Source organism: Nyctereutes procyonoides, unplaced genomic scaffold (assembly GCF_905146905.1).
Source record: "Nyctereutes procyonoides isolate TBG_1078 unplaced genomic scaffold, NYPRO_anot_genome, whole genome shotgun sequence".
Classification (NCBI taxonomy): domain Eukaryota; kingdom Metazoa; phylum Chordata; class Mammalia; order Carnivora; family Canidae; genus Nyctereutes; species Nyctereutes procyonoides.
Window position 1 is genome coordinate 49,439,616 of NW_026575121.1, and position 545,475 is coordinate 49,985,090.

A 545,475-nucleotide genomic window follows, 5' to 3' on the forward strand; every position below is an offset into this window, starting at 1 on the left:
TTTCAAATCACAAAATGTGCCCAAAGCCACGTCCACCTAGCTCTCCCCCACTCCCACGTGCTCCTGAGGAACTAAGGTGCTCTCCTGACGCTGCACAACCTCGGGATGGGGTCGCTGCAACTTTCCAAGAGCGCTGGTGGGGGCGGAGCCGTCTCTCCCTCCCCGAGGTAAACGGCATTAAGGACAGGTCCCCTTTGCGAAGGTGGCCGGGTGGAACCCAAGCAGCAGACTGGATTCAATGCCTTTGGGATCTTTAAACAGAGGCTGTGGGTTCCCGTGGGCCTGGCCCCTGGAGCCCTGGTCTGCATTTAGCCCTTGGGTTAAGTGCGCAGCGGGCAGGTCATCCCTCCCTAGGCCGGGCTGTAGAGGGGAGGAGGGATCAGGAGGCGGCGGGGAGCACCCAGGATGGGGGCCCCTGTGCTGGTGGGGAAGGGGGCCCAGCTCCTTGCTCCTGGTCCCCAGGCCCCTTTGGAGTTGTGCTGTGTCCCCAGGGGGGGAAGCACCCAGCAGCCTGGTTGGCTGACTTTTCTGTCTTAGGTTTATTCATGGGGGACCGTGGTCGGTTTTGCTCTTTTGTTGTCTCAACAGCTGGTTGCACAGAGATTTCATTGTAAGAGCACGTAATGACGTCCGCCAGGAGCGCCGCGTCGTGTGGACGGCCGGCCGGCCTCGAACGATCTGTGCAGATCTTGCAAAGCCCTGTGTGTATCCTGAACTAACCTCATCTTTCATATGCATGAAGCCGCGAGGGTCACAGAGGTCCTTCCAGAATAGGCCAAGTTTTTGCACGCCAATGGGTATGGTGGCTGAAGTGTTGCCCCCTCAGCAGGTGGGGGGCCGTGTGGTGTTTAAATCTTCACAAATCGGGCTCCTGGGTGGCTCTGTCAGTTGAAGTCTCTGCCTTCGGCTCAGATCATGATGATCTCAGGGTCCTGGGATCGAGCCCCATGTCGGGCTCCCTGCTCAGCCAGAAGCCCGCTGCTCCCTCCCCCCCTGCTCATGCTCTCTCTCTCTCAAATAAATAAAAATCTTTAAAAAAAATACATCTGCACAAAGATGGATGTGATGTCAGCGTCTGCTGCCACCTTACGGGCCTGTTCAAAGGGCGGAATGAACTTATTTTGCTTAAACACAAAAGCCAAGCGAACAATCAGAACAGCCAGCCGCCTGAGCAGAGTGGGCGCGGGAGGCCAGCCCTTGTTCTGCCTGGGAGGAGACAGCCCGAATGAGGACGGAGCATCAGATAAAGCCAAATACCCGCTCCCAGCCTCAAATAAAGACACATTTGAGGATGCAATTGTTCTGAGGCTGAGGAAGGAAGTAGAGAGGGCACGGGGCCTACGGAGAGGCTGTTTTACTGTTGTTTCTAATCTTACATAGATTCTGTATGTGCGCCTTTGTGTTATGAAATAGTCAATAAAAAGCTGAAAGCCTCCAAAGAAATCTTGCATCCCTCTTACGGGCTTGCAGACTTCTTCAGGGTTCAGCCTGGGCGGCTTCGCACCCCCACACACACGTCGGGAGCCCCCCAGAGCCCCACCACTGGAATGTGACTGCAGCCTACAGGGCACTAGAACCCAGGAGGACTTCTCATACCCCACCTCGTTCCAGTTTCTGGCCCAGCTGGGGCTGGGGGGCAGAACGCAGCATTTGCTCAGGACTCACCATGGATTCTGGCGCTTTCCAGGAGATTCCTGCATGGTCTCAAACCTGAGTCTTCCTGTCCAAAGCAAGTAGATGTCCTCAAAGAGCACCGGACCCAGGCCACCCCTGGACTGTGGCGTCTGGCCTGGGCTTGTGCTTTAGGTGGAAATTAATCTACCTCAGTCCTTGCATATGCCCCCAGCCTAGCCACGTGGGCTCTAGAACCATTCACCTCAGGGCAGTGCAGGGTACAGATCCACGGGAACCAAAAGAGGGGCTGGTTCCTGGGGCCTGGCACCTGGGGCGGGGAACCCGTAACCAGGAACGGGAAGCAGCATTTCCCACAGGCCCAGCCCTCTAGGTCATGCTCTGGTGCACCTGACTGCTAACCAGCAATTCTCCTGAGCCAGGGATCCTCTGCTGGGTGCCTCCTGGCACTGAGGGCTGAAATTACCATAATAAGCCCCCTGTGGGCAAGGGCTGTGCTATCAGCTCCACCCCAACTTCCTCCACATGCCCCAGGCATCCAATGAGTGAGTGAGTGAGTGAGTGAGTGAGTGAGTGAGTGAGAGTGAGGACACAATATTAAAATACAATCTCTAGAGATGCCCAGCTGGCTCAGTTGGAAGAGCAGGAGGCTCTTGATGGGGGGGATTGTTAAGTTTGAGCCCCACGCTGGATATAGAGATTACTAAAAAGTAAAATCGTTTTTTTTTTTTTTAAAGAATGCATTGTTTACACACATAAATAAAATAAAATAAAATAAAATAAAATAAAATAAAATTTCTGCCCTCTAAGAGAATGGCCACTATTTTTAGTACAGATGGCCCAGAAGCTGTCCCGTCCAAGCGGGGCACTGAGAGTTATTTGGTGAACACTGGAAAGAGACATCAACGGCAGAACCTATATATGAGTATATATGTGTATGTCTGTAGAACCCATATTTTACATATTTTAATTAATGCATGTCAATGTAATTCACCAATCTTCTGGTGTTGATGTAGCTAAGCCCGTTTTTTGTTGTTTTTTTTTTAAAGATTTTATTTATTTATTCATGAGAGACATAGAGAGAGAGGCAGAGACACAGGCAGAGGGAGAAGCAGGCTCCCTGCAGGGAGCCCAATGGGGACTCGATCCCAGGACTCCAGGATCACAACCTGAGCTGAAGGTAGAAGCTCAATCACTGAGCCACCCAAGTGCCCCCCCTTTTTAAAAAATTATAGTTGTACTGGTTAGAAACTTGTGTCTTTCATAATCCACATTCATATGGCATGGTTTGTGAGTGCCACTTTGGATCTCTGTCCCAGCTCGCACGAGAGCTCAGTGAAGCAATGAGAGTGCATCATCCCGGATTTTTTACCTTTATCTAACGTCTTAGAATTGTCACGCTCACACCCATTTGGACAGTAGGCTTGGTTTTGTTAGCACCTTACCTCCATCAAATGTTCTAAAGCATTCCCCGCCACTCTAATAAAAACAGCTCCTTTTCTCCTATGTACTTTATAAGTTTACACGATAATTAGATTCTTTGATTTTAGTAACAATTCACATGAGAAGCTTTGGGAACACAAGCAGCTGTTTCTCGGTGAGCACAGCACACCCCTTGTGGGGACGGAAGACCATGGACTGGAGCAAGGCCACCAGGCCGCGTCCCCTGCCTGTCTGCCCCCGAGATAGTTCAGTGGGATCTGCTGAGAGAATTTCCATCGTTGGCTACAATTGTGGAGAATAGTGCAGAGAGTCATTCACCTTGGGAGAATCCCCAAAAGGGGTCCCCCCAAAGGGTAGCGTTAAGGACATTGAGGGACCTCTGCCCCTGAATTCTTATTCTACTCACAGAGTTTGGTCACCCATCTCTGGGGGGCCGCACAGTAGCCCCTTGGTGGCCCGCAAGCCCCTGTCCCCATCTGGCTCTCCCCTCCTCTGTCCCTCTCTCCTGGGGTTTCTGTCCCCAGCATCGTGGCAGCCAGGCTCCACACCGGGCCCTGTTCTCCCAGACTAAAGAGTGGCCACCAGCCAGAGGCGACACTGGCTGTGGAAGTCAAGCCACCCACAAAGGACACATAGGCCGGGAGAAGCTGCTGAAGATGCACCAAGGCAGATGCCGGCAAAGCCCGTGTGCTCATGGACCCAGAGCCAGGCTTACCGGTCTGAAGGGCTCACCCACAGGCGTCACCCGGATCTCAGGGCGGGAAGGACGTCAGCGATCGTCTTGACTGATGTCCTCTGCTGCCACGGGAAGCCAAGTTCCAGAACTGCCCACACGTCACTGCAGGACACTGGCCCCCGCATTCTGTGAGGTCCCCGCCCAAAGGGGACGGGACAGTGGGGGGCGAGCCTCGGAAGGGCAGGAGGCACCAGGCAGGGCTCTCCACGGCGCTTCCCCGGCAAGGTGCCTCTGGGCCCGGACCTGTCGCCCCCCGCAGTGACCGGGTGGGCTGCGCTGCCCGGCCAGGGGACATCAGAGGCTGCATGCGAGGACTTTACTACTGCTCCCCTCTCAGTCACATCCCCACATGCACACCAGAACCTTCTGTGACTCTGAGAGATGAGCACTTGGATAAAAACAACAGATAAGATTAACGAATTCTGCAGAAAGTTTGACAGAGCAGGGCAGGTGAGCGAGCTGGAAAAACCATCTTTAGGCCGCAGGACGAGCGTGGGGGCCCCACATGAAAGTTCCTCCATAAATGTGGGTCACCAGCTTGGCCTGGGGATGATAAAGCATCTGGGAACCTCGTGGCGTGTGGGGCCGTGAGCCGGGGTGCCGGGGCGCACCCGCCCTGCCCACGTCTCCGCCGCTGGCATCGCCCCCGCGTGTCACCTGCCCTAGAAGGCACAGCCGCCGGGTCCTCTCCAGCACAAATGCCGCGCTCGAGTGAGGCGGGACACCTCTAGCTCCGGGGTCAGGGGACCTGGAAAAATAAGGGGGAATAATAACATCTGCTGGATTTTGGCTTCTCTCGTTCTTTCAACACGTAGTAGGAGGTGTGAAGTCTGAAGAAGAGAGCAGAAGCCGTTTACTTTGCTGAACTGCGGTGGAAAGATGGGGAGCACCGGGTGGGTTTGCCGGGGCTGCCGTAGCTAAGGACCCCACACGGGGACCCAACAGCCGACGTGTATTTCCGCGGAGATGGAGGCTGCGCGGCTGAGACCGGGAGGTGGGCAAGGGTGCGTCCTTCCCAGGCCTCCCTCCTGGGCTTGCGGCACCGGCCGCCTTGTGTCTTCGCGGGGTCCTGCTTCTTGTGCCTTCCTGCGTCCCAGTGTCTCCTTAGGACAGCCATCCATCGGATTAGGGCTCACACTAAGCGCTCCACTGCAGACTGTCCCCAAGGGCAGTCCCATTGGCAGGTACGGGGGTTAGGACTTCGACATGAATTTTGGCGGGATGCAAAGCATCCTGTAACGAATCCCTTGAGGACAGAATGAAGGACACTCCTGCTGGGGACTGACCCTGGGCGCCCCACTCTGCAGCGGTGATGATGCTGACAGCGGCAGGGGCAGGAAGGAGGCAGGTAACTGGGGAGGCCATCACCTCCCAGCCCAGTGGCAACCAGGCCAGCGAATAGGCTGGGGAGGCAGCAGGCATGTGGGGAACACGGGCTCGACAGGCGCCACCCCGCAGGCCTCCCTGCCGCATCGCCCGCCTGCAGCGCCGGGGCCGCGGGGGCCTGCTTCCTACACCTACACCGGTAAAAGGCGGATTACGGCAACATTCTTCATGCATTTTGATACTACTAATAGGCTATCCTGATTTTAAAAATGAATACTAAGTGGGGGGGGTGAGGGGTGGGGCTGCCTGGGTGGCTCAGTCGGTTAAACATCTGCCTTCGGCTCAGGTTCTGATCTTAGAGTCCTGGGATTGAGCCCCACATCAGGCCCCCTGCTCAGCAGGGAGTCTGCTTCTCCCTCTGCCCCTCCCCACTTGTGTGCATGCTCTGTCTCTCTGTCTCAAATAAAAATATAATATTTTTATTAAAAATTTTTTAATAGCTTATTTATTTATTCATGAGAGACACGCAGAGAGAGAGAGGCAGAGACACAGGCAGAGGGAGAAGCAGGCTCCATGCAGGGAGCCCAGCATGGGACTCGATCCTGGGTCTCTAGGATCACGCCCTGGGCTGAAAACGGGGCTAAACTGCTGAGCCACCCGGACTGCCCTAAAATCTTTTTTAAAAAAGAAAATGAATACCAAAGATTCTGACATATTTAATGTCATGCAGTTGCCCTGGCTAACCTTGGTCAAGAAATATTCCCACGAACCTAGACACCTGTCCATTTATGCATGTACCTCTGCATCCCCTGGTCCTCCTTCTCTCCTCTTAAAAAAAAAAAAAAAGGTTTTAAAATGGTGAACTTCCAGGCACCTGGGTGGCTCAGTCAGTTAGGTATCTGACTCTTAATTTTTTTTTAAGATTTTTATTTATTTATTTATTCATGAGACACACAGAGAGAGAGGTAGAGATATAGGCAGAGGGAGGAGCAAGCTCCCTGTGGGGAGCCCAATGGGGGACTCGATCCCAGGACCCCAGGGTCATGCCCTGAGCTAAAGACAGATGCTCAACCACTGAGCCACCCAGGTGCCCCTGACTTTTGATTTTGACTTAGGTCTTTATCTCAGAGTCGTGTGTTCAAACCCCACACTCACAGTGGAGCCTACTAAAAAAAATTAAAATTAAATAAATAAAATAAAATGATGTGTTTCACCAGAGACTCTTCTCCATTGTCTCCTTCTGTCTTGTGTATCTTCACCATCAGCCTCTTCTCTGATTCTTTCCCTGCTAGACTGAAACCATAACAATTTCTATCTGGTTAAAAAAAAAAAAATCCCATCCCTGATTCTTGAAGACCAGTCTCTTGAGATGTGCTTGGACACCTGCTGACCCTGAGGTCTCCTCAGCCTGCTGCCATCTGGCTTCGGTCCCCCCGGCCAGGTTTTTGCCAAATGCAAGATCACTCCTCAGGCTGCTAGTCATTTCCTCCTCGTTCCCTCACCTCTCTTGGATTTTGTAACATCGTCCTCTCAGTTTTCCTGCCACTTTCTTCCCCGTGTCTCCTGTAGGTTTCTCAGGTGCTTCCCTCCCTTAGCATGAATGTTCCTCTTGGTGCTTTGCTAGGGGCTCTGTATTTATCATGCCTTTTTATATTCTGTATTCTGCTGCACTGGCTTCCAGGCCCTTGCTGGAGGACCTGGAGGGAGGGACTGCCCGCCCCTCCGAGGGTTAGCCAATTCCTGGGGATAATAAATGAGTGCACTTTTCAAATGCAAACCAACCGGTCCAGAGCCCTCCTTTGTCAGGCTGGTACACCTCACCTGCCCTAATCACCCAGGACCTGGGGAACCTGCTCCCGTGCCCCATACCCCGTACCCCGGAGCCCAGGGAGGATTCAAGCTCACCTGGCCTGAGTTGGTCTGCTCTGTGGCTCCTGCCACGTTTCTCCTCACTCCCCCTGAGCCCTGACTCCTAACCCACCCTAGAGGTCCTTTGTATGGCCCTGCAGGGTGTGGTGTGCCCCTCCTCTTGGGAACCTTAAGTAACTTTTTTTTTAAATTTTTAATTTAAATTCAATTTGCCAACACATAGTATAACGCCCAGTGCTCATCCCATCAAGTGCCCTCCTCAGTTGTCCTTCACCCAGTTACCCCAACCCCCGCCCACCTCCCCTTCCACAACCCTTTGTTCCCCAGAGTTAGGAGTCTCTCATGGTTTGTCTCCCTCTCTAATTTTCCCCCACTTAGTTTCCCTCCTTTTCCCTTAAAATCCTTTTCACTATTTCTTACATAGTAACTAACTTTTCAATGATAAGTGGCTCCTTATCTGTTAGCCCCACCATGCGGAATAATGTCATAGAGCCTACACCACACAATGAGCTCCCTCCATTCTCTCTGGGAGTATCATCTACCTCATATCTCCCAAATCTGTACCCTCACCCTAAATCTCTCTTCTTGTCCTGCATTTTACTGGACACCTCCATGCCTTCCCACCTTCTCCCACCCCCAAACTAGATCTTATCCTGTATTCCCTATCGGGAATGATGCTGCCATCAAGCCAGCCTTCCAGCCCCAAACCTGGGAGCCCTTGCAAACAGCCTTCCCAGGCTCTTCTTCCAGCACTTGACCCATTACATGCAACCTACTGAAGGGAGTAACATCAGGCAAACACAGAGAGGGCTCCTCGCTCCCCGAGGACAGACCACCTCCCACTGCCTGTCCCATTGCAGGGCATCTAAGGCAACAGACTGCACGTCGGTGTTTCTTGGAATCAAAGAATGTGAGCACAAGAAGGTTGGTGTAGACCTTTGGCATTAGAAAACAAGACTTTCAAGATTGTTTTTAAAGGATTTATTTATTCAATCATTTATTCATTCATTCATTCGAGAGAGAGGGTGTGTGCAAGGTACGGGAGGGGCAGAGGGAGAGGAAGGATAGAGACAATCCCTGAGATCATGACCTGAGCCGAAATCAAGAATCAGAAGCTTACCCGACTGAGCCACCCAGACACCCTAAATCTTTCCAGATTTCAACAATTATAGAGGAAGAAGGACTTCCATGGCCTGACATGTGATCTGACCCGTGCAGCACAGGGTTGGGGCCTCTGAGGGTGATGCGGCCTGGCCTTGAGCCTGGTTGCTGCAGCCCTCACATGCCAGAGGAACTTCACACTCCCTGTGCCTGTTGCTACGCAGTTGCTTGGTGAAGTGAGAAAGAAAGCTGTAGTGAAAGCTGGACAGTGGTTGACTTGTGGTGTGCAACAATGCCAGGGAAATGTGATTCTTAGTGAAAATGTGCTCTCTGGAGAAAGCCAAGAGCCTGTAGGAGCATTTGGGTATCTACGAACTTGATTGATGAAACTCTCTGCTATTCCCACTTAAAATGCCAAGGGATCGAGATTCTTAGAAGTTGACATGAAACCCTTACCCCAATGGTAGACTCCCCTGCACAGCTCTGCTGGTTGGGCACCCTTTATACACCCCCAGGGAGTGAGACTTGGGGACCTTATCACAGAGCCCTGACATACATAGTTGCCCGGGGCTTCATAGTGTTCTCTGGACCCATCTCCCATGAGAAGGGTGAAGAGACCTTTCGAGGGGGTCACTCCAAGGCTTCCATTTTGACATGGGTTATTTTGATAGGGCCTAGAAAATAAACCATGACAGTTAAACTTTTTTTAAAACCAACTCTGGTTTAAACTAGACTGACCCATCTTACCCCTTCTTCCAAGCCTCACCCTCACAGTGGGGCTCTGAGGCAGTGTGGGGGTTTAAAGCTGGGGAGAGTTGAGGGATGGGATGGGACTCAGAAGAGTCTGGAAACAGGGTGTCCAGAAATGGGTGGGTGTTATGGGTTGAATTTTGTCCCCCCATAAGATAGGATGAAGTCCCAAATCCCAGCACCTGTGAACATGACCATAATTGGAAGCAGGTTCTTTGCAGGTGTAATTAAATTAAAACGAGGTTATTAGGGTGGGCCAAATCCAAGATGGCTGGTGTCCTTATGAAAAGAAGATGCCACGTGAAGGCAGAGACACACCAGGAATGCCATGTGAACATGGAGGCACAGATCAGGGATGCTTTACAAGCCAAGGAACACCAGAGATCACCAGCAAACCCCCAGAAGCTGAGGAGAGGCTGGAACTGAGTCTCCCTCACAGCCTCAGAAGCAACCAGCCACATCAAACCTTGATTTTGGAGTTCTAGCCTCTAGAATGCAAGAAGAAGGTTCTGTTTTAATGGAACCAACTGACAGTATTTTGTAACCGTAGCTTTGGCAAACTGGCACGGTGGGTAAGAGAGCTGCTGCCCACAGTCTCCTGGGGGGGACATGGTCCTCACACTTGAGCGAGCAACAGGATTGCCCAGAGGGCTTGTTCGAACAGAGTGCTGGGCCCCTGCCTCAGAGGGGCTGGTTCGGCAGGTCTGGGGTGGGGCCCGAGAATCTTTCTCCTTCCTCTCCTCCCTCTCCTCTCCTCCCTCCCTCTCCTCTCCTCTCCTCTCCTCTCCTCCCCTCTCCTCTCCTCTCCTCTCCTCTCCTCTCCTCTCCTCCCCTCCCTCCCTCCTCTCCTCTCCCTCCCTCCCCTCCTCCTCCCTCCCCTCCCTCCCCTCCTCTCCTCTCCTCTCCTCCTCTCCTCCTCTCCTCCTCTCCTCCTCTCCTCCCTTCCTCCCTCCTCCCTTCCTCCTTTCCTTCCTTCCTTCCTTTGAGAGAGACAGAGTGTGAGCTTGCTGGTGGGGCGGAGGGCGGGGTGGGGGGGCAGAGGGAGAGGAAAAAAAGACTCCCCACTGAGTCCTGAGCCTGACTCAGGGCTAGATTTCATGAGATCATGACCTGAGCCGAATCGGACAGTAAACCCAGGCGCCCCGAGAACATACATTTCTAAGCTAGGTGCTGCTGGTCTGGAGACCACAATTGGGGAACCACTGCCCTAGTGGCTAGGACATGACCTGGGTGTTGGAACCTTCTAGTTCCAGTAATAATGAGATATATATATCCCCACTGATATGAGTTGCGCTAGCCCACTTAGAAAACTTCAGTGACCACAATCCATTTTCATTTTAGATAATATCTTTAGTTTTAAATGACTTATACATGTGGTTTCATGGCTGTCTCCCCCACCCCAGCAGTCACCCCATGTGATAGGTATTACAGTCCCAGTGGTTACAGACTGGAAAATGAAGCTCAGGTGTGGGTGGGAGTCCTCAGCAGGACACTCCCCTCCTGGCTCCCTGAGCTCAGGATTCCACATTCAGAGCCTAGCCCTGGAGCATCCCTGGCGAGCTGAGCCCTCAGAACTCAGATGTCCCTCTTTGTAAATCACGTCTGAGAAGCAAGCCATCCCTGTCCACCTGTGGCTGGTATCCATTGTTGTCACTTCCCCCAGATCTCACAACCCTGCTCCTCTTTCCTGATCCTGTTTTATTCCCAAATGCCCTCTGGATGTGACTTCTTCCTGCTTGCACGGGCTCTAACAGAACAACCGAGAAGCTTTAGAGCTGAGAAGCTGGGCATGCAGGATGGACAGGTTGTGAGAAATGCTTAAGGGAATGGCAAGAAGGATTCGTAATGTCCGGAGTCAGGTCTGGGCAGTCCTACTTGCCCGGCCCTTCTCCAAAGAGTCGGCCATCTGGTTACAAGGTTGCTCTGGGGCACCTCACCACACAGCTGGTGGGCCAGGCCCCTCTAGCCACCTCCGTGCCCTTTGATAAGTGCTGGGTTAGTGCAAAGAGAGTGGGAATGTGAGCTGTGCACGCCAGCCGCCAGGTATGGACATAAACCGTGGGCCCCTGGGATTTATTCAGCGTGGTTGATGCAGGATGCGGAAAAGGACCATATCTTGAAGGCATCCTGGAGCAGAGTTCCAAATGCTTTGAGCCTTTGGTTCCGCCTCCAACCCCTGCCTCAGCAGGCCAGAAGCGCTCCACTGAGCACTCAGCCGTCACGTCCCTAGAGTGACATCAAGGCTGGGACCTGTCTGGCCACAGGGGCCCACAGCCACGGAGAGTAATTCAAAAGCTGAGTGTCCTCCCTGCTCAGAGTCCAGTGGAGCTAGACACTGGGACAGATGGAGGGAGCACGCCCAGAACTTTGACATGAGTCCCTGGGGGCTTTTCATGGACTGCAGTGTATCCGGCTTCAAGAAACCAATACTCCTCATGGGCTAAACCAGTGAGAATGGACTGAGCACCACCTCTCATTACAGGCTGAACCCGTGCTGCCCTGGGGTAGGGGACAGGGACAAGGGGGCTTAGCCACAGACACTCAGGAGCTCCCAGCCCAGGGGCCACAGGGCACCCCCAGAAGACAACAGAGCCTGAAGCTTCAGACGGAAGAGTCAGGTGCCCAAAATGTCAGAAATTGCAAGGTGCATGAAACAGCTCATCAGGGTCACTGGGGGCTAGGGCTGGGGGGACCATGGAGGACCCCTTCTGCAGCTTGGGGCCAGGACCCAGGGAAGCGCGGGGCGGGTGGCTGAGCAGGGAAGTGCCAATGAGCAGGGAAGCACAGGTTGTGTTTCACGAAACTGAAACTGCAAAATCTAAGTGCTCCATAGGTTGCTTTTAAACTCTGGAGGTGCGATGAAAGGTTTGTCTTCATGGAATATAAACAATGCTTGCTTGTGTGGATGCACGCTTTCTGAAAGGCACTAAACAAACGAGGGACATATGCCTGCTTTTCTGACTTTCTTCCCTTACCCTGCCACTGTCCCCACTGGGGGCACAGGTGACAGGGTGCTTTCCCCTTGCAGGAGGTGGGCTCTGCAGAAGTGAGCCCGAGCCCACCCCACCCCCCACTCCTCCCACTCTCCTCCTACCTCCAGATCTGGAACCAGGGTGCCTCCCCGGTGTTTTCTGACATTTCCAGGAAAACCTTGGCATTTTTGTAGATGTTAACTTTAAGATTTTACAAACTTTGTCTCGGAGGGAGGGGTGCTATTGCGCTTTACAACATTTTGCCTCCCCAAACTTGAAGCCTTCTTGTTTTGGTCTTCTCTGCATTTACTCTGCAAATTCTCTTTTCCAGAAAGAAACATCACAAACCCCTTCAGAGGCCCGGGAGCTCCCTTATTGTTTATTGCAATACATTAAAGGTGCTTCATCATGAAGCTAGCAAGTTCAAGCTTTGGGGTCCCTCATCATCCAAGACTCTGTACCTAATTTTGTATTTATTCTCTCATTTTTTTTCTTAACAAACCCACCCCTCAGATCGTCTATGCTTCAGGTCTGCCTAGATATAATCTTAAAGCCAGTGACTCATTAGACTTTATTCTCTCTTTTTATTTTTAAAGATTTTATTTATTCATGCGAGATAGAGACAGGCAGAGAGACACAGGCAGAGGGAGAAGCAGGGTCCATGCAGGGAGCCCAACGCGGGACTCGATCCCGGGTCTCTAGGATCACACCCTGGGCCAAAGGCGGCACTAAACCGCTGAGCCACCCGGGCTTCCCCTCTCTCACTTTTTTAAAAAAGATTTTCTTTATTTATTTGAGAGTGAGAGAGAACACAAGCAAGGAGAGAGGCAGAGGGAGAGAGAGAAACAGACTCCTGGCTGACCAGGGAGCCTGACGCGGGACTCAATCCTAGGACCCTGAGATCATGCAGACGCTTCACCAACTGAGCCACCCAGGTGACCCTAGACCTTATTTGCCTGGAAGGAAGAGGAGGAGGATGCTAACACTCTGAGTTTTCAAATGCTGAGGAGCCATCTCCTGTAATGTGTAGATGCAAATAAGTCACTGATGGAGTCAATGCCGCAGTTCACTGAGCAGCGTGGTGAACTAGAGGGACAGTCCAAAAGACTTGTGCTCCGGGCACCCCCCGAGGGCAGAGCACCCCCGTCGCCATGAACTGGATGATGTTGAGGTAGCAGGGGCCAGAGCACACAAGCACAGCCACCTGCACCAGCAGGGTGAGCAGGTCGGCCTGCCCATGGCGTCCCTTCTTGCCCACCAGAGGGTTTTCCCGGGGCCGCCCTGCACACCTGCCAGGTAATCTTCATGGAACAAGATAGTATGATCCCCACTGGCCCAGAGAGGCTTATGGCAAGGCCACTGGGACCATGAGGGGCAGCCTGAGGATTCCCTCGACACTGTCATGCTCCATGGAGGCCAGCTGGAGTCCCGCACGTATAGGTGACCCTTCCAGCAGGGCGAGTGTGAACAGGAGGTCAGGGGCCGCCAGCTGGGCCAGGTACACACCTGCTGTGTTGATCTTCTTGCTCTTTTGACAGGCGAAGTAGCAGGTGAGGATGTTTCCAGGGCACTGGAGACCAACAGGGCTGTACAGAACACGGCCTGAGAGTCAGGCAGACTGCCGGGTTGGGCAGTGAGGAAGCAGGAGATGGCAGGCATCATACAAGAGGCTGCTCAGGTTGCCGGGCTGGAGGCCACGTCATTGAGGTCCCGAGGAGACCAAAAAAAGAAAAAAAATGTAATATTGCCTCTGCACTAATAATCTGCTGAAGGAACACACATGAGAGAAACCTAGCTCTTTGGAAGTAAACTTTCTGTTGAAGTGCAACATGTCCTTCCAGTTACTATTGCTGCATAACAAATTATCCCCCAAAATGTAGCAGCTTAGAACACACTTTATTGTGTTCATAGTCTTTGAACAGGACACAGGAAGAATGGCTTTTCTCTGCTGCTTGGTTGGGGAGTCTCAGCTGGGAAGGGTCGGCAGCTGGGGGTTACTTGATGGCAGAGGCCAGGACCATCTGGGGGTGGCTTCACTCAGATGAGGGGCAGTTGGTGCTGGCTTTTGGCTGGGACCTCAGGGGTGTCAACTACAGCACCCACACATGGGCTCCTTGTGAGACTTACTCACAGCCTAGCAGCCTGAAGGTCACTTGGATTCTTACCCAGCAGCTCCAGGCTTGAAAGGAAACTGTCCCAGAAACCAGACAGCAGCTCCGTGATTTTCTGTATTCCAGTGCTTTCACATCTAGAGCCTTGTCTGACCCCACGGGGATTGCCTCTTCCTGGGTCAGTGGATTCCTGGAATGCGTTTTTTCAAATGCAAAACAACCAATCCAGGGCCACTCCCAACCACCTCCTTTATGGGGCTCCCATGCTCTGGGCCACTATGCACCTGCCCAGCTGTCCCAGTCACCTGTGGGATCAGATGCCAGACAAACAGGGGCAGCCCCTGTGTCCCAGAGCCCCCTGAAATGATCCAAACCAGCCAGTCCTAAGTCTGCCTTCCTGTCTCACGTGTTTTATTCCTGCAGAAACCACAATAACAGTTCTTGCCCACCTTTCTGCCTCTCTCCATCTCCCGAGTAACCCTGGTACTTACGGCCCCCCCTAGCATGGCTCCCGGTAATGTGGTCTGCTCTGGATCTATGAGTAACAAGCTATGTTTATCAATAGCAATGTCTCCTGATCTGTCAGCCTCACTGCACCTCAGCTTTTCTATCAATACACTGTACTTCAAAACATCTTTTCTGACCTGGCCTCAGAGGTATTACATCATCCCTCCCACCACCTCTCATAAGTTACAAGCAAGTAACAAGCCCAACCAGAATCAAGAGAAGGGAACATACCTCTCACCTCTCCATAGGAGGACTGTCAAAGAATTTGCACCATTTAAAAATCCTGTCGCATACATGCCAAAGTGTGCTCAAATCAGAAAAGTACAGCTTGACGATTTTCACAAAGTGAACACATCCATGGAATCAGCAACCAGACTGGAAAACACAGCTCACCAGCCTCCAACCCCCCTTTGCCCCCAGACCAAAAGCTCAGCTTAGGGCCCTCCTACCTGTACCTCCACCCCAGGACAACCATTGTCCTAACTTCTAAAATCACAACCTCACAACCTGCTTCTGAACTTTAATCTAATGAAATTATACTATGTGTTTTCTTACATGTACAGCCTTTGGGGATCAAAGTTTATGGGGTTCGCCCATATTTTGGGGCATGGCTGCCACTTGTTCTCGTTGCTGTAAGATATTCCCTTGTATGAATGCACCACCATCTGTTTATACAACCATTGTTGTCAGTTTGGGGACATCATATGGAATTCCTCTTCTGCTCTTTCATGTGTCTTTGGTGAAACACATACATACATTTTGCTGAGTATATAGTCAGGAGTATATAGCTGGTGAGCCACAGGTTCTATGCAGGTTTGATTTTAGCAGGGTCTGGGAAATAGTTTGTAAAAATAGCTGCTCTTCATACTCTCAGAAGTGTATGGGAGTTCTTGGGGCCTCTCCTCCTCACCAACATTTGACATTGACAGTCTTATCAGGTGAACCAGTTTTGCTGGGTATGCAGGGATATCTTCTCGCGGTTTTAATTGTACGTCCCTAATCACTATTGACATTGAACACCTTCTCAATTGTTTACCAGCCATGTTTCTATCTTCTTTATGAGGTGTCTGTATGAATATTTTCTCCCCTTTTCTATTGGATTGTCTGTCAAAAGTATTAATGATTTTCTATTTCCAATTCATTTTCCCCAATCTGTTAACTGGTCTTGCCTTTGCTGTGGACACATCCATTTCCTTTTTTTTTTTTTTTTTTTAAAGATTTTATTTCCTCATGAGAGACCCGGAGAGAGAGAAAGAGGCAGAGACACAGGCAGAGGGAGAAGCCGGCTCCATGCAGGGAGCTGATGCGGGACTCGATCCCAGGACTCCAGGATCACTGCCCCCAACTGAAGGCAGGCGCTAACCCACTGAGCCACCCAGGCGTCCCAACACACATCCATTTATATCTGCATTCTGATCATCCTTTAATTTTTAATTTCCACACTGTAACTGTAAGAAGAGCTGGGTCAGGTCTACCCAAAGCTCTCTATACAGCAGATGGTGCCTGAGGGATTGTGGCCACAGTGTACATGTAAGCACGAAGCTTGCAGACGGCATGTAGTTTGCCCAAGGATCATAGTAGCTCGTGAACCCTGGGGCAGAGACCCAGGTGGAGAATGCTAAGCATCTGCAGTCAGATGTGGACTTGCAGAGCACCAGGTCCATGAGCCCCCAAATTTCACTGGAGTTAGGACACAGCTGTCCCCTCCTTTATGAATTTGGGGCTGGCTGGCAGGGAGCCTGCTATAGATTGTGCCTCATTTTAACCTAGGCATAGAAAGCTCTGTCTTGTCCCTGGAGATGGAGAAGGGCCCTCCATTCAAATGGAAATAAGAGAAATCTGGCTGAAAGTAGAGAGGAGCACTGAGAAGTCCTCTGAACCTTGGAAGGCTGGTTGGCTGGATCGTAAGATGATAGATGATCAGCTATATAGAGAGATGGATGATCTGGAATCCCTGAAAATGAATTAAAATAGGGGCACCTTGGTGGCTCAGTGGTTGAGCATCTGCCTTTGGCTCAGGTCGTGATCCCAGGGTCCTGGTATAGAGTCCCATATCCGGCTCCCCACAGGGAGCCTGCTTCTCCCCCTGCCTATGTCTCTGCCTCTCTCTCTGTGTCTCTAATGAATAAATAAATTTTTTTAAATGAATTAAAACATGTATCATTTTATCAAGAAATTCCCAAGGGCTATGCCAGCTACTGGTTATGTTCAGAAGATGCAAAAGAATCAAGTTTTTACTACTTGAACATTATATTCTGATTGAAAAGATAAGGTATGCAGGTGAAAACCTGTTGAAAAAGGAGGAGAAGAGGAAGAAGAAGAGGAAGAAGCAACAGCAGAAGCAGCAGCTGCCGCTGCCATCACTAGCATTCTTTAGACTTTTCTATTGTTTGACTGGATAAATCAGGGGTACAATCATAAATGTCAAAACCCACGCAATCCTCCTTCTGCTACTTGGTTTTGTGTCATTCTTTCTTTTTACAAATTGGACTCATGGAAGAGAGCTGTTTTCCAGCACCCCAAGCCTTACATGCACAAAAAGAGGTGTGCTTCTTGGATCACGCAGAAGAAGCGCCTTTGCCAGGATTTGGGTTTGAGGACAGAGCCTCGCCTGTTCACACCTCCAGTCCCTGAGCTGCTTCCAGGGAAGACAGGGGAACATGCAGGGACAACAAAGATGAGGAACAGGCAGGAAGGGTCTCTGCAGCACGGGGCCCAGCTCAGGAGTTAAGGGTGGACTCTGCTGAGAAGGGCAGCTCCTTTCATGCCTCCTGCTCCTCCTGGGGCTCTGACCACAGTCCATCTGAAGCCCTCGAGGTGCATTCTTGGCCCAGAGACGTTGGAGGAACAGCCCAGGATGGCCTCCTGCCTGCCCTGCTGAAGGCGGCCTGCACTGCGCCCGCACCTGCACCCGCACCTGCGCCCGCACCTGCGCCACCCCGAGCCCGTCTGCGCCTGCGCCTGCACCGAAGCCCTGCGGGGAGGCGGGAGGATGCTCTTCCTCTCCTGCTGCGCCGTGGCCGCGCGTTCTTTCTCTCTGGCTCTTACCTTCGCGCGCGCCCACACACAGTCACTCTGACACACGCACACGTGTTCACCCATGCACTTACGTCACCCGCTCCCACTCGTGTTCATGCACGCACGCACACCAGGCGGCGTATGACCCGGGCCCCCAGGAGCCGTGGGCCCGCGCCGTGGCCGCAGGAATTGGCGCCCTTGGCAGGCAGCCGCTCCAAGGAGGAACCGGAACACAACTCTCCCCAGGAGCCTTGCCCGCAGCACCCAGCAGGGCGGGCTCTTCCTTTCTTCCTTGAGTCCTTCCCGAACCAGTCAGTGGTCAGGCCAGCTGAGCGAGCGAGCGGGGCTCTGGGCGGGGGCCCGGTGCGCAGGGCAGGTGGCAGAGTCTGAGCAGGCCAAGGGAGCCACCGCGAGGGGCCAGGTTAGCTCCGGAGGGTGCCGGCCGCAGGTCGACTCCCTGTAAGGAGCACCCTTTCTAGCACCGAGCTGCTATTTGATGCATTTGGAACATGCATGACCCTTTCCTGGTTTGTTTAGGACTTGCGGGGTACAGGGAAGGGCCTGGCTGCTGCAGTCCCCCTCCCATGTCAGCTGTCCTGCTTCCTGATACGCCTGCTTCTTCCGCAGGGCACATTAGCACAGGCCGGGGGGCTCACCTGCCCCTGCTTGCCCCCTCAGCGGAGGGTACACATTCCCCTCCCCTTGGAGGCCCCGTAAGTGTCACCTCCTCCAGGAAACCTGCCAGCCTCACAGAATTCATATGCCGCTCCTCCCCGGGCGCTTCCATGGCATTCGATGGCAACTCTCCGGCATGCTTCCCTCAGCGAAGGACACTCCTCAGTTAAATCTCTGCAGCTCCAGTAGCTGCAGCCCCTGCGGGCCTCTGCTAGTCTTCTTATTTTGGTAGGTGGCACAAAACAAGTGCTCTGGACACTGGGTGCTGCTGGAAGCCCTGTGGTCTCCCTTTCCAGGGACGCCCACAGAGAAGTCACAGCCATGCCCCCAAGGCAGGGAGGGCGGGTGCTGTCACTGCTGTGAATCTAGGGCGATCAGAACCAAAATAGGAGCCATGGAAAGAGGGGCACACTGTCAGGCCCTAACTCCCCGGACCTGCCCGCCTGCCCTCCTTGCTGGTTGGTCCTGTCCCCTTGCTTACTGATTTTGGTGCAAACTTCAGTACAAACTCCTCCGCTCCACAAGTGCACGCTAATCGACCATTGTCAGACTGGTGCAGACTTTGTGCTCCATGGACCCTGGTCCGTACCTGCCCATAGGAGCACCCCTTGGCCCCTCTGTGTGTGCATCGTCCCCACTCTCGGGTCCTCCCCCACAGGCACAAAGCGCCCCAATCCCCTCACCCCACCCCATCCACTCTTAGGAAATGACCTAATACTGGTCATTTGTACCTTAATATGAAGTTACTAATGCATTTCCCTCTCACAAGTGTATTTGCCTTTTGAGACTCCCCGAGCAGTGATTGTAAAGTGCAAGGTGTGCCCTGTTCAGTGATTATCAGCGCAACCCTGTAAAGAAGAGTTATCCAAAGGGCTTCCGGAGGGTTACTCAGGGTCTGACCCAGTGGAGGCAGCTCAGTCCTGTCAGCAGGTGTTACTCAGTGACTTGAAGGTGACACTGGCCTTCGTTCCTTCTGGCCTGAGCTGTCCATCTGTTCACACAAGAAATGGCAGAGGTCCCGCTGGTAAGCTGGGGTCACTGGGGATGCTGTATCCATTGACCACAGAGCAAGAAGACATGGTGAGGAAGTAGCTACAATCTGAGATTTTCTCTCATGCCCTGGGAAGACTCACCTCTGATCTACTTACCTTGCTCACCAGGAGCAATGCACAGGGAGCCCAGCAGAGCCTTATCCAGGGGCCAGCTGCCTTCCCAAGCAGCCCGGAGTGCCCTCTCCGCGCTGCAGAATTGAATCAGATCACCACACTAGACTCCATACTCTACCTCCCGTCACCCACCTCTGCTGAAACAGAAGAAAGGAACAAAAGAAGCCCCAAGGGTATCAGCCAAGATGATCTCCCTACACAGGACATGCGTGCTCAGCCACAAGGCTCCCTGCTGGGCCTGCCCCCCAACCCCACCCTGCCACCCCCACCACAGCTACTGAGAAGGAGGGCGGGGAGAAGAGTCACTCTGGGAAGCCAGTTTCCATTCTGTTCCATTTCTGTGCCCCCCACAGGCTGGGATTTAAGCCCTATATATGACTCTCAAGCCACCAGAGTCAGGAAATTCGAAAGCAGTCACCATTCTCCCTCCTGACTGGGAGCAATGAGCTGGGGAAAGCACCAAGTGCCATCTGGGGCGGAGTGGTAGCCTTGTCAGGATTTCCTGGGTCTCATGATCCCAGCAAGATGCCTTAATGGAGCCTCAAAGCTGACCTTGCAGCCCTCAGAGGCAGTGTTCCTAAGGGTGGCAGCTAGCAGGGCAGGACCGGCAGGATCCCAGATTCAGCCGGATGTTCTCCAGCTGGGCAAGGCCAGACACCCCCCTCTTCTCTTCCTCCCATTTCCAGAGACTGGTTTTCCTCACCCTACAGCTGCCTAATAAACGAGGCATCAAACCTATCATGTGATTACAACCATGCCTCCCTCCTAAGGTGTCTCCATAGGGGTGTCAGTGTGTACATTGCACTGAGGCCTTCCCTGAGCACCCTGTGGAGCCCGCCTCCATCCGCAGCTCGCTCTCCAGCCCAGACCCCTGTGTGTATGTCATGGTATCCCACGTGCCTCAGTTTCCCCCAGTAAAAAATGTGGGTCAGCATACTCCCTGACCTGACCTCCCACTGACAAAGGCCATGAGACCCATTTTTTCCCATATGTAGATTGGGCCCCAAAACATGTCCCAGATCGCCTGATCTCAATGACAGCTTACGTAAAGGAGCCCTGTCTTACCAGAAACTTTTACCAGAAACCTCCTCCCACCGCCCCCAGAAGGAAGAGCTAATGCAGTTTCCTGAGTGCCTGACTTGTACACAGATCACCAACCCTAGGAGAATATTCCTCTGTATCCCCAAGACATTTAGGATTCTATTAAAAGGACCTAGAATGCCTAAGAAGGGCCAGACAGCAGAGAATACCCACCATACGGTGCTCATTCAGGATTAGGTTAATGAGGGTAAGGCACAGGGTGCTGAGCACCCATAAGAGCCAGGAGGGAAAAGCACATCCACCACCCTCTCGGGCTTGGCGGCTGGGCCTGCCCATGAGACTGACAAGACAGGCTGCCAGAAAAGGCTCCACGTTTTATTTGACGTTAATAACTGTGTGTGGCATGGCATGCTTCACTGAAAAGCAGCAAGAACCCAAAGGGACCTAAGAGTTTACAGCATGTTTTCACAAAAAGCAACAAACTGTACAGAGTGTCAAGACAGAGGACAAAGAGGTGGCAGGGCCGTGCCTGGGTGGGGGGTGCCTGGGTGGCTCGGTGGTTGAGTGTCTTCTGCCTTTGGCTCAGGACATGATCCCGAGATCCCGGTATCCAGTCCTGCATTGTGCCCCTTGCAGGGAGGCTGCTTCAGTCTCTGCCTATCTCTCTCTCTCTCTCTCTCTCTCTCTCTCTCTCTCTCTCTCTGTCTCTCATGAATAAATAAGAGACACAGAGAGAGAGAAAGAGGCAGAGACAGAAGGAGGCTCCATGCAGGGAGCCTGACGCGGGACTCGATCCCAGGCCTCAAAGATCACACCCTGGGCTGAAGGCAGGTGCTGAAGGCAGGCGCTAAACCGCTGAGCCACCCAGGCTGCCCTAAATAAAATCTTTTAAAAAGGAAGGAAGGAAGGGAGAGAGGAAGGAAGGGAGGAAGGGAGGAAAGAAAAAGAAAGAACGAAAGAAAGAAAGAAAGAAAGAAAGAAGAAAGAAAGAAAGAAAGAAAGAAAGAAAGAAAGAAAGAAAGAAGAGAAAGAAAGAAAGAAGAGAAAGAAAGAAAGAAAGAAAGAAAGAAAGAAAGAAAGAAAGAAGAAAGAAAGAAGAAAGAAGAAAGAAGAAAAGGTAAGAGCAGGGTGTAAATGTGTGGAGAAGCAATGGAAAAGATAAGGCGTGTTGGGTGAGTCCCGTCAGACAGAGCCCCTGTCTGTGGCTCCGGGGAGGAGCAGCTCCCTCCCTCGTTTGCAGAGAGAAAGCCCTTTATAAATGGACACTTATGTCCTGCTTTCAGGCAGACAGAGGGAGGGCAGAGAGCTTGTTTCTTCTATTTCTTTTTTTTTTTTCTTCTATTTCTTTATCGCCTTTAGCTCCAAGTAATCCTTCTGCCACAGTGGCATGTCTGGGTGGCACGTTCTGGTCCCCTCCGAGGGCGCAGGAAACAGGAAGGTGGGTGGTGGGCCTGCTGAGGTGCCTTCAAGTCACTCTGCTCGCCCCTGGCCCGGAATCTGGCTGATCCCTGACAGACGCACCAATCTCTCCTGCTTGTCTACGGGGGAGCCATGAGCAGCAGCCCCCACGGCCCTGATTTCACCTTGTCTCTGGGCTGCTCTCCAGTCGTCTCTCGTGATGGGTGTTGCAGGTTGGCCAGAGCCTCAGAGGCAGGGCCTGTGTGGGCCCGTTCATCCCAACAGGCTGCTAGAGTGGAAGGTTCCAGAGACATGATCCAGTCCATGGGGGCCAGAACTCAGGGGTCTGTGAACCTGGATGGAAAAACAGAGACAGCTCTATTTTCACCAGGTTCTTTTCTTTTCTTTTTTTTTTTTAATATAAGATTTTATTTATCTATTCATGAGAGACACAGAGAGAGAGAGGCAGAGACACAGGCAGAGGGAGAAGCAGGCTCCCTGTGGGGGAGCCCGATGCGGGACTCAATCCCAGGACTCAGGGATCACACCCTGGGCCAAAGGCAGCCGCTCAACCCCTGAGCCACCCAGGCGCCCCTATTTTCACCAGGTTTTAACTGCAAAGTGGCACCGTGACCATATACATGAGCAGCCTGCCATATGGTGTGAAGCATACCCACGACTGTGTCACTGATCGAAATCATGGATCTTCCCACAGCCCATTACCGACGATTTGGGTATCTCAAAATATGATGTATGCTCATCACTACTTCAAAATTATAGTCAATATTAGTTAATAAAAAATTCTATATGAGGTGCCTGGCCAGCTCAGTAGAGCGTGTGACACTTGATCTCGGGGTGGTTGAGTTCAAGCCCCATGTTGGGTGTAGAGATCACTTTTTTAAAAATCTTTTTAAAACAAAGGGAATCATATGTAACATTTTGTCCAAAAATCTATTCTTTTTGGACTTTGTTAACTGTATTCTAATATGAGTTGTTTTTTGTAATCTTATATATGTTCCTATATGCATTTAAAATGGTTACTCTGGGGGCAGCCCAGGTGGCTCAGCAGTTTAGTGCCACCTTCAGCCAAGGGCCTGATCCTGGAGACGCGGGATCAAGTGATGGAGTCCCACGTCGGGCTCCCTGCATGGAGCCTGATCCTCCCTCCACCTCTCTTTCTCTCTCTCTCTCTCTCTCTCTCTCTGTCTCTGTCTCTTATGAGTAAATAAAATCTTTAAAAATAAATATAAACAAATAAATAAAGATAGATAGATAGATAGATAGATAATAAAATAGTTACTCTGGGGGGCATCTGTGGGGCTCAGTTGGCTAAGCATCTGCTTGTGGCTCAGGTCATGATCCTGAGGTCCTGGGATTCATTCCTATGTCGGGCTCCCTGCTCAGCAGGGAGTCTCCTTCTCCCTTTCCCTCTGCTGCTTTCCCTGCTGTGCTTGCTCTCTCTTTGTCAAATAAATAAATAAAATCTTAAAAAAAAAATCCATTACTCAGAAAAAGGTCTTTAGGCTTCACCTGAGGGGTCCGTAGCCCAGGGAGAGGTAGAGAACCCTCAATCTAGTGTAATGTTTTTGTCTTCTGAATGGGGAAACTGACCAAATTTCCCCCCCAAAGCTTACGCATGGAGACAGGACCTGAACCCTTGGCTCCTGGTTCCTCTTTGGGTCTCCCCCTACAACACAGAGCCCTTTCTTCTCTACACCCTACTTCCTCCCAGCACCAAACACAGCATGACTCAGGAACGATTATTCCCCAAAGGCTGGCATTTGGACCTAAGGTGAGACTCTCTGGCCCCTGACCCCTGACTATTCTGATTCCTCTTCCTCGTGGCTTGTTGAGCCTCTTTCCTCAGAATCCATTTGTCATGACCCACCTAGCCCTGAATAGAGCACAAGATCTTCTCTGCTCACTCAGGCCCAGGAAACCCATAGCAATAACAGTTAACAATAATGGCATCCTACCAGTGAGCGACCAGCTCTTAATGCAAGCCCACCTCTGGCCCAGGAAGGAAGAAACTTCTGAATAGCTTCTGGACTGGAGTGAATTAGCTCAAGTAAAAATTTCTAGAATCTTTTCTGTGTTCACTGTACATAGTAAATGATCAGTAAAGACCTTGTAGTGTTCTGATCCGAAGGGGCACCTGTATCCCAATGTTCATAGCAGTAATGTGCATAATAGCCAAACTGTGAAAAGAAAAAGAAATAGCCAAACTGTGGAAGGAGCCAAGATGTCTAACGACAGATTAATGAATAAAGAAGGTATATATATATATATCACAAATATATATATATATACACACACACATATATATATACACAATGAGATATTACTCAGCCATCAGAAAGATGAATACTTACCATTTACATTGACATGAATAGAACTGGATGATATTATGCTGAGTGAAAAAAGTCAATCAGAGAAAGACAATTATCATATGGTTTCACTCATATGGGGAATATAAGAAACAGAGAAGAGGGTCATAGGGGAAGGGAGGGAAAACTGAATGGGAAGTATCAGAGAGAGAGACAAATCATGAAAGACTTAACTCTGGGAAACAAACAGGGTTTCTGGAGGGGATGTGGAGGGGGATGGGGTAACTGGGTGACAGTGAGGAGGGCATGTGATGGGATGAGCACTGGGTGTTATACACAACTGATGAATTATTGAACACTACATCTGAAACTAATAATGTACTAGGTGTTGGCTAATTGAATTTAAATTTAAAAAAAAGAAGATGTTAGTTGAAAAAAAGAAAAAACAATAATGGCATCCTAAACTGAAGGCCTGCTCTCTGTTAGCCACTCTTAGCCATCTATAATGCCTCACTTCGTTCACAAAGAAGCATTATTATCTCCATTTTATAGGTGAGGAAAAGGAGATTCAGAGAAATTAAGTGATTTATCCAAGGCCACACAGCCAATTGCATCAAAGAGTCAGGTGCTTCTGACCGTCCCAATTACAAGGAGGTTGCAGCTGGAGCTGGAGGTAGGGAGGTAGCCAACAGATAGTGTCACCCAGATCTGAAGAATGCAAAGAGTTGATGTCACTATTCCTGGGGCTGGTGGAGCCGCAGCAGCCTTGACTGGTGATGTCTGAACTTGGTGACCATCCTGGGTGTGTTTACCCTCAGAGCACTGATTTCTGACACGATCTGTGCCTGCCCAGGGAAAGCAGAGATGGTACCCCTATCTCATCTCTGTGGTTTGCACATCTGTGTTCTGTGAGCGTCTTCAGCCCCAGGCATAAGCAGAGAGGCACAGTGTGGGTTAGTTCCGGGCACAGCGGCCGTGGGAGGGGAGCGGTTGAGCTGCTGCCCCGAGTGGGGTGGGGGTGGGGGGGCATTGTCTGTAAAGCCTTTTTTTCCTTTTCTTTTTAAATGGTGAGGAGAAAAAGGTTAGTACAGATGTATTTGTTTCCTCTTCTTTTTAGCCACTTAATTAACGATCTCACTTCTAGATACTTAAATAACATTCACTTATAGGGGTTCAGGACAGGCCATCTCACCCGCCCCCCAAATGTGCCACTTTGGTATATAGATTATTTAGAGCTGAAGGCACTTGAGATCCTGCTGGCCCAAGAGAAACTTTTGTCCTACCTTAACTATGTGAAAGAATCTAAATTGGGGGGGTCTTTCCCAGAATAAGGCTTATTAACAGAGATAAATTTTATCTGAGTGACCCATCGGTATGGCAGGACAAACATCTAATCACCAAACATCTGCTCTTCTTTTCGCTCTGTAGATGCATACCTTTCCTCTGAAATCCCAGACCCCTACCCTGCTCTCCTTAGCTGAGAATGACATAGAGACCTCATCTTGCCTGATTGTCTTTGGAATTTCCATGTCTGTGTGGATTCCTCATACATACACATGTTAAATTTGATTTGCTCCTGTTAATCTGTCTCATGTCCATTTGTTTCTTAGTCTGGCTAGAAGGACCTTTGAGGGATAGGAATTCTTGCTCTCTCACAACTCATCCACAGTGAATGTCTAAGTTATGCCGTGTGCTGGGGAGAAACACCAGGAAACCAAAGACGACCACACCACTAACTGTGTCCATCTCTCCAGCCAGGACTCATGTGTCCAGCTGTCTCCTGGCCACTTCCTGGGTACATTGGGATCAGACCACTGTGTTGAACCTCTCAGATCCACTGCCCCTCCTGGATTGGCCCATCTCCACGAGCCACACCCCCAAGGCCATCCTGCAAACCTCCTTCTTGCTCCCTCCACGTGACATCCACCTCAAGTCTCCCCCAGGACAGGCTCAAGGTAGTCTCTGTAGCCCAGGCCTTGCCACGCCTCTCTAGGAAGGCAGCCACAGCTTCTTGTTTCCCAGTGTTGGCTTTCAATCCTGACACTCAATCTACTCTACAGTCTTCATCCCACTGTCAGGCTGATTTGGCTAAAATGCACAGTCGCCCTACTTTTCTTATTTATTTGTTTGTTTTTTAAAGGATTTATTTATTTATTTATTTATTTATTTATTTATTTAGATTGATATTCAGAGAGAGAGAGAGAGAGAGAAAGTAAGGGAAAGGGCAGAGGGATAGGAAGGGGGAGAAGCAGACTCCCTGCTGAACAGGGAGCCTGACTCAGAGCTCCATCCCAGGACCCTGAGATCATGACCTGCGCCAAAGGCAGACACTTAACCAACTGAGCAACCCAAGTACCCCTGTATGTTTGTTTTAAATAAACTCTATGTCCAACATGGGGCTTGAACTCATGACCCTGAGATTGGGAGTCTCATGCTCTACTAACTGAGCCAGCCAGGCGCTCCTGCTCTACTTTTCTATAGGTCACAATCCTAATTCCATGACCTGGCATTTGAGACTCTCTCTGCTGGAATGCATTTTCCTCTCCCACACGTCCTGGTAACTCTGCTTAACTCCTGGTTCAGGACAGTTTTAGCACCATCTCCTGCAGGCCATCTACTGTGACTGCCCTCACCCCCTCCCCCACCTAACATAGATACCCCTCTTGTCATGCCTCATGGCACTCCACATGTCCCTATGTTAGTGTAACGGTAAATGACTGCCATCTGTCAGAGTGCGAGCCATTGAGGCAAGTGATGAGCTCTCATGCATCTTGGCCCTTCTAGGGTCTGACACAGGGCCAGGTATGGAAGAGTCGCTTCGTAGGTGATTACTGCACACTGGAGCAGTGGTGAGGCACTGCTATTCCAAATCCATCTGCCATAGCTCCTACTGGCTTGTCTTCCCACCTCATCCAAAACCTCCCTCCTATAAGATTCCATTTACTTTGTACCCTGAGCCAGCCACAAGGGTGGGGATGCAACACAGTCCAATACACATTCACACGCCAGAGATCCTTTTAGTTTCAGTGGAAGGTGGAGTTACTAGCAGGTCATTGACAGCCTTGCAGTACTGGACAAGAGGATGACAGCCTGGGATGGGGAGCCACCTCTTCTGTTTTCCTTTGCCTCACAGAGTCACCAGACAGAGGGACTTCACAGAGACTCCTATCCAATCATCCCACATTCCAGCTGTGGAAGAGAGACCCAGAGAGGTGGAGTGGATTATCTGCAGTCATATAGGGAGTTACTAGGGATGCTGAAACCTAAGCCCAAATAAATGCTCCTTAAGAAAAAGAAAGTATGGGACACTTGGGTGGCTCAGCAGTTGAGCATCTGCCTTCAGCTCAGGTCATGATCCTGGAGTCCTGGGATCAAGTCCCACATCAGGCTCCCTGCACGGAGCCTGCTTCTCCCTCAGCCTGTGTCTCTGCCTCTCTCTCTATGTCTCTCATGAATGAATAAATAAAATCTTAAAAAAAAAAAAAGAAAGTATGGGCACCTCCCACTCCCCACAACACACACCAAGAATGCAAGCAAACCTTCAGTTCATGAGAACCAACCATATTTTCTCCTCTCTGTACTCTTTCTTCAAGAGGTCACAATTGAATTGCATTATCTTTTTTTTCTCTCTCTCTTTCAGCCAGTGATTGTTCTTTAAGCACCTTTCAAGCTCAAGGCGTGCTGGGCACAGTTGAAGATTCAAGAGAAAACCCCACTCTTGCTTTTCAAGCTGCAGGGTTAAGGCACATGTGCCTGCACGGTAACCAAGAATGCAAGGGAAATGCCAAATGGGTGGTTCAGGCAAGGAAGACCGTTTGCAAAAACTTCACAGGAAAATGCCCCAACGAGAAATTTAGTCAGAAAAGCAACTCCGGGGAGATCCCTGGGCTCCACTCAATTCCCAACCATGATCCACCCCCTGCTAGTGGCCATGCTGTGCCATCTGACTTCACTGGCGAGCCTGTTAGCTGAAAAAGCATAGAAACAACTCAGTGAGATTAAAAACTGGAATTGCTTGTTAGAATTTCTCCTAGACCCATGCTCTTCCAGGAGGATGGGATGCTGATCTTCCCTGGGGCCTGTGAGGCGCCCACGCCTGTCACCAACAATCCCCGCGTGGACAGGATGAACGCATGCATTCTCCTCACTACTTTCATATTGCAGAGCTTGAATCTAAAAGGAGAATCTCCCAAACTGTTCGTTGTTCTTTTACTAAGGTTTTCTTTTTTAAAAAACGAAGATTTTATGTATTTATTTGAGAGAAAGGGAGAGCATGAGAGAGATCACAAGCAGGAGGGAGGGGCAGAGGGAGAAGCAGATGCCCCGCTGAGCAGGGAGCCCACTGTGATAGGGGCTCAGGTGGGCTCGATCAGGCGGGGCTTGGTCAGGTGGGGCTCCATCCCAGGACCCCGGGATCGCCACCTGAGCTGAAGCCAGACGCTTAACTCGCTGAGCCACCCTTCACTAAGCTTTTGTATTGAAATATAACATACTTACAGAAAAGGGCACAAGTCATAAACTGAATGAATTTTCCATACAGCAAACACACCCATGTATACAAGCACCTAGATAAAACACCTGAACATTCAATGTGCCCCAGAAGCTCCTTCTGGTCACTACTACCCAAGGTTAGCACTGTGTCCTAGATTAGTTTGCCTGCTTTTGAGCTTTATATAAATAGAATCACATGGTATCTCTCAACTCGTTTTTTTTTTTAAGATTTTATTTATTTATTCATGAGAGACAGAGAGAGACACACACACAGAGAGGCAGAGACTCAGGGAGAGAGAGAGACAGAGACACAGGCAGAGAGAGAAGCAGGCTCCATGCAGGGAGCCCGATGTGGGACTCGATCCTGGGATACTAGGAACACACCCCCCGCCAAAGACAGGCACTAAACCGCTGAGCCACCTGGGCTGCCCCCCTCAACTCGTTTTGATCAAAAGTATTTCGGTGTGCTTCCTCCATATTGCTAATACTTGTAGCTCATTCACGCTTCTGCTGCAGACATTCCTTGGTTTGGATGTATCAGGTGCTTATTTATTCATTTTCCTATTGATGAACGTCCGAGCTGGATCTGGATCCAGGCTGAGCCTACTACAAAGAGAGGCGCTAGGAACATTCTTGGGCACATCTTTTGGTGAACATACACACTAATTTCCAGCCATATATGCCCACAGCAGGATTGCTGGGCCACGGGGTTTGTGTGTGTTTAGCTTTAGTTTATGCCACCCCCCTTTTTTTTTTAAGATTTTTATTTATTTTTTCATGAGACACACAGAGAGAGACAGACACAGACAAAGGGAGAAGCAGGCTCCCGGTGGGGAGCCCGATGAGGGACTTGATCCCAGGACCCCAGGATCATGCCCTGAGCAAAAGGCAGGTGCTCAACCACTGAGCCACCGAGGTGCCCTTATGCCACCCTTTTTTGATATTAGAAGAGAAAAAGAGATAGAGCAAGGGAGACAAAAGTTTTAATTATCTGAACAAAGTTCAAACTTAACACTTTATCAAATGGAAACTTTTATATCTGTGATTACACAATTAGATTTTTAAAATAGTATTTGAAGAAGTTAGATACTATATAGTGCAGTATTTTTCTACCATTTAGTTGACATCTACAAGGGGTTTTAAAATTTTTTTTAATTGTGATGAAACACATCACACATTCACCATTTTAACTATTTATAGTGAGTTTTGAAGTCATTTTAGTGGTTCATGATCAGAATTGTTAAAAAACCAAACCACATAGACAAGAAAATGCATCCTGGTAAGTGTAAATAATAGTTTGTGGAGCTTTTGTTATAACTGTGTGGGTTCTGGGTCAAACTGTAAACCACGGTCTTCACTTAATTCTTAATTTAGAGTGGAAAAATCAGAGGCAGAGGCGATGTTTCTAAACAGCTTGAACTAGGACCATGGAATCTTGGCTTCCAATTCCATGTATTTTCCAGCTCTCATCTTATCTCCTGGGATCATTGTTGCTGATCTTGGCAAACAGTCTGCAAGTGCCTGGTCTTCACAGCCTCCTATTTTGCTGGTGAGAAAGGACCTTCTATTCCCTGCTTCCCGAAGTGGCTCCCTAGAAAGTTGCAGATGAAGCCCAGACCCACCACCAGCACCTCCTAACCTATTCAGACCCAGGGCACCCATTTGACCCTGTCTGCTATAGGGTCAACCAGAAACAGTACAAACCTAGAAACTTAAAAGAAGATGGGGGAAAGGACCTGTGGTTTGACATTTTTCAGAATTTTTTTTCTTGTGTGTTTGTGTTAAGGGCACTTTTCAAGTGAGGAGCCCTGGAGAGGAAGCGCTATAAATAGAAGGGGCGGCAGGGGGAGGAGGAGGGGGAGGAGGAAGTATGCTTAGAACACCTGCTTGTCTCCCCATTCAGGCCCCTGGTGGGGCTTTTTGGGGGGCCCTTCCCCACACCCCACCCCTGCCTCCTCTTCAGCCCATCAAAACCAGAGCTGGCATCAAAGTGCTCTGGCCTGGTCTCCACGGCCCGGTCCCACCAGTCCCCACTCCAAGTTTACCCAAGATGTCCCCTAGGAGGAAGAGGACCATCCCACCATGACCCTGAGTTCCCTTGGGTCATTCGGCTCCAAAGGCCTCCCATGGCATTAGCTCCTCACCAGCCAGCCATGTCATAACAACAATTAGGTTGTGTCTCACCCTAGCAAAAACTCAGCAACACCTTCCCAATATCTTAGAATAAAACCCTGCCTGCTGCCCCTTGGCAGCAGATTGGTCCCTTTTGAGCAGGTGGGCATAGCAGGATGGAAGGGAGTGGAAGCAGCATTTGGGGGATAGTTTTGCAAAGCCCCCATTTCTATAAGTTCCCTTCCTTGGGGGCTGGCTTCATGGGAGGAGGTGAAAAGGCCAAGGACATTGTTGGGGGGGGCCACCCCCACCCCACCCCACCCTCTACCCCCATCCCTGCCATTCACTGACCACCATCTGGTTTTCCTGGGTATAAGACTACCACTTGGGCTTTCCCCCATCCCCCCTACTGCCCCTTCACCCAAGCAGTGGTCAATTGGCACCTAACATCCTCAAAGAATATGCACTTGAAAGAGGGCTTAATCCTAGTGTGCCCGGTGCTCTTCATGGAGATATGATTACATACCATATGAATCATACTTTTTAACTGGGATTCCATGATTTTTAGTAAATTTAGAGTTTTGCAGCCACCACTCAGTCTATTCTAGAATATCCCCATCACCCTAAAAAGACCCCTTGTGTCCATTTGAGGTTACTCCTCATGCCACCCACACCCAGTCAACCTCTAATCTTCTCTCTCTAGAAGTAGATGTGCCTTTTCTGGATGTTTCTTATAGATAGACTCATACGGTGTGTGGCCTTTGGCATCTGGCTTTCTTTCATTGAGCATAACGTGTTTGAAGTTCACAACATAGCATACATGTATTAGTGGTTTGTTTCTTTTTATTGCTGAATAGTATTCCTGGGTCTCAGCTTCTTACCAACAAAAGGGAAAGATATTTTCAGTACTGCAGAAACTATTCCTTCCTTTGAGAAGCCAACTCCAGAGAGACTGGCCAGGGCAAGGCTTTGGTGCCTGAGAGAGAGAACATCCTGTCATGACCATGGAGCATACACTAGATGGAAAAGATGCAAAAAGATCTCAAAGGGAGAGAGTGAGAAGCAGAAACCAGTTATGACAAATGCCAAAAAAAAAAACAAAAAAATACCCTCTTCAAATACCAAGTGCTTAAGTGCCAGAGTGCACTTAGGGGGGCTCTAGTGGGAGAACAGAAGAGCCCTGAATTCAGAGAGATGGTCTCAGGGCTAATATCAGTACAGCCCAATGCCAGGGTCATCCCTGGACCAAATAAATGAGAATCCCCTAGCACAGATTAGGCATCAGGAGCTGTGTGATTCGAATGCACAGCCAAGGTCAAAGTCAAGGGCAATTGCACTAAAGGATTAGTGGGCACCCAAAATAATTGACCCGACCATACAAGGAGGTAAGGTCCTGTGTTCTTCTTTCCAGGTGGTGGAATCTTGGTCCTTCCCCAACAACCCCACACAGACCTCCTCTTCTGGGAGGAGGGAGCCTCACCTGCTGACCAGTGCCCTAATGCTGTCCTCACAGAGAGGGCTGCGGCAAGCATCACCAGAGTCCTGAGCCACCACCCACACCTCCCCTGGTGGATACAGACAAGGCCAGCTTGTCACAGGACTGAGAAGGCCAATTCCTCCTGTTTTATTAAAGAAAAAAAATTGCACAAGTACAACATGAATACTTTCTCATAGAAAATTCATAAAGGAAATGCCCCCCCAGAACCAATCACAACCACAGTTTGAGATGTATACTTCGAAACATTTTTTTAAATTTATTTATGATAGGCACACAGTGAGAGAGAGAGAGAGAGAGAGAGAGAGAGAGAGAGAGAGAGAGGCAGAGACACAGGCAGAGGGAGAAGCAGGCTCCATGCACCGGGAGCCCGACGTGGGATTCGATCCCGGGTCTCCAGGATCGCGCCCTGGGCCAAAGGCAGGCACCAAACCGCTGCGCCACCCAGGGATCCCCTCGAAACATTTTTTAACACATTTACCTCCTCAAGTAAAAAAAACCAATCTATAGTTTTTATTTAATTCATAAACAAATGAGATTACACCCAATGCTTGAGGAATTATGTGAAAAACCCACTTCTCAACAGATCACCAAGATGATTTCATGTCAGAACTCACATCTGTGCTTCGTTTTTTTAAGATTTTATTTATTTATTCATGAGAGACACACAGAGAGGGGCAGAGACATAGGCAGAGGGAGAAGCAGGCTCCTTGCAGGGAGCCCAATGTGGGACTCCATCCCAGGACCCTGGTATCTGAGCCAAAGGCAAACACTCAACAGCTGAGCCACCCAGGTGCCCCTCCTGATATGATTATTCACCCATGCTCCTTTTATTTATTTTACACGTTAAGTCTTATTTATAGTTATAATTTGTTTTAGTATAAAAGGTGGGCTCCACCTTTTAAAAACTATAACACTATTGTCGTTTTCGTTCTTGGTTACATTATGGATTCTGTTGCTCTCCTGAGTAGACCCCATTCCCCCTGACATTTTCTAATTGGTTATAGTTAGTGATTAAGAAAAACAGTGATTTTTATTTTATGATAATATACACACAAAACTTACCGTTTTAACCATTTTTATGTGGATAGTTCTGTGGCATTAAGTACATTCCCACAAATAGCTGTTGTGCAACCATCACCACCATCCATCTCCAGAACTTTTTCATCTTCCCAAATAGACTCTGTACCCACTAAACAATAACTCCCCATTCCGCCCTACCTCCAACCCTTGGCAACCACCATTCTACTTTTATCTTTATGAGTTTGCCCACTCTAGGAATCCCATAGAATATTTGCCCTTTTGTGACTGGCTTCTTTCATTCAGTATGATGTCTACAAGGTTCATCCATGTGGCAGCATAGATCAGTACTTCATTTCTTTATGTCATCCAACGTTCCATTGTACAGATATCACATTTTGTTCATGCATTTGTCTGTCAGTGACACTTGGGTTGCTTTAACTTTCTGGCTATTGTGAGCAGTGCTGCTGGGAACATGATGAATACGCAGTGTATGGATTTCTGTTCAAGTCCCTGCTTTCACTTCTTGGGATATACATCCAGAAGTGGAATTGCTGAACCATACAATAATTCTGTTTTATTTTTTGAGGACTTGCCATACTATTTTCCACAGTGGCTGCACCATTTTGCATTCCCACCAGCAATGCACCAGAGTTCCAATTTCTCCACATCCTCATCAACACTTTTTTTTCCTTAATAGCCATCCTAACGAATGTGAAAGCCACCCATATGTATATGCTGATCTTGTATTCACCACCTTATCCCATTCCATTAGTTTTTCATTTGCTGTCTTGAATTCTCTACATAGTTCATCACATCACCTATTTTAAACTCAGGTCCCATTTTCTTATTTTATTGTCAAGGACCCACATGACAAGGTTGAACAGAAGCAGTTATCCTTTCTTTCTAGTGTCGAACTATTATATGTCATGATTTGTGCAAGTTTCTGGTGGATACCCTGGTTAGGGTTAGGAATGTGGCCTTCCATGCTTGCATCTCTAAGAGTTTTATGGACAATATTCAATCTTGTTAAGTGCTTTTTTGGGGAGTCTATTGAGATAACTGTATGGCTCAATGCAGTGAACTACCCTGATAGATACTCTAATGAAAACCCATTCTTGCATTTTTCAGATAAATCATTAAGTATCTGTGTTTAATATAGAATCCCTGAACTACATTAGATTATGAACCCAAATGAACAAGTGGCCAATGGTTAAGGAAAGAGAAGTGGTAGTGATGGATACGGATCATGTCCTTGCCACAAGGATGGCACATCAGTGGAGGGAAATCCCCAAGAGGCAAGGTTTTTTCATTCTTTATTTTTTTCGTAGGCTTCATACTCCCAGCATGGAGCCCACTGTGGGGCTTGAACTCATGACCTTAAGATTATGACCTAAGCTGAGATCAAGAGTCAGATACTCAACCAACTGAGCCACCCAGGTGCCCCAAAGGAGCAAGGTTTTTTCAAAGACCGGGCCTGTTGTAACAAGATGAAGAACACTTTATTCATCAAAGTTAATCTTAAGGAGAGTTCTGGACATATTTGGAAGATCCAGTTGGGTAAATAGCTTGCAACTGTTGACCTGTCTGCTCAAGGAGATGGGCGGGACAGCGGCAGGGCTGGGTTCTCTAGGAGGTGAAGTCAAGGAAGAAGGCAGAAGCCAGTGAAATCCGGCAGTGCTTGGGAAAGAGGAGAAAAAGAAAAGAAGCCAACCCTGGCATTGGGCAGCCAAGGAGGGCCAATGGGGAGAAGGGAAAGGCTACTGGGCACAGGGGCTATTTGCTGAAATTCCCAGCTGCTGATGCTACTGACACACTGGGAGTGGGCCAGGAGACTGTATGCAGAGAGGGTAGGAACTGAATGCACCTGACTTCAGACCATGTCAAGGTTTAAGATGTGGTGGAGACTTGCACTTGAGCTTGAGCTGACTGTGAGCTGCTCGGCACCAGAGCTCAGTCTAACTTGGGAAAATAATGGTTTAGTCTGGAGGCTCTCAATCAGGCACAGATGGATCCTTCGAGAGATTTGTGAATAGAGCTTAAAGGGTCCACAAATTTATTTTTTCTAGAGATTTTTTTTTTATTTTTTAAGTAATCTCTACACCCAATGTGGGACTTGAACTCACAAGCCCAAGATCAAGAGTCACATGCTCTGTCGACAGGTCCATGCACCCCTGGTCCATGAACTTCAGTAGGAAAAAGTGACCTCTCTATGTTTACTAGTCTCTAACTGAAAGGGAACATTTCCTTCTTCTATTATGAACATAGGCAACAGCCACTTCATTTTAGCCTCACCCAGAAAAATAATAGAGATTTTCATACCACACTTCAGATGTTACTGATGACAAAATAGCGTTTCTATTTGTTGCCACTTGAAATCAGGTGGTCATAGACCCCATGGGCATCAGAGTGTGGTAGCGCTGGACCCCAAGGACTGGACCAAAGGCAGGGGGAGCTGTTCCAGCTGCACCTTCGGGTTTTTCTTTCCCCGCAGCACATTCTCTAGGCTGGACCCTGGTGGCCCGGGACAGGTACAGGACAACAAGGGGGAGACCCTGCCTGCAGGAATCAGGGGCTGGGGGAGGCCGAGCCAGACAAACAGTGGCAATGCAGCGGGAAGTGATTCATGCTTTGAGAGCTCACAAGAGGGCTGGCGGACGGGGGTGGGGGTGGTCAGACAAGGTTTCCCACGGGAAGTGACATTTAAACTGGCTTTTTCAGGATATATTAAGATGTCCGCACAGGGACATAGGATTTTCCTTTAACCAGAAAAATCCCTTGTCAAGCGTGTGCGAATCTCAGCTTATAGTTCAGAGGAGTGAAAAGCAGAAATTTCCCCTGGCTGTGGGGCTGAAACAGGAAACCACCCAGAAACCCTCAGCAGGAGGAGGACGGGAATTCCCAGTTCCCCAGGACCCAGCGGACATTTTCACAGGAAGCACCTTTGGGTGAGGCTGCATCTGTCCCCTCGTCCTCGTTGGAATGGAAGCTCTGTGAGCTCGAGACCCCTTGCCTGTTTTGTTTGCTAACGAATCCCAAGCACCCGTGCCTGGTCCAGATCTGGCCTCTGCAAATATTTGTTGAATGGGTGAACAAATAAGGCCTTCCACGGTTGACGGGGGGGGGGGGGGGGTGCAGGGCAGGCCATGACTCTGCCTACTGTCTGACATTTGTGTCTCCAAATCACCACGTTTCCCTGACCTCTGGGTGACTGAGGAAGATTGCCCACCGAGACTCCTGTGGTGCAGAAGTGCTTCGTGGCTTTGAGGAGGTGGAGCTCCCAACACCTGGGTTCCTCAGGTGCCAGTCATCTCTGCCCTCTTCTGGGACTGCAAGGTGTTGTCACGGGGATCCTTTCCCTCAGAATGTGGACCACAATGGAAGGATGAGGTCCCAGGTTAGTGGGGGCAGGGGGCTGGGAGCATCCCCACCCGAGCCTTCGTCCTTGAGTTCACAGTGGGTGAGGAAGGTCACCTCCCCCCAGGGCCTGACTTAGGCTGGTCCCTGATCCATGAAGGATAAAGCAGAGCATTTCTGCCCCATCTCTGCTCCCCCTAGTGATGTTATGGGCTGACTTTCATCTGTTGAAGCTCTAGCCCTCAACACCTAAGAATATGACTGTATTTGGAGATAGGGTCTTTAAAGAGATAATTAAGTTAAAATGAGATATTTAGGGTGGCCCTAATCCAATAGGACTTGTGTCCTTTTAAGAAGAGGAGGTCAGGGGGTACCTGGGTGGCTCAGTGGTTGAGTGTCTGCCTTTGGCTCAGGTCATGATCCTGGGGTCCTGGGGTCGAGTCCCGTATTGGGCTCCTTGTGAGGAGCCTGCTTCTCCCTCTGCCTATGTCTCTGCCTCTCTGTGTGTGTGTGTCTCTCATGAATAAATAAAATCTTTAAAAAAAATAAAATAAAGAGGAGGTCAGGATACACACACACACACACACACACACACACACACACACACACAAGGCCATGTGAAGTCATAGAGAGAAGATCTATTTACGAGCCCAGGAGTGAGACCTAAGGAAACCAGTCCTCCCTACTCTCTGATCTCGGACCTCCAAACTCCAGAACTACAAGGAAATACCTTTCTATCCCTTCAGAACCCCAAACTGTGGTACTTTGTTGTCTCAACCCTAGCAAACAAATACAAATAATTTCACTGCATGAATTTTTTTAATGGGCTCTCCGAGGTCACACCCACACTTTCTGTTACCACAAAGGAGAAATAAACAGCAATACCCTTCCCTAGACTCATAGGTCAGAAAGACCTCTTGACTCAAGGAATGGTTGTTTGGTTATTTGGTGACCTTAAGGCTTACTCAGTAAGAAAAACAGGGTTTCAGAGCTCAAATTTCCCAGAAGCATGAGCTGCTCCTTCCTGATGTCAGAGACCCACGCATGAGAGACACTCACGTCAATTTTACACATGGAGAAGGATAACCACAGGCCCTGAGTCAGGTGAAATGGTTCATGTTTGTAGGAAGGTTAGTGGCTTTTGATGTTAAAAAAAAAAATCTCATGATAGGTTTATTAGAAATGTACCTGACTTTACAGGACAAATGATAAAAATGGGTCCAAATTTGAAGTTTTGTAAGGGTACTTGGAAGCCCATCTTTAATTTTTTTAAAAAAGATTTTATTTATTTATTCATGAGAGACACACAGAGAGAGGCAGAGACACAGGCAGAGGGAGAAGCAGGCTCCATGCAGGGAGCCCGACGCGGGACTTGATCCCGGGACTCCAGGATCACGTCCTGAGCTGAAGGCAGGCCCTAACCACTAAGCCACCCAAGGATCCCCCAGTCTTTAATTTTTCATGCATTTCACTGATTACTGAGAAAGGCCTCAGAAGATTCTGGAAATGCAGCCCATCTCTCACTTTCCCAGGCACAAATTGCCCCGCAAATAAGAGCTGCTAGCTGGGCTCCAGTTTAATAAGACCAACTCCTCTGGCTCCCGAGAGAAGAGAGCTGGGGTGAGTGTGCCAGTTTCCAAACTACGATGCCTAAACTCCTGAGTGAAACCCTTGCTGGGCAGTGCCCACCCAACCAACGTCACCGAATTCCTCCAGGGCCCTGGGCAACCTGGCCCAGCTGCTCTACCTTCTGGGCTTCGATTTGCTCCTTGTAAAGTGAGAACCCTAAAAATAGCCCCTCAGGGGCCTCAAAGAACTAAGGGAGAGACATCTGTAGGGACCTGTCTGGGATCCAGCAAGCCCGAGTGTCTGTTCTCTTCCTTCCTGTCCCTCCTGGAGGGACAGCAGGACTGTGGCTTCTCCTCGGCCTCCCCCACGTCCTGAGGCACAACACCGCACACTCCTGGAGATCAGAATAAAGAGCGTTAGTGAGCTGATTTCCTCGTCTCATTCACAGTCCACGTGTTTCTCACCTGTATCAGTTCCGCTAGGACCACCTTAAAAGACTGTGAGCTTCAGGGATGCCTGGGTGGGTGGCTCAGGTCATAATCCCGGGGTCCTGGGATGGAGCTTCATGTGGGGCTCCCTGCTCCATGGGGAGTCGGCCTCTCCCTCCTCCCCCTGCTCACGTTCTCTCTTTCATTCTCTCTCTCAAATAAAATCTTAAAAAAAAAGGAATGTGAACTTTAAAACTATTTTTCTGAAAAAAGTAATTCACGCTCCTTGGATTCAGTTTGGACTGTGTTTTCAAGAATAAAAAAGAAAATAAATATCATAGCCAACTTCAACCCCCAGAGGTCACGGTTGGTTAAAAGGCTACTACAATATTTCTTTCTGGCCTAGAGCCTTCCAGTGTTTTTGCCCCAGGGTTCTTAGAATCAATACTGCCCAGTTTCTAAGCCTCAAAGAAAAGACCTCGGGATCCCTGGGTGGCGCAGCGGTTTAGCGCCTGCCTTTGGCCCAGGGCGCGATCCTGGAGACCCGGGATCGAGTCCCACGTCGGGCTCCTGGTGCATGGAGCCTGCTTCTCCCTCTGCCTGTGTCTCTGCCTCTCTCTCTCTCTCTCTCTCTCTCTCTCTCTCTCTCTCTGTGATGACTATCATAAATAAATAAAAATAAAAAAAAATAAAAAAAGAAACGAAAAGACCTCACTGACAGTGCTAAATTTGATAGCATATTCTCTCTCAATATTCGAGGTAGCTCTGCAAACCTGTTTCACGTTTCCGCCTTGTGAAGGGTAAAATCTGCTCCCCTATAAAAAAAACTTGGAGAAAGCTGCTGGGGTGCCTCCAGGCTGTCAGCTTGTAATGAGTCCCTGTTTAAGGGAGGCAAATAATTGAGAGGAAAGGATTTCTCTGGGTTGCCTGACATCTTGTCCTGTGCTCTGTTAGTTAGGTGAAGAAGTCGTCTTGGTATTATTTTGGTTGAAAAGGACCTGGCAGCCAGTCCCCCAAGCCAGATCCTTTCCCCAGATCAAAGGTCCACAGATGCAGTCTGAGGGCGGGCACCCCTGTGCCTCTCAACTAATAGCCACGACTTCCTTGCTTTGCCAAAGTCACCCTGGGCACTCCGCCAGGAGGTCAACTGGATTTGCAAGTCTGGGCAACTTGATCTGATCCAAAGTATTTTTAGGAAATAATAATGCAGAGCTTCTTTGGCTCAGGTATAAGATTTGTAGAGTCCAGCGAGGCTGTCATACGCCTCTTGTGATTTGGGGCAGCATCCACAATTTTGTATCAGAAGTGAAGGCGGAGCCATCGCTGTGGTGGGTGGCTCACATACCCAGTCATCATGGCTTGGCTTCCCAAAGTGGGAGCCTTCCAAGCCCAACTACACTTCAGATATATAAGGGAGGTGTGTAAGTGCATGTTTGTACATGGGTGTAACGTGTGTGTGTGCATAAACGGCAGAAAGAAGACAATGCTGCAAGTTCAGCCTTGCACAATTTCATCTTGGTTAGGGGTAACTTTGTAAAATATTTGGATTGAGAATATCTGCTTCTACAAGTTTTCTTCACAATATTTAAACTCAGCCCTTCACGCTGACTTATACTAGATTCCTAGAATATATTTAAATGTGTGTGTGCATCTATGTATACACACTCATACACACACATTTTCACTTGGTGTCCTGCAGATACGCAAGAAGGGACAGCTATGATTATCCTTGTTACTTTGGACGGGAGTCTGGCCTTTCGAATTAGGAGTACAAGAAAACGGAGGCCCTGGGAGTTCAGACCTGAGACACCCCCCACCTCACCCCCGCCCCCTAGGGCCGCGGAATCATCTTGGTTGCAAACCGAGCGGCTCCCTGAGGGGGAGAGGAGCGGTGAACTCGTAAAATAGTTGGAGCTTATGCCACCTTGTGGTGGAAAGGGAGCAAGACGGGGGCCTGGTCTGCGGCTCTGAAGATGTTCCCTTTGTGTGAATGTCAGTGATCCCTGTTTTATCACTATTATTTGGTCGCTGTGGTTATTAGCTCTATACCTCCTTCGGCCTGACGATTACTATTCATGAGGACACGATTTGCCCTATGTTCTGGCAAGGGCAAGGCATGTTCTGCTAAGTCAGCACTTCGCACACTGTATTTGGTGAAAGTTTTATAAGAATTTTTTGGTGTAACTACTGTTACACTGCCGTTTATAGAGCAGGAGGCTTCAGCTCAGAGAGGTTGAGTAAATTCTCCAGTGCCACACAGCTCTTAGGAAATGGGCCTTAACCCCAGGCCCCCAACCACTTACCCAGGGCACCAAGTCTCACCACACACCACAGCTAGTTGCAGCAGTGCTTCTCCCATGTGAGTTACATTCAGATTCCTTTAAAAGAAAATATTTTCTTATGAACCAAAGAAGATTGAGACTCTTGGGAAACTTCATTGAAAGCAGAACCCTGTATGGGTGCCTGAGTATCTCAGTCTGTTAAGCATCTGCCTTCAGCTCAGGTCATGATCTCTGGGTCCCAGAATGGAGTCCCACCTCAGTATCCTGCTCCACGGGGAGCCTGCTTCTCCCTCTCCCTCTGTCTCTCCCCTTGCTCATGTGCTCTCTCTCTTTCTATAAATAAATAAATAAATAAATAAATAAATAAATAAATAAATAAATAAAATCTTAAAAAAAAAGTCAAACCCTGTAACCACAGGTGATCCCCAGGTAGCATCACAGCCACTGGTATGGCACAAAGGCCCATCTGCAAGGGGCTTCCCTGGCAGATATCACCTGCTTGGTCCAGAATAAACCTATCTATTTTTCTAGATTATCACTGAAATGAACATAGCTAAAGTTAATTCTCAAGGGGCAGATGGGCAAGGCACTGCCTTCCTCCCTCCACTCTGCCAACCATTAAGAGACCTCAGTCTGGGAAATACTGGTTGAGAGTATGAGTAAGGAAAAAAGCAGTTGGTGCCACAGGGCCCCTTTAACAGTTCCTGAGTAAGGGCGCATGGGCAGCACAGTCAGTTAAGTGTCCAACTCCTGGTTCTGGTTCAGGTCATGATCTTGGAGTCATGAGTTCAAGCCCCGTGTAGGCTCAGCAGGGAGCCTGTTTAAGATTGTCCCGCTCTGCAACGTGGGACTCGATCTCAGGCCCCTGGGATCACGACCTGAGTGTAAGGCAGACGCCTAACCACCAGGCACCCCCAATAAATAAAATCTTAAAAGAAATTTTTTAAAGTTCCTTTAACTGTTATATTTTTTTAAATTCTGTAGGTCTTTCTTGGATTTCATTTGAATCTGTCTTGAAGGTACAGACCTGCCTTGGGCAGAGCCCCCTTGAGGCAGAGCTCAGACAAAGCCTGGTTGACTGGGAAGTGACCCCAGGAGGCAGGAGCGAAGGGCTGGGAAGGGAGACAAGGAAGGAGAGCCATACAAGCCGCGCTGCCAGATTGCCCACCAGAACCCGATGCAGAGTGTGGGGACCGATCTCAGGTTGTCCTCCTGCCCAAGGGAGCTGTGGGAAAGCTGTCCTCCTTTGCCTGGCACATTATCCTGCTCGCACTGGTGGAACGGGGCAGTAAGCCTAGCCCTGATGTGCTGCGTGCTGAGATGCCAAAATAAATTAGCAGACTGCGCACTTTATTTTTTTTTAAGATTTTATTTATTCATGAGAGACAGAGAGAGAGAGAGGCAGAGACACAGGCAAAGGGAGAAGCAGGCTCCCTGTGGGGAGCCCGATGTGGGACTCGATCCCAGGACCCTGGATCACGACCTGAGCCAAAGGCAGACGCTTAACCACTGAGCCACCCAGGTGCCCCGAGACTGGGCACTTTAAAACAGCAGATGTTAATTCTCTCACACTTCTGGAGACCAGAAGTTCAGTATCAGCTTCACTGGGCCAAAATCAAAGTGTCTTACTCCTTCCGGAGGCTCTAGGGGAGAATCCACTCCCTGCCCCCTCCGACTCCTGGGCTCAGAGCCACATCACCCCAACCTCTGCCTCCTTCATGTTGCCTTCCCCTCGCTGTGTGTCAAATCTCCCTCTGCCTCTTTCTTATAAGGACAATTGTGATGTCATTTAGGGCCCACCTGGGTAATCCAGGATGATCCTCTGAGCTCAAGATCCTTAATCACATCTGCAAGAATTCTTTTCCCAAATAGGATGACATTTACAGGTTCCAGGGATCATGATGTGCATTTATCTTTGAGGGGGAGGTGCGTTTTTCAGCTATCCCCAGATCAAAGCAGGAGATAAGCCTCGCTTGCTGCAGGTGATCCCATCAGTGCAGAGCAGGTGAAGGCTTGTTGGAGCTGTTGGCCTCCCCGTGGCTGGGCACGTGGGAGAGAACACAGCGGACGGTGCCACCTGCCTGGGCTGCCAGAACAAGCCTGCTGGGACGATGGCACAGGCAAGTCTCTGCCGTCCTTACAAATCCCAAAGTTATATTTCAGCTCGGGCGAACATCTCCCAGGTACTGTGGCCCCTTCAGGCAAGAGGCAGCTACCACATGTCACTTCTGTCCAGGGATATGTAATTAAGGAAATCTGGGAGAATGCCTGGGGCATCTTTCTCTACCCATGTTTGCTTTCCGCTCACCTGGAACATTACTGGCATAATTGCAGGAGGTACCTACCTAGTCCCCCTGCTTTCTCCTTCTCCACCCTAGAGGGTCTTATCTCCCAAAAGCAAACCAGTCCATACCCCAGCATGTCACCCCTTCAGCAGCCTCCAGGGCCCAAAGTCCTTAATATGGTGCTGTGGGATGGCTCTAGGAGGGCACTGTGCAGTGCCACCCCTGCATTTCCTAGTCTCCTGCTTCTGGGTGTGTGGGGGAGAGACAGATTGACAGAGACAGTGACACACAGAGGAGACTGCTAGCATCGTAGCTCATGAACAGTTGTACTGTTGAGAGCTGGCCAGTATGAGTCAGAGGAGGACTTACTAGTGGGACATTCTCCACTCTGAGATGTGGGATGCTGTGAAGACCTATGGGTGGAAGCAGCTTTGCCAGGACAGCACTGGACCTTGCCATTATGCTTCTGTGCCTGCCACATAACTACTGGCTGGATGTGTACATGTATCAAAGTAAGTTAATATCAATGCTCATAATTTGAAAATATTACCAAATTGGTCTGTTTATTGTGTAGGCTATGCACCTATGGATGCATACCTCCCCACACGGGTTGCTGTAGAGGCAACTAGTGCTATCTGTATGGTACATATCCTTGAAGGATATTTTATGCATATATGAGTAAAAATGTGTGTGCATAACTGCTTTTTTACATTTCACAATATATTGGAAATCATTCCATAGAAATTTTTAAGGAATGAAGTACCACAAACTAAATGGTCAAACAGCAGAAACTTATTGTCTCACAATTCTGGAGGCTAGAAGTCCAAGATCAAGATGTTAGCAGAACTGTGTTCCCTCTGAAGTGGCTCCTTCCTTCCTCTCCCTTCCAACCTGTGATAGCCCCGAGTCTTTTCTCGGGTGGCAGCAGCATCTCTTCAACATCTGCCTTGCAGATCTGGAAATTACTTCTCTGAAAGGTAATTGGCTACTCCACATTTGAAAAAAATTGAACAGAATGGCAATGTCCATTAATACACCAGATTGGGGGCACCTGGGTGGCTTTGTTGGTTAAGCATCTGAACTTTGATCTCAGATCAGGTCTTTTTTTTTTTCCTTAAGATTTTATTCATTTATTCATGAAAGACACACAGAGAGTGGCAGAGACATAGGCAGAGGGAGAAGCAAGCTCCATGTAGGGAGCCTGATGTGGAACTCGATCCGGGGTCCCCAGGATCACACCCTGGACTGAAGGTGGTCCTAATCCGCTGAGCTACCCGGGCTGCCCCTCAGATCAGGTCTTGATCTCAGGGTTGTGAGTTCAAGCCTCGTGTTGGGTTCCATGCCCAGCTCCACTAAAAAAAAAAAATAGATCAAGTTAAATAACCTATGGTACATCTATATGATGAGACACTCTGCAATTGCAAAAGAAAGAAGGATGATGACAGAGTTCCCAGGAAACTAATACACACGCTATCTTAAATTTCATTACCAAGAGATCACATAAAAGCATCACAAATATTTTTATACAATATTATCACTGTCACAAAATCTCAAAATGTTGTTTAAGCGTATCACTACTTTGAAATTACAATAATTAGACCCAAAGCTACATCTTTATATTTAATAAGGTAATAAATAAACTTTAAATTTGTTTTAAGAAAAAAAATTTGTTTTAAGATATTTTGATATTCCTGTAACTGTATTTAAGTGTAATTATTTTCTTTATTATTCTCTTCATTCTATTTTATGCATTTAAAACCATTATTCGGAGAAGGCTTCACCAGAATGCCAAAGGCTCCATGGCCCCTGTGGGTCGGGGGAGCCGCAGTACTCAAACATTTCCAGCAGAGGGCACTAGAGCACCTATGCAAAGAACCATATACATTCATGCTGCCTTGTTTTACTGTTTTCCTCCATAGCAGAAACCAAAATCTCCTTTAAATTCATATTATTTTTAGACTATTAATAATGTATGCACTGTGATCAGAATGTGGAAATATCTGCAGGCTTACTATCCTATGTATTTGTTGATTCTTTAAATTTTCATACTATTTTTAAAATACTTAAATGAACAGTTGGTACTGAAGTTATTTTTAAACTGTAACTTATAGCTGCAACTACTTTATGATTTCTATGTCCTCTGTGAAAGTACACAATGAACATAAAATGGAAATTAATATAAAGAATAGCCTGGGGCGCTGAGGTGGCTCAGTCAGTTAAGCATCCAACTCTTGATTTCTGCTCAGGTCATAGGTCATGATTTCAGGGTCATGAGATCGGTCCCCATTTCAGGCTCTGCATTCATCGGCAGGGTTGGCTTGTCCCTCTCCCTCTGCTCTTCCCCCTGTTTGTGTACCCGCTCTCTCTCTCTCAAATAAATAAGTAAAATCTTAAAAAAAAAAAAAAGATTCTCTCTCTCTTCCTCTTCCTCTGCCTCTCCCCACGCGCACCCCCACACACAAAAAATAAAAAATAATAAATAATAAAAAAGAGAGAGAATAGCCTGACTGCCCTTCTGGCTGGCTCATTCAGTACAGCATGCAACTCTTGATCTCAGGGTCATGAATTCAAGCCCCATGTTGGGTGTAGAGCCTACATAAAAAAAGAAAGAAAGAAAAAAATAAAGAATAGCCTGGCCACATTACATATATACACAGGACACCTAATAATGTGATCCACAGTGATAACGGTTTGAAAGGGCCTTCTAACTCTTTGCCCAACCCGACTAGCATGTTATCTAAAGGCTTCCTAGTGTGTACATAACATAGTCCTTTTTCTCTTAGTGAAAGAAACATTTTCAGAATGCTTTTTCTCAAAGGGTCTGGTCACTTTGATATTTGTTAAATTATCTGAATGAACTGGGTGCTGGGCTATTCGGTTGCTTATTTTATACAAGAGTTTTAACTGGGAGACCAGTGGGAAGGCAGGACATTTTTGTCCTCTTGCTCCCATGTTCAACCCCCAACTCATTGCTCTTCATGACAGCAAATTTCACAGACAGCTTTCTGCCTGGTTTTTCTGATGGAACAGGACCAGAGACGGAGGGAAATGCATAGCAATTAAGCCACCACCTAGTTCTTCCTTTGCCATTGGTAAGCCCAGTGATTAACTTAACAACGGTCTCCTAAGCATTCCTGGAGGATATTCTGTGTACCTCTGTGGCCCAGGGAGAAATACTCCCCAACTTAAGAACTCTACACAGGGCAGGGCTACCTCCTGACATCATAGGGCAACAGTATCCCATAATTTTGGGCTTAGACAAATATGACTTCAAATCCTAACTGCACATAGTAAGTGATGTTGGTCAAATGACTTACCTTTGAACATTAGCTCTGAATAATGAATAGTTATATCTGAATACTCTGAATACTTATCTCCATTAATATTTATCACTGGACAATTCTCATCTCTGAAATTATCTCTAAATGTGAGTTATCTCCTCCATAAAATGGAATAGCAATTGCTGTTTCATGGGATTGTTGTGCAAATTGGGTTCAGTTTTGTTTGTAAAGTAGCAGGGTACCTGTTCCATCAGTGTGAACCTCATCCCCTCCTGCTCCTCCAAAACACATGCTTCCTTCTCCTTAGAAAAGCTATACAGACCAAGTTTGCACATTACTTCATGATCCTAAGAGACTTAGAAAGAGGCAAGGTGGAGGCTGTAAAAAGATAAATTTCAGGAAAAGATGAAATTATGACTCTCATTCAAATATAAGAATGGACACATGTTGGACAGCCCAGGTGGCTCAGCGGTTTAGCACTGCCCTCAGCCCAGGGTGTGATCCTAGAGACCTGGGAGCAAGTCCCACGTCAGGCTTCCTGCATGGGGCCTGCTTCTCCCTCTGCCTGTGTCTCTGCCTCTCTCTCTCTCTCTCTCTCTCTCTCTCTCTCTCTCTCCCTGTGTCTCTCATAAATAAAAAATAAAATCTTTAAAAAACAAAAAGAATGGACACATGTTAAAGGTTTTATTTTAGCATCTTGATTTAATTCAAGAATCAGATTTTGTAACACTAGTTCAATAAAGAAGTCAAGAAGCAAAAATTTGGTTCAGTCAATTAAGCATCTGCCTTCAGCTCAGGTCATGAGACCAGGATCCAGGGATCAAGCCCCACATCTGCCTTCCTGCTCAGCAGGAAGTCTGCTTCTCCCTCTGCCTCTGCCCCTTTCCCTGCTTGTGCTCTCTCTCTCTCTCAATAAATAAATAAATAAATACATAAATACATAAAATCTTTTTTTAAAAGAGCAAAAATTTATATGGAGCAAAAGAAATGTTGAAATGAATTGAAAGAGGAAAACTGGTTTTTTCCATAAGTTGAGAGGAGAGTTAGCTAAAATTCTCCTAGAAAGAACTCGCATAGATACCAGTTATCTATAGCTCACAGTGTTTTAAATAGCTCAGAATCAGAAGGGGGAAATAAATCAGAATCTGATAAGGCAGAAAAGTGTGCGTAGTTCTCCATTGGGAAATACTTTTCTTTTTCTACCACAGCAGGTATGTGTGGCAATAATGGGCTCCTTTGTTATTTCCTACTTCCTAGAGTTAGATCATACAAAGAGCTAAGAGCATGTAGCTTTTTTCTAGGATCCAGGTCCTTGATTTTTAGTGATTTCACGACAGATTTGGGCCAAAGCAGGATGGTATTTGTGAAGGTGCCCCGAGGGAGACTGATGAGCTTAGTGGTCTCCTACTCAATTCCACATTTGCTGTCCAGCAGAGCACCACCACTAGCTCCCATTTTCAAGCCCTGGTGGTCTGCTGAACTAATACAAAACAAATTCTTTCCCTCACACCTTCTCCAATTGTTGAGACTCCCCAGATGGCCATGCACCCCAATTTGAAACCCTCCCAACTCCCCTCCTGAGCTCAGGAGAATGTTAGTCCTAATGTGATTCCCTCACATTGCCAGTGGGTGCGCACTTGGTCTACACCTGTAATTGGTAGCCTATGTATTGCTTATCACAGGGTTAGTAATTAACTGCACAAGGGAAGTGACCTGGAATCATGTTTTCTAATGATTGAACTACCTGGCTTCTATGTTGAACAGCAAGTGGATTAGCAAGTGGGTTCAACTCCATTCAGCCTTTCTCTGCTCCAAATAGGCCCTCCCCGCCTGGACTTCCTACTTACCAGGGCTGGGACTAGGGTGAGGCAAGTGAGGCATTTACTCATTTACTGCAAAATTTAAGGAGCAGAGAATTGTGCCAGAGAAAATCCAGTATTAATACTTTAATATAACACATTTTAAAAAATCAAAATCAATGCAAAAATCCTTGATAAACAAAATGTAAAAATTGTAAATGAAAAGAGGATCTAACCTTACACATGCAGGATAAGTCTTGGCCCTGCAACCTAGCCCAGGCAAAGGCAAATCAGGCCCCACTGTGTTTATGAATCTAGGCTCTTGCAGATTTATGCGTGTTTTCATAATAGCAAATGTACATTTAAGATTTGCATTTCATAAAAAAAAAGATTTGCATTTCATTAAAAGTAAGTTTTACACTAAAGGAAAAAAAACTGGATCCCTGGGTGGCGCAGCGGTTTAACGCCTGCCTTTGGCCCAGGGCGCGATCCTAGAGACCCAGGATCAAATCGCATGTCGGGCTCCCGGTGCATGGAGCCTGCTTCTCCCTCTGCCTATGTCTCTGCCTCTCTCTCTCTCTCACTGTGTGTCTATCATAAATAAATAAAATAAAATAAAAATAAAAATAAAGGAAAAAAAACTAAGCAGACATTGAGTTCTGATTAATTAAATATTTAAAGGTAGGAGCGCCTGGGTGGCTCAGTGGTTGAGTATCTACCTTCAACTCAGGTCATGATCCCTGGGTCCTGGGATGGAGTCCTGCATCAGGCTCCCTGCGGGAGCCTGCTTCTCCTTCTGTCTATGTCTCTGCCTCTCATGAATAAATAAACAAAATCTTTTAAATAAATAAATAAATAAATAAATAAATAAATAAATAAATAAATAAATAAATATTTAAGGGTAGATGTACTGATGTTTGCAATTTCCTTTATAAAAAAAATTGGATGGGTGATAGGTTAGTAGAGAGGATAGAGGGATAGATGTTGATAAAGTATAGTAAAATGTTTATTGTGGAATCTAGGGGGTAAGTATACAAGTGTTCACTATAAAATTCTTTCAACTTTGCTGTATGTGTGAAAATGTTCAAAATAGCCTTAGAAATTTTTTATTTTTATTTTTTTAAGATTTTATTTATTTATTCATGACACACACACACACACACACACACACACAGAGGCAGAGACACAGGCAGAGGGAGAAGCAGGCTCCATGCAGGGAGCCCGATGTGGGACTCGATCCCAGGACTCCAGGACCATGCCCTGGGCTGAAGGAGGGTGCTAAACCACTGAGCCACCCAGGGATCCCCAGAAATTTTTTTAATTAGGGGGAAAAATAATTCAGTCTGCTACAATAAATGTAGGATCACTAGCTCTCAAGTTAGAGATGTTGGATTTGTCACTTTCTCTCTCCTTTAATGAGTGGGAAATATTAAGGTTTTAACTCTAAGTGAACCAAATTTACTGTCCTCAGTGATATGTGTTAGATCACACCCAGTGCTCTCTGGTGGAAGTCTCCAATGTCTTTAAGAACATCTAAGAATTTTTATTTTTTCTGAAGCCCCAATATCACCTAATGTGTGATAATTCAACAAAAAGTGAGTTTCTGCTTTCAAGTCCATTTACTGTAGGTCATACCCTCACCACTGCACAGCAATTTGCCAACATTTAATAATGACTGTTGGCTATTGAAGAGTGCCAGAACATGCCACCCCAAATATGCACTTTGACATAAGGATTATTTTGAGCTAAGGGCAACAGGGAAGAAACAGATACTAAAATATCTCTCTGCGTTTCCTTATTTGCCTACTAGCAGGACATAAACTTATAAAGGTGTCACTCCTCTTTTCTTACCAGGAAGAACAAAGGTTAGTATCTGAGACAATTTTAAACTCTTATCAATGGAGAAGGTACCAACCAAAATCTATATAAAAACTTTATTCATGTTTACTGTGCTTTTCTGGGGCACCTGCCCATTACTGGTCTTCCTACACCTTATTTTCTTTTGTCTTTAGGGGAAGATAGTATTTAAGCCTGAGTTCTAAGCCACTCTGAGAGTTACTCATTTTTCCCTGCATCTCTTTCACATATACATGAGGTTTACAGGTTAGTAAACTTCTGTCTGTTTTTCTCTTGCATATATTTGCCACCTATATGTCTTAAAGTTTGAGATTTGAGGCCAGAAATTTGAAAGCCAAGATACAATAGCATATTTGTGAATAGAAGCACAGGATGGCCTGGACAATTTTCTAGATAGCCACACTATTTAGCAGCTGTTTTGTTTTCCTAGTAGAAGTATGATTGAGATATAACTCACATACTATAAGATTTGTCTGTTTAAAATATACAATTTAATGTAAATTTAGTGTATTCATATAACTGTGCAATCATCACCACATCAATTTTAGAACATTTTCATCATCCCACAAAGAAACACCATAGCCTATAGCCAGCACCTCCCAAAGCCTGTATCTACACTCCCTCAACTGAGGTAACCATTCATTTACTTCTTATTTATTTATTTATTTATTTTTCATTTACTCTTTATCTCTAGATTTGCCTGTTCTGAACATTTCATATAAATGGAAGTATACCATATGTGCCTTTTGTGACTGGCTTCTTTCACTTGACATGGTTTTCAGGGTTTAGACATATTGTAGCATGTGTCAGTACTTCATTCCTTTTCGCAGAAGAATAATATTCCATTATGTAATATAATACATTTCATTTATCCATTTCACAGCTGATAGATATTTGGACTTTTTCCACCTTTTGACTATTATGTATATACTGCTGTGAACATGCATTTAGAAATTTTTATGTGGATATGTGTTTTCATTCCTCTTGGGTATATATCTAGGATTGGAATCATTGGGTCAAATATCAGTTCTATGTTGAATCTTTTCAGGCACCGCCAGACCATTTACCATAGTAGAATTTTACATTCCCACCGAGGTATGGGGATTCCAGTTTCTCCACATCCTTGCCACTACTTGTTATTACTTGTTTTTTTTTCTTTTTATGATAACCATCCTTTAGCAGCCAAACATGCCAAGTTAAGAAGGTCAAGAGTGGAATGGACATTGATATTAGGCTCATTGTGTACTGAGTCCATGGTAGAGAGTGAATTTGCATTTCCTCAGAATTAGACATTGAGACAAGGATTCCAGGGCAAGTAGATTATTTTGGAGGAAAATAAAACAGTGTAAGGGGAGTAGGGAAGTGAGACCAGAAGGCAAGGCAACTAGTGTGCTGTCAGCAATCAAGCCAGATACTACCATGGACAAGGAGAGCTTGGTCCCCCCAGGGAAACTCTGAGTCAATACTTTTCAGGCCTTCTAAGAGATCAGAGAGCTAGGGTATTTATACCTCTTCTCTCTTTAGCCATTGGTTGAGGCTGCTCTTGGGGGACCTGAATTCCCTGCCCCTGCCATAAAGAGAACAAGAGACAGCCCACCTCTAAAACAGAAAAATGGAAGTTCTGGCAGTTTGAAGTTGAACTTGAACAAGGAGATATAGGAAGGTCACTGAACAAGTACCCTACAGAGGGTGTGAAATTGTGACTTAAGTCTCATCAAGGCAAGATGGGAACACGTGGCAGAAATAGAGGGCAAACAGTGAAATACACTACTATGTCAAATGACTATCTGAACTCATGATCAGAAAGACAAAAACAGTGCAGAGAGATGGCCACATATCAAATAAATCCATTTACAGGAGATGCCCCCAAAAGGCAAATCTCTAGAAAGTAAAGGCAGATTTGTGGTCCTGGGGCTAGAGGGTGGAACAGGGAGAGAGAGCAAATGGGTTCCATGGTTCTCTTGCAGTGATAAAAATGTTCTCAAATTGGATTTTGGTGATGTCTGCACAGCTTTGTAAATGTAGTAAAAATCAATGAATCATACACTCAAAACAAATGAACTTTATGGCATGTAAATTATACCTTAATAAAGTCGTTTTTAAAAAATGCCACAAGAGACTTGTCTGCAGGCACAGGGATTTGGGGCCTGTCTTCATCCTTTGTCTAGCTGCATACCAGGCCCCTTGCTGCTCCTGAATCATAATCCAAGTGGCACTGGACAAAACAACTTTGCTGTTGGAAATCCATCAGATATTGATGGTTGTAAGCTGGACAAGTCACCTGATCTCCCCAGGATGCACTGTCCTCATGTGGGCAGTGTTGGGTGTTTTTTAAAGATCACAAGAGTACCTAATGCCTCAAAATCTAATACTATTATATTTGTTACATAGTGCCATTAGGGGTGATTTCTTGGCACTATGATACATAAATACAGTAATGAGATAGTCATGGAAACAAAAGTGGATTGAAAAAGAATCCTAGCCCAGGACACTGTATAAAATGAATGGGACTTTTAGAATGAATAATGTAACAGTGCTAATAAAGAAGAGTACAGCATAGGGCACAAGAAAAAGTGCAATGGGGAAGAAAATGGCAGTGCGTGGCTTTCTGGGTAAAGGCTTTTAATGATTTATATGGTTGGTAGAAAATCTGGCTTTAGGAAATCTCTAACTCAGTTTGATGAAGAATGAAAGGAATTTTCATTAGTTACTTCAGTTCTTATTCAGTCCTTCTGATGACAAAAGAAAATTGAAACCACTGAAGCATGTCTTATATACGCAAGAATTGATTTGATTTGAGCAGGTAATAAACTTGGTGGCAGTACCACATGGGATTAGTTGAATTAGGCCACAGTCATGGGACTTAGTCAAACTCTTTTTTAAGCACCAATCCAGAAACTTCTCTTGCATTAGACACCTTTTAGTAGCTTAAGATCTGTCACGATTTCCCCCCAATCCTTTTGCAATCAGTTGTGGTTTTTCTGAGTATTTTGACGTTGAACTTTACTAGCTGCAAACAAAATCAAGTCAACTGCTTAAAGTGATTTGGAAGCTGGTTTCACAAAATGTTATGAGTGCATATTTTCAGAATATTTATCAAAACAAGAGAATCCTGTGTATGACCAATCTTTCAAATGATTTTGCTCCTAGAAAGTAATGACTCTCCTGGTGAGCTTTATTATCTTTTCAGAAGTATTTTTTTCTGAATTTTACAAATATTCTAAAGCAAATTGGCATTGTTTTACTTTAATCGTAGGAATTTTAACTTAATTATGCCAAATAATATGTGAATAGATTCTGCTCATAAAATATTCAAATAACCCACAAGTATCTGGAGTAAAAAGTGAAGTCCTTGCTGTCACCACCAACTCCAATTGTCTTTTTGTTACAGCTTTAACAACTATGACAGTTTAAAATGTGCCCTGCTAGTAATTTATTTATACCCATATGTTGTTTTCATTATATTATATGTTTTGGTTCTATTATATGTTGTGACTTGCCTTTTGTGCTTGTAAAAGTTTGGATGTTCTTTAAATTTATTTATTTATCTATCTGCACACCAAGCATCATACTGGCTTCTCCTTTGACTCTGTGAGCTATGCCATGTACTTTGAATAAATCCATTTTTATTTTAGTTAACCAAAGTCGGATGGCTTATATTCAGAGAAATCTGAACAAATACCTCCTAGTGGGATAAGCAAGGGACAAACTCCACCATGTAGAAGGGACAGAGTTAAGATAAGGCAAGAGAAGCTCCCATTCTTCACCAGAAAGCTAGAGATTCCTACAAAGTGGTTAGAAATTCCCTGACTATGCAGATGCCACTGTGTCCTAGAATTCTGGCCATGTATCTTCTGTGGCTAGAGCTTTAGGGGACTTGAGGAGGATGCCATGTCTTGGGTACTTCTTGAGGCTATGAGTAGAATTTTGCCAAAAAGAAGCAAGCTTTGAAATAAAATAGAGCCCTAGAGGACAGGGAGAAGTGGGCATCTGTGCCTGTTTCTCAAAGACCAAATCCACCCGTTCTAATGTCAGGATTTCGGGACCATCCTATGACTAGAGAACTTAAGGAACGGAGCAAGGATTGTTAGAATGTGGGGTCCTCAGGACAGGGACTTTGTATTTTTCATTGTTATATTGTCAACCCTAGAACGGTGGCAGGCACCTGGTAAGCACTTAGTGTTTATTGAATGAATGACTCATTATTTCTAGTCCAAGCATTTGATGAAATGCAAACTGGATGAGAGGACACCATGGGTTTACCAGTATTATATCGCCAGAGAAACCAAGGGCCTTACAAATGATGGAGTTTGGGTGGGCTTGGCCCCTTGACATTCACCCTCATCCTCAGTCCCAGTGGTAGACACAGAACCCAGGGACAGCCCAGGCACTGAGCAATCGGTAGAGATAGAAACATGACGCATGCCAAGTCAGTTTGTGTTTTCCGAACTAGGCTGAGCTGTGCTGTGGATCAGTTACAGTGCCAGAGTACTCGGGAAATTGGTTTGAGAAATGAACTGTCAAGCTGCTCATGCAACTAGGGAGCAGACTGTTTCCATGACACTGCAGGATCCTGCTCTTGTGAGCACTAGTTTTTTTCTTTGCCTTTTCCTGCTGGAGAATTCCCCAAGGTTCTACCCTTGACCTTCAACTCATGCTTTTAACTCTCTCTCTCTCTCTCCCTCTCATCCATTGTCACCTCTCCATCTTTACCTTCCTTTGGATAACATTCAAATTCATGTGTCCCTAAATTCTCTTTTCTCCAAAGAAAGATGTATGCAAAGCACAGAGGCCATTCCCAGGATGAGAGTATTAATCACTAAGATCAGGGAGGTTTCCACAGAGGTGGTCACTTGGCTTTAAAGATTAGCAGGAATCAGTTTAGGAAGAAAGGATAGAATAGAAGACGCCATGCAAACACGTTCCAGACAGAAGTAGCAACATATGTATGGGATGTAGGGAGAAATAGGTCTGTGGAAATAAAGTTGTAATAGTAAAGCTTAATCCTTCATTTTCTTTGAAGTTTTATTTATTTAACTAATCTCTATATCCAATGTGGGGCTTGAACTTATGACCCCAAGATCAGAACCACATACTCCTCTGACTGAACCAGCCAGGCACCTCTAATCCTTCATTTTTAATGTGCAACAGATCAAGTAGAAATAAAATCACTGAAGAAACAAAGGTCTGGAAAAAAAAAAAAAGAAAGAAACAAAGGTCTGAACAATGTAGTTAACAAGATAAATTCATCAATCATACAGGAACTGTATGCCACAAGGAGCTATAGCATTTCCTTCCCCAGAATTGTATTCAGAAAGCTTTGAGCTTGGAGGGAAGTAAGAGAAGCAGTCCCTCTCCACTGGGATCTCCCGGCCAGTGCCAGGGAGCATACAGAGTCAGAGCACAGGTGTGGCTAAATACGGTGCTGCTTTTGGGGAGGGTGGGTATCAATTTTCTTTGGGGATTCTCAAAGGAGTGAAACATTGTTACTATAATCAAATCACCTTGAATATTTCTGAAGCAGAATGCAAACTTCTTATTATTTTTTAAGGTGACACCCAAACCTTTACAGATGATTCTCATAACCTTAGGGTATATCTTTGTAGCCTCTGATCAACTGTGTTAATGGTATTACTCCCAGTTATTCACTCCCCTTACCAGCAATAGCCCCTTATTTGTTGCTTTGTGACTTGTAGTGACCTCCCTGTGGGAGGGATATGATTTAGTTGCCTCGCTGATAGCCAGCGTGGCCATATGGCTTGCCTTGGCAAATAGATTTGAGCAGAAGTGACAAACAACCACATCCAAATAGAAGCTCTCAGAGACACTGCAAGGCTCAGCCACTTGCGCTTTCCTTCTGCCACAGGAAAATGGCATGTTCCCAGTAGGGGCTGCTCTTTCAGACCAGATTCTGGAATGAAGAAGACATATGGAAGAGAGCTGTTAGCAATATACAGCTGAGGTGTGACATGATTGAGAAATAAATCTTTGTTCCCATAAGCTACTCAGATTTGGGGGTGTGAGAATGGACTCCAAAGCCTAGAGTTGGTATAATTATTATAAGAAGCTAACAAGATTATTATAAGGTTGGTATAAGAAGCTAACTAGGGATCCCTGGGTGGCGCAGCGGTTTGGCGCCTGCCTTTGGCCCAGGGCGCGATCCTGGAGACCCGGGATCGAATCCCACATTGGGCTCCCGGTGCATGGAGCCTGCTTCTCCATCTGCCTATGTCTCTGCCTCTCTCTCCTCTCTCTGTGACTGTCATAAATAAATTAAAAAAAAAAAAAAAAGAAGAAGCTAACTAAAAGTGGCAACTTCTGGGAAATGGGGCTGCCACAAACTCCCCTTTCAGGCAGATCTCTTCCAGGAAGGGAGAACAGAAATAAAACTTATCCCAAAGCCCTTTTCCAGGGGAGATCTGTGGCTCCAAAGGAAACAGACGACTCATACCTCTGTGGATAAACAGCATCACAGATTTTCTTATCTCCTCTTTGTTCTCCTGAAAACCCACTTACCTTCCCCAAAAGTCATTTGTTTTTCTCTAAGTACATTTCTCTTCCTCTCTTCCACCTATTAAGATGGTATATAAACCCTTAATTCTGACCATCCCTTTGTGTTACTCATCACCGTGTACTCACAACGTCTATGTGTGTTACACATGTAAATAAACTGGGTTTTTCCCCTATTAACCTGGTTTTCATCAGTCTAATTCACAGGCTTTTGGTACGGAACATAGAGGAAAAGTTTTTCTTCCTTAAAGGAGTCATTTTTTACTGCAGCAAAGCTGAGTAATACATAGACAGAGGCAGGCCTTAGTTTCTTTTTTTTTTTTTAAGATTTTATTTATTTATGCATGAGAGACACGGAGAGAGAGAGGCAGAGACACAGGCAGAGGGAGAAGCAGACTCCATGCAGGGAGCCCGACGTGGGACTCGATCCTGGGTTTCCAGGATCACACCCCGGGCTGAAGGCGGCGCTAAACCACTGAGCCACCCGGGCTGCCCCAGGCCTTAGTTTCTGATTGTGTCTATGCCATTTGCTTGCTGGATGGAGCTTATGTTCTGGAAGACACGTGGTCAAATGCTCCTTTGTAGGTTTTTGAGTTTGGTTTTTGTTTTTGTTTTGTTTTTTTAGATTTTTTATTTATTTGAGACAGAAAGAGCATGGGGAGAGACAGAGGGAGGAAGAGAAGCGGACTCTCCACTGAGCAGGGAGCCCAATGTGGGGCCTGATCTTAGGATACTAAGATCATGACCTGAGCCGAAGGCAAATGTTTAATTGACTGAGCCACTCAGGTGCTCCTCTCCTTTGCAGTCTTATAAACTGAATATAGTTAATGATTTTGTCTTTCTTGTAAAAAATAGGATGAATAAATTGTGACAATTGTATAGTGGTATTAAGTCACAGTTACACATCTTTTTCAGAAGATAAATTATACATATTGCAATAAGAAAAGAGATTGGATAATATTTGCTAAATTCCTGTGAGAAACCTCTCTGTCTAAAAATTATTCTTCCTTTACTGTTTTAATGATCCTATTAAAGAATAAAGAAGGAAGTGTCCATTAAATGTGCTTGAAATCCCCATTTAGAATTATGGCTGGATGTCACATGATCCACCCTTAGTGCCCTAGGAGAGGTCGTCAAAGGGAGCTGAGGTCCTCACCTTCCTGAAACTGGCATTTTGCCCTCCCCAGAGCTCAGCTGTGGGTCACAAATAGCACTTCTGTATCCATGCCTAAGATAAAAAGGGGCTGGAGAATCATGTAGATATTCCTAGATTTTGTTAAGCAAATTGTTTCAGAGAGAAAATAAGAGACATAATGTACTCTTTATTTGGGTGGTTACTACTTTATGAAACAAGAGATACCACCACTTGGTGAAGTGATGTAGCTAGGTGATGGGTACATGGAAAGTTCTTGTACTTTGTCCCAACCTATGTGTAATTTGAGGTTTTTTGTAAATAAAAGGTTTAGAGATCACAATAGGCTTATTCCAGAGAAGGATGTCAACTGAGCAAACTAACTTTTTAAGCCTTAGTTTCGTTATGTGTGAAATGGGATTAATAATACCTCTGTTGGGCAGCTCAGTGCTTTAGCGCCGCCTTCAGCCTAGGGCGTTATCCTGGAGACCTGGGATTGAGTCCCATGTCGGGCTCCCTGCATGGAGCCTGCTTCTCCCTCTGCCTGTGTCTCTCCCTCTCTCTCTCTCTCTCTCTCTGTCTCTCTGTCTCTCATGAATAAATAAATAAAATCTTAAAAAAAATAATACCTCTGTTGTAGAATAGTGTCTTAATAAGGGTTTCCAAGGATAGCACCCTTATGCCCACAAAACAGATACCTGTTTGTAATGAGATGCTTTTCCTCTGGTTACTAAAGTATCCACAAAATATTTGAAGTTTCTAGGTAGGAAGTTTGCTGCTACAACTTGATTATAACAAAGCTTTTAGATTTGGCAGAAATACTTTTTAAAATATAAATATGTGATTAGCTTTTAGCTAAATATTTTAAAGGGCTGGGTGGATATTTTTTCCTGGGTAGTCTCTAATTGCCTGTTTATTCTCTATGGATTCATAATGCCAGGCAGACTGCCTCGTGGACCACTCCTTAGAAGACCCAGGGCTCCTCCCAGCTGACCCTGAAGAGGGAAGACCCAAATTCCATCTCAGCAGGACAACTGTGTTGTTACTTGAACCCCACTGAAGATCACTTTTGAGTGCAACATTCCTCCACTAACCAGAGAAAGACAGAGGGAGATCTCCTGAGGATAGTTCCTTCTCTCTCCATCATCAGCATGCACTTATGGTTAGACGTTGTAACCTTTATTGCCTTCTTTGGCTCAAGATGAATGTACTCCCTCTATTCTATTGAGTCTTAGAAGGATGAAAGGTACTTTGGAGGAAAAAGAACCTGATTCTATTTCACTTTGAAACTATAAATGTATTTCTTAATTCAGATTAAGGCAGATAAATTGGTAGAGAGTTTGATGCCATTTTCAACCCATAGGAGTTTCTCCCTGAGTTCCCATAGATCTTGTTTAGCATTTAGAATGTTCTGTTGTAGTATTTAAAATATATAGTATATAATTTTTTCCCTAATAAACAGTGAGTTCTTCTGAGATATGATAGATGATCAGCAAATGTTTATTGAATAGATAGATGTATGCATGGGTGGAGGAAGGATGGGCAGGTGTGTAAATAAATGACTGTATGGGTCAACGGATGGATGGTTAGAGTGCATTTATTTTTTTTTAAGATTTATTTATTTATTCATGGGAGACACACACACACACACACAGAGAGAGAGAGAGAGAGAGAGAGAGTCAGAGACATAAGCAGAGGGAGAAGTAGGCTCCATGCAGGGAGCCTGATGCAGGACTTGATCCCAGATCCCAGGATCATGCCCTGAGCCGAAGGCAGACACTCAACCGCTGAGCCACCCAAGGCATCCCAGAGTGCACTTTAATCTATGTAACTATCTCTCTAAGATTTCTGCATAGATCTGTATTACAGGCTGAATGTTTGTGTATCTCAAAATTCATATGTTGAAGCCCTAACCTCCAATGTGATGTGTTTGGAGGTGGCACCTTTGAGAGGTAATTCGGTTAGATTAATTTAGGAAGGCAGGATCCTCACAATGGAATTATTACCCTCATAAGAAGAGGAAGAGAAACTGGAGCTTTCTCTCTCTTTCCATATGCATGTGTGTTTTGCTTATTAATAAGAATAAGAGTGTAAGCATGGATCTACATGATTACAACAGCCAACATTTATGGAGTATGTTCCATGTGCTAGGCATTATGATAAAAGCCTTTACAAACATTATCTCATTTCTTCTCTTCAGGATAGTTCTTTTTTAAAAGATTTTATTTATTTGAGAGAGAAAGAGAGTGAGTAAGTGCACTAGTGGGGAAGGGCAGAGGGAGAAAGAATCTGAAGCAGACTCCACATTGAGCAGAGAGCCCAATGCAGGACTCAATCTCAGGAATGCGAGATCATGACCTGAGCCAAAACCAAGAGTCTGACGCTTAACCAGCTGAGCCACCCTAGCACCCCTCTTTCAGGATAGCTCTTAATCAGGACTCTTGCTTGTCAGCTCATGGGCACTGTCACAGCTGCCCCACTTGTTAAAACATGGAAATATTACAGTACTGGTTGGTAACTAGGTGATGCTCAAGCACCAAGTGCCTCCAGCCATCTACCTCTCTGGCCCCAGGAAAGGCATCAGGAGGGGCTGCCTTGGCAACTACCACCAGCGTCCTGCTGGAATAGCAACAGCTCCCACTCCATTTGTAGCCGCCAGATCCATGGGAAAATGATCATTGCCAACCTGGCTTTGCAAGGCTGTGTTTACCTGCCGCCATCTGGCATCCTCCATAATTATGGCAGCTGCTTGGTGCAACGGTCTCCATGGCATATAATACAAGATATTTGATATTTTGAATGTCACTCCTGCCTTTATTTTTCTTTTTCATTTTACACCAATCACAGCAAGCTTAAAGCAAATCCACATAAAAGATTTGTTTAAATCTCCCTAGAGATCAGATGTTTTTCATTCTTACCTGGAGACTCTTCTATTCTGGAACCTTGTTTGAATATACTCACAATTATTACATAGTTGTAATCAGAGCAAAGTTCATCTTTGTTTCTTGCTTCTTTTGAGTAACATTATGTCATAAGCATTTTCTCAAATTATTACATTGGTCTTCAAAATTCCTAGTTTAATGATTAATTAGATCCTACTTTGATTTAAGCCAGATATCTGTCCATAAAAATTAAGTGTGGTAGGTGGTATGTGGAGAAGAGAGAGAGAAAAGAAAGACAATACAATGTCCTATCTCCCCATTTACTGGGACCTTCCACAGCCTGCAGATTTCCACAAGAGGTGTCAGATAGCTAGACAAGGTATATTATTCACATTTCTCCTACTGGGCTCAATTTATAGCCCTGGAGGAGAAATTCCTATAGAACTTCACAAACAGCTGTAATTACAACTTCACCAAGATATCTGGTTCTTTTGTTCTGCATTACTTGTTTTATGGCTCTTTACTTGGGGAGCTCAATCCCCATGATACCCCCAAAGCTTTTTGTAAAGGTACTAACACTACTATTAAAGGAGGGCAACTAGAACAAATGGTTAGTTTTGAAAACACAGCCTGTCCATTAAGTTCTAGAAAAAGATCACTAATTTCTCAGATACTTCCCTTGATCTCAGAGTGATTGTATACTTATGAGAACACTTTTTAAAAATTGGGCTCTTTTTCATGCCCTAAATCAATGGTCTCTGTACTTCCCCACATCTTTCTACAAGCTGGCAAAGCAATAAAGAAAAATAAGAGAGGACTTGATAACACTAGGTATTCAAAAACACTTTCTTGTTGCTAAGGCTTTAAAATTCCTTCTTCGTGGAACACAATATCATCCTGTGCTTAGCTTGCTATAGGTAATTTAGTAACAGGATTTACTTAACAGAGCAGTTTTTACTTGATCTAATTTTAGATAATTACCTTTCTTTTCCAAGCTTGTTTCCCTAGTACTTTTGCTAGTCCTGGTTTGTCACACACACGTTTACTCTAGGAACTCCTGCTTATAAGGCACTAGATAGAACAGCTCAAGTTCCTTCATCAAATTTCAAGCATGAACTCTAAGTAAATGTGTAAAATACGGAATTCCACACCAGTCATAAAAACCTACCCACAAACAGGTGGAGAATGGAAAAAATAAATAAATAAAAACAAAAACAAACAAAACCTGAACCAGAATCCCTAAGTCAATAAAAGATTTCATGAATCCAAGCAAATACTTAACATTACTGACAGCTGGATACCGAATCTGAGTCACTACCCAAATAGGGCACCCTACTTAATGTTCACCAAATACTGGTGATTTTTATTCCAAGGCTGTTTTCCTGGGACTGGGTTTGCTAATGCCTTAATAAAGCTAGACCCTGGAAATAGGGAAGGAAGTCAGCTATCTCCTCAGCAACTACTCTCAGTTTTTGGGAAAACGTGCTTATTTTCTTATAGAATCTTTCATCTTTTTGTTTGAGCACATTTGAAAATGCTTTACCTCAAATAGACATCCATTTCCTAATATTAATGACAGAGAACGGAGGAAAAATATCTACTCTTCAGAGCCTCCTCTATGCCAGGTGTTGAGTAGGTGCTTTTTGGGTGTTTCTCACGGAAACTCAGCCAAACCACATACTGAAAACTGTTCTCAGAACTGTCCCCAGAGGCTCCATAGCATTGACTCTCTGAGCAGGCACTGTAATAGCTTCCCTGCTTTTATCACAAAGTTTTTGTGAGGACCAAATTAATGGGGATCGTTGGGTTTGGGTGAGGGTGAAGTGGGGGGAGGTTCAAACTCCAAAGAGTGGTTATCTATGTGGGGTAGGAAGCTATCTTCTACTTTATTTTTTTTTAAGATTTTATTTATTTATTCATGAGACACAGAGAGAGACAGAGACAGAGACAGAGATACAGGCGAGGGAGAAGCAGGCTCCATGCAGGGAGCCTGACATGGGACTTGATCCTGAGTCTCTAGGATCACGCCCTGGGCTGAAGGCAGCGCTAAAACACTGAGCTACCCGGACTGCCCTACTTTATTAATTTTTTTTAAGATTTATTTATTTATTTATTTACTTACTTACTTACTTACTTACTTACTTACTTACTTATTTGAGAGAGAGAGAGAGAGAGAGAGAGAGAGAGAGAGAGAGAGAATGGTAGGGAGAGGCAGAGGAAGAGGGAGAGAGAAACCCAAGCAGACTCCCTTCTAAGCATAGAGCCACTTCCAGTGGCTCCATCGAGGACCCAGAGATCAGACCCCAGCGGAAACCAAGAGTCTATGCTTAACCCACTGTGCTACCAAGTCACCTGGCTACCTTCTGCTTTAGACATTTTTAACGTTATGCATTGCATTTGAAGCAATCCACTTTTCAATAATAACTTTTCCTTTACAGATAGTGTGCTGAAGTATCTTTGAGTCTGTAATGTAGTGTGTTAAGTAGAACAGTAGTATTCACATTTAATGATTCATCTCCAACATAAGGATAAATGACAAATACCATTTGAAAAATCTCTTTTTTAATACATAGATTGATTTTTAGAGCAGTTTTAGGTTTATAGAAAAAAATAGCAGAAAGTACCCAGGGTTCTCATATATCCCCCTCTTCCCCATACATCCTTTCCCTATTGTTAACATCCTGCATCAGTGTGGTATATTTCTTAGCATTGATGAGCCAGTGTTGAGATAATATTATTAACTGAAATCTGTAGTTTACATTGGTTCTACTCTTTGATATTATACATCCTGTGTATCTTAACAGATATATAATAGGAACATGCCATGATAGTATCATAAAGAATATTTCACTGCCCTAAAAGTCCCCCACAGTCCACCTATTGATCTCTCTCTCCCTCCCCACCAAACAAAGCCATGGTAACCACTGACAATAATTCTGTCTAAACCCTAACTAGGAAAAAAAAACGAAACAAAACCCTACCAAGGCTCCTCTGAGCTCTTTTTTTTTTTAAGATTTTATTTATTTATTCATGAAAGTCACAGAGAGAGAGGCAAAGACATAGGCAGATGGAGAAGCAGGGTCCCTTTGGGGAGCCTGATGTGGGACTCATTCCCAGGACCCTGGGATCATGACCTGAGCCAAAGGAAGACGCCCAACCACTGAGCCATCCTGGCATCCCCTCTGAGCTCTTTCTAGACTAGGTTTCAACTTTGGCCTAAGAAGACAGGAACAAACACTAAAATAGTTGCTAGCAGCTCATGGCAACATCCCACGGATGACTCTCACCCTCTCAAAGTAGCTGCCTGAGAAAATTCAAGGTTCCCCCAAAGAATTGACTGTTCCAGGATCCCTGGGTGGCGCAGCGGTTTGGCGCCTGCCTTTGGCCCAGGGCGCGATCCTGGAGACCTGGGATCGAATCCCGCGTCGGGCTCCCGGTGCATGGAGCCTGCTTCTCCCTTTGCCTGTGTCTCTGCCTCTCTCTCTTTCTGTGCGTGACTATCATAAAAAAAAAAAAAAAAAAAGAATTGACTGTTCCAGCTGACACCCAAAGTCAGGGCCCCGACTCGTGGCTTCTGTGGGAGGGTACGAGCCTAACTTCCACAAACTCCAGTCAGCAAACCCATATGGGTTTTATATGGACTAACCTTCCATCCTTGTTTTTTGTAAGTTTTCGCTTCTCTGACTCTTCCTTCCCTCCCGTTCCCTCCTTAAAATATAGCTACCTCCTACAGAGCAAGGTGGAGTTCAGTTCACTCTGGATTCGTTTCCCTATTGCAATTGTTCAAAATCTGTCCTCGCCACTTTAGCATCCAGCTTTGTTTATCTTTGATATGGATGATCTTTTTTTTTAATATCTTTTTTTAAAGATTTATTTATTTATTATTTATTTATTTATTTATTTATTTATTTATTTATGATAGAGAGAGAGAGAGAGGCAGAGACACAGGAGGAGGGAGAAGCAGGCTCCATGCTGGGAGCCCGATGTGGGACCCCATCCCGGGTCTCCAGGATCACGCCCCTGGCCAAAGGCAGGCACTAAACCGCTGAGCCACCCAGGGATCCCCTGGATGATCTTTTTACTGTCTCAATAGTTTTACTTTTTCCAGAATGTCATATAATTTGAAACATACAGTATGGAGACTTTTTAGATTGGCTTCTTTCAATTAACAATATTTGAGGTTCCTTCATGTCTTTTCATAGCTTGATGGCTCATTTCTTTTTATCACTGAATACTCCATCATCTGGATGCATGACAGTTTATTTATGTGTTCACTTGCTGGAGGACATCTTGGCTCTTTCCATTGTAGCAGCTCTGAGTAAAGTTGCTAATAACATTTGCATGCAGGCTTTTGTGTGGACATAAGTTTTCTGGAAATGTAGTGTTTGGTTTGCTTTTCTAACCATCATATGGTCTTAAGTGATCTGCACACTTCTAAAATAAGTGACCTTAATGAACTGGAGAATTTAGCATGTACAATGCTCAATTAACCAGGATATTCTCCTTTGCATTTGACCTTAAAAAGAGAGAACAAATATATAAGGAAACAAGCTATTAGAAACTTGTTTTAGGGATCCCTGGGTGGCTCAGCGGTTTAGCGCCTGCCTTTGGCCCAGGGCGCGATCCTGGAGTCCCGGGATTGAGTCCCATGTCGGGCTCCTGGCATGGAGCCTGCTTCTCTCTCCTCCTGTGTCTCTGCCTCTCTCTCTATGTCTATCATAAATAAATAAATCTTTTAAAAAAAAGAGAGAGAGAAAAGAAACTTATTTTATAAAATCCCACAGCTTATATGTTATCCTGGGATTGTTGCAGTTTATATTTGCAATTATATCTGTTTCTATGTCTACATCTATATAATGGGCCTTCTAAATACATTGTCCAGTTTTGAGAAAATCTTTAATGCTTGCCTTGGCCACAGAGCTCTGCTAAAGCATTCTTTACATACATTATGCCATGCTTGGCACCACACAGTTTCACAACACACTGTGACCCTGGCCACACTGATTAGACCATTATTAGGAGCCTAGTCCAATAGCAGGAGGTAGCTTTGGAAGGGGCTTTACCCAGCAGGGACAAGGTAATAGGTATTTTTAGGTTGGCCCACCAAGAAAATTACTCTCTTCTAAAAAAACATTCCTTCAGACCATGTGGCACATATGCAGAAAGAATTGTGACCACAGCAATTAGTCTAAGGGTGGGTTCTAAAGCCCAGTTGGATCAATCACAACCTTTATCCCAAAATATTTTGATTTGGAACCAGCAAGTCTAAGATTCACCTCCTCTCTGATGATGGAAACGTAGATCTCTGGAGCCACCAGTCATCATGTTCCCTGTCCCATGCAAGTAAACTGTGTGAAAGAGAAGTGAAGCTGTGAAATAGTTGTAGAGGCCAGAGTCTAGATGATTTTCCAGGCGCTGCTGCCCACTGTTCCTGAGACCCCTGTCCTTCCTACAGATGTGAAATAAGTAATATCCCCTTATAAGACTTGTGTTCTTATAAAACAGTCCTTATAAAAATTCAGTCTGTGACTACATTTATAGAGAGAACACCATGTGAACATGAAGACAGTCAACTATAAGCCAAGGAGAAAGGCCTGGAACTGATCCTTCCCTGGCATCCCTCAGAAGGAAACAACCCTATCAACATCTTGATTGAAGACTTATAGACTCCAGAACTTTGAAATAATAAGTTTCTGTTATTTAAGCAACCTGGTTTGTAGTACTTTGTTATGGTAGCCCTAGAAAATTAATAGAATTTATTACATGCAACCAAGAATTCTGACTACCATAACTACCCTCTCATGGATAGTGAGGGACAAATCAATTCAGTCTTCTCTTGTGGATGATGGCAGGAACACTAGATGTGGAGACACTGATAATTATCCACAGGGACAGGGCCCTAATTCAGGGAACAATAATAGACTCTCAACTTTTATGTCTTCCAGAGCTGCTATCAGATGATTTGAGTACTGTTTTGGTTTCCTTTGAAGACAGCTATCTTTGATATTGAAACATTTTCCTTCTCTCTAATTGCATTCCCTATTACCTGAGATACTTTGAATGTGCCCTTGGTACTTGCAATCTGAAAGATCCTGAATCTGCAAAAAAACAATAATACATTTTTAATTGAAATTTTTATTAAGATAGTGATAGACTCACATGTAAGAAATAACAGAATACACACTTAACCTGCTTCAGCGGGATAATGTTGCAAAACTAATCACCACCAGTATTTGACATAGGTACAATCCACCCATCTTATTCAATTTTGTTTTACTTATGCTCCTGTGAGTGTTTAGTTCTACACAATTTTATCACCTGCGTGTGTCTGTGTATCCAACCACAGTCAAAATATTGAACAGCAGCAGACACTTTTGGCAAAGTTTTCCATCAGTAAGAATAGATACAAAGACAGCTTTTTGGCAAAGCCCAATTAACATAAAACCCAATAAAATAGATCAGCTGTACCCCAACTGGCCCATTTGCTTCCTGTACTTCTCTTATAACACTATTATACTTTCTTATAGTTGCTCATTCAATTATGTGTAATTCCTTCTGACTTCCATTCTCCACAAGAGCAAGAGCATTGTCTGGCTTGGTTACCATTATATTCCAAATTCCGCAGCTGCTTTCAATGTTCCTAATTATTTTACCTGAGATTTATACCCAAATTTCTAAACAGTGTGCTTATTATAAATTAATTCTTTTTTCTAGTGAGATGATATAATTGGCCCCTACTATAGTCAATCAGTATTATTTTTTCTTTTTATATATATAAAGATTTTATTTATTTATTTTTGTGCATGCACACTCTAGAGAAAGAGAGAAAGAGGAAGAATGAGCATGAGCTGCAAGAAGGGGCAGAAGGAGAAGGAGATTCCCCACTGAGCAGGGAGTCTGATGTGGGACCCTGGGATCGTGACATGAGCTGAAGGCAGACACTAAATGGATTGAGCCACCCAGGTGGCCAGTATTATTCTTTCTTATATTATACACGTCACAATCCTCCCAGAATAATGTTTGACATTGCTTAAATTAATATATGCACTTTACATTAGGACAATATAAGTATTTATTCCTGTTGAACCACATGGAGCACTGTAATGAATTCTTTTACTACATAACTATTTGTTCTTAAATTAACAACTAAATTATATTTCCATCTGCTAGTTTTCTATGTACCTTTATTAAGTTTTCTTCCAGACTTTATTAATCATACACACAGAAATCAATGGGGTTTCTTCTTCTCTTTTTTCCCCAAATTTTTATTTAAATTCTAGTTAGTTAACATATAGTGTAATATTGGTTTTAGTAGAATTCAGTGATTCATCACTTATATCTAATACCCAGTGCTCAGTACTAACAAGTGCCCTCCTTAATGCCCATCATGCCCATCCCCCACCTAGGTTTTTTCTTCTTTTAAAATCCATTTGTCCTCTTGCTCCAGTCTGGACTGACAGAAAGTTCTCTGTGCTTACTGCACAGTGCTTCTCATTTTGATTGTTCTGAGGAGTCTTTTCCCCTTTTTTCTGTATCACATGTCCTATTTTCATATCTTTTTCTTTCCTGGCTTACTCCCTCATTTTAGTAAAGGATGTGTTCCAGTAGCTTCTTAAGAAAAGGTGCACAAGTAGTAAAAATTTTGAGGCCTGTCTTTATTTTCATACTTGAGAGTTTAGCTGGGAATGGAATTCTAAAGGTATACATGCCACTTCTGCTTCCTCATCCTCCTTTCATTTCTGGCCAACAATCAAGTACCAAATTAATTTTTCCAAGGGGTATATATCATTCAAACCACTATCTGTTCCTGGGTTTTGTTCCTCTCAAACTCTTGAGATTCTCACTTCCCCTGGCTTCTATAACCTTGTCGCCTCCTGGTTTGCTATTGCTCTAGCTATTCCTGTTCTCCCTCACTTTTTATTCACATACCTTCCTCACAATTTTAGCCTTCCTCACAATCATGGGCTTCTTTATAATTATACTAGGCTCCAGAGAGAAGTAAGCCATTAGTAACAAAGGCTGGAAATAGGAAATAAGACAGGTTTCAAAACATAGAGGTCTCTTATGAATGAAATCCAATGGGAGCGGGTCCAGCGCCAATATGGCCACTCCAAAAGTCAGCAAGGAGCTTTCTGCTCTGTAATCACTGACCTGCTGCTAGTTTTCTAGGCATCATGTCTGCTTCTCAGGAAGAAGATAAGAGGACTCAGGGGAGGAAAAAAGGTACCTGCCAAATGTCTGCCCACTTTTTAAAGGAGGTTTAGTTGAGTTCCCACCCAACTTTGGAACTCAGGGCAAATTTAGTCACATGGCCACCCCTAGCTATAAAGAAGTTTAGGAAATAAATCCTTCTAGCTAGGTATAGTGTCACTTGCATACAATGAGTGTCTTTTTACTAAAGAAGAGAAATATATTGGTCATTTGCTAGATAAGTAGCAGTCTCTGCCATTCTAGTATAACTCACACCCTTGGTTTTAACTGTCTGTACCCCTTCTTTTGGTGAGAGCATCTGTTTTCCCTCCCCCATTGCCTGAAGTCTTGGCAAGACTCACAGTCAGGATGCTTCTATGTTCTCTTGACCAAAGAGTAAATACCTGACCTAAGATAGGACAATCACATCCTTTCTATATATAATTTGACTTTTGAGTAGAGTATCAAAAAGACTGGAAATGATGGAAAGTGAATCAAGCAATGTCTTGAAAATATTCTCCATTAGTTCCATTAAGTAGTTCTGATTCCTATAAGTATTTTCTTTCAATTCTTTGAGCTGCCTCCATTCTTCTGAGAAATTCACTTTTCCTCCTTAAGTTAGTTTCTGCTGCTTGCAATCAAAGCATCCCACTGCTACCATTCTGCCTCTCCCATCTCCACTCTCAAAGCTTATGCACTGCACATCTTCAGAAGACACCATTCATATTGCATTCTGTTGAGCTGTGAATGGTGCCCTTGACATGGTGCAATAAATGACCCTATAATGCCAATTTGTTCTCTATGCCACTGCTGGAGTTAGCTTTCTGAGGAACATGTATCAACATTCTGCTTCATTCCTTGAAAACCTTCAATGGCTCTCCAATAGAACAAATCATAAAAGTCAAACTGACTTCAACACACTTCATAATCTGGCTCCTGTCAGTTTTCTTAGCACTACTATCCACTACATGTTCCTCCCTTTCACAACATCTTGCACCCAAGGCTGGGCATACTGGACAAGCCATATTTCAATACATCCTGTGTTCTTCAGCCCTGGTGCCTGGTCCAGTGTGGGAATCTATTTCCTTTTTCCCCCAGTACCTCAGCAATCAAAGTCAGCCCTGCTGACTTTCTACTGTCTTTGACTTCTTAGGTCTTCTAGTTAAAAGGTATCACCTCATCTTCGTTGGCTATTATACTTTGTGTCTCTGATGACTGTATTTCCCACGTCTTGTCTGTAATTGTAGTCTTTTTTGAGAGAAGAGAGAGTGAGTGCATGTGTGAGCAGTGGGGAGAGGCAGTGGAAAAAAGAGAATCTCAAGCAGGCTCTATACTCAGCACTGAGCCCTATGCATGGCTTGATATCATGACCTGAGCCAAAATCAAAAGTCAGATGCTTAACCGACTGAGCCACCAAGGTGCCCTTGTAATTATAGTCTTAATCAGATGTCGCTCTCTTCCATTTTATCATTAGCCCCTAGAAGACAATAACTACCCTATCTGCTTGGTGTACCCCATAGCTTCCCAGCTGAGCTCTTCACTCGATTCAAGTTTTCCATTCAATGGAATGGAAACTTTTAAAATTGGACAGAAAGTAGTTCAGGGAGCTGAAGAGAGTCACTCTGGGGAATCACAGGGAAGTTATTTTTCTGAGCTGGCTTTGTCCTCTTCTGTTGCCCACTATCCGAGTCTCTCTCTTAAAGCTGTGCCCATAGCTCCACCAGAGTCTCTTAGTCCCTAGTCAGCTTTATTATGCCAAAACAACTAACAAGAAAATCATCTTCATGTAAATTTCCTTTGTTTTATTACTAAAGAGCACCATGAAAAGAACCTGAAAGAATGAATGAATTAAATGAATAAATGCATTAAGGAAGAGATACCTGAGTGGCTCAGTCAGTTAAGCATCCGCCTTTGGCTCAGGTCATGGTCCCAAGGTCCTGGAATTGAGCCCCACATCAGACTCCCTCTCCCTCTGCTGCTCCCCCTGCTTGTGCTCTCTCTCTTTCAAATAAATAAATCTTTTTAAGTCTTTAAAAAATTTGGGACACCTGGGTGGCTCAGTGGTTGAGCATCTGCCTTTGGCTCAGGGCATGATCCCGGAATCCCAAGATGGAGTTCTGCATCGGGCTCCCTGCATGGAGCCTGCTTCTCCCTCTGCCTGTGTCTCTGCCTCTCTCTCTCTGTATCTCTCGTGCATAAATAAAGAAAATCTTTCAAAATAAATAAATAAATCTTTAAAAAAATTAATAAATGCATTAGGGAAGAAGATTTTCTCTAAAAACAGATGTCTTTCTTCAAATACTAAATGACCTATCACCATCTTATTTTCTGAGAGACACTGAGTATACATGTGATTTTAATATATCTTGGACAATAATATCTTAGGTTTTAATAAAAGGAAAAATACAATTATGTATACATAAAAGAGAGTCTCATAATTATTTTATTACTTATTTTCTTCTTAAAACATGTCAGATTATACCCAGAATAAAATGATAATATAATTTAAGGGCAATCATCAAGGAATCTGACTTTTTTATTAGAAATTCTGAATACTAAAAAGTGGGATATATTTAATAACTATGGTATTTTGTACTTGTATTTTAGTTACTTGTTCCCTCCCTGATAGAACATTTATCCCTGTAACTTCTGTGAACTTCTATTGCTTTTAACCTAACATGGTGACTCGTTTTCCTGTACTGAATCACATACTGTAATTTCCTAATAAAAGGTCATTATATTATCTGTTATGGCCCCTTTGAAACATTCTTATTCTTGATTCTCCTGAAGCAGAATTCCTTAATGATGGTAGGAAAGAAGAAGGAAGAGAAAGGAGGAAGGAAAAAAAGAAGTCTTCTGCTGCCTTTCTGCTGTTACTGATCACTGAAACAGACTCAGAATTGAGCTTCCAAAAAAAAAAAAAAAACAAAAAACAAAAAACGAAACAGTGACTCCACTTTTCAGCTTTTTTTTTTCTTTTTCTTTTCTTTTTTAAAATACTTCTGCAGATCTCTTTAATATCCGATTTCACGGAAAATTCAATTCTCTGCTTCTCCATTCAATCTGTTGAAGTATCTGGGTTTTTGAAATTATGATTGAGGAAGAATTGACACACAATGTTACATTAATTTCAGTTGTACAACATAGCAACTCAACAACTCTATGGGTTGTCACACCACAAGCTCATTGCAAATGTAGCTGCCATCTGTCACCACACAACACTATTGCAACACCATAGACTATATTCCCTGTGCTGGGCCCTTTTCAGCTTTTTCTTAAGATTGACTCTAATTCAGTCTTCTCCTTTCTGTGAGAGTTATTAATATCATATACAACACTTCTTGTTCCTCTAAGATGTTGCTCTAGGCAGACCCTGGGCTGTGCTCTGCCCCCATATCTAAATTTCTGGTCCCAGTGGTTCTCCTCCTCCTCAGGCTGTGTCCTCACCCTGCTGGTCCCGCCCCATTACCAAGTCCTCTAAAAACCTTCCCCAGCTACTTGTGTCACAACCTCCTCTCAGATCCCCAGTAGTGAGTGATTTGTCACACTGAATTATCACCATTCTTTTGTCTGGCTTCCTCACAGGACAGGAAGCTCCTCAGGAACAGGAACCTGTGAAATCCCACCTCCCTCAGTGGGGAGTCAGGTGAAAGCCCACCTTTCTTTTCACTTTCTGCCCAGGAGAATGTTGCCAACTTCCTCTGGAGCTGACACACAGATTCAGTGAGGCTCTTTCTCAAAAGGCCTCACCTGACCTCTCACAGCCCATGACATGAATTCTAGACACTCATATGGTTGTGGATGATTCTGAACTTATTCCTCCTAACCTCATCCCCAGTTTGCTCACCTGTGTCCATAAGCTGTCTACCATATGTTCCCCTCCAGATCTCCATCTCTTTTCTTCTGGCATGTGGTCACTTTGTTTCTGAGTATTCTTTTTTTTTTCTTAAGATTTTATTTATTTGAGAGGGAGAGTAAGAGAGATCAAGAGTGGGGATGGGGAGAGGGGCAGAGGGAGAAACAGACTCTCAGCTGAGCAGGGACCCACCATGGGGCTTGATCCCAGGATACTGAGATCATGACCCGAGCTGAAGGCAGATGCTTAACCAACTGACCCATGCAGGTGCCCTTGTTTCTGGGTATTCTAACACTTCACATTCATTCACCAGTAAAAACAGAAATAATCCAGTCTGAGAACTTTTTGAGTATTACTAGACCATCAAATCCTATTGAATAATTTCTCTAAGCTTCTTTTCACTACTATGAAACCACCTTCCCTGTTCAGTGCTATGCAAATCCTAATTCCTTCCTTTGGTGTTGCGTATACTCCTCTGGACTTCCATAGTTAACGAAAGAATGGAAGACCCTCATTCCTCTCAAATTCATCTGTCCTAAACTCCTTCCAAACATCCACTCTTATAAAAATGACAGAATAGAGCACCTGGGAAGCTCAGTGGTTGAGTGTCTGCCTTTGACTCAGGTTGTGATCCCGGGGTCTGGGATCGAGTTCCTCATCAGGCTCCCCACAGGGAGCCTACTTCTCCCTCTGCCTATGTCTCTGCCTTTCTCTGTGTCTCTCATGAATAAATAAATAACATTTTTAAATAAATTAATTAAATGACAGAATAGTGAATTTATCCATCTTTCTTCCTCCCAAAAAAAGATCCTAAGATTTGATTTTAAAGTATAAGATAATATAATATGTAAAAACTTCAATAGTTCCAGACCAATTTAAAGTACCCCATTTCCAATCTTTAATACTGTCACTGGTCTGGTATGAAGCCTTCCAGACATATCCTATGCATGTACATATATATGTTTGGGTAGCTGTAGAAATAGATAACATTTTTGGTTTTGTTTGAGTTGCAGAACTATTCATGGGAGTCAAGGCCAAACCCCTAAGAAATTACAACATGTCTGCTCTAGTCTTTTGTAATATCCTTGCTCTGTGTGGTATAGTTCTCAAGGCAGCCAATTGCTCACTGTCAAACTGCCAAGCTAAAGCATAATGCCTGATAATAACTGTGGATTTTTGAGAAACAAGTTGGCCTGGAGGATGCCTGTAGCCTCCCTTCCTGCTGGTAGCCGTGGCAGGCAGAGATGAAGGAGGCTGGGATACCCCAGGGAGTGATTGGAAGTGTTAGCTGCCAGGGTTCTAGTAGGGGTCTGCTCTCAGGGCCAGTTCTCATACCACAATCTCAGGCTTCCGTCATAAAGGTGGCAAATAATGAGTAAGTAGGCCAAATGCCTACCTGAAACTTGGTTTAAGTTTTTCTCTGTAGATTTTTTGATAAAACCACTGAAAAATTTTACCTAGCATAACTTTGGCTAGTGTCATAAATCAAAATTATATAAGTCAGATGCTATTGGAACTCCTGGTTTCCTAATGCTTAATACTTGATGAAACTTCTGATCTGTTTATAAGACAAACTGAGTTGATGAGAAAGGGAAGCAAATACTCGATCTATGGTATTGCATCATTACCCTTACATTTTCCATTTCACAAGGAATTCTGTCTACATACCATAAAGTGGAATCTGTTGGTTAATGGATGCTAATGGGAGACCTAATGGTACAGCAGAAGGCCATGGCACTTTTTGCTGTGGTCCATGGCAAAGCACAAGATTTATGGAGAAAAGACAGCACTACCAGTTCTTTCATAAGTAAAAGAAACATCTTATCCAAAAGATATTTTTTCCAATAACTCAGTAAAGCTTCTTTGCCCCCCAAAGCCTGAACCAATATGAGATAATGGCAGGCATGACTCAAGTTTTCCTATAACAAGATTTATTTACACATATATTACCTATCTAAAGAAAATCTCTTCATAAATGAGACATCTGTTCAGTATTTTTAAAACTGGAAATACTCCATGATCAAGATCAAGAAAGCACTTGTATTTGCCTGCATGGAAATAACTCCTCGCAAAAACTGTACGTGTATCTTTTCTTTTTTTCTATGTTTATATATTTTTTTCCATTTTTAAACACTCCTTTCTAAGTTTTAACACATGTATAGATTTATGCTACACCCTCCAAAATCAGGATACACAACAATTCTATCACTCCCAAAATTCCTCTTGTTATCCTCTGTGGCATATCTTCCTTTACCCCTAATCCCTGGCACTGGCAAATACTTCTCTGTCACCATTGATTTGGGGTTTTGAAATTTCATATAGGGACGCCTGTGTGGCTCAGTGGTTGAGCATCTGCCTTTGGCTCAGGGCATGATCCTGTGGTCCTGGGATCCAGCTCTGCATCGGGCTCTGCACAGGGAGCCTGCTTCTCCCTCTGTGTATGTCTTTGCCTCTCTCTGTGTGTCTCTCATGAATAAATAAATAAAATATTTTTTAAAATTTCATATAAATGGAATCAGAGTGTGTAATATGTTGAGATTGGCTTTTTTCCATCAGTGTGTATGGGATTCATCCAAGGTGCTGTGTGTATCAATAGTACATTACTTTTTATTGTGAGTATTCCACTGTATGCCTCTATCATGGTTTGTTTATATATTTACAGGTCGAAAGACATTTGGACTATCTCCAATTCTTGTAATTGTGAGTGGAGCTGCTATAAATATTTGTGTACAAATGTTTATGTGAACCTAAGTTTTCCTTTTTTCTAGAGTTTGAATACCTACTAGTGAAATTGCTGGGTTATATTATAAGTGTATGTTTACTTGGTAAGAAATTACCACACTGGGCAGCCCGGGTGGCTCAGCGGTTTAGTGCTGCCTTCAGCCCAGGGCCTGATCCTGGAGACCCGGGATCGAGTTCCACATCGGGTTTCCTGCATGGAGCCTGCTTCTCCCTCTGCCTGTGTCTCTGTCTCTCTGTCTCTCTGTCTCTCTGTCTCTCTCTCTCTCTCTCTGTCTCTCATGAATAAATAAATAAAATCTTAAAAAAAAAAAAGAAAAGAAAGAAACTACCACACTGTTTTCCAGAGTGTGTTACATGTTACCTTGTTACATTCTTAGTGGCAATGTGTGATCCTTCTGTGCCCTACATCCTTGCCAGCACTTGTTATTGTTGCTGCATTATTCTTAGTCACCCCACTGGTACCTAGCGGTATCTCAGCATGGTTTCGGTTTGCATGGTCCCATTGACTGATGTTAAACATACATACTTTATTTGGTGTCCACATAGCCTCTTAGATAAAGTGTCTGTTCAAGTCATTCACTATTTTTAAATTGGAGTTTTTTCTTACTGTTGAGTTTTGGGAGTTCTTTATACATTGAAATCAAGTCCTTTGTGGGCTAGATAATTTACAAATACTTTCTTCCGGTCTGTAGTTTATTTTTGTATTATTATAACAATGGGTATTCATGTTTTAATAACAAAACTGAAATCAGAATGAACATGCTATTTTATAGCATATCTCTTTCATTTAGCAATGTATCTTAGACATCTTTCCATGTCATTAGTTCTTAGCATAATTCCAAAGGCTGCCGAGTAGTCCATTGTGCAGATGTAGAATCATAATTTATTTAACAAACTCATCTGTTGAACACTGAGGTTGTTTTTTATTTTTTACTGTTAAAAAACATTACACTGGGGAATATCCTTAGAGCTATATCTTTTCACACATTCTAAAATTTCCCTAGGACAGATCCTGAGAAGCAGAATCATTCTTTCAGATTATACACATTATCAAGGCTTTTAAAAAAATACATAATGCCCAATTGTCCTCCAGAAAGTCTATTGAACTCAAATTGTCAGGGTATGAAATAACACAGTACTACTGTTGCTTTTTAACTTTGCTTTCTTGATAGCTTAACAGAAGTATCTCACTGATTTTTAAAAATGTAGCATTCTTGGGGCACTCCAGTGATGCAGTCAGTTCAGTGTCCAACTTTTGGTTTCAGCTTGGGTCCTGATCTTGGGGTTATAAGATCAAGCTCCATGGTGGGCTCCATACTCAGTGCAGGGTCTGCTTGAGATACTTTCTCCTCTCCCTCTACCTTTCCCTGCTCCTGCTCCTGCTCTCTCTCTCTAAAAATAAATAAATGAATCTTTTTTTAAAATAAGCCATTTGGGTAGCCCAGGTGGCTCAGCGGTTTAGCGCCGCCTTCAGCCCAGGGCGTGATCCTGGAAACCAGGGATCGAGTCCCACATCAGGCTCCCTGCATGGAGCCTGCTTCTCCCTCTGCCTGTGTCTGTTCCTCTCTCTCTCTCTCTCTCTCTCTCTCTCTCTCTCTCTCTGTCTCTCATGAATAAATAAATAAAATCTTTTAAAAAAAATAAAATATGCCATTCTTGGGACGCCTGGGTGGCTCAGCAGTTGAGTGCCTGCCTTCTGCACAGGGCATGATCCTGGAGTCCCGGGACTGAGTCCCGCATCGGGCTCCCTGCATAGAGCCTGCTTCTCTCTCTCTCTGCCTATGTCTCTGCCTCTCTCTCTCTCTCTCTCTGTCTCTCATGAATAAATAAATAAAATCTTTAAAAAAATATATGCCATTCTTTCATCATAAGTAAGGCTGAATATTTAAGTGCTTTTTGCTGTTTGTATATTTGTGTGTGTGTGTGTGTGAATTATCTCTTCGTGTCCTTTGTGCATTTTTGAGCACCTTCTTTGTTTTCGTTTTAAAGATTTTTGTGCATTTTTATATAGGGGAGTTTCCTCTTTTTCTTATTATTCAATAATAACCCTTTCATTGCAAATGTTTTCTCCCAGCTTTTCATTTCAATGTTCCTTAATTGTGTCATCCCCTTTTGAAGCCTCAAAGAGAAAGATCCATCAGTGTGAGGGTGGCCAGATTTAGTAAATAAAAATAAACAACAAATAGGGCCACTAGGGTGGCTCAGTTAGTTAGGCATCTGATGCTTGATCTCAGGGTTTTGAGTTCAAGCCTCAAGTTGGGCTCTATGCTGGGTGTGGAACCTACTTAATAAACAAACAACAGATAATTTTTTTAACAACAGATAATTTTTAATAATTATGCCCGAAAAATATTTGTTTATCTGAAATGTAAACATAACATAACATAACCTGTATCTTATCTGGGAACCCAGCCAGGAGTCACAATTGCGGTGAAGTATGGCTGAACTGGGTGCTCAGTTCTAAACTCAATACATTTGGTGAAAATTGTGTAAGACCAAAAGTGCCTTTAAAAGTCCTTTAGAGGGGTGCCTGGGTGGCTCAGTCAATTAAGCATCTGCCTTCAGCTCAGGTGATGATCCCAGGGTCCTGAGATGGAGCCCCGAGTCACGCATCCTACTCAGCAGAGGAGCCTGCTTCTCCCATTCCTTCTGTCCCTCTGCCTGCTTGAGCTTATCTCTGTCAAATAAATAAATAAATAAAATCTTTAAAAATAATAAAATAAGTAAAAGTTATTTAAGAAGCTTTTTAAAAAAATTTTTTTAAATTATTTATTCATGAGAGACAGAGAGAGAGAGAGAGAAAGGCAGAGACACAGGCAGAGGGAGAAGCTGGCTCCATGCATGAAGCCCGATGTGGGACTCCATCCCAGGACTCTAGGATCATGCCCTGGGTCGAAGGCAGGTGTTCAACCACTGAGCCACCCAGGTGTCCTCCTTTAAGAAGCTTTTGAAGATCAGTATATATGAAGTTCTTTCTTCTACCTTATAGAGTAATTCATTCATTCATTCAGAATGTGAGTGGGGGGAGGGTAGAGGGAGGAGAGAGAATCTTAGTGCTGCACTCAGAAGCACATCACTGGGCTGCATCTCACGACACTAAAATCATGACCTGAGCGAAACCAAGAGTCAGACTTAACCATATAAGCCACCCAGGCAACCCCCCATGTATGGTAATTCTTATGCTCAATGAAGTTGAGATCCTCTCAGAACAGAAGGAAAGTCCCTGGGCAGATACCTGGTTGTTCAGACCATTTCACTCCATGAAAATAGTATGGGCAGAAAAGGGTGAGGAAGTTAAAGTGTTTCTGTTTGCCTACAAGCTTTTTCTGGTTTATATCAGTTTCTGAAATGTTTAAACAAGTATTTACTGTTAGTTTGTAATTCAGATATAGTAGTGAAGTTCATCTCACATGGGCATGATGTTCTAAAGTTAGCTCTCAAGGAAAACATGACCAGGCTGTGACTCCACCGGATTATTTTTATACAGTTACTCTTCAGTTCATGCTTCCCAACTCCCTCAGTCCAAATTTTCAATAAACATTCTGACCCCAAATTACTCAAATATTTTTCTTCTGGGAGAACATGTATATTTTGGCCCATTCAGTAGCTACTTAAGGGTAATCATGGTGATGGGCTTACAATGCTTGTTATGCAATCGTGTGCTCTTTCAGGCAACCTCTGTCTTTATTTCTTTTTATGGAAGTTTTTCTAAAAACTTTGCCCAACATTTTATTTTACTGAAATATACATACTGATACTCAGAAGTTTCAAACCAATCATTAGCCCAGAGTCCAAAGCAAAATGTATTCATTTTTTTCAAACAATTCATGAATGACATTCAAATCTCATGTATTTCAACCACATTTTTTTAAAGATATTTTATTTAATTATTACTCATGAGAGAGAGAGAGAGGCAGAGACACAGACAGAGGGAGAAGCAGGCTCCATGCAAGGAGCCTGATGTGGGATTCGATCCAGAGACTCCAGGATCATGCCCCAGGCCAAAGGCAGGTACTAAACCTCTGAGCCACCCAGGGATCCCTTCAACAACATTTGAAACATTCCCATGAAATAAAAAATGTATAATCCTAGTCTAAGTTCATTTTTAATAGGATTTGCCCTGTCATAATAGGTTCTGTCATATTGTCTGCCTTCTCTTCCATGTATTTGTATCTATTTCTATAATATACATATAATACATATTCAATATATTTCTATGAATATATATGTATATGGATTTTCATTCAGATTGTTATTTTACATATTAGGTACATTGGTTTTGTTGGCTAATACCATATAAGCACATAAACATTCTCCTTATATGCTAATTTCCAATCTAACATATTATAAAGGAATCCCAGGGCTCTATTCATGTTGCTGTGATCTCTGGGAAATCATGTTCACTTTTGAATAGACTGGCCAGTCCAAGTGCAACTCAAACATTTATGAATAAATATACATACAAAAATACACATACATAAGTATATATGTACACATATACATATATGTACATGCAAACATATGTGTTTATATATATTTAAACTTTTTATTGTGGTAACTCCCAAATGCATAAAGGTGGAGAAAATGGTATAACCAACCTCCTGTACCCAATACCCAACTTCAATGATCACTAACTTTTTCACAATAATAATATATATTTTATTATTTAAAAAATATTTTTATTCATGAGAGACACAGAGAGACAGAGACATAGGCAGCAGGAGAAGCAGGTTCCCTGCAGGAAGCCCGATGCAGGACTTGATCCAGGACCCTGGGATCATGCCCTGAGCTGAAGGGAGACACTCAACCACTGAGCTACCCAGGTGCCTCAATGACATATATTTTAATAAGCTTTTTTTTAGAAGTACAACATATGTACAAAAAAAGTACACAGATCATAGGTATCCAGCTCCAAGAATTATTACAAAGTCCCTGCATCCAGGTAACTATCACCGGAACAGAAGGAAAGATTAAGATACAGATTAAGATACAGAACAATACCACCACTGCAGCAGCCCCCACCACATGTCCTCCCAATCACTACTTCTTTATAGCTTTTAAGAGGTATCCACTAACCTGACCTCTAACATCATAGGTTACTTTTGCCTATTTTTGAGGCAAAAACTTCATATAAATGGAATCCTGCAAGTGCTCTCATTCTCTGTTTTACTTAATATGTTTGTGACATTAATACATGTTGTTGTTTTTAACAGTGATTTGTTTTCATCGCTGTTGTAGTACTCTATAGTAGAACTATATTATATTTATCCACACTACTGTAGAAAAACATTAGAGCTCTCTTTTGGTGAACATATCTTTTGGTGAATGGAAGTAGGTAGTTAGGTCTAGAAGTGAAATTTCTAGGCTATAGAATATGTGTGTGAAACAATTTCCCATCAATTTATACTCCCACTGGCAGTGTATGTACCTTCCAGTTGTTCTACATCCTTGTCAATGCTTAATGTTGTCAGTCTTTTAAATTTTAGTTCTTCTGCGGTATAGCTCTATTTCACTGAAGTTTTAATTTACAATTTCCTCATAAGTAATAAGGTTGAAGATGTTTTCATTTTTCTGGACCACTATCTCCTCTTGTGATATTCTATCTTTTGCCCATTTTTCTACTTACTTGTCTTAAAAAATGATTTATAACAATTCTTATATCGTGGATAGGAACCTTTTGTCAGTTATATGTACAGCAAATATTTCTAAACTCCATTTAAAAGATTCAGGGTGCTGAAAGAAAGCAAATAAATAAAGAGTACTAATATTGTTGTTCACTGCTTCACTTATAAAATAAAGGGTGAACCATTTTAAAATCCATAGAAATGATCACAATCTGAGTTTGAGGATTGAAGGTTACCCAGTGTCTAGTATTTTTGCAGAAATTTCAAGAAAAAGGTAAGTATATCTAGTAATACTGAGGAGTGAATAGCTGGATAATTACCCAGACAAGTGGATGACATTATTTTGGTGAGGAGAACAGACCCTGACATGAGGATCTGGCATGGTACTTTAAAGGTAAGCCTCATTCATTGCGTACAAATAATTTCACAGAACATGAACATCAGACAAGGCCATTCTGACCATGATCAAGACAAAACACAACCCCTCTGTAATTATGTCTTAAGAAGGGACAAAATCTGAACATTGGCCAAACCAGAAAATCACCAAATATTTCCCCTACTCTAAGAATAGTGACTGCTGTTTCTTTACCAAATACAGCTTTAGCCAACAGTCTAGCCTGTTGGCTAGATAATTCTAGATAAGGTTCATTAAGATATCCAGTCTTAAGAATTACCCCTGCTTCTTGGCAACATCCTATCCAGAGCAAAGCTCCTCTTCTTTAATTACTCCCCTAAAACATCCAACAAGCTCCAAACCATAATGAGTCCCTCCTAATACTCTTACTGAGATGTCCCATAGTTCACCACGATGTGCATCCTCCCTCCCTGTATTGAATAATAAATCTGACTAGTAATGAACCCAACCACTAGTGTGGTCCTAAAGGCCTTTGCATGGAGGGCATTGACATTGTGGAATCCAGGACAGCCTAGCAGCCTGACACAGGTAACTTGTCAGGACACTGAAAATATACCTATCCATGGGTTGAATTTACATTAGCTACAGACACAGAAATGAATAGATAAAAACAATTATTAATTTGTCGTTTTAAAAACCCAAAGGAGACAGAAAAGACACATTGTAGAGACAGTAGATTTGTGGTTGCCTAGAGCTGAGTGTAGAAAGAGGGATTAAACATTAAAGGTCATCTCATTGGGGTGATGATGACATGACTCAGTAAATTTACTAAAAATCATTGAATTGTAGACTTAAACTGAGTGATGCATGGTATGTAAATTATACCTCAATAGAGTTGTTAAAAGTAATTCCACAGAACAGATACTTGAATCCAGCAAACATTCGCTCTCTGTAAACAAGCTACATGGCAAGCTACATTATAAGCTCATAAGCTTGTGGGCAGCCTGGGTGGCTCAGCGGGTTAGCGCCGCCTTCAGCCCAGGGCGTGACCGAGGTCACACATCGGGCTCCCTGCATGGAGCCTGCTTCTCCCTCTGCCTGTGTCTCTGCCTCTCTCTCTCTCTGTGTCTCTCATGAATAAATAGTAAAATCTTTTTTAAAAACAGAAAGCTTGTAAGCTTGTAAATTGGTTGCTGGGCATAAATTTAAAGTAGCACTAGCTACATGATTAGAATATGTCATTCCGTATTGACAGAGACACACTACCACCCATGTTGCAGGCGCCGAGGCTTTGAGCCAGGCCATTATTGTCTTCTCGGAGTTCTCCCTTGGTGGTGATTGCCTCTGCGGATTTCATTCTCCTAGGTTCTGCTGGCTAAATAATCCTTCCGGTTGCGACTCCTATTTTAGCTAATAAATCCCAATGTCCTGGGAACCATTCTTTCACCTTAAAACTTAACATTTCTTATACGTTGGCTCTGAACTTGTCTTTATAGCCTATTGTTCAGGGACAGTTATGGTTTCCTACTTGCAGTATTTAGACTGGGGTAAGGGGACCATGGATTACTCACTTTTTGTCTCTTGGACTATCATATTTTCATATCAGAAGTTAAAGGACAATGAGGTGATTTTTATCTTCTAGAAATTCCTGAAAGCCCATTAATTGCCAAGCATACAGCTAGCGGACTACAGCGGCCCTTCCCGCAACTTGACATGGACATCGGGTTGCCAGGTAAGATGCATGCATGACCCAGGGAATATCTGGGATGCACATGCACTAAAAATATTGTTTATTATTAATCTGGTTAAAATTTAACTAAGCATCCTGTACTTTCATTTGCGAGGAAACACATAGAAGCCGTGGGAAACGCAGAAAAACAGCTGTCTAAATTACTTTGGCAAAGAGGAGTGGAAAAACTGAATGCCAGATTATTAAGAGACTAAAACAGGAGTCATCAAACGCTATCTGCCTCGGAGGAAAGGACAAAATCATATCCCTCAACTTTCACAGCCGGGTCTGAGCTGGTCCTTGGAGAAAAGGAGCGTCACAAAGGGAGGATGTAAGGAAAACTTCGTATCTTCCTAGTTTGGAATTGGAATCCCCACCAGGGTTTCTGCATGACAGAGCCCAAAGGAAAGACCCCCTCCAACCAGAGACTCCATTTTGTGGCCCGGACGAGGAGGTGGGGCGATCTCCCCGAGCCACGCCCCGGGCACCGCAGCACGGTAACCAAGGGAACCCCGGGGACGGCGTTTCCGGGAGAGGCCGGATCCGGAAGTAAGCGCTCCGCTCCTCCCTGCGGCCCAGCCCCGCCCCCTGTCCTACCACCCGGCCCGGCAGCGAGGGGTGACGTGTCTGATCTGTGGAGGCGGAAGCCGGGAGGAGGTCGCAGGGGTAGGAGTTGGGGAGGAGCCGCCTGTGGGCCCTGCGCATGCGCCGTCCGCACTCTGGTCAGACAGGTTTGGGACTGGAGTCCGGAGACCATTTATGGAGCAAGACTCCACTTCTCCGGGTTTTTGGTGATGCTGAGTTTCGGGGGCTCGAGAGGCGGCGGGGTTTGGAGGAAAGGAACCCGGGACTTCCTTGAACCCCCAGATCTCTGAGGTCTCAGCCTCAGTAAGTAGCTGATTGGCTGCGGGCAGTCACGCCCCTTCATTGTTCTATAAAAGGTTAAATGCATCTGGAAAACCTGAGGTTTATTTCAGCACTTGAAGCCTCCGATTCTAAATTCAGATTTGGAATTTCTGTGGTCCGGCCAGTACTGGTCTTGTAGTGCTTTCCAGTTACTGACTCCACTTTGTTCTACACGCTGCTCCAGGCTCTGGGGATGTAGAGATGTAGGATGTAGAAACAGAGTCCTTATCTCAGAGTTTATATATAAAAGGGAAGTGAGCTGGTAAGCATAACCACGTTAATTCCAGATAGTGGAAGCATGGGGTGCCGGAGTTAAGCAGATGAATGGTTTTGAGGGATTTAAAGACTATAAGATCGCTGTTGGCAGGAGTGGAAGCTGAAAGGCTATTGCAGTGAGGGTGAAGTTCAGGGGGATCTAAGATTTTGGCTTGGACGAGGGTGTGGCCGCAGACATGGAAAGGATTTAGTCTTGTTCAGCGCCCAGCAAGCAGACTATATGTTAGGAGTGAGGAAACGAGACACTTGGGTTATCTCTCAGGTTTGTTTTTTGTTTTTTTTTTTTTTTTTAATTTATTTATTCATGAGATAGAGAGAGAGAGGCAGAGACATAGGCAGAAGGAGAAGCAGGTTCTCTGCAGGAGCCTGATATGGGACCCTATCCCAGACCCTGGGATCAGCCCTGAGTCAAAGGCAGACGCTCAACCACTGAACCACCCAGGCATCCCCAGGTTTGGATTCTTTTTTTTTTTTTTTTTTTTTTTTTCAGGTTTGGATTCTTGAGCAAGGGGCAGCAGTGTCATTTCCTGAGATGGGGAAAACTGAGCGAAGAAAGGTTGGGGATGATGGGGCCAGTGAGGTAGTGAAGGTCAAGGAAAAATAAAAGATAATTGAACAGAAATGCTACTTTTCCTTCCCTCTCCTTGACCGTCTGCTTCCTCTTATGTTGGAAATCTCCATCAGAATGTTATAAATCCTTTTCCCTAGCTCAAACTGGATGCTCACAGATATGTTTAATTGATTTGCCGGAAGAATGGCCACTGCTCAGGCCCCCAGTACCTTGGCTTTTGTTATAAAAATGATTGCCATTTCTCTGTGCCAAGCAGTGTGTTCAGCACTTAACATATTTTTTTTCATTTAATCTTCACAACAACCTTAAGATGAGCATTCTCTTCTCTCTGCTTTCCAGTTCTACTACCCTGGATTTGATTAATTAACTTGCTCAGGGTCACATTAACTAGATAGTAGTGTTCTCACTGGAGTTTATGCGATTTGGCTTTGCATGAAAGAATTTTATCTTTCATTGTTCTGGTTACTCCACAGTACCGAACAGTGAGTGGTTTTCAACCTTTTTTTGTAGAGTCATAGATCCCTTTGAAAATTTAATGAACACTGTAAACTGTCCAGGGGAGGAAATACCCACAAGAATTTAGATAAAATTGCATGAGGCTGCACACTTTCCTGAGTTACTGATTTAACAAATTTGCCCATTCTTGAGTTGGAGGTACTCCCAGGTTTTCATTCCTTGATATATAGTCTAAGAGAATCCATCCTTACAAAGTCTTTCAAAGCTCAACTGAATTGACATTATGTTACCAAAAGCAAGTTGCTCCTTGAAAAGTACTCAAGAAAATTCACACACACACACAAATACATAAATACACAGATGGTCTTCGCATCACTTCAATCAGGAAAGTGACAGAAACTTGCTCAAAGGTGATTGTAACCAATGGCAGAACAGAGGACTAGCTGAGGACAAAGCACAAACCTGGGGCAGCACATTGACAAGTCCTTGAAGGCAAAGGGACATTCCTCTACAGACTCAACTGCCTCCATGTTAATACTTTGCTAAGGGCAAAAGGCAGTCTTAGCCCAACCCTCAGGATCCTGTAAGTGTATTTTAACATATAAAAATTCCTTTAAGGCAGCCTGGGTGGCTCAACGGTTTAGGGCCACCTTCAGTCCTGGGCCTGATCCTGGAGACCTGGGATCAAGTTCCACATCCGTCTCCCGGCATGGAGCCTGCTTCTCCCTCCGCCTGTGTCTCTGCCTCTGTGTGTGTGTGTGTGTGTGACTATCAAAATAAATAAATAAATAAATAAATGAATAAATAAATAAATAAATAAATAAATAAAATCTTAAAAAAAAAGAAAAAATTCCTTTAGAAATGTCTTTAATCTCTCCCCACCAAAGATACGTGTTGGCAATCAATCATCCCCCAAGCACATCTGAAGGGTCTCATGACTCAGGTTTTATTAGACGGTAGTAAATGAGCTTTTCCCAACAACAGCTAGCCCCCTCAAGGTCCTGGAAATCTTGCTCCCAAAATCCCTTAGAGAATACAGTATCCTCAAACCCCTCACAACTTTCAGGTATATAATCAGCCACCCCTCATAGGCCCCGGGGCAGCAGCTTTTCCTGCCCATGGGTCCTGTCTCCGTGCTTTAATAAAACCACGATTTTGCACCAAAGGCGTCTCAAGAATTCTTTCTTGGTCGTCAGCTCCGGACCTCACCTATAATTCCAAAACTTCATCAATACCAGATTGCTATTTCACTAGAACGACTATCCTCACTTAACTCTTGCCCATCTTCTTTTGCAAAGAAACATCAACACTACCTTCTGTTTGCCTACTCCTGATTTTTTCCCCCACCTCATTTCCACTCATCTTTAAAGAGATCTTGTTTATTCTGCACAATTACTGTCCCAGGCAAAAATGGCTCACGGCATCCAACGCTTGGAACCTGTCCGTGCAAACACGGACACTCAAAACCATATGAGACTTTTTGGCTAGTTTTTCCCTTTTATTTCCTTATCCTGCTCCCAAACAGGTGTTTCCCGAACTTCTTCCCGCCGCCAAGGCCGCCTCCATCAGCAAGCATTTTCTGGAGCACCAACTCTATGACAAGGGTTGACGTGCCAGGAGAGGTGTGGCGAGGAAACCTCGTAATTGCTATGGGAAACTGAACCAAAGCAGCGAGCCGGGGACGCCAGCGCGACCGGGGGTGCCCTCCTGGACGCCGCCAGGCAGCTCCACATCTGAATTTGGAAGGCGAGCCGCGAACGCGGAAGCCAGCAGCCCCCTCGTCAGCCTGCTGAAAACCTGGAAAGTGGATTTCCTCCAGGCTCCGTCCCGGAAACTCCTCCCGGCGCTTGCGGCCCCTCTCACTGAGCATGTGCAGGCGGCGTTGCGCATGCTCCGTCGAGCTCCGGTTCGGTTTCTGTTGCGGGACCCGCGGCGTCTCCTAGCGCAACCGGAACTGTCCGTGGCGGGGCGGTCCCCCTTCAGCTCCCGCGATCTTGTAGTCGTCCCCGAGGCTCCCCGTCCCTCCTTCCCTCTTCACCCCCTCGGCTCGGCTGCCCTTTTCCGGAAACAGCCGTCATGAGCGCGAGGCTGCCGGTGTTGTCTCCGCCTCGGTGGCCGGGGCTGGTGCTGCTGTTGCTGCTCCTGAGGGCGGCCCCAGGCCCACGTCCGGGCGCCGCCTTCTACCTGCCCGGCCTGGCGCCAGTCAACTTCTGCGAAGAAGACAAAAAGAGTGACGAGTGTAAGGTGAGTGAGGCCTGGCGGACCCTGAGTGCTCTGACCGAAGGGCAACCTCCCCTTAGCCGGAGAGCTGCGGTCCGAGGGGAAGGGGGCGTAGCTGGGATGGGTCCGGTGTCCGCCCGGCGGCAGGTCGGAGGTTCTGGAATGGCCTTTTAGGGGTAGATTCTGCGGGGCTCAGTGGGCCTCAGGCTCGCCTCGGGTCTAAAGGTCCAGGTAGCACGAGCAGCTCTGGTCCGTTTGCCTGCAAACGGGCTGTGTGTATGCATGGCCCTCCGTTGGAGTTGGGTGCATGCGGGCCCGCACGCAGTCCACGGGGGAGTGTTGGCTCACCGCCCTGGGTCACGCACTCCAAGAAAGTGGACGACTGGGTCTTGCAGTTACTTTTTTAAGAATTTCATTGCTTCCCGAGTTTTTTTTTTTTTTTTCCTACTTTCTTGGAACTCCTGGTTGGTTCTGAGAGCTTGTTTTCTTTCTAGGACTTCGGTGTTTTAACTTCACACTTAGCAGTGTGTTCCTTTTTTTGTGAACTCTTAACACCCAGAACCGCGTAAACTGCATCAATAAAAAGTTGCTCTAATAGTGGAGACTGTTCATTTCTAACTCTTAAACTTAAAATATTTTTTAGCCTGCAGAAATTGTAGAAGATCCCAGCACTTCGTTTCTCTGACATTGTTTTAAACACTGAAAAGCAGGTAGCAGGAGAAACGCGTATTATTCCTAGGACAGATCCTGAAAACTTTGATCTCTTACGACCTTTACACTCAAGGTTTTCAGCTTAACTGCTAGTGAAGAGGCATATTAGTAACTTGATTTTACGTTATTTGCTATAGAGCATGACGGTAGACATAATAGTTTTAAGTTGCTAACACCGTTGGGGCATGAGGATCTCTTTGAAGCCAGTAATAATTTTAACAATTCAAATAATCGTTCAGCAAACTTTTACAGTCTGTAAATAGGTTTATTTATTAAGTTTGATTTTATTTTTAAAGACGTGTTTATTTTATTACTGCTAGCTTTACCGTAGCTATGAATTTTAAGCTTCTTTTAGGGCATTAAATAAGCTATTAAATTCTTCATAGCATTTTACAGTTTGCTTTAAAATCTTCAGTCTCGGGCACCTGTGTGGCTCAGTGGTTGAGCGTCTGCCTTTGGCCTAGGGCGCGATCCCAGGGTCTTGGGAGTTGATCCCCTCAGGGAGCCTGCTTCTTCTACCTGTGTCTCTGCCTCTGTCCCTCTCATGAATAAATAAAATCTTTAAAAAAATAAAAAAAAATCTTGGATCTCTAAAAATGTCTAAGGATCTTTAAGTTTTACTCATGTTGACAGTTACCACTCTCAAACTGTTAACTTTCATACCCTGCAGCAAGAAGCTTTCACTCTTTGAGAGTTCTGACTGAAAGAATATAGTGCTTGCAAATAGAAAAGAGAGTTAGTCTTGAAAGCACACTGCTTTTTCCGTTAAATATTTTAGTAACCAGCCTTTAAAAACTAGTGTTTGGTCTTTAAATTTAAATCTAACAGCAATCCTGTATTGTATTCTGAGTGCCTTAGAGACAAAAAAAAAAAAAAAAAAAAAAAAAAATTCATCCCTGTCTTCTGGGGACCTCAGAGTAAAGGACATAAGTTTATAACAGATCATTGAAATCTGATATGTTATAAAAGATGTATGTCCAAAGTGCCTTAAAACACAAATGAGGAAACATCTGTGCATTGGAGTCTTAGGGGAAAGCTGCAGAGAGGAAGTGACATTTGAGATGGACTTCGGAAAATCAGTCTGAGTGAAATTTACAGGTGGTCTGCCTCTTAGATGATTTTTGGTTTCTCAACAGTCCTTCTTTAAGTAGCTGCTTTTTTTTTTAAGGTTGATTGATTGATTTATGATAGACACATACAGAGAGAGAGAGAAAGGCAGAGACACAGGAGGAGGGAGAAGCAGGCTCCATGGACGTGGACCCCGATCCCTGGACTCCAGGATTGCGCCCTGGGCCAAAGGCAGGCACTAAACCGCGGAGCCACCCACGGATCCCCTAAGGGATCCCCTAAGTAGCTACTTTTAAGTTAACTTTTGGATAATTTGGGGGAGCCCTTTGGGATTTTTAATTTTCAAAACTATAGGGATAAAACAGGCAAGGCAAAATGTTTTTTTCTGAAATATTTGGGTTTCATCTTTGTTGCCAACTGCTCTCACATCTTAGTCAATGGAAACAACTCTTAGAAGAATAGAAAGATATACCAGTAACCCTTTTTTCCTGCAATTTGACTGTGATAGAGAATTTGAAGTAGATTTTAATATATCTTCTTGGGATGCCTGGCTGGCTCAGTGATTGAGCATCTGCCTTTGGCTCAGGGCATGATCCTGGAGTTCCGGGATCGAGTTCTGAATCAGGCTCCCTGCACGGAGCCTGCTTCTTTCTCTGCCTGTGTCTCTGCCTCTCTCTGTGTCTCTCATGAATAAATAGATAAAAATCTTAAAATATATGTATATATCATATATATGATATATGATATATAATATGTGTATATGATATATATATGTATCCTTGTTGCCTCTCAGAGGAGAAAAACAGTAAATAGTTCAAATGTTTATTACTTCAGTCAGTGTATTAACAATTTTTTCTCATATATTTCATATTTAAGAAGGACAGTCATGTATATACTGTTCAGAAAAGTTAAGGAAATTATTTTTAAAATAATGAAAAAAAATAATGAAAAGTAAAATGTGAATGGGAAAAATTCTTTCCAAAAGATGCTGTTAAGGATAGGAAATCAAGAGTTGGATGAATTGTGTAGGACACTGATACTGTTTCCATCAGTTTTTCCATCTGTAGAATAGGGATGATCATATTTGCTTACTATCTGTTCCCTTTGAAAAGTGATTTGCATTATTTAGAGAAAAAGCACAATATTTATTGGTTGTGATATTATAAAACGTTTTCAAGTATAAAGATGAAACAGGTATATCTTCAGCATTTGTAATTTTTGTAGTGTAGTCATTACTTGTACACTGTCCCATGTTTAGTACATTATGTATATATTGTTGAGAGACAGTCAAAAGAATCTTGAGGGTTTGGTCATTTTCTCCTCTCAAAATTATTTTATGTTCATTTTATGTTTATGGCAGAGAAATAGTCCAGTGAACATAAAATTCTACTTATATTGCTCTAACTTCTGATGTATGATCTTTATGAGCCTTCATAAATACTATGACTATGTTCTGTGGGTTCCCTTTATTTTTTTTTTAGACTTACTACGTGTATATACATTTGAATATCAACATAGTGCACATTCTTACTGGTTTTTATTGGCCATATAGTATTTTATTCTATTACTGTACTGTGGTTTGCTTAACCATTTCTTGCCTATAGGGCACTGAGATTGGTTCCAGTTTCTTTTTTTTATTTATTTATTTATTTATTTATGATAGAGAGAGAGAGAGAGAGAGAGAGAGAGAGGCAGAGACACAGGCAGAGGGAGAAGCAGGCTCCATGCATCGGGAGCCCGACGTGGGATTCGATCCCGGGTCTCCAGGATCACGCCCTGGGCCAAAGGCAGGCGCTAAACCGCTGCACCGCCCAGGGATCCCTGGTTCCAGTTTCTTCTGTTATAAATAATGTTGCTAGAATATATTCAGTAGAAATTACTTACATATTTACAAATAAAAAATTACTAGGTCAAAGGCAAGAAGCAATTTTATAGCTCTATTTGATATTGCCAGGTTTCTTTCAAAAAATGTAGATTTGAAAAAAAAATAGGTTTGCTTTATAATGCCTTTAGCTAAATGATTTGCTGTGTCTCCAGAATATTTTATAATTCTTATTTATTTTAATAGCTATGTGACAATATGGAAAACATTAACGTTGTATTACTTTCATTGCTGTTAAGGTTTCTCATTTAATTTTTTTCTTTTGTTTTGTGTTGTTAGTTTTTGAAACCATAGTAATAAAAGAATTGAACTATGGTATTTTTTCCCTCTAGAATTCATTTTACTTTCTTAAAATTAAGGGACAATGTATTGACTGTAATAAATAGAATAAAGCCCTGATCAGAAGTTAATAGATCTTTACAGAGTAAAATGTGCAGTCTAATCTACTTCATAAAAGTTTCGATCATTTCAGTTAGCTGCTGCGTGTTGTTTTACTTTAGATTGGTCCTCAGTGTGCTGAGTAGCAATCTGATGGCTAATAGCTGATTAGTGAGCAGTTCACTGTTGCTGCATTTAACTTTCAGTTAATTGTCAGCTTGTCAACATGAATTCATACCTAACAACTAAACTCCCCAAAACATCTGCCACTTCTTTACTGTTTGATATATAGATTGTGTTCTTAGATGAAAGATTTTCTTTCCTGTCCAGTAAGGAAAAATAACTGAATATACCCCCTTGTGTTAAAAAAAAAAAAAAGAATGTTTAAATGAATTAATTTACAGTTTTTTGATAAAAGGAAATTTAGAATCATACTTTTTCTTTAAATTGTAGTTGACACACAATGTTACATTAGTTTTAAGTATGCAACTAGTATTGGACACCCTAAACTGTCATACAACTCTATTATAATACCATTGACTATATTCCTTATGCTGTACTTCTCATCCCTGTGATTTTTTCATTCCATAACTGGAAGCCTGTTCCTTCCACTGTCCTTCATCCATTTTGCCCAACATCACATCCTCTTCCCCTCTGGCAACCACCAGTTTGTTCTTTGTATTATGGATCTGTTTTCTGCTTTTTTTGTTGTTGTTTTGCTTTTTAGATTACACATGTGAATGAATGAAATACAATATTTGTCTTTCTCTGTCCAAGTTATTTTACTTAGCATAATACCCTCAGGGTTTGTCCATGTTGTTGCAAATGGCAAGATCTTATTCTATTTTTTATGGCTGAGTAATATTTTTGTGTGCGTCTATCACACTTTCCTTATCCTTCTATCAGTGGACACTTAGGTTGTTCCCATATGTGGGCTATTGTAAATAATGCTATAGTAAACAAACATAGGGTGCATATATATGTTCAAATTAGCATTTTTGTTTTCTTTGGATAAATGCGCAGCAGTGAAATTACTGGGTTGTATGGTATTTCTATTTTTAATTTTTTCAAGAACCTCTATCCTGTTTTCCACAGTGGCTGCACCAGTTTATAATCCCACCAACAGTGCACAAGGATTCCATTTTCTCCACATCCTTGCCAACACATGCTGTTTCTTGTCTTTTTCATTTTAGCCATTCTGACAGGTGTGAGGTGATATCTCATTGCGGTTTTGATTTCATTTCCCTGCTGATGAGTGATGTTGGGTATCTTTTCATGTGTCTGTTGGCCATCTAGATGTCTTTGGAAAAATGTCTGTTCAGGTCCTTTGCCCATTTTTAATTTTAATTTTGTTTTTTAATGTTACATTGTACGAGTTCTTTGTATACTTTGGATATTAACCCTTTATCATATATATCTTCTCCCATTCAGTAGGTTTTCTTTTCATTTTGTTGATGGTTTCCTTTGCTGTGCAAAAGCTTGTAGTTTGGTGTAGTCCCAATAGTTTATTGTTGCTTTTGTTGCCCTTGCCTGAGGAAGACTATCCATAACTATGTTGCTGAGGCTGATGTCAAAGAGATTATTGGCTATGTTTTCTTATAGGAGTTTTGTGGTTTCAGTTCTCACATTTAGATCTTTAATCTGTTTCGAGTTTCTTTTTGTGTAGGGTGTAAAAAAGTGATCCAGTCTTCCAAGCACCATTTTTTGAAGAGGCTGTCTTTTCCCCATTGTAAATTCATGCCTCCTTTGCCGTAGATTCATTGACCATATAATGAATGGTGTGGGTTTATTTCTGGGGTCTCTGTCCTATTGCATTGATCTGTGTGTCTGTTTTTTTTGTGCCAGGGTCATACTGTTTTGATTACTATGGCTTTGTAGTATATCTTGAAATCTGGGATTGTTGAATCCTCTAGTTTTGTTTTGGCTTTTCAGAGTCTTTTCTGGTTCCATAGAATTTTAGGTCTATTTGTTTTAGTTCTGTGAAAAATACTATTAGTATTTTGATAAGGATTGCATTGAATCAGTAGATTGCTTTGGATAGTGTGGACATTTTAACGATATTCTTTCAATCATGAGCATGATATATCTTTCCATTTGTGTCATCTTCAGTTTCTTTCATCAGTGCTCTATAGTTTTCAGAGTACAGGTCTTTCACCTCCTTGGTTAAGGTTACCTCTAGGTATTTTATTCTTTTGGGTGTAATTGTAAATGGCATTATTTTTTTAGTTTCTCTTTGTTGCTACTTCATTTTAGTGAACAGAAGCATAACAGATTTTTGTATCTTGCATCCTATTACTTTAGTGAATTCAGTTATTCTAATAGTTTTTTGGTGAGTCCTTAAGGTTTTAAGTATAGTATCATGTCATCTGTTATAGGGACAGTTTTACCAGAATCATACTTTTTTTTTTTAAGATTTTAATTCATTTATTCATGAGAGACAGAGAGAGCAGAGAAGAGACCTAGGCAGAGGGAGAAGCAGGCTCCTCCCAGGGAGCCCAATCGGAACTTGATCCCAGAATCGGGATCACGCCCTGAGCCGAAGGCAAGATGCTCAACACTTGAGCCACCCAGGCGTCCCCAGAATCATACTTTTACATATTTTTTCTAGGTAGTTATGTTTAGAAATGTTTAATAAATTGTGTGTCTGTTACTTTGGGAGCAGTTGCCTATAAATATGGAATATAAATAAAATATAAGAAAACAATTCTAAATTTTGCTTTGTGCAGATGTATATTTTACTTGTTTTAATTTAACCATAGATAGAGTTTGAAGATCTTGAAATATCTAAAAAACATAATTACATATGAACTTTTTGATATAATTGATATATGTTTATTGGTATTTAGGTCACATTATCAGAATTCCTCTGGAATAAGAGATTGATTCTTAGCTTCTGGAAACTAATCAGTGTATGTGGGTTACTGATAATGTTTCAAATAGGAAATTTGGCGTTGGAATGACTTTGACTATGATAAATTCACATTCCAACAATTGTTTTTCTTTTCTGTGGGAAAAGTACATGGAGCTTAGAAAGTTTGCTTTCAGAAATTAAATTTTTTGAATAAAACTATTTTAAAGCTGTGATTGTTCAATAATACTGGATCTGAGAGCTAGGGTTGGGAAAGCAAGCAAGGTCAATATGGATAAAAAAACTCCTGCTGCCATTGGCTCTTCACAAAGGGAAGCCCTTCCAAAGGTATATTTTTGAACATCTGAAACAAAGCCACAGACATGTACTTTATATCCCACATCCTTGACACACTCATAGAAACACACACAAATTCTAGAGACAGGTCTGTGCTCTGTGGGCCTAGAGCCTAGTTCTTGATGCTCTTACTTCCTATTCTTCCTTGCACTTTTTAAAATCAGTGTCCTTTTAGTAAGTATAGTAGTTAATAATCGCTACTTTAAATGTGCTCTAAAAGGTTACAAAGTCTTTCTCTTTTGCCATTAAAAATAACTAACTATTCATGAAAGGCTTTGGAGGAAACTTTTTTTTAAAGATTTTATTTATTTATTAATGAGAGACACATAAAGAGAGGCAGAGACATAGGCAGAGGGAGAAGCAGGTTCCCTGCAGGGAGCTTGATATGGGACTCGATCTCAGGACCCCGGGATCACACCCTGAACCCAAGGCGGATGCTCAACCACTGAGCCACCCAGGTGCCCCTGGAAGAAACTTTTGAAATATATTTTCTTTGCTCTTATTCTCAACTTTCAAACCTATTTATTGTCTATGCTAATAATAACAATAAAGAATACAATTTGTGTACTTTGTGGGTGCCTTAATTAATCTTCAGAACAGTCCTGTGATTTATAAATGGAGAAAATGAAGCTGAATAAAATGAAGTAACCTTCTCAAGTGTATGTACCTAGTAAGTGGTGAAGCAAAGATTCAGCTCCTAGAGTGTCCGATTCTAAAGGCTGGGCTCTTCACCATGTTGGAGTACTGCTGTATATTCCATGCTGAGTACTCTCCACCACTTCTGCCTCACCTTGGAGATCCCTGGCTGCTAATTATTGACTTCTACAATTGATGCAGTTTTAACCTGTAGAGCCAATTTTTAAGTAGTCATATTTTGTATTTATTCCTTTCTTTGATACAACCTAAAATTGAAATTTTAGTTTTCAGTGAAGTGGGGATAGAAGGAAGAACCTTAGTATATAGGAGATCAACTTCTGGGCTTTGCTGGTCAGATAACTCAAAGTTCATGAGCATCCATTTATGAGTTCCAGCATTTCTGTTGTGATTGTTTTATTATGACTGAGTTAAGATTCTCCTTTTTTTTTTTTTTTTTGAATTTATTTATTCCTGAGAGACAGAGAAAGAGAGAGGCAGAGACACAGGCAGAGGGAGAAGCAGGCTCCATACAGGGAGACCAATGTAGGACTTGATCCCGGGACTCCAGTCTCACGCCCTGAGCCAAAGGCAGCCGCCAAACTGCTGAGCCACCCAGGGATCCCCAGATTCTCCTTTTTCAGAATTTTTCCCACTCTGGACTTCTCCAATATTGAGCAGTTGAAATGTCCACAGTTTTCCTTTTCTGTGGCTGTGCCTTCGTATTTTAGAGCCTTTTGTGACTAGCCACTTGCTTTGGTTCTTGTTCAGACTCACATTTCTTCTCTGAATACTACTTGAAAATCAGTTGTAGATGTGGGTTGGGACAAATGTGATGGCAGGTAAAGTGGAATAAAAGGACCTGAGCAGTCTGGCATTATGCTGCCTCCAGACTGAAGTTGTGTTCCCTATGTTTTTAGGTAGTTTGAAATTATTTACAAATGTTAAATCATTTCATCCTCATACTTCTCTCTCTCTCCCTCTTTTCTTTCTCAAATAACTAATAAATAAATAAATCTTGAAAACAGCAAAAGAGAGAGGCTCCTGAGTGGCGTATTTGGTTAAGCTTGCAACTCTTGGTTTCAGCTCAGGTAACGATCTCATGGGTTGTGGGATTGAGCCCTGCATGGGGCTCTGCACTCAACAGGAAGTCTACTTGAAGATTCTCCCCCTCTGCCCCTCCCCCATAAATGAATATATAAATCTTTTAAAAAATATTGGAGAAATTTGAAACTATGAAAACATTTTGTTGTAATTTAACTGCATATAAGTCCACTCAGTGAATAGATTTACAGAGAAATGTTTATCATAAAATTTTACATTTCAAACATGTCAAATTAGTTTTTGGTTCTAAGCATGACTTAAGTTTTGATCTCCATTTGTTTATATTCTAATTCTTTGTTTCTTCATTTTCAGGCTGAAATAGAACTATTTGTGAACAGGCTTGATTCAGTGGAATCTGTTCTTCCTTATGAATATACGGCGTAAGTTTTTCAGTTTGGTTTTTATATAAAATTGTAAGTGACTCATCAGAATCTTGTACTTTTAGAAATTTATTTTCTCCACAGTTATGGGTAAATTCATATGTATTTTAAAAATGTACAGGGCCTGAAAACATTTCTTAAGGGGTATTCTTAATGTTTAAGGTATGGTTAAAATGTGAAACATGATCTTTTTCAATATAGTAGAAGCACCAACCAAAACAATGGATTTCCTTTTTTATCTGAGTGGACAAAAAGCCATTGTGTTTTCTTTTAATTTTTTAATTATAAAAAACTCCACACAGTTTTAAACAAAATCCTCATGTCCCACATAATCCCCAGAAACAGTTGCTTTGTTTTCTATTCTTCCACATTTTTCTCTGCATATTCTCATATACCTAACCACATCTATGCATTTTTGTTTTAAACAAAAGTAGTTTTGCACCTTCTTTTTCTTACTGAATCTGTTGTGTGCATCTTTCCATGTTAATACACAGCTACCATTACCTCAGTCTTTTTCATAGCTGTTTTTTCTTTCTTTCTTCTCTCCTTTTTTTTTTTTAAGATTTATCTATTTGAGAGAGAGAGTAAAAGAATGAGTTGGGGGGCAGAGGGAGTGGGAGCGGGAAAGGGAGAAAGAATTCCAAGCAGACTTTGCTAAGCACAGAGCTTTGGGACTTGATCCCACAATTCTGAGACTATGACCTGAACTGAATTCAAGTCGGATGCTTAATAGACTGCACCACCCAGGTGCGCCCTCTTTTTTTTTTTTTTTTTTTTTTTAAAGTAAGCTCTCACCCAGTATGGGGCTTGAACTCATGACTCTGAGATTAAGAGTTGCATGTTCTACCAACTGAGCCACCCAGGCACCCCTGTTTATTATTTTTTTGTAGAGATTGTATAGAGTCATGTATGATTTATTTCACTAATTCTCTATGAACATCTGATTATTTTCATTTTTTGATATTATAAAAAATGGTACAAAAATAGACTTTATTCTTTTGACCACTATATGCCATATTGAGTATTAAGCATAGTTGCTAAATTTTGGTTAGTTTCTAAATTTTTGTGATATCTCAGAGTTTTAAAAGAAAATGTGTTTATTGTAGAGAAAAGCATTATACTTAAGACTATCCTATAAGAATCCATATGCCTAAATATGGAGAATATAAGAGAGTATGGCATTCATGAATGGATGGACCATCATTTGTGTAGCTATTAGAGATCTCAGTGCTCTAGTTTTTGTTTCTTTTATTTTGTTAAATAAATGTATCTCCTTAAATCTTTGTGGATTTTCCTGGGAATAACAGTGATCTCTTACATCCAATACATAGAAAACCTTCATTTGAGGACTTTCACAGCCCCAGTTTTTATTACCCGAGATTCGTCTTTCTCTTAGGAATCTAATCTGTAGCAATCAGTGCGTCAAGTACTCCCGTATCATTCCAGAATGAACACAGAACTACCCTTTAATTTTCTATAGCAAAACTGAAGTTTGACTGTAATGTTTAAAGAAAACTTTATTAAAATCTGGTTGATAATACAAGGAAATTACAGAGAAGCTTACAGCTGAGTGATTACGGCTTTTCCACAATTTCCTGTTTTCTAGGATCTGTCTCACACATGCTACTTCCCATTTTGGGATGTGTTGGCCAGTGTACTGAGATGAGACAGAAACCCAGGGAACTTTGACACATCTACCTGAGATGTCATTATTAAGTAAAGCTTTGAATTAGAAGTTATAACAAAACGAGATAAGTTAGCAAAATTCACTTGAAGAATAAGGATGTAAATAATTTTATCATTGGAATGAATGAAAATAAAATGTGTCAATTTTTTAAATTCTGTAATTTACATCTTCAAAAAGATAGTAAGACATCAAAGTATTCTGTAGTTTTCTGATGTTTGGTTTTTTGTTTTGGGGAAATAATACGTGGGACTTGGAATGTGACTATATTTCTTACTCATCTTCTAGAGCTACTGGAATGGTCTATACTTAATCTACCCTCTGCATTGGCTAGGAGTTTGATATTTCATTGTTTCCTTTCATATGTGAAAGCTTAAATACTCTTTCCCCCTTAGGTTTGATTTTTGCCAAGCATCAGAAGGAAAACGCCCATCTGAAAATCTTGGTCAGGTATTATTCGGGGAAAGAATTGAACCTTCACCATATAAGGTTTGTATTCAGTGTTTTGTTTTGTTTGTTTTTTTTAAGATTTTATTTATTTATTCATGAGAGACATACAGAGAGAGAGGCAGAGACACAGGCAGAGGGAGAAGCAGGCTCCATGCAGGGAGCCTGACATGGGACTCGATCCCAGTACTCTAGGATCAGGCCCTGGGCTGAAGGCAGCGCTAAACCGCTGAGCCACCCAGGCTGCCCTGTGTTCAGTGTTATATAGAAGTTACCTAGTTGCTTTTCACTCTTTCATTCCTCTTTTTCTTTCTTTTCTTTTTCTTTTTCTTTTCCTTTTTCTTACAGAAAAGCCTGAGATAACTCTCATAGCTAAGGAGGATTTCATTTATTTTTTATCTCTGGAAATAATTTTTAAACTCAGAGCTTGGAAGGATCCCTCTCTTCACAATATGTCATGAATAAGTTTGTCTTAATGCACATTCAGATACCAATATTATAAATGATAAGGTGGTGGCCTAAAAGATAGTAGTCCGACCCCCAGCCTTACCTTACAGAAGGACCAAAAAGCCTAGCCTTCAGTCATGAAAAGTGGCCTTAAGGCTCCCCATATTAGACATATTGTCTCTTAGCAAGTACAGTACTACTTAGGCTCCCCCATTGGGTTTAAGGAAGCTAACCTTTCTCTTTTGACCATTGAAAGTATGTTTGGAATGTTCTTGGTACATTTTTAGGACATCAGTTAAACCAAACTAAGCACAATATAAGATATTCTCTTCAATATATATACTTCATCATCACCTGGAATTGTTCTGCCTTTTAAATCTGTTAACACTTAAGCCTGTTTTCCTTCCACATTGATCAGTCCCCTGTTCATTTTATATCTGCTCTCCTGCTACACAAAGAATAATGCTCACTCTCTTTTAGAAAAATTAGTTTATAATAACAATGTATTCCCATTTAAAAGCCTAAATGGTACAGAATAATATAAAGTGAAAAGACTATCTTCCCCCTAGATTCACATTACCCTTTTTCTTAATCCTTCCTAAAATTTTCCATGCACTTATAAGCATATATAAATAAAATTTGTTTTACTTATTTATGGGGACACGTGGGTGGCTCAGTAGTTGAGCATCGGCCTTGGGTTCAGGGCGTGATCCCAGGGTCCTGGGATCGAGTACTACATCAGGCTCCCTGCTGGGAGCCTGCTTCTCCCTCTGCCTCTCTGCATGTCTCTCATGAATAAATAAATAAAATCTTAAAAAAAAAAGATTTACTTATTTATGTTTTAACATATTATTCTGCACTGTGCCTTTTTCCTTTACCTTGCTACTGTGGGCATCTGTCTGCATGAACACATTTATTTTAATCGCTGTAACTTGACTTCCAAGGTTTATTCAAACCCAGCCTGATCCCTCTCTTAGAGTCTCATCCTTATCTTCTGTGACTTAGACTCCATGGTTAGCTGCCTTCTCTGCTTTCTCACTAAACAGTGCCATCTATTTGCCTTGGCCCTTTCATTGGGTTGAACATCTGTCCAGCAGATCCGTACACCTAGAGTAGTCCCACCACCTATTTTACTCCCTCTAGCACTGTGCTCTTTTGTGAAGCGCTGGGAAAAAGACACAGAGCTGTGCAAGTTTAATCCACATAATTTTACAAGTTTACAGTTTTCAACCATGAGTACTCTTAAGTACTGCAGTTTTAAATTTTCTACCCTAAAGATGCCAGTAATTTAAAATTTTTTCAAAGCCAGATTTGAAGGCATATGGGATGAAGTTACTGGGGGAAAAAGAAACTCAAAGTGTATGGACATGGGTATTACTGAGCAGGGCAAACATATTAATTATCTATCATCTTAATTGTTTATCACTCCCTAGTGTGATAGTTTGAAAGAATACTATGGAAGTTATTGCATTGCTTTCATAGCAGAGGGTGATTTTCAGGCAAATTTATTAAATTATATAATCAACTGTAGATATTCCTATGGTATCTCAGCTCCATTGTTTGTTTAGTGATACCTTTGCCTTGAGAAATGATGGAAGAGAAGAGCATCAGTAACATCTTCCGTGAACTTGAGGGACAGCAGGAATTTCTTGCAGTAAACAGCCTGTATCAGATTGCAGATAAACAGGGAAGGCCAGCAAAATATTCAAACCCCTGGAGAAGATTGTCCCTTTGGGGTAGAATTTAAAGGCAAATTACTTCCATAATAGGCTTCCATCCAGGGTATATTTATTTACAGGGAAAGACAGCTATGTTTCTTTTTAGGCCTCGTGACTTGCAGATTTAAATTTGAACCAGAAGTTGAGGTAATATAGGAGAACAGGAGTACTTCAAAATGGAGAAAGATGTGCGTACATCTCACATTTTCTGTGAATTTCCTAGAAATTTTTAGGATCAAGATTTGTGCTAAAACAAAATCTTTAAGTCCCAAGCTTAAAGAGACAGAGCAGGCATTTCTTAAGACCAGAGCATGGGTAAACAGAAATATGGGAGATTAGATTTTTGTCCAAGCCAACCATAAATGTATTGACCCATATTTTTCAATATGATCAGTATTCTTTGTCCTTTATTTTGACAGAATTTGGCCTTATTTTAGATCTGCAGTAAAAACAATATTAACAACCAGAAACAAAACCAAACCTCAAATCTACTTTGCTGTCTTTTATTTAGAACTTCTATTGAGGTCAGGAAAACAACAGTTCAAGATTATGTGTGTGATGTGAAGCTGGAGCCACATTTCTCAGGGTTATAGAATCTCATCCCAAATATAACCAGTCATACTCATTCATTTACTCAGTTAACATGTTTGTGCCAGGCATTGTGGTAGGTGTGGCATGCAGCAGTGACCAGAGACAGAGACAAAGATCTTTACCCTCATGAATCTTATATTTTGATGAGGAGAAGGAAACAAAATGAATTACTAAAATATATAGTATGCCAGTTGCTGATAGAAAAACTATCAAAAATAAATCAGGGAAGGTGAATGGAGAACTGGTACTTTTAAATGGGCCAGCAAAAGTCTTGCTATGACATTTGAGCAAAAGACCTGAAGCAAGTAAAAGAATGAGCCATGTGAATATCTGGGAGAATGTTCTCTGTGAAGAAAGCAAATGCAACGGTCCTAAGATGTCAGCTTGTCTGGGTGTGCTCAAGGTACAGAAAAATGTTGGCGTGACTTGAGCAAGTGAGCAAGATAGAGAATAGCAGGAAATGGGGGCAAAGAAGCGATGGGATCACATAGTGACTCATAGGCCACTGTAAGGACTTTGGTCTGTATATCTGAACAAGATGATTAGCACAGAAGGATTTTGAGTAGGCTTAGATTTTAATACGATCACTAACTAGGGCTGCTGTGTTGAGGATGGACCATGGAATGGAAGAGCAAGGAGAGAAGACTGGCAACCAGTTAGGCACTCAAAATCACTGGGATATGTATGAGATAATAGTAGTTCAGACCATGGGGTAGATGGGTAGGTTTTGTGAAGTGGTCAGAATCACAGAACTGGTTATATTTTGAAGATGGGGCCAGCACAACAGAATTTGTGAATTTGCTGAGGGATGGGATGTAGAGTGTGGACTTTCTGTTTTCTAGAATGGGACAGTCTCTGGGAAGGTCATGTTTGAGAGGAATGGGAAATTAGGTGTCTAAGAGATGTGGAATAACACTTGAATATATCTGTCTGGAATTTGGATTAGAGGTTTAGCCTGCACATACACATTTGAGAATCATCATCAGTTAATAAATGGTATTTAAAGCCAGGAATTGTTGAGCTCCCCAGGGGAGAGTTAGATATAGATAATGAAGAGAAGGATTCTAAGGATTGAGCCTTGAGGCATCAGTGTTACTAGGTTAGGAAGATGAGGATTCAGCAAAGGAGACTACCTTTGCTGGAGATTACATGAGTTAATAAATGTTTATTATGATTAAATACCTTCTCTAGTTTTACTACTTTCACAGTTGAACACACAGCTGACTTGCCTAAACCCAGTATGCATTGGATTGATTTGCCAGTTTTGGTATAACTAGTAATGTCTATCTCTGCTCAATTTAAATTTGAGACCTATCCCTCTGATTCCTTACTATCTATACTTTTTTTTTCATTAAGGTTAAGAATGTTAAATAATTGTACAAACATTGCTACATTTACAGAAGTAGCAATGAGGGCAAAACTAAACTCTTGGCTGACAGGTGGCAGCAGTGGGCCACACCTGAAGCATTCATTTGTCAGCTAATGCACAGAAGCTGGTTTAAGTGTTTTAATAATATACAAAACAATGGACTACTTAAAAGTGAAACATAGGCAAAATTTTTTTAATCATGTGTAATGAAGTTTGAATGTATTGAATGGCATATAATTATGAGCGATATAGAGTGATTTTAGTAAATTATAGTCTTAAACTAGGAAATATATTTTTTAAATGAAGCCATAAATGGATCCTAATAAAGTAAACTTACATGTTACGAATATCATTATTTTCACACATATGAAATAAGTCCTAGACTCTGAAATTGGAGGAATCCTTAGTTTTTTAACATTTAAATTATAAATTTTTGTTTAAGCCTTATTTTTTGTTTCAATTTTATTATTAAATAAGATCCTGAAAATTGATAATCTTTTCAAAGGTGAGTAAAAAAAATTATGTTTACCCTGATTTTTAGACATCCAAATCTGACTTCTTGTATCATCACAGTCTGTTACTCACTGCTGCATCTCTCTTACCTGACACATAGGAGGCACCTGTGCACTGAAAACTTGTCTGCTTATTACTAGAAAGCCTTCTACTCCACAATTTCTAAAACATCAGAGGACATTACTATAGAAAGACTAATGTTTCATTTTGTTCTACATGTAGTCTTTTTCCCCTTCTAGGATTCAGTTACATATAAAAGGTGGGTAGATTGAAATTATAAAAAATAAATATAAAAATAAAAACTATTACTTAACAAAAGGAAAATTGATTTAAATTTTTAGAGAAACAGTAAGATTAAAATTTAAATGTCATTGCGCAATGAGAAATTTAAAAATATATATTATCATTAATGCACTAACATAATTTAGAGACTAGTATTTTTCCTCATGGGATAGGTGTGAAGGACCTAGATAATTTTTAATTTGCTTTTCATTTTATTTTAATACAGTTTACATTTAATAAGGAGGAAACCTGCAAGCTTGTCTGTACAAAAACATATCATACAGAGAAAGCTGAAGACAAACAGAAGTTAGAATTCTTGAAAAAAAGCATGTTACTGAATTATCAACATCACTGGTAAGACATGGAGATTTTGGACTTTTGGTATTTTCCTTTTCTAGATGACACCTCTGTTTCATGAATATATAAGTTACTTCATTAACTCTATAAAATATAGCAAATCAATTGATTTCCTTTTTTTGTTAGTAATAGCATGAAGTATGACTTTACTTGCCAAGGATTACTAAAGTTGATGACTTACAGTATCATCTTTTAACTGCATAGATTACTGTAATATCTGGTACTTCTTTTGTTGCACAGACTAAAAGTTCTCTTTTTCATACGTGGTTGACAAGAACATATTTATACTTTGGGAAAAGGACCTACATCAATCATCTAGAAAAATACTGTTATTTTATATGTGGAGGCCATGAAAAAGATGGTGGGAAAACAAACTTAAACTTTGTCTAATGTTTAATAAATAGCATCTACTTCAAATGCAACACTTGTATTTTGAGTAATCTGTTTTTTATTTTATACATGTGGTGTTACATTAACTAGATCCTTACCAGTTTGTGTTGTAAATCAGAAAGCATTTAAACCTATTTTATTTTTGCTTCTAAAGTAGTATTGACATAAAAAAAATAAAAGTAGTATTGATTCACTATATAGAATTCGAATGTTGAATATTTAAAAAGGGGTCTAAAGAGCCAGCTTTTCAAGTATAATTATTGTTATTCTTCCAGGTAATTTTGCTGACAAATGCCTCTATTCTATGTGGGGTCTTAATTTACATGTTTTGCCTCTTGTGAAAAGTGAAGATAACTGAACAGAAAGACTGTCTTCATGTACTTCTCTTGAATGTTTATCAGTATCTCAAACTGACTCATTGCCCAAACCACAGGAGGTTAGGAACCATTGATTTCAGTTTGACATGCCCAGATCCTGTGATTGGAGCCTGTCATTCTGTCGCTCCTCCCTTCCATATACATGGAACAAAAAAGTCCTCGGAAGGGGCAGCCTTGGGTCATTTACCCATCCATGAACTAGTCTGTAACTGGGGAGATTAATTCTGATTGGCCAGATGAGTAGAATCTGGTTCAGTCTCCTAAAGGTTTAGGAATAAGTTTCAGAGGTGTTCATAGCAGAACACCCCTAGAATGAGGAGGAAACTTGCCCATTACATATTTGTGTCATCTTCCTCCTCTTGTGGCCTTCAGTGCAAACAAGAACTTGAAATTTCCTCATTTCTTTGTTTCTAGTAAGCCAAGAGCTTTTTTCTTCTAAGCTACTGTGAGAAGATTAGCTAATTGCTAAATCAGTATAACTTGAGTACGTTTGCTTATTCATAAATAATTGAAATTTCCCTTGGTACTTTCTCTTTGCTTCAAATTGTTCTTTAACAGCCTTCAAAATAATATCTGAGGCTCAGTTCTTACAGTTTTATATTAGCCTCATCCACCCCTATTTACTCTAATAGTTACTCGTTTGTTGACAGAATGAAAGAATGGCTCTTCAAGTCTATAGGTGATTTTTTTAGCTGTTTCTTCTACTCTCTGTTCTTAGAATGCTACTGCTTAGAGGCTTGCTCCTAAAGGTAATAGAAGCACCTCTTCTTCAGTAGCCTCCTCAGAGTAAAGTACTTAGAAATATTTTTAACTAATTTATGACACAATTAATATGGGTACTACTTTGATGCCCAAATGTATATAATAACAAGAATAAATAATTTAAAATAGTTTGTAAAGTTAGAAAGCATTTGGTAGTGAAATTGATTCAATAATTTGTGATGGATATGTCAGTTGTAAACTTAAACTATAGTCTGTCTAAAAAACTTGAAGATTGCTGGTTATTCAGTCTTTATCTGTTTGAGTCCTTTTTCACTGTATCAGAATGAAAATAAAATTTTAAGTATTTTTGGTGTTATAAATTCAAATAGCTACTACTCCCTCCCTAACTTATTAGCAAGGCAGTAATTGAAAATTATATTCTTTAAATTTTCTTACATTTATTTCCAGGTATTTGGTTTTTTTTTAATGCTATTACCAGAAAAGGTTATAGTGTCAAGACATTATATAAATGATAAGCTTAAGATGCTTGCTTTTAAAAAGCCTAAATTGCTCCTTAATTTTTCAATTTGTAACTAGCACTATAATTTTTATGTAGTATTTTTTCGGATATGATAGCATAAAGATGTTATAATCAATATATTGCCAGTGTATATTCATTGAATGGACTTAATTCTCTACCTAAAAATTAAAGCAATTAACTGATTGTTTAAGCCTCCAAAATACCTGAATTATTTATTTTATATAGCATTGCTTTTATGCTTCTAATATTTTATAAGCCTTTTTCATGAAAACTACTAGCCTGCTGATTATAATAATGAACTTAATAGTGTCGGTGATTCTAAAATTTGGTATATTGGGTACTATTAAATAGCATTTAAATGTGACAAGACATGTTTTATTAGGTCATTAATGTACACCTTGGATACATACAGAATCATAATTTTGCTTCCTAAGGCATACATTAATTAACAAATAAAACATGCACTGGAGTGTCGTCTTATGACTGTAATATAGCTAGTATATTTTTAGTAATTTTTTTAGATTTGTATCCTGCAGTGTGCTCTTGGCATAGGGGATCACATGCTCAGACTTTAATGTAGTTAGTGCTACAGAACCTTATTCTTTACTATTTTTATCCCCCTTTTAAATTTATTTATTTATTTATTTATTTATTTATTTATTTATTTATTTATTTAAAAGTGTATTTTTTTAAAGATTTTATTTATTCATGAGAGACAGAGAGAGAGAGAGAGAGAGAGAGAGAGAGAGAGAGAGAGGCAGAGACACAGGCAGAGGGAGAAGCAGGCTGCATGCAGGGAGCCCGATGTGGGACTCGATCCTGGGTCTCCCGGATCACGCCCTGAGCCGAAGGGTGACACTCAGCCGCTGAGCCACCCAGACATCCCTATCCCCCTTTTTTAAAGCTTTTTTTCCACTATAGAACTTTTAAACTTTGTTTCTCTAGTTTTATAGCAGCATTTCTTTTAGACACAAGTTGGATTTACGTGGCTTTAATAGATAATACTATAATTTTCACTTTTTCACCTGGCCCTTAAGTTGACTATTTTCCCATTTTGCAGTTATGTTCTTCTTCTTTACATTGAATTACTTAGTTATAAAGGACATTTGCTTCTATACTGTTCCATTAAATTGTTCTCAAGGAACTAGATACATTGCTTTGCACCTAATTTAGAGCTTTGAGTATTCTGCTAAAGGTAAACTATACTTATTTATCTAGATAATGATATTATTAAATTAGCAAGTCGGTAAATTAATTTATAAAACTCTCTTTCCTGTATACACTTATAGTTTCAAAGAAGCTGTAAAGTTTTTTTCTTCACTGTAGTGTATCCAATATTGGCATAGTGCTATTTCTGATACATACATCTTAATAAAATTCTTTTATTATAGTTTTGACATCTTAAGGCATTTATAGACATTTAAATTTTGTAAAGTTGTAACACAGCTTTGGGCAGTATTTCTTAATCATGTTTGATGATTTCTAACTTGACTTTTATTTCTGTGCATAGGATTGTTGATAATATGCCTGTAACATGGTGTTATGACGTTGAAGATGGTCAGAGGTTCTGTAATCCTGGATTTCCTATTGGCTGTTACATTACAGATAAAGGCCATGCGAAAGATGCCTGTGTTATTAATGTAAGTTCATGAAAAACTCTATGCTACTTTTTTTAAATGTTTTTTGGTATAGAAGGATTCTGTCTTTACCTGGACAGAATTTGTTATATTCATTGAATGAGTACAATTCAAATGTTCTAAAATACAACTGCTTAGATCTTAAACTTAAACCAGATTAACAATGTATAAATTTAATTTTAGAACTAAAATAATTTAGATTTAGTTCTATATTCACTGAGAGTGTCTGTTATATGGTAGGCACTGTGCTAAGGGCTGGGACTTTGTATGTTCTGACTCTTTTAAAAGTTAGACTCATAAATGTATATATTTTTTAAAAAGCAGATTAGTGGAGTGCCAGGAATACCTCAATATAAGTCCATGAAATTTCTATCACAAATTTAAGTCCATAAAATATTATATTGCACAAGTTTGATATTATACCTGTTTTAAAAACTAAATGCCTTTATTGCCATTCTTTTATATTTAAAAAGGATAGTAAAGTGAAGACGTTAACATATAAAGTATTAAAATTATTGGGGATATATATTAAATTTTATGTAATCAGGTCAATCTGATTTAATCTCTTAATTAATATTACCTGGTAGTAGAAGTTAGCATGAGCTTGATCATGAAACTGGTTACATTAGCTAATGCTTTTGGGATAGTTGACCAGAAACACTTGCATAATTTAAGTTTTTGGTTTAGTCTGAAGTTATAAAACTCCTAAGGAGGAAAAGTGTTGAAATGTGTAAGATTTAGCATGTTCATAACATGTAACATTTTAAAATTTATTGTTAGTTTTATCATAAGTGGAAAGATAGAAAATATTAGATGTATTCTTTTTTAATAAGTACCTACTTTCATGTAAGAATTAAAACATTAAAGAAGCATAATATGTACTCTGCCCGTTAGTTTTGGCTGATAGAGAGTTAAGCTTAAAACTGAAACATTTTTATGGGAAGGATTAAAGCTCTGTCTAAGCTCAAATATTCCTACTTGTGCCTCATTTTAAAGTTTTGTTTTGACTCTTGTATAGCCAGTTTTCTACCTTTAAGTTCTGTTCCACAGTCAGAATTCCATGAAAGAGATACATTTTACATCTTTAACCATGTTGACATCAAAATATACTATCATGTTGTTGAAACTGGGTCCATGGGAGCAAGATTAGTGGCTGCCAAACTTGAACCAAAAAGGTAACTATACAAACAGGTAAAAAGTAAACAAATGTGGGGGTGCTTGGCTGGTTCAGTCAGAAGATCATGTGGCTCTTGAGCTCAAGGTTGGGAGTTTGAACCTCACATTAGGTGTAGAGGTTACTTAAAATAAAATAAAGGGGGGCACATGGCTGACTCAGTCAGTGGAACATGTAACTCTTGATCTCAGGCTCATGAGTTCAAGCCCCATTTTGGGCATACAGCTTACTTAAAAAAATAAAATGAAAAGAAATAGAAAAGTAAGTAAATGGAAGTGAAGTTATTCCCAAAGAATAAATATTTAGGGCCCAGTTAATCAATATTCTAATATATAATCTGGCATTTCAGGATTGATTTTACTAAAACTCCCTTTAGGAGCACCTGGGTGGCCCAGTCTGCCATTGCTCAGGTCATCATCTCAGGGGTCCTGGGATCAAGCCCTGCATTGGGTTCCCTGCTGGATGGGCAGCCTGCTTCTCCCTCTCCAATGCTTGTGCTCTTCTGCTTCCCCACCCCCTTTCAAGTACAGAAATAAAATCTTTAAAGAAATAAAAAAATAAAACTCCCAAAAAAATAAAAAATAAAAAAAAAAATAAAACTCCCTTTAGTGTGATTTGCTATTGAATTATAGGTTTTGCAGATTTATTTTTCTTGTTATGGTAAGTAGTCAAGCCAAAGTGCGTTTTTGTTTTGTTTTTTAATCAAGAAGTTTTGCCAGTTTTACTGTATCAGCTTGAAGTGAAGAACGTGACTGATTGGGAGGGTGTTTCTTCTTATAGTGGAAAAGCATTGCCTCTAATATTTGCAACTTGACTTCTCATCAGAGTCCCAAATGAGCTGATTTTTAAGATTTTATTTTTTAAGTGATCCCTATACCCAACATGAGGCTCAAATTTACAATCCTGAGATCAAGAGTTGCACGCTCTTCTGACTGAGCCAGCCAGGTACTCCCTCATATGAACTGAGTGCTATCATTTCTAAAATCTCCATGCAGTGTTAGATGCCATTGCCTGACAGGTCATTCAAAGGGCATCTCTTCAAGTTGTCAGTATTTTTAGTATGAAAGTACCTGTCAGTTATTCATGAGATCCTATTTTGATTATTCCTTTTTGTTTGTTTGTTTTTTCATGACTTCCCCTCACCCCTCATTTAATTAGCCTTTGCCCCCATGCCACTGGTGGTAAAGAAATGCTTGCTGGGGTGCCTGGGTGGTTCAGTTGGTTGAGCCTGGGACTCTTGATTTAGGCTCAAGTTGTGATCTCAGGGTCGTGGGATCCAGTTTTGTGGGAGGCTCAGTGCTCAGCACCAAGTCTGCTAGAGATGCTCTGTCTCCCTTTTTCCCTCATCCCACTTGTGCACACACTATCTCTCAAAATAAGATAAATAAAATCTTGGGATGCCTGGGTGGCTCAGTTGGTTGAGCATCTGCCTTTGGCTCAGGTCATTATCCCAGGGTCCTGGGATCGAGCCCCATGTCAGGCTCCCCCACTCAGCAGGGAATCTGCTTCTCTCTCTCTTGTCTCTCTCTCTCTCTCTCTCTCTCTCTCTCTCTCTCTCTCTCATTCAGCCCCTCCCCTACTTGTGCTCTCTCCCTCTAAATAAATAAATAGCTTTATTATTATTATTATTTAAAGATTTATTTATTTATTCGTGAGAGAGGCAGAGACACTGGCAGAGGGAGTAGGCTCCCTGCAGGGAGCTGGATGAGAACTCGATTCCAGGACTCTAGGATTACGCCCTGAGCCAAAGGCAAATGCTTAACCACTGAGCCACCCAGGCGTCCCATAAATAAAGTCTTCAAAATAAAATAAATAAAATTTTAAAGAAAAGATTCCCTCTCTCTCTCTGCCTCTCTCCCCCGTCTCACCTGTGCTCTCTTTAAAAAATGCATACCATTATAAGATGGCAGTTACTTTAAACTCCCTTAGTGTTTGTTTTTATTTCTTAAGGTATTTATTTATTTTTGAAGATTTATTTATTTTAGAGAGCACCAGTGTGTGCAAGATGGAGAAGGGGCAGAGGGAGAAGAAGGAAAGTGGAATCCCATTGAGCAGGGAGCCAGATGTGGGGCTTGATCCCAAGACCATGACATCATGACTTGAGCCAAAATCAAGAGTTGGACGCTTTATTGACCTAGTTGCCCATTTTTTTAGAGATAGTTAAATGCTTTTCAAGTATAGTGCTTTTAAAAGTTTGTCTCTAATTTTGAGTAATAATTTCTTACACATATTTATAACTAAGCACATTATTTATATGAAGTAAATATTTGTAATATTAAATGTGGCATGAATAATTTGCCTTTGACTGTGGTAGCACTGTAAAATATGTACAGAACCTCTAGTCTTTACCGCATTTTTTAAAGCTGTACTTTATCAGCATCTTGCCAAAATGTTTCTTCCCACAGCTTCAAACATACCCATATAGATAAACCGGACTGCTCTGGACCCCCCATGGATATAAGTAACAAGGCTTCTGGGGAGATCAAAATTGCCTATACTTATTCTGTTAGCTTCCAGGTGAGTTTGTTTTTATCTCTGGAATAACTCAGAAATTGATTTTAAATTCATACTACTTAAACTAATTAAAAATATTAATGATTAACCTTGTCACATAGATAAGCTTTTAATGAGCTGATATGGAATAGTTTGTCAGTGCACTAGGCAACATAATCACATTCAAAACTTAAGTCTCCATTTAAATGAGAAATATAGTAAATTGGAGAATTAAACCTGATTAAATGTTAGGTCATAAGAGATACATAGAAGACAAAAGGTAAAGAGGCATAGAGAATAGTCTGAAAATGTCAAAAGATTTAGGTAACAAGCATTTGGGAAAACGAAACTATTTTGAAGTCTGGATTAGTATAAATTTTCATGGAGAGTTGATAGTAGATGATTTATATAGATTTTTGGGGAATTCAAGGGAGTGTTTTCATTTATGGATAAGTTTCTTAGAAGGAAAGTAAAAGTTCACTTTATGAGAATCTTAGGCAATATTCTACTTCTATTTTTTTTAAGATTATTTATTTGAGAGAAACCACGTGTGCCTGTAGGAGTAGGGCAGGTAGAGGGAGAGAGAGCCTTAAGCAGACTCCACATTGAGTGTGGAGCCCAACACATGGCTCAGTCTCACCACCCTGAGATCATAACCTGAGCCCAAACCAAGAATCAGATGCTTAACAGACTGTGCCACTTAGGCACCCTCCACTTCTATTTTTAATTAACTTGGCAATCAAGTATAGTTACAATGTTTATTCTCCTCATGTAGTGTGTAATTTTGCAAGCCTAGTGCTATAAACACTATATATTTCTTTCTAGGTATTAAGAGCTTATTCTGGGTGACACCTGCCAGATGCTCAGTTATGACTCTATTGTTTCATAAGCATAGGTGGCATCAAAAAGAATAAAAATTAAGTACAGCTCTAAATTTTGATATCTAAAATAAACTTTTGCTAGTTAAAATTTATTATTATTTATTTATTATTTATTTATTATTGCTAGTTAAAATTTAAAGCAAGACTTCAAAAAAATACAGGTAAATAGGTACTTATAGGAACTCTTATTATTTTTTATTTGCTACCGAATCTCATTTTGATTTTCCTAAGACTTGAGTTAGAGCTAAAGTCTGAAACTCATGACTAATCCAAGCTGTGATAATGAGAAATAACATTTGTTAACTGAATGGAAGGTCTGTGAGTGGAAAGGTTTAAATTCTTAATATACTTTGTCAGCAAATGCTTATTTGAAGAGTTATGTTTTCTTTTATCTTTGTAGGAAGATAAAAACATCAGATGGGCATCTAGATGGGACTATATTCTGGAATCTATGCCTCATACCCACATTCAGTGGTTTAGGTAAGAGTACAGAGTTAATCCACTTTATGGTCTGTGCTTATGTCTTGTCCCTTTGAATATCTTCTTTATTCTTTAATCCTCTCTAGTTCTCCAGAAGTCTGGGCTTTTGAGTTGGATAGATATATGTGCTCAATCCTGGCTTTAAGTCACTGTTTGTGAGTCAGGCCAGGTCACCGAGTTATTCAGAGTCTGTTTCTTTATCTAGAAATACCTGCCTCACAAGTCTGTCCCTGAGGATTAGAGGAGAATGAATGAAACAGAACATTTGACCACTTTACTTGAAATGGAAGAAGCCACTGCTCATGTTAGGACTATTTATTATTATTCTCTCTTCAAAGCATGACTCAAAATTTTTATCTGGATAGTTTTTTATAGTGCCATCACTCTCCTTTTCCTACTTTGTTGACTGCCTTTTGACATTCATTAACTTACTGAGTAAATTTGTCATAAATTTCTTGAGGACACAAATCTTTGTTGATCCTGGCAGCTTGTATTGCATTTATTTGGGCATAGTACTTTTTAATAATGTTGACCACAGACAAAAAAATTCTAGTTCTCAAAGGATTATAAGATTGTTATGATAAGTATATAAAGTTATGTATCCACTAGAAGGACACAGTTCTTTGAATCTGTTGGATTTCAGGTCAAATTTTGATTTTGATCAGTACTGTTTTAATGTTACTGGATAAATATTTTAAAAAGAAAATTAAGCTACAGATTAATCCTGACATGCTTATTTCTACAGCATCATGAATTCCCTGGTCATTGTCCTCTTCTTGTCTGGAATGGTGGCTATGATTATGCTACGGACACTGCATAAAGATATTGCCAGATATAATCAGATGGATTCCACGGTGAGGGAAACATTTGAACTGTTCTTTGGTCTGTTAAGGATAGTCTTTATTTTATTCTTTGGAAAAAGTTGAAAAAATGGCTTTAGACAGAAACTTTCTTCTCAAAAGTTATCCTGAATTCACCTTTTCAAGTAAGAAATGATCCTTAAGAATTGGTATTCTCTAGAAACTTAAGACAATCCGGTATTCAGAGCTGCACTCTTCACAGCCCCATCTGTGTTAGTGGATTGTGTGGGGTGGGTGTAGGTGCACAGCTCCAGGTCTGGCCCCTGTTTTCAGCTCTCAGATTGGCCATTCCCAGCATGCACCCAGCTTGTGAAACAGCAGGGCTGAGTGGAATTAACTCCCAAGCAGGTTTTATTTGTGTGTTTAATTTTTTAAAATTAATTTTAACTGAAGTTTATCATTTCAGCATTTTGGTATGTTCAAAGTTATTTAATGTCCCAACTTCATTTATTCTCAAAACACCTTAAGTTGCATATTTTACTTCCTATACTTTTTCATTGTATATCTATCATTATTTCCACAAAAATCATAGTGACTTGTAATGAATACAAAAAACCCAGATTTTATTGCTTTCTTTTCCCTGACTTCTTAGCCTTTTCCCCATAACTTTTCTGTCCTAATTAGAAAAAGAACATATTAATGTTACTAAGATTTTTAGCATTTCTATGCTACAGTTTCTTTTCTATTACTTTTATTGATTATTTAATTAAAATAATTTCAAGGGGGATGCCTGGGTGGCTCAGTGATGGAGCGTCTGCCTTCTGCTCAGGGCATGATCCTGGAGTCCTGGGATCAAGTCCCACATCGGGCTCCCTGCATGGAGCTTGCTTCTCTCTCTGCATTCTCACGAATAAATAAATAAAATCTTTAAAAAATAGTAATAATAATAATTTCAAAGGCAGCTCCGGTGGCCCAGCAGTTTGGCGCCACCTTCGGCCTGGGGTGTGATCCTGGAGACCCAGAATTGAGTCCCACGTCAGGCTCCCTGCATGGCCTGCTTATCTCCCTCTCCCTCTGCCTGTGTCTCTGCCTCTGTCTCTCTCTATGTCTCTCATGAATAAATAAAATCTTTAAAAATAATAATAATTTCAAAATATTCTTCACAGTTGGCAATTTCAAATGATTGCTGAGCTAATATTTTTTGTTTTGTTTAATTTGTGCAGAGGTGCCATGGGATACAGTGCATGGCAACCCTGCTTCCATTCTTGGTCCCATTCCCTTTTCCTCCCTTACTGTAGTGGTCAGAGTCTGTTGCAACATAATTCAGATCATTTTATTCCTGATCACAGCCCTCCTCCAGTGGCTTCTCATTTTACTCACATTGGAGGTATAGAAACCATCCAAAGGTAGTTATGGAACTCCCAGAGATAGAATGGTGGTAGGGAAGAAAAAAGGAGGTAGACACAGATAAACACAGGGTGTTTAGGAGGTGGGACAGAATATTGGTTGACTGGTTGACTATGGAGAAGGTACAAGAGGGAGAGAAAATAAAGGACCCTGCTGGTTGTCGTATTGAGAAATAACTGAATAGAAGCAAGGGCAGGAAAACAGAGGTCAATGTAGTATATGTTGGAATAGCCAGGTGAGAGGTGATGACTTGAACCTGGAGATAGTATTAAATTCTACTGAAATATTTTGGAGGTATTGCTGAAGATTTGTTAAAGGACTGTGGTCAAGATACGAAAAAAGGGAAGGAATCAAGGAGGATTCCAAGGTTTTGGGAACTGAACAGCTGGCAAGATGGAGCTTTTACTACTGGGTGACCAGGGATGGGGCCAGGGGCGGGGACGGTTCCTGCAGAAAGAGTAAGTTGAGGAGAGAGAATCCATTCAGGTGTGGATAATTCTCTTCAGGATGCCTATTAAACAACCAAGTGGAGCTGCTTATGTATTTGTGTCAGGGGAACAGTTAGGCCTGGTGGCAATCTTATTCATATGCTCGTAGCTAACTCTACCATACCCAGCAGAGTGGCTGTGAAACCTAATACCATTTGCTCATTTTGGAGATTAGTAAATGTAGATTGAAAAGGATAGAGTGTGGGCAGCCTGGGTGGCTCAGCAGTTTAGCGCCGCCTTCAGTCCAGGACGTGATCCTGGAGACCTGGGATCGAGTCCCATGTCAGGCTCCTTGCATGGAGCCTGCTCCTCCCCCTGCCTGTGTCTCTGCCTCTGTGTGTGTGTGTGTGTGTGTGTGTGTGTGTGTGTCTCATGAATAAATAAATTTTTAAAAAATCTTAAAAAAAAACAAGAAAAAGAAAAGTATAGAGTGTGAGTAAAAATTAAGTCATTAATTTGGATCATAAAACTTGACTAGAACTGGTAAGTATCATATTGTAGTTGTCTATGTTTTTAAAATTTCTTAGCAACTTTTAAATTAGTTTAAATTATTAACTTTATTTAAAAATCAATTCAAGAAAACTATGTAAAACCAAAACTTCATAAAACTTCAGAATTGAAATAAATACTAACATTTGTAAGTTTAAAAAATTTTTCTGTATCAACATATTCACCAGTGAACAAACTGTCTAGCTGTCCTGTGATACATGTCAGTTAAGCAACTTAATTCCCATTTTAGGAGGATGCCCAGGAAGAATTTGGCTGGAAGCTGGTTCATGGTGATATATTCCGTCCTCCAAGAAAAGGGATGCTGCTGTCAGTCTTTCTAGGATCGGGGACACAGATCTTGATTATGACTTTTGTGACTCTGTGTAAGTATTAAGTGAAAATTAAAAAGTAAATACTTTTTCTAAGTAATTTTTTTTTTAAGTAATTATTTGAAAACCAGTCTTCCAGGGCACCTGGGCAACTCAGTTGGTTAAGCATCCAACTCTTGATTTCAGCTCATGATCACGTGATCACGATCTTGATTTCAGTTCGTGATCTTCAGATCACGGGATCCAGCTCCAGGCTCAGCATGAAGTCTGCTTGAGATTTTCTCTCTCCCTCTGTCTCTCTCTGCTCGCATGCTCACGTGTTCTCTCTCTAAAATAAAGAGATAAAGTCTTTAAAAACAAAACAAAACAATGAAACCAATGTTCCTAAGTGAAGTAGGTAGGCTATTTGATGAATATGTGTGCTTTGGCTATACATCACTTGGGGGCAAGGTTAGCTGTGCCAGAAAACTGACTTCATATCTCCCTTAAAACTGCATAGAGACCAAGCCTTTGTCATGGGCTGGGACTGGAGGTGATTAGATACCTGAAGACCATCTGGGTCTGAGTCTGGGTGACGTGAAACCAGGGTCATACGGGTTGACTGTGCCACCCTACCAGGAGCAGTATGATTAGGATTCTAAGATGTTTTTGGCCTCCACTGAGAAAAACAAAAAGGAAAAGAGGAAATAGGGTAGGAAGCTTTTTGTAGACCTTCCTCATCTTGGAAGGATATAGGAAGCAAGACTTTTTTTCCTCTAGCAGGGTTCAGGAGAGACTTTCCTACACAACAAATACCTCTCCTTTGTGCCACCTGAAAATCTTCAGAAATGTTATTACTTACATTTTTTTGTCAATTAGGACAACCTTTTTTTTTTTCCCCAGATAGCTCCTTCTCCCCCCTTAGAGTTATTGATCAGCCACAGGGATGGTTCTAAGGCTGCTCTACGGGAATACAGTATTTCTGCAATTTTCCTAATTGTAAGAAAAAAAAAAGGTTTATGAATAGAGTTCTCTAAATTTTGCTATTACTTTCCTTATGTTTCCTTTATTGGTGCCTTCTGATGAATAATAACAAATGAATTATTACTGGAAGAATTCAAAAACCACTGACCTTTTAATAATTTTAATGAACGTTTGTTCTCATATTTGATTGCATATTAAATATGTAATACCAAAGTCATTTTATGTTAGTAAAATTACTCCAGACTTTTATGATGAAACTATATAAAATGCTTTACAAAGAAGATTCTCACTTCCAGGTGTCTGGCACCTGAATAAGGTTGAGAACCACTGATTTGCACCTTTAGGCTTACTTTGAAGACTAACTTGAAGATTAATTAGAACATGTATCTTTATCTACTTAGGTAAGGAGATGCAGCTGTGATGGGTAGACCTAGAATTCTTAAATATATTATACTGAAGAGGGTAGGTTGGGAGAAGTCATCATGGCAGAGATTTAGACACAGCCAGAGGATAGCATGAAGGCATTAGATCCCCAGAGAGCCAGGAGCTGGAGCAGAATGGATGCTTTAGGATAAAATCCTGCCTAAAAATTGTATTGGGAGTTGTCTTCTGTCATTATCTGGTTCTTGTTGGGGTCTGCTAGAAAGTGAACTCATGAGGAAGGAAAGATTCAGAGAACCTAGGGATTATTTTCCTTAAATGCTCAAATATGAACTTTCTCCTTCAGAACAGTCCATTTCTCTGTTCTGGGGAGAATGAGGGTGTGCATTTTGGTTGAAATTTGGATAGGTCTTCTAAAGTTCCTCTGGTTGGTTTCCTATTTATGAGTTTCTCCTTTTGCCCCTTGGTGCTGAACAGAAGGTGTGGGTGGACATGTGCTTGATGTACACCTCAGGGAAACACTGGGAACTTTCTTGCTACTGGAATTAGAAAGCCACTTGGATTTCTTTCTGAGCAAAGCCATAACTTCTAAATCCCAGCTTAAATCCAGGAATCTCTATAAATATAAGATAGCATGTTTATTCTTATTAGTCAGGTACATTATTATAAGGAAGAACAAATAAAACCAACCAACTAAGTAAAGGTAGAAGCCAGAATTTCCCTGAGTCAGTGACCAAGTCCTTCAGTAATTTCCGAAAGCCAATGTGTACTATGAAATCTTTTTTCTCTTGTTTTACTCATTGATTAGATTTTGTCTTGTCTTTGAATGTTATAAGGTAATTTTCACCCAGAGGACCTGGTATTATTTTTTTAAAGGAACAAAAGTGGGACTATTTCATGGTGAGAATATCTTTATTCATATTAATTTTTAAAAAGCTGTACTTGATGGGGGCACCTGTGTGATCAGTCAGTTAAGTGTCCAACTCTTGCTTTTGAATCAGGTCATGATCTCAGGGTCATGGAATCGAGCCCCGCATCGACTCTGAGCTGGACATGGAGTCTGCTTGAGATTCTCTCTCTTTCCCTTTGCCCCTCCCCCAACTCATGCTCACACTCGCTCTCTCTAAAAAAAAAAATAATTAAATGTTAAAAAAAAAAAAAAAAGAACTCTGCTTGAATCTCAGAGAAGAGCTGAAAGTACTTGTGAATACCCAGTCAGCCTTCCCTGATGATAGGAAAGGTGGAGCCTGTTGACATAGTACCTTAAAATATTGCTAAGATTTAGTGTGGACCCTATGGTAAGACAGTGTATTCATGAATTTATTTAATTGTATTTAGTTTCTTGTTTAAAAAATGAGGTCGTCTTCTATCATTTCACAAAGGAAATAGTAACCAAATTTATAACTTAAAATTACTTATTTTTTTAGTTTTTGCTTGCCTGGGATTTTTGTCACCTGCCAACAGAGGAGCATTGATGACTTGTGCTGTGGTCCTATGGGTGCTTCTGGGCACTCCTGCAGGCTATGTTGCTGCCAGATTTTATAAGTGTAAGTAAAAGCCACCCTGAATGAGTGTCAGATCAGAAATCTAATCATTGCACATGAGCCTTTGTGGCCAGCAGGTGATTTTCTTGAAACAGTATGTATTATAGGTATATATCTTTATTTCAAAGAAGCTTGTGATGTGGATGACCATCCCTATATTTACTTATTAAAAAGTATTTATACAGTGAGGTAAGCAAATTTAGATGCTGCTTATCCACCATCCCCTCTGTTCTTTTACTTTTAAGTTTTGGCATAAGAGGTTTGACTGAACAACTTAGATTTGCTACATTCATAGAAACATATATAGACTAATAAAGGAAGTAAGTATATTTATATCACTGATTTATTAACTAAAATAAATAATATATATAGTCATACCTTCTCTTGAATAAGAGGTCATGCATGCTAAAGAGCCCTGAAGTAATTTAATTTGCTTTTATAATATAATGAGCTGTAATCTTGTATTCTTGCTTTTCTAAAAGTAAAATAAAGTTCAGTGAAAAAAAAACATCAAGGCCACAGGGTAAGGCTGGGATATGACTAGATGACTTAGCACATTTGCCAGGATCAGTGAATGCCAGTGTTTGCCAGGGAATCCTGAAGTCTTCTTGAGATGATCTCATAGGTAACCTATAATTTAAAATGACAGGGAGGAGGTAAAAAAAAAAAAAAAAACCTATGCTCTGAAAACTATAAGATATTAATGAAAGGAATTGAAGGCACAAATGGGAAGAGATACCTTGCTCGTGGATTAGAAGAATTAATATCATTGAAATGTCCATACTACTCAAAGCAGTCTACTGATTCAGTGTGATCTTTACCAAAACACTATAGTATATTTCATAGAACTAGAACAAATAAACCCAAAGTTTGTATGGAATCCCAAAAGACCCTGAATAAGCCAAAGCGGTCTGAAGAAAAAACAAAACTGTGGAGGTATCACAATCCAAGTTTTCAAGATCCACTACAAAACTGTAGTAATTAAAACAGTGTGGTACTGGCACAAAAATAGACACATATCAATGGAACAGCATAGAAAGCCTAGAAATAAACTCATATGGTCAATTAACCCACGACAAAGGGGGCAAGAGTATACAATGGGGAAAAGAGAGCGTCTTTAAAAAATGGTGCTGGGAAAATCAGACCACTTTCTTAAACCATATACAAATATAAATTCAAAATGGATTAAAGACCTAAATGTGAGACCTGAAACCATTTGACCCCTAGAAGAGAGAAAACGGAAAGTAACCTTTTACATCAGCCTTAGTGGCATATTTATGGATATGTTTCCTCAGGCATGGGAAACAAAAGCAAAAATAAACTTGGAATTACATCAAAATAAATATCATTGTCCTTTTGCACAGTAAAAGACAAATATTTTATGTGATTTCATTATATGTGGAATCTAAAAATCTAAAAAAAACAGAACAAATGTGATTTGCTAGAGAGGAGGTGGATGAAAGATGGGTGAAATAGATGAAGGGGATTAAAATGTATAGATTTTCAGTTATAAAATAAGTCATGGAAGTGAAAAGTACAGCATAGGAAATGTAGCGTGTTGTATGGTAACAGATGGTGACTGTATAATGGTAAACAATGAGAAATATATAGAATTATGGAATCAATATGTTGTACACCTGAAACTAATACAACACTGTGTTAGTTACACTACAGTAATAAGTTAAGAGGGAAAAGTGCCCACCAAAAAAAAAAAAAAAAGGAGAAGATGAGACAGAGCTAATGTTGATGTTAATAAGGTTTGAAGTCAGACATGGTTGGGTTACGTACGCATCCTTAAAGTGAGGTTGGCTAGACTCAACCCCAAGTAGAAGTATAAGTTAGACTTTGCCAGATACAGTGCTCTTCTGAAAAGGTGAAGTCCTATATGTATGTGTGTCTGTGTTTTACTCTTTGTGGATTTTGTCAGTTTTTTTTTTCTTTCTTTTCATCCTTTAGTAAAGGACAGGGAATTGAGGGTGTCATGTGTGTTTTAATGATATGATCAGACCCCTGCCTCCCTTTTAATGATATGATCAGACCCCTGCCTCCCATGCATCACACTCCGTTTCTCAACTATGCTGGCTTTCTTTCAGTTCCTCTGTCAGGCTGTGTACCTTCACACCTGCCTGAGGACCTTACCCCATGCTATTCACTGTGCTGGAAGTACCAGCTCATTCTCCCTCCCATCCCAGGCAGAGCCTTCTTTATTTCCTCTCCATCCTCAGTTCTCCCAGCTGCACATTAATCAGGTGGAACATTCAGAGACATGCTGTCGTGTGGCCCCAGTCACAAAATACTTCATTTTACAGAATATTTCTAATGTTTCAATAAGTATATTTGAATTTTGTTTGGAATTGCATTAAACCCAGAATTAACCATTTCACAATAGTCTCTTTATCAATAATGCTGTGAATTCAAATCATATACATATCATTTGTCATTTCATTGTAGGACAAATGGTACTTAAACTTGCTTATAAACTATTACAACTTTTTTTAAAAAAAATCAAAGATGTTCTCACATCTCTGCCAGTTTCATCTCCAACTTTTAAACCGGAAGAGGAGTGCTTTCATTTTTTTACTCTATATATATTTAAAAAAAAAAAAGTTTTTAAGTGGGGAAAAGAAATTAGAGAGGAGCAAAGGAGTTTGAAAAGTTGATAAGCAAATTTATTCTGTGAAGTGGCCAAAACCCTTCCACTCTTCTTTGTCACCTGATCTGACACACTGATCTCCCCACCCCCACCCATACCTTGGACCAGAAACTGTGATGCCAGGGGAATCCTAAAGATTTAGGCCTACTGTGGAAATTTAAATGTGTTGTACTTAGGTTTGAGGGTTCCTAGTTTTATAACCAATTCTGAAACTGGCTGCAAGATAAAGGAGAATCCCCCATATGCCCTTCCTCTCCCCAGTCCCATGGATTGAAACTGGCCCAGAACTTAAGGGTTTGTTTTATTTTGAAGTAAAAAAAGATTAGAAAATCAGTGGTTTTGATGACCTGCCTTTGACGGTAGATTTATTATGCTGAAACAAACATCTTGAGAGCCGGGCTTATTCAGGGAAGTCCTATGATGTGCATCTCTGATCTGGATCACTTGTGTAGGGACTGTCATATCATTTACTGGTGTGATTCTCTAGGAATGGGCCTCTAGTGCTGTCTGAAAATTTGTTTAATGTAGACATATATGGTCATTTGGTTTGCTTTGAAGAAAAGTCTGTGTGTTATCCCACTTTTGTTTTCTTCTACAGCCTTTGGAGGTGAGAAGTGGAAAACAAATGTTTTATTGACATCATTTCTTTGTCCTGGGTAAGTGAACATTTCAATAGTAACTTTCTTACATTATCATATTTTAGTTCCCAAATTTTTAATCTCTTAAGTCTTGAATCTTCTGTCTCTAAACCATGTACCATAGAATATTAATTTAATTTTTTAAAAAGAGATAAAAACTGAATATTTAATAAACATTTGTGGAGTGATTACCACATGCCATACCTGGAAAAAGTATCTTTGGACATGAGAAATTGTTACATTCCGTTTCTTAAAAGTCTGTTTCTTAGACTATGTAAGTTGGTCTGGCATGTTGTTGTGTAAGCCTGCATTGAAAGCTTTTGAAGCAATTTTCACCTGAACATGGTTCAGGCAAGCAAATGTTTGATAGAAAATTTTGAGGGCAGCCCAGGTGGCTCAGCGGTTTAGCGCCGCTTTCAGCCCAGGGCTGGATCCTGGAGACCCAGGATCGAGTCCCACATCAGGCTCCCTGCATGGAGCCTGCTTCTCCCTCTGCCTTTGTCTCTGCCTCTCTCTCTCCCTCATGAATAAATTAAAAAAAAAAAAATTTTTGATAGAAATCAAAAGTATTGCAGCTTTTAAGCCACCTAAGTATCCATTGATAGATAAGTGGGGTAGAGAAGATGTGTGTATATGAATATATATACACACATACATACACAATGGAATATTACTCAGCTATAAAAAAAAAAAAAGAATGAGCTCTTGCCATTTGTGCCAACATGGATGGACCTAGAGAATATTACACAAAGTGGTATAAGAGAAAGACAAATACCATATGATTTCACATATAGGAAATCTAAAAGCAAATGAAAAAAAACAGAAATAAACTCATAAATAACAGAACAAATTGGTGGTTGCCAGAGGGGAGGGGTGGGGAAGCGGATGGGCAAAAGAAGTCAAGAGGATTAAGAGGTACAAACTTCCAGTTGTAAAATAAATAAGTGACAGAGGTGAAAAGTACAGCATGGGGAACATCCTAAGCCAGTTCTTTTATATCTCTATCAACCCTTTGATTTATCTTTTTCATTCCACCCTTTAAAGTAGGTGTTCACCAGAAGGATAGTGAAGTAACGAGAGAAGGAGAAGGAGGGAAGGAGGGAGAGGAAAAGCACACAAGAATGCACCGAGAACCCAAGGGCGCAGAGAGAATTGGTATTCATCTAGGAAAAGAAGTACCATTTAATGACATGAAATTCATGTAATTTTATGGAAATCAACACCTACATATAGTTATTACAGTAGACACAACCAAATGGCATTTGATAATAGTAAACATTGTTTCCACATTTTAAAAGAATTTAATGGGGGGATCCCTGGGTGGCGCAGCGGTTTAGCGCCTGCCTTTGGCCCAGGGCACCATCCTGGAGACCCGGGATCGAATCCCACGTTGGGCTCCCAGTGCATGGAGCCTGCTTCTCCCTCTGCCTATGTCTCTGCCTCTCTCTCTCTCTGTGTGACTATCATAAATAAAAAATTAAAAAAAAAAAAAGAATTTAATGGAGAGAGATGCTTCCTTATATTAATAAAAATCTCAATTTAGTTGTGGTATAATTTGCATACAGAGAACATCAATAAATTTCAGCTATAAAACATGAAGAACTAATACAAGTTTGGCAGTATGTCTAGGAATCAGCTAATATTCCAAGATTATGAATGCTACCAATAGCAAATTCAATGTTTTTGTGGTAGTTGTAGTTGTTTGGGAAGAGGACTCTATTCACAGGAGTACTCGCCACAGGAAACCTTTACCATACCTGAAATAACTTGTCAAAACATGCGCCATTCATGTGACAAGTTTACAAAGTTAGTATGAGATACAAATTCACCATGTTACTTGATGAGAGTACCAAATGTATGAGGGGTTTGGCAGTGTATTGTGGCTACTAGCACAGAAAACATAGAAATAGACCAGATATTCATAGAAGCATGCTAGGTGTGACATCACAAACCAGAGGAAGTGTTAGAGGATGCTGGTAAATTGTCTATATGAAAGGAGAAACTCTCTTCTTACCAGTCACACACAAATCAGTTCCAGGTGCAATCTAAATATAATGGGCATAACAAGAAATTATAGAAGAGTATCATCATGATCCCAGGTTAGGAAAGACTTTTTTTTTTTTTTTTTTTTTTTTTAGATTTTATTTACTTATTCGTGAGAGAGACAGAGGAGGGGCAAAGACCTAGGCAGAGAGAGAAGCAGACTGTATTGCAGGGAGCACGATGTGGGACTCAAACACCAGACTGGGATCACGCCCTGAGCCAAAGGCAGATGCTCAACCGCTGAGCCACCCAGGTGTCCCTAGGAAAGACTTTGTCTTAAATTACACAAAGAGTAAAGGGAAAAATTGATGACTGATCGTATTAAAAACTGTGTGTGAGGAATGTAGAAACAATTTTAGTATGATTACAGCCATGTTTTTAAAAAGGTACTCATAGGGCAGCCCCGGTGGCTCAGCAGTTTAGCGCCACTTTCAGCCCAGGGTGTGATCCTGGAGACCCAGGATCGAGTCCCACATCAGGCTCCCTGCATGGAGCCTGCTTCTCCCTCTGCCTGTGTCTGTTCCTCTCTCTCTCTCTCTCTCTCTGGTGTCTCTCATGAAAAATAAATAAAATCTTTAAAAAAAATAATAAAATATAAAATAAAAAAGTACTCCTAGAAGAAAGACTAAAGGGAAATTTAGTACACACATTCACTTGTTTGGGTTCATAAATAGCCATAAACTGGGAGAACAAAATATTTAACAAGGAATTATTAAATAACTAGAATATATAAATAACTCACATCTATAACTTTGGGAAAGTTGTACAACCCAAATGAAAAATGAGCAATAGATGTAACCAGAAAGTCACAGAAATAATACCTATAAAGCTAACAAGCACAAGATGTTCAGCAGTAGTCATCAACAGGAAATGCAAATTAAAACAACAGACTTGACAATCCAAAGCATGAAGAAATTTGTAAAGAGGGAACTTTCAGGGACGCCTGGGTGGTTCAGTGGTTGAGCGGCTGCCTTTGGCTTAAGGCATGATCCTGGGGTCCAGGATCGGGTCCCATATCAGGCTCCCTGCATGGAGCCTGCTTCTCTCTCTGCCTTGTCTCTGCCTCTCTGTCTCTCTCATGAATAAATAAATAAAATATTTTTTTAAAAAGTTAAAAGGAAAAGAGGTAATTTTCATAAATTGCTGGTGGGAGTTTAAGTCAGGCAGAACCAATCTGAAAAGTAATTTGGCAGTTTTAAATTCGTACACTTCGTAACTCAGCAGTTTTGTTTTCTTTGTATATAACACAGAAATTATGGTATTAATTACATATGATTGATACTATATCATTTGCTTCTGACTCAAGTTTTACCCAAAAGCCTATTGTATTTTTCAGGATTGTATTTGCTGACTTCTTTATAATGAATCTGATTCTCTGGGGAGAAGGATCTTCAGCAGCAATTCCTTTTGGAACACTGGTTGCCATATTGGCTCTTTGGTTCTGCATATCTGTGCCTTTAACATTTATTGGTGCATACTTCGGTTTTAAGAAGAATGTAAGTTTATAGGTGTAAATTTCAAATAAATTTCAGCTATGGAAGTTAGCATATGCCACCTTAAAAGATAGAAAAGTATCTTTTAAAAATAGATGTCTAAAAGATATATACTTACCTGTGTGGTCTGGATTACACAGAAAATGGATGATCTCTTAGTTTGACTGGAGTCATTCTTAAAATAGCATTTTTGGGGTATGGTAGAAAAAAAGTCACAGATGTAAATTTAGATTTTAAAGTTTTGTAAGTAAAATAGGAAATGAAATGCTAATTTAAACTAATGAAAACTGTGACTTTTTAACATTAAAAATAATTGTGTTACTTTTTTTTCGAACTTAAAAAGTATGGCATTTTTTCCTTAGCATTAAGTATTTGGTTTGGGAGGGTTTTTTTAGGTTTTTAAAAATTTTTACTTAAGTTTAGTTCGCCAACATCTAGTATAACACCCATCATCTCATCATGTGCCCTTCTTAATGCCTGTCACCCAATTACCCTATGCCCCCCTCCCAAATTAAGTATTTCTCCATTACTTAACAAAGTAAACTAAGAGTATGGGTTAGGAAGAAAGCTGTTGGAAAAGGGACTATAACGTGACAGCCATTTTTTTTAACGTGTAGCTTTGTAATAAATTTTATATGGTTTTCCTGCTAATACTTGATTTTAAGGAAGATTCTCAGCAAAGCTCAGTCCTTCCCTCCCCCAAGTCTTTCTCCACCTCTGCTGCCCTTTTCTGCCCTCAGGATAAGAGGAAAATGAGAATTTATTCTTCACTGTCCTTCCCACTTCACTATCCTTGCTCTTCCTGAAAACATCCGGTCCACAAGGTTAAAAGAAATATAATGTATTACTGTCATACACTTTGGAAAGGGGACCTAGAATGTCCTGGCAGAGACTGTCAGCGCTTCGCTGTCTCCACTACACCTACCATGCCAGCCTATTCCTAAGATTTTTCAGTTCTTTGGCATTTTGTTTAATTTATTATTTTAAATCTATGTACTATAAATAGTAACCTGACAAGATTTAAAACTTTTTGAATACATAGATAAATAAGTATTTGAAACTCTAAAAATATGCCTGTTAAAAATACAAATACTGAAGAACAACATGACAGTTCTCTACCTTTACGCATGCATATCTACATGTAAAGTAATTAGTCCATGGAAGTAAAATCTCAATGAGAATACCAGGTTTTAAGTTTTTGACATATCATCACAAAAACTATGGAAGTATGCTTTTGAAAGAAAGTGAATTTCTACATATGTACCTGTTTTACCCCTCAGCTATGTTTTAAGTACTTTAAGTTTCACTTATTTTTACTCTACCAGGTCATGTATTGTGAAAGGGAGAATGTTATCAATACCTTATGGTCATAAAACTTCAGATAGCCATTCATTGTTGCCTTTGTGTTCTTAAGTCTTAGTAGAATTGAGATTTTTTTTAATAAAGATGGCATTGCGCATCTCCAAATAAAAATCTATTACAATTTCAGAACCAGCTGATTTCTTACAAGTATTAATTAAAAGGTAAAACCTAACTCTATTTTTGTCTTAACTATTATTTTTAAGTACTGTATTATCTCCTGTGTATTTCTTTATCTAAAGCCATTAGTGGATAACTGCTGGGAATAGTTGTGGCTTGCTCCAACAGACAGACTGAATATTGTACTGATAGAGTCTGGGTCATTCCTTCTAAATTCACATTTCAGCTTGATGACTGAAGTAGACTTGTATTGCCAATAGTGTCAGCATGAAAGCTGAGAAAAAGACAAATAGTCTAATATAGAGAAGAATTTTTAAAATAGATTAATTATGAATCCATTCTTTTTTTTATTAAAGGCCATTGAACACCCTGTTCGAACCAATCAGATTCCACGTCAGATTCCCGAGCAGTCCTTCTACACAAAGCCATTGCCTGGTATTATCATGGGAGGGATTTTACCCTTTGGCTGCATCTTTATACAGCTTTTCTTCATTTTGAATAGTATCTGGTAAGCTAAAGGTGAAATCCTCTTATTCTCATTACCATTATATTATATTACCATTATATGTAGTAGCAGCTTGCTTTCTTTGTTTCTCTGGATGACTATCTTATAAACTGTTATCCAATAATCAAAAATATTAAGAGCCAAAAGGTAATTTTATCTTTTACATGTGTGAAAAAGAATAGTGATAACATTAGCTGTTATTAATTGAGTACTTATTAATTCTCTTAATTCTCAGACCTCTGTGAGGTGGGTATTATCCCCATTTTAGAGAGACAGAGGTGAAGCATTGGATGTTAAGTAATTTATTTGTGTCACACAGTTACCATGTAACAGAAATTAACCTATCTCTCCAAACCTGTGTTATTAAATAAGTAATCTATACTGCTTCAGAGAAAAGATACTCTGAGCTTGTGATAAAAGGGATTCGAACTAGCATTGGGAGAAGCATGGAGATAGATGACCTTCAGAGTTATTACTAATCCCAGGATTCCTTCATTCTCTTGATTTCTTATTTGCACGGAGAAACTTACAGTGCTAATTTTGAGCCAGTTTATTAGGGTATATATACACTGCAGTATGTCATTATTAGTTGATCACATTGGTATGTTACAATAAGTACCAAGGTTTGGAATAGCTTAAAGTCAGAACTGAATCTGAGCTTTTTAGCGATTAGAACATATCTTTCCTTCCTGATTTTTGTAGCATTTTCACAACTCACTGTTTCTTTCACACATGATAGAAACTATGTACGACATGGAACCCTTTTTTAGTTTGGCTCTGCCTGTCCATTAATTTTTTATTGAAATTATTTGCCTCGCTGGTAGACAATTAGACTAAGCATATATGAATAAGAGTTTCAGGTTCTATGTGAGTGAAAAGTCAAAATCCAATGACATTGCCATATCCTTTCCTCTCCCTGCCCCACCCGTACTCCATCACTGTCTGCACCTATGAGAATTTGTTGTCTTTGATTAGTTGGGGCAAAAAGCAAACATTTCCCAGTTCAGGGAACATGAAAGGATTGTGTCAGTTACTGTGTCAAAGAGAAAATGTTTATAGTTTAATCTTGATGTGTTCATTATAGGTCACACCAGATGTATTACATGTTTGGCTTCCTATTTCTGGTATTTATCATTTTGGTTATTACATGTTCAGAAGCAACTATACTTCTTTGCTATTTCCACCTATGTGCAGAGGTATGTATTAGCAGTGCTCATTTATATTAATTTGTAGACAGTGTTTATAATTTTGGCATAAGGCAACTTTGAATAATATTAATTGAACTAATTTCTATAAATATGTGTTTGTTAAGATAGAAATTGACCTGTATTCCTAAATCAAATGTAGCTCTCATTAGGAATAGATTAAGATAGTATCTTCAGTATATTTATTTAGAGCTTAAATTTAAAATGTTAATTTCCTGAGAATAGCACATTATGCTGAGTTTTCCTTTTTGAGTTTTTAAATGTCTAAATTAAAAATTAGTGTTCTTCATGAAATATAGTTATTTCTAGGCTGGAAATTTAGTAAACATTTTTAAGTGAGAAAATTCATTAAAACATTTCAGTGAGGGATCCCTGGGTGGCGCAGCGGTTTGGCGCCTGCCTTTGGCCCAGGGCGCGATCCTGGAGACCCGGGATCGAATCCCACATCGGGCTCCCGGTGCATGGAGCCTGCTTCTCCATCTGCCTATGTCTCTGCCTCTCTCTCTTTCTCTCTCTGTGACTATCATAAATAAATAAAAATTTTAAAAAATTAAAAAAAAAACATTTCAGTGATTACATTATAATGAGTTATATTCATGGCAAACTGATGGCATTCTTTTTTTTTTAACTGATGGCATTCTTATGTAGAATTAACTTTTAAAGGTCTAGATTGTATTAAATCATTTATTTTATAGTTATTTTCTATACAGGAGATTGAATCTGTTCAACTTGAGATGCTTTTTTTTTTCCAAAATTAAGGTTAAATTCACATAACTTAAAATTTAACCATTTTAAAGTGAGCAATTAGGAGACTTATTACTACATTCATTTACAGTGTGGTACAACTACCACCCTTTCTAATTCCAGAATATTTTCATCACCCTTAAATAAAACCTCATACCCATTAAGTAGTTACTACTTCCCCTTTCCCCTCTCCCTCCCAAGACCCTGGCAATCATCAGTCTGCTTTCTGTCTACATATTTACCTATTCTGAACATTTCATATAAATGGAATCCTATAACATATGGCCTTTGTGTCTGGCTTCTTTGACTTAGAATGTTTTCAAGATTCGGTACTTTGTTCCTTTTTGTAGCTGAATAATATTCCATTGTATAGATATACCCAATTTGTTTATCCATTCACCTGTTGATGGAAATTAGGCTTGTTTCCATCTTTTGGCTATTGTGAATAGTGCTGCTATGAACATTCAGGTACAAATACTTGTTTTGAGTACCAGTTTATCTTTCTTTTGGGTATATACAAAGGAGTAGAATCGCTGAGTCATGTGGTAATTCTTTAACTTTTTGCAGAACCACCAAACTTTTTCACAATGACTGTACTATTTGCATTCCTGCCAACAATGTACAAGAGTTCTTCTAATTTTTCTACATCCATGCCTACACTTGCTGTTTTCCTTATTTATTTATTTTTCATGTCAAACTGCTTTATTACATCTTAAATAACAGTAGTTTAATATAGTATCTATCTTGCATCCAGCCTCCTTGCCATACATTGACTTTAAAATTAAATACAAACAGTGAAGGGCACAGGGTGCAGAGAGCTCTACAGAGGTGTCAATGGAAAGGAAGGAGGGCTCGTGTTTATTTTCTCTGCCAGATCCAGACGTACTGCATGTCACAGGACAGTTCTGTCCAGCATGCTGCAGAAACAGAACAGAGAGAAGCCAGCACTGCTGCTGTGGAGTGGGATTGGGTACAGGGAGGTGGCCCATGGCACTATCATCCAAACACTGCTCCCTCCAGTGGGTCCAGGGAGGTCTGTGTGTTAGAGAATGATCTGCCTCAGATGCAAAAGGCTGGCAGAGACAGGCCATGATGAATTTATAGAGGAAGGCCAGGGTCTCCATCCCCTGCCCCCACCCCCACCCATGAATCCAACAATTTTCATTTGGAGCTGGACTCTTTTTTTTTTTTTTTTAAAGAAAGAAACAGTGACTAATCCCGCTGCCCAAGCGTGTAGCGCTTCTGGCTGCACTGCTTCCCAACACTTGTGCACAGAATAGCAGCGGTGAGTGGACAGAGCCGCAGTGGTTACAACTATAAAGAGGTTATTTCTTAAAAAGAACATCTAAGGATCGAGTCCTATATGCGCTTTTGAGTATTTCTACAACATGCGATTCTAAGAGTAAACCCACCCAATATGGCAAACGATGAAATTTTTTTAAATTTAACTTAGAAAGTTTGAGGTCATTATTTTCAAAACATTGATTTGTACATGGTTTCATACACAAATAGTTGACTGACTATCCAAGCACAGGATGGGCGCCTCTCTGGAAAACAGGTTCCTGAAGGGGGGGGGTGGGCAGGGCGCAGGATAGTGTTAGGCTATTATTATGAACTTCCCTCTGACTTCACAAGGAAACCCAAGGCAAGATTAAGAACTGAACCGAGAAGGCAGGGAGGACAGGTCAGGGAGCAGACGGTGCCTAATCTGAGTTTACTATTCATCATGCATTCAAGGCCAGCCATAGCATGTGCTTGGTTCCTTTCCTTATTAGCATCTTCCTTTCTATGCCATGTTTATGCCTAACAATTATGTGACACGAGACAAAAAAAAAAAAGAGGGACTCAATTTACATCATTAACAATTTCAGAGAGGCTGTATCAGACCCTCTTCCTCTGTGTAACTACTGAATGACAGGAATAGATTTTAAAAAGGAAATATGGGGCAGCCCAGGTGGCTCAGCAGTTTAGCGCCGCCTTCAGCCCAAGGCCTGATCCTGGAGACCTGGGATCAAGTCCCACATCGGGCTCCCTGCATGGGACCTGCTTCTCCCTGTGCCTATGTCTCTGCCTCTCTCTATCTATCTATCTATCTATCTATCTATCTATCTATCTATCTCTCATGAATAAATAAATAAAATCTTAAAAAAATAATAATAAAAAGGAAATATGGGATCCCTGGGTGGCTCAGTGGTTTGGCACTTGCCTTTGGCCCAGGGTGTGTTCCTGGAGTCCCAGGATTGAGCAAAATCCTGTTACAGACACAACCTGAAATTTAGAACCTATTACGAGATAAAATCCTCAACTTGTTTTGCATGAACAGCACAAAATAGGGTCACTGACCTAAAATTCAAATGAACTAGTAAAAAAAAAGTGTGTGTCTGCCTCACAATTACACTCAAGTTTACCTGCTGGTTAGCACATTTATTACAGTATTTCCTTTTAAATTCATCCAAGACAAAAAAAAAAAAAAACACAAAGACAATGGTCCCAGGAGGAATGGACAATTTGAGTTTACAGCACAGAGGTTCTTCCCTTCTTGGGAATTGTGCTCTTGATTTCAGCAATAAGTGAAGGAAAAGGTCTTGCCCTTTTAAAGTTCTGAGGGGGTGCAGGGCATCCATGTTAGTAGGGGTGGATTGGAAATGCTGTCACTGTAACGATTCAAGGTTGGAATGATCTTCCAGTCGCCACAGCGTCTACCTGCTGTCAGTGTTAGTTCCAGATCTTGAGGAAGCTATCCCAGGACCGCATCACCGCAGCCATCCCATCGTCAGTCACCCCCAGGCACCTGACACGGTTGTCATTCCCAGCCAAGACACCTACTCTGTCGGCCTTGAGTGCGTCCCACACGTTGCAGTTGAAGTCATCGTACCCTGTGAGGAGGAGGCACCCGCTCTTGGAGAAAGACACTGAGGTGATCCCACAGATGATGATGTTGTCATGGGAGTAAGTCATGACCTCCTGCTGTGCACGAAGGTCGAACAGCCTACAGGTGGCATCATCCAAGCCAGTGCAAATGCACTGCCATTTGGAAAGAAACAGATGGCATTGATGTCGGACTCGTGGCCAGTGAAAGTTTGCCGGCACATCCCTTCTTGCACATCCCAGAGTTTGGCTGATGCATCACAAGCACCAGAGACAAACAGTCTGGTGTTAGGAGCGAGAGAAGGGCTCATAACATCCCCAGCGTGTCCAGTGAATGTGGTTGTCTGCTGGCTGGTCTCAATGTCCCACAGAGCACAAGTGGTGTCCCCAGAGATAGTGATGATCTGATTGTCATCCAGGAAGCGGCAGCAGGACAGATAACCTGTATGTCTGCCAGTTCACGGCTCACACGTACATTCCCTTCACGAGTTTTCAGATTGTAAATGGAGCAAATGTTATCCAGGCCACCACAGGCCACATAGTTCCCAGAAGGGGCATATGCACTGGTCATGACCCATGAGGAACGCAGAGGGATGGCATGGACCTAGTTTGTCTAGCTATCCCAGATGATCAGTTTGTTATCCTGTGAGGCACTGACCAGAAGCCTGGAATCTGTGCCCCAATGCATGGCATAAGTTTTGGCCAAATGCCCTCAGCGTTCTCCGGGTGTGCATCTGGATTCTTCCTACTGGGTCGATGTTGTTTGTGATCTGAGAGAGAATTACATCTGCACGTGCCTTTCTGACATCCCTAATTTGGTTTTTAAGCTGCTCGGCCTCCTGCCATAACTAGTCAAGTTCACTCATCTTCAGGTCCTAGTGCTCTTCAATGCCAACTCAAGGAATCTGAGATCTTAATTCAGAAGTGCTTCTGGTCTGGTCTCTAGTGCATGAAAAATTGTCATCCCAACTCAGAAACTTCCATAGAGGAATTGAGCAGATACAGCTGATACCACTTCCGTGCGCTGTATAATTTAAAGGACTTGAGACATGTCTCAAACACCTCAAAGAAGCATATGGGGAGAGGGTGTTCCCCAAGTCCAAGCGCGGCCACCACCCAGGCAGAAGGGTCAGCCTGTTTTCCTTTTTTTTTTTTTTTAATTTTTATTTATTTATGATAGTCACAGAGAGAGAGAGAGAGAGAGAGGCAGAGACACAGGCAGAGAGAGAAGCAGGCTCCATGCACCGGGAGCCCGACATGGGATTCGATCCCGGGTCTCCAAGATCGTGCCCTGGGCCAAAGGCAGGCGCCAAACCGCTGCACCACCCAGGGATCCCGTTTTCCTTTTTATTTTTTTATTTTTTAATTTAAAAAAAATTTTTTTTAAATATATGATAGTCACACACACAGAGAGAGAGAGAGGCAGAGACATAGGCAGAGGGAGAAGCAGGCTCCATGCACCGGGAGCCCAACATGGGATTCGATTCCGGGTCTCCAGGATCCGTGCCCTGGTCCAAAGGCAGGCGCTAAACCGCTGCACCACCCAGCCTGTTTTCCTTTTTAAAACAAAACTATAGCAATCTCCTAGTAGGTGTGAGGTGGTATCTCACTGTAGTTTTGATTTTCATTTCCCAGTGACTAATGATGGTGAGCGTCTTTTCTTGTGCTGTTGACCATCTGTGTATCTTGTTTGGAGAAATGTCTATTCAAATCTTTTGCCCATTTATGAACTGGGTGGTTTATCTTTTTTTTTTTTTTTTTTTTTTGAGCTGTAAGAGTTCTATATATATTCCGAATACTAAATACTAGATCCTTATCAAATAAATGAGAGAAGACATTTGCAGATATTTTCTCTCATTCTTTAGTTGTCTTTTTACTTAATAATGGCCTTTATGCAAAAGTTTTTGATTTTGATAAAGTCTGACTTCTCTATTTTTTCTTTTGTTGCTATATCTAAGAATTCATTGCCAAATCTAAGGTAATGAAATTTTACCTCTATGTTTTTTTTTTCTGAGTATATAGTTTTAGCTTATATATTTGAGTCATTGATCCATTTGAGTTAATTTTTGGTTGTGATAATTAGGAATCTACCTTCATTCCTTTTCATGTGGATACCCAGTTTTTCCAGTACCATTTGTAAAAGAGACTGTTAGTCTTTTTCCATTGGGTAGTTTTGTAACCATGTGGAAAATCCATTGGCCATAGATGTATGAATTTATATCTGGATTCTTTTTTTTTTTTTAAAAGATTTTATTTATTTATGAGAGAGAGGGAGGTGGTGGGGAAGAGATGCAGAGGGAGAAGCAGGCTCCATGCAGGAAGCCCGTTGTGGGACTCAATCCTGGGACTTAATCCCGGGACTCCAGGATCGCTCCCTGAGCTGAAGGCAGGCACTTAACCGCTAAGCCACCCAGGCATCCCTATATCTGGATTCTTAATCAATTCTATTCTGGTGGTGTATATGCTATCCTTATGCCAGTACCACACTGTTTTGATTACCATAGCTTTTTTTTTTTTTAAGATTTATTTATTTATTCATGATAGAGAGGCAGAGACACAGGAGGAGGGAGAAGCAGGCTCCATGCTGGGAGTCTGACGTGGGACTCGATCCCGGAACTCCAGGATCGCGCCCTGGGCCAAAGGCAGGCGCTAAACCGCTGAGCCACCCAGGGATCCCCTGATTACCATAGCTTTGTAGTAAATTCTGGAATTGGGGAGGGTAAGCCCTCCAACTTTGTTGTCCTTTTATGAAGATTATTTTGGCTATTCAGGACCCTTTAAAATTTCATGTGAATTTGGGATCAGCTTTTCCTTTTTTTGCAAAAAAATTGGAAATTTGATAGGAATGACATTGAATTTTAGGAGTGTATTGCCATCTTAATAGTATTAAGTCTTCCAACCATGACATGGGTGTCTTTCCATATGTTTCAGTTGTCTTTAAAAAAAAAAAACAAACAAAAAACAATGTTTTGTAGTTTTCTCTATGTAAATCTTTCACGTCCTTGGTTGAATTTGTTCCTAGGTATTTGATTTTTTGAGATGCTGTTGTAAATGGAATTTTTTTTAAGATTTTTATTTATTTATTCATGACAGATAGAGGCAGAGACATAGGGAGAGGGAGAAGCAGGCTCCTTGCAGGGAGCCCAATGCGGGACTTGATCTTGTATCCCAGGATCACACCTTGAGCTGAAGGCAGGTGCTCAACCGCTGAGCCACCCAGGCGTCCCTAAATGAAATTCTTTTTTAAATTTTCTTTTCAGATTGTTCATTGGTAGTATATAACAACACAGCTGATTTTCATTCCAATCATGTATCCTGCAACTTTGCTGAATTTATTTGCTATAGTAGTTTCTATGTGTGGATTCCTTAAGATTTTCTCATTTATGCTGGTATGCTTTGTAAACATATTTGTTTTTCTCACATATTCTAAGGGGTAGAAAAGAGTGAAGTATTTTTTTTTTTAAGATCTCCTGTTAATCTATAAGCTACTTTATATAAAAGTAAAAACTGTTTTAAAAATCAACCTTGTTTAAATTTTGTTAGTAGTAACTGAAAAGAGATCTCATCAGGCCTTGATAGGATAATCTTTTTAACATAAACTTGACCAGACTATATGATAAGTAATATTCATTTTAAACTACATAAGTAAGCTCTTATGCATTGCTTTTCTTTGGGCAGAGTACATTTTATTATTTTTTTTAATATTTTAGTTTTTTATTTGTTCATGAGAGACAGAGAGAGGTAGAGGCAGAGACATAGGCACAGGGAGCAGTGAGCTCCCCGTAAGGAAGTATCCCGGGAAGAGTACAATCTTAAAGTACAATCTAGGGGCACCTGATGGCTCAGAGGTTGAGTGTCTGCTTTGAGCTCATGGCAAGATCCTAGGGTCCTGGGATTGAGTCCCACATTGGGCTCCCCACAGGGAGCCTGCTTCTCCCTCTGCCTGTGTCTCTGCCATTCTCTCTGTGTCTGTCATGATTCAATGAATAAAATCTTAAAAAAAAAAATACAGTCTAATTCTTCATTATTTGTAAACCATTTAAGATTTTGCCACAGGTTTTTAGCCAGTCTTTAAGTAGCTCCCCTAAAAGTAGAGGATAGTTCTTAGCATCTTTAGTGAGGAGGGAAATGGGCAAGGTTCAGAGGGGAAAGAGATTGGAAATGATAGTAAAAATTAGAGTTGGAGGCTATTATACGTTATCTATTAATTGAAAAGTAATTCTTATTCCTTTTTTCTTTTTAATCTAGGATTATCATTGGCAGTGGCGTTCATTCCTTACCAGTGGCTTTACTGCAGTTTATTTCTTAATATATGCAATACACTACTTCTTTTCAAAACTGCAAATCACAGGAACAGCAAGTACAATTCTGTACTTTGGCTATACCATGATAATGGTTTTGATCTTCTTTCTTTTTACAGGTAAGAATTAAAATGATTGGTTTTAGTTAATAAGTTTGTTGGCAAATTATTTATAAATGTTTTCCTTTTATAAAATCCATGGTGGTTTCTACTACTACGCACTGCTGTATTTAGTCCTCAGTGCAGCTAAGCATTGTTTGATCTGCCCTGCTGTGAGGTGGATGTCAGTAAACCAAAAGTGAGGGAACCAAACCTAATGGAAGAAATCTAGACAGACACCATCATTGTCCTACCATCCCAGGGGTACCTGGACCCACACCTGCCCAAAGTTTTCCCCTGTAACCTCTTAATTGTATATAGTCTTTTGCAAGCTCATTTCCGAAGTAGGGTAAAAAGTTTAAATATGAGTAGAAGTTGAGGGGGTGAAGTCAAGATGAGCTTGAGAAAATGTCATCAAGAAAACACATCAGACACTCCATTCAGAAGTAAACTATAAGTTTATATCTCCACTTGAAAATCCAAGTACCTAAATGGGAAGTATTGGTACTTAGGTTATTTATGTGTGTCTTACCTGTTCACTAGATAAAAGTTTTCTGCATCTTAGAGCCCTTAGAGTAATTACTTGGTAAACATTTATGGAATAATCAAACTCAAAAAAAGAAAATTGTAGGACCTTTCTTTTTCACAAAAAAAATGTGCATCTAAAATTTGTATTTAAATAGTGTTGCATGTTCTGTGAGGAAGTATAGAATCTGAAAAGGAAAAGGGAGTTTAAAAAAAATTAGAACTATTCTATTTTTTAGTCATTTGTTAATATTTGAGAGAAATCGGTAGAGTTTAAAGTTTCCTTACAGGAAACTTTATCAGCATAGAATGAGCTTTAGGCTCTTCTGTTGATTCTGTATTTCCAGGTCATTGGTCAGACAGTGGGGTAGGTGTATGTGTGGGAGGTGTTTATCTTGATGCCATGTGATCAATAAGATAGGTCCGCAGCTATAAATCTTAATAAATAGTCTGTAAAACAGAGGTAGCCTATGAGACAATGAATTACTGCTTTTATGCATCTGTATCTGTGTGTTCCTAAGGGCATATATAGAATAATTTATTCCTGTTTACACACAAAAAAGTAGTGATCTTAGTGAATGTCTCTTGTTTCTCCAGGCATGTGATATAATAAGAGTTTAACCGTCACCTAAATCTTTATTGTTCTGGTTTTTAGTGTCACATTTTATTTATTCAGAGTAAACCTTTGTAATCTAAATTTGGGAGCCACCTCAAATTGAATCATCCAGTTTAACCAATAGCTTTTGGTATATGTCACTTTATGGGAAAGATTCTCTAAAAGGGAGTGGTGAGCCCATTCAGTGTCTTACATGTTTCCAAAGTGGGATACATCTGTATTTTACTTCAGTGCTCCTAACTAACACCATGTCATTGAAGTCAGTGTTTTACAAAACAAAACAATTATTCTGTCACATGAGAAAAGATGCCACTATCCGTGTGTATGTTATATTTATCCCATATTAAGAACAAAGTGAAATAGTAAGAGTATTTTGTTAAGAATAAAACCTTAGGGTTACCAAATACAGTGATAAATGTATTTTCTCATCTTAAAATATTACCTTGAAGTTCTTGCTAAGCATAAGGTTGTTTAAATACATTTATGTTTTCACCATTACTTTTCTAAAATTAGCCCCAGCCTCTACACAGACCTTAATAATGATCTTTTGAATATCCAAAAGGTGTATTTTTATTTCCCTTAAAACACACAATGACTGACAAATTGCAGGGACTCATACGATGTATGAATGAGTACAGTAATATTTATAACATCCCCTAATAATTTCCCACATATAGTCTCTTGACTTAGAAAATCGACTTAGAAAATCTCCTTTAATACTTTTTCTTTGTATTACATTTAAGACAATGATGAAAACTTTGGAACTTTTTTTTTTATTTAAATTCAGTTAAGTAACATATAATGTATTACTGGTTTCAGAAATAGAGTTCAGCGATTCATCAGTCTTGTATGACACCCAGTGCTCATTACATACATTACATGCCTCCTTAGGGCCCATCACCCAGTTACCCTATCCCCATATCCTCTCTTCCCTCCAGAGACCCTCAGTTTGTTTCCCGTAGTTATAAGTCTCCTATGGCTTGTCTCCCTCTCTGGTTTCATCTTGTTTTATTTTTTTATTATTTTTTTAAGATTTTATTTATTCATGAGAGACAGAGAGAGAGAGGCAGAGACACAGGCAGAGGGAGAAGCAGCCTTCATGCAGGAAACCCGATGTGGGACTCAATCCCAGGACTCCGGGATCATGCCCTGAGCCAAAGGCAGATGCTCAACTGCTGAGCCACCCAGGCGTCCCTGATCCTCTGTTTTGTTTCTTAAATCCCACATTATGAGTGAAATCGTATGATAATTGTCCTTCTGTGATTACTTCACTTTAGCATAATACCCTCTACTTCTATCCATGTCATTGCAAATGACAAGATATCCCTTTTTGACAGCTTAGTAATATTCCATTGTGCATATATGCCACTTCTTTATCCATTCATCTGTTGATGGATATAAAGCTTACACAAAGATATGTACATCCCCTCTGTGTTCATCAGCACTTACATTTATTTTCTCGGGGTAATTCTGGAAATTTTTCAGTTTTTAAAAATATATTAGGCAGTTAACAATTTAGTAAATAATCTTTTGCAAAACAATGTCTCTGAATTTGTTTAGTAAATCTAAGCATGGTAAGGTTTAAAAGAGCACCATACTTGAAGTCAGAAAAAGTGAATTTGCATTCTAATCCAGCTATGTGGCCATTAGACAGTTTCTTAACTGAGTCTCATATTTGTCACCTGTCTAGCATTCAAATTTTCTGGAACCTAGACTGATGAAGGAGATACTTGAAAACCAAAGCATTTATTTTTCATGAATTATCTCATTTACTTTACATAGGACAGATAAAATTATCTCTGTTTTAATAAGAAATGGGTTTGGAGATTTCATTTTACTAGTCTGAAGAATAATTCAGTCATGACAGAGCTGCTCTGTCCTCCATCACCACACCACCTCTCATATTCAGTGGGGATGCACTTTGTTGTGATCCTAATTAGATCATTTTTAACACTATAAAAACTTTGAGTTTAGTTTTATTGTATTTCTTTAGAAATTGATAATTCCCAATAACTATACTTAGGAAATAGCCCCCATTTAAGTCTATGAATCTGATACTCTGTTTAAGCTATTTATTATCATACCTTGAATTAATTTTAATAGCAGTTTTCCATTTTGTGATAAAATATTATTAAATAGGAAAAGAAAATTGATACCCTATTCAACTTTTCATTTTAGTTTTTTTTGCAAGTAATAAGGAAAAGAATATACTTAGGTAATCTTAGAGTATAAAAAGTTCTATCAATTTCTGTAAAAAATTTGATTTAAGGTAGTTGTGTAATTTTCAAAAAACTTATAGATCTATGGTATATTCCTGGTAAGTAATAGTTTATAGTTTTGTGGCTATTACTAAAGGAACCAATCATTTTAAATCTGTGTTTTTGTGTAAATTATGAAATTTCCTTTGGAAAAGTATTTATTTATTTTTTTTATTTTTTTATAGGAACAATTGGCTTCTTTGCATGCTTTTGGTTTGTTACCAAAATATACAGTGTGGTGAAGGTTGACTGAAGGAGCCAGTGTGTCCAGTTAAAACAGAAATAAATTAAATTCTTCATCAACAAAGAGCTGTTTTTGTGACTACCTTGAGTTTTATCAGACTTATTGGCCTAAGTAATCCTTGAGAAGCAACATAATTCTAAATACACCTCTTCCCATACACCTGTCTCCACAAAATGTGTTTTCAACACTAAAACATTTGTATCGTGATTTGATTAAGTATATATTCAGTTCTCGTTGAAGAGCAAATTTAAATATTATGTGCATTTGTAAATACAATAGCTATAAAAGTTTCAATACTGCTAATGGCAGAATAGAGGAGGCCATATAAAACAGTGCTGATGAAATGCAGGACAGTTCATTGTAAATAGGATTTTCTAGGCTCGGTAGGTGGAAAGAATTATTTTTCTTTGAAGGAAATAACTTTTTATCATGGTAATTTTGAAGGATGATTCATATGATGTGTTTATTGGGGGGCTGTGGCTTTTAAGAAAATCTTGTATTGGTTGTAACTGTTCATATCTTCTTCTCTGTGTTGACTTCATTATTCCCATGGTACTGGCCTTTTAAACTATGTGCCTCTGAGTCTTTCAATTTATAAATTTGTTATCTTAATAAATATTGTAAAAACGTCTTCATTGCATCATTACCTAATGTATATTCAAGGAAAATCTATAAAAGAAATCTATGTACCAATGGTATTTTAAAATGGTTTATACTGTTTTATGAGATTTTACTGAGTTTTGTTAATGTAACACTTTCTTGGTTATCTAAATGAAATTCCAGTCTCTTGGGCTTTGTGACAAATCTGAGAGATTTTCACTATTAGTAGTAATTATAGTCATGCACATCTAGCCAGATAAATAATGTATGTCTGGTAGTTAATATGGGCCTCACTACATTGTCATTAAGGATTTTATATTTTTGACCTGTTTTTCAAAATACAGTATTTAAATTTTTTTTTTAATAAAAGTCCCAATCATTTTATTTTTTTACTATTTTTGGTTTTAGAGCATGAGCTGGGGTGGGGGAGGGGCAGAAGGAGAGGGAGAGAGAGAGAATCTTAAGCAGGCTTCAGGCCCAATGCAGAGCCTGCAGGCTTAGTCTCATGACTCTGAGATCATGATATAGGCTGAAATCAAGATTTGGATGCCCAACTGACAGAGTCATCCAGGCGCCCCATTTTTTTTTTTTAAGTCAGTATTTGTTTATATACTAGCAATGACTAGCAGATCTAGTCTTTATATTGTCTTCATCTGGAGTTCAGTTTTATTTCTTAAGAGTTAGGAAATAATTGTTTCTAGGGTGCCTAGATTGCTGAGTTAAGCATCTACCTTCAGCTCAGATCATGGTCCCAGAGTCCTGGGATCAAGCCCCACGTTGGGCTCCCTGCTCAGCAGGGAGTCTGCTTCTCCCTCCTTCCCACTCATGCTCGCTCTCTCAAATAAAATCTTTAAAGGAAAAAGAACTATTTCACATTCATCTGACTAATTGAAATCCATTTATGTGGAACTAGAAATTTGAGATGATTTCAGAAACATTAGTTTGCTTATATCTATAAGGATATTCATCTTGTATTTTAGGGGCTCGGTGCTTGCTGCTTATGAGAGAACAAATCAGATAGTAACATTGCTGGGCTCTTAGTTTTATGTTGATACTCTTTTTTAAAAAAAAAGATTTATTTATTTATGATAGACATAGAGAGAGAGAGAGAGAGAGAGAGAGAGAGAGAGAGGCAGAGACACAGGAGGAGGGAGAAGCAGGCTCCATGCCAGGAGCCCGACGCGGGACCCGATTCCGGGACTGCAGGATCACGCCCTGAGCCAAAGGCAGGCGCTAAACCGCTCTAAGCCACCCAGGGATCCCGATACTCTTTTTTAAAAAAATGAACCTGTTGGTTTTGAAGGAGCTCTAGTTATTTTTAACTTCTCACATAGAGATTTTAGAGAAGTTCCTTTTAAATTTATTTTCTGCATCTCTTAAAGCGTAGTTTTTATGTATAATACTTTAAAGTACGGTTGAGATAAGCTAGTTGACTAAACAAAAGATTTTATTTAAAAAAAAAAAAAACTAGGGATCCCTGGGTGGCGCAGCGGTTTGGCGCCTGCCTTTGGCCCAGGGCGCGATCCTGGAGACCTGGGATCAAATCCCATATCGGGCTCCCGGTGCATGGAGCCTGCTTCTCCCTCTATGCCTATGCTCTCTGCCTCTCTCTCTCTCTCTCTCTCTCTCTCTCTCTCTCTCTCTGTGACTATCATAAATAAATAAATTAAAAAAAAAAACTGGATTCAGAACGAGGCTAGTTTTGCTGATCAAAGTTAAGCTTAAATTTTATTGTTCCTTCCATGAACAATTAGCTTAGTGACTCAGTCAACTTACTGTTTTGATATAATTTTTTAATATAAAACTTTAATTTTTCTCTATACTTCACAGTAAGCACATTTTACACAAATAATGGTGAGGCAATTGGAAAAATAAAATATCAAAGGAAAAGACTTAGTACGGAGGAGAGATGAGAGATGAGGAAGGAGACAGCAAAGAGGAAAGCAAGCAAGACAAGTGGTGAGGAGGGCCTTGGAGAACACACCTCTTCTCTGTGGCTTTGACGTCAGCTCCCATGGTTCTAGCTCACTTGCCTCAGTTGCCACAGACACAGGGCAGTCACATGATTGAAGTCAGTTTGCTTTTTCTCCTCCCTTCAGAATTTACCTTTATGTGTTTTTCTCAATACCCCAACTCTTGGCTAATTTGATAATCTGAAGCAATGACAGTACTTAAAGTAGTCTTAGTAACGCTATTTAACATTTGAAGTTTGTGTTTTATGGCGTACAAACAGTGCTTCAAGTGAGAGGAGTGCTTCTAAAGGGTGCCTTGTTTAGGTCATGGAGCACTTAAGGGAAGTGGCTGAGGGTAGACCTTTCTGCATTCATCATACCATACAAGGTACAAAGCTGGTGCATTGTGCAGCCTTGGAAGTTGCTGTATTGTCAGATGGGCATCTGGTGCCTTTGTCCTATGTGATGGGTGACTTGAAAATTAACCAGTACTTAAATCAATGCTATCAGGCCCTCATACTTTTACATATACCAGCTAAGATTAATGCCACGAGTCACAAAAGACTTTTATTTTTTTTATTTTTTTAAAGATTTGATTTATTTATTCATAGAGACACAGAGAGAGAGAGGCAGAGACACAGGCAGAGGGAGAAGCAGGCTCCAAGCAGAGAGCCCAACGTGGGACTCGATCCAGGGTCTCCAGGATCACACCCTGGGCTGCAGGCGGCACTAAACCGCTAAACCGCTGCGCCACCAGGGCTGCCACAAAAGACTTTAAAATTTAAAGTATTACAGGTCCTAAAGATTTTTTTAAATGATTGACTATAGAAGGCTTTATAAAGGCCTGCTTTGAGTTTTTAATGAACAGGATAATGACCTCTTAACAGAATGCATTCCTTACCTTCTGCCTATGGATAGAAGGACATTTGAGTGTTTCATTAATATGTAAATTTGTCATTAAAATTAAAATATTTTTTTTAATTTTTATTTATTTATGATAGTCACACAGAGAGAGAGAGAGAGAGGCAGAGACACAGGCAGAGGGAGAAGCAGGCTCCATGCACCGGGACCCCGACGTGGGATTCGATCCCAGGTCCCCAGGATCGCGCCCTGAGTCAAAGGCAGGCGCCAAACCACTGCGCCACCCAGGGATCCCTAAAATTAAAATATTTTAACATTTTTGTATTTTTCTCCTGTAGCCTGGACAGTGGCCATAACATCTCTGCCTGCAATGAAATCTATATGTAGAACATTTTTTTTTTGCTTTCTCAGAAATTTTTACTTTGTCAAACTTGTTTCCTTCTACTAATTTGTTCTCTCCTTAACTGAAATTTGAAGTCTAAACACTAAAAATCATTGTTACTGCACATTTCTCTAGGTTTTGAAATATGTTGTATTTTTTTGGCCTGCCCATTTAAACTTTCTATCTTCGTTCTCATATTTGATTATCTTCTGTTCTCTTTCATTCTTTGGCCCACTGATATAGTTGATAGTTTCATCAGTAATGAATTATTTTATAAAGAAGAAAACATTGGCTTCTAAAAGTCCTATTTATTATTTCCTTTGGATAATTTTAGCAAAAAGCAGTCTAGGCCACATGAATGGTCTTGACTTTGATATATAAATAGTACTATAATAGGCCATAGGTCATTAATTTCTCTGAAAAGAATTAAAAATATAACATTTAACTCAAAAATGATTGAAGGATTAGTGTTTACTTTTAAAGGCTGGTTTTCACTGATACTTTATAATCAAGGAATGTATATATAGAATTCAAATCTGATTTTCTTCCTCAATATAAGCCAAATGTTTTTATTAACATTATTATCAAAGAAAATAATAGGCCAGTGAGTCGAAGTGAATCAGGCTCTCTTCTCTGGCTAATGCTACAGCTAGACAAGTTGCGTTGCAGCCTGCTGACTGGCACTGTTTCAGGTACAGGAGCAAACTAAGGTGGTAGGGCTAGGGTTGACCACAGGAGAGTTGCTGCCTGCAACTCTCAGTTGTGTCCTGCTTTGGCAGTGCTAGGATGGAAGGAGCTGTGGACTCGAATAACCCATCCTGTGAGATGCTGCTGAACCACGGCCCTACCACAGAGTATCCTCAGTGGCCACCATCACCAGGAGTCAAAGACACCTTACATATTCTTACTCCTCTGCTCTGGATTATTTGACCTTGAAGAACTTTGCCAACCCCTTGAGGAAAAGGGGTCATGATAAGAAACCTCTAAAGCTGCAGAACTGAGGTAGGACTCCTTTAGGACCTTCCTTTTAGGACATCAGGAAACCAGATGGTAATGGGAGCACCGGAGTGCGGTGGCATTTGCTTTTCATGCAGGGAAATTGTGAACCAGTCATTACTGGAATTGCACAAACCAGCTGACATCAAAAACAACCCCTTTCCCTACCCACATTCATATGATTTCCTTGAGACCCATTGCATGACTAATCAGCAAATTGGGCAATCAACCTGTGCAGGATGGGGGCCCAGGAATCTGGTATCTGACAAACACACCCGGGGAGGCAGTGAGGACTAGGACCAAGATTCAGGCTGGCTTCCCTAAAGCCACCAGGGTGCTTTGGACCTTCACCAACACAGTGATGCATCTTTGGGTTACCTTTAACCATTCTGGAGGCTGTACACCCACCTTTGTAAACCTGCCATGTATGTATGCGTTAGCTGTGTGTGAGAGAGAGACGGAGAGGGAGAGGGAGAGAGAGATTTGAGTGGAAGTGATCTAAAGAGCCCCAGGCTTTATATTTTTTTAAAGATTTATTTATTATTTATTTATGATACACAGAGAAAGAGAGAGAGAGAGGCAGAAACACAGGAGGAGGGAGAAGCAGGCTCTATGCCGGGAGCCCGACGTGGGACTCGATCCCGGGACTCCAGGATTGCACCCTGGGCCAAAGGCAGGTGCCAAACCGCTGGGCCACCCAGGGATCCCCCTTTTTTTTTTAAGATTTATTTATTTATGATAGACACAGAGAGAAAGAGAGAGAAGCCCCAGGCTTTAGAATCCTGCTCTACCACTACTGATCAGACCCCACCCAGTATAAAGGTTTTGACCTAAGTAATTCTTCCCATCCTCTGAACTCCTAATAATTTGTTACATGGTGATGTTTGACCGCTCTCTTATTCTTGTCTTAAATATTACTTAGATTATTGTTTAACTTTGCAGGCTTATCCTCCCAGATAGAACACAGACTTCTTTCTGAAGGGCAGGAACCACCGCTTACATCATCTTTGGTTCATGCCCAGGGCATAACAGTCCTTGGCACATAGTAGGTGTGTGTTTATTGAGTGAAACTAAGAATTTAGGTTAAGCGATACAGATTTTGAATATTTAAATCATTTGATATGATGTAAAGACACATTTCAGTATTTTGTTTAGCTCTCAGGTTCTAGAATGTGCTGTTTTGATTCCATAAAATTATGCATTTTAATGTGTATCCCGCAACATTGCCTTGTACACTTGTCCCATGATCACTGACAGTTGTTAAAACAAATCAGCACTGGCAGAACTTGGCCAGCTCCTCTCTACACTTAGTTTGAACTGTTACCCATGGAACTAGCTCACACATAAAGCTACAAAGAGGCTAATTGAAATCAGAATGCTGGGTCATTTCTCATTCAAACAAAACAGATGGCCCTCCTAGCCACACTTCTGTCAAACTTTGAGGGGGGAATGATTAAATGCATTTTTAACATCCACACATGCTTACTAGCTCCTTAAAGGAATTACACACAGCTATTGAGATGCAGGGGGCAAAGGAGAGAGGGCTTTTTTTTTTTTTTTTTTTAATAGCAGAGCTTGTTTCCCTTTACCTTGAAGGTTTAGGAAAAAAGCACTGTAACGGGATATATAGTTGTTCAGTTTCAGCTTAGATTCTGAACATTTATTATAATTTTCACTATTTTAATTCAATTTTTCCTTGGGGATGGGTAATCCATGTGCATGGTACACAATTCAAACCATAGTAAAGAATGTGGAGAAAATCTGCCTTTGTCCTAAATGTCACTGAGTTCTCCACCCAGGAGACCATCACTGTAAACACTCCTTCCTGAGCACCATATCTTTCCAGAAACCAAAACTTCATTTTAATTTACCTACTTGAAGCCTCCTATTTGGATCCTTATTTAGATGACAATATTAATAGCATTTGGTTTCAAAATTGGCATGAGGATTTTGCGAAAGCAGCTGTGGAGATTGTTTTACTGTGCAGACTGTATTCAGCATGTAGTACAAAGCATCGCTGTTATTAAATGACACCTCAGGAATATCTAATAAATATGTAAAGTGATATATGCTACCTCTTAGGAACTGTTTGGTGAAACAGATTTGAAGAAAAACTTCTACTGCTTCCTAACTCAACTACCCACCATCATTATGTGATGACAAAAACTAACGAAAGCATCACTAGATCCCAACTAATGGATGCATCGTTTAATTCCGTGCATTGCTATACAGAAATGCGGCCCCTTACTACGGACCTTTGAAAACAACCTGATACCAGCACTTGACTGTCAGTCTTGATGTTTGCTCTTGTTTGCCTCAGAAGCCCAGTACCCTGACATTGCTCCACTGAGGTGGCTGCTTCCTTGGCTCACCCATGCTTCGTGCTGTGGCTGTGGCTAACTTCCGGTCTCTTCCCTTCAAACCCGAAGGGCTGGTTTGAATAGAACGCCCCCTTTCCTCTCCCTCACCTGATCTGGGGGCTTTGGCTGGAAGCCCAGGTATGTGAGTGCCTCAGAGCATGCTCCCAACTGGGGTTCCAGGTTCCAGCAATTCCCCAACATCCTACTACACCCTGGCTACCCAGAATAGTCCCAACAGAGTGGACCACTCCCCACCAAACTAACCCTAAGGTGGTTGGTGAAAGCCTCCCCAAGTACCTATGAATTGCTCTTTTCCACTGGAAGATGAGGCCTATTTTCAAAGCTGTGAAAAATCTGTAATATCTACTTTTATCCTTTCTGACTTACATTTACATTTAAATATTGAGTTTCTAGATTACTGTAGTTATGTATGGGTAACTATATGTGAAATTCTGTCAGCAAGTGGGCAAAAAGCTAAAAAGGCGATAGGTCATTTTATATTAAGTGACAATTACCTCTGATTCTCCCAATGTCTTGTCACATAAGCAATGGTTTGGCATTTGGAATATTTATCCTAATTTTGCCAAATTCTCTATAATATGTAAGTATTCTGTACACACACACCTGAAAAACTAACATATTACTTTCTTTTTAAAAAAAATGAGTTTTTTAAAAAAGATTTATTTGTTCATGAGAGACACGCAGAGAGAGAGGCAGAGACATAGGCAGAGGGAGAAGCAGGCCCCCTGCAGGGAGCCCAATGTAGGACTGGATCCTGGATCCCAGGATCACACCCTGAGCCAAAAGCAGATTCTCAACCACTGAGCTACCCAGGCGTCCCAAAATTTTTAAGTTTTAATTCTAGTGTAGTTAACATGCCATTAGTTTCCGGTGTATAATATAGTGAGTCAGCAATTCCAAACATTACTTGGTGCTCATCAGAAGTGTACTTTTAGTCCCCTTCACCTGTTTCACCCATCCCTTACCCATCTCTCCTCTGGTAACCACCAGTTTGTCCTTCATAGTCAAAAGTCTGGTTTTTGGTGGCACCTGGCTGGCTTAGTTGGAAGAGCATGTGACTCCTGATCTTAGGGTTGTGAGTTTGAGCCCCACGTTGGGTGTAGAGATTACTTAAAATCTTTTAAAAAGAGTCTGTTTTTTGGTTTATCTTTTTTCTTGGTTCATTTGTTTTGTTTCTTAAATTCCACATCTGATTGGGATCATGTATTGTCTTTGACTTATTTCTCTTAGCATTATACCCTCTAGATCCATCCATGTTGTTGCAAATGGCAAAATTTCATTCTTGTTTATGTCTGAGTAACACTCCATTGTTTATATATCACATCTTGTTTATTCATCAATTGATGGACACATGGGTTGCTTCCATTTTTGGCTATTGTAAATAATGCTGCAATAGGCCTAGGGGTGAATATATCATTTTGAATTAGTGTTTTCGTATCCCTTGAGTAAATATCCAATAGTGGAATTACTGGATTATATGTCTATTTTTAATTTTTTGAGGAATCTCCATATTGTTTTTCACAGTGGCTGTACCAGTTTGCATTCCCACCAATGGTGAACAAGTCTTCCTTTTTGTCTGTACACCCACCAACACTTGTTGTTTCTTGCGTTTTTGATTTTTGCCATTCTGATAGGTGTGAAGTGATATCTCATTTTGGTTTTTATTTGCCTTTCCTTTATGATGAGTGATGTTGAGCATCTTTTCATGTGTCTGTTGGCCATCTGTATGTCTTCTTTGGAGAAATATCTGTTCAGGTCTTCTGCCCATTTTAAATTAGATTATTTGTGGGGTTTTGATGTTAAGTTACCTAAGTTCTTTATATATTTTGGATACTAACCCCTTATCAAGTATTGTCATTTGTAAATATCTTCTTCCATTCGGGAGGTTGTGTTGATTGTTTCCTTTGCTGTGCAGAGGCTTTTCATTTTGATGTAGTCCCAATGGTTTATTTTTGCTTTTATTTTCCTTGCCTTAGGTTACATATCTGGAAAAACATTGCTATTGCTGATGTCAGAGAAATTACTGCCTGTGCTCTTTTCTAGGATTTTTATGGTTTCAGGTATCACATTTAGGTCTTTAAAGCATTTTGAATTTATATTTGGGTATGGTGTAAAAAAGTGATCCAGTTTCATTCTTTAGCATGTAGCTGTCCAGTTTTCCCAGCACCATTTTTTAAAGAGACTGTCTTTACTTCATTGGATAGTCTTTCCTCCTTTGTTGTAGATTAACTGACCATATAAGTATGAATTTATTTCTGGGCTCTCTATTCTGTTCCAGTGATCTATATGTCTGTTTTTGTGACAGTACCATAACATTTTGATTACTACAGCTTTGTAGTATATCTTAAAATCTGGAATTGTGATACCTCCAATTTTGTTTTTCTTTTTCAAGATTGCTTTGGTTACTTGGGTTTTTTGTGGTTCTGTACAAATTTTAGAATTATTTATTCTAGTTTGTTCTTTATATTCTTAAAATCATAACATGGCCTCTATGGAAAAGAGAGAAATTGTTAGAGGATAGCATAAAGGAACTAATGTGGTTCATTTTGAGTGTTAGAGTCATTGCTTGGGTTGTAGGAGGTAAGCCCAGGTCCCCACCAGTCAAGACAAGGGACTGTAGTAAAAACTAGTTGGAGGTTGACCAAGCAATGTCCATTGACTGGGACCTGCTAGTTAAAGAGCCCATATTTACTGGTCTTCTGGTGAGCAGAAAACACGAATCAAATATAGCAGTTGGATGGTAACTGGCATTGAGATAGAATGTGGAGAGTTTAAGGGAGAACAATGACCCTGAGTCCCGTGGTACCATGCCAATTATTCCCTAAATAAAGCAAGTGGCCTCTTGACTGAATTGAAGTTCAAGATGTTGCCTTTGGTTTGTGATTTTGTTCCCATGTCTGCACTGGGCAGGGCCAGAGCCAAAGCTGCAGTAACCTGTGAACACCCCATAAGCACTAAAGGAACAAGATCCAATGGGTGGGATGCCAAGAGATGTCATGGAGGAAAGTTCCAGAACTCTCAGTCTGTAGGCAAACAGCAGTCCTCAAGAAGATGAACTGTTGCATGAACTCCCTCCTGCTTTCAAATGGAACTTGATGAGTTCCTCAGTCAAAGGGAAGTTTTAGAAGTTGCTCAGGGTCTCGGTACAAGGAAGGCCTGAGCCTGACCAAGCCACCTGGTGGAGTGTAGCTGAAACAACACCCCAAATAGACTTCCCCCACGTGTGGAAGCCACAAGATATGGTGCTGACAAGTGGTTTGCCACTGGGAGATAGGGAATCTATCCTGTAATTTCTTATGTTTTCTGCCAGGCTCTGCAGGATGTGCTGGCTGGGCTTTGGTGACCAGTTACTTTCCTGAGGAAGAATAGTCTAAGTGACTGTGTCTAATGTGCACAGAAATATAGGGCTTCTAGGGAATAATTAAAACTTCCTCCCTTTCTTCCTTCCCTGTCCTCCCTTCCCACACCACACCCAGCAGAAGTACCCAGAATTCCTCAACTGTTAAAGAATCAAAGCACATTTTCTCTATTGGGAACCAAGACACAGCTGCTGCTTGCCTTCTTCTTCCTCCTCTTCTTCTCCTCCACCCCCTTCTCCTCCTCCTCCTCTTCTTTTTCTTCTTCTTCTTCATACTTCTTATTTTTCAAGAAGAATCATAATCTGAAAAGTAAAACTCATGACTCTTCTATAAACATATGCTTACATGTGAAAGATTTTATTTAACTCATTAATTAAGTTAATTAAGATGTTAAAACCAGATCAAATAAGATGTAGACTTATAGAGAAGACGTAGACTTATAGAGATGTATATTCTCTACGGGACAAGTTAATTTTGCACCACTATGACAAGTGGTCATCACTAGATGATGGCCACAAGACTCTGGCATCACTAGAGACGGGAAACATTTGCATAGCTGTCAGTTTTCTACAAGTTTACTAACACCTCTACAGAGTTGTAAACTAGTCCAATCAAAGACAATCAAAGGTGCACACACACTTATAGTATCCAGTACTCCTGGCCAGTCTGGGGGACAACACCCCAGCATTTCCCTGAAAGAATACTAAAAGTCTTTTTTGCCCATTTCCAAATCTTTGACAGTTTTTCTGGTATACATATTTTGCAGTATATAAGTGTGTTCATGGGGCTCTCCTGAGTTCTCATCCAACTTTGTGTGGGTCAGGCATGAGTAAGAAGGAATCTGTCACTAAATCTCTGACAGTACCTGAACTGAACCCTCTGTGGGTTTGCTCCAACTTGTCCTTCCTGAGCTGAGCTGAAATCGCCCTATTAGCTGACTCTGTGCAAGGCCACTTGAGTTCTACTGCATCCATATCTACATCCCCAGGGTTCATTATTATTTGATGTCCAAGGGAAACACAGACTCTGCCAACAATCCAGCATTTTCTGCCTCAGCATTTGCAATTTTGTCTTATTTAAACTACCTGTGGCCAAACCCTGAACATGATTCCAGCTTGATCACCCTTAAACTGTGTATCCATTTCTTTGGTGCCAAGATGTGAAAACCAGTATCAGCTCCTGTAGTATAACCTTCTTTACTCACTCTATGGTACAGGCAGGTAACAGCTCACAATGGAGAAGAAAAGGAATTTAGCAAAATTAATATTTTTGCTAGTATTCAAAATATTTATTAAGCTGAGTGCTTATTATATGTTAGGCTTTATGGTAAGAGATAAGATATTCAGAGGCATTAAGCATCTGCCTTTGGCTCAGGTCATGATCCCAGGGTCCTGGGATCAAACCCCATGTTGGGGGGGGGGTCCCTGCTCATTGGGGAATCTGCTTCTGCTCACTCTCACTCTCTCAAATAAATAAATAAAATCTTTAAAAAAATTATAAATAAATAAATAGCCAACCTTCTCAATTTAATGGGGTAACAGAAAAGCACATAATTAGCCATGACTATGCATGGTATTCTAATGTTCCAATGTTTTATAAGCTTGTTGCTTTGCCCCGATTCCCCATTGCTATAAGCTCTATCCGAGCATATTTATGCGTTACCCCAAGCATATCTTGTTGTACACAGGGAATGGCTTGTTGGGACAAGCCATGCCATCTAGGCTAGGTCTTCCCAGTCTCAACTTAGTATTTTTACTCATACATATGTCAGCTAATGTGTTTTTGGGAAAATCTGAGTTTGATTAGGAAGAAGAAAAGAGTAGAGGGAACTGGGTGGATGTTATGGGTTAATTGCATCTTCTCCAAAAAAAAATAAATAAATAAGTCAAAGCCCTAACCCCCAATACCTCAGAATGTGACTTTATTTGGAATACGGTTGTTGCAGATAATTAGTTAAGTTGAAGTCATACTGGAGCAGGGCGGGTCCTGATTCAATACGACTAGTGTCCTCCTCAGAAGAGAAGAGAGAGACACACAAGGGGGAAGCTGTGTGACGAGGAGCAGAGGCTGGAGTGATGTGGCTGCAAGTCAAGGAGCACCGTGGATGGCCAGGAAGCCGTGAGAAGCAGGGAAAGAAGGAAGGGTCCTCCCCTACAGGTCTCAAAGGGATGGGGGTTGAGGGTGGGGGCCTGGCCCTGCTCACACCTCCCTCTCCGATTTTAGCCTCCAGAACTGCAAGAGAACAAATTTCTGCTGTTTTATGCCACCTGGTTTGTGGGATTTTTTTTCTGGTGGCCCTAGGAAACTCATACAGTAGACAATCAGTAATGTCCCATATTCAGTACGGAAATGTGCTCTAAAGTGTGGACAGAATTGAAATGAAAATATCCCTCTGAGGGAGCTCTGGAGCCATCACTTCCTCAGGCCTAATTTGACTTTAACCTAGATTATGGACACATAATAGCTGTTTTCAGGAGGTGACTCTCTTAACCACCCTTGAAAGTGATTCTGATTATTTTGAGTTTCTGTTCTATTGAAATGTGGATTCAGACCACAAATGCCTTTATCTCACCGAATGCCTTTGACCTGAGGGCTTTGGCTGAAAGTGTGGGATTCCAAGGGAGATAGATGCCAACTAACCCATTAACCTGCTCTGACTGCTCAGACTGTCCCAGTCAGGGCTGGGTGCTGGGGCAGTGTGATGACAGCTTTATGACTTTTTTTTTAAGGTTTTATTTATTTATTTATTCATGAGAGGCGGAGAGAGAGAGTGGCAGAGACTCAGGCTGAGGGAGAAGCAGACTCCATGCAGGGAGCCCGATGTGGGACTCGATCCCGGGACTCCAGGATCACACCCTGGGCGGAAGGCAGGCGCTAAACCGCTGAGCCACCCAGGGATCCCCGTGATGACAGCTTTAATGAAGAAGACTCATCCATGCCACCCACTCCAGGGGACAGGAATAGGTTTTGCTTTTTTTTTTTTTTTTAGGCATTTTTTTCACAAGACAGGAAGCAGCAAAATCTGCTATTCTCTGGAAATTGCTCTCTGGATGGACAACATAGAAATTTTTTTCAATCTGTCCATTACTTCATGTCAAGCCTTTGAGGTTTGATTGTCTTAGCCACTCATTCCCTGAAACTCGGCTCTCAGTGTGGTTCCCAGACCAGCAACATCAGCCTCACCTGAGAACTTGTTAGAAATGCAGATTCTTAAGGCCCCAGTCTATTTTTTTTTTAAGATTTTATTTATTCATGAGAGAGAGAGAGAGACTGGCAGAGACACAGGCAGAGGGAGAAGCAGGCTCCATGCAGGGAGCCCGACGTGGGACTTGATCCGGGGGTTTCCAGGATCAGGCCCTGGGCTGAAGGCAGTGCTAAACCACTGAGCCACCCAAGCTGCCCAAGGCCCCAGTCTATTGAGGTGATTCTGATGCCCACTAATGTTTGAAAACCAAAACCTGAATCTGTTGCCATCTGTGGCAATGCATTGTCTTAAGGCACTGGCTAGCCTTCTCAGATGCTTCTTTATCATGTCCTATCCTGGCTCATTCCTCCTTTATTCCCCTGCTTGTATCTGAGCATGTATGTACACATGCATACACACATGCATTCATGCAGCTGACAGCAGACATCCAAGAAAGAGTATGCTATCCAAGAAAGGGCAGTTTGGTAGGTGGATCTACATGAGTCTGAAGGTTTGATGGGATGTTAGTTAAACTCCTTGAGGTTATAGGGAGCAAAGATCCTTTTGGACTTTTTCAGGTGGCAGCATTTATTGTAAAGAAACAAAGAGAATGAGCATCTCTTACTACAACAATCAGGAAAAAGCCATATAGGGGTGCCTAGGGGACTAAGTTGGTTAAGTGTCTGCCTTGGGCTCAGGTCATGACCTCTGGGTCCTGAGATGGAATCTGACACTGGGCTCTCTGCTCTGTGGGGAGTCTGCTTCTCCCTCTCACTCTGCCTCTTTGTTCTCCCTCTCTCTCTCAAATAAATCTCTTATTTTATTTTATGTATTTGGGAGAGAGAGAGAGAAAGCATGCAAGCACAAGTCGGGAAGAGGAACAGAGGAAGAGGAAGAGAGAGAAGCAGGCTCCCCACTGAAAAAGGAGCCCAACTTGGGCTCGATCCTGGGACCCTGGGATCATGACCAGAGCCAAGGGCAGACACTTAGCAACTGAGCCACCCAGGTGCCCCAAATAAAATCTATTTTTAAAAATGGAATAAATCGTATAAAGGTATTTCTGAGAGAGAGGGAGGGAGAGAAGCGAAAAGAAGTAAGACAGAGGGCAGCCCTGGTGACTCGGCAGCCCTGGTGGCTCAGCATGTTTAGCGCTGCCTCCAGCCCGGGGCATGATCCCAGAGACCCGGGATCAAGTCCCACATCAGGCTCCCTGCATGGAGCCTGCTTCTCCCTCTGCCTGTGTCTCTGCCACTCTCTCTCTCTCTCTCTCTCTCTGTCTCTATGAATAAATAAATAAAATGTTTTAAAAAAAAGTAAGACAGGAAATCATCTCAATGTCTAGGCTCCGTAGAATCTTGGAATGCTCTTCATGACAAGTAGTGACTCCCAGTCACTCCAGCAGTCCAACATCGAGTGTCCTTTGCTACTGGCTCTAGGAACTCCACTCGCGTATGATAGAGCTTCCTACATCTCTGTCTCTTCTGTGACTATTTCTGCTTCTCCTTGATGCCACTGCCTACCCTTAGGTGTGATTGCCGTGAGAGATCTGCATATTGGCTTTTTTGTTGCTTTCTTTCAGTCTGGCTGTCAATGTGAAGCTCCTCTGTCTCACATTCCCAGAGCCCACAAAGACATCTGATTGGGTCTCCAGTGTCACTGTGTCAGCATAGAGCTTTCCCATTTAGGTGGAGAATTGCTATGGCCAGTCTAGAGGTGGCAGCTCTTGCTTGAGCACCAGTCCCTGATCAGTCAGTTTGGGCCAGGACATGTGGAGGTACAGGTGAGAAACTGCGTAATGTTGTGGGGTACCCAGGGGTATTCTGGGTGTGATAGGCACTCAGGCAACATCAGATCCTTCTCTGGGTTAGAAGAGAGGTCTAGGAAGAGAATATAATGACTCTATAAGTAGGTGGTAGTTGGGATGCCTGGGTGGCTCAGTGGTTGAGCATCTGCCTTTGGCTCAGGTCATGATCCCGGAGCCCCGGGTTTGAGTCCAGCATCAGGCTCCCTGCAGGGAGCCTGCTTCTCCCTCTGCCTGTGTCTCTGCCTCTCTCTGTGTGTCTCTCGTGAACAAATAAATACAATCTTAAAAGAAAATAGTAAGTGGTAGTTAAAGCCTCATGTGTGGTAACATTGCCCAAGAACAATGCTAAAAAGAAAGAGAAACAGAAATCCAGGATGACCCACAGCTACTAAGGGGTAGTTGGAAGGCCATTAGAATATAGGAGCTAGCATTTATTGAGAATCTACTGTTTACCAGGCTCTAGGTTTGGATATTTTACATAAATTATCTTATTTTTAAAACTCTTGCAAACTAGTTATTTTCATTACTGTCCCCAATTTACAGATGAGAAGGTTGATTGAGGCTCACAAAGATCAGGATCAAGTGACTTATTAATGACAGAGCTGAGATTTCAATGTAGTTTTGTCCAATTCCAAGATTCTTACTCTTGCAAGAATATGAACTATATTGGCTTCAAAGAAATGGTTTGAAATGTAGTGATATCAGGAAGAAGAATGTTTTCTGGAAGAAGTGATTAAGAGAGAAAACCTCTAAAAGGTGCCTCTTTGGGCAATTAGGAATTTCTATTTCATTTGCGAGAGTTCAACTGTGATGAATTAAGACAGGAAAAGGAGACCGTGAGGGTCAGCTGTGAAGAGTAAGAAGTGGGGAAAGCCTTGTGTTGTGTTGTTGTCTGCTATTTTATGGTGAAGATGATCCAGTCAGGAGACAGAATCCATGCTAGTAATTTGAACAGAGAAACTTTAGCACAGAGAATTATTAAATTGGTAAAAGAGTTAACCACGAAGAGTAAAGAGAACTCAAAAGACACTCGCTGAGACTGAGATAAAGGACGCATTGGGAGGGTGTGACTGTGGCCACTGGACAGGATGCCAGTTTGCTGGGGTGTTGCAGGCCATGGTTAGCAACCAGAAAATCACCTGCTGGAACGCAAGTAAAACATCCTGGGAAGCAGCCAGCTGGGGAGCGGCAGCAAAACTTCCTCAGGGAGTGTGTGCCATGGATCTCCCGCTGGCACCGCTGGTTTCTGTGCTATAGGAACAAGGTCAAAGACATTGGAAGCAGGGCAAAAAACCCTTTTCACCTGCAGTGTCTTCCCATACTTCCCCCACCCACCCACCCTGAGTGCCTGCTGCAGATAATATTTACCTTTTGTGACAAGTGGTAGGACAAATGTTTACAGGGTCCAGCCCCAGCATCACATAGCAGGGCAAAGAAGGATGGATTTGGAGCTCCAAGGAAATAAATTGATTACTGGTACAAATGGTATATACTACAATGGAAGAGCCAATAGAGGTAAATATTTTTACCTGTGAAGGTTCATTCATGTTAGAACTCCAGTGATGACACTTTCTGTAGAATTCTCAAGCCATCGTTTGTCCTATCTACTCACCCAATCTGACTCCAGTCTTGTAGCTAGCCACTTTCTCTGATGAGCTGTGAATGCACACGTTTGTAATTCAGATACACAGAATTTAGCTAATTCCATTATTGTCATCTGTATGTGTAAGGCCCCTCTCTCCTTTTATTTTTCTCTTGATTTCCAAACCTTATTTCTCTGCCCACTCTACCCCAGCCCCTATAATATTTGGTGTGTGTCCTGGGATATGTACATATGCACGTAATCATCAAAAAACACATAGAGTTCTTTGTATATGTATTATATATATATATATATATACACACACACACACATCTATATATATACACACACATATGTACATATGTAGTATTGATCTATGGGTCTCATTCCGTTCTGTTTTTCTCTCCTCCACAGAATGATCTATCCATGCAACTCTACAAATCTCTAGTTCACTATTGGCTAATGCATAGGCCCCTCCCTGTAGGCTGTACCCAGGACACCTGATTGCCCCTTCCTTTGAATATTACCAGACAGATTCCAACAGCCCACTCCCACAAACTGCCGAGATGGACGTCCTTGTGCACATTCTCCTACAGACCAGAGTGAGGTTTCTCAAAGTTGCACCCAGGAGTGGGATTGCCGGATATTTCACACATGGGCATTTCACTAAGTCTGGCTACTCTGCAGAACACTGCACATTCTTTTTTTTTTTTTTAGAATATATATATATATTATTTATTTATTTATGATAGTCACACACACAGAGAGAGAGAGAGAGAGAGAGAGAGAGAGAGAGGCAGAGACACAGGCAGAGGGAGAAGCAGGCTCCATGCACCGGGAGTCCGACGTGGGACTTGATCCCGGGTCTCCAGGATTGCGCCCTGGGCCAAAGGCAGGCGCCAAACTGCTGCGCCACCCAGGGATCCCGAACACTGCACATTCTACAGTCCAATCTGCACAGCACAATAATTTCCATTTCCATACATCTTTGTCAACTATTGTTATTTTCTAATTTTTCTATGCTGACTTTCTAATTTTTTCTATGCTGTGAGTATAAAGTGGAATCTCATAATTTGCATCTCTTTGACTAACAGTGAAGTCGAGCGTTTCGTCATATTTTCCCTTTTATATCCTTGGCCCATTCTTCTACTGGTTTCCTGACACTTTTTGTTAACTTCCTTGTATATTCTAGGTAAGATGTCAATAAATTTTACTATAAAGGGCCCAGATAGTAAGCATTTTAGGATCTGCAGGCCATATGTTCTCTGCTGCACCAGCTCGACTCTGCTGTTGAAGCATGCAGCAGTCATGACAATGTGTAGGTGAACAAGGAGGGCGATGTTCCAGTAAAACTTACACAAAAATGTGGCAGGGCCAGATATGGCCTGTAAGCCGTGGTTTGCCAACCTCTGTTCTAGATATTACTTCCTTGTTGGATTTTGACTTTACAGTTATTATCTCCTCCCTTCTCTGTTGATCAGAACCATTTCATTTTGATGGGTTCCCATCCACCCATTTTTTCCCCTTACAGCTTGTGCTCTTAGAATTTTTTTTTGATTTTTATTTATTTATGATAGTCACACAGAGAGAGAGAGAGGCAGAGACACAGGCAGAGGGAGAAGCAGGCTCCATGCACCGGGAGCCCGACGTGGGATTTGATCCCGGGTCTCCAGGATCGCGCCCTGGGCCAAAGGCAGGTGCCAAACCGCTGCGCCACCCAGGGATCCCGTGCTCTTAGAATTTAAGAAGTTCTTCCCAACCTCAAGATGATAAATTTATCTGATATTTATTGCTATTGGTTTTATAATTTTTCTTTTCACATTTAGATTTTGGATTATCCAGGATTGATCTTTGTATATAGTATTATTTTCCTATTGATATTTGTATATAGTAAGCCATTTCCCCCCAACACCAGCTGATAATCTATCCTTTCCCCACAGGTTTGTGATACCAACTATCCTATATCCATTTCCAAGTGTAAATGGATCTGTTTTTGAGCACTTTATCCTGCCCCCACTCCCTTATTTATCTGTTCCTCTGCCAACACCGCATTGTTTTTATTACTATGACTTTGTAGTGTGTCTTCATATCTCATAGTGTGACTCTTTTCATGTTTCCTTTCAAAGGCCCATGAATCAAAAAAAAAAAAAGGCCCATGAATCCACATCTATTTCAATGACTTCTTCATACCTTTGCTGCTGCCGTTTGGCTTCAAACCATTTACAGGGCAACGCACAGAATGTGAAGTTAGGCAAAGTCTAAGTGGTAATTCTCTATTGAACTGTTGTTTAGCTACTATTTCTTCTTCTTCTTAAAGATTTTATTTTTAAGTAATCTCTACATCAAAGTGGGGCTCAAACTCACGACCTCGAGATCAAGAGTCATGTGCTCCTCTGACTGAGCCAGCCAGTCTCCCCATTACCTGCTATTTCTTGAATACTTGCTGAATTAAGACTCTTGGTTTCAAGAGCCAAAAACTCACTCAAGCAACATTAATTTAGAAAATATATACATATAGCTGGAAGGTCTAATGAGTAACTCAATTAGATCTAAGGGTTCAAATAATATTGTTAGGGCTTTCTCTCTCTCCATCTTTCTGAATTTCTCATCTCTTCCCTTCTCTGTTACATGTATTCTCAAGGAATCTCTCTTCCCAAAGTAGCCTAGATGGTGATACTATCAGGCTTACAGTGTCCTTACTATACCTGATATCAGAAGAGGAGATCCCTTACTTACTAAACATTCATTTCCATCCCCCAAAATGGATTCTGATGGATCACATGCCCTCATCTGGATCAATCATGGTGGCAGAGAATATGGTCATGTGAAGACAACCCTACCAACTAGTAGAGGTGTGTTTCCAAAAGGAAAGACACTGGGCAGACTGAATACCCACAGATATCCACCTCACCTCTGTAAGAAGCCAAGCCAGGATTAGCCAGCAGCTCTATGGATGTCAAAGCTGGCTCTCTTTCCACTATGCCACACTGCCACTCGATTATACCACTCTTGCTTCAAACCTACCATGGTACAGAGTGAGCTCATCATTTTTCCTAAAGTCATGTTCAAAGATCAGAGTCTCCAAAAATTACTGCCAAGACCCAGGGGTCTTCTAGGTGCAAAAATGTGCCTCTGTTCCCACTGATTCAACCTTTTCTTTCACCCTTTGTGAATCCTCTCAGTCTTCCTGTTCCTCTTGTATCCACTGCCTGCACACCGTTCATGGGCTAATCATCCAGCATCTGAACCACTGTACTATCTTTTCCTCACCTCAGTCCAGCCTAAAGCACAGTAAAGGTTGAATTTTTTAAAAAGATTTATTTATTTATTTATTTTAAAGAGAATGTGGGTGTGTGTGTGTGCAGTGTGAGGGGCAGAGGAAGAGGGAGAGAATCCCAAGCAGGTTCCCCACCCAGTGTGGAACCCAACTCAGGCCCCATCCCACAACCCTGACGTAATGACCTGAGCTGAAATCAAGAATTGGATGCTTAACCACTGAGCCACCCAGGCGTCCCATAAATGTGGTAATTTTAAAGAAAAATTATTTATTATTCTTTTTTGCTTAGAGTGTGTTTTAATTTGTATCACCACAATAATGCAACATAGCACGGCACACTCTAAACTCAGAGGCTTAATATAACAAACAGGTATTTAGGATTGGTCTGTTGAGGTTCAGCCCATCTGGGCTGGGGCAGCTTCGTTTCTCACTGCAGGTGGCAGCTTGGCTCCACTGGGCTCTCTTCCACACTATGATGTGCTCTGTCAGGGTCTGTTCTTCTTACAGTGATGGCAACAGTGCAAAGGGAAACCAGAAACATGTGGGGCCTCTTAAGGCCTAGAGCTTCAGTGTGCACATGTAGTCAAACTCAAAGTCAAGTGGTAAAGGATATATACTCTATGCACACTGAGCCAATGGAAGGGTGTGGAAGCAGAGAGTGTGGAAGAATTGGAATCTCCAACTCTGTCTACCATTATGAGGGTGAAATCTAAACTCCTCTACCTAGATTTCAAAGCCTCCTATTGTCTGGTCTCACTCCATTCATCCAACCCAACCCCTCACTTTGGGCTACTCATCTAGGACACAGTTCATGGACCTTGGGAATCTTCAAGAAACTGGACAAGACAGCAAAACGTATTCCAACTATAGGCCAAACTTAGCTTGCTGCTGCTTTCCCACCACACATAACAGAGGGGGGAGTTTTATGGGTCAGCTTGTTATTGGTAGTGTTTATAAAACAAACAAATGCTAAAAAATTTTTCCTCTAAGTAATAAACCAAGCCAGAGATCTTCTTTATGATCTTTTATTTTCATTATTTGGGGGAAAAAATCTCCAGGAATTATTTTCTCAATAAACAATGGCAACAGTTTATTTTTGTGGGATTGACTTGAATCCTCCCCCACTTTCTTTTTTTGGATTAAGAGGTTGACTACAGAAATGAGAAAGAGATAGTTTTTTATTCTTTTTTTGTATGTGGTTTCTCTGGCTGGAAAATAAAAGCTCTGCATTCTTTCTGTATTCAGTGCACTTCAAAGTTATAAAAATTTAGATAAAGTACATCAGGGTTATGGTTGTTCTAGATTTCAGTCTATTTATAACTTTCTCATATTTCACATTAGTTTGACCTCAGGTTAAAGGAATGCTTTTGAAAAGTATAATGATTTGATCCTAGCAACGGATATGGCAAAAATACTGGGGTCAATAAGTTAAATTAAAAGGTTTGAAATAAAAAAAATAAAAAAATAAAAGAAGGAAAAGAAGAAGAAAAAACTAGATCTGACAAACTTAAAGTTTAGGACTGCATGACAATAGGAGAAATTTCCTAGCCGTGTTCTCATAAAAGAATAATGGTGTGAAAAATATTTTTCAAAGCTTGCCAGAGTAAAAAAGTTTGAACTAAAAGAAACTAATTTCCTAAATTCTGACTCATTTTCACAGCTTACATATGTATGTGAATATGTATTTGATTTAAAAAATGTACAAATATGTATTTGATTTAAATATATATATATATATGAGTATGTGTATCTATATCTGTCAGTTTAGAGTGAAAAAGAGATACACATACACACATTACGCAGAAAAATGTGTAACAAAATGTCTATAAGGAAGATACCAGAATATTAACAATTACCTTTGTGTGTTAACTTTCCATGCCCCTATTTTCATGTTTAAATTTGTTTATAGCGAACATATATTATTATTACCTATATAATACCAAATGGGATTTTTTAAAAAAAGATTTTATTTATTTATTCATGGGAGACACACAGAGAGAGAGAGAGAGAGAGAGAGAGAGAGAGAGGCAGAGACACAGGCCGAGGGAGAAGCAGGCTCCCCACAAGGAGCCCAATGAGGGACTGGATCCTAGGGTCACGCCCTGAGCTGGAGGCAGACGCTCACCAGCTGAGCCACCCAGGCGTCCTGGGATTTTTTAAAATAAGAGAATAAATATTTAACAATTCAACTTTTCACCTGAGGAATTCTGAAAGAACTTTCTAACTTTAAGGAAACTGATGAGAAAACCTTCCATAGGGTGCTTGTTGGAATGCTGGAAATCCTGTAGGTAGCTTTATTGTTTCACTAGGCAGAAAATCAGAGTGGGACGGAATGAGTTGGGATCTCACCAGTTGCCTTCCTCACCAGGCTTGTCCTAATATGCCCCTAGAGAAGCATGCCCTGTGCAGGAGCCATACACCCGGAGTTACCTCTGAGTCTGGGCCGGTGTATAATCACCATTTCACCGCTTTGCATGCAGCGTGGGGAAGTGGTTGCTAGACCAAGGGTCAGGCAGGTCTTGCTAACTGAGATATTAATTTATGCTTAGAAATTTTTCTTCTACAGCTATACTTTAAAAAATAATCACATTCATTGTGATATTATGGATAAGATTAAATACTAACCATATGCACAGGTTTAGAACCTGGCAGATGGCATTTTACTTCTTATAAATCAAAAGGAATTATAGATGTGACTTAATCTCTCTTTGTGTTTCCAAATGTAGTCTGTTAAAATTTAGATATCTGAGGAGTGAAATTATGTTAGTTTATGAACAAGGCAATCCCACAACTGGTTTTAAGAACCTGCTGAGTGTTAGCTACTGGAGCTACAAGCTAGGAATGAAGAAACAGACTTCGCAACATTCAGGGATTTGTGCTTATCATAGCAACAAGTTCAAGATTTGCTTTGTCCTTTTGTTTTAAATCTTAGAACAACAAATAAAAACAAGAGGGACTAGGGAATCTCAGCTATATGAACAATTATAAATAAATAGTCCAATTTATTAGATGGACCGTTTTGCCATCCTGGATCAAGGCCAGTTATGCCATTATGGGCAGAGGTGCAAAGGTTTAGCAAATGGGGATTAAGGAACAGCTCAAAGCAGTTAGATCATATAAAGTCCCAAATGCCTAGTTTACCGGGATGAATCCAAGTTTGGCTCCTATTGCTAAAAGAAAAAATAAAAAGCAATGCACATGTTACTTACAAGCAAACCTGAGGGCATGCCATCTATTATCAGCAATAAACAGATTTGATTCTTTCGTAAACGAGATTGTCAGGGCCCAGGGGATTTGTGAGCACCCAGATAATCCTTCAAATCATCTGCCTGGCCTACCATGGTAATAGGAAATTGTCAGTAATAAGGCTGGTTAACAATCTTCTTGTCTGGTGCATTAAAGATTATTCCACAAAACCCAGAGGGTCTTAGCCAACCAGCCTTCATTATATGGTTCAGCATTACAAGTCCACAGAGCCTGCAAAGACTGTCACCTGTGCAAGTTGCTAGGCCCTCAAATTTGCGCAGCAGCTGGGACTTGGGGAGTTTCTGATGTAATATGGGATATGAAATAGAGAATTTGGTGGCACGGGAATTTGGTGGCCACGGGCATGCCACAGTGTATGCAATAATATCTGACTCTCCACATACCAAGATAGTGCAGGAAGCCAGGCCCAATTAGGGATCCACAGCTTCACGAAGGTCAGACTGTGGTTTCTTTCTTTCCTTCCTTCCTTCCTTCCTTCCTTCCTTCCTTCCTTCCTTCCTTCCTTCCTTCTTTCTTCTGTCTTTCTTTCCTTTCTTTTTTTAGATTTACTTATTTATTTTTTTTAATTTTTATTTATTTATGATAGTCACAGAGAGAGAAAAGAGAGAGAGGCAGAGACATAGGCAGAGGGAGAAGCAGGCTCCATGCACCGGGAGCCCGATGTGGGATTCGATCCCAGGTCTCCAGGATGGCGCCCTGGGCCAAAGGCAGGCGCCAAACCACTGCGCCACCCAGGGATCCCTAGATTTACTTATTTATATGAGAGGAGGGTATGGCACAGAGGGAGAGGAGAGTCCTAACCAGCTCTGAGTTCAGCAGAGCTTGATCTCATGACCTGAGATAATGACCTGAGCTGAAACCAAGAGTCTGAGGCCCAAGGGACTATGCCACCCATGGCGACCGCCAGACTGTGGTTTCTTGTTTCTTCTTTTCACTTTATTGTTCATATGATTCAAATATAGTGGTTTGAATAAGTGATACATACACATGATTTATAAAAAAATTTTAACCTTTTTTTTTTAAGAAAGCTCTATGCCTGTTAGGGTTGCCTGGGTGGTACAGTCAGTTAAGCATGAGACTCTTGGTTTCAGCTCAGGTCATGCTCTCAGGGTCATGGGATTGAGCCCCATGTTAGGCTCAGTCCACACTCAGCAGGGAGTCTGCCTCAGATTATCTCTCCCCCTCTCTGCACTCACATACTCTGTCACACATAAATAAAATCTATTAGAAAGAAAGAAAGAAAGAAAGAAGAAAGAAAGAGAAAGAAAGAAGAAAGAAAGAAAAGAAAGAAAGAAAGAAAGAAAGAAAGAAAGAAAGAAAGAAAGAAAGAAAGAAAGAAAGGGGGCAGCCTGGGTGGCTCAGTGGTTTGGCACTGCTTTCAGTCCAGGGTGTGATCCTGGAGGCCCGGGATCGAGTCCCACATCAGGCTTCCTGCATGGAGCCTGCTTCTCTCTCTCTCTCCTCTCTCTCTCTTTCTGTGTATGTATGTTCTCATGAGTAAATAAATAAAATCTAAAAAAATAATAATAAAAATTAAAAAAGAAGAAAGAAAGAAAGAAAGAAAGAAAGAAAGAAAGCTTGCTCTACAACCCATATGGGGCTTAACATCAGGACCTGAGATCAGGAATCACATGCTCTACCAACTGAACCAGCCAGGTGCCCCTCAAAAATTTTTTCTTAAAGATTTTATTTATTTATTTATTTATTTATTTATTTATTTATTTATTTATTTATTCATTTATTTATTTATTTAATTTGAGAAAGAGAGTGAGAGAAAGAAAGAGAGTGGGGAGAGGGACAGAGGGAGAGAGATGAACCTCAAGCAGACCCCACAAATATTTATTCAACATCTACTGTGTGTTAGGTATCATTTTAGGCATTGAAAATATAGTAGCAGACAAGGTAAACTCAGTTCCCACCCTCATGGGGTTTCCATCCTAACAGTAACATACTGTAAACAAAATGACAGTAACAGCAGGCAATAAGCAAATAAATGTATACTATAATTTGAAATAGTGATAAGTGCTCTGTGTCTGTATTTAATGGGTTCAGGGGTGAAGAGTCTCTCTTTAAAAAAAAAGATTTTATTTATTTATTCATGAGAGACACACAGAGAGGCAGAGGGAGAAGCAGGCTCCTCAAGGGGAGCCTGACATGGGACTCGACCCCGAAACTCCAGGACCACGCCCTCCCCACAGGGAGCCTGCTTCTCCCTCTGCCTGTATCTCTGCCTCTCTCTCTGCGTCTCTCATGAATAAATAAATAAAATCTTAAAAAAAAAAAGATTCAACACTTTGAGTTTAGCAAACGAGATTTAAACATCTGGTGTGTGCCAGGATACACCAGTGAACAAAACAGGAAAAAATCCCTGCCCTTACGGGGCTTACATTCAGCAAGGACATCACGTATCAGGTCATCAGGTGGTAACTTAGAAACGGGGACGTGCTGCGGAGGCAAGAAGAGAGGATCGGGAAGGGCAGAGGAAGGCCGCCGCGGCGCGGGGACCCTCGGCCTGCGGACACTAGAGGGAGCTGCAGCACACTCCTGGCGCCTGCATGGTACAGGATCTCGTTATATAATCCGTGTTTGGGAGCCAGAAGGAATTTTAGAGGTCAGCTGGTTTAACTTCCTCAGTACATAAAGAGAAAGTTACGGCTCAGAAGGTCCACAATGTGGTCGTTAGTTATTCTGCATCTGGCCTAAATTTGAGAGTCTCCTCCTCTCTCTCCAAGAAAGCCAGACATAGTCACCACACTATCAAAGGCAGTGCCTGCCAGGAGGTGAGGCTGGGAGGGTTTTGTATCAGAGCAGCAGGAGGGATGGATGATCTCAGAGTGTAGTTCTATCTATGCCACTGTTGAAAAATCATTCCACAGAGCTTCTAATATGTCTTTCTAAGTGCAGCATTCTGAAGTCTTAAATCAGTGACATTGCCCTTCAGCCTTTGAGACTCAACATTGGTGAAAATAACCTATGTCGGCCAGACACCAAAGGAAACGAAAAATGGATTATGATGAAGAGCCTTTGGTGTTTATAACAAAAGAATAATGTAGCTTCATTTTCCTAATCATTACTGCCTTGCTTGGCTATTTAAGCTTTAAACGGTTGCAGTAAATCATCAGCTGATTAGCTATTTTCATCCAGTATCTCCTGGGGTGTGACGATTTGCCAAAGGTGTAGTTGAGCTGATACAAAAGCTCAATATTTCTAAGATTAATAAGGAGAGTTATTTGAGTTTCATGACAATAACAAAACCAAGCGGTAACAATGTAATGCACTTCTATTCAGGAGACCTGTATTCTTTAGGGCAACATTGGTTGAGACTCAAGCATTCCCCAGGCTTACAGTCTGACCCCAGGCAGTACCTTCCCCCAACGCTTTTAGATCCACTAGCCAGTCCCAGCTGGCTGTCCCATTCTCTGCAAAGTCCCAGGGTTGTCCTCTCAAGCAAAGGGAATTCCAGGATTCTTTCTGCTTCTGTATTCCTTTCCCTGTTATCACCTGCAGACTCAGGACCCACCTATTTTTCCCATTTACCTGTCTGCCTCTTTCACTATACTGAATAGCTTTCTTTTTAAAATCTTTTTTTCTTGAGGTGCCTGGGTGACTAAGTTGGTTACGCGGCTGACTCTTGATTTCAGCTCAGGTCATGATCTCAGGGTCAGGAGGTTGAGCCCAGGGTCCAGCCCTGCACTGGGTGTGGAACCTGCTTAAGATTCTCTCTGCCCCTCCCCTCCTTGCACTCTATCCCTCCACCCCCACCCCCGAAACACATGTGAGCTCCCTCTGTCTAGAGAAAATAAAATTTTTTTTCTTATTGTGGTAAAATATACAAAACATAAAATTTATCATTTTTAACCATTTTAAGTGTACAGTTCAGTAGTGGTTAATATATTCACATTATTATGCAACAATCACCACTATCCATCTCCAGACCTTTTTTCATCTAGTAGAACTGAAATTCTATACCCATTAAGCAGTAATTCCCCACTTCCTCTCAGCCCCTGGCAACCTTCATTCTCTGACTCTATGAATTTGATTACTCTGGAAAACTCCTAGAAGTGGAATTATACTGTGTGTGTGTGTGTGTGTGTCTGGCTTATTTCACTGAGCATGAGGTATTTCATTGAGCATGATGTCCTCAAAGTTCATCCATATTGTAGCATGTTTCTGAATTCAGATAGCTTCTTGAGGTTAGCAATCATTCAATGTTTAAATTTGTTTGAGTTGGGGTACCTGGGTGGCTCAGTGGTTGAGCGTCTGCCTTTGTCTTAGGTCATGATTCTGGAGTCCTGGGATTGAGTCCCACATCAGGCTCCTTGCAGGGAGCCTTCTTTTCCCTCTGCCTATGTCTCTGCCTCTCTCTGTGTGTCTGTCTCTCATGAATAAACAAAATCTTTTAAAATTTTTGAGTTGAAAAAACTAGGTGGATACAAATGTAAAGTAATGAGATCTGTAAATAATCTCCAAAGGAAGGAAGTTAACATTGATAGCCCCATATCAACAGAACACACAGATCGACAGGCATGCATATATGGCCACAGTGTCTGGTACCCCATGCTGACCTGCTGCTTCACTTCCACCTTCTAGATCTCATACAAATATCTCTTCTGAACAATCTCAACGTGGAACTACATAGTCAAGGAAATTCTGGGAGAAGTGGTGCCAGCTGAGCTGATCAACAGTGTGAAAGCCACTACAATGCCATTAGAGTATATTCCAGACAGGAGAGTTTCCACATTGACCCGATACAGATAAGAACGAAACATTCTCTTTGCAATTTTACAAATGCGGTCCACAGATGGTCTCTGGCTTCATATATTTTAAACTTTCTCTTCTATGACCCACATATTTCTGGGCCACGTGCCTTAGAAACATATTCTTATTGAAACATGACCTCTGGCCTTGCATGTCTACACAGGTGAGGCAGCACACTGGGCAGTAGTATTCCTAGAAAGCAATCCTAAACCTGGACAGATAATAATAACTAAACAGGGAAGTGCTTGCAAATCACATAAATACAGGGGTGCCTGGCTGGCTCAGTCAGTAGAGCAGGCAACTTTTGATCTCAGGATTGTAAGTTCAAGCCCCATGTTGGGTGTAGAGATTACTTAAAAATAAAATCTTTTCAAAAATCACATAGGGGTGCCTGGGTGGCTCAGTCGATTAAGCTGCTGACTCTTGATTTTGGCTTAGGTCATGATCTCAGGGTCCTAGGATGGAGCCCTGAATTGGGCTCCATGCTCAGCGGGGAGTCTGCCTCTCTCTCCTTCCCCCTGCCCCTCCCCATCTCTCTGTCTCTCTAATAAACAAATTTTAAAAATGCATTTAAAAAATCACATAAACACATTCTACTAGATCTAAGCCAAATATAGCTCAGCTCAACTTCTGCTTAACCGGACCCTCAAACTGCTGCAGCCACAGGGGTATCTGGCTGGCTCAGTTAGTAGACTATGTGACTCTTGATCTCAGCTCAAGAGTTCAAGCCCCATGTTGGGTGCAGAGATTACTTAAATAATTACATAACATTTTTAAAAAATGCCACTCCAACACCACCCAACACAAAAGAAGCTTGAGAGAAAGTAAGTTGCAGTATACAGAGAAAGCACCCTGACTAATGGTAGTTAAAATATCTTACTTTTACAAAGACAAATGACCTGTGAACACACAGTAGGAGGGACTTGTAAGGGGCCTATTCAAGTCAGGGGCCCTGAGGCTTAACCTTCAATGGTTTTGGGTAAAATTGCCTTTGGCTCTTTCTATGCTAAGTATTAATTGAACTGATTTTTGTTTTAATTTTTTTGTTAAGAATATTTTTCAACATATACAAAGGTGAGGAACATATAATCAACCCCACTCCCACCCTATGTACCAGCCACCCAGCTTCAATAATTATCAGTGTTGCTTCATTATTCTAGTGCCCACCATTGCTACCCCTGAGCTTATTATGCTCCAGAGGTAATGTTTCTGGCCCTTATTCTTCTTTCTCAGATCTCTGCAAGGTTCTTACCCTATTGGATTGCCTAATTTAACAGGATAATGAGTCTCTGCTAAATTTCATATTTTTAAAATGTCCTTGGGGCAAACATGTACTTTTATTTTACTTTTGGAGGCTGTGAATAAAAAGAGATTTGACTAGCCTCAAAGGAGGAACTCTGGTTTCCTTTCTCTATTATAGCCAGAAATATGGGAAGTTAATAAAACTTTATTTTCAAATATACAAACATTAGAAAACAGTTCTTAATACCTATGAGTTAGTCCTCTCATGAAGAAGCTCAACAAAACCACAGGAGTCCTGGTGAGAAAGAGCCTAGCTACAATTTCCTCAAGCAGAGTCTGAAAGAAATTGAATCAGCAAATGAGTCACTGGAGGTCCTACTTTACCTAAAAAGCCATAAGGTCCAGGGCATGTTTCATAAAGATAACTACTCATATGGCAGTTCTTGGAATTATAATGAGGCTGGTGGAACATTTTCGTTTTATGTTTATTAAATACCTACTGGTTACAAGTCACTCACCCAGGTGCTGGTGGCACCAACACTGACAAGAGACACCAGGTCCCTGTTTTCCAAGAGCTCACAGTCTATTCTTGTAGATGGAGTTTTCAAACCAGAGAACTAGTCTGGTTTCTGGGAGTGGGACTGCCTACACAATACTAGTCTTTACTCCCTTAATGGTCATAACACATCCCCAAAGCCCAGCCCTATGATCAATGGGCAGCAGTTCCCTCCCACCTTGAGAATCCCTGAGGGAAAGGCAACAATAAGAAAGTGAATTCACAAATCTCCAAATATCATGATGAGGGCTGTGATGGAAACCATCAGGTTGCTGTGGCAGTGAAATATATTGGGAGGACACTCTGGGAAGTCAGTGCAGGCCTCTTTGGGCAGGTGACAGGTGGTCTAAGTGTGCTGGAGGATGAGAAGGTATCTCTGTGAGTCTTCTCAGGATGGGAGCAGCATGCAGGAAGGCCCTGAAGTGGGAGATGGCTTAGTGAACTTTTAAAAAGTGGAAAAAATGTGGGCCTGAAATAAGGTGGAGATAGGCAGGGTTGTGGTGAAGAACTCGGATTTTATTCTAAATGCTTCCCATTGGAAGCCACCTAAGGAATTCAAGAAGGGAATTGACATGATGATGATAATAATGAGAATGAATGCTACTGAACAATTGCTCTGGGCCAGCAAGGCTTTAAGCTCTTTATATGTATTAACTCAACATATCCTTGTAACAGCCCTATGAGGTGAGTACTATTTATATTCCCATTTTATACAGGAGGAAACTGAAACAAAGAGAACTTAAGTAACTTGCCCAAAGTCTCACAGCTAGTAAAGTCTGTTTTAATACCTTAGGAGTCCCCCAACTGTAAAGTAGTAGTTGTATTTGCTGCAACTCTAGCAAGGAGTTAGAGTGAAGAGTTGTGTCTGCTGCTTGAGTGTTCAGCAAGCATTTCTCTGGCCCCAAAAGTTGCCCACAGCTGTTCTGATCCTACTACAGGCATATATGTCCCATAATGGATTAACTGCTAAAGTGTGCACATGGTGAGGCTCACAAATTTGTTAGGGAGTTCTTTTTTTTTTTTTTTAAGATTTATTTATTCATGAGAGACACACACACACAGAGGCAGAGACACAGGCAGAGGGAGAAGCAGGCTCCATGCACCGGGAGCCCGACGTGGGATTCGATCCCGGGTCTCCAGGATCGCGCCCTGAGCCAAAGGCAGGCGCCAAACCGCTGCGCCACCCAGGGATCCCCTAGGCAGTACTTTTAACAACAAAAGAAACTAATCCCTAGAAAATTTGGCCTGTCTCTCTCTATGTCTATCATAAATAAGTAAATAAATAAATAAATCTTTAAAAAAGGGGGGGGGGGTCCCTGGGTGGCTTAGCGGTTTGGCGCCTGCCCTTAACCCAGGGCGCGATCCTGGAGTCCCGGGATCGAGTCCCAGGTCAGGTTCCCTGCATGGAGCCTGCTTCTCCCTCCTCCTGTGTGTGTCTCTGCCTCGCTCTCTCTCTCTCTCTATCATAAATAAATCTTAAAAAAAAGAAAAAAAATTTTGAAAAAAAGTTGCCTTAAAAAAACCCAGAAGCACCGAGAAAACTGGGTTCAGTCACCCAAAAAACCGCTCAAGAAAGGGCCACCCATCCGGAGGTCCTGCTGTGCCTGCCGGGACCGCAGAGGAGTTTCCGGCAGCAGGGACCCGCCCCCGGCTCCGGGCGGTGCTTCAGCAGGGGGCGGGGCTTGCGAGAGGGGGCGGGGCTGGGCTGAAGGCGGGGCCACGTGGGGGCGGCCCCTCCGGGGGGCGGGGCGTAACGAGGAAGGACAGGAATGAGGCGGGGCGCGCGCGTCAGGAAGATGGCGCTGCGTCTGCTGCGGAAAGTGCCGCTTGGGACGCCGGCGGCGGCGCTGCTGAGGCTGTAAGTGCAGGTCCCCAAGTCCCCCGCCGCCCGGGCGGGCCTCCCCAGTACCTGTCGGGAACCACCCCCCAGCCCACCCTCCGCCGGCCGGGAGCCCCGCGCGCCTTCCGCGCGCAGGCTCGACCTCTGCCAAGGTCGCCGACGCTCCGCGAGGGTCGCCTCAGGGTCGCCTCTCCCGCGCGTGCTTTCCTGTGGGAGGGTCCTTGCTCGGGCCGGGGAAATGGGTACAAACGTTCGGTTTAGCAGCCCCAGAAGCACAAGACGAGCCTTTCCCGCAAGTGGAAACCGCGAACGCGCGGCTGTTTTATAAAAGGGTCCCGGAATCAGCCCCTGAGGGGTGGCTCGCCGGCTGAGAACACCCTCCACCCGTTTGTCCCCACAGAGGCTCCCGGACTGGTCTCGGGATCCCCTTTACACGCCGGAAAATTGTCGAGGACCCCAAAGAGCTTCTTCTTGTACCTATTAATTCTTATGGTGTGAGGAATTAAAACAAATTTAATTTTTTAAAAAGATTTTGTTTATTCATGAGAGACACAGAGAGAGGCAGAGACACAGGCAGAGGGAGAAGCAGGCTCCCTGCGGGGAGCCTGATGCAGGACTTGATCCCGGGACCCCGGGATCACGCGCCCTGAGCACGATGGCAGACACTCTGCCACTGAGCCACCCAGGCATCCCTAAAATAAAATTTAAAAGCACTCATTTATAAATGATAAACCCATAACATGTCAACACAAACGTAGGTCGTGAAAGAGAAGCATGGCTTTATATTTTTGAAAATCTCCTTAGTTTAATAAAGGACAGCTGGTCCCATCAACTGCTTTGGAAGAAGTTTACAAAGGAATTCTGGGTGCAGGCAGGTGCTAGTTGGAAGAGGAAAACCTCTCAGACCATCTCGAAGGATCTCGGGAACCCCCAGGTGTCTTTGGACCACACTTTGAGAACCGCTGGTCTGGTAGTTGGCCAACTACATGCACACACGTTATCTCATTTGATTTCCTGACCACCATGTGAAGAAGTCAGAAGACTTCTTTGTAAAGATGAAGAAACAGGCTTCGAGATGCTAAGTGATGCCCAGATGAGAATGGCAGAGTCTGATTCCAAAAGCAAGTTTATGGCTCCTGGTCCAGAGCTGCTTACATTTGCCTGCTCCGTGCTTCCTGACTCACCAGTGTGTCCAGAGCTGAGACCTACCCGATCGTGTGCATCCCACCTTCCCCATTTCTAAACCTGAGCCTGGAACATGCCCTTGGGTTCAGGCGATCACCCCTGGAACCAGAGATGCTGCTGAGGCAATATACCCAGACCCTTCCAGCAGGCCCCTTTTCTTGCAGGCCAGCTTCTAAGGCTTGTTTAATAACAGATCCAGTCACCACATGCAGTCACCTACTTCTGAGAGACGAGCGTGGGGCTCATCTCTCAGTGCTCTTTGACATCCTTATTAGCATGCTGGCTCATTCTCTACACGCTTAACAGATTCTACTAAGGCCACAGCAGCAAGCTTTCATGCTGGTTGCTTCAGAGAGCCTACCCATGGGTTTAAGTCCTCTAGGTTTCTGCCCCTTCAGAACACACAGAGATGGGAGAAGTAAAGGTGTCAAATGCCAACTTAGAAAGGTCTGCTTAGAGATGCCTTAGTCTCTACCCCTTGGGTTGTGCTTAAGCTTCAGGTGGATGTGCCTGCCTCTGGTGGCTTTTCCTTCTGTTTTTAGAGCATTAGCACCATTGCTGGTAGACAGGGACCATTCCTGGTCCCTGACAGAGCGAAGAAATAGATGTGTGAATAGCAACCCATGCATGTATTATTATAAATACATATTTTTTAAGGTAAGCTCTGAGCCCAAAGTGGGTCTTGAACTCATGGCTCTGAGATCGAGAGTCACATGCTCTATAGACTGAGCCATCCAGATACCCCTAAATATTTCTATATGTAACCATTGTATCTATATTAGGCTAAACATGAGTTCATACTACCTCCAGTTCTAATCTATTACCACATGGATCATTCTAGCTTCCTCCCCTTTGCTTATTGATCAGTTTTTACTACTGGAATTAGAAACTTGGTGCTACTCCCCCTCCCAAATCCCTTCCCCCAACCAAAAAGGAAAGAAAAGAAACCTGGCTCCCACCATCCAATTTCATCATACACATATAGCAGTATTTGGATTGTTAGATCATACTCCATGGGAAAAAAACTGTCAAAAGTACAGTACTTATGTGCAGTTCCACTCATTTCCTTAGTTACTTAGGTTGGTGGAATTTCGTCCTGTCCCCTTCAGTGAGATTGTTTCATACATCTGTGATACAGGTAGATTCCCTTGTCACAGTCTGCATTCTTTCCTGGGGTCTCTTACCTCCCATGTGAATTTTTAAATTGCATATATTAAGGTTCACTTGTTTTGCTATAAAATTCTATGGATTTTTACAAATGCATAGTATCATGTATCTACCATAACGGTACTATACAGAATTGTTTTATTTCTCTAAAAATGCCTCTGTGCTTCATCTATTCATCCATCCTTCTTCCTCCGAATTCCTGGCAAGCACTGATCATGTTCCCGCCTCTAAAGTTTTGCCTTTTCCAGAATGTTGTATAATTGGAGTCATGTAGTATATAGTCTCTTTAGATGGTGTTCCTTCACTTGCAATGTGCCTTAAGGTTCCTTTGTGTCTTTTTCATGGCTTCATAACTCCTTTTATTGCTGAATATTCCATTGTAGAGATGTTTCATAGTTAATCTGTTTATTTCTTCACTGACTGAAGAACATTTTAGTTGCTTCTATAAAGTTTCAATAAAGCTGCTCTAAACATTCTCTCTTTTTTTTTTTAAAATTTTGTTTATTTATTCATGAGAGACAGAGACATAGGCAGAGGGAGAAGCAGGCTTCCCACAGGGAGCCTGCTGCAGGACTCGATCCTAGGATTCCGGGATCACAACCTGAGCCAAAGGCAGACACTCACCCACTGAGCCACCCAGGTTCCCCTGTGCTAAACATTCTTGTGCAGGTGTTCTATGTGCATAAGTTTTCAGATTAATTGAAATTAATTTTTTTTTCTGGGAAGGTTTTTTAATCCCCACAGATTTAATCAGGGCACTCCGTCTGGGTCCCTAGCAGTCTTCTTCAGGCTGGGAGCCCCAGGAGGTTTGCTCCCTCCCTGGGTCCCTGGCCTGGCCCTGCAGGCACACAGTCACCGAGAAGTGCTTGGGGGAAGTGAGCTGTTTAGGCATAGTGCTGCCGAATGGAAGGTGGGCATCTGCCCCATTAATGCTTGCGGGCTGGTGGCTTCCACAGCACTCCTGATCCCCTGAAGGCTTTGCATACCTAGGAGTATGATTGTGTGTAAAAGTATAAATTTAGCTTTGTGAGAAACACCCAAATTATGTTCCAAAGTGCCTGTGCCATTTTGCATGCTGCCCATCATCAATGAAAGTTCTTGTTGTTGTGCCAGCATTTAGTATTGGCAGTTAAAATTTTTCTTTTGTTTAGTCATTCTAATAGGTGTGTACTGGTATCTGTTGTTCTCTCTCTTTTTTTTTAAGATTTTATTTATTTATTAGAGAGAGTAAGTAAGAAGGCCTGAGCAGGGGGAGGATCAGACTCCCTGCTGAGCAGGGAGCCTGATGTAGGGCTGGATCCCAGGACCCTGGGATCATGACCTGAGCTGAAGGCTGACGCCTAACTGACTGAGCCACCCAGGTGCCCTCTGTTGTTGTTTTACCATTAATTTGTTTAACTTGAAGTTCTTTGGTGTCAAATGATGTTGAGCATCTTGTCAGATATTTATTTGCTGTCTGTGTATCTTCTTTGGTGAGCTGGCTATTAAGATCTTCTGCCTATTTCTTGGATTGTTTTCTTATTGTTAAGTTTTAAGAATTTTTTGCATATTTTAAATACAAGACTTTTATAAGATATATGTTTTGCAAATATTTTCTCCCAGTCTGTGACTAGTCTTTTCATTCTCTAAATAGTATCTTTCACAGTTTTTTATTATTTATTTTAGAAGTTTTTTATTTTAATGAAATCATGCTTATTGATTGCTTTCCGCCTTTTTTTTTTCTTTTAAAAAGAAATTTAGGGGATCCCTGGGTGACTCAGCAGTTTAGAGCCTGCCTTCCACCCTGGGCATGATCCTGGAGTCCCGGGATCAGGTCCCACATCGGGCTCCTTGCCTGGAGCCTGCTTCTCCCTCTGCCTGTGTCTCTGCCTCTCTCTCTCTTTCATGAATAAATGAATAACATCTTAAAAAAAAAAAGTGTACTAATTTAGGGGCACCTGGGTGGTTCAGTGGTTGGGCATCTGCCTTTGGCTCAGGGCATGATCCTGGGGTCCTGGGATCAGGTCCCACATTGGGCTCCCTGCAGGGAGCCTGCTTCTCTCTCTGCTTATGTCTTTGCCTTTCTCTGTCTCTCATGAATAAATAAATAACATCTTTTAAAAAAAAAGGATTTATTAATTTATTTGAGAGAGGACAGGGGGAGAGGGAAAGAATCCTCAAGCAGACTCCCTGCTGAGCACAGAGCCTGAAGCTGGGACCCTGAGATCACAGGACCCTGAGATCAATACCTGAGCTGAATGCTTAATGGGCTGAGCCCCTGCTTTTGTTGTTATATTTAAGAACTCATTGCCAAATCCAGAGTCACATAGATTTTCTCCTGTATTGCCTTCTAAAAGTTTCACAGTATTATGTTTTACACTTGGGTCTATAATCCATTTTAAGTTGTTTTTGCTTTTTGTCATGAATGGATATTGGATTTTGTCAAGTTCTTTTTCTGCATCAATTAATATAATCATATGATTTTCCTTGTTTAGCCTATTGATGTGGCGATTACATTAATTGATTTTTGAATGTCAAACCAGCTTTGTATACCTGGAATAAATCCTACTTGATCATGGTGTATAATTCTCTTTATTACATTGTTGGATTTGATTTGCTTATATTTTCTTGAGGATTTTCCATCTATGTTCATGAGAGATACTGGTATTGGTCTGTAGTTTTCCTTTTATGTGGTGTGTCTATTGAATATTGACTTCTGTATATCTCATGTCCTTTTTGTTCCTCTGTTCCTTTCTTACTGCTTTTTTGTGCATTAAATGAATATTTTGTAATGTTTTACTATTTAAAATTTCTTTAATGATTTTTAACAATTTTTTAAACTTTTAAATTGTATTTTTATTTTTCAGATTTTATTTATTTATTTATTTGACAGAGAGAGGGAGAAAGCACAAGCAGAGGGAGAAAGTAGGCAGAGGGAGATAGAGAAGCAGGCTCTCCATGGAGCAGGGTGCCTCATGCAGGGCTCAGTCCCAGGATCCTGACATCATGACCTGACCTGAAGGCAGACTCTTAAGCAACTGAGCCACGCAGGCACCCCATTTAATTGTATTTGTATTTTTAAAGGGCTTTTTATTAGTGATTACTCTAGGGCTTATCATATACATTTTTTTTAAAGAATTGTGGTAAAACAAAATATATGTAACATAAACTTTGTCATTTTAACCATTCTAAGTGTACAATTTAGTGGCATTATCACATTCACACTGTTGTGCAGCCCTTGCCACTATCTATTTCCAAATTTTGTTCATCACTCCAAACAGAAACTCTGAACCCATTGAGTAATAACTCCTTCCCCCAGTACCTGGTAATCCCTAATCTACTTTCTGTCTCTCTGAATTTGCTGATTCTAGATATTTCATGTAAGTGGAATCATACAATTTTTGTTCTTTTGTTTCTGGCTTATTTCACTTTGCATATTTTCAAGAATCATTCATTTTGTAGCATGTATCAGAACTTCATTCCTTTTTGTGATTCAACAATATTCCATTGTATGTATATTACTATATACATCTTAATTTATCAGAATCTACTTTTTTAAAATTTTTAAATTTAATTTAATTTAATTTTTTTAAGATTTTATTTATTCATGAGACACACACATAACACAGAGAGGCAGAGACACAGGCAGAAGGAAAAGCAGGCTCTATGCAGGGAGTCTGACATGAGACTCGATCCTGGGTCTCCAGGATCAGGCCCTGGGCTAAAGGTGGTGCTAAACCGTTGAGCCACCCGGGCTGCCCCTCAGAATCTACTTTTGATTTATACTAACTTAATTCCAGAAGATAGAGAAATGCTCCTTCTATATAATTCTATTTCCTTTCTTTTTTTTTTTTCCTCTTTTTTTAAAAAAAATTTATTTATTAGAGAGAGAGCATACAAGCAGTGGGAGTGGCAGAGGGAAAGGGAGAAGAAGCAGATTTCCCACTGAGCAGGGGACCTGGTATGGAACTCAATCTCAGGACCCCAGGATCATGACCTGAGCTGAAGTCAGATGCTTAACTGACTGAGCCACCCAGGTGCCCTCTTCTTTTATTAATTTTTTTCCTTTTTTTTTTTTTAACAAAAAGGTTTATTTATTTATTTGAGAGAGAGAGAGAACACATACATGAGGGTGCTTGTATGCCAGGAGAGAGGGAAGTGGGGAGGAGGGAGAGAGAGAATTTCAAGCAGACTCCAGGCTGAATGGTATTATAGTTATACATATTGTATTTATATGTTACAAACCCAGTATGCACTGTTATAGTTCTACCTATATAATTTTATGTCATTTATTTATTTTTAAAATAGGCAGTCATTTTGTGCTCTCTGTCAAATAAATAAAATCTTAAAAAAATAGAAATTTAGAGAAGGAGATGCAAATACACACACGCTTTATAGTATTTGTTATTGTTACCTTCTTATTTACTATTTCTGGTCCTTTTCATTTGTTCCTAATTATTTGAGTCACCATCTGGTGCCATTTTTTTTTCAGCCTAATACATCTTTGCTTTCACTCATCTTTGTCTAGTTATCAGTAAATATCTTACGTTTCTATATGTTATAGACCTAACAACACAATTATATAATGCTCTTCTGTATAGTTGCTTTTAAATTAGATAAGAAAAGAGGAGAAATATAGATTTATATTTAATTACCTTGCCACAGTTCTGTGTGTGTGTGTGTGTGTGTGAGTAAGAGTTTGAATTACTGTCTGGGATCACTTAGTTTCAGTCTGAAGAATTTCCTTTAGTATTTCTTCTAAGGTGGGTCTGCTGGCAATAGCTCTGCACATGTGTGTGGCCTTTTAGAATCCCAGGAATATGTCAGAGCTTTTCAAAACTTCTTATGGACATTTCGTTTTCCAGCGTTTCCTTTTTTAAACAAATTATATGTTTTAGGTATACAGCTTTATAACTTGACATCTGCATACACACATAGCAATCACCACCATAGGTCTAGTTACTGTCCATCACCATTTTGCCAACTCCTCCACCCCCTTAACCCTTAACCATTAGTCTGTTCTCTGTATCTATGAGATTATTTTTGTTTCATTCATTCATTTCTGTTGTTTTTTAGATTCCACATAGGAGTAAGATTTTATGATATTTGTCTCTATTCATCTAACTAATTTGCTTGACATAATACCCATGTTCATCCATGTTTTTGCAGATGGCAAGATTACATTCTCTTTCATGGCTGAGTTTGACTTCATTATATAAATATAACATTCATCTATTGATGGACATTTTGTTTTTAAAGGTTTTATTTATTTATTCATGAGAGACACAGATATAGGCAGAGGGAGAAGCAGGCTCCATGCCAGAAACCCGATGTGGGACTCAATCCCAGGACTCCAGGATCATGCTCTGAGCTGAAGGTAGAAGCTCAACTGCTGAGCCACCAGGTTGACCCTACTGATGGACATTTTATTTCTATATCTTGACTATTGTAAACTATGCTGCAGTGAACATAACAAGAAACAGGAGTGCATATATCTTTTTAACTAAAGTTTTCTTATTCTTTGGATAAATACCCAGAAGAAGAATAGCTGAGTCATATGGTAGTTCTATTAATTTTTCGAGGAAACTCTATACTGTTTTCCAGTGGCTGTACCAATTTATAATCCCACCAACAGTGCGTGAGGGTTCCCTTTTCTCTACATTCTAACACTTGTTATTTTTTGTCTTTTTGATAATAGCTATTTTTACAGGTATTAGGTGATATCTCATTTTGGTTTTGAGTTGCATTTCCCTAGTAGCTAGTGATGTAGAACATCTTTTCATGTGCCTGTTGGCCATCTGGATGTATTTTTTGGAGAAATGTCTATTTAGATCCTTTCCCCATTTCTTAATTAGGTTGTTTGTTGTTGTTGAGTTGGATGAATTCCTTTTATATATTTTGGATATTAACCTCCTATCGGATATATGTTTTACAGATATTTTCTCCCATTCAGTAGGTTGCCTTTTCATTTTCCTGATGATTTCTTTTGCTGTGCTGAAACTTTTTGCTTTGATGTAGTTCCATTTATTTATTTTTGCTTTTGTTTTTCCTGCCTTTGAAGTCCAGTCCATAAAGAGGTTGCTGAGACGGATGTCAAGGACTTTACCACCTATGTTTTCTTCTAAGAATTTTATGGTTTATGGTCTTATATTCAAGTTTTTAATCCATTTTGAGTTAATTTTTGTGTATGGTGTAATACAGTGGTCTAGTTTTATTCTTCTGCATGTGGCTATCCAGTTACCTCAACACTATTTATTCAAGAGACCATTCCTTCTCCATTATATATTCTTGGGCCCAGCTTTTCCTTTTAAGCTTTTTAGTTTCCCTGTTGTTTGCTCTATTATCTGCTATCTCAGGTGGCGGTGATATTAAATAATTGCTTCTGATTTGACAAATGCTCTCAGGGAAAATGCTATGCCCAGGATTCAGGCTCTGAACTGGGTGAGCCTTGGAAGTGGGATTTTCTAGGGGACAACTGGATAGGTGAGATAGTTGTCAGTTCTCTGTAAATGGTGCTTTAAAAGAGCTCTAACCCTGCCCTGCTTCCTCCAGTGGCTGCCAGGCTGCTGGTTTAAGACCACGATTGTGGCTTTTGGTTTTCAGGCTACCTCTGAGCTAGGGAGGAGTGGGTAAGTTAAAAAGAAGAAAAAATAAAAAAAGCCCACAACACCCACAAAGTTAGTTGTTCTTACTGAGATTCTTCCGTATTTTTTGAAGAAATGCTCCCAGGTTGCTGCAAGCCTCTGATTAATTTCTAGAGTTCTAAAAATGTTGATTTTGACAATTTTTGCCAATATTTTCTTTGCTTTTATGGAGGATTGGGTTTTTGAATGTCCTTTCTCTGCAATTTTGTTGAAGTCACCCCTGCTTAGAATTTTGATCAAGAATGGATTTATTTTTTCTCTTTTTTTAAAGATTTTATTTATTCATGAGAGACACACAGAGAAAGAGAGAGAGAGGCAGAGACACAGGCAGAGGGAGAAGCAGGCTCCATGCAGGGAGCCTGAGGTGGGACTCAATCCCGGGCCCCAGGGTCACGCCCTGAGCTGAAGGCGGCGCTAAACCACTGAGCCATCGGGCTGCCCTCAAGAATGGATTTGAATGTATAAAATGTTTTTTCGGTATCTATTGTGGTGATCATGTGGCTTTTCTTCTTTAGTGTGTTAATATGATGTTAATTAGATTGATTTTTTTTAAGATTTGTTTATTTATTTATTCATAGAGACACAGAGAGAGAGAGGGAGAGAGAGAGAGAGAGAAAGAGGCAGAGACACAGGCAGAGGGAGAAGCAGGCTCCATGCAGGAAGCCTGACCTGAGACTCGATCCCAGGTCTCCAGGATCATGCCCTGGGCTGCAGGTGGCGCTAAACCGCTGTGCCACCGGGGCTGCCCTAGATTGATTTTTAAAGTTAAGCTAACTTTGCATTCCTGGAATAAACTCTACTTGATCATGATGTATGATTTTTTTTTTAAAGATTTTATTTATTTATTTGAGAGAGAGAGAGAGCAGGTGAGCAAGGGCAAGGGCAGAGGGATAGGGAAAAACAGACTCCATGCTGAGTGAGGAGCCTAAAAAAGCGGGGCTCCATCCCAGGACACTGAGATCATGACTTGAGCCAAAGTCAAATGCTTTATTAACTGAGCCACCCAGGCACCCCATGATGTATTATTCTTATATATTGTTGAATTGAATCTGCTAACAGTTTGCTAAAGTTATTTGCATTTGGGGGTGCCTGGGTGGCTCAGTCAGTTAAGCATCTGCCTTCAGCTCATGTCATGATCCATCCCATGGTCCTGGGATCAAGCCCCATATAGGGCTCCCTGCTCAGTAGGGAGTCTGCTACTCCCTTTCCCTCTGCCTGCCACTCTGGCTGCTTGTGCTCGCACTCTCTCTGTCAAATAAAGAAACAAACAAATAAATAAAATCTTTAAAGTTTTTTGCATCTGTGCTCATAAAGAACATTAGCCTATAGTTTTTTGGTACTATTTTGGTCTGGGTTTGGTATCGGGATAATAATGGCCACATAGAATTCATTGGAGAGGAATACCCAGGTGGCTCAGTTGGTTAAGCATCTGCCTTCGTTTCAGATCTTGATCTCAGGGTTCTGGGGGCCCACATTAGGCTTCCTGCTCAGCAGGGAGTCTGCTTTTCCCTCTCCTCCCTGTTGCTGCTCTCTCTCGCTATCTCTTTCTCTCTCAAATACATAAATACAATCTTAAAAAAAATTCATTGGAGAGTGTTCTATTTTCTGGAATGGTTAGTGTAAATTCGCAGTATTTTTTTTACTTAAATGTTTGTACCTGGGATCCCTGGGTGGCGCAGCAGTTTGGCGCCTGCCTTTGGCCCAGGGCGCGATCCTGGAGACCCAGGATCGAATCCCACATCGGGCTCCCGGTGCATGGAGCCTGCTTCTCCCTCTGCCTATGTCTCTGCCCCTCTCTCTCTCTGTGACTATCATAAATGAATAAAAAAAAATTAAAAAAAATCACTCTGCTAAAGAAAAAAGAAAAAAGAAAAAATGTTTGTACCTGGAGTTTTCTTTGTAAAAAAATTTTAAACTACAAATTTAGTTTAATAGATATAAGGTAACTGAGGTTATCCACGTTCTTCTTGGTTATTTGTGTCTTTCAAGGAATTTGTCCCCTTAATCTAAGTTGTCAAATTCAGGGACATGAGTTCATGTTTTGTTTTGTTTTTTAAAGAGTTGTTCATGTTAATGCCTTATCCTTTTCCTTACAGCTTTATAAGGTATAATTTGTGTATCAAAAATTCATCTTTTGGGCAGCCCCGGTGGCTTAGCAGTTTAGCGCCACTTTCAGCCCAGGGTGTGATCCTGGAGATCTGGGATCGAGTCCCATGTCAGGCTTCCTGCGTGGAGCCTGTTTCTCCCTCTGCCTGTGTCTCTGCCTCTCTCTCTCTGTGTCTCTCATGAATAAATAAATAAAATTTATTTTAAAAATAATAACTTAAAAAAATTCATCTTTTGTAAATTTGGAATAATCTTTAGTGAATTCATAGACTTGTGCATCCATCACTACAGTCCAGTGTTAGATCCCCCCAAATTGCCATCTTCCAAATTCCCTCAAGCCCATTTTCAATTAACCCTCACTCCCACTGCCGGCCCTGTCACCTTTTAATGGGCATAATGTACCATCAGTAGTCACGTGCCCCTCTCCCTATTTTTTTTCTCTCTTGTTTTCATTTGGTCTGGCTACAGTTTTGTCAGTTTTATTTATCCTCTTAAAGAACCATCTTTCAGAGATCCCTGGGTGGCTCAGCCATTTAGCACCTGCCTTTGGCCCAGGGTGTGATCCTGGAGACCTGGGATCAAGTCCCGCATCGGGCTCCCTGCATGGAGCCTGCTTCTTCCTCTGCCTGTCTCTCTCTCTGTGTCTCTCTGTGTGTGTGTATGTCTCATGAATAAATAAAATCTTAAAAAAAATCTTTCAGTTTTATTTGTTTTTTCCTGTTTTTCTGTTTTCTGTTACATTGATTTATATTCCTATCTTTATTATTTCCTATGTTAAGCTTACTTTGGGTTTAATTTGCCCATTTCTTCTCGCTTCTTAAGGTGGAAATTTAGATCTATTTTTTTTTTAATTTTTTTTAAATTTTTATTTATTTATGATAGTCACAGAGAGAGAGAGAGAGGCAGAGACACAGGCAGAGGGAGAAGCAGGCTTCATGCACCGGAAGCCCGATGTGGGATTCGATCCCGGGTCTCCAGGATCGCGCCCTGGGCCAAAGGCAGGCGCCAAACCGCTGCGCCACCTAGGGATCCCTTAATATAAGCTTTTAATAATAAATTGCCTCTAGGGTTTATTTTAACTACCTCTAGCAAACTATGAGAGTTTTCTGATCCCTATAATCTCTTTTCACCTCTTATCTTGATCCTCTTTTTTTCTAAAGTAGTTAGTAGTAAAACTCTCAAAGGAACTACCTCTTGCCTTGCAGTATCAGGTTAGAGAGGAGCCTGGTATGGGAAAAAAAATAGGTAAAGGTAGTTTAGAGAGGGACAAAGACAAACTAAGCATCTGAGACTGAGTAAGCAGGAGGGAACAGTATGCAAAGAGGCAGCAGGGTTGTGTAAGTGGCTGAGGGAGCTTGACTGGGGTTACCTGTTAGAGGTCCCAGTAGTCCCTTTAATAGATTTTACCTGAGTTTTGAAGATTTCTAAGGTTGTGGTGACAACCATTGCTGTCCCTCTATACTACTGTGAGGCCATTAAAAGAAGGGAGGGAAGGAATTAAAAGGGAGTATGGAAAGGGAAGAAAAGAGGTATACATGGGGGAGGCCATAGGGCATAGAAGAACAGAAGTGGTGAGAAAAGGGAGAAACGTTTACAGAATGAATGCTAAAAAGCAGGCAAGGATTAAAAAGGACTGAGAAATTTTAAAATGATCATTTTGAAAAGAACTCAGAATAAGAGTGAATATGTATACTTTGCTACTTGAACTGTTATTAATAGGTCAATGTGGAATATTACTTGAAAATATATATTGGCAAAAAAAAAAAAAAGAAAATATATATTGGCATCGTTAGAAATTGACTTGCCCAGGTACATTGTGAGAAGCTAAAAGGGAATGCTATAATCAAAAGTTGTTTTGAGTTGCAAGGCAGAAGGTAATTTTAAGTGGTCCAGGGAGGCAAGGGACCAATGATTTCAGCTTGCCCAGGACTGGCCTGGTTTTAGCACTGAAAGTCTTGCCTTCCAAGAGGCCTCTCTATTTCAGGCAAAGCTGGATAGTTATTCACTGTAGAGATAGAGAAGTGAAAGGCTGAAGGATGAAGTGAAAAATGATCAAAGATGGTAGACCAGAAGTTCAAGATCGGAGCTATAGCCTTTTAGAATGGCCTCCTAAAAGAATGGAATGGGACAGAGTATTCCGAATGTTTTAATGGAGAAAGAAATGCCTCTGTTGGAGGCTGAAGGGAAGAGAAAGAGGGAGGAGACTCTGAGGGTGCAGGAAATACCATGAGAGAGTACACAGATCAGGAGTAGCCTGTGAACAGGGGACATGTCCTCGGGCTGGACAGAGGAGTTGGTGGGAAATGAAGTATCCCAGAGCAAAAACTAGTGGCCAACAGCCAAGCTGGTGATCAAGAACTAAAAGTGGTAGCTGGGCCTGAATTGGAAGATGCACATGTGCGTGGGTGGTACCTCCTGGAGAAGATGTCCTTGCAAGGAGAAATTCCCAGCAAAGTGCTATTTGTTAAAACAAGGCTGTGCCAAGTCTACTAAATAGCATAGCCTTTGCTGTGGATCTCTCCCAGTTGTGTTAGGGCTTCTGCTCCGATTGTACTATTTCTCTGTCATAGAATTTTATGTGAACTAGAACCATCTGTGTACAGGCCAAGAGAAAGGACTTTGGGTAACCCAGATGGTTTCTATGGAAGAGGCCAAGGAGTAGAGGAAAGAGATCTGAAAATGAATTCTTGACTGAATAACCATTACCCTCCACCCCCTTTACCCTTTGGATCCATGGGGGATGCTGAGGACAGTTTCATCACATAGGTTTTTCTTTACTCCCCTCTGAGTAACTGTGGCCACCAAAGTCTGTGCCACCCAAGGAAGTCTCCTGAGTGCCCCTGTTTTTTAGAATGCTTGAGTGGCATATACACTTTATGATTCTAGAAATACTCCATGGTGGTGAGTAGAGGATGGAGTATTTTCTGAAGTTACATTTGAGGCTTAGAAAGTGAACATATATGCTTGGTTGTGGCTGAGCCTGGTGGAGAACATCATCATACATGGTCAGTGAGATAGCATCTACAGAGTGGCTGGCACCACTCAGCATTTGTACTTCACTGAAGTGCTTATTTTCTCCAGTTACAGGTTTATAACAGCCAGGGTCTGATTGATGTAATTTCTAAGAACAGTTTTTGGTCACAGTTTCCCTTAACTGAATGTTGTCATGGCTGCCCTAAAGGAGCTACTGTTTTATGTGTGACTCCCTGTGAGGCAGTCTGTAGAGGCATGTGGCTAAAATTTTAGGAAGGAAGGGAGAAGAAAGCTGGGCTCCTTGGGGAGTGATTATTGGTAGGTTTGATAAATATTCTTAAGATGGAAAAGTTGTTAATTGTAAAAACAATACACTCTCTGCCCCTGAGTGCAACTGGAGCTGTGTTCTGTTGTTAAATTTTGCTTTGTTATTCCTCTATGCATCGTTCATGAGCTTGACAGGTTTAGAATTTTATTAGTTAATTTAAAAAATTGGAAATAATGTTTATGTTTTCATATCAGTCACTTGGGTATGAATTTAAATCCATTCTAATTAAAACAAACTTATTTCATGTTGTTACTTGAGTGTTTTATGACTTATCAATTAACTCACTTGAATGACGTAGATAATAAATGGACTTCAGAATGGAGACTCATTCTTTCCTTACCTTCCTCTCTCCCTTCTTCCTACCCTCCTTTCTCTTTCCCCACCTTCCCTCCCTCCTTTCTTCCCTTCCTTTTCCCACTATAAGCCAGGTATATGGTGGCTTTTTATTTAGCTCCTTTGATTTTATACTTTGGTTAAATTTTAGGATGTTAACCTAATCTGGGAGCATTGATGTTCACTATTGTTCCATGACTCTATCACATATATATTTGTATGATATAATTCCATTTATCCGTTTAAACTATTTCCAAGTTTTCTGTCTTAGGAAATACAGAGAAAATGTCCCTATACTCAGATCTCTGTAGTTACTCATGTACTTGGAAGTAAATTTTTGTATGTGAAATTGCTGGGTCAAGAGTAAGGACATTTCAAGTCTTTTGAGGCTTATTTTCAAATCACCCTCCAGAAAAACGAAGGATACCTGTATTGCAGGATGCCCTTTGGAGGCTCGTCTGCTCATTTTCCTTGGCATTAGCAGGCCCATGCACAGTAAAGGAAGTGTAGACTGTCTTGCTGGTCACACAGCTGGCAGACCCAGGGCTAGAAAGATCCCATCCCCTAGCTGTGAGTCAGGGGTGGCTTTTCTGTCTGTGGTGTTGGCTGTCATACTGACCTTGCTTCTAGGTGTTTCTATAAACAGCTATGAAATTTTACCTCTTCTGCAAGTTCTCTTTTGAACTACACCATATGTAATGTCTTCCTCCTAGGTTTTTGAGATTGACAGAGGCGCTTGATGTCATAATAAAGGATTCAGAGTCAATCTCTGTGAGAAAGTAAAAATTCTGCTTTAATAGGATGCTAGTATGGGTAGGTTTTACATACCTGCTCCCCTTCACTATGGTCAGCCTGAGAAGGTAGAGTGACTATAGTATTCGGTAAGTATTTGCAGGACACTTTTAAAAAGAATATTCAGATGAATAATAGTGAAAGGGAATATAAGGGAAGGGAGAAGAAATGTGTGGGAAATATCAGAAAGGGAGACAGAACATAAAGACTTCTAACTCTGGGAAATGAACTAGGGGTGGTGGAGGTGGAGGAGGGCGGGGGGTGGGGGTGAATGGGTGACTGGCACTGAGGGGGACACTTGACGGGATGAGCACTGGGTGTTATTCTGTATGTTGGTAAATTGAACACCAATAAAAATTAATTTATTAAAAAAAAGAATATTCAGAACATGCAAATATTGGGAATTTTATTTTTAAAAATATTTATTTATTTGAGAAAGAGAGTGAGTGGGAGAGAGCACACAAGCAGGGAGAGGGAGAAGTAGCAGAGGCTGAGGGAGAAGCAGGCTCCCTGTTGAGCAGGCAGCCAAATGTGGACCTCGATCCCAGAATCCTGGGATCATGACCAGAGCTAAAGGCAGATGCTTAACCAACGAAGCCACCCAAGCACCCCCAAATATTGGAAATTTTAGAAAATGCTTTCTACTTTATTGCCCTCTTTCCACCTTTAGTAAAATTAGGGTCATAGTTTAGTGGTAGATTGTGTTCACTGTTTGACAGTTCTACATTGCTAAAAAATTGAATTAAATAAGGGATTCTATGAACCTTTTACAAGTGTATATAGTCATTTAAAAATATCACACATGTATACATTGTACCACTTTACAAGTAGTGCACACTTACTTTAAAGCACACTTGCTTTGTCTTCTTATTTAATCTCGTAGTATTTGTGAGAAAGATGATATGTCCTCCTTGATATACATATCAAGGATGGTGTTTATTTTTTGGCCAAATACAAAAGTTTAAGAAATGAAAAAGAACAACAAAAAAAAATCTGTGCCAAATGTTATTTTCACACAGAGGCACTGGAGGGTGCTCTAGCAATGGGAGATGTAAATTGTCTCCTTACAATCCTTACTTGTGATAAAATAGGGGAGGTGGTTTTTGGTCACTTAAAAAATTTTTTTTTTAAATTAGGTAATCTCTATGCCTAACGTGGGCTCGAACTCATAACCCTGGGATCAAGAATCACATGCTTTACTGACTGAGCCAGCCAGGTTCTTTCTGTCACTTTTTAAGACAAATGAAAGACACATATATGGCAGAGGAAATATTTCTATACTGATCTTTTCCCTTGGAAAGTTTATAAAACTTAAGAAGTAAGTCTGTGCCTTAGGGTTCCTTATTATTCCTACCTCTATTGGCTCCATCCAACCATACTGCCTCCTTGGCAAGGCTCTGTCTCTATCCTAAGACTTTGCTCCTTTAAATCTTTCCTCAAATGTCACCCATGGGAGAGGTCTTCCCCCACAGCCCTATACAACATAGCAACTACCCCCCACCAAGACTCCACACTTCTTCTCACCCTACCTGTTGTTTTTTCCATTGTTTTCATTTCCACCTGACAATGTTTCTCTGTTTGTCTATCTTCACTCCATCACTTCCCACCTCCCAAATATTCATGAGAGCAGGCACTTGTTCTGTTTATCCCATTGCTATATAGTCCAGTCCTAAAACAGCGCCTAACATATAGTCCCCAATATAAATTTGCTGAATAAAAAAAGAACAGATTTAGGGAGTGCCTGGGTGGCTCAGTTGGTTAAGTGTCTGACTCATGATCTCAGCTCAGGTCTCGACCTCAGGGTCATGAGTTCAAGCCCTGTGTTGGGCTCCAAGCTGGGTATGGAGCCAAAAAAAAAATCAGGTTTCAGAAATGAAGTATTTAGGATAGTGCTTCTGGAGATTAGTGCCTTTTTTTTTTTTAAGCGTTTTTTCCAAACCACTTTTAAATATACAGATTGGTTCATTTCTCTTCTCTGCTTAGCATCCTTAGAGCTCCTTCCCTTGGCCTCCCAGGGCGTGTCTGGTCTCTTTCTTTCTACCCCTGGTAGCTCACCTGCTTCTACCCTTCTCACATGTTCTGCTCATGCCAGCATCATTGGCTTTCACTTGCTTTTTCCAGCAAGGAAGGCAGACCATGGGCTTTGAGGGTTAGAGGGGTTCAGACACTTGCCCGAGATCACACAGACCTGAGCAGTAGCCCTGGCCCTGCCACTTATTAGCCAACTCCCTTTAGTTTTGTCATTTGTAAAAGCAGCTTGTGGTACTTACCATAGAGAGCGGTAAAAATTAAATGAGATACAATGAATGCATGGTGCCTGGCTCATAAGAATGTTAATAAACAGTGGATGCGAAAAGAAAGTAAGATAAATATGTAAAAGCCACCTCCTTGGGGAGGGGGACAACCATGTAAAGCATGTCCTCTCTCACAACCCCATTTTCCTCCCTCAGAGCATCCTATTCCTCATTACACTTGCAGTGTAGTGTGCTGTGAATGGGTACATTTCCCTCATGTTTGGTTTCACCCACTAAACTGGAAATTCGATGTGTACTCTTTATGCCTGTGTCCAGCATAGTGCCTGACACATAGTAGGTACTTACTAAATATTCTTGAATGAAAAAAATCCTCATAGGGTCACAGTAAACAGAATTCATTACTCATTATTCACTTGACATGAGAGGATGGAAAGGCAAACTTTTTATGTGTGAGTGTGGGTGTATGTATGTTTTCCTAGATTATAGATTTGTCTAAACATTCCTGCTAATTTAAGATGTCAAATCTGAAGGTTCTTTCTTGGCTTGAGTTTTTGAACACAGTCCAGGGCTGTTTTCAGATTTCTTAGTATTCTCCTTTTTGTGAAAGTTTTTGAAAGCATAAAGGGGCGTCTTCCGCACATGCTTGTCTACATTATTTGTTTATGTAAATGAATTGTGGGTTGAGGGGATATTTCAATGACAGAACATGGCTTTACCTTGGCATTGAGGTATCACTGGGAGATCCCAGCCTGTCTGAGTCCATGTGGTATAAATCTCCTGCCAGCTAGTGTTTCTCTCCCAGGTACATTCTGTTTATTTCAGAATTTCTCACCTGGGGAACACACTACTTTCTTTTGATTCCAGATCAACTCAGCAACTAGATGTGTTAAAAAAAAAAAAAATCTTTCAGTTCAGTGTAGGAATCTTAGCAGGATCCAAAACAATATTTGCTCTTATTCTGAAATTTTTTCTGGTTTTGTTTTTCCCTCTCCCTACACCATTTCCCACCCTCACCCCAGATACCCTGGTTGATATACTAGGGTGAGGTATACTAGAAGGCTTGAACTTCTGGCTTTGGCTGTAAACGTATGTGGCCAACACTGGATTACTGACTGCAGTTGGAGAAGAGCCTCCCTACTCGTGACTTCTCTGTTGGGAATTTGTTGAATGAGCCTACAGGCTGATAGGGGCAGAGTTCTGTTGTTGATCTGAGGCCTGGTGGGCTGTATGCTCCTTGAGGAAAAGGCAGCATGTTTCCTCATTTCTGTCTCTCTGCAGTTCCTGTGTGGATCTGCACCCCAAGCAAGTTTCTGAAACCAGCTGGATGGCTCCATACGTTCTGTTGTGTGTGGGAACCGCTAAGCATTAGCAACTAGCCAGTGACCAGCAGTGACGAGCAGTTTTTAGGCACCACACACATTTAATGTGCTAAATGAGGACCCCAGGCATCGGCTGAAGAAATGACTTTTAAAGATAGAAACAGGACTGTTGACACAGGTGCATATTACTAATTGGTGTACTGTTTTTGAGGCATAGTAAAAATGTTAGTATTTCCAGAATTATTGTTAATGAGGGATAAAAAACTTATCTTTATCTTCATGACCATATGGCTTACTGCTTGATTTGGTTTTCTTTCTGTGGTGTTTTTTGTTTTTTTTTAATTTGGCTTTTATTTTAGTAAGGACAAAACCATTTTCTTGCAAGAATTATTTTATTCTGCAGGTAAATGGGAAAAGTATTTAGTTTTAGAACATTTCTTTACAAGAAATTCTAGAATATATTGATGGTGTTCTTTTTAAGTAAGAGGTACTTATATTTCTTTTTATTATTCAGACATTCATTTATACATTCTCCTGAAAAGGATGAGAATTATGCCTCTACTAAGTTCTAGGAGGCTCCTAAAAATGAGGAAGGGAAGAAAATTTCCCATAGGTTTTTTCCATGCCATGCACCTGGAAGTGCTTTGTTTGGCACATCTTTTGTAAGATATATGTGTCATCTGAGATGCCTGGGTCAGGGAATGAGACCCTAAGAGGACAATTCTCTTATTATATTTTATTCCTTGAATAGCCAGCATAGTGCTGTGGACCGTGGTGTGTACTTAGTAAATCTTGAGTAAACTGAATGTGTCATGGGAAATGGTAAAGCAGAGGCAGGAGTGACTTTCAGAGGGCATGGGAACTATTCCCAGGCAAGTTAACCTCTGAGCAGATTTGAAAGGATGGCAGGAGAGGGAAGGGCATTCCTGGCTGAGGGAACTGCATGTGCAAAGATACAGCAGGGGAGTTAGGAGGGGGTTGTTGTGGAGTGGGGGGTGCCTAGTGGCAGAAGAGCTGGGCCTAAAGCTGAGCAGGAGGTTTGGGGCCAGGTAGCAAAGGGCCTCCAAAGCCAGCCCAAGATTTCAGATTTACATCTTGTTGTTAACAGGGAGGCAGTGGAGATGGTTATTGTCTTTCAGCCTCCATCAAGTTAGTTCTTTGCTCTGTGCTATGGTCTAGGTTGTAGTCCTAGTCATGCCAACCTCTTGTCTTTCTCTTTTCTTTTAATTACATTCAAAATGTGCTGGGAAATCTAGTTATCTAGTTGGAATAGAGAAAAAAATGATGAAATTATAGCCTATGGTCAGGTTAGTTCATCCTTTCCTCCTAATGCACATACTATATTTAAACGCTTCTAGTTATTTGGAGCCTTCAGGTGACTTCATTTCTCTGAATACTATACACTTAGTTTCCTACATCTGCTGTTAATTTCTTAAGCGACCTTAATGAGAAACTTCAAACAATTTAAATGTCAATTACCAAAAAAGCGAGGTTTTCAAATTCCAGTAATCTGTCCATATTGGTCAGTGGAACATAATCCTAGGTGGATGTAATTCAAGACAGATGACATTCCAGAGCTTCCCTGACAAAGAGCTTATAGATATTTGGGACTAATAGGCAGGCCCTGGTGTTGCTATAGTTCTGGCTTATCTGGCACAGGCTCTGTGCCCAATGCTTTCAGTTTGCTGCATTCGTTCTGGCTCTGTGTTTTGGCTGGTGCTTTTGAATCTGGGAAGACCCAAAAGCTACTATGTACACAAAAATATGTTGAGAATATAGTAAATGTAATAATTCCAATTTTTAATCCTACACTTTTGAGAGGGAAAAAGTATTCATGATGTACTTTATCATAGAGTTATTCTTTTTCTTAGTAGGTTTATTCTTTTTTTTTTTTTTTTTAAGATTTTTAAGTAATCTTTGCACCCAGCATGGGGCTTTCAAATTCACAACCCCAAGATTAAGAGGTACATGCTGCCCCGACTGAGGCAGCCAGGTGCCCCTTAATAGATTTATTCTTTTTTTTTAATTTTTTTTAAATTTTTATTTATTTTATGATAGTCACACAGAGAGAGAGAAAGAGACAGAGACATAGGCAGAGGGAGAAGCAGGCTCCATGCACCGGGAGCCCGACGTGGGACTCAATCCGGGGTCTCCAGAATCGCGCCCTGGGCCAAAGGCAGGCGCCAAACCGCTGCGCCACCCAGGGATCCCAATAGATTTATTCTTAACACATGGGTTAATCTTAAATTTCTGACTGAGAAATCCGTTTCTTGCCACTCCCACTTTTTCTCCCCGAGTTCCTTCCTTTGCCTTTATTTTTGATTGAGATAAAACACAGGAAAAAAGAGTTGAATATGGTGATGAGTATTATTTTAACAGGAAGTAAAACCGGAAGCATGCAGAATAAATTACGCTTACATTTTCTCTGCAGGTCACTTAGTGGGTGTTATGTGCTACAGAGTAAACAATTTTTGGCAGCTAGTTTAGTTTTCACCACTTCTAAGCCTCTGACAAATGATCTTAGATGATCTTTGGTCTTAAAAAGGAAAACTTTTTATGGGTAAGCTTTAAGTTCAGTTTTGTTGTTTTTTGAAGGCTTTTTTAATGCAAGCCATTTATGTGAACTTTTGTTTTATTTGAATTTGAAATTCTAAAGTTTTTAAAGTAGAGTCTGCCATATTGAACTGTTTTTCACATGGTTTACATTTAAAATTTAACTTACCTTTTCTAGTTTTAAAAGATACTGAGAAAATAAAGTTCCCTCATTAAACAGTCACTATAAACTACTTTTGAAAACTGGAATATTATGTTTAGTTTGTATGGCTTTAGGTTGTTTTTCTCCCCCCAGGAGAAATAACGTAAATATTTTTAGACCTACTGTCTACCCATTTATCTATTTAGCTTGCCTTAAGTCTCTCTTTAAAAAAAAAAAAAAGATTTTTATTTGTTTATTGGAGAGAGAGAGAGCATGAGCAGAGGGAGGGCAGAGGGAGAGGAGAGGAGAGGAGAGGAGAGGAGAGGAGAGGAGAGGAGAGGAGAGGAGAGGAGAGGAGAGGAGAGGAGAGGAGAGGATCTCTCGTCTGCCCTGAACACAGAGCCAGATGCAGGGCTCAATTCCACAACCCCAACAGAAACCAAGAGTTGATTGCACAACCAATTGAGCCATCCAGGCACCCCTGCCATAAGTCGCTTTTCAAGGTAAGAAAATAGTCATACAAATATATAGCTGAACATGTGAATTTCAGTACTTTCTGATAATCAGCTCTGTTTTAAAGGCTTCTAGAGTTGTTTCAAAAGCAGGTCATTGGTGCTGTTATTTGGTATTTTGTATATTGTTAAAACTTCACGCAAATGTAGAGGTGTACCGAATTGTGCACTTTATTTTTTTTTGAATTGTGCACTTTATAGAATCTTGTATGCCAACATGATCACTTTTCCAAGTATCAATAATCATTGTATTGTGAGATACATGTTATCATGTATACAAAACTTATGTCTGACTTGTCTGATTAGAATGTGAAATTTAAGTTTTCAGTAGTTACTTCTCAACATTCTAATCGACTAATACCCACTAGATGTATATTTAAGTCCAAATGTAAAATCAGTGGGTTGCTTAATCAGCTTTACAGGTGTAAGTTAGGATGCAGATTCATATCCCTTCTCTCTCCAGAGAGGTGACTTGGTGACTTACTCCTCTTTCAGTAATGTAGTAGAGCCTATTTGGCTTAATCAGCATGGGAGTTGGAGCAGCCATTTGAAATATTGAGTGGAAAAGTTCTTTGTACTTGGAAAAGTCAGGAGGCCAGGAGTGAGAGACATATCCACATCCTTTCCCTGGTGGCCCCTCACCTGTGAATTCACACCAGGGTGGTAATAAAATTGTAGGAGCTCATTTTATGTGAAACCATTAGCAGCCTGAGAATTTGGAGCTAGCTGCCTCTCATACTTTAAGACACTAGAAGGTGTCATTTATAAGCATGGAGGGGCCTGAAAGAAGGCAGAAAAGGCTTGTAAACTGTAGCTTTAGGCTCTGGACAGTAATCAGTTTGTAATATAGTTTAGTCTTAGGCTGTCAGAACCACAAATGCGCCTTTTAGTGTTGCAGGCAAATCCCATGAAATATTTGCCTATAAAAGGTAGAGACAATGGCTAGTTATTTCCTATTTTGTTGTGATATGTTATTTTCTTTTTGTGCCTTCACAGATGAGGGTGGAGGGGAAGGGGGCCATGCTGCAAGTGGAACAAGTGAAACTGTGAATATTTTTGTTGGTTTTTAGGTTGCCTATGATGATGGTATAACTATCATAGCTAATATGGAGGTTTGACTTTCATACAGCTACTCGTGCATGGTTCCTGCTTCTTTGTGTGGCTGACTCTGAGTTCCAAGGCTGGGGCAAGTGTGTGTGATACGCAGAGCCCTTGGGGCTGGGGGAGTAGGGAAACATTTCCAGTTTCCATTGGCTCATAAGATGGAGAGTTCCCCAACATGAGGGCAGAATTCAGGTTCTTGGTCACCTGTGGAAATAACAAGTGCCCTCACCGTGGAGCAGCCCAGCTTCAGGATCTCGCCTGATAATCCCAAAAATGATTCTTTAACTGAAGCCATGAAGAAACCAGATTAGGTGAGATTTCAAGAACCAATTTTGCAGATCGAGAACAGTCTACAGAATCTACCTAGGCAAAACAGTGTATATATCAGGATGCTCCAGGCTTTGCCTCCTGACCAGTACAAATGTGACTGTTTAAAGATTTATTTTATTATTATTTGAGACAGAGAGCAAGAGTGTGTATGTACACAGGTGAGCTGAGGGAGGAGTAAAGGAGGGGGAAATTTACATATTAAATGGCACAAATCTTTGGCCAGCCACTAAGCTGTATGCGTGTGTAGAGGAGCTTCCAGTGGAACTGGTGAAAAAGCAGTAGCTGGAAGCTGAAAGAACTGAGTAGAGATCTTAGCTGCTGTTCACCACAGAGGAGACAGAGTGTGGTATTTGTGTTCAGACAAACCAACTGTCTGAACAGTTGGTTAGTAAAAATCACCCTTCAGATAAATTAATATACAGAATATAGAATCTATATAACATTAATCATTATGTCCAAAGGCCTATCAAAAATCATTGTATCAAATCATTATGTTGTATACTTTAAATGAATACAATATTATATATCAATTATGTCAATAAAATTTAAAAAATCACTATATACATGAAACAAGAGGGGAAAAGCACTTAACTGAAGCCAAACTCAAGATCATTCATATGTTGCAGTCAACAGATAAGGATGCTAAAACATCTATCATAAGTATGTTCAAGGTCTTAATGGTAAATATATACACAATGAAAGAGCAGATAGAGAACGTCACCTTAAAAATAAATACTATTAAAAAGAGCTGAAAAGGGATCCCTGGGTGGCTCAGCGGTTTAGTGCCTGCCTTCGGCCTGGGGCATGATCCTGGAGTCCCGGGATCGAGTCCCACATCAGGATCCTCGCAGGGAGCCTGCTTCTCCCTTTGTCTGTGTCTCTGCCTCTCTCTCTCTCTCTCTCTCTCTCTCTCTCTGTCTCTCATGAATAAATAAATAAAATCTTAAAAAAAAAAAAAAGCTGAAAAGTACTGGTTTCCAGGGGTTAGAGGAGAGGAGGGAATAGGTAATGACTGTTTTAATGTGTTTAGTTAGGGTTTCCTTTTGAGGTGATGAACATTTTTTTTTAAGATTTTATTTATTCATTCATGAGAGGTACAGACAGAGAGAGAGAGAGAGAAGCAGGCTCCATCAGGGAGACTCGATCTGGGGTCTCCAGGATCACACCCTGGGCCGAAGGCAGGTGCCAAACCGCTGAGCCACACAGGTGTCCTGATAAACATGTTCTTGAACTAGATAATGGTGATGCTTGTATAATATTGTGAATATATTAAATGCCAGTGAATCGTATGCTTTAAAAAGGTTAAAATTAATTTTATGAAAAGAGAGCTGAGAAGTACCTTAGCTAAATTGAAAACTTACTGGATGAGCATAATAGCAGGTTGTAGACATCAGAAGAGTCAATGAACTAAAAAATAGACCAATAGTAATTACTCATTTGATGAACAGAGAGAAAAAAGATTGAAGAAAAATGAATAGAGCCTCAGAAACCTGTGGGACAATATCAAGCAGTCTAATGTATGTAATTAGAGTTCTAAAAGGAAAGAAAAGAGAAAAGAGGCCCATAAAATATTTGAAGGAGTAATAGAAACTTCTCAACTTTTTTTCAGAAACTTCCCAAACTTGAAATACATTAGCTTACAGATGACTCAACAAACCCTGAGCAAGATAAATATCGCTTTCCTCTCTCTCTCTCTCTCTCTCTCTCTCTCTCTCTCTGTCTCTCTCTCTCTCTCACACACACACACACACACACACGCGCGCGCGCGCGGCACATTGCTGAAATCCAAAAATAAAGTCTTGAAAGCAGCCAGCGGAAAAGAAGATACATTACTTATAAGGGAACAGTGATATGAATGGCAGCCAACTTCTCATCAGGAACAATGGAGAGCCGGAGATAAATGAATTGATGTTTAAAGTGCTGAAAGAAAAAAGAAAATGTCAACCCAGAATTCTGTGTTTGGCAAAACTGTCCTTTAAAAATGAAGCTAAAATAAAGACCTTTACAGAAAAGAAGAACCTGAGAGAATTTGTTACAAGGAAATCTGCACTATAAGAAATGCTAAAGGAAGTTCTTTAAGCTGAAGAGAAATAACCCGATAATAACTTGAGTATACAAAAAGGAATGTAGATCACCAGAAATGATGAAGAGAAGAACCAGGTAGATTTGTATGTGTTGATGTGAGCATGTAATAACCATAAAAACAATAAATATTCATATAGCAAGTAGTGCTCTAAGTGCCATAAATATATATTTAATATATATATATTATATATATATTTAAAGATTTTATTCATTCATTCATGAAAGACAGAGAGAGAGAGAGGCAGAGACATAGGCAGAGGGAGAAGCAGGCTCCATGCAGGGAGTCTGATGTGGGACTTGATTCCAGGACTCCAGTATCATGCCCTGGGCCAAAGGCAGGCGCTAAACCACTGAGCCACCCAGGGATCCCCCTGCCTTAGATATATTATTTAACCCTTCCAACAATCACATGAAATGTGTACTATTATTAACCTTATTTTGTAAATGTGATAACTGAGGCACAGGGTAATTTACCTAGTGTCACATAACTAGTGGGGGTCATATGTAGGATTCAAATCCAACATTCTGATTCTAGAGGCTGTCCTCTGAATCACTCAACTCAAGCCAAATTGCCACTTGATATATTATTACCTAAACAAAGCAGTGTGCATATACTAGGATCTTTATGTAAATAAAAATATATATGAAGAGGGCAGCCCCAGTGGTGCAGCGGTTTAGTGCCGCCTGCAGCCTGGGGCGTGATCCTGGAGACCCGGGATCGAGTCCCACATCAGGCTCCCTGCATGGAGCCTGCTTCTCCTTCTGCCTCTGTGTGTGGTGTGTGTGTGTGTGTGGTGTCTGAATAAATAAATAAAATCTTAAAATATATATATATATATATATATATGAAGATACCAATTATTTTTAGGAAGAATACGTAAGAAAAACCTTTAATGGCAGTCATCTTTGGGGAAAGATTGAGGGCTTGGGGTATGAAAGGGGAGACTAAAGTTTTGAATGTTTTTTTAATGTGCTTGTATCACTTTTATTTTTGAAAAATAAATTTTAAAGATTTTGTTTATTATTTTAGAGAGAAAGTGCATGAGCAGAGGGAGGGCCAGAGGGACAGCAAGAGAATCTTAAGCAGACTCCCTGCTAAGCGTGGAGCCCAACGCAGGGCTTCATCTTATGACCCTGATATCATGACCTGAGCTGAAATCACAAGTTGGATGCTAAACCAACTGAGCCACCCAGGTGCCCCTTGAAAAATAAATTTTAAAATGTCATGAAATAGGGCAGCCTAGGTGGCTCAGCAGTTTAGCGCCACCTTCAGCCCAGGGCATGATCCTGGATACCCGGGATCGAGACCCAGTTTGGGTTCCCTGCATGGAGCCTGCTTCTCCCTCTGCCTGTGTTTCTGCCTCTCTCTCTCTCTCTCTGTGTGTGTCTCTCATGAATAAATAAAATCTTTTTAAAAAATGTCATGAAATAGCTGGGTAAAAATTGAGATATGTGGTAGAGGGTAGGGGAATATAATCTGTTTCTGCCTTATAGGAAATTTGACAAAAATGAAGAAAATGTGGACTGGGAGTCAGGATTCTGGGTCAGAAAGAAAGGATGTCATTTGACAAAGGCTATCATGGAAGTGTCAGATAATGTTACTAGGTTTTTGACACTTTTCTCCCTTTCCTATATCTTCTCTATCCTCAGACTTTCCCCTCTTATGTAGGAGACAACTCTAAGAAAGCACCTCTTGCTTTGAAGTTTTCTCCTCAACACTACCATCTCAACACACATTCTGGCTTAATTCTTACTCGGAGCTGCTGACATTAGGGCCCCTGGCTGGTTCTGCTTAAGGTTACTTCACTCCTAAGTGGTAGAGCCAGGATTTGAACAGGATGGTATGACTCATAGGAGCCCCCTCAGTGACTATGAAGTCCTGTGCTGGTTGGCATCACATCAGTTAACCCTATCCATTGCTAGATCAGGGAACCAAGAAGGAGAGGGGTGGGTAGCACGGGTGGCTCAGTGGTTTAGCACTGCCTTCAGCCCAGGACCTAATCCTGGAGACCGGGATCGAGTCCCACGTCAGGCTCCCTGCATGGAGCCTGCTTCTCCCTCTGCCTGTGTCTCTGCCTCTCCCTCCCTCCCTCTCTCTCTCTCTCTCTCTCTCTCTCTCTCTGTGTGTGTGTGTGTGTCTCTCATGAATAAATAAAAATCTTAGAAAAAAAAAAAAAGGAGAGGGGTATGTACCTTTCCCAATATGAAACTAAGAGGCAGAGTTGGGATCTCAACCACAGGTCCCATTCCAATGGTAGGGCTCTTTTGACAAGACTATGCTGACCTAGTTTCTTGTGTTCACCCTTTCACCCAAGGCTAAATTGTAGTTCACAACCAATCAGATTTTGAAGAATCACCCACTAAAAGATCTTAAAGATGACAGTGATAAATGCTGTTAGAAAGCCAATAATCTGCGGTGTCTGGGTAGCTCAGTTAAGTGTTGGATTCTTCATCTCAGCTCAGTACTGCTTCTCCTCTTGCTCATGTTCTCTCTCTCACTCTCTATCAAATAAATCCTTAAAAATACATTTAAAAAATAATAAAACCAGCAGAAATTAGACAAGCAGAAATACTAAATAAATAGCTAAGTATGTAACTGTCCAGTCTGTTAAACTGTCTTATATAATCTGGGGGTCTTGAGTTCAGGCCCCACATTGGGCTCTGCATTGGGTATGGATCATACTTTAAAAGAAAAAAGTCCTGGCCGGAGCCTGAGTCCTGGCCTCCTGTGTCACGCTCTTACTCTCCGAACAGCGTGAGTTCACCACCCACTCTACCTTCTCTTCCAACTACAGGTCCCTGGGCTCCGTGCATTCGCCCAGCAACCAGGTCTGGAGGATCAGCAGCAGGGCGGCCAGCATCTATGCAGGTGTGGGGAGCTTGGGCTCCTGGATCTCCATATCCTGCTCCACCAGCTTCCAGGGCGGCTGGAGGTCTGGGGGCTCCGATCTGGGGATGGCCAGAGGTCTGGGAGGCATAGGGGGCATCCAGGGTGAGAAGGAGACCATGCAAGACCTGAATGACCACCTGGCCTCCTACCTGGAGAGGGTGAGGAGCCTGGAGGCTGATAATCAGAGACTAGAGATGAAAATCCGGGAAACGTGGAGAAGAAGGGACCTCAGGTCACAGACTGGGGGCATTACTTCAAGACCATCGAGGACCTGAGGGCTCAGATCTTTGCAAGTGCTGTGGACAATGCCTGCATCGTTCTGCAGATTGACAATGCCCATCCTGCTGCTGACGACTTCAGAGTCAAGTATGAGACAGAGCTGCCCATACACCAGTCTGTGGAGAGTGACAGCTATGGGCTCCGCAGGGTCACTGATGACACCAGTGTCACTCGGCTGCAGCTAGAGACAGATTGAGGCTCTCGAGGAGCTGCTCTTCATGGAGAAGAACCATGAGAAAGTAAAGGGTCTATAAAACCAAATTGCCAACCTGGGTTGACGGTGGAGTTGGATACCCCCAAATCTCAGGACCTCAGCAAGACATGGCAGATATCTGGGCCCAGTATGACGAACTGGCTCAGAAGAACCGGGAGGAGCTGGACAAGTACTGGTCCCAGCAAATCGAGGAGAGCACCACAGTGGTCACCACCCAGACCGCTGAGATAGGAGAAGCTGAGATGACTCTCACAGAGCTGAGACATACCGCCCAGTCTTTGGAGATCAACCTGGACTCAATGAGAAACCTGAAGGCCAGTTTGGAGAACAGCCTGAGGGAGGTTGAGACCCACTATGCAATGTAGATGGAGCAGCTCAGGCCCTGCTGCACCTGGAGTCAGAGCTGTCCCAGACCCGGGCAGAGGGGCAGTGCCAGGCCCAGGGGTATGAGGCCCTGCTGAATGTCAAGGTCAAGCTGGAGGCTGAGATTGTCACCTATGGTCGCCTGTTGGAAGACAGGGAGGACTTCAGTCTTACTGATGCCCTGGACAACAGCAACTCCTTGCAGACCATCCAGAAGACCACCACCTGCAAGATCGTGGATGGCAAGGTGGTCCCTGAGACCAAAGACACCAAAATTCTGAGGCGTTGAGGCAGCAGAAACAGCGTACCCTTTGAGGAGCAGGAGGCCAATAAAAGATTCAGAGGTTTAAAAAAAAAAAAAAAGAGGGATGCCTGGGTGGCTCAGTGGTTGAGTGTCTGCCTTTGGCTCAGAATGTGATTCCAGAGTTCCGGGATTGAGTTCCATGTCAGGCTCCCTGCATGGAGCCTGCTTCTCACTCTGCCTGTGTCTCTGCCTCTCTCTCTCTCTCTCACTCTGTCTCTCTCTCTCTGTCTCTCCTGAATAAATAAATAAAATCTTTAAAAATAAAGAAACAAAACCAGCAATCTACCAGTCTTCACGTTAATGAACAGTATAGCCTTCGAATTTATCATCCAAATATGGACAGTTTTGAGAGTGAAAGGGAGGCAATTAATACTGACACTGGGACATCAGGAGTCAGCCAAGACCATCACACAAGCCAGGGCTTGTGGTCGGTCATTCTATATACATAGTATTTTATTTAGTGCCCATACATATGTATTGTTATTTGTAAATTCCGTTACTCTTTGGGGTGCAAGCCTCGAAAGTGCAGAAATAGTTCTAAGCCTTAATCATACATTGTTTCATAAATATGGGCAACCATAATAGCAACTACTTGGCTAAATCCAATCAGTTCTAGAACATAAGCGTTTGTAGTAATTCTTAAAGGAGTGCTCCAGTGGTTTAGCAATTATTTAAATGCATTTATATATAACACATGAAACCAAAAACAAAAATAAAATAAAATATAAAACCTATCCTTTTTGCCTACACAAGGTGACTGTATTTTTAGAAATACAAATTGGTGTACTCATGTACATGAATACATTTGTGGAAGTGGATATTGGGACAAAATATTTGAAATTGAAATTATCTGGGAAAATTCTAGGTATGTGATTGCTCTACGTGTAGTGGAAAATGCATATTCTCTAAGTAGTGTAGAGTTTAAACAGAAGGATCTCATTTTAATCTAACTTTTTATACTTATAAAATTGTTTCCAGGCACTTGGCTGGCTTAGTTGGTGGAGCATGTGACTCTTGATATCAGGGTTATGAGTTCAAGCCCCACGTTGAGTGTAGATATTACTTAAAAAATTTTTTTTTGAAATTTGATTCTTTTACTTTTGGTGGCTTTTTAAATTTTATTTTTAAAACTCCCCTCCTCTCTCGGCTTTTTTAAAATCATGAGCTCAAAGCTCAAAACAATTTTTTTTTGCATATGAGGCAGTTTAATAGACTGGACAGTTGCATACTTAGCTGTTCAGTGTTTTTGCTTATCTCATTATGGGTTTTATTTTTTAATGTATATTTTTTATTTTTTAAAGATTTTATTATTTATTCATGAGAATAGACAGAGAGGCAGAGGCACAGGCGGAGGGAGAAGCAGACTCCATGCAGGGAGCCCAACGTGGGACTCGATCTGGGGTCTCCAGGGTCACACCCTGGGATGAAGGCAGGCGCTAAACCGCTGAGCCACCGGGCTGCCCCAATGTATATTTTTTAAAGATTTTATTTATTTGAGAGAGACAGTGAGAGAGAGAGAGCACAAGCAGGAGGAGAGGCAGAGGGAGAGAGTGAAGCAGACTCCCTGCCTAGCAGGGAGCCCAGCGCCCTTCATTATGGGTTTTACAAATCATTTAGTCTGGCTCAGTCAGCTCAGCCTCTGCCTTTGGTTCAGGTCATGATCTCAGGGTCCTGGGATGGAGCCCCGTGTTGGGCTTACTGCTCAGTACGGAGTCTGTTTCTCCCTCTCCTGCTCCCCTGTTTGTGCTCTCCCTCTGTCAAGTCAATAAAATCTGTAAAAAAAAAAACTTTAGTTTGGAACCAAATATATTTAGCTCTGGCTTTTGTATACTAATTGACAGAAAATATTGTTGTTAATGTTTCACAATCTCCACCATGTTAAGCTGAAGATATTTTTTGTTTGTAACATATCTTTTTGTGTCTTATTTAAATCCATATCTACTTGCTTTAAATAGTTGGGATTATTGCGAAGGGGAGTGGAATTATTATAAGTATAAAAATGAGGGTTTTTCCCATAGTGTTCTATTGAGTAGTTGACATGTGAAAAAAAATCAGGTTTTCTGCCTTTCCACCTTCTAGTAAGCTGTGCTTCTGAAGAAATATTCCTAACAACACGCTGCAGTATGTCAGAAACTGCTACATTACAGATGCAACATCATCTGAAAGGAAAAATTGAGTGTGGGTTTGAAGCTGACAAGTGATGAAAGTAGCCCTGAAGTTGTTGATTAGAAAGTGAAGGCCTGGAACTAATAACTTAATAGACAGAGCCCCCTGCTATTTTATCTTAAGGACTGTAGGATTTTTACTATTCTGGCAATATGTATGTGTGTGCCCGTTATGTACTTAAATACACACGTGTATGTGTACGAATATATGATAGGAGGTGCAAAACCAAACTACTCACTGATACATTTCCTAAAAATACATTTCCTTTATGGGAGGACTTGCCAAAAAAAAAAAAAATTGAGTGCCTACTATTACCCTTGTTTCACGTTTATTGTTTTTCTAACATAGAGCTTGTATTGTTTGGTTTTATGAACTATATTGGCAAATCACAAATGTGAAATATATATAATTTTTGTGGAGTTTCTTATGAAAATTCTTGCTTTCAGTCCTGGTGGGAGTCTTTTTTCCAATTGGCAGTGCAAACATAGAATCATGCATTATCTGTAGTTGATACAACCCCAATTGATATAGTATGTTTTTTGCTGGTTTTAAAATATGAAGGTCACCTGGCTGGCACAGTCAGTAGAGTGTACAAGTCTTCATGTTGAGGTTGTAAGTTCAAGCCCTACGTTGGATATAGAAATTACTTAAAAATAAAATCTTTCAAAAATATATGTGTAATCATTTATAACCTAGGTCAAAATGAATTGTAAATGGATAAAGTAGAAATCCAAATTAACCAAAGCTATATTGTATTGGCACTATATGCTGCTTTCCTTTATTTATTATACCAATTTAAAAAATCACTTTATTTATTTAAATAATCCTACAACAGAAGAAGGGATGAAAGTACAGAAATAAAAAGCCCAAGGTGAACTCAGTGGAGTTATGAGTTTATGAGATTGGTGCATTTTCCTTTTATGAGATGTCAATTCAAATTAAAACCTTAAAAATTAAAAAAAAAAACCTTAAAAATTGAATTAGAAAATAATGCTTCCCAGTTTTTTGAAGGAATTTTAATTTTTTTTATTTTTCAAAGATTCTGTTTTTATTTTATTTTATTTTTTTTTAGATTTATTTATTTATTCATGATAGACACAGACTGAGAGAGAGGCAGAGACATAGGCAGAGGGAGAAGCAGGCTCCTCACAGGGAGTCTGATGTGGGACTCAATCCTGCATCCTGGGATCAGACCTGAACTGAAGGCAGGTGCCCAACTGCTGAGCCACCCAGGCGTCCCAAAGATTCTGTTTTTAAATTTTTTTAAGTAAACTCTGTGTCCAACATGGGGCTCAAACTTATGACCTTGGGATCAAGAGTTGCATGCTCTACTCACTGAGCCAGCCAGGTGCCCCTGAATGGAATTTTTAAATAAAATGTGACAATGCAAAAAAATGCATACCTGTGTTAATGAAAACCCATAGAAGACAGATCAGAGATGACTTCCCCAGGAAGAACTCTTAGAAGGGTCCTAGGTTCTTGGGCACAGTGCAAGATTCTGAGAGATTGTTGGGAAACATCCTGATTTTATGATCTCTGACTGTAGGTAAATTTGGTTGAGAAGCCCACACTCACTGGAGAGGGGCAAAGGCCTCATCCCATGGGCATTCTGACCCTTCAGTACTGCATCTTTGGCTAATGTATGTCTCTTGTGAGGATGGGAATATGCAGTCATCATTAGCCAAAGCAGGCATGGAGAGCTTGGCAGTGATCATAGCGGGTTCCTTGAGTCTACCACTAGCATGAAAACCAGAATATTGGCCCCTTTCTAATCTATTGAATTCAAGTGTTCATTGGGTGTGGCCTTCACAAGGACTTTGGCCCTGGGCTTGTGAGGTTCCTCTCAGGTACTTACTTGTCTCTGGATTTCCCAGAGTCATCCCTTCACCCAGAATCTTTGACTTTTCCCTAGAGAGAAAAAAACAGGTCTGTGTGAAGGAGCTAGAAGGCTTGGGATACTGTGCTTCTGTCTGATTTCTGAGATAGCACCTAGTGGGTAGTAATGACATTCCTACTCCCAGCAATGTTTGCACATAGCTCTGGTGCTGAAAGCTCAAGCATCGATTAAATTATATCCATGTGTTCTGAATAACCAGAAACATTTAAGTTTACAGATCATCAGGCTTTTCATCAGCATGATTTGTAGTCTCTGTTACCTAGTATCTGTATCTATAGCCTCAGGTTTTCTGCCAACATCTGTATCTTTGACAAGATAGAGAAGGGAAAAGAAAGGAGTTGATTCAACAGGTTAGAGCCTGAACCAAGGGACACATGTATCTCTGACACATATGCAGGAAATTGTCTCACTTTTATATTTTTTATTCATAATTACATTAAAATTTAGTCATATGCTATAGAAAGTTGAAGAATCACACATGAGCAGCTATCACTCACTACCCCTTTGTGTCTCGTTTTGGATCATTTTGGCTCCCAGGAAGTGAGCTGAAAATTAATTTGAATTACAATTAAAAATGAATTATAAGAGTCATTTTTCTAGTCAGTACAGCACATGTTAAATTTTGTTTTATAAAACTGTTGTTTCTTTTAATATGTGTGGGGTGTGTGTTGGGGATGTTTCTGGGCTCAGTATAAAATACGTTTCTTCCTGTGGGTTGTAATAAAAAAAACTTTGGAAAGTGCTGCATTTGAGGAATCTTTGGTCCAGGGAGATGGCTTTCTTTTGGGTGTGTGGGGCACCCACAAGCTACGAGCAGTGTCCTGCATATTTTTCTTGTGGTTGTGGAGCTCCTTAGTTTAAACTCAGATTCTCGTCCCATGAATACTCTGTTACATAATTATTTGGGTATAGTTAAACCAGCACTTTGGGACATTGTGGGGTTGAATGGGTTTCTGTGGGCTCTCCTGAGACCCTAACCATCATTTGTAACATCTTTTCCATGGGGAAAAGTGCATTTTAAGCTCCAAAAAAGCAAATTCTTGGTGAATTTATTTTAGCAGAACTCTGTCATAATTAGGTACTACTTTTTTACACTTTCTGTATATTTAGTAGTAAAATATATTTGTACCTTAAACATTCCGTCACATTCCTTTACCCCTTTTTAATTTATTATGAAGAGCGATGTGTTCTAGGAGCTCTGGGTGGCCAGGGGTAAGTGATGTTGCTGACAATGCTTCTGAAGAGGGAGGCTGGCAAGTTCAAAGGTCAGAACATCTGCATGTCTGCACCCATTAAGGAGCCTCAGAAGTTATCTTCCCACATTCACAACAATTTATAATCATCAGGCTCCTTTTACCATTGAAGCCAGGATGGCCCTGTATTAATAAAAGGTGTTCTTTACAAAGGTACATTCATACTGGATCTGCCTGCTGTTCTTTCCGCAGGCATTGATTGAGTACCCCTTCTGTGAGAGGCACTATTCTAGGTCCTGGGGCAAGGTGGATCGGGGCCCTGCCTAGGAACTTCCTCTCCAGTGAGCCTGCCCTTGGTTGGTCTCCCACTCTGATCTTTTGTCATGGGGCTTGTTGGGGTCAAGCTGTGCTACAGATTTACTCTTCCAGTATGATAGCTGGGCCCAAAGATGACTCTGTCCTCACTTTCAGTTGGGCCAGGTGTCAAGCATGTGAAAGACTTTTAAGAGAGAAAAGAATTCCTTCTTGGGAAATGGTATATTATTTGAAGAACAAAAACCTTACTAAGATTTTGAGAGCCCCAGCTCAACAAAACAGTAGTTGGGACACAAGCTTATAGACAGCAGAGAGGACAACATGCATCAAATTAAGATTTATTGCTCTAGTGTCTAAACAGCCTACTTAGAGAAGCACCCCACCCCCATCTATAGCTTCCCAATTCCATAGTATCTAACATTTATCTATGAAATCTATCCATGTTACATGTTGCCACCCCCCACCCCCAACACAACTTCATGCTAGGAAGAACTTATTTTACTGCCTATTTTTCCTGAGGTTTATAAAAACGAAATGTGTGAAGGGAATGTATGCTGATTCTCTTGGGATTAATTAAACAAACAGATTCAGGGAAAGAAAGCAGAGAAGATGTAGGATAGTTAAGATGTAAAAAATGTAATTTTCGGGATAACAGCCGTCAATTTTTTCACTCGAGTGTTTTTCCGAAGGGCAGAGGGCAAAAAGCATCTTACGTTCTCTCAAAGCTGAGACACATTTCAACATGGAGATATTAGAAGCAAATTTGGTGCCCAAGACAGGTGCCAGATTTTAATTACAGTTGGCATTTCTGAGCATGCTTTTGGCAGAGGTGGCCATCTCATTGGAAAAGCCATAGATTTTGACACTAGCAGTATGGATGCCCAGTTAAAAATGATTGAAAATAATTTCCCTCCTATTTTCATCATGTTAGTTTTGAGAGAAAACTTTAGTGGTTAATATTTAAACAGGAAACTCTGTTCAGAGAAAACAGTTGTTCATTGGAATTGTCTTGGTGGTTTGGAGCATTAGTTCTGGGGGTAATAATTTTTATCTTAGAGCCTTTGAAAAACCCCAGTTAAAACAATAAAATAGGATGTTTCATTATAAGAAAAGAAGTTGGCATGTAGCAGGTTTTCCATTAAGTTCCAGGTCACAGACAAATAAAGAAAGTATGTTAGGGAGAAAAATCCTTTTTAAAAATAATTAGGGAGCTGTCTGTTTTGTTCACCAGATGGAAAATCCGTAGTTGTGGGTGGTCTGTGTTGGAGAGGGCATCTCACAATTGGCAGGACCATGCCTTTAACTTTTCAAGTCCTAGGACAAAAATTTGAACACCATTGACTGTTCAGAAGGCTCCTAATATGTGTTAGACCTTCTAGGGCTCTGCTTCCTAAATTTACCATTTTTTAAAAGAGTATATAGGTAAAATGATTATGGAATGCCAAAATAAATGGCCTATTGTTCTTTGAATTCTGAAACAGTTTTCCTGTCAGCCCTTGTTTTCTGTGACTTCTCTCACTGTCAATACATTATGATGATAATGTGATTAGTGGAACTGCCTGCATTACTATTTAGAAGCCCCTTTTTATTACACTAATGTATTCCAGAGCAGATAGGATGGCCAAATGTGCCTGAAGCCTAAGAAATTGTCCTAAGATTGTTATTTACTGAAGAAGGATATTGGACCTTCATCAATGTTTAAGGTCTTTTATAAACTTGCCTTGATTATCTGATAAAATTAATTCAGCAAAAAGATATATATATGCTTTTCTCACCACTTTCTTGGACTGATAATAGAAAGTTAGCATCTAGCTTCACTAGTGGTTTTTTTTAATAAACTAGTAGTTTTTTTATATGCATCAAAATATCATTTTTAATCCCAATTACATGTTACATGGCTTTACATCTGCAAATCAGACTTTGAGATGAATATGTTTTATGTTTGAACATAATGGTGTACATATATGTTTATATTAACATTTCATTCATAAGTTTAACCCTTCCCAAATAAAAAACTGTTAAAGATTATAGGACAGTTAAATTGATAAAAATCGTTTTTGGATGCATAAATGGGTAAACTCTCAAATTGAATGGGGGGAAAAAAAGCCCTGGGACGTAAATCATTTTTCTCGGACAGCAAATGTTTGGCTTTGGCTGTACTATGATATTCTGCCTATGTGTAATAAAAACGGCAATGATTTATTAGTTCCATATCCCCCCAGCACAGATGCTGCACAGTCTGTCCCTTTTCTGGGCACTAAACACTGGGTTTTAAAAAACATAATTTCACTCAAGTTTTCTGCTTGTGTCCTGTGTTGTACTATTAATAGCAACCCTTTGTTGCTGGTGCCAGCTCTCTTCTAGCATAAGACAATGATGCACAGCGACCAGTTTTAACTAAAATACTGTAATTGGCACCCATTTTTCATATGATAGTCCAAGTAGTGCAGTTCTGTGAAGAATACAAAGACCCTTAAAAATGATGTAATGAAGGTAAAAAAGCTAAACACGTGTAACAGTTCAGTAGATTTCAGTGAGCTATACCTTTGCAATGTCATGGTTTCTTTGGCAAACCTTATTTATTTGCTGTTAAAAGGGGGTGAGGAGTGAGGGAAAATTTGAACTTACATATTAAATATTCTATGATTCTTCATGAGAAAAATATTTTTCTAGAGGGGACATAGTAAAGAACAGTGTTGGAAACAAGCTTTACCCTCTTTTAGCCTCACTGCTCAGGAACCAGGAACTGTATTGCTAATTCTCATTCAGAGATGAAGTTGAGTCTTGGTTTGGCCAAAGGTAGATGTCTTCTTTTGAGTAGTGAGGTAAGCAGGGAAGCCTCTGTGTTTGGTGTGTTGTTCTGGTCATTGCACCACTCCATGTTTCGTGGCTGAAATCTCATTGATTCCATCCAACTCTTTAGATTCTGCATATTTCTACCATGGCTCCTGGCCATTCCATCCTTGCTGCTCTCCCAGCTCATCACTATATCCTCTTGCCTGGTCTCTCCTCCCTCCTGTCTGTCTTCCAAAATGAAGTCTCTGAATACAAATCTCATTGCTCTACTCTATAAAAGTTGAGTAGCTCCCAACACTAAAGAATGGAGACCTTACGTGGCCATACAGTAGCCTTTATACTATGACCTGAAACTACCTTTCCAGAATCATTTTCCAACACCATGTACCTGACCCACCAGTCACGTTAAAACTCTTAATGGGGCATCCCTGGGTGGCTCAGTGGTTTAGTGCCTGCCTTCGGCCCAGGGCGTGATCCTGGGGCCCCGGGATCCAGTCCCACATCGGGCTCCCTGCATGGAGCCTGCTTCTCCCTCTGCCTGTGTCTCTGCCTCTCTCTCTCTCTCTCTGTCTCTCATGAATAAAAAATAAAAAAAAAAAAACTCTTAATGTTAGGATTTCCCAACCCTGGCTCTTGCCCATCTCCTTGCCGTTGCTCAGGCACTTCCTTCTCCCTATAGTGCTCCTCTTCCCATATTCTACCTGGTGAAATCCTAATCATATATCACCTTCGTCTCATGACATCTTAGCAGTCACTCACACTCACCCTGCTAAAGGACACTCTTCCTCTGCATCCCTATAGCTTTACTCATGTTTATTGTTTTTTGTGCTCTATTTTGTCTCCTATATTAGGTTAAGTCTCTTCAAGGATAGGGCTAGTCCTTGTACCTGTTTGAAAGCCAGCACCTGTCTTGGTGCTGAGTGTGCTACAAAAAGAATAAGTATTTTTTGGATTTAATGGAATTCTAGTTTGTGGCCTTCTATCAGTTAAGATTCTTGGTTAAGCAACAGATACTGAAGTGGGCTCTTTTAAGGCAACAACAACAACAAAATTTTTTTTAAAAGTAAAGCTCTACATCTGATGTGGAGCTTGAGCTCAGCACCCAGAGTTAGAGTCACGTGCTCTACCGACTGAGCCAGCCAGACGAAGAAAACAAAAGTTGCTTTTTTATAAGTTTTTTTTTTTTTTAGATTTTTAAAAATTTACTTGAGAGAGAGATTGCAAGAGGAAGAGGGAGAAGCAGCCTTCCTGTTGAGCACGGACCTCCCGCCCCCCCTAATGTAGGGCTCAATCCTAGGACCCTGGAATCATGACCTGAGCTGAGGAAAAGGCAGACGCTTAACCAATTGAGCCACCCAGGTGCCCCAAGGCAAAAGCAGTCTTAAGCAAGAGAGATACCAAATTTGGCTTTTTTAAGCAAAAAGGAATTTATTGGAAGGATATGGACACACTCACAAAATCAGTGGGAAGGCAACCCTAGGCATCTTGGCATCAGCATGACTCCTTCGTCTTGTCCCAGCTCAGCCATCAGAATGGATGTGCTGCCAGCATGTTCAATCTTTAACTCTATTCAAAATGTTAACTGTGGGGATGACGTGTTTGATTGGTCTAAAATGGATCCACCCTTTGGCTCTCGAAGAGTTGGGCATCTTGATGTTAATTCCAGAAGACAGTCAGTTGTGGGTAGGATGACGCAATTCCTCAAGAGGTGGGGTGGATCTTGGGGCAGATGATAACCAATAAATGTTCATATGGGACTGAATGAATGTTCCGTTTCTAGCACTCAGGCACCCTGACTGGCCTGTCTGATAAGACCTGTTAGGGATTCTGAGCAAGACTTTCTACCCAAAGGAGAAGAAAGTCCTTTATAAAAATGCATATATTCCTGGAAAAAGATAACACAGACCCTGCAATTCACCCTCTCTCAAGCCTGGCTATGTGACCTGTGGATGCAGGGTTTGGAGTAGGCTTGGGCAGCTGAGGTAAGAAGGGGCAGTGTACATGCCAGCAGTACCATTCACCCTGCTCAATGGTGTCATGGTCACACTTGTAGTAAAGCCATTCAGGGGCCTTTGTGCAAGAATGGTCAGGTTCTTAGCTGGGCCCTAGATGTGAGGATGCCCCTGAAAGTCGTTTCTCCTAAGAAATCAATCAAATCAAGACGATGGGTACCACTCTCCCAAGTGGAAAGGGCTGTGTTGGCCAATGTGGGAGTAGTTGCAGTCATGAACTCAGGGAGATATGACCTAAAAATGATGAACAAGTGCAATAAAAGAATATTTCCACCATGAGTAGGCTTTGAACATGCGTGGTAGAAGGGATGTGATACTGGGGAGGCAGGAAGTTATGCAGTGTGTTGAGAAGACAAGTCAGTTGAAGGCAACAGTTTGTGTGGGGACTGGTGAGATAGGAGATTGGAAAGTTGTGTTTGGGTCAGAGTGTGGAGAGCCTAGGCTTATAGGCTAATGATTTTAGGCATTGCTTTCTAGGCAAGTAGGAGCACCTGTAGATTTCAGAATGGGAATATGGTATTGTGTTTTGTTGTTTGTTTGTTTGTTTGTTTTGTTTTTAAGATTATAGTTAAGTAATAGGTCATAGAGGAGTCTTTGTCATGAGGCAGATAACCTAGGGACAAAGATGGCTGGCCAAAAAAAAAAAAAAAACAACCTTTGGGAGGGAGCACTTAGGATCTTTGTCTTAAAGTTACTCAGTTGTGGGGAGCCTACGTGGCTCAGTCAGTTAGGCATCCAACTCTTGATTTCAGCTCAGGTCATGGCGTCAGGGTTGTGAGTTTAAGCCCCACATCAGGCTCAGCACTGGGTGTGGAGCCTGCTTGAGATTTTCTTTCTCCCTTTCCCTCTATGCTACCCTCCTTCACATGCACCTGTGCTTTCTCTCTCACACAAAGTTTAAAATAAAGTTAGTTGTTGGGGCAGCCCCCCATGGCTCAGCGGTTTAGCACCACCTTCGGTCCAGGGCGTGATCCTGGAGACCTGGGATCGAGTCTCATGTCAGGCTTCCTGCATGGAGCCTGCTTCTCCCTCTGCCTGTCTGTCTCTCTCTCTCTCTCTCTCATGAATAAATAAAATCTTAAAAAATAAAATTAAAGTTAGTTGTAATTCCAGGGAAGTATCTGTGCCTCAGTTTTTTTATCTGGCGGTAATGGCACCATTCTTATGATGATGAAATGAAATAATGATGTTTCACTTTAAAATGTCTCCTTAATCATGTGCATCTATTTGAAAATTTAAACTACTACATAAGGGGCTCCTGGTAGCTCAATTGGTTAAGCATCTGACTTTGGCTTAGGTCATGATCTTGGGGTCCTGGAATTGAGCTCTGTGTTGGGCTCCCTGCTCAGTGGGGAGTCTGCTTCTCCCTCTCCCTCTGCCCCTCCCCCTATTTGTGCTCTTGTACCTCTCTTTCTCAAATAAGTAAATATCTTTTAAAAAATAAAACTAAACTACCATATAAGAAGCTGATTATTTTCTCCTTGGCTTTCCGTTTGTTCTGTTTTTTTAAATTCTTTTTTCCTCCATGCTAGTTTTTATTAACCTTGCCTTATACTTGGAATCGCATAGTGCTCCAGATGTCCCAGTGGACCAATAGCGTAGTTTTGGTTTACTTGTTCTTTCTCCTGATCAAATTTAGATTGATTTTAGTGATAGCTAGGCACAGTAGGCTAGGTGCCCATTTCATTCAAACATATAGAGTAATTTGTATATAAGTCAGGGTACAGGTTTGGATATTGTAACCAAAAGGCCCCCAAATACAGTGCATTATCTAAGATAATTTCTCTCTCACTTTAAGTATACGTAGGTGGTAGAAACTCTGATGGCTCTATGAAGGCCCAGGTTCCTTTTATCTTGTGGCTCTTCCTCCCTCAGCATCTTACTACCTAAGAAGGCTGCTCTGCTCTGGTACATGACACAGGAACCTGGAAGATGTGCAGGATCTTCCTTTTACTTCTGCTCCATACTTCTGCTTATCCTGACCATACCCCATCCACCAGAACTTTGTCTCATGAATATACCCAGACACTAGAGAGGCTGGGAAATGTCATCGTTAGATGGGAAATCCATTAGCTTCTTCCTGGGTCTGTCCTGGTGGGCAGATAATGCCACTGTAGTATTTACACGCCAGAGCTGAGGGATAGCTAAAGGATGTTTGGGCTGAGACAAACACCAAGCTTAGATGTACAAGTTGGCATAGGCACCACATATACAGGACTGAACCAGGAACATGAAGAGGAAGGGTGGTCAGGGGCTTGGGTCTTGGGGCCTCCACTCAAGTGCACTGAGGCCCACATGTGGAGGGGTGGCCGTGTTCAGCCCAGATCATCAGGTCTCAAGTTGTTTCTTGTGCATTCTATTAGCCTGCTTCCCTGTCATCATAGTCTTGATTACTGTCAAGGTCTCCAAAGAAATCATCTCAGAATAATTCGTGAAAGTAAAAGTGGGCAGAGCACAGAGCCTCTGACCTCAAAGCCCAGAGTGAGCCACATTGAAACAACTCACAATTTTAAAACTAAGTATTTTAACAAAACTTAAATGTCTATAATGAGAAATAACAGTGCTGATATTAATCCTGTGGGGTCAAACCCAGTGGTTAATCTCTTCAAACTTTGCTCTGCCACACATATTTCAGACTGCTCACTGTGTTATCTACTTTTATGCTCCAAAACCGTCCTATAGGGATCCATGGGTGGCTCAGCGGTTTGGCGCCTGCCTTCGGCTCAGGGCGTGATCCTGGAGTCCCAAGATCGGGTCCTACATCGGGCTTCCTGCACAGAGCCTGCTTCTCCCTCTGCCTGTGACTCTACTTCTCTCTCTGTGTGTGTCTCTCATGAATAAATAAAATCTTCAAACAAACAAACAAACAGTCCTATAAGCTTGGTCCTGTTATCAGCCCCATTTTATAGATTAGGAAATATGTTTACTAAAGTTAAGAAATAAAAATAAATAAATAAAAAATAAAGTTAAGAAATTTGGCCAAGGTTACTGAGAGAACAGGTAAAAAAACAAGAACAACAAAAAACTGCACCTGTGTACCTAGGTCTGCCCAACTCCAGAACCTGTGTTCTGAAACTTTAACCTGTGCATTTAGCATGCATGGGGGAAATGGGGACAATGCCATACATTTACAGTGGAGTTCCCGTGGCGATGCTCCCCGCCATCATCCTTTGGTGATCCCCTCCTTTCTTTCTGTCATTCAGTAAATATATACTGAGCCTCCCTCCAAGGTTGGCACAGAACTCTGTGAGTACATCATCTCATTTAACTCTGATTAGAACAGGTGTTGTGACTCCTGTTTCATATTGGATGAGCACAAGACCCAGAGGGTTAAGGATCTTTGCAGTGGTCACATGGTGATGCTTAGCAGAACCAAAATTCTGGCCCAGACCCACTCCAAAGCCCATTCTTGCCATGCAGTGACCCATCTATCTTGAGAACCCCTCTTCCTGCCAGACCGAAGTAAATAGATCTTAAATGTTCTTACTACATGCACACAAAAATGGTAATTGTGTGAAGTGATGGCTGTGTTAACCTTACTGTAATTATTTTGCAATGTATATGTATATCAAATCATTATGTTGTATATCTTAAATTTACACAATATTATATGTCAATTATATCTCAATAAAGTAGGGTGGGGGGAAAAACTTAGAAGAGTATGGTAGGTTCTACAGTGTTGCATTTTGTTACTGTCAGTACAGCTATGTTCTTTTAGGTGTCTGCACACAAAATGTGACTCACAGAAGCGAGGACAGTGGCCTCTGGTGGGTGGGACATGCATGTGGGTCAGTCAGTTCTGGGCATCTTTCTTCCCTCTTGGGCCACCGCACACATGTACTGTAGGATACTGCCTCAGATGGCTGGAGAAGTGCTTCGAGTTATGCTTGCAATACTAACCACTGTGTTTGTTTTAGGAGGATTAATATCAGCAGTTATTTCTCATTATTATTCATAATTCAAGCTTTCTAAATCCGGTTTGTCTCTTGGGCTATGGCATAATATGGGGAGGGGGGTTCCTCTCATCCCAGTAAATGACACATTGTGGGTTGGTGCTCCACGGAACTTTAAGTATTTGAAGCATGGAAACTGTTGGCCTTGCTTCTGGTGCCTGTTGTCAGTGTGTGACATGGCCCTCTCTGGGTGTCAGGCAACAGGGATGGTCTCACATGATGAAAACCAATACCACTTCTGTTCCAGTAGACTTGAATTTTTCTTTTTAAGGTTTTATGTATTTGAGAAAGAGCATGAGTGGGGTTTGGGGAGAGGAAGAAGGAGACTCCCTGCTGAGCACAGAGCCCAGTGCAGGCTCCATCCCAGGACCCCAGGATCATGACCTGAGAGGAAGGCAGATGCTTAACCGACTGAGCCACCCAGGTACCCCTGGACTTGACTCTTTACGGAGCATATCCACACAGATGATCTCATTGCATTTTTAGCAACCTACTCTGAGGCAGACAAATATTGTAGCCCTGTATTATAGTCAGACTGATGCTCTGACATTATATTCTTGCCCACAGTCCATTGCTGGAGAATGCTTACTACCCTGCATATCCAAGGGCTAACACTGATAGTCCCTAAACACCTTCTTTAACTGTTAAACTCTTTAAGTGCCCATGTTTTCATACAGAGGGGAAAGGTGCTTTTGCGGAGGTGGCACAGTCTGGACCCAGACTCCTACACTTCATCCCAGCACTGCCACTATAGTGAACTGGCTTCACTTCTCTAGTCCAGTTGCCTTTTCTATGAAATGGGGATGATAGTACCTACCTCAGAGAATTTTTGAGGATTCGGTGAGATAAAATTGAAAGAACTTAGAACAGGTGTGGGCATAGTGTGATGTAACTGTTTATTATTGTTATTAAAGTGAAAAGGGAAAGAAGGAGTGAGACCAGGTGATCCAAGGAAAATCAGCCTCACTTACCACTGCACAAGACCCTAGTGTGCAGGGGCTGCTTTTGACTATGTGAGCCCTCTGAGTTACCATGTACCCTGGCCTAGGACTCTGCAGCACTGTATGTGAAGAACGTAGGTACTCTCCCTTGCTCATTCTCATGTGAACTGTTCACCCTCCTTTCAGTGACCCCTTCTCGGAGCAGGAGGAAATGATGAAATGAGTCTTTGTCTCTCCAGGTCACCTGGGGAGGGTCCTTCACCTTTCTGAGTCACTTAAACTGGAAAATGAGAGTTGGAATATGTACTTTTCAGCTATAACAGACTATCCACGTCTTGTTCTCTCTCAGTACCTGCACAGGAATAGTGATGCCCAGCCATAGAACTAATTATCCATGCCCCACCCCCACCCCGCCTAAAGATTTAACACCAGAGTGGGCAGGTGTAGATTGTAGGGCTTCCTGTTTATTTAGCCTCGTCCTTCAGGTGTGGTCACAACAACTCGTTATCTAGAAACTCTTTAAGTTTCTCCACATGGCTTGGAGCAGCCCTTAATGGGGACACCTGTGATACACTTTGCTTCTGGGAGACTCACCCCAACCTTTGGGATCATCATTGATCTTGTTTTCTGAGGCTGTTTGTATTTTTGGTTTATTTGGAAAATAGGGGAGAAAAGCTTCATTTCGGGCAGGAGGGTTTTGAGTATTGAAATGAGCCAAAATGGAGTGGAGAAATGGGGGTCATTGTAGGACTTTTCCAAGTGTAGCTAGACCAGGGTGCAGTTCTAGGCGGACCACTAGATGGCACTCACACATTAGCGTTGGGACCAATCCCTGACACTTTCCACTTTGGGTTTTTGTAGAATCTCTCTAGGGACTAGCCAAAGCTTTGTATCTGTCATCTCCATCCATCCATTCATCCCTCTAACCTCTCTTGCTCTTCTACAAATAGGTAGATGTGCCTGCCTCTCTGTCTCTCGTTCTCTCTCTCTCTATTTAGTGACCTTAAAAACCTGCCAAAAATAACTTAAAAGCCTCCCACCTTTTCAGTGCTTTATTTTTACTGTATTCTCCTAAGCAGATGTTTACATGGCAGTAAATCCGTTTTCAGAGTAGGAAACAGGGAAACATATCTCTCTTCAGTCATTCTGAGGATAGGTGCACTAAAAGGAATGGAAACTGAGGGGAAAGGAGTTATTTAAAAATAGTAGGTAACAGAAATGTATAAAAATATTTCCATTCAAGGGGTGCCCAGCTGGCTCAGTGCAACTCTTGATCTCAGGGTTGTGAGTTCAAGCCCCATGTTGAGTATGAAGCCTTTTTTTTTTTAAATGGTAAAAAAAAGAAAAAAAATAATCCATTCAAAATTATAGGTTCCTAACTTGTGATGAAACAAAACACCACTTAAGATTAATGAAATTTTGGGGGCAGCCCTGGCGGCTTGGCGGTTTAGCGCCTGCCTTCAACCCAGGGCCTAATCCTGGAGACCAGGGATCGAGTCCCATATTGGGCTCCCTGCATGGAGCCTGCTTCTCCCTCTGCCTGTGTCTCTGCCTCTCTATGTGTATGTGTGTCTCTCATGAATAAATAAATAAAATCTTTTTTTTAAATTTTTATTTATTTATGATAGTCACACACAGAGAGGGAGAGAGAGGCAGAGACACAGGCGGAGGGAGAAGCAGGCTCCATGCACCGGGAGCCTGACGTGGGATTCGATCCCGGGTCTCCAGGATCGCGCCCTGGGCCAAAGGCCGGCGCTAAACCGCTGCGCCACCCAGGGATCCCTAAATAAATAAAATCTTAAAAAAAAAGATTAATGAAATTTTTAATCAAACCATTTTCTATTAGAGGATTTTCCAAAAATGGGGATTCAAATGCAAAATGTCTCATTCTACTAGGGATAGGAGAGAGAAGGGATAGGCAGGAAATCATAGTTGATATTATCTTTATCAGGGTGCTTGTATAAAAGCAAAACCCCATCTTAAATTTATAATCTGATGTTTCAGATGAATTTAAAAATTAATTTCTATATGTCAATTGAAATGGGTTCTGCTATTGCCTTGTTCAGTTTTCTCGCAGCTGGGTGAACATGTTGGGGAGCTGTTTGGAGCATACATGCAGACGTGCTTCATCTGTGCACTTCTTAGCTGAGATAACAGTGCCCTGAGCCCCACTGCTAAGGTTAACCTGTATACTGCAGAAGGACAGCAGATGGAAATTCTGGTTTGCAGCCACTGCAGAAAAATAAAAACATGTTCCAAAGGGAAAAGGATCTTGTATTTCTGCGTTTGAACCTTTGATCTGCACTCACATCTGAAGGGAAGGCTAGACCTTTTGGTGGAGACACATGGCTTTGCATCTGTGAAAACACAGCTGTATATAGCAAAACAAAACTAGTGGAAAATACAATGGTTTTGCTGTGTCAGGCTAGCTGCTAATGCTCAAATTCTATACAAATATTGTCTTTTGATAGCTCTTTCAGAAACCCTTCTTGACTTTCTCTGTAATTGTTTAGTAATGTTTTATTCTTTTAAATTCAGATTTTGAGCTCTTTAGGATTAAGGTACATGGGTCTCTTTCATTTTTTTTTTAAAGAGGCAGTGAAATAAATGGCTTATCGTTAAATTGTAATATTATTTAAATTCTGACCTAATTGGGAGTGTTGAGGGAAAAATTAAACCCTTAAAAAAAAAAGATTAAGTTCCAAGTTGATCCTGATCCTGAAAATCTTTTATTTTTTAAAGATAATATTGCACTTTGTGCTGTAAATTACATTCTTAGTCATTCTTGAAACATCTTCTCAGGCCTCTTAGGCATCCTTGAAACTTAGCTGCTTGGTTTTGAGCAATTAGCATTTGTTGTTAAGTGAATTAGCAGCTCTGCTTTCCTTCATCTTTAAATAGCCATCTTCGGCTGGTTTCTTTATCAGCGTCGCCCAGTAATGTGAGCCAAGTTTGTTTCATTGGGAGGCATTTGCCTTGAACCTCCATGTTTCCTCTCAGTCCCAGCCAGACACTGAGCCCAGTCTGTGTGCCTGCCTTATCCTGCCCCGTTCGGTGGCTTCCTACTATTGAATTGGCGACCTTTTTCCGTCCCTCCCCTTCCTGTTGGAGCTCTGGCCCCTCTCAGCTCCCTGCGGCAGGATTTGGGTGCAGAGAGCTGGTGGACAAAAGATGAGGATGAGGGTCTAATGTGCCCCACTTTGCAGAAGTGTGCCTTACATTTTTCTGAAAGGAGCAGACCTATGGCAAGGCCTTTGTGCTGTCACCCTCCCCACCCTCCCTAACACCAACATCTTCATCAGCAAGCAACTCAGGAGCTGAAAAGTGGTTTTCTTTAAGAGAGATAATTTTGTTTTTATCATTTAATAACAACCTTTGGTGTTAATTACACTGATGGGAAGAGCAGAGCTAGGAAACAAGTCCTTCCAAGAAGTTTTGCCTTTGAAGTGCTGGTTCCCGCCTCACCCTTCCAAGAGCGAAGAGGGGAAAAGAAAACAAGTGTGAAGATCTGAAGCCACTGAGGAATGCCGAATTGATGTCTCTCCTCAGCATCCCTGCCCCTCTAACAGTTACCCCTCCTTTCAACTCCCTGCCCTTTGAAACCGCAGGGTTGGGGTGGCCAGGCCCTCCAGCCAGGCCCTGTTGTAGCCACAGGCCTTCTCTGTCAGGTGACTGGTGATGGGCGGTGGAGAGAGGAAGAAGAGGGAGAAGAAGCTGGGAGGAAGTCGTGGTGTAGATCCTCTGTAGAGTCAGGGCTGAAGGCTTTATCCATTGTGATAAAAGAAAAACAAACACACCCCCCAAACAAACAAAAAAGCCCTCCCCCAACCCCAAGTCCTCCTTCACAGCTGCATTTTGTATCTGGGACTGTGGGTGTCACTAGAACCTCTTTTTTTGCAATTCTAGAAGATATTGTAAAGGACTTGTCAAGCCTATTAATTTTTCAGGCAGAATGGATCAAGCCTGCCTTTGATGCGGCTGCTTCCTAATTTAGTATTCAAAGGTAAAGAGTCTCACCTTCTCTTCACTCTTTACATAATTAAAGTTTTTTTTTCCAGTGGCAGAGAACTAGTGATGTGTAGTATTTTTTGAAGTTAAAGCTCTAAATTTTTATATAACATCTGTTTTTACCTCTTTCCTTAAATATATAGCCAATATTTACTTTTTGCTGGTACTTAGTTGTATACCATTTGCCCTGTGTTTTAATTTTTGGCAGATGGGGTTATAAACAACATGTTCCCCTCTACCTTATTCCCCTAATTTTAAATACATAAAATACATACATATATACATATGTATATATTTCTATTCTAACAAACTGATGTTACAGTTAAAAATAAAACTCTAGAGTTGTTGCTTGCCCTAATTTGTCCATTGCCTTCGATTTTTATACTTGAGCATTCTAAAGTTCACTCAAGTGGACTTTCACATGTTTCCTTCTGCTGTGTTTAATAGCAAATTGTGACCCTCAAAACCACTTCAGGGCCTTTTGTATCCTTATCTGTGCATTTCAATACCTTCTGGGAAGTGCCTTCGGTTTCACTACATATGCAAAAAGCCCAGCTTGAATTTTTTGACACCCGCTCTCCGTTTGTTGGTAGAGTCCTGTTTTCCATTGTCTGGTTGTTGATGTTGGCAAAAGTCATTTGTTTAATGATGCCAGGGTTACTGTGCCTTATTTTTTATTGGAATGAAATCTGAAAATATTGCTAAGTATTAAAAAATTAATGCATGCTGTTGAAACTGTTACATACTGTCATGGTTTAATTTTTCCATAGTAAGGTGAATAATATTTTAAAGATATTAGGTAGTAATAGTCACTAGAAGCCAGTTAAAACCACTAGGATTCTATAAAAAACCTGTTTGACAGTATAAATAATTGATATCTGGAAATAAAGCGGCTGCTCCGTGCACAAGGCCCGTCTGTACATGACTGGGCAGCGTTAGCAATCTCCGTACTTCACGAACCAGGAGATGATTCCTGGGCATTGTCGCTTGGGTTTTAAAAATTTGATGATAAGGCCACATGCAAACAGATTTTTAAAAAACATCTTCTTTACCTATGGATAGAGAGAAATAGTGACATTATTTTCAGATGTTTGAGCTTCTTATCGTTAAAGGAACAAAATACCCCCCACTCCTCAAGAGCCAGGTGTGAATGGAATAAATTGAGGCACTGTCCCGACCCATCCAGCTTTTTTAAAAAAATGATGTAATTAAAAAGGACATTTGAGAACAAATTTATGAAGTTGTTATGGCAACTGAAACACTTGGATTGAAATGTGTATAACTGAAACATGAAAGATTGTAGGAAGCCGGAGAAATAAGCACGGCATTGTATTTGGAAAAGGCAGCTGAACAGTGGTAGCCAAATGTTATTTCTTCGTCGGTCATCACTGAGGGTTACTGCCTTGGTTTCCACTTGTAAAAACGTGTGGTGATTGATGCTTTCCCAGACTGTGTCGCCCAGAGTCGCCATGCCTTGAACCAGCGTTTGCTCATTGGTCTTTTGACCCGTTGAGAACTCACCCTTATGTTGTCTTCAATGCGGAGATTGCATTTAGAGTTGCCTCAGTGTTTGCCCTAAGTTTATACCTCTGTGTTTTTATATTAACATCCTTGTTTGTGAGTTGCCTCTACAGTGTGACCATTCACCATCTCCCCCAACCCTGGCCCACCACCGGTCACCAGTAAACAGCCGCACTCAAAGGAGTCAAAAGATTTAAATATTCCCTAGAATTCTCTGTTTTCTTCTAAAAGCTGTATATCCTTTCCACATAACTTGATTCCACCTTAACTTCTCATCCTTTTTAATTTTTCTCTCTGGTGCTGGCAAGAGTATTAAGTAACTGTTGTTTTAGATCATAGGCAAGGATGTTTAAAGTTAACACCTACAAATTTGTAGTACAGAGTGTTAGAAAATTAATCCAAAATGCTTCAAGTTTTTTCAGTCATTAGATTTCAGATATATAGTGTCCAGAAAATTGTTTTAAAGATATTACTACAAATTCTTTGTAATATATATTTTTGGCTTTACATGAAAAGATAGTTAAATGTCAATTATAGTAATTTTATTAGATTATCCCATAAGTAATATGCTATTTTAATTTAAAAGAGTTTGACACCAAAAAATACATTTACACCAAAAAATTCAAATGAAAATTTCTTTTTTATAAACATTGACTGTTGAATACTAATTACTGGTTATTTGTTCTCCTTGATTTTAAGCATAGTACTTTTAACTTTGAATAGTCTTAATTCCTAAAATTAAGCGAAGTGAAGCAAAGGAGCAGAAAAAGCAAAATAGTATTTGGAAAATTTTATATTTCTTAAGTCATGAATTGGAACTTTTTACTCTTGCTGAAATTACTTAGCAGTTTGATCTTTTTTTTTTTTTTCACTTAGCAGTTTTTTAGTTGGACCTGAGGGCATAATACCAAACTTCCCATGTATAATGGAGTGTTTTCCTATTTCTTTAAAGACTGAGCTCAAAATATTATTCTATTGCAAAATTAACTGCTGTTAAATCTGTCAGACTTATTATTCATTTTAAGTATTTAAATCTGTGCATTTGTGGTTTTAATCCCTTTTTGCATATGTACATGGAAGTGAGTCTATTTTGATATGACTTCCTTATTTTGAAAATTCATAGATTATAGATGACATCAAAATAAAAAAAAAGTGTTTCAAGAGTATTAAACATAAGAATTTGGGGTATTTACACACATTTAACAGTAATGGATTTCTCTTTTCCTTTCTTTAGTCTTTCAATTTTAAGGATTTAAAAAAAAGTATGATTTTGATGCTTCCAAAGTGGATACTATTTTATTTCAGGTGGGTCATTTAATAGTTTGTTGATGTTTTCAAGGTCTCTAAACAAAGTCTGATGTGTTAACAGTCTTATTAACGATGTTAAAATAGAATTAACAGCTTGTGGATGCCTCCAGAGCACAATAGCCTGTCAACCTTGCCTGCCCCCTTATAAATTGTACCCCTGCTGTCTTCCCTTTGTTTCATGCCCAATCAGCAAACTAAACTTTTGTGGAGAGAGAAGGCAGTTCAAGTGTTTCTGCTGCAGCTGAAGGGAGGAGCTAATGTGGAATTTACTGGGAGACCAATCAGTGCTGGAGGGAAGAATGACCCCAGATTGGGAAGAAGGACTTTGTTGACCTGCTTGGCTCCCTGACCTTTCTTTGCTATTTTGTCGCTTTAAAGAGGTTTACTCTGGTTGTCGAGTACTTTATGATGCTTTTACTAAAGCTGCTGACGTTTTAGAAGTTTGAGATTATTTAAGATAAATCTCAGCATACATTTGATAGTGCTGTGTGATCTTTAGTAATTTGATGAGATGTTTGCATTTAAAATCATTTAAAAAGCTGGCACAGCAATAATAACGTGTTTTTTTTTTTAAGAGAGGAATAGATTTTCATCAATTATCTTGAGCCAAAATAGATTCTAAATCTTTTCTAGTGTCTCTTCCCCATAGCTATTTTTGTGTAGGGAGACTCACATTAGATACTGATGTTAGGCCATTGGTTCTATTTTGTTGAATGTATGCTTGCTTTGAAAAAATAGATTTTTATTTTTTTTAAAAGTTCATTTATTTTTAGTGATCTCTATACCTAATATGGGGCTCAAACTCATGACCCTGAGATTAAGAACTGCATGCTCTTCCAACTGGGCTGGTTAGGGGCCCCTATTATCTTCTAACTCCTTAAAAGATTTTTCTTTGTCAGGTAATGGTTAAAATGAGTTGGAAACTAATATTTTTAGGAGAAGAGTTATTTTTTCATTAGTATTGCTAATTTGACAAACTGTCACATTTAAAAGCACAGATTTAAGGGTTAGCCTGACAAATGGGTGATACCATCTTCCTTTGTCACCATCCAATTTAATAACTTACATAGTACAGCACATTTATAGAGTATTTCCCAATTCTCACTACACAGTATACCAGTTTTGGTAAGAGATAAAGAGACATTATTGAAATTATTTTTGTTTTTGTACTTATTAACCTTTAAATGGGCCACTGTTAAGTGAATCAAAATACAGTGCTGAACTCTGAGATATTTACTGTTGGTAGAAAGAACATCTCATGCAGGTGCAGGACGGAACATTTTCTTTAAATCAAGGTTTAATAAAATTACTCAAATGCAGGGCACCTGGGTGGCTTAGTCAGTTAAGCATCTGCCTTCAGCTCAGGTCATGGTCTTGGGGTCCCAGGGTCCTGGGATTGAGCCCAGGATTGGGCTCTCTGCTCAGTGGGGAGCCTACTTCTCCCTCTCCCTCTGCTGTTTCCTGCTTGTGCTTGCTCTCTCTTTTTCTCTGCCAAATAAATAAATAAAATATTTTCTAAAAATTACTCAAATACAGGGCGCCTGGGTGGCTCAGTTGGTCAAGTGTCTGCCTTGGCTCAGTTCATGATCCCAGAGTCCCAGGATCAAGACCCACATGGGACTCCCTGCTCAGTGGGTAGTCTGCCTCACCCTCTGCCCCTTACCCTGTTCTCATGCTATCTTTCACTCTCTCTCTCATTCGTGAGAGACACAGAGACAGAGGCAGAGACAGAGGCAGAGGGAGAAGCAGGCTCTGTGCAGGAGCCCAATATGGGACTGGCTCCTGGAACTCCAGGATCACGCCCTGAGCTGAAGGCAGATGCTCAACTGCTGAGCCACCCAGGCGTCCCAAAATAAATAAAGTCTTTTAAAAAAATTAAGTGCATACAGATCAGGGAATGGGATATGAGGAAATGAACTATGATTTCAAAATACACGTATTTTGTCAAGGAATATGCTAGAATGAAAATAAGGCAGTACAAGCATATTACTTCTCTTAGCTCACCTTGTGCTACTTACTTAGGTGAAGCTCAAGAGGAATATTTCCTCCTAACTTTATAAACCCCAGAGATATGTATCCATTGATTGAACAATATATGAAACTGGGGCAAATAGGGCCTTGTTTGATACTAGCTATGTGCATGGGTATAAAAAACATTTTCTGTTTGGCATCCTTGAATGCACACTGCTTCATTAGAGTCCTTTTACCTGGCCAAGGAAGAATGTCTCTGTGGTAGTTCTCCCACAAATGTAACTGCTTGTCATTTTTACCCAAAGCACTCGTTGCTGCCCACCCCTACCCCATGGCCTAGTGTGTCCTCACATTCCACTGCTGGGTAGCAGAACCATCTTGCAACCAAGTGTAACTGACCTCTTTTTTGGTGTGCCACTGAATGAATATTCCAGGCTGTAGAGTTGGGGATTTGCCTAGGGATGTGGGTACAACACTTTTGTGGAGACCGAACATCAGGACTGTAGCCACCTGATGCAATTGTCCAGGGCGTGTTTGCATGAATTGAGGATAAGAAGCCAGAGGGATTAACAACAAACAAAGAAACCTTGTTACCTTTGTGCAGAAGCCAGCTGGCATCTCACAGGGACAACTTCAGCTGCTCCATTGTCACTAAAGCTGGGTTCCGGTGGATCTTATTTGCTACTGCTGCAGTATGCCACAAACTTGGTCACCACAGGGAAAAGGGGAAGAATCAACTGGAAGCCCTGTGCAGGGACCCATGTCTTTTGTTTTAGGTGCTGCTGAGAGGGATAAGACCATAAATTTAAAGAAATTTTAATAGTGCAGTTTCTCTCCTCAAGGATATTGTAAATAGCATTTATCTTCCAAAAGTTCTGTCCTTTTTTTCGTCATTTGTTTTATAAGCTTGAAGGAGAAAGAGAAGTTGGTGGTCCCAGCATTTCCCTTCGTCATGGCCTAAACAGATTGTAACTTTTGAGGACTACATTTACTAAGATGATCAGTCATAACATAGAGCTATATCCCAGTTCAGGTCCTGACCAGCCCCCTTGAACAGAAGTTCTCGTGTGCTCTTAGGATTCTGAATTGTCCACAGCAACTTTCAGGAAAGTAAAGGATACAAATAAAATTTCTGACAATTTGACTGTTTGCTTCTGCCTCTTAAAATTTGGGAAATGTAGAAATAATTTTTCTCTGAAATTTTGTAATTCTCTGAAGTGGATACTTTAAGGGCAATTGTGTGTGAAATGCTGTTTAAGAAAGAATTCATGTAAGTGTGCTTCTTTATTTAATCATAAGGGAGACTAGAGAAAGGATGTTTTATTTTTCAGTAGTTTTTGTTCCATAAGAATATGAAATTATTGTTGTTACGGTTAGTAATACTTTACCTTTACACAAACTTTATAATTTTTCATATATTTTACACACATTATTAAATATAACCTCTGAAAGAGTTCTGCAGGAAGCTATTATTATCCTGACTTATAGATGAGGAAATAATAAATGCACATACTCATAACATGCCACATAGTGCCAGCTTTGTATTTCCAGAGAATTTTATGTTTTAGGAAATATATTTGGTATGTAAAATGGCTAGATAACACAAATCTAGTACTGAAGAAGTTATTTTGGTTCCACATCATTGCTATAAAAGATGACAAAAAGCTGGAATAAAATCATATGATAATGTGCAGTCCTCCTTTTAATACACAATTACATGAATGTTGGTTTTACGATTGCTTTGTTTTCATGTGTAAAATACTATATGTCACATAATAATCAAATAGAATTCTTCCCTCCTGTTTTTATTTTTTTATTTTATTTTTTAATTTTTTTAAAAGATTTTATTTATTTATTCATGAAAAACACAGAAAGAGGCAGAGACACAGGCAGAGGGAGAAGCAGGCTCCATGCAGGGAGCCCGATGCGGGACTCGATCCTGGGACTCCAGGATCACGCCCTGAACCAAAGGTAGATGCTCAACCCCTGAGCCACCCAGGCATCCCCCACCCCTGTTTTTAAAGATAGAAATTATAATCAGTATCATAGTAGAAGGATATTTTCCAGTTAAAAGGTAGTCTGATTTGTAGTTTATGATTTTTTAAATGAAATACCAAATTTGTCAAAATATATTTACTCTTAACAATCATATTTTTTTTCCTGCTTGTTGAAAACTAGGTAGCCATGGTATTTGTTTTGGGGCAATTGAATGCCACTGTTCAGAAACAGAACTACGTTACTGGGGACAGGAAAATCTGATTAGTGTTTCTAAGAATTATTATAGCACAGCAAGACAGGGAAGCAGTCCAAAAGTACTAAAGGTTAAATGCAATTTATAATAACTAGGAGAAGGCTTTACTTGTTTTAAAAAAGAAAATCTTTCTTAGCCATTAAAATGATCTAAGTGTTACTTTGACTACTTTCCACTATAATATTACATTATTTTCATAAAAAATATTTTGTTGAGAGGAGAAGAGGAAGAATTAAAATGAGAAAGAAAACCAAAATAATTCCCTATTTTATAAAATCCAAAATCTCAGCGTACTTTTCAGTGAAAAAAATTATTAGTGTTCCGCTGTGTTTCTTTAGGTGTATTTGTTGCAATGACTTTGTAATTTGGAGATTTTATATATCTCCAAAATATATGTATATACACATAAAAAAAAGAAATTATTAGTGTAAACTTTCATATGATAACCCTAAGATTTAAAAAAATAATAAAACTGGGGAAGTAATTATTTTATGAAAAAAAGATTGATTTAGAATTTTTCTAGGGTTCCTCTTAGAATCAAATCAAGGTTCATTTCTATTTTTCATTCTGATAATCAAGCACACATTTTGCATTCTAGAAGTTTAGAGAAGGAAAAACTATTGGTATTATATGTCCAGGGTATTTTTTAAACAGCTCTAACATCAAAATGGCCAAACTGTTGGACTGATTCATGCTAGATAAAACAGATGGGATTCCCAGATCGTGCACCGTTCAGCCGTTTGATGGAATTCGCGCCACCCTGACCAGCGAGCCCAGATGGCGCTTAAATCTGTCACTCTTTAACGACCCTACTGTTTTTTAAAAATATTTTTATATTTGAGCCCATTCGGTTAATCTGAGAGATTAATCATTTCCAAGATATGTCTGGGGAGGGATTTACTGTGGGTTTCATTTGGAGGAGCTGAGGATAAGAAGAATGAAGAGGCCTCCCAGACACAGGTCCACCTTCTAGAAGGAACATGAGGGGAGAGGGCTGGTGGACTTGGGCTTTGTAACACTTTCTGGGCAGCAAGGTTGAGAAGGCCACATAAAGAGCAGTGGCATTAGGAGTTAAGGGAAGAAGAGGGACATTTGGGATGGGTCTGGAAGTGGATGAGTGGAGATGCCTAGAGAAACTATTGCATTGCTAAGCTTAGACCCCAGCAAGGGCCCAAGTGCCAACTGCCCACACGGTGTGTGTGTGGTCTGATTCTCATCCTACTGGGATGACTCTGGTGGGTGTGCCACCTGGGGCAGAACCCAGAGATCAAATCCAACATGATAATCCTCTCTGAAATGGTTCTAGGAAGAACCTGTTCTGCAACAGAACATTCACTAATCTCACTGGGTTTTTCCCTGAAGGGTTTCACCCCTGTCTTTCTTGAATTACTATTTTAAGTCAGTTTGCTGAAATGCTTCAGTGATTTGGGGCATGAGATGCTGGCTGGCTCCTCCCTCCAGAATCCCTAACCTTGAATACATTTGCAGAGTGGCTTGGAATTGCTTTCTGTTCCTGCTGGGATGGGAAAGGGAAAAATGAATGGTTTTTCATTATGCAAACCCAATTTTTTTATTTGCATTTGAATCAGATGTAGTAGATGTCAAAATATGGTGCAGAGGTTACACCATTCATGCAAAAATTTGCATTGCCCCAAAAAGCCATCAGAAATGGGCAAACCCATCTACATTAACAAAATTTAAAATGCCGTGCTCTCTTTAACCATGTTTTTGATGGTATTCTGACAGCTTAGTGGTGGTTTTCCTTTTTTTTTTTTTTAACCTGAGGGTCCCTATATAGGTATCCTCTACTTTTTGAAAGTTTGCATTATGCCACTTTGCCTTTATGAAAGACCTACATTAATATCTGTTTTCATTAACTCAAAAAAATCCTAGGGGATCCTTGGGTGGCTCAGCGGTTTGGCACCTGCCTTTGGCCCAGGGCATGATCCTGGAGCCCCAGGATCGAGTCCCACATCAGGCTCCCAGCATGGAGCTTGCTTCTCCCTCTGCCTGTGTCTCTGCCTCTCTTTCTCTCTCTGATATACATAAATAAAATCTTTTTAAAAAAAATCCTAAGAGGATTTTTGCTCTTACGAAAAAAAAAACAAAAATAGCATTCAGTGTTGGTTTTATAGCAAACTGTTAGAGAGGCATCGCGAACCCACAATAGCCAGAGGGGCTCTACTAGGTTCCTTCCCCAAGAACTGCACTCAGCATCTCAGCATCCAGCCATCAGAGCTTTGAACTGTGTCTGTGAACATTTGTGCTTTATCTCCATTTTTTTGTGTGTATCTGTTAGCAAGATGTGTTGTATCAGAAAAGCCTAAGAGGATATTTTTTGGATTTGGGAATGCTAAAAAAAAATTCCATATACATTAATCATAATTGCTTCTTCACTTTATGCCATTTCAGTTTACAAAAGGTTTTTATAGAAATGCTGTACTTTCCAAAAAAAAAAAGAAAGAAAGAAATGCTGTACTTTCAGATAATGGGAGAAACCTATACTTAGGAGTCTCACGGAAGGCATGCTGATAGGTCTTACCCTTGTGCATGGCCGAGCACGTGGGAATGGGGTCCCTATATCCTGTGCCCCATTGAAGTATGTGCACACTGAAAACATGTTAGAGTTTTGCTTTAGAGGGTTTCCAAGGAAAATTAAATGACCTTCATATACACTAAAAAGTCGCAGAAAAGTAAGTTATGTGGGGAGGTTCCTTTGGAAGCTTTAGAGCTTTGGGGGGTCTCAGGGACTCAGGGTCTGTTAGAAATCACCGCTGTACCAGAATACAGTGGGAACTGACACTTGTAATTAGCCACCCATGTGTAACCGTCCTGTGGGGATAAAGCTAGATAAGTTTTGAATGAGTAGAATACCTTCAAGCACAGAATATGTTGTTTTCATTTTAAATCTGCTGTAAGCATGCAACTATCACGGTTCTCATTCATTCTCTCTCTCTCTCTCTCTCTCTTCCCACGCACACAGAGCCAGATTATGGAAAGGATTGCTGATAGTCATGCTTAAAGGATGTTGCTTTTTATAGACAGTAAACTGTCACTGGAAGAGTAGAGAGGCCACTCTGCATCTTATTCTGTAATGTTTAGGACTCAATAGTAATCAGTAAGACTCAGTTTTGTGTGTATGTGCATTGTGTGTTGGCCTCAATTTCTTTGGGTATTTATGGAATAAAATTGAACATTTTAATGAAAGCAACTAATGCCCACATTAAAAATTATTTTTATGGGGGCAGCCCAGGTGGCTCAGCGGTTTAGTGCTGCCTTCAGCCCAGGGCGTGATCCTGGAGACCTGGATTGAGTCCCATGTCAGGCTCCCTTTATGGAGCCAGCTTTCTGCCTCTCTCTCTGTGTCTCTCATGAAAAAATAAATAAAATCTTTTAAAAAATTATTTTTATGAAGCCATATAATGTATCATATTAAACAACCAATTTCTTACCTTTTGACTAAAGTATATATACATGATCGTCCAAATAAACATTCTCTCTTATTTTTTTTTAAGATTTTATTTATTTATTCATGAGAGACCTAGAGAGAGGTAGAGACACAGGCAGAGGGAGAAGCAGGCTCCGTGCAGGAAGCCTGACATGGGACTCAATCCGGGTCTCCAGGATCACGCCCTGGGCTGAAGGCATATGCTAAACTGCTGAGCCACCCGGGCTGCCTAAACATTCTCTCTTAAATTTTACCAGTCAGCTCATTCCATATTCCCGATTGCCTCTAAAAACTAAAATCTCTCAGGGTGCCTGCCTGGCTCAGTCAGTACAGCATGAGACTCTTGATCTCAAGGCTGTAAGTTTGAGCCCCACGTTGGGTGTAGAGATTATTTAAAAATAGAATCTTAAAAAAAAAAAAAAGACTAAAATCTCTCTACTATTCCAGTCGGCAGATGGTCTGTTTAAGAACAAAAGGATGTGTGTGTGTGGGGTGTGTGTGTATTTGTTTTGTTTGAAGAATTCTGTGGTCACCTGAGAAATAAGTTTTTCACCCATCATTTTTCACTAATGCCAAATAATTATTAAAAATGATGACCAGGGGGATCCCTGGGTGGCGCAGCGGTTTGGCGCCTGCCTTCGGCCCAGGGCGCGATCCTGGAGACCCGGGATCGAATCCCACGTCGGGCTCCCGGTGCATGGAGCCTGCTTCTCCCTCTCCCTCTCCCTCTGCCTCTCTCTCTCTCTCTCTCTCTCTCTCTCTGTGACTATCATAAATAAATAAAAATTAAAAAAAAATGATGACCAGAAAAAAAAATGAGGACCAGAGAGGCATCTGGGTGGCTCAGTTGGGTTAAGCATCTGACTATGGCTCAGGTCATAATCTCGGGGTCCTGGAATTGAGCCTCGCTTAGGCTCCCTCTGCCTCTGCCCTCCCACTTGTGCTCTTTCTCTCTCTCAAATAAATATAATCTTCTAAAAAAAAAAGTGAGAAGCAAAAATAATACTTCACTGTTAATGAACTGTTGACCATTTAGACTAGATGATTGTTTTGGTAGATAGAAGAAAGAGGAAAACTGCACTCTTCATTGCCTGTGTCTGTATTCCCTCCTTGGCATGATACTGGCACAGCAACCCCAGCCTGGCTTTTGGAGGTTAAACTGAGCATTGCGTAGCCAGGTCCAAGGTGCTGGAGCCAAACCAGGAAATAAGATTAAGGGATAAAGCTAAACTCAAAGGCCATGGTACTGTCAAATCAAGGTATTAATGTAGATGAAGAGTTATAGGAACAAGAGTCAGATTCAGAGCAATCAGGAAGCTGGGCCAGTTAGTTCAAGGTGGAAGGCAGGAGATGGAACCCCTGGAGGTGTCCTCAGCTGTTGGACAGAACCACTGGTGTTCTTATAGGGCCTCAGCTTTGAACAGTAGTGAAGCATTAAGGACCCAGAATACTGTGAAGAACATGCAGGTGTCCATTCTTCTTTCTAGAGCCCTGTCTAGTCTTGGCAGAGATTCCACAGGCTCTTTTCAAAGTATCTTTTAAGAATCAAAGGAGAAAAGTCATAAGCCTTCAAAGAGTTGGGTATCCCTAGCAACCCTAGTTTTCCAAATAGGAAATGTAAAGTTGGATGGCAGTTTCAAATTATTGTTTCATTTTCTGCAACTTTGAAAGATTTCCTAGTTCACTAAGAGCCTGCCTTCAACTGCATGGATATTACAAAGTTTTTTTTTTTTCATTCCCTATAAAGATCCCTATTTTTAGGTTTTAGGAACTGTTACAACTGAGATATAAACTGTACTCTGTACCCCACACAGTACACATCTCAGGATTAGAGACAGAATTCCTAAAACTGCAAGACAAGTTTAGTTTTAGTCAATCTGTTACATTTCCTTATAGGCATATTTTCTTATATTATTTAATTTGAGTGAAAGGCCTATTAGAAATTTCCATGTGCATAAATGATGCTTAAAAAGTTCTCACTATCCAAATTATGTGAAGTCTCATGGCAGTTTATAATTTCCCGAAACATAACTTGTTTGTAATATCTACACACGTGCTCTAAAAGCAGCATCTATCAGACCTACCCGTAATGAAGGATGGAAGACTCAGTGATGGACTGGACTACAAGGCCAAGGAATTGAAATTGAACTGGAAGGAGCTAATGAAAATTTTCAAACTGGGAAGGGACATGATTGCATTTTAGGAAGATTAATCCATAGCAATGGGCAAGATAAATTCAAGGGCTCTGTGGGAGCCAGGAAAGACTGGAAGCTAAAAAGCTAAAGTGAGGAAATGATTGCGAAAGTTCTATTAAAAGATGGCAGGGACCCAAACTTTGTACATTGAAGAGATGTGTGAGAGACTTCCCTTCTACCTGGACTCATGTCAATGACTTGTGCCCCCCAGTGTCAAGCACAGTCCTGATCTCACCTTTTCTCAGCTCATGCCCTCAGGCTCTGACTGCCTTTTGGGAGGCTCCCTCACAGACTTGTAGTATTGAGGCCAGGAACTATGTCTTACTCTGTACTTACATACTTATATTCAGTGTCTAATTGAACAGATGTAATAGGTGTTCAATGAATACTTCTGGATAAATGAATCAATTCTGAAAGCAACTTATGCAAACTTTTAATTGATATTGTAACTTTGGAGCAGTTAATACACATTCCTTTGCTTCCTGTTGTTGTTGTTGTTTTGTTTGTTTTTTGCTTCCTGGTTTTAATTTGGTGGCAGGAGACAGTTATGGTTATGAAGGCCCAGGGCAGCCCGGGTGGCTCAGTGGTTTAGCGCCACCTTCAGCCCAGGGCGTGATCCTGGAGACCCAGGATTGAGTCCCACGTCGGGCTCCCTGCATTGAGCCTGCTTCTCCCTCTGCCTGTGTCTCTGCCTCTCTCCCTCTGTGTCTCTCATGAATAAATAAATAAAAATGAAAAATGAAGGATACTGTTAAAATGATCAAATGAGACCAAGTATCGAAACTTCTAAGATCATTGCCTGGCACAATGTTAGATCATATAACTATTAATTATAACTTATTATAATTAATATTGATAGCAAGCATAGTGGGAGCCATTTACTACATTTTGATTTGGGATTGAAAGTTTACTGATAGTAAGAGATATATTGAGATGATAAGCAGGATTGTTTTATTAAGTCCTTCACATTCTGTGGGGCTACTCATCTTTTTAAATGATATTTGTGAGTCACCTGGGTGGCTCAGTTGTTTAAGCATCTGCCTTTGGCTTGGGTCATGATCCTGGAATCGAGCCCCATAACTGGCTCCCTGCTCACTGGGCAGTCTGCTTCTCCCTCTCCCTCTGCCATTCCTCCTGCTTATTCTCTCTCTCTCTCTCTGTCAAATAAACAAAATCTTTAAAAAATTAAAATAAATATTTTTATATAAATGAAACTTCTGGAAAACCATTAAAGTTTATGTGAAAGTGTATTACAAATAATCATATTGAAAAAAAATAAAAATAAATAAAAAAAATAATCATATTGAATGTATTAAGAGCTGTTTAATGAGTTGGTGTAAAACTCAAAATGTTCGTGTGTGTTTACCGAACATAAATGACACTGGTTCACGAGGAAACTGAGCAAATTCTAGCTCTCCTCTTAGTATTGGGACGTGACTGGGACTTTTTGTAATTAAGAAGAAAAAAAAGATTGGAAAAAGAAAAAAAGATGCTAGATTCTAGCCATGCTGAAGCTCAGAGGTATACATTGTAATTGATCATTGATGTTTTTATTAATTTTGACTCCAAGCACCACCTGTGCTAGTGATAGTTGTGAATACAGGGATCGTGAGATTGCTTCTTGTTGGGAGTTGTCACCTCTGAAGCAGGCGCTGCAGGCCCCCCTGGGTGGTGCTTGCATGTCAGATCTGTCTCATGTCTTTTAGATGATATCACTCTTTAATATAGACCTATATTATTAGCTATTAATATTAATAACTATATTCTTTTTTTAAAGATTATATTTATTTATTCATGAGAGACACACAGAGAAAGAGAGGCAGAGACAGGGGCAGAGAGAGAAGCAGGCTCCATGCAGGGAGCCCGATGTGGGACTCGATCCTGGGACCCCAGGATCACGCCCTGGGCCAAAGGCAGATGCTCAACTGCTGAGCCACCCAGGCATCCCTAATAACTATATTCTTATTAGTGATTATTAGCCCCTGTTAAAGCTCTTCTCAAGAAAAAGCAAATACATTGTAGGTGACTACTTTAGATCTTTTTCTTTGGGAATTTCTTAGTCTTAGCACAGTAACCATAAGTTTTGAATATAAAATTTTGACATAGAATGTGGCAGTGCTTCCACAGTCTCACTGGAAAATTTCATGCAACATTCCTTTTTTTTTTTAAGATTTTATTTATTCATGAGAGATGCAAAGAGAGAGGGAGAGACACACAGGCAGAGGAAGAAGCAGGCTCTCTGGGAGGAGCCTGATGCGGGACTTGATCCCAGTATTCCGGGATCACGCTCTGAGCCAAAGGCATCCCCATGCAACATTTCTAAAGTTACAGATTGTGAAGAGGATCAATGTGTTCTTGTTTCTAAAGTCAGAAATGAATTTTGTTTACAAAAATACCAAGATACAAGATAGGTCATTTTAACTTTTCTCCTTTTGTAACACAGGATATTTTTGGATCTCTCTTTAAAGACCATTTTCACATGTTATTGCAGGGAGGAGCACCACCATAGAAATCTAAGCATCTTGAAGATCACTTGAATTTGATGGATATCTCTATAATCTGCTCTTTTCCTCTCTACTCCAAATGTTGGTGTTAGCTCTTCAGAAATCTAGAACACATTTTCCTCTTTTACCTGTGAATTTTCATTTGCCAAATGAGTGTAAATATCTTAACATTCATAGTTTTATTTTAAGATTTGTGGAGTTGAGAGAATCTCATCTTTGTCACCTGTGTCATGTTTCAGGGCCATAATAAATTCTAAACAGCAATAACACCTTACATCAATTTTCTCCACTGTTCATTTTGTGTAAAAATATGTGTAGCAAAATTTTATACCCTTAACTTGTAAAGTCTCCATTAAACAAATGTTGGCAGGTTATGGGTCCAGTGAGATTTCAGGAGTCATTCATTCATCCAACCAATACATATTGAGGAACTACCCTGTTTTAGGAATTTGAGATCCATCAGTGAACAAGAACAAGTATCTGCCCTTCTGGAGCTCACGTTTTAGCAGCCTGACAACAAATAGAGATAATAAGTAGACACTATTTTAGAAGATGGTGAAAGAAAAGGCAGCTAAGCCAAGGAAACTTCCTTTGGGGTGAGGAAGGGAAGGCAGGTAGCAATCTTAAATAGCATACCAAGGATAAGCCCCATTGAGAAGGTGAAATATGAACAAAGGTTTGAAGGAGGGATGGGCATATATATATATACACACACACACACACATCTGTATGCATATGTCTTATAAATGCATATAATGGGAGAAGAGTGGTTTAGGCGCAGGGAACATCCTGTGCCTAAAGGATAGCAAGGAGGCCTTACGTGCCTGGCATGGAATAAGAGAGGGGTAGCAAAGCAGTAAGAGATGAGACGAAGGAAGTAGTGGATGCCAAATTGCTCTAAGGATTTTTCTCAGTACAAGTGAAGGGAGAACTATCGGGGTTTTGAGCAAAGGAGAGACACATATCCCTCTGTAACCTGTGTTGAGAATAGACTGTAAGGGACAAGGGTAGAAGCAGGGAGACCAGTCAGGAGGTAGTTGCCTTGATCCAGCTAAGACCTGATGATGTTTCAAACTAGAGTGGGAAATGGTGAGATGTAGTTTAGCTAAATTCTGAAGCAGAACCAACAGCATTTCCTGGCAGATTGAATGTTCCTCAGTTGTAAATAAAAAAGAAATCAAGGGTGACTGTCAAGGTTTTTGGCTCGAGTGACTAGAAGAAAAGAGTTGCCTTCAAATGAAATGGGAGAGGGATGCTTGTGTGGCACAGTGGTTAAGCGCCTGCCTTCAGCCCAGGGCATGATCCCGGGGTCCTGGGATCAAGTCCTGCATCGGGCTCCCTCTGGGGAGCCTGCTTCTCCCTCTGCCTGTGTCTCTGCCTCGCTCTGTCTCTCATAAATAAATACATAAAATCTAAAAAAAAAAATGAGATGGGAGAGATTACAGATGGAATGTGGTTTCCTTGGGTGTTGGGGCCAGAGGAGGAGGAAGGATCAGGAATTTAGCTTTAGACATATTGACTTTTAGATTCTCCATTAGAAATCAGGTGGAGGGAACACCTGGGCAACTCAGTGGTTGAGCTCCTGCCTTCAGCCCAGGGCGTGTGATCCTGGAGTCCCAGGATCAAGTCCCACATTGGGCTCCCTACATGGAGTCTGCTTCTCTCTGCCTATGTCTCTGACTCTGTCTGTGTGTCTCTCATGAATAAATAAATAAAATCTTTAGAAAAGAAGTGGAGATGCTAAGTTGGCAGTTGAATGTAGAAGTATGACATTTGGAAGAGCGGCCTGGACTAGAGAGCTACATGTGGAAGCTGCTAGCATAGAGGTGACATTTAAATCAGTAATACCAGGCATGGTCCCTGTGGGAAGAGTGTGAGGCTGCGGACCCAGCGCTGGCTGTGGACACTCCCAACATTAAGCGGTAAGTGGGAGGGAAGATCCAGCAAAGTAGATGGAGAAATAGCAAGCAGTAAGATAGGATTATAACTAAGGAGTGTGTGTCCTGGAAATCCGATAAACACAATATATCAAGACAGGGTAGGGATGGTGATTATGCTACATGCTGCTGGTAGGCCAAGTAATTTAGAAACTGAGAATTAGCTAACGTGAGGGTCATTGGTGGCCTCAACAAGAACAGATTTGGAGGAGGTATGGGTTTTTTCTTCCTCTTCAGAGGAGGAGAGTTTTTAAATAATACTCTTTTTGGAGTACTCATCAATCTTTATGGTTAACCCTGCAGCTTCTCCTGAGACCAAAAGGAACCAAAAATGTAAGGAATCTCTACTTTTTAAAATATATGCATAACAACTTTATTGGAATGTCATTTACATATCATATAGTTTAGCCACTTGAAGTGTACAATTCAGGGGTTTTTAGTCTATTTATTATACTATTTATTTTAGTCTATTTAGTCTACTTATAGAGTTGAGTGGGCATTACCATTGTTAATTTTAAAACATTTTCATCACCCCAGAAAAAAAGTCATACTTATTAACAGTCATTGCCCTACACACTCCCCAGGCTTAGGCATCTACTAATCTATCTCCTGTTTCTATATATTTACCTATTCTGGATATTTCATATAAATAGAATCATAAAATGTCATCTTTTATGACTGGTGTCTTTCCCTTAGCATAATATTTTCAAGGTTCATCCATGTTCTAGTTCTAGCATGCATCAGTACTTTATATCTTTTTATAGCTGAATAATGTTTCATTGTTTGAATATACCTTAGTTTATCTCTTGATCAGTTGATGGACATTTGGGTTGTTTTCTGCCTTTTAGTTACTGTAACACTATTAGGAACATTTGTATCCAAGTTTTTTTGTGGACATTTGTTTTCTAGTGTATATACTTAGGAGTGAAATTAGATTTCTACCTTCTTGCTTTTTTTTTTTAAGATTTTATTTATTTATTCGAGAGGGGCGGGGCGCAGAGACACAGGCAGAGGGAGAAGCAGGCTCCATGCAGGGAACCCAACACAGGACTCCATCCCAGGTCTCCAGGATCATGCACTGGGCCGAAGGTGGCAGTAAACCGCTGAGCCACCAGGGCTTCCCTCTACCTTCTTGTTAATATTACAATAGCCTATATTGATAGTACCACAATTGCAGGCTAGAGGTAAAAAAACGAGACAAAGTTGATAAGTGGGGCCTAGAGCACATGTCTGTTTTTCTTTCCCAGATACCTACATTTTTAGAACTATTTTAGCCATAGTTACTGTTGAGTTACTGCAATGCTAAATGAATGGATATATTTTTTTTTGTTCTGCTTTGGAGCATAATGCTATATAGTAAGCTGCATCAAAAAGGGCAGAGAGTGAAAGAGAGAGTCCACCTGCCATTGGCTTACTGAAAATATAAGGTTATTTCAGAATCTAGATCATTGTTTACTTTTAGCTGCATTAAAATTTCAAGTAGATTTTCTTAATAGCATCACCAAAATAAAGAAACCAGGAAAGGCAGCCAAATACATTGACTTGGAGAAAAAAAACGACTTGTAATTGCCTATCAGACTTTGGATTTATTTCTGGGGAGCACCAATTAAAAATCTCAAACATAGCTTTTTCAGTGAAATTATATTAATATGAAGGAGTTTTATCAAATATGATCGTGTGTGTGTGCGTGTGTGTGGTTTTAAACATTTCCATAATGAGTTCCCAAGTGCTTTTTTGGCTGTGGTTATTAAAGCTTGTGTGTTTGCAATTTATTTGGCAAAATGCCTTTAGTGAAGAAAGGATATAGTGTTTTCTTGGTTCTTTGCCCAAAGTAATTTTGGAGAAGTCTGTGACTGTGTTTAGTTCATGTCATTCATTGGAGACAAGTCATTGTAATTACATTTGATCACAATCAGTTTACAGTTGTTTTATCATGTTTTCATACTGAATATCTACTCAGACATCATAGCAAAACTTAATGGCTACTGTTTTATTTGTACATAAAATGTTTTATAGCCTTTTTTGCAGTACACATCAGGTTTCAATCATCACTGCTGCATAGTGAGAGGAAAGAGATGGATAAGGAACTATCAAAAATCCTTAACTATATAAAATTTTATTTCGGGTCACCTTGCCATTAAAAGACATTGAATATATTTTGTGGCTTTTCTCCCCAACATGTTAACCATTGTAGAAGAGTTACAATATTTGGAGAAAACCATATGAAACATGGAACTTAATTCACCTAAGATGGTTTACATTTGCATTCGCTTTCTACTGGAAGTGGGTATATTGAGTACTTTGAATGGCTCTTAGGTAAAAGGCAGCAAATTGTTATTCTTGGGATTTAAAAGCAGGTTATCTTCTTAATTTTAAGGCAAAACATTTTGTCATTGTTGTTTCAGAAAGTCTGCTCTAACATCTGCACCGTGTGGCAGAGTTACATTACAGGGTGTTATTTACAGCTACCAAATGCTGGAGGCTCTCAAATCCCGGACAGTCCCTGATTTGCTAATTGTGGTAGCCCTGCTTCACTAGTGAATTTGGGTGAATTCACTAGTTATCTCCCAAGTGTCAGTTCTCACCGTTATTTTCCCCAAAAGGTTGGTCCTTAGCCCTTCTGAAAACTGCTGTTCTATATGTTTGCTTCTCCGTGGTTGAAGAAGCTCCTGTTAGAAAAGTGTAATTAATGGGAAACTTTGACATCCAGCTGAGAAAATTAGTTTGCATCAAAAAAGGCAAGATAGAGGATTAAAGAAATTTTAGTCCTAATCTAATTAACACCAATTAAAAGATGCAGATGAATTTGCACCAACAAATTGTTAATTATCCACCAATTTGCCTTTTCTATGACAAAACTAAAATTAAGATAGTATTATTATCTTTTTTAATTTTAGGATACTACCAGAGTGGGCTTGTTACAATCATCTTTTGTATAATTAAAGAAAAGGTAGGCGGCAGGAGTTAGTGTGAAATATTTTACTCTACTGACATTTTCACATAGATTAACTCTTTAAAAACAAAATACAAGAGAATTTGCTTAGCATGTCTCTCACAGATATCTGAGGAGGACCCAGTATGTACTGGATTCTTGCTCCATGCAGTGAAAAACTGAGCATGTGTGCAACAAATTGGGTTTTCTCATTCAGAATATTTCAGCTGTTTATAATGTACTGATGTATTGTTCCTTAGAGAAAGCCTTGGGCAGCCCCGGTGGGGCAGCGGTTTAGCGCAGCCTGCAGCCTGGGGTGTGATCCTGGAGACTCGGATCGAGTCCCAGGTTGCGCTCCCTGCATGGAGCCTGCTTCTCCCTCTGCCTGTGTCTCTGCCTCTCTATGAATAAATAAATAAAATCTTAAAAAAAAACTATAAAAAAAAAAAGAAAGAAAGCCTTGTGACCTGAATTGTACAGCTAACTAAACTCTGCCCTGGGTACGTTTTAGAAAAGGAGACTTGAACTTTTTCTAGGCCTCAAGAAATGGTCTTTCGTGTCCCCAAATTCCTTTTTAACACTGTGGCCTTTTGGGGTATTCTGCTTACATGTTCCTCAGTTGGCAGATCTGTGCTTCGGTTTATCAGAGTATTACTCAGATGTCCACTGTGCTGGGACTTTGATTTTACCTTTTGAATCGCTATTATAGGTCCTCAGATGGTGATCTGAGTAATTATGTAGGGGGCAGTGAAGCACAGACCTGTTATATCTGCAAATGATACATCTGTCCGAGTGTCACATAATGAGTAACCACAGCCCACTTTATATAAACCATATTTTTTTTTGTTTCCAAAACAGGGGGGAGAGAGAGAGGGAAATATCTGCTAGAAATGGGAAGAAAGGCAGATCAGTGGATTCCCCTGGCCATTGACTAGATGCAGAATCCAGCTGCTGCCCTTAGATTTCCAGGTACCCATTGTTAAACTTCATCCAAAGAAAATATTTGGCCAAAAGGTCCTGATGTGAGAAACAGCCTTTTTGTTTTTTAAGATTTTATTTATTTATTCATGAGAGACAGAGAGAGAGAGAGTCAGAGACACAGGCAGAGGGAGAAGCAGGCTCCATTCAGGGAGCCTGATGTGGGACTCTATCCTCAGTCTCCAGGATCACACCCCTGGGCTGCGGGCGGCACCAAACTGCTGCACCACCGGGGCTGCCCGAGAAACAGCATTTTTAAAGAGTAGTGTTATTACTGCCCAATGTATATACTTAGAACCTAAACAACAATATCTAAATGGCCATGTTTTATTAATGGGACAATAGTCAATATAAAAATTTAGGATGCTCAGTTTGCATGTTTTAATATTTGTGCTGGAAACTTTTGTGTTCATGACTTTGGCTGAAAGCAAACTGCTATAAAGTATCTTTTACTGTCTGATATTTTCATGGGTAATGGTGGTTTGAAGTAGGCCTACTAATGGGAGAATTTCACTATGGCAATGCCTATGACAGCAAAGAAGGGTTCTTCTTTAAAAACAATGTCTTGGGGATCCCTGGGTGGCTCAGTGGTTTGGCGCCGCCTTCGGCTCAGGGCGTGATCCTGGAGTCCCGAGATCAAGTCCCACGTCAGGCTCCCCGCATGGAGCCTGCTTCTCCCTCTGCCTGTGTGTCTGCCTCTCTCTCTCTCTGTGTCTCTATGAATAAATAAATAAAACCTTAAAAAAAATGTCTTCCTCCACACATTCAGAAGAGAATATCTGATACCATTTTTTAATTTTTATTTATTTATGATAGGCACACAGTGAGAGAGAGAGAGAGGCAGAGACACAGGCAGAGGGAGAAGCAGGCTCCATGCACCAGGAGCCCGACGTGGAATTCGATCCCGGGTCTCCAGGATCGCGCCCTGGGCCAAAGGCAGGCGCTAAACCGCTGCGCCACCCAGGGATCCCCTGATACCATTTTTTTAAAAGATTTATTTATTTATGATAGAGAGAGAGAGAGGCAGAGACACAGGAGGAGGGAGAAGCAGGCTCCATGCTGGGAGCCCGACGTGGGACTTGATCCCGGGTCTCCAGGATCGCGCCCTTGGCCAAAGGCAGGCGCTAAACTGCTGAGCCACCCAGGGATTCCCCATCTGATACCATTTTTGACTTAGAGAACACCCATTGTACTTCTTATTGCTCATGTCTGCAAATCTCCAAGGATACAGTGCACCCTTCCATAAAAACATATTCCTGGGCAGCCCAGGTGGCTCAGCGGTTTGGTGCCGCCTTCAGCTCAGAGCATGATCCTGGAGACACGGGATCGGGTCCCACGTCAGGCTTCCTGCGTGGAGCCTGCTTCTCCCTCTGCCTGTGTCTCAGCCCCTCTCTCTGTGTGTCTCTCATGAATAAATAAATAAAATCTTAAAAGAAAACATATTCCCATTATCATAGATTCTATGTAAAATGTTTTATGAATCAGTTTAGAACATAGCCTGATGAAGTGGCCTTAGTAGGGTTAGAATAGCAGTTGCTTCACTGATACTTCTGTTGCATTAGAATAAAAGAATGATGCCTCAGTTGACCTAGTCTTATAAAAGTACTCCAAAAATAATTAATCAAGGACTGATCAACTAGCCTACCAAATTTCTCACCCCTAATCCAAACCTAGAATTTGTTGTGATTAGTAGAAAAGTTTATTTGTTTTATACCTAAATAAGATCCTGAATTACCCAGTGAGTTTCCTTCATTGAATGATGATGATTCCACCAGGGTAGAATAGGAATTTCGAGTGTAATTTTCCGGTGCTACTCATTGTGCCTACTGAATGCCTTACCCCCATACTTAGCCTTTTCTCTGATCAGCAGCACAGACATGATACAGCCACTAACATCAAGGGTCTAGGCTGTGGCCTCACAACAGACTGCTTGTGTTTCTCTCCCTAGCCTGAAATCTTAGTTATATTTGCATCAGGCTTGGTTGTGAAAACACATATTTTTCATGATGTTTTACTGTGCCTCTCCTATGTCCTCTTTCTTTTTTAAAATGAGTTTTATTGGGATGCCTGGGTGGATCAGCAGTTGAGCGTCTGCCTTTGGCTCAGGGTATGATCCCAGAATCAGGTATAGAGTCTCAAATCGGGCACCTTGCAGGGAGCCTGCTTCTCCTTCTGCTTGTGTCTCTGCCTCTCTCTGTCTCTCATGAATAAATAAATAAAATCTTTTTTTTTAATGGATGAAAGATCTATTTTTTTTATTTTTTATTTATTTATGATAGTCACAAAGAGAGAAAGAGAGAGAGAGGCAGAGACATAGGCAGAGGAAGAAGCAGGCTCCATGCCGGGAGCCCGACGTGGGATTCGATCCCGGGTCTCCAGGATCGCGCCCTGGGCCAAAGGCAGGCGCCAAACCGCTGCGCCACCCAGGGATCCCTAAATAAAATCTTTAAAATAAAATAAAATAAATTTTATTTTTCCTCTTGTGATTATTTTGGACCAGAGCCAGAACATGAGAAGATTATAAGGGGAATTATTTGTGAACAGTCTCTTTAAGAAATAATGTGGTACTGTGCTTTACTGACTTTAAAGAGGCATGAGAACTAAATGTAGTTAATGATTTGGGATCAGGTCAGGGGCCTGAAAAAATGGACATAAATCACCTTATTGGGACAATTGATGATATTTGAATAATGTCTACAGAATAGACAACAGCATTATATCACTGTTCTTCTTGATTTTGATCATTTTAGTACAGTTGTGTAGGAGAGTATCCTTGATTTGAGGAAGTATTTAGGGGTAAAGGAGCACAATGAATACAGTTTACAAATGGTTCAGAAGAAAAAATAAATACATACGTAATATATGAACCTCAGTCAATCAATAGAGGGCAGTAATGATAAAGCAAATATGAAAAAAATGTTAACAATTGGCAAATCTGGGTAAGGGGTATTCAGGAATTTTTTTCTGCTACCCTTGCAGCTTTTTTGTTAGTTTGAAATTATTTAAAATTTTATTAAAAAATTAAAGTCGAAATGCTGTCTTTTTGCCTCAGATTAATAAGCCTTTTTGTATATGATTCTGTAAAGAAATCAGAGGTTTCTACTATGACAGAGATTCTCAGACAAAGCCTGCCACTGCATCACATGCAGAGGGTCAGTTGTAATGGCTCAGCTAGTCAAAACGGATTCTTAGGAAGAACGTTCACCAAGGTGTATTGGTTATATTCAACAGTTTAATGTATTTCTTCAAAATCTACCAGCCTGATGGAACAGAGAACTAAATGATCCCCTTCGAGTCTACAAATAACAAGATAAAATGTTCTCAAGTCCATCTTATTTCTCACGTGCACCTCCCTGGTAAGATTGAGCCATGGCCTTCAGTGAGCATTAGAACTAAAGTTCACTGTATTGTATGTTCCTTTTCAGATGGGATTTCACAAAGACCCTCTTTTATAAAGAAAACAACCAGCCAATAAAACAGTATTACAGTACATTATATATGTGACCAATCATTTTATAATATCTGATGTAAGCCTTCAGGCATAATTGGAGTTCTTAGCAAAATACTTTGATTTTTAATATTTCTATGACCCTCTAAGGGGGACTTAGCAATTACTCTTAAATTTTCAAAGTGGTGCATGGAGTTTTAGCTGTGTGACTTCCATTAAAGCCCATAGGAGTCTTGTTGCTAAAACATCACACAACTCATGAAAATGTGCTCCTTCTTGTGAAATTGTTAGAAGTAATGGGTATGGATGTGTAGCCTTGTATTTCTGGTACATTTACAGGCTTTTTGCACTTGTTTCAAATTTTATACTTTTATAAAAACTCAACAGTTCTATAGGAACTGAAAAAAAAAAGCTTATTATGTGTATTTCAAAAGTGAAAGGGTAGAAAAATACAGAACCACTAAAAAATAAAAAATAAGTTCTAAAATAATTCTTAATTTTTTAAAAAAGATTATCTCAAAGAGAGAGAGAAAACCAACACTGGAGGTAGGGGGCATGCAGAGGGAGAGAGAATCCTAAGCAGACTCTGCACTGAGCACAGAGACAGCCCATTGTGGGGCTGGATCTCACAGCCCTGAGCAGAAACCAAGTCCCCCAAGAGTTGGATGCCCAACTGACTGGGCCACCCAGGTGCCCCTAAAATAATTCTTTAAGAAAATCCAAATGTTTAAAAATATTTATCACCGGGCAGCCCAGGTGGCACAGCGGTTTAGCACCGCCTGCAGCCTAGGTGTGATCCTGGAGACCCCGGATCGAGTCCCACGTCAGGCTCCCTGCTTGGTGCCTGCTTCTCCTTCTGCCTGTGTCTCTGCCTCTCTCTCTGTGTCTCTGAATAAGTAAATAAAGTTAAAAAAATATATATATCACCTTTATTTCAAAATTAATATATTAGCTCCCAGTTTTTTTTTAAGATTTTATTTATTTATTCATGAGAGACACACAGAGAGAGGCAGAGACACAGGCAGAGGGAGAAGCAGGCCCCCTGCAGAGATCCCGATGCGGGACTTGATCCTGAGACTCAGGGATCAAGCCCTGAGCTGAGCCACCCAGGCGTCCCGTCGGTGACCACTTCTTGAGTTAATTATTGTTGGCTCAGTTTCAGTGGTACTGTTTTGCTGTAGATCTTTTTTTTTCTTCCCAAAATTGCTGTAGATCTTTTACTAAGCAGTATTGAATTATCTTTTTTTTTTCATTATCTTGGGAAGATCCGTTAGGCATTGTTTTCTCCTGAAATTTCTGCTAATGTCTGAAGAGATTTTAGGATAAGTTTTAAAGATGGAGAACTTGACGGAGAACCAATTTTGCAACATAGCATCAAGCAAATAACATCAGTTAGGTGTAAACTGTGCCACTGATTTGAAATGTCCCAGCTGGGGGTCAGAATTAGGGACTGTCTAAATAAGGGAATTTCAGAAAGGCAGGGGAGAATATCAAGGTACAAATCGGAGGAAATAAGCCATTGTTCCTTTAAAAAGCATAATCACCTCGATAATGAGAGGCTATGAAATCGTTCTTTTTATGACAGTAGCTTCTTAACTTCACAGCCCTAAGAACTCCTAGGGTCACTTGCCGAGAGCCCCAGGGCTACACCTGCCTTGCATAGATTAGGACCTGCTGCAGCTGTCTTCATTTGCAAGACTAAGGTGGAGCTCGGTGAAGCTGTGGGTCTCCGCAGGGAGTGCTCCTTTCCTGAGCTCAATAGGCTGGCATTTCAGATTAAGATGGTCATTGCAAGTTAGGCTCAGAAATGGCAAGATGAAGCAGGTAACTATTTCCTGAGTTTTATGTATCAGACCTTACGAGGTATCAAGCAGGAACTGCTATATAAAGCTGCCTTGAATTAGCCAGGCCTTTTCCAATCAGGCCTGCAGAAGGGCAGCTCCCTACACCATCTAGCATATTTAGGGGCCAAGCCAGCCTTTGGCTCACAACATGTTTGTAAAGAGCGTGTGAATGTATAGGATGATCTATTGATGAGGACAAAAGGGAATGCTCTTTGGAACCTATACCCGTCAGCGTCGGTCTGTGGGTTGGATACGCTTTCTCTGTAATGTGCATTCATTTCACAGAAAATACAATTAGGATAATTCTTGTGTGTTCTCTACAGGAAGGAAGTAGTATACTGCTAGTGAATGGTAGGCTAAATGAGGGAATCATTAAAGGGTTTTTAATAGACTTTTGAACGAAAGGCTTAAGGGACTACAGTTATGTTGCCTTAATTGAGAAATATTTTGCAGTATGAGGAGACTTAATCAAATTTTCATTTCATACCTGGTAAGGGACTAGGCTGATTGTTTCTTTAAGCAATTTGATAAAATGCACATGGAAGACTTGTTGGTTATGTAAGAATGTGTAGAAGTGCTTAGCATCTCTCCAGTGGGTGCCTGAGTATCAGATACTTGGTTTACTGTGTTGGGTTGAATGCTTCTGTTCTAATTTCTAATGAACTTTACCACCAGACTACTTGATCATGACTCAACCCAGGAACAATGCAAATGGAATTGCCCCCTGATGGGGAGGAATGGGCCCAGATGGCCCTTAAAAGGTGATAATTAGGAAATATAGCATATCTGAGTAGCTCGAAAGAGAGAAACTTGTTAAAGACAGTCAATCTGTTTGAAGCAATGGTCTTTCCCTTAATTATATGCATTTTCATTTAGAGTTGCTTTAAAGTACTATTTTCTCAGGAAAATTTTTTATTAGTAGCTAAAACCTAGAAACCAAACATTTTTTTGCTACTCGGTTTTAGATTATTTTAAAAATCCTTTCTTTCATACATTTTTTGTTTTCTAGATCTGTGTAACAGACTTGCTGTGTGTGTTTTAGGAGGCCGTTTTAGGTTATTTTAGCTCTTATGCTGAAACAGTGGGGAGTGATTAAAAGTGAGAAAAATATTGATATATATTTGTAAACTGAGCTTTTAAAATTAAAATAGTTACAGGATATGACAGTCTGTGATTTCATATACTTTGTAGGATTGCCTTAAATGTATTGCCTTCTTGGCAACATAATCTCCAGATTCTTCTTGAATATGTCACTAAAATAATTTTACATATGACAAGTTGGACTTTTTAAGCATTATGTTTTTATCTCAATTAGCATATTTGCATTCACTAATGACATCATTTTTTTTTTGGCTTTTCTTTAGCCTCGTACTTTTTGGTGTACCAATTTGTCATTGCTAGAAGAATAACATGTGAACGGAAAATGAGAAGGTGGTGAATTAGGTGTGCTCAGTGTATCTTTTCCAGCTTCTACATGGCCTGAAGTGTTGGGAATATAGCTGTTCCAGGAATTACAGAAAGAAAAGAAAAGCTCTAATGGTCAGTAGGTAACTTCCTTATTTGTAAAATCAGAAAGTACAATTACATGAAGTGCTAAATCAGAGTATTCCAAATATCGTGGTAGTCATATTTTGGCATGTGAGTTGCTTTCCTGAAATTATTCAACACCATCATTCATCTTGACAAAAGCCCGAGGTATATAGATGCACTTTTGGGACTGTGGCCAGGGGAAGACCTATATTTTCCAGGTCTGCCCACTTTGGTTTTGAAGGACTCACCATAAAATAAGCCTCACACCCCAGGCATTGCCCCTCCCATCCTTAGCAATTACATGTGGCTGAAATGTAGAGTTCCCAGGATCTAGTCCTTGGGGCTTAATAAAACTCAAAGTATCTTCTTCCACTCAAAAACCTCTTGGAAAAAAAAAAAAAAACCTCTTAGAGTGTCTTTGACATTGTAAGCCTTGTTATTGAAAAATGGCCATAGTTAATAATCAATTTCAGGATTCCAGAAGCACGTAAACCAAGACAGAATGGAGAAGTGTCGTGCTCTCCTTCAGCAAGCTTCAGGGGGAAATAGGATCGGGAAGGAGCCTTGGGTCCACTATTTGCAGGATCTTTTGAAAAGTATCCTTGTAATCACTGACAGGTTGGCCCAAAGGAAATAATCTGGCTCAAACTTCTCTTGTTATCAGTGAAAAACAAAAATTATTTAGTGCAGGTATGCTTAAGGGAAGAAAAAGTCAAGAGAAAATTGGATATAAAAATCACTGCTATAGGGATCCCTGGGTGGTGCAGCGGTTTGGCGCCTGCCTTTGGCCCAGGGCGCGATCCTGGAGACCCGGGATCGAATCCCATGTCGGGCTCCCGGTGCATGGAGCCTGCTTCTCCCTCTGCCTGTGTCTCTGCCTCTCTCTCTCTCTCTCTCTCTCTCTCTCTCTCTCTCTCTCTATCATAAAGAAATAAAAAAAATCACTGCTATAAAAAAAATCACTGCTATCTTTACTTCCATGATTCACAGCAAGGAAGGGAGTAGGTTTTACATCCTATGTGCCCAACTGTATCTATAAATGAGGGTTTGATTTTTAAAGATTGTACGCAATTATTTCAGCCTTAGTAATTGCAAAACAGATCTAGCACTGTTGACTGAACAATCACATTTATTTACCCTTACTTCCTAGATGTGACCTGACTTGAAATGTTTATAGGTGTTGAAACTTTTATTCACCACAGAACAAGCTCTGAGGAGAAGAGATTCAACTTTTCAAGTGTTTTTAAGAGACTTAAGTTTCATCAAAACCTAACTTGCCTTTTCCTAAGATAACTAAAACATGATTGCTATAACAATATTTGGAATTTTGTTTAACAGCAAGTTTAAAGAACGGAGTTGAAATACACCAGGAGATGGATGGCAATTAACTCTGCATTCTGTTTTAGACTGTTTTATTAATTAGTTCTCTAGTCTCAAATAGGTTACATCCCCTAAGCAGTAAATTGCATTCCATTTGCAAGCTCTGTGGATGAAATTTGCATGTGGCCTAAATGCTATTCACATTGTTGTGTTAAGTAGCATTTTATCTCTCTAGACCCTCCCCCCATACCCAGTGTAAAGTTCTATCCACTTTTCTTGCTAGAAGGGAAAGTTATATGTAGTTTGGTCATTTGGCGCCATCTTTTTTTATTGTTAAATCCAGTAAAGTCGGTCATGCCTGGCAGTACCATGCAAGCTCTTTCCGGTGTTCTGGTCTGCTAAGCATTTGGAGTTCTTTGCTGTTTATTTACATGGAAAACATTACATGTTTTCAGCTTCTGTCTTTGCTTTAAGAGCTGATTAAAAGGAACCTTAAAAAAATAAGTTTTGAGGGTAGGTTTTTTCTTTCTGGAATCTTTTCACCTCTCCCTCTCTCCCACCCCAACACAACCTTGCCCCTGTCCCCAGCAACATGTACTTTTCCTTCTTAAATTTTAACATGACTTTAGGAATCACAATGCTACACAGCTTGGAGGATAAGAGAACTGGACAAGTCCCCATCACCAATTGGTCACATCATCAGTGTTCTAGTTTAGTTTATCTTTATGCTTTGAGAATTTTTTTTTAAAGATTTTATTTATTTATTCATAGAGACACAGAGAGAGAGGGGCAGAGGCACAAGCAGGCTCCATGCAGGGAGCCTGACGTGGGACTCGATCCAGGGTCCCCAAAATCACACCCGGGCTGCAGGCAGCGCTAAACCGCTGCGCCACCGGGGCTGCCCTGCTTTGAGAATGTTACCCAACAGCTGCCCCTCAGAGGATGTTGATACTTAGACCCTCCTGTCATTTATCTGACTCAAAAGCAGAACTCTTTTGAGACAATCAGTATCGGGGCAGCCCCAGTGGCGCAGTGGTTTAGCGCCATCTGCAGCCCGGGGTGTGATCCTGGAGACCCAGGATCAAGTCCCACGTCGGGGTCCCTGCATGGAGCCTGCTTCTCCCTCTGCCTCTCTTTCTCTCTGTGTCTCTATGAATAAATAAATAAAATCTTAAAAAAAAAAAAGAAACAATCAGTATCAACCTTACTGATGAGAATTTCATATTTAATAGAGTGGATTCCTTTTAGGTACATACTTCTCAATTCAACAGGATCCCCTCCTTTAAAAATCATTAATCACATACTTCTGACATTTTCCTTTTGAATTTCCTCTGGGGGAAAGTTATTTGAATAACAAACAAATAAACAAAAACCCCTCATCACAAATAGCTGTCAGCCTCCTACTTCAACAAAAGGTTTCTATCATACTGAGACCTACAGTGTCCTGTGTGGTTAGAGGCAGCAGGGTGGTATAGACACTATGCAGAAAGCCTTGGGTTAATGAGTACTCTCTGGATTTAGTGTTTTTCCTAACTCTTGTATTACTACTTTGAGTTTCTAGTATAACCATTGCTCTATGCAAAATTTCCAACATGGTAGCCTCTTCCATAGATGGCTCTCCTAGATGTCTTGAGTAGATAGCATGGAAATTTGTAAAGCAGTTTGGTTTTCGAATGAACTGGAAGTAAAAACCTTAGGCATTGATTCTTTGACCAAAGCACCATTTTTCTTAATGAATGTCTATCTGGAGCTATGAATGAGGTGCACAAATGAATTTTTATGCTTATTTATTTATTTAAGTAAGCTCTGCACCCAGTGTGGGTCTCCCACTCATGACCCTGGGATCAAGAGCTGCATGATCTGACTGAGCCAGCCAGGCGGCCCAGTACAAACTAATTTTTAGACACACATCTTTAAGTCTTTAGTTCAAACCAACTCTTATATAGAAACTCTGACTTATTTTTTTGGAGGAGTTCCTTGGGGATCAGAAACCCTCCCCTTTGCCTCTCAGTTGCTGGTCCCTGAAGGAGCTTTCAGAGAGCCCCAGGTTTAAAATGCATCTTGTGTAATGAAATAGGATCAAAATGATATTCTTTCTTGTGATTGAACCATTGGAAATTGCACACTGTTTGACCAATTTGACTTGTAAAAATGACAACTAGAGTACCAAACATTTTTCTTAGTGTAATAACACCTCCTGATAAGAAAATGAACAAATAAGAAGGCTTGAAGAGGGGCACCTAGCTGGTTCAGTTAGAGCACGTGATTCTTGATCTCAGAACTGTGAGTTCAAGCCCCATCTCTTTTTAAGAGGTTACTTAAAAAAAAAAATAAAATCTTAAAAAACAAAACACGAAAGCTTGAAGAATTAGGCTATAAGCTCATTATAAGCAAATAGTGTCTGACTTCCTCCTTTCCTCCCTCTCCCTCCTCCTTTCTTCCTTCCAGGGTCACCTGTTGATTCCCCTGTGTGTTTCTGGTTCTAGGGATATAGAGATAAAATGTTTAGTCACTGCTCCCAAATCGCTTGAAGGACAGATAAGTGCAAGCACTCCAAGTGATGGTGGTGGGAACACAGCAGGTGCTTTTTAAAAACTTCAAAACCTGAAACCCACACTGCACAGAGTTTTAAGCCCCTGAGTTTTTAGAATGCTGTTTCTATGGACTGTATGGAAGTAATTGTTTCAGAATGTGGGAAATCTGTACATTCTTCATGGCCAGGAGGTTTGAGGTGAACAATGAATCCAATGATTTGTTTTCTGTATTCACTCATTCTTTCATTTTAAGAAAGTGCTTAGAATCCTCATCATGTTTTTTTTTTTTTTTTTTTTTTTTTTAATGGTTTTATTTGGGCAGCCTGGGTGGCTCAGCGGTTTAGGTTCAGCCCAGGGCCTGATCCTGGAGACCCGGGATTGTGTCCCGCGTCGGACTCCCTGCATGGAGCCTGCTTTTCTCTCTGCCTGTGTCTCTGCATCTCTCTCTCTGTGTGTGTGTGTCTCTCATGAATAAATAAAATCTTTTTTTTAAAAATGGTTTTATTTATTTATTTGAGCGAGTGGGGGAGAGGGGCAGAGGGAGAAGCAGACTCCCTGCTGAGGAGGGAGCCCAACACTGGGCTCTATCCCAGGACCCTGAGATCGTGACCTGAACCTAAGGCAGATGCTTAACTGAAGGAGCCACTGAGGCGCCCCTCCAATAGCAGTTTTAAATAGTAGTATTATTGAGATCAATTCAAATACCATAACATTGACCTTTTTTTTAAAGATTTTGTTTATTTGAGAGAGAGCACAGGTGCATGAGCAGGGGCGGAAGGTCAAAGGGAAAGGGAAACAAGCATACTCCCTACTGAGCAGAGAGCCCAATGTGGGGCTTGATCCCAGGACCCTGAGATCATGACCTGAGCTTAAAGGCAGATACTTAACTGACTGAGCCACCCAGATGCCTCAATATTCACCTTACTAAAGTCTATTCATAAAGTTGTGTGATGATCTCTACTAATTCCAGAACACTTTCCTCACTCCAGAAAGAAACCCCATACCCATTAGCAGCCATTCCCCACATGCCCCTCCTCCCTCCCCCTGGCAACCTCAATCTACTTTGTGAATCTATAGATTTGTCTGTTCTGGACATTTTGTATAAATGTAATTGTATAATTGTGCCCTTTTGTGTCTAGTTTCTTTCATTTAGAGTAATGTTTTCAAAGTTCATCCTTGTAGCATGGATCACTATTTCATTCCTTTTTAGGACCAAATTATGTCCTATTGTAGGAATATACTACATTTTATCTATCCATTCATCCATCATGGACATTTGAGTTGTCTCTGTATTTTGGCTATTAACAATGCTATGAACACTAGTGTACATTGTTGATGTATGTTTTCTTTTGGGGGCATACCTAAGAGTGAAATTGCTGGGTTATAGGATACTTCTGTGTTTAACATTTCAAAGGACTGGGATACATAGCATTCTGTCCCTAATATTATAAAACTAATTATGAAGCAACTTAGTTATCACAAGGCTTGTCTCTTGCACTAGGTTTTAAGTTTCCTGAGACGGGTTGTCCTTTTTCATCTTTGAACCCCATCTCTCTAGTGTGGCACCCACCACGGTGTGTAGCATATAGTATGTTCTCAGAAAGCTGTTGAGAATGGAGCCGACCAATGCAATGTCCTATTGCCTATGAAATCCCCAACACCCCTGATGACATTCTCCCTCTTTGTCTCTCTCTTCCCTGTAACAAGTGACAGCTTGTCAGGAATAGAAGCAGCTCTGTATTGTCCATTGAGCTTTTCAGCTGGTTGCTGACCTTCCTTATCTGCAGCAGGGCCTTTTCCCAGATCTTGGGATTTCTCCAGGCTGCCTCATCCCCACAGCAGCAGTTAGGACCCACTCTGGTTTATGCAGATACCTTAAGAGAGATTATTTTAAGCACCACTAAGACCCAGGCAGAGGCAGGGCTGGTGGAAACCCTAGCATTTGGGGGCACGCCCCTGCTTGACATGGTTCACATACCTACTTTCAGGGGATTTGGACAAGGAGGCCCTAAAATGCCTATCTAGGCTTTGACTTGGGAGCATTGTGCAGGAGGTTTAAGAGAGCTTATTTTAAGACTTTCTCAGAAGGCTGGAGCAGCATCTTTATGATTTATTCTGATACCTTTCGCTCAGAGCCTATGATTTCTAATAACATCTATTTCAGGTTGGATTTGAGAGACAGAGCAGCCACTACAGAATTGGCCACCTTTGATGTTACATTACCAAGGAGGGGAGGGGCAGATGGAACAAAAGTCGTAATTGCCCAAATTTACAATAGCTTCCCAGCAGCAGCCAGCACAAAAGAAATGTTAATGCAATAAACTATAAATGGAAGGAAGCTAAGCAGGATTTATGGTTGGTGAAAACTGCACCAAATCACTGGAACCTCCTTCATCCATGAGGCATTTCAATAGTCACAGTAGAACTGAACCCATTTTATTTATTTATTTTTTAAAGATTTTATTTATTCATGAGACACACACACACAGAGAGAGAGAGAGAGAGGCAGAGACACAGGCAGAGGGAGAAGCAGGCTCCATGCAGGGAGCCTGACATGGGACTCGATCCTGGGTCTCCAGGATTATGCCCTGGGCCGAAGGCAGGCGCCAAACTGCTGAGCTACCCAGGGATCCCCTGAACCCATTTTAAAGTCAGCCACCACTCCACATTCTCCATCCCTTGTATATCTTGTACCCCCTAAATAAACAGTTTCCTGTAGAAACCTGGGAAATCTGATAGAACAGTTGGGGAGAAAAGATCAGTCATTGAGAGTTCAAACCTGAAATGCTGGCAGCGTCAAGAATGCACATCAGCTCTAAGCATGTGCATTACAGCTGCAACCAAAGCAGGCATTTTTCTTTTGCTCTGAGTTGGAGATCTCTGCAGACACAACAGATGGCCAGAGTGTTTCCATGTTTCAGCCACGAAGTGAGAGAGCAGCGTGTCATTCGCCAGCCAGGCACTTACCCATCCGTCAGGGCCACTGCTATAAATGGCTGCTTTTCACATTTGGGTTCCCGCAGCTTTCATTTCCATTTAGGCTCACACATACCTTTACCTGTGTTGTAACGTGTGGGGTGTTCATTGTCTCCTTGTCCAGATTGCTGGCCCGTTTGGTTTTTTAATTAGCTGAGGAGCACAGTCTAAATGGAAAATTGCTTTCTGAGATCCCTGTGCTCCAGTTCCATGCTGTGAGGGGCTCCCTGTAATTAAACACGTTTTAAGAGTTGTTCTCTTGCGTATGTGCTGTAGGCCTCAGTGCCTTTTCCACTAGTTGGAGAGTTCTGTTTCAGGCCTGAGACTTAAATATTAATACTCAGTATAATTAAAAAGGAAATTTATATATCAATCAATTAAGTATGGGCGATTTTTCCCCCCTTTGGTAGCTGGGAGAAAGAACTCCTCAGTGGGAAAATAATGTTTACACTTTTCAGGGCTAGGAAGATGGCCAAGCTTTATAGAGGCACTGAGGAAACTGGACAGGAAGTCAGGAGATCAGGAGCACAGATGTCAGGAAATTTTCTAAGGTCCTGGTCCCCACGCTGGGTATTCTACAAGTCCCCTCACAGATCTAGAATTCATCCTAGAGTTATAATTTTCAAAATAAAGTACCATATTTAGAAGTTCCTTCTGCGGGCAGCCCTGGTGGCTCAGAGGTTTAGTGCTGCCTTCAGCCCAGGGAGTGATCCTGGAGACCCGGGAACAAGTCCCACATCGGGCTCCCTGCATGGAGCCTGCTTCTCCCTCTGCCTGTGTCTCTGCCTCTTTCTCTCTCTATCTCTCTCTCTCTCTCTCTCTCATCAATAAATAAATAAAATCTTTTTTTAAATTTTTTTTTGTTTTTTATTTATTTATGATAGGCACACAGAGAGGGAGAGAGAGGCAGAGACACAGGCAGAGGGAGAAGCAGGCTCCATACACCAGGAGCCCGACGTGGGATTCGATCCCGGGTCTCCAGGATCGCGCCCTGGGCCAAAGGCAGGCGCCAAACCGCTGCGCCACCCAGGGATCCCCAATAAATAAACTCTTAAAAAAAAAAGTTCCTTCTGCAGTTTCAGATGCTACACAGGCAGTTCATTTTGAGCTTGGGACACGAAGGGACATGTCATAGGGGTCCCTTCCTTGTGAGGGATCAGTTCACTAATAATTAACAAAGGATAAAGGAAACCTTCATGAAGTTTTTGCTGAGACACTGAAAAATTGAGAGTTAATGGTCCCTAAGTCAATGTGTCTGTTAGAAAAAGTCTGACATAATCTGTAAAATGGCATGCTCTTCTCTGCAGTCTTTTCTGGAAAAGATTTTGCAGTTGTTTCTAATAAACATCTGGACAAAATCATGGGGCGCATAGAAGTCTGAGACTGAAACCATGTAATAGAGATCATTCACTAGGAAAAATTATTGGAATGAAAATCTACTAATCAGGCCCTAAGATACAAGGCTCATGGCACGTGGTAAAACTTAATTTAATCACTATGAGGCCTAATCCTGGCAAAGAAGGAAAAAGAAAAAGATGAAAAAAAAAGACAAAGAAATACCTATAGACAATGAGCCACATATACTCAAACCTCTGTTTTTTTCATAAATGTTCATTCCTGTATTCTGTGACCTATGTCTTCTTCTGACTCTGTCTTCTCTATGTTTTATAGCAGAGCTCATGTTTTTCTATGTATTTCTGCTGCCAGTACTTTTCCCAAACCTTGGGCCATTTGCCCTCTAACACTTTATCCCATTTGGGTAAGCTCTTTGAGCTACTTTCTTCTTTTTGAGTCTTTTTTTTTTAATTTTTATTTATTTATGATAGTCACAGAGAGAGAAAGAGAGAGAGGCAGAGACATAGGCAGAGGGAGAAGCAGACTCCATGCACCGGGAGCCCGATATGGGATTCGATCCCGGGTCTCCAGAATCGCGCCCTGGGCCAAAGGCAGGCGCCAAACCGCTGCGCCACCCAGGGATCCCTTCTTTTTGAGTCTTAATTGATGTTTAAGGTGTGTGACAACAGAAAGCACCTAGAATTTGGATGTAGCTTTGCAGAACCTTGGAGTTGTAGTTGCCAGCACTCTGGTTTCCTTCTCTGTGCAGTAGGTACAGTCAGAGTCTTGGAAGGCTTTAGGAGGCTGTGAAGTGATGTGGACAGTGGGGTTTGTTTGCAACAACTTTCATATTTTGTTTCCTTGTAAGTTTGTGATTTCCTCTCACTTGGATCCTCTTTTGTGCTGACATTGCCTTTCCTTTTCCCCACAGGCTTTTAAATCTTGAGGTCAGCAGGGCAGTGGGTCAGGAAGTGTATTTGGTATCATGCATTTGATTTAATGTCTGGTTGGAAATAGATTAATTAAGGATTAATTAAGATGGTTAACACCATCTAACACAAAATCTCCTAAAGCCTCGCAGGGCACCCAAAGCCCCAGTCAGTCCATACAACACATATACAGTCACATGCTTCTGAGCATTTTGAAGGCAATTTGCCTGGCTATATTTTTTAAAATTGTTATTATCAGATGGGCTCAGGATTGTCATGCCTTGATGGAGTTTCCAGTGGAGGGATTAGTGTCATTTCTGGGCCCCCACCAGAATTCCAGTGAAGCTGTAAGTAGTCATGCAAAGTCGTAGGTTAAATGATTTGGGAATAAAATGTCATTTGACGTGACAGAAATGAACCCTTAGAGGCCCACACTTCCTCTGGGACTTGCTCTCAATTACAGTTCTTGTGTTAAGTAATTTTATTAACTGAGGAAAGGAGGAGCATGAGGTGACAAGGGAAATGTACTTTGTTAACATTTTAATTCTAATCACAAAATAAAAAAAATTATTGTGTATGTTTTTCTATGCATTTGTAGCTATGAAGCCCTGGAAGACGATGAAAATAAAAATGAGAATGCCTTGTTTTTCTTCCCAGGTGTTATTTAAAGCATTGTATGAATTGTCAAAAAGATTAATTGTTGTTGCTTGCAGCTAAACAGATGATAAATTTTAAAATTATATTATTACTGTGTGTCAGCATAAAAGCTCTGTGTCCCAAGTGTGTCACCTTTTTCTGTTGCTGTTGACAAGGTTCACATTTTATAGCACACCGCCAGAAGGTGTTGACATATATTCAGATCACTGATTAAATGTTTTTAAAACGTGCCACTCAGAAACTAACCCTGATGTTCTAGGAAAGAGTCGTTTTGGGGAGTCAGATTTTTTTTTCTCTTTGTCATTGATATGAAAGATATTTTATTTTTTTTATTTTTATTTTTATTTTATTTTTTTTGGAAGAGATTTTAAATGTTGCCATTATAAAAGAAAAAAACAACCCACAAAAACCTTGTTACTACATTTTCCTATTTGAAATTGTGATGCAGAAGAGAAAATGTGTTCAGCATTCCCGTTCTTCCTCTTCTCCTTCGCAGGAGGAAAAGCAACACAGTGTATAACTATCTAAAGGAAGATGCGAACTGGCTACTTGTTGGGCATGGGACTCCTGATGGAGGAGAGTGAGGGTGGTTCTGAGGTTGTGTTGGAGTTGTAAAGCCTGGTGGTGTTGTGACTCCTTCCTGGTTCAATGCTGTGACAGCCTTGTGCTACAAAGTATGAGAGCAGACAACTTTTGCACAGCAGCTGAGTGGTGCAGAAGCCTCTGTGTTTCTTTTCACAGCATAATGCTTGACGATGTTGCTGGTCATGGCTTTTTGCGTTTTGTGGATGGAATGGGCTGCCCTTTAGACCAAAGGCTTTCAGTGAATCTAAATGTGTATTTGTTACAGTGATAAATGTAATGCCTCATGAAACAAGATTTTTTTAAAAAGATTTTATTTATTCATGAGAGACGCAGAAAGAGAGGCAGAGGTATAGGTAGAGGGAGGAGAAGCAGGCTCCATGCAAGGAGCCCTATGTGGGACTTGATCCTGGGAATCTGGGATCAGGCCCTGAGCCAAAGGCAGATGCTCAACCACTGAGCCACCCAGGCTTCCCCCACCCTTTTTTTTTTTTTTTTAAGATTTATGAATCAAGATTTTAATGCTTTTTCTTTTCACTGTTAAGGTACTTGTGGGACACTGTCAATAGATGCTCTTGTCTCTCTGAGCACAGCATGAAAAAGCTTTGAAACAAATGATTTACTACTCATTATGGAAAAGTTGAATTTTTCCTCCTCCCTGATTGTCAGGATTCCTTTGTCTATGTCAGTTTGGGAGTGTGAATTTTTCCCTCTCAGTGGAGAGGAAGTTGACATTGTTTCAGTGATGTTGCAGAGGATGATGTAGGATGTAAAGCCCATGTCGATTGTCACTTCACTCCAGCATGGTGCAAGCTTAGAGATGATTCAGTGACAGCCTTGGGTGCCCTTAGGGGGACCAAATCTCCAATGATCCCCGTGACCAACAGTATATAGAAGGTTGCGAATAGTTAACAGTTCATGGCTGCAGACATGATAGCTGCCATTTACAGAGCAATTAATGCCTATCAGGAGCCCTAACTACATCACATATATTGTGTCATTTAATTCCAACAACATAACTGCAGCTATGCGAGGATATGTGTTTATCACCATTTTCACAAAGGACTAAAAGCAAGACTCAGTCATACTTCTGGTAAATGGCAGCCAGCATTGGAACACAGGCATGTCATATCTTAGAGCCACCTTCACGTTCATCCAACAATTGTGGGTTTTTAAAAAAATTTATTTATTTATTTATTTTTGGAGCACACACAAGTGGGGGGAGGGGCAGAGGGAAGAGAAAATCTCAAGCAGACTCCTTGCTGAGTAGGGAGCCCAATCCCTCCAGAGGGGTGCTTGATCCCATAACTTCGAGATCCTGACCCCAGCCGAAATTGCTCAACCAATAAGCCACTTAGGCGCCACCCCCAACAATTGTTTATTGGTAATCTATGTATTAGACACTGTTTTTACCACATCTATCACTTTAATCTTCTTCTTTTTTTTTTTACCTTAATTTACTTATTTTGGGGCTTTTAAAAAATTGGCTCACCATTAAAAAAACCTCATGCAGAATTCCCTGGAAATTCAAGATAAAACAGTATTCTGGGAATCTTGTTTTCCTGCTTTAAAGAAGGAGTGAGGAGGGGATCCCTGGGTGGCTCAGCGGTTTGGCGCCTGCCTTCGGCCTAGGGTGTGATCCTAGAGTCCCGGGATCAAGTCCCACATCAGGCTTCCTGCATGGAGCCTGCTTCTCCTCTGTGTCTCTGCCTCTTTCTGTCTCTCTCATGAATAAATAAATAAAATCTTAAAAAAAAATAAAGTAGGAGTGAGGGGAAAAGATTTTAAGATGCTCCCTGGAAAATAGCCCCTGTGGCTCCATCTTACTTACTTTGGACACCTGGAGATGCCTCAAGAGCTTCTGAATTTATATGTATACACTTTGTAGGTTATTTAAGTTGCTGATAATATTGGTTGGCTTCTTGGAGGTGAACTGGGGACAGAGGGAGAGTGGCTGAACAGAATACCTTTCACTATTGAACTCTTTGGTACCTTTCTGGAACCTTGTGAATATAGTATCTTTTCAAAAAGAAAAGGACACTTTCTGCTGAAAAGCCACCTCAGGTAATTTGGTTGAAATGAAAATTTCGGGCAGCCCGGGTGGCTCAGCGGTTTAGCGGCGCCTTCAACCCCGGGCCTGATTTTGGGGACCCGGGATCGAGTCCCCTGTCAGGCTCCCAGCATGGATGCTGCTTCTCCCTCTGCCTGTGTCTCTGCCTCTCTCTCTCTCTCTCTCTCTCTCTCTCTCTGTTCTCATGAATAAGTAAATAAAATCTTTTAAAGAGAGACAGTGGGTTGAGGAGCAGAGGGAGAGGGACAAGCAGATGCCTTGCTGAGCATGGAGCCCAGCACAGGGGCTTGATCCCACAACCCTGAGATCAGGACCTGAGCTGAAATCAGGAGTCTGATGGTCAACCCACTGAGTCACCTGGGCACCCCTGAATTTCTTTTTAAGATTTTATTTATTTATTTGAGAGAGAATGTGCAGTGGGGAGAGGGAGGGGCAGAAGGAAAGGGAGAGGACTCCCTGTTGAGCAGAAGCCCAATGCAGGGGCTTGATCCCAGGACCTGGAGATCATGACCTGAGCCAAAGGCAGAAACTCAACTGACTGAGCCACTCAGGTGCCCCTGAAATTTGGTTTTATTTATTTTTACATTTTTAAAGATTTTATTTATTTATTCATGAGAGGTACACAGAGAGGTGGAGACATAGAGGGAGAAGCAGGCTCCCCACTGGAAGCCTGATGTGGAACTCGATCCTGGGACTCAGGAATCACCCCCTGAGCTAAAGGCAGCTGCTCAACTGCTGAGTCACCCAGGTGTCCCTGAAAATTTTTTTTTCCAAGGTATGCCTGTAATTTATTTTTCAGATTCCTCTGCAGGATTAAAAAGTCTTTTTCACATCAAATTGCCATGCTTCCTGTTCTTGGTCCTCATTTCCTTTTTTTTTTTTTTAATTTTTTATTTATTTATGACAGTCACAGAGAGAGAGAGAGAGAGAGAGAGAGAGAGAGAGAGAGAGAGGCAGAGACACAGGCAGAGGGAGAAGCAGGCTCCATGCACCGGGAGCCTGACGTGGGATTCGATCCCGGGTCTCCAGGATCGCGCCCTGGGCCAAAGGCAGGCGCCAAACCACTGCGCCACCCAGGGATCCCTGGTCCTCATTTCCATGTACACATTCTTCAAGCATTTTCTCATCTCCCTATCAAGATCATTGCAACAACCAAAAAATTTCAGAATACTGTGCCGACTGGCGGCCACACCAGGACGGCTGAAGTGACCGTCACTACTGAAGACTCCCCATCCAAAGGCCGGCCCCCCGGGACGCCGGAGGTGGGGCAGCTCCGGGGTGGCAAGGGTTCCTGGCACCCTCCACGACTGACCCCGGCTAACCCCACTGGGCTCGACCAGCCCCTGAAATTTGTTTTTTTAATTTTTATTTATTTATTTTTTAAAGATTTTATTTATTTATTCATGAGAGACACAGAGAAAGAGAGGCAGAGACACAGGCAGAGGGAGAAGCAGGCTCCATGCAGGAAGCCTGACGTGGGACTCGATCCCTGGTCTCCAGGATCAGGCCCTGGACTGAAGGCAGCGCTAAACCACTGAACCACCCGGGCTGCCCTGAAATTTGGTGGGTTTTGTTTGTTTGTTTATTATTATTATTTTAAATTTGGTTTTAAACACAGGCTTCACATTAGCTCCCTAAACAGGATGAGAAGCTCAGAAGATCTGGGGGACTTTCACAGACTAATTTACATCTTTCTTCTTAGTGAGTAAAGTGGCAGGTAGAGCCAAGCATACTGTTTAAAGTGTTTCTATTTCTCTTTTTTCTTCCAAGTGCATGTAGTTGAATTTGAGTACCTTAAAGTGCAAGCATTTGGTACCTTAGGTGGCTCAGTTGGTTGAGTGTCTGACTTTTGATTCTGGCTCAAGTTGTGATCTCAGGATCCTGAGATTGAGCCCTAAATGGGGCTCTTTGCTCAGTAGGGTGTCTGCTAGTCCCTTTCCCTCTGCATACATAATCTTTCTCTCTGTCTCTCAAATAAATATGTTAAATCTTAAAAAAAAAATAAATGCAAGCATGACAATTTTTTTTAGAGAGAGATTTGGCCTTGATTTTTGAATGATTTATGGTGATGTGTTTTATAAGACATTTAAAAGTTTAAACAGTAGTGGGGTATCTGGGTGGCTCAGTCAGTTAAGCAGCTGCCTTTGGCTCAGGTCATGATTTCAGGGTCCTGGAATTGAGCCCTGCATCAGGCTTCCCACTCAATGGGGAGTCTGCATCTCCCTCTCCCTTTGCCCCTCCCCCTGCTTATGCTCTCTCTTGCTCTCTCTCTTAAATAAGTAAAATCTTTTAAAAAACTAAAAAATACAAGTTTAAACTAGTTACTAAAAAACATTCTCTCAGGGCAGCCCAGGTGGCTCAGCGGTTTATTTATTTATTTTTTTAATTTTTATTTATTTATGATAGTCACAGAGAGAGAGAGAGAGAGAGAGAGAGAGAGAGAGAGAGGCAGAGACATAGGCAGAGGGAGAAGCAGGCTCCATGCACCGGGAGCCCGATGTGGGATTCGATCTGGGGTCTCCAGGATCGCGCCCTGGGCCAAAGGCAGGCGCCAAACCGCTGTGCCACCCAGGGATCCCTGGCTCAGCGGTTTAGCGCCGCTTTCAGCCCAGGGCCTGATCCTGGAAACGGGGGATCGAGTCCCATGTCAGGCTCCTGCATGGAGCCTGCTTCTTCCTCTGCCTGTGTCTCTGCCTCTCTCTTTCTGTGTCTCCCATGAATAAATTAAAAAATTTAAAAAATTAAAAAATAAAAAGCATTCTCTGTACTGTTAAACATGTTGCTGCTATAATAACTGTTGACCTTGTATTAGGGAGTTGATAAAGCCTGGTAATTTGTATAGATGCCCAAATTGTGTGGTTTTTTTTTTCCCAGGCTGGCTACTAAAATCTCATCTTTTTCACTTACATTTTTTTAAAGATTTTATTTATTTATTCATGAGAGACCCACAGAGAGAGAGACAGAGACACAGGCAGAGGGAGAAGCAGGCTCCATGCAGGGAGCCCAATGTGGGACTTGACCCCGGGTCTCCAGGATCATGCCCTGGGCTGAAGGCGGGGCTAAACCACTGAGCCACCAGAGCTGCCTTCACTTACATTTTAAAATCATTTCAGAATTGTTTCATTAGAATTGGGCACACACATTAAATCATTAATGCATGTGTTTCCTGCCACCAAACACATTCATTCTGACTCTGAAATCTGCATGCTCTGTACTAGGTGGCATTTAGCATTCACCCTGGATTTAAGGATGCTACTGGAACTCTGCTGGGTGCTTTGGACCACAGCTCTACTGTGTAGAAGTTCTCAATCACCACCAAGTTTGTGTATTTCCCATTCATGTACTTCATTCATTCACTTGGGCATTTATTTACTGATATCTGAATGGGTGGGTAGAACCGTCTCTCTCTTTTTTTTTTAAGCTCTGTGCCTACTGCCGGGATTTGAACTCAAGGACCCTGAGATCAAGAGTCATGTGCTCTCCCTACTGAACCAGCCCCACCCCTAGAACCCTGTCTTTTTATATAGGGAGTAAAGGATAGTAGTTAGCACCTTGGTGATCTCTGCCTTAATTTCAGACTTCTGGGGACTCCTGGGTGGCTCAGTGGTTAAGCATCTGTGTTGGACTCAGGGCGTGATCCTGGAGTCCCGGGATCGAGTCCCACATCAGGCTCCCTGCATGGAGCCTGCTTCTCCTTTTGCCTATGTCTCTCTCTCTCTCTCTCTCTCTCTCTCTCTCTCTCTCTCTCTCTCTTTCATGAATAAATAAATAAAATCTTTTTTTAAAAAAAATTTCAGACTTCTGGCTTCCAGAACTGCAAGATAATACATTTTGTTGTTTCAGCCACTCAGTTTTTGGTACTTTGTTAGGGCAGCCCGAGAAGATGAATATGGTTGACGTTATCATCCTCAGCCTTCTGTGTTTCTCATTGACCTGAGAATCTGCCTGTATTTCCTGGCCAATGGGAAATAACGTGCTCTTTTTTCAGCTTGTATTTCTTTCCTTTTCTTTCTTACAAAGCATGAAAATAGATTCCTAGCAAGAAATAGCACAAAAAATACTCCAAGCAAGAACAGGTGTTTAAGAAAATTTCCATGTCCTTTCATTCCTCTGTCTCTTCCTAAAAAGCTGTAGTTGAAAAATTTGTCTTCTCATTTAACCACATTTCTTCTCCCCTTCTCAGCTTGATGTTTCTTTCCTTATAAGATCATAACCCCCTTATAAATTAACTCCTAGAGATTGCTACCTCTCTCCCGAAGTCCTAACAAGAGGTAGGAGTGTTTTGGTAGGCTTTTACATGTGACTTCTTTTGATAAAAAGGAAATACAGGCATGAGGGGAGGGGACACGTGGAGGGGAGGTGCTGTGGCAGATGATGGAGCACATGATGGGGGTGCTCATAGTGTGACGAGGCACGTGAAGGGGACAGGCAGAGTGTGACAGGGCTTGTGAGGAGGACACGTGGAGCATGACTGGGCATGTGGTAGGGGCATGATGGGACCCATGGGGAAGTCACTCCCAGCAGTATATGTAGGCAGTGAGGACTAGGGTTGGGGCACGTGATAGGATGCATCCAGTGTGATGGGGCGATGGAAGGGTCTGGCCATGTGAGATGCAGCAAAGGTGGGGATGTGTGGAACATGATAGGGCAGGTAATGGGGAGGCCAGAGCGTGGTGGGACATGTGGCAAGGACATGTGGGGCACCTGCTGGGGCACTTAACATGTGAGTTCATGGTGGAGTAATGTGGTGGGACACATGGGGAAGGGAAGGGAGCGGGACACACAGGTAGAGAAGATTAGCAGTGGGGCTCATGGTTAGAAGGGAAGAAGTGGTGGGACATGTACCTAAAGCAAGCTCTTGAGGTCAAGACCCAGAAACGCAGGCCTGGCAGCAATGGGTTACTTCCACCTTCCACCTTTTTGTTCCTGAGGTTCTTACTATTTCTTTAAGTAAGCTCTGTGCCCAAGGTGGGGCTTGAACTCAGGACCCTGAGATCAAGAGTTGCTTGCTCTACCAACTGAGCCAGCCAGACTCCCCTGTTCCTGAGAAATTTAGACACAGACAGGACTTTGAGGTCAAACTGCCCAGTTCCTGAGAAAACAAGGTTGTGTCCTTCAGTTTCCCATCACCAAATCCATAAAATCTGATGTACTTGCTGCCATGTGATACAGAGGGAGAATGGCCCTGGATCTGCCCCTTTCTGCTTGTTCCCTGGGTCCTTCCACTCCTGCCTGCTCAAGGACTTGACTCCTTTGAGTATTCTGTCCATTGGCACCAGTATTGCCTTGACTATCAGATCATTTCCTCATCTGTGTCCTAGAATTTCCCACTTTAGAACAAATAGCTTCTTTTTGTCCCATATCTCACTCCTGCTACAGGTGGCCCCATTACGACTCCTCGCAGAAAAACTTTTCAGAATAGTTGCTGCAAACTATAAACTCTCAACTGTTTTTTTCTCTTGGCTTCTGTATTAGTTTCCTATCATTGTGATAACAGGTGACTACAAAATTAGCTGTTTAGAGCAACACCTATTTATTATCTCAGTTCTGTAGGTTAGAAGTCTGACACCAGGGTCACTAGCCTAAAATCAAGGCATCAGCCTTACTGGGGGCTCTACGGAAGAATCCACTTCAGAGCTCATTAAGTTTGCTAGTAAATCCAGATCCTTGCAGTTCTAGGCCCGAGGTCCCCATGTCCTTGCCACCTCAGCTCTTAGAGGCCATTCTCCAATCCCTGCACATGAGATCCCCACATTTCAGAGTCAGCAACAGTGTGCTGAATATGTCTCAGGCCTGGAATCCACTTGCCCCCTTTTTTGCTGCCTCTGTTTCTGACTCTTGCCATAGAAGGTTCTTCACTGTTTAGGGGCCATGTGATTAGGTTCGACCCACCCAGATAATTCAGGTCCGTGACCATAATAGCACCTTCAAAGTCACTTATGCCATGCAAAGTAACATTCACAGATTCTAGGAATTAGAGCATGGAAATCTTTGGGTAACCATTCTGCCTACCACCACTTCCTGGGCAGCAGTCTGATTTTCCTCCTACCTCACTGGCGCTCTCTCCTCAGTCATCCTTCTCTTCCTGACCTCTAAACAGTAGCAACCTCAGGGCCCTGCCCTTAGATCCCAACCCTTCTCTGTTCTCAATCCCTGTGAGATCCCAGCCGTTGCCCCAGGTTTAAGTATGTGGTGTACTTAAACAGGTGGTGAATACCCGGCCAGCCTCGAGCCTCTCCTGAGTGCCAGAGCTCCAGGCTCCAGGGTCCAATTGCTCTCATTCTCATTGTGTAGTCCCCAGACAGCAGCAGCAGTGTGGTCTAGTCACTTGTTATAAATGTGAATTCTTGAGTCCATCCCTGTATGCCTGAATCAGAAATTCTGGGAGCAGGGCCCAAGAGTCTGTTGTTTGTTTGTTTTTCAAGTCTGTGTTTTGACAAGCCCCCCCCCCCCCCCCCCCCCCCCGGTGAATCTGTGGTTTGCTGAAGTCTCCAGATCACTGGCTACTCTACTTCACCTGGATGTCAGGTACCTGACTCTGGATTCCCCCATCTACCTTGTCCACCTTCTCTGTATCAGTCTTTAGCATCCATCCATCCCTGTTCTCAGGCCACTGGAATCCTTTATCTACACAGTGGCCAAAGTGATCCTTTAAAAATATAAGATAGATGATATTCCCTTGGCTTAAAACCCTCTAATAGTGCCCACTGCCCTTGAAATTAAATACAAACCTTTGCGCTGCTCAGGCCCTCCCTGCCAACACCTCTGGGTGCCTCTGGTGTTTCCTCTCACTACCCCCCAGCTACCCACAGATCTCCTCTGTAGTGTATCTCCTAAATACTGAGCTCATTCTAGCCTGAGAGCCTTTGTACTTGCTACCCATTGCCTGTCCTGTCCTCCTGCAACCTTTGAGGTCCTCGGTGTTCCTGTATCATTCAGGTCTCAGCTCAGCTGTCCCTCCTCAAAGCATCGCTCTGCCCCTTTCCAGTGTGCCTTTCACACAAGCCACCATCCCCATCCCTCTTTCTCACACTGGTCACTTTCTGCTTAGCATTTAACACTGCAGTATTATCTTGTTTATTTATGACCTTACCCCACTCCTGCCACCACTACACTATAAACCCCAACAGGACAGAAAGTTGTCTGTCTTCTCTAATGACTCCCTAATACCCAACTGAGTGTTTGACACATTGCAAGTGCGAGATAAATATTTGTTGAGTTAACAAATAAAATTAACTTTCTCCCTGCCTTTACCAGACCTTGGTCTCGTTGTTGCTGTCACAGGGCAGAGACACTCTCACTGGCAGACATGGATTTAGGCCTGTGGGGGTCATGGCCTGCTGGTCTAGAGCTCCCTTTCCCTTCCTTTCCTTTCCTTTCCTTTCCTTTCCTTTCCTTTCCTTTCCTTTCCTTTCCTTTCCTTTCCTTTCCCTTTCCCTTTCCCTTTCCCTTTCCCTTTCCCTTTCCCTTTCCCTTTCCCTTTCCCTTTCCTCCCCTTTCCTCTCCTTTCCTTTCCTCTGTTTTTGCTTTTAATTAACACTCAGCATTGGGCTCAAACTTACAACCCCGATATCAAGAGTCACATTCTTAGGGCACCTGGGTGGCTCAAGGTGGTTGGTTGGTTAAATGTCAGACTCTTGATTTCAGCTCAGGTTGTGATCTCAGGGTTCTGGGATCAAGCCCCATGTCAGGCTCCATCCATACTCAAGGGTTCTCATCCATACTTAAGGGTTCTGTCTCTCTCTCTCTTCTTCTGTCCCTCCCCGTGCTCACATGCATACATGTACTCCCTCTTTTTTTTTATTTATTTTTTTTTTATTCATGATAGGCACACAGTGAGAGAGAGAGAGAGAGAGAGAGAGAGAGAGAGGCAGAGACATAGGCAGAGGGAGAAGCAGGCTCCATGCACCGGGAGCCTGACGTGGGATTCGATCCTGGGTCTCCAGGATCGCGCCCTGGGCCAAAGGCAGGCGCCAAACCGCTGCGCCACCCAGGGATCCCCATGTACTCCCTCTTTATCTCTCTCTCTCTCTCTCTCTCTAATAAGTAATTCTTTAAAAAAAAAAAAGAAAAGAAAAAAGAGTTGCATTCTCTACCCATTGAACCAGCAAGGTATCCCAGAGCTCCTTTTTTTTTTTTTTTTAAAGATTTTACTTATTTATTCATGAGAGACACACAGAGAGAGGCAGAGACCTAGGCAGAGGGAGAAGCAGGCTCTCTGTGGGGAGCCTGATGTGGACCCGACTGACCCCAGGACTCCAGGATCATGCCCTGAGCCAAAGGCAGACACTCAACCAGTGAGCCACCCAGGTTTCCCTTCCTTGTTTTTTAATACTCCTGGAGACCCTCTTTCATCTCTGTCTTTTCCAACCAGTAATTTTTCACTACACCCCTGTGATGCACATAATATATGGTCACTGTAATATTTACTAACTATAACAAAATGTCATCAAACTTAAACATTTAAAAGACTTTATATTAGGGGCACCTGGGTGGCTCAGTGGTTGAGCATCTGCGTTTGGCTCAGATTGTGGTGCCAGGGTATCTTTTAAAAAATATTTAAAAATAAATAAATAGATAAATAAAAGACTTTATATTTAGAAGTTCACAATTTAATAATATTGAGTAAGGGAAGTCATACTATATGCATACTATATAATTCTGTTTATTTGAAATCCAAAACCATGCTGTGTCAATCTATGGTCGTATGAGTCAGGATGGTGGCTCTCCTTATTAGGGTGCTCTGACTGGGGAGTGCGTGAAGGTATCTTCCAAGTGCTGGAAATGTTCTGTATCTTGATCTTGAGAATGAATATACATATATAATGTACATCAAGTGCATGGTTAAGGTTCATGCATCCTGTAGAAGCCATACCTCAAAAAACCTAAATAAGTAAAAATAAATACCTTCACAAAGGGCGGGGGAAGGAAATGTAGATGAGCAGCTGTCTGGAATGAAGCAATATAAAGGTCTGGTAGAGCGTCCTCTGACTGCACTTGAGTAGCTGACTTCACCCTTATCTACCTTTAAATTGGTGGCTTGGGTTTTTCTTTGTTGTTTGTTTTTAAAGAAACTGGAGATTGGACAGTGTTTCTCTTCCCCCCCAGAGGCCCAGAGCAATGTGGCCGGGTGCATTCTGGACTGGGCAGCACTAACATTTGTTCTTCCCAGGGACCGTCTGCTACTTTTCTCTGCCCCAGCGGAGCTGGATGAATAATAAAGCTGTTATTATTTATACTGCACAGCATTTTTGTCAGTGGTCTTTGTCATTGAGAGTTATGAAGTCAGTGGAGGGCACGAGGGAATTTGTGAGTTTTGTCTGCTTGTTTGTTTTAAAGATTTTATTTATTTACTTGAAAGAGAAGGAGAAAGGGAGAAAGCACAAGCAGAGGGAGAGGGAGAAGCAGACTCCCCGCGCCAAGCATGGAGCCCAATATGGGGCTCAATCCTAGAACCCTGGGATCATGACCTAAGCTGAAGGCAAATGCTCAACTGACTGAGCTACCCAGGCATCCAATATATGAATTTTTAATATAGGTAAAGGAGAGAGGTAAAAGGGGGTTATTTTTCCAGGGATGTTACTTTTCCAAACACTTTCAGTTTTCCCACTCCTTTTCTTGGCCCTTTGTGCACTGTCCTTTTACACACATTTAAGATTTTACTTATTTATTTGGGAGGGAGGGAGGGAGAGAGCGAGAGCAAGCGAGAGCATGCTCACATGAGCAGGGGGACAGGGAAAGAGAGAGAGACAAGCAGACTTCCCAATGACCTGGGAGCCCAGTGCAGGGCTTGAGCCTAGTACCCCAAGACTATGACCTGAGCTGAAGTCAGATGTGTAGCCAACTGAGCCACTCAGGCACCACTAAATATCCTATTCTTTAAGGCAGAAAAGTAATTGTTGGGTTTCCAAAAGTGCAGGCCATGACTCAAACATCACACTCTCTCAGTCTCCAACTGCTGCACTTGGAAGGGAATCTTCTTCCTGCCTCCCTAACTTTCTCAAATGAGAGGCTGTTCTTCCTCTTCAGGGTTGCTGCCTTCTCGTTTCTTCCTGCTTCTTGGGGAATCTTAGCACACCAATTGAGCCCTTCTCCTGGTTTTTTTACTTCCTTCCCCTTTGTGGAGTTCTTCTTCTCCACAGCCTACAAAGAGATTCTATACACATTGCTGTCAAAAATGAAGTAAAACATAAACTTTCCTTTATGTCTACATCTTTAAGCCTTTGACATGTGTCCTAACCTCTCTTGATCCCTAACTTCTTTGAGGAGTGGTCTGCATCCACCTTTCCTACATCCCACTAAGTGACATTGAATTCTCAGTCCATTAGAACCTATTTTATTCCCTTTAACTCTGCACCTGTCCCCTGAAGATCCCCTGCCTTTAGAATTGCCAGTTCCAAGGCCTCATACTAGTTGACTCATACTAGTTCAATCCTCATACTAGTTGACTCTCTCTAGTTCTTGGTACTGTAGATCATGCCCTGCATCTCTAAATTCTCTCCTCCCTCTCCCCTGTATTGAAGATGCTAATCTCCCTAGATCTTCATCTTTATGTCTGAACATTCCTTCTTGTTTTCCTAAAAGGATTTTTCATCCTCCATTGGACCTAAAATCCTAATATTGCTCTCCTGGGTCATTTCCCTTGATGACGACATTCTTTTCCTTTATGATGGTCTCAGAATTTTATTTCAATATGGATGTTAGTACAGCTCTTCAAAGCCTGTATATACCAATCTGGCTTCAGGAGGTTTCTAGAAAGTATACTTCCTAAATTTGAGTCTAAATAATGGCTCCATTTTAGCACTTACCATATTGTGGTGTGACTGCATGTCTGTCAATCCAACTAAAATTTGAAAGCCACAAAGGCAAGATTTGTGTCTTTTCTATAGAATCTGTGCTTGATTACGGCTGGTATGTGGGAATGCTGTTTGATTTTTTAAAATGTAAATTTAAATTTATATGAAATAATATAATACTCAGAGTTTCTCACTTCTCTTGAGTGCTCTGCCTGCTAGTTTGTTTTCAGTCTTTATCTTTCATTTTGTTTTTTTATTCATGAAAGACAACAGAGAGAGAAGCAGAGACACAGGCAGAGGGAGAAGTAGGCTCCATGCAGGGAGCCCAGTGTGGGACTCGATCCCGGGACTCTGGGATCACTCCCTGAGCCCAAGCCAGATGCTCAACCAATGAGCCACCAGGCGTCCCTTTATCTTTCATTTTAGCAATTTACCTCAAATGTCTGGTGATCTGTGACTATCAGCCCATATTTAAGAATGAAGAGCTTAAGGACACCTGGGTGGCTCAGTCAGTTAAGCATCTGCCTTTAGCTCAGATCATGATCCCAGGGTCAAGTGTTCAGGGCCTCTATTCAGGCTCCCTACTCAGTGGGGAGCCTGCTTCTCCTCTCTCTGCTCTTCCCCTTCTCATGCTTACTCTTTCTCTCTCTCTCTCTCTCTTTCTCTCAAATAAATAAATATTTAAAAAAGAGTAAGGAACTTAAAAATTGATAGGGAGTTCTTTTTGCATGCTAACTAATGGGCTTTGCTTCATGGAGGGTTATCAGATGGGGACCTGCCACCTTCACCAGGGGACTGACAAATATTAGTGTCTAGAGGGCCTCTCTTTCTCCTCTAACCTCTGGCTTACAGGAATAACCTGGCTGCTAGCATTCTGGAAGCCAAGGAGGGGATGAATCCAAGGGGAATCCTCACCATTTCATAGCTGACTTTCACTTGGGCCCAGTTCTTACTCCCATGATTAACTCCTCGTTTTGTTTTGTATCCACAAGTTGGAAGCTGGTTCAGTTTCTCTAGAGAGTTACTCCCTTTCCTTTATTAGCGTGGGAAAATTAGTAGGGGCAGGGTCTTAGTGTTCTTTATACAGATTTATAAACAATTCTTTTGTTCATGCCCACAACCCTCCAATCATGGGTTGCAGGAAACTCAATTCCTCAGCATTTCCAGAGCTGTATTCTAGAAAGTCACTGCATTTCTTTGGCCTGCCACACCTGTTTGGCCCCGGTATGTCAGGCAGTTTAGTAGCTAGCTTTTCACCTGTCGACTCACTATTTCCCAAATTTGTTGACATTTCTTTTCTTTTCTTTTTTTTTTAAGATTTTATTTATTTATTCATGAGAGACAGAGAGAGAGAGAGAGAGGCAGAGACACAGGCAGGGGGAGAAGCAGGCTCCATGCAAGGAGCCCGACGCGGGACTCGATCCCTGGTCTCCAGGACCACACCCTGGGCTGAAGGTGGCACTAAACCGCTGAGCCACCCAGGCTGCCCAGTTGACGTTTCTTAAAAGGGGTTTCTTCCATTGCATCTGGTACTGTGGATTCATACTCCTCCCCTTCAGTTGGGTTTTTGAAAGGAAATGGAATTAAATGCATGTTGATCTGGCATGTTTCTGCTTTTGATTTAGTATCCAGCCAACTGTATGAACATTTGTTAGTTTTTTAAAAAAATTATCTTGATTTTTGTTGTTGAGTTTTAGGAGTTCTGTATATATTCTGGATATTAATCCCTTATCAGATACAGGATTTGCAAATATTTTCTCCCATTCTGTCAGTTGCCTTTTTGCTGTTTATAATATCTTTTGATGCACAAAATTCTTTACATTATTGAATTTGATAAATGATTTTCCTACATCTTTTGAGATGCTCAGAAGACTTAAGTAATTTGTTAGTGAACTATACTAATATACTTTCTAATGTTATTACTGGTATGAAACCATTTTTTTTTTCATTTTTTTATTTGGTTTGCTAAAATTCAGGAATTTTGCATTTATGCCTTAAGTGAGACTGGTAATTTTCTTGTATTCACCTTCTTTGGTTTTATACTCTCTTCAAATATATTGTGAAGAATTGTTGAGCACCTTTCCCTCATTCTTTTCTGTGAAAGTTTGTATAAAATACGAATATTCTGCTTCTTGAAGGCTTCTTAAAATTTGCTAGTAATTATCTGTACAACTTGTGTATGTGTATATCTTGACTATTAATTCAGTATGTTTAATAGCATGATTTCTTCAGGTTTCCCGGTTCTTATTGAGTCCCTTTTAGTTGCTTATATTTATCTAGGAAATTATTCACATTGTCTGTTTTCAGACTTATTGCCACAAGGTTGTTTCTAGCAATCTCTTAGTCTCTTTTGCACCTACCTGTAGGTTTAGGGTTTTGTGGGGTTTTTTTTTCCCATTTTTTAAAAATGTTATTTATTTGAGAGAGAGAGAGAAAGAGCATGAACCATGGGAAGGACAGAGTGAGAAGCTGACTCCTGGCTGAGCCGAGCAGGGAGCCTGACGAGGGGCTCTATCACAGGACGCTGGGATCATGACCTGAGCCAAAGCAGATGCTTAACTGACTGAACCACCCAGATGCCCCTGTTTTTTTTTTTTCATTTCTAATATTATTTATTTGTAATTTTTTTTTTCTTCAGAGAGAGAGAGAGAGAGAGTGAGTACTCATGGTTGGGGAGGGGCAAAGGGGGAGAGAGAGAGAAGGAGGGAAAGAGTGAATCTTAAGCAGGCTCCACACCCAGCACAGAGCCCGACATGAGGCTCCATCTCATGTCCCTGAGACAACCTGAGCCAAAATTAAGAGTTGGATACTTAGCTGACTGAGCCACCCAGGTGCACCCAAATTTTTGTCTTTTAGACCTATCAGTTTCTGCCCTTGAATTTGTTATTACTTCTGTAATTCTGGTAATTTGCATCTATTTCAGATGTCTATAGTTTAAGGAATACTATTTCTTTCTAATAAAGTGATCTTTTTGTCATTATCTAATGATATATTTTTTATCCCTAAGGATGTTTTTTGCCTTAATTTCTATCTTGTTTGATATTAACATTAATTAGTTCAGTCATTCAGGGATGCCTGGGTGGCTCAGCAGTTGAGCATCTTGCCTTTGGCTCAGGGCATGATCCCGGGATCTGGGGGATCTCCCGCAGGGAGCCTGCTTCTCCCTTTGCTTATGTCTCTGCTTCTCTTACTGTCTCTCATGAATAAATAAATAAAATTTTAAAAAAATTCAGTCATTAATTCAGCAATGACTATCAAGAAAGAACCTAATCTGTGCCAGGCATATCATGACCGGAACAGGGCAGTGTCCCCTGACCATCCTTATCATCATATACAAATTTTTAAACTTTCAGCCTTATGTTTTAAATGTATCTCTTTTAAACAGTATTTAATTGATTAATTTTTGTTTTTCTTAGCGTTTATTTTCTTTTAACAGGGATATTTAGGGATCCCTGGGTGGCGCAGTGGTTTGGCGCCTGCCTTTGGCCCAGGGCGCGATCCTGGAGACCCGGGATCGAATCCCACGTCGGGCTCCCGGTGCATGGAGCCTGCTTCTCCCTCTGCCTGTGTCTCTGCCTCTCTCTCTCTCACTGTGTGCCTATCATAAATAAATAAAAAATTAAAAAAATATATTTAAAAAAAACAGGGATATTTAATGTGTTTACATTTGTTGTGTTTACTTACAGAAATAAATTTATTTTTGCTGCCTTTTTTTACTTTTTTTTAAAAAGATTTTATCTTTAAATAATCTCTACACCCATGGTGAGGAGATCCCAACCCTGGGATCAAGAGCAGTATGCTTCACCAACTGAGCCAGCCAGGAGCTCTTTTTTTTTTTTTTTTTTTCACTTTTTGTACCATTGTCTTTGCTATATTTTCCTTCATTTCCTGCTTTTAATTGGATTTACTTAGCTTAATTCCTTCAATTTTATTTGTTTATGTTGATTTACAAATTACATATTCTAGTTTTTTCTTTTGGTGATTACTTTTATAATTTTAATATGTATATTTGATTTAACAAAATCTAAAGTTAACTGATAAATCTCTATTCTCCTTCTGAACAAAGTGTTCTAAAATATTTTAGCTTTGATATATACCCCTAGTCTTTCATGTCCTCTAATACGTTATCAGAGCCTACTACTTATTTTATTGTTTTATTTTGTTTTCTTAGTCCTTTGTTTCAAGTGAGATGACATTATTATTGCTGCTGCTGTGCTAAAAGGCTCTTTTAGATTTAGTTACCTGTTTGCAACCTCTTGGCTCATCATTGTTTCTTGGATCCCACTCCCTTCTTCTAGACTCGGCCTCGTGTATTATGAAATATATTTCTGGTCACTTTGCTCAGAGAAAGTATGAGAGTTGTAACTTCTTTTACTCTATGTTTGTCTGAAAAATGTATTTATTTTACCCCTATCTTGAATGATAGCTTAGTTGACTTCAAGACAAAAAGTTATTTTCCTTTAATACTTCGAAAATATTTTTCCATTATTTGGGGGTTTTTGCTACTCGGGAACAGTATATTGTACAACAAAACATGTTTTTTCTTCATGAGTATTTAGTTTTTTCTGGATTTTTGTTTTTGTTTTGTTGTGGTTTTCTTATTGAGGTGTTCTATAGGTTCACTGCCATATGTTTTAGTGTTGATTTGTGTTTAGCTCATGACTGCTTCTTCATTCTGAAAACTTAAACATTTCAGTTCTGAAAAATATAAGTCATGAATCCTCATTCTATTCTCTCTTAGATATACTCATTTTGCCCTTTTTGTTTCCTGTCTTCATGACTTCTCTTTTTTTTTTTGCATTTTTAAGCCACTCCTGTTTTTTAATAGTATTCAATTTTTATCTATCTTCATGACTTCTGTCACCTACCTGTCTGTGCCATATTCTGTATGATATCCTTTTATCCATCCTATAGCTTACTATCTGATAAGAGAAGCAAAAACTACTGTTGTGCTTATTAATTTCATGACTCTATTTTTTCCTTAAAGGAAATCAAATGCTATTTGATTCTCTTTCAAATTTTTATTTTCAGTACTGTCCCTTTTTTTTTTAATGGTTATTATTCCTTCTTGGATCACTTTAATAACTTCAAACATATATTTCAGATTCCTCCTTAGGTTTTCACCTATTTCTAGTTCCCAGGTACCTAGTCACCCTTGCATTGTACTTGCTTACTGTCCCACCTGGCGGCTTATTTCTTCATATAATTGGAACTCTCTATTTTAAGCTCATCTTCAGCAGGGGTATTTTTATCTCCAGGAGTCCAAGTGCCCTGGACTGTGGATATATTCTTGCAGCACTGCTTTGCATTTTTCTACTATACACTAAGACTTAGTTGTTTCAGGGTCTTGAGTTCAAGTTAATTTTAATTTCCTTATGTGTAACTTACAACCCATCCAGGTGGTATAAACTTAATGCCTGCACTGCCCCTAATCCTTGTGCCAGGACTGATATCCCTCTGTGGCTACAACGTCAGTTCCAGGAGTTCCAGCCCTGGAATTCCTGCTCTTTCAGCACTTGAAGATTTCCCTTTACTTTTTCTTTCAATCTCAGCTATACATTTAACCTTAAAAAAATACACATATATTTATTTTTTTTTATTTATATTATCCAATATATCTCTGTATTTTAAGTGGGAGTGGGTTCTGCATCAACTCAGCTTGCCATAAACCTATTCATCTTTGTACTCCTCAGCCCAGAAGAGTAACTAGTCTGTACCAGATGTTGGATGACTGATTGACTGACTGACTGACTGGATAAATGAATGAATGGATGAGTTTCTCACCTCCGGAAGCAAATGGAAGCAATGTTCCAGTGAGTAACAACCCCTGTCTCTCCAGGGGCATTGGAATAAGCGGAATTTACCTTTTTTTTCTTTTTAAATTTATTTTTTATTTTATGTTTTTAAATTTTATTTATTTATTCATGAGAGACACAGAGAAAGGCAGAGACACAGGCAGAGGGAGAAGCAGGCTCCCTGCAGGGAGCCCAACGTGGGACTCGATACTGGGTCTCCAGGATCACACCCTGGGCTGAAGGCCGCGCTGAACCGCTGAGCCACCCGGGCTACCCCTTTTCCTTTTTTTTAGAATTTACTTTTCTATGAGGATGTAAGTTCCCCGTAAACAAAATGAAGAAGAGAATAGGACTTCTTATGGGTTTTTTCTCTAAGTTCTGGAACAATGGGAACATTTAACTGCCTTCTACTAGTTGATATCCAAAGATGGAGGGAAAGTGGGCTGAGGAATGAGTGCTCATATCGTTTGCTATCCTTCGCTGTGGCCCCATACTGCACTGCATGCTTACCAAGAGGAGAGATTGAAGAATTGCAGAGAACAGGACGCTGGGCCAGTTTAGTTCCCCTTCTCTCCACTGTTTTAAGAAAAGCGTGCCTTTGATGAGCTATAGCTGTGGGCTCTTGTTTTCCTTCTTATGTCAGCCACCTTTGTTAGAAGCTGGTTATTGATGCCATGCCCTGTTTTAATTCACACTTCTCTGCTAATCAATTACAGCGTTTATCCATTAATCAGGCATTCTGACAGAGTCAATAACTGCTTTTTTAAGGATTTTGTGAGGGGCTGCACGCTATCCAGCAAGGAATAACATTCAGGAGTGCACTTTAAAACAGTGTGGCTTTCCCAGGCTGGTGGACTTCCGGAGCAATAAACATCTAGTGGGGATTTCATATGGTGGTTTTTTAATACATTTGGTTGATGGGATTTTCTCACTGAACACTTCATTAGCAGGGCTCAACATTAGTGAAGTGTGGACAGGTGTACCTCTGTTTAAGAAAAACAGAAACATCAAAAGGTAATTATTCCCTTCATGTATAAATGACTGCATTCACCTAAAAGTAGCATTAAATCATGAACTTCCTTCACTCATAATAAGTGTAACAATATCTTCTTGGCAGTGGGGTTTGAGAGCAAAGAAACTGAAAGCCAAAATGTTTGGAGCTGCTACTAGATGAAAGCCAATCCAAAACTTAGAGCAAATATGTCTATAATTACAATGCGAGTCAAGAGGAAAATATTTTATAAACAAAAGCTGAGTTTATAAACAAATTTCCTGAAGCCAATCTTTTACATAGAGTGTTTTAAACCTTTGTATACATGTATTCATACATTTAAGCACTCCTAGGGCTTTATAATTTGTTACAGCATATTCACATGTTATAAAGTGTCATGGAAATTAAACTTTCCCTTTTAGCAAGGGTAAGAAACAGAGGTGGCAAGGTTTAATTGGAGAGTTACAGTTTGGGTAGTTAAGTTTACCGCACATAATGATGGTAACAGGTTTCAGTGATCTTTTTTTTTTTTATGACAGATGTACCAACATTTAATTGTTTTTTATCAAGGGTGGAGAGAAAAGACACTTCTGTAGATTTTTCAATTCTCCTACGTGTCACTTAGCTGTCCTCACCATTGTCTAAGCTCCTTTCTCTCATCCTTTTTGCTGCAATGAGTTGTGTCATTCCCTCATGATCAGCACTTTTGTTGTCTTTGTTTTTTGCTGTACCTCAGAAGTCCATCTTTTCTTTCATCTCCTTCCCATTCATGCATGAGGGAACAGTTGTGCCCTGTTGTGGGGATGTTCCGCTGGGTTTCAAACAGTAGGGTTTCTTTTTATTCTCTTCTAAATAGTACAATGGGGCTGAATGTCTGTTGCAGAATGCACACACTAATATGCCAGGTTATTTGGTTTCTAAGAAGTCAATAAAAATACTACATTTAGTCTCAGCCCTTGGCTTGCTTTTTCCCTGTTTGCCTTTCATGTCTTCGGTTATAAATCTGTTTGTTTGTTTCTGATTATGAAATATAATCTTCCATATTAAATCAAAGCGTGGAATCAACAAACAGAAAAATGTTCCTGTCGGTGGAGTATTTTCACACTAGCAGATTTGGCAGTCTGTGCCCTCCCTTGATAAGAGCCTTGAATCAGCCGCCAGAGCTAATTAATGGTAGCTAAACTCAGAGTGAAGGAAAAAAAGAGTGGATCACAAGTTGGTCTTGGCAGAACTTTCCAGTGTGAGAAAGTACCACATCTTTGCATTTAGAGGTTTGCAACTTTGGCTATTTTCCCCCAAGTCACCTTGCTTGATTGTTGTTTTATGGGGGAGGTAAGTATGAGCATGAGTGTGTATACTGTTATAAACACAGACCCAAAGTCCATCCCAGCAGTAAAAGGCTAAAGACATAAAAAGCTAGAGATGTCTTAAGACACTTTGTTCTCATATTCAGGAACAATCTTCAAAATCCTCCTTAATGAGGTCATAAAAGAAAAAAATGGAACAAGTGTTCCTTGTGTATCTCACTAGGGCATGCCATCAGGGTCACTTGCCACCAGTATCCTATTTAAAAAGGGATTGGGGTAGTTCAATCAAGCATTGCATTAAGAGAGAGACTTTGATTAATTCCTTCTCTTTTCTTTTGTGCCACAGATAATTTCAGTAAATTTGTGATACTTTCTGCTTAGCCATTGCTGAGGCTTAAAGTTCTTGATGCGTCATGCTGAGTATTAGCATTTATCGGGCCTACTTGGCGATGGTGAAGAGGAGTGTATGCTCCAGACAGCTCTCTAATCTTTGACAAGCAGGGCTGGTCTTTAAACATGACCATTATCTGAGATCTTAGCGTAGGGAAGTTTCTACTCTCAGGTTGGTGGAAAGAAATCTTGGTAAAAGAAGGAAAAAGACTCAACAGTAAGGAAGATGGTGATTTATCATGGTTAACTTTTTTAAAGGTACTGGATCTGCCTCTTAACTCAGAAACGCACAGCTTGGGTAAGTTTCAGGGATGGCTCTCAAAGGAAACAAAAGCAAGAAAGGGACAAGTAAGTCCTACCACTGTGTGCTTTCACTGAGGCTGCTGTGGGGGGAGTTGCAGATTGGCCCCTGCGATGGTCAGGATCAGGTAGGAAATTGGATTCTATTGTCATTTGTTTTCTCTTATTTACCAACTTTGTTGAGAGGCCATCGGAGATATGAAGGGTCATTTTAGCACTATGCTGCAGAAACCCAGGTTTGAATATTGTTAACTCTTTCGGTTGTTTTGACCTAGTAGCAAATTAGGGTATATTTCAAGCACTTAGTTAAAAAAAAACTCAAGCACATACCTATTGTATTTTTATAAGCTGATTTCGAAAGGGTGTATCCTGTTTACTTTATTGCAAATGCAAGTTCTGTTAGGTGTCTGTATATTTAGGTGTCATTGAAAAGTTGGATTTGGGTTCTGATGGACTGGAACGGCTCCCAGGGGCCATTGTGATGGTGTGTAAATCCCTTTTTGTTTGTGGGTTTACTCACTGGACGCACTAGATCGGCTCTCTTAGGGCTGCTGCTTTCCGTTCTGATAATTCAGTCACCGCACATGCGCATGAAGGCAACAGGTTAATAGTTTTAAGAAGATAGTTTTAGATGTGTGCGCAGATAGAATTCTTCGCTTCCAGTTAAAACATTTGTTTTCAGCTAAAGTGAGGTAGTTGTATTTATTTTCATGAATTCATACATCAGATGTGTTTATATTAAGGCAAGTTAAGGCAAGATTTTAGAATTAATTTTAAAGTACATCTTATGACAATTACTACTGTCCTGCTAAAGATTTAATAGCCAATCATAAGAGTTTTTTAAATTATTAGTTTAAAATGAATAAGATATTAGATTTCTCATAGATTCTCTTTTGGTATTGTTTCCAGATTAAACACCAAAGCTGAACTTTTCATTCATTCATCGAATACTAATTATTAAATTCCTACTTTATGCTAGGCTCATAGAATTACAGCAGCATTGTTATCATTGTCAATATAATTGGTTTTTAACTCATTTTTACAGTGATTATTATAAATTGTGGAAACCTCTAAGTATTTAGTTTTTGATAATCAGCTTTAACTGTGGGAGTGAACGTGTTCTCTGTGAAGCATGTCTGTGAATAGATTACTCAGGCCTGACCATAGTTCTTGGAATACTAACCAAAGTTGCATGCTTGATAGATTTTTTTCTTTTTGTCTCTTTCAAAAAAATATTTTAAAGTTTATTTATTTCATTATGTAATCTCTACACCCAGTGTGGGGCTTGAACTCACAACCCTGAGATCAAGAGTTGTGTGCTCTCCTGACTGAACTAGCCAAGTGCTCAAGTAGATTTTTTCATATTTGAAACTGTAAAGAGCCATGGAGGCAGAGTAGTGTCATGAAAAAGATAAAGGCTGTCACTTACTTTTTTCTATCTGAAAGGGAACAGCCACTAAGTCAAGACAGTGTGAGAATAAGTTCTCCGATTGTGGTGAAGGAACCAACACAGGGCTTTGCTCACAGTGACTCCTCTGTGAGTGCCCCACCCCCTGCTTATTCCCAAGAAATAGGTATCTACAGGGCATCCAGTGTTTGCAGTCTGATTCCCATCATGCATGTTGAGGGTCAGAAAGTTACTTAGTCATGCTTTCTCTGTGCCACCAAAAATGGTGTGAAGATGTCCATTTGGAACCTCACACTGTGGAAAATCCTCAAAGACTCAGGTTCAGGGAATAACTGCTTCATTTGCTTTATATGAAACACAATTGCATACATTTTGGTATTCCCTACAGTGGAAATACTCTAAATGCTGCTTTTTTACACAAAATCAGCATGATAATTGGTGAGAAGAAAGAAGTCACAGCCTTTACTTTCTCAACAAAATCAAGCCTTCCACCACATTTCTTCCAGGGTTGCAGGTTCTTTTTTGGATAAAGGTCTCACAGGGCAGACTCTCTTCTCATATAATTGGAGGACTATGATCCTCTGGACTCCTCATCTTCAGAAACCAAGTGGGAAAAAAATTGATGAACACAAGCATGTTTCAGCCTCCTTCAGACCTCCTTATGGTCAAATCTGGGATCCAGTAAGTAGCAAAAATAGGTCACCTAGCAAATGAGCTATTTCCTTTGAAACATAATGCAAGTGAGAGATCTAGGCTTAAACATAGACCTAGTTCTCTCTCCCAAAGCTAATGTATAATAAATACTAGCTGAAGAAAATTATCCTTTTAACCTTATGATAGATATCACAGGGAATGATACCATTGCCTTTATTTACAGAGGATATTAGGATTGATATTGCAGATTCCATTATACTGCTTTTCATGTGTTTTATGATGAGAATTCATCAAAATCCATTCAGTATAAATTGGAACCTTCTCAATACTTAATTAAAACCTAGAAGCTAAAAAAATAAAAATAAAAAAAATAAAACCTAGAAGCTTGGGGATCCGTGGGTCCCCCAGCGGTTTGGTGCCTGCCTTTGGCCCAGGGCGCAATCCTGGAGTCCTGGGATTGAGTCCCGCGTCGGGCTCCCAGCATGGAGCCTGCTTCTCCCTCTGCCTGTGTCTCTGCTTCTCTCTCTCTCTCTCTCTCTCTATCATGAATAAATAAATAAAATCTTAAAAAAAAAAACTTAGCTTTTTTGAGATATTCAAGACAGTTGTTGCTTCTCCTTTGGAATGCTGAAAACTTTCTGCATAAATAGTGCTTTGCTATTAGAGCTAGAAAAAAGCATAATGACATGGACCATCTCATTGTTTTCTTCTTGTAGATCAAGTTGAAGGACTGTATTACGTGTTCTCACTCATTAATAATTGAAAACAAGTAGCACTGAAAAGAATGATTCAAAAAAAACTTTTTTTAAGATTTTATTTATTTATTCACAAGAGACGGGGGGGAGAGAGAGAGAGAGAGAGAGAGAGAGAGAAAGAGAGGCATAGGCAGAGGGAGAAGCAGGCTCCATGCAGGGAGCCGACATGGGACTTGATCCCAGGTCTCCAGGATCAGGCAGGCCCTGGGCTGAAGGTGGCACTAAACCGCTGAGCCATCCGGGCTGCCCGAAAAAAATGATTCATACTGATTTTTCTTGTCTTTTCAAAATGTGAACCCTAGATGGGAGACTGTGTTTTTGTGTGCTGTCAGTATGCCTTATTTATTGCTGGTGACCAGCAAATGTACTCAGTCATTTATATGAAAATAATATATGTGTGATCTTAGCCAAAAGGCCCTCCACTTATATGTCAATTGCTAAGCCTATCTTTAATGGCCTTTTAGATTGGACTCCTTTTTTTGTTTTGTTTTTTATTTTATTTTTTATTTTATTTTATTTTTTTGTTGTTGTTTTGTTTTTTAAAGATTTTTATTTATTCATTCATGAGGGACACACAGAAAAAGGCAGAGACATAGGCAGAAGCAGGCTCTATGCAGGGGCCCCGATGTGGGACTCGATCCTGAGACTCCAGGATCACGCCCTGGGCTGAAGGCAGGCGCTAAACCGCTAAGCCACCCATGCATCCCTAGATTGGACTCCTTTTTCAGCCATCTGCTTGAACCAATTATGCTTTAAGGAAAAGACACAGGAAGTGTCTTTGATTGATGTTACTTACTGTAAATGTGTCTCTGAAGCACAGTTTGATCTGGTCAGTAAGATGTCTGCCTTTGGATACATGGGTCTGTTTTGGCTGAATATCCTCAGAGTTTGATGAGCTCTTGAAATGTACATAAATAGGATAGGAAAGAGAAACCATGAAGATACATCGCCAGCTCTTCCCTCCCCTCCAGAGGGAACCAAAGAAAAGTGCAGATGGCCATTGGCCCATGGACTAGACACTCCAAAGTCATTGAACTATTCTTTTTCTTTCTGTCGGTTAACAACATATAATTTTCTTCTGTTTACAAAAGTTTACAAAAAAGGAGAAAGAGGAGCACTGCATCCTGGACCACTGTCAGCTTCTACTTGAGTGTTTTGCATGTATGAGTGTCTCGACCCCTAGATGCCACTGCACCCCACCCCTGCCCCAATCAGTGCTTTGTTACTATTGTCAGTGTTGTTGCCAGACCAGCCCCTGACTGGACAGTGGCAGGGCCTGGAGTACTATCTTTCAGGGAGCCTGTCACCATAGCTGTGGATCTCAAGCTACACCAGCAGGTATTCAAGAAACTGACCTCCTAGTTGGGCAGTGAAGGTGTCACATTCCTGCTTTAATGTGTTCCATCCAGTATCTGGGTCTACCTCTTGCAGTTTGACTAATGTATGTAGTAGAACTGGTCTGCATCCAGTCTGCAGGTGCATGGACAGTGTGGCAGGCCTGGTGGCAAGCAGGAGGCACAGCAAATGGGCCCTATGGGGGCAGCCCCAGCACCAGCCAAGTCTGCACAGAGAGCAGTTGGCTACATCACTGATCTCTTTGTTAGTTAGGATCAGGGATTGTCACTTGCACTTGCCCCTTTGTCTTTCCTCAGTATAGGCCATACTAGGTTGAAGAGGAGGGGCAAAGTGGTTCTCTACCCATGCAGGGATGGGTGGGACTGGGGGACAGGGCAGCTTCTGAGCAGTAGTTTGTAGAAGGAATGGCGACACATGGGCCTCAGAGCCCAGGGAGCAGCAGAGCAGCCCAAGATGATTCTGTAGGGAAGCCAAGGTACAAAGGCTACAGCCTGGAGTCTCAGTGGAGAAGACCATGGAACCCATAACTAGGAGCCTGAGAGAGGACCTCTCCCCCAGGAGCCCCAGAGCGAGCTCCTCTGGTCAGGGTTCAGGAAGGAGGGTCATGGATTTGTAGTACTTTGTTAGTATAGGCCAGATACTGGCAGGTTGCGCCATAGTAAGAAAAATAAACAAGGATGAAAAGTTATGTGGATTAGTACAGTCAAAATAGGGCTAGCAAAGCCTGCTTTAAAAGTTGAAGGTGAGGCAGCCTGGGTGGCTCAGCGGTTTAGTGCCGCCTTCAGCCCAGGGCCTGATCCTGGAGACCCAGTATCGAGTCCCACGTCGGGTTCCCTGCATGGAGCCTGCTTCTCCCTCTGCCTGTGTCTCTGCCTCTGTGTGTGTGTGTGTGTCTCAGGAATAAATAAATAAAATCATTTTAAAATTATTTAAAAAAATAAAATAAAATAAAAGTTGAAGGTGACTTGGGGCACCTGGGTGGCTCAGTGGTTGAGCATCTGCCTTTGGCTCAGGTCATGATCCTGGAGTCCTGGGAAGGGGAGCCTGCTTCTCTTTCTGCCTGCGTCTCTGCCTCTCTCTGTGTCTCTCATGATTAAATAAATAAAATCTTTTTTAAAAAATTGGAGATGACTTTAATTTCTTAAATAAAAAGCCTAGCAGTGGGCTGGCTTGCTTTCAAAAAAAGGAGGCGGGGGAGGGGAGGAGAATGCCTCAAAGCATTGAAATAAAACTTACTGGTGATTCCACCAAAAGAATGGAAACATTCGCTGTTGATTAGGCTGATAGGTGATGGAGAAGGCCATACAAGGATTCAGACGCATGTAAAGATAGAGGTTATGAGGTGGGGGAGTGCTAGCAGGAGAGTGTGGATGCACATTTGTAATGCACAGGGTGTGGGGCGACATGGACAGTGGCAATACTGGTTGATGGAGGGGGTGCAGGGAGAAGAGAACGGAGAAATCTCCTGAGAAAAAAAGGTCTGTGCTGGCACTTCTAACTTCTTTGTTTTCTTGCTAAGGAGTAAACTGAATAACAGACTTCCCACAATGTGGTTTCACATTGCTTTAGCTTTTCAGGAACCAGTACTTCAGTTTTTTAGTGAGAACTGTCACTATGCTCCTCTGTTGGAGGCTATTGGGATGACATATTTTGAAGCACAGGAAGTGTAGGTACACTTGCATGAATAGTACCAATGGCTATGCATTTTAACAGTATATTCTGTTGGGGCTTCACTTTTATTAAGAGTATATGGTTGTTTCTTTTCTTTCTTTTTTCTTTGTTCTGTATGTAATATATAAAGACTCCCATCTTCCAGACCACATTGTTTTAAGGATTTCAGCATTATGTGGTATTTTAAAGGTGTTATCTTCTTTTTTCTCTTTTCAGAGAGAAATTGATTTCCTGTGTATTTTAAGCTGTATCCACAGGAGGATTATGATAATGAGTCATTGTTTTGTAATTTTGCTATTTTAAGTGAGTTTAAAATAAAACCTCTGGCTAGTTCATGATCACTGGGAACATATCCATAAACCTTAGATGCTATAAATATGTTGAGAGCTTAAAAGTAGAGTTAAATATGAAAATAGAGTGTTCTAATAAAAAAGGTTTTCATTACCTCACCCTTCCTATCAACAGGACAATTTTATACTTCACCCAAAGATATTTAAGAATACATCATCTTCCTCAGAAATCTCTTTTGAGTATGAGGCACCTGGTTGGCTCAGTTAGTGGAGTGTGCAACTCACGATCTCGAGGTTGTGCGTTTGAGTCCCACAGTGGGTACAGAGATTACTTAATAAAATCTTTAGGGGCACCTGGGTGGCTTAGTTGGTTAAGCATCTGCCTTTGGCTCACTCATGATTACTGGGGTCCTGAGATAGAGCCCAATATTGGGCTCCCTGCTCAGCGGGGAGTCTGCTTCTCCCTCTACTTCTGCCCTCCCTCTACCTCTCTTTCTCAAATAAATAAATAAAATCTTTTTTTAAAAATAAAATCTTTTAAAAAAAGGAAAAAAAGAAATTTCCTGCCTATGTATCACTGTTTTCTATTTGAATGATTAACATATGCACATTAGTTAGTAGGCAAATAGTATAATTTTATTTGCTCTTCCAATTTTCTACAAATAATTATTATCACTGTCATACAGTTAAGGAAGGGAAATTTATACAAAGCTAATTTAAGGTACTTGGTTTTTGCACTCATTTATTTACACATTTATAAATTTAATTATCATCTACTGTATGCCTGGTATAGTGCCAGGGTCAGCAACAAGGCTACTTTCTAAAATCACAACTCCCTAAAATCATGACTCTTGGGCAGCCCTGGTGGCGCAGCGGTTTAGGACCGCCTCGGATCAGGTCCCACGTTGGGCTCCCTGCACGGAGCTTCTCCTCTGCCTGTGTTTCTGCCTCTCTCTCTCTCTGTGTCTCTCATGAATAAATAAATAAAATCTTTAAAAATAATAAAAATAAAATAAAATAAAATCATGGCTCTTAAAATCAGTTCTTTATCTCTATTTTCACCCCTCCAATATTATCTTCTCTTCTACCTTATCATTGTTATCAAAGCTTTGTATTAATTTTTAAGATTTTGTAATCCCAATGATGTGTAATATGCAGTAGGTATGGTCAGAGAAGAGAAATCTTTAAGAAATTTTAATTACGGGGTCGGGGGGGGATGACTCTAGCAGAGAAATGATCAGACTTGTCCATATAGAAATGGAGGGTTGCTCAGGCTGAACTGAGCCCCTGTTGTGACTGAAACTCTTTCCACTTTATTGTCCAAATTACTGCCGTGACTTCCTTCCCTCTCCTCATTTGCCTATTCCTCTTGCTTTTTATCTTCTGTGTTACCAGTGTACAACATAGTGGTGTTTAACTACTTCCTGAAAGCATTATTAGTCATCAGGAGCACTAGTTCATTATGGATGTAGATAAATGGGTAGTCAGCCCATCAACTACGAGTTGGACTAATTTGGAAAATATGGTTCCTTCCCTCCAAATAAACTGCTTATACTCCTTTGGACACTTCAGTAAAATAGCTATGTGCATTTCCCCATTCATTATGAACAACTAGAATCAGGGTGTCCCGCTTGATGCTAGAACTGATTTAATTCACAATGGCAAAGAAGCTTTACCTAGAATGTCTGTCCACAGGAAAGGAGGGGGAAAGGCCTTACAACTTCCCTCTCCCTTTCCGTTTTTGGTGAGCCTTCGACTTTTCTTCCTTGTGATTATTATTGAGTAGAATGTAACCCCAAATCTTTCACCAGATGTTGCCTCACCATCTTAAAGGGAAGAAGAAAATTATAATGGATGTTTTGAATGTGCTCAACTTTTGTTTTGTTCAGAGCCAAACTGAATGAGGCAAAGAAGTTAAAATCTTTTCTTGTTCCATCTGAGTAAGCATGAAAACCTACAATCCTTAATCTTTTAAAAGAAAAATAACCCTCCTCTGTTTGTGGGATTTCTGATTCATTTCTTCCACCCTGCTCCCCTGCGCTGCATTTTTGTAGTCAAATTCTGTCTGGACTTTTGTGAGCCAATAACCTCCCTCCTCACCCCACTCCCCTCTCCTCCCCCACCTCTACCCTATGATCACACAAAGAGCAGGGAGCCCACAAAAGAGTGAGTTTCTGGGTTTTGTATTTAAAAGGAGGATGAAATTCTGGTAGACTTAGGAACACAAAACTGATTTGTTAAAACTTTACCAAAAAAGAAATTTTTTGGCCTCAGGATACGGGGAATAAGGAAAGTGGGAGAAATTGAGTTTTTTTTTTTTTAAATGCCACAAACAGAAGTGAATATAGCATACTTTTTGTGATTCAACACTAAGTTGACTTTAGTGTAGTACAAGCTAGTTGGTGTGGTAGCAACTTCAAACCTCCAAAGTTAGCAAGTAATATATAAAAAAAAAAATGAGAGTCCCATGGGAGGGCAGTGGGGAGCCCTGGAAACTTTGTATTTGTTGATATCTCTGAATAATAACCAGGGCTGGTGCATGGCTGCTGTTCAAAGCTGAGAACCTGAGTCTTAACCATTTTGCTCCGTGGCCATGATTGTGGTGAGGGCACTTCTCTGTAACTTGGGTCCTATGTCTGTGTACTCTGGGTCTCCACGGTGTGTATTTTTATTTTTTATTTTTATTTTTTCCACGGTGTTTAAGTTTGTCTTAGGCGAAACCCTTAAATAAGTATTCTAAACCAAGGGTCCACAGGCCAAATTTTGCTCACTACTTATTTTTATACAGCTCTTGAACTAAGTTGGTTTTTCCAGATGCATGCTCTGATGAAGGAAACATATTTACCATTAACTCCCAATTAAGCAAAATGCTATTCCCCACCCCCACCCCCCGCCCCGCAAAGGAATGCCATTCTTCTCTTGGTTAGAACTATATTATCAAAAGTTGTACTCAATTTTATTTTGAGTTTCATCAGTTAAAAAAATATGGGAAATTTGTGTTCTCTCTTGTACAAGTCCTTGTATAATATCCCAGCATTTATCTCTCAGCTCACTATCTGAAATAGTTACTATCTAACCCTTTCAGACAACATTTGCTGAGCCTTCTTCTAGACTGTCCTACATAGAGACAATTTTGAAGGGGAGGGAGGAGGCATTCTTGCTATCATTCCTTGTTTGAATATCTGTTTTGATTTTTTTTTTTGGAATAGTGAAGCTCTTCTGATCAATATGTATGTGAGTTAATATGTTCTGGCTTGTGCACTGCCCTGAGAAAATGTATCAGTTGTTAATGTGGCACAGTATTGTCAGCAGCTGCCCGTTTGAAAATTTAAAGTTACTGAATAAAATAAAATTATTAAATAAAGTTACTGAAGTTTAGAAGTGCTCCCCTATATAAAATAGGTGACAATAAGAGTATCTATTTCATACAATTGTTGAAAGGATTAAGAGAACTGTAAATAAAGAACTCAATAGATGTTAGAAAGAACAAAGTCTACCATTGAGAATTTAGGTTTGTTTGCCTTAGAATCAGTACGGCTACCTTGTATTTTAACATTTTGAATCTGTGTATTATCCCTTGTGCATTTGGAGTTACCTAGATAATGCTGCTTTGCTCCTAAGCTTCAGATAATACAAATCGTAATGGTTGTATCTCTTCAACATGATTCTGTTGGAAATACTTGTTTAAAACAAAATTAGTACTTAAGTCTAAGATAATTTTAAAGCATAAATGAATCCTATCAGAGAGCCAAAAGGGGAGGTTTTTTGATTCAGAAAATTTCAGGATATTGGATTGTCACTGTTCTGCTCACTGTAACAGAGGACAGGATCAGAAAAAGGACAGTTTTTTGGTGTTTTATATGGTTAATGTTTACATCTGGGAATCCAGCACATGCACGAAGCCAACATATTAGTTAGAGATGGGCATGGCATTTGCAAAGAAAGAAAATCACTGGTGAGGGGCGCCTGGGTGGCTCAGTCAGCTGAGTGTCCAGCCTGACTCAGGTATGATCTAAGAGTTGTAGGATCAAGCCCCAGATGGAGGCCTGAGCTCATCGGTGTTCGCTTGTCCCTTTTCTTTCCCCTCTGCCCTTCCCGCCCTTGCACGTTCTCTGTCGCTCTCAAATAAATAAATATAAAAATCTTTTTAAAAATATGGACAGTGATTATATTTAAAAACAACAACACTGGTGATAATTGAGATGAAATCAGTGAGTTCACCTGTGCTCTTCCTCATCCTGTTGCACCCACAATGCACTTTTTGCCTCTGGAGTTTGCCCCCTTCCAACATTGTTACCACCTCTGAGAAGCCTTCTTTGAATGCCTCCTCCCACTACTGGGCTTCTGGCCTCTGTTTGCCTTAGAGACCCCTTCTTGGGATCTGTCCCTCTACCTAGACTTCAACTTCCCAGACAGCTGATTCTCTCCTCATTGATATCCCCAGGGCTAGGCTTAGGTGTCTAATACCTATTTGTAGAATCATTGAAAGAAAAAATTGCCTAACATTAAGATAAAATGAATGGCAAAACCCTTTGGATTTTCCTCTCTTTTTATTTTTTATTTTATTTATTTTTTTTAAGATTTTATTTATTCATAGACACAGAGAGAGAGAGGCAGAGACACAGGCAGAGGGAGAGGGAGAAGCAGGCTCCATGCAGGGAGCCCGATATGGGACTCGATCCCCGGTCTCCAGGATCACACCCCAGGCTGCAGGCGGCGCCAAACCGCTGCGCCACCAGGGCTGCCCTCCTCTCTTTTTAGATGTAAGATTAATGTGCATAGGTAAACATGAAACATTATTTTAGAGCTGTTTAAAAATTCACAGGTACGCCAAAATTGGTATCTAGCTTGCCCAACTATTAAGTTCTGAAGACCCGGAGGGTTATATACTATAAGGGAGATATAACTTGACGTTTTTATTTTCTGCGCTGCTGACTCTTATCATGGATGAGGGGTCCCAGTCCCATTGGTAGGTGTGTTTCCCAGATGTGGCAGAGTGCCTCTCACCATCTGTGTGTGTGTGTGTGGGGGGGGAACAGCACACCTGTAAAAAATCCCAGGCAACACTCTCTTCCAGATCCCCATGTCTAATTCAATGAGGTCAGAGAAGAGGAGGGGGAAATGCCTTCTTTTTAATAATAGTGGCCATTATTGATTGGACTTCCTGTGTGTGAGACATTTTATTTTATTTTATTTTTTTAAAGATTTTATTTATTCATGAGAGACACAGAGAGAGAGAGGCAGAGAGATAGGCAGAGGGAGAAGCAGGCTCCATGCAGGGAGCCTGATGTGGGACTCGATCCCAGGACTCCAGGATCATGCCCTGGGCCAAAGGCAGACGCTCAACCACTGAGCCGCCCAGGCGTCCCAATGTGAGACATTTTATCAGGTGTTCCCTGCATTCACTGATTTCTCACAGAAATCCCAACTCATAATATGAACCTAAGATTTAGGGAGGCCAAGTAACACACTGAAGGTGTCACCAGATCCAGGTGTGCTGGATTCCAGAGCCCATGCCCTTAACTGCTCTGATTTCCTTACCACTCACCTCCTTTCCAGGGAAGTAGAAGAACAATTCAGAGATGGCAGGTCTGAGGACAAATGACCCTTTCTTTCTCCTCATAGCACAGACTAGCGGAGTCAGGTGGGCAAGTATCACTATCCTCTCTCCTTGAGCTCAAGAAAAACAACTCTGAGCATTAGGAGTTAGTTATGTCCTGGTCATTGTCCCCTTGTTCTCTCATAACTCAGAGGAGAGTCATCACACACCCCTGGATGTGGGTAGACTGCAAGTTGCAAGTGAAAAGTGAGGCAAACTGCACGTATGACCTCCAACTTTTAGGAAAGGCTAGCTCCTGTGGGCTTGAATTCTTCTAACCATTTTTTATGGAATTGTGCAGAAATACATGTGAGTTAAATCCACTGAGTACCACGTGCTAAAGTTCCAGGCAAGGAGAAATAAGCTGCATGGTAATTGAGAATGAAGTTAAGGAAGAAAATTTTATTATTAATCAAGGGCTTAATTGCCTCTGGGACATTTTAAATAAATGCCACGCCATACTTAAGGAGCAATATTCTGTAAGTGAGATGCAAAAATTCTTTAATTAAACCATCGTGGGTATTCCCTGATTGAAGTATCTGTCTTTATCTTCATAGTTAAGCCTTCATGATTCATGTAACAACTCAATCAGGGATTGAGTAAATTAAGGGCTCCTTGAAAGAATAGCTCAATTGTATAAAATTGATTGAAATTATTTCTGGGACAGTCTTCATTGTACTTATTTGTATTGACCAGAGCATATTTTTGGTGTATTTGCTATTTAGTAGTCTTATAGAGTAAGCTGTTTTTCAGCCTGCAAGGGACAGATTGTGGCTATTGCATAGTACAGCACAGGCAATTCTTAGACTTCATCTGAGCAATGGAACAAATATAATTGTTTCTTGACCATGGAGAAACCCAATGATGATGACCATCAGTTAACCAGTAAAGAAGCCGGTAAGTCAATCAGTCAACAAACACGAGTGTGGCTACATGCAAGACCTCATGCTAGATGCTGATAAACTTGAGTCAGTGTCCACGAGCCAAAGGGCCGAGTTCTTATTGCCAACTGAACAAAGCCAAAGACTCAGATTCAGAAACAGACTAAGGAGATTTGTGAGCTTTCTCATTGTACATGGAAAAAACAAAAAAAAATGAAAATGAGATATTCAAAAGTTTTGACTTATGAGATTCCTCACTTTGAGTGGCAGAAGCCCTTGAATGGAGCTTGGTGAAGTCTTGTGAAAAGAAGAGTGGGGACCAGCACCTGGGTTGGGGGTGGGGAATGAGCTGCCAGCACATCTGTCCTTGTCCCACTCTGAATTTTCCTTTAGTTGGACACTCAGCTACAATTCTCATTGTGCCATAAACAGAGGTCTTTGTGAGAATTCAAAAAGTATACAAGAGTGTACATCAGAGGCATTTAAAAAAGTTTGTAGGGATCCCTGGGTGGCGCAGCGGTTTAGCGCCTGCCTTTCGCCCAGGGTGTGATCCTGGAGACCCAGGATCGAATCCCACGTCAGGCTCCCGGTGCATGGAGCCTGCTTCTCCCTCTGCCTATGTCTCTGCCTCTCTCTCTCATTCTGTGTGACTATCATAAAAAAAAAAATAAAAAAGTTTGTAATGGTTTGTTTTGCCAAGCTTACACTGTGATTTCATTTAAATTTTTTTTCTTTTTTAGATTTTACTTATTTATTCATGAGAGACACAGAGAGAGGCAGAGACATAGGCAGAGGGAGAAGCAGGCTCCATGTAGGAGCCGGATGTGGGACTTGATCCCAGAACTCCAGCATCACGTCCTGAGCCGAAGGCAGGTGCTCAAGCACTGAGCCACCCTTATACCCCTTAATTCTTAAAAAGAAAAATTACTGTCTGAAGCTACCAAAATCTTCAAACATATGATCACTTCTATTTATTTGTTTATTTATTTAGTACAAGCCGAGGGAGGGGCAGAGGGAGAGGGAGAGAGACTCTCAATCAGACTCCGCACTGAGCACAGAGCCCAACTCGAGGCTTGATCTCACAATCCTGAGCCAAAATTGAGTGACTGAGCCGCCCAGGGGCCCCTGATCACCTGTCTTTTTAAATTTTTATATAAGTTGAATTATCAGAAAATAACCTCTATAAGTAATCAAATAATGGTATTTTTTAAAAAAGATTTTATTATTTATTCATGAGAGACACAGGGAGAGAAAGAGACACAGGCAGAGGGAGAAGCAAGCTCCACACAGGAGCTGGACTTGGGACTCGATCCCAGGTCTGCAGGATCACGTCCTGGGCCAAAGGCAGCGCTAAACTGCTGAGCTACCGGGGCTGCCCCAAATAATGGTATTTTATAGAATGAGTTCATACTGAAATTATTACCTTCTGTTATTTAGGGTTCTTGATATAAAACAACAGAGTCTTTAATTTTATTATTATTATTTTTAAGATTTTATTTATTTATTCATGAGAGACACAAAGAGAGAGGCAGAGTCACAGGCAGAGGGAGAAGCAGGCTCTATGCAGGGAGCCCAATGTGGGACTTGATCTCGGGTCTCCAGGTTCATGCCCTGGGCTGAAGGCAGCGCTAAACCGCTGAACCACCCAGGGATCCCCCCAACTGGGACTTTTAAAAGTGGCTTCATTTTCAGTAAAAACACAGATATACTTTGTGAACAGAGTACTTGAAGAAAGGGAATGAAAGGAGGAGAGAAAAATATTTGAAGTCATATTTTCATAAAGGCTGTGTTTAGACATGTATGGCCAATTCAGGCCAGGCTCAAAATGACAGGTAAGATTTTACTTGCTGCCCTGGAACCACACTGGACAGTGTGTCCCTTAAAAAGCCTTCTCTTCATTGTTGTGGGCACATAGGAAGCCTATGTGGTATTCATCAGCTACAGAAGGGTCCTGTGATGGTTTAGATGTGAAATCACAACTTTTGGACAGTGTCTGGAAACTTAACATTGTAATGTCCCTGCAAGTGTAGAAATCCCTTTAAGATTTTACGTGATGACTCAAAGGATTAATTCTGTTTTAAATATCATGCTCTGGGAAAAACTGTATTTGTTTAAGTTTGACAAGAACAAGCATATGTGCACATAGTCTGTGAAGAAAGGCAAATGAACCATACACTCATAGCAAAACTAGCTACCTTCCCAAATAGATATAAAAATACCTTATTCTTCAACCTATTCCCAAATGACTCAGACTTACTTTAAGAAACATTTGTGAACCTAGGAAAACAAAATGGTATCTTAACATTCTCTCCCATCAACATTCTTTGATTCTTTAATATCATATAAGATATATTTGTGAAATCACTTTTTCTGACTCCAGTATATCTGTCTTTGGGAGCCCTGTCATAAATACACAACTTACACGGATACTAAGGGGTTTGGGGTTTCTCATGACACATTTGCCCCTGCTCTTTACAGAGCGACGGTGCCCATGAGCATGTTTTCATTAAGTGTACACTCACTCCCTGGTTGAGGGTCTCAAGTCATCTCAAGAAAATTGCCATGTGGGATCCCCGGGTAGCGCAGCGGTTTGGCGCCTGCCTTTGGCCCAGGGCGCGATCCTGGAGACCCGGGATCGAATCCCACGTCGGGCTCCCGGTGCATGGAGCCTGCTTCACCCTCTGCCTATGTCTCTGCCTCTCTCTCTCACTATGTGCCTATCATAAATAAATAAATAAAAAAAAGAAAAGAGGGATCCCTGGGTGGCGCAGCGGTTTGGCGCCTGCCTTTGGCCCAGGGCGCGATCCTGGAGACCCGGGATCGAATCCCACGTCGGGCTCCCGGTGCATGGAGCCTGCTTCTCCCTCTGCCTGTGTCTCTGCCTCTCTCTCTCTCTCTCTCTGTAGCTATCATAAATAAATTTAAAAAAAAAAAAAAAAAGAAAAGAAAATTGCCATGTGAACACGATGTTGCAGAGCTCTGGTGTTTGCTATTTAGGAGGGTGCATGGATTGTTTGATCATTTCCCCCTCTCTGTCTTGTACATTCTACGTGCTGGGCTTACCTTTATTCATACGCTTCCAGAGAAGGTATCATGAACAACTTGACGCCCATATTATGACTTAACAAGCTGGCAAAGTCGGTGTGTATAGATTCTTCATCTCTCAAACTGAGATTTTTGATTCAGAGACAGGTTGCCTGTGGACACTTCCCAGAGGCTTTGGCTGCTTGACACACAGATTGTAATCACAGTAATTAGCACTGAATTTTCAAGTTCTGCTCTCCAGCTTGACCTGGCAGCATTTAGTAAGCATGCACACAGCTGGATCAATGGCAGGATCTGAAGGACCCAGTTGTGGTGGGCATCATCCCTGGGGAGTTCCAGGGGAGCATCAGGGACAGGGGAGCAGTGCTGAGACCTGGAACTCAAGAGAAGAAAAATATGATATAGATAAAACACCTGTCAGTGGGAATTGTGTTAAAGATTGTTATAAGGGACAGATCACAGTACAGACTTTGCATGAAATTCATTATCAGTGAATTCATTTTTTTCCTTTTTGCCTAGTTCAGTTTTGGGTGTTCTTAAAATATCCCCTGTTAAAACTTTATACTTCCTTTTCCTAAGAGAAAGTACCTGCATATCTTAATCCAAAAGCTAATCAAAAAAAAAAAACCTGTAGGACACGAAATAGAAGCTTTGATGGATCAAAATAAAGTATTTCACATTTTGCCTTCAGGTAGCTTACCTTGAGAGCACAGTTATGGCAAAGAAACACCTATGCCTGATTTGGAAATAGATTATCTGATAAGTTTGGTGGTGGAGGTACAGAGACAGGTATTCAGTTCAAGGAATCTGTAGGGCACTTCTGTTATCCACTTGCTCTTTTCATTCTCATGGGTAGTGTGTTTGTTACCTAGAAGGGAAGGGTGATAGAAATATGGCAGTTGAGGGGGGGGGGATTTCAGACCCTTGACTCCCACCCATTAAGGTTTAATGATTTTGGGGAGGGATCCCTGGGTGGCTCAGTGGTTTAGCGCCTGCCGTCCCGCCCAGGGTATGATCCTAGAGTCCTGGGATAGAGACCCACATCAGGCTCCCTACATGTAGCCTGCTTCTCTTTCTGCCTATGTCTCTGCCTCTCTCTCTCTCTCTCTCTCTCTCTCTCTCTCTCTCTCTGCGTGTCTTGTGAATGAATGAATAAATAAATAATTTTTAAAAATGGTTAATGATTTTTTTAAAGACTTTATTTGAGGGAGAGAGAGAGAGAGAGCTAGTGCACAACCGTGGGTTGGGAGGCATACAGAGAGAGAAGCAGACTCCCCACACTGAGCAGGGAGCCTGATACAGGACTCAGTCCCAGGACCTTGGGATCATGACCTGGGCGGAAGGCAGACGCTTCACCGACTGAGCCACCCAGGAGCCCAAAGGTTAATGATTTTGAATAGACAGTTGAAGATTGAGTGCTGAATAATAATAAATAGGTTTAAACTTACAGAAAATACTTTTTTCGGGGGACATCTGGGTGGCTCAGTGGTTGAGTGTCTACCTTTGGCTTAGGGCACGATCCTGGGTTCCTGGGATCAAATCCTGCATTGGGCTCCCTGCTGGGAGTCTGCTTCTCCCTCTGTGTCTCTGCCTCTCTCTCTGTGTCTCTCATGAATAAATAAAATCTTTAAAAAAATACTTTTTAAAAAATAATCTCTATACCCAGTGTGGGGCTTGAACTCATGACCCTGAGATCAAGAGTTGCATGTTCCTCCAACTGAGCCAGCCAGGTGCCCCACTTACAGAAAATACTTAACTCACAACACAAAATGATGTGAATGTATGTAATATCGCTAACACTATGGTTATTATAGTTGGGAAAGCAGGTAGGCAAATTTTTTTTTAATGACAGATTTTTAAAAGTTTGGTTCTTTTAGAGTTGGAGACACAATTGGTTCCATTCTGCCATTTTGCAAATCAGTACTTCCTATATATGCTTTAGCTTTGAGGAGGTACTTTTGCATTTCTCATAATTGTAAGTTTTGCACTCAAGTTGCTAGAATGTTCATGTGGAAAATGAGGGCAATTCTGTGTTTAAATGAACTGTTATTGGATATCTCACTTGATTTTGTGACTTGAAAGTTAAATCATGTAACCTTCACATGCACACACATAGTAGGTTTTAGGCCACAGTTCAATTTGCCGCTAACTTGTCCCTTAGAAAGTATTTATAGATGCTGCTATGAATGCCCTGTTCTAGTGATAAGCATCTGTTGGCAGAATGTACCTTATTCTGAGAGTAACCTGGTATTTTTTCTCAAAAGTTCCTTAATATCCAGTAGCTCATTCATGCAAGCACTTAGCATTTTTTCCAGAAATTCTTTCGTAAATCAACAGGAAGCCTTCTTTCCCGGTTTTATTATAAAGGGGGAAATGATGGTAAAACTTAAACACACGTTGTTATTTTAACATCTAGTCTTAAATCTGTTGAGAAGTTGTGTTTTTACTTAAAAATATTTTAGCCGAGAATCAAAACCAGAGGATTGTGCCTGTTTCCCAACCTTCTGTCAATGATGGCTGTTTGTTAAAGGCACACAGCAGAAAACACTATGTCAAACTCCCGTTGGCTTAAAAAGCCGAAGAAGCCTGAAAGCTTCAGCGCTTAATTTTTCTTAATGTTAAGTAAATTGCGGTAGAAATCTGTGCCAAACTTTTAGAAAGTACTTCTCACATCTTGCCCTATAAGTAACTGTGGAATAGGCATACCATAAATTTACTTCCTATTTTCTTAGTAAGTTTGGGTTTTCAGATAGCCTCTACCTGTCATGTTATAGATCTTACAAAGCTGTTTCATTTAATGTTGAAGAGACCCAGCTGACATTGGTACACAATTTTTTTTTCCTTTAGTGCAAAAGTTAGGTTGGGACAGGGACTGTTGAATTCAGAAAAACAGTTTTCTTTTTTCTCCATCCTATCCTTCTGTGTTTGTTTCATTTTGTAGCTGGGGATTGTGGGGCTTTTTCACCCTCTTCGTTTCTTTTCCTTTACAATACACATTAGGACAGGGTGGTAGGCTTTTTTGTTCTTGTTTTGGGTTTTTGTGTTTGTGGGATTTTGTGGGGAGGTTTTGTTTTTGTTTTTGTTTTTTGCATATTCCTCCCTTTCTTTCAGATATTGTTGCTGACCAAATTTAAAACACTACAGTGTTTAGGATCCCTGCGGGGCCATTTTTAGTATTTGGACCCGTAGAGGGCCCCAAGCAATAACTACCTGAATTGCTTTTAATTACACAATAAAGCTGCATCATTTTACTTCAGATTCTTTTTGATTGATGCTGCAAGGCAATTGTAACCACGGATGATGGGATTAAGTGCCTCTTGAAGTGACTTTAGCTTCTTGTGGGAACAAAGGGAGCGAGGAGAACACTTAGTCCCTTTTTGCCTGAACTGCCTTTTTCTTCACTTTCGTATAAAGAAATACAATTAACAAACATTATCCCCAGAGGTAAATTGAAATGTACATGCAGACAAGAACTGCTCTTGACTGCAATTAGACATATATGATCCGAGGTATTCTGACCATTCATTAGTGTTAATTGTTTGAGAAACAAGCCTAGAACAAATGATTAGAATGTAGGCGCCATAACTGGGATTATTAGCATGTGTGATAAAATGTGTGCTCTGCAGCTGTACTAATAAAACGCTTTAGAAAGTGGCTTTGATTAGACAAATGCTTGGTTTGGCTCTGTGGTGAGCTCTTGGTGTTTGCTCAAGACCTGGTGGTGTTTATAACAAACAACTTATATCTTTCTTTCTTAATTAGTGGGAATTACTATGCAAATGTTGGTATTTCGTAATTTAATATCCTATCGTTTTCCCTGACTTTGTATTGTTATTGCAGTCTATTGCTCTTGCTGGGAATGGGATAAACTGAGCTCTAGGGTTGTGCTTCATTAAAATGCTTTCTTTAAAATGCTGGATACCCTGGAAAACTGCAAACTTTACTCTCTTACTTGGTTTTGTTTTTTTTGTTGTTGTTTGTTTGTTTTTTAAGATTTTATTTATTTATTCATGAGAGACACAGAGAGAGAGGCAGAGAGAGAGAAGCAGGCTCCATGCTGGGAGCCCGATGTGGGACTCCATCCTGGGACTCCAGGATCACTCCCTGGGCTGAAGGCAGGCGCTCAACTGCTGAGCCACCTAGGTGTCCCTCTTACTTGGTTTTTGAACCAAAATAGATTCTTTTGTATTTAGAATTTGTATCACGGTGACAAAGATCTGGCAAGGGTGACCTAATCAAACATAAACTAACTGGGAACTGGTTGACCCAAATGGGCAGTCAGCATTCTGCTAAATCCTCCAGCCTAACCCGAGCTAAGGGAGTGGAACCGGAGGAAGACAAAAATGACCAGCAGAGTAAGGCCCAATTTCAAGAGATAGACAGTAATTGAATTCCCCATGGAAATGAATCTAGGAGTTTGGGGTTACGAAAGAAATGTGAGTTCAGCTAAAGGAAGCACTTCTTTGGGAGACACAAGTGGGAATGGAAGGAAGATATGAGATGGAAGAAAGAATGGGACCAGGGTACCAAGAGCTGTTGGGAAATGTGCCAGGCAATCAGTAGCTGAAATCTGAGGCTGATCTGTCTAAGAATGGATGTTTTATGTCTCCTGACTTGTAGCTTAGTATTTCTCTGTAACTTGTTTGCGTTTTGGAAACCAGAATCAGAGGAAGAATCTTTTGGAAATTGTCTATTTGGTGCCACAAAACCTTCAACAGTTTTTCATTCTCAAGTGGTCTGTCATTGTCATCCAATGATCTTCTGAGCCACTTAACTCGTAGCATATCATTGGCACTTTCCAATAGAAGACAAAACATCAGTGTTGGTCTAGATAGAATGTAAAATTAAATTAGCTTTTAAAATTAGTTAATGAAAAAAAAAACAAAAAAAATAAAATAAAATTAGTTAATGTATTCCAAAGACAAATACTAAAAAGTTGTCTGGCTATCTTACTCTCTGTATAACCTATTTGATCTCTCTTGTCATTAGGCCAGAAAACTGTGAATCAAGTCACAAGTAAACCAAAACACTTGACATTGTAGCTTGTGGAAAAGATTCACCTCTTAATTTTTAATTTTATTCCCTTATATTTACAAAAAAATGTTACTGTCTGGGTTTGACCGGTTTATTCCATCAAAAACTAAGTAACAGTACACATTCAATAAGAGTAGTCTTTTGGTTTACTCTACTGGAATTAAAATAAAAAACTTAATAAAAAGAGTGGTTTTACCCCAAAGATACAGATGCAATGAAATGCCAGGACACCTGCACCCCGATGTTTATAGCAGCAATGTCCACAATAGCCAAACTGTGGAAGGAGCCTCAGTGTCCATCGAAAGATGAATGGATAAAGATGTGGTTTATGTATACAATGGAATTTTACTCAGCCATTAGAAACGACAAATACCCACCATTTGTTTCAACATGGATGGAACTGGAGGGTATTATGCTGAGTGAAATGAGTCAATCGGAGAAGGACAAACATTATATGTTCTCATTCATTTGGGGAATATAAATAATAATGAAAGGGAATAGAAGGGAAGGGAGAAGAAATGGGTAGGAAATATCAGAAAGGGAGACAGAACATAAAGACTCCTAACTCTGGGAAAGGAACTGGGGGTGGTGGAAGGGGAGGAGGGCGGGGGGGGTGGAGGTGAATGGGTGATGGGCACTGAGGGGGCCACTTGACGGGATGAGCACTGGGTGTTATTCTGTATGTTGGCAAATTGAACACCAATAAAAAATAAACTTATTATTAAAAAGAAATAAAAAATATTGGTGTAGTTATAAAGTAAAAAAAAAAAAGAGAGAGGTTTGAGAGGGAACCAAAAATAAAGGGAAAAGAAGCTCTTTTGTACTTCAAGCTGGTACATGCTAAGTGTGGCACTGAATTAAGAAAAAAAAAGTAAGCTCCCCTAAAATTAGAGTAAGTTCTAGGAAATCTGGCCTTAAATAGATATTTAAAGGAATTAGTGCCTGTAGCATGTTACACGTACTTAAAAAAAACAACCAACTATGTTAGAAAAAGCCTTCATGATCACCTCCATATGTTTAGTTTTAATTTTTATCACACTTAGCTCTGAATAATTAAGAAGAAAAAAAACAATCTTAATCTTATTGTGGGTCCCACACAATCAAAGCCACATACACGTGATTCGTGATCACAGCTTGTATTCACAGCTTTCGTGTGTGTGGTATGGGTCTGGCAATTAGACTCAGACTGTTTTTTTTTTTCTATTCAGTGCTAGAGAGAGATCAATATTAAATCCTCCCAAAATCTACAAATCAAGATAATCAAAGGACCATAGCTAACAATATCAAAATTCTAAGCTATGTAACATTCTGGCCTTATTTCATTGAGATTGACACTTGAAAGGAATTTTTGAGAGAATCTAGGGAGAAAAATGGAGATTCCATTAACCCACATCATTTTCATGACAGTTACAAAAAAAATTTAAGATGTGGAGAGAACTATTTTCTCAAAATTGCAGAGCCATTTTCTGGAAGGGGAAAAAAAATCTCCCATGATTACTTTCATATCAAAGAACCCGGTCATGGGGGAGATGCATTAATTTGACACATTTAGCAGCCTTTGAGCTTTTGAAGAGCTCTGTGAAAGAATCCATGGTTACATCTGTCAGGTTGACAGTCTTCTTTCGTGACCTTTAAAAAAAAGTTAAGGAGAAATTGATCTTTCTAGTTCACATTTGCTCAGTTACCTCTAAAGCTCTGTTAGGAAATAATCATCTCAGTTTTTAATTTATTATTTTTTGAGATAGAATACCTAGTTACTAATGGAATCTCTAAAGGGAGAAATTTTGTGAATGGTCTTTTTTATAAAATTTTCTGGTAGACCTATGGTAATATTTCCTATACTCTCCACTGGCTGTTTTAATATATTAACTACTAAATATTGTCTTTTCTGCAACTTGTTTTAGAATGGGTCTTCTTAGGCAAGGGATGTAAACAATGAACCATTTAAACAGAAAGCCATACTCTGAATGTTCACCTTTGGTCAGAAATGAAACAGTATGCTATTTATTCCTCAGGTTCAAAGATTCCATATCATCTCTACAGAGGCAGAGGAAAATCTGATGGCATGTCCTTTAGGTTTTTATAACAATTTACCAAAAAGCTCCCATGTTCTGTGCTACGACAGGTACTATATCTTGTATGCGATGGTGGAATTACACTTGTTAATTCATCTATCAAATCTCTGTGGGCAGAGGTCCTGAGTGTCATTCCTGGACCAAGTCCTCAGGAACATCAACAGTTAACCATTAATGAACAATATCCTTGGACTTCTTTGTGTTTCTAGGAGCCCCTGGTGGAAGCAGCCCAGAAATAGAAGAGATGCTAATCTCATTGTGTTCTTAACCGTGTTCAGTGAAGGAGTGCAGGTTTCCCTCTTGACCTCAGTGTCACTCCAAGAAAAAAAAATCCTTCCAGTTTTCCGTTCAGATAAAACTTCTGCTCCTCCTTCTCTCACCAAAAGTAGAGCAAGAAAGTGGGATTACTGTGAATACCCAGTAACAGGCACATGCTCTATTGTCATCCCCTCCTCAACACAAAACAAGGAGCTTTGAGGAAAAACAAAGGTCTTCTCTTACCCCCTCCCTTCCTCCACTGTCCCTTTCTGCACCCTCACTTCCAACTGCCTTCCTTCACTCCTACTTTTCTTATCCACCCCAACTTTCCCCTCGCAACTCCTCTTTCTCCTCCTTCCTTTCCTTTTTACATCCTCTTCCTCTCCCTCACCTCCTCCAGAATAAACTTCTTGCTCTTCTTTTCCTCCTTGTTGGCTGCTGGGCTGGCCTGGCTTAACCAATTTCAAACCCTTTCCCTTCCCTCATCTTCCTTTCAGAAAAATGGCAGTCTTGACCTTCAGAGGTGCTACCAGACGCCTGAGTCTGAAGACCAACTCTGAAAGGTGCCCATAACAGTTATTAATAAAGACTAATTAAAAAAAAAGACTAATCCATATGGGATATAAATGTGGGTCTCTGTTCTCATGGAAAACTTGCCCCCATCTTTGGGACCCATTCATGGTCACACTATTGTAGGCGTTTTTCCCCCCAATTCTGGGACTTATCCCCACACAAGTTGTGCACACATCTAGAGAAATAGAGTCCTGCAGCTATAGCAGGCAGATGCATGTGCAACATTGAGGGTGTGATGGACGCGTAGCTTTATAACCGTGTTTGCTCAGCCCCCCCACAGCCTATACTGAGCAAGGACCAGCTTGCAGTGGACTCAGTATTTATTGGATGCATGATCAATACTAAAGTTGATCAATACATTTGTGTTTATGAAATGATAGCATGGATATGACAAGGGAAACAGATTTGGTAACTTTTTTTCTTCATTGCAGTAAAATATACATAATATATAATTTGCCATTTTAAGTATTTTTAAGTGGACCATTCAGTGGCATTAAGTACATTCTCTGTGTTGTGCAACCATCACCACCATCTCCAGAACTTTTCATCTTCCCAAACTGAAATCTCTTCCCATTAAATAGGAACTCCCCTTCCCCATGCCACCACCATTCTACTTCCTGTCTCTGAATTTGACTATTCTAAGTACCTCATATGAGTGGAATTATACAGTATTTTCCTTTTGTATTTGGCTTATTATTTCACTTAGCATAACAAGTATCTTAAATTTTTGACATGGTTGGTTGTCTGCTTTCTTGTTCTGTGTGAAAAAAGACCTCTATGCAGGGGTCACTTGCTTTGCCTTTTGGTATTCTGATGGTCTGAGGAGGCAAAGATCTGCTGTGAAATAGCATGACACAAACTTCACCAAACTGGGCATAAATATAGATTCTTTTTCTCCCCCCTACTCCTGCTAAGTCTGCCTTTTGTCCAGTGTCCACTCCTTTTTCTGGGGCTCCATGGCAAGGATAGTTTAAAAGGGAATTCCCTCACCAGTCACCCTCTTTGTACATGACACCCCACAATGGCTAAAAGGCTGGTCCACAGCCCCTGGGTTGCCCCATCCTATGTCCAGGGCTTAGAAGCAAACCCACAGTGGACCACAAACTGCTATCTTGTGTGTCTACTTTGGACACAAAAAACTATATCTTCACTTCAGGACAAAATGGAGCATTTGATTAAGGTGTGATAGAATTGCTTCATGAGAGAATTTGCCCTGAAAATGTTTTCTTGGCTTTTCTGAAGCAGGCTGCACGCTTATTTGTATTTCCACCACATGCTAATCTCACGAATGGCCCTGTTCTGCCAATGGGAGGACAAATAGCTGTTCTTTTACTCTCGTGCCCAAGGAAAGCTCTCCCCTTCTCTGTGCACTGTTGCCATAGTAACTGAAACAGTCCTCAGAATAGGGAATCTCTCTGGCACTTGGGAACTTAGGAAAGTGAGAACATAAGTAGGCCTCCGTTATTATAGATGCTGGCATAAATACCTATTATTAAGTCATAAGCATGGTTGAAATTCATAGGAGAATTTTACTGTCTTTTGTGGGGGTAGGAAAGGATTGGTTAAATGAGTTTTTTTTTAAGATTTTATTTATTTATTCATAGAGACAGAGAGAGAGAGAGAGAGAGAGAGAGAGAGAGTGGCAGAGACACAGGCAGAGGGAGAAGCAAGCACCATGCAGAGAGCCTGACATGGGACTCAATCCAGGGTTCCAGGAATACGCCCTGGGCTGCAGGCGGCGCTAAACTGCTGCGCCACCGGGGCTGCCCGGTTAAATGAGTTTTTATCCTCATTCTAATTACATATATTCTTCCATAAGCACCAGAATTGTCATGCAAGGTCAGACCTATGGGCCATGCAACACAGAACTCAGTTTTTCCTAGTGTATAAACTTAGAAGAAACAAAGATATAGCTCAGTTATATTCCTCCAGCCGTCTCAAAAGAATGAAGATCCAGCTCCAAATAGAGGAAACCCATCAGGAATCTGTCCTATAGCTATGGATTTGTGCAGATTTTTTTCATAAGAAATTTTTATTTTATTTTTTTATTATTTAAGTAAATTCTACATCCAGTTGGGTGCTAAAACTCAGGACCCTAAGATCAAGAGTCACATGCCCTACTGAGCCAGCAAGGCACTCTAAGAAATTTTTAGTTTTAACTTTGATCAGCTCTTAAGAGTCAAAATCTTATTTTCTTTTTTAAAAGATTTTATTTTAAGTAATCTCTACACCCAACATGGGGCTTGAACCTAAAACTCCCAGATCGAGAGTTGCTACTCTACTGACTGAGCTGGTCAGGTACCCCAAGTCAAAATCTCTAAAAGAACTTAAAGGACCTTGTCATTTCTGTGCAGTATCCTAACTAGAAATTTATTGATGTATTATTTTTATTTTTATTATTTTTTTAAAAATATTTTATTTATTTATTCATGAAAGACACCGAGAGAGGCAGAGACTTAGGCAGAGGGAGAAGCAAGCTCCTTCAGGGACCCCAATGCAGGACTCAATCCTAGGATCCCAGGATCATGACCTGAGCCAAAGGCAGATACTCAATCACTGAGCCACCCAGGTGCCTGATGTATTATTTTTAAATGGTGCTTTGTTTTCTTATTATTTGTTAGGTTTATAAACAATTGAGAATCTACCAAAATTTATTAAAATTTTTGGAAGGAAGTTTCTTTTTCTTAAAGATAGTATTTATTTGAGAGAAGGAGAAGCAGGCTTCCCACAGAGCAGGGAGCCTGACACAGGACTATCCCAGGACCCCAAGATCATGACCTGAGCTGAAGACAGGTCACTGAGCCACCCAGGCACTCCTGGAAGGAAATTTCTAAAGGGAACATAAAAGACAATTCTTTTGGGGAGGGGGTCCAAAATACCCGTTCAATCATTACTGGGTTCAAATGCAGCATAAAATATTTAAAAATAATATCTGAGTGGAAATGTAAATTGATACAGCCACTGTGGAAAGCAGTATGAGAATTCCTAAAAAAAAATTAAATATAAAAAAAATTAAATATAGAATTAACATATGATCTAGCAATTGCACTTCTGGGTAAGTACCCTAAATCATTGAAAGCAGAGATTCAAATAGATATATGTACACTAGTGTTTCTTTTTCTTTTAAATTAATTTATTTATTCATGAGAGACACACACAGAGAGAGGCAGAGGCACAGGCAGAGGGAGAAGCAGGCTCCATGCAGGGAGCCTGATGTGGAACTCGATCCCGGGTCTCCAGGATCAGGCCCTGGGCCAAAGGCAGCACTAAACCCCTGAGCCACCCGGGCTGCCCTACACTAGTGTTTCTAATAGCATTATTCACAGTAGTACAAAAGTAGAAATAACCCAAATGTCCACCAACAGATGATGGATAAACAAAATGCAATATGTCCGTGCAATGGAATATTATTCAGCCTTAAAAAGGAAGGAAATTCTGACACATCCTACAGCATGGATGAACCTTGAGGATGTTATACTGAAAAAAGGCAGGCACAAAAGACAGTGTATAATTCCTCTTCTATGATATACCCAGAGTGGTCAAATTCATAGAGACAGAACAATGAGTGGTGGTCTCCAGGTGCTGGGGGAAGGGGAATGGGGAGTCTAGTGGGTTTGGAAAGATGAAAAGTTCTGGAGATGGATGGTGGTGATGGTTGCACAATGACGTGACTGTATTTCATGCCACTGAAATGTGTGCTTAAAAATGTTTAAAATGATAAATCTTGTGTTATATATTTTACCATAATAAAAAAAATTGACATGGTAGGAGTGTAAAATGATAGAATATAGGTCAGCTCAAGGTGGGGAATGCCAGTTTTGAAGGGATTAATACAATCCATAAATTGTTTCATCATTACTCAAATAGGGCTGTTGTAAACCTTTCCCCAAGGCTTCACGTCTCCATCCCCTTCCTTTTTTTTTTTTTTTTTTTAGGTTTTATTTTAAGGGGGATGCTGGGTGGTTCAGCGGTTTGGTTTGGCCCAGAGCGTGATCCTGGAGTCCTGGGATCAAGTCCCGCATCGGGCTCCTGGCATGGAGCCTGCTTCTCCCTCTGCCTGTGTCTCTGCCTCTCTCTCTCTCTCTCTCTGTGTGTGTGTGTGTCTATCATAAATAAGTAAATAAATAAATCTTAAAAAAAATTTATTTTAAATAATCGCTACAGTCAATGTGGGGTTCGCACTCAGAACCCAGAGATCAAGAGTTGCATGCTCTACCATCTGAGCCAGCCAGGCACCCCTCCAGCCCCTTTCCATGGCAGCTTCACTCACTACATCACACCTCTTCTCCTTGAATACCCCAAAACCACAGTGTAAAAGTTAAAAGGATGTCAGGAGCCTGGGCTCCTATACTGCTAGTGGGAGTAGAATTAGTACCTTTTGGAAAGAAAATTTGATGAAATCTGCAGAGCATTACAATGACCATTTCCCTATTATCCTTTTTCTAAGATTTTATTTTTAAGTAATCTCTACACCCAATATGGGACTTGAACCCATAACCCTGAGATCAGAGTTGCATGCTCTACCAACTAAGCCAGGTAAGCACCTATGCCTGCTCTCCTCGTTAGCCCTTGAGGGACAGAGGCAAGTGGAAATATGTGGCCCTTTCTCACCACCCAGCTAGCCCTGAGTTTGTTCTTCCCTGCATTCAGCTTACATTTCCTGAGTCCCTAAATATGCGAGGCTCAGTGCTGAGTACACAACGCAAAGCAGGTGCTTGCTCAGCAGGATCCTGTGCCTTGGGTGTGTAGAGTTGTAAATGGCCAATACCAGCTGGGACTGACTTGGGCAGAAAAGGAATTTCTGAAAGGGATGTGGGCAGGCTGGAGAGTTGGGCTTGGAAAGTGGGCAGTGACAAACACCTGAAAACACAGCCCAAGTCAGGCCAAGACACCCTCCTGCTGCCCCCAGCTCCCTGGCTCCCGGCACCACCATCCTCGGCCACCTCCCTCCTTTGCCACTACTGGGATGAGGGAAGTCTTCACTGTCCTCCAGCTTTGCCTCACTCCTCAAGGCTCCAAGGCTTGTCTTTAGCATCTCAGTGGCCACACTGTGCCATGTGTGCTCACCCTTGCTTTTAAGGACCATTGGGTTGCCTACTTCTTTCCTGCCAAATAAGAAGGATGTGCTGCCCGGGATACCTGAAATGAAAAAACTCTTGTCAGTTTTGTGGAAGGAAGACAAGAGACAAGTCAACAGGCTAATAATTCACTTCAAAAGGGGAAAGTCTATGAAATGAATAGACAGGAATCTGGAGTAGAGGGTCACAGAAGGAGTTTGATTTAGTATTAAGAGGTTGGGGAAGCCTTTGCTGAGGAGGTAACATTTAGACTTGATGAGGGAACTAGACATGCTAGGATCCAGGAGAAGAAACTTCCAGAGAGGGGATAGTATGGGAAGGTTCTGAGGCAGACAGGAAAAATGAGGCTCATTCAGGGAACTGGGGGAAGATCCCTTGACCAAGGCTTGTAGCAGAGAGGGATGGACAGGTCACAGCAGCCAGGCCCTTGTTGGCCAGGGTAAGGTATTTGGGTTTTAATGGGAGAACATCTGAAAGCCATTAAAGTATTTGGAGCAGAGAAATACCATGATCTCGGGATCCCTGGGTGGCGCAGTGGTTTGGTGCCTGCCTTTGGCCCAGGGCGCTCTCCTGGAGACCTGGGATCGAATCCCACGTCGGGCTCCCGGTGCATGGAGCCTGCTTCTCCCTCTGCCTGTGTCTCTGCCTCTCTCTCTCTCTCTCTCTCTCTCTGTGTGACTATCATAGATAAATAAAAATTTTTTAAAAAAAGAAAAAGAAATACCATGATCTCATTGACACTTGTAAAAGTCCAGCCTGGCTGTGATGTGAGGAGGAGACTGGAGAGGAGCAGAGAGGACATGGGATGATGATAAGTCTTGAATCAAAAAGTTCTTATCTGCACTTGGTTAAGTCTGGACTGCCATTTACTTACTTATTTACCTACCAACTTATTTATTTACATATGAAAGAAAGTGTGTGAGCAGGGGGAGGAGCAGAGGGAGAGGGAGAAGCAGACTGCATGCTAAGTGTGGAGCCCAACTTGGGGCTTTATCTCATGACCCTTAGATTACGCATGACCTGAGCTGAAATCAAGAGTTGGACATTTAACCAATTGAGCCACCCAGGTGCCCCTATTTATTTATTTATTTATTTTATTTTATTTTATTTTATTTTATTTTTTTCTTTCTTTTCTTTTCTTTCTTGTATTTATTTTTTTAGAGAAGGAGAGGGGGAGGGCAGAGAGAATCTCAAACAAGCTCTACAGGCTCCATGCCCATTGCAGAGCCCAATGTGGGGCTCGATCTCACAACCCTGAGGTCATGAGCTGAAATCAGAAGTTGGACACTTAACCAGCTGAGCTACCCAAGCAACCCTGGATAGCCTGCTGTTTAGATGATTCCGAGAAAGTATTAGATTCCAAATTTATGGGATCGGGCAGCCTGGGTGGCTCAGCGGTTTAGCACCTGCCTTCATCCCAGGGCATGACCCTGGAGACCCCGGATCGAGTCCCACGTCGGGCTCCCTGCATGAAGCCTGCTTCTCCCTCTGCCTGTGCCTCTGCCTCTCTCTCTGTCTCCTCTCTGTATATTCTCATGAATAAATAATAAAATCTTTAAAAAAAAACTTATGGGATCAAAACATTTGTGTTTATGAAATGATAGTAGGGATGTGACAATGGAAACATTAGAAGTCCTTGAAAGTTGTTGAGCTCGCCAGCCTGTGGTGCTTATGGAGGGCATCCATGGGTAAGGCAAGGGCATCTCAGAGCTAGGTATCAGGGTCAAGGAGAAGACATGGAATACTGAGGGAGGGTCCCTGGACCTTGATATTTTACCCCACATTAGCTTTCAGAGACCTTCTGCTGCTTGTGAAGAGACCAGCTCAGGCGTAATCCCTCAGTCCTGCTCTGCCCATCCCACGCTGTGGATCTGGACACTTGACGGCGCTCAGGCAAACTTCTTCTCTATCTGCATTGGTTATATGGGTGGGACCCAGCATCAGGCACTCCACAGCCTCAACTGCCCAGGCCAGAGGAAAGGAGTCAAGTCTGGGCAAGCAGCTTGAGGGCAGGGGGAACCAGCCAGCTGGCATCTGTGCTGTGGAATAAGGCTGGGAAGCAGAAGTTTCTAATTAGCAGGAATGCTCTGAAGTGCTGTAGCAGCTCGTGGTCTACTGACCACCATGAGAACTGGGCCAAGCAGCAGGGTCCCAATGAGCAAGCCCAGGTTTGCTTCCAAGGCAGAAACCGTGGGGTCCTGGCAGGGAGCTAGGACTACCTTTCACTGGCCCTGTGGGTTCCCAGCCTTCACCTCTGCAAACCTGACCCCAGTATGAGGAGAGCATTTCTTCCTCCAGGTTCCACTGACCTACTTGTGACTGTCTCATCAGAGTCAGTACTGAGGCCCTGGCTCAGCTCCTGGTGTTGCAGGGACCCAAGGAAAGGTACCTCTGACTTAAGATGGTGGAAGAGGGGCAACTAGAAGAGAACCTACCTCAGCCTCCTACTTACAGAATATAGCAGAAAATTCTTCTAATGCCAAGTTCCTGTAGCTCTTGCTTCCTAGGGAGGTGGCTTGCTTCCTTGGGATGTTTCCCAGGACACAGAGGGCATCTACGGGCTTCTCCACACCCCCAAGTCCTCCCTGCTTCCTATTCTATGTGGTCATATTCTCCCTATCTCCTCAGGGACTCTGGCCCCTCAATGCCTCAGCCTCCTGACAGAGTCTGAGTGGTGAGTTTCTGAGAATCGCAGAAACTCTCTTTATCTTTGTATTTTTTCCAGGTGTCTGACCCCCTAGTGATCACTAATTGTCTGATGATAACTAGAATCAGAACTGGGATTGAAAGCAGCATCCAGCCAACAGGCCCCAGTCCCGGACCTGTGTGTACTGACATAAAATCCTACCTTCCTGAGGCACCTGGGTGGCTTAGTTGGTTAAGTGTCCAGCTCTTGATTTCAGCTCAGGTCATGATGGGGTTGTAGGATCAAGCCCCATTTCGGCTCCCTGCCCAGTGAGGAATCTGTTTGAGATTCACTGTTCCTCCTCCCACTTGCATTGTATCTCTCAAATAAATAAATCTTAAAAAAAAAAAAAATCCTCCCTTCCCCAACTTTGAAAAGCCTGTCAAATTTTCTAACAAAAATTAAATATGATAAAATAAAATCGAATTGCTGTTTTAAAAACTCCAATTGCTGTATAAACACATTTCACCTAAATAAAAATACATTTGTTAAATAGGACAATAGTCAGTTGGCCCAGCATTTGTAAAAGTATCTGATATACAGGGCTCTTCTTGGAATATGAGTTCGTTATAACTTCAAAAGCAAAACAGCATGAGTTTGGATACTTTGGTGGAGCACTGGTGGGTTCTCAGGAAACTAGAGGCTGGGTGATTGTTATTTGTTAACTTGGGATTCTGTCTCTACTGCCTTCAGTTTAGTCTTTAGTCTTTCTTTTTCAAGATTTGGAAGTTTCCCTTCAAATCTAGTTCGTTTTTATGTTTTTCATTTCTACGTTTTTATCATTAAAAATGTCAGTTGCTCTTTTCTGCATCTATTCAGATGACTGTGATTTTTGCAAAAATTGTAAATTTGAATTAAATTGGCTCCAAGTAGAGGAAAATGTGACTCCTTGGAAAATACAAAGCAGATAAGACTCAGCAGTTATGGGCGCCTGGGCATTCATTTGGCTAAGCATCTGCCTTCAGCTCAGATCGTGATCCCAGGGTCATGGGTGTGAGTCCTGCATCAGGCTCCCTGTTCAGCAGGGAGTCTGCTTCTCCCTGTCTCTCTCCCCTGCTTGTGCTTTCTGTCTTACGTGCATGCTCTCTCTCTCTCAAATAAATAAATAAAATCTTAAAAAAAAAAAAAATTCAGCAGTATACCTGAACCCAGAATCAGAGGCACCAGTATTCACTGTAGCGAAACTTAACTAATTTTGTTACCTCGGTATCATGGGTCATGAGGAACTACTAAGCTGGGACGCCCAGGTGGCTCAGCGGTGGAGCGTCTGCCTTCGGCTCAGGTCGTGATCCCAGGGTCCTGGGATCGAGTCCTGCATCAGGCTCTCTGCATGGAGCCTGCTTCTTTCTCTGCCTGTATCTTTCTTGAATAAATAAATAAAATCTTAAAAAAAAAAAAAAAAGGAACTACTAAGCAAGAATATAGTATGCTCATCTTGGGTCCTGTTGGTGGCAGAGATTTTGCTTACTTTTAAGTCCCCCATCCTTTCTCACTCTGCTTCTTAGGAGCTGTAGGTTCAGCCCCTCCAGCTACTGGAAATGAGACTTCCTGCTCTGTTAACAAAGGCAAACTTACGGGGCAGCCTGGATGGCTCAGCGGTTTAGCACCGCCTTCAGTCCAGGGTGTGATCCTGGAGACCCAGGATGGAGTCCCACGTCGGACTCCCTGCATGGAGCCTGTTTCTCCCTCTGCCTGTGTCTCTGCCTCTCTCTCTCTCTCTCTCTCTCTCTCATGAATAAATAAATAAAATCTTTAAAAACAAAGGCAAACATTTTATTTCACTATGGACTTGATCCAAGACTCTAGTTTGAAGTGCCTAGTATAGCAGAGACTTCCTGTTCACCCCAGACCACTTTCAAGCCCCTGCAGGTGATGGCTACTGGTTCAGTGAGTGGGGAATGTAGAACATCATGATTTCCAGGCCAAGAAGGTTTTCCTCACTCTTCTCAAAATTATCATTCCCCAGCCATTTGATTAGTAGGATAATTTGCATAGTTGGTACCCAGCTCCCCTGCCTAAATATGGTAGGATTCAGTTCTGGCAACTGGTGAAGTCCAGCAACCTTTAGTCCTTTCCAGGACCAGTAAGACATTTTGGTTGTCCTTGCAAATGGTAGTGCAGAAGTTCTCTTCCTTGGCTGCACTTTGGACTTTCCCTGGAAGCTTTAAAGAAATACTGATGCTTGAAACTCACCGCTGTGCTCTTATTTCATTGGGTTGGGGAGTGTGGCCTAGGGTTTTTTTCTTTTTCTTTGTTCCTTGGGTGATTGTGATGGGCAGCTACTGTAGGGACATCTGTACTAGCTATCAGCTAAATAAAGAAACCACTAAGTTGGGTTTAGAAGTTACATACCAAATTGTAGATCTTAAAATGGCCATTAGCTCATTTGATTATTGCTCTTATTTCAAATATTGTTAGCAGTTGGTGTGTTAATTTTTTTTACTAGAACAACTTTTCTTTAAACATGGATTTTTTTCTAAGTTTGCTACATTTTCAGTTATGATCTTATTCTTTTCCTGGCATCTACTTCTATATAGCAGTAGCACGTGACTTGAGAAATTTTTGTTGGGGCAAAATTTCCTGTATTAAGATAGTGGCTACACATTGGTCCTCCTCAGAAGACCTCCATATAGAGAGCTTTTAGAAGTCCCAGAGCCTAGGCCTTACCCCAGACCAATGACACCAAATTTTCTGTGGCTGGAGCTTTAATGTCAGCATATCTGCAAGTTCCCCAGATGATTTCAACATGCTCCCAAGTTGAATCAGCCTAGAGCAGTGGTTCTCAGACTTCCTTGTGATAAGCAGCCCCTGGAGATTTGTTAATATGTAGTTTCTGATTCAGAGGGACTTGGGGAAGAGGGGCAAATTCTGCATTTTTAACAAGCTCCCATGTGACTATAGTAGATGCTATTATGAGAGATGGGAAATTCTCACATGAGGACAGATAAGAGACCAGTAGTACTGGTCTGCAGCAACACCTCACATAACTCACAAGGACTTAGCTCAAATATATATATTTGAGAGAGCCTGGCCCTATTACCAATGAATTGAATTTGATTATGCTGGATGGGGCTAATTAACATATAGTGTGTTACTAGTTTTAGAGGTAGAGGTCAATGACTCATCAGTTGTAAATAACTCCCAGTGCTCATTATATCACATGCCCTCCTTAATGCCCATCACCCAGTTACCGCATCCCCCTACCCCTCTCCCCTCCAGCAACCCTCAGTTTGTTTCCTATGGTTAAGAGTCCCTTATGGTTTGTCTCCTTCCCTGATTTTGTATTATTTTATTTTTCCCTCCCTTCCCCATGCTCCTCTGTTTTGTTTCTTAAATTCCACATGAGTGATATCTTGATAATTGTCTTTCTCTGATTTACTTATTTCACTTAGCATAGTACCCTCTAGTTCCATCCATGTCATTGCAAATGGCAAGATTTCATTTTTTTTGGTGGCTGAGTAGTATTCCATTACATATATGGATCACATCTTCCTTATTCATCTGTCAATGGACATCTGGGCTCTTTCCATAGTCTGACTATTGTGGACATTACTGCTATAAACATTGGGGTGCAGGTGCCCCTTTGGAGCACTACACTTATATCTTTGGGGCAAATACCTAGCAGTGCAATTGCTGGATCTAGGGTAGTTCTATTTTTAACTTTTTGAGGAATCTCCATACTGTTTTCCAGAGTGGCTGCACCAGCTTGCATTTCTACCAGCAGTGTAGCTTCCTCACCAACATTTGTTGTTTCCTAACTGGTTAATTTTAGCCATTCTGACTGGTGTGAGGTGATGCTCATTGTGGTTTTGATCTTGACTTTTTAAATTTTTATTTATTTATTTAATTTATTTTTAAAATATTTTATTTATTTATTCATGAGAGACATAGAGAGAGAGGCAGAGATAGAGGCAGAGGGAGAAGCAGGCTCCATACAGGAAGCCCGATGTAGGACTCGATCCTGGGACTCCAGGATCATGCCCTGAGCCAAAGGCAGACATTCAACTGCTGAGCCACCCAGGCATTCCAATTTTGACCTTTTTTAAAAAAAAATTTTTTTAGTTATTTAATTTAGAGAAAGAGTGTGTGAGCAGGGTGGGGGGCAGAGGGAAAGGAAGAGAGAGAATCCCAAGCAGACTCCCCACTGAGCACAGAGCTCTATACGGGTCTCCATCCTGAGACCATGACCTGAGTTGAAATCAAGAGTCAGACACTCAACCAACTGAGCCACCTAGGTACTCCTGACCATTTTTAAAAGGTCCCCGAGTGATGGTTATATTGAATCCCAGGTGGAAAACCCCTGCAGCATTAGGGGTACCTTTAGCTATATAAGTGGCTAATAAAAATTTACCAGGTAGAGGAGGAAAGGAGGGCCATGAGGGCCCCCTTCCAGCCAAAAGAACCCTTGGACTTGCCAAGGGATATTTTACATCCAAAAGAAGGTCCCTCTGTAGAGAGAACTCACCATAAGGCTACCAGATTTTTTTCAACTCCTCTTAAGCCCTGTTTTGCATATTGTTTGAATACATTTACATGTTGACTATCAAGAGGCCCTAACTCCAAATATGTAAGATAAAATTAAGTTAGCTCTTGTCACCTACTGCAATTGTATTCATACACAATAGTCAGTGCTGAGCACAACTCAAGTGTGGAACAGATTTTGAAACAGCCGGAGATGGGGAAGGAAAGGACACAGAGGCAGTATAGGGATGAGAGAGAGGCTTGAGGAAGCTGAAATGGGCTTCTGCCACCTACCCAGCAACAGCCCCCTCCTGGACCTCAGAGTCTGCAACAGAACCTGAAGCCTGAACCCCCTCTATACCTTTCTCCTTTTCATTATTCCAGTTTTACTGCCTTTGATCTTTTTCTCTGGAGCTTCATTATGTACTTTAGACTTCCTGAGCTGCTTGCAGACCATCATTTGGGTGTTCTTCCCTGGACCTTCTGGGCATGTCCTGTTTCTTTTGTGCCACCTCCCCACTGCACTCAGCACAGAGTGAGTCAGAGCCCCTACATACAGTTGCGTGGAGGTATGCCCTGATCGGGGGTGCCTACAGAGAGGCATGTGTCAGGACAGAGCTTCAGTGTATCTTCACTCACCAAAGCATGCTGCCTCATAAGTAGGAGGTGTCGTTTTGCCCTTCTACCTGCTGGAAGGTGCCAGGGGGCCCTCTTTTCTTATTTGCACAAAAGGACCTGACATATGCTAGTGGTGACCCAGTGTAGGTCTCTCCGTAGGTGCTTAATCAGTGCTTGCTGAATAAGTGAACAAATGAACAAACGAATAAATGAAATAATATAGTGGAAGGCAAGATTGATAAGAGGCTTCCATAGTCATCTAGGTCTGGGTTAATGAGGCCCTAAATAAACTAGCCTGTTAACACTGTGTTTATGGAAAGGAGGGGATAAATATGGAAAAAGAAGCAACAGACTATGGGTTGGATTAGAGTTTCCAGGATGGCAAAGGAAAGAGGGAATAAAAATGACCTCCTGCCTATAATCACCACTAAAACTTGACTCTTCCACAAGAAAAATAAAGACACTGTGGTTGCAGATCTGTCCTACATACCCACCTCTGGATTGCTGGCTCTTTTAGATGATACGGTAACAGGAATTGTTTATCTCCTTGTGTGTAAGGCCCTGTGCTGAGCAGTGTGGAGGAGACATAGGCCTTTCTCTCCCTCATAGAACTCAAGACCTAGTGGAAGAGGGTGCTGGAGACAAGATTCCTGATGTAGGGCTGTGCGACCAGCATTGAACATGGGTGACAAGTTTCAGATAATCATAATAGCTAAGTGCATGATGCTTTACTGCTTGTGGTGAACTCTCCCCTGTATAAGATATAGCAACATATAGCTATATGTTGCTTCTTACTGAAGAGGGAATTAACACTTAGAGTGACATGGTGGCTTGCTTCTTTTTTTTTTTTTAAGATAAATTTTTTTTAAGATTTTATTTATTCATAGAGACACACAGAACGAGAGAGAGAGAGACAGAGAGAGAGGCAGAAACACAGGCAGAGGGAGAAGTGGGTTCCATGCAGGGAGCCCCATGAGGGACTAGATCTCAGGTCTCCAGGATCACGCCCCAGGCTGCAGGCGGCGCTAAACTGCTGTGCCACTGGGGCTGCATGATGGCTTGCTTCTCATCCCATCTTCTGACTGCCAATCATGGTATTGGATTGAGCCATATAAAATGGCTATTTTTGTAGGACAAAAATGGTCAGATATCCTAAATTGCATATAGTCCATCTTTTCTACTATATTATGAAGCCATTTGAGACCTTTTGGGTGATTTTATTGATTTGTTTTAAGTCAGTTATAGAAGAGATTTTTTTTTAAGATTTATTTATTTATTTATGATAGAGAGAGAGAGAGAGAGGCAGAGACATAGGAGGAGGGAGAAGCAGACTCCATGCCGGGAGCCCGACACGGGACTTGATCCCAGGACCCCAGGATCACGCCCTGGGCCAAAGGCAGGTGCTAAACCGCTGAGCCACCCAGGGATCCCCCTAGAAGAGATTTTTAAAGGAGCATCTTGCTGGCTCAGTCAGAAGAGCATGTGACTCTTGACCTTGGGGTTGTGAGTTCGAGCCCCACATTGGGTGTAGAAATTACTTAAATAAGTAAAACCTTAAAAAATGAATTTTTTAAAAAAGGAGTAATGCTTCTTCTAGTAAATATGCAAAATAGGAAAAAATGTGCAGAAGCAGAAAAATCTTAATCCCAAACTCTACAGTTCGGAGGTATCCCTCATCACATTTTGGTGTATTTCCTTTCCGATATTTTCCCTTGCATTTTTTTACAAAGTTGAAATGTTATTGTATATATAATGTTATATCCTCTGTTTAAAAATAGCAGTAACTACCTTAACATTAAATATTTTTATAAACATAATTCTTAACAATAGCATCATATTCCTTGAATATATATACTATAATTCAACCTACTGTTGGACCTAAAAGTGGTTTTCAGTTTCTTAATACACATATCTAGTCTTATTTCTTTTTTTTAAAGATTTTATTTATTTGTTTGAGAGAGAGAGAGCACAAGCAGGGGGAGCAGCAGAGGGAGAGGGACAAGCAGACTCTCTGTGACCAGGGAGCCCAATGTGGGGCTCAATCTCAGGACCCTGCCTCATGACCTGAGCTGAAGGCAGATGCTTAACCAACTGAGCCACCCAGGCACCCCTCTAGTCTTATTTCTAATTATTTTCTTAAGATAGATTCCGGTCTATTAGTTCGTTCCAGCTGTTATAGAAGGATACCGTAGATTGGGTGACCGGTAAACAACAGAAATGTATTTCTCATAGTACTGGAGGCTGGGAAGTCCAAGATCAAGGCTCTGACAGATTGGGTGTCTGATGAGGACTCACATCCTGATTGTAGACTTCAGTCTTTTTACCATTTCCTCACATGGCATAAAGGGACAGGGAGCTCTCTAGGGCCTCTTTTCTAAGGGCAAAACCCTCAGGACTTAATCACCTCCCAAAGGTCCCACCTCCAAATACACTGGGGATTACATTTCAACATATGAATTTTAGGGAGTCACAAACATTCGATCTATAACAATTTCCAAAAGGAATTTTGTCAAACAACTTAAAATTACTGAGTCAAAAAGTAGAAAACTTTTTAGGTCTTTTGATTTGTATCATCAGTTGCTTTTCCAGAACTCTTCTCCCATCTTAATTAACTTTAGCTTGATAGCAGAACTTTAGCCTTAGTAGCAGCCTTGATAGCAGTCCTTTGCTGGTTCTGGTTTGGTTATGAGTGATAAATGCTGTAAGAGTTTAAGATGAGAGAGTTTAAATAATAGTCAAGAAAGCCTCAAGATTCAGAGTGGAATTTGAACTGAACTTGAAGGATCCTTAATATTCTAATAAACTGAAAGGGAAGACTTTTCCATCAGAAGCACAGCAGAAGCAAAGGTACTCTGGAAACAGTGACTGTGGCATGTTCTAGAGATGATCAAAATCTAAGTTTGCTAAGATACTTACTGAATGGGGATAACGGGATGTAAGTTGAGAAAAGGAATATCAGCTGAGAGTGAACTTAATCATATAGGTAATGAGGACTGTTGACAGTTTTTGAGCAGGAGATGAGCAAAATATTTTAATGATTATAGAAGACTATCTGGGAAACCAGAAATATTAACAGTGGCAGATTTTTTAAGTGATCATCTGTTTTAAAATTACACTTCATATAAATGTGCTAGGAAAGATTTACTCAAGTGCTTAGCATGATAGTGATATGATTTACAACATGAGCTATAGCTGGGAGCTCAGGCTTGAGATTCAAATAGTGTAGCATGGAGACCACAGTGGCTGGAGCCGAAATGGTGGTCAGAAGCTATTTCACGTGGAAGAAAGCTCAGTTTTCATTAAATGAGTGTTGGTTGCCAATAAACAGATGTGTCCAGATATTTACTCTGTCAGGTGAAGTGAGAGATCTAGGAAGGACCACTGAAGCTCTTTCTACTAGAGCCATTCTCAATCCTCTCTTTGGGTTTTACACGTGCAGTTACAACAAATTCTGATGAAGAGTAATTTTGACCCCAAGCATTTCCTGGTAAATAAGATTTCATCTTGTTTAATTACTTTTACCAATTTTAAGGAAATAGATACATTGCGAATTTTGGATTCCAGTATGAATAAGTAAAATATGATTCTTGCTGTTACATCATTATATTTTCTCACTTTTATTTTTTATTTTTTATTTTTATTTTTTTATTTTCTCACTTTTAAAAGATAAACCAGATATTTTCAATCAGTGCAAAGCAATGACAGGTGTTTCCGTTTTCTTCAATTAGCTCACCATAATATATTCTTTCAAAATACATTTTATATTAAATAAAATGTCTTATAAAACATGTACAGTTTTTAAAAAAGATTTTATTTATTTCAGGGAGAGAGAGAAAGAGCGGACACGAGTCCATGCATTAGGGAGGGACAGAGGAGAAAGAGAATCCCAAGCAGACTTTCCACTGAGCATGGAGCCCAACTCAGGACTTGATCTCACAACTCTGAGATCATGACCTGAGCCAAAACCGAGTCAGATGCCCAACCAACTGAGCCACCCAGGCATCCCAACACATGCACCACTTTTAAAATCCATTTGTATCTTGCCATACCTCATGTAGCGTAATGCTTATGCTGTGGAAAATAAGACCCAGACTCAAATTTTATAGTGTATTTAGGTTGACTACAAGAAGGAATGAGGAGTCACACACAAAATTGACAGGCCACCAAAGAATGAATGATTTTTCTTGAGATTCATTTTCACACAAAAAAAAAAAAGAGAGAGAGAGATTCATTTTCACAAGGTACCCTAATCATGGCAAAATGTTACATCCATGTAAAATACTTGATGGCATTAACTTAGGATAACTTCCAAAAAGGGAGTTTTCATGAAAAGTAGAGCTGATATATATTTGGAAAGGATGATGCTGTGTACTCAGGGCAGAGTAAAACATTAGGGTGCTTCTGGCTTGCTGTGGCTTTAACCTTTCCTTAACTGGGTGCTTCATGACATATATAGCTTGTCTGTCGTGGGGAGGGTTGGCTTTGTAGATATGTCATCTGGACAGTCACATATGGCTCTGTGCTTCAAAGGGTCTGGGGCTTGGTTTGATGTTCTTCTGTCACCAATCTTAAAATTCCTAATAAATTTTGAAAAAGGGCCTATATTTTCATTGTAGACTGGGCCCAAAAATAATGTAGCTGGTCCTGATCTCACCTTCCTTTACCATATGTTATGGGCTAAACCATAGCTTTCCCAGCTCCAAAGTATGGATCAGGTTAGGGGTGAGGGCTGTAATAAGCCAAACAAGCTTCTGGCTAACTCCTCTTATTTCCACAAGAGCCTAAACTGAGTCCAGTAGGGAATGGAAGGAGAGAGCAGGGGTCAGAAGCAGGCAGGGGCTGCTGACACCTAGTTTCTCCACTAAGAATAACAGCTGTCTGTACTCCTGGAAAGCGTACCACCACATCTACCAGGCCCTTACTGTGCCTTATTATTATATTACCTCATGTGCCTTATTTTCTTTAACTCAACCCTCTCAACAACCTGCAAAATTAGTATTATTTTTATTGATGAAGGACCTGAAGTTTTCAGTAATGAAGTTGCCTTCCATTCCAAAGCTAGTAGTGATCTTTTCCCATTCATTATCCTTTTTGCTCCCTTACAGAGTAGCCAAGCATCCTTGTCTGTTGTTAAAACTGAACTTCAATCACTTATTTGCCTATTTTAGACTCATTGACAGGGAGAGGGCCATAGACTAATGTTTATATAGGTTGTTTATTTTCTGCTTCTGTTTTCTTATAATTGTAGATAGTTATTTAGGACCTTCTGGATATAAATTTCTTTTCTCTTTGTTCATGGATACTATCTGGATAATATATTAATACTGGAATGTTTTTCCAAGATGAAATAGGTACACACTCCTTCTTTTGTCTGAAGATTGTCTCAGTAAATAGCGCTATATATTTTTTAAACTGTAGCCAAAAGGACATTTTGTTTCTTGGTTATTTCTGTTATTATTGTTTTCCTAGTTATATGTGATTGTGATCTGCTGAAATTAAAATAATCATGTTTCCCGTTTTATTTTGCATTAAAATAAAGTTTTTCAAAAATTTGTAAATAGATTCTATTCTAGACTAATCCCAATTATGTCTCCTGCAGGAAACCATTTCTGGCAGCTGATGTGCCCAGGCTTGGGTACAGTTCCTCATCCAATCACAGGTACATTCCCCGGAGGGCAGTGCTCTATGTACCTGGAAATGATGAGAAGAAAATAAAGAAGATTCCCTTCCTGAATGTAGATTGTGCGGTGCTCGACTGTGAGGATGGTGTGGCTATGAATAAAAAGGTAATAGCATGATTTTTCCTTAGGACAGGAAAAAGAAGTGGATTGAAATTTGGTGCTGTCTTGGTAACATTGCTCACTAATTGAAAAGATGCTACCACCCTCACCTTTTGCTATTACTAATATATTCTTGACTCAGCCTTCCTATGGGTTCTGAATGTGTGTCTCTTTTCTCCAAGAGAAAGGAAGAACCCAACCAAAATATACTTAAAATCATGACCTTCAGTATATGTGACTATGTGTATATATTGATAAAGAGATAAGACAGTCTATTTTGGCTATACAATTTACCACTTGGGGCAAATGAGTTTAATCTGAGAATTGTGATATAAATTTTTTAGACCAGAAAGATGCAACTAGGAATTTATTTCTTTTTTTAAGTAGGCTCCACCCTAGAGCCCAATGCAGGGCTTGAACTTAGGACCCTGAGATCAAGACCTAAGCTGAAACTGAGGGCTGGACACTCAAGTGACTGAGCCATCCAGATGCCCCAGGAATTTATTTAATTTTAATATTGAGAAATAGCTTTATCTTTTCTGGGACAAGTGCCAAGAAAATAAAAGATAGACTTTTACAAATAAGTCCCCATTTTTCTTACTTAATTTGAGGGAAACTACATGCAGAACCTTAGGGTTGCAGCTTTTGGCTGATTCCCTCATGGCCTGACCAGAGGACTGAGCCTTAAAAAATATCCCATTGTAACAGGTACAAGAGGTTCTTCCTGGGTGGTGGCATAATGGATGCTTTTTGTTTCATTTGGTATACTAAACTTCATTTTCCAGGTTTTTATAATTAAGATGGATTTGTTTAGTATTTAGGTGAAATAATTAAGTGTAAATCATTGTAACAATAAGTTCTCTTTGTATGGAACTTTTGAAGTTAAAACCTTGTTTTTACTTGACCTTTTTCTTTTTTTTTTCTTTAAAGATTTTATTTATTTATTCATAGAGACACAGCTAGAGAGAGAGGCAGAGACACAGGCAGAGGGAGAAGCAGGCACCATGCAGGGAGCCTGATGCAGGACTGGATCCCGGGTCTCCAGGATCACGCCCTGGGTTGTAGGCGGCGCTAAACCGCTGCACCACCGGGGCTGCTCTACTTGACCTTTTTCTATCTAGTCCCTAGACAGTGACGTTGTCTGGGAATAAATTGTAGGGCTGGGCGATAGAGGGAGATAACCATCTGGATTTATGCCTATCTGGACACTTTCTTTTATAAAGTTATCTTAAATAGCATGGTTGTACTGTACAGCTTTCTTGATTAGTTGCTTTCTTTGGAGAGTCTAGCAAACAAATATTTGCCTTAATTAAAAAAAAAAAAGACAAAGTTAACTTCCAGCATCTTCCTAATGGTCAAATCAAGACTTTCCAAGTATTTGGAAAAGGATTAGAATAAGCATGTGGAATCTAAAGAGTCTCCTCGACATCTTTGGCATGCCCCAAGGAAAATACAATTAATCTTCTTTTTCCCAAAGATTAAGGTAAATAGGCCTTTTCTTGGAGGATATAATGTGCTTCCAATATGCTCCCTTCCAAATATCATGTAGTGTGCTCTAAGATTAGATACCAAATTGTAATTTCAGTTCTTTGTGACCCAGGGCAATTCACTTTACTTCTTTGCCTCAATTTCTTATCTATACTGTGGGATGACAAAATCTTCTTTTGTCAGAGACAGGGATTATTATGAAGAAAAGTTTGATAAAATGCCTGGGAGTAGCTTGATTTCCTATAGGAAATAGATTAGATAAATCCTACAGTAATCATGATTAGAGGAGAATTTATTTTAGCATGTAGCACAGTGAGCCATTAGGTACCCTGATAAACTTCTAATTACGTTCACAAATCTTGAGGCTATCTTCCCATATCAACCAGAGGATGTTTTCTGCCACCCAAATAAGTTGGAAATATGGTCCATTCTTGCCTCACATTTCCTTAGTGTTCACCTGTGTTCTCAAGCGCATCCTTGTACTCAGAGCCACTACTTACGAGGACAAGGAAGCTAAGAAAGGGGAGGAAGGAATTCCTGATGGGCAGGCTATGCCTGCCATCTTTGGGTCTATATCCAGACAATGTCTTCATCAGGACACTCCGGTTCTCTTAATGCAGTTAAACTTCCCATTAATTGCTCAGCTTGTAAAAAAATTTTTCTTAAAATCTCTATCCAGGACTTAATTTTATCTCATATGTTTTATTTCATGTCTACCTTGCCTATCAAGATCTTTTTTTTATTTTGATTCCACCATCCATTATTTATAGCATTTGAAAATTTGACCAGCATATCATATGAAAATGTAACAAGTTTTTGATGGAAGTGTTGAAGAGGTTGGAGCCAAGTACTGCAAAAGCATGCAACTAGAAGCTTCTGTTCATGTTTTATTTCTATAGTGCTGACTAAATGCCAGGCACTGTTCTAAGAACTTTAATTTGCATAACAACCCAGTATGGTACTACTATACTGTTTCTACAGATAGAAACTAAGGCATGGAGAGGTCAATTTTATGAATCAGTACTGTGAGTTTGGTTATTCAATCACCTAATGCTCCTAAAATCCAATCTTTTCATAAGGATTTACAAGAGATTTTTATCTAATGCCATTTCAAAATAAAGATAACATCCCAATTAACTGCCTAGAAATACCTTCTCCCCCTGCACTTAACACCTTGCCACAAAAACGAAGTTAAGCAGATGAGACTTGATCCTGAAGACCCCTTATCAGTACCTAGCTGTCTTCATTTTGAAGTGCTGGAGATAGAAAAATAGTAATAGCTACCATTTACCAAGAATTTTCTATATAGGAGGTGTTATATTAAATCCTTTTTTTTTTAAAGATTTTGTTTATTTATTCATGAGAGACACAGAGAGAGAGGCAGAGACATAGGCAGAGGGAGAAGCAGGCTCCATGCAGGGATCCCGATGTGGGATTCAATCCCCGGACTCCAGGATCACGCCCTGAGCCAAAGGCAAATGCTCAACCGCTGAGCCACCCAGGCATCCCTATTTTAAATGCTTTTTATGTATTATCTCATTTAATCCTTGCAGCAGTTTTCAAATATGTCCAAGATCACAGTGCCATTAAATACAGAACCAAGATTTGAATCTCCTAGAATTTTTGCCAGGAATCAGCCTCAAGTTCACCTGTCTGCATAATCCCATAATTAAACTTTTTTTCCTTTCTTGGCAAGTTTATACCTTGGCTTTTCTTTATCTTTTGTCATCTTTGTGACCTGATGGTTTCTCAGAGATTACTGATGGGAGATCTGTGTTCACCACTGCAAATTCTTGTACTGTCCTGAGATTGTTAAATCTAATTAAATAGATTTAGGGACTTCAATTCATTTGAAATGCCCAGATACATCTGAAACTTCTCACATATCACACATATATTATTTTTTTCTTTGTTGAGGTCATCTTTTAATCATATTTCTTTTTTTTTCTTTTTTTTTTTTAAGATTTATTTATTTATTTATTCAGAGAGAGCGAGAGAGAGGCAGAGACACAGGCAAAGGGAGAAGCAGGCTCCATGCAGGAAGCCTGACATGGGACTCGATCCCAGATCTCCAGGATCACACCCCCGGCTGCAGGCGGTGCTAAACCGCTGCGCCACCGGGGATGCCCTTTTAATCATATTTCTTATTGAATATTAGTCTTTTTGATGAACAAGATGGAGTAGAGACCATTTTTAGGGAGTTTCTTTTTCTTTTCTTTTTTTTTAAAGATATTATTTATTTATTCATGAGAGAACACAGAGAGAGAGAGAGGCCAAGACACAGGCAGACAGAGAAGCAGTCTTCATGCAGGGAGCCTGATGTGGGACTCGATCTCGGGACTCCAGGATCATGCCCTGGGCCAAAGGCAGGTGGTAAACCGCTGAGCCACCCAGGGATCTCCGGGAGTGTATTTCTTAAGAAATATATGTTAAAACTCACTTCAGGAGGTAGCTCAGTCAGTTAAGTTTCTGCTTCAGCTCAGGTCGTGATCTCAGGGTCCTAGGATCGAGCCCTACATGGGGGCTCTCTTGATCAGCAGGGCATCTGCTTCTCCCTCTCCCTTTATACCTCTCAATAAATAAATAAAATCTTTTTTTAAAAACCTCATTTCAGATCTTTTTTTTCGTTTCAGATGTTTTAATTATAGTTTTGCTAAACTCAACTATTGTCTAATCAACTTTCTTGGCACTATTAAAATTTGCTTCATTTTGTAACTCTTTTTATTTCTTTTTTATTAGTAGACTAAATCAATCTTTCATTTGATTGACATTGTGGAGTATGGGTTTGTAATGAAAACAATAGGAGTTTCCATGGAGCAGTGTATAATACCTTCCTGCAGGCTCTAAGCCTGTCCTGCTAATCCAATTTGTGTTTAAGTAGCTCCTTCATGTCAAGGATGGCACTACCAGCTCACCTTCCCAAGTATGGATGATGAAAAGACTGTCTTCACTCCCTTCATTACCTTTTTCTTTTTGTTGTTAAATGTGTGAGGAGATACAGAACTGCATAAGCCACTGCTTGCTGGGACACAGTGAAAATAAGCCAAGTAATGCACAGATTTCTGGTGAATTTCCCTGACACTTGGGTGAGGCCAAGAAAGTAGGAGTGGAACCAAATAGAGACAGGATTCCAGGGTTGCTATTTTAGTTGAACAGATATTAAGGTAAATACTTAAATTGATTTAATATTTAAGCTTAAATATGTAAATTTAGACACTGGATATCTAAATAAATATTGAGTATCTACTCAACCAGGCACTGTGGCAAGAAGGCGGGGAACAAAGATGATTGCATGGTCCCCAACGTGGAGGACTCAAAGGCTGGTGGGGAGACAGGGAAAAAGTAAAAAGTAAAAAATTATAATCTAACCATAAAAGTCTATAAGAACATATATTTTTTGTTCTCCTTGGATTCTAAGTATTTTTTAAAATATTTATTTATTTATTATTTATGATAGACACAGAGAGAGAGAGAGAGGCAGAGACACAGGAGGAGGGAGAAGCAAGCTCCATGCCAGGAGCCTGACGCGGGACTTGATCCCGGGACTCCAGAATTGCGCCCTGGGCCAAAGGCAGGGGCCAAACCACTAAGCCACCCAGGGATCCCTCTAAGTATTTTTTTAAAGATTTATTTATTAGAGAGAGAGAGAACGTGAGTACACACGTACATGAGTGTGAGAGAATCCCAACCCGACTCCCTGAGGATTGAGGAGCCTGATGAAGAAGGTGGAGTGAGGCTTCATTTCACAACCCATGGGATCATGACCTGAGCCAAAATCACGAGTCAGACACTTAACCGACTGAGCCACCCAGGTGCCACAGATTTCTGGTGAATTTCTATTCTAAGTATTTTTTAATTTCTATTTTGATATCTTTCTTGAACCAGGAGCCACTAAAGAATGCATTCCTCTCTGCGGTAAAGAACCAATTTGGGGGCAACCCCGGTGGCCCAGTGGTTTGGCGCTGCCTTCAGCCCAGGTTCAAACCGTTGAACCACCCAGGGATCCCTTCTCCTATTGTTTTTAAATTTTTTTAATACCTTTGTGGATAATCTCTGTCTTCTGAATGGAACACTAATCCACTTACTTTTTATTTTTATTTTATTTTTAAGTTATCTCTACACCCATTGTGGAGCTTGAACTCACAACCTGGAGATCAAGAGTCACATGCTTCTACCAAATGAGCCAACCAGATTTACTTTTAATGTAATTACTGAAAAATTTAGATTTAAATATTCCATTATTTTTGCTCTATTTTTCTCATCTTTCTGTGTTTTTTCCCCCCTCTCATCTTTCCTGCCTTTTAAAGATTATTTGACTTTTTTCATTTCTTAGTCCTTGTTTTCCTTTCTTAGTTTAGAAGTTATGACTGTATTTCTAACTTTCATTGGTTACTCTTGAAATTTTACCAGTATACTTAACAAAGCTTAAAATTAACCTGCACCTTCTTCCTGGGCAACACAAGAATTTTAGAAAACTTTATTTTTATTTTTATTTTTATTTTTTAATGATAAGTTACCTGCAATTAGAGAGGTTTGGAACCTTTTTTTTTTTTTAAGATTTTTAAAATTTAAAAAAAAAAGATTTTTAAAATTTATTTATTCATGAAAGACACACAGAGACAGAGAGAGGCAGAGACACAGGCAGAGGGAGAAGCAGGCTCCATGCCGGGAGCCTGATGTGGGACTCAATCCCGGGTCTCCAGGATCATACCCCGGGCCAAAGGCAGGCACCAAACCACTGAGCCACCCAGGCATCCCCAAATTTTAGAAAACTTTAAATCCAATCCTCTCCCTTGTAATTGATGTTATTTTTGCCTAGTATTTCAATTATCTCTTTTTAATCTCACAAATTTTGTATTATTGCTGTCATTATTTTATATATACAGCATTTATTTAGATTAACCTACCCACTTCATCATTTCTTTAACTTGCTCATTATTACTTTTTTTTACATCTCAGACCTCTCTGGGATCATCTTTCTTCTGATGTGCCTCCTTCAGAGTTTCCCCTATAGCAAAGTTTTGTTGATGGTGTAATCACAGTTTTTATTTGTTTGAAAATGTCTTTTTGTTTGGTGAGGTAGAAAAATCTGGACTAACAGTTGTTTTCTCTTAGAACTTTGAAGATGTTATTTCATTTTTTTCTGGTCAAAGTTATTTCATTTTTTCCTGGCTTCTGTTACTGCTTTTGGGAACTCCATTGTCAGTCTACAAACAAGGTTACTTCCCTTTTCTTCTTTGGCTGCTTTTAAGATCCTCTTGTATTTGCTGTACTGAAATTTCACTAAAATATTGACTAAGTGTTAGGGTGCCTTGTGGTTCAGTCTGTTAAACATCCGACTCTTGGTTTTGGCTCAGGTCATGATCTCAGGGTCTTGAGATTGAGCCCTGTATCAGGCTCCATATTCAGCAGGGATTCTGCTTGAGATGCCCTCTCTCCCTCTCCCTCTGGCTCTCACCCCCTACCATCTGTTCACAGACACTCTTTCTCTCTCTCAAATAAAAAAATAAAATCTTTAAAAAATATTGACTAGATATTCGCTTATTCCTCCTTCCCTTCTTTCCCTTACTTTCTTTAGTATAAGTTGCTTTTCCCATATTTGTGGATTCATGGCTTTTATCAGTTCTATAAAATTTCTACCATTAGCAATTCAGATATCACTTCTATTCCATTCTTTCTGTTCTTTCCTTCAGGGATGTAAGTAGACCTACTAGGAGCTTATCATCCTATCCTCCGTGTCTCTTAGTATCTTTTCATATTTTCTGTCTTTTTGTCTGTCTGTGCTACACTGCTGGTTAGTTCTTCATATCTGAAGAACACTTTTATCATTCTCTTCAGTTGTATTTATTTTACCCATCCTCTGAGCTTTTTATTTTAATTGTTATATTTTTCATATCTAGAAGTTCTGTTTGACTTTTTTCATATCTACTTGGTCTATTTTGAATCTGACTATTTCAATTCTTTCATTTTCTTTCTTTTTTCTTTTTTTAAAGTAGGCTCCACGCCCAACACGGGGCTTGAACTCATGACCCTAAGATCAAGAGTCAGATGCTCTACCAACTAAGCCAACCAGGAGCCCCAATTTTAATTATTTTTGCTTTTAAATCACTTCTTGTTGTTCACTGACTCATAGTCATGATCTGAACTCATATTGATTGAAATTAATTCCTGGGAATCCCAAGGGCCTAGAGTGAGGAGCTTTTCCTCCAAGAAATTGTGTTTGCTTCTGCTGGGAGTCAGGGATATTACTAATTTGGAGTCTCAATTTGTTCTCCTCCAACTTTGCACTGATCTCAGACTTAGTATCCTGATACCAGGTCTGATATAGGTATTTAGTTCTAAGCTTTCTTACTTTCCTGACCCTTCATAAATCAGACGTCAGCTCTATGTTGTTGTTTTACAATGGCCTTGGGAAAATTCCCTTACATTCTTATGAGCCAAGCGATGCAATGAAAAGTACTCATGTTGAAATGGATCCATCTTATGGTTGGATGGCCCTTTAGAGAATCTGGTTTGCCATATTGCCGAAGTAAAGTATCCAACCTTTAATTTTTTTTTTAAATTATAAACTTAAAGAGATGCCTGGGTGGCTCAGTGGTTGAGCATCGCCTACAGCTCAGGGTATGATCCCAGAGTCCTGGGATTGAGTCCCACATTGGGCTCCTGGCAGGAAGCCTGCTTCTCTCTGCCTATGTCTCTACCTCTCTCTGTGTGTCTCTCATAAATAAATAAGATCTTTTTTAAAAATTATAAACTTGAACAGAATAATCTAAAATTACACGTAAAAAATCAAATAGTTATGAGATAAAGCAGTCCCTAAACATCATTCCATTTCTCCCCTTCAGACACAGTCCCTTTTATCTCTCTCTCTAGCTTACTTTTGTGGCAATAACTCTCTAATAAATCTCTAAATGATAGACTTCTTGAATTATTTTTTCAGTTTCAGGCATGATATTGACTCCTTGCTATGGGATTTTCCCCACCACCACCCTTACTACTATGTGTGAATTTCCTCATCTCTCAGTCGTTCAATAAAATTATATATAACTTTGATAAGATTAGTATTCAGTATAAAAACTACTTAGAGTTTAACTACGTAGTAATAAATCAGTTATCTTTTTTCCCCCTGCCAACCTGTTGTTTCCCCTGGAGTTCATAATTACCTTTCCTTTCCCCTGAATTTGTTTCATATTCAGTTGTTACAAAGTCAAAACTTACTTCCTCATTAATTATCTAAATCTCTTCTAAATATGTTCAGAAGCATCCAGTATTTTATGTTTCATCTTCTTGTGGAAATGTGTCCTTGTGTCTTCTCATCCCCTGTAAGAGTTCCTGAGAGATAGTTCTCTTATTCTTCCTTTAAAAAAAATTTTTTTTATTTATTTACCACAGAGAGAGAGAGAGGCAGAGGGAGAAGCAGACTCCATACAGGGAGCCCAAGGTGGGACTCCATCCTGGGACTCCAGGATTAGGCCCTGAGCCAAAGGCAGATGCCCAACCACTGAGCCACACCCAGGTGTCCCGATAGTTCTATTCTGAAGGACAAAAGCAACTTACATGAACATAGTATCTTTTTTTTTTTCTAATATGATTTGCAAGTAGTGGGGATGTATTAGGACTTTATAGTCATGAGGGGTATTACACCTACCCTTCAGGAAGCCAAAGGAGGAACTCTGAATTGTAATTCAAGGAAGATTTTTCTGTGGGAACCTAAGGTAAAATCTGGGATGTCACTTGTGGGCACCTTGACTTGGTACCAGGAACCCAGTTCAGTAGAAAGGGTAGAGAACTTGACAACATGAAGCCTATTTAAATTTCCCAGTTTTAACACTAGCTAGTCAGGAAACTTGAGTTTATAAACCCAAGAGCCTGTGTTTCCTTCTGTGTCCCATAAGATAGGTGATAATGAAACCTGCACTGCCCACCATAGGACCAGCTCTGAGGTTCAAACAGAACAGCACTTTGTAAACTCTCACGCATTACAAAAATATTTCTTTAAGTAATGGTATCATTCTTTTTTTTTTTTTATGATAGAGAGAGAGAGAGAGAGGCAGAGACACAGGCAGAGGGATAAGCAGGCTCCATGCCGGGAGCCCGACGTGGGACTCGATCCCGGGACCCCAGGATCACGCCCTGGGCCAAAGGCAGGCACTAAACCGCTGAGCCACCCAGGGATCCCTAGTGGTATCATTCTTAAAGGAATAAAGCTTAGAAAACTTAGGAGAATAGATAATATGTTCCATAAGATGTCTCTTTCACATAGAGGAAAGTTATTTGATGGTCAAGAACACACATATTGAAGCCAAGCTGCCTATGTGTGGATTCTGGTAATATCTTGTCCTAATAGTGTGAACTTGGGCGAATTACTCTGCTTCTCTGTGCCTCAGTGTTCTTTCTGTAAGTGCTATAAGAAGGTTTGATAAATACTTAAAGAGCAAGTGTCTTAACTATATTCCTGACCAAGGGTCTGATGGATTAATTCAAGTCTCCTTGCAATGCCAAGATTCACTGGTATTGATTCATACCTTAGATTCTTGACTCTCATAGGGTAATATATTGGCATAGATAGGTTTTTGCTCTAAATGTGATGGAGTTTGCCAATTTTGCTATTTTTTTAACCTTTCTCTTAAAATGGTAGACAAATAAAGAAAAGACCCTAGAGACAAAATACCATTTTTTCTCTCTACTTTCCTCACAGATTTTTTTTTAAGATTTTATTTATTTATTCATGAGAGACACAGAGAGAAGGCAGACACATATGCAGAGGGAGAAGCAGGCTCCCTGCAGGGAGCCCAATGCAAGACTTGATCCTGGGACTCTGGGATCACACCCTGAGCTGAAGACAGAGGCTCAACCACTGAGCCACCCAGGTGTCCCTCCCTTGCAGATTTCTTAACACTAGGGGAGGCTAGAGACAACTATGTCAGGAATATCTTACTTATTCTTTTTCTTAGGAAACCAGAAAAGAGATTATCTTTCTTGAGTAGCTAATCAATAAATTTTTACCTTGCATTTACTTTCTTGGCAGAAAGGGAGTAGGAAGATGGTAGAGGAAAGTAGACAGATCTGCCTGTGAGGGCCTGGGCCCCATGAGAATGATTAGAGCAAGGAAGAGCTAGGCGGTGGTCTAGGTCCTGAGAAAGACCTGTTTAAAATGACATTCTCCATTTTGGGAAACTGAAGGAGGAAGACTGTCACAGAGCTTCCCTTAGTAGAATGTCAAGGGGAGCCCCTTGGTTGGTAGGGATTGGATCAGCAGCTCTCTCCCACCACTTGCTCTGCTTGGCAGAGGACCTAGGACTGCCAGGAGGACCATGTTGTCAAAGCTGCCCACTGTCATAAAAAGCAAGAGGGAGCCATTTGCCTTCTAAACAACCACCAGTGCTTCAGAAGCCCCATAGGATCATTCCAGGAGGCCATGTTCTTTGAATGCTTCTCTTCTCTCTGTCCACTTTGGATATCAGTACACATGTGAGGCCTACAGAAAGGTTATTGGTTGTGAAGGAAACAACAATTTCAGGCAACACTGCAAAGGCAAGGGAAGTGCAGTTGTGTCCCCAGTAGAGAGCAACTTTCTAAGTACTCTTCACAAAATAATTGAGAAAGCGCTCCTGATTACCTGTCAGATTGCAGAAACCTGGAGTCAGTTTCATTTGAGAGTTTGAGTTGCTCATTAAGAAACACCAAATACCTGAACTTTATGGTCAACTAATATTTGATAAAGGAGGAAAGACTATCCACTGGAAGAAAGACAGTCTCTTCAATAAATGGTGCTGGGAAAATTGGACATCCACATGCAGAAGAATGAAACTAGACCACTCTCTTGCACCATACACAAAGATAAACTCAAAATGGGTGAAAGATCTAAATGTGAGACAAGATTCCATCAAAATCCTAGAGGAGAACACAGGCAACACCCTTTTTGAACTTGGCCACAGTAACTTCTTGCAAGATACATCCACGAAAGCAAAAGAAACAAAAGCAAAAATGAACTATTGGGACTTCATCAAGATAAGAAGCTTTTGCACAGCAAAGGATACAGTCAACAGAACTAAAAGACAACCTACAGAATGGGAGAAGATATTTGCAAATGACGTATCAGATAAAGGGCTAGTTTCCAAAATCTATAAAGAACTTATTAAACTCAACAGCAAAGAAACAAACAATCCAATCATGAAATGGGCAAAGGATATGAAGAGAAATCTCACAGAGGAAGACATAGACATGGCCAACATGCACATGAGAAAATGCTCTGCATCACTTGCCATCAGGGAAATACAAATCAAAACCACAATGAGATACCACCTCACACCAGTGAGAATGGGGAAAATTAACAAGGCAGGAAACAACAAATGTTGGAGAGGATGCGGAGAAAAGGGAACACTCTTACACTGTTGGTGGGAATGTGAACTGGTGCAGCCACTCTGGAAAACTGTGTGGAGGTTCCTCAAAGAGTTAAAAATAGACCTGCCCTATGACCCAGCAATTGCACTGTTAGGGATTTACCCCAAAGATTCAGATGCAATGAAACACCGGGACACCTGCACCCTGATGTTTCTAGCAGCCATGTCCACAATAGCCAAACTGTGGAAGGAGCCTCGGTGTCCATCGAAAGATGAATGGATAAAGAAGATGTGGTCTATGTATACAAGGGAATATTACTCAGCCATTAGAAACGACAAATACCCACCATTTGCTTCGACATGGATGGAACTGGAGGGTATTATGCTGAGTGAAGTAAGTCAATCGGAGAAAGGCAAACAGTGTATGTTCTCATTCATTTGGGGAATATGAATAATAGTGAAAGGGAATATAAGGGAAGGGAGAAGAAATGTGTGGGAAATATCAGAAAGGGACACAGAACATAAAGACTCCTAACTCTGGGAAAGGAACTAGGGGTGGTGGAGGGGGAGGGGGGGTGGGAGTGAATGGGTGACGGGCACTGAGGGGGACACTTGACGGGATGAGCACTGGGTGTTATTCTGTATGTTGGTAAATTGAACACCAATAAAAATTAATTTATTAAAAAAAAAGAAACACCAAATATCATGATCTCAGGGTCATGGGATCAAGCCCTGAGTTGGGCTGGGTGTGGAGCCTGCTTGGGATTCTTCGTCTCCCTCCTCCCCACTCCTGCACATGCGCTCTCCTCTCTCTCTCTCTCTCTCTCTCAAAAAAAAAATTAAACTAAATGTCAGTCAAGGCCATTGGCTTATTATCAATTGAAAGATATGACTATGACTTCCTGACACTCATCATTTTAAGCAGTTAACTCTTGAGTTCCTCTGTAATGCCTTTAATTGTCATACAGATCCTTTTCTACCCTGAACACGTGTATTCTAATTTGTGCTCTTTCATTTGGTTTCTTTTTGTGCACATTCATGTGTGTGCAAATACACACAAGTACATTATTACTACACCCCTATTTGTACTTACCATATGCACACACAAATCCATTTAGCTAAATTTTAAATACATGTGCTGTTACTTCAGTTGAAATAAATTTGTAGAGTAGTGAGGTGTATTCTCCCTACAGGGAGAAAGCTAACTGACGTGCAATGAATGATTAAATGTATACAGGGGCATAGGGCGCTAACTCCTCTTCAGTAGGGGTGTGAAATTGGGATGGAAGGCTCCTCTCCCAGGGGCCTTGCCTTTATTAAAAGACTTGAAAGCTTGGGAGATTTCTTCAATAGGAATTGGGGTATCTGTGAGTCTTTTTGGAACAGTATGGAAAGCTGAACTGTGCTTAGGAACTCTGCAAGGTCTTTTTGATCCTTAAAGGTTCTGATACAAAAACCTTTCCAGGTTTTCAAAGAAATAGTAAAGTGTTTTCGGTCTTTTATTAATCCCTTCATACCCTTAAATAACCTTTCCCCTTTTGTGGAGTAATTGCTTTAACCTCCCCCAGAAAAACTCTGACCTTTTCCCCCCTCATTGTTTTATTCTTCAAAACAGGGTTCTTTTTAATGCAAGGATTCAAATATCTCTATTAGGGTCATACTAGTCAGCAATTTCCATTTAATGAGCTCAACAAAATCTCTTTACAAAGAAATACAGGCTTCAAATAACCAGTTATTTCTTTTCCTGCAATTCCTAGGAATCCAATTAAGACAGTATGATCTATAATATGATATACCTGACCATGGAAAGCCCAAGCCTAGAACAAATCTTTGAGCTCCAGTTCAAAATTAAGATTGAAAGAAAGGAACCCAGCTTAAATGAGCTGAAACTTTATAAAAGTAGAAACTATAGTCATTTCCTTCAAAATGAAGAAATAACTTGAAATCTGTAGTGAAAATCATTAAGCTGATTTATTCCAAATTTAGTTACCTCTTCTTTTTTTATCAAGGGACCTCAGGTCATTTTCACAAAATAAGCCTAGGAGACTTCAGTTTGGTAAATTTCAGTCACTAAAAAACTGAGTACACATAGCCACAACCAAAATGAAGGAGCTACAGCATGAAATTTTGCAGTGCAACATATTTGATATCAAAGAGTAGTATATTCTTCAAGTTTTCCTATTTCAGTGACCACAATTTATAAGTATTAAATGCCACCATGTTTTCAATAATGAATTACTGGGTATATTTTAAGGCATAATTTAACATTTTGAGTTAGAGAGGTGATTAAGAAATAATACACTTTTGCCATGTATTTTTTTAATACATCAGAGTTTCTCAGGATGATGATAATTTAATTCTTATTCTATACCTGCTGTGTAGGTTGGGGAAGATGGTGTTTTGATGGGAAAAGAAAAGTGTGGCTTGTCAGAAGCAAATGTCAAGTCAAAAACTAACCCAAAGCATAGCCTGCCTTTCTAATAAAGATATGCCGTCTGTTTCAGATATGTTTTTGCAACTTTTTCCCACTTAATAAAATCAGTGGTCATAAATTAACCTGCAAAAGTTAGTAGTTGTACCCTGAATTTCCACCCAAGTCTTGTCTAAGAAGCACATATTTTTGGGAAAAGTACTGAATAGCTCCAGGTAACTAGACCAGAAAGACCTTCCTACACATGTGTCAGAAGAGCAAAAGCCTAGAGAGAAAGATGAGCCAGGGAACTGGCCTTAGATGAAAGTAGGCTTCCCAAAGATGCCTCAAGTTTTTCTAGTAGAGGATGAATTCTTGGAACCTCAGAGGGTGGAAGAATGAAGCTAGATTAAGCCCCAAGAGGCTGTTCTACTAAGCCTTTTTATAAACATTATCTAATTGCCTTTCCATAGTGGCAGGAGGCTGATGGTCTGGCCCAATTGGTACGGGCCATAAATGTAAAGAGCTTCTCTTTCTGGATGGCTAGATGCATAGGGGAAGGAAAGTAGAAAAGTAGGGCTAATAAATAGAACGAACTAACAAGGGATGCCTGGATGGCTCAGCGGTTGAGTGTCTGACCATGCTCCCTGCATGGAACCTGCTTCTCCCTCTGCATATGTCTCTGCCTATCTCTCTCTCTCTCTCTCTCTCTCTCTCTCTCTCTCTCTCTCTCTCTCTCATAAATAAATCTTAAAAAAAAGAAAAAAAGAAAGAACTAACAAATAGGCTGTCAAAGCAAAGGAGCCTGAAGTGGGTATGAAGCACCCAAGTTTGGAACCAAGATATGAGAAGGTTAGGGAGACCTTTATCAAGAATTCCCTTGATCAAGGAGCTCCCACTCTCTGAGCTGGGAGCTGTGACTGGGTTTTCTTTCCACATTTGCCTGGGAGACATACTGAGCATATCACCCTTCAGTTCTGAGGATCATAGCAGGTATGGACAATATCACCACTCCTTCCTGGGTTCTCCTTGGATTTTGAATTTTGGTCCATTCCTGGGCCAAAGGCAGCTAGCTATCTACAATCATTCTTTCTGGCCTGTGCCCTAATTGGAGTGAGCCTTGGAGCTGACCGTGGTGCTGAAGGTGATATGGGACCAATACTAGAGAACGTTTAGAATATTTCTATGTGCCAGCACTACTTCTAGGTGCTTTGCATGGATTGCCTCATTTCATATGCACACCAGTTCTATGAAAGAGGTACTGTTATTCCCACTGACAGATAAGGATATTGGAATACAGAGAGGTTAACAAACTTGCCCAAGGTCACACAGCCAATAAGTGGGAAAGCTGTACACCCTAGAGCTTCACTTATGGTCACTATGATGGGAGAACAGAGGACTAGCTGAGGACAAAGCACAAGCCTGGGGCAGCACATTGACAAGTCCTTGAAACAGGCAAAGGGACATTCCTCTACAGACTCAACTGCCTCCATGTTAATACTTTGCTAAGGGCAAAAACAATCTTAGCCTGACTGCCAGGATCTTGTAAGTCTACTTTAACATAAAAATTGCTTTAGAAATTTCCCTTTATCGGGATCCCTGGGTGGCGCAGCGGTTTAGCGCCTGCCTTTGGCCCAGGGCACGATCCTGGAGACCCGGGATCGAATCCCACGTCGGGCTCCCGGTGTATGGAGCCTGCTTCTCCCTCTGCCTGTGTCTCTGCCTCTCTCTCTCTCACTGTGTGCCTATCATAAATAAATAAAACAAAACAAAAAAAATTTTAAAAAAAAAAAGAAATTTCCCTTTATCAAAAAAAAAAAAAAAGAAATTTCCCTTTATCTCTAAACCCCCAAGATACATGTTGGCAATCATTCTCCAAGCACATGGCTCACTGATATACATCTGAAGGGTCTCATGACTCAGGTTTTATTAGACAGTAATAAGTGACCTTTTCCCAACAATAGCTACCTCAAGGTCCTGGAAACTTTGCTTCCAGAATTCCTTAGAGAGTACAGTATCCTCAAACCCCTCCCAACTCCCAGGTATATAATCAGCCACCCCTCACAGGCCTGGGGCAGCAGCTTTTCCTGCCCACGGGTCCTGTCCCCGTGCATTAATAAAACCACCATTTTGCACCAAAGACGTCTCAAGAATTCTTTCTTGGTCGTCGACTCCGACCTCACCCCACCCACCACATCTCACCTATATTCCAAAACTTCATCAACTACACTTGCAAATGAGAGTTATTATCAGAACCATACAGAACTTACTGAACTTCACTTGTTTATGTTTTGTCCAAGCAGAAGTGAGCTACAGTCCCCTATCTCAAGTTGCCAGGGTAGTGCTGTGGTTTGGCATCTTGGAGAGCCAGAGACACAGTGAAGACTGGTTGGGTGTAGGGGAATCCCTGGGTGGCTCAGTGGTTTAGCGCCTGCCTTTGGCCCAGGGCCTGATCCTGGAGTCCCAGGATCGAGTCCCACATCAGGCTCCCTGCATGGAGCCTGCTTCTCCCTCTGCCTGTGTCTGTGCCTCTCTCTGTGTCTTTCATGAATGAATGAATCAATGAATGAATGAATAAATAAATGAATAAATAAATAAATAAATAAATAAAATCTTAAAAAGAAAAAAGACTGGTTGGGTGTACAGAAAAAGAGTGACTGACTTACTCCATCATAACAGCCATTACACCTTAATGTAATGACCTATTCCACATCTGCTTTCCTGGTAGGCTCAGTTAGATGAAGAGGGTGCCAATGTATCCCCCACAGCTTACCATAGTACTTGATACATAGTAGGTACTCAGCAAACGTTTGATGAATAAATGAGTTGCATGTGATCAATATAATTCTTATTAGCACATATACTATTTCAACATTAATAGAAGCACTGTAAATTTGTTAAAATCTGAAAAAAATAGAAACACTATGTTATGGAAAATATAGTCTCTTTGTATTTTATATTTGTCATGCCCCATCTTGGGCATTATACGAAATTTGGAATGCATCTTAATCTCTTATAGATGCATCTATACAGACAAATGAAAAATGCCCTAAGGTCATGATTTGAACAATTAAAAAATTTTTTTAACATTTTATTTATTCATGAGGGACATAGAGAGAGGCAGAGACATAGGCAGAGGGAGAGGCAGGCCCCATGTAGGGAGCCAATGCAAGACTCAATCCAGGATCATGCCCTGAGCCAAAGGCAGACGCTCAGCTGCTGAGCTACCCAGGCATCCCATGATTTGGACAATTCGAAGGCCTAAACACATGTACATTTGAACTTTGGTTATATGTTAGATTTGGGGGCTTGTGCTCCCAAAGTTAGATTTAGGATTTTATAGTATCTCAGGAAGATAGTTCCTATTGACATGAAAATAACTGTGAATGCCTTTTTTAGAAGGTATATGAGTACTCTGTGGTAGCAGCTTGTAGTGGCAGTTATAGCATACTCCAACCAAATTTCCCATTTGAAGCCTATTTATTGTTTGATTTTCATCAAACCATATTTTTGTCGTGTTGTATTAACATGTAGAAGATTTCCATATCTGCCATGTTAACTCTTTTCCAGCGTGTGTGTGTGTTTTTAAACAACACTCCACAGCTGAGCTCTTGGAGGACCAGCCTATTTTGACAGCTCCCCTTAGTCCATGTATCACCAAGCTCGTTCTCTGCCAATATGTTTCACATGATTCTGTAGACATGTGTAGCGCGCCTGTGCAACTTGCAAACACCCATACATTATTACAATAATAATTGGGTTTTGATGCAACTGGAACTCAGTACTACCAAGCTGCCAGCATTTCCTTTTGGCTACCAGTGCGAGGCAGGAAAATTATAGTCTAACTGTCTTCCTGTTTATTGATAAACAAAGTGGCCAGCCCAGCAATGGAGCCTGATTAGCAGTTTGCACCCTTTGTGAAAGGATAAACAGAACCCTACTGTTTTCTGTGTTTGACTGCAATTTGCATCTTTAAAGAGGTTGGACTGCCCTGAGATTCATGTTCAACTTCCGAGTGCCTGAATATTCTTTGATATGTTACATGTCAGCCTCCTTGTTTTCTTCTCCTTCATCTTGAAACGGTTATTTGCCAGCATATCTTTGTTCCCATCTGGCCCACCATAAGCTTCCGGAGTCACCTGCCTGAAGGAGGAGGGGAGGGAAGAAGGGAAGAGAAATATGTCTCTGTTTCACCACACTTGAATTTTGCATTCCCAGAAGGCCCTTTAATGCCAGCTCAACTTCATTTTTGAAGACAGAGTGATATAGGAATGAAGAGCCAAAGACAAAAGAGAATCTGCTTACCACCCTCACTTTGGTAAGCAGTGAGATCATTTTTGGGGCCCTTTGCCTTTCCTTATCTTCACCCACCCTCCAAAAAATGCCCTCTCTTTTGTAAAGTGAGATATAATGTTAGCCTCTACCTCAATTGTGTTATAGTATTCTATTCTGAAATTTTTTTGTACCTAATTAGATTTTTTACATGTTAACAGACCAAATAGTTGACTCCCCCATGACTGTTTTTAAAAGAGAGGAATGAAGATCATTTTAACCTGAATTTGCGTGTTGGAAAAGGGAGAATTAATACATGTAAACATGGATTAATCCATTTAAATAAATGTTTCCCGTAGTCCTTACTGTATGTAAACAGCATTTGTTCTGCCTTAGAGATACTGCATGATTGGACCCATGAGACTGGCTATCCACTGAACAGTTTACTTTTATAACTTCAAAAGAAATGTTATATATTTATTGGAGGTTGTAAGAAGTGTAGTTAGGCATGAATTTTACCTCGGCTATTTTGTTAATGCCAATAGGGATTAAATTCGATTTTATAGCTGTTGTAGAAGTCTATTTGGTAGCTAACAAGTGGGATTTTTAAATCCTGGAAAACATAATCCTATTATAAAACAGGCAGCTGAATTAACATTACCCAGAAAGGTTCGCTTCATGGATTAGCATTTTTTGACAATAACAAAGAAAATCATCAAATTCTATGGGGATATTACATGCTTTTCTCAAAAGTCAGAATAGCGAATTGGGAAAAAAAGAGCAAGATAAATGACCAAACATGTTATTACTTAGACTGTTTCTTTTTAAGAAGAGCAGTGGAGGCTGGGAAGAACAGCTGAGTGTGGCCTTGTCTGTAATAATGGCACGTGCTCTGGAGTTGGAAATGTGGTCTTAGTGATTTATATGTCCGTGCTGTACCTTCAGTTGTATGTGGTTGTTTACATCGGTAATTTTCAACTCCTCGTTTCCTTATGCGGTCACCAAAAGGCAAAAAAGTCACTAGGACCCAAAGTCTGTGAATTAAAACACAAATTGTGGAATAAAATGCTACTTCCTGTGAAATCAGTAACAGGTCTTAGGTTATTATTAAGACCCTAGAATCTGAGAATTCTGGAGCTGAAAATTACCTTGACATTTCTTTTCTTTCATTTTTGTAGTCCTATTCTAAGTTTTAAACACTACAGAAAGATAAATCTCAATCTCTCTCCTGCATATACATTCATACACACCACATACATACACAGTTAAGTGGCTGTTTATTTTTAAAGAACCTTTCTTTAAGTCTTAGCCATTGGTTTTGGCTTGTAGTGAGGGTTATTATTAGAGCTCACAGGACTTGCCAATTTTCATTTGCATGGGTATCATCTTAGCAGATAATCACATGGGTTTCAATCACTGGCATATCATTGTGTTAGATAATTGCACAGGCATAATCGCATATGGATCTGGAGCAAGTCATCACATGGGCACCAATTCCATCTATATAGAGGAAGGTAATTGCATTAGAAGCAGGAAAGGGTGTATCTTCATGGCAGATAATCGCATAGGTATCAATCACATTAGGTATTGAGGTCGATAATCCTCTACATATCTACAGCATGTACTAATGGTGAGAACTACATGCATAGCAATTACATCAACACCCTGGTTTTCTCATAGAGGTTTCATGTAAAACAATCATATCACGTGTTTGCTTATGTCCGAGAAGAGGCCTGATGTCCCTGTACACACACCAGGTCTGGTGGCTACTGGGTGGCTTAATGGGTAGAGGAAGCAGTGCCATCCACAGCCAAGTGTTGGCAACTCCATGATTAGAGAGCCATTTGAGACTCATTTTAAGGTTTTGTGTCCTGCAAGAGTTTAAATACTGGGAATGATGTGAATGAGTGTAGAAGACATTTGTGATTTGCTACTGAGCATCCATTTTTCCTTTTTTAGAGGATGGCTCCTGATTTCCATTCCCAACCCCCCCCCCACCGGTCCCTCTGAGTCAGATGTTCAGGGATAATCAGTGAGTTGCATTCTTCTTGCCACAGTGATTGGCCACGAGCACATGACATTAGCCCATCAGACTCAGTCTAGGAACTTCTGTGGGACAAAGGGGCAGGAGATCTTTCTGGCTGGAGCTTCTGTGAGCGGAGGTGAACTGGCACTGTGGCTACCCTCAGACCACAGTAGCCCCAGAGTGTCCAGGGTCCACAATGTGGAGCCAGAAATGAAGCCTCTCTAGAGAAATTAGGACTGAGAAATGGAGAACCCAGCCCTAAGATCGTCATCCGGACACGATTCCAGGAAGCCCTGAAGCAAAATCCCTGGCCTGAAAACACTCATTTAAGACATTAAAGTCCCTTTGGGCCTAAGCCTGTGGGAGGTGGTTTTCTGCCCTTTTTTTTTCCAGAGTCCTAACTGATGGGACACATCTATCAGATTTTTTCCTAAGAACAAGGTTTCACTGGAGCAGGCCCTGTAGGAGAAGAACAGCTCTGAGGGATGAAGTGAGGGCAGAGGAGGGGTTTGGTTAAAGACCAACACTGTGGCCCTCAGCCTGCCCCCGGGACTGCACTTGGCTGTGTTGGCGTGCCCCAGTCTGTTGGCCCTTAAGCATTTGAGCTCAAGTTGTGAGGAGTATTTATTAAAAACCTTTAAATGCAGCCAATTTTCACTTTTTGCCCTTGCCTATTCTTACTATTTTGATGTTTATCAAATGTTCCCAATGTACAAGTTACATATCATTGTTTAAATTAGTTTCTACTACCAAATAAATTTAAAAAGTGTGTGTGTGTGTGTGTGTGTGTGTGTGTGTGTGTGTCCTAATGGCAAGACTCATTCTGTTGTAAGGTATTCTTTTATTGACATTGCAGTAGACAGTTGGATTTTTTTTTATCAGACTGAATGCTACATTGGATTGATTACTGATTGATTTGGAGAAAGCCATAGTTTTTGGAAAAGGAGAAATAGAAATAATTGTCTTTGAGGTATAATCTACTGCTATCCAGAATAGAACATGTCTTAGAAAAGCTAAGTGGAATGTGTATGCTTTATTTACCAAATTCTATGTGTTAAGCAGTTTATCTCTTTTCCCCTTGGTTTGTATTTTTGTATTCTCTCCCCCCCCCCCTTTTTTTTTTTTATTTATGATAGTCACACACAGAGAGAGAGAGAGAGAGGCAGAGACACAGGCAGAGGGAGAAGCAGGCTCCATGCACCGGGAGCCCGACGTGGGATTCGATCCCGGGTCTCCAGGATCGCGCCCTGGGCCAAAGGCAGGCGCCAAACCGCTGCGCCACCCAGGGATCCCTCTCCCCCCCCTTTTTAAAAAATTTTTATTTATTTATTTTAGAGAGAGAGCATACAGGGGCAGGAATAAAAGGGGAGAGAGAGGGAAGGGAGAGACTCTGTAGCAGACTCCATAATGAGCAGAGCCCTACCCTGGACTAGATCTCAGGACCCTGAGATCATGACCTGAGCCAAAACCAAGAGTCAGATGCTTAACTGACTGACCCACCCAGGTGCCCCATGTATTCTTATTGATATTATCACCTGTATATATGCTGAGATTTGAAATAAGAAATGAATGGTCCAATCCATAGAAACACCTAATAAGAGAATGCAAATAATTGAAATTTACTTTAATCTTAAAACTGCACCTTAATAATTCCAAATTCTTTTTTTTTAATCAAACTTAACTCAAACATTAAAGATACCACTTGTGGTTTGAAATTCACCTTTTTGAGGTGGTCCAGACTGCAGTGGAAGTTCAAATAAACAATAGTATGGCTAGTGAAAAAGAGAGATGAAGTGTAAGGCATGACTCATTCGCAGACTAATCAGCTCTTAAGTCCCTTTCGCCGATGACATGCATACCTTCTCTCCTGCTGCTGGTAGATATTTATGTCATGAATGCATCAGGAATGACTGACTAAACAAATGATTGGTCTCTGGTTGACAGGTGTCCCAAGAATGAAAAGTTCAGTGTGAGAGTTGTTCAACTCATTCTCCACTCCACTATTCCCTCTGCTCAGCATTGTCTGAGTCTCTCCGGGATCATCATTCCTTAGGAGGCCTTCCAGAACCACTGAGACTCAGCAGTTTTCCAGATACTTTGTTCTACATACTCCATGTCCTTTCCCTTCTATAACATGCATCATACTCTTATACTTGTACAGTGCTTCTTTTCTTTCGTACTAGATCAGAAGTCCCAGAGGGGCAGGAATTGCGTTTGGATCCCCAGCACCCAGCACCAGACCTGTGCATGCCACTCCGCAGGGAGCCCAATGCAGGGCTCTATCCCAACACCCTGGTATCATGACCTGAGCCAAAGGCAGACGCCCAACCAGCTGAGCCACCCAGGTGCCCACAGAATTTCCTTTCTTTTAAAAACTGAATAATATATCATCGTATGGGTAAACCACATTTTGTGTATCTGTTGATGGACACTTGGGTTGTTTCCACCTTTTAGCTATTGTGAATAACGCTGTTAGGAATATGATGAGTATACACTATCTGTTTAAGTGCCTACTTTACTTCTTCTGGATATATATTCAAAGATGGAATTGCTGTGGATCTTATGGTAGTAACTGTTTAATTTGAGGGGTAGGGGAGATTGACCAGATTGTTAATATTACATGCTTTTTTAGAACCATATATTAAGTAGGGAGGAAAAAACAAGTTCATTTTGATGAGAGAATCCAAAAGTATAAGTGTCCAGATCCTATTGAGCTCTGGAAATTATAGATAAAAAGAATAAAAAGCAAAAGGAACACTCTTACTGAGAAAGAGAAAGGTACGGAGGTATTGTGTGACCAGTGATGATCCTGTATCTGCTGGATGCTTAAGCTGGAAGGAATGAGGGGTGAGGCAGAGAGGGCTGGGGGGAGACTGTCGAGTGCCTGCAGACTTATCTCTTGCTACTTTTGCATCCATTATTTAATCATCAAGGCAACCCAGCAGGTGCCCTTATTTTTAATGAACAAGTTTTGTCAGCTACTTCAAATTTTAATTTTTATTGCTTTTACCAACAACAAAGAATATTTTTAAAAGGGAAGAAATCATTTTGAATCCACCAATCTCACACAAAATTCATTTTATTACTCCCCTGTTCTTTTTTAGGCTTTGTCCATTTGCAGCCATAATTTTTACATGAATGAGTAGTTATAATTTTATATTTTCCTTTTTTTATTGCTATAAAAATTTTTGTTTTTATTTTTGTTTGTTTTAATGTATTTATTATTTTAATAGGTATATAATATGCATCAAGTGGTTTCATTTCAATTCAGGTAACCATTTCCCTATTATTGAATATTTAAGTGTCTCTGGTTTTTCACTACAATTTTATGATGTAGTTATTATATAATTTTATTGTATGATTAGTATATAACTTAAGATTTTATAACCTTAGTACTAAAGAGCTTTATGTATATAACTTTTCCCTCCTTAGACTACATATCTTTCTTTCTTTTCTTAAGATTTTGTTTTTTTATGTAATCTCTACACCCAACATGGGGCTTGAACTTATAACCTTGAGATCAAGAGTAGCATGTTCTCCTGACTGAGCCAGCCAGGTGTCCCTAAACTGTATTTCTTTAGAATACATTTCAGGACCACGGGACACCTGAGTGGCTCAGTCAGTTAAGCATCCAACTCTTTTTTTTTTTTTTAAGATTTAATTTATTTATTCATGAGAGACACAGAGAGAAAGAGAGGCAGAGACATAGGCAGAGGGAGAAGCAGGCTCCATGGAGGGAGTCCGATATGGGACTCGGTCCTGGGACTCCAGGATCATGACCTGAGCCAAAGGCAGATGCCCAACCACTCTGCCACCCAGGTGTCTCAAGCCTCCAACTCTTGATTTCAGCTCAGGTCATGATCTCAGAGTCTTGAGATCAAGCCCTGCGCCAGGCTCCTTGCCCAGGGCGGAGTCTGCTTGAGATTCCCTCTCTGTTTGCTTCTTCCACACACACATATACATACTTGGGCTCTCTCTTTCAAATAAAAAAATAAATAAAATCTCTTAAAGGAAACAGAATACGGGCAGCCCGGGTGGCTCAGCAGTTTAGCGCTGCCTTCAGCCCAGGGTGTGATCCTGGAGATCCGGGATCGAGTCCCACATCAGGCTCCCTGCATGGAGCCTGCTTCTCCCTCTGCCTGTGTCTCTGCCTCTCTCTCTCTCTCTTTGTCGCTCATGAATAAATAAAATATTTTTTTAAAAAAAGAAATAGAACACATTTCAGAACTAGGATTAGCAGCTCAATGGGTAGAAACGTTTTTATGGATTTTGTTATGTATTGCTAAAATGTTTTACAGAAGGTATATATAAGAAATTACTTTTTGAAAGATTGATGATTCATTTTCAGCAGCAGTGTTGGGGTGTACCAGTGTGTCCATATTATGTATTTATTTTAAACTTTGTTTTACGGTTTAGTCCATGTAAAATTATATTTGTGTAGCATAAAAATGTCTGTCAGAACAGGAACCCAGGGAATCCCTGGGTGGCTCAGCAGTTTAGCGTCTGCCTTCAGCCCAGGGCGTGATCCTGAAGTCCCGGGATTGAGTCCACATCGGGCTCCCTGCATGGAGCCTGCTTCTCCTTCTGTGTCTCTGCCTGTGTCTCTGCCTCTCTCTCTGTTTTTCATGAATAAATAAATAAAATCTTAAAAAAAAAAAAAAAAGAATCGGAACCCAGCACACCCATGTTTAGAACAGCATTACTCACAATAGCCAGAAAGTAGAAGTAACCCAGATATCCATGATAGATAATAGATTTAAAAATGTGGTGTAGAGGAGCCTGTGTGGCTCAATCGGTTAAGCATCTGCCTTCGGCTCAGGTCATGATCCCAGGGTCCTGGGACTGAGCCCCACACCGGGCTCTCTGCTTCATGGGGAGCCTACTTCTCCCTCTCCCTCTACCTGTAGCTCCTCTTGCTTGTTCTCTCTCTCTCTCTCTCTCTCTCTGTCAAATAAATAAAATCTTTTTTAAAAAATGTGGTGTAAGGGCAGTTAGGTGACTCAGTTGGTAAAGTGTCTGATTCTTGGCTTGGGCTCAGGTCACAGTCTCAGGGTCATGAAATTGAGCCCCGTGTCAGGCTCCATGCTGAACAGGGAGTCTCCTTGAGGGATTCTCTCTCTCTGTCTGCCCTTCCTCCCTCCCCCCCTTTTTAAAATTAATGAAAAAAATTTGTTAAATATGGTGTATCCATATGATTAAATAGTATTCAGTCTTAAATAGGAAGGAAATTCTGACATGTGCAACAACATGTATGAATCTTAAAAGACATTATGCTAAATGAAAATGACCCAATCACAAAAGAACAAATACTGTATGATCCCACTTATATAAGGCATCTGGAGTGGTCAGATTCATAGGGACAAAGTAGAATGGTGGTCACCACAGCCTACAGGGAACATGGAAGGGAAAATACTGTTTAATGGGTAGAGAGTTTCAGTTTAAAAAGATGAGAAAAGTTCTGGCAATGGATGGTGGTGATAGTTGCACAACCATGTGAATGTGCTTAATGTACCACTAAATTTTACCTAAAAATAGTTAAAGTGGTAAATTTTATATCAGGCATATTTTACCAGAATAAAATATTTTCAAAATTGGGACCCAACCAAGAATATGAAGAACATGAAAAGAGATTAGTTGAGGGATGCCTGGGTGGTCAGTAGTTGAGCGCCTGACTTTGGCTCAGGTCATGATCCCAGGATCCTTGGATCGCGTCTTAAATCAGGCTCCCTGCAGAAAGCCTGCTTCTCCTCTGCCTATGTCTCTGCCTCTCTCCCTATGTCTCTCATAATAAGTAGTTAAGATAAAATGTTAAAAAAAAATAACAATAACAAAGAAAGATTAGTTGAAAAAAGGAAATGGGTGAGAAGGTTGCCTCTCAAAGCAGAGGAAAGAATTAGGTTCGATTGTAATTTTTTTGTTGTTAAATTTTATTTAATTACTCATGAGAGACACAGAGAGAAAGGCAGAGACACAGGCAGAGGGAGAAGCAGGTGCCATGCAGGGAGCCCGACGTGGGACTCAATCCCAGGTCTCCAGGATCACGCCCTGAGCCAAAGGCAGACATCCAACCACTCTGCCACCCAGGCATCCCTCAACTGTAATTTAAACTCAAGAAAACCAATTCTATCTGAAGGGCATGAACTTGAAATTCCCTATAATCATGGCAACCAGAAGAGAGCTCAGGATCCTGCTGGCAGAGGAAGAATCACCTGGGCCTGTGTGCCTGCAGAGGATCTTTGGCCTATAAGCAACCTCAGTTTCCAGAGTATCTTATAGATTTACAAGCACTATTGAAGTGCTTATTTGGGGGAGGTTTTGCCTGTTCAGTCGAGTATTTGAAGCACTTAAGAGAAAGAGGGTATTGGGGCACCTGGGTGGCTCAGAGATTGAGCACCTGCCTTTGATCCTGGAGTCCTGGGATTGAGTCCCATATTAGGCTCCCTGCATGGAGCCTGCTTCTCCCTCTGCCTGTGTCCCTGCCTCTCTCTCTTTCTCTCTCTCTCTCTGTGTGTGTCTGTCTCTCATCAATAAAGAAATAAAATCTTTAAGAAAAAGAAAAAGAGGCTAAAATCATAAATGCGGTTTTAAAAGTTTAAGGGAATTTAATAAAGTAAATTGCAATTTAAACTTATTTATTTATAAAGATTTTATTAATTCATTTGAGAGAGAGGAGAGAGGAGAGAGAACATCAGCAAAAGGAACAGTGGGAGAGGGAGCAGTAGACTCCTCACCAAGCAGTGAGCCTAATGCAGGGCTCAATCCTAGGACCTTGATATTATGACCTAAACCAAAGGCAGATGCTTAACTAACTAAGCCACTCAGGCACCCTTCAATTTGAACTTATTTAAATCTAGTCAATTTGAACTAATCCATTTCATTTATAAACAGAATAATAAGATTATAGGCTGAACTCAAAGGCCTAAAGAAAATAGATTTCTGAATTGATAATTTTTAAAACCAAAGGAACCTACATGATCTTTTCTGTATACAAAAACTGCCTTCAGACATTAAAAGAAACTCATGTTGACACCTCCAATCCTATACTTTCTACTCTACAACATAGTTGCTGATTTGTCCATGGCTCTCTTCCACTAATACATAAGCTCCTTGAGGGCCACAACCATGTTTCTGTCCTAAGCATCTAGTATAGCTCCAGACACACAGAAGGTACTCTACTAATGGTTGAGGGAGATGAGTTAAGGAGATGAGATATGCTTGAACTTATCCAGGTGCTATGTTAATTTTGTATACACATACCTCCCAGATACTTGCAACTTCTGTTTTGATATCTCTGTGGACATTTGCTAGATGAAACCATCCACTTATTATCATAGATTACCATAATAATGTAATTAAACAAAGAAATTATGAGGACTGTTAGTTATTTTATTTTTCCCCTAGGAACCTTATGTAGGAGTATTTACACAATGGGTGTCCAATCCACATTTGCCCACATACTTTCCTAAAAGCAAAATGTTACTTTTGTGAGACCCCTTTCTGCAGATGGCCAGTGTCACACAGAAGGCCATCCTCTGCCATACTGGGCTTAATTAAGATCACAATTCTGAAGTCCAGAGGCACTACATTTGGATCAAAGCATCAAGATTTCAAGCTTGGTAACAAATAAAGAGATGCTTCCCAAAGCATCTTGTACAAGTTGGGGAAGAAATGCCCTTTCTCTGAGACAGGAGCCATGTCTTCATGCATGGCTTCCTCTTTTGGCACCTTTCCCCTCATGGGACGGATCCTGAAGTGAAGAAAAGGACGGCTGTAGGCCCTTGGCTGTCATGCTGTTAGTGATTAGCTGTTTTCAGCAATTATGCCCTTCCATCCAGGGTGTGACGGCTGGCACCTCTGGTAATGAGATGATTTCCAGGGCTTGCATGTTTAAGGCTCTGCCGGCTTCCTCTTGGCCTTCGCTTGCTGCTCTCCTTGGCAGCTTCAGAGTTTACTGACATTATTACCAATGTGACATGTTCCTCTTGGCCAACATGAAGACTAGGGGAAGACATGCCAGTCTGCCATCAGAGAGAGCCTTTGGAGCTTCAGGAGAGAAACATCAAGCTGGATGTAGTCTCCACAGCTGACTCCAGGGAGTGGAGACACTGGCTCACTCATCCAGACTCTTAAGAGTAAACCATGCCTGAGTTTTCCCAGCAAGTGGAATTTCCACTCCATAGTGGAGTAACATAGGAGTTTTTTTCTTACATAAGAGTAGTTTTGTTCATGATGTTGTCACACTAGCTAGATAAATCATTCACTGGGTAATTCATCAAATAATTACTAGGAAACTACCCTCTGGGAATGCAGAGCTAGCACTGGAGGTGATAATCCTGAGCAAACAAAATTTCAGCCCCTCCTCTCACAAAGCTGATGGGCCAGTGGGAGAGACAGAGAGACATCAGCCCAACAGTTGCTGAAATAGCAAGTTGTCAATTGTGATAGGTGATAAGGCGAAGTCCAGAGTGCTGTGAGAGTAGGAAACAGGACTCCAGGCTGGAGAAAAATGAACTGGAATCTGAGAGATGAACAGGAAATAACTGGATTAAGGCGGGGAAACGTGGCAGGGGAGCAGAGAAAGAGCCTTTTGGGCAGGAAGAAAGGTGTGTGTAAAGACCCCGGAACAGCAAGAAACCTCTGAGAAGGCCAGTGAGCATGGGGGTCTGCAGGATGAGGCTAGAGAGGGGGCAGGGGCCAGTTGATGCAGGACCAAGGGCCATGGTAAAGACTACATGCATTCTAAGAGTAATGGAAGGCCACTAGGTGTTTTATTTTATTTTATTTTTTTATTTATTTATGATAGTCACACAGGGAGAGAGAGAGAGGCAGAGACACAGGCAGAGGGAGAAGCAGGCTCCATGCACCGGTAGCCTGACGTGGGACTCGATCCCGGCTCTCCAGGATCGCGCCCTGGGCCAAAGGCAGGCGCTAAACCGCTGCACCACCCAGGGATCCCCCACTAGGTGTTTTAAACACAGAGATGAGTGTCTTACAAAATATCATTCTGGGTGCAGTACAGTGGATTTGGCCTGGGCAAAAGTGGAGGAAGAGGCCATTATTAGTCACCATGGTTAATGAGAAGAAATAAGCACAAAAGATGTGGGAGACAAAGTTCTCTTTGCTTGCTTGCTTGCTTGCTTACTTGCTCCTTACTTGCTTGCTTGCTTGCTTGCTTCCTTCCTTCCTTCCTCTCGTCCAAACCTACCCATCATGATTGCTCCAAAGACATACATGGGTTCTTTTTTCTTAGAAGACCTTTATGGTTTACTAAGTAAAATTCCATCCTCCTGTCCCTATGGTGAAATTCCTCAAAGAAACAGGTGCCTACAATTCTATGCCAGATAAAAATTTTAGGAAAGTTGTGATCCAGTTCTGAAGGGGCAAAGGGCCTTCTCACAATCACAATATTCCTTCCTGTATCACTCCAAAACTCTTCCATCAAGGCCCATTAGAACCCCCAAAGTGATCTGATTTCCATCAACCCCAAAGTCAGCCAAGCAAGGTCACGTTTATAGGACTCCCTCCCGGCAACAGTCCAGAAAACAATAAAAACAGATGCAAACCCTGCTGTTGTACAGAAGCCCACTTTGGAAACCAGGGGGTCAAGTGCCCATTATCCAGGTAAGCAGGCTCTCCCTGGGAGACCAGAATTGCATGTCGACATGCCAAGTGAAGAGGGCCTGGAAATCACAGGGGCCACCTGGGAAAGGAGGCCTCAGCCAGGCAGTACTAATAAAACTGGACAATGCCACAGAGCTGGCGTGGCTAAGCCAGGAGTGAGGGAAGCATGGGCTGGGGGAAGGGCCTCCCTTCCTCCAAAATCAATGTCTTTGTTAACTTGGGCAGAAGAAAATCTGACAGCCCTGGAAACCTGCCCATCTGATGAGAAGGAGGAAGCTGAGAAGCAGTTGGAGCCGGAGAAAGCCCAGAGATACAGGCACGATCAGTTGCCCGTTGGGGACCTGGTGGCAAGCCCTCCCTGCTCAGCTTTTACTGAAGCCCAAGAGGACAGGTGCTGCTTCCAGTCCCCACCATGACCTCCCCAGCTGCCTCATAAAGCACCTGCCCCTCCGGTGATCCCAGCAGGATCTGTTTCATAAAAAATCTAAGAAACAAACAGGGCAGCCAGCTTCTGAACCCAAGCTTTTCTAAGGTCTATCCAGCATGGGACCATTCCATTTTGTTATCTGGGATATAACTGAAAGGCAGTGGGAATAACCGAAGTCTACAGAGAAACAAAAGTCCTAACAAGAAGAAGCTATTGAAAAACCACCCTTTTACTGATAAAAGTGATTGATTCTATCCAACTGGCAAGACACTTGTTCAAGGCCACCCGTGTGAAGAGAGTAGTATGAATCCACAGTCCTTTATTCACAGTTCCAAATCCAAAGAGCTCTGGAAACCACAGGTTTTATCACAAGTTTGCAGCCGACTTACTCAGCAGCAAAACCTGACCTATACTGATGTGAAACAGTTTGTAGACTCCATCACCTTAGCCTGACTAGTCCTACATTTTGATCCAGGTTTTGGGAGAAGCAAAACAAAACAGACTATCTGGGTACTGTTTTACTTTTCCAAGGTTCAAAAAAAAAATGCTTCATTCCAAAACATCTTTATCTCTGAGATTTTCTAATAAGGGATTAGATTATAAATCTGGTATCGTTATGGGTTTGACGACCTGTGGTCCAACAGACAAACAGGAAATCCAAGAGCAGGCAAAATAGAGCCCTTCACATTATAAAATATTTCAAAGATATCTAGAGATTTAGGTTGATGGAATTACAGAAATTTCCTCTTAATGGAGGCTAAGACCAGATTTCAATGGAGACAGCATGAAGTGAAAAAAAAGCAAAGGTTTAGAAGTCAGAAGGTGCCTGAGTCATTGTTCATGACCCATGTGGCCTGGGCAAGACTTTTCTTCTCCCTGTATCTCATCCATAAAATGAAGGAATTGGACAAGATAATCTCTAAGGACACTTTCTGTTTTCAGATTCCATAGTTCAGTGAACTACCTGTAGAAGGGATAAGGTGCTGGGTAGCAAGAAGCTCATAATAGGCCTCCAGGTGGGAAAAGCAAGAATATAGTCTCATGTTCCAGTACGTTAATAGGAATGGAAATAACACAAGCCAGTCAACTGCGGTTCAGCGAATCATGCCGCCATTTATGGGACTATTCACATACCCTTGGTGACTGGGTGATCAATACACCCAGGACCCCGGATGGTAACAGGCCTGGCACTGAGTGAGGCCGAGAAGGATCCCTGTTGTGCCGAGGCTGTGACATTGCATTCTGCTGAAATCAATTTGGCTCCGTTTCATGCATACCTAGCAGATTTACCAGATTGTGAAAATGAATGTTTTCTATGCGCGTGGCTGATTTTTGCATGCATCTGTTCACTCATCTAAACCTTAGTTACATGCTGCTAGGAGAATGAAAGGCTATAATTTCTTCTTTTTGAAGCAAGAGTGGTAAAGGCACCATGATTTCTGCTCTACAATTCTGAGCCAAAATGCTGAACCACTTTTCTTCTTTTTGTCTCAGGAAAGAAAAAAAAGTGATATAGCTGTATTTTCTCTGGATTTGCAAATGATGCTGACCTTAATGGGAGTTCAGTGCCTGAGAACATGGTCTTCAGAATATAAATATCTGGTGTAATGCAAACATGAGTATTTAACTATATCATTTTCATGTGACATTAATAAGCCCTTGCTGGCTTGTCACGTTTCCATTTTAGATGACAGTGCTTCCTTCAGATGTCAATGGTCAAGTACAAGAACAGTAATACTAGTATTTATTTAGTACTCTGCATTTCTGAGATGCTTTTATTGCCCTTAATTAGGAAACCACAATAATTTCTGCTCCATAGCTTAGAACTACAGTCTTTCAGTGTTCATGAGGATAATATGCTCTAGTGACTAATAAATAGGATGGACTTTGGAATCAATCAAACTCAGATTTGAACTCTCACTTACTGGGTGTCTGACCCTTGGCAAGTCTCTGAGCACTCATCTATAAAATCAGGATAGTCATACAGAGCGGGTATGAAGATTAAATCAGAATGTACATGGTTACTGCATAACTTAGTGCCTGACATGTAAGTGCTCAATATATCTTACCTGTAAATCAGATGACAGCCACTCTGCTGTCCCCGAGTCTTCCAGCTACTAGAAAACACACCATAGGATAATCAAATACTTGAAACAGAACATAGGCCACTGTCATGGACCAAAGTCCCACCACCTTTCTAACTCCCTCTCCCCTTCGTTCTCAAACTGCTAGAATGTCTTCATTCTTCTCACTTCATTTTGCAAAGAAATTTGGTTTTCTTTATCTCACTCCGAATCCATCTCAGCCTCACCTTCAGGGTTATCTTTCCACTAAGCAACTACCACAAACAGTTTATTTCTTTTTAACCAAACAGAGCTAGTTCTTTCTACCATTAGCCTTTCTATGCTAACTATATTGAAGGTGATTTTTAAAATAATACTTTTTTAAAAGATAGTTTTCTTCTTGATAATCCAGATGCCTGCCTTTAAGTTGTCATCTTCTCCCACTTCATCATATAGATATTATGGGTTACTGCAAGCCCTGGTTTAAGGGCTGCGAAACCCATGCAAAAGTAAGGAGCTTACCCAGGTCATATAGTCAGAGAGACTGAACTCAGAGAATAGGAATTGAACCTTCTAGTTGTTTATTTTTTTAAGATTTTATTTATTTATTTTGAGAGAGAGAGAGAATGAATGAGTGAATGAGAAATGAAAATATAAGCACAAAACCAAGAAAGGAAGACTGGCTTCCAGTTCTTGCCCTGTCTAGTTAGGTGGGAGCATTTGTGTAGCAGAGATCAGCTAGCTGTTCCCCCAAACCCACTTCCACTTCTTCCTGGCACACAGATGATATTTCCCCATCTACCTTTGCAGTTACATATTACCGTGTGATTATGTTTTGACCCACAGAATGTGGGTTGGAGTGATGTTTATCACTTCCGGCTCTTGCCCATAACAATTTTTTGCTGTCCTCCATGTTCCTTCTCCTTGTTTATTGTTAATAGCCAAAGAGACACCTTGGAATTTGTGGGTTAAAGATGATAGAGGCCTAGCAGCCTGAGTCCTGGAAGATAGGGTAGAGCAGAAGGCACAGCCACCCCACCCTCCACTCCTCCACAGTTGAGATTCAACATGAACAAGATAGGAGCTGCTACTGTGTTAAGCCTCTATGATTGTAAGTTTTCTGTTGTAGCAGCTCATATCACTGTAGCTAAAATGTGAAGTCGTTTGCCCTCTTCAGTTTATATAACTGTAAGGTAGGATTTGCTTTGTGTAAAGCTCTACTTAATCCACTTGAAATGTGATGTGTGTAAAAATGCTTTCCTTACTCTATGTTCTTTTCCAGCCCTTCCCAATGCATTTTCACTTAGTTGCAGTAATAGTTTGAATATAATTTTGTAGTTAGCTATTTTTTACTTAATACACCACAAGAATTTTTCCACATCACCACAGTCTTCATAATTATAAATGTTAATGACTGCTTAATATTCCATCAAGCTGATGCACAATTGTCTAAAACAAGTATGAGATGCTGCTGTTATACCCTGCTTCAAGACAATCCAACTTATCAAAACACTTAAATCAGGGAGGTGACTAGTAAAGTTAGGGGAATTTTGCTCATCAAAAGAATTCTCAAAAAAAAAAAAAGAATTCTCTACCAAGGACTTTTATTATTTTTTTTAAGATTTATTTATTTATTTGAGAAAGAGAGAGTGTGCATACACACATGCAGCGGGGAGGGGCAGAGGATGAGAGAGAGATTTGGATATGGAAGGATGTCTATACTTATCTGTATCCCTAATAGGTTCCAAGCGGCTTTAAGACAGGAGCTGTAATGTAGTCATCTTTGTTTGGGTTTTTTTTTTTAAGATTTTATTTATTTATTCACAAGAGACACAGAGAGAGAAAGGCAGAGACACAGACAGAGGGAGAAGCAGGCTCCATGCAGGGAGCCCAATGTGGGACTTAATTCCGGGACTCCAGGATCATACCCTGAGCCAAAGGCAGACCCTCAACCGCTGAGCCACCCAGGAGTCCCTGTATTCATCTTTGTATGCCAAGCATCTGGTACAGCGCCTGGCACTTAGTTGGTTTAATTCACATTATTCTGTAAGTAAATGAATGAACAGATAAGCATAATTTATCTAAAATTGCTACTGTTATTGGATAAGCATAACTCTAATTTTCATTTTCTGTGGAAAATTGGACTAATTCCTCTCTGTGAAGGACATAGCCAACGAATTCTGGTGTGTGTTGCAGGGCAGCACCAAGGCACTGCATGTATGTAGTCAAAAATGCTGCTGCCTTTTCCTTACCTCTCTTTGGTGTTACCTACCTCAGTGGTGTTGAGATCAGACTCAGGAGAACCTAGTTTCCTACATAGAAAGCACACTGCCTTTGTTTTCTTTTATGGAGAGGCAATAAAAGAGAGAAAGATAAATCCTTATGAGCTTACATTCTTCTTGGAGAGAAAAAATGTTACCTCCATTTCCTGGGGAGAGCTCTGTCTCCATTGAGGGTTGGTGCCTGGAAATCAAGCAGGGACCCAGATCACAACCAGAGAATGTGTCTGTGGTAGATTCCAATGATTCACACCTCCTATATCCACACTCTTGTGTAGACCCCTCCTGCATTAATTCTGGTTTAGGCCATGTGACTTGCCTTGGCCAAGGAACACATTGGGGCTTGCCCTTCTCGAACTTTGCCATCTCATAAAGGATTCCTGGCTTTCCTACTCGAGACACATGGCCCTAATGATAGCCTGCACCAACAATCTGGTAGATGGGACCATTAACATCATTCAGGCCCAGTCAAGCCACGAGATAAGTGGATGCACATTAACAGTCCCCAGTGAGACCAACAGAACCACTCAGATAAGCCAGCACAAATTCTGACCCACAGAATCATGAGCCAATAAAATGGTTGTGGTTTTAAGCCACTGACTTCTGGGGTGATTTATTCACAAATATAGGGTCCATACTGTCAAGTCTAAATGAGTAGGTAAGAATGTAAACGGGATAGCAAAACAGCAGAACCAGTGTCTGGGAAGCCTAAAACTGGGACAGGATCAGGGTCATGAAAAAAGTCAAAGAAGTGGTTCACGAGTAAGGCTGAGATTCATGAAACCTGAATCTTTAGTCTGGGTAAGAACAGGCATGGTAACTTAAAAGAGTCCTGCAACACACCCAGAGATCAACCCAATGGATCTTAGTAAGTAGTGATTATGGATTTGTGCTGAGCAACTCCATTTGCTGTAGCCAAGTTTTGTTTTGTTTTTTAAGATTTTATTTATTTATTCATGAGAGACACAGAGAGCGAAAAACAGAGACACAGGCAGAGGGAGAAGTAGGCTCCATGCAGGGAGCCTGATGTACGACTTGATCCTGGGACTCCAGGATCATGCCCTGGGCCGAAGGCAGGCGCTAAACCGCTGAGCCACCCAGGGATCCCCTGTAGCCCCTGGTTTAATTCAGACAAATGGCACATGACTGCAATGAGATGAAGATTCATGTGCTCAGAGAACAAGATCATAGTTCTGACTTTATTAATATTATGTCCTACCTACTACATAACTGTGACCCAAAGTGCTGAGGAGTCAGGGAAATATAGCTGATATAGGGGTTTCCTTTCTTTTACAACAAAGCTCATAAAGAAAATCCACCATTTCCTGCCCCTCCTCAGGCCTTGCTTCCTAGAAAAAACTACTTTCAACTTTTCTAACCTTCTTACTGCCTCTGAATAGCATGTTTATACTGTTACTTCTTCATTTTTCAGTTTTATATATTACCTTTTGACTTCTTTTTATGTAAGATGAGGATTGAACTCTCTCACCTCTCTTCCTTACCCCCATCCTCCCAATATAAATATAGTTTAGGATTAAATCAATATTCAGTGTTTACCTAACATACTTATTTTCACAACTGAGTCATATGGTTTACTGTGATTATATTTTCTTTCTCATTCTTCTTGAAATTAGTAGGCGCCTTGGTTTTACTTACTTATTTACAAATTTTTTATTAACCAAAGTCTATACTTTACCTTACGATTCATTCTCTGTCTTGTACAGATTACAGGCTTTTGACAACTGCATAATGTCATATATCTACCATTACAGTATCATACAGAATGATTTTATTAGTCTAAAAATCCCCTCTGCTCTACCTATTCAGCCTGCTCCAGTGAGCTCCTGGGAACCACTGGTCTTTTTACTATCTCTATAATTTTGTCTTTTCCAGAATGTCAAATAGTCAGAATTATACAGTATGTAGGAGGATCCCTGGGTGACTCAGTGGTTTAGCGCCTGCCTTTGGCCTAGGGCGCGATCCTGGAGTCCCGGGATCAAGTCCCAAATCAGGCTTCCTGCATGGAGCCTGCTTCTCCAGAACTCTGCCTGTGTCTCTGCCTCTTCCTCCCTCTATGTCTATCATGAATAAATAAATAAAATCTTTTTTAAAAAAAGAATTATACAGTATGTAGACTTTTTAGAATGGCATATTTCACTTAGCATTATGCATTTAAGATTCCTTCATATCTTTTTGTGACTTGAGAACTCTTCTTTTTATTACTGCATAATATTCCATCAAATGAGTATCATGGTTTATTCTTTCACCTATTGAATTTGCTTTATTTTCTATATATTTCTCACTAATTCAATCCCAAACTCTCCAATAGAACCATCATCCACTGCTCTAATCTGTGCTGTTTGCCCAATAGCTTGTTATCTGGTAACTTCCTTTCCTGTCATCCTGGGAAATCCTTTGGTCTGACTTCTGAGTTGGATTTTCTATATATCAGATCTCATATCTTTTTCTTTCTTGGTTTATTCTCTTGTTTTAAGGGAGTACATACTCTAGGAACTTCCTTAGAAAGGATGCATGGGAGATAATTTACAAAAAAGTTTTGACGTGTCTACACATGTTTATTCTGTTCTCACAGATCAGACTTTTCTGGACTTAAATCCTAAGAGGAAAACTAGTTGGTTTACTGATGGCTTAGTATAAGCATGCTACTAAGATTCCTGAATAGTTTACACTCTACTATTATATCTTTGGTCTAGCTTTTCTTTTTTTACTATTTGAAAGCCTTCTGACTAATAGCCCCCTACCTAATCCTATTGTAAAATAGTTTGAACTAGCCATGCTTGATTAATTGAACATTAGAAATATTAGCTTCTATGCAGAGATATATGTTATATCATAAGAGTGGTTATGTTCACTCACGTGCTCTCTCTCCTTTTGGATTGAAACAGGACAGAATAATTAGAGACTTTTTGGCAAATAAAACAGTCAGTAGTTAGAAAGGTATGTTTTAGTGAAGATTGTTTATAAACACACGTCTTGCTGCCAGGATCTTAAAGTCTAATTAATGAGCATCAGCCTTTCCTCTTCTATCAGTTCTTTCATCTTCTTTCACTTATACACACTTGCACACTCCTTATTCTCTTGCTTTCTCTTTTCGTCTTTATCTCTGTTGGTACAAGTTTGCACACAAAATTGGCTTCCCTTCTAGCTGTTTTGTCCCTGCGCTCCATCAAAAAATATTTTCTGCATCTCTAATTTCATCAAGATATGCCTGACTGAGAATGTCAAAACCACTGAGCAGAAGTGTTTAATCCAAAGTTGGCTTTGCCGGTGATGATCAGCTGAGGAAACAACCTCGAATTTTTTCTTAATTACTTGTTAGGACATTCAGTTTTCACTTTATGGAATAGATTCATATCCTGCTTCTCATTCCCTGCTCATTATGGTGCAGAGACACCCACACACACACTGAATTCCAACAGAGAATTCTCTGCACCCAGGAAAGACACATGGAGGGGAAAAAGGTAGGGTACCTGGCCGTATGTAGGAACAATACCTTCAATGAAGATTTTCCAGAAGCAGAGTCACTTCTTGATTTGGTGGACAGTTGGATTCTGGCCACCTTTATGTAACTCCATAAACTAGAGTTGAAGAGTTGAGCTGGTCACCAGCAGCAAGCCCTGGAATGAACTGAGTAGCCCCAGGTGTAACCAGGAGCAGAAGGCTACACCTCCAATCCCTGCCTAGCAGTCTGATGGCTGTATGGTAGCAAGAGAGGCTGCTAACCTCTCCAGACTTTTTATGGCATCATCTGTAAAATGGGAGTCATACAATCAACCTTTTATCCTCAAGGATAAAATATAAGTGTGTGTGAAAGCGCTTTATAAATGATGAAGTGTCATGTGAATGGTTCTTATTACCTGCTTTAGTCCTCTTTAGATGAAGGATGCTTTGTTGTTTAAACTGTTTTATATGGTGCAGCCCGGTGGCTCAGCGGTTCAGCGCTGCCTTTGGCCCAGGGCCTGATCCTGGAGACCTGGGATCGAGTCCCGCATCGGCCTCCCTGCATGGAGCCTGCTTCTCCCTCTCTCTGCCTCTCTCTCTGCATCTCTCATGAATAAATAAATAAAATATTTTAAAAAAATAAAATAAAATAAACTGTTTTATAAATATAAAAATTATGAAAGGAAAGATTTATAGTACAATTAGCCGGGAAGGAAGCTTATGTTTCTTTAGGATGAGAACACCCATGACTTGTTGGCCCAGTATATTCACAATTTCCTTTTGTGAAGTTTACCCACATGGTAAGAGTACATCATGCTCCAAGGACACACTTAGTGAATACTTAGGAAACAGTGTTCAGGAAAGACACGTGCTAGTACCTGGTTGGGTGGGCAACACAGACAACTATTGCAGTTGGAGTAACTGCTTTGGAGACACTGGTAGAACCAGAACAGAATCTATAGAATAAGTGATTTTTCTCCTCTCCATTTCAGCTTGTTTCCCAGTACCTTCTCTGGACAACATTTATACAAGCCTCAGAATCTGCATCCTCTTCCAATAGATATCTGGTGAGGAACACTGTAGAGCTGCATATTGTTAGTGTATCATGCCTCATTTGATGAGGTGTGGCTTACAGGACCTTTCCAAAAGGAAGAAAGCTGAATCTTCATGGACTGAAGACATTTATTATTTTTTTCACAGTTTGAAAGAAATCTGTGATGATCTGTTTTATGTGTCAACTTGGTAAAGCTATATAGTACCCAGTCATTTAATCAAACACAAATCTAGATGTTGCTAAGAAGGTATTTTGTGGATATGATTAATATCCATAATCAGTTTACTTTATGTAAAGTAGATTACCCTAGAAAATGTAGGTGGGCCTTATCCTATCTGTTGAAGATCTCCTGGAGAAGATATTCTGCTTTAGGATTATAACATCAACTCTTACCCAAGTTTCCAGTGTGTCAGCTTACCTTATGGATTTTGAGCTTGTCAGTCCACAGCCTTGTAAGCCAGTTCCTTAAAATAAATCTGCCTGTCTGTCTATCTAAATATCTCCTGTTGGTTCTGTTTCTCTGGAGAGCCCTGACTGATACAGCTTTTCTCTACCCAGAGATTACCTTTTCTTTGACTCTGTTATAATCCAACTCTCATCAATCCAGGATACAAAATGTTTTCTTTTCACTAGGAAAATCCCTGCATTACTAGAACAACAAACCGTGTAAATTGACCCCAAACTATAAACCAACTCTGATCTTAGAATCTACTAAAGTTTGGTATAACTAAAGTATATACTTTTTTAACCCTTACTGATTTTACCTCATCAAATTCAAAAGTTCAAAACATCTGTGTTCTAATCCTGTATCTGCCTTAGTTCTCATAACTATACAGTCTCTAATTATTCCCCAAATGGTCTCCCCATGAATACATGCTCATCAGTAAAGAATCTCAATGTACTGTCCAAGTGGCAGTTGTCACAGGGTGCCAAGGCAGTAGAACCCAAGTTGTAAGCTTTATGTTTCAAAGAAGTAGTCTTTCCCTTGACACTAAACTTGAAAAGGTAGTGATCTCATAATTCAAGGTTTTAAGATCAGTCAGGGGTGAAAAAATTCTTCCCTGTTTAAGTAGTTATTTTTATTTGCAGGGCCAGCCCTGGAATTCTTTACATACATTCTAGTCACTTGAACTCCCATGAATCACAAAAGTGATGAACCTCACCTCTGGCCATTCCCAGGCAGACTAAGTCAGGGTCTGGGTTCCGTGAGTCATTTATCACAGACTTCAGTTTTAAGCAGTTCCCAGTGGGGTTACGTGTGAGCCTTTTCAATTGTCCGTGACTATGTTCCGTATACACATATCGATCGCCCTCTCTAATTCCCAGACCTGGTGCCCTGCCCTTCTGTCTGGCTTGGGACAAGCAGCATGGAGGCACCATGCTGGCCCCTGAGGGCTGGGGAAAGAACCTGGCGCCACTGAGCAGACGTCCCTTAATGGTAATCCTCCAGCGAGTCAGTGGCCTCCAAAGAGACCATGAGTGTGGCCTGTTGATGAGGAATGTAGTCATGGTCACACAAAAAAATCCCCAGTCTCTGCCTCAGGACCCCATGCATGGCCCATCATCCCTGCTGCAGAAAGAAACTGGACAGGACCTCCCCTTAGGAGCCTGTCAGCCCTCGTCACTAATCAGCCCAGGGGCTGCTCAGAATGACTGGAGGCACTCACTTCTACCCCCCACCAACTCACTGCCCGCTCTCAGCCCCTACCACCTGGGGAGCCCCACACCAGGCCAGGGCACTCAAGCCGACTTCTGCGTGGCCATGCAGAGCTCACCATCAGCCGAGCTCCTAAAATATTTATATTTATACATGCACGGCTCAGACTTTCTTTCTACCATAGCAAGTAAGGACTGAGTATGGTTTGGGAGAGTTTGTTCATCCCATGCTAGCAAACCTATCAGCAGTGGTTCAGCTGGCCAGGAGAGCAGAGATCTCACTTACAAAAAGAGCTAAAAAGTTGGTCATTGTCATAATCCATGCATTGGAAGAAATACACATCAGAAAATAATATGGCCTCCCCCTCCCTTTTCTTCAGAGGTTTGATTTAATTCAAGCACAGGCAAAAGTCAAAATACCTTTCCTGATGGATGCCCCTTCTGGGACTCATTGCCAGCACATTGAAGGATGAGTGAGTACTATATATGAATTTATTTTCAAAGATAGCATGACCTGACACCATTGAGCTTTTGTGGCTACTATTCTTTTTTGAAGGACTGTTAAAAAACTAGATGGTTGGCAAAAAAAAATCTATAGAAGAGAGGGAGGCTAGAAGATCTATAGAAGAGAGGGAGGCTAGAAGATGGGTGGTACACTTGACCCTCACTTAGCAGTTGTCCCCAAATATTCAGAAAATACCTTAGACTAGGGTTTTCTGATAGAAGACAAGGATCAAAGCCTGAGAGTTAGGTGAATTTTCCTGTGTTAGTGATGACTGTCCCCACATTAACAGTTAAGTTTTTCTAAAAACTGAAGGTTTCACTAGTTTGTGCCTTTCATCAAATTGGCTTTGCATGCATGGGAATTATTTCTAAGTACTCTAAAATGGTATCATTTCCTAGTTGCAAAGTATTTGGGTATATTTTGAAACTAATTAAAAGGGAAATGTCCTATTTTGTAAAGAGCAGCATTTCTACATTTAAAAAATCAGATGTTCTCAGTGGGGAGCAGGGTTTTATCTTTGTCACTGTTGGCTATTGCTAAGTGCATCCCAGATTGAAAATCTAAATGAAATAACTACAAGGATTTACATGGGGGAAGTTTATATTGGAAAAGCAGGAAGGAGACCCATATACATATATAATACATAGACAATTTATCTGTGAATTTAGAAAGCGTTTTCTTGTCATATTTTTTTTCTTCCTAGTTACTTGTTACTTCACTGAGTATTACAAACATGGAGGGCTGCAGAGATGCCAGGTTCCATCATGGTGTCCAGAAATTGGCTTTGTACATATGCTAGATTAGAGACTAGCTGGCAGAAGCAGTTCACAGATCCTGGATTGGCAGAGATTCCTCATGAAAGAAGACAGGGCCGCAAGCCCAAGGGACTCATTCTCCAGCCAGCAGTCATGCAACATGCTCCATCCAACAAGCCAAAACCCTTTTTAAAATAAATTCTGAATCTTCCGTTAGGAATCAGGTCCATCTCAGGTAACATAGCCTCCAAAAGTCTACTCCCCTTTTCTGTTTCATGAGGAAGAGACTGTATTGAACCTTGCATGGGCCAGAGCTTTGAGATTTGTTGCCAGAGGTTCCAGGTCATTTAAGTTGCCTCCAGCAGTGAATAGGCCTCCCCAGTATTGAAGGAGGAGGGCAGGAATCTTACAGATAAAAACCTTTCTGTTTTTGTTTTCCTTAGAAATAAGCAAACTGTTGTGATGGTTCTGATGGAAGAAGAGTTAACACAGTGGAGAAATGTATTAGACAGCCGGAGCAGATAAGTCTATGCCAAAAGGATCCACCATCTGGGTCTTTCTCGCTCCTGTGTCAACTAGAAAACACCTCTCTCATTTACAAGTAGCTAGTTGATGGTTTCACTGTTCCCAAGAGATATACTTTATTTTATGGAGAGTAATGAGTTTTAATTTTTAAAAAAACAGCTTTTTTATTGTTCTTATTGTTGACTTTGAGTTCCTGCTAATTCTTAGAGTTGAGTATTAGATAGGAAGTGAGGAGACTTATCTTCTAAGTCAAGAAGTGCTTTGGACTCCAATGATGACATCTGACAAGTTACAGAACAGTTCCAAGTGGGGACATTGACTTCAGGTACTTTACCTTTCCTCTAAGGAGATAGTGAAGAATTAAGAGCTGAACTAGGTTTCCCTAGTCCCAATCAGTGCCCTAACAGATCTGTAAAGCTGGATCAGAGCCTTGCAGCCTTTTGGGTTCCATCAGTCTTTCACTTACCTGAATGCAAGCTCTGTGAGAGCAAAGACCTTGTCTGCCCATAGCACACACTCAGTGAATATATTCATTAGGTTATGTCTTCATCAGTTTGAGCTGCTATAACAAATAGCATAAACTGAGTGGCTTAAACAACAAACACTTATTTCTTACTGTTCCCAGGACTGGGAAGCCCAAGATCAAGGTATAGGACAATTTGGTTCCTGCTAAGAGTCCACTTCCTTTTTTATTTTTTAAGATCTTATTTATTTATTCATCAGAAACATGGAGAGAGAGGCAGAGACACAGGCAGAGGGAGAAGCAGGCTCCATGCATTGAGCCCAACGTGGGACTCAATTCCGGGTCTCCAGGATCACACCCTGGGCTGAAGGCAGCACCAAACCACTGAGCCACCCAGGCTGCCCAGGAGTTTACTTCCTAAATAATAGATGACTGTTTTCTTGACTTTTCTTCACAATGCAGAAAGAAAGGTCATCTCTCCTGGATCTCTTCTTTTAAGGCATTAATCCCACTCAAGGTATTCACCCTCATGACCTAATCACCTCCTTACTTCCAAATACCATCACATTGGAGGTTAGGGCTTCAACATACAGATTTTGGGGAGACACAAACATTCAAACCATAGAAGGTTGATTATTTCATTAGATGGCATCAATGAGGCCAACATCTCAAAGAGTAATTCATGTAGAGCAAGCTTTGCATCACATTCTGTATCATGTGTGATGGAGTGGAAAAGTGTTTACATAGGCATCAGGAGACTTGAGTTCTAGTCTTGGCTCTGCCCCCATCATGTAGAGTGACCTTCAGTAATTTGTTGATCTGTCTGGGACTTTTATCTCCTTGTTTCTAAAGCAACTAGATAATTGCTGAGATTTCTTTAGCCCTAAGATTGTATGATTTTATGATTCGAACCTTTGCCAACTATCTAAAAATACATTTTGTGGTTGATGAAAGATATCTGTGAGGCTTACATGGAAAAACCAGCGTTCTTGGTAGAAAGAATTTCTCCAAGCACATAGCCTAAAGACTGTGGATCAGAAGTACTATTTTCCTCTTCCCTTAACCTTAGGTGCTCTTTCAGTGGGAGTAAGAAGCAAAAAAGGGAGAGAAAGGCACTGATGTACAGAATAAATAGGGAGGCTGAATATGGTTAGAGACAGCATTATGGCCTACAATGTAGTGGTTAGAGCTAGCCAAGAACAAAGAGGTGGACTCAGAGGCATTCAGGTGGTTGTGAGTGCCCCTCAGGCCAGAAATATTGCAGAGGGGAGTTATGTATGCAGTTAGGGTTGTCCCAGGTCACCTCTAAGATCTGTCCCAACTCAACTACCCTATGATTCTGACAATACTGAGCCCTGTTCCCTATCTTACAGTGGCACCCCTGGAGACCTTGTCAAAGACCTATAGTAGTCCAGGCATGTTCACCTAAACAGAGAAGGGTAGGAGAGGGTGGATAGAAAAGAGAGAGATCATATTAACATATGATTAACATATTTTCTAGTACCACTTTTTAAAAATTTATTTATATATGTATTTTTAAATTTTATTTAAATTCAATTAATTAACATATAATGTATTACTGATTTCAGAGGTAGAGGTCAGTGATTCATCGGTCTTATACAACACCCAGTGCTCATTACATCACGTGCCCTCCTTAATGTCCATCACTCAGTTACCCCATGCCCCCACCCACCTCCCATTTAGCAACCCTCAGTTTGTTTCCTATGATTAAGAGTTTGTTATGGTTTGTCTCCTTCTCTGATTTTATCTTGTCTTATTTTTTCCTCTCTGTCCCTTTGATCCTCTGTTTTGTTTCTTAAATTCCACATATGAATAATATCATATGATAATTGTCTTTCTCTGATTAACTTATTTTGCTTAGCGTAATATCTTCTAGTTCCATCCACATCATTGCAAATAGCAAGATTTCTTTTTTCTTTTTTTTGGCCTAGTAGTATTCTGTTGTGTGTGTGTATATACATATATACATATACACACACACACATAAAGTAGTATTCTATTGTATATATATATATATATACACACACATATATATTGTGTATGTATATATATATATAGTATATATACATTCGTCTCTCGATGGACTTGTGGGGTCTTTCTATAGTCTGGCTATTGTGAACATTGCTGCTATAAACATTGGGGTGCAGGGGCCCCTTCATATCACTACATTTGGATTATTACGTCTTTGAGGTAAATACCCAGTAGTACAATTGCTGGGTCATAGGGTACCTCTGTTTTCAACTTTCTGAGGAGCCTCCACTGTTTTCCAGAGTGGCTACACCAGCTTGCATTCCCAACAGTGTATGAGGCTTCCCCTTTCTCCACATCATTGCCAACATCTGTCATTTTCTGACTTGTTAATTTTAGCCATTCTGACTGATGTGAGATCATGGTCTAGTATCTCTTTTAAGGAACCATTCATCCCACTGTTTGTGTTCATTTTAGGGAGTAGGTTTATTTTTATTCAAAAAGTTACTGTCTCAAGACATAAATACAAATTAGAAAACAGTACAATTTAGGACACTAGATTGGAGTGATATATAAAACATTTTTAGGGACACCTGGGTGGCTGAGCAGTTGAGCATCTGCCTTCGGCTCAGGGCATGATCCCAGAGTCCTGGGGTCAAGTCCCACATCGGGCTCCCTGCGTGGAGACTGTTTCTCCCTCTGCCTGTGTCTCTGCCTCTCTCTCTCTCTGTCCCTCATGAATAAATAAGTTAAAATCTTAAATAAGTAAATAAATATCTTTTAAAAAAATTTTAGCTGATTGAGAACAAAGCTGTAAGAACTGCTTTCACAAAGTACTGTTTTAAAGAGTAAGAAAAAAATCAACTTAGGTTTGTTTTTTTAAAAAAAGATTTTATTTATTCATGAGAGACACACAGAGAGAGAAAGGCAGAGACATGGGCAGAGGGAGAAGCAGGCTCCATGCAAGGAGCCTGATGTAGGACTCGATCCCTGGACCCTGGAATCACACCCTGAGCCAGAAGCAGACGCTCAACTGCTGAGCCACCCAGGCATCCCTCAACTTAGGTTTAAAATCATATATCTAGTTCTCTCAGCAGTTCTAGTAAGTGTCATGGTGTGAAAAAAAACACAGGCAGTAGTTTTGTCCATAATATTTGTTGATGGCAAATCTGTTAGACAAGTCTGGTTTCATTTGTTATTAATAAAATAGTAGTATCATGATCTTTTAGTTAACCTATGATTCTTGGCTATCACAACCCAATGCTTGTTGCTTTTTTACTCTAAGAACTGGAAGCCTTTATGGGATGCTTGGGTGGCTCAGTCAGTTGGGTGTCTGACTTCAGCTCAAATCATGATCTCAGGTCCTGGGATGGAGTTCCACATCAGGCTCCCTGCTCAGCAGGGACTCGCTTCTCCCTCTCCTTCTGCCTACCATTCTCCCTGCTCATGCTCTCTCTCTCTCTTGGATAGATAGATAGATAGATAGATAGATAAACAGATAAACAGGTAAACAGATAAATAGACCTGGAAGCCTTTGGGGGTACCTGGCTGGCTCAGTTGGTAGAGCACACAACTCTTAATCTCAAGGTTGTGGTTTTAAGCCCCATGTTGTGTGCAGAGATTACCTAAAAATAACTAAACAAACTTGAAAAAAAAAATAACTGGAAGCCTTTTGGTATTTACCCATCTGAAGATATTCTTGCAAGCATATTAAGGGTAGAATAATTGAAATAATATACCTCAATTACTGGGGTGCCTGGGTGACTTAGTTAGTTGACTGTTCAACTCTTGGTTTCAGCTCAGGTCATGATCTCAGAGTCATGAGATCAAGCCCAGCATCAGGCTCTATGCTTAGGACAAAGTCTGCATGGGATTTTTTCCCCCTCTTCCTCTCCCTCCCCCTCTGCCTCTCCTCTTGCTCACATGTGCATACTCTCTTGCTCAAATAAATAAATAATACATATATGAGACATATTTTTATATTTTTTATTTATATATAATAAAAATAATATATTTTAAATATATATAAATATATAATATACATTTTATATATATAAAATACTATAAATGGAAACTTATTTGGGAAAAGAGTCTCTACAGATGTAATTCGGTCATTGAGATAAGATCATCCTTGATCATCCAATGTCAGGTGTCCCTTTAAGTGACACAGAGGAGAGTGCCAAGTGGAGAGAGAGGCAGGATGAGAATGACACAGCTAACACAAACTGGGAGCAGCCAGGAAGGATTCTCTAGGGAGGGAGACAGCCTGATCGATACCTCCATTTCAAATTTCTGCTTTTTGGAGCTATGAGAGAATAAATTCCTGTTGTTTGAAGCAGTCAGAGTTTGTGGTAATTGGTTATGGCAGCCTTAGGAACTAATATACTTCAGATGAGTATATCTTAAAGGATGGACACCATAAATCAGGAACTCTAATCTCTTTTCCTATTAACCTCATAGCTGGTCTTACTGATCATTAAAATCAAAGAACACTGACTCAAAACATATTAAAAATATTATTAAACAGGAATAGTAGATCTCTTTTGAGATAAACATTTTTGCTCACATAAGAGCTGTCCAGGGCAGCCCGGGTGACCCAGCGGTTTAGCGCTGCCTTCAGCCCAGGGTGTTGATCCTGGAGACCCGGGATTGAGTCCCACGTCGGGCTCCCTGCATGGAGCCTGCTTCTCCCTCTGCCTGTGTCTCTGCCTCTCTCTCTGTGTCTCTCATGAATAAATAAATAAAATTTTTAAAAAAACTATATTAAAAAAACTGTCCATAAATACTGCCCTCTGAATGAACTACTGTTTCCTTATGTTTTTTTTTTGTAGAAATAAACACCTCATTATCAGAGAAAAAGGCTTCGTGATGATATTCCTCCATCCTCAGCTTTGTTTGGGAACTTCATTTCTGTATCAAATATATACTCTCCAATAACCTCTCCATTGTAGGGCATTTCAGCTTCTTAGAGTAATAGTACCAATAACATTTTGTTGTATACATTTATCAAATAGTCCGCTATCTGGTTTTTTGGCCAGAATTTGTTGGCGTATCCTTTCTCAATAGCTCTGTCTCAGTACATCTTTTATTTTTATTTTTTTAAGATTTTATTTATTTATTCATGAGAAACAGAGAGAGCGAGAGAGGCAGAGACGCAGGCAGAGGGAGAAGCAGGCTCCATGCACGGAGCCCAACATGGGACTCCATCCCAAGTCTCCAGGATCAGGCCCTGGGCTGAAGGCGGCACTAAACCGCTGAGCCACCTGGGCTGCCCCTTAATATATCCTTTAATAGCTGTTTCCCAATATAGTCTTCATTTCAAAATTAGAATGTGATGTTAATCAGTTTACTAGTTCACAGTTGAGGGTGAACAGGTTACAATGTTTGTAGCAATACTGGATTTATTTATTCCCAAATGAGTGATTTTTTAATAACAGCACATTGTTACTTGCTTGTTTTACTGAATCCAGTTCAATATCTGAGCAACTCTGCTGTGGTGATTCACTTCCATCAGTAAAACTATGAAAGCATTGACTGGGTTGTACCACTTGTTTGTCCTTTCAAATCTTTTTTTTTTAATTTTTTATTTATGATAGTCACACAGAGAGAGAGAGAGGCAGAGAGAGAAGCAGGCTCCATGCACCGGGAGCCCGACGTGGGATTCGATCCTAGGTCTCCAGGATCGCGCCCTGGGCCAAAGGCAGGCGCCAAACCGCTGCGCCACCCAGGGATCCCTGTCCTTTCAAATCTTAAGATGATCTCTTGAAAGAACTTGCTCTAGATTCCACTGTTACCTTACTTCTACTTCTTTTTCTTATTATTCAATTCAGTTCAGTAGACATTTATTAAATACCCACAACATGCTATCCAGGTAGAAGAAAAAAACAGCATATATATGGGTCATTTCAGTAGATGGTTAATAAGGAATGACCTAGCCTGGGTGTAAGCCAGTGTGTTCAGATTTATTAAAACAGACATACCCTGGAAAGGAGTTTCATTGTGACTTCTCAAGTTACCTTCTGAGGGAACCCAAGAACTCATCCCTTATGTGGACAGGGCAAGTTGGCTGTTTACTCCTTATAATTAGAATTAGGAATATAGCTTTAGAAAGAAAGCGGAACATCAATAATGGCTCCATTTGACCACCAGTGGAGATCAGTTAAATGTGATACCCCTACTCATGCTCTCTCTCTCTCTCCCCACCCCCCTCTCAAATAAATAAATAAATAAAATCTTTAAAATAAATAAATAAATAAATAAATAAATAAATAAATAAATAAAAGAGATGTTTTGATTCTCCTCATGCTGATTCTTGGTTCAGAATTTTGATGATCAAGAAGGATTGAATTTTTTTTTTGGTGGGCTTTATTTATTTATTTGAGAGAGAGAGAGCATGAGTAGGGGAGGGACAGAGGGAGAAGCAGACTCCCCACTGAACCAGGGAGCCCAACTCAGGGTTCAATCCCAGGACCGTGAGACCATGACCTGAGCCAAAGGCAGATGCTTAACCAGCTAAGCCACTCAGGTGCCCCTATTTATTGAAATAATAAAGAAACACATCTAAAAATCAAATTAACCATCTACACATACAGACTCCAGAATTGCACCTGTTCTGTTGGATCTTCCCCCTCCATTTTTGAAACATGCCTCCCAACTCCCAACACATATACAGAGCAATGAGAAAGGGAATTATCTAGAACCAGTAAAAGGAATACCAGTCAATGCCCAGGGTTTTTTTGTTTTGTTTTGTTTTGTTTTGTTTTTGTTTTTTTTGTTTGTTTTTTTTAATGCCCAGGGTTTAGAGGCTAGGAAGCTGGACTTTATAGCAGAACCTTCATGTTGTTATATTCTCCCAGACAGTCTTCTTCTCCCAGCTGCATACTCTACTCTCACCTTCTCACCATTTTCCCCACTCTTTATATGTAGGTGATTATTCTCTTCTTTTGTGTTCAGGCTCAGCTGCTATAACAAAAAGACCCAAAGCTGCATTGGCTCAAACCAAGTGAGGTTTATCTCTCTTTCACCTAACGATGCAGAGGCAGGCAGATGGTCCAGGTGGGTAGGCAGCACTCTTCCTTGAGGTCATTGGGAGACCAAGTCGCTTCTACCCTGTTTCTATGACACCTTAATCTGTGTGGCTAAGACTGGCTCCATATTGTATTTGAGTTCCAGCCTGTGAAATAGGAAAAGACAGAGTGAAGAGCATGTGGCTTCCTTGAGAGATTAAAAAATCAGACACACCACTTCTGTTACATTCATATCCTAGCCATAAGTAGTAGGGCTGGGCCATGCAACTTTTGAGAGGTAAACGATATATATACCCTGGTAAAACTCAAAGAGGCAAGAATGGGTGCTGGAGCCATGAGCAGTCTTTGCTATACCCTATACAACCACCACATGATGTCTGCCCTGTTGTATATATTATCACCTTGATTTGCAGTTTTTCATTCCTGTTTATTTCAAGGGTGCATTTTAAAAATTTATGTAAGTGATCTCTACACCCAACATGGGGCTCGAACTCACACACCCCAAGACCAAGAGTCACATTCTCTTCCAACTGAGCCAGCGAGGCATCCCAAGAAGGATGCATTTTTAAATATATTTTTAAAAATATTTTATTTATTTATTCATGAGAGACACAGAGAGAGAGGCAGAGACACAGGCAGAGGGAGAAACAGGCTCCATGCAGGGAGCCCAATGCGGGACTCAATCCTGGAACTCCAGGATCACGCCCTGAGCTGAAGGCAGATGTTCAACCACTGAGCTACCCAGGCGTCCCTTTTAAATATTTTTAGTTGTGGTAAAAAAAAAAATCACATAAAATATACCATCATAGCTATTTCTAAGTGTACAGCTCAGTGGTATTAAGTTTATTCACATTGCTGTACAACCAATCTCCAGAACGTTTTCATCTTTGCAGAACTGGTTTTAAGTCCTCAAAATCCCAGTAGCTTTAATATCCACTAATACTTCTTTAATCCAGTTTAAAGATAGGTAGGCGTTATCTATTCTTTGACTATGCATAATTATATATTACATATATGTGTATAAAGGCTAATGTATACAGGCTAATAATAAATTTCAGCTGACTTTTTAAAAACATCATTTTATCCAAAATGATTTAAAAATCTTTTATATTTAAAACTATAGAACCCTCAAAATATTGGATATTTTGCATTTTCCTACTATAAAATACTAAGTTGAAATGTTAACCTAGCAGTATGTTATTACTTCTACCTGAAAGGAGATGATAGAGGTGTGTATTTCTATGAATTGAGAGACTTTTCTTGAGACACTTGACCCAGGGTAGGGATATACAGAGAATGTTAAATGTTAAAGCCAGAAAGCAACTCAGAACTTATCAGGTTAGAAACTGAGGCCCAAAACATGTGAAATTTTTATCTTGGGAATGCTTCCATCTGTGGCATATTTTCTATCGCAGATAAAAATGAAAAAAAAATGAGTTGCCAAAAGAAAATTCTGAATATACATATCATTGTTTATCTTTAGGACAAAGACTGACTTTTATGAAATATGGTAATTTTCTCAGATATGTTATTAAACATATAACATTCTTTTTGTTTTTGTTTTTAAGATTTTATCTATTTATTCATGAGAGACACAGAGAGAGAGAGAGGCAGGGACACAGGCAGAGGGAGAAGCAGGCTCCATGCAGGGAGCCTGACATGGGATCCTGGAGATCCAGGATCTTGCCCTGGGCTGAAGGCAGGCGCTAAACCGCTGAGCCACCGGGGCTGCCCAACATATAACATTCTTTTTTTTTTTTTTTTATGATAGTCACAGAGAGAGAAAGAGAGAGAGGCAGAGACATAGGCAGAGGGAGAAGCAGGCTCCATGCACCGGGAGCCCGATGTGGGATTCGATCCCGGGTCTCCAGGATCGCGCCCTGGGCCAAAGGCAGGCGCCAAACCGCTGCGCCACCCAGGGATCCCCCAACATATAACATTCTTAAAAACCCTTTTGTAAAACTGAAAAATTGTTATTCACAATGGCTGGATTTAAGAACACTGTAATGAAAGCCATGTTGTTAAGCACATTGAATGTATAAAAAGTCTAACATCCTAACATCCTCGTCAACCAACAATTTTACCAGCCTTCTTAGGAATCAACTATCCAGCCAGCCAGATGTCATGCCCTCACATAATATCCAGATAAAGAGCAATGGGATCCCTGGTTCTGAGTTTAGAAAGAACATAGCCGAATCTGGATTATGTCCAGAGGAGGACAACTCAGTGGTGCGGGGAGGTTGAATCTGTATCATAGACTTCCAGAGAGACAGCTATGAGAATGAGGAGTGTTAGAAGACCGAAAACTTAGGAAATAGAGTAACCATCCTGAAAATTTTGTAGGACTTCCCATAGCCATGCTTACACAGAAGAAGAAAAATCACTTGCCAAGAGGATCAAAGGGGAGTCCTGCCCTGGCCAGAGCTTCTTGAGGTTAATTTCGAAGACCCCTCCCAACTCCAAGACTCTGATTCTCTGTGATTCTTACTCCAGGACCTCAGTTACTGATCATGTTTACAAAACATAAGAAAGAATCCATCATACCTAAGAATGGGGTATCTACTTCTTGGTGCAAGAACCTAACAGACATGGAAAAAACAATGCATATGTATGTGTAAGAGAGAGAGAGAAAGTGAGAGAGGGAAAGAAAAGGTGTGTGTGTATGAGCAAGAGAGAGAAAAGGTGTGGTGTGTATGAGCAAGAGATGTGAGATCTGCTCACTCCTGTGAGATCTCACATCTGACTCCCTAGGTAATCTTTCCAGATAGGGTATCTATTCCTTGCCCTGCCCTACCCTAGGAACTTTGAGGGCTTCAAATCATGGTCAGATCTCAATGAGTTTATTTCCTTTACCTGCTTATGGAGACAAGACTGATATGCCTAAAATGAAAGAGAAACCAGGAGTTATTCTGGGGCTCTTGTTCTTTGCACTCTTCATTTTCCTCCCTATTCCATGCTCTCCATTCTTAAAAAAAAAAAATTAACCTCATCTATGTATTAGTACCTTAATCACAACCACCTCCATTCAAAAATGCATACAACCTAAAAAAAGATCAAAAACCTCTTACTCCCTCCTGCCTTCTTAATCAAACATGACCAAAGTAGTGTTTGTTGCCAAAATATATTAAATATGGTTTGAGAAATCAGTTTACACATAGTCCAAATTTAAATCTTTAAAATCATCCTCATTCCTAGACCAAAATAGCAGCAGATGGACAAAGGAAGAAATGGAACGTGGTCATATTTTATACCAGCAATATAGACCTTTTCAGATTGCAGTAAGTCATGTGCCATCTGCAACCTGTGGTCTTTAATTCCTGCTGAGGCACTGAATCAAGATTCTGGGTTTGGGGTTTCTAAGTTGGAACAAAAACATTTAGCAGGTTGCTTTTTTGTTTTTTTAAATCAAGCAATGGTGAGCACACTGGACCTAGCTGTCTCCCTGAAGAACCTAGTAACTTGAAGGCTATAGCACCCATAGGAAAGTAGACTCTAGATATTTAATATCTGATTTTATTCAAAATCAAAGTTCTAAGATTTGGGGGACAGGCTATCTCCCATTAACTGTGAGTAAATCTGTTTCCTTTGGGGACTCTCAGTGCTAGAAGACCAACCCCATGTGTTTTCCTTTCAGTTAGGCATTAGGGACACAGGAGCCATGAAATCCCTGTTATCATGTGGTTATAGTTCTGGTGTGAGGATACTGGGTTATCAAAAATAGGGCAAGCTAGTATTAGCTCAGAACCAACCCCAAGTAAGTGGATTCCAGGAAATGGGATTTTTTATGTTTTTATTTTTTAAAGATTTTGTTTATTTATTTGACAGAGAGAGCACAAGCAGGAGGAGCAGCAGAGGGAGAGGGAGAAGCAGGCTCCCTGCAGGGAGCCCTATGCAAGACTCAATCCCAGGACCCCAGGAACATGACCCGAGCCAAAGGCAGACACTCAACCACTCAGCCACCCAGGCGCCTTGGAAATGGGATTTTAAATTTGGACAGCCCTTTTTTTAAAAGTAGTTTTCATATACACATTAAAATGAGCATGTATTTTGTTTTCAATGTTAACGTTTATTAACCACTTATATTATACTATTTTTAATCCTCACCAATCCCTAAGTCAGGCACTATTATTGTCCCCACTTTTCTTTTTTTTTAATTCATTCATTCATTCATTCATTCATTCATTCATTCGAAACACAGAGAGAGAGAGAGAGGCAGAGACACAGGCAGAGGGAAAAGCAGGCTCCATGCAAGGAGCCTGATGTGGGACTCGATCCTGGGCCTCCAGGATCACACCCTGGGCTGCAGGCGGCGCTAAACCACTGTGCCACCGGCGCTGCCCATGTCCCCACTTTTCAGATGAGGAAACTGAGTCACAGTGAGGTTGAGAAACTGCCCGGTTTCTTACAGAGCCAGGAATTTGCACAGTTGGAAACATTTACGAGTTGATATATATGTGTATGAGTGTTTACACAGGAAAACAAAACTCCAGGTGCATCAGAGGAAGAATTAGGTACATCAGAGTCACCCACAAGTTTCAATACATTTCTAACATGTGGGATTGCCTCTGAAAGAACTAGACTTGCTGGATCAGAGCTGGTTTAGAGGGAGGCTCTGAAAGTTGGAATTTCATGGCCAGTCCTTTGGAGCCTAAATGAGCGTGTAATTTGACCTAGCATTTGTACTTCTAGGATTTATCCTAAGGGAATATTCAGACAAGTGCTCTGAAATGAATGTTCTGGGGTATTCATTACAGCTTTGTGTATAATCCTTTAGGTATCAGGGCAAATGTCATGTCTGCAAAGAAGCTGTTTGGCTGCCCTACTCAAGTACTACCACCCCCCAGCATGCTATCCCATTACTAACTAAATTCTGTCCTTTTAAAGATCTTTTCATAGGCTGCAGTTATTTATTAGTTGCTTTCCTAACTGGAATATAAGTTCCATGTAGGCAGGGATCTGTTATTTCTGTTACCTGGCACATAAAGAATATTCAGTAAGTATCTGTTGAGTAAAATGAATGAATTAATAGCAAAAAATTGAGGAAATTTAATATCTTAGTCATTAGAGGATTGACTAGCTAAATTATGTCCTATCTATGTAATAGAATACTGTGCAGTCATCACAAATTATTGTGGAGATTTTCTCCTTCATTAGAGATATACTGTGCCTGTTGTTGGGTGAAAAAAGTAGGTGATGCACGTTTAAGATGATCCCTGTACTAGTCAGGACTCCTGGTAGCCAGACACAGAATCTACTCTACCAAGTAAAAGCAGAAAACAAAATAGTTTATTATAGACTACTGGGTAACTCACAGACCCTATACAATGCAAGAGGGGCTCCACAGACAGGGCACAAGATTGGGAACATGACACTTGAGTTCTGCATCACCTCCACTGCTTCCTAGCTATGCAATCTCTGAAAAACTTAACTGTTGTAAATCCCATGTTTTTCAAGCAAACATGGAGAGTAAAACTTTCCCCATTACACCTTACGACTGCTATTAGGGCACATGAAATACAAGCCCTATGGAAAGTTAAAAAACATGTTCCATCAGGCACCTGGCTGGTTGAGTCAGTAGAGTATGCAACTCTTCCTTTCGGGATTGTGAGTCTGAGGGCTACGTTGGGTGTGGAGATTGCTTTAAAAGTAAATGAATGAATGAAAAAAGCAATGGGGTATAAAAACAAGTTTAAAAAGTACCATGTAACATTTACATCCCTGTTCAAAAAGACAAGAAATAACAAGGGTTGGTGAGAATGTAGAGAAACTTTCATGCACTTTTCAGGGAATGCAGCAGCCACTGTGGAAAACAGGATGGAGGTTCCTCAAAAAATTTAAAGTAGAAATACCATATAATCCGGTTATTGTAGTACTGAGTATTTATTCAAAGAAAACAAAAATACTAATTCAAAAATTTCAAAAAGATAATATACACCCTTATATTTATTGCAGCATTTTTTACAATAGTCAAAACATGGATGCAACTTTAGTATCCATTGATAGATGAATGGATAAGAAAGGTTGTGTGGGTGTACATGCACACACAATGGAATATTACACGGCCATAGAAAAGATGAAATCTTGCCATTTGTGACAACATGGATGGACCTAGATGGTATTATGCTAAGTGAAATGTCAGACTGAGAAAGGTAAATACCATACAATTTCACTCATGTGGAATCTGAAAAAAAAAAAAAACAAATGAATAAACAAACAAAAAGCAGAATCAGACATGTGAGTACAGAGAACAAACTGATGGTTGCCAGAGGGAAGGGAGTTTATGGGTGAAGGGGAGTGGGAAATCCCAGGCTTCCATTTATGAAATGAATAAGTCATGGGAATAAAATGTAAAGAATAGGGAATACAGTCAATGATATTGTAATAATGTTGCCTGATGGTAGCTATGCTTGTAGTGAGCATAACATAAGGTATAGAGAAGCTGAATCATTATGATATACACCTAAAACTAATGTAACATTGTATGTAAACTATGTTAACAGAGTTTAAAGAAAAAAACATTTACATCCTTATTATCCAATGATTCTAAATGTGTGAACATATGTCCTTCCTTTTAAAGCCATATTACTCAGCATTGAAATGCTACTGGGATGCCACTGGTCCTCTCTATCTACTAACTGTACATCACGAAGCATTAAATTACACATGGCAGTGATCTAGACAAAAAGGCTGGTAATTTTGGCAGTCTTGTTTATTAAATCCCTTTCCACGTGCCTTCAGTTACTCTCTCTGTGGGGTCACCTCTGCTTCAGGCCTGTCCTTTTCTCAAGACTCCATGAGCTTGCCATCTGCATGGAACATGCTATTCTCATCTGTGAGATCTGCAGTGTCTAGCATCAAAGTTTGGCGTCTCCCTGAAAGTCTTCCCTAAGCTGCATCCCAAGGGCTGACCTCTGGAATATCAGTGTTCAAAGTCACTATCAACCAAGACTTCATGTGTGATTTGGGCAACTTCCCAGGTATATAATGAAGGCTGGATTTAAGAAGCCTTTAAATTTCCTTATAATTCTATTCTTTGATATATTTTTTAAAGATTTTATTTATTTATTTGAGAGAAATGAGCAGGGGGAGGGGCGGAAGGACAAGTAAACCCGCACTGAGAGGGGAGCCCAACTCAGGGCTTGATCCCAGGACCCTGGGATCATGACCTGAACCGAAGGCAGATGTTCAACCACTGAGCCACCCGGGTGCCCCTATTTTTTGTACCTTTTTAAAATGTTTGGTTCTCATTGCCCACCTATCATTAGGGAAAAATAGCATTGTGATATAACAGGGCATTTCTACAAGGTACTAACATTGTTAAAAAGGACTTTGATGTTCCTGAAACCAGGCATGTGGTGCAAAGTAGGATGATGTTCCTATTTCCTGTATGTCCAGAAGCCTTTCCTGGCAGAGCTTTTAGCCCCTGAGACTTCCATCTTCATCTTGCACGAAAGATACAGTTTGGTCCTGACGCATGGATTATAGAAGCTGCTGAGCGTCCACACAATCTGTTATGCTAAATCACACCTGGTGTCTGCACAGAGAAGGCTCTGGCAAGCTTCCTCGCCACTGGGACCAAGGCCTCTGACTCTGACGCCAGAACATGGCAGTGTTGCAGGGAGCCTTCCGAGAGCCTGGCTCACCGGCATGGTAAATTAACCTGCTTGTTCTCACGTTAAATGCTTTATGAAAATTTACTGGGCGATAAAAGAGGGAAGAAAACCCAAGTGGTTCCGCACTGAGCCTGCCTGGCACCAGTGAAGGAATGAAGCTGCCGAGAAAGTCAACATGAAGAGCTGGCAAGAGGACAAGGTGTACAACACAATGAAAATCAAGTGTGGTGCGGGCCATGGCATTGTTTTATTAGCATTTTCTCAAGGAAGACCTTGAATTATAGAAGAGCTGGTATTCATGAACTAGGTAAAATGATACTGGGCTCTGCCACTTTCTCCATGGTACCCATTTTCAGAGAAATTATGGCATGCTCCAATGAACTGTAAATAGAAACTTCCTGGGTAGGGATCCCTGGGTGGCGCAGCAGTTTGGCGCCTGCCTTTGGCCCAGGGCGTGATCCTGGAGACCCGGGATCGAATCCCACGTCGGGCTCCCAGTGCATGGAGCCTGCTTCTCCCTCTGCCTATGTCTCTGCCTCTCTCTCTTTCTCTCTCTGTGACTATCATAAATAAATAAAAATTAAAAAAAAAAAAAAGAAACTTCCTGGGTGGCTCAGTGGTTTAGTGCCTGCCTTTGGCCCAGGGCATGATCCTGGAGTCCCGGGATCGAGTCCCACGTTGGGCTCCCTGCATGGAGCCTGCTTCTCCCTCTGCCTGTGTCTCTGCCTCTCTCTCTGTGTGTCTCTCATGAATAAATAAGTAAAATCTTTTAAAAAGAAAGAAGAAACTTCCTCCCGTGTGGCTTGGTCCTTGAGAAGGGACCTTTGCTGTAAGCCAACCATAGTTCTCAAAGCATAGAATCTGCTTTTTTTAAAAAATAAGATGTTCTAATGGCCGTCCTCCTCCTCCATTCTTCAATTTTCCACATTGTGCCTTTCTTCTCTTTTCCTTGTTGATTTTAGAATTAAATAAAATGTCAAGAATAGGATAGAGAAGTTCTCTTTCAGATACCTATAAATTTTGGGGTACCTGGCTGGCTCAGTTGGTGGAGCATGTGTCTCTTGATCTCAGAGTTGTGAGTTCAAGCTTCATATTGGGTGTAGAGACTACTTAAAAATAAAATCTTAGAAAAAAATAATTAGAGGCGCCTGAGTGGCTGAGTCAGTTGAGCAGTAGACTTGATTTCAGCTCAGGTCATGATCTCATATGTCGTAGGATCAAACCCCATGTCCTGCTTCATGCTCAGCAGGGAGTCTGCTTAAAGATTCTCTCCCTCTGCCTCTCCCCCGAATCACTCTCTCTCTCTCTCTCTCTCAAATAAGTAAATAAATCTTTAAAAAATAAAAATAATAATAATAAAATACCTATGAATTTGCCACCTAAAAGAAACAAAGCCTTTTTAATGACCACTTTCTTTGGAAAATAATTAGGAAGCAAGACAAACGAGATCAACAATGAACCATGAAAAATAGAGGCACCTGGGTGGATCAGTTGGTTAAGCCTCTGCCTTTGGCTCAGGTCATGATGTTGGGCTCCCTGTTCAGCGGAGAGCCTGTTTCTCCCCATCCCTCTGCCACTCCCCCTGCTTGTGCTCTCTCTCTCTCTCTCTCTCTCTCTGTCTCTCTCTGTGTGTCAAGTAAATAAATAAAATCTTTAAAAATAAAAGAAAAAGATATGATTACCTACTATAAAATGAAGTATGGGTATTTATTTGAGCAATAGAAATCAAAATCTACAAAGATAGAACCGACTGGTCATATGCAAGGGATTTTAAAATTCCTTTTCATTTTAAAGCCTCAACTACATTAAAAGTAGTTTGTGGGAATAATGATCCAGTTTAGCTTACTGTAAGAAATACTTCTTCATATTCGATTTCTGCTATCACAGAACTTATTCAGTTACTTGATTTCTTCATTCATGGCTGCCAGGAAGACTAATTAAGAATCCTGCTTGGGATGCTGTTCTTCCACAGAGTAAAGCTTCTTTTCCAAAATGTGAAGTCAAGGCCTTGTGCCTACAACTAGCTGAAATGCCCATTATTTTGGTTTGTTGAATTGCGTGGCTGTTTGTGCCTTATTTTTAGACATTTATCCTTTTATCTGTAAGCTTTTATAACTTCCCACTTACAGAGACAAGATTCTTTGTGTCAGCACCTTAGAGAAGTGTTGTAGAAGCAGTTGGCACATGGACAGGAATTTCCCAGCAGCACCGTGGTCGCAGCAGAGCTCCTGTGGAACCCACCTTAATGCGGCCTTGGGAAGAAGTTGGCCTCATTCGCCTCCAAAATTGTGACGGGCCAGCAAACAGATGCTTCCACATAGCATAGAAGGGAAGCTTTGGCTTTCTAAGAAAACTGGTTCTTCCTACTGAGATTAGGGGACAGTTTGGATTAGTTGCTAGGAATATATCTTTTTTTTTTAAGATTTTATTTATTCATTCATGATAGACAGAGAGAGAGAGAGAGAGAGGCAGAGACACAGGCAGAAGGAGAAGCAGGCTCCATGCCGGAGCTCCACGCGGGACTTGATCCCGGGACTCCAGGATCGCCCCCTGGACCAAAGACAGGCGCCAAACCGCTGAGCCACCCAGGGATCCCTTAGCAATATATCTTAGGAAGTCATCAGCCACAACAGTTGTGAGCATCACACTAGAACTGCCCAGGCCAGGCCAGGTGACATGGCTATTATCTGAAGCATCCTTGAAACCATGGCAGAGCTGCCTCATTACATGATGACCCAATCACTCTTGACTTACCGTTAAAAAGGAATAAAAGGCCCACAGACCCTGCCCTGCTTGGGTGGGTAATCTATGGCACCTGTGGCAAATGGCAGTATTTGCATCCTTATAATGAAGAAAGGTAGATACAGAGTCCTTTGATGACACTATTCCCTTTCGCTTGTTTACTTTTATTCTCCCACACAGACTGCAACCCAGCAGGAGGGCTTTTAAACCCAAACAGTTAATTACCTTCTGTAACCCAGAGAAGTCGAGAAACAGAAATCTAGCAAGTTGAGAGGAAGAGGGCAGCTTTGCTTGGGGCTGTGCTTTGCACCAGGTGGGAATGGAGCCACCTTCGCCATTCTCAGGGCAGAGGGAGACCAATTAGAAGGCAAAAGGGAGGGAGGTGGGCCTCGTTCCCACTCCACGTGTACTTTACATTTCTTTTTCAGAAGAGAAAATGCACTCTAGTGTACCTATACTGGACACTGAATCCCAGATCAGAGACCCATGTAGAAAAAAGGAAAAACAAAAAGGCACCCATTCCAAAGATAAAATTGAGTAGCTTTAGGACTAGAGGCCCTCTGATGATAAAAGCATGCTTCACGCTCGCTCCCGCAATGGAGAAGTTGCCCACGAGCAGAGCAGGCTCAAGCAGGGAGCTTCTCCACTTGGCATTCAAGGGATAGACCTTCTCCCAGTCCAGGGCTGTGCACCAGCAGCTTCCACTATGGAGAGTACTATCTCAAGTGAACTGCAATTCTTGTCCCACCACCTCCAAAACTGTCTTCTCCCTCCATGAGGGGGGAAATATAAGGCTTCAACCCTTGTATTCCTAAATTGGGGCTGACTCCTGCCCATCTGGGAAGCTCTTGTCTTTCTGTCTCCTGGTGCCAGAACCTTCCCTACCTCACTTCATATGTATTGACCATCTGCCTCTTTATTCTTTTTTTTTAATTTTATAAATTAATTTTTATTGGTGTTCAATTTACCAACATACAGAATAACACCCAGTGCTCATCCCATCAAGTGTACCCCTCAGTGCCCGTCACCCATTCACCCCCACCCCCCGCCCTCCTCCCCCTCCACCACCCCTAGTTCATTTCCCAGAATTAGAAGTCTTTATGTTCTGTCTCCCTTTCTGATATTTCTCACACATTTCTTCTCCCTTCCCTTATATTCCCTTTCGCTATTATTCATATTCCCCAAATGAATGAGAACATACACTGTTTGTCCTTCTCCGGTTACTGTGGCCAAGTTCAAAAAGGGTGTTGCCTGAGTTCTCCTCTGGGATTTTGATGGAATCTTGTCTCACATTTAGATCTTTCATCCATTTTGAGTTTATCTTTGTGTATGGTGCATGAGAGTGGTCCAGTTTCATTCTTCTGCATGTGGATGTCCAATTTTCCCAGCACCATTTATTGAAGAGACTGTCTTTCTTCCAGTGGATCGTCTTTCCTCCTTTATCGTATATTAGTTGAGCATAAAGTTCAGGGTCCACTTCTGGGTTCTCTGTTCTGTTCCATTGATCTATGTGTCTGTTTTTGTGCCAGTACCACACTGTCTTGATGAACACAGCTTTGTAGTACAACCTGAAATCTGGCATTGTGATGCCCCCAGATATGGTTTTCTTTTCTGCCTCTTTATTCATTCACTATTCCTGCCTCTGCCCTCTGCCCTTTACTGGCTCTTTGCTGGGTGCTAGCCCCTCTGCACCTCCAGAAATCCCCAACTCTACTGCCTCCTAACTGAGCCTGAAGTGCCCTCTCCTGTTTCTAAGTCCCACAGTCCTATTGTCTGTTCCATCCACTTGAACTATTTCACTTCTCATTCTATAGGTCTTTCATTGCCACAACTAGATGACACAGTCCTCTGTTGATTTATATATCAATATAAAGTTATTTATATATATTTTCCCTTTCCCTCTACACCTGTTCCCAGCATAGTGGATAGCATTTGATTGATCCCTCTCTTACTGGTTAAAAAATTGTAAATGCAGCAGACCAAAAACATTAGACAATCTGGGGATAGTATTCAGGAAATTTTCTTTTCAGAATCACAAATGTTCTTAAAGAAAAGGACAAATCCTATCAGTTATCTAAGTGTTTTCAAGTATCTAGGGATGTTTGACCTTAAGTACATAAAATACCTAACTAGTGGTGGTGTTGTCTAGTTTTCCTCTGGATCCTTCACATCATCTAGACATGGCTAGTGGCCCCCTGCTAGCACCCTGTTCCTCCACTCACATTGTCCTGCCTAGAACAAGTCTCATGGCTTCTTGTGCCTCTGCTTCCTTGCTAGAAACCAGAAGTTATACCATTGCCCCTCTGAGGCTGTGAGAACAAGTGATGAGTGAGAACAAAGAAAATAGTAAGAGTAGGAGGACTCCAGAGCTCCATAAACACATGTGAGCATGGCAGTTATTATTCACATGGGGAAATGCAATACATGCCTTTAGTAGGTAAATACTTTTTGTCTTTTGAAAAGGTGATGTGCAAAGTGTACCTCAAAGCCACAATGCTAAGTCAAAGTTAACAAGAAATGAAGAAAGCATAGGCAGCTGTGCCCACGAGGGACATCTTCTCAGCACTAGTTCCCCATTGCCTGTGAGTTTGGCCCCTCAGAGGCCCATAGGGGTGCCTAGCAAGATTCTTTAAGAAAAAAAAAAAACCTGTCATATACAGTTGAAGCAAATCCACGAGAAGCAGGTGGGGAAAGGCAAAGTAAGAGAGTAGAGTGGGTAAAGGTGATGGATAAGACTCAGCAGTTCTTCTCCTAGATATATACCCAAAAGAATGGATACAGAAAGTAAATTAGAGGTTACCATGTCTGGAGGTAGACGGGAATTAAAATTATTACTTAATGCTTAGAGTTTCTGTTTGGAATGATTAAAAAGTTTTGGATATAAGTAATCATGATGGTTGCACAACACTGATGAATATAATTAAGACCATCAAATGGTTAAAATGGGGACCTGAGTGGCTCGGTTGGGTAAGCATCTGACTCTTGATTTTGGCTCAGGTCATGATCTCAGAGTTGTGAGATGGAGCCCTGCATGGGGCTTCTCACTTACCTCAGGGTCTGCTTGGGATTCTCTCTTTCCCTCTCCCTCTGCCCCTTCCCTCCAAGTGGTTAAAATGGAAAATTTTGTATTGTATGTATTTTACCATACTTTTTTAAATGGGCAAAGGATTCAAACTAGAACTTTCTTGAAAGAAGATATGAAATTGGCTAATAATGGCAAAGCTGGGTGGCTCAGTAGTTGAGCATCTGCTTTTGGCTCAGGTCGTGATCCTGGGGTCCTGGGATCAAGTCCTGCATTGGGCTCCTTGCAGGGAGTCTGCTTCTCCCTCTGCCTATGTCTCTGCCTTTCTCTGTGTGTCTCTCATGAATAAATAAATAAAATCTTTTTTAAAAAATAAAATGGGGGAATAAGCACATGAAAAGATACTCAACATCATTAGTCATCAGGGAAATGCAAATCAAAACTACAATGAGCATGGTGAGAGACCACTTCACACTCACTAGGATGACTGTAATCAAAAAGATCATAACAAGTGTTGGTGGGGATGAGAGTAATTGGAACCTTCATATACTGTTGGTAAATTGACACAGCCACTCCGGAAACAGTTAATAGTTTGTTAGAAGATTAAACAAAGAATTACTTTATGACCCAGCAATTCTACTTTTTCCTAGATAGTACTCAAGAGAAATGAAAACAGATAACCATACAAAAACTTGTATATGAATTTTCATAGCAGAATTTTTCCTAGCAGCCAAAAGGCCAAACAAACCAAATGTTCATTAACTGATAGTAGATTAACTTAATGTGGTATATTCATACAATGGAATATTATTTGGCAATAAAGAAGAAAATACTAATACATGCTACAACATGATGAACCTTGAAACATTGTACTAAGCAAGAAACCAGTCACAAAAGATCACATATTGCAAGATTCTATTTATATGAACATCCAGAATAAGCAGATCTACAGAGGACAAGATAGATTAGTGGTTGTGTAGACCTGGGAGTAATAGCTAAAGAGTATGAGGTTTCCTTTTAGGATGACAAAAATATTCTAAAATCGATGGCAGTGGTTGCACTATGAATATACTTTCATTCAATTGTACACTCAAATGGGTGTATTATTTTATTTGAGCTTTATGTCAATAAAGCTGTTAGCCAGAAAAATCACAAGCCAAAAAATAATCTCCCCCAAATTATTTCCCACAAATAACAAGATGAAGTTCACTTGTCATTAACTTGTTTTTTTAATTGAAGTATAATTAACATACAGTGTCGTATAAATTTCAGGTGTGCAATAAAATGATTCAACAGTTCAATACATTACTCAGTGCTCAACGAGGTACTTTTTTTTTAAGATTTTATTTATTAATGAGAGACACAGAGAGAGAGGCAGAGACATCGGCAGAGGGAGAAGCAAGCTCCCCACAGGGAGCCCAGTCAATCCTAGGACCCCGGGATCACGCCCTGAGCCAAAGGCAGAGGCTCAACTGCTGAGCCACCCAGGTGTCCCTCATCGACCAACAGTTTGGTCTCTGTGTTCAAGAGTCTGTTTTTGCCTCCTTTTTGTTAATTTGTTTTGTTTCTTAAATTCTACATATCAGGGGCACCTGCATGGCTCAGTCGGTGAAGCATCCAACTCCTAATTTTGGCTCAGGTCGTGATCTCAGAGTTGTGGGATCAAGCCCTGTGTCGGGCTCCACACTCAGCATGGAGTCAGCTTGTCTCTTTCCCTCTGCTCCTCTCTCTCTCTCTCTCTCTCTTTCTCTCTCTCTCAAATAAAGAAAATCTTGGGACGCCCGGGTGGCTCAGCGATTGAGCATCGAGCTTTGGCTCAGGGCATGATCCCAGATTTCTGGAATCAAGTCCCACATCGGGCTCCTAGCATGGAGCCTACTTCTCCCTCTGCCTGTGACTCTGCCTCTCTTTCTGTGTCTCATGAATAAATAAATAAAATCTTTAAAATAAATAAAGAAAATCTTTTTAAAAAAATTCCACATATGAGTGAAATCATATGTTGTAAGTCATTTTAACCAGTTTTTAACATTTTTGTGGAAATATTCTAATATGATGGTTCAATTTAGGATTTTTCAACTTTATAGTGGTGCAAAGTGATACACATTCAGTAGCAACTGCACTTTGAATTTTGAATTTGGATCTTTTCTGGGCTAGCAATAGGCAGTAAGATCCTCTCTCATGTTGCTGAGCAGCAGCAGGGAGCCACAGCTCCCACCCAGCCACATGATCACAAAGGTAAACAACCAATACACTGACAACCATCTGTACCATACAACCACTCTGGTTTTCACTCTCAGTACAGTGTTCAGTAAATTACATGAGATGTTCAATACTTTATTATGAAATAGGCTTTGTGTTAGATGATTTGCCCAGTTGTAAACTAGTCTAAGTGTTCTGAGCATGTAGGCTAGGCTCATATATGACATTTAGTAGGTTAAGTGAATTGAACACAGTTTCCACTTACAGTATTTATTGACTTAAGAATTTATTGGGACAATGAGTTTATTGTCAATGAATTGATTGGGACATATCCCCATCATAAGCTGAGGAAGATCTGTATATGCAAATGTAAAGAGAATAGTGTCAAGAGTCCCCATGTATTCATGAATCAGCGCCAAAAATTATCAACATTTTAGAGGCACTTTAAGAAATTTTTTTTTCTTGGGATGCCTGGGTGGCTCAGCGGACGAGCATCTGCCTTCAGCTCAGGGTGTGATCCTAGAATCCCAGGATCGAGTCCCACATCAGGCTCCCTGCAGGGACTCTGCTTCTCCCTCTGCCTATATGTCTCTGCCTCTCTCTCTCTCTCTCTCTCTGTGTGACTCTCATGAATAAATTTTTTAAATCTTTAAAAAAGATTTAAAAATTTTTTTCTCAAATTGTATTATAAAAATTTTAAACATCACAAAAGTTGAACAATTGTACAGTGAAAAACCTACCTCCTATATTCTCCCATTAATGTTTTACAGAGTAAAACCTTACCCACCTATCTGTCCTTCTATCCATCAGTCAATTCATTTACTTTTTAATTAATTTCAAAATAAGTTGCAGACAACAGCAATAGACTTCCCTTTAAATACTTAAATGTGTATATCATTAACCAGATTTCAAAAATTGTTTACCATTCTCTTTGTTCTTTTGTGGTAAATTTTATATAAAATGAAACACAAACTTTAAGCATACATTCTATAAATTTTGATGAACCATATAGGCCTATATGACTTAAAGTCATTTTTAAGTGTCCTTAAAAAATATTTTTAATTGCTCAGAGATCTTCAGACTAAATTCTTTTCATAGATTTATTGTATCCTAGTATTGTTTCTTGTAGAGTTTTCTCTTTTTCCATTATATCTCTGAGAGGCAGAAATGCCCATTGCATGTTATGAACTATCTATCCATACAGAGTCTTCTTAGTCCTTTGAATGAAAGCTGATTTGGCATTTTACCATAAACTTGTGTTTTATTTTTTTTTTAAGATTTTATTTATTTATTCATGAGAGTCACAGAGAGAGAGAGGCAGAGACATAGCAGAGGGAGAAGCAGGCTTCATGCAGGGAGCCTGATGTGGGACTCAATCCCGGGACTCCGAGATCACGCCCTGAGCCAAAGGCAGAGGCTCAACCCCTGAGCCACCCAGGCGTCCCTAAACTTGTGTTTTAATGTACCTTTTATAATTAACACATCAGAGACTTTGCTCTACCCAAATCTACATTTTCAGAATAAACAGAGTGCCTAGAATAAGAAGTTGTGGGATAAAACAGTGAGTGAAAATGTTTTCACTTTTTTTTATGGTGGTATTGTATCTATAACAAAATTTACCATCTTAACCATTTTTAAGTGTACTATTAGGTTGTTAATGGTATATTCACGCTATTGTGCAACCACTACTACATCCATCCTTGTAACTCTTCATCTTGTAAAACTGAAACCCTGTGCTCATTAAACACTAACTCCCCAATCCCTCTCCCCCCAGGATCCGGCTACCACTATTCTACTTTCTGACTGCTCTAAGTACCTCACTGCAGTGGAATCACACAGTATTTGTCTTTTTGTGCCTGGCGTATTTCACTTACCCTAATGTCCTCAAGGTTCATCCATGTTGGAAAAAAATTAAAATTTTAAAAAATAAAAAAAAGGGATGCCTGGGTGGCTCAGTGGTTGAGCATCTACCTTTGGCTCAGGGTGTGATCCTGGAGCCTGGGATCAAGTCCCACATCGGGCTTCCTGCAGGGAGCCTGCCTCTCCCTCTGCCTGTGTCTCTGCCTCTCTCTGTGTCTCTCATCAATCAATAAATAAAATCTTAAAAGAAAAAAAAAGGAAAAATAAATAAATAAATAAATAAATAAATAAATAAATAAATAAATAAATAAAATAAAGGTTCATCCATAATGTAGTATATCTCAGAATTTCCTCTCTTTTTAAAGTTGAATAATACTTCATTGTACATACATAACACATTTTGCTTATCCATTCTTCTGTCAGTGGGCACTTACATTGCTTCCACATTTTAGCAATTGTGAATAATGCTTCTATAAACATAGGTGCACAAATAATCTCTGTAAGACCCTGCCTTCAGTGCTTTGGGGTATATACCCAGAAGCGGAATTGCTGGATCATATGGTAATTCTATTTTTAATTTTTTGAGGAACTGCCATGCCATTTTCTATAGCAGCTATAATTTATATTCCCATCAGCAGAGTACTAGGGTTTCAGTTTATCCACATCCTCACCAACACTTGTTTTTTTCTGTTTTTTTTGTTTTTGTTTTTTATAGTAGCCATCTTAATGGGTGTGAAGTGGTAGCTCAGTGTAGTTGTGATTTGCATTTCCCTAGTGATCAATGATGTTGAGCATCTTTTCATGTGCTTACTGGCCATCAGTATATCTTCTTTGGAGAAATGTTTATTTAAATCCTTTGCCCGTTTTTTAATTGTGTTGGGGTTTTTTGTTTGTTTGTTTTGCCCATTTTTGAATTGTGTTGAGGTTTTTTTGTTGTTTTTTGTTTTGTTTTGAATTGTGTTGTTTATTTTGTTGTTGAGTGTTAGGAGGGAGATCTGTATATATTCTAGATATGAATCCTTTATCAGTTAAATGATTTGCAAATATTTTCTCCCTGTCTGTGGGTTGCCTTCTTTCTCTACTTATAGTCTCTTGATGTACAAATGCTTTTTAATTTTCACGAAGTCCAATTTGTCTATTTTTTTCTTTTGTTACCTGCACCTTTGGTGTTACCCATGAATGAAATTTTAAACCAGTTAATTCATGGTATATTCAGTATTGTTTTCAGTTTTCTTCTTTCAAAAACAAGCAAACCAAGGTTTCCTTTTCATGTGGAAAAAACACTGGAATAGAAAATTCAACACTATTACCTTCCTAAAGAAACACTACCACGTTGTTGTTAGTTAATGAGGAATTTATTAGCCTTTGTCCAATGTAGTCACTACAACAGTCTCTGGGATTTATATACATTTTTATGAGAAAAATACAGTAACATAGTTTACAAGTGATGACCTATCTTATGTCACAAGCACTTCTTTTTTAAAAACATAAATATATAAAAGAAGTTACATGGAAAACAAGCTCCTCCAATGGAAAAGTCCACTCCAAGTTTTGTATTTTAAACTAAACAACCTCAAAGTTTAAAAAAATTTTTCACATGGATACTGATAGCAAGGCCATCTGCCCAAAGTTTGTTGCACCCCCATGCCTGTGTGACTTCATTTTACAAATTAGATAAAATGGAAATCAGATGGGCAAATTCAGAAAAGATAGAATTCACTAGTGTTTTTGAGGATGTGGCATGGCAATTTGCCTTTTGGCATGATGAAATATTAATTGCACATTTTTAAAAAATCACCAAGATTATGCATCTCCCTGGAGTCTAGAAAGTCTTTCATATTTCTTAATTACCAAATCTGGGTTCGGCCACTCGGCTTTCTCACTGCTCCTGTTGCATCAAGGGCAAGCTTGTGGTTTCCCCTGAAAAGAACTATACGTTAACATACAAGGTTTGAGTGGGGGGTGGAAGAAGGGAAAGGTGTTAATTCAGATGTTATGAAACTGTGATAATGCTATTATTTAAGGCACTTATTTGGGTATGTTTATACTTTGTAGTTTTATAAATAAACCCAAGGGGCTCCTCCTGGTTGTCACAATCCTCCTTGAATCTTGTATCCTGTCTGTCTCTTCCTATCCGACAGTAGAATTGATGCCGCTCTAATCCCTGGAAGTTGGGAACTAATGAACTGACTGCTGAGCTGCCGCCACGGAGCTTGGTCCCAAACTATACTGTACTTCACACTCGATTTATTCTCCAGATGGCGAGACTGTGCCGCCCTGCCGCGAGGGACCACCTCTTCCACTGGAGTGTAAAAGTGGACGGATGTTGTTTTCTTTGCAGATTTGATCATTCTGAGCTAGAAACTTGCGAGGATGATTAGTTATTAGCTTTAATGGGTGCCAATTGAACCAACTGCACGCATATTTTCTCCTTTAATTTTGGAGTCTGCAGGTCTTGGCGATGGTTGATTTATCCGCTCTCTTACGTCACCAGAGCATGTCTCTTCCCCAGGTGATAAGAACCGGGTCTCTGAAATCATAGCACGCCTTGGTTCCTGGCCCAGACAGAGTCACATAATATGGTGGCTTATGTAGAAGGACAAGTTTATTAGCCACTGGTCCACTGCACTGAGCAGTCCGTGGCACGAAATATCGATTGAATGTGGGAAGTTTGGTGACACCACTTTTCATTTAGAACAGGGCGGGTGAAGAGTCTGATCCGTGCCAACTTTGTGACTTCTGCAAAGTTCGCCTCTGGAATCAGACATGCTATAGAACATACTGCAGTAATTAGTCTCTGCAAAGATCTAATGGAACTGTTGAGAAAGGCCTTAATGCCATTACTCTGTTTTTTCCAGGTTGACAGATTTTAGAGGGACAAGTTCATCATACATTAAGAAATGCTTACCAAGGCCGTTCTGTAGTGTTAACACATTTAGAATGCAGTTCCTTAAAAAAAAAAATAGAATGTAGTTCCTTCTAAACTTCACTTTGAACAACCTGTCTTGCCACCAGAATATAAGACACTCCTCCCCCTCCCCGCCCCCCAAGAAAGGCCTTTTTTTGAGTGGCCTCTTTTTGCTTTGATTTCCTCTTCCTTCTTTTGCCAGGGAACATTATCTCCCAATAATCTCAGCAGATCATATATAGCCCTTCAGAGAAGGAGGTGTCTGCCAAGCTGTGTCTTATGGATCCCCCGAATGAGATAAAAATTGGAAGGATAGTCAGGGCCAAACAGGAGCCAGAGAGAGAGAGAGAGAGAAGGGAGTATGGTGATGCAAAGGAGAGAGCTGTGAGAGAGAGAGAGATTGGTATCAGGGAGAGAGGGAAGGAGGGAGAGATCAGAATGAACAGAATTTCTTTCATTTCACAACTGGGTGGACTGTGGCTCTCTCTAGCTGAGCACCCAGAACTAAACCTAATTGTTCTTAGAAACTGCCTTCCTCTCACCCAACAGATGGCATGGGTGTGTTTGCTAGCACAGTAACATATTTCACTATTAAAGCACTAAAAAGAAAAAAAAAATCAACATACTTGTTGGTTGGTGTAAATTCAGTGAAGTTGTTGGATATTTCGGGATACATAGCAGAGGGATGCACACTTAGTTTATGTAAATTGCAACAAGCAGCAGCCTGTTAATAAGGGTGTTGTGTGGCAATATACCTCCAAAGCCTTAATCTTTTTTTGGAAAGGTACAGAATGATGAAGTGGAAAGAGCTTGTTTTAATTCTGAGAAAAAAAAAAAAAGCCTAACAAAATGCTGAGTATTCACTATTCATTATTATAACACGAAAAGTACTAATCAGATTATGCCTAAAATTGGAATTAGGTACTTCATTTGCAGCCAATTTCACAAAGGTTGAATTTTACTAAGTAAACCGGAATGTGCTGAAACCATGGCAATCTGATTTTAGATAAAAATCACAAACAGGTTTAGAACATGAGCTTTGAACAAACAGTCCCTTTCTAATCCAAATGAAATAACAAAACAGCTTAGAGGTCAGATTTTGTTTGACACCGACATGAACAATTTAGGAAGTTGACTTTGCCAGGGATCCTATACCTTGAGCACACGGGATGATTAAAGTAGAGCGTATATGATGATTCGAGTAACCCAAGTTTTAAAATGCATTTCAGGCTAAATGATCTAGTTTAGTTCCCTTCCATTTTCTATTTACTTTGTCCCAGGAGACCCTTTGACAAGCCCAACCTGCTATCGAAAGAAATCCTGGAAACTGAAATATTTACAAGTTGGAGCAATCCTGAGTTTGTAGCTTGTGCGGGCTACACAGAGCATAACACATTTTAGGTTCTCTGAGGCCATGGATCTAAATACCCGCACTGCCAGAACTGAAGGCATTCTCTCCACAGTTCTAGATGTTCTTGGAACCATGATACTGAGCTCACTTCCACCCTTCACCTTCAGGATTTTCCTCTTTAGTGAATGTAACAAGAAGGCATGGTAGAGCAAGCGGATGAGTTTTATAGCTGTGGAATAGCCAACGGCATGATGTGGAATCAAGCCACTGCTGGCCACATCGCCCTTCACTTTAGAAGCTAGTGTGCGCTCTTTCTTGCTTTTGTCTAAGCCTGGCCTAATTATCTGCAGTCAGAGTTCTGTAAATCAGGGCTCCACAGGGCTGTCTTAAACTGGTCTACGTATTCCGTTTCCATCTGACCTGACAACTCTAAGCCACTGTTTCCTCACACTGTTTAACTCAGACCACATTTGGAAGCCTTCCCCGTTTCTACTCGGTCATAGACCTACATCCGTCTGCTTTAAATCTACTGTCCTGGCTTGTCTTGTTGATTAGACTTAGACCCAATATCAGCTCTAATAATTCTCTTTTTGTCTCCACTTTGGCTTGCTATTTCCCAGATAAGTATTGTTGTTCAAATGGCTTTATATTGTTCAGACTTTTTTTTTTTAAACCACATTCGTCAGCAGTAAGAAGCTTTAAAGTTTTATTAGTATCATAAAAACCCGTCCCAAATGAAACTACTTTTGATAAGTGTTCATTCTGACAATGAGAATTTGTTGAGGGCTCTTGGCAAGTTGAAGGAATTTGTTTTTGAAACTGAAATTGGCAGGAAGTAATGACCGCAAGTGCTTTCTTTCTCTTGACTCCAACCCCCAGCTCCTCAGTGTGCTCCTTTCTCTTCCCACCCCCTACCCCACCTTCAACACCCCAACTCAGAGCCAATAAATAACATGTTTGGTTTCATACAATTTTTCTAGGGATAGTTCATATACTGAAGCAGGCTTTCAACCTTTCAGCTTTTCTTAACTATGGAGCACAGACTGTCAAATCCAAGGGGAAAAAATGTATTTGTCTTCCACTTCGTGAAGAGATTTCTTGGTGGTGTTATTACCTTCCACCTGAATAAATTGGAGTTTTTTTGTACTATGGAGTGTCATTTTCCTGTGAGCGGCTTAATTGAATGTCAAAATTCAACTCAGTAGCAAAAATATTTTAAGTGACTAAAAAACATGACACATATGGAAAGAGAAAAACAAATCCTTATTTTTTCCCTAATGTGAATATGCTGACAGACAAGACTACCATTATCCACATGTTATGTAGTTCCTTATGTTTATGAAATGAGAAAATGCAGGTAGAGGACTTAGAACCATGCTTAGAGCTTAATAAATGCTCAATAAACGTTACCTAGGGCACCTGGGTGGCTCAGTGGTTGAGCATCTGCCTTTGGCTCCGGTCGGGATCCCACAGTCCTGGGCGGGATTGAGCCCTGTATCAAGCTCCCCCTGCAGGGAGCCTGCTTCTCCCTCTGCCTATGTCTCTGCCTCTCTCTGTGTGTCTCTCATGAATAAATAAATAAAATCTTTAAAAAAAATAAGTAATGTTACCTATCAGTTATTTTACCTTTGTAGTTGAAAAACAGTGCTAATGGATGAGAGCACAGAACTATTTGGAAATGCACCAGTATGCATTATGGTTGCTGTCATCTCTGTTATAGTGATCTTGAATGAAATCTGGAAATCAATCACTTGTCTATCAGATTAGACAACTTATTTCAAATACCATCTATCTGCTGGACAGGAAATGTGTAGATATAGTCTTGGTGCTCAGACTCTGAATCCACATAACAGATTGTTTCCCCTCAATGATAAATAACCTTAGGAGATACATTTTATTGTCACTGACAGAATGACGCTAGGCTGAGGATAGTAGAAACTCTTGAAGACTTTGACCTGGGCCCAACTGACACGTGTGTGAGAGTCAACTCGGTATCCAGTGGTCTAGCCGAAGAGGACCTGGAGACCCTTCTGCAGTCCCGGGTTCTTCCATCTAGCTTGATGCTGCCCAAGGTGGAAGGTCCTGAAGAAATCCAGTGGGTGAGTAGCTGATGTCCTGCTTTAATTAAAGTCTCAGGAGCAGCTATGAAGGAGTAACAGAAGGGAAGGATGTGGGGGTCACAGATTTTGAAAATGTGTACACGGAGCAGAGAGAAAGGGAACTGAGGGAAAGGGGAGGGGGAGCCCCAGAGACTATTCCCTTCACACAAGGAGAGCCTGGCCTTACCCAGAGTGTTCAAAGGAACAACTCTGCTCTTGGGATGATTCTTCTGCTCCCTACTCAAGACTTGCAGTTTGGCCAGAACTGCCTCAGCAGCCTCACAGAGCAATCCCTGGAAACAGGCTGGCCCGAGAACTGGATCACTTCTCCCAGCCTGCCAGGCCCTAACCTCCACCTGAAAGAGCAGTGAAGTAAATGGCTCTTAGCCAGGTTCATTTGCAGTCTTCATAGACAGCGAAAGCACATTAGCCACGAAGGAAAAAATGAACCTAGAGGAGAGGGAAAGGTCACTCCTGAGGGCAACTAGAGGAAGTAACAGGAAGCTTTTAACTAGTGGTTTTAATTAGCACAGATATTATTTCCTGACCAGCTCTCTAGTCTGTCCTTTTTAAATTGCTGACAGGTGTGTGTGTGTTTCATGACAGACTTTTTGGCCAATAAAAACCTGGCATTTCAAATTACTTAAGAAAACTTTGAAATAGGCCTAATTATACTATGATTGTTTTCACTGTTAAAGTAGGGGGAGGCTAGATTTTATTTAGAGGTTGCTATGATTTTGCAGATCTCTGCCAAATAAAATACCTGCCAGTTGTGCCACTCCAAGCACAGAGCCTGGGACATGTCCATGGGTGTGCAGACGGTGCTTTTGACGCTATATCTGGGATTATCCCTGAGGCTGTGGCTGCAAATGTAGCCATACATGGAACAGTTGTAATACCAGAGCAAACTACTCACCTTTTTCATGCATGTAGATGCATTAAACCTGTACTTTCCAGCGCAGTGGCCACCTGCCCCATGTGGCCACTGAGCACTTGAAATGTGGCAAGTCCAAATTGAGATGTGCCATAAGTGTGAAATACACATGGGATTTTGAAGCCTTAGCGGCCCCCTCCCCAAAAAAGAATGTAAATTATCTCAGTAATTTTTATATTGATCACATGTTGAAAGTGGTAGTATTTCAGATATACTGGGTTGAACAAACATTATTAAAATTAAACTCCCCTGTTTCATTTTACTCTGTTAATGTAGCTACTAAAAAATTTCAAATTACATCTATAGCTGCCACTATTTTTCTGCTGGACAGCTCCATGTTGGTGTCTTCTTGAAGACCCCATGTTCAAGGACCCATATTTACTTTCTAAACTGGAGTTCCTCTCCAGGGTCACCCCTCAGAAGCTAGGAGATACCCGTTACAGTAGGTTACAATCCCTGAGGCCTCCACCCCATTCGAATGTGTCTTAAATTGATTAAAATGGAATCTGAAGCCACTGTTCCCTCTTGGTTTCATGTTAATGCCTGTTTATCACCGTTATTACCCTTCATTTAAGAGGGGAGGACCCAACCCAGCCTTCAGCTACAGCTTCTGTTCGCTGTTTTAAATCCTTGGATAGAAATAGGATTTCTAGTTAACAGAAGTCTTTTGGGCTGTTTATTTTTTCCTCTCCGTTTGTATTTATGTGAAGCATAAAACCCAGAGCCCTGATGCACAACTGAAAGATGGGCTTCCTTGTTTTCTTTTGTGTGAGAATCTCTTGCTGGCCTTTTGTCGCTAGTGTGGGTTCTTGTTTGACTGGCATGGCTTATTGGACTATAACAAGCGTGACTCTGCCTCCTTTGTCGTGGGACAATTCTCCCACAAATCCCGAACAGTGTGCATTCTTCCAACACACTATTGGGTGTGCACTGGAATTGAAAGAATTGCTGAGCCCTGCTACTTCATCTCCTCCCCAATCTCTTTGTGATTTTTTCCCCTTCTTTTCCTTCACCCCCCTCCCCAGCCCCACCACCTCACTGAAATGAACACTTTACCAGGCCGGAAACATTTAATCGTCTCCTTTTGAAAAAATTAATTGAAACTTCTCCACTAGTTACCTTTTGTGTCAGTATTTAATGCAATTTTTTAAGAAAGAAGGGGAGGAGGAGAAGGAGAATGGGCCAGAATATTTCATTTTTAAATGCCCCTGTTGGCTTAAAAACAAAAGGTGGTTAGAGATTTTTTCTAAGAACAGAAATAGAGATTTTTTCTAAGAACAGAAATAGAGTGTAATATTTAACTAGTTTTAAACTTTATGATTTTGTTGTAGGTACAACCTTTATCACAAAGAATGGGGCAAGTACTGTTGCACATTGCTGTTGTTGTTGTTGTTTTAGTGAGAAAAAAGTTCCACTGGTGCATCCATAACACCAAAACCCCTAATATTTCACTCCCCATTTTCTAACTTAAATGTGACATAAGTTAGGTTTTATTTTTATTTTCATGGAATATTATACACTTTGTCTCCTTACATCGTAGCCTTCTCTTCTTTCTTGCTGTTTTGCTTGAGTTATTCCTTCCCTTGAAAAGTTACTAAGGAGGTGATGATGATGGTGTCTGAGGCAGGGAGGGGCAACCTGGGAATAATTCTTCATTACTGAAAGCTGTGATTTATTTTAGCCTAATTGTAAAGTTACTGCAAATTGCTCAAAAGCTTTTTAAAGATCCCAGTGATTAGATTTGGGGGGGGGGAGTGCTGCATAAGCAAGGAGGGGGCAGCTAAAAGGGGAAATAACACCTCTAATCCTGCTTCTGGTAAATAGGCTGCCAGCTTTTAAAATGAGTTTCCTTTCTATTAGTCAGAATATTATGCTAAGCCTTAAGCATTAGTTTTTTTATGTTGCCATAGCAGCCCTATTCCTGCAGGGTGGTGACCTGCGATGATTACAGTACAAAGCTTATAGGGTCTTGAAACCCCCTTTGAAGATGAAAAGTCTTTGATGGTTTATATTTATGCAAATCTCTTAGATATGATTTACCCAACTGAGACTGAATGGAGAGATGATTAAAATTCCCTTTTCCTTTGATATCCATTAATGGCTGAATATTCCTTAAATTTAAAATGGATATATATGTTTTCATCTTTATTTACAAAAATATCTTTATCATACCTGTGTTGTTTCTTTTTTATCTCCCCACATCTTATTAGATCTAGATAGACATAATAGATTTACAATTTAGAGTGTGGTGGGTTGTGTGTTTTTTTTTTTTCCTTTTGAAAGGGGGGGGTGGTGGTGGTGGTGGAGATCTGTGCAAGAGCTTTTGTATGTTTCCAGATGATAGATTTTGGAATTTGGGCTACCCCACTGGCAGCACAGAGCTAGCTGTGAACTGGTCTCATGGAAAAAATTGGCGAGCTTTGGTCTTCAAAGAATTAAACTTCCTTTTTAAGGTCTTCCTAGGTAAGCTAAAAAATTATGAAGAAAAACCTTCTGAACAAAGGATAATGGTGCTATAATGAATGATATGGGTTCCACGTAGAAGGCTGCTGAACAGTTACACTCATGTCAGTGCCTGGTCCAAAACAAAAACAGAATGGCAGGTAGAACAAGACTTCGCTGTTTTGGGGGCCTATCATTTGCATTTAGCTAAGTGAAGGCTAGAGGTCTTAAGTAAATATGTTTTCAAGAAAAGCATTTTGACTCCAGAATCTCTCTTTCCACTTCTAACTCCTAGGCCTCAAATTGTTACTTTAGGGAAAAAAAAAAAAAAACAAGCATTATAATGCACTAAATTTACTATTTAGTTTGGTGGAAACTTTGTTACCTTTTTATCTTGGTCTTTCCTCCTGGTTTTGTTTTGTTTTGTTTTAATTATTTTTCATGTATGAAATATGACTGGGATATTACTTCCTTAGGCCAAAGACTCAAATACTACTGTGTCTACATTTCAGTGATTGTACATTTTTCCCCCTACTAATTACCAATGACACTTCTGATTTTAGTTTTCAGACAAATTTTCATTCTACTTAAAAGGCCGAAAACTTGAACAACCTATGAATTTAATCCCTTTTGTGGAAACTGCAATGGGTTTGCTCAATTTTAAGGTAAGAGAACATAATGTAACTAATAAGTTAGCTTTATTTATTACCTAAAGAGAACTTTTGTTCTCAATTTTGACATCTACTTAAAATATTTTTCTAGAAAGATTTATAGGCAAAGTAAACCTTGAACACCATTTGCTATCTATAATAATCTAAAACCAGGCTGTGAGCATCTTAGAAAACAAAGAAACTAGCTAAATAGCAAGAAAAGACTAACCAATCCTAAATATTTAAGTGAAATATTTATATATTCTCACTTTAAATAATCCTATGTAAACACACGCTTTGAATTATATTTATTAATGAATTGTACATGAAAATCTATTTTGTTGTCCTTATGAATTAACTTTCAATTATTCTTTTGTAACAATCTTTTAGTGGGAAATTTTCTGGCCTCTTTGTAGTAATAGTATCCATAATGTCTAGTATGTAAGACTGCTGTTTGTCGGTTAGTATACATCAATAATTTGCAGTATATTAATTCAGTTTGTCACATTAGAACATAAAATATTTCCTGATGTGCATTCAGGAAGATCAGCTGAGCCAAGTGTTTTCCAGCATTGTATGGTTGCATTAAATAATTTGCCTTAATGATATCATGGCTAGCTTGTTTTTCCCCCCTTTATCACTGATCATTTAAACTGTTTTCCAAAATATGCCTCATATTTCACCTGACTCATGAACATCAATGTAGCACCCCATCTCAGAGGGCAAAAGGGAAGAAATCCCTAAAACCAAAGAAAAGAGATAGTTGAACACTTCCCTAGAGAGGTAATATGGGAGTAAATGCTCTGAGAGGAAACTATGAGACCTACTGGAACATGCAGGAGGGGCAGAGGGCACATGTTTGGGAAGCTGCTTCAAGCCTCATGATCAGCGCATTTACACAACTGATCATAAATTCTTCTAGCCTGCCCCACAATTCTGAGATATAAATAAAGCATGTCCCTTAGATATGACTAGATTCATACGATGATTGAATTCTAAACTCCACCACCCCATTTTATTTCATATTGTACCTAGAAGCACTTTCAACCCCTGAAATTAATCAACAGTGTCCACTCCCAATTTTCAGATCTTCCCTACCCACATACATTAGCATGCTGAATCTCCATCTCAGTAGATTGTTACATCTATGACAAATGTTATTAATCTTTATTTTCACATAGAAATATGGAAGTTGCTAATTAATACATCTTGGTTGACTTGTTGCATTTTTATTTTCCCCTCTGGAGTTGTAGATTTTTGTACTGTATGTCTTTAATCCTGAGACCATTTACTAAGAAATCCTGATCCTAACACAAATAATCCAATTAATTCGATTTAAAAATACTTTCCTTCTCTCCTGTGGTTTTATGTTTATTGTTTGAGAGTCTCTTAAAACAAAACAAATTTCAGGAAAAGAGAAACAATTTACAGAACAATCAAAGTGAATTCAAAGTTTTTTTAGAAATTAGATGAACTGTGATTCAAACATTATAACTGTATTCATATATATTTGGAACTCAAAATAATCCACTAAGCAAAGCAAATCTATACAGCATAATTATTTTGGACAATATTAAATGCCTTTCAAAAGGGGTAAATTTAGGGCTGCATTTTTAGGACTGCCGGTTTGCTTTCAGCCAAACTGTGTTCAGAGTTGGAATTTTCTGTTACTGAAAATACACCATGCTGCTTCTCTCTATATTGTGCATTTCTATGAGATTTGGTTCTGTTCTGTTCTTTTACAGGCCGTGTGTGAAGAAGCACTAAAGAGTGGACCTCAAGTAGGTCTTTTTCTAGATGCAGTCGTTTTTGGAGGAGAAGACTTTCGAGCCAGCATAGGTATCAAACACATTTCTCTCTTTTTCAGTCTCCGTGTGTGCATGTATGTGTATGTATTTTTTCTTTGCCCCTTCATGAAAGGACATTTACATGACAATATATATTTGCCAATCATGACAATGGTTTTTCAGCTAAATGGGCAGTACTTTCTGATAATTTAGGGCACCTCAGAATTGTCCTGCTTCCAGAACACCACATTACTACTTCTGTTCATTTATAAAGTAATAAAAAGCCTGTTGCAACCTCAAATGTGTTCAGGAGTATATGACATCTACTTTATTCATTTTGAGTATAATATATGAATAGCCTCTCTGTTGCTTAAATATTTTGTTTTCACATCCATCTGAGAGTTAACTAGGCTTGTAACACAAATTTAACATAATTTCACATTTGCTTTAGATCATTTTCTACAGTAAATGTAATATGCAAATATTATTTTAAATAGATCTTAAGTTCCTCCTAAAACACATTTCAGAACTCCTTATTAAATATTTATTGAGATAGTATGCTCATTTCCACTGATCTTCCCCATCCCTTGGGCACTATGCCTCCGGTCTGGGTACATGTGTATGTAGTGACTCTGGGCACACCTAGAAAAGACAACAAGGCCACAAAGCATGTGCAGAACCACAGTCCCGGTGGCCTAGAGACTGGAGCTCTCCCTGAGCGGAGTGTCACGGTCCAAATGCAAACAGTGACACCCCACACACACCCGCCCTTAGGGTGAAAGAAAAGGAACTTAGTTTAATACCAGTCCTTCTAAGAGACCTTTGTGTTTCCGACAGTTCAGTGGACACTTTCTGCCTCTTTCAAAATGAGTGGCCTTCCGTTTCCCTGAGTTCTTCATCCAAACCCTGAAGCTGCGCTATTTGGCTCAGAACCTTAGTTATGGCAGAGCATTGCAACCCCAGCACGCAAATTTCTGTGCTCAGTGAGAGAAGTTAACCATTTCCTCACACAGCCACTTGGCCACCTTTTGTGGTGCTGTCTTTGGACCGACACTTTCCAAGCAACGGCAAAAAGGAAAAAAATATACCAGAAGTAATTTGTGACCTATCAAGTCATTTGTGATTGTATCTCCTGAGATGCAGGAGAATCCTTTTTTTAATACACACAAGTAATGACGCTGAAAGATGCCTTCCAAGATAAAGAGACACATAAGAGATTTAACTCTGCCTCCACATATCCCTCTCTTCATTTATATTAGAGTCATCATTTTGCTGGGGAACAATCCCCAGGACAATGTCTTTACAGACCAACTTTTTACAACAGATGGCTAGGTTTGGTTTCCGAGTTAATGTCTCTTTTTTCTGTCTACATCCCATTTCAGGTGCAACAAGTAGTAAAGAAACCCAAGATATTCTGTACGCCCGACAAAAGATTATTGTCATAGCGAAAGCCTTTGGTCTACAGGCTATAGATCTGGTGTACATCGACTTTCGAGATGGAGAGGGGCTCCTCAGGCAGTCAAGGGAAGGAGCTGCAATGGGATTTACTGGTATGATTTTTGATGATACCTTAAAAAGCAGGATCTAAATTAGCAAACATTCCAGAAAAGTAGAAATAGAACCAGAAATTAGAATTTCTAATGTAGCCATATATCTCATATACTTATTCTGCTATTTGAAATGTGAAAAAGCCATCTAGGGCAAGAACCTGCTGAACAAATTGTCATGTTTTCCTTTGTCTGTGCAAGTCGAACAATGAAGCATTCATTTTGTTTCCTCTTTACATTAGTTACCATTTTTTTCTGTCCTCGTAAGTATTTTGTTTTTGCTGACCCTGGAGGAGGGATGAGGCTATTATAGAAGTGTTTTTGAATGAACAGCCGTAAGAATTTGGGCTGATGGGTAGAACAAAAATTTCCTTAAACATTCAAAATATTCACTCATTTCTGAAAGAAACTTTGTTGATATCTTCTTTGATTTTTTTTTTTTACTCATAACTAGCTTTTTATTCTCCTGCCACTTCATGCCCCGTATTTCTCTCCCACCTCCTAGTAAGTGTCTATGCACCTGGCGACACCTACGGGCATTGGCTGGCACTAAGGTCAGTGGGTTCCCTACAATCCGGTCCTGGAGCGCTGGCAGATATCTGTTGATTGATGTGTCCAATCACTGAGCATCAGGAGTCCAGGGAGCAACCGAAAATTATGTTTTTGAAACAGAAATCCATTTTTTTCCAAAACCACAATGGGATTCTATACACAAACACATATCTGCAGTTGTGTGCATTCACACTCTCTCTTTCTCTCTCTCTCTCACACACACACGCACACACACACACACGCAACCATGGCTAAGCCATAAACTCTTTTATGCTTATTTATTCTTCTGCTGCAAGTTCTAAGAATATCATGATCAGAAATGAACTCAAATAATGAGAAAAAGAGACAAGCATCCTTGCTGTCCCTTTTGTAAATATTTTTGAAATATGTCCAGTTAGGGAGTTCATAAAGTGACCTTACATGTTAAACATATCTTAATGAATGATGCTTTAACTCCAAATAAAATTAAACAACTGGAGAAACAATTTTAGTGTTATATTAGACTTAAATAATTGTGTTATTTGTTCTTATGTTTTTAATATGAAGAGTTAAAATAAAATGTGATTCCCCTCAAATCTGTTTAATAAATAAATAAGTAAATAAATGTGATCTTGTATAGAGAAATATTTTCCAGTCATCTGAACTATTAATAAATTAATCCTCCCTACATTTAACAGTGACTAAGAAAGAAAGAGTCCCTCTATCCTGGCCTCAAGGTTGCCATTGTCCCCATGGCCTGTTAAACCTGCCTCTTTCCAATGACCAGTTAGGACATAGCCCAAATGGAAAAGTTAAGAGAAACACTCCATGAAATCTATCTAATAGACCTCGATGTGTTGGTCTAAAATGTGTGGCATTAGCTGCCAAGCAGCCAGATGTTGCTGTGAAATGGGTACTCATTCAATAAAAATAAAAAAAAAATTGAAAACACTGAATTGATGCTATCCTGTATCACCATCCCTCAGTATAACCTGAGTGTCCTCAGCTATCTCTGGAGTAAATGTTTGCTCCAGAACTTACAAAGGAGTTTGAGAATTTCTCCAAGAAACAGGGCTGAATTAAATTGGTCCCTAATTCAGTCACAGAAGACATGTTACTTCAAATCAGATTTAGATTTCTAGACTGTGCCCAACTCAGCATGAGGAGCTTATGCGCTTGGCACTATTGTTTCTCAACAACAGGGAGTATTAAATCACACACACACATAAAAAATGGAAGCAGGGGGAGTATGGGGAGACATAGAGGGTATAGTGCCCATTATATATTCAAGTGAGTAAGTCAGTAAACTAGGGAGCTATACTTCATAACCAGTTTGCAATTTTTAAAAGGAAGATCTTTGTTGTCCCAATTATATTTCTACATACCAGTAAAAAAGGTAATTAGTCCAATAATAAGATACCAGATTATTTGTAGTATTTTGAAATAAGAAGGGCTTTGAGTATTTTAAACCCACTTGTGATCTGTTTGTCCTAATTGTCATTTAATTGTCATAACTTGGGCTTTTCACAAGCAGAGAGAAAAGCAAGGAAGGAGAAATACACACCCTCTCTGAAGCAGGTGTTTGAAAATTTTAGAATCTCATGAAAGTATCGTGTTACCCACAACACTGATGAGCAACACTCAGTCTATGCCATAAGGGTTTTCTCTGCTTTTAAAAATGATACATTTTTAAACAAGTTTTGTAGGTTTTTTTAAAGTTAGCCAGGCATCAAACAGTGCGTTATAGTTTCTCTTCTGCAGTCGTTATTTCACGGGGCCATAGTCCATGTGGATTGATTTGAAATCAATGCATTGGCCATACAAGTGGCTATTCACATTAGGAATTATTTTTATAAAAAGAAACCAAAACTAAATCTTGTAATAAAGCTTCAACAGCTGACTTGGTCATCACAGTTATTGCAGTCCTGCATGCTGAGAAGAAAGATGATAAATATGAAGCACTGTAGGTTTTCTTCTTTTTTGCAGTCTTTTGTAGAAGACAAAAATGACACCATCATACAGTCACCTAAAAGACTTGACAGGTATTGATTTAAAGCACGATATATCAAGTGGTACTGTAAAAAGGATTTCATGGTCATAAATTTTAATGTCTTCCAATTTTGTACCCTCGGTAACTTGCCAATAACAGCACTTCTGTATAAAATATTTGCCTCACTCTCACATGACATTAAAGTCTGATGTTCCATTGTTGGGGTGCACAAGAATCGACAAAAGATAACTTCATACATGGATGTTCATAAATTTCTAAAACTTAACACATATCCTAAAATTAGCCTCACTACTGAAATATGGGTACTTGCAGGCCATCAGTGGTTTCCCAGTATTTCTAAATAGTTTCTGTTTTGCTCCTCAAGTCATAGTATCTGTACCAAGAAGTTCCTGTGAAATCTGGCTTTTTACACATCTGTGTAAATTATGTACATAAATTATAAAATTCAGGACTAACAATTAGTACAAAATGACTACCAGAACTGACATCCTTTATTAATAATATTGTAACAGCTATTAGATGACTTAGTATAATTGCAATACCTACCATTGAGAAAAGCTCTCATTTGTCATCACTGATACTATTTGTTCCCTGAAATTATTCCTCAATTTTAATATATGTTGCTGCCAAAGCAAGCATGATTCCTCAAATAATTTAAAGCATCTTTATTTGTATAGGGTTTTAATGTTTTATTAGTATGCTGACATATGCGAATGAAATAGCAAGGTTGAAGGTGTTCTAATTATGCTACTGTAAGAAAAGATATTGCTATATTTATTCACTTAACTCTTTTTCCATGAAATACTAAAAAACTTTTTTTTTACATCAAAGGTATAATTTGTACTGGCCAAATGTTAAAACAACTATTTCATTTTTTTTAAAGGAAATTCCTCATATGGAGCTTCCTTTTTTTAAAAATTTATTTATTTATGATAGTCACAGAGAGAGAGAGAGAGAGGCAGAGACACAGGCAGAGGGAGAAGCAGGCTCCATGCACCCGGAGCCCGACGTGGGATTCGATCCCGGGTCTCCAGGATCGCGCCCTGGGCCAAAGGCAGGCGCTGAACCGCTGCGCCACTCAGGGATCCCTAAAACAACTATTTCAAAAGCAAAGCACATTGATATATGGGCAAATATATTTAGGAGAGCAAATTATCATTAAGTGCACATTCATTTTTAAAGAACCAAATATGTCCATAATTTTATCATGTAATAATATATAATCTCATCATTATTATGACATTAAGTTATGTTGTATTTTATTAATGACCTGATTTGATTTTACACTTCCCTGATTGTTAAATTGTTTCTTTTAATGACTGCATGATTTCGTAGAAGCCTGTGAGTCTTATGTTTGTGTAATGTTTTTTCCTCAAGATCCTTAAACTCCAAAAAGAAGCAGAAAGCTTTTCTAAAGCTATTAGCACAGAGATAAGCTTTTCTTCTGGGGTATTTAAATATCTGTATAAGAGGGAAGTATTTAATCTTCATTCTACAAGAAAAAAGGGAAAACCTGATTATGTTTTTGGTTAGAGAAACTTTCAGGCACTTTTTTATTTAAATATTTTGAAATGGAGTAACCTAGAGACCACTGTGTTCAAATCTGCCTTCTGTTTCACTGTACTGAGTAAAATCTTTTATTGAAATCCAATTTTCTGTTAGTGGTTAGAAATGACACACACTGTATTTGTCTAAAAGAAAGAAAATTAAATGTGTTATTGTAAGCCACTATTTTATATTAATATAGTTGTAACATCTGTTCCTGTTAGCTTTATGAAAATCAACAGACCACTTCTAAAAGAAATCATGGTAGGTGGGATAATGGTACAAAATAAGCAAAGGACAACTTGTAAAATTTGAAAGAGTTAACATATAATCTTTTTTTACCTTAACTCAAAATAATCACTCTAATTTGCAGATATTGTCCTTTAAAGTTCCAGCCAAAGGATTAGTCAACAAGCTGTCTAGTCAACCCACCTGTAACTAAAAATGAGAGATTATCTGCCCTAAGGTGGCATTTCTGTAGAATCAGAAACACAATTACTTCCATTCTTCTGTGTTTCTTATGTGGTATTATGGAAAAGCATGCCAGATTGCAGTTACTTTCTTTTTAAAAAGTCTAAAATAATTAGTTATTTTACATACAGTTTGTGAGGCATTAGGAGCCTTTTGTGGTTGAGACATTTTGTTTGAACATCTGTTTGTTGTTTCGTGTTTCTGGTGTTATTAATCTTCTTGTAGGTAAGCAGGTGATACACCCTAACCAAATTGCCGTCGTGCAGGAACAGTTTTCTCCTTCCCCTGAAAAAATCAAGTGGGCTGAGGAACTGATCACTGCCTTTAAAGAACATCAACAATTAGGAAAGGTAAATGTTTTGTTAGTGCCTCGGGTGAATCTGGTGTTTAAAATACTGTGGGGGGAGGGGATCTAAAATATAGATCCTTTGAGTTGTTTCAAAAATTCATTGGCTTGTGGTGGGGGCCGGGGCGGGGGGCGGTGCGGGGACAGCATTCATCAGGGAGAAATATGCTTCAGGTAAATTTGCCCTTCCATGTTTCTGAATATTTCACTACATGGCCCTCAAGTCTCTCTATAGCTTCTTCTTTTTATAAACTATATTGGCAGCCTTTGAGAAAATAGAAGTCTGTAGTTTTACTCTATAGACTCTGATGCAGCATTCACATGAAAATAATTTTAGATCAAAGTAAGAGCAAGTTGTAATGAAATAAATGCAGTTTGATCAAATGGTTCTTGTGGAGAAAGGATATAAATTTTCGAGTTATTTTAATTTGGGGGCAAAAATGTACAAAAAGCTCCTCCGGTTTAGTCATTTAAGAGTGGGAGGTTGTGTATGTGTTTGTACCAATTTCTGGACCTGAGATTTGGATAGAATGGAGAGCAAATTAACACTGGAGTATGGTTGTTCCTAATTTAGTGCATCATTGAGCCTCGCGTTTCCTGCTCTGTGGGTTTCTGCTATGTAAATATTGCAGTGGTGATGCGCAATCTGTCTCCACTTTGTGCCAGTAACACTTAAATTAGGTGTCGCCTGAAGGAAGATTTTATGCTAGTTGCAGCATTGTCAGTTAATTATCTTAAAGGTTATTTGCAGTAATACCGTTTGCCTCTTTGTAAGAGAATGGGGAGAAAGTTGCATTTATAAATCTATCCTAGAGGTACTATCTGAACTCAGCCTTGTTACCTACATAAGGAGTGAAGTTTTAAAACCTGTGATGCAAAAGTACTTGGGGAGGAAAGAATGCTGAAATATTACCAAGGTTGTAAATGCTAAACAGCCTCTTACAAAAAAAAAAAAATGACAAAACTGACTTTAGTGGTGAACTGGTGACATCAATGTGAGAAGTATCACTTGCACTTTTCACTGGCAGTAAAAACACCTGAAAATCCCAGGACTTGGGAACATGGGTAGCAATGTTAAGTGGGTCACCCCCTCCCTCCCATTACGAATACCTGCCTTCAGCTTTGACCTTGCATACTTGCTCATCCTCACACACTCAGAGGTTCATCTTTGCAAAAACTTGCACTTCAAATCAAAAGACAAAATATATGACATTGGAAACATCCCATTTGGACTTAACGCCAATTTCAGCATAAATACCATTACTTCATTTCAAATCAGGAGTGGGCTACTGGAAAAACACTGCAGTTTATAGAAATATATTTTGAAATTGACATTGTATTTTAATGTCCATTTCTGTATCCTGACTCCAAAACCCAGCTCCTCCATGAATGCACATAAATATTTGCCTAGAGAGAAGAGCCATGTACCTTTTCTTAAAAAAAAAAAGATTTATATTTATTCATGAGAGACATAGGCAGAGGGAGAAGCAAGCTCCCTGCAGGGAGCCTGATACGGGGTTTCGATCCCTGGACCCCGGGATCACGACCTGAGCCAAAAGCAAATGATCAACCACTGAGCCACCCAAGCATCCCACCATGTACCTTTTCATTCATATATGCAAATAATTCCATCCACTCCCCTATCCCACCTGTGCACACACTCACTAAATGTTCTCCACCTCTCTCTGTGTACCTTATAGTCAGCTGATAAATACTTCTGACTGAAATAAACTGAGGCAGGATATGGGCCATCAAAATGGCAGACCAAGCAGAGTTCCACTCTGGACCAGCACTGCCTCCATTAACCATCTACACTGGGTTTCACATTGAATAACAGTTTAAAGGATGCCACTTAGCATTATAAGCAGCCAGGAGCATGGAAAAGGTTACCCTAAATTTCGGGAAGCCAGCGAACAAAATTCAAATTGGAAACACACTCTTTTGTTGGCATTTATGTTCTCGAGTGAACGAAAAAAAAACACACTTTTCCATTGTATCTTAAAAGTGTTCCCAAACAAAATTGTTCCAAAGTGTCTTTACCTTTTGACGATGGCAACCTAAATGTTAAATTCTGAACTGGCTTTTTTTTTTTCATAAGAAATGCTCTCTTGTTGGTGCATAAGCATTCATAACAGTGTAGCAGGACAGCTTTTCTTAACACAGAACCACAGAAATTAGAGCAGAAGGGAGACTCACTATTAGGTCATTTCCTCCCTGCCCCATTGGTGTAGGTTTGTTTCCTACAGCAAATTCTCCTGGTGCTTTGTCCAGCAAGGTTTAAATGAGTCAAGTAATGGGGCTTCCAGTGGGGACATATGGTTATTTTATCCAGTTCACATGTTTCTTTCACTTTGCCTATAAATTGGCTGGTCACAAAAATTGGGTCTGCAGGTAGGTGACTCTGGGTCTTGAAGGGTCTTGGGGTTTAAATAATGTGGCATTCTGTTTGTAAAGATTTAGTATAAATAGGTTGTTCAATTGTAGAAAGTATTGCTTCCAACAAACATCTAATCTGTTTTATTTCCAATGTGAATCGTGATGAAAACATACACCCTCGGATATTTTATCCAAAGCACAGGTGAATTTGTCAATGATGGGAAACTGATAGTTTGTGTCCTAGTGAGATGGTTACAAATTTCCAAAAGACCTTTTTCCCCCTCAGATGAAAATTTCGTTCAAGTAATGTTTTTAAAGGAATGACCCAAGAAGGCAAAATTACATATTTTTGCTTTTCTCTGCTTCTGCTCCCATCTTAAATTATATTCTGCCCTAAAACCAGGGGTATAGCTAAAGTTCACAGGTAATGCTGGGTCCTTTGTATTTTCTATAGTGATAATAATAATTATTATTATACAACAATAATAATTATTATCAATAATAAAAGTTGTACCTTTCTTCTGTTCCTTTCAAATAAAATTTGTGGGAATACTTATATTATAAAGTAGATAAATTATTGGAGCTCAACCTTTGGTGTCACAGAATTATTTGTTTCATTTTAATTGGAAGTTCTTAGGAAATAAAGTTTGATGTCAGGTGAAAAATACATTAAGAAATAATAATCTCCTCATATAATCTGTCACTGTTTGGCAGCTAGTGATACTTGTGACTGCTTTGCTTCAGGAAACTATAGATATTTACAAGCAAAAGCCTTTTGCCTGGCACAGTAGTCCTCACTAATAAAAATTAGGCTGTAGATTGAAATTAGGGACTAAAGGCCATCTTCTCTTATTAAAATCTTTTAGAAAAAGCTTAAACACTTCACATACTCTATGCTATTTTAATTCCCATAAATTAAATATGTCAGATTTAGCTGACTTCAGCCATGAGATATATATCCTCAGTATTCATCAAACTTGAGTTTTTCTCCTGTCCTAGAAAAATATATTTTGAGATACAACTTGCATGTCATTAATGATTTTAACTTCAAATTATTTGGTAGAAACTTTAGTCAGGATAAATCACTTTCCATGTAATTTATTTTAAGACTATAGAAGATTTTCCTAAAGGTTAATTTTATTTTTGATGTTATTTTTTCTGTAACAGTGGTGATTCCAATATTTGAAAATTCTCCATTCAGAACTGAATTTAGTATTGTTTCTTAAAAATAGAATTTTGACAGTTCTTTTTGTATCAATTTAAAATTGTGTATAGTATGAAAATTGGATAACTGAAATGAAAACATCTCAAGAAAATATTTAGTTAATATATATCAATGAAAACTATAATGTACATATAAGCACATTTAAATATTTACGCAATATATACATTTATGTATTATGATACAGTATATTTTTTCAAGCCTGTTATAAATTCAGTTCTGATTTTTTCTCTTTTCATATTCATTTCTTCTTGGGCAAAAATGACAGCTAAAGGAACTGAGCAATAGGTAATCTAAGGTATCTTAATATAAGAACTTACCATTTCTTTCTAAGTAAAGACTAAAAGAAAAATGTGAGAGAATAGCAAAGTATATTTACATGTGATAGATTTTAAAGGTACTTTGCTAGAATAGTCCCGTTTTCTATAGTATCTGACTACAAATATGACTTTGCTTCATTTTCAGTTTTATTCATATCATTATAATTTGGTTTTGGAAGGATTTCGTTGAACTTTTTCAATATTTTTCATTTGTTACAGCTTCACAAGCTAGCTAAAAACCAAGGAAGGGGAAATGTTCATCTTTAAAATCTAGGTTCAATTAATAATTATAAAGGTCAAAAATAAGGTCACTGACATAACAACTGTAAGCATCACTGAAACATTCTAATTTCACTCATGAGAAAACCATAGAGCAAATTAATAAGTTTACATTAATAAGCAAATCCTCTACTGGAACATAAATTGGGAATTTATATCAATAAAGAAAGAGGGTTTTTCCCCCCGCGTATAAGTCTTTTCATCTAGAAAATTACAAAGAATAATAACCCCCCTCCAAATATTGAAAGCAAATTATTTTCATAGGTATCTGATTGCTGCTCTCACACCTTTCATTTGTGTTTCCAAATGCAGGGCTTTACAAAAGAAATACTGTTTGGGCCAGATGGCCTTCTAGAGGGCTCCCTGAGAGAACTCAGAAGTCTCTCTAGCCAAAAATATTGTTTCCGCTTATTCAAGTGCCAGAAATCCCACTGCCACTCTTTCACGCAGATCAAATAAACCATCTAAAGATTTGGTTGTTGTCTTTGTCGTCTGAAAGGGTTGATTCCACTAATAGACAACAATATACCCTCCCACACCCACGCATCCCACCACCCACATCCTTCCCCCCCTTAATTGTAAGTAGGAATACTAAAATCAGAACCAAGTGATGTGTAGTGAAAATGAAAACTGAAGAAACACAACCCTATTTTTGAGATGCTCAGTTATTACATTACTCCTTTTATTACCTTTTTCATTTAATATTTCTAGAACCATATGCCACAATTTTGATTTTGAACAGTCAAGTTCATTAAAAAGCTGAGAGTCTGGCAAGGAGGACTTCAAGGGTGATCTGATTAGCAACAAATTGCAGATTTCTAAACATATGAAGTAAGGCAATACAATTCTGGTGGCAATATATTCGATTTCTCATAGTTTTAGTGGCAAATGGTTCAGTACTAGAAGATAAGAGATTATATATCATTGAGATTAAATCTGATGATTTCTAAAGTTGTTTGCTTTGTCCTTAATTTATAACACATTCTTAGGGATATTTTAATCAAAATATTTTTCTCCTGATTTATATTCTCAGGATATTTTTTTGCTCAATTTCAATTAAAAATATAATTCTTTCAGTTGGATAAAATCTCAGAAATCTTCCAGTTAAATCTTTTCAGTTTACAACTTAAGACACTAAGACACAGCAAGGGTTTAGAAGTTACCTGTGGTCACTCACAACCAAGGTGGTGATAGAGCCCCTACCAGCACTCAGGGTTAACTTTGTAAATAAAGATATGAACACAGTTAACACAAATGTAGTTTTACTTGGATCATAGTAAACCCCCGTCCACATTAATGACCAAAAGTAGATAGAGCCTTAAAACTGTTCAGTCACTAACAAAATGTTATTTGGTTAGTTCGGATTAGTATTATTTTCTTAGTGATATATATATATATATATATATATATATATATATATATTTTTTTTTTTTTTTTGCATGAGCAGAAACCGATGAGGAGGGAAAGAGCACAGAGTTTTCTGTGTGCCTTCCCAACACTCCCTGCTCTTATTCCCCACGTCGCACCCTCCTTCTCAATTCTCTCTTGCCCCAGAAAGACTTTTTGGCTCAGATCACTGCAAATCCTGCTCTGTTGTATTAGTCATCATTTGTTCCATCTCCCAATGTAGATTGGAAACTCTCTGAGCTAGACTGGGAGCCTTTGGCAAAGAGGCCATATCTAGCTCTGAGCTCCATTTCATCTCGCTCGAGGACAGGTTCCCAGTGTTCTGTGTCTCACTTACGCCTGTGGTTGCACAAACACCATGGCTTTCAGAGTCTGTAATATAAGCAAGATTCAAACACGGGCCATGAAAGGATGGTTTTTACTCTTTGGACATCTTCTTTTTTCCCTCGTAGAATATTTCTCCCTTTTTGTATGTGTGGGTCAGATGTGTGTTTCTCTGTATAGCTTGCCTATTGCTTCCTCATTTTCCTTTCCATGAGCTCTCACGTGTTTCCTCTTTATCTTTCTCTCCCCCCACATCATCTCCACACCCCACCAACATCCCTTGCCTTCTCGCCCTTAGCCGATTATAATAAAGAAGTTCAGAGCATTCTTTGAATTGTTTGTTATACTTTTTAAAGAATTTTGTAATTCTTTTTATATTAAAAAGCAGGCAAATGGAACTTTTATTTTATTAAAAAATATAAATCGAGTTTCTATAATTTTTTTCATTGTAGGTTAGTGAACCTGAATCAAAAGAAAGTAGGAAAATTTTTCACCACTACCCTAGAGAGTAAAGAATTCTGTTTACTGAAACACATACCTCCCCACAGCATCTTGGATAGAAATAGGTATACAATATGCATTTAGTAAATACTATTTGGCTAACTGGTCTCTAAATTTCTGACTCTCCTAGAAAGAAATGATTCACTCTATTTTTAACAGGTTATATCATACTGACCTTTTGTTTCCTTCTAGAATAATTGAAAAAATATTTTCACCAACTATTTTATCATTGTCATCAGTTATATTTTAATAGATTTTTAAAATTTAAAGTGACTTTGAGTTAATTTATATGTGCTTTCCAAAGAAAGAAGAAACCTATGGTGTACAAAATAGAAGTTTTAACATTATTGCTCTTAGCTGCAAACTGCTTTAAAATGACTTCCATTCTCTGCTTTTCTCATAGGCAATACCAGCTTAAATTTGACATGAAATATCCTAAGTTAAATAAAAAATGTTTACATATTTAACTCAGTGTTAAAAAATATTTTCAACTAAGATTTCTAGTTTAAAAAAAATCTGAGTGGAAGGTGATAGCTACAGAACTCTACATAATTACTAAAAATCAACCAATTGCACACTTAATAATGGGTGAATTGTATGGTTATACAAATTATACCTCAGTATACCTCAGTTTTTTTCTAAAAAAAAATTAAGTACATCTAATGCACTAGCAAATGTGGAAACTCCTTTAAATTACAATATGCTTATAAATCCAATTGTTTCACGTCATTAGGTAGCTTTCCATATGGCATACTTGGTTCCAAATTTCCTTATCAAAAGATATTTAAAATAAAGACTTGCCTGTCCCTATCTGATCATTCTGCCTGGGTACTTTTAAAGATAAGTTTTGCAGCCTACATTTTGTGGGCTCTGAGAAGAATTTTCAAAATGAAGGCACCTTTGGTCTCCCCATCCGTTTGTATAGTAAAGATGGCTCTGGTCCACTGAGACCGTCCATCTGGGCAAGTAGACAACTCAGTACTGGTCACATATTAAGATAATTGACCCAAACATTCACTTCTGCTCTCCTCCCTACTGTCCAGCCACCTCCGTCTTCCCTGCCAGTTTCATTTTGCAAGCCTTTCACCGTTTTCTTTTCTCCTCCCACTTCCTAAAACTGTTGGTGAAGTTCCCAAATAATCTTACCAGCGTATAACACGAGAGTTTCTGCCTTCTGTGCAGAGCTATAGCTAAATGATTTCATGCTTCCTTTTTAAAGAACAAAATGTTAATGATGCCTATTCATTTTACATTCACTCAATGTCCACATCCCAAGGAATTTCCTCCTTTTTGTAAATGCACCAAGCCATGTGCCTTTGCTAGCACTCTTCTGTTCTGCTCTCCTGTTGCTGGAAACCCTGTCCTTCTGTTTACTGCCTTCTCCAGTGTAAATTTCAGATCATCTGCATTTGATTAGTATCTCCTCAGCTGATATTCTAAGCTTTTAAATGATTTTAAATGTATTTGTTTTCAAATTTCAAATACATATATAGCACCTGGGTCTAGTTTCTTAAAGAGACAATTCAATCTATGATCTAAGCTATAGCTTAGAGGAGGCAGGGAGCTTTAGGCATGAGTTGCGCTTGACTCATTGCATCTTCAAGAATGTTGACGTCCCTAGAATCTTTAAAGCTACTCTGAAATCATGAAATCCTGTTATAATTCAAATACTGTGCAACGGGGATCCCTGGATGGCTCAGCGGTTTAGCTCCTGCCTTTGGTCCAAGGGCGTGATCTTGGAGTCTCGGGATCCAGTCCCACATCGGGCTCCCTGCATGGAGCCTGCTTCTCCCTCTGCCTGTGTCTCTGCCTCTGTGTGTGTGTGTGTGTGTGTGTGTGTGTGTCTCATGAATAAATAAATAAAATCTTGAAAAAAAATACTGTGCTTCTCACTGCACCTTTCTGTGATAAATGGAATTGAATCATCTCTGGCTAACAATAGCAGTGGCAGTAACAACAGTGATCATGCTGGTGGTGACAGCAATCAGGTAGAGGTGATAACACTGGTAGTGATAGTGGCAGCAGTCTCAAGGGGACACAGTCACAGTGGTAGTGACAGTAATGGGAGTGGTGCTAGAAGTTGCAGCTCCCATGTACTGAAAGCCTGTTCTGTGACAGGCCATTGCATACATTATTTTACTTAATTCTCACAACAATTCTGTAAGGGAGATATTTTCACCCCAATTTTACAGGTGAAGAAACTGAGGCTCAGAAAAGTAACATTGTTTGCTGTAGCTCACAGCTAGGAAATAGCAGAGCTTGGATTCAAGGTGTAGCTGACCCCAAAGCCCATATTCTAACCTCTGCATTAAGATGCCTTACATAGGAGAAGCAAGACCCTTTCTCTGTTTGTGTTTGTATACTTTTTGTTTCAGCTGTAAGCTACAGAATACCACTTCAGAATGCCCATCCTAGAGAGTTGCCTATTTCTGTTTGGTGGAAGGTCACAAAGGGGCTTCCTAGACAGACGATCCTTGGTGTCCTCTTGGGCCACTACTGCCTCAGCTGGTGGGACTGCTCTGGAATAGAACCCTGCCCTTCAAACCCCTCTGGAGTTTTTATACTCAGAGAGCTATGGGGGGAAAAGATGGGAAGAATAAGGAGGGAGCTTCTCCAGGCTTTTTCACCTTTCAGAAATTGGAAACTAAATCTGATAGGTTGCCCAGGATGCAGGATCCCCCAGACCTCATACCGTTTCTGAGTCCATGTCTGAGGCAGGTGCTGAGGGGCCTTCCTAACAGTTTTACAGTCCTGAACTGTCACTGCATTCCCCAATCTGGTACAATACAAACCCCCTTCAGATAGTCCAACTATTACATTCTTAGGAGTCATCTAAAGGGCTTTCCCATCAAAGGCCATGCAGTGTCATCTGTCAGAATTTCAGCGCTAGTAGTAATGACACATCAGCCCAATGTGAAGTGTTGACCAGGTTGAATGGCTTCAGTTGAACTTTTAGAAATTCATGTAGAGCTACATTAACATTTGAAATTTTCTGGCCATAGCAGTAATTGGCTTTTGATTTTTTTTTAAGATTTTGTTTATTTATTCATGAGAGACACAGAGAGAGAGGCAGAGACACAGGCAGAGGGAGAAGCAGGCTTCCTGTGGGGAGCCTGATGCGGGACTTGATCCCAGGACCCCAGGATCATGACCTGAGCCAAAGGCAGACGTTCAACCACTGAGCCACCCAGGTGCCCCTGGCTTTTGAATTTTAATTCAAAATATTGTTAAAGTACCTATCAAATTATCACTACAACATAAGTGTGAAAATAAGAAAAACATGTTCTCTATTTTCCAAGTCTTCAGAAATATTCTTTTACCCTCTTAATGGTAACATTAAAAAGTGTTTATCTATAAACCAAAGGGTTACTGATACTCAGAAGTATATATAAGGATCAAATGTCACCTCCTTTAGTCCTTCTTAGAAATGCTTTAGGTTTTTTGAGGACTTGAGATGTCGTCATTCACATATTTATTATTGATTTTTTCTCATTGAAAATATCTTTCAGTATTCCTAATATCATAATAATTATAGTAAAGTGGGTTCACCAAGGCATACAACCACCCGCCTGGGTGGCTCAGTGGTTGAGGGTCTGCTTTTGGCTCAAGGAGTGATCCCGAGATTACAGGATCGAGTCCTGCATTGGGCTCCTCTCAGGGAGCCTGCCTCTTCCTCTGCCTATGTCTCTGCCTCTCTCTCTGTGTCTCTCATGAATAAATAAATAAATAAAATTTTTAATTATAGTAAAAGCTGTTAAGTGGAAACTCAGGATGAAAGCATTTATATTTCAGTTGTTCCTGAATTCAGTTATTAAAATTACATTTTGGGGGCTCCTGGGTGGTTCAGTCAGTTGAGCATTCAACTCTTGATTTCAGCTCAAGTGATGATCTCGGGGTCATGAGATGGAGCCCTATGTAGAGCTCCCTCAACCTCAGTGCTCAGCACTGAGTCCGCTTGCTCCACTTCCTCTGCTCCTCCCCTGCAACCTGTGCTTTCTCTCTCTCTCTCTCTCTCTCTCTCGCTCTCTCTCTCAAATAAATGAATAAAATCTTAAAAAATAAAATGAAATAAATTACATTTTCACATATTTGCTTATCTGCACCTTATCTGTATATCATTTTTTTCAGCCTCATCCTAAGTAATATTATCTCTGAAATAGCAGTTCAGATTTGGTGGTTATTTCTTGTAATGCACAAAATAAAATCTTTAAATATATAGTATTATGTAAAATAAATATATATTTTAATTTTTTATATTTAAACATTTTTGTAACCATCTCAGATAGCACTGTCACCAGTCATACTTTGGAGTATACCAATTAGGAGGAAGAGTTTGGGATTTAGGGTGATAAGCCTTAGATTCTAGTCCTATCCTTCCCATAAGTTGCTTTAAAAAGGTTAACTAAATCTGAACTGTAGTTTTTGCATCTGTAAAACAGAAATTGCCATGCCCTACCCCCTGCAAGTAAGAAGATGCCTTTGAAATGTTTTGTAAAATCCTAAAGTACTATTAGATGAAATCTCTTTTTTTGGTATTGGGTCTTCCTAATAAGATTGTACCTCTCCGGGGCGCCTGGGTGGCTCAGTTGGTTAAGTGTCTGCCTTGGGCTCAGGTCCTGATTTCAGGGGCCTGGGATAGAGCCCCAAGTTGGGCTCCCGCTTGGCATAGTTGCTTCTCGCTTTGCCCCTCCCCCCACTTGTGGGCACTCTATGTGTCAAATAAGTAAATTAAATCTTAAAAAAAAAGATTGTACCTCTCCAATTTTCAGTTTGGAAATAAATCTTCCAGGCCTTACTAAGGTCTATTGCTAACTAGAGCCTAGGCTATAGTTGCTGAGGGAATCTTCATATTTCCTCTTCAAAAGGGAATGAACATCCTTCTCCTCCCCCTGGTGCCCAAGTCAGTTCATCTATGATGGTCCCACTCAGAAGCAAAGCTGAACCAGGCAAGCGCTTAGCTTGTTGGATCCCCAGACCACCCTTAGACAGGGAGATAATGCCTAGAATAAAGGAAAGGAAACAGGTGATTCACTCTCTTCCCCTAGGGTCCAGGAAGGGAGCAAGTACTGGGTTCACCAGGGCATATAAGAACAAAGGGATTCCAGTGGGTTCCAGTCCAGCTTCATCAAGGAGAAGCTAAGTTTTGTGCCTTGCATAAGGAAAGCCAAGCAGCCAATGAATAATAGAACCAGTAATCATCCATATTAATATAGGCTAGATCATAACTCTGGGAAACGAACTAGGGGTGGTGGAAGGGGAGGAGGGCGGTGGGGTGGGGGTGAATGGGTGACGGGCACTGAGGGGGACACTTGACGTGATGAGCACTGGGTGTTATTCTGTATGTTGGTAAATTGAACACCAATAAAAATTAATTTATTAAAAAAATATATAGGCTAGATCAGGTTCCCTTTCCTTAGATCCTAGAGAATCCCATTCAGCCATAGACAGATGCAGTATCTCATACTGTGTTCCTTCATTTTGCTTGATCTATTGAATCATTGGTGGCCAGAGGCATGGAGGGGTCCTGCAGACACAGAAAGCCAACCCTACTGATGTGTCTCTACATGCTGCTCCCAGTATCCACTGCCTCTCTCTTGTTCCTTTGGTATCCCTGACCTTCTAAACCTGACTTTAAATGTACCTGTTCTTCGAAGCCTTTTCTGGCCAAACCACCTCCATCTTGATGGCCCTGTTTCTCTGTAGCTCCTCAGTCCTTAAATGCCACAAATATGACAGACTTGCTTGTATTTTAACTATTAAGTCACTTGCATGAGTTAACCTGACCCCAACCCAGCATCACATTTCTTAAGGTAAATCACTATGTCCCACTGGAGGCTCAGCAAGTGTTAGCCAACTGAACAGGGAGTATTACCAGACCAGGGAAAGATCAAGTGGCATAGAAGGATGTTTGCAAATGAAGGAGAGGAGATAGGTATGATGGATAGCATCTTCCCATATCACTCTCCCCTCAGCCACCCAACTCGAGGCCCACAAAAGAACTAAGTTTCTTGACTCCAAACTATGTTTTGAGTACTGGGTTCTGGGTATTCAAAGATATATGAGACATGACCCCTTCCTCAAGAGTCTCACAACTTGGTGAGAAAGACAGTAGAGTAAACAAATCATTACAATGGAGTGTGACAAGGGATGTAATGGGAGGCTGTGTAGAGAAAGGAAGGATAAGAGCATCTGGCTGGCACAGTCAGTAAAGCATGTGACTCTTTTTTTTTTTTTTTTTAAGTAAGCTCTACGCCCAATGTGGGACTTGACCTCACCATCCTGAGACTAAGAGCTGCATGCTCTAACAACTGAGCCAGCCAGGCAACCCCAGGCATGGGACTCTGGATAACAAGATTGTAAATTCGACCCTCATATTAGGCATAGAGTTTACTTAAAAGAGAAAAAAAGGAGAGATCAGCCCTACCAGGAAAGTGTAGAAACACTTTATAGACCTGACATCTTCTGACGGTTTAAAGGATGAGGAGTTTATAGGACAGATAGGGAAAGATCCTCAGAGCAGAGAATAGAGCATATGGGAGAGGTACAGAAGAATGTAACTATGGGGGGGAGGTTGTATGGGTGTGTGTGTATAGTGGGTGAACCAGCAGGGGACAAGGCTGAGAGCATAGACAGAGTCTGGTGTCCTCATGGGAAGCCTGGGATCCCTGCTAAGGAGATTGCATTGATTTTGTAAGTCCAAAGGGAGCCAAAGCCAGGTATAAGCAAATGGATGATCCTATCCAGTGCTTTAGAAAGATTGGGATGCCTGGGTGGCTCAGCGGTTGAGTGTCTGCCTTTGGCTCAGGGCATGATCCCAGGATCTGGGATCGAGTCCCATGTCGGGTTCCTTGCAGGAAGCCTGCTTCTGCCTCTGCCTATCTCTCTCTCTCTCTCTCTCTCTCTCTCTCTCTCTCTGTCGCTCATGAATAAATAAATAAAATCTTTAGAAAGAAAGAAAGATAACAACATGATCCCAGTTAGGGAGGTGCAACATCCCAGTAAACATCCCAGCAGTCTCTCAGTGAGACATCCCCACTGAGCTGTGGGTGCCTGCCTGGCAACCAAACCAACATCGTTGGAAAAAATGTCCTAACGAGTCATGGGGCAACCAAGGGCTACCCTGGGGCCTCTCCAAGGACTCTCGAGGGTGATAGGGTGAAAAATGGGAAAGAAAGAAGAATGAAAGTGTCCATCAGAATACCTCAGTGGAGTAATCATCCTCCTCCTTTTTGGAGTAGGGAGGAGCAGATGATTTTCTAAGGAAGAACTAATCACAGAACATGCTGGGTCTGAGAGATTTGAGCAAATAGAGGGCACAACCTAGATCTTGAAGAGAAATTTCATAAAGGCCAACGCTGACAAAAGTTTTAGGAATTCACTGGGAACTGCTGTGAGGCAAATATTTCACTGGGCATTAGGCTTAGAGTCATACAGGAGGAGTGTCACCCTGAAAAAGAAGGACCATGACAGCTGTACCCAAATGTTATCATTTGCGCCAACAGAGCACCACCATCACTGGCATGCCAGAGAGAACTCCCCAAGTGCTCAAAGACATTATTTGAAAAATAAAGGAGGAGGGAAAGAATTAAATCCATTTGTGTTTCTAGTAAATTACTCTTTTAGTACTCTAGAGAAAAAAATTCTCAAGTATTAAGTGCCAAAAATGCAAAATATATGAATATTTCCTATAGATGATTCCTTTTGTCATCACCACCACTATCATCTGTACTTTTGCTATCAAACTGTAAGTCCCATTCACCCCTATGAAGAACTTCTGAGTCTGGCAAAATTCAGGTTATCTCAGTGCTTGTTTTACCAATGGGCAATAACTACATTGTTAGAGAAACTATAACCCTAGAGTAATTGTTTTCTTTGCTATACAGATAACATGTATGCTAAGAGGATATTGCCCTTCACTTCCAGGAATTTGAGACCCTAAACATATGTATAGTGAAATGTGCCAAAGTGATTGACCAATGATTTACTACAACAAATAACTCAATAGGTAACTCTGGAATAAAACCCCATTGCTCCGTGGCAGCCCTAGGGAGGAATGCGTGATATGTACTAGGTACACAGTATCATATCCATGTGAACACGGCAAACGATCCTGAGTAGACAAGGGCAGTCCTTTCAGACCCTCAGATCTCTCTGTGCTCATCACACTGGGCTTTTTTTCCTAATTCTTGTTGCATTTTATGGCACCTGCTTCTTTTCCAGCACATTGCTCCTTGAGGGCAAGGATCAGGTCATATCCATATCAAAGGGAGCCTAACTATTTCTAACCAGAGGAGCTAACACACGGAACTTTTCCAACTTGAATATTGGCTTTAGAATCATGAGATGATTCCTGACAACCCTCCACCCCCAACCTTCTGCATCAGATCCTGTAGGATGGGACTGTATGTGCATTTTAACAAGCCACGTCCCCTACCGTCCCCCTTAGATGATTCTGATCCGGTTGAGAACATTTCTCAGCCTGTGAGCCTACAGTGTAAGCCTGGAGCACACTCTAGATCAGCTAGAGCTAGCTTTCATCCCAGTTCTGTACTCAGTAGCTCCAGGGCAGACATATAGAAGTTTCTTAAGCCCAGCCCCCTCAGTTATAAAATGGGGATATATGTACAAATAAGATACACAATAAGAATGATGGCTGCCAGGGGCTTCTGGAGAGGGGATGTGGAGTAACTTATTTCATGGGTATAGAGTTTCAGCTCTGCAGGATGAAAAATTTCTGGAGATCTTTTGTACAACAATGCAAATACACCTAACATTACTAAGATGTACATTTAAAAATGGTTAAGGTGATAAATTTTATGTGTTTTTGCCACAATTAAAAAGAATTTTTTAAAGAAAATTTTAATGGGGTTGCATAATAGCATCTACCTCGCACTGTTGTTATGAGCGTTACATGAAATAAAGTATGTCAAGTATCCGGCGCAGTCCCTGATCTAGCAACTGCTCAAAAAATTACAGTTATTATTATTGTCGTGGTTCTGGATGTTAAGGTAGTTAACTATGAATAAGTTACTATTTAAAGGCATTTTAAGCCAAATTATAGACTGAATCTTCAAGCTGATGGAGGTTCTCTATACTTTTTGAAATGGTAAGCCAATTTTTCAGGAAAGCACTGGGCTGTAAAATGGAAATTTATTGGGACACCTGGGTGGCTCAGTGGTTGAGCTTCTGCCTTTGGCTCAGGGCGTGGTTCCGGTGTCCCCCTATGGAGTTTCATGTGGGGCTTCCCTCGAGGAGCGTGCTTCTCCCTCTGCCTATGTCTCTGCCTCTCTTTCTGTGTCTCTCATGAATAAATAAATAAAATCTTTTTAAAAATGGAAACTTATTTCTAATCATTAATTAAGGACTGTTTCAATCTCTCCCCACAAATTCAAGTAACTTTTGACAAACTGCATTTTTCCAAATCCTGAGCCACAGACCCACTGACATTTCACATGTAGATCCTTATGTTTAAAAACCCAACCATATTACAGGTCGATATGTGAAAGCAGGAGTATTAGGCAGTTGAATTCCTAACACTAAGATCCTCAATTGCAGAGATGGAGACAAAAATGTTGAATTTTGTTTTTGCAGCTTAAGCTTAATGAAGGAGGCCAAGCAAAATCTGCTACTGTAAAAGAAAGAAATGATCTTCATGAAATATTTTGCATCTTTGATGTGCATGTGGAACCCAAAGCAGATTTGGGAAACATGGCATAAACCCAAGGCCGTAATTTTGATTGTCTGTGCATCGTTTTGATTTTGTGTGCATCTATTCTAATTTCGTCTCTCCAGCCTATTATTTAAACCTTAGCAGGACAGATGTGCTGTTTTACAGGGGCATAATCCACTTGGTGGGCGGATAACCAAGAGGCCTTTGGTCTTCATCATTTACTCCAATAAGAAAACTAGACTATTGCCTTGTAAAACAGCGTGAGTCCCACACCCTGATTTCACACGCTATGCTAACCCATGGAACATCCTTGAAACTTCTCTAACTAATTCATAAAATTCATCATGGTCACAGAGATCACCAAAATTTGCTCTAGGCTGAATGAAATTAGGCAAAAGTCAATCTAGAGATATAAATAGTAAAAATGAGAAGGTTGGAAAATGAATTCAGGTATAGGATTTTAGGCCAGCACAGGTGCTCTTATGAATCAGATATTGTAAGGCTGAGTACTACTGGTACTCTAATCCCAGTGGCTTTTAAATCTCTTAATTGAAAAATAAATTCCGAAGTCATTGCTAAGGATTCCCTGCCACTTTAAAAAATCTCCATTCTATGTGTAACTCTTGTAATTGTGGGAGGTAAGGGTTTTCAGAAAGACCAGGAGACCCATCCCAGAACTTTTGAGTGATGACGATATAGACTGTCAAGAGGTGATACTTGTGAAATCAGAAATGGACGGCAGTGTATGCAGATGGACCACCAGCAAGGATTATGATTGCTCCCACCCACCATTATCCTTGCCACGTGTTACGTGGAAGGAAGGAGAAATATGAAGAGCTGTGATTGTAAACAGCAAGAAGGAGTGATTAAAAGAATGTAAATAACCAGACATTAACTTCAGATTCTGGGCATACTGCCTTCTGTCCAATTAATTTTTCTTTTTCTGATGCAGTAAAGACATGACCTTGTTACCTTAATATAGGAGTCTCTGATCAAGGCTTGAGGTTCTGATACCCAAGTGTTAGCTCAGCTCTAACTTTTCCTAGTCACGTGATCTTGGAAAAATCACAACTACTCTAGGACTCAGATTCCTCATCTAGAACAGAACTTAGATCACATGACACATTCAATTTGGTATTTGCAGAAATTGAAAAGAAAATATATCTGTAAAATGGTGATAAACCAGGAGATCTCAGAAATTCTTTCCAGACTCACCATTCAACAGACCTGTGACTTCTTTTTTATAGGCTCATGTCCCTTGTCATTCTAGTCCTCTTCTGCACTTCTGTATCACCAGAGGGATCCCTTTTTATTTTTATTGAGTACAATCCTACCTTACATTTTCTCATCGCATGATAGTGTTACCCCTCAATTATGTTACAAGAAGGAAGTATTTGCCATTAACCTGATCATACAGCTATCTTTTCAAACAACAATCAGTTGGTTACCAGAGCATATTACTATTTTTAAAGTTCTGTGTAATATTTTGAAAGCTATATAAGGAAGTATTTGCATTTTCCTTCCATAGTTGTGTTCTGCTTGATTTCAAGAGTTAAATGAACAGTTTCAAATTCCTTGTGTATGATGCTTTTCCCCTCCATTAAAATGCTGGAGGGTTGGGGTTTTTTTCCCCTTTTGAGGAGGAAAAAAGAAATCTTACCCCTGTAATTTACTTTGGTTTTCTCAAAAGTTGGGTAGGGAAGTCAATATAATTCAGGTAGAATCTAAAGTGTTTTTGTTGTACAAGTGTGCACAGAAAGGAAGCCTATAATTTCTGAACATTCTTTTAGGAAGTTTGTATTCTCTGTTTTCCAGGGAGCCTTTACTTTCCGAGGGAGTATGATCGACATGCCATTACTGAAGCAAGCCCAGAACATTGTTACGCTTGCCACATCCATCAAGGAAAAATGATCTGTTAAATGAAACTCTCATCAGGTGGGCTGAACATATACAGTGGGTTTCTTAAAGACAAACCATAATACTCAAGGCAACTTGTTAGTATGCCAGATCGGAACCTTTTTCCCATTTACAGTTCATGTTAATCCAATTTTTTTTGTTATCTCACTGGCCAGTTATTCCTTTAAAAATGAACTTCCTTCTTTTTGATTCCAAGCTTATGATTTTACTGCTCATTAATGTGTTACAAATATGCACTTAGTGATTTCACAGGGAGATAAAATAGTGAAGAGAGATGGGCTGAGGGGCTGTTAGGACTTTAATGAAACAGATCTTTCCCGAATATTTCTCCCTTCACATTTCTCACATTAGATGTTTCCCACATTGTTCTACTCCACACTGTAAATAACTTTAAGGCCAATCTTAAAAAGTGGTAGTTAAGTGAAGGGGTTGTGTTTATTTCACTAGAAATCTGATAAAACGAGAGATGGCATAGAAAAAGTTATCATTTTTGTTCATACAGATGGCTTCTAAAAATAAATCTTCAAAACTGATTACTTTTAACCTCCACCTCCCAAAATGAAACATCCCTACATTTGAACTGCTAGGTGAGAACTATGAAAGCCCTCATCCTGGGTGAAGGCTTTGGGTCAACAGATACCAGCAATTAAAAAAAAAAATGTGCAGAAACACAAGACCATCCATTCTCTCCCTTAATTTCCCCATTTAACTGTTTGCCATTGAGGCCACTTCCCCCCTGTAAATGTATGGCCAGGACAGGGCCCCCTCAGCAATAAACTTGTAGACTCTAAGAAGACACAATGCAGCAGAGCTGGTGCATATGGTCCCCTGCGAGATTTGCATCACATTAGAGATGCTGCTGCAGGTCATATGGGCGGTATGGTTAACGGGCTTAGTAAAGCTGTTTTGAAGAGGTTAACCCAGCTTGTAGTAAGGGTAAATAAACATAACAACCAGCCATTCTTCCCTATTCAGCATGTGCTCTTATACTGAAGGCTAAAGGGTATTGAAGCTGGGAAGGATCAACTTGTGTTTGCCAGAGGACGCCAATGAAATTTGAAACACCAACAATCAGAGATTTTGTTTCTGCTCCTCATTAAATCATGAGCTTTTGTGTTGAGACTCTGGATGACTGTTCTTTAAGAAATTAACAGAATGGGAAGTTTTAAACTCTACACCAACCTTTTCATGACCTACACAGCAGCAAAGCTGCTACTCTTAGACAAACACTGCAGGGAAGGCTGTTCTGTTTATTTAAATTTGTAAATAGAAAACAGTTGTTTTTTTATTTTCATTTTTCACCTCTTCCTATACCCTTGTTGTTTATTTCCTCCATGGCCCCTACTGTACAACCCATTCAGGGGTCCACTTTGTCCCTGCCTATTCCAGTTCCTACAGGAAGCCTAGAGGGAAGTAGAGTTGAAGGTTATATACAAGGAAGGGCGCCATGGAACCCAAGCAGAGTGGGAGAGGCCCACACACTGTCCTGCAACACCCGCGCATGCAGTGCACTGAAGAAAAGGGATGATTCATTTCTAACTGACATCCGGAAGGAACTGAATCTAGGCAGGAAGAAAAGGGATGATTCATTTCTAACTGGCATCCGGAAGGAACTGGATCTAGGCAGGAAAGTTTTTTTTTGGGGGGGGAGACACATTCTTGAAACACCAACTAATAATCCCAAACTTGGGATCTGAGGAGACTGGGATGGGACATGCTAAGCCGGGGTCCTAGGCTGCCTTGGGCAGTGAGTCTCCTTTCTTCTGTGCACCCTTCTCTCCAGCCCCTCATGAGAGCATTGTCACCCTTCACCTAGGTCATCCTGTGCTGCCACTGAGTTAGCTGCAAAGGAAGGTAGGTGCTCGCTCCATCCTCACAAGGAGCTGCCAGCCAGAGGAGGATGACACCTCAGCCAAAGTGGGAGAAAACTGGCCTCCAGCCATTTGGGGCAGCGGTCAGCAGTTACAGGAGAAGCAGCACCCACCACCACCACCACTCTTGCAGCTATGCCAGTGTGGGCTGGCAGCCATGTGTGTACCAGGGTAGTTCAGGATCATAGACCTGGTTCGGACCCCTTTACTCAGAGCACAGAGACACAGGAAGACTCCACAGAAGGCAGAAGGCAAAGGGAGGCCTCCTCTCATCCTGACTTGTCCCATACACACACCTCCTCCGCACCTGTAGAACTAACCCATGCAGGACCTGTCTTAAACAAAAGAAGAAAATGAAAGCCTTCCTTCATACTTCCCTACAGGCAGCCCCCACTTCAACCCAACTGCCCTTCCTATCCTTGTATGTTGGTGCAGATAACCAGCTGAGGATTTGACAGGATGAAAGCCCAGACATTATACTCTCTACCCCAGTTACATAGGAAACCCCCTAACCCTACATGTGAATGTCCTCAGGCCAAGGGCCCATTGAGAGCTAAGCCCTCCCTCTGAGGGCACCTCAGATTCTGGGGTGAAGGCATTGGGACCTCAGGAAAAACAGACCCCTCAGCACTGTCTCTGGGTGCTGAGAGCCTGGATGTGGCTAGGACTCCCCACCCCCATTACCAACAGACCCGTGGGTTCCTAGATACCTTACAACGTGGGACTGACTGGTCACCACACCCTTTGATCTGACACCTAAATGTCACATTTATCTTCTTTCTCACAACCCAGTGTTCCCAATTATGGTAATATCATGAGACGAAGACCCACTAGAGCCAAAAATGCGGACCAACATCGTACTCTGAGCAAAAACCCTAAGGAGGGCCCCAGAAGAGGGTTTAGTTAGAGTCAGAGATCCTGGGGAATTCCTCCAGCTAGCAATGGCCTACAAGAAGAGGAACTTGCAGCAATCTGATTAATTAAAAACCATACCTGTTTATATTTTGTGTAGCTCATCACAAGCTGCTTCGCCATATCACCCCCTTGTTATTAATTCTTGGGGGCTAAATTATGGGTAACACTATTAAAACATTATCAGAACTAATGAGAAACAATTACTTAGAAAATGAGCCAGGACAAGATTGAGTTGAGAACATCAGTGGTGATCACTGTAGATTAGTTTAATAAATCATCAGGTGCAGGGCAGGGCTGACTCTATGTATGCAAAGCCCTGTCACGGGAAAATGAAATTGAGATTTTTTTTGCATAATTTTTTCATTAATCTCAATAGGACCCGTGTGGTGTAGATTGTTTTATTCCCCTAATACCTTGCCTGAGGGGGGGTGCCCAATAATGTCTTCATTGTTTTACTGAGATCTTAATGACAATCTGTGACAACCTCATTTTAATGTATAGAAGATTATATCAATACAATCATGTTTTATTGAAATGGTGCAGGGGAAAGTCCAGCGGAGTCAGGCACTATCTGTGAGCACAAGTTGGGAATTTCTCGGGCATCTGGGTGCAGTTCCCTTCAGATTTCCAAGTATTGAACCGCGCGCGGGCTGCCCTTAGGTCCTCTCCTCCTCCAGGGACAGGCTGGGAAAAGCTTCCTCAAGACTTCACCACATCCTCTTTGAATTTGAAAGTAGCGCGTAGCTTGCCACGTATTGCTGGGCACATGGAATAGACCATGTAGGTTGTTGGGTTGTTTTTTTTTTTCCTTTTCTAAAATATACCTGTTACTGTCATTAACACATGAACCCCTAATAGTTCTGCCCGAGTTTGGGAAACTGACCTTACAATGGAGACGTTATATTTTCTAAGGACGTCTTAAGAGGATAAAGAGGAGTACATGGCTTTTTAATTTGAAGGACATTCTGGTTTTAAGGTTTGCATTCATCTTGGAAGGCTAAATGTCCGTTTTGGTTTTTATTTGTACCTCTAGTCCTTGGAAGGCAATTGATGGTACAAAACAGGTTGTAAGATTACCAGCAGGATCTTGTGCATATTAATGCGGGCGAGGGGCACCGAACCGGTGGGTCACTGAAGAGTTTGTGCCCCAGGCTCGGGGACACTGCATTGTAATTGAGGGGAAAGTGGAGGAAAGTCATTAGCAGAGCTCAGCATTTAAATGTTAAAACTTTAATCTTCCTTTCCGCGCTTTATTTTAAATCGGGGGCGGGGGCTAACCGAGCGAACAAAATGGCAAATAATTAACTTTAAAACACCTAACTTAGTACCTGAAAAGCTTGCGCCGTGGTACTGGGCAGCTCTTTGCTCTCCTGTGACGGGCGATTGTGGCTGTTGGTCGTGGTAGTTTACATTCCAGCAATTATTTGGCAGCATATTTCTTTCCGAATCGGTAAGAATTGCCAACGACATAAAGAAAGTGATGGGTGGGAAGGAACCAAAAGCGTCGTTAGCGCCTTTTGCGGTGGTTTGCTGTCGATCCGACCCCGTTCCAGCTAAGCGGTCTGAAGCCTGCAGAATTTTTTTTATTTAAAAAAAAAAAATGTTTACAAGTCTTGTAAAAGACGAGATGTGTCCCTCTCGCCCTTCCTTTTTTTTTTTTTGAATTTTGTTCGTAAGCAAACGGCTCGGCGTTGCCGGTTGCTGCTTCTTCCGACAGAAGGGCTCGGCGAGCCCGGGCCGCGCGCCCCGTCGGAAGGACGTGCGCCCCCGGGCCCGGAGCAAGGCCGCGTCCCCGCCGCTCCCCGAGGACGCAGGGCGGCCGGCGGCGCAAGGGGGCCCCGGCGCGCGGAGCCCGGCGGACCCCGAGGCACCGCGTGCGCGGTCCCTACCCCGCGGGGGCGGCCGGGGCCGGGAGAGCCCGGTGGGCCAGGGCCGCGGACCCGCGGGCCCCCGGAGCCCGCGAGCCTGTCGCGCAGCCCGGCTGTAATGGTGGCAGATCAAAGGCTGCCCCGTGTCCCCGCGGAGCCCGGGACAATCCCGCGCCTTTGTGAGCTGTTGCTAGGAGCTCGGGAAACTAAGGGAAAGTGTCAGGAGCATGTTAATCAGACTCGTTACAGTGTAACAATAACGTCTCTCTCGGGTCTCCCAGGCCCCCAGCACCCCTGGCGCACCCTGCGCGCAGGCCCGACACCTGCGCGGGGCCCTCGCGCCCGCCCTGGGGACCCGCCGGCCCCTAGGTCCCTCCGGCACTGGCAGCGCGCAAGGCCCAGCCCTGGGGACCCTGCAAGCGCCCGGCGCGCCCCCTGGGCCCAGATCGCCTTGGCCAGAGCCCCGCGCGCGCCCTTCGGCTGCCGGGCTCAGATCTGAATCCCCTGCCGGAGGGACCTGGAGGGACCTTCGGAGGAATCGGATCCCACCCCCCATCCCCCACCCCCCGCACTCAGTCACTGGACTGGATTTCCCACGATATTCAAACACCGTATTAGAATCAAGAGAAAAACGAGCATTCCATTTTAGATTGGTTTTTGGTTGAGTTTCTTCAAAAGACTCAAAAACCAACTTTGCCAATCTCCCTCTGAAATCCATAGAGGATAGATACTATGAGTGATAATCCCGAGTTTAAAAACAAAACTTTTCTGAAAGTAAAGATTCCTCTGCACTTTTTTGAGAGAATCCTTTCATTCATTCGTTTATTCATTCAACAAACATCTGTTGAGCCTCACCCGGTGCCAAACAGCTAGCTTGTATGAAAGTCATAGGACTGGTTCCGGATGCACTTTTCTTTCAAAATTAAAATGCTCTTGTGTGAAGTCAAAGGAAGAGCAAAGGCGTAAAATAATGTCAAATGCGGAAACAAAAAGTGCCATTGACTACAGTAGTGATAGTAACAAGAGAGGTGCGGATTAAGAATTTAAAACATTTGAAAAACTATACTCCATATGCTTGGAAAACCAGCCACTTTTTTCATCTGTTTTATCTCCTTCTGCCCTCCTCTTTTGGTGTCTAGATGCTCAGCCAGGCTGCAGTCCTGAAGCTGGGAGTCCTGCCTGAAGTCTGAAGAGTGAAGTCAGTTTGTAAACAGCCAGTCAGACTTATCAGGAGAACAAACACTCGATCTCGTCCCATTCTCCCCTTGACTTTACACAGGGAATTGGAAAGCCGTGCTCAGGTTTAGGATAGAATTTGACCAACTGGAGGTGCCTTCCTCCAGTATGGGCTCTTGTTCAGGAACCAAGGAAGTTCCCTTGGTTTAAATGCTGAACCCTAAGTCAAAGACAAAGCTTTCTATTTATCAGAAAGGATAGAAACCGCACCCTCGGATCACCTGTGCCTATTGACCGAGGGAGTCCTATAACTATCTTAGACTTCTCCATTGGTCAAAATCAATTTCTCACACTGTGTGTGCAACATGTAAACATCTAGAAAACTGGTCCCAGAGATTAGTCTAAGCCCTGGAAGGAATTTTTAAGATTCCCTTTATTACATGTTATAAGAGAGTTGATATACTGAAAACTCAAATCTTGTGAAAAACAAAGAGAGACCAAACACCAACTACATTTTGTGATGTTAAAACGTCTAGCTAAAGGGAGATATTCAGTGACAAGAAACTGGATTTTTTTGGTCTACACAATGCCAGATAGCTGGTCTGGCCGGGTTCTGCTTTGTTTTTAAACAATGCACAAATTGCCTTAGTTATTCAGACACAGAAAATAAGAGAAAAATGAACATTCCATTTCAGATAGCCTTGTGGTGGAGAGTTTCTTCAGAAGACTATACACTCTAGGCTTGTGGCTTTTTTTTTAATTGGCTTTTTTGAGGTCCATGGAAGGAAGAACATAAAAACTAACATGAATTTCTGGCTTAGATTCTCTGGGAAAACTGTCTTAATAACCTGAGCACCCAAACGAGGAAAGGAGCATACCCGTTTCCTCCAGCGGATTTCCAGGGATTGGAATTCATGCAGCAACTTCTGGGGAGCTCTGTGAGACCTCTCCCAATCTGGCTGGAGGGAGCTTCCATTACTGGGAGCTCCACCAGCATTTCCACACTAGTGCCGCATCACCTCTGTCAAGGGGCCCTGGTCTTCCACTCGCTGCAGCTACTGACCCTCTTTTGCAAAGCCTGTGCATAAGCTGCAACCTCTTCCTCTCTGGCACACCAAAAAACTCCTAACCATTCTTCCAGACATTCCTTGAAGGTCACAGTCTGTGAGGTCTCCCCAGCTCCCCACAGATGACTTGCTGTCTCTCCCCCAGTCCTTCTATTGCACTGGATCAGATGGCTGCTGTAGTACTTATGTGTGTGTCCCCCACTCCCCAAAGAAGAGTGTGGATGCCCTGAATACTGGACATTGCCATGTGTCTCTACGTCCCCTTCCTGCTCATCTCTCACCCCCAGCAAGAGTTTGCGACAAGTGCATTCATTCAAATTAGGAACAGTTTTTCCTCGATCAGACACTTAGGTTCTAATCCTGGCTTTCTGATGACCAGGTTGTGTTACATTTAGAGAGAATAAATGAGTATCAGTTTCTTCAGCTAGAATAATAATACCTAATTCAAAGAGTTGCTATGAGGAGGCAGTGGGCACCAAAATGCACCTCCGGGCTCCCCCTTCCACCACTCCCACTCACTGGCTCGGCTAGCCAGGGACAGTGAGGTAAGCAGACAGCCTCCAGCTGTCAGCTCCTCCTCCTTCAGCATCTGCCTCAGATGCAGACAGCTGACCAGGGTCTCAACCTTCTCATGTCAGCCTGCATCCAGTGATGTGTAGATTTTACCACGATTTAAAAAAAGAATCTTTAAAAAAGAATGAATGTCAAATAAATAAAAACAAACAAATGAATAAATATAGTACTTTTTGAAAAGTACTAACACCATGATTGGTGCACAGCAGGCATTCAGAAAAGTCAAATAATTTCCATCCCTGTGCTGAACCTGTGCTGTAGTCCAGGATGGGAAACACCCCCAGCAGCAAACTGGCTGGAAAATGAATTTCTATTAAGTGAACCCCATTTTCTCATTTACTTTTATTGGCAGGTAAAGGATATGTTCTCACAGGAGAACATATTGGTGGGACCAATCCCAGGACATGCTGGGCATGGCAGCACACTCCCAACAGCCACGCACATTCTAGGGGAGCTTTGTGGCTCTTTTGTTGTTGTTGTTGTTGTTCAGAACTTCCTAGTCCCATTCCCAGACTATGGAAATTTCTCCCACTATAGAGCTATTCTGACTACCAATTCATGTTTTCATTCTGTCCAACCACCCTGATTTTGGAAGCTCCCAAAGATTATACAGTACCGATTCCTGGCTGAAGGGGGCTCCATTCACATAGAAAAAAAATGGAGTTGTGCAAATACTGGCCCTTCTAGCGGACTTGCTCAAGGTCACTCAGCTGGCAAAACCAAGAAGACTAGACTAATGTCTCAAAATTAAACCACTAAACCACATAGCTCCACACCCAAGAAGTCCTCTCCTAAAACCAGATTTCTGGTTTTACATTAAGTTCCCCACTAAGAAAGCTCCAAATAAGTTTTTTGAAACAATGAGAAAAATAGCTGAAACCTCTTTTTCATTTTTTTTTAATGTGGGCTCCACACCCAACATGGGGCTTGAACTCACAACCCCAAGATCAAGAATCAACGGTCCACTGACTGAGCCAGCCAGTGGCCCCTGAATCATCTTTTTCAATAACTCCCTCCCTCAGACACAGGGCCTGACCTAGCAGAGATATTTGAGCTCATCACAACTGAAACAACTAGTCCTCAAACGCAGTCAGGAAGCTCCATCACCAGGCAAACGCCATCCTGATGGCTCCTGGCTCCTGTAGGCCTGGATAGCCTCCTGGGTTAAATATTTCCCATGCCTGCCCAATGAGGTCTGGTCTGAATGGCTAGAGAATGTCTTGGGTGGTCTAAAGAAAGGAATACCAGTGGAGGGATGAAGGAGCAGTCTGAAGACCTCCAGGACAGAGCTATGTAAGCTCTCTGGGATTCCCCTTGGCTCCAGCCTCCCTGCTCCCTCCATGGCCTTCTTTCTCTGTCTCCTCTCTCATCCCTGTGCCTACTGTTGGCCTGTGTCCACTCCCACTCCCCTCTTCCTTAGAGTCTCCCTTTCCTTCCTCCCCTTGCAATTCCAGATGCAAAACCAACAAATGTAGGAAAGAAAATGAAATGGGGTAAAAAAAAATTTTTTTTTTTCTAATTCTGTGTCCACATTTTGGAAGTAAATCTCGCATCTTAAATTGTGGGCAGGAGGCTCCATAGTCCTTCATTTACTATGAACTTGGCACAGTAAGTTTATTAGCCCATCTTACTGCAGAGAACCCGAGTACAGAGGACAGCTAATATTGTACTTTGGGAATCAAAGTAGAAATGCCAATGAGGCTGCTAATTATTCAGTAAATTAAATATCGATGCCAAAACTGCTATTCCTAATATCCTGCATTTGATCATGCTGTCTTAATGCAAAGGCAACATTCAGATTCTATTTATGCGATAAAGATAAGGATCCTGCAAATTGATTACTGGTTCTTTATGTTTTAATAGAAATTATTTGATATGCAGCCTGAAATTTATGTTACTTATAAGTAACAATGTTCAAGGATATAAAATTTGATTTCTGTCCTGTATTCCTTTTGGGGCCAGAGCAGGGCAAGGGGGAGCATTACTAGACAGGTAGCAATAAGTGATTATTTACAAAAACATTTTCAAATTATGATAAACATTCATTTTACATAACTAAAGGTGTGACCCCCCCCCCAATCATTTTTTACAACTATGTTTTGTAAAAGCCTTTAAAAAAATCAGTTAGCCTTTGTGTCGTCTAAGGAACTTTAAATTGCGGAATATATTTATGAGAATATTTAAGGTAAATATTTCCAAAGTAAGGAGCAAATGAATGGGCCATAAATTTGCATGCACTGCCTCTGAAAACGAGCACATTTTAAAATGGTTTGTTCAAACGGAGCCATTGGCCTTTTTCCTTCCTTCTCAGAGAGCATATGTGTTAGATTAGTACTCAGAAAAGAGCATGATTTCATAGCCTCCAGTGCTGCATTTATAAAAATTGTGATGATTTTAGGACTGCACCTCCATTTTTTTGAATTTTCAACACTTGTCCCTCTTTACTCTTTTATTTTCTTTCAACAAAGCAAAGACCGAAGAACCCTTTAAGAAATTTTATACATTCCCACAGAGTCCCAGTTTGTTGACCTTCAGGCCACGGAGTAAAACCTTCCTTTTAAGTCAACCATTCCCCATTGGGAAGCGCTCCAGCTTTTTCTTTTTATGAGGAATTTTAACTGCTGGACTTAATTTAATTATTGTATTTTGTACATACTCCCAGAAGCCCCAGGGCATGAGCTTTACTTTTTTTCAAAACTTTCAAATGAATCTTTAGAAATGCACATTTCTGATGGTAATATTACTTCTTTCACTTGTATTTCTAATCTAAATACCAAACTTGGAACTGTTTCCTGACTTATTCACAGAGAGTTTCAACCTCGCATCTCTGCCACAGATACACTTGTGAGTCCACAAGTAAGGATGTGGTTATTTGAGCCTTCAGTGTGGATGCCTGGGCTTTATAATAACAAAATAAAAATCATCTCCAGCTGAACTACATTTTAAAAAGTTGATGGTTCTGGGAACGAGTCTTCAATAAGAACAGTTCCTAGGTGGACATTGCTTTGAAATCAGTAGCATGCTGGCCCCATGGCTGCAGTGTGCCATCATCTGTCCTTTTCGTGTTTATGAGATCCCCTCACGCACATCAGCTGCTCCTCCCGATCCCAGCAGACACTCATGTGCAAACACACACTCACGCATAGGGAGTTGTCATCTCAAGCTAACAGCAAAGATTCAATATCTTCATTTCTCCCATACCTTTATCCACAAACATTTTATTGGTTCCCTTTTCTATTATTATTATTGGAGTTCAGTTTGCCAACATAAAGCATATCACCCAGTGCTCATCCCGTTAAGTGCCCCCCTCAATGCCCGTCACCCAGTCACCCCATCCCCCTGCCCACTTCCCCTTCCACTACCCCTTGTTCACTTCACTGGGTCCTTTTGATTTCCAAATCAAACACTTTGACCACATCTTGACTATCAAAGGGGAAAAATAATTTGGGGAGGGGGGTAATTCCCTTAAAATTCAGTTAGGAATGTTGAAATGCAGGGCAAACATAAATTTTCAAAATTCATAAGATCTGACCAAAATACCTTAATGGGGTTGGAGTTGGGTTAGTTATGAAATAAATTTCATTTTAGGATTTCTGAGACCTCTGAATTTGGAAAGATGTTTTTAAGCAGAATGCTCTATGAAATGAACCTGATTTTCTGATTGATTTTTATTTAAATTTTAAATTAGAAAAATCACAGCATTTAGGTGCCATAGAAGGACTCTAGAGATCACCTAGGCCAATGGTTCTTGACTCTACACATTAGAATTACCTGGTGGGCATTTAATAAATACCAATGTCTGGGCCCCACTGAGACTCATTAAATCAGGCGCTGGTCTGACCTGTCATTTTTCAGATACAAACAAAAACAACCAAGCAAAACTCTGAAAGATTAAATATGCCTTTTACATTAGGGATCTGAGTCTGATTATGCTGTAACATACTTTGGGAACTCCTAGCCAGGCTAACCTTTAGAAGCAAACTTACTTACAAGTAAGTAACAAGTAAATTTCCATAATTCAGTTTAGGGTCACATTAATTATAAAATAGTTGATTGATTCTTCCCATGTGATGGTACTTTCTAATGTTTATACATTCACATCCCTGACTGATTCACAGAAAAGGTTAGTATAATCATAGTCTTAAAATGTCTCACACTTAATTTTTAAAATATAGTACATTTATATGGATGGTTACCCTCCTATACATTGTACTTAAAAGTTTGAACTCTTCAGTGGCAGCGTCATACTTCATGACTAATATTCTGTAGGGGTTTATTTACATGCATTTAAAACGTTCAAGCAGAAAGCAATATTTGTCCCAGTATCATCTGAAGATCTCAAAACGCCTGAATTTTATATTGTACAGTTTTTATAGAAATGGAGTCAGGGGTGTCAAACAACAACTCATCTTGAGTGAGTGAGTCCCCACATTCCCCCCGAAGGCAGGAGTGAGCTCAGCCATCGGCTCTGAAGGCTCTGAAGGCCCGGAGAGAACAAGAGAGGCCATGCTGAGCAAAAGAGCTCCTTATAGTAAGAAGCCTCAGCCTGGGACTCAGCAGACTTTTGAGCCATCTTTGTAAACAGTCGCCCTTACTGGCCTCCCCCAAGAACATCATCTCCCTCACCTTTTACACTCCCCCAAATCTGCCTCCTTCTCCTCTTTTCCCATCAGAGACAGCAAGCTCACAGGTCACAAAGGCAAGGGGAGAGCCCAGTCTTTTTTGACTTGAGGTCCTGGTTCTCTCAGGCAAGGACCTCCCGGGAGAGATCCAGGAGACTTTGATCTCAGTTATTTGCTTTGGGCTAAAAGACCTCTGGTTGGCCACTACTCTAGGATACTAATAAGGCCAGGACCTGGGATCACAGAAGCAAACCTTTTTTTTTTTTTTTTTTTTTTAACCATAGGGGACACTGAGGTGCAGTGATTCAAGCGATAGAGTTGCTAGGAGAGAGTAGGTTAACATGTGGCCGACTGAGATAGAACAGTTTATTGATTCGCTCCTCCAGAGGGGATTTATTGAGCTCCTATTATGTGCCTATGCTAAGTGATGGCACTGCGTTCATGACGGCTAAGAGGGCAATCCTAGAGATGGCCCTATGTCCTCTATGGTCCAGGAGTTTTGTCAGGAGTGAAAGCAGGATGGGCTGTTGAGACCTTTCTTATTCTGGTTTTCCCCATCCCCATTCCATTCTAATTACTCTTTATTATCCCTTATAACAAATATGCAGATGCACTAAGAACCTAGCTCGAGGTCTGAAAGCAAAAAAAAAAAAAAAAAAAAGAAGAAGAAGAAGAAACCCACAAGTATCTTACAGGTAAATTCTCATGTAGCCATAAAAACGAATGTTTATAAAAAGATTAAAATTTTTTCAGGGCAAGGAGAACTGCTGAAGGCAATATGTTTTTGCCTATCAAATTAATCATTTTATGAGTGGTAACCTCTGAGGCCAACACTCACATGGCTGGTGGCAGTGTGACCAGGTCCAGTCCTCCTGGAAAGTTTTGGGCAGTGTATACCAATGGACTTGTCATCATCTTCTTGTACCTTTTAAACCTGGATCTGAGGATTTATCCTAAGGAAATTTTGTGATCCTAAATGTAGAAAAAGCCTCATTCACGAAGACTACTTGATTTACAATTATATCATTTAAATTACTGAGCTGTGGTTAAGTAAACCATGGAACATTTCTTGGATGGAATATTAGCAGCCCTGAAAGCTGGTGTTTCTGAAGAAAATAAGAAAATGCTCTTAATATAAAGCTAAGGTCAAAAACAAATACCAAGCTTCATATGCAGAGTCTGGCGATAGACTGCCGGGCTCTTCCGCTTATTATCTACTGCTGGTACTCACTTCTCTGTGCCTCAGTTTTATTATCTGTGAAAAGGGGTAATACTAGTAGCTATCTCATAGGTTGATAGGAAACTTACATGAGGTAAGACATATAAAGAACTGGGGCACCTGGGTAGCTCAGTGGTTGAGCATCTGCCTTTAGCTCGGGTTGTGATCCCGGGGTCCTGGGATCGAGTCCCACATCTGGCTCCCTCTGAGGAGCCTGCTTCTCCCTCTGCCTGTGTCTCTGCCTCTTTCTGTGTGTCTCTCATGGATAAATAAATAAAATGTTTAAAAAATAAAATCTTAAAATATATCAAAATTTTAAAAACCAAGTTGGGGCTAATTACAAATACAAATCTACTGAAACACTGCTTTTGATCATTATATGATCATACTGAGAAGACCCTGAAAAGAGAGGCCCTAGCAGGTTGTCTTCACATGATTGGAGACATGCTGCTGCCAGGACTCTGGGCAGGGACTCCTTCTGACTTGGCCACCATGGCCACTTCTCATCACAGGGAGGACAGGCTCAGCTGTGCTGGGCGGTGGAAGGCCACCCAAGATTTGCAAGAAAGTACACAAGTCCCAGTCCCCACTCTGGCACCGACTCCCAGTGAGGTCTTGGGATGACACTCTTCCTTCTCTATAAGGAAGGATCTCTGATGCAATTAGCAGCCTCCGAGAAAGAGAAAAGCAGTTTGAGGGAATTTTTTAGATACTGCCTCAGAGGTAGAAGAAGTGATTCTGAAAACTGTAATACTCCACTCCAGCTCTCCTTCCAGGGCAGAGAGCCCATCTGCTCTGTTTACACACCTGGACCTGGTGTGAAGGGCGGTTTAGAGGAGGTGGCTTCCTGACCATTTGTGGAATCATTCCTGCTTCCAAGCAGCACGCTACAGGCAGGCCTTCAAAGAAATACCAGAAGCCAAGTGTACTATCTGTCATCACTTACTAATGCTTGAAGCTTTTCATATAACAAAAGGGGAAGAAACAGCCCTACCTCGCATTGTGGGAGCCTGATAATTCTTCCATCAGCTCTACACCAAAAGGGCTTTCTCTTAACTGTAAGTATTAGATCCGATTAACATAGGCAACCAGTGCTTTTGGTAAGTAAAATTGGAAGAAAATAACTGTTCGCAACTTTATTTCATCTCACGCTATAATAAGGAAGGAATTGATAAGTTACAATGACAAGTAACTGCGTGGTTTTTTTTTCATTTTGGGGGGTTTTTTGGTGGCCTTTTTTTAGACAAATATGTCCCATTTAAAAAATGTCAACATCATTTTTCTACACATACTCTTGTGAGGTAGGAATTAAACCACAGAGACAGAAGGGTTATCTGTTTGTTCATTCCTGGCATCCAGCATGGTGCTTGCTGGCCCTTAATAAATTTCTGTTGAAACTAAAAGACAGCCTACAGAATGGGAGAAGATATTTGCAAATGACATATCAGATAAAGGGCTAGTATCCAAGATCTTTTTTTTTAAGATTTTATTTATTTATTCATTAGAAACAGAGAGAGAGAGAGAGAGAGAGAGGCACAGACACAGGCAGAGGGACAAGCAGGCTCCATGCAGGGAGCCCAACATGGGACTTGATCCCGGGTATCCAGGATCACACGCTGGGCTAAAGGCGGCGCTAAACTGCTGAGCCACCCAGGCTGCCCAGTATCCAAGATCTATAAAGAACTTATTAAACTCAACAGCAAAGAAACAAACAACCCAATCATGAAATGAGCAGAAGACATGAGCAGAAATTTCACCAAAGACATACACATGGCCAACAAGCACATGAGAAAATTCTCCACATCACTGGCCATCAGGGAAATACAAATCAAAACCACAATGAGATACCACCTCACACCAGTGAGAATGGGGAAAATTAACAAGGCAGGAAACAACAAATGTTGGAAAGGATGCGGAGAAAAGGGAATCCTCTTACACTGTTGGTGGGAATGTGAACTGGTACAGCCACTCTGGAAAACTGTGTGGAGGTTCCTCAAAGAGTTCAAAATAGAGCTACCCTACGACCTAGCAATTGCACTGCTGGGGATTTACCCCAGAGATACAGATGTGGTGAAAGACCGAGACACCTGCACCCCAGTGTTTATAGCAGCAATGTCCACAATAGCCAAACTGTGGAAGGAGCCTCGGTGTCCATCAAAAGATGAATGGATAAAGAAGATGTGGTCTGTATATACAATAGAATAAGCTTTGCACAGTGGCAGTATCGTAGCCAATGAGGTTTATCCGAGGCGCATTTATTGCTACAAGAGAATATTACTCAGTCATCAGAAAGGACGAATACCCCCATTTGCTTTGATGTGGATGGAACTGGAGGGTATTATGCTGAGTGAAGTAAGTCAATCGGAGAAGGACAATCATACGGTTTCACTCATACGGGGAATATAAAAAATAGTGAAAGGGATTATAGGGGAAAGGAGAGAAAATTAGTGGGAAAAATCAGAGAGGGTGACAAACCATGAGAGACTCCTAACTCTGGGAAACAAACAAGAGATAGTGGAAGGGGAGGTGGGCAGACGGATGGAGGACAGAGTGACAGGCACTGAGGGGGGCACTTGACAGAATGAGCACTGGGTGTTACACTATATGTTGGCAAATCGAACTCCAATAAAAAAGATACACATATAAAAAATAAATTTTTGTTGAATGAATGAGGTAATAGATTAGTGAACCAAATGAAAGATGTTCTCCCCTCTATTGTGTTAGATGCCAGGGATATAAAAATGTGTGTAACTCAGGGTCCCACTCTTAGCAGCTCACTCTGGTGGCAGAGCCAGACCTACAAATGGAGAATGATTCAAATGCAGTGATAGATTCCTAAAATCATACCACTGATCATCAGTATTCATGGAGCTCCCAAAGCTCCTCCTATTTCAGGTATACACAGCAAAACATAACCCCTTCCTTCACAGTCTGGTCCAGAAAGCAAGCATGAAGCATAAAAAGCCCAAAACCACATGGAAAGCAAAATGGAAATATGTACACTGCAGAGAGGCAGCATGCCGTGATTTCTTCATACAGACGACTCTGACATCAGACTGCTTGAGTTCACAAAGCTGTGTGGCCTTGGACAAGATGCTTAACCTCTCTGGGCTTTAATCATTCCACTTGTAAAATGGGGATAATACTGAGACTTACCTTACAAGGTTGTTATGAGAAATACTTGGGTTAATATCTGTAAAATACTCAAGATAGTACCAAGCTCATACTAAGTACTATGATAAATATATGTGAAAAAAAAATCTTTTCTGTATTCTTTGAATTTTAAACTCTAAGAACTCTTTGGCTTTTTCTTTGTGCATGCCTGATATTCTCCCCAGATAAAACATACAACCAAATGCAACTCCAAAGCTGTGGGCTAAGCTTAAGAAGAGAAGGAGAAGTGAGATTCCTATCTGCTTGTGGAAAATAAGCATTTTGCAGAATGGAAAAAATTCTCCAAGCCAAGATACCTAAACCAGGACTGCAAATTCGTTCTAAACAACCACTACTCCCTTCTCCCTAGTCCAGGACAGAGACTGCTAATCAACCTCAGTATCCTTTCCAACAGAGTCTAGATTCAGGGTCCAAATTATTGTCCAAAAAGGACCCCAGGTATTGACTACTAACCAAGGCCTACTGGATCTCTGGCCTAACCCCTATCTTATGGTCGGCCTCAGGGTTGTTCTTCCCACTGGGTCCACAGTCACATGGTGAACCGCCTGCTCCCATGACTGAAGCCCAGCTCCCAAAATGCCCTGCCAGACCCCACTCCTGAAAAAACACTAATGGAGTGGGTCCCATTCTGCCCTCCCTTGTGGGTCCATGGCTGATGGCTAATTCTGTGACCTCAGCTAAGCAAGTTACTTAACTTCTCCGAGCCTCAGAATCTGATTCTTCCTAGGAAAACAGGATCTCTCCCTCTCTCAACTGTTGCAAAGATTAAATAGGATAATGCATATAAATAGATCTGGCTGGAATACTGGAGTAGGCTCCCAGTAAGTGGCAGGTCCCATTATTGCTAAGCCCTGCTCTGTATTCCCTCCAGCCAGGCCCAGTGCCTTCGTGACTTCATCCCCAGGGTCCCAGCATAACCTAAAACAGGGCTGGGATGCTCCTGTTTAAGCCACTGCTGCCGGCTCCCCCCAACACAGGATTAATAGTCCATCATGAACTCAAGGTCATACAGGCTCCACCACAGTGGCTGGGGGGGAGGGGCAGAGGTGGGGGCGGCAGCTTGGGGATGGGGAGTGGGAGTGAGGAGATCACCAAGGTGCATGCAAGGACTCACTGACCCTACTAAGGATCAACAGAGAGGGCACTTGGCTCCAGTAAGCGGAGAGGGTGTCTTCTTCAGGCAGGGACCAGGGGCAAGACCAGGCCGATGGTGACCCACCTGTCTGCCTCCTCCTGCTCCTCTGAATGCAGCGCTGACTCACCTAAGACTTTCCATTTCTGGAGGCACTCCCCTTACTTCCTCCCACTGGATCTTGGTATGGATGACTCAGTTATGAGTTCCTGTCCCTCCCGCAGATGGGAGCATTGTGCCCTGAGAAGCTTAGCCGTAGTCCTCTCCCGCTGCCTCTGCCTCTCTGCTCTGCTTTCCTGCTCTGACTCTGCTTCCTCTCTCTGACTGTCTTTGCCTGCTCTTACCAGTATGTGTGTGATATCCCCCCACCCTCACAGAGAGGAGCAGGTCCCACTGGCCTTCCAGAGAAAGCAGCCTGGCACCCTTTAGCCCCAACCCATGTTCAAGAGCAGCAAATTAGTCAAGGCCTGGCATCTCTGGGTCATCTGCGGGATAGCCAAGTGACCCTTCTCTCCTCCCTACATCCACCACTTCCTGGGCCTGGCCTGCAATTTGACACCTCCAAACCCAGAGCCCTTCATGTAAAGGCCCTGTCAACATTTCCATCATAGACTTCTCTCCTGAGAGTTGACAAGTTAACTTGGAAAATGAAATGAGCCCAAGCGGAAAGTTGCCTTACAAGGGCAGAGAGAGTACAGTGCAGTGATGCTCTCAAGGAGAGTCGGTGTTGAAAGGGTGGCCAATTTAATGTCTGCATTAAAAACGGATTTGTGTGGAACACAGTGCTTCTTTTAATTGCTCCAAATAAATATCCCGGGTAATTTTAAGAAAGACTGCTGCAGTAGCTTCCCAAGCAGCACGAGCCATATATTACCAGGAAGTGCTTTGGGGTATTGTTTGCTGAAAAAGGCGTTACATAAATTGAAACTCCTTTTGCTCAGAGCCGAGTCCTGAAAGTTCATGCAGTGAGAAACATTTCTCACCATGCACAAACTGTGAATTGTATATAAAATTAAATTTTCTGATTAAAATCTGCATTGTTGGACCTCCTGCTGACTGCCACCATTTTGCTGAAATAAGATACTATTTGTGGTAATGGCAGCACAGGAAACCTGTTATCATTGATTGTAAACTGGCCTCACTCCTACGGCTTAAAAAATCTGGAGAGCTTTATTGTGCAAACATTGCATTTTCCTTACAAATATTACAGAGCAAAGCTTTACCATGGATTCATCAGCTGGGGTGCACACAGATTACAATCCAACCCATCGACCCTAAATCTCCTGCACACCCAACAGTGGGCTGCAGGTAGGGTTGGGCAAGGTGCAAGATGTCAGCACAAGGAGACAAGCACATATAACCATCTGCTATCTAATTTTTAAAATGTTTGGCTTCACAAGGGCGTTATTATGAGAGACAAGGAAGATAAAAGAAAACGATGAGGCCCAGGAAGAATTCAAATTCAACAACCCACCCTACCTCCACCTGTGTGGGCCCCAGGAGACTGCCAGCATGACCCAGCCCCTTGCCCAGGACTGCCAACTTCTGAGCCCAGGTCTGAGAATCAGCTTTATGACAATCAGCTAGAACACTGCCCAGAAGTGCTGAGAGAGGGGTCCACGCTAATAGCTTCACTTGACAAATGCAGAATCTGAAACCAAAACAATGACTTTTTTTTTCCTAAGAAGATCTGTGTTCAGAATTAGAACCCCAAGGGCTGGCTTTTCATCTTTCATTTTCCCCAGCTTTGAATTTACAAGTGTACGCTCTCCAAAAGTCAACATCAGCCAGCCACACATAAATATTTTTTATTGCCTCTTAACCATTAGAATAGATTGTCCCTCTCTTTCATTTCGTAAATCACTTTGTTGCTTGGGTGATACAAAATTGCTTTGACTTACAAAGAAAGATGGGGCGCGGGGATGGGGGAGGGGTACAGGGTGGAGAAAGGTTTCACAAAATGATTGATCCATAGTGGTATATCTCATGTTTTGACAAATAAAATGAACCAACTTCTTAAGTCTGAATTTAATAAATCTCACCAAATCTTTTTTGAGAAAAGAGCACTAAGGTTACGGGCAAAGCCAGGGCTAAAGTAGAATAAGCTAAGCTATGTGCTCTGAGGGAGCAAATGCAAGGTAAGTGGCTTGAGGTGGAGTACGCACTGGAGACCTGAAGTTCAAAAGCATAGACTTCCTGGAAGGCACCTGTGTAAAATGGGTAGGATCACACATCACATCACATCACATATCACATCACATCACATCGGGCTCAAGTGTCCTTTTGCACTTTCCTTGCCCAAAAAGCCAATGCTAGGTATTCTTATTCATTAACTAAGCCGTCTCACCTGTAGGAAAAATATGTGGAGGGTAAGAAACAGGAAGTGCCTAGCAGGGTACCTGACCCAATCCCCTGTGTATTACCTTGCCTGTAGAATAGAATTTGAGGAAACTACTAGTAATTATGCAGACTTTTGTTTCAATTGCATAACCACTAAACAAATTAACTTACAAATCCATAAATTAGCTAATTTTGAAAATTATTCCACTGTTTTTTTTTTTCTCCCTCTGGACCTCTTGTAATTCTCAGTCTTTCATCGTTTCCACAACTCTAAATATCTCTAACCTGAGTTTCTTACATGAACATAGTGGGGTGAGGGTGGGGAGGAGTTATCTGTTTTCCCTTTTTCTCTTATTACTTACCATCCATACACATGCCTTCTATTTGAAAACCAATAATAAAATCAGTTGCAATATTACACCCATTCGATAATATGTCCTGAACTTACCAGGTGCTAGGAGCTAAACTATTAATCCTCCTTCACTCAAGAGTTGTGCCAGCCTGAGGAATACATCAGAAGTCCCAACTTTACTGTCTTTTGAACTAAGGTTTGAAGAAACCAAGACAATCTACAACAGGAACTTGCATCTGACGGCACCTCCTTCTCCCAACTTCACTTTTCTCTTTTGCCTTAACTCCTACCTCTTTCCAGTTAACTACAGATCCTGGCTCTCTCCTTGTTCCCCATAGGGCTTTGCTACTGGAAGGATTCCTTTCCATGGTTCTGTTATCCCCTCTAGTCTTGACCAAAGATGAAATACTTGATCTCCCCATGCTTCTGCCCAAACTTAACCCACATTTTTGCTCTAGGCTTCCATTTATTCTTAAAGACAAAGTTGTTTCTGTAAAAAAAAAAAATTAACAATATTCCACTGACTTTTTCACAGCTTGCAGCAAGAAGACATAATGCCAGTCCCTCTCTAGGACACCAAAAGTCAATGACAGGATAGACACATTCAAAAATGAGTCAAGATTTAATAGGCTGGACAAGCCAATCATACCCTGCTCAAGTGCTCTGGCAACCATAGCCAAAGAATGGGCAAAGCTTGGTAATATGTCAAGAGGGGAGGAGCTGGGGTGAGAAGGAGCTCCAGGAGCTAGTGGTAGTTGCTTCCCCTCCCCCAGCAAGGCCCTTAAGTCCAGGCATATGCTAAAAGGCTAGACAGAGAGGCCCTGCCTGCCTTGGGGATTACTGATAGAATCCCTAAAAGGAATGGAAATCTCTAGTACCTCTCCATCTCAAGGAAGAGGTGAGTTCTCAGGTAGGTATCAGCCATTGTGATGGTTGGTCATCACCCAGTTCTTTTCCCTATTAGTCCCCCAAAGAGAAAGGCCAAGCCCCATGCCTCCATGAACCTACTCTTCATCACAAATCACAGAGGCACCAGATTTATTAGACAAATAGCCATGGAGGTATCAACTCTCCTCAGCCAAGGGGGAGTTGAAATCCCATCATTTACCAGTAAAAAGAATCCAGTACCATGCTCATCTCCCTTTTTCCCTCTCCAAGTCTCCACCTTTCTCCTGGTATGGAGAGTCTTCTTTCTACCGCCCCTCTACTTCTCGTGCCCTTCCTGAGTTCTAGCTCTTTCTTTTGGGTTGGCTGACACCAGAGGGCAACATAATCTTACCTACTTGTCATTTCTTTCATTTCACCAGTAGAGGGAAGAGTTTGAGAGAACCTACCAGAAGCAGGAGGTAATGTGGAAATTATTTTGAAATATGGAATTAGCTAGCCCACTAGGACAGCTCTCTCAAATGCATCCCGTGCCAAGGCATTCTGTTCCCGTTGGTAAATAATCTGTTATAAAACTGTTTAAATGCATATTAACTCACCAGAGCACGACACTGGCAAAATTTCCCTCTAGGCTGTATTTTACAAAGAGACAACTTTCAAGTGATGTGAGACCTGAGAGTAAACTAACAGAAGTCATACATTATTCAAGGTAACACTGCTGCTCCATCCCTTACTCACCACTTAGTCTTTTGAGATCCAGCTTTTTTGTTTCAGAAATAATTAGTAAGGCATTTAGCTCTAAGTGATCTCGTTTTGGGTACCCATCGTCTTCCCTCTCTAGGTGCTCTGAGGGTACATATGGGCTTATTTGGGCAAGTAAGGCTGAGTTAATCAGAATGACTGATTATGAATCAAGCAGCAGAGCCCTAGGGAAGAAGTGCCCCAGAAGCCTCTGTCAAACTTAGAAGTCCAATGCAAGGGCATACTCCATCACAACCTCCCCATTCCGCCACATAAATCAGAGAACGTTCCCCTTAAAAATGTTGGGAAGGAAGGATTCGGAAACTAAATCTGTGCCAATGAACTGACCATTTACCAATCATCCTGACCAAGTTAACATCAATACCTTTAAAAAGTAGACAACGTGGGGCTAAGCAATCTGCTCAACCATTGCAATGTGCTCAATTGTTTGAATCTAATTACTTGGCCTGGATATTTTCTGCTTGGTATCCCCAGCCTTTGAACCTTTTCCAAAGCCAGAGCTTTATAGAAAAGGTCTTTGAAAACCCTAAGAGTCTGTGATTCTGTCGTTCTTTAGATGGATTTTTGATCCAAGTGGCTGAATTTATCCTTTGCCTTTATTTCTTCATCAACACTCTTTCTTTGATTAATTATCTAAAGTGAGAGTTCTCATCCTGAGTTCCAGAAGTGGACTTGAGCAATTCTATGAATCTCTGGAAATTGTGGGCAAAATTCTATATGTGTGTACATGCACAGTGTTTCTAGGGAGAGGACACATAACTTTAATCAGATTCTCAAAGGGCTCCAAGACCTCTGTCTTGTCACTGTACATTCGTGATGTTCACTAGACCAGGGTTTCCTCAGTCAACATGCAAGAACAGGTTACAGATGTGTGCCTGGGTCTTTGAGTCCAGACAGGGCCAGGAATAGCTGGCCAAGAGCTGCCCAGTTGCTATAAAAATATTATTTTCTCTGTGTGCCACAGTGTTTAACAAGTTGGGAAGCATTACATAAACTCTTCGCTTTCTTTGCTTTTTTTTTTTTTTGAAAGTAAGCGTATCAATATGGGGGCTCGAACTTATGACCCTGAGATCAAGAATCTCATGTTCCACTGACAGCCAAACAGGTCTCCCTAAACTCTTTCTTCACTTTTATCGCATCCACCATCTTTGCTTTCTGCATCTCTTTTATCATTTCCATGGCCTTAATTTTCTAGAAAGAAGTGTGGCGTGGATCTGGCCATCTATGGTACAATCTGCCCTTGTGTACTTTGACAGGAAAGAAAATGCCATTGTGCTATTCCCTTTCAGAAATGCTCCCTGGCTCCCACATCTGGGAATTTGCCTTGCTGGCCACATGGTAGTAAATGAGACCAGCTCATACCCCCCTTTCCTGGGAGATTCCTTTTGCTGATTCCTTGCATCTGCCCCTTTCCTATAGTAGCTCTGTCTTGTCCAGAAGTGTCTGGAAGAATCTCTATGCCAGATAAATGGCTCCCAGCTTCATTCCAAATATTCCTCAAAAGAGGAATTCTTTCTTAAGAAAGAATCCGTGAAAGCAGACATTAAAATTTTACATAGAAGGGCAGCCAGGGTAGCTCAGCTGTTTAGTGCCGCCTTCAGCCCAGGGCCTGCTCCTGGAGACCCGGGATCGAGTCCCACGTCCGGCTCCCTGCATGAGCCTGCTTCTCCCTCTGCCTGTGTCTGTCTCTGCCTCTCTCTCTGTGTCTCTCTCATGAATAAATAAATAGAATCTTTAAAAAATAAAATAAAATCTTACATAGAATCCATGTAGAACCAAATTCAAACTCAGACATAATAAACAAGGCAGGCAAAGTCTCTTGGGTCTTGGCTAACACAAAGTACCCTGAAAACAGTTACCTTTTCAGCCCTTCCCTGCCCAAACCCCTAAGCACACAAGAGTCCCTATAGTCCTTGACCAGACAGGCCATCTAGGATCAGTCTCATCACCTAATACTCAGATCACATCATTTTCCTAGCAACAACTTCATAATTTTGATAAACTAAGAAGTATCCCATCCACCTAGTTTATTTGTTTATTTTTTGTAATCTCTGCACCCAACGTGGGGCTCAAACTCACGACCCTGAGATCAGGAGTCACATGCTCTTCTGACCAAGCCAGCCAGGTGTCCCAGTATGCCACCCACTTAGGATTAATTTATGATTCAGACTTTTGTATGAGTCAACAGAATGTTGACAATTGTCTGCTGTACTTCATCTGTCCTTTTCAAAGTCTTAAATACCTGATTCTTAAATATTTTTCTAGCCCATACTGGGTTGCTATTAGAGAATAAAACTATCTCTCTGCGTTTTACCAGTTAATCCAAGCTGACAGCCCAAGATTTCAACCACATTAACTGATCCTTGACATAGTCCTGACCCATAACTTCCTAGTCAATACACCATTTCAAAAATACTTAACTTCTGAGGAAAAGAAATCGTTGCTAAACCATAAGGAACTATAAGCACTTGTTTCTTAAATATATAACTGCAGTGTTACTAACTAGGAGGTTATCTGGCATAAAATAAGGAATGTAAAGTCAAGAGTGTAGGTGTTCCTCTCCTTTTGGGGTGGCACTGGGAGAGTCTGCTAAATCTGTCACTGTCACAAAGCCCCTAGGTCTCCAGATTTCAGTTTACTGTCCAAGAAAAACCACAGACCCACAAATAAGTCTTTTCTTGAAACCTACCACCACTAACTATGAAATAAATTAATTCTTCTTAGACCATCTCCAGCTGTAGTTAGAAAGGTCCCCCATCTGGGTGCTCCTAGAAAGCATTACTGTCAGTATCACAGGGCATTGTTGAAGAATATTTATAGGAGATGAGCTACTTCCTTCTTAATGAAACTGACAACCAGACTGAATTCAGGATCACTTTCCTTGAAGGATATAATCTCTGGCAAATCCTTTATGAAAGCCATCCTATCACTTTTCTGTGTATTTTAGAAATGGATGTATTTGAAAAAATGCCTGAAAATCACTTGCACTCACTTTAAAACTGACTTTTTTAAAGCCAATATCTGGAGTTAGAAAAAACTATGTGATGGGTTCCCCAAAATAAAAATACACAGAAAATATTACATTTTCTTTTGATTTATTTATTTTTAAAAGATTATTTATTTATTTGAGAAAGAGAAAGCAAAGGACAGAGCACAAGCAGAGAGGGAGGGGCAGAAGCAGAGGGAGAAGCAGACTCCTAGCTGAGCAGTGAGCCCTATGTGGGGCTCAATCTCAGGACCCTGGGATCATGACCTGAGTTAAAGGCAGAAGGCTAACCACTGAACCACCCAGGTGCCCCTACATTTTATTTTTAGAATAAAATAATGTAGATTCGCAAGTTGCAAAAAAAAAAAATTAAATCTTTTTTTAAAAATATTTGCTGAGTTGACAGAAAATGAAACACTGCACTCTCATCTGCATCCATTATAACAGAGGATTTACTGGTTATCATTCATGAACCTTATGTGTGCTCCAGCCTTTGAGGAGAGAGATGAACACCGTTTTTGCAGTGTGATTATAAATAAATGAAACATTAAGCACACCCCCAAATCAGCCTCTTACTCAAATCATATACAATGTAGATCACGCCAATTTAACTTGATTGGGATGTCCAGATATCCCAAGGACCTCAAATTTGTGTGATACTGGTGATTAACAATATTCCTTATTTTGTCAACAGGAGCCAATTGAATTTCATTCATGGTGATGTTTGTTTCCGTTTTCTATTACTTTTTTTTTCTAAAGATTTATTTATTTATTCATGATAGACACAGAGAAAGAGAGAGAGAGAGAACGAGAGAGACACAGGCAGAGGGAGAAGCAGGCTCCATGCCGGGAGCCCGATGAGGGACTCAATCCCAGGACTCCAGGATCGTGCCCTGGGCCAAAGGCAGGCGCCAAACCGCTGAGCCACCCAGGGATCCCTACTTTTTTTTTTTTTTAAGATTTATGTATTTTGGACAGAGAGTACATGTGTGGGCACGAGTAGGGAGAGGGGCAGAGGAGAGAATTATCAAGCTGACTCCCTGCTGAGTGTGGAGCCCCATAGGGACTCAATCCCATGACCCATGAGATGACAACCCATTAGACTGCCACCTGAGCCAAAACCATGAGTCAAATGTTTAACTGACTGAGCCACCCAGGTGCCCCAATTTTCTCTTTTGATTGCTAAAATTTGAATGGTAGTGAAAATCCTTTTTCTTTTGTATTTTTTCATTTAAGAGTTCAAAGTATGTTTTAATGTCTTTTCATTTTCCTTTTGATCAATCTAATAGCTAAAGCTGCTTTCATTGTACTTTTTTTAAAAAGATTTTAATTTTTATAAAAAATATTTATTTTGAGAGAGAGAGCACAGAGGGGAGAGGCAGAGGGAGATGGAGAGAGAGAATCTTAAGCAGACTCTACACCCAGCGAGAAGCCTGACCCAGGGTTAGATCCCACGACCCTGAGATCACGACCTGAGCAGAAATCAAGACTCAGACACTTTAACCAACTGAGCCATCCAGGCACCCCTAAAGATTTTATTTTTTAAGTAATCTCTACATCCAGCATGGGGCTTGAGCTCACATCCCAGAGATCAAGAGTCACATGCTCTACCAGCTGACCCAGCCAGGTGTTCCTTATATATACTTCTGTTGTCTGACCATCTCTAAGCAAATACGTGCTTTCTACTTGATACTAACCTAATACGTTTCTTGACATGGGGTTTTCAAAGCCTCAGAAGCATCAGTTTGCAAATCCCTAACAGTCTCATGGGGAAGAAGCAATAAGGAAGCATGCAACACGACAGCTATAGCCTGAGATCCAACAATAATGCAGGTCTGCTTGGAACCCTGGCCGAAGGCCTTTCATTTTCTGATATATCTTCTCTCTTAAAACATAAATGCACAAAAAAAGAAAAATAAGTGGAAAAAAATTTCATGTACAGAATAGCACAGTGCGTTCTGGACACTGGCAGCTCCCAACTCCCAATCATGTCATTCTGTACCTGGGTTCAGTGAGCTATGTGTCACTTCCTCTTTGAAGGCTTTTCTGATCCATGCACCCCAAACTCCTCCTTCACACACCCACAGGACCCTCTACAACCCATTACATTTGACACATCCCCATTCATTGGCTTTTACATTCATGTCCCTGGCTGCACAACTGACTCCTCAAGAGTGAGAAGCAGTATCTGCATCACCTGGATCCCCATCAACTGCCACAACCACTCTGACAGAGAATGTACTCATAAGTGTGGAGGAAACAAATACCTGGCTTTTCTGGAATCCATGATTTATTTTCTAAGTCCCACTTAGCACATTTAGCCTGGAGCTACTTGGCATCTAGAAGAGGATGAATCAACCTTTTCAATTTTCTAGTAACCCAGGTGGTAAAAATACAGGTACTAATTCCCAAAAAAGTGGGAGGAAGCTAGGAAGTAGAAACATGTGCATGGGCGCATTCAGGACCGGACAGAAAGAAGGTGAATGAGGGACAGAGCCTCTGAAGAGGTCATGGAGTAAACAGGAATCGGGCAAATGGTATGAGCCCACACAAAAATTCTGACACGACTGGTGACATTTCCCCGTATTGTAGCCACTAGCACATGAACAACCTGCCACCTCTGGACTTCTTTCCATCCCAGGCTGCCTGGCTTCTGCTGCCTAACGAGGTCTCCACCTTCAGCTTTCCTCGTGGCCAAACATGCGGGCCCTGGCCCACCTTCCCAGGACTCCATGCCAGCCACAGGCCAGCCACGGTGCGCACCATGTTAATAGGTAAGTTTCCTGCGGGGGGATGTTAGGCACCACACCCACCTGGTAAAGACTGTCTTTGGCGCCAGGTGGACATTTTGGTGCCGTGAAATCCCACTGTCAATGTTGCCACTGTCTCCTAATACAGCCCCAGAGGGAGTGTAGATCTAGGGAACTCAAACAACTTGGTCCTACATGCTCAAATTGCTAGTTCCTTCAAAGACTGACATTGCTATTATCATATGCTACTGAACATTCAGCATGTGCCAGGCATTGTGCTAATCAGGCCTTTTGTCTAGAGATTGAGTCTAATGATGCCTTTAAAATCAGCCCCTCCTTGGGGCATCTGGGTGGCACAGTGGGTTAAGTGCCCAGCTCAGGTCATGATCTCAGGGTCCTGGGATCAAGCCGTAGGTCAGGCTCCTGCTTAGAGGGAAGCCTGCTTCACCCACTCCATCTGCCCCACCCCACGAACATTCTCTCTTTTTCTGAAATTAAAAACGAAGTGGTAGTGAGGTGCAGAAAAATTTGAACCCTTCACACTGCTGGTGGGAATGTAAACTGGTACAGCCACTGTGGAAAACTGTAGGCTGGTTCTTTCAAAAATTAAAGAACGCCTGGGTGGCTCAGTCAGTTAAGCATCCAACTCTTGATTTCAGCTCAGGTCATGATCTCAGGGTCATGAGATTGAGCCCTGAGTCGGACTCTCTCTCTCCCTCTGCCCTTTGTCCCACCTCCCTCTCTTAAAAAAAAGAAAATAGAATTACCATATGATCCAGCAGTTCCACTTCTGGGAATGTACCTCAGCGAATTGAAAGCAGAGACTCCAATAGATACTTATACACTCATATCTCTAGTGACATTATTCACAATCACTGAAAGGTGGAAACAACCCAAATGTCCACTGACAGATGAATGGATAAATAAAAAGTGGTGTATGTATACAATGGGATATTATTCAGCCTTAAAAAGGAAGGACATTCTGACACATGCTACAGCATGGATGAACCTTGAGGACATTATGCTCAGTGAAATAAGCCAGACACAAAAGGACAAATACTATATGATTCCTCTTATATGTGGTACACTTAGAGGAGTTAAATTCATAGAACTTGGAATGGTAGTTGCCATGGGTTGGGGGAAATGAGGTACTATTGTTTAATGTATATAGAGTTTCGGTTGGGTGTGGAGATGAATGGTGATGATGGCCACACAACAATGTGAATGTTTTTATTTTTTTCCAATGTAAATATTCCTTTGTGGTTTTTAAAAAGATGTTATTTATTCATTTGAGAGACAGAGACAGAGGAAGGAGAGCACAAGCATGGAAGAGAGGGAGAAGCAGGCTCCCAGCTGAGCAGGGAGCCCAGTGTGGGGCTCGATCCCAGGACCCTGACATCACGACCTGAGCCAAAGGCAGATGCTCAACAAACTGAGCCACCCAGGTGCCCCTCAACGTAAGGGGGCACCTGGGTAACGTTCTTAATGCCACTGATCATATTCTTAAAAATCCTTAAGATAGAAAATTGTATGGGGAGCCTGGGTGGCTCAGTGGTTGAGCATCTGCCTTCTACTCAGGTCGTGATGTCAGGGTCCTGGGATCATGTCAGAGTCCCCGCAGAGAACCTGCTTCTCCCTCTGCCTAAGTCTCTGCCTCTTTCTCTGGGTCTCTCATGAATGAATGAATGAATGAATGAATGAATCTTTTAAAAAACTAGAAAATTGTATGTCACGTATATGTTACCACAACAAAATTTTTAAAAATATCAACCTGCTGCCTGCCATTCCTAAAATCCAACCTGATGCATCTGTGCATACTGTGGAGCACTCATCCGAGACCCTAACTTGCCCTGGCCTGCCTCACCCAGACCTTGACAGCAAGCACAAGCCTCAGTTCTGCATCCCTGGTGCCGGAGCCCCCACTTGGTGCCTCATTTCCCCACTCTCTACACCTCAGCTTTTACTCACTGACCTCCCAATGGCTTGGCCTTTGCCTGTCTGTGGCCTGGGCTTGTGCTCAAAAGCCAGTGCCCCAGACCCCAGGAGTAAACCTTACACTGCCACCCCCCAAGAGGGATGAACGGGCAAAGAAATATTCAAAACCCATTTCCAATCTTCATCTTTAGATAATACTAAAGTAATGCTTATTATGTGCCAGGTCCCATGCTAAGCATATTGTTATCTCTTTTTAATTCACACCCCAATCTCACAAAGGGGTCCTTCTTGTCCCCATTATCCTCATTTTGTAGTGAGGAAGCTGAGGTTAAAGGATGCTAAGTAATCTGCCCAACATCCCAAAGCCAGACAGAGAGCTACATGTTCAAGATAGGAAGCCAGCACTCTGATTGACAGTCTGTGTTCAGTTATGAGGCCGTACCATGAAAAATCTTTTTTTCTTTTTTTGAGGTTTATTTCTTTATTTAAGAGAGAGAGAGCAGGAGGAGGGGCAGATGGAGAGAGAGAGAATTTCAAGCAGACTCCCTGCTGAGCACGGAGCCTGTCCTGGGGCTCGATCTCACGACCCATGAGATATGACCTGAGCCAAAATCAAAAGCCGGATGCTTAACCAATGAACCACCCAGGTGATCCTATGAGAGGCTTCTATAAGCTTCAATCCTGGATGACACCATCTTGATTATCTCCCTCGTTGATATTAAAGTTATTTAAGGAAAGGAGAAAATGTTTGCTACAACCTGACCAGTGCTCACAGCAAGCCAGGTGTAAGCTAAAGGTCCCAGTGTGTGTCGGGATGCCTGGGTGGCTCAGCGGTTGAGCGTCTGCCTTCGGCTCAAGGCGTGATCCCAGTGGGATCGATCCCACATCCGGATCCCTGCATGGAGCCTGCCTCTTCCTCTACCTATGTCTCTGCCTATCTCTGTCTCTCATGAATAAATAAATAAAATGTTTTTTTAAAAAAGGTCCCAGTGTGTGTAAAAACATTAAAATTAAAAAAAAAATCCCCTTGTGACTGTATAACCATAGCCCAATCTAGGAAATTCTGAGACAGGAGGTTCAAAGCAAACTTTTCTGAGCTTCAGTGGCATGTTAGCTTTAAACTCCAGCGTCTAATTCATGATCTTGGGAAAGCCTGTTAGGAGAATTTCCATTAAAGAGCATCAAATACAATCAAAATCTGGTCTTTCCCAAATACATATCCGTATGACCAGGCTGCCTCTCCAGCACGCCAGCAGCACTTAGGTGTTTAATTTGGAATTTGATAGCTGCCTAAATCTCGACATCTCCCGTAGGTGCCGCACACAAAGCATCCTCAATGGCCACTGGCAGAAATTCTTAGAAAAACAATCATTCTGGTTGTTGGAATCATAACTACTACTTTCACTCCCCGCCTCCCCGTCACCAAAGAAGCTGTTTTGACTTGAATCACAGGAGCCCATGCGGACTACCTGCAGTCCAAATGTGCATGTGACAATGGACACTCCTTTGCTGGCCACCCGGTGTTATTTCAGACACTGTTGGACAGATGGGCTCTGTTCCGAGTAGGGAAGAACCACACCTCACAGAGGAAATTTTTTACAGAGCTGTCTCCTCCCCGCACACAAAATGTCTCATCTCTTTGCCAGGGTGGGGGCCAAAAGGGGGCAGATCGCTTCTGAATATCAGGGCAGTGGTTTCTCCCCCAGCATCCACTCTCTGCTCTCAAGCCCTGGACAGAATTTCAGAGATCCTGGTTGTCTGCTTCCCCCACCACCTGCCCAGCTCGTTTCTGCCATGTGTGGGTCATGTGCTTGGAGCACAGCAGCTGCTAGAACGCAGTAAATCCATTCACATCCTGACATATCCCGATGACTAATACGGGCTTAGCGAGGAAACAGAAGTGTTTGACAAGCAGAAACAACTGAATTACTTGTGGAGGGGTGAGGAAATGACACCCCCAATGGGCTTGATCTCACCATTTGGTTTGGACTGGGGAGCTCACCATGGGAGGCCGCTGGATGTCCTTGCAGTTATCCACCATCATTAATTTTGAGCAAAACAAGAGGAGCAGGGCCAGTGTTGGGGGAGCAGGAATAAGAGGGATAAGGAGATGGTGGTCTTGAGACCATGTTGAACGTGAAAATAAATTGCTCACACCCTGAGACTGGAAATGAAGGGCAGTCTCTTTTGCAGGTTGGAGGGTTGGGTTTGGAATCAGACAGAACTGGGTTCAAATCCTGCCTCTGCCACTTCTGTGACCAAGCCATGTAGCCTTGAGTCTCTGTTTCCTCATTTATAAAGCGAGAATAATAATAGGATTCCTCCCTAATGGGTCTGTTTTCAGGAATAAATGAGACGACTGTATAAAGCACTTAGCATATGTGTGTATAAAGCCTGGTGTACAATAAGCACCTAATTAACATGGGTATTAATCATAGTGATATATTTTTAATAGGAGATAATGAACCACCGGGTTCATTTGTTTGTCCACACGTGCAGACAAGTAACCGAGAATTCACCTCACGCTAACTAACCTAGCTCCTAAAAGAGTGTGGAATCAAAATGAAGCTCAACATTTACTGCTTCAAAGCACACTTTCTGGGACGCCCCAGTGGCTCAGCGGTTGAGCGTCTGCCTTTGACTCAGTGCGATCCTAGGATCCAGGATCTAGTCCCACATCAAGCTCCTTACAGGCAGCCTGCTTCTCCCTCTGCCTGTGCCTGTGTCTCTGCCTCTCTCTCTGTGTCTCTCTCATGAATAAATAAAATCTTAAAAAAAAAAAGCATACTCACTTTCTCACCAAGATCCCCACCACCACATGCATCAGAGCCTCTGCCATGAGGAGAATTAGAGAACCACCTGAGGCTTGAAGATGGCAGGCACCACCAGACTTTGTGTCCACGAACAGACCTCCACAAACACCCTCCTGCCTCTCATGGAACATGAAGAACGCATTCTCCCATCGTTCCATAAATTACAGGGCAGAGCCATAGAGCTTGGGGTGCCAGCCTACAGAATCTACTGGACTGGATATTATTAACAAGTATTGGGGGGATCCCTGGGTGGCGCAGTGGTTTAGCACCTGCCTTTGGCCCAGGGCGCGATCCTGGAGACCCGGGATCGAATCCCACATCGGGCTCCCGGTGCATGGAGCCTGCTTCTCCCTCTGCCTATGTCTCTGCCTCTCTCTCTCTCTCTCTGTGTGACTATCACAAATTTAAAAAAAAAAAAAAAAAAAACAAGTATTACACAAATAAAGTAGTATTTGCTCCATCGAGTACACACAATTTTGTTCCCCTGGAACAGTGATTACCATAACCTCCACTTACGAAGTGTACCTACTGATGACGTTCCATTCCTTTTGGACATCTTTTTTTTTTAAGATTTTATTTTTAAGTAATCTCTACACACATTGTAGGGCTCAAACCCACAATTCTGAGATCAAGAGTAACATGCTATGCCGTCTCCACCATCAAGAGCCAGCCAGGCGCCCCCACATCTTACATCCACCAAGCAGAACCCACCAGAGCTCCTCCCCAAGCCAGTAGAATAAGGGAGAATGAATGGCTTGTTCACACCTGCTTCTAACCCACGAAGTCAGCCAGGGGTCGCAGATGTGGCCCTTTATAACGATGCTGATCAAAGGAAAACATGAATTAACCACACTAATATAAGCTGAAGAGAATAGGACAAGGAGAGATATGAAGTGGATTTTGCAGAAGGGTGGAAGTGAAAACTCTGGAAGAGTTCAACTTGCTTCAGGGAGGACTTTCCACTGGACCTCCTACTGACCACACCAGGGCAGGGATGTGCCAAACTGTCCACTGGTGCTCCCACCCTCTCCATCCCTCCCCTTCCACCTCCTTCATCCCCCTGCCCAGCTCCAGCTGACTCTTTTTATCCTCTCCTGGCCCTTCGGCCTGTGGTTGGAGTGTTAAGTGTTGCTTTGGGTCTTCCTGTGAAGTTCATCACTAAAGAGCTTCTCCCTCCCCATGCCATGTTTTAGTTGGAGCCCATATTTTTTCCGAATGACAAAAACTATGAAAACTGATGTGCTTCCTGGCCCTCTCTATCCCAGAGTATCCCAGCAAATGCTCAACACTTGCTGTCTTTACTGGGTCTTCTCTCCTTCTCATTCTTCACTGACGTTCCTTATTTGCTCTGGGAGCTGTATACCCAGAGAACATTTGAGTCCTGTACTGACCCAGAGTCACAAGAATATACTGAGCCTAGTGTCTTCGTATTTCCTTAAAGCCTTCCTCCTTCCCTGAGTTCTAACCCTGTTGACTATTTATAGACACCAATCAACACCAGGCTGTTTGAAGATGCAGGATAGAAGAAATTCTGAGGGCTGCCCCTTCCTTCCTTATACCTCCCTCGGAGTTATCTCCAAGAATTTAAGGCAAGGAGATTCACTGAAACACATTTCACTGGTTTATTATTAATTGTCCCTTGGTGGGCCCAGGAAAGTACCAATGCATGACTTGTGGTCACTGAAAAACTTTCAAGTATCTGCCCAGGTCCCAAATTTATGCCACAAACAGGGAGCCAAAATGAGGAAACAGAAGTCACAGAGATTGGATGGGAAGTAGGGAGGGGAAAGGAGGGGGCAGGAGCTGACCAGTACAGGGAACAAAACAGGGAAGCTTGCTGGAGGGGGCGGGGCTTCCTTGGAAATGAAACCAAAGTCTAACACCAGGGTATGGGATCCAGAAAACGCTCACAGGTCAACATGAGCAAGAGCCCACCAGCAGAAAGACAAACACTGCTTCTGGCCCCAGAAACAGAAGCATGGACAGCCAAGGAAAGCAGATCATTATCTTCTGGACAAGGGCGCGGCAACCCACCAGCTCAGAAACATATTAGCAAGAAAAGGACCCTGAGGCAGCCAGAACACTGTTACTGCCTGCAAAGCATGTCCGAAGCTCCCACCTGTGGAAGAAAAGCAGACACACACCTCACCACGCACACATTCACACAAGTGCACACACACACCATGAAAAAATTAAATGGCACCTCACTCCCTGATAACACCCAAGCAAGGCAGAGATGGTGACACACAGCCAGACCTGAAAGGACTCTTCCCAGTGACTCAGTTGTTCTGCGCTGACTTCTAGTTCCCAGAGTAATTTATTTGAGAAAAGGGGCCGTTTATTGTTGGTATTTTATGAATGGGCCAGAATCATACAGACAATAGTGAACAATACAAACTGGATTTTGCAAAGTCTGAAAAACACTCCTCGGCTGCCCCTCTTTAGGATTCTCCTTTCTCCTCACCCAGAGTTGTTCTGTCTTTTATTGATTAGCATGCACGAGCTCCTTCTTAAGGCAAGGGACTACATCTTTTTTTTTTTTTTAAGATTTTATTTATTCATGAGAGACACAGAGAGAGGCAGAGACACAGGCAGAGGGAGAAGCAGGCTCCGTGCAGGGAGCCCGATGCGGGACTTGATCCTGGGCCTCCAGGTTCACGCACTGGGCCGAAGGCAGGCGCTAAACCACTGAGCCACCCAGGGATCCCCCCCCCCGTTAGGATTTTACAAGCAGGTTTGGGAGGCATCAATTCCCTATGGTGTGCCAGGCAGGAGCCATGACTGTCTTCCTAAGTGGTGGAAGACATTCCAGAAGCTTGTGCTGTTCACTGACTCTTACCCTTCCAGCACCGAGTTGTTCACTCGTATTTTACCTAATCAGTGCCAACGTCAGTAACACACCTTGTAGGGAGCCTGTAAAACCGAGGGTCCTTTCAGACCCCTGGGTGAACATGGGATAAATCAACTATTAGGATAAAAAAGATCTGGATGGTAAGGGGCACCTGCCTGGCTCAGCTGGTAGAGCATATGGCTCTTGATGTCAGGGTCATGAGTTTGAGCCCTGTGTTGGGCATAGACTCTACTTTTTTAAAAAGGATCTGGATGGTATGTGAGGTATATGTGTCTTCGAGTAGTATCACTGATCATCATCTCTTCTGAATGCTAATCTTTGTTAAAAGGCACAGTTATACTCTGACCAGCCTGTAGCACAGGAGTGTTTGACGTAGTCATAATTTCAAAAGCAACCTGCTAGACTAGCAGGGCAGAATGGTCATCTTGTTAGGAAACTGAACTGCCCTCTGAAAAATTAAATGATGAAGGTGGTAACCAGAGCTCCAGGGACAGGGGAGCAGCTGTTCAGTAGGTGGAATTTCAGATTGCAAGGTACAAAGTTCTGGAGATCCGTTTCACAACAATGTGAATGCACTTAACTCTAGTGAAATACACATTTAAAAGTGGTGAAGTTGGGAAATGTCATCTGTGTTTTTGCTGTAAAATAAATGCAGATAGTTTTAAAAATTAATGATGAAGATTACCACATGGAAACAAGTGTGGGATAAAGTGGAAATGGCTACAGGACAGCTTTGTTTGTTTGTTTTCGTGGACAATATTTAACACCTGTGAACTCGTGCCAACAAAACTCAGGAGTACTTTCATAAGAAAGGGGTTCTAGGGCAGCCCTGGTGGCCCAGCGGTTTAGCACCGCCTTCAGCCCGGGGTGTAATCCTGGAGACTCAGGATTGAGTCCCACGTTGGGCTCCCTGCATGGAGCCTGCTTCTCCCTTTGCATGTGTCTCTGCCTCTCTCTCTCTCTGTGTGTGTCTCTCATGAATAAATAAATAAAAATCTTTAAAGATAAAAATCTTAAAAAAAAAAAAAGAAAGGGGTTCTAAAGAAAGGGTGCTATCACTAGCGGTGTCCCCATAAATAAAGATAAGTGGCTTTCCTGACGGATGGCTATTGCCTGGCTATCCCTAAACCAGGGCTCCCCAGCACGGCATCACTGTGATCCCCTATCAGAAATATCTATAGGAGAGGGAGAGGAAGGAAAGACTGGAAGGAAATACCAGTCACGCAGGCTGGTATTTATGAAGGGGCAGTTCTAGCTGCTTTATATAAACGACTGCATTTATTTATTTATAAAGATTTATTTATTTATTTTAGATAGTAAACAGGGAAAGGCAGAGGGAGATGGAGAGAGAAACTCAAGCAGACTCCATGCTGGGCATAGAATCCAACATGGGGCTCGATCACACAATCCTGAGATCACAACCCTAGCTGAACCCAAGAGTTGGGTGCTTAACCAGCTGCACCACCCAGGCGCCCTGTAAACTACTGCATTTAATACAACAAACTTATGAAGTGTCTTTTCATTCTGGCCTTTTTAACTGTAAAGAAATTGAGCCGCAGAGCTAGCAAATACTTTGGCCAAGGTCACGTGACAAAGACCTGCTTTATGTGTTTCCAGAGCCCATGATTTTTTACAATCCTTTTGCCCCTTGACCTACAAAACTACAAAACAGAGAATCAACTATCCGGAACCCTAAAGGGAGCATTTTTTCCTGCATCCCATTTGAGAGTTTAATTGTAATGTAACCAGAATTTAGCTGAAAAGTGACCTCAAGTGTATTCCCTAGAGCTGAAGTCCACCTGTGCCCCAGGTGTGCTGTGGAAGTGAGTCACAGGCGTGCCAAGACCCTGAGAAGGCCCTCAGCCATCAGGGTGGCCAGGGTACCTCCTGGGACACAGGAGTCCCTGGGCTGAGGCCCTTCAGATTGTAAGCATCTGAGGCATTTACCCTATTGTGTCATAAAACGTCACTGCCTATGAGTGCCTTCTGGGACAAAAGTTGGGAGGCACTCTGCCTTGTGCTCTGAAGCAAACTGCCTGGATTAAATCCCAGTTCCAGCATTTCGTACCAGCACATGCTAACCTCTGTGTGCTTCAGTATCCTCATCTCTCCATGAGAATGAAAATAGAATTTACCTCATGGGGTAAAGAAGTAAGTCAGATTAAAAGGCGCCTGGGTGGCTCAGTCGGTTAAGTATCTGACTCTTGATCTCATGGTTATGAGTTCAAGCCCCACACTGGACTCCACACTGGGCGTGGAGCCTACTTTAAAAAAAATAAGTAAAATAAAATAAACAAAGCTGTCAGTGCAGTGTACCTTCCAGAAGTGATCCCTCAACAACCATGAACTGAGCCAAAAGGTAGAGAGCCATAGGCTGTGCGTGCCATGACACTGTGGTACCATTCACTCAGGCTAGGCTACCAACAGTGCCCCCCAGAGTTGTGTGACCATGCATCCCTCACTTTAGTCTCACATTTTAACCTATAAGTGGCCTTCATGGTCAAACTCTAATTTATTTCCCAGCCTCATTACCTCCACTAGTTCTCAACCCTCTTCCCCACAGTACATCAAACACAACAGCCCACTTACAACCCTGTGGATTTTCATGAATGTCCCTGCTGCCTGGAACATTCCCTCTACTCTTGCTTGCTTCCATTCTTATTCATCCTTTAACACCCAGCCTATAGTCACCTTCTCTCTCAAGCTTTCTCTGAAGTCCCCCACAGAGTTGGCCCGCCTCCAGCGTCCCCAGAGCACATTGCAAATACCATAATAGAAGGATCATTTTGTTTTCGTGTGGCTCACACAGTTTACCTGCATAAAGTCCTCCTCACTGAGCCATGAGTTCCTTGCGATCAGACAGTCTTACTCCCCTTAGCATGGACTGGAACTATCTGCCTGCCCTGGTGCCTGCATCTCTATCCACCTCACTCAGTAGAAGACGGGTCTGAGTGGGACCCAATATTGTCAAAGAAAGTTTGGAATACCAAGGACACAGACCCACTTCAGGATACAGAAGATACCCTTGACCATGTCTGAGTGGGGCCAAGTTCCCCTGAGTAAGGGCCTGAATACACCAAAAGGGAACGGGGCCTCCGAAGGCCTCCCGGCACCAGTGCGTGAGGTCCCTTGACAGAGCGAGATGGCAGACTGGCAGCGGCTTTGACAGGTGGGCTTTGTTTGATATGTGAGAGTAAAAACCAGGAAGCGTGGCCCACTTGCTCTTTCAAAATCCCTCCCTTCATTATATTTGAACCTCATGTCTCTATGCTTTGTTTCAAACTAGATTTCAAAAGTCTTTCGTTTCTGTTATCTCCCTGACAGTTCTTCAATATACTGTATCAAAAACTCTCCGAGGACCCCAAAATGCACTTTTCAAGTGATGTTTAAGAGCTTGCCACCCCGTCCCCATCTGTCTTCATTTCTGAATCTCTGGGATACTGCATAAAACAAAGGAGAATGTACCAAAATGTGCTTCTGGACTATTTTAAATACTTTGAGAGATCTCCTCTGTCTTATAGAGAAAACAGTGCAGACTCAGATGTCTCGAAAGTCATATAATTCATACCTCATGCTGACGGGCCACTAACCATATCTGCACAAACTCTATCCCACATGGTACATGCAATCTCTGTGCATGGTGATTAAAGAAAATGGCCTGCTTCTTGTCAAAATGCCCTCTCCTTACCTTCCCACTCTACCAAACTGGGTAGCTACACGGCTTGAACTTTATTTTATTTTTTAAAGATTTTATTATTTATTTATTTATTTATTTATGAGAGAGAAAGAAAGCATGAGCAGGGAAGGAGGGGCAGAGGGAGAGGGAGAAGCAGACTCCCCACTGAGTGCAGAGCCCAACCCAGCGCTCGATCCCAGGACCTCAGGATAATGACCTGAGCCTAAGACAGACACCTATCCAGCTGAGCCACCCAGGCTCCCCAGGACTTTAATTTTATTAGACAATGTTTTCTTTTGCTTTTCTCTGTGTATATAAACTCTGCCTGGGTTATCCAAATGCTTCACTGGTAAGTGTTCATTCGCTGAATATTTATTATCTACTGTGTACACCACATGATCATTGATTAAGGAAAGTCCTTATTCTGTGCCGCGTAGGGTATTTAGCGGCATCCCTGGCCTCTATCCATGAGATGCCAGTATCATCCTAACCCCTCAGTTATGATAATCAAAAATGTCACCAAAAATCAGTGAAAAGAGGAGCGGTCACCAGGAGTTAGTGAGGATGGAGGGATGGAAAGGTAGGCATGGAGGGTTTCTCAGGCAGTGAAACTATGCTGAATAAGACCATAATGGTGGATACATGTCCTTATATAATCGTCAAAATCTACAGAATATACAACACCAAGAGTGAACCCTCTTCTTTTTAAAGATTTATTTATTTTAGAGAAAAAGGAAGCAGGGAAGAGGGAGAGGAAGAGAGAATCTCCAGCAGACTTTGTACTGAGCACAGAGCCTGACAGGGGACTCGATCCTGCAACCGAGACCATGGCCAGAGCTGAAATCAAAGGTCAGACACTTAACGGACTGAGCCACCCAGTGCCCTTTGTTAGATAAAATCTTTTTAAAAGATTTTATGTATTTATTCCTAAGAGATACACAGAGAGAGGCAAAGACACAGGCAGAGGGAGAAGCAGGCTCCGTGCTGGGAGCCCGACATGGGACTCGATCCCGGGTCTCTGCGACCACGACCTGGGCTGAAGGTGGCGCTAAACCGCGGAGCCACCCGAGCTGCCCACTCCTAGATACTTTTAAATGTGATACTTTCCAGATCACTTCTTATGAGAGAACATGTGAGGTCACCGTGAATTATTCACGTTATGGTTATTCAGATTCCTAACACTCACAGCCAAAGACAATCATGATCTCTTAGATACCGAGTAAATCTAATTAAAATGATGTTATCTTACTTGAAAAGCTTGTAACTGATTAGCATGTCGGTACTTCCTTTTCGGCCTGTCCCCTCTCACTCACTGCCTTGGGGAAGTGGCCCAGCTGCCTTACACATGTTTCCTGCTGTATTGGAAAGAGGATGATGAACACAGGCCCATCTCCCTGGCCTGTGAGTGAGAAATGATACACAGAGTTCGTGGATGGCCTGCACAGGCAGTGAAACTATGGTGGCGGTCCCATTGGCGCGGTCCCATTGGCACAGGCGTGAAGGAGTCACGGCGACAGACAGTCGCAGCCCAGGCAAGAGGCCCTGGCACTGGGGTGGCTCGGGTGGGCTGGACACGCTGCTGCCCAAAGGCTCATCCCCTCCCCTCTTCTCTTTTACTGAATCCCCACTGGGCTCAAGGGGCCACCTGCCCAGTAAAACACTCCTCTCCCACATGCCCTGGCAGCTGGCAGTGGCTGTGCCCATGCCACTCAAGTCTAACCAAGGAACTGAAAGAGAAACTGGGTGAGGTTGCTCTTATCAACCACTTCTATATGTGAGGGTTAGGAAATCATGGCTTTACGTATTTGAAAGTCAAGAGGGATGTCACCCCCACCCATCCCAGCCTTGTTCCCTTCCTCCTCTAGTCCTATTGTTTCTTTTTCCTGTGTCTCCCTTGCAAGTATGAGCAAGTCCGTGGGTGTGTGCACACAAAAGGATGCATATCAACACTATCTACATTGATGTCTTCACTGTTCTTTATTTCCCATTCTTGTATCTTGGCGATTACCCCGTGGCTATATGTGTAGTACTTCCTCTTTTTTACTGCACAATATTATTGTGTCTACTATGACTTATCCAAACAGTCCCTCGTTGATGGACACTTGGGTTATTTCCAGGGTTTGTTTGTTGTTGTCGTTTTTTAATCACCAGTAATGCCACAGTAAGTAATCTTACCCATGAGTCATTTTGTATTATGCCTGATACCATTCAGGACAGATTCCTAGAAGTGGGATTGCTGGTTGAAGGGCAATAGCATGAGTAATTGTGCTGTACCTTGCCAACTTCTGTGCCACGGGAGTTGTAACATATATTATTAAAGGTTTTCTTTCTTTCTCGCTTTCTCTCTTTCTTTCTTTCCCGCACAGAGAGAAAGAGTGCGAGCAAGCAAGCCAGAGAGCACAAGAAGGGGGAATAGCAGAGGGAGAAGCAGAGTCCCCACTGAGCCAGGAGCCCAACCCTCAGAGGGGGTGGGACGACTTGATCCCAGGACCCTGAGATCATAACCTGAGCCAAAGGCAGACTCTTCCCCAACTGAGTCACCCAGGGGCCCAGAAGTTGTACCATTTTGATTTGCAAAGCTTTTGGTTTGCCTTCTCCTTTTTTTTTTTTCTATCTTCTTTTTTTCCTGTCTAGGATCCAGAGCTGATTCTAAAAAGAACAGAAGTCTTCTCATAACCTTGAAGATGAAAGTCACACCACAAGGATAGTAAAACTGGAAAGTGAAAGACTTCTGCAAGGCCCATCCTACCCACCGGTCCAGTCCTTCACTGCCCACCACTGCCCTTCCTGCCGTGGGAGAATATGAACCCACCTGCATGGCCCTGGTTATTCAGATTCCTAACACTCACAGACAAAGACAATCATGATCTCTTAGATACCGAGTAAATCTAGTTAAAGTGATGTTATCTTACTTGAAAAGCTTGTAACTGATTAGCATGTCGGTACTTCCTACAAGCTCCACTCCTGTATGGCAGCTACTAGTCTCATGTGGCCATTTAAATTCAAGTTAAATTGGGGGATCCCTGGGTGGCTCAGCAGTTTAGCGCCTGCCTTCAGCCTGGGGTGTGATCCTGGAGACCCAGGATCGAGTCCCACGTCAGGCTCCCTGCATGGAGCCTGCTTCTCCCTCTGCCCGCCCCCCTCTCTCTTTGTCTCTCATGAATAAACAAATAAAATCTTTAAAAATAATAATAAATTCAAGTTAAATAAAATTAGAATGTCAGTGCCTTGATTGCACTAGCCATGTTCCAAGAGTTCAGCAGGCACAGGACCCTAGTGGCTGCCACACGAGACAGCACAGTATGGAACATTGCCATTATTACAGAATGTTCTGCATCGTTGATACGAAATTTGACGTAGCCCTACAGGGTCTCTGTAGTGCCATTCTGATGCCCTCCTAGGTCTTCTAAAGTATTCCTGGAAACATTATTCATGTGAGATTAGGTTTGTCTATGAATCGCTTAATCCAGTGCCATGGTATCAGGTGACCTTCTTCAGCTTCTCCCATTGTGGAACAGCCCACCCCCTGTGTCTTTCTGCCTCCTCGTCAAGGGCATCTGGGTTATGGGACTGGCCTTCTCAGGTGTGGCCTTCTCAGGTGTAGCCTTCTACACAGTGCAAGGGCATCTTCCAGGAACAAAATATGTAGGCCAAAAATATATATACATAGGCAACATCAGAAAACTCCGTCACCAGAAAGGATGATTGGTGTATTGGAAAGAAGAGATTATTTCAGTCAACAATGCAGAAAACAGCCCAGGGCGTGAGAAGCACGGAAGAGGTGAGGTGTGAGGAGATGTCAGAGCAGAAAGCCCATAGAGTTTGAGAAAGGGCCTTTCTACCTCCACTTCAGTCTTGAGGGGAAAAGCATAGGGCGGAGATGCAGAAAGCAAGAAGGACGTTTGCAAGTTCCTGAAGCTTTGGGGGTTTTCACACAGTGCGGATGCCCATATTGTGTGATCAGATAAAGTGGAATCATCTGTCAGCCTGTCTGTTCACATAGCTATGCTATTCATAGAAAATGTACCTCTTTCCCCAAATAAACCCGTATGTGTCTTCTCCTACCTAATTGGGTGCATGTGTCCTAGGGGAGGTGATGCTGGGTGCCTCAAGCGGCTACTTCGGGCTCTTCAGAGGTGTCGAGCAATAGGGAACCATGTTAATTAATCAATTTGAAATGAGTTTTGACTCCTGCCATCTACGGCATCACAAGAAAGGAAAGGAAAGACGACAGCACCATCTTTTGGACTCCAAAGACATCATTGGTCACCTCTTCCCACCCTCTCAGCCTGGGCTTACACGGCCTGACATACATGGTCCACCCCTGGCACCTGCCTCGCAAACCCCTATAACTCCCCTGCTCCCTTCTACCTCCCCAGCAGGCCTACGTCACTCGGCTGGGCGCCCAAGCATGTCCGCACCCCAACATGCTGGGTAGGAAACATGCGCCTGCGGTTCCCAGGAGCTTTGGGGGGTGGGGGTGGGGGTTACCATTTAATGGCTGCAGAGTGTCGGCATGGGACAACGAGGCGGATCTGGAGAAGGACGGTGGTGACAGTTGCACACCAGTGTGAATATACTTAATACCGCGCAACTGGTTAACGTGGTAAATTCTTGTCACGTATATTTCACCACAATAATGAAAGAGTTTAAAAACTGCTCAGTGTTGCTGGCTGGTGTCACTTTATTTTTCTTTAAGATGTTATTTGTTTGTTTGACAGAGAGAGAGAGAGCTAGAGAAAAGAAGGGGCAACAGCAGAAGGAGACGGAGAAGCAGACTCCCCACTGAGCAGGGAGCCTGACGTGGGGCTCCATCCGGAGACCCTGGGACCATGACCTGAGCCGAAGGCAGACGGTAAACTGACAGCCACCCAGGCACCGGCTGGTGTCACTTTAATTCAAAGAGACGAACAGCAAATGGACACGTGACACGGCCAACAACATAGTCTTTAGTTTTGCACTTTCCCACTCTTCAGATGACTCTGCACACTTTCTTCCATCTCTTCCTACACTCTTACCCCTGTGCTCACTCTCCAGCCTCAATGAGAAAATGTGAGCAATCCCCAGAGCCTCTCTTATCTGCCCATTGACAAGACACCAGCCTACCCTACCTCAGCCATAGTCCATGCCTTCCCTCTTGTTATTAGGGCTAAGATGTCCTGCTTTTATCAAAACCTCTCTGGCCTTTTGGCTCGCTGCTTCTGAGAGAGCAAGGTAGGTGACCAGCGGCTCTTCCTCTCCTCAGGAAGCCATCTGAGGAAATGTGACCAGGGTTGTCGTTCCTGCTGCCTCTGCTCAAACCATACGGTGTGAGGTCTGGGAATACGGCCTCAGGGCCTGGGTACTGGAACTCTGGGGGTTCTCAGCAGTGTATGGAGGATACAGGCTGCAGTAGTGAAACCAGGTCAACTTCCTTGAATAGGTCACCCAGGGCACCTGCCTTAACTGCGGATACCCAGGCTACCTACCTTAGTGTAACTCTTTGTACACAACATAAAAATACTTCAACTAATTAAAAACTCTCTTGGGGCACCTGGCTGGCACAGTCGGTTAGTGGCAGCCTCTTGGTTTCTGTTCAGGTCATGATCCCAGGGATCTGGGATCGAGCCCCACGTCGGGCTCCCTGCTCAGTGGAGTCTGCTTCTCCCTCTCCTTCTGCTGTTGCCTTCTTTTAAAGGCCTCACCTTCCTCATGGCACTGCTGCTTGCCCTGTTGCTGGATTCAAATCCTTGATGCTTCTCTCCATCATCTCCACCTCTTTCTGCTGGTTCAGCAATTGCTACCAATTTGTCATCTGAGACATACCCTGGACATAGCCGTCCATCTCCATTCCCCCATTGCCCGGGCCATTGCAATGCTTGCTCCCCTCTTGCCCCCAGCATAATAGCCAGTCCCCCTACTGGGGACTCAGTTCCCAGAAAGTTACTTACATCGTTCCAGGCCCCAGCTTAAACCTTTGCACTGAACCTCTGGTAACATCTAAACATCTAAACTCCTCACCTGATCTGAGCCCAGCCTCTCTCTCCAAGCTTGTCTTGAATCACACCCATCTTCTTTTTTTTTTTTTTTAAGATTTATTTATTTATTCATGAGAGAGAAAGAGACGCAGAGACAAGGCAGAGAGAGAAGCAGGCTCCTCTCAGGGAGCCTGATGTGGGACTCAGACCTGGGAATCACGCCCTGAGCCAAAGGCAGACGCTCAACTGCTGAGCCACCCAGGCATCCCTACACACCCATCTTCCTAACCATACCCTAGCCACTCCAGCCGCCCTCCTGTCCTCTAACTTGGTGGTTCTTATTGGGCATGATTTTGTCTTCAGGGGACATTTGGCAAAGTCTGAAGATATTGCTTGATTCCTACAGTTTAGAGGGGATTGGATTGCTCCTAGCATCTGATGTATAGATCAGAGGGAGGGAACAGTGCTAAATGTCCTACAAGGCACAGGAACCACCCCCACCACCACCACCCACACACAAAGAATTACCCAGCCCAGAGATCAATAGTGCTACCATGGGCTAAATATTTGCGTGCCCCCAAATTCATTTGCTGAAGTCCTAATGCCCAGGGTGATATTTGGAGGTAGGGCCACAGGGAAATAATTAGATTTAAGTGAGGTCACAAAGGTGGGGCTCCCTTGATGGAATGAGTGCCCTTAAAGAAGAGGAGGAGACTCTCTGCCATGGAAAGACACAGCAAAAAGGCAACTATCTCCAAAACAGGAAGAGGCTTTCACTAGACACCAGCTTTGCTAGAGCCTTGATCTTAGACCTCCAGCCTCCGAACTATAAGAAAATAATGTCTGGGGTGCCTGTGTGGCTCAGTCAGTTAGTGTCTGGCTCTTGGTTTCAGCTCAGGTCATGATCCTGTGGTCCTGGCATTGAGCCCCACATTGGGGTCTGCCCCCAGTGGGGTGTCTGCTTCTCTCCCTCTCCCTCTACCCCTATCCCAACCCCATGCTCTCTCTCAAAAATAAATAAATAAATCTTTTTAAAAAAATGTCTGTTGTTTAAATCACCTAGTCCATAGTAATTTGTTATGGCAGTTCAAGCTAAGACACGTACTGAGGTTGGGAAATCCTGCAAATTGCTAAAGAAATTGGACAGCAATCTCCCTGCCTCAGGGCCTTTGCCTGAACTATTCCTTTATCTAGAATTGCCCTTTTTCTACTCTCTGCATGTCTCACTCCTTCTAGTCATTCATAGACTGCCTTAGATCTTATTTTCCTAGAGAAGTCCTTTCTCATCCCCATTCTGAAGTATCACTCTGAAGTATCACTATCATATCCTATTTTAATTTTCCAATGTATTAGCTGATAGTTTTCTTGTTTTATCTGTTTATCATGTTTCTCTTCCTAAAATTAAGTTTCTTAATAGCAGAAATCTTATCTAACTTGCTCACCAGGGCCTAATAAGTGCTTGTTGCATAGTTGGTACTCATTGAATCCCTGGGGGACAGATGATTTTTCTAGCTGATTTAGTATGATTCTAAAAATATGTGTGAGTATCTATTATTACATTGTATAAGCAATAGGTACCTCAGGACATTTAAAGCTGATTATCACAGTCTCCACTCTCAAGCAGCTTACAATTGCTTAAGAAGGATAAAAACGTGTTTTTACACATCTTGGGCAGAACAGTCAGTACATGCACTATACAGAGACAGTGTGGTGTCATGTGGGGAAGGGTGCTCACTGAGTTGTGAGATACTGCGTGTGAGATGCCAGCAGGAGGGGCACCTGGGCGGCTCAGTCAGTCGAGCATCTGACTCTCAGTTTAGGCTCAGGTCATGATCTCAGGGTCATGAGATCAAGCCCTATGTTGGGCAAGGTGCTCATCGCGAAGTCTGCTTGAGGATTCTCTCCCTCTCCCTCTGCCCCTCCCTCAAACCCCCACCCCCTCCCAATCTCTCTGAAAAATAAATAAATAGATATTTAAAAAAAATACACAAAGATGCCAGCAGGGTAAGAGCTGAGAGGCAGCATTGTGCAGGATCAGGAGTATGGACTGTGGAGCCCAGACTAGTGAGGCTCCAATCCCAGCTCACCCACTTTCAGATGTGTGACCTTGAACTGGATTTTTCACCTCTCTATGCTTCGGTTTCCTCATCTGCAACACGGACGTAATGAAAGTACCTGCTTCCCAGCCTTGTTGTGGAATCAAGTGAGTTACAGTCGGTAGAGTGCATGGCTCCAGAGGACACACCAGCCTGGCCTCTGGAACTAGACAGAGATGGTGAAAGGGCTGACTTCTGAGAGAAGGTGAAGTTCAATGGAAAGGATAATGAGGGGCTTCTCCGTGGAAAAGTTATGTTCTACATCAGAGAAGACGCACCACGGCCTGGAGTGTTGCTTACAAATCGGGTCAGGCAAACATCCATTTTCCCCATTCACTCATCTGTTTGTTTTTTGAAGGAGAGATGATAATGGGATGCTGGTCATCTGCTGATCCTATTATATCAGAAAACATGACAGAGCTGGTCACCAAACCACAATATCACTTTCTACCTTATTCTTTTTTTTTTTTAATTTCTGTCCATTATGTTTTGGTTTATTTTTTAAAAGATTTTTTTTATGTATTCGTGATAGACATAGAGAGAGAGAGGCAGAGAGAAGCAGACTCCATGCAGGGAGCCTGACATGGGACTCGATCCTGGGTCTCCAGGATCACGCTCTGGGCCAAAGGCAGGAGCTAAACCGCTGAGCTACCCAGGGATCCCTATGTTTTGGTTAAAAAAAAAAAAAAGATTTGAACTCATTTGGTTCTACCCTTTCTACCATGTGAGTCCATCCACTCGCCCCTAAAATGATAAAGCCCGCCCACTGTCCTCTGCAGGGCTAGTGCCTGGGTTAGAACATGAGCAAGATGCCAAGGTTTGGGGAGATACCACATAGATGTCAGATGGATTTATTACTGTGGTCTTTTCCTAAAAACCCCACCCAGGGTTTTAGTCAGAAACATCATATGCAGGGGCACCGGGGTGGCTCAATTGGTTGGGCGGCTGCCTTCAGCTCAGGTCATGATTCTGGAGTCCAAGGATCAAGCCCCGTGTCGTCTGGGCTCCTTGCTTGGTGGGGAGACCACTTCTCCCTCTCCATCTGCTGTTCCCCCTGCTTGTGCTCTCTTTCTCTCTCTCTCTCTCTCACTCACTTTCTCTCTCAAATTAATAAATAAAATACTTTTAAAAAGAGAAATGCAAAGCATTTTAACGTAGAGGAAAGAAATCAAAGAACTTGGAGAGAACTTTCTCTAGCTCTATGTTTCAGAGAAGAGGAGAGAAACCAGGACCCCACCTAAGAGCCCGGCTCCAGGGCTGGAGGCAGAGCAGCAACACCAGTGTCAAAGACCAGCCAGCACTGCTCCTGCCTCCCCAACTCGGGAGCATCTGCATCTACTCTTCTCCAAGGCGGAGCCGAACACAGGATCCATCCCCAGAAGGAAATAGCAACAACACAGCCTCTCCTCATTTCTTGAAAGGAACAACCGATTTCCTTCCACTGTTTAGTCTAACGTGCAGGAATCTGGGAACCCCTGGTTCCATCTGAGGCACTGTGATGTCGGGGAAAATCCTGCAGGACTGCAAGCCATCAAAGTCAAAATTGAGGGCAGCCAGGGTGGCTCAGCGGTTTAGCGCCACCTTCAGCCCAGGGCCTGATCCTGGAGGCCCCGGATCGAGTCCCACGTCGGGCTCCCTGCATGGAGCCTGCTTCTCCCTCCGCCTGTGTCTCTGCCCCTCTCTCTCTCTCTCTGTCTCTGTCTCTGTCTCTCTCTCTCTCTGTGTCTCATGAATGAATAAAATCTTAAAAAAAAAAAGTCAAACTTGAGAGGAGGCATGACCCAGAATTTCTTTAAGTTGCAGAGACATTTCAGGACACATCAGTCCATTTATTTTGAGCCTCCCCGTCCTTACTTTTCTTTCGCCCCAAGGTCAGGACTAAAGGGCCAGCACAATGCTCTCCCAAAAGAACAGGTGGCGCGGGCGGGGGGCAGTGAAGGTGAGAGCAGCGACCACGGTGAGAGCAGCGACCACGGGAGGGGCTCGGTCCTGCCACCTGCGCTCCAGCCGCTGCAGCAGCGCTGTCCCTCTCAGAGAGGCAGAGGCGACCCAGCCCAGGCTGGTGCCTTCTCCCCTGGGTGCGGCGAGCACGCCACGCGCTCTCCAACTTCCATTCCTGGCAGGGGCACTCGACAGAGTTCCCAAGTAAAGGGCCAAGGGCTCTGGGGCCACAGGGGGACCAAAGGCCATGTAAGACAGTGGGGCTCAGTGGGAAGGAAGGAGCACCTTTGGGCCCCCAGGGTGGACCGGCCACGAGAGGCCAGGCTCCTGGGGTCTCATCAAGAACGAGATCAGAAAAAGGCATAAGGTCCCATTTCTCCCAGCCCTGGAGGTTGAGGGGGCGGGGTGTCCCTTCAGGGAAGCTCCTCAAAAAGATGGGGGGAGTTCGAGAAAGTGTTGCAAAAACCAGAAACCAAAAAATCGAAAAACCCAGAGCAGGGAAGGGACAAAGAGAGAAGCCAAGATGGGATGGATGGGGAGTGGGGGGCTGCAGAGGCCTAGAGGAGCGCAGGGGCAGGGAGGGCAGACAGGGGAGCAACCACTCTGCTCAAGGGGGTGGGGGCAGGCTGGCGGAGGGGGGGACGACACGCTGTCCAGAAACCTCAGCTCAAAAGACTCCTTTGGGTTTAACTGTCCCCTAGGACTGTGGAAAGGGGGGAAAGGAAGGGAGAAACAAGTCCGAAGTCTCAGGAGGATGGAGCTTTGAGCTGTAAGGACTACCTCTTGGGTCTGTCCCCAATTTTCTGGTTTTTGTTCCTGGTTTAAAGGAGGTTTTATGTCACCCATGAGAGTCTGCATTTTTGTGGGATTCAAATATTCCTTAATTAGGTGTTGTCTCTTTACAGAAAGAAAAGACGCCTTTTATTTCATTTTACTTTGCCATTTTAATTTACTCCCTTTCGTGTTTAATAACTAGGTAGGGAAATGTTAAACAGCTGCTGTAAAATATTACAAACCCTGCTCCCTGGGAACGTTGAGAAGGAACTTTCTAGAGCTATCTCCCTCCCAGAGAGGAGCCCTGTGAGAGTGGACCCACAAATCCCAGCCTGGGTGGGGGGAAAGGTAGAAGAAGGGGAGGTGCGCTCTTTCCCCCTTCCACCAGGAGTCCCCCTACCCTGTCAGCCAGAACCCCCCCAGACCCCCATCTCTGGGGTCTGAATGCAGAGGGAGTGAGAGGGAAGCTGAGAAACACACACATCCACCTCCTCCAGGTGCCCCGGCTGATAGGACCCATCCAGAGCTAGAGGATCTGCCCTGGGAAGCTCTGGAAATTCAAGAAAGAAAAAAAAAACACAACAGAAAAGCAAAAGTGTCCAAGAAAACGCCTCTGTTTGGCCTTGGTCTACCGGATACTGCCTTCCTTATTCTGTCCTTATTGAGTCTGAGGACGACCACATACACCGGGCCAGGCTCTAGTTTTTATACAGCTAGAAAAGTAAGGGGGGTGGACTCCCCATCTCTGGTGGGTTGACCCTTTGGCCAAGGGTCAGTAGCTGTCTGCAAACTGCCAAAGCTTCCCAAGGGATCTGGAACACAAATTTGTAGGGCAGCACAGGGCACCAGTTTCCATCGACTGAGCTGTGTATGATGCTTATACGCTCATTTTGCTGGTAAAAGAGCCTGTCATAAAATGTAATACTGACTATAAAACAAATCAGCGCTTTGAAACGACTTGCTTCAGATGTTTTCATAAATCCCTAATGACTCAGGCACTGCCTGCTATTGATAATATTAATGTGTTAATAGTTCCTCTGAAGCAGCAGCACTGGGTAGGCCTGGACACACACACACACACACACACACACACACACACACACACACACAGAATACCACACTGGAAAACACAATGCTTTGGCTCTCCCCCGAATTCCAGCTGCACTTGATTGACCTCAGAAAGCCAGATCCAAGGAGAAATCTGAGATTTCAATTATTGGCTGGAGCTCCCCTTTAGTTTAAAATGTTTTACATTGGTTCATCAAAAGGTATATTTTTATGCAAAAATATGCAAACATATAAAAGCATGCAGGCACACCTGTGTTCCCAGCAGCATTAGTCACAGCAGCCAAAATGTGGAAACAACCCAATGTCCATTGACAGATGAACAGATAAACAAAATAGCATATATCCAGGTGCTGGAGTATCGCTCAGCCATAAAAAGGAATGGAGTTCTAAAGCGTGCTACAACTCGGATGCACCTTGAGGACATCCCACTCGGTGAAATAAGCCAGTCCTAGAAGCCGTACGCGTACTGCAGGGCTCCACTTACATGAGGAACCTGGAGCCCTTAGGTTCACAGAGGCAGAAAGTGGAAGAGGTTCTCAGGGGCCAGAGGAAGGGGACGTATATCTGGGAAGATGACAAAGTTCCGGGGGGCGGGTGCTGATGGGTGCACAACATTGTGAATCCCCTAATCCCACAGAACCATATACTTAGGGGATCCCTGGGTGGTGCAGCGGTTTGGCGCCTGCCTTTGGCCCAGGGCGCGATCCTGGAGACCCGGGATCGAATCCCACATCGGGCTCCCGGTGCATGGAGCCTGCTTCTCCCTCTGCCTATGGTCTCTGTCTCTGCCTCTCTCTCTCTCTCTCTCTCTCTCTGTGACTATCATAAATAAATAAAAATTAAAAAAAAAAGAACCATATACTTAATGGTTCACATGCTAAATTTCATGTTACATTTACTTTACCAGAACTTTTTTTTTTGCAAATTCATTTTTTTAAAGATTTATTTATTTATTCATGATAGACATAAACAGAGAGGCAGAGACACAGGCAGAGGGAGAAGCAGACTCCATGCAGGGAGCCTGACGTGGGACTGGATCCCGGGTCTCCAGGATCGTGCCCTGGGCCAAAGGCAGGCGCTAAGCCACTGAGCCACCCAGGGATCCCTACCAGAACTTTTTAAATGGGAGAAGAAAAGCGTGTAAGGGACATGAGGGTTTTCAACAACCTTCCACACTCTCCCTCCCCTGCTTGTATTCCTCTGCAGAGCCTGCAGCCCGTCCCCAGGCCCTGGAGCTCCCAGCACCACCCACGCCTGAACCAGCCAGGGCTGTTATCCTTTGCCTTTAAGAAAATGGCAAGTTGGGATCCCTGGGTGGCACAGCGGTTTGGCGCCTGCCTTTGGCTCAGGGCGCGATCCTGGAGACCGGGGATCGAATCCCATATCGGGCTCCCGGTGCATGGAGCCTGCTTCTCCCTCTGCCTATGTCTCTGCCCCTCTCTCTCTGTGTGTGTGACTATCATAAATAAATAAATTTAAAAAAAAATTTTTTTAAAGGAAATGGCAAGTTTTGGGGCACCTGACTGGCTCAGTCAATGGAACATGTGACTTTCGGTCTTGACGTTGTGAGTTTGAGCCCCATGTCGGGTGTAGAGATTACTTAAAAATAAAATCTTTAAAAGAGAGAGAGAAGGAGAGGTTTTGTGTCTATACTTCCCAAACATCCAAGCAGCTCAGGGAAGCCTCTCCAGGAAAACCCAGTTCCAACCTGAAAAGGGAGCTTAAGGAACCAAGAATGACATTTTCATGATGCAATTTCTCTGTTCCTAACTGGCAGCATTCAGGTCGGAATAATCTCAGAAAATCAATGCTCCAATCTCCCTGCCTGTGGCCACAGACACTAAAGTTTTCTCGAGGTATGTTTCTGTGGCTGGACCACCTCAGCCCCCTGTTTCCCGGGATGGACAGGAAGGGTCTAGAGAGCCAGAGTCACAAATAACAGGGGGGGTAGGCCGGGAGGGGAGGCGCTGGCTAGATGACAGTGTCTTCCTGGACTCGCCTGTCTTTTGGGGATCCTCATTCCTGAGGACCTCTTGCCTAGAATCATTTTGTGATTTTGCCCCCACACAGGTCCAAAAAGGGGAACCTGGGAACCCCCAAAGGTTGGATCTGAAGGCAGAAAGGGGAGGCCCAATCTGAGGCCGGCACCTACCTAGAAGTTCTCTCAGTAACATCACAGACACTGGACGCAGACCACAGGTTTTTCTAACTTGTTCTTTGGGGTCAGTTTATTTAAAAAAGGCCAGAGCATGGTGTGGCTCAGTCGGTAGACTATGTGACTCTCTCTCTCTCTCTCTCTCTCTCTCTCTCTCTCTCTTTTTAAAGATTTTATTTATTTATTCATGATAGTCACAGAGAGAGAGAGAGAGGCAGAGACACAGGCAGAGGGAGAAGCAGGCTCCATACAGGGAGCCCGATGCGGGACTCCATCCTGGGACTCCAGGATCATGCCCTGGGCCGAAGGCAGGCACTAAACCTCTGAGCCACCCAGGCGCCCCAACCATGTGACTCTTGATCTTGGGGTTGTGAGTTTGAGCCTTGCACTGGGTGTAAAGATTACTTAAAAATAAGTCTTAGGAAAAAAGATGGCCAGAGCAGTCAAACCCTTGGCCCTCTCCCCCTGAAAGGAGAAAAATAATAGCATAAGCCTTCCCATTCCAAGTCTCCCTGGGCCTTCCTTTCAATTTTCCCTACACTCCATTACCCCAAGCCAGGCAGCCAAGAACTCCTGGGTCCCCTCACACAGGCTTTGGCCCAGTTTTGCATCTACAAGGCATCAGAGCCAGTCTTCTCCCTGCAAGTCAGAAAGATGACCCCCACAGCTGGTATGAGAAGCATGTTCAAAGCCCTCCAAAGAGATGAGGACAGAACGGAACACGGTGCCTGTGAATTTTCAGGCTGATGGGCCCAATGTTAAGGACCCCCTACAAAAAAGGGGAGCCCACCAGAAGGGCCCCACACAGTCTACAGGAGGAGCCCCACTGGAAGGAGGTGGCAAGCAGAGCATAGGGCTCCCAATATGGAGGGAGGGCCTCAGGTGCGATGGCCCCAGGATGCAGCCGGTTCAGAGCCTGAGATGTGAGCCAGTTACTAGGTCAAACACTGTTAGGACTTGGAGCTGTCAGGACTTGGAGCCAGGAGAGATGCATCGTCTTAGTATCACTAAGAAAACTTCACAGCCAGCATCCAGATTTTCTAAATCAGCCACTTCACCAAATTACCTGCCAGCTCATAAAATGCTTGCCTGACTTGCCTTCCTTTCTCCAAATGATTTTATTAACCAATGTGGGGGGTGTGGTGGGGGGGAGCAGAGAGAAAACTCAGGGGTGAATTACATTTTAATTTTATTTTAGGGAAGCCTGGGTGGCTCAGGGGCTGGGCATCTGCCTTCAGCTCAGGGTGTGATCCCACATGGGGGATGGGAGTCCCACATCCGGCTCCCTGTGGGGAGCCTGCTTCTCCCTCTGCCTGTGTCTCTACCTCTCTATGTGTCTCTCATGAATAAATAAATAAATCTTTAAAAAAAATTTATTTTAAATGCAGTCTTTCTCAGTTTTGTTTCTTTCAAGGCTGTGCTAAATTTGGTTAAGTCCAGGATGTGTAGGCTCTGAGAATTTGCCAGCTTGGATTTAAATGTGACGTAATTGTGTGTGTGTGTGTGTGTGTGTGTGTGTGTGTGTGTGCTTGGAGACTTCTCTGATCCTGACCAAACATACACTTAATATGAACAGGTACTCATTTTAACAGAGCAGAAACATGTCAATTTCAAGAAGTGTTTATTACACTTACAGTATTTGGAGATACATTAAAAAATCGTATTTCGCTTTGTGCATACATATTTGCTTTTGCTTGTAATTCTTCTAGAAACCTGTAATTCTTCTGGAAGCCTGATTGTTTCAACTACTTCAGCATGGACTCACTAGAGGAGCAGGGAGGGTATGCAAAGCTGCAAAGTGCTTTCATATTCAAAAGAGCCCTCTCCAGGATTGCAGACCAGTGGGTGGATGGTTTTTCTCTGGATACATTTCCTGTTTTTCAGGCTGACCCAAGTTCTCAGACTATCCGGGGTGGGTCGCAGCAGCTGGGGGTCTCAGCGGGATCTCTGCAATTCAAGGGGGCCTATTCTGGGCCAGGATCTGAGCCACCGCCTCTTTCTCATCCTCTGTCCAGCAGGCACTAGGCTGCCAAAGACCCCCGGGGGTTGAGGGCCAAGTGACCTGTAAGTCAACTTTACAAAAGGGAGGCTGGAGAAAACAACAGGATGAGTTTAGGATCATGAGACCGGAGGAAAGGAGGAGAAAAATGGAAGACTGAGGAAGCTGGACACCTAAGACACCCTCCTAGGAGCCCAAAGAAGGAGTTGTCATGGGTTTGAGCTCAGCAGACTGCAGGCCTCAGGATAGCCCATGTCTGGGTCCCTGACAAGCTGGGCCTCCAGCCCCAGGAGCACAACCACAGCCAGCTGAATCCAGAGGCCCTGGGGCCACTCCCCCCAGGACAGACCCTGTCACCATGCAGCCACCCGCTGATGCACTCTTTGGGCCTGCTGGAGCACAAACTCCACACAACTGATTGAGTCTGTATTGAAACCACAGGTCAGAAGATCACCAACAAGGCAACAGCTACCTTTACACACTCACTACCTCCAGACAGTTAACTGGATCACACACGCCTGGCCACACAAACCCGTGGAGAAATCGAAGGCCTTCTCACAAACACAGATACACGGGGTGCACCTAGGAGAGCAACCTCCAGGCCCCCCAGCGACTGGCTTCCCTTCCCGAGGCCCAGTGGCAGGCTGTACTCCCTGGGCCTCTTCCTAACCTCGCGGCTGTCCCCACTCGCAGGCTCCTGGGAGAACCGGATCATCAGGGACCCGCCTCTCCCCGGCCCTCGGTGGCCTCGCCATTTCCTGGGCTGGGAGCTCCCGCAGCAGGAGCGCGTTGCCCGTGCTGGAGGGACTTCAACCTGGAGCGCAAACCGGGCCCGGGGCAGGGGCGCGGGGGCGCGGGGGCGCGGGGGCGCAGGGGGGCGCCCACACCCCCAGGGGCCGCACGGCACTGGGCGGGCGCCGCGGCCTGCGGGGGGGAGGGGGGAGGCGGGGTCACGACCCCCCGCGGAGCCGCGGCCCGGGGCGCTCGGGGTCTGGCCGGGCCTGCAGCCGCTCCCCCTGCTCTCCAAGCGCGCTCGCAGTCTGTGGGCCGCCGCGGAGCTGCGCCCGGGGCTACAGTCCCCAAATGAAAGCGCTTCCGCGGCCTGGACACCCAGCGAGCTGCCTCCGCGCGCCAGGCACGCACCGCCGCCCGCGCTCGCCCGCGCCCCCGCCGCGGGGACCGAGGCGAGTCCACGCGCAGCCGCGCACACCCACGTGCGCACACGCGCGCGAGCCTGGGCGCTTTCCCTTTGCGCCCGCTTCGCAGGAGGTGCCTCCCGGCCCGGCCTCCGCCTTGGCCCTGGGCGGCCCCCGGGCCTGGTCCCGCCGCCGGGGCCCGGCTCCCGTGCGCCCGCTCGGCCCGGGAGGAGAGCGGCCGTGCAGCCGCCCCGCGCGCCCAGCACGGCCGGGGCCGCGGGCAGCGGGGGCCGCAGGGCTGGCCTCGGGCCTGCGCCCTGTTTGTTTTCCCTTCGCCCCGTGAATGCTAGATTAAGACGTAAAGATTACCCGCGCCGAATAATGCCGGGAGTCAACACTCGAGCAAACAAAAGTGCTTGCACAACTCCGCCAACCCCGCTGGGACCCGGGCCGCGGGCTGGGGGGGAGAACGCGCTCCTCGCTGCTAATTACAAATAAATGATGATGTGCTCGCTAAGTAATTGATTTAATGAAGTTCCTATGAAACTATTAAACCCGGGTGGAGGTCAGGCTGGAGGCGCCCCAGAGCGCCCATTGTGGGCTGTTTAACTCCACCAGGCTCCTCGGAAAGACATCGGGGCTAATAGGTGAAGTCACAGCTGCTCGCGCTGACTTCTCGGAGCGCCCGGCCGGCCGCGGGCACCCCCGCGCCCTCCTCCTGCCGCGCCCGCGTGCCCCGCCGCCCGCACCCCGCGCCGGCCAGCTTACCCACGCCACTCCCATCCCCGCCGCCGGCTCCCGAGGGCCTCTCCAAAGGGATCCCCGGTCTCGTTAAGAGCGGGAAGTTGAGCGCTGAACTTGTGCGCACCGCCAGCAGTTGGCGGCGTCCACCGCGCCCACCCCTCCCTCCTCACCCCACCCCCGCCACTTCGTGCAGGAACTGCAGCCAGTGTGCCACGCAGGGTGCTCGCGCGCTCTTGGCAAGGTGCCTGGAACCCAAGCGTGTGCCCAGTGCACTGGCTAGGGCGGGGGCGGAGGGGGTTGAGTTGTACATGGGTGTGTGTGTGTGTGTGTGTGTGTGTGAGAGAGAGAGAGAGAGAGAGAGAGAGAGTTGTGTGTGTGCGCGCGCCCTTGCGTTTCAGACCTAGAGGCCACGTTTTTACATCCCTTACCCTGGCCTGCGGCCTGTGTGTGCCAAAAAGTAGTAGAGGCAGGGAGAAGGGGACCAAAGAAAAAGGTGCAAAAAAGATCACCCATGGGGGCAGTTGGACATGGGAAGCCTAGTCTCGGTTCTTGCAGACCCGCCGCCGGAGGAGGGGGCTGTTCTGGCACAGCGCCCCGACCCGGCCTGAGAGTTCCGCCCTAGAGCAACGCCTCCAGCTCCCAGTGGGGCTGCTGTGTAGGCCGCAGGCCGAGGCTCCCGCTGAGAGATCCCAGCTCCCTCCCCACGCCCGGCGCGCAGAGCCCAGACCCCGCGGGAAGGTGGCAACTGCTTCTGCTGCGGGATTGCTCTGGAGGGAAATGTAGCCGCCCCTTAAACTGGAGCCCGAGGGGACCCCTGAGGGGATCCAGGCCCTAGGTGGAGAAGCCGACATTGCAAACGACATTGCAAACGGATCTAACGTTAAGGATGCTAACCCCCTGCCCTCTGCAGCAAGGGCACGAGATACTGCATCTCCCTTCACCTTCCGGGTACCTAGTAATGAAGGAGAGGGCCCATGTCCATCTGGAACTCCACGCCAGGAGCCAGAGCCTCCCGTGGGGGTTCTGGCCTCAAAAGTCAATCCGCCAGGGTACCCTGCACCGCCCCTCCCCCCCCCCCCCCCCCCAGCCAGCCAGGTCTTGTCTGTCCTGGTCAAGAACTGAGAGTTCACAAAGTTTCCTAAAGTACTCATTTCATGTATGTCACAGTTAGTTAGCAATAAGCTCCATTCCTTTTTTTTTTTTTTTTTGTTTAAACGTTAGCAATTTCCAGCTGCTGAAATACACTTCCATTTGATTTTGAGTCAAATGCTTGGCAGCGGGGAGGAGAGAGGTGTATTGGCTCGGTTCTTGGGGCCCTTAAAGAGAACTCCCTCTGTCTGGGTGTTTGGCCTTCCCTTGCCGGGAAGGAATCCTGACAAACATCTTCACTTGAGGCTTGCTTGAGGTCTCAGTTGCTCCGTCTGTAAAATTGGAGTGGAGGAGGTCCTTGGAAAAGCTCCTTTGTGCTCTGGGAGAGGAGGAAGTCAGTAAAGATGCCTGTTTGCACCAAGCTTTCGGTTTTCTTTGCACAAACCAGCTCCTTTGTAAAATAACACCTGGCCAGACTGCCTCGTGGATTTTTGCAAGGCTGGGGTTTTAATGTTCCCCACGCGAGCCAATGACAGAGAGCGGGTGTGCCAACTCGGCCGGTCCCCGCACGGCCCTGGTCCGCTGAACTGCACTCTCCCAACTGTGCCCAAAGCGGTGCCCGCCGGCGCCCTCACCTCCCGGCGGGGGGCAGACGTTCCCAAGCTGTTCCCGCCTCCCCTCACCCGAGCCCTCGGATTCCTTTAACGCCTGCTGAGGACTGCATCCCTGCCGCCCTTAATGTAGGATGGGCCCTTCTCTTCAGCCTCCAAATGAGAAGTGACATTTGCACTCGGCTCAGCCACCGCGTGAGCACAGCGCGGGGACACAGGCCCATTGACCTAGTGGGGCCGAGGGGCCGGCGGGCTCGGCGGCATCCGAAGCTGCCTTAATTAATACCATCTTAAATAGTCCAGCAGCCACCGAAGACAAAGTTGAAGAAAGACTTTAAGGCTGAGTGCCCCTCGACAAGCTCTTTTTCCCCGTGTCATTCAATATTTAATGCGCCCGCTTCTAATGCTACTACTGGTGTTCCTTTCTCAGCGAGGACATTATTTTTTCACGGTGCCCATAGCCAGGGAAAGCCCTTTAGGCAAAGAAAATCAAAATGTTTGTTGTTTTGGATGACTTATAACTCTTGTTTAACACAAGCACTTTCAGCAAAGTATAACAGGCGCAGCCTCCAAAGCAAACAACACAATCCTTGTGACAGAGTCAGACACAAAAAGCGCATTGTCTTGCGGACTACCCCTTTTCTCTGGTGCTAGATGGGGGCCTGTCTCCCAGTGAACACCACGATGCCATTTCACTTTTGAACTATTGTTTTTGAGTTATGCCATGTGGTCAAAAGGAGCGAGAAGGGGGTTGTTTCCAGGCTCATAAGACAAACGAGTTGCCTTTTCATTGAAATCCCCCCGCGATCCTTGAAAACGGAGTTTAAATGTCACCTCCGCCTTTCTAATGGGCACAGGGCTGGAGGCGACCCTTCAAAGCGCCCGGGTGATAAACGACCCTTATTAAATATAGCCGGGACCGCTGGGAAAGTCCTGCGCCCCGGCCAGCACGTGGGAGAGCGCCCCTCGCTGGAGCGCCCCAGACAGGCCGGGCCTCCCCTGCCACCGAGCGGCCCGCGGCCGGCCGTGGCCCAAGCCCAGGCTCGGGGTCGGGGTGGGGAGACCGGGGTGAGAGGGGCCGGTTGTACTACAACTTCTTATCTGCCGCCCCCAACACGCCGGTGCGCCCCCATCCCCAGAGGCTCGGCGTGAACGCTCGGAGCATTTCCCCTGACTTCTTTTTGTCGGTTGCCGAGTGGCGTCTGCAAGTCTGAGCTGCAAAGTTACTGATTTGCAGGCTGCATGTTAAGGCAGTCCATGTAAGTAATTTCTGCGGGCACCCCGGCAAAGGAGAACAAATCGCTGACAAAGGCGAGCGCTTTCGATTCAGCGGCGTCGTTAAGGCAACCCCAAAGTATTCGTCCTATAATAAGTTCCACTTCAAAGGGTTTCTCATTCAGCGGTGACTGCTTCGCACTTTTATTAAGTCCGGGCTTTTTCACTCGGAGGAATCATCTGTTTGGTTATTTTTCATCGTGTTTATTTTTCACCATTCACACAGTACTTGTATTAAATAAACAAAGAACAATCGCTCTGCAAATAAAAGTGCTTAGGTGGGGAGAGAAGGAAGAGGAACTGGAGCCCGGGCGCCCCTTGCTCTGTCCCCTCCTCTGACTGCACCCACCCCACCCCCACCCGGCTTTCCCTCCTCCTCTCCTATCTCCCTCTCCCCTTTCTGGCGAGCTCGGAGGTTCTGTGGGCCACCGTAACAAGTGGGTGGAAAGACCTAGGTTATTATAGGTCGTGCGTGTCATATTATATGGGTAATATTACATGTAATACCTATATTTCCGATGAGGTGAAAATTGAGCGAGCTACGTGGGCATGAAAGTGCAGGTCACTGCAACTGTATCTTAATAGAGTGTCTCGAATGGCTGTGGACCCTCTGCCAGAGACTCCCCTGGCCCAGCCCATTGCCATAGCAATTCTGAACACTCGGTGTGGGTGTACCATAAAAGCAGTAGTTTGAATTTCAAAGAACATGCCTTTGAACTTCTCCCTGCCTGATTAGGCACTTGTGCCCTGTGTGAATGCGTGTGCCCAGGAGTATTTAGGCGTGGGCATGTGGGGGGTGATCTGGGAGTTTTTGTTCAGGTAGGGAAAGTGGTGTGCTGGCAACCCCAGGGCAGTGTCACTGTGGGTCTCCTTAGCCATCCCTCCAGCTCTGGAGGGTGGGTTTTCCTGGCCATGTGTCTATTTTGGTAGATGATGGGTCCTGTGATGTGACAGGCTGAAAGTATTAATAAGTGTCCAGATTGTTTGTTTCTCTTGTATTCAGCTATCTTTTCCTCTGACTCAAATGATCTCTCCAGAAACCAGGTTCTCTCCTCCTCTCTCCCCCATTTTCTATTTCCTAACTGAACTGGCTAAAAAATACTTCTGGGGGGAGCATCTCATCCCATTTCAGAGAGAAAGAGAGGATAGGTACATAGATGATAGATAAATAGATGGATGATTGAAAGATAGAAAATAGAGAAATAGCTAGCTAGATTAGTTGCCAGGTAGGTAGGTAGGTAGGTGGGTAGGCAGAACAAACCACTCTTGTCTCAAAAAACTTCCACAAAAATGCCGGATGTAAAAGACAAGAGTGCAGTACAAACCCGTCTGCAGATAGTTGGGCCTCGCCTTCAAGACTTTGGGCCCCCTCTGTTCCTGTCCCCCAGCACTATCCCTCTTGTGTGGCCATCTCCAACTCCTTAAAAGAATATAATTCCCACCCTCAAGCTATTCCCGGTGCTTTAGATTTTTGGAGCATTAGTTCTACCAAAGAATCGTGAATGCGGTTAAAGATATACATAGACCACAAATAACCATGTGTTTGAAGATTCTCCTAGCCTGGAAAACAAAGGTAGATGATTTAAAATGTTTGTGAGGGCCACAAGGGCCACGCTTTGCCTAGAAGAGATGAAGTCTTTGATGATAGCCAACTTAGTGTCAATAAGTGGCTTTCTTTGAGACATATTCAGATGGGAACGTCTTGCTTGCCAATTGCCATAGAAATCTTAACACACCATGAAGATTGTCCAAGCGCCAAGCCTTCCGTTCTGGACTAAATTACTTTGAAGTGGCGCAGGACGAGCAGTGGTCAATTTTAACTCTATAGACTGGACAGAGAACTCTGGGAGTGGGAGATTGTGCGTTTTAAAGCAGAAAATAAGAAGGGGAAACTTGTTTTATACACTCTATACAAGGTTCTGCTCATTGTCAGATATCTTTTATCTTTTATATTTCCCATGAATGATTCATGTCTTGGTGGCTTTGTGTCACCCCTTTCACGAGAAACTTCATTAGAGAGCTATAAGTTTTCCCATTGATTGGGGCCCTCAGCTATGAGTGTTTTTCTCCTTCGTGTGGTGGTTATTGTCATCTGGCTTAAAACAACTCTTTGCAACGTGTTTCACCTTTACTACATTTAACAAATCTTTTAAAAACTGCCATAACCTTATGGAGAACTGCTTGTTGACATTACTACCAATTGTTTTTTCTTCTTTTTTTTTTTTCAAGCTATTTGCCTTTTATCCCTTTTGTATCAGCTAACCGAAAAACAAGCAGAGGATCAACTGGACAGCCAATTACATCAGTTTGAGCTACTTGGATATTTTGTTGCCATCGAATCTAATTTCTAGCTAACGCATGCCTACTAAAAAAGCTGAGCTAGGCTTCCTAGATCAGCTCAACTTGCAAATAACCACAATCCAACTGGATGCTGCCTGCACCCCGCCTTCCCCAATACCTGATGGGAAGAGGTATTTGATGCCCACTATTCCTTCACCAGGTGTTTTTAACCCCACACCTATGCCAGCTCCTGATTTCACCTTCTTTTTTGTCTGGTAACCTATCACTGTCCCTCCAGCTTTTCCTGTCTTTTTACCCTTTTACGTCAGAAGCTAGGCACCAAAGAAATGCTCAAATTCACTTACCAGATTTTCACTGATTATGATCACTAAGGATATTATTAACAAATGAATGCAGTAACCCCTAAGACTTATGCTAGTGTTACACGCAACTTATAGGGCTTAGTATTCATAAGTACATTGTATTTTCTAGATTAGATTGTAAATTAAACCAAGCTGTAAAAATATTTTATTGCTTGGGAGAGGCTAAGAATAAAGAGCTCAAGAGAACCCAATGTTCACTAGTCAGCAACCTGTTCTGTTTGTAAAAGAATGGCAGAAAAATGCCATTAGGTAAAACATAAGCAATACATAGGAAGAATACCTTTATTAAATTTTTTACTTCATAATCATTCTTGCTTTCTTTCTATTGGAGGTACACATTTTAAGTTTTTATTTTAGGTGTATCAGGAACCAATAAATCTGTGGCAGAGTAAACCTATGCATGGCAAAATACATAAAATACATATTCCTTTGTTTCATAATAAATAAACCTGTAGCATAATAAAGAATAGTGCAAACTACCATTGAAAAAGTTGTATAAATAAAACAACTCATTATAAATCAGGAATATTTTGTTCTAATAAGTTTACGATACATAAATTATCCCCCCAAAGTTCATACCTATTTTATCTATTTGAAAGAGCTTTGAAAGTGAATAATATGAAAATCAAATAAACTTTAAAAATGTAGAATTATTTTATATTCAAGTTTTATGGTTTTTTTCTTTATAAAGGAGGGTCTGCGTGTTTCATATTCACTGTAACAATCTGAAGACGACATTGAAAGGCTTTCAAAGTGACAGCACCATGCACTGTACTAGTAATATAATATATCTATAAACTATATAGAATCTTGTCAACACAATGCAAAAAAGACATGCAGGAAGAGTCCTGGTTTTCACATTACGTTGTTCATTCAAGTAAGCTTAAAAATATATTCCCCCATTTTCTTTCCTTTCTTTTTTTTAAATAAACCGTGTGTCATAAACAATCCTTCACCAAAATGTATAATATAATTCTTTGGTGTGCTTTGAACTCTTCCAGGAAAAACAAAGGATGATGTCTGAAAATAAATTAATTCAACTGTACAAATAATAGTGTTCACATACAAGTTATTAACAATGACAAGACTACATCAACCACTCACAGCACACAAAACAAATTTCTACAAACCCTGGGGAGGGGTGTCTTCAGGGTCTCTGAGGATAAATTAGTGCTCTTTAGTATATTTGTAAGATGTTTATGATGAGCTATATTTTGCATGAGATGTGTTGCACGAACTGAAAATAAATTGACTAAGAGTTATTGTCCTAGGTCCTTGACCTTTTTTATCCTAGCATGACAGCTCTGGCAAAGGTCACACATTCAACAATGTTTGGTGGTAACTATAAACCCTTAAAAAATTTTAATATGTATAGCAACTCCCTCCCCTCTTTTAATGTAAATCATACACTTCACACACTGTCATTTTTAAATGGGATCCAGTTGCGTGTGCTCAGTGCTCAGGTGGGAAAAAACTCATGAAAAATGCAGTTTCGGGCATTGAAAAATAAACTTTTTTAAAAGGCTGATACAACAGTATAAAAGAGGGCTTGGCCTGTTTTAAAAACAACAGCTTTTCCCAAAAATAGGCATGTTGCCAACATCACACCTCCTTAGACTTGCCTGTTAATTTTGACATCCCCAAAAACTTATCTAAGACTTATCTCTTTATTACACGAGAAGTTTGCACACAGTAAAGAGGCAGCATCTGAGATTTCAGATTTAAAAAAAAAAGAGGAAAGGAAAGCACTTGAATTTCTTCTATTTCACAAAATATCACAGTTTCACAGTTGTCTACACAGCAGCCTTTTCTGTTCTCCATTTTTGCTGAAACAATCACAGTACCACAATAAATGGAGACGTCTTAAGGCTGCTGCATCTTTTTCATTTTAAATCATACAAGCAGGGTACCAAGGAAATAATCCTGTATAAAAATAGTGTGTTAGGATGAGATCAGTAAGAAAAGAGTGGAAATTTAAAATTACAATTATTAGAACTTAAAGGGTTTTTACAAATATTTTTGGACACATGTACAGTCTAAGATCTGTTGGCAATGCAGCAAGTGTGTGGTTTACAATCAAGGGGCCTTTTTTTGGAATTCGGGCCCAAGGAGGAGGCAAGGGGGCTCTAAAGAAGCCCACGTTATGGTGTTAAAGGCATTCTGGAGGCACTGCAGGAAATGCAGAGGGCCTTGTTGCTCTGTGGAGTTGACTTCAAGCTTTTTCTCACTCCTCTCAAAGTATATATATATTGCATTGGCAGTGTGTATCTCGATTAACCCTTGGTACATTTTGCTCCTAGCCCTGTCCCCCTGCAACATGCAAGTCCAGCTTGGTTGGTTTTTTGTTTGTTTTCTAAGGAAAAAAAAAAAAGCCCAAATATCTTAATTAAATTAATTAAATGTACAAACACCATAGGGTTTCATACTGAATAAATAGGGCTAATTAGACCCGGTGGCAAGTCTGAGTGAAGGGTTTGTCTCAGGCTCGGCATTGTCCCAGGTTAGGATATGGTCCAAGGACTCCCACTTATGACTTATTTTTATTATGACTAGTAAATTCTAATGTATCGTCCGTGCAACTTCAGAGTTCCCATATATCTCCTCATCTTCAGACTCCGAAGTGGTTCCATTACTGGAAGGTGTGTGAAGGTGGCTGGGGGCTCCACTGGCCTGGCAAACGTACCACTCATTGAGGTTGGTCACCTGAGGGGATAGAGTGCTCGAGCGACTCCTGGTTGGGTCCAGCACAGGAGAAATGGGGGCACCCACTGGAGTCCCCACTGATGAGTAACCAAGGGCTCCTGGAGAAGGTGGTGGGGACTTGCAATGAATCTTCATGTGTTTCCTCAGAGAGCTGGGGTGAGTGTAGGACTTGTCACAGCCTCGGATCTTGCAGTAGTAGGGCTTGTCGCTGGTATGGACATGGGAATGCTTCTTCCGATCACTGCTGTTGGCAAACTTCCTGTCACAGCCATCAAATTCACATTTGAAAGGCTTTTCCCCTGCAACAAAATAGAGGGAAGGTCAACAATTGCTTTTCAGAGACCCCTCACTTGATAAGAGAAATCCTGGAGCAGAAATGTGAATGCATCTTCCCATTCTCTTGAAGACCAACCCCAGGCCTGGCTTCTCTTCCTAATTCCTATGTTCCAGAAGGCAAAGGGGAAGGGATACTCCAGGGATGGGCCTGTCAGTCCCTGGGTTACTACAGGGCTCAGGGGCAGGAGAGCCAGAGTGTTTAACCAGCCAGTGTGCTTTGAACTCTTGGTCCAAGAAGCCACACTGAAACCCTACAAGTACCCAAATACCCGATCCTCACTGCCCTCAGGGTCTGTACCTGCAAAAACACAAGCAGATCCCCTGTCAAAATAAATGCTGATAAAATGATTCTTCTAAAGCCACAGCTTGGGTGAAGGATATAAAAAAAAAAAAAAGAAAAAAGAAAAAAGAAAGAAAGAAAGAAAAAAAAAAGCACATCCACTAAATTAAAAGTGAAGTGGGGGTAGTGCCATAAAATTACAATAATGGCATTTCGTGTCAGAGCGGCCCCAGGATTCTACCGATTGGAAAAGAAATGAAATAACGCAAAATATCATTCTCTTCATAAACAAAGGCACCTGTGAAACACACAATCCCATCACTAGATTTTGTATAAGCCTGGCAGGGCAGAGACTAAGCTGACGGCCTCTTCATTCTACCACCTTCCCTCCCAACTTGCAGGGCAATTGAGAGCCTCTGGAATAGAACCTTAGCATGTTAATAAGAAACCTCCACCAGAACCGAGCCCATACCTGATGCCCTGCAGAAACAGATGCTGACAGCTTCCTACCTTATTTAATAGTCAGAAAAGGGACTATTATTTACCAGTCTTTGGCCCACTGCCCCTTGAAGCTGCTCTAACCACCCTAGGAACACAATGTCTTTAAACACAAGGCCCCTAGAGCAGGAAGCGGAAATGCTTAATAAGACAACTAGAAATTCAGCCACCATACATTGGTATTAAAAAGGAAAAAAGAAAGACCACAGATAACAGTATGAATTTTCCCTCTCACTAAGTATCTATGAACTCAATTGATGTATTTGAGTCATGATTGAACAAGTCGTCTCATACATATTACTGTTTAATAATATTTCCCTCATATTTACATGATTTTAAAAATAAAGTTGAATTTCTCTACATTACCGCAGCTACTCTGGTGGCTTGCGAGGTATGGCTTTTTCCTTGGTTTGGGATAATATATTTAAAAAAAAAAAAAAACGAACAACTACTAAAACAGCTTAAGTGTATATAAATTTTTGTGGTGAATTTTCTTCTGCAAATATTTCAGTGCAGGGTTTTCTGTGTTTTTTTTTTTTTTAATTTCACCAATGATAACTGCTTCGATGCCAGAGTGTATTAACACAATCTGAAAGTATTCAGATGGCTGGAATATTACTTATCCTACCTAGAAAGACTGTTTAAACATGAAGTTAGATATTACTCAAATATAGGTCCTGCATTGATCCAGAGAGGAGAAAAACACAACAAAACAATAATCACAACCTTCTCTGCAGATGAGCTGCAACAACAAAAAACGTTAATTGTTTTTTATCGAAACATCAGTTATCTGTCCTGACTTGTGTTCTACTTTAACTCGAAGATAATACTAATTTAGTACAGCATAATTTTTTTTAAAATTGTCATGCCTTTCTTCAATTGGAAGGCCTAAGTGGTTTTATTCACCCTATGTAAATGTGCAGTGTTTTTTTCTAGGCTGGCTATATATCCCGGGTTGTGAAGAACACACACAGCTTAGACATTGCTGCCCTGCCACTGCCCACGATAAAGAGAATTAGGCCCAGTGAAGGGAGATATGGAATGGGGGGTGGGGGGGGAGTAGAAAAGGAGGGCCAAAGGAGAGGTAGAGGAAGAAAGTAGAAGCAGGGGGGAAAAGTGGGGCGGGGGGAGTGAGGGTGAAAGAATTGCCTGATTTATTCAGGGGGCCTAAGAGGGCAGTGAGCAAATTCTAGCTAACTGGAGAGGGTGAGACCCCAGTGTTTACATTTCAGATGCAGACAGAGGGGTCAATCAGAACTCAGCTCCTTGCAGAATCTGAGGGAGTAAGGGATGCTAGTGAGGCACCCTCACGTCTACCAGTTGCCTCTCCCAGGCAGACCTCGAGTCCGGCCCGGAGGAAGGCTATAAACCGAACTGGGGGCACGTGGGCCAGGAAATGGGCCTTCGGGAGCGACCGGGGGAGGACTCCCTTTGATCAATCTGTTCCGGAATCTCGGATAACCCCCAAAAGGGAGAGTGCCGTGGCAGGGAGGGGGCCCGGATGGCCCTTCTCCGCACACAGCGCCCCGGGGCTAAGCGGCAGGGCCGCCAAAATGCCCAGGCGCGGGCTGGCGCACGACCGCGAGGGCCGGCACCCCTCCCCGAGGGCCCGGCGAGAACCACGCGGCCCCGGGGAGCCGGGCTGGCAGTGCACCCTGGGCCCGGGCCCGGCGTCCCGGATCTCCGCCCCGCCGCGCGCGCCCCTCCCCGGGGGCCTCCGACCGCAGCGCCGACCTGGGAGCCGGCGCTGCTCCCGCGCCAGCAGCTCCGGCCGCCACGAAGGCAACGTCCACGCCCTCGGAGGCCTGGAAAGGCGGGAGGCCCGAGGGCGCAGGCTCAGCTTTCAGGGCGCCCGCAGGGGAGCGCGCTGCGGGCAGCCTCGCCTCCTGCGCCCCGCGCGCCCCGCCGTCCCTGCCCTGGCGGCAAGCGCTGGCCACGGGGGCGGGCCGCGGGCTCAGCGCGCCGGGGAGGTTTTCCAAAAGCCTCCGGGGGAGTTTCCTATTGGAAAACTCTCGAGGGCGGTCTGCTCCCGACGAGAAGAAGGCGGCCGGCCACGGGAGCTCCAGGGGAGACTTCCTCCCAGGCCATCGTCGGTCCCCAGGCGGCCGGCGGGTGTTGGCCGCCCTGCCCCGGCTTCCCCCCAGGAGCCCCCGGTGCCCCCGGCCCCGGCTGCCAGCCAGGCGTTGGGCCCACGCGCGGCGGCCGCCTCCTCGCCGCCCAGCGCCGATAAATCAGCTAAGTAATTACTGAATGTAAACTCCAGTTACTTAAGTGTCCTCCGAGGGGTAATATGGTCTGTCCCTATAAATCCCGACTGCTCGCGCTCACCAGCGCTTCCCACCAACCCGCTCATCCGTTCCACGGAGGCACACGACGCGCAGGAAACACCCCACGGTCCCACGCCGCAGCCGCCTCCACTGGGGGGTGGGTAGGATGGGGAGCTGGGATGGGAGGGGTCGCCACCGCGCCGGGGGTGGCCCCCACGTTCCTGGGGGGGCAGGTACCAACGACGGCAGGAGACTCAGCTCACCCTGTCCTCCTCCACCGAGGACCTTTTTTGAAAGGACAGAGTAAATTTCTGGAGCAGCTTCTAGGACACGTGTGAATGTGTGTGACAGAGCTGTGTGCTGGCGCATGGGTGTGTATGAAGTGTGCCTAAGTATAGGGGTAGGTGGAAGATGAGGGTGTCAGAGCATACGGGTGTTCCCGGAATGAGGCAGAGGTGGGTAGTCTGAGATGCAGATGTGTGAAGTTGTTTGCGGGCTGAGGGCACGTGAAGAGGTACCTGTGGGGTGCGTGAGTGTGAGTGTGTGTGTGTGTGTGTGTGTGTGTGTGTGTAGGAAGGCCTGGGGGGGGGGCCCAAAGGCGCATTCCTTTGGCATTTCGCACCACGCCCCGGAGACCCCGAACCCCTCCCCTCCTGTTAGGGCCACACTGAGCCTGGCCTAGTGGCCCCAATACCGGAGTGAATCCCACGTGCCCCCTTGCACGCCTGCTCTTCCGAGCACGGCGACCGCGCGGGGCCCGCCACCGGGTGCGGAGGGAAGAACCACCGAGGCGGCTTCGGCTCCAGCCCTCCTTCCCCAGCGCCCTCCCCAAGTTCCCGGGGCCGGGCGAACGTGGGCTGCCGACCGTCCTGGGCGCCTTCCTGCTCCGACTGCTGCTGCTTCTGCTCCGGGGCGGCGGCGGCGGCGGCTGGAGCGCGTTGCCGGTCCCGGCGAAGGGGCTGTGGACGCGCTGGAGACTCCACCGTGTGGGAACCCAGCGCGGGGCCTGTGTGTGCTATCGAATTACTTATTCATAGAAAAAAAAGGGGGGGGGAGAGAAAAAAAAGAAGTCACATGTCCGGGTTATACGTATGCGAAGAGAAGCAGCAGAAGTAGGGAAAAATCAAGGCGAGCAAGAGGAGGAGGAAGAGGAGGAGGAGAAGCAGCGGCGGAAGCGGCGGCGGCGCGGGAGGCGGCGCGGGAGGCGGCGGCGGCGGCGCGGCCGGGGACAGACACCCACCTGTATGAGTGCGCTTGTGGATCTTGAGGTTCTCGGAGCGCGCGAAGACCTTGCCGCAGCCCGGGAACGGGCAGGGGAAGGGCTTCTCGCCCGTGTGCACGCGGATGTGGTTGATGAGCTTGTATTTGGCCTTGAAGGGCTTGCCCTCGCGCGGACAGTCCTCCCAGAAGCAGACGTGGTTGCTCTGCTCGGGGCCGCCCACGTGCTCCACGGTGACGTGGTTCACCAGCTCGTGCATGGTGCCGAAAGTTTTGGAGCAGGGCTTGGCGCCGCCGGCCGGGGGCGGTGGTGGCGGCGGCGGCGGCGGCGGCGGCGGCCCGGCCAGCTCTTCGGGGTCGATCCACTTGCAGATGAGCTCCTGCTTGATTGGCTGCCGCATGTAGCGCAGGAAGGCCCCGGCCGCCCCTGGGAGGTGGGGGTGGTGCTGGTGCGGGTGCTGCGCGGGCGCCGACGGCGGCGGCGGCGCCGGGGGCGGCGCGTGGTGCTGCAGGTGGGGGCCCGGCCCGGCCGCCGCCGCAGCAGCCGCGGCCGCCAGGTTCAGGTTTAAGTTCACGGCTCCGTAGCCGTGCAGGGCGGCGGCTGCAGCGGCCGCCACCGCCCCGTAGTGCGCATCCCCGGAGCGCGGCGCGAAGGGCGGCTCGGTGCGGCCGTACAGCTCGGCTGCCGCGGCTGCCGCTGCCGCCGCCAGCCCCAGGCGCATCTGGCCGTTGAGCGGGTGCGGGTGGCCGCCGGGGGCTCCCGGAGCGTCGTGCAGCGCAGGGAAAAGCGCCGGGCCCCCGCCGCCGCTGCTATCCGGGCCCGCGTAGGTGCCGCTGGCCGAGATGAACATGCCGGCCGAGTGGGGAGGCGGGGCCGAGTGCTGGGGGGAGCCCGTGCCAGACCGCTGCTCCCCTCCGAGCGGGACCCCGTGCATGGCCGCCGCGGGGGCCGTGGCGAAAAGGTCCCTCCGGAGGACGAAGTCCCTGCTGTGGCCTTTGCCGCTGCTGCCGCCGCCGCCACTGTCGGTGGTGGTGTAGCCCGAGAGGGCAGGAGGAGGGGGAGGGGGAGGAGGAGAAGGAGGGGGAGGGGGCGAAGGGGAGGGAGGAAGAGGAGGGGCTGGGGGCGGGGGCGCGGAGGGCTGCGCGCGGCTGCTGCCCCCGCCACCCGGGTAGGTGCAGGCGCCGGGTTGCGTGTCCGAGGCTGCAGTACGGGCGGCGGCCGCCGGCGCCTCGGGCTGTGCCGGGAGAGCCTGGGAGGGAGGGCTGAGGCCGAGCGCGCTCGCCTGAGCCATGTGCTCGGGTCCGAGCGGAGTGATGGCCACGCCGGGGTCAGCGCTCAGGTCCCGAGGGCGGAGGTGCGTGGCTGAGGCGCGGCCTTGGGAGTGGGCGGGCGGGCTGGCCAGCGCCGGGAAGCCTGTCATATTCTGAAGCGGCCTGGCCTGAGCCGTTGCCAAATCCGCTAATCTCAGCGCTGGCGGGTTCCTCTTGCTCAAAGGGGGCTCCATCAGAACTACACAATCAGACCCACAGACCCTCACTGGGGGGACTTTTTTTCCCCTCTGCCCACCTTCAAAAACATGTATATATTAGGCTCTCTTTAACTTCTTTGTCCTGGCCTCCTAACTCTGCTTATCCCTGTTCCCACTCTGTCCTCCAGCGATTGGCAGAGCCAACACCACATTTGAGCTGCACAGTGGGACCGAGATTTTGGAAATGGCACGGGTGGGATTGGAGGGAACAGCGTGATTGGCAGCAGCCACGGCTGCCGGATTGGCTCCCATTCAGGCCTCGGGCCCAGCAGGGATCCGCCCCCGTGCTCGCCGCCGCCTTCGCTTTCGCTTCGCGCCCCCTCCTCCCCTGGAGCCCTGCGTCCCCGCCTTCCAGGGGGATGCCCAAGTTGCACTTGCAGAAAGTTTGCGCTGGGCCTGCGCGCGCAGCGCCCCGCGTTCCCATGACGCTCCTTTCGGAGACCGTGCGCCGGCACGCGGCCGGAGGGAGCGGGGTGGGTGGGGGCTGGGAACCCCCCCCACCCCGGGACAAAAGATGGAAGGGGGATAGCCCCCAACTTCAAAAACCTCCGCCTCGCCGCACGCAGCGTCTCCACCAGCGTGCAAACACTTTCTACCTCCTCCATTGGAAGAGCACTGGGCTGCTCTCTGGAGGAGGAAGGTGAACAGAGTATAACCCGTCGTCGTACTTCTAGAGGTGATGCTAGAAACTTCTTATTTGGGAAGGACACCCAATCTGCCGAGCGCTCACGTAGGGCGTAGAGACAGGCCCTCTCTGAGGACGGATATTAAGGACGTCCTATTGGTTGCAAAACAATTTAGGTGATTTGGCTCCGCAAGACACCAGGTGAAGTCAAAATAAATATTTCCGGAAAAGGAACCGTTTTACCTCGACTTTTTCGCTCATGCAGTCCATTTCAACGTGGTTCAAAGGAGTTGGCTCGAAGTGTGATCTCACTGCTCGTCAGTTCTAGATCTGCCACTTCCAATTAGATCTACGGGACGGCGGGAGTTTGGGGGGGAACATCGGGTAGCGATTCTAACTTTTGCCTTTCGGAGATACAGTGGCAGGGCAGGCCAAACAGCATCTCTCCAGAGGGAAGCGGCTGAGTAAACCTTAACGCAGAATTATCTTTCCTTTACGCAGAATTTCTTTCCATCCCAGAGAGTACTCCATATGTGTGCCTCAGTTTCTTTGAAAGGACCATAAATTAAAATTGATCCAATGAAGTGAATATGTTAAAATCAAGCTATTTATTAATAGAATACCTTTTACCTTGTCATCATTTTATAATAAACTGATATAGTAGGCGAGATGTCTTATTTGAAAACTATAAACTGGCCCTTTTTTTTTAAGTGAGCCCCATTCTTTCCAAGCGATTTGTTACCACACCTCTTTAAAAAGAGAACTAGGTTCCTGCATCACTTTTGAGGGGGTGGAGAAATGTGGCATCCCCAAACTTGAGGGTTATTGCTGCCCAAGTGTCACTTCAGCTCTTAAAAAGAAAATTTTGTGATGTTCTAAGATGCTCAAAAATTAACGTCAGGGTTTTTAATTTTTATTTTGTTGCCCTATATAAAATTACTTGTAAATTAAAAAAAGGTGATAATGACTTAAATATGACCCCCCCCTTTGGAGATACAAAAAAAAAAGTTATCAGGTTAATTCGTTTGCAGTCCAAGTAAAAATAGACTGCGTAGAGCCATCATCTTTATGGTCCTGGGAGATAGATGGTCCTGAAAAGTGGTAAGAAATATTTTCAAAAGAACTGATTTGATAGCCCCATTTACGTCGGTGTGAGCAATGTTTAACAGGGAACTTCCCCGAGAGCCTTGGGAATGTCATTCCTCTTATAAAACTGACAGGCAAACAAAGAAAAGACTACAATCAAATTTCAAATGGTTTTTTTCTTTAATTTCAGTGAAGTTCATATATGGGGAAATAAGAAAGGCATGAGTGCAAACACAACGAAAAAAAATTAATAAACAACAGAGACTAAATCCGCATCTGTATTTGGAGAGGATGAGTCCTTTCACAATTTTCCTTTCAGAGACTTAAAACGTCTCTAGCCAACCAGGCAAAAGTGGAGCGAGGACTGCCATCTCTTTGGATGGTTTATGGGGGAAGCATCATATTTGGAATTGTCACCACTGTCTTCATCCTCTCTCAGAACATTTCAAAGGAGTTTCCCTTATTTGAATTCCTTGGCAATGAGCATCATTACTTCGATAATAGCTTTGCATTCAATCCTGCAGGTTATAAGTAAAAACAAACCAAAAAAAAAAAATGAACGACTAAAGAAGAAAATAAACACAACCTACCTTTTAATATGGACTATTGAGCATTTTTATTGTGCAATAAAACGGGTACCTCCACCCCCTTCAAAATAGCTTTTCCTCAAAATTATAACTGCTTTGTTTTATTGAATTGCTGAAATTTAATGGTTTAATGGGTGAAGGCATGAAGGAAAGGCTGTAAAAATGTGAATAATAGTGCAGCAGAGCCGTGCGGAATCTGGAACCCGCCTCCTTGTACAACTCTTGTTAAACACAGCATGATATGTATCTGTCATCGATTTAATATGTCTTAATTCAAATATAGCTCCCTGATCAATTTCTTTTTATGGAAGCCTTAAAAAAAAACAAGACTTTCTTAGGAAATAATAGAGGTTTGGGTGGTGATTGGAAAGAGGGATATTTACAAAGTGCGTTTAATGAATATTTGCAAATTTATGGCCAAACCCAAACTCTAAAAAGATAATTGACTCAGGTAAATCGACTTGAGATGCTAATTCTTAAGAGAAAGAACTGAGAGCAAAATTTCAATCAACACCAAAAAGGCGCCAATAAACCGCCTGCCAATTAAACCTGAGAATAGGCCTAGCTAGATGGTCACCAGGAAGGCTCGCAGTGGATTTCCGGGATTGCCTTTCTTTATAAAAGGGCTTTTTATTTTGTAGACGCGCTTTTTGTTATTGTGATGACCCGCCTGACCCCAGGTGCGCTGTTTCTTTTTCAAGCCATTTGTGAGCCAAATCAAACCCCTTAAATCCCGAGTTTCTAAGGACCCAATAACTGTGTCACACTTCCTAAATAAACACCAGCAATTTCCAGGGCGTTCAAGAAAATAATAATAATGGTTTCAAAAAAAAAGAGAGAGAGAGAGGATAGAAGTCAGTTCCCATCTGTGGATTCAGCCCCATGTTTCCGCGGTGGTGCTGGCTTGTCAGGTCCGACCCTAAAACTCGTGCCCTTGTCTGCGCTTTTGCAGCAAAGGTGCAGTGTAGGGGGGCAGCGATGTGGCAGTCTACCGAAATGCCCTTTCTGGGGTCAACAGGTGCTCTTGGGGAGCATCGATTTTCAGACTTCCCTGTTGCACCCGGAATCCCAACCTCCTTCCAGAGCTAAACAAAGGCTTGAGGAGGCTGAGGAGGTACAGTAAACGCCGAGCTGGCCCGAACCGGCGGCCCCGCCGCGCTCAGCTGCCTTGAGGCTATGGGACCGGGTCTTGGGGATGCCCAGGCTGGCCTGCTGGCTTCCCGCTGCGCAGGGGCGGGGGTGGGGGGGTGACTGCGGCTCCCCGGAGCCCTCCCTCCGTTCATCTCTGAGCAGAGCCAAGTTTCCCTGTGATGGGTGTGGGCGATTAATAAACTCTAAGGGAAGTGAATTGGACATTTCCTGGCTTTTGAGCCTTTGTTTGATTGTTTCTGCAGGCGGAGGGAGGGCATAAGCCGGGGACGGTGAGGTGGACAAGAAAGGATCTGGGGGACCCACTGAGCTGCCTTTTATTGCCTTTGCAATTGCTTTACCGCTGGCCAGTCCCGCGTGGTTTCCGCGAGGGCGGCCTCCTTGCAGACGGACTGGGTGCCTGGCGGGTTTGAAGCACCTCGTGCCATTTGGACCGCGCCAGAGGCACGTTCAAGGGCGAACAGGGTGCCCGGAATTACTCCAGGGATCAAAGGACTTTCGGAGCCCGGCCCCAGGGCGCCTGTGGGACTCAACCGGGAGGGGGAGTCACTAGCCGCACCCGGAGAAGGTGGGGGAGGAGTACACTCAGACCCCTCGGAGCCCAGGCAAAGTGGGCTCAGGAGCCCATAGAGGTTCCTCTTCATTGAGCTTTGTCATGCCGGAAGTGGTGAGGACTTTGGGTTCAAGGCTTTTCTCAACTCAGGCTCGCTAGGCGTCTAGGCAGTGAGGCACTCCGCCACTTCTCTTCGGCCCCTTGCCGGGTTTGGTCTCCGCAAATACCAGCTCCCCGCCCTCCCGCCTTCACCGCTCGCGGTGCAACTTCCTGGGAGCTCCGAGCCAGCCCTGGGCCTTGGGTGCTCCCTGACGCTGGGCGATTCTCAGCCCTCTAAGCGTCCCTCCAGGGCGGCTCTCCTTCTGCACTTCTGAGCTCACCCTCTCAGGCTTCACAGATACCTGCCGGGCTAGGACTAACCTAAAAATGTGCTTCTTGCTAAAGTTCATGATCCCTGTCCCATGTACCTGGACTTAATGAGGATTTTCTCTCTCTCTCTCTCTCTAAGGCACAAGACCGAGATTCTGTAGCTGTGCCTGAAAGGTTGGATTTGGGGTTTGTTTATTTTGAATAGTAAGAAGGGGGACCCATCCCATGTCTACCTGACCTTGGTGCTTAAAAGCCCTTGAAAAATTATGGCTCTCTTTACTTCCCCATTACTAAAAAATAAGTTGGGTAAAAATGGCCTGTCATCAAATATTCTCATTTGGTTATCAATCATGTTTACCCTCTGAGATAGGGGTTGTAGGAGAATGGCCTTTGACCCACATTTAACCATTAGGTTTGGTAATTTCGTGGGAAACGCCTAATTGTTGCGCTAGAAAATATGCTTAGAAGGTCAAAACAGGAACCACAAAACCCCCTTACGTGTTCACGGTACCTATAACCACCCACGATTTATGTTGGATCCAAGATGTGCCTCTCTTCCCTTCCATTCTTTATCTTTTAGGATGTCTTTGGATGGGAGATAAAGGAGGAGTAGAGTTTGCGTGGAGTTTTTTGTTTTTTGATCCCAAATTATTGTGGGCACTTCCCCCTGTTCCACACCCCTTCCAATAACTATACTTCAATATTTGAAGAAGCTGTTGAGGCAAATCAAATAGTGACACGTTGACGGATTTACTTGTGGAAGCAATATGGTTGACATATGGCATTGTTATTTATGAATGACAGCATAAATTGTATTACAAAGTCTATTGCAATAATACTGCAGTTTATTGGAAAGCTGCTCCCCTGTCACCAGTATTCAACCTCCCTGTATGTAGTTCATTTAGGAGCCCAAAGGATAACGGTCCTCAAAATAATTAAACACATTCTTGTAAGCTAATGCCTCCCATTTTCTATTTTGTTTTTGTTTTGCTTTGTTTTGCAGCCGTAGAAAACACTCCCATCAGGAAAGAGGGGATGAAGTCAGGACAATTAGTTAGTTGTCTTCCTTTTTGCAAAACCACAATCATTGTCACGTAGAAGTGTTGACTTTTTTTTTTCCTGAGTCCCTAGTGACAAATAGACAAACATTTGTATTCCTATCACTAAACTACTGGTGAGCATATATTTTATATAGAGACTTTTTATAAGTCCAGTTACAGAACAGTAAATTTTAACAGTAGGAAGAAGAGAAGAGTTTTTTTAGCAGACTGGAGAGGGCCCTGTCCTATGATACCTCCCCACCTCCACTCAACCTCCCCCTTCTAAAAATGGCATTTAAAAGTTACAACACAGGCTGAGATTTTCATCATTTCCCCTTCTTTTACATTACAAATTTTCTCTCTCTCTCTTTTTACATTATGCTTCTCTAAAGCTCTGACAAAGAACTTTTGTTCGAGGTAGGTTTTAGAGAGGGGGCTCCCCCACCACACATGTGGTCCTTCAGGGTCAGGGGTCACCCAGCCCAGGAGAGGCTGAGAGGGCTAAATCAAAGGTATTCTGCAACTTAATATCCTGTTGATGATCTTGTTGAATTTATGAGTCTGTGATACAGAGGATGGTGCTAAAATCCTCTTTTTTTTGGGGGGGGGAGGTATGGTGTGTATAGACAGTTGATTCCACATTTGTTTCTCCCATCTTTACCCCATTCCCACTTCTTTCCCTAAGAGGAAATTAAAAATTTAAATGATATGGCCACTGAGTGTTTCAGCTTTCCAATTCAAAGGTCAGTTTTGTTTGCTTGTTTGTTTTTGACTTCTTCTGGTCAGCAAGACACACCTATGTGTGTGTGAGAATGTGTTGTGTGTACATACACATTGTTTTTATATTTCATGTGTATGTACACACAAAATACCGGTCATGCTACAAAAGAAGTCAGTCAACCGTTCACAGAGGCCCTTAAACCGCAATGAGGTGCTCAAGCGTGCCCGGGTGTTTGAAGGGATTTGCCGTTTTTTTGAAGACAACCTGAATTCTCTCTGGCACTGCGGGGTAAGGGGACACCAGCCCGTTCGCCGGGGCCAGCCATGCAGGGCTGTCCACAGACAGCAAAGCTCCGACTCTCGCCAGCCCCAGGCACCAGACCTGGCAGGGTCCATGAGATTATCAAAGAACAATTTTGGAAAATTTACAAAGAGGGGACATATTTGCCCAACGGAGACAGTAGTGAGTCCCCTGGGTCTGACATCGCCAAGGCGGGCCCTTCCGAAAACCTGTTGAAAAACTGATCATAAACAAGGTGCAGAACAATCTTAGCCGCTTTTTCCCCTTCGGCCAAGGAGCCCAAATCTACTTTTGAGGCAATGACTCTGAAAGCCTTTGCAGGGATTTCCCCCACACACACACCTTGCTTTCTTGCAGGCTCTCTCTCTCTCTTCCCTTTTTCTTCCTTAAAACAAAACAAAACAAAAAAAAACCAAAAAACCGTGTCGTGGGAGAAAGGCGTTTTGCGGTTTGCAGAGAAATAAAGCACTTCTAAGAGGGGGACTGCGACATGACTTTGAACTTGGCTCAGCTCTTCTGTGTCCTGCAGAGAGAGGAGAACTAGAGCTGGGGAAGAATAGCCAGGAGGGCCCAGCCTGCGGGCTCTCCGGCGGGAATTAAGGAGCCTGCCCACTACCCGGCCGCGCGCGGCCCCCTGAATCCAGCCTGAGCGAGCGCCCAGCCACGCCAGCCGAAGCGCGCGGTCGCTGCAAAAGGGGAATCAGAGCGAAAAGGAGAGAATGGGGCAAAGAGAAGGCTGAGGCGGAGGACGGGGAGGAGGCGACAAAGTGTGAAAGGAGGAAAACTTGAAGTCTGGTGCCTTGATAAAAGGGGGGAAGTGAGGTTTTTAGATGTGCAGGTCTGCTATTTTCATGACCAATCTCTAAGAAAATACTTTATTTAGTAAATATTTTTGGAGTAGGCTTTTCCCACCCACTCCCACCCCCATAGAAATTGATGAAGAAAGTAAGCAAGTGTAAAGGCTGTGCTGTGGGCAATCTTTTTATTGATTCAATGTCCAGAGGCAGCCTTTCTCCTTGGAGATCTCTCTCTCTTTCTCTCAATGCCCTCTCTGCTTAGGGGCAGCTTAGCATCTGCTTCCCCTCCCTCCAACAGAGAGGTGTGTGGAAATGAGGAACATTTCCTCCTTTCAGGTAAGGCGAGGATCTCCTCGGGCTTTCAGACAAAAATCTCGGGCTTTCAGACAAGATGACCCAGCCTCCCTCCTTCTTGCCCCCCTCCAACCGCAATTGGGTGGGGACAGCGGGAGGGGACAGGACATCTTTAAGCAAGGGGCTTCGGCCAGCTCCGACCTTCAGAGACCCGCTGAAGCCGGGAGTGGCTGGCTGCGGGCGGTGCCGGCGGTAGAGAGACCAGGTTTTCCCGGCAATAGCGAGCCAGAGTTGTCTTCCCGCGTTTTTGTTGATTCCATTTCACCATGAAAATTGTAAATGCCTGTCGATTCTTTTCTATTCTTTGAATTTTATTTCAACTCTCAGAGATTTGTAAATAAAAGCAGTTCTCTAGCGAGCTGGGCGAAGAAAGGCGCTGGCTTGAGGCCTTTCATTCACACCTCTGCAGCCTCCCGGCCCGGCGAACCCTCTCCGGTTACCTCTGAGAGCGCAAGCGTTCCGCGGCGGGACGGGAAAAGTCCCCAACGGCCGACCAGGAGCCCGGGGGGGCGGTTGTAGCCCCAGGGCCTCTGGGCAGGCCTGGAAGGGCCCTGGGTCCCGCCGGTTCCCGCCACCGCCCGAAGGTGGGGTCGGGCGTTCCCAGCTCCCGCAGAAGAAGTGATAAATATCTTCCAGAAGGTTTAAGCCCTACAGCCTGGAGGTTTCTTCTCTGGGGGCCCTGAGCCTGACCCTCAGCCAAGCTCCAGCCTGAGCCTTGCTTCGCCGCGCGCCTCCGGCGTCCCCATACTTCCCACCCCACCGCAGCAGCGGCCGGGGCATCTGGGCATCCACCTCCAGGGAACACTGTCTTTAAGGGACTTCCAGCCCACCCCCTCCGTCACGGGGGCCGCTGCCCAGTGTTTACTGCTGTAACCGGAGCGGGACGCGAGCCGCGGGGGGAGCGAAGCGCGCGGAGCTGCGAGCGGGGCCACCGCCAGGGCGGGGGGCGGTGTCTGGGTGAGGGTCCGGAGAGCGGGAGGCAGGGGCAAGTCTGGCTTCACCTAGGCCCACCACCCGGCCCCCGTGCTTTCGATGCCACAGAGTAAGTTTAGAGGGGGAGGGAGCAGGCACGGCGTGCCACTCGATCCCAGGCACCTGTCCCCGGGCCGCGCCCCGCCGCGTGCTCCCGACTGGGCCCGGGGCCTGTCGGATCCCGGCTCCTGCCACCTCCCGCCCGGCGCACCCGGTCGCTAGCCGAGAGCGCGCGTGACCGCGGCTGCCCTTTCGGCGCCCGCCGGGGCTGGCTCGGGTACCCGGGGAGCCGGGGGCCTCTGCAGAAGGGCTCGAGTGCGGGGTGCAGTCTCCTCTGGACCCAGCCAAGGGCACGGTGACCCCGCGGCGCGGACAGCACACGCGGCCCTCCCGGCTCCGGGGAGAGCCCCAGCGGCCGCGGAAGGGAGGCGCGGCGCCGGGCGCGCGGGCGAGGAGCCGCCGGCAAGCCGGGCTGGCCGCGACGGTCCGCGGGAGCCGCGGCTGCGGGGGCCGCGGGGAGCTCCGGGAGAGCCGGGGAGGAGGGGCAGCCCAGCCGCGGGGCGGGGGCGCCGGATTGACGGGGCCTCGGCGGCCAATGGCGGCGACGGAAGGGCGGGCGGGGCGGGAGCCGCCGTTAAAGGGGCGGTGTGACCGGGAGTCCCGGCCCGGAGCGGGAGGGAGAGCGGGAGGGGAGGGGAGGGCGGGGAGCGGGGGAGGGGGCGGGGGGAGGGAGGCCGGGGCGGGAGGAGCGGGGGCAAGCGGGGGAGAGGAAAGGAAAAGGAGGAGGCGAAAAATAAAAAATAAATAAATACATAAAAGGCTGCGGCGCCTGCTGCAGCGCCCGCCGAAATAAACGGAGGCGGAGGTGGACAGCGGAGCCCAGCGCAGCCCCGAAGTGGGCAGGGACCTGCTTTGGCCTCCTCGCACTCGCCCGGGTCTCGGACTCCGGTCGGTCCTCGAGAGCGCGGCTGCCCGCTCGGGGTCCGGCGCCTGGGGCCGACCGGCGAGCGGCAGCGAGGGCCGCGAGAGAGCTGGAGATTACTTTTTTATTGTTGTTATTGTTTTTCAGCCTAGCCTCCCCTCCTCCCCTCCCTCTGCAAGCCTTCTCCCCTCCCACATCCCCCATCTCTCCTCCTCCCCCGCCTCCTCCTCCCGCACAACTTAAAGAAAGAGGGAGCGGCGCGGCAGCTTCCTTCATCTGGGGGAATTCGTGGCTGCTGCAAGTTTACTACGCGAAGCACAGCCAATGCCAAGCGCGGAGGACGCGGAGGGCTAGACACCGCGGCCGCGGCGCGGAACAATACCCGCCGCGCGCGGGGCGGCGCGAGTAGGGCCGCGGGGGAGGGAGCGGCCGACCCGGCGCGCCTGGGAGAGGGCGCCCGGCCTCCGCCCGCCGCCCCAGTGCCCCCGCCGCCGTCAGGTGGAGCCGCGGGCGCGCTGGGCCAGGGCGCCCAGCGCCGAGCTCGCCTGCGTCCCCTCCTCGCCCGCCTGCCCGGCCGGTGCACGGCCACCGCGCCCGGGCACCGTGGCCCCGCCGCTGCTGTGATTTCATTCCGCGGGCGCCGCTCGGCGCTGCCGGGCCCCGGGTCCGCGGGGCTTGCGAGCGAGTGAGTGTGTGCGTGCGCGCGCGGGTGCGCGCTGGGGTGGGGGCCGCGGCGCTGCGCTCGCCCCCCTTCGGCCCCCCTCTCCACTCTGCTCCCCACACCTCCCTCCCGCTCCCTCCTCCCGCCCGCCCGCCCGCCCTCCCCTGCCCTGCCCGCCCGCCCCCGCCGCAGCTCCTTTAATACACTTTGGTTCTCCGCCTGGCTTTGGACTCTTCTCCTCCTCCACCTCCACCGCCTCCTCCTCCTCCTCCCGCGCCTCCTCTGCCGCCGCCTCCTCCTCCTCTTCCTCTCCGCGCCTTCGCTCCGCGCCCGGCCGCCCGAGGCAGATCCAGGCGGCGGCGGCGGCGGCGGCGGCGGAGGCGGCGGGCGCAGGAGCGCGGCTCCGCGGGCTGAAGCCGCCACCAACTCCGCCGCCTGCGCTCGGAGCCGGGCGGCCGCCGGACGCGCCGCGCGCGGGGCGGGAGTGGGAGCGAGGAGGCGCGGGGCTCGCCGGGGCCGGCGGGGCGGGCGGGCGCGCTGGCCATGCTCTTGGACGCGGGGCCGCAGTTCCCGGCCATCGGGGTGGGCAGCTTCGCGCGCCACCATCACCACTCGGCCGCGGCGGCGGCGGCGGCGGCTGCCGAGATGCAGGACCGCGAACTGAGCCTGGCCGCGGCGCAGAACGGCTTCGTGGACTCGGCGGCCGCGCACATGGGCGCCTTCAAGCTCAACCCAGGCGCGCACGAGCTGTCCCCCGGCCAGAGCTCGGCGTTCACGTCGCAGGGCCCCGGCGCCTACCCCGGCTCTGCCGCGGCTGCCGCCGCAGCCGCCGCTCTTGGGCCCCATGCGGCGCACGTCGGCTCCTACTCTGGGCCGCCTTTCAACTCCACCCGGGACTTCCTGTTCCGCAGCCGCGGCTTCGGGGACTCGGCGCCGGGCGGCGGGCAGCACGGGCTGTTTGGGCCAGGAGCGAGCGGCCTGCACCACGCGCACTCGGACGCGCAGGGCCACCTCCTCTTCCCCGGCCTCCCGGAGCAGCACGGGCCGCACGGCTCGCAGAATGTGCTCAACGGGCAGATGCGCCTGGGGCTGCCCGGCGAGGTGTTCGGGCGCTCGGAGCAGTACCGCCAGGTGGCCAGCCCGCGGACCGACCCCTACTCGGCGGCGCAGCTCCACAACCAGTATGGTCCCATGAATATGAACATGGGTATGAACATGGCAGCGGCCGCGGCCCACCACCACCACCACCACCACCACCCCGGTGCCTTTTTCCGCTACATGCGGCAGCAGTGCATCAAGCAGGAGCTCATCTGCAAGTGGATCGACCCCGAGCAGCTGAGCAACCCCAAGAAGAGCTGCAACAAAACTTTCAGCACCATGCACGAGCTGGTGACCCACGTTTCCGTGGAGCACGTCGGCGGCCCGGAGCAGAGCAACCACGTCTGCTTCTGGGAGGAGTGTCCGCGCGAGGGCAAGCCCTTCAAGGCCAAATACAAACTGGTCAACCACATCCGCGTGCACACGGGCGAGAAGCCCTTCCCCTGCCCGTTCCCGGGCTGCGGCAAGGTCTTCGCGCGCTCCGAGAACCTCAAGATCCACAAAAGGACCCACACAGGTAACTGCGGGCTGGGACAGGGATGGGGCGCAGAGAGGAGAGGCTGTGGTTGGTTGGCTGGGAGAAACGCGCAGACCGCCAGCTCCTGCTCTGGGATAGGAGGTGTTTTTGTGTGTGCGAGACAGCCAGCGGCTTGTTTTTGTTGGAGAATGAAAGAATATTATCGGGCTGGGTTTTTCCATGTACGGAAATTGCGTTTAAAATGATCGGTGTAACATCAAATGTACGCTTTGGGTGATGCAATTGCTTCGTTTGCTCAGCCCCGGTTAATAATTTCCGATCTGAGTAGAACGTACAAAATAAAACTGCTCTCCAACTCGGTGCCCGGGAATTGAGCCTAGAGAGGATTTTGCCAGCTTGTCTGGATGTGCTTTTCTGCTCCGGCTGTGTGTCTGTGTTTGGGTGGCTTGTGTGTTTTCCCACTTCTTTTACTCGCGGTCCAAAAGTCCTTCCAGGGACTCTTCCCATTAAATTAGTCTGGTGTGAGCCAGCCGAAGCATTTCTTGTTTTTTAAAAAAAAGAAAGAAAGAAAGTTTTTTTTTTTTTTTTTTTAAGCCCATTTCGAGGTAGGTCGCAGGGCTTTACGGTGGGTTCGCAGTAGTTTGTGAAATTCTCTAATGGGCACCAGAGGGTTTTCAATTCCAAACTTGGACCAACAACCCGGTCAGAGAAAAAACCCTGGGGCAGCAGAGCCTCGGGGCGTAATCGCGTGAGAAGAGGGAGCTGCAGAAAGCGCCTCTCGACTCATAGATTATTCATCTCTGACCAGGTCCCAGCCAAAATCGTGCCAGACGATTTCCTAAAAGAAAGCCAAATGTTTTAGCAACTTCCCCCGTCAATATTTACTCCGAAGTGGGGATGAGCCAGCGGCCTATTGTTCTCTTCCGGGAAGGGAGGGAGCCGAGGTGCGAGACAAGCTTTTAACAAGGTTTAAAATTTGAGAAATTTATTTGCATGAAATGCTTTCGAGTCCTGTGTCTGAGCGGATGTCTTTAAAAAACAATTTAGGTGTTAATGGAATTTAACGTTAAATGGTCCCCTTTCCAAGAGGAATGATGTTTGAGTTCTCACACCTCTAAATGACTCCAAGCATTTGGAATTCTGGCAACAGGATGCAGGGACCGCCAGAAAATTAAACAGGGAGATTTTGAAAGGCTTTGCTGACGCCCCCCCCCACCCCCCACTGCCCAGCCTGTGCCTCTGCCATCGCTAGATGCCTCTCTTATCCGTAATATTTACCTTCCCCCAACCCTCGACTTCTTTTAAAATGACTAGAAGAGAGACTAGAATAATGGTTTATTTAATTTGCAGAATTTTGGATGAAAAATACTGGCTCAGTTACGATCCACAGCCCCGTCCCCAAACAACATAGCAACTCCAAATGTAATTGCCTACTGGCTCCAGAGACAAACCGACAGCAGCCCAGCCGCCTGTGTGATTTTGATAATGCCCTAAATATTTTGTCATAATAACAGCTTCTCCATGGCGAGACCAATTTGTTAGAAGCTGCGAATCCAAGGAGTCCTATAGAAAGGTGGGCAGGGCCGGGTTCTACCCTAAATTCATAACAGATCTGAGGAAATGGGTGTCAGTCTGGAAGAAAATTAAAATATGAAATAAATGAGCAGGACTGTCAGGTGGGAAGACGGTTAATTTCATCTTAGTTCTGTGGCAGAGGCGATCCGACCTGTTAAGGGACCCAGGCCCTTCTGGTTCGCCTTGCAGCGGCCTTGCTCCCTCCGGGGTGGGTGGGGGCTCTGGGAAGCCCTGGGTGTGGGCAGCCAGCGCCAGTGTTTCAATCCACAGGGGAGAAGCCGTTCCAGTGTGAGTTCGAGGGCTGTGACCGGCGCTTCGCCAACAGCAGCGACAGGAAGAAGCACATGCACGTCCACACCTCCGACAAGCCCTATCTGTGCAAGATGTGCGACAAGTCCTACACGCACCCCAGCTCACTGCGGAAACACATGAAGGTACCAGCGGGGAGGCCGGGAGGAGTGCGAGGTGGCTGGCCCGCGGTGCCGTCCGGCCTGGACAACCCTTACCAGCCTGGGCAGGCCAGGGTTCCCCGGTGCCGGGAGGAGGGCATTTCTGGGCGTGCTCCCCCCGGGAGCCCGGCCCCACAGCAGCTGCACTCACACCCAGTCCCCTTTGGTCTCCCCTCCCGGCTTTTGTCTTGCAGGTCCATGAGTCCTCCCCGCAGGGCTCCGAGTCCTCGCCGGCCGCCAGCTCGGGCTACGAGTCGTCCACGCCCCCGGGGCTGGTGTCCCCCAGCGCCGAGCCCCAGAGCAGCTCTAACCTCTCCCCGGCTGCGGCGGCGGCGGCGGCAGCGGCGGCGGCGGCGGCCGTGTCCGCGGTGCACCGGGGCGGAGGAGGATCGGGCGGCGGCGGCGCGGGCGGCGGCTCCGGCGGCGGGGGCGGCGGCGGCGGGGCGGGCGGCGGGGGCGGCGGCGGCTCCGGCGGGGGCAGCGGGACGGCCGGGGGCCACAGCGGCCTCTCCTCCAACTTCAATGAATGGTACGTGTGAGAGGCGGGGGGCCTCTCTCCCTCCCCCAGTCCCCTACCCTGGCGCAGCCCTCCCTCCCGGTGGCCAGCGCCAAGGGCACCCTGTGATGTGTTGTTAAAATTATGAATCTGATTTTTATGATGATGAAAATGATTTTACCAGCAGAAGGATTTTTAAACGTTTTTTTTTTAAAAAAAAAATAATCTAGGCATGAAAAGCAAAAATATCCCTTCCGGAGTCTCAGAAGCTGAAAACAAAATAAATAAAAAAATAAAAAATAAAAAACCCCATAAAAAATATTGAACCAAACCCCCATCCTCTCCCCCCTACCCCCGTGTCCTCTTTCCTTCTCACCCAGTTCCCAGTCTTCTGACAAACTGTACATAGTGAACTCCTTCCTTCTCCAAGGTGGTTTTAATGGCTTCTTGGTGTATAGAAGTTTGTCCATTTGTAACTCTCCGGACTGCGTTCCTTCCTGCCTTTCTTCCCTTCCCTTCCCTTCCTCAAGTGATGGGCTATTTCTTTTCTCTTTTTAGTTTACCCGGTTTCTTTTTAAGTAATGTGGAAGAAAATGGTTTATTTTGTATTGTGGTATTGAATATTGTGTTCCTTTTCATGAGGCAACTTGATTGTAAACTTCATGCAACTATAGACTGGAAAAAACCGAGCCGTGCCAAAGTCTCCCTTCTGTTTCTTCAACACGTTGATCCACAGCACACACGTACACCACCACCACCACCACCACCACCACCACCACCACCAATGCTTGTGAATGTATTTTTTCTGTTAGCTGGGTTTACATGTGATGTTTTAGTGCTTTTGCAAGTTCAATTCGTTAGTTCCTGTATGAAAGATTGTGGGGGAAAATAAACGTTGTGCCGTTAGCTTTTCCGTCATAACACCCTTCCTTCTGTAAATACCCATTACCATATTTATCCATTTGTAATTAAATTATGGTATTAACTTGCTACAGAGGAAACAATATTTATAAAGAATGTTTCTTAACTATAAATATGTACAATTGTGGGCATAAACTGTTTCAGATTTTTTATTTGAAGGTTTTAAGTGGTTTGATCATTTCTCGTGATGTTTTGAGAGTAATGCATACAGAAATATAATAAAATGTGTTGAAACTGCATGAACATACTATTTTTTTTTCTAGCAAAGTTATTAAAGACAAGGGGAAGGGGACAGCTGAGGGTTGATGTGGGTATGGCTCAGCTGCCTAAATGAATGGGAGGTACCACCTTGCATCCTGGGGAGGAAGGTGTATGTATGCATAGAAACCAGGCCAAACTGCCCCTTTGGCAGAAAGTCTCAAAATTATTTTCTGCGTCCTTTGTTTGTGGCTGAGAGTGAATTAAATTTTTGGAAAGGCCCTGTGAGGAATGGCGGCAGGAACCTTCAGAGTTTCTAATGGCTCCATTATCTGAGGGAATGCCTTTCTTTCAGCTATTTGGACTGGATTTAAGAGCACTAAACATTTCCTTATTCTTTGTTTCCCCCTCTTCCCTGCCCCCTTTCCTCTCCCTCCCTCTGAAAAGCTGAGGTACAGTTATTTTTAATTGCACATTTAAAACTGAGTTGAGTACTTTGTTTTTGAACTTGGTCCAGTGATTGTAGTTTAAGGGCCCTTTTCTACCAAGTTTTTTTTTTTTTCTTGAAATTTTAGAGAGCCAGCTCAAGAAATTCCGCTTATCTGCACAACTGCTGCACCACCCATAACTAGGATGTTCAGGAAAAGAAGGAGATAGTACATCTGAATTTCAGAAAGCAACAAACTATTGGCCCCAAACAAGAGAATCTCTTTAAGAATTCAGTAAAACCGAATAAGATAAAGACTCAAATGGTCAGGTGGAAGTGAGGCAGAGCCCCAACCACCAGTTTGTGTATAAGGTTTGCAGCTTCACTCCCCTCCCCTGAAAACAATTGATCAAATTTCAAAGATGCTCTAAGGAAGAAGGTAAAGATAATTTTAATAATCAAAGGGTGGGAACGGGGGAAATTATTTTGAAATCCCTGAGACCTCAAAAACCTCTCCATCTCTTCCTGAGTATCCTCGAGAGTCCCTGGCAGACCCTGAGTCACCCCCCCCCCACACACACACACCACCCAGTACTGAGTAGATATTCTGAGAGAGTACCGGCAGCCACACCTCCCGAGGATGGCCCAGTGGACTCTCCGGACTCTGCGGGGGGAGACCCAGGGCGCGGGTGGCTGCTTCAGAGACAGCTGCTTCTGTCTCCTTCTTTCCGCAGTCCACTGAGCTGCAGGGCCAGGCAGGCTAGGCCAGAGGGCTGTTTGAAGAGAAGGGCAACCCTGACCTCCCAGAGACCACCTATCCAAAGGGGAGGGAAAGACTCCAGCCTGGTGTGTGTGTGTGTGTCCCAGAGGGTGACAGACACCTGGCTAGCCCTCTCCAGTGGCCCAACTGCCCAAACACCAGCTCCTGAAGCAATCAGCCCCCTATTAAAGTCAAATTTATAACCCCTAATAATATTAAGGAGAATTATTAAAATAATTGGCATATGTTACTGATCCTTGGAAGATTTCATTGAACACATTATAAGCTATGAGGAAAGTGTTTAGTTTTTCAACCCCAACCCCCCACCCCCCACCTGGGGGGACCCCCCTCCGGGGAAGGGTGAAGGAATTGGATGAAATATTTATCATCACTTGGGCAAGAATGAGATAGTCTATCCTAAATGTGTCAAGCTTTTATTTTTTATTTTTTGGTGGAAATTATTGGCTTTGAGACATCCTCCCAAATCTAAAGAGAAGGGGGGAATGGAGGGAGGTAGGCAACTTTTAGTATCAAGTCCAGGCTTGGGGCTTTTCTTCTCATTTGGCAGCAGCAGAAGGAACTGCCCAACCAGAGGCAGTGGCTCTCTCTCCGTCTCGAGTTGGCCGGCTGGCTTTCCAGCGCGCAACGTCGGAGCGCTACCGGAGGGCCCTGCCGGCCCAGGGGCGCTCGTCCTAGTTTTCAGCAGGAGATAAAAATGGGAAGCTCCTGGCGTGAGAAGGGAGATGGCAGCCTGGGAGCGGGTACCTCGTCCTCCCTAGGACGCGAGGAGCGAGTGGGAGCGGCTCTCCCGCAAAATGGCTCCCGGTCCCCAGGGCCTGGCGCCCCGGCGCTTTGTCCACACTAGGCACCGACCCGATGGTGTGCTCCACTCCACGCCTCTCGCTCCGGCCCCTCGAAGCCCGGGGACAGGATGGCGGGGGGAGGCGGAGATGGCAAAAGTGGTCAAAGGCGTCCGAATTGCTCAAGTTGGAAAGCGCGAGGGGGGCTGGCGGTGCAAGATTCTGCGTCGCAGACGGCGCCAGGCCCGGGGGTGGGGGTCGCGCGCGTGTCTGCCCACTGCCGGCACCGACCTGGATTCTAACCTGCCCTCTTCTGCACTCCAGGGCTACAAAACCGAAGCCCATCTTCGCTTCCCTCAGGGAGCCAGAGTTGCGGGGAGGCTCGGCTGCCTCGCCCAAGGACTGTTTGTGCCGGTCACTGCCATCAACTTGAACTTCAGGGCGCCCAAGCTCGCTCCGGATGCGCGCCGCTCCTTCCACCACCAAATAACTCCCCTCATGCAAGAGCCGCTTTATCCGGAGGCAGCTGGAGCCCCCTTGGGAGGCCCATCATTATTATTATTAATTATCATGATCCTCACTGCATTATTAATGATCACAATGATAACTGGCATCGGTATCAGCTCCTCCCGGTTCAGTGAAGTCCCCCAAGTCCCAGGCGGGGAGGAGGTCACTCCTGGAGCAGAGGCCCGTGTTGATTCTGCTCTGGGCCTGAGCAAGGGGAGGCTGCTAAGGTCGAGGCCCCGTGGGACGGAGGAGAGGAAACAGGTCTCGGGCCCTGCACACCCCGCCCCGCTGTCACAGCCTCTTTCCTTTTGCGGGCACCTTCTCTCTTCCTCCTCCTCCCTACCCCCTGCCCCTTTTGTCTTTTTCAGACGGATGTTTTCAGTATCAAATGGTGCATTTTCTGCACAAAACTGTGAGATTAGGGCAGATTACAGGCTGGACTGGACTTTCGGGGTTTCCCTGTACATCGCTCTGTTCGCTCGAATTCCAGGTGTGACCAGGAAGGCCTGGGTTTTCCAAGGGATCAGTGGCCGGCTGAGTAGGCAGGGCTGATGGGGAAGGGGGGGAGGGTGTGCTCTGGTGGGTCCCTGGTGAGTCCACCAGTAGTACACCTGGACACACAGGGGCCCACCAAGTACTCATTTGGGACTGGGGTCCAACCCTCCCCTCTATCACGCAACGGATATAACCCAAAGGGCGCCCTAGGCCTGTGTCCAAAAGCTAAGCAATAAAGGCCTCAAAATAATACCTCATCAAGACTTGGTTGAACCCTTGGATGCCTTTTTACTTAAACAGACCAGAAAGCGATGCACAATACGCATTCAATAAATACTTGAGGATTGATTATATAGTCTGATATCGCTTTGGTTCCATAGAAACTTGGAGCTCCTCGGCCAACTGCTACCCCTAGCAGAACGCAATAAACGGTTTCTATTTTTAACTGGCAGCTTAAAACAGGGCTGGAGACGCGTTGCCCTCCTCCCTCACCCCCCTCCCTAAGCTCCCAACAGATTGCTGAGGGGGGGGGGTTTGTTTTAGGGAAGAATCTAGATCCTTCTAGACTGGGTCCAGTGATGGGGCATAAACCCTCAGGTCGTCCCTCTGGGCTCCTGTGAAAGTAAAGGCAGCCTTGGCAGTTTGAACAGGGTGTTGCGAATGAGAACTTCTGTAAACCATAACCAGGGCAGCCCGAGGGTTGGAGTTGGGTTGGAGTTCACGGTCAAGGCTGTGGGGCTACTGGGGTCGCAGAGTCCACGCCCGGCTCCGCCCCTGCTCCTCCGCGCCCAGATCGCCCTCAGGGCGCGCGGAGCCAGGGTCCTCCCACTCCCGCCCCGCCCCTCAGGGCCGGGTCCCCCGGACGGTGGGTCCTGGGGCCACTCCTCGCACTTGCACCTTTCCTTTTGTTCCCAGGGCTCAACGAGGTTTTTTTTTTTTTAATATTTTACTTATTTATTCATGAGATACACACACGCGCATACACACACAGAGGCACAGGCACAGGCACAGGCAAAGGACAAGCAGGCTCCATGCAGGGAGCCCGATGCAGGACTCGATCCTGAGACTCCAGGATCACTCCCTGGGCTGGAGGCAGACTAAACCGCTGAGCCACTCAGGGATCCCCTCAACGAGCTTTTCAAGAGGTGACACCTCGCTTCGTCTGCGGGGGGCCTTGCATCCTGTCCAGGTCCCGCATCCCGCATCCTGCCTACCGGGTCATTCGGGTTAAGGCTCAGCGCAGCCACCAGGCCTGAGCTGGGGGCACCGCATTCACTGGAGTGCTGCACACAGACACCCCCCCCCCCATCCACACAGTTCTCTCTCACAATCTCTCTCCACGGTCAACATACACACATACACTCATGCACTCACATGCTCGTCTCCTTCGGCATCCCCCAGCCACCCACTCTCGTGCATGGGATAGCCCGGAGCTGCCGAGATTGGGGGCGCATGGAAGCAATCCCAGCAAGAGATGATCCTCTCACCCGTCCACTCTCGGCTACCCCACCCCCTACGGCCTCCCTCCTAAAGGGCCCGGCCTGCCCTGAACTCTCCATCCAAGTTGGGTTTTGAGAGTCTTACTGCCTGGGCCTTAATTCCGAGGCCCAGGCCCGCACTTCCAAGTTGCGCGGGGGATCCCTCCCGCACACAGGCCCGATCCTTCAGGCTCACTCCCCGGGGAAGGTGATAGGCCCGACTGTCCGCCCCCCCCCCCCCACCCGGTGTGCCCGGGCGGGAAGGTCGCTTCCTCACCTCTCAGCTAAACCAGAAGGGAGGGAAAGAGTTTTCTAACCCTTGCTCCTTTCCAACCTCTGCCTTTATTTAGCCTCTTCTTTTCCTAACCCCCTGAAGCCAGTATTTTTCTGTCCCCGAGGCCAAACCTGGTGGCCCGGGGGAGCAGAACAGGGCTCAACGCCGCCAGAGAGGTTGGGGGTAGAAATAATAATAATGTTAATAATGTCAAAGATAATCATCCTAGTTAACGCTCCCTGACTGGGTTGCTCCTCCGAGGCCGACGGAGGCCTGGGGCGGATACAGACCGCGCCGGGCTGGGAGTGGGCGTGGGGTCCTTCATGGGGGAGGGTGCGGAAGGGGTTCTTAGGTTGTCTCCCCCCCATCCCCCCATCCTGGGTCTGGAACCACGCCGAGCCAGCGACTGCTTGGCGAGGAGCCGCGCTGGGCCTCTCGCAGCAAACGCGCACGGTTCGTTCTTTTTCTTTTCTTTCTCTTGGCCCACTGGGCCCACAGGGGTTGGTGTGGCGGAGTGTGGTTTCTCGAAACTCTTTGGAGTCGTCTGGGTCTGTTTGCCCGACGCCCCCACCCCATCCCCCCAGCCCAGGCCTGCTCCCCCTCCCCCTCCCCGCCGGCAGATGAATGGTGGCTTTAATGATCCTGGGCGCGGCGTTGGCCCGGCGGTTCTGAAGATGCTCTGACCTGTAGGGAGGGCGCGAGAGGTCAGGCGCACGCAGGGCCGGGCTTGGGCTCCTCCCAGGCCCGCGCTGCCCCGATATTGATCTCGGGAGAAAGATAAACAGAAAAGCTGGACATTCGGTCATGAATACTAATGAGCCAGGGTAGGAGTTTTAATTGCTGTCGACTTCCTTTTTCCAGTTAATCTTTACTGCAGACTTCGGAGTCGTCTTTTCGAGCTTCGTTTTGTCTCCTTCTCTCCCCGCCCTCCTTCTTATACTTTCATTTGAAATGCCCAGGCGAAAGAGACCCGCGTCAACCTGACTTCATCCCTTCCCCTGTGCCCGTGTGTGCGCGAGAGCCCACAGCCCGCGTTCCCAGCAGGGCGTTTCTTCTGCTCACTAATTCTGGAAATGTAGGGGATCCTATAAAATAAATTGTTTCAATGTGGCTTTGGCGAGTCTGCTTCTTGACTTCCTCACCCTTATTGTTTCCAAGACTTCGTGTGTTCTTGGCCTTTAAACTTCCTCTTGACGATCGCATCTTTTCTCCAGGCACTGAGCTCCTTTCTACTCCAGACGGGTGTATTCCATCCCCAAACGTTCCCGTTTCTCGAGTCTCCAGGATTTGACACTGGCTTTGCCAACCGCAGTGTCTAAGCGTTTCAATCTAGCAGTGAATTCTCAGGCAGGCTAATTCATCAGTTTACATAATTGCAGTGTTTTCTTTGGTACCTGTAAGCAACATGAAATCTGAGACAGGAACCTGAGGGAATTTCCAGAAACATTTCTGCTTCCATTCTTAATATGCATTTGATAACTTGGTTATACTGTCTTTCTTAAAATAGATTCATTCTTGAATTGATTTTTCTCTTGAAAATATATAAATTGACTGTAAATCCCATAAAAGAGTTTCGGCTGTATGATCAGGAGAGGAAAAAAAAAAAAAAAAAAGCAAACCCGGTTTCTGCAACAGATTATGCAACTCAAGGCAAAACCAAAACCAACCAAAACAACACACACACACACACACACACACACACACACACAAAACCCCCAGCTGTATTAGAATAATTTCCAGTATTATTTTGATCTTCAAAGTTTGGTACAAAATAAACTGTATTTTACATCATTGTCAATAGCTCCCAGCATTGAAGTCTCCTGAGGATTCTGTTTCACTTACACTTTTCAGTTCAAACTTTTTTTCTTCACACAATGATTTATTATGTAGGTAATTTTAGGGGATACAGTTTACAGCTTGAATTATTAGACTGAACACCTCTGGCTGACACCACGACGCCTTTTTTTTTCAGCCTGCAGCTGTGAGTCACAACCCCATTTTCATACCCAACCACTGCACATTCCTCCACAATGTATATTTCCTTCTTGCAAAGATCAAACATGCTTTGGTCAAAGTGTTTATTTTAAAATACAGGAAAATTAAAACTAAACACAGCTCTACCGAAAAATCCCCCAATGTATCATATTTTTCCTCCTTCTGTGCCCACAAAAAAGTAACAAGTTGTAGCACTTTCAGGAATAAAATTTCAAATCGAAGGGGAACACACAGGCACATACAGACTCGATTTTCATTTTATTATTGAAACACATCAGAAAACTTCCCACTTCTCTTCATATTTGAATCTTGTTTGGATGTCTTTAGTTTTTCCTATAAAAATATCAGAAGCAAAAAAAATTAAAAAAAAATATCAGAAGCAACAACAGCAACGGATCTTCAAGAAGATACTGATAGGCATCTATTTTAGTCACAAACCTACACATTATTTCTAGGATGTTTTTCTATCTCAGTATCTTTCTTTTAATTGTATCATCCAGAATATAACTTAAAGGAGAGGATATTTTGAAGTATTTGCCAACAGGAAGGAGGAAAAAAAAAAAGTAACTCAGAAACAACATTTCCCAAGCATCTGGGTAGGTTTTTGGTGTGTGCATGCGTTTCCTTTTTCCCTTAAAATTAAAGTGAAAAATTACAAGGTAAAATCACTGTTTTTCAGCACCTAAATTGTGTGAAGCGGATTTTAACTGCAGATTTTGATGGACAAGTTGTCCTTCTGCAGCCCACTATCTGCTGCTTTTTTCAAGCTTCTCTGGATTCCCATCTGACAGGGATATAGACCTCAGCCACTCCTCTCCCAGGCAGTTTACTCAGCTCAAGCCACGCAGTTCTTTAACGGGGCAGAAACTGGTAGGCTGTTTTTAATCAAGTTTGGAAGCAGAATCTTTTCCCTCTGACGACTGTGCCCAGGGGTGGATCCGGCTGAATGTCTGGCGCTGCGGGCTGCAGGCTCGGCCACCCCTTTTTCAGACACAACATCAGAGAAGTGTATTGAAATAATTGCGTGTGGCAGAAATGTTTAAAAAAATAGTATTTAACCTCTCTTACTTCCCATACTTCTGAACTAAAAGGCAAAAGAAGCCAAGAGGAAATCTGAAATGATATTCATTTACCTGCGTAAGGCAGACAAGAAACTTGTAAGAACTTGATGCTTTGAAAATGTACTCTACAGAATCTTTCAGATTAGGTGCTGCTTAAGATCAACGGCAGTAAAAAAATGTTTAATGATTTGATTGGTTAAAACTTTTCTAGATATCAGTGATAATGAGTTAGGCTAGAAGTCTCTTTCTAGAAATAATTTGGAGGGCATATAGAAAATAATCTATATGTGATCCTCTTCTTCCTGTTCTTTAAGGAGAGATAAATTACAGTACATACTTCTTGGATTTTTTTAACTTTAGAGAAATAATAAAAATATCTAGCCCTCACATATTATACTATTGAGAATTCTTCGCAAGAGTGGAGAAACAAGGATTTTCAAGATGAAGAACAAAACAAGGAATCACATTACAATCTTTCTCTAAAATACATGTCTTCCTCTGCTGGGTTTTCAAATGATATCTTTGGTGATTGTTTATCTGAACTATCTGTTCAAATTAAAATGAACTGAATATTTTCCCCTTGACAGTTTAACTGCTGACACACAAAATATTTCTAAAAGTTCTAAATGAAATTCAAAGATTTAAAAAAAATAAAGCCTCAGTAACAACATTTCTTATCATGACCAAACCAATTTATCGTGAACTTCCTTTCATCCTAGGTAAATCATCTGATACATCAAAATAAAAATCTCACCTTGAAAATATCAACTGTTCTGTCAATGTTATGAGGAGTTATTTTCATGATATGCAATTGAGATCTTTTATTTCATTTCCTTTTTTTTTTTTTAGATCCAAAAGAATTAAGTCAAAAACTGATTTGCACTAGGGAGGAGGTATTATCAATGAAAAGTCCTAAAGTATAAATCAGACACATCTCAACTACCTCCTACTACATACATACACACACCCTTCCTGAGAAAAGAAAATGTTTTAACTGAAGAGAGCAGTCATACCGATGATCATCTGACTTCAAATGCCTTCTGGAAAAGTCTATCATAGTTATTTTACAATAGAGCAAAACTGTCATCAAAAGTTTCAGGGTGACGTTTTTCTAAATCTTTACATGCTAATTTACTAATTCAGACATGTAAAAAATAATTGATATTATCGGGCAAAGTATTGCATCATCTATCTGTTAACATAGATATCGCCCATAGAGTGCTATTGTAATTTATGTAAGTTCTCTTATTTTTGACAATTGAGATCACTTGTAGTCTACTATTCACTTATGCCCCCAACATTTTTGCAGTTGAAAGTTAAATGCTGGGCACTCTGAGGTTGGAAACCCTACCAAATGCTTTCTGTGGAAGCAAAAGTATCTTCCTCTGACAGATGCTACTTTAGGTGTGTTTGCTGTCAAGCGGATCTCGGAATTAAATTAGCGTCATCACTTGCTACTATTTTTCCAAGGTTTGCGGTCCAAGTGGCAGCCCTCTCTGAAACATGCCGTAGGTTCTGTCACATGTGACTCAGAGTCTCCTATTTCTTTGCTTCAAATTTCGTTTTGTGTTTAAAATATAATAAAGTCAGTGTAAAAATAATCTTTAAGAGAGCACTTTCAAGAAGCATTTCCTTTCCTACTGCCAGACAACGCTGCTCCCCAACCTCTTGGCTGGAACCCTTGCTTTCGATTTGTTTGTTTCACGCATTTCCCTAAAGAACCAGGCTCTTTGCGCTATTTAATTCTGCTTAAAAAAAAAAAAAAAAAACGCACAGAAACTTGTGCCTTGAATCCTAGTATGAAACGAATTGCTATCGAAAGTGTATCAGATTCGTTCCAAATATGTGATTTCAATCAATATTCCCATGCTAGAATATTTTTGAATTTTAAGGAATATTTCTAAAATTGTCATTAGAATCCGCACTTTTGCAATGTATTTTCAATTGAAGAAGGCTTGCCTGCATTTCTCATGACAAACAAGCAAAAGATAGCGATTACCGTCTGCTTAGACCTTCCTTTATTATTATTTTTAGCCCGTGTATCATTACCTAACTGGTATGTGTTATTCTGTCCAGCTCTTGATGATCTAGTTGAATTCTAGACATTGTGCCAAGAAGTGTATTTGAAGCAGATAAGTACATATAATACAAATGCGTTTTGTTAGACCTGATGGATGCTATTTTTCTTTTAATAGGTTTGTAGCAAACTAACACAATAACACAATGTATTCCTTTTCAAGGTACATTGTTGAAACAGGTCTATTAAGAGCGCGTTGAGCTATTTCTCGCTTCTATTGAACAGTCTGTTGCTCAAACACAACAGCCAACAAACGCCAGCTGCCTCAACAAAAGTAGAAACCTAACCCTTTTATGTAATGTTTTAACAGAAAGGGTAGCTCTGTTTAATTAAAAACATTGATGATTCAGTGAAACAATGGAAACTCAAGTTCAAGTGGTGCTCTATTGATTTAAGATGATTTTTACTAGCAATGGGTATAATTCATTTTTTTTTTTCCTGGCTCTCTCTTGTGTAAAGGGGTTCCTTCTTGTGGCATTATTTGGGTGAATAGGAAAAGACAGAGATGGCTATTGCCTTAGAAACCTGATTAACGCACTTCGCTTTGAGGGTAAGGTGTTTGATTTATAAGTGCACCCCATATTTTTTGTCAGTTTATTCGCTGTGGGGAAGCTTTGAAAGTAGCTCCTCTCAGCAGGTTAAAAAGTGAAGTCTGCGTCCTGGCATTTAAATGTCTTTGTTATTGTGTCAAGCAAGTTGTTGAAAACCGCATGCCCGGAATACTAAGGTTGGGCGGCTAGATGAGGCAAGTTGTGTGTGTGCGCGTGTGCGTGTGCGCGCGCGCCCACCCGCGCCCCTGGGCTCGGGGCCGTGTGCGCTAGGACAATTATTTTCATCAGCTGCTTGCTGGCCCGCGCCCGACCGCTCCTCTTTGCAGAACCGACGGCCTCCGGGCTTTCAAGTCTGAAAGCGAGGCGAGAGGAATTCCTCCGAGGAGACCCCCTCCTTGGGAGCGTCGAACTCTCAGCGCCCCGGGGAGCGGGCCTAGGTCAAGGGTTTCCGGGTGCCCCGCCCGCCCCGGCAGAGGACACTCAAAGACCGCGAGGTTCCGGGTTTGGCCCTCCGGGGGCCTCCGCGAGGGCCGCCCGGGAGCTCGCGGCGGCGGCCGGCGGGGGGGGGGGGGGGTCAAGGTGGGCGGAGGCAGGTGCTTCCCTCCCGCCCCGCAGCCCGGCAGCCGGCGCCGTTCGGGCCGCGCTCGGCGGCCGCCCTTGTCGTCCTTCCTCCCGGTCCTCCCGGGCCCCGCAGGCTGGTCTTCTCCATCCTCGGACCCCCCCCCCCCCCGCCGAGCGCGAGGGATTTGGGGACGCAGCTCCCATCCACATCCCTCCCCCAAAACAAGCGGCACGAGGGTCGGACGTCCGCAAAGCCGAGCTACATAGAGGCCACCCCCAGGGCCTCCGCGCGGGTCGCTACCCATAGGACGCCCTTGTCCGCAGCCCAGGGAGGGCGCGGGTGGGCCCCGGGTCGGGAGCAACTAGGTCCCATCCAGTGGTCGTACAAGTCCCCAGGGTAGGGCCTGCGAAAGAGCGCCTCGGCCAGCCACCGTTTGCTTGACGCGGCCGCTACCCTCGTCCGGGGCGGCGTCCTTAGAGCCGCTGCCTCAGGGCCAGGACAGGCCGCGACGGGCCTCGACGGGCCTCGACAGGCCTCGGCGCTGTCCTTCCGCCCGCTCCCGGCGTCCTGTGCGCTCGGGGGTCAAAGGGCCCGGGCCCCTTCCGGCGCCGGGCCTCGCGCGCGTGCGCGGGCGCCTCGGGCCACGCGCCCCCTCCCCCAGCAGGCGGAGGACTGGTGGCGACGTGGCCTTGAGGCCGCAGGTGGCAGCCCGTCGGGTTCGGGGCCTCCTTCCCAGGTGAACCCCGGGGAGAACGTGGCCAGGAAGGGAACGGGGAGAGGGAACCGTCCACATGGGCCCCGCAGGCCTAGACTGAATTATTTAAGCTGTTCCCGGTGTTTAAAGAGGTTTTTCAGTTTTTAAAGAATGTTGTAAAAAAATATCAGCCCTTGTTAACTCCCTCATTATACGCTTTTTTTCTCCTCCGCTGAACAAGCCGTATTTCCTGAAACTGAGGAGTTCTGTGTTTAAACACGTGTCAAGTGTCTTATAAATAATACAAATCCATAAAGAAGAGGAGGAAGGTTAAGGGATACCTGGAGTCCTTGGCGTGGCTGCGTGTCCCTGTTGGGTTATTTTTGGCCGTGGGACTGTCGTGAGGAAAGGACTGCGGGACGACGTGGCCCCTTGGGAGCCCGTCCCCGTCCCTTAGCTCAGCTCCCTCACCTCCAGTCCCTACGCTTCCCGCTTCCCGCTTCCCTGGGAGCAATGCCTGTCTGTGTCCCTTCGGTGAAAGACGTTAGAGTGCTCCGCGGAAGTCTGGAAAATGAGAGGTGATATGATACTTCATTCACTCGGTCCTTGGAGGTCACCGCCCTGCCTTTGCCTCTCAGCTCCCTCTCCCTCGGAGTGCCCGCTGCTGCGACATCGCCATGATAGAAGGTTAGGGCTGCTTCTGGGGGAAAAAAAGGCAGTAAGACAGATGAGATCTGGCCTTTATTTTATTTTATTTTTATTTATTTTTAAAGATCTTATTTATTTATTCATGAGAGACACACAGAGAGAGGCAGACTCCATGCAGGGAGCCTGACACGGGACTGGATCCCGGGTCGGGGATCACACCCTGAGCCAAAGGCAGACACTCAACCTCTGAGCCATCCAGGCATCCCTATTTCATTTTTTTTTTTAAGATTTAAAAAAAAAAACATTTATTTATTCATGAAAGAGAGAGAGAGAGAGGCAGAGACATAGGCAGAAGGAGAAGCAGGCTCCCTACAGGGACCTGGGATCACTACCTGAGCCAAAGGCAGATGCTCAACCACTGAGCCACCCAAGGTGCCCCAAGTTCTGGGCTTTAATTTGGGATCTGGGCTAGGCTAGAGCATCATTTAAGTGTTTGTATTCATTCTCTTGCCTAGGAAAGCCGAAAAAAAGAGACTGCCCTAACACCATTTGAGATCCTCTGAGTAACACGTAAGTACAGAGTATTATTTCACAGTAAAATGACATATGTTGTTTTAGAATTAGATTGAACTTTAGAGTTACATCCATACTTCAGATCATCATTCCAGGAAAGATGTCTGTGGGCATTCTATTTCTAGGCATTTTCGAATGTCTTAACGCTGATCAGGCATCTCTTCTGTGTGCATTGTTGCTACTGCTTCTGGATATAGCAGGTGATGAATGTAATGATCATATGGAGATGCCAGAGCGCTGCAGTGTTCATTGTTGGCTATCCGTGATATTTGTTGTCAGAGGTTCCCAAATGGTCTGCCAAAAATGGTTTTAATATGAAGAGCCATTTCATTGTTATTTATAGCCCTCTCTCTCCTTAGAACCTCACTTTGAATCTAAGGTGGTCTGAGCTGGGAATAATGCCTAGTCTCAGGAACTAGGATACATTAAAAATTCCTCATCTCCTCTAAGCACCAACTAAGCACTTTGATTTAAGATCAAGCTACCTAACCTTCTCTTTGCTTAAGATAATGAGTTTACTCTCAGGAGGTTTCTAAGGCACTCATGTAAATAGATTTCAGATGGTCGTCTTACTGTTCTTTCAGAATTGCTCAGACATCTACGAACCTCAATGATGGAAACAGCTTAGACTGTATAGTTGGGGAATAGTTGGGGCTACTCCCCTTCCCAATAAATTCACTCAGAATCAGCTCTATATGCCTACTGATAAATTCCCAGGTTGGCAGATGAAGACTTTGCTGAGCTTAACAAATACCTTTTTTTTTTAATTTTTATTTATTTATGATAGTCACAGAGAGAGAGAGAGAGAGGCAGAGACACAGGCAGAGGGAGAAGCAGGCTCCATGCACCGGGAGCCTGACGTGGGATTCGATCCCGGGTCTCCAGGATCGCGCCCTGGGCCAAAGGCAGGTGCCAAACCGCTGCGCCACCCAGAGATCCCAACAAATACCTTTTTGATGTTTAAACAGCCTCCAATAAGAATGCCAACCATCTGTTGAAAGCCAAACAATAAATAGCAGAATAGTCAATGCATAGATAATTTACTCATTTGTTGTTTGTTCTTAAACATTAGCCAATTGTCAACAAATTGATATTCAGGCACTCTCTGAGCCAAGCCTCTGTTGCTAAACTCAGATAGGACATTTTGATCTTTTTCTTTGTGTGCCACTCCCCATTCCATAAGAGAACAGGGTGCCTCTTTAAAGGAAAAGATGTACAGCATTTACTACAGTATCAAGTAGCTTGTTCTCTAATGGTAGAGTTAAGACAATTATGTAAAATGACTAAATAATACAAAGTAAATAATACTGGAATATGGAGAATGACTAAATAAAGCACAATGAGTGAGTACCTTATTTTTTAAAAAAGATTTTATTTATTTATTTATGAGATATACACACAGAGAGAGGCAGAGACACAGGCAGAGGAAGAAGCAGGCTCCATGCAGGAAGCCCGACGTGGGACTCGTTCCCAGGTCTCCAGGATCACGCCCTGGGATGAAGGCTCAACTAAACCGCTGAGCCACCCGGGCTGCCCATGAGTGAGTGCCTTAAAAGAAATATTTATACATTGTCACAGAGTGTTCAAAGATGGATAAAATAACATCAGAAACTGTAAAAGGAACAACATTTAGGCTAGCAATATACTTCCCAACATCAACAAGAGATGTTGAAGACAAAGGAAAGGTCTGAGAGAAAAATAACTGTAACCCAGAATGCCATACTCAGCTAAGGTGTTATTTAAAAATAAAAGCTAAGTAAATATGTTTTCAGGGCACCTGGGAGACTCAGTTGGGTAAACATCTGCCTTTGGCTGAAGTCATGATCCCAGGGTTGTGGGATTGAGCCCCACCTTAAGCAGGGAGTCTGCTTCTCCCTCTTTCTCTGCCCCTCCCCACCCAGCTTGTGCTCACTTTAACTCTCTCTCAAATAAATAAATAAATAAATGAATGAATGAATGAATGAATGAATGATATATATTTTTTAGATTTTTATTTATTCACGAGAGACACACACACAGAGGCAGAGACATAGGCAGAGGGAGAAGCAGGCTCTGTGCAGGAAGCTCCATGTGGGGCTCGATCCCTTGTCTCCAGGATCATGCCCAAGCCAAAGGCAGGCGCTCAACTGCTGAGCCACCCAGGTGTCCCTAAATAAAATCTTTTTTAAAAATCCATTTTCAGGGCAGCCCGGTGGCTCAGCGGTTTAGCGCCGCCTTCAGCCCAGGGCCTGATTCTGGGGACCGGGGATTGAGTACCACGTCGGGCACCCTGCATGGAGCCTGCCTCTCTCTCTGCCTGTGTCTCTGCCTGCCACCTCCCCCCCCCATGTCTCTCATGAATAAATAAATAAAATCTTTTTTAAAAAAGTCCATTTTCAGACCCAAATAGTGGGAATTTACCACTCACCTTTGGTAACAATTATAGGAAGTTGTAGGAGGTGCAGGAGGAAAAGAGTCTAAATCCAGAAGGAGAGAGTGGGCTGCAGCAGGAAATGGTACAAAGAAGTTGTTCATTGACATGCAGGAAATTGAATAGTTACTGCATGTATAAAATAATATGATGAAGACTAGTTCAGGGTGTTTCAAAACATGATGGCAACACAACTTACCCAAACGGAGAGAATCTGATATAGCAGTTCATGTAGAAACTCTTCGCAGACTAAGACCAGAGGCATCTTCCTCTGCTAGATAAAGAGCATCTACAAAACCCACAGCTCACGTAATACTCAAAGGAAAAAACTGAATACTTTTCCCCCTCAAATTGGGAACAGCTTAAGGATGTTAGCTGTTGCCACTTCTATTCAACATTATACTGGAAGGCCTAGCCTTGTAGCTAGTTGCAGTAAGTCAGGAAAAAAGGAAAGGCATAAGGATTGATAAAGAAGAAATCAAATTTATTTGTGGAGAATGAGCCTGCATTGGTAGAAGATCTAAATGAGTCTACAAACTTTCAGAAGTAATAAGTGCATTTAGCAAGAATAAGTAGATACAAGGTTAAAATGCAAAATATCACTTGGACTTCTGTATGGCAGAAAGACACAAATGGGAAAGGAAATTTTAAAAATGCTTTTACAATGATATAAAAAAAAGGTAGAGGAAAAAATCTAACACAGCTATGAGGAGGGAATTAAGTAATGATAATGAGTACAGAAATGAACGCACTGGAAATCAAAGAAGCAATTGGGAGGCTCAAGAAAGTGAAAGTTGGTTCTCTTTATTAAATCTTTAATTTTTATTAAAAGATTAATAAAGTAGACAAACATTTTTTTTTAAAGATTTTATTTGTTTGGGGAAGCCTGGGTGGCTCAGTGGTTGAGTGTCTACCTTTGGCTCAGGGTGTGATCCCAGAGTCCCAGGATTGAGTCCTGTATCGGGCTTCCTGTGGGGAGCCTGCTTCTCCATCTGTCTATGTCTCTGCCTCTTTATCTGTGTCTCTCATGAATACATAAATAAAATCTTAAAAAAAAAATTGGGGGGATCCCTGGGTAGCTCAGCGGTTTAGCGCCGCCTTCAGCCCAGGGAGTGATCCTGGAGTCCCAGGATCAAGTCCCACATCAGGCTCCCTGCATGGAACCTGCTTCTCCCTCTGCCTGTGTCTCTGCCTCTCTCTCTCCCTGTGTTTCTCATGAATGAATAAATAAAAAATGTTTTTTTAAAAAAATTGGGCTATCTGAGTGGTGCCATAGGTTGGGCATCCAACTCTTAGTTTTAGCTCAGGTTGTGATCTTGGAGTCTTGGGATCAAGCCCTGCATCGAGCTCCACACTTGACCTGGGGTCTGCTTGGGATTCTTTCTCCCTCTACCCCTCCTCTCATGCTCTCTCTCTCTAAAATAAATAAATCTTTAAAAAATTAATTTTACTTTTTTTATTTTTTTAAAATTTTATTTATTTATTCATGAGAGACACACACACAGAGAGAGAGAGAGAGAGAGAGAGAGAGAGAGAGAGAAAGAGAGAGAGGCAGAGACACAGGCAGAGGGAGAAGCAGGCTCCAAGCAGGGAGCAGACGTGGGACTCAATCCCAGGTCTCCAGGATCCCACCCTGGGCTGAAGGTGGCACTAAACCACTGAGCCACCTGGGCTGCCCTAAAAAATTTAATTTTAGAAGGCACAAGTGCACAATGCTAGGAATTTTTAAAGGTGACAAACTATAGATATAGCAGAGATGTTTTTCAAAATGATAAGATAATTTAGGAACTTAGGTGGTATGGATAATTTCCTAGGATAATATAACTTATTCAAAGTGAGTACAGCAGATACCAATTGACAATTCAAAATCCAGCCTTCTTCTTTATTAACCTAGTTCTGATTTTGTTTAGAGTAATGTGCCCAAATAAAAATACTTCCCTAAAATTCTTTGTGGCTAGATGAGCTTTGTGATATAGTTTTGGACAATGAGATGAAAGCTTTTTATTTCCTGATATGGGTGTTACTTCTTTCTTCTTCAGTTTCTTTCTTTCTTTCTTTCTTTCTTTCTTTCTTTCTTTCTTTCTTTCTTTCCTTCCTTCCTCCCTCCCTCCCTCCCTCCCTCCCTCCCTCCCTCCTTCCTTCCTTCTTTTCTTTTCTTTTCTTTTCTTTTCTTTTCTTTTCTTTTCTTTTCTTTTTCCTTCCTTCCTTCCTTCCTTCCTTCCTTCCTTCCTTCCTTCCTTCCTCTTTCTTTCTTTCTTTCTTTCTTTCTTTCTTTCTTTCTTTCTTTCTTTCTTTCTTATTTCTTTCAGATTTTATTTATTTATTCATGAAAGAGAGAGAGGCAGAGACATAGGCAGAGGGGGAAGCAGGCTCCATGCAGGAAGCCCGATGTGGGACCAGGACTCTGGGATCACGCCCTGAGCCAAAGGCAGATGCTCAACCACTGAGCCACCCAGGCATCCCTGCTTCAGTTTCTTTCTTACCTAAAAAAAGTGAGAACTGGAAATATAAGCAGCTATTCTGAGCCCAAAGTGTACCAAGCATGAGGTGCAGACCTCTAAGCTAATTGTAGTGGAATGGAAGGTTAGAGGCTACTTTCCTGACAGCATCATTAAGGAGCTGTCTTCTCTGAACAGACTTTATCTAGGGGGAAAAAAAAGAAAAAGTAAATGTTTTTTTTTGTTGTTGTTTTGTTTTGTTTTTACAGAAAGTCAGTTTTTCTCTTATTTCTAGCCTAATGTAGTCTTTTTTTTAAAGATTTTATTCATCCATTCATGAAAGACACGCAGAGAGAGAGGCAGAGACACAGGCAGAGGGAGAAGCAGGCTCCATGCAGGGAACCTGACATGGGACTCGATCATGGGTCTCCAGGATCATGCCCCAGGTCGAAGGCAGGCACTAAACTAATGAGCCACCTGGGCTGCCCTAGCTTAATGTATTCTTTACTTGAGGTATTACTTTAAGAGGAAATAGAAAACCCATGTGAACATATAACTGTTAAAAAAATGGAATTATTTGTTTTAAAATTTTCCACAGTAAAACATACCAGGCCCATAATACATGCATGTGTGTGTGTGTATGTATGTATGTATGTATTTCTCATAATGCTTTTAAACCTTTAAGGCTCATAATGGCTTTTCACCTGCAAAGAACAGATAATGCCTATTGTATATCAACAATTTGCGTGTTTGTTTATTTTAAGTAAGCTCTGTGCTGAATGTGGGGCTTGAACTCATGACCCTGAGAGGAAGTCACATGCTCTACACTTTGAGCCAGCCAGGCATCCCATCAATTTAATCAGTTTTTATAAAAGAAGGAAAGTTTTCCAATTTATTTGATGAGTGTGGTAAAAGCTAATAAAGTATTAAGAAAAGAAAAAATTATAGTCCAGTTTCACTTATACACTTTATGTTTATAATTTAAAAATCCTAAATAAAACATGAGCAGATTAAATGTGGCATGTATAAAAAAATGCAATCTTGGTTAAGGAGGAATTTATTCCAGGAGTTCAAGGATGGTCTACAGTAGAAAACTTACTGATAACTGGTATAATCCACTATGTTTACAAGTTAAATAAAATGGTAAGATCATCTCAAAAAATTCAGAAAAATTTTTGGTAAAATTCAAAACATATTTGTAATGCAAACTTATCTATGTAGGAATAATAAAGGAATTTCTTTTTTTTTTAATTTTTTTTTTATTTTTATTTTATGATAGTCACACACAGAGAGAGAGAGGCAGAGACACAGGCAGAGGGAGAAGCAGGCTCCATGCACCGGGAGCCCGACATGGGATTCGATCCCGGGTCTCCAGGATCGCGCCCTGGGCCAAAGGCAGGCGCCAAACCGCTGCGCCACCCAGGGATCCCAGGAATTTCTTTTTTAAAAAATATTTTATTTATTTATTCATGAAAGAGAGAGAGAGGGAGAGAGAGAGAGAGAGAATGGTAGGCAGAGACACAGGCAGAGGGAGAAGCAGGCTCCATGCAGGGAGCCTGACCCGGGACTTGATCCAGAGTCTCCAGGATCAGGCCCTGGGCTGAAGGCAGTGCTAAACCGCTGAGCTATCCAGGCTGCCCAAATTTCTTTCTTTTTAAGAAAGATTTCAGTCTATTTATTTATTTATTTTTTCAATCTATTTATTTGACAAAGAGAGCAAAAGAGCACAAGTAGGGGAAGCAGCAGGCAGAGAGAGAGAAGCAGGCACCTGCTGATCAGAGAGTTCGACAACGAGAGGCTTGATCCGAGGACCCTGAGATCATGACCTGTGCTGGAGGCAGATGCTTAACTGACTGAGCCACGTAGGCACCCCCTAAATTGTTGCTTTAATTAATTAATTAATTAATTAATTTTTTAAAGATTTTATTTATTCATGAGAGACAGAGAGAGAGAGAGAGGCAGAGACACAGGCAGAGGGAGAAGCTGGCTCCATGCAGGAAGCCTGATATGGGACTCGATCCTGGGACTCCAGGATTACGCCCTGGGCGGAAGGCAGGTGCTAAACCTCTGAGTCACCCAGGGATCCCCGTAAATTGTTCTTTTAAATCCTATATAGAAAATCTAAGAAAGCCAAACCACTAAAATTAATAAGAGAATTCAGCAAAATTATAGGTTACAGGATTAGTATGCAGAGGACCAACAATATTCCTGTGTGCCAACAACAAATTGAAAATCCAGTTAAAAAAATACTTTATGAAGGGGCACCTGGCTGGCGCAGTTGGTAGAGCATGTGACTTCTGATCTTGAGATTATGAGTTTGAGCCCCACATTGAATGTAGAGATTTTTTTGTTTGTTTTCTTTTTAAAAAGATTTATTTATTTATTTATTTGAGAGAGAGTGAGAGTATGAGCAGGAGAGGCAGAGGGAGAGGTAGAGAGAATCTGAGGTAGACTCTGTGCTCAGCACAGAGCCCAACACAGGGGCTGATCTCAGCACCTTGAAATCACTAACTGAGCTTAAACCAAGAGTTGGACACTTAACTGACTGGGCCACCCTGGCGCCCCTAGAGGTTACATTAAAATTTTTTTTAAATAAAAATTAAAAAATAACATTAAATAGTGAAAAAGCTATAAGGGACCTTGGAATATATCTAACAAAAGATGTTGAAGATTTTTATGGAGAAAATTATAAGAATTTATTTAAGTACATAATGTATACACGTAACATGCTCAATGAGTGGGAAGACTTGATTTTGTAAAGATGTAGTTTGTTCCTGTATTAACTCATGCATTCCCTACGGTTCCACTATAAGTCCTAATACTTGTGTATGTGTGTAATTTGATAGGTGAATGTTAAAATTTATTTATTTATTTATTTAAAGATTTTATTTATTTATTCATTAGAGACACACACAGAGAGAGAGAGAGAGGCAGAGACACAGGCAGAGGGAGAAGCAGGCTTCTTGCAGGGAGCCCGACATGGGACTCGATCCCAGGTCTCCAGGATCACACCCTGAGCTGAAGGCGGCGCTAAACCGCTGAGCCACCGGGGCTGCCCAGATGTTAAAATTTAAATGGAAAAATAAAATGTTGGGCAGCCCCGGTGGCTCAGCGGTTTAGCGCCTGCCTTCAGCCTGGGGTGTGATCCTAGAGTCCCGGGATCGAGTCCCACGTCGGGCTCCCTGCGTGGAGCCTGCTTCTCCCTCTGCCTGTGTCTCTGCCTCTCTCTCTCTCTCTCTGTGTGTGTGTCTCTAATGAATAAATAAATAAAATCTTTTAAAAAAATAAAATTTTAGTAATGATAGTGTTGTGACATTTTCACAAGCTTATAAGCAATGGAACAGAGGAGAGTCATGTACCTATAGTAATTTGGTATGACACAGGTGATATTATAAATCAATGGGATGGTATATTCAATAAATAGTGCTGAAACAATCAGCTTACTGCATATAAAAGCTATAAATCTTTACCTTAACTGTATACAAAACATGTTCTAGTATTAAAACCTTAATCTTAAAAGCAAAACTTATGGGACGCCTGGGTGGCTCAGCGGTTGAGCGTCTGCCTTTGGCCCAGGGCATTATCCTGAAGTCCCGGGATTGAGTCCCGCATCAGGCTCCCTGTGTGGAGCCTGCTTCTCTCTCTGTCTGCCTGTGTCTCTGCCTCTCTCTCTCACTGTGTCTCTCATGAATAAATAAATAAAACCTTTAAAAAAATAAAAGCAAAAGTTAAACATTTTCAGAAAAAAAATGTAAGAGAATATCTTTATTATCTCAAGAGGGACTTCCTACTAGACATAGATCACCCTAAAATAACTATTTGTGTGTTATCTAAGAAATTCTTTTTTTAAAAAAAGATTTATTTATTTATTTCAGAGAGAGAGAAAGAGAAAGAGAGAGAGAGAGAGTGCACTAGTGGGAGGGCCCAAGGGAGAGGGAGAGAGAATCCCAAGCAGATTCTGCATTGAAAGCAGAGCCTGATGCAGGGCTTGATCTAATAATCCTGAAATTATGACATTAGCTGAAATCAAGAGTTGGACACCTAACTGAACCACCCAGGTGCCCCATCTAAGAAATTATTATTTTTTAAAAATATATTTTATTTATTTATTCATGAGAGACAGAGAGAGAGAGAGAGGGAGAGACATAAGCAAAGGGAAAAGCAGGTCCCTGCAGGGAGCCTGATGCGGGACTCAATCTCGGGACTCTAGGATCATGCCCTGAGCCGAAGGCAGACGCTCAACCACTTAGCCACCCAGGTGTCTCTAAGAAACTCTTCTTCTTCTTCTTCTTTCTTCTTCTTTTTTTTTTTAATTTTTATTTATTTATGATAGTCACACAGAGAGAGAGAGAGAGAGAGAGAGGCAGAGACACAGGCAGAGGGAGAAGCAGGCTCCATGCACCGGGAGCCCAACGTGGGATTCGATCCTGGGTCTCCAGGATCGCGCCCTGGGCCAAAGGCAGGCGCCAAACCGCTGCGCCACCCAGGGATCCCTTCTTCTTCTTCTTCTTCTTCTTTCTTCTTTCTTCTTTCTTCTTTCTTCTTCTTCTTTTTAATTTTGTTTATTTATTCATGAGAGACAGAGAGAGAGAGGCAGAGACACAGGCAGAGGGAGAAGCAGGCTCCATGCAAGGAGCCCAATGTGGGACTCAATCCCAGGACTCTGGGATCACACTCTTAGCCAAAGGCAGATGCTCAACTGCTGAGCCACCCAGGCAGCCCCCTAAGAAATTATTCTTAATCATATTTGGCATTTTTGGTTTAGTTTCTATTAAAAAAAAAAAGATGCCCAAATGCAGTAGCCAATTAGATAGCAATTTAACTCTCTTTCATGTAATAGTTCAGGGTAGATGAACTTTGCTCCATGAAGCCATCCTAGAGATCTAGACTAGTTAGCTGACTAGACAGCTTTGTTATCTTCAACATATAGCTTGCAAGGTGCTCTAGTTTTAACATTTAACATGACAATGTGAAGGAAGATGAAGAAACAGCAATTGAACACGTGTGCCTAATATCTGAAGGCTTTTACCCAGAAGCAGTATACATTATTTCCAGTTTTTCCAGGCACATTCTGTTATTGGCAACTGAGTCCCACCAACCTGCAAGGGAGACTGGGAAATGTAGCTTAGCTCAGTAGACCTATGTCTGGCTCCAGCTGTTACTGTGGAAGAAGAGGAAAATAGCTGTTGATGTCACTGGAGTGGATGAGATGCTCGCTGTGGCTGGTTATGATCTGGATAAGGCCTCCCTTTCTTGTCTCAGTGCTTGGTGGCCAATACTCAGTAGAATCTAAGGAGTAAAAATAGGCCCCAATGCAAGGTCTAATGTGGGCTTACCCTCAAGAACAACATAAAGAGCTTTTTTCTCTCCATACATAGGTATATAACTTTATGACCAAATAACATTTAAAAACTAACAATTCTGGGATGCCTGGGTGGCTTAGTGGTTGAGTGTCTGCCTTTGGCTCATGGCTCAGGGCATGATCCCAGAGTCCTGAGATCAAGATCTGCATCAGGCTCCCTGCAGGGAGCCTGCTTTTCCCTCTGCCTAGGTCTCTACCTCTCTCTCTGTGTCTCTCATGAATAAATAAATAAAATCTTAAAAAAAACCTAACAATCCCAACACTTATATAAACATTCTTTGGAAAAGTTAAGAAAAAGTTAAACTTGAAAGCAACACACTATAAAAAAAGTAAACACAGGGGCACTTGGGTGGTTCAGTTGGTTAAGCATCTAACTTTGGCTCATGTCATGATTTTAAGGTCCTGGGATTGAGCTCCCCACTTAGTTGGAAGTCTGCTTGTCCTTCTCTCTATGCCTCTGCCCCTGTTCCCACTCATGCTCTTTTTCTCTCTTTCTCAAATAAATAAAATCTTTAAAAAGTTTATAAACAATATTTTCCCACTACCAACAGTGTTTAAATTATAATCTAAGTTAAAATAGTTTTGTGATGACGTATATTAGCAAAATTTTCTAGGCTATACAACTTCATTTTTGAGTTGCTTAAATTTCTGTCCTAATTAGTAGTAACTCAATTAAATATTTCTTTTAAAAAATATTCTTAAGTAATCTCTACATCCATTGCATGGGGTTGAACTTAAAACCCTGAGATCAAGAACCACATGCTCTACCACCTGAGCCATGCCCCTGTTAAATGTTTCTTTATTGTGATCCTGAAGTGGTCTTAGTTCATTTTTTAAAAAATATTTTATTTATTTATTCAAGAAAGACACAGGTAGAGAGAGAGGCAGAGACACAGGCAGAGGGAGAAGCAGGCTCCATGCAGGGAGCCTGACATGGGACTCAATCCCGGGTCTCCAAGATCACACCCTGGGCTGAAAGTGGCACTAAACCACTGAGCCACCCGGGCTGCCAGGTCTTAGTTCTTTTTAACTAAGAGAAAGAATGTATTTTTTTTTCTTTTCATTCCAGTATAATAGTGTTATGTTACCTTTGGGTATTCAACAATTCCATACATCACCCAGTGCTCATAAAGTATAATCCTTAATCTCCATCACCTATTTCTTTTTTTTTAAAGATTTTATTTATTTATTCATGAAGGACACAGAGACAGAGAAGAGAGGCAGAGACACAGGCAGAGGGAGAAGCAGGCTCCATGCAGGGAGCCCGACGTGGGACTCGATCCCGGGTCTCCAGGATCGCGCCCTGGGCCGAAGGCGGCGCTAAACCGCTGAGCCAGCGGGGCTGCTCCCTCCATCACCTATTTCTTTAAAAAAAAAAAAAGAGTTTGCTTATTTGAGAGCAAGAGTGAGAGGAAAAGAGAGAGAGAAAGAGAGAAATATCGCGAGTAGGGGGGAAGGATAGAGGGAGAAGTAGATCCCCTGCTGAGTAGGGAGCCTGATGCAGGACTTGATTCTAGAACCTGGGGATCATGACCTGAGCCAAATGTAAACACTTAGCCAACTGAGACACTCAGGCACCACCCCCCCATCACCAGTTCACCCATCCTCCCACCCACCTCCCCTCTGGTAACCATCAGTGTTTTCTCAATAGTTAAGAGTCTGTTTCTTGGTCTCTCTCTCTCTCTCTCTCTCTCTCTCTCTCTCTCTCTCTCTCCTGTGCTCATTTGTTCTGTTTTTAAAATTTCACATATGAGTAAAATCATATGGCATTTGTCTCTTTCTGACTGACTTATTTTACTTACATTATATTCTTTAGCTCCATGTTGTTGCAAATGGCAAGATTTCATCCTATTTTATGGCTGAATACTATTCCATTGTATATGTATACTACATCTTCTTTATCCATTCATCTGTTTTTAAATTTTTACTTATTTTTTTAAAGATTTTATTTATTTATTCATGAGAGACACAGAAAGAGAAGCAGAGACATAGGCAGAGGGAGAAGCAGGCTCCCCACAGAGACCCCGATTTGGGACTTGATCCCAGGACCCTGGAATCATGACCTGAGCCAAAGGTAGTCACTTAACTGACTGAGCTACCCAGGTGCCCTTCATTCATCTATTGATGGACACTCGGGCTACTTCCATCATTCACTATTATAAATAACACTGCTAGGAGAATGTTTTGCCATAGATATACAAATAGGCTTCTCAAAAATAAAATTTAAAAGAATACATTTCGGGGATCCCTGGGTGGCGCAGCGGTTTGGCGCCTGCCTTTGACCCAGGGCGCGATCCTGGAGGCCCAGGATCGAATCCCACGTTGGGCTCCCGGTGCAGGGAGCCTGCTTCTCCCTCTGCCGGTGTCTTTGCCTCTCTCTCTCTCTCTCTCTCTCTGTGTATGACTATCATAAATTAAATAAATAAATAAATAAATACGTACGTACATACGTACGTACATACATACATACAAACATACATTTCGGTAAAAAACATACTCTTATAGGAGCACCTGGGTAGCCCAGTTGATTGAGCATCTGACTGGTGGTTTCTGCTCGGGTCGTGATCTCATGGGTTATGGGATCAAGCCCTGAGCAGGGCTCCAGGCTCAGTGCAGAGTCAGCTTGAGATTCTCTCTATTCCTCTCCTTCTGCCCCTCTCCCATCTTCATGTTTGTGCACCTGTGTGCTCTCTCTCTCAAATAAATAGATCTTTAAAATTTTTTTAAAAATATTTATTTATTTATTCATGAAAGACACAGAGAGAGAGAGAGAGAGAGAGAGAGAGAGAGAGAGGCAGAGACACAGGCAAAAGGAGAAGCAGGCTCCTCACAGGGAGCCCGATGCGGGACTCGATTCTGAATCCTGGGATCAGGCCCTGAGCTGAAGGCAGGCGCTCAACCGCTGAGCCACCCAGGCGTCTGTATGAGGACAATTTTAAACATAAACTAAAAATAAATACAAATAATGAAAATTTGTGCATAGCAATACATGCCACATGCAATGTGAAAAGATGAATGACTAAGTGGGAAAATATTTGTAATTCATATTACAAAGGGATAAGATCCCTAAAATATAAAGAGCTTTTAGAAATAAATCAAGACCAGAGCAACAACCCAGTAGAAAAGTGTAGAACATATTTTAACAGTTCAGAAAAAGAAATCCTTTATATTTTTTATTTTTAAAATTTTATTTATTTATTTTTAAGATTTTTATTTATTTATTCATGAAAGACACAGCGAGAGAGAGGCAGAGACAAAGGCAGAGGGAGAAGCAGGCCCTACGCAGGGAGCCCGATGTGGGACTGTATCTCGGGACTCCAAGATTGCGCCCTGGGCCAAAGGCAGGCACCAAACCACTAAGCCACCCAGGGATCCCCAAAAGAAATCTTTTTTGTTTTGTTTTAGAAATCTTTTAAATAAAAAAAAAAAGAAATCTTTTAAATATGTGAAAAGATGTTCAGTCTCACACATGAGTTAAAACCTTACTGAGATAAATAATTTCTCACCTAGGATATGGGCAAAAATTCAAAAGTTTGATAACACTCTTTGTTGGAGAGATGGGAAAATATGCACATTGCTGGTAGAAGTACAAAAAGGTACAAACTTTATGGAGGGAAATTTGGCAATATACAGAAAGCTTACATTTGATTTATCCTTTGTTTCCTATTGCTGCTTAACACATTACCACAAACATAGAGGCTTACCCAACACAAATTTATTATATTTCTGGAGGTCAGAAGTCTAAGATGTGTTTGCAGGGCTGCATTCTTTCTGGAGACTCTAGGAGAGTATAAATGTTTATCCCTTCATGGCCAGGGATTATATAACTTTGAATCTCTCATGTGCATTGAGTATAAACTCAATAAATACTTATTATTGGTAATGATATAAATACTAGTGATCCTTTAAATTAAATACTTTTATCTTTTGTTTTTCCCTAATTTTCTATTTTGGAACTTTTTTCTTTTTTCTGTTTTCTTTTTCCTTTTTTTTTTTTAAGATTTTATTTATTCATTCATGAGAGACACACACAGAGAGGCAGACACACAGGGAGAGGGAGAACCAGACTCCCAGTGGGGAGCCAGATACAGGACTCCATCCCAGGACTCTGGGATCACGACCTCAGCCAGAGGCAGACACTCAAACACTGAGCCACACAGGCATCCCTGGAACTTTTTTTTTCTTTTTTTTTTGGAACTTTTTTCTTAAGTAGCCTCTACACCAAATGTGGGGTTCAAGCTCATGATCCTTAGATCAAGAGTCTCATACTCCATCAACTGAGCCAACTAGATGCCCCTATTTTAAAACTTTTCAAACACAGTTGCATGAGTAATTTACCATCATGAAACTTCACCCCAACATGCACATGCTGAGATTTAAGGACATTCTCCAATATACTACTATTATCACAACTTAGATACCATCTAATATCCAGTTCATGTTCAAATTTCTCCAATTGTGGGATGCCTGGGTGGCTCAGTGGTTAAGCGTCTGCCTTCAGCTCAAGGCGTGATCCTAGAGACCTGGGATCAAGTCCCATATCAGGCTCCTGCATGGAGCCTGCTTTTCCCTCTGCCTATGTCTCTGCCTATCTTCCTGTGTCTCTCATGAATAAATAAATAAATAAATAAATAAATAAATAAATAAATAAAATCTAAAAAAATTTCTCCAATTGTTTTTTTCTTAAGATTTTATTTATTTATTCATGAGAGACACACACACACACAGAGAAAGAGACAGAGAGAGAGAGAGAGAGAGAGAGGCAGAGAACACAGGCAGAGGGAGAAGCAGACTCCATGCTTCTCCGACATGGGACTCGATCCTGGGACTCCAGGATCACACCCTGAGTCCAAGGCTGGTGCCCAACTGCTGAGCCACCCAGGGATCCCCTCTTTTTTTTTTTAAGTTTTATTTATTTATTCATGAGAGATAGAATGAGAAACAGAGACATAGGACAGGAAGAAGCAGGCTCCCTGCAGGGAGCCCCATGTGGGATTGAATCCCAAACCCTAGGATCACACCTTGAGCCAAAGGCACTCTACCACTGAGTCACCCAGGTGACCCCCTCTAATTGTTTCAACAGATACCTTTTATAGGTTAAAAATCATACAAAGTTTTCTACACTGTTATCTTCTTAGTCTTTTTTGGTCTAAAAAAGTCCTTCACAGGATGCCTGGGTGGCTCAGTGGTTGAAGGTCTGCCTTTTGCTGAGTGTGATCCTAGAGTCTGGGGATTGAGTCCCACATTGGGCTCCCTGCATATAGCCTGCCTCTCTCTCTGCCTGTGTCTTTGCCTCTGTCTCTCTCTGTCTCTGTCTCTCTCTCTTTCTGTGTCTCTCATGAATTAATAAATAAGATCTTTTTTTTTAAGGATTTTAAATTTATTTATTCATGAGAGATGCATTGAAGGAAGCAGAGACACAGGCAAGAGGGAGAAGCAGGCTCCATGCACCAGGAACCAGACGTGGGATTCGATCCTGGGTCTCCAGGTTCGTGCCCTGGGCCAAAGGCAGGCGCCAAACCGCTGCGCCACCCAGGGATCCCAATAAATAAGATCTTAAAAAAAAAAGTCCATCACTTTTTTTTAAGATTTTATTTATTTATTTGACAGAGCAAGAACGCACAAGCCAGGGGAGAGGCAGAGGGAGAGGGAGAATCAGGTTCCTCGCTGAGCAGGGAGCCCGATGTGGGGCTCGATCCTAGGACCCCAGGATCACGACCCGAGCAAAAGGCAGATGCTCAACCAACTGAACCACCCAGGCACCCAAAGTCCTTCACTTTTAACTTTCTTTTTATGACATTAATAGTAAATGTTTTTGAAAGGTCCAATCTACTTTTTTTTTTATTTTAAAGATTTTTATTTATTTGTTTGTGAGAGATACACACACACACACACACACACACACAGAGGCAGAGACACAGGCAGAGGGAGAAGCAGGCTCCATGCAGGGAGCAGGACTCTATCCCTGGACTGCAAGATCATGCCCTGGGCTAAAGGCAGGTGCTAAACCGCTGAGCCACCCAGGGATCCCCTCTACTTTTCTAATAGTGTATATCTCACATTCTGTGTTTGATTATTTCCTCATGGTGTCATTTAACCCGTTCTATCCCTTCTCTTTTCTATAAACCTAGAGGGTTTTTTTTTCTTTTAAGATTTTATTTATTTATTTGAGAGGGAGAGAAGGACATTCTCCAATATACTACCATCAGTATTCATAAGCAGGGGGAGGGGCGAAGGGAGAGGTACAAGCAGACTTCCTGCTGAGTAGAGAGCTTGATGTGGGGCTCAATCCCAGGACCCTGAGATCAGGGCCTGAGCTGAAGTCAGATACTTAATCAACTGAGCCACCTGGGCACCCCAAGTCTAGAGGTTTGATTAGACTCAGGTTGAATTCATGATGTCATTTAGTTCCATTATTAGTGATGCTACATTTGGTCACTTTGTTAAGGTGGTAACTGTCAGTTCTTTCTATGATAAAGGTACGTTTTCTTCTTTGGAGTTAAAAATAATATATGGAGTGATGCTTCAGTATAGAGTGAAAATATCCCTTCACTCAATGAACAAACATTTACCTGTCTTATATAGTTTGCTGTGATGTAGGGTTGATTCATATTCATAGGCTCAAGATCAGAAGATACTTCCAATTAGAACAGTACTTCTCACCTGGAGGTGATTTTGCCCCTCAGAGAACATTTGTCCAAAATGTCCGAGATGTATTTGGTTGTCACAACTGAGAGGGGGTGCATACTACAGTCATCTAGTGGGTAGAGGCCAAAGATGCTTTGCGTATCCTGCAATGCACAGGAAAACCCTCCTAGCAAAGAACTATTCAGCCCAGGATGTCAATATTTCTACTGCTGAGAAACCTTGTCTAACCTGGATATAGAATTAAGCTGCTTTCTCTCACACAGTTCATTTCAGAGACACTAGTAAAGTTTTAGACCCTATCTTCAGCAGTGGTAGAAACCAAGCAGATATTAGAGTCCGTCATAATATTATCATGT

General features: G+C 42.3%; 4 protein-coding genes, 1 non-coding gene and 1 pseudogene across 10 annotated transcripts; 3 read left to right on the top strand and 3 right to left on the bottom strand.

Moving 5' to 3' along the window:
* Window positions 1–26,457: 26,457 nt before the first annotated feature.
* TRNAG-CCC (transfer RNA glycine (anticodon CCC)) lies at window positions 26,458–26,530 on the bottom strand. Its single transcript has one exon. It is a non-coding gene; the product is annotated as a tRNA-Gly (tRNA).
* A 60,649-nt stretch (window positions 26,531–87,179) lies between these two features.
* Window positions 87,180–141,643, top strand: TM9SF2 (transmembrane 9 superfamily member 2). The gene is made up of 17 exons (XM_055336109.1): window positions 87,180–87,521; window positions 96,791–96,858; window positions 98,938–99,031; window positions 104,136–104,263; window positions 107,787–107,916; window positions 108,964–109,088; window positions 111,493–111,604; window positions 112,862–112,941; window positions 113,687–113,795; window positions 116,376–116,508; window positions 119,226–119,345; window positions 122,594–122,651; window positions 126,013–126,172; window positions 128,005–128,156; window positions 129,238–129,349; window positions 137,219–137,390; window positions 140,954–141,643. Exons 1-17 carry the CDS (start codon window positions 87,354–87,356, stop codon window positions 141,019–141,021), a joined length of 1,989 nt encoding a protein of 662 aa, XP_055192084.1. The 5' UTR covers window positions 87,180–87,353; the 3' UTR covers window positions 141,022–141,643.
* LOC129516616 (guanine nucleotide-binding protein G(I)/G(S)/G(T) subunit beta-1-like) lies at window positions 131,970–134,073 on the bottom strand (annotated as a pseudogene).
* Window positions 141,644–172,970: 31,327 nt separating the features above from the next.
* On the top strand, window positions 172,971–459,950 carry CLYBL (citramalyl-CoA lyase). Of its 6 annotated transcripts, XR_008665792.1 has the most exons (10): window positions 172,971–173,071; window positions 324,083–324,269; window positions 398,234–398,422; window positions 402,362–402,463; window positions 404,194–404,287; window positions 405,618–405,785; window positions 410,566–410,690; window positions 428,601–428,720; window positions 456,286–456,418; window positions 459,643–459,950. XR_008665792.1 is itself a non-coding variant. In XM_055336070.1 (9 exons), exons 1-8 carry the CDS (start codon window positions 172,983–172,985, stop codon window positions 428,694–428,696), a joined length of 1,050 nt encoding a protein of 349 aa, XP_055192045.1. In that variant the 5' UTR covers window positions 172,971–172,982; the 3' UTR covers window positions 428,697–428,720; window positions 444,944–444,962. The 6 variants fall into 6 exon arrangements, 5 of the variants coding, with proteins under 5 accessions (XP_055192045.1, XP_055192044.1, XP_055192043.1 ...); XM_055336070.1 differs by lacking the exons at window positions 456,286–456,418; window positions 459,643–459,950 and adding an exon at window positions 444,944–444,962; XM_055336069.1 differs by lacking the exons at window positions 456,286–456,418; window positions 459,643–459,950 and adding an exon at window positions 430,519–430,613.
* A 31,596-nt stretch (window positions 459,951–491,546) lies between these two features.
* On the bottom strand, window positions 491,547–499,999 carry ZIC5 (Zic family member 5). Its single transcript, XM_055335991.1, has 2 exons — window positions 498,502–499,999; window positions 491,547–494,179 (listed from the first exon to the last, which is right to left on the bottom strand). The coding sequence occupies exons 1-2, from the start codon at window positions 499,982–499,984 to the stop codon at window positions 493,737–493,739; spliced, it is 1,926 nt and encodes a 641-aa protein (XP_055191966.1). The 5' UTR covers window positions 499,985–499,999; the 3' UTR covers window positions 491,547–493,736.
* Window positions 500,000–510,687: 10,688 nt separating this feature from the next.
* ZIC2 (Zic family member 2) lies at window positions 510,688–514,283 on the top strand. Its single transcript, XM_055336045.1, has 3 exons — window positions 510,688–511,759; window positions 513,566–513,729; window positions 513,939–514,283. Exons 1-3 carry the CDS (start codon window positions 510,688–510,690, stop codon window positions 514,281–514,283), a joined length of 1,581 nt encoding a protein of 526 aa, XP_055192020.1.
* Window positions 514,284–545,475: the final 31,192 nt, after the last annotated feature.

Bases quoted from the DNA above. Each gene is read 5' to 3' on its own strand.
- ZIC5 (XM_055335991.1), bottom strand. From the start codon at position 499,984: ATGGAGCCCCCTTTGAGCAAGAGGAACCCGCCAGCGCTGAGATTAGCG. The intron at 494,180-498,501 runs GTGGGTGTCTGT...ATTTTGTTGCAG, and splicing joins CCACAAGCGCACTCATACAG to GGGAAAAGCCTTTCAAATGT.
- TM9SF2 (XM_055336109.1), top strand. From the start codon at position 87,354: ATGAGCGCGAGGCTGCCGGTGTTGTCTCCGCCTCGGTGGCCGGGGCTG. The intron at 111,605-112,861 runs GTGAGTTTGTTT...TTATCTTTGTAG, and splicing joins CTTATTCTGTTAGCTTCCAG to GAAGATAAAAACATCAGATG. The intron at 122,652-126,012 runs GTAAGTGAACAT...TGTATTTTTCAG, and splicing joins ACATCATTTCTTTGTCCTGG to GATTGTATTTGCTGACTTCT.
- ZIC2 (XM_055336045.1), top strand. From the start codon at position 510,688: ATGCTCTTGGACGCGGGGCCGCAGTTCCCGGCCATCGGGGTGGGCAGC. The intron at 511,760-513,565 runs GTAACTGCGGGC...TTCAATCCACAG, and splicing joins CCACAAAAGGACCCACACAG to GGGAGAAGCCGTTCCAGTGT. The intron at 513,730-513,938 runs GTACCAGCGGGG...TTTGTCTTGCAG, and splicing joins CACTGCGGAAACACATGAAG to GTCCATGAGTCCTCCCCGCA.
- CLYBL (XM_055336070.1), top strand. From the start codon at position 172,983: ATGAGGCGGGGCGCGCGCGTCAGGAAGATGGCGCTGCGTCTGCTGCGG. The intron at 398,423-402,361 runs GTGAGTAGCTGA...TTCTGATTTTAG, and splicing joins GTCCTGAAGAAATCCAGTGG to TTTTCAGACAAATTTTCATT. The intron at 405,786-410,565 runs GTATGATTTTTG...ATCTTCTTGTAG, and splicing joins AGCTGCAATGGGATTTACTG to GTAAGCAGGTGATACACCCT.